A 576,716-nucleotide genomic window follows, 5' to 3' on the forward strand; every position below is an offset into this window, starting at 1 on the left:
GAGAAGCAACACTCAGGCGGGACACGACAGCAAGCCGCAGCTTGCCATCTGTCCCATCCCCCAAGCCGCAAGGCCAGGCAGGCTCCCGGGACTCAGCCCCGTGGCCCTGAGGTCGCCCCGATATGCAAATGAGTCAGTCGGGCGGCCCCGCCCTCGCGCCTGCGCCCTGCCGCCGCGCTGGCCCCGCCCCCGCCGCCCCCGCCCGCGTGGTCGCCGCCGCCGCCGCCGCCGCTGCAGCCGCCCGTGAGCGGCCGGGGGAGGACGGTGGCCCGCGAGGCTCGTCGCAGACAACGCGGCGGCGATGTCCGCGCGCCAGGCGAGTGCCGCGGCGGCAGCGGCAGGGCCTCGCGCGCGCCAGGGCGACCTGGGCTTCGGCCTCCCTCCGGTTCCTAGGAAGCGGGCCGGCGTCCAGCGCGGGGGAAGCAGCAGAGGCGGAGGCGGCTCCGGCGCGGCGCTTTGCTCCCCGTCCGCCTGAGCCCCGGGGAGGCCGGGCGGCCCGGGGTGGCGGGTGGAGGGGGCGGGGGTCCCCCCCGCCCGAGGATGGGCATTCTCTTCACCAGGATCTGGAGGCTGTTCAATCACCAGGGTGAGCGGGGCTGCGGGGCGCGGGCGCCGTACGGGTGGGGGCGAGGGTCAGGACGGGCCGCGTTTGCGGGTGGGGTTGGGGGGGAGCGCGGAGTACTTCCGGGCTGTGCGCGAGGCTCGTCCCGCACCCGCTGGGGGCTGCGCGGCGGGGGTCGGCGCCGCAGCTCTTGGGGCGGCGTGTGTGTGCTGGTGTGGGGGGGCTGCTCTCCACCCGCCGCCCTTTGTCTCGGAGGACGCAGCGAAGGAGGAGGCAGCCGACCCTCGAGTTCACCCATTGCTCGGATTTGGGAGGGTCGTGCAAAAGCTCCCTTGTCAACCCGCGTCGGACGTGCCTCAGTGGCACGGCCGGACCACTGAGCTCTCCACACAATCCCCACTGGGCCCCACTTAAAAAAAATTTTTTTTTTAATTTTTAAAAAAATTTTTTGCCTGTGCTTGGCTCCCCCCTCCTTCCACCCGGAGAAGTGCTGGAGTGCTGGGTCCTCAGGGCTGAAGCTTAGGAGACGCAGCCGCACCCCGGGGCTGCCACCGAGGCTTGCAGAATGTCACGACCGCTGGAGAAATCGCTCTGCGCTGGTCCAGCCCGCACCTCCGGGGGGTTATAAGGAGCCTTCCCACACCTTCACCCCCTACCCCGTTTTTTGTTTTTTTTTTTTTTGTTTTTTTTTTTTTTTAGGAGACCCCCCTCTCCCTCCTACCCCTTTCTTCTTTTTTTTTTTTTTAATTTTTATTAGTGAAACACCTTGAGTCCTACCCCTTTCTTATCCCAAATCGTGCTGGACCGGACCGCTCTCCCTTTGCCCTGTTTGTTGTCGGTGTTGAAAGGTTAAGTTTAAGGTCGTTTGTCCGATTTGGCGTTTTGCATGTGATAGTGCGGAGGGGGCTGGCTTCTTCAGAACTCGACAAGTGTTGGAGAGCTTTTTCCAAACTGCACGAGGTGGAAAACACTTGTTCGCCCGGAAGGTGACTGCTGAGCTCGGGAGAACCGGGCGGATCAGCTCAGCTGTGTTACCCACACTTCGGCCGGGGACCCCAGCATTACCCATTAAAAATCTGTTACACAACGAGAGTTATACGACTGGGAGGCGGGGGAGGGAGGGGGAAGCGGACACAGTTTCAACCAAACCCCTCTCCCGAGTGCGTTACTAACTAACACGGTAGTTAGTGGCATACTTTTTGTTTCCCTTTAACTCCGCTGGGGTGATTCATCATTCCTGCTCTTAGTAGCTTGGTTTGCTCGTTTTCGCTCCCGTACGCTGTCGGTGGTGGTGGTGGTGGTGAACATCCCCAAGTTTCCCGGTGAAGACTTGGATGAAGTATGGGGTGATTCTGTGCAGTCACTACCTTTCCTCCTCCACGACCCACTGCTCCTGTGAGCAGGTTATGGAATGGAATGGGGGCTGGAGAGAGTCCGGCAGGGAAGGCCCGGGGTTTGATCCTCAGCATCCCATATGGTCCCCCAAGCACCGCCAGGAGTGATCCCTGAGCGTTGCCGGGTGTGGCCAAAAAACCAAAAGGAAAAAAAAAAATGAATGAAAAAGAGGAAGGTTATGGAAAGGGAGCCGACCTGAAACTGGCAACTTCTGCAGTGGCTTTAAAAAAAAATAAATGAAAGTGTCGCTCACATGATACTGAATGGAAGAGCATTATGTCAAATAATTTTTCTGATAATGGAGTTTTTCACAAAAGCAGAGATCAGCTCTAAGCCACATTCTCTCTGGTTAGCTGATTATTTTGGAGTGGGAGTGGTGGGTGGGATGGGATGGATGAGAACAACCACTACCTCTCTGGTTCTAGGTGTGCCCACTTAGATAACTGGATGTTGTGTGTGTGTGTGGCGGGTGTGGGTGAGAGGGGGCAGAATTCTCTAGATCATGAAACTCCCATCTTGGGGTCTCAAAGAATGAAATTTCCATTGCCGTTAAACTAGTTGTGCTTTTAGTGGATGACATATATTCTACTTTCAACGTTTGTAATTTTATATTTTTGTGGAGCTAGTGTTTCAAGTCTTCCACGAACTTGAGAATTTTTTTTATTGAATTGAAATCAGAAAAAAAAAGTTAAATTTCCCTACTCTGTATTTTGAGGCATGATAAAACTATTTCTCTCGGTAATTTCCGAATGAATTGGTACTTTCCAGTGGTAAATAAAAGAGATGTTGTTGTCATTGAAAATAGCTTTTAGTGGTGGTGTTACCAGTACTTCATGATTATGTCTCACTGAATAGCTTTTACAATTTGAGGAAATTAATAGTAATTAGTAATTAATAGAGGAATTGATGAAGTTAATTTCTAGAAATCTGGATGTCAATATTGTGCAAATGTGAATGAACTGTTCCTGTTATTCTTATAAATGGTAGGTTCACTTTTCAGAATATTTACCATCAAATCTAATGTCAGGTATCTGTTAGTATTTTTGATAGTTGAATATCTGTTAGCTGTATCTTCTTAGATGCTTTATTTTTATGTTCCAAGGCATGGAACACGATCCTGTACTATTTTCATATAAACCTTTGTAAGGTTTGGGGATTACAGAATTTGCCATTATGGTTAAAAAATACTGCTGTGTCTCTTTCCCTACCCGCCATTCCCCTTTAGCAGAGCTTCTTCAGTTTAAGCTTAGGTGGATTGAATACACAGTGCCGGCCAATTATGTAGTGCTCAAACTAGAAAAACCAGAGGCTGCATTTAAGTAATATTTAAATTTGGTAGAGAGCAAACTTTGTCCTAGATACTGTTAGATACACTACTTTTAAAAAAAAGTTTTAGCATCCCTTTGAAATAATCACCCTTCTTGAAGAGGATGAAACGGTTCCAGCCCAGTGATTTTTCTGGACTCTGCAGTTGGTAAATGCCAGAGCCAGGCAGTTTAAAACACTGAAAAAAATTATTGCTGATGTTGGTTTTAAAGAGAGACTTGGCATATTTTCCCCTGTGAATTCTTTTTTCCCTTTTAATTGTTTCACAGCTATGAAACTTGAAGTCTTTACCTAAAGGGATGCCATTAATATATTCTAATATAAAGGGCTTGTTTTTGGTAGTTTATTTATTAAAGAAATTATCTCAAACACCTATTTTTTCCCCAGGAACTTCAGTGAACAAAACTGACAAATCCTCTTGCCTATGGAGTAGTGCATATTCTATGGGGAGACTGAAAATCTCCATAAGAAAAAAATTACAGCAGCTAGCCTTTCCTGAGTTATACTAGATTAGGTTCTGGTTGCCTTATATTGATAAATTGATTTAGTTTTCACTTAATTGACTTACTCTTCAGTAGCCCTATGAGTTTGTCTTACTACACAGGGACAAGGAAATGATAGGTCTCTATGATTTAACAGCAAGAGACCTGAGATTTCAACCAAGATTACCTTGTGCCAGTTAGTGCTCTTAAAAAACAAATGAAACTCTCTGTATGTGGGGAATTCTTGTTAGATAAATAATTTTCAGAAAGCTCATGCACTGTGAAAGAAATATCCTGTTGATATCCCAATTGTAGCATTGTTTTGATTGATTGTTGACCAGGAACCCCAAGTTATGACTAAGGGACTCTGGGGCCTGGAGCTGGGGAAACTACCTCTGGTGCTCTTGTTTCTGTTGTGTACAGGAGCTAAGAGGTGTAGAAGACCACAGATGAAAGGGAGAGTGACCAGATGGGCGGACTGTGCCATAAAATTTTGAGATTCGGATTAACCCTTTTCTCTATACTCTGTGCATATAGCTCTGGGTTCTTCTGCATGTTTTCCTCTTGCAGATTGACATAATGTTAAGTTTCATTGAGTAGCACTGAAAGATGATGGGACAGGAGTCAAGGTTTTTGCCCCCCCCCCCCGCCCCCGCCCTTAGAGTGTGCACTCAGCATGTTTGGTCCTGTTTATCACCTGTGTTATGACATCTTATTATGACATCTTATTATCTCATTCCTACTTTGGACAAACTGGCAGGCTACTGAATGTAGCCTGCCCACACGGCAGAGTCTGGCAAACTCCCCGTGGCGTACCCAATATGCCAATACCAGTAACAATGATGGGTCTCCTTCTCCTAAAGAGCCTTGAATATAATCTCAGGGCTAGGATGAAGGAGACGTTACTGGGGCCTGCTCGAGGCAATTGACGAATAACAGGATGATTTGTGATCACCTCTGTGGGTTGATCCTACCCGGTGCTATGCAGCAGCCAAGAGCTTTGCACCCACTTTAATTGCTTTGATTTGATTTTGTTTTCACACAGTAGGTTTCAGAAACAAGGTGCTCGGTTCAGTCACTTCCCATTTACCAGTCTTTCCCAGTACTTCATAGGGAAGATTTCCAGCAAGGTCCTCAGCTGCTTTTCTGCTGTTCTGTGAGACATTCCCCGAACTTTCTAACAAGGTCTTGTTCTTAATCCCCGGCCTGTGGGGGAAAGGCCTTTTTTCAGCCTTAGAGTAAAGTGAATTCTCCCTGTATTTGTCATTCCTAAAATTCCTAGAGTTATTACTTATAGCCAGTGCTCCATTAGTCTCCTATAAAATTACTTTCTTTAAGCTTTGCAGATTCAAATTATTGTGTAGTTTCTATTTGTCAATGGGGTTTTTACTTTGTGCCATGTAGGGCCACAGCTCTTTGTTTAGAAACCTTAGTACAAAAGTGAAGATTGTTTTTCCCTAAAATTTTGTTATTGTTACTCTGGGCAGCAAAGTTTATTTTCAAGGCTCTATTTTTTATTGAGAACACTGATTTTGAAAGTGGTGTTCAGGGCTTACTCCTGGCTTTGTGGTCGAGTCACTCCTGGTGGAGCTTGGGGAACCATGTGGTGCCAGGGATTGAAGTGGGGTTGACAGTATGCAAGGCAAGCACCTTGACACCTCACTATCTCTCTGACCCGAAAATTGAGTTTTTAAAAACAAAAATAGTTTTATTTAAAAAATAAGAAAAAAAGTTGCACAAAGGAAGAGAAATGACACCCTGAAAGAAAATGGAAAGAGTTGCACATCCAAAGTGAAAGGATGTGGGGAGTCCAAGATGGAATGTGCTATAAAGTTAAGTTGCATCTCCCCGTTGGAAGACCCCCCCCAGGATGATTTTTAATTTATATACATATTTTGCCTTATTTGTCTATATTTTGCCTTATGAACCACACATAACAAAAATGTTTGGTATCGCCAAGAGGTTTATTATATTTGTCCATAATGAAATTCTCTTAGTATACATAATGTCTTTTAGGTCCTGGGAGATCATTTGTTTTGAAGTACAGTCTGACACTTTCTGGTTACAAATTATGTTTGCATGAAATACCATTCTAACTTGGAAATGGGGTGAACAGGCTAGGTGGCAAAAGCTAAAGTCTGTTAGAAGCGAGTTGATTTAGTATCAGAAAGTTTATGTGAGGGGCAGGAGCAAGAGTGCAGCGGGGAGGGTGTTTGCCTTGTATGACCCTGCTTCAGTCCTCAATGGTCCCCATTCCTCACAACACACCCTCCTTGCCCAGCACTGCCAGGGGAGGAATAAAAAAGAAAGAGTGTATGTTAATATTCTAATCCTGTTATTGGGCATAAACTGTCTATTCATCATTGAATTGACACCTTTATCTCTGAGCCTATTATATGAGCTTGTCTTTTATAGTTCTCACCATGTGCACACACTATACCTCGTAGTTAAGAGACCTGGTAAAACAGCTCATGGTGCTTTATTGTAAAAACCCAAAAAGAGACAAGTCTTCATTGGGAAAGAGAGGGTAGAAGTTGGTAGTGGATGTGGATTGCAGGAATCTATGGGAGTGAAGCAGTGAAGATGATCAGGATCATGCATGCCTCCTTGCAGTGTCCTCAGGGCAGTCCTCGGTACTGCATATCCCTGGAGTTTCCAGATTGTTTGCACATTTGGGTTTTTCCCACAGCTGAAGGGCGACTGCCTTGCCCGCGGCCAGCCATGGGTTTGATTCGTCTGCCCCTTCTCGGAGAGCCTGGTAAGCTACTGAGAGTATCTCGCCCGCACGGCAAACCCTAGCAAGCTACCCGTGACGTATTCGATATGCCAAACATAGTAATAACAAGTCTCACAATGGAGATGTTACTGGACCCACTCGAGCAAATTGATGAACAACGGGAAGTGCTACTTTTGTCACATTTAGCTATGCTCAGGTTTTTTTTTTTTTTTTCTGGTTCAGGAATACTCCTGACAGTGTTCAAAGAACCAACTGCAGTGCCAGGGATCCAGTGGGGGGATTGATGGGTGCAAGTAAAGCACCTTATATCCTATATGGTCTCCAGCCTTGTGTTTCTTTCTTAAATATTTTAATCACTAAAAACAACTTCAGATGTTTAAATACATTCATTTTTTTTCTCTTGAGTTTCCTTCGAAACCTATTTTATATGCCTTAAGAGTTTGAGGAAAGTTTGTATGTTTATGCATTTGTAGGTGATAGAGAAAATATGATTTTATACAATCGAAAGAAGGTTGTTTATAGACTGGAGAATAGTATGAACTGCTTCCGTTTTTTCCCCATCTCACCTCTGAAGCTCCTTAGTTTGTTTTCTACAATGCCAGACAAATTCTCACCCTGTGTCATGTACCATACCTGTAGTGCTTTCTGTATTTCTAGGCATTGCTGTAAAAGAGAGAATATCTATCCAGTATGGGTTATCTTGCTTAATTCCAGCCTATTGATTCTTTCTGTATAGTGACTATTAAGGATGGTGTATCCACAAATTGTTAAGTCCAGTTATCTTTAGGCAACTCATTTGTATAATGGGATAGTGGGAGGAATTTCTGTATCAGCCTCTTCTGCATCAGCTTTATCTCACTGTAGACCTGTGTGTTAACTGCATGATGATTTTGTTCATGTCATTTTACCATATAGCATTCAACTTGTAGTCAGAATTTTCTTTCAAGTACTTTGCATAGTTTGTTCTTTCTTTCTAGTGGTGTTAGAGAATAGATACTGTGTATGGAATCAGAAGGAAGTTCAGTAAAGCGAGGAGAGCATTGCCAAAGGAGATGACTTTATCTTTCCTTGGGGTGGGGTGGGGGCAGCACGGGGCCCCAGGGACTGTTCCTGGCTCTGTGCTCAGGAGTGACCCTTTATATTGCCAGGGATGGAAGAACCAGGATCAGCCATATGCTATGCAAGGTATTAGTCCCATATTCCAACCCTAAGGGGATAGCTTTAAAAATTTGTAACTAAGAGGATTTTCATTTTACTTTCATGCCCTACTAGTATTCAAGCTATTCTTTGCAATTTCTTTTTATTATTTTTGCAGAGAACAGATTTTAAATCATTCTTGTTTGAGATAACACCTCATTTACAAAATGTAGCTATCGTTTTAGTGCCTTTCAGTAAGTAAGATTATAGCAACTTTCCACCCTTTTAAAAAATCAGTTTATTTTCAGATTAAAAATACGCCCTTTTGGGGGGGAAGTGGGACTGTTTGGGGGCCACACCTAGTGGTGCTCGTGGCTTACACTTGACTCTTTGCCTAGGGATCATTCCTGGTGGTGCTCAAAGGCACCATATATGCCTGGGATTGAATCCAAGTCTGGCCATGTGCAAGTGCTAGGCAAGTATCCCACCCACCCCCTAATCTCTTTAAATTCTCAAGGACCTTGTTTAAAAACAAACAAAAACAACTCTTTTCTGTTTGTGGTCTCAGTGTCCTGTTTATGTACAAACATTTAAAGGTCATTCTTCATTGTCATATAGGACATTCTTCTCTACATATATATCATTCACATTGGAGTTTGTCCTTAGTAATTTTGTACTATTTTAGGGTACTAGTTCTCTCAGTGTCAGGGTAATTATATATATTTTTCTGAGTATTAACAGGCTTGTCTAAATTTAGTCCTCAAGCTAGTAAGACATAGGGAATAATAAAATGACATACTGAAACAGAAGTAGGGTTTTTTTTATTATTTTTTATTTAGTAGGTTTTATTGAGGATGATATTAAAATTTAGGATATTATTTAAATTATTAAAATTCAAGTTGGAAGCTAAAATCTTTCATCTACCAAAGTATAGTCTGATAGGAATTCTGCTTGCATTAATTTGTGTTTAGGGAGCCAGGGAGAAAATATAGTGGGTAAGATGCTCACCTCACATACAGCTGATCTGATTTTGATCCTGGCACAGAGCTAGGAGTATGCCCTGAGCACAGGTGTGGCCCCCAAACAAACAAAAGGCACACAAAGATACACAAAAGGCGAGCAGAGATGCACAAAACCCCTTGGGATGGGCTAGTCGTTACAACTAGTGTTCCTCTTGAGGAATTCCATGATTATTGATTCTAATTCAGCCACCTGTGTACTGTTCCTTGGTGAAAGACTGGGATTATCAGGCAATTTTGACAATTTGGTCTTTTTGTATATAATTTTAGCATTCTTTGTTGTTTTGGAGTTGCTCTGAGGTCCATGAGTATCCGTACTCCTGATGATACTTGGAGGACCATGTGATGTCAGGGACTACTCTCCAAGCACACACGCTAGCCCACTGAGCTTCTGTGATCTCTATTTGGTATTCTTGTTTATATTTTAGACACTTTTGTGAGTTGTCTTTTCTGAGTTTTTTCTACTCAGGGATCATAGCAAGATTGATTTTGTGAACATAGAAAATGTAAGAGGATTGTCACCTGATGATGCCTTTTGGTGGTCATTCAACTGGCCCTTAGTGGACCTTCTGCATGTTACTAAGTCTTAGCTTTTGATAAGTATCATCTTTGTTTTTGATCATTTTATTTCCTTTCTGCTTAGGTACCTCTAAAAATGAGACCAGACTTTGTTTTAAATGTTTGAGGGATTTGGGGTTTTTCTGGGGTGTTTGGTTCACCTACTTGGTGACACTCAGGAGGTACTCCTGGCTCTGCATTCAGGAATTACTTCTGGCAGTGCTCAAAGGACCATATGGGATGGGGGGATCAAACCCAGGTTGGCTGCATACAAAGCAAAGGCCCTACCCGCCATTCTGTTGCTCCAGCCCCTTAGGTGTTCTTTTTAAGGAACTGTAAGTGGTAAAGTGGCTGTGTTACTTTAGGACTCCAGTAATTTGCAGGGGGATTTCACAAGTATTACTCAGGGAAACCTGAGGGCCACTCCCAGCTACACTCAGCCAGCCCAGCTGCCAGGGGATGCTTCTGTTGGGGTCCTGCAGTGTTCAGTAAGACCATGTGGTGCCTGGGTTCAGACTTGTACACTTGCATGCACTCTGTCCCGTATGGCACCTGGGAACCTGGTAGTTCTAAGTTTTTGTTGTTGTTGTTTTTGTTACCATGTTATTTATTTTATTTTATTTTATTATTTTTAACTTTTATTAGTGAATCACCATGAGGTACAGTTGTAGACTTACAAATTTTTGTGCTTGGGTTTCAGTTATACAGCGATTGAGTACCCATCATGTAGTTCTAAGTTTTAAGGTGCCTGCGTAAGAGCAACAAACAGTTGATGAAATCTGCTGATCAACTATTTCATATTTACCTGAGTCTCCAAGTTTTTGTATAACAGTTTTGTAGCATTAGGAATTCCCTTCTATGGAAAATGAATGGCAGCTGTTTGAAAACGTCTGTCATCTGACTGAAAAGGCTCCGTCTCACAAAGAGCTCCATGTTCTGGGGTGCTATAATCCTCGATGTTAATTTTGGAATGAATAATAAATTGAATGAATACCGTGGGCTGGAGTGAGAGCACAGCGGGTAGGACGTTTGCTTTGCACGCAGCCGACCCAGGTTCAATTCTTCTGTCCCTCTCGGAGAGCCGGGCGAGCTACCGAGAGTATCTCACCCACACAGCAGAGCCTGGCAAGCTCCCCGTGACGTATTCAATATGCCAAAAACAGTAACAATTCTCAGAATGGAGAAGTTACTGGTGCCCGCTTGAGCAAATCGACGAACAACGGGAGTACAGTGCTATGGTGCAGTACCTTATGTCAGAAAAAGTTGTGACTATTGGGAATATTAAGATGATGGTCTGTATATTAGAAGGGTGTTGTTAAAAGTGGGAACATGTCCATTCTTATAGTTATGCAAGGGCCAGATATATGGTATAGTATAAGGCGCATGCAGCAAATGAAATTGAACTGGGTTCAGTTTAAACCCTGTTCAGTTTGCAGCATCTCATTTGGTCCCTCAGCACTGCCAGGAGTGATTCCTGAATCCAGAGCCAGGAGTACTGAGCACTGCCCGGTGTAGCCCCCATAATAATAAATAGCTAATGCTAAGTGGGCTGGAGCGATAGCATAGCGGGTAGGGTGTTTGCCTTGCACGCGGCCAACCCAGGTTCGATTCCTCCGACCCTCTTGGAGAGCCCGGCAAGCTACCAAGAGTATCCTGCCCACACGGCAGAACCTGGCAATCTCCCCGTGGTGTATTCGATATGCCAAAAACAGTAACCGCAAGTCTCACAATGGAGACATTACTGGTTCCCACTCGAGCAAATTGATAAACAACGGGAAGACAGTGCTACAGTGCTAAATTAGAGGTCTTTGGAAAAGCAGGAGAAAGTACTTCTTGGAATGATAGACATTAAAAAATTAGCATGAATTTCCTAAGTGGAGAGCTAGAAAGGATTAATCTTGTACAGGGAAAATGATCTGTAAATGCAGAGAAAAGTTTACTGTGAACTTAGTGGCAGTTTGTATAGGGAGAGTGGGTTGGTAGGGACTCTGCAGTGCCTGTGTGCTATTTTAATTGTGCATCCCTGAGAAATTGTTGGTTTTGCTCCTGGTCTATAACAACAGAAACTTAGGTTATTCATTGGCACATAAGCAACCTACATTCTCCCATAATATACATGTTTTCTGTTTTATAGAGAGCCACTCCCAAATGACTTCAAGCAATCATTTTTATTCTCTTATTCTCTGGGTTGACTGAGCTCAGATAGTAAGTTTAGCTTGGCATTCTCATTTTTGCAGTTGATGGCTGCTAAAACTAGTCTTCTGTAACTTGGCCTGACTGTATATATTCAGGATGGTTCCTTTATTCATGTGTCTGTCTTATCTGGGATGGCTCTAGCTACTTGGGGAAGCTTCTGATCTCTTGACACAGCATTAGGCCCCATGATTAGTGGTTTTCCTCATTCAGCTGAATAGCCATCTTGGAGTATGTGGCCGTGGTTGATAAGCAGTATCTGGTTTACCCTAGGGGTGTGTTTTAAGCAAGCCTACAATCCTGTAAAGTTTATCCATCCTCTAGGTTTGGGAGTCACACAGCATTACTTTGCATATGTGATTAAAGTTTACTAGTAGGGTCATCCATCATTCGAGGGGGAGAGTTACATGGAGGCATGGACCATTGTTTGCGATGAACTTTTTACTTGCACTGCTACCTTAGGAAATAGATGCATAGAAGAGAAGATAGGCTCCTGGGAAACTTGAATGCTTGAAGGAAGACCTAGAAAGAGAAGTCATCGAAAAACAATTTAGGGACCACTTGAAGAATGCTGCTCTGGATGCCAAAGGGTTAAAGAGCAATATTGCATAGCAATAGGTGCTTAGATTTGGTTGTTTCCTAACCTGAACGAGACCGTCCCCATAAGGGCTCTGATTATAGGGCAGTAGTAACCTCCAGTGAAGTTGGGGATGAGGGGAGCGATGGATGGGAATGCCTTTATGTTTGTTTGCTTAAAGTAGATTTCCACAGGGCACTAAGAAATTTTATTTCTGAGGAGGGGACAGTAGACCAAATAAATTAAATAACTTCTGTGTTAGAATAATTCTGTTTTTCAGGGGCCAGAGCAATAGTACAGCAGGTTGGACGCTTGCCTTGCATGCAGCGGACCCGGGTTTAGTCCCTGGCATTCCATATGGTCCTCTGAGCACTGCTGGATGTGGCCCCGAAACCTGTATTTATATTTACTTATATTTACGTACATGTATTTATGGGCTGAAGTGATAGCACAGTGGGTAGGGCGTTTGCCTTGCATGCAGCCCACCGGGTTCGATTCCTCAGTCCCTCTTGGAGAGCCCGGCAAGCAAACGAGAATATCCCTCCCGCACGGCAGAGCCTGGCAAGCTCCTCGTGGTGTATTCGATATGCCAAACACAGTAACAACAAGTCTCACAATGGAGGCGTTACTGGTGCCCGCTTGAGCAAATTGATGAACAACGGGAGGACAGTGCTACATGTATGTGTATGTCTATTTTTCAAGAGTCACACAGTTTACAGGTACCTTTGATGGGACCTTTTTTTTTTAATTTATTTTTAAATTTTTTTATTTTTTATTAGTGAAACACCATGAGGTATAGTTATAGACTTATAAATTTTTGTGCTTGGGTTTCAGTTATACAATGATCAAGTACCCATCCCTCCACCAGTGCCCATCCTCCACCACCACGGGTCCCAGCATCCCTCCCACCCCCCCCCCCCCTTCCCACCCTGCTTCTGTGGCAGGGCATTCCCCCTTGTTCTCTCTCTTCTTCTGGGTCCTGTGTTTTGCAAGAGAGGCATTGAGTGGCAATCATGTTTGGTTATAGTCTACTTTCAGCATGATTCTCCCACCCTGGGAGGATCCTCACAATACCCTTTATTTGGTTCTCTCTTCTCTATCTGAGCTTCCTTTTCCCCTAGCACGTGTGGCTGGCCTCCAAGTCATGTAGCAAAATTCCTGGTACTAATCTCAGCCATTCCTGGGTGTTAGTCTCCCATTTTGTTGCTTTATGTTCCCCAGATGAATGCAATCTTTCTGTGTCTATCCCGCTCTTTCTGACTCAGTTCGCTTAACATGATACTTTACATGTAGTAATTTTACATACCATTTGTATGTAAATTTCATGAGTTCATCTTTTCTAACAGCTACATAGTACTCCATTGTGTAAATGTACCAAAGCTTCTTTAACCAGTCATCTGTTCTCGGGCACTCAGGTTTTTTCCAGATTCTGGCTATTGTAAAGAGTGCTGTAATGAAGAAACAATTGCAGGTGTCACTTCGACTATATTTTTTTGCCTCTCTGGGATATATTCCCAGGAGTGGTATTGCCGGGTCAAATGGGAGATCAAATTCTAATCTTTTGAGAATCGTCCATACTGTTTTCCAAAAGGGCTGAACCAGTCAGCATTCCCACCAGTTGTGAAGGAGGGTCCCTTTCTCGCCACATCCGCGCCAGCACCGGTTGCTTTTGTTCTTGTGGATGTGGACCAGTCTCTGTGGTGTGAAATGATATCTCATTGTTGTTTTGATCTGCATCTCTCTGATGATTAATGATGTAGAGCATTGTCTCATGTGCCTTTTTTGCCATTCCGATTTCGTCTTTGCGAAAGATTCTGTTCATTTCCTCGCCAATGGGATCTTTTTGCTCCTAGGTATTTGAAAGGCTATATTTCAGTTTTATTTTCAATTTATAGATTGATTTCCACTTTCTTCATTTTACTGCTGTTATTGCAGTGACTGGTGCTTGTGCTTGTGTTTGGTTGTGGCCTTCTTGTGGTTATGTCTGGTTGCAGGACTTATGTTCTTGGCTGCAGTGCTCAAGAGGGGACTCTTCCTTGGTTTGGGAGCCACACCTGAGGATGATTGGGGCCTACTCCCTACGGGACCATGCAGTCCTGGGCACGCCAGCTCTGGGCGCCATCTCCCTGACTCCAGGGGCTGTACTGTTAGCTGCAGTGCCCACTGGGCATCACACCAGACTGAGCACAGCGGGTGTCCCCCACACCTGGCCATGTGTACATTGTTGTGATAGAGGTTCCAACTGTTAGCACTCACTTGGTGCATGTGAGCAGCGCCAGAGATCCAACCTGGGGCCTCGCCTTTGCTACTAAGTTATCCCCAAGTTCTCTCTTTCCCTCCCCCCTCCCCCCTTCATATCATCTGCCCTATTCGTATCTAATCAGTGCCTGAAGTTAGAACTTGAATAGCTTAGTGTCCACCACGAAACAGTTACAAGTTGTTCATAAATTGTGACTTTTACTGGGTAGGTTTTTACAGTAGGAAAAAAGAATATGGGATTCCATAGAGAGATAAAAGTTCTTTGTCAAATGAGGGCCAGGCAAAGTTAAAGACAAACTGTGATCGCCCTAATAGAATATTCTTTTGGATTCAAAGGAGGCATAGCCATGCACTAAATGAAAAGAATGGTTAAAAGAGGAAATTAGGATTTTGCTATTAACTGCTGACTTTTTAAATTTTTATTCTGTTTTAATTTCAGAGCACAAAGTTATCATTGTTGGTTTGGATAATGCGGGGAAAACGACCATTCTTTATCAGTTGTAAGTATTTGTAACTTAAAACTTTATGTATTTTTTTGAGTTTGGGTCACACCCAGCTGTACTAGGAACTTAGTCCTGGCTCAGAACTCAAGGATCACTTTTGGCAGGGTGCCTGGACTGGGTGTGGTGCCAGGGATTTAACCCGGATCTGCCACATCCCAGGCAAACACCTTACCTGCTGCTCTATCTCCCAGCACCAGCAATTTTAAAAAATTAAATTAAATTGGTTATACTACTTCTACTAGAGTGGACGCAGGTATTTGCCTACTGAAGCCATGAAAAGGAACAAGGGAAGTGGTTTAAATGGCAGAATACATCTGGCTTTCTTGAGGCCTTGGATCAAACCCTGGGAATATATCCCCCTTCTAGAACTGCTGATGTGGTCCTGGTGGTCCCTGGATCTACCAGGAGTGCCCCCCCCCCCGCCCCGCTAGTCACAATGAACATTATATGAAACCTCTGTAAGAAGGGAGATTGACTTTAAACTGAAGCTACCTTTATGCAACTATTTCTAGATAGCTAGAAATTGATGTCATTGAACATGTCTTTTAGTTGTTCCGTTTACAGAAGGTTAATCACCCCCGCCTTCCAATTTTTGGACAACATCAGCTGTGTTAAGAGCTTACTCACTCCTGTTCAGGGACCACTTCTGGTGGTGCCTTGGGTGTATCAATCAAATCAAAGCTTGTTATCAGATCCGCCTCTAGCAAGACCCTTAACCCCTTTACTATTTCTCCAGTCTTTTCTATTTTGCTTAAGGAAAGCTAGAGGAAATCTCATAACCTACTAGTCCTAATAATAAAGAAAACAAAGTTATGGAAAAAAGATGGGTATAAAGTTCAACCAACCAAGCTTTGTTGCTAATTGTCATATATGCATCTTTCCTCCCCAGTTCCATGAATGAAGTTGTACATACATCTCCTACAATAGGAAGTAACGTAGAAGAGATAGTGGTTAATAATACACGTTTTCTAATGTGGGATATTGGTGGCCAAGAATCTCTTCGTTCTTCCTGGAACACTTATTATACCAACACAGAGGTAACATTTTATAATAGCTTAATTAATCCTTTTGTCTCAACACACTAATATACCTAGAATTTATATAGTAGAAACTTGGATTGCCTATTTACTGTTCTTTATATTCAGTATTTTGTGTATCTACTCTCATTAAATGTAGGTATATTGATCACATGTGATTAATTTGATTGTATATTGGACCCCAGAATTTTTGTAAGTAGATGCTTTTGAAATGAATTCTGTTAGAGTTTGTGATTTTATTTTTCTTACGATTTAAATTTATCTGACAGAGAAAATCCAACTAAGATGAGAGGGTTTAGGCGGTTTGAATTCTCAGGTGTTTTTTGAGCAACACCTGATTGAGCTAAGAGTTTACTCCTGCCTTTGTGCTCATGGGTAATTCCTGGCAGTGCCCAGGGGTCCATGTGTGGTTCTGGCGATCAAACCCAAGTCACCTGAGTGCAAGGAAAGTGCCTTACCTTCTGTATTATCTCTGCAGCTCCTGATCAGAATTTGTACATATTCCTTTATGAAATTCAGTTATATATTAAAGAATCATTTTCCTCTTAAATAATATACCAATTTAGACGTACTCATTTTTATTTACATGTTACTTCCCCAGAGAAAATTTTAGAGCATGATACTTGAGAGCTTCCTTATGTAAACCTTGTTAAGTTGGAAGGTTGTGACAGTTATTTTTGAAGTATTGGTTATAAGTCAGTCAAGCCTAAAATGTATATAAAGATTATTAGTAAGTTACAAAGTTTTAATTCTGTCTCTCTGATGACCCAGAATACCAAACATCCTAAAGCATTTGGTCACATTTTTTGTAAGGAAAAAAAAAGGAATGTCTGTGTGTTTTAAAGAAGGAAAGGAATGTTAGTCCTCCTTTATGTAGTGACACAGGTATGAAATTCATGCCATATCTTGACAGTTAATGACTTTATTAGCATTCCTTAAAATCAGTAGGTCTTATAGTAATAAAGCTACTTTTCTGAGCGCTATCAAGAGCAGAAATAAGATAGCCATCTTCTACCCATTTGCATTATAGTTGACAAGAAATAGAAAAGTGAGATTTTCCAAATTTATTTGGAAATGAAAAACCAGCTGTAAAAAAATTAGTGCATGAAACAGCAGGTAGCCAGAATGTTGTCAGGCATCCAAGGCCTTCCTCAGGTAGCCGTTTCTGATCCTGTTTGCCTTGTGCCTTGGGCCTCCTGGGGTGAAGGAAGAGGTGCCGTGTATTTCCGCCTCCCGCCACTCTTCTGCATCTTTTGACACAGGTTGCAGCCCTGCTTAAGGAAGAAAGCATGGTTTTAGATAAAGATCAATTTATTGAATATTTTAAAGACTGACCTCTTCAACTCTTTTTACTCCTGTTTTTGTAATTTTTTTAGATTTTCAAATTAATAGATTAAACTTAATAAGTAACTTAAATTAGAACTACATGACTTACACTACAAATAGATAGATATAGGCCCATTAATGTTTGGGGTAAGGCACTTGCCTTGGTTAGATCCCCCACACCACATTTGGTCCCCCTTAGCCACCCCCAGAAATTACCTCTGAGTAGCCAGGAGAAGTAACCAGGAGAAGCCCCTAAGTACTACCACATGTAGTCCATACTTTCTCCTAACACCTAACAAAGTATAGAAAAATATATTGGTTAGACTAGGCTTATTCTAGTAGAATGTTAGCATTATTTTCTTTCAAGAAGTGAAAAATTCAGGTTTTGAATAAAAGTTTCAAATAATATATATAATTTTTTTGAATTTTAATTGTTTGGCTTTGGCTACTGTATGTGTGTGTTGCCACCACCACAATAATTTTAAAAAAAAAGGTTTCTCGTGTGGGATATAAAGACGCATAGTAAGGGAACTACAAATCTCCAGTCATCAGAACTGGGGGTTTTGTCTATAGAACTGAGCTTACATGAGGGGGCTCAGAGGAGCCCTTAGGACACTGATGGAGGGAAGTGGGCTCTCTGGGTGTGGTGTTGGAACAATGTATGCATGAAAAGAATCATTATCAGTGTTGTAAACCCAGATACTTCAATAAAATAGTTTAAAAAAAATTCAATGAGTCAGACCTTCAAGCTTCACAGTATGTAGTAGGTATTTCTGGTTTTCTAATAGTACCATATTAGAAAGTTCTGATTTTTTTGTGTATAGCCTGTAAGTCAAATAAGCATGTACTTAAAGAATAGCTGTCTAATCTCTAATTTTTTTTTAAAACAATTAGTTTGTAATAGTTGTTGTGGACAGTACAGACAGAGAAAGGATTTCTGTGACTAGAGAAGAACTCTACAAAATGTTAGCCCATGAGGTAAGTGTTATGTGTTATGTGTGTATGTATTAGGTGTATTTGCATCTCAATTTTTCATTCTTATGAGAATATTTTTCCAAACTTTTTAAAAGTTACTTGACTGCTGGTTGTTTGTGCTTTATAATTTTGACACATCAAATTGGAAAGATAACTGAAAGCAGCAGAAACATTGTGGAGTCTCTTACAGAATTTTATTTATTTGATTTTTAACTTGGGAAGAGGGTTTTTGTGACACACTGGCTGTGCCAGGGGCCTACTCTTGGCTCAGCCATTGGGTTCATTCCTGGTGGAGCTCAGGGACCATATGGGGTGCTGGGGATCAAACCGAGGTTGTCTGCACACACGGCTAGCTGTACTATCTCTCTGACCCTATGTAATTTTTTAAAATTTTTCCTAGACAAGACCTAAAAAGGTCTTTATTTTGGGCCAGAAAGATAGCATAGCAGGTAAAGGTGCTTGCTTTGCATATGGTCATTCTGGGTTCAATCTCTGGCATCCCATATGGTCCCCTTAGCATAACCAGGTATGGCCCAGAAACCAAAAACAGAAGACTTTGATTTTGAATAGATTAATAGTTTAGAGGATTATCATTAGAATCAAAATTTTAAGAGTCATACAATTCATGATTGTAACTCCAAGACTGTTAAGTTTTTTTGCTTTCAGGGTCTGAAACTGTCTTTGACTGAACAAAATTGTGGGACTAGTTATGTTTGCATGGTTCTTGAGAAAAAGTCATGTTTGTACTTGAAGTATTTGTATGTGTGTGTTCTGGGATTGAACCCAAGCTCATACGTTCAGGGCATATCCTCTACCACTGAACTCTGTCCTCTGCGTAATTGAAAAATCAAGTAAACTGAGTAATATTGTCAGTGTAACTATAAAATTGTATGTTTTTTTTCTACAGTGGATATTATTCAGTCCTTAATAATAAGTATATTTTTACTATTTGTAATTTATTCCTTCAAAATTTTGCCAAACTGAGCTACATAAATAGAACATGCAATATTTTTCTTTCCCCCTTCCTTAAAATGATGTATCATTAGTTTACAGTGTTACAGAATTACAGAAGTATCGCTCAACACATGTCTTTCTGTAAAGGATTCATTGCACCCACTACCAGATGAAGATGCAGTTTTCTTTTTCTTTTTTAAAAAAATTTTTTTTTATTGAATCAGTGTGAGATGGACCCTTAAAGCTGTTCATGATTGGATTTCAGTAATACAATATCCAACTCCTGTCCCTCCACCAGTTTTTTCCTAGCACCAGTGTCCCCAGGTTCTCTCCCATCACCCCCTGCCTGCTTCTATGGCCGGCGCTTTTCTTCTCTCTCTATCTGTGTCTCTGTCTCTCTCAAAGATGTAGTTTTCAGCTAATATTCCGGAGTTCTTTTTTTGACCATGCTATTTTAGTAACTCTTTAACTGATAGCAAATCTGCCATCTTATAGAGGGCATGGTAAGTAAAAAGCATTTTCCATTGGTAAATACAACATTTTGCTTAACTGCCCCGATCGAATAAATTCGCAGTGTATGTTTTTGTTTACTACAGAAAGAATTAGAGAAGCTTCAAAATTCTATACTAATAAGAGTAAAATAATCTGGAGCAATATCAATTTGTACCTACTTCACACATGAGTATACAGGTCTGAAACGAAAATAATAACCCATTGAAATCTTTGGGGGAAAAAATGGAATTGAACACGGTTCACAAAACCTACCTATAAGCTTTTGGGATTTTTTGTATTTGGGCCACACCTGGTGATACTCAGAGGTTACTCCTAGCTTTGCACTCAGGGATCACTCCTGGGGGTCCTTGACCATACGGGAGGCAGTGCATTGAACCCAGGTCAGCCACTTGCAAGGCAAACACTCTACCTACCGTACGATTGCTGTGGCGCCAGAATCTCAGCATTTTATGAATGGGAGCAGCCATTGTAGTGGGAAGATCTTTTTTGTCAAATAGAGCAAAGATCCCAGTAAGCAAAGCTTAACTCGTAGAAATCTTATGAGAATTAAGGAAATTTTAAGTACAATGAGTGATTTGAAATTGGATCTGCCGTAACAATATTAGTTATAAGGAACAAATTCAAAAAGATTTAAGAAACTTGTTCCTCAGGGCCAGAGAGATAATAGGCCAGGTAGGGCTCTTGCCTTGTTTGTAGCATTGCATATGGCAGTGCTAGGAGTGATCCCTGAGCAAAACCAGAGGGAGGCCCTGAGTACCACTGATATGCACCCCCCGCACACACACCACATTAAATTAAAAAATAAAGAGAAAGCTTTATTCACAGCCAAACAGATCTGATAGAACTACTAATTGGGAAATGAGTTTAATGCCAGTTCAAGATGGCTCTAATAAATACATGATCACCTAAGAAATTTTCATGGACAAGATAGAGAAGCCAGAACTCAGTAGTTAAATAAGATTGGCTTAGAATAGTACCCCTTCAGTGAGAGTTAAGTCCCATAAAACACCACAGTGGATGTAATCCACAATGGGGTAGAATTTTGGAAAGCTTTTGAGTCCATTGTTGAAGAGCAGTACTTAGTAACCATAGAAACCCAGTTTAGGGTTGAGAGAAAAGGAAGGGTATATATTATATTAAAGACATGAATAGATATTGAACTTAGGACCATTAATAATTAAATAGGCAGACTTATTGAAGTATAGACATTTTAAAAACTGAATTCAGTTTTGTTTGTCAGGAGAGAGTGTAGCGAAGTAAGGCCTTTGCTTGTGTCTGACCCTTGCTTGGTCCCTGGCATCATGTATGATCCCCCAAACACTGCCAGGAATGTTTACAGAATACAGAGTCAGAAGTAGCCTCTGAGCAGGGCAGAGAGTGGGTCCACCTCTCCCCTTTCCACCCCACAGGAGCTGTGGGCTGCTTTGCATTGAGTAATTGAAAAAAGCAAGTTATAGAAACTGTCTAAAATACTGTTAGTTGACTTTTCCCCTGTGGAGCAGCCCTTATTTTTCCTAGTACATCTACCTTTTTTCTCACTCTCTTGTTTCCTCTCTCTTTCTCTCCCCTCACATTTTTCTAAGTTTTATTAAATAAAACAATTTTACTTCAGAAATATACAAAATACTGTAAAGTTGGAAAATCTGTAGGGAAAAAAAATAAACTGACCATTATGGCTTTGTTGTTACTAGGACCTAAAGAAAGCTGGATTGCTGATTTTTGCTAATAAACAAGATGTTAAAGAATGCATGACTGTAACAGAAATTTCCCAGTTTCTGAAACTAACTTCTATTAAAGATCACCAGTGGCATATACAGGCATGCTGTGCTCTTACTGGCGAGGGGTAAGAAGTCTTTCTGAATAATATCTGTTTTTATTAGAAATGTTTATTCTCTTAAAATACAATGTTTATTATATACCAAACATTGTAAGGAAGAAATAAAAAGCATATGGAACTGTAGAGCAAGTCCAGTGGGTAGGACATGTGCCTTGCATGTGCCGTCGACCTTGGTTACATCCCAGATGGTCCCTCAAACATCACCCAGTATGTTTCCTGAGTTGCAGAGCCAGGAGTCCTTCTAGGTATGGCCTAAATATCAAAAAAGAAAGAAAAGATATAGTCCTTGTTTACAATGAAAGCTTATTTTTTTTGTTTTCTTTTAAAGGACAAAATGAATGCAACATATTCCTCGTGCTGATGATTTTTATATAAAATTTGAAAATAAAGATGTAATATTGTTACAATTCAACTCATAAGTTTTGATCAATTATGTGCAGATATATTATTAAGATAGATGTGAGCTTGCGACGGTTTATTTTTGTCTTTGTCTTTCTGGGGGACAGGGACAATGAATGCAGCCTTGGTGTGATGTTACTCTGGCCCTCTGCTCCTGGGTTGTTCCTGGCGGTGCTGGGTCTATGCAGCACTGGGGATAAAACCTGTGCCTTTAGCACACAAAGCAGGCTCCAGCCCATTGAACAGCCTCTGGCCCTGGAGTTTCTGTTTTCTTTTGGGTTCTTTTTTGTTACGGTTTATTTTGGTTTTGGATCAAACTTGACAGTGCTCAGGGCTTACGCCTGTCTCTGTCCCCAGGGATCACTCCAGGCAGGGCATGGGGTCCTTACGGAGTGCTGGAGATTGAACTTGGATCATCAGCTTTGTGCAAGGCGAGTGCTCTACCCATTGCACTCTCTCTCCAACTCCCTGGCAGTTTCATTTTTTAAAAAAAAGATCAGTTGGGCTTTGGCCAGAGTGATAATACCATGGGTAGAGTCCCTGCCTTGCACGTGGCCAAACCAGGTTCAGTCTTGGGCATTCTGTATGTTCCCTGAACACTGCCAGGGGGAATCCCTGAGCATCACTGAATGTGGCTCTCATCACCTTCCTATCCCCACCTTCCCAAATTAGTAGGGCTTGAGAGGTCGTTCAGAGGCCTGGAGCACTTGCTTAGTATGTGTGAGGCCCAGGTTCACTCCCTGGCACATGGTCCTCTGAACACCATTGGTGTGGCCCCCAAGACAAAAATAAATAAGTGAAAAAGAGAAAGATAAATTAGTGTCTGATAGTATCTTTTTAATTTTTGGTTGATAGAGGTTTTCACATGCAGCAGTTAATAGGTAGAAAGGTGGGTTTGGGAGAAAACGTCTTTTTCCTTTTGTATTCTGGGAACTTGGTTTGTGTCTGAGTTTTAGTATTGGTCAGCATTTTGGCTCTCTCCTGCCATGTGTGACCCTCTAAGGGTTCCTTCTATATTATCAGAAGGATCTGAGGCTTATTTTTTCTTTCCCTTTTGTCTTTTGGGCCATACCAGGCAATGCTCAGGTTTCTCCTGGCTCTACCCTCAGGAATCACTTTAGGCAGTGCTCAGGGAACCGTGTGGATTCCGGTATACCATTCAAGCCAGCTTCGTGTAAGGCAAACACCTTACCTGCTAGCAGCCCCCAGATCCTAGTCTTATTGTATATATTGCTGGTTTTTTAACAGCTAGTCCACAAACCAAGCTGGCAGGCTGATGTAAAAAAGTGGAAACCTACTGGTATAGATTGGTTAAGTTACGGTTATTGAGTGCTTAACAGTTGCTGGATAACCACTGTTTAATAACAATTTGCAAATTTTCATTTCTGTCTTCTTTTGAGTTATGAATCTCTCACGCTTGTACAAAAAAACCATATTAAAATAAAAATTCAATATTAAAATCCATTTTAATATTGCAGCATAGTTTCTTCTGTCTACAAATACATAAAATGATTCATTTTTCATTACAGCCTTCATGTTGTTTTAATATATTATGTATGTTCATAGTAAATTTCTTTCTAAACTGTTTCTTTCACCACAGTGAAGATCTTGAAGGAAATTTTTAATATTTTAATCATATAAATGTTCTATAATTTGTGAATTCTGTTTCCTACTTCTAGATATTTAAATTCTACACATTTCTCTTAATATACTTTGATGAGCGCTAGTATTTGATGAGCGCTAGTAGTATCTGTCTTTATTTCTGATTACATTTTTAAGCATATTTTGTAAGAAAGAGGATAAAGTGTTGGTATTTTCAGTGTTTTAATTTGTATTAAGTTACTTTTTATAGGAGTTTCCTTGTATAATTACGAAGCTCCCTGTGTGAACCGGGTGGTGTCTAGGCACTCAGAGTCTGACACCGTGAAAGAGCATGAAGGAATCGTGAGTGAGAATATGACTTTACTACAACAGTGTCAGGACTGAGTATTATTAATTTTTTTAAATATTTGTTAGTGAAAATGTAAATGAAAATACCATCTTCTTGTACTTCACCGTTCATAGATTTTTAGTGGAAAAAATGTGATGAAAGGGTTTTCTTCTCTTTACAGGTTATGCCAAGGACTTGAGTGGATGATGTCACGACTTAAGATTAGATGATCTCTGTGACCTCCTCTCTCATGAACTTTGTTATGAACGAAGTGCTGGACTTTACCTGAAAGCTGCAAAAATTCATGGTTTAGATATATTTATAATAAACTGATTTAAACTTTTTCTATAAGAAGAAAAATTAGGACCACTTATTTGAAAACAAAGATGAAGCCTCACTCCCAATCTACTTTCTCATTAGTTCCTTCCAAAGCAAGGTCTTAAAGCTGTGATTGACATTTTTCTTATAATGAATCCTCTCAGGACATTGTGTGGCCTGTGGTAAGTATAAAGGGAGAGGAAAACATTTTAACTTCAAGAGCTTTATTATCAGTATAACCCTCCCTAGTTGAATGTTGTTCTCTTGTTTCATTAAGTCAGAATACAAATCAGCACAAATCAGTTTCATCTTTTAAAATGTAATGTTACTTATAAAAAGTATTTTGCATAAACTTGTGTATGTATTGTGTAAATACCTCAAGTTCCAGTAAATGACTTTGATTTATGTTCTAAGGAAAAGTGGATAACACAAAAATTAATAATATTCCTAGTATAACCATAATACAGTGAGTTCTGGTATTGATGTTAATTGCCTTTTTGTACTTTTCCTCTGTGTTCTCTGTCTTGTACTAACCTCCCACACCACCACCGCCCCCAAAATTATTTAGCTGCTCTTAAAAACAAAAGAAAGAAAAAAAGGGAAAAGCTTGACATTGGGTACCTATTTTTTTGTTGATCAAATCACATGCATGGAAACATAATCCAGTTGAGTGGATTTCTTATCATATTCTTGCTTAGCGTCGATGGTAGAATTTCCCATTAAACTATCAGCTGTTTCCTTTTATTGGCGCTTATGCCATCTGGGTTACTGACTAAATTACTAATCCATTAATAGTCAGTCATTAATTATGGTTAAAATCAGTGATTTTTTTCAGCATTAGTGGAAAGCTGTTTTATAAAACATGTCTATCCAGACAAGTATCACCCTATAAATACTATTAAATAATTAAGCTAGAATCTTCTTAATTTAGGTATTTAGTTAAAAGCATTTGAAGTGAATTTGAGATAAAGCTTATTTCCCAAGCAACAAAAATTTCTTGAATTAAAATTTTGTTTCTTAGGAATTAGAATAATTTGAGATATTTCTGTTTCTGTGGGTTTTCATTTTATGTTCTTATACCAGTAATTCATTGTTTGACAACTACAAAATGCAAATTTTTAATGCTATTAAGAACATTAAAAATCTATTTTTTTTAAACTAAGAAGTAATGGCTCAAAATATCTTTTCTGTTTACTTAGGTTTTTGTTTTATGCCTTTTTAATTTCATAAAATCAGTGGTATTTCTGTTGTAACTGTACAGACACTTAAGTGTGTTTAAACATATTTTTGGGATACTTTGTGAATCTCATGCTCTCAAAATCTGAAGGCAAATCCAAACTGGCTTGTTACCAAATATTCAAAGAAATAAAATAATGACTTAGAATTCATAAGAATTTTGATTAGAAATAATACCTAGCATATTCTATAAACTGGCAAAACTTTGAAAGTTATTTTCTATAAAATATACAATGCTTAATATCTAAATCCAGGTCAGCATGGAAGATCTATGTTGAATACGGAATGTTTTGTAGTTTATAATGTTTAAAATGCAAGCATAAAATTTTAATATTTGCCAGCATGCTTTGACAAAAGTAAATCCTAAATTCTTAAACTTGCTCATATTTAATGTTTTAAAATCTCAGTAAGGATTTACTTGTATATTAAAAACTTAAATCTGTTTTGTTTTTGCTGCAGTTTCATCAGAGACAAATATTTCTTAAAATCACCCAGCAAATCCATTACGTTTTATCCTTTTCTTTGAATATCGTGTATTTTTTAATTGCTGCCATATCATTTCAACAGTATACCAGCCCATTTTCTTGTCATCAGGTATTGGTTGAAATGTATTCTTAATTAGGTGATTAAAGCATGTACTACATTGTTAGAGTAAATAATCTACCATGAAAGCTCGTGGTAGATTATTTACATTAACATTATGAGAATGCACGAAATCTTATATAACACATTTAAAAGACCTGATTTTTTTTTTTTTGTTATATTCTACCCTTGTAAGCATAAGAAACATGGTGGTATCTCTGTATCATGCATAAAATCAAAATTGGGAGAAAATTTAAATTCAGGTATGAAAATATGTCAAAATAATGTTAACAGTATTACTTCCGGATACGGTGGAAAGCTTCATATGTTGGCAGTTTACATGCAGCTTAAGATTTCCATCTTAACAAAGGACAATGCTCTTGTTTGTATATTCCTTCTGGGTATAAACAGATATTTATGGTCATTGTGCTCAGCTTTAAAAAGAGTAAAGCTTCATACCTCTGTACATGTGGGTGGATTTAAATATCATGTGTTTGATACTAATTTTGAGTAACTTCTTGATAACCTGGTAAAAGTAACTGTATGCTATATTCATTTAAATATGTTTATTTTGTCATAATAGCATTTTAATTTATATCTTACAAATTATGTGAGGATTCTTGTTTGAAAGTTTCACTTCTACAGCAGCTCTCATGATAGGGCAAAGAGTATATTGAAAGCAGATGGTTTGGGGGATAGGAGGAAAGAGGTAGGGAATAAATCATGACATTTTGCCTTAAGAATTAAGCATGACTTTAGCACTGCGGACAGGCACTTTTCATGCAGGTATAGTAAAGTGGTTTTAGAAGCGTAGTGTGAAATAGAACAAAAGTTTCTGTTTCTCATCCTTAAGAAGTGCCTCATCAGTAGTTACAATGAGACCACAGAGAAGCACAGGGAGCTTGAGGAAAAGCAGGAAATCCCCGGTTGGTTTTCCATTTTGTCTAAATGTATAGTATTGAGATGCCTAGAAATGGGATTCTATTGTCCCTGATCTTTTAGGCACTTTACATTTCTTGCTGTGACTACGGCAACCACAAAACAGTACAGACAACCTCAAAATCTGTTTATATTAGTGTAAATAGAAAAACTTCAGAGAATTTTCTAGTTTTCTCTGCAGGCAATTTTGAGAATATATCTGTAGTATGTTCTACTATGTATATAGGGGATTGCAGCACATCGCAGACTATCTGAGGACCTTGGGGTGATATCCCAATTGCCCAGATAATATCCTATCAGTCTCTCTTCCAAGGCTGAGTAAAAACAGATTTCTTTGCATGATTTAACTGTGACTTCTTTGTCCAATATAATCTGGACGTTCTTGCTTCAAGATTAGCTTTCCATCTCTTCTGATAAATTATCCAAACTCTCTATATCCATTGTTCCCCAAAGTAGTTTCTGGGGTACTCCAGTTCTTTGCTCTCCTCCAACCACTGACTTGATTGGTCTGTGTCTTGTTCCTGTGAGAGTATTATCAGAATTATTGAGTCCATCAACAGACTGGCTTGCTGGCTTTATAGTTTGTGAATGCCAGTCGTATAATTCTTTAAGTTATACTCTACTTATCATCTTAATGTTTCATAAAGTTTTGTCTTTATGTCGATAAAAACTAAATTCAGATTAAGAAGAGACTACCTAGACTGCCACTTCTTTGAGTTATTCTTCATGGAGGGATGTATATTATCTTCCCATTACCAAAACCGAGTTGTATTCTAGAGAGTAGCAATGTGAGTTAGAGAAAGATGCCAAACCAAATTTATACACAGTATTTAACCTGAAGACTTCTCTGTCTTAAATCACGATCTACTTTCCATTTTTCCTTCTTACGTTAACAAAAAAAATAAACATTAGATGTATAAAGTAATTAGTAACAAGATCCAGTCTTGACAAAACACATTTGTAGAAATGACCTTTAAAAGACATCAGAGTTATCATGTGTTAACTTTGTACTTAGAAAATACTTATACTTTCACAAAAATAAAACATCTGTCTTATGCCTCCTCAAGGAATGAGGATTTTAATAAAAGAAATCCAGGATTTAAAAGTTGGATGCTTAGCATTGACTGATTCTGTTTAATTCTAAAAATTGCGTATGTAATTGTGAAGAAATATAACAGGATGGAGTTGGGTTAATTATGCAATATTTCCTAACAGTTGTGTAGCTTTTGTGTATTCTAAATACTGAAGTTTGATTCATTATGGTCTTGCCTGCTAGATGCACTGTTCTTGGTAGAAAATTCTGATTGTCTGTACTCAGGAAGTGCCTAAAATTGATTTGTGTTGATTGTTAAGTCCCTCTAATAAATTATATATGTATGTGTTTTCTATTGATATGTTCTTGGCTTACTGATGACACAGCACGAGGGTTTCTGCATTGTACTTTTGTTCTTAGATTTAAAGAGCTTCAAAATTGGAAATAGCCACCAAGATCCTGGTCAAATCATAGTTTAAGGAAACATGAGTGGAACAGTGTTTTCTTTTTTTCTGAAAAAGTATTCTTTGATCCTGGCATTAGTTGCTATGAAGATTAGAAAACTGAACTCTGTTTCTGTTTTTCAACCGGCAGAAAACTTTTAAAACATTAGTAAAGATTTGTTCCTTGTTCAAGAGTAGCCTCAATTCTTCCCATGCTTAGTCTTGGTTAGTAATTTGAGTCATTTCATTTAGATATTAAGCCACTTTGTGAGTATAAATTCCAAAATTCTTACCCTTTGTTTAAATTCTGTTTTTAAACCACAATATTTGATAGAACCCTATTATATTTCATATGCGGTTTCTCCTTTCAATTTGTTTCTTCCTTACCTTAGGGTATCATTACAAATTATGGTTGCAAGACGTCCATGTCTTCTTGGTTGTTGTTTTTGTTTTTGTGCTCAGGTTTATTCCCAGTGGTGCTCGGACCATGCTTTGCCCAGGGATTGAACCAGGGTTCAGGCGTGCACAGTTTGCACTTAAGCTTGTTGAGCCATCTCCTTGCCCCCTTGACCATATTTTCAATGATTATGATTAGATTTATGATCATAAATTCAGTCATCTTGTATGGAATGTGAAATTTGTATATATATGTATTTTTCAGTAATATGTACTTTTCTCCCCAGCCTTCTTGATCATAAAGGTAAAGGTAAAGGCCCTCCCATTGATCGTCGATTTGCTCGAGCGGGCCCAGTAACGTCTCCATTGGAGACTTTTGTTGTTACTGTGTTTGGCATATCAAATACTCTCGGTAGCTTGCCGGGCTCTCCAAGAGGGGCGGAGGAATCGAACTCGGGTCGGCCATGTTGGCCGCTTGTAAGGCGAACGCCCTACCGCTGTGCTATTGATGATATATATAGAGTTCCAATATATTTTTTTTTATCCTGAAAACAGTCCTTTAAATTGGAGTAGCATTGGGCCGGAAAGATAGTACAGCCTACTGGTAGGGTGCTTGGTCTGCATGTAACTGACCCGTGTCCAATTCCCAATAACCAGCATTGTCCCCTTGCCATCATCGCCAGGAGTCCCGGAAGATAGAGCCAGGAGTAAGCCCTGAACAGTGTGACCCAAACCCCACTCCCTCCAGAATAATTGAAAAAGTCTTTATAATAAATATGTGCCACTATCGATCCTTGAGAAGAGGTGACAGTTGCAGAGCACTTTCGAAGGCATTTTCAAGATACTTTATTGAGGAGGAAGCTCTAATTATTTCTAACAAGGACCCAATTTCTAGAGATAAGAAAATGTACACCCAGTTTGTGCTTAAACTGAATTTTTTTAACCAGTACATGGTTTTAAATATGAAAACTTAGATTATTGTAACTATTAGCTCTTAATCTTCCCTGGTTATTATATTTTCCTGGAGACACTTAGATGAAATTGTATTCCATCTATTCTCTTTGTGTTTGAACTCACAAATTGAACTCCGTGTATATTGACATAATTTAGTATAAGCAACTTCGAAAACCTTTTGAAAATGTCTAGGTCTATTGTACCAGAATGACGATATGAAAGGATTCTGCATTTGCTTGCCAGAACAGTAGAAAGTCAGCATCCTATGAATTTGCGATGCTCTGTATCTTAGGGGGATTTTTATACTCTAGGAATATTCCCCAAAGTGAGTATCTTCTAGTGCTTGGGTGCTGTGATACCCTCAGTGCTGATATAGTAGGTACCTAGGAAAGGAATGCTTCAAGGTCTTCTTGACAGCAGTACTGCATGGACAGCTGGGATAGGGAGTGGCCGACTGAATGAAGTAGGGAAGTCTCTTCCGGCAGAGGCAGTGCAGGGCAGCTTTGCAGGTCTGGGACTTGAGTAGACTTGTAATACTGTCCTTGTTTCCGATACAGACTGAAATGTCTAGCTCCAGAAATGCAGGTCTTGGGTCTAGTGATTGGTAACAGGGCCTTGTTTCGAATGAAATAAAGGAGTACTATACTGTCAAGGTATGTTTGAGGGGAAATTATGACTAAGCTGTTTGGTGATTTCCTTACCTAATATATACATTCACTTTTTCAAGATGCATGTTAACGTGGGAGAAAGTATCGTCTCTGCTTTATGCTTTGAATAAGGAAAAAAATTAAATCCTTATTCTCTGTTATTACATATCCCTTTCCTTTCGAGAAGGTTGATTATAATTAGTTCCTATCTCTGTTGTCGTGTTTTTTTTTTTATTCCAGTTTATCTTCTAAATTTGTGCAGACTTGGTGATGGGAGCTCTGTTACTGGTCAGGAGTTGGATCTGCCAGGATAATTCAAAAGACAACTGCAGACATCTGTTCTCTAGGAATCTTTTTTTATGGAAACAGGACAGGAATCTTTTTTTTTTTTTTTAATGGAACTTAGTCAATTAATAGGAAGCTTTCTGTCTTTTACTTCTGGATATTTTAATTAGAAATGAGCCTGATAGTGACCAGTTTGTGTGAGAAAAGCCAAGTAATTGGAAGCAAATATTATGAACGTGGGCATTTGTGTGAATGACTGATAGTAAATAAAGAAACATAAGGTTCCGGGAGAGAAGTGAGTGCCATGCTTGTGTTTATTTGAGCATTGTGTCCTCGACTGGAGTATAAGGGTGCTAGCGGCCAGTAGTGTTGTTTACAATTTATGTCTCTCAGTACTGAGGAATATTAATTTTGTTGAGCCACGCCATCCCCTGCTGCCCTGTGGTAGGTTTTTCTTTCTTTTGTGTTTGTGACATGCTGTCTCTTTTTAAGCTTGTAATTCTAATTTAATCTCTTCCATTTCAAAAGGGATCCAAGAAGACTGTGTTTTTATCATTCATTTTTACCTAAGAAAAAGACACATTTCCTTAAAAGATGACTTGAGAGTGCCATGCAGTGCAAATAAACATGTACAAATTTTATTTACTTGAAATCTCTATGACTCTACATCAAGGAATATCAGGAATGTCCCAGGGGTTATCATAAGCAATTGTGGACACTCAAATTCTAAATGATAAAACAATACTTCTGGGGGAGAAAAAAATTCTTCATGTCTTTTTACTTTCTAGTTTCGATATCTGGAATATCCCTTCTTAGTAAATACCTTTATTCCTTGAAAAAAAAATCTATCTCAACATAGAATAGCGTGTCAAAGTCCTTTTGAATATACATATTCCTTACGGTTGGTGCCAGCATATTGAGATTCTTTTGATTTGGCTGCCCAGATGAACAGTTATTCACATCACTGCCTGCTTTTCTTCCTAGCAAATTATCCTCTTTTTTGAAACAATTCCAGTTTTGGATGCTCCTAGTGTTTAGATTCCCAAAGAATATTGTATTCCCAATTGTTTTCTTATTTCTGGAGCATAGGAAGGGGCATCTTCCTCTCAAAGATTATTTTCATAGGATTTTATCTGTAAATTCAGAAATTATTGATTAATGGTATAAGCTTTGTGAATGCCTATTTTTCATATTTCATTAATGCTGTATATCTCAAAAGCACCTTCTACTTTAATAAAGAAAGGATAGACTCTTTATTTTGTACTGAGTGAAACTATTCTACAAATTTCAGTTTCAGTTTTTGTTTTGTTCATTTATTGGGATTTTAGTTTTTTCTAGTGAATGAAATAAATTCTTTAAAAAGTATTAGCCTTTTGTCTTGTTTTAATAGACTTTATTACTGTCTACCCCTTTAATATTTGTCACCATCATTTTAGCACATAGGAGTCCTTATTAGTATTAAAATTACATAAAAATTCATTATTTCTCTAAAGTAAAAATCAGAAGGGATGCACAGAAAGAAAATTTAAATCACTCATCATTCCATCATTCTAATAAAACCAGTATCAACACTGAGTATATTTTAGATACAGAATTCTAAAAAATTATCCTCTTTTGAAAGAGTTATCTATAATTTCTCTATACTTTCCCCACAACATACCTATACATAAAAACCATTTGAATGGATTTGTTCTATTTGCTTTTTGAATTGTCAAAATTTATTGAACCATTCTTATGTTAATGTATATTAAATTGTTCCTTGTTTTTCACCATTAAAAATAAACTACAACTAAATATGAATTTGTTTTTCATTTGTAAGTTGAATTGCTGTGTCAAGGTGTGTGGGAGTTTTTAAAGGCACTAATGTATTGAACAGCTGTCTTCCCAAAAGGTATTCCTCTTGTCCTGGTCAGGATCCCTGACCTGCCTTCCTATATTGATAAACAATCTTAAAGAAAGATTGAGTTTTCAACTCACTCAGCAAAGTGAGTATATCTCTAGCCTTTATTTTTCAAAGCTTAAGTATTAATCCCCCTGTACTGCTTCCAACTTAACGCTGATCATTAATATCATTTTCAAGGAGTCTTAGGAGGCAAACCGGAAAATATTCCCAACTGACCTTTTTCTAATGTTGGCAATAAATTTTAAGCTCTTTCAGTCATGTAACATTTAGGACCTGTTCACCTCTTGCTTATCTAAAACATGTCAGACAACTGGCAGACTTCAGTACTAGTCCCTTTATTTTTCTATTAAGTTTCTTTATTTCAGAGGAAATTTAAACTCATAATTTATTCTCTCCCAAGAAAGAAGAACTCCCATTTCATTTTGCTCATAAGGTGAACAAATTCCAATCAACAAGTTATCAGAACACACATTGAGGGGGCGGAGGTGGGTTGGCTGGTTAGTTTTAGGCCACACCCAGTTGTGTGGTAAAAGCCAGGGTTTACTTTTGGTTCTTCACTCAGAAATCACTCTTGATGGTGCTCTGTTATCACACAGTGCCAGGCATAGAACCCAGATCAGTTGTGTGCATGGCAAGTGCCCTACCCACTGTACTACAGCTCCGGCCCACCCTACTTACTTTTAAATTGAAGTAAGTGCATTATAACATTAATTTCAGGTTAAAACCACTAGGAGTCAACAAAATCTTATTTTGTTTCCCTCTCATACATCTCCCTTTCCTTCTGTAGTTTCCCATATTCCTTGGGTGAAAATTGGAGTAAAAAGTGAAAAAATGTTTAATCAACTTTTCAAAGTGGAAAAGTAATTTACTTAAAGGTAGAAATAATAAAGCAGCCGAATGACCTCATACATGTGATGGGAACATTGTTCCATTTTAATTAAGCAAATTGTGTCTTAGAATGATAGTCATTATTTAAAGTGTAGCATAAAAGCCACCTGCTTGATTTTATATTCATGTGAGCCAGACAGATCATAGTGAAGATGTGACAGGCTCATTTTTTTTTGATGGCTCTCAGTTGTCTTTATTCTTATTTTATGTGAAATTTGGGACTTCACCTGGAAGTGCTCACAAACTTTTCCTGGCTCTGTGCTCAGATATGATCCTTAGTTTGCTTGGAGGATCATACTTGGTACCATGGATTCAGATTAGGGTCACAGCTGCTGTAGCCTCATAAAAAGCAAATGCCTTGCCTCCCATACTATCTCACTGGTCCCATTTTTAAACTTTCATATTATTATTTGTTTTCTTGGGGGGTGGGGGGGCCTACCCATCCATGCTCAGGTTTTATTCCACATCTGCTCAGAGATCACTAATGGCGGTGACAGAGATTGAAATCAGGGCTGTGTGCAAATGAAGCACCTTAATCTCTGTACCATCTCCAGCTTTATATTTTAGTTTGATTAAATAGTAAAGTACTTTGATTCAGGCAAAATCATTTGCTACTTCTTTCGACGAATGTCAAGAGCCCATGTCAAAAAGCAAGTTCATATATTAATAAGGGTCAGAGAATTACACAAGTGTTTTAACAAAGGCATACTCAGAGAAAATGGGACATGAGAATGCAAAATCTAACTATACCAGCTGTACAAATGGCTTGGTTATAACTATCAAAAGCCTTTTTTAAAAAATTAAATTGCTAGTTTCAAGTTAATTATAATTTAACAGCATGTTAATTTTGATACTGAATTGGAACAAGAAGTGTAAGATAAATATATTTAATAAATAATGAACATAAAATTATAATTTTGTGACTTATCAAAATTTCTTATACTGTTTGAGTATTAGAAAAACAGACCAACAGTTTAAATGTTAGTAATGTATGAAAATAAAAAACAACTTTTACTTTCAATGATGATTCAGATAGTTCCTGCTAAACTTTCCTTTGCCAATTAAGAGTGCAAAGTGATAACTTTCTGAAACCCATAGCTGTAAACAAGTACTATTTGGTTTCTGCCTTGTGAAAAGGAGCCAAATGTAATGACTGTGGTCTTATTTGAGGACAGAGTGCTGATGATATCATTTCCATTGACAGTACAATACTGCAGCTGGCTCTGTCAGTCTTGGGAAGAGTGCTCACTATTAAAAAGACCATGAAGTAATTTGCAATTCTGGGACAGTATTTTAAAGGAAATGAACTGGGAGTCTACTCATGAAAGTCAAAGGAAATGTAAATGTTTTCCCCCTTTTTTTAATATTTGAGTTTCTTCAAAATGTAATCATACCAGCTTACATAGCCCATGGGAGAATTCAGGAAAAGGTGGCAATGTTAAGAATTTTGTTTTGGGGGCCAGAAAGATAATACAATAAACATGTCCCTTGCCTTGCTTGCTGCCAACCAAGGTTTGATCCCTACTCCCTCATAGGGTGTGTAGAGACGCACCAGAGTGATCCCTGAGCACAGAGCCAGGAATATGTCTTGAGAACAGCTGATTGTGCCCCCCCCCACCAAAGCAATAAAACAAATTTTTGCTTTTAGGGTGCCAGGGAACTAACACAGGGGTTAAGTTTCATGCAGACAATCTGGGTCCAGCCTCTGTACTACATGGTCTTCAGGACACACTGAGGTGGTCTGGAAACCAATTCCTGGTATCAGAGGGTCTAGGCAGCACCTGGACCCTAGCACTGGACCACTGCTTGCTCGGCTAGAATCACCAGGAGTGACCCTTAAGCCTCCTGAGCCCTGCTTGGTATCCCCAGAAGGAAAATTTAAAGAAATAATTTTGTTTTTTGGAAGATGGTGGTGGGGTTGAGGGTGTCTGGAATTTAGACTGGTTTCTAATTTCATTCAAAACAGGAGGTAGTTTTAGGCATGTTTATTACCTGTGCCCACACAGTTCAAAGCTAACAGGCATCTAAACACAGTTCCAGTGGCATGAAAGCTGAGTCCTCACCCTCCTTTGCTTAAAGGGAAAGTGATTAATGTAGGTAGCATTCAGTGGATCAGTGACCTGGACAAAAATCTATTAAGCACAAATCTAATTTCCTTAGGACAATATTTTAGTTAGAAGTGATTTTTGTAATACTGTGTGTAGATCCTCACTCTCCTTTTCTAATATCTAAAAATATCTTTTGGACACCTACATACAATAGAAAAATGAAATAAAAAAGGCCCTCCCGTTGATCGTCGATTTGCTCGAGCGGGCCCAGTAACATCTCCATTGGAGACTTTGTTGTTACTGTGTTTGGCATATCGAATACTCTTGGTAGCTTGCCGGGCTCTCGGAGAGGGGCGGAGGAATCGAACTCGGGTCGGCCATGTTGGCCGCTTGTAAGGCGAATGCCCTACCCGCTGTGCTATCGCTCCAGCGATAGCACATGAAATAAATAGGCATGAAATAAAACATGCCTAAAATATTACCATGTCTTAGAAACTGTGGTTGAAGTCAAGGATGTTGAAAATAAAATTACAACTGCTCTGAGGCTACTTAGCCTGTTGGGGAAGATTTATGAGCAAATAAGTTGGTGTGATATTAGAAAAAAAAAAGTAACAATTTCTGCTAATACTCAAAAATTAAAATTTGACCTGTGCACTCTTAGAATGAGTGTGAAACTTATAATGAATCTGTATGAGAACACCTCTCTTTTACTCGGTATCAAGGGCAAGCTTGGTCTTCAATTGGGAAGCAAAGTTATTCGTGATTTACTGAACCTCTCCCTCTATCCAAAACCTTCATTTCTATGTGATTATTTAAGTGATTCTGGAATTTGGAGTGTGTCTGAAAGAAATAGTCTTCCCTGCTACCAATCTGCATTCTCCCTGGTTCTCAAATCACAGTACCATTAGTATTCTCTTGGTCTGCAGGGTAATAGCCTGCTTTAGTGGAATAGCTGCTCTTTTTCTGTTCCTCACCAGTAAACCACCCACCCCTTTCTCTTATACCTTTGTTCCTTCTTGTTAAGCTACAAATACATTTTTGGAAGCTTCTGGTATGAACTTAATGCTATTACCTTCAGTCTAATTTTCCCCCCAATTATTCGTTATTTAATGCCAACCTATTAGATTATGAAGAAGTAATGCTTCAAATGTTAAAAAATCCCACTTTTCCAGAATGACATTATTTCAAAAGAATATTTGCTAGTGAGTATACATTAAACTAATGTTCTGTATTATGTGTTTCTTGAATTCTCTCAACAGTGATGGTAATGTAAATTAATTCTAGGATATATTTTGAACACTAAGTGGATAGCTAACAGCTGGGTGGAACTTTAACATGTAGGTAAGTTCGCACTTAACATCATTGGCAGCTGCCCTGAGAGATAGCGTAGCAGGTAGGGTGCCTGACTTATATGTGACTGACTTGGGTTTGATCCCTGGTATGGCACTGGTAGGAGTAATTCCTTAGCACAGAGCCAAAAGTAAGCCCTGAACCCTGCTGGGTGTGGATCCTCTTCCCAATGCTCCCACCCTCTTCTCCCCAGAAGCCCACCCCCCTTTTATCCTTTACTTTTTTCTTTTTTAACAAATTTTATTTTTTCTCAGTTTGTTTGGTTTTAATTTTTTCCCTTTCACATCAATGGGATAACAAAAAGACCTGATATATGACCAAAGACGGGAAGAGTGGGTTTTGATGACCAGTGGCCCCCTGTCACTTAGGGGTATTTAGAAAAGTTGACAGTTACAGCAGCACAGTACAAACGCTCTGAACTCAGACTGGGAATGGCTACAGTAAGATTTATTAGAGGAGGTTGCATTTAAAGTTTTTTTTTCTCTCCTTGTTTTGGGGGCTCACCTGCTCAGGGGTTACTCCTAGCTCTGCACTCAGCAATCACTCCTGGCAGTGCTCAGGGGATCATATGGGATGCCTGTGATCGAATCTTGGTTGGACTTCTGCAAGGCAAGTGCCCTGCCTGCTATCCTCTATCTGGCTCCTGAGCTGTATTTTAAGAGTAAACTAAAGAGAGACGAAGCAGAAGGGCTGGAATATGTGGCTCATGGCCTGGAAGGAGATCCAGTCCCTGCTGACTGCCATTCCAACAACACTGTCATTGGGATTCTAGAGCCACAGTTAAGTAGTACCTCCTGTTTACCCCAACCTAGTGTGTTGAAGCAAACACCACAACTCAAACGTGTGACCCTGTGAGCGTTGTAACGAAGTGTCTGAGGAGCTGGAGCAATAATGCAGCAGGTAAGGCATTTGCCTTGCAGGTGGCCAACCTGAATTCAATCTGCAGCACCACATATAGCTGGTCCCCTGAGCCCTGCCAGGAGTGATCCCTGAGTACAGAGCCAGGAGTAAGCCTGGAGCAGTACTGGGTGTGGCCCCAAACAACTAAGCTTGTGATCCTGACAATCAAGTGTGGGGTCCCAGTCATTGCAACAACAACACAAAGGGAAGGAGTGGGAAAAGAGGAGGAAAAAAGATTTTAGTCCCAGAAGACAGGTAATGGATAAATGTGAATGAACAATGAATGGTCTTAGGGCTCAAGGACCTCTGAGTTCTTTGTATGTGGAACTTAAAAATACACAGCAAGTAGCGAAAAGGAACCAAAGGCAATCTAACAAAACTGATCCACACAATTGAATTGGGGGAGGAGGTATTGGGGTCCTTGGAGAGGGAAGGAGTACAGAGGTGATTGTGTGCTGTTGGAATTATGTGTATGTACAACCATTATCAATAACATTATAAACTACAGAAACTCAAAAACTTTTAAAAGTTCAAAGGAAAAACACGTTTCCAAGCAAAATTTTATGTGGAAAGATGTAGAATATTCAGGGTGTAGAATCCAATGATGCCAAAACAGCAAGACATAGGTTAATGAGGATTTAGGACCAGCTACATGCCAGGCAGATGGAAAGAAATGCAAAGACCTGAGGAAGGCGGGTTTGTTATATCTGAGATAAACAAAAGACTTAATGGCTAGAGCAAAAATGTAAAAAGACAGACTTGAGAGGAGTGTGAGACCTCATCAATTAGGGCCTTGTAAACCATCAGGGAAGTTTGGAGTTTTAGATTTGGGATTGTTTTTGTTTTGGTGGAGGTGAAGGAGACCTTCCAAAGGTACCACCATTGATTCTTGGCCCACCCAGCCAGTGGTTCAATAAAAGAACCCCCAGATCTGATGATGCTCAGGCCCTGTGTGCTGGGGATACCCAGGCAAACCCGTGGTGCTAGGAACTTCCACCAAGTGCACCCAGCAATGTCCAGGAGGAGGATGTGGTGCCTAGCATACACCCTAGCCAGTCTCTTGGCTCGCAGATTTGGATTTCATTATGAAATCCAGTGGCAGGTGTTTGGAAATCCATTTGAAGAGAACAAGAGTGCTATCATTTTGCAGTAGATTAAACATGAAGGACACATGCACATTTAGTCAATCACAACAAATAGATTCTCCCTCTAGTACATTTTCTAAATGATCCATGTCAAAGATGTGTGCTGATGTGAAACTCAATATTTAAGACTGACCTTGGCTGTTGATTTGCATCAATGACCACAGCTGACTTGTAGGTACAGCTAACTTCACATGCAATAGAAGAGAAAATAAATAAAGGGTATAGAGAGAAGTTGGAAACTTCCCATTGTAGTTTTATTAATTATTTTTACTTTTTTTTTTTTTACATATGTCAGTGTGGCTATTAAAGAACTTAAAAGGAATGAGTGGCTCACATTGAGATGGTGTTTCTCTGGCCAGCCAGGAATCCTTCAGATGTTTCTTGTACCTGCTAGGGTAGGCACTAAAGCAGGAAACAAATGCATGTGGGGTGGGAGTGTGAAATAAAACCTTTGCTTTCATGGAGATGGTAAATAGGGAAAAAAAATGATGATCACAAATTCCTGTATGTGTGATAAACAACCCCCCTAGTATTGCTTTTGTTCTTTTGTGTTTTTCTGGGTTTTTTTATTTTTTAGGTCACACCTGGCTATGCACAGGGGTTACTCCTGGCGCTGCACTCAACGATTACTCCTGGCAGTGCCCAGGGGACCATATGGGATTCTGGGAATCGAACCCTGGTCAGCCACATGCAAGGTAAATGCCCTACCTGCTGTGCAATCGCTCCATCCCCCAATCCCCCTAGTATTGTAATAGATGCTCACAAAAGGCAGGGTGAGACCCACTTGTCTGAGTGACCCAGAAGGATTAACAGCAAGAGAGGGACATTGATATTGAGAAAATTGTGATGAGTGGGACAAGTGAACAGCAGCAGAAGTGTAGAAGCAGAGAAGGGCAAGCACAGACCGAGAAGCCTAAGTACTGGCATTGAGGGTGCCCCTGGGTGCCATGTAAGATGCTCTTAGAGAGCCATAGAGGTTGTCCAAGTTGGGCTTTCATTCTACCTAAAATGAGAAGTCAATGAAAAGATTATTAGTGTGCTAATGTGGTCCATTTTAGCTGTTAAGTAGCTGCTTCTTTTCCTTTTTATAAAGAATAGATAAAGTGGTATAGAGAAAGAATACAAGCGCTAAGGCAGCACTTGTCTTGCATCTTGTACACTGCAGTTCAAATCCCTGTCACCACATAGTGTCTTCAGCACCTCCAGGGGTCACTCCTCAGCACAGAGCCAGAAATAGCCCTTGAGCACAGCTGGATGTTACTCCAGAATTAAACTGAACACAATCAGGGCCTGAGTGAACCCCACCAACCCCCAGAACCAGTCTAGGGCCAGGGCATTCAGGCTTATCACAGCACCACCCTAACTCTTCCCTGGTAGAGATCTGCTGTAGACCTAGAGAAGTGGAGAGAATCAAGAATAAATTCTGTAGAATCTGGAACTTGGCTTGAGAGAGAACTGTAGGGAAGGTACTTGCCTTGTACGCAGCTCAATCCCTGGACCCCCTCAAGCACAGGTTGTCTTCTGCTACTGCCTAATGCCAAAGGACAAATTTGGTGTGTCCTGAAGCCAGTACGTCACTTAATACTCTGTTGAACTTTAAATGTAGGTCAAATTTCTCCTGAGTGCAGATCCCTGGTCAAGATATGCCAGATAAACGCAGTTTCTTGGACTTCTAGTAGAGGAGCGTCAAGGAGAGTGGCCAGAATTCAGAATACTTCCTCCAACTTGAGTTCTTCAGTGTTTTCAAGAGTAATAAACATGCCAGACTCAGAGTAGATGGAAAAATATAAAGTATCAAGTTGAAAGTAGAAGAGAAAGAAATTCCCCAACACACAGAGAAACTTAGTTTAGGATTAAGTTAAAGTTTCATTATGTATATCCATTTAGATGAAAATGGGGGTTCTTTGTCTTATCAAATGTAAGATTGTTAGAGAGAATGTGGGAATTCTCTTGTTTTACAGAGCCTGGCTAATTCAGGACTTTCTGTGCTGCTAAAATGAGACAAACATTGTGAATATCCACTTAGGATAGTGATCACTTGATCACTTGACATTCCATTACTCATTGATTTGCTCAAGCAGGCGCCAGTAACATCTCCATTCGTCCCTGCTCCGTGCTAGTGTAGCCCAGTGGCATCTGCTCATTCAAGGAACACGAAGAGCCTCAAAACGATCATTCAGGGTCTTGACGAAGTCTGACCATCTTGTAGGTGTGCGGCCACGTGATCTTTTGACATCCCGTGGAATCCAGTTGGTAACGGCTCTAGTCCAGTGGTCATCTCCAAATATCATTATGTGTCCAGCCCATCTGATTTTTGAAGCCTTGGCAAACAAGACAGCGTCCCTGATTGTTGAACATCGATGGAGGTTGGAACTCCAGATTCTTTCTCACATTTGAGTGAAGCGTGATACTCCAAGAATAGCTCTTTCAATTCCTCTTTGGATGACCGAATAGCGTTCTCATCCTATTTTCATAGGGCCCAGGTCTCTGAGATGTATGTTAATAGAGGAAGAACAGTGGATTCAAAGAGATGTGCCGGAGGTTCTTCATCCTCTTAGCTATTTCTTCGATGCTTTTGAAGGCCACTCTCTTCCTCCTGTGCAACTCAGGTGCCAGGTTATTTGTCATGTTCACTTCTCGACCTAGGTACACATAACTGTTGCATTCGGAGATGTTCATTCTGTTGAGAGTGAATGGAATGTCAGGAATGAGGCTGTTTCTCATAAACATTGTATTTGTGAGATTCAGCTGTAGTCCGACCTTTCCACACTCATCATCGAAGTCGGCCAGCATTTGTGCCACTTGGCTAATGTTTGGTGTTATTAGAACGATGTCATCAGCAAAGCGGAGGTGGTGTAGTTGCCGACCATCTATCTTCACTCCCATTCCTTCCCATTCCAGTTGTCGCATGACGTTCTCAAGGGTGGCACTGAAGAGTTTCAGTGAAATGGTATCACCCTGCCAAACCCCTCTCTTGACATTGATGATCACTTCTTTGTAGAATGGTGAGATACTGGTCATGAATCCGTAATGCAGCTCATGGAGGATCCTGATGTATTGAGTTTGAACTCCCTGTTTGGCTAGGGTTTCAATGACTGCTTCCATCTCAACAGAATCAAAGGCCTTCTTTAAATCAATGAATGTTAGAGTGGCATCTTGAACTCCTGAGAAACCTCAATGAGCTTGGTTATCGTGTCGATATGGACAATCATGCTGAATCCTTTGTGGAATCCGGTTTGCTCGCATGGTTGTTCTTCATCTAGTGTTCTGCCAATCCTATTCAGGATGACTAGAGTGAACAGCTTGTAGACGAGAGACAAAAGGCAGATAGGGCGATAGTTGACAAATTCGTGGATGTCTCCCTTCTGGTACAGTAATACAGTCCTGCTGGTTTTCCATTGGGATGAAACCTTGCATTCAGACTGGTATCATGTAAAGAGTCGAGCCAGTGTATTGATGAGTACCAATGGCAGATTCTTTAGGTGTTCGGATCTAACCTTGTCTGGGCCTGGTACTGTTCGCTTCTTTACTGATGAAATGGCATGTCAGATTTCGGAAGGGAGAACCTTGGGAACGACATATCCACCCTGTGGAATTTGGTATGGGATCAGGTGGATGTGGTTATCGAAGAGATCTGAGTAGAAGTCATGGACAATCTCCATTGCCCTTCTGGAAGATGTGATAGATCCATCAGGAAGCCAGAGGGCAGTCACCTTGGTCTTGTAGTTGGCGAAGGACAGGCGGGCGTTGTGAGTGCTTTTCCCGGCTTCTGCCGCATCTGCCAGCACTGCTGCTCTTCTCTCTTTGAGGTCTTCCTTTATCACTTCTCTGCACTGCTTTGTGAGCTCGGACATTTGCTTGTTGTTGCCTGAGGCTTTCACCAAGCCACATTGGCAAATAAGCTCAAAAGTTTTCGAAGACAGGCATTTTTTTTTGTGTGTGTGGCTATCTCTCTCTTGGCGTTCCTCGCACAAGCATGGAGGTGCTGAACCAGTCAATGTTGTCAACAACGGCATCTTCCCATATAGCCGCAATAGTGCTAAAGAGCTCCCAGTTGGTGGTTGTTCTGGGAGTTCTCTTCTTAAACTTTTCAGCCCTTTTTCCCCACTCTGTGAAGTAGAATTTTGCACAAAGGAGACGGTGGTCTGATCTCATTTGGAATTTTGGGACAACAGTGACATCAGTCAGGCAAAACCATTGATTGAATATGATGAGGTCAGTTTCATTGTGGAACCGTCCACCGGGAGACTCCCAAGTCCAATGTTTAGATTCAGCCTTCTGGAACTGTGAGTTACCATGGATGGTCTTGGTCCACATGATGAACTCAGACAGTCTCTCACCCTATTCTTTCCATTCTGGGTCCCGATGTGGTTATTTGGCTGATCTTCTCGGTCCTATCAGCATTAAGATCACCGACAATGATCTTGTAGAAAGTGTGGTCTTCTTTAAAGAACTTCTCTAGCTCCATGTAAACTTCTCAATTTCTCCTTCATCATAATTGGATGTTGGTGCATAGATAATGAAGATAGAAACTGCCAGCAATGAGCCACATCAATTCAAGAGTAATCATCAGATTTGGGTTGTTAGGCATTCGAATGAATCAATGCTCATGGCCAAGTTCATGTTGACAATGACACCAACACCTCCGACGCCTCTTTTGTTGCATGTTCTGAGCAACAGTTCTTCTCCAGTATCAAAAATGGTTTGATGTGATTGATGCCTTCTTGTCTCGGTCAGACCAATGATGTCATACTTGATCTTTCGCGTTGTACCATCAGGTCCTCAATGGAGGCATCTGATACCAGTGCACGTGCATTGAAAGTACAGAGAGTCATTTTTGTCTTTCTTCGTTTTGGCAGCCTAGTTTGGCCTTAAGATTTTATCAGCCTATCCTCCTCATCCTTCTTTATGCTGCCGTATTGGTGGCTCTTTCAGGGCCAGGGGAATGAGAGCCATTGTGTTTACTGGTTTTGGCATATCGAATATGCCACAGATAGCTTGCCAGGCTCTGCCATGCATGCAGGATACTCTCAGTAGCTTGCCAGCTCTCCGAGAGGGATAGAGGCTTTTAGGTCGGCCTCTAATCACCCTTGCAGGTGTTCCCATGGTTCAAACCATATTGAACCCTATAAAATATGGTGCGGCAATCCTGGAAGATGAGTATTAAGTGTCTTATGATGTGTTACACAGCCGGAAAGCATCCTGGAGCTTGGCGGCGGCTGGGTAGTGGAGGTAGTGGAGGATAGTGAGGTTGTCTATTTCAGACCTTTTATTTATTTATTTTTTAATTTTTATTAGTGAAACACCATGAGGTACAGTTGTAGATTTACAAATTTTTGTGCTTGGGTTTCGGTTATACAATGATCAAATACCCATCCCTCCACCAGTCCCCATTTTCCACCACCATGGATAATATCCCTCCCACCCCCATCCCCCCCATCCACCCTGCCTCTGTGGCAGGGCATTCCCTTTTGTTCTCTCTCTCCTTTGGGGTGTTGTGGTCTATTTCAGACCTTTTAAGTTACTTATTTGACCATCTACCTAGGCATTGCCCATTAAGATCTTGTCTATGGTGAGTACAGAAATTATGGTCTTGGTAACCTGTAAGGAGAGCCCCGGAATTTGCAGGAATGTTTAAAATGTACACTGGAGACAGCTAAAATGGAGTCACTTGCAGTAACTGGCCAGGAGAGACTGAGACTCTTACTTTCAAATGCAATCATAAATAGGACAAATAACTGAAAGGAAGGAGATGGGAAAGTAATAATTGTTTTTGCCTCAAGCCATGAGCCAAGCACTCCTCATGTGTCAAATCATTAAATTCTCACATGGGACCTGGTTGGTCAAACTCATGCCTGGTAGGAAGTGGGAGTGGGGAGGCTGACTGCCTGCGCACCATCTGGGAGGTCTCCCAGAGTGATGTTAGATGTGAGCCAATCACTATTCATCATCTTCTCCCCAAGCCAATCACTATTCATCATCAACTCCATGTCACAATGCTTGGGAGAGAAATGCATTGTGCACATTTAAGACCCATTTCAATAAATGTGTGTAGTGGGAAAAGATACCTCTTACCCTTAAATCTGAAACAAGATCCACCTACCATCCACATCTGTCTGAAGATTAATGTTTCATTGCTCACTGCTGCTTTCCCCTGTCCTTGGGAGTTACTGAATCAGAGGGACAAAAGAGTAATTAGTGCCCAGTCACCAAGCCCATCTCTTCAGTCTTAAAAAAAAAACGGTGGGGGGGTTTGTTTGGTTTTTGGCTTTTGGGGGAGCCACACCTAGCTATGCTCAGGGGTTATTCATAGGCTCCCCTCAGGGACAACTCATGGGATGGGACGTCAGGGCATTGAACCCAGCATGTGCAAGACAAGTGCCCTATCAACTGTACTACCTCTCCCGTCCCGTCTCTTTGCTCTTAAGAAGAAAACTGATGGGTGAACTTTTAATCATTTTGCACAGAGAGATCCCAGAGCTTCAGAGGGAATCAATAAGCAGGAAGGAGTTAGAAAAGAAGAGGATTCTACAATACAGATCTAAGAAGCCAGTTGTAGCTCATTGTGCACAATCCTCTCATGAAGACCCAGCCCTTGGCAAGGTACAGACACCTCTCAGTATCACTTTGTTGGAGGCCCATCACTTACTGAAGATCTAGTCATTCTGGCAGCATTTTGTTTTGTTGTGTTCTGGTTTTTGACTCACATCTGGAGCAGGATTACTCCTGGATCTGCACTTTGCAATTACTCCTGTTGATGCTCAGGGAACAATATGGGATGCTGGAGATCGAACCCAAGTTTGCTGTGTGCAAAGTAAATGCTGTATCAATCTGACCTATTTAGTGGCTATTTCTAAGGTGGAAAGAATGGAAGATGTCCATGGTCTGTTCCCTAGTACTTAGAACCCTATTAACCTGATAAAACATCAACTACTGTTTAATAACAAACAGAAGCACATTATGAAAGCACAACTGTTCCTTTTAGACCATATTAATAGAAAAATCTGTAAACAAGAAAGATTAGTAGAAGAATGTTCTACTTAGTAGATCCTATTTCTCTAAGGAAATGTTAATCCCTGCTCTCTACAGGCTTTCACATTTAAATAAATGAGTCATCCTGTATCACTGATTATTTTAAGAGATTTTATAAAGGTTAACCGCTGTTCACCTCAAGAGTCTTCTTTTTAACTTTTTTTTCTTCCCTTGAAATGTTTATATAGAATATTAGAAAGATGTTCTTCATGAATTAAAGCATTAAAATAAAATTTAAAATTTGTTGGGGCGGGAGAGATAGTACAGTGTGTAAAACACTCACCTTGCTTGCAGCCAACCTGGTTTCTATCCCTGAAGTCCAATATGGCCCCTGGAGGACTGCCAGAAGTAACTCTTGAATAATGCTGCATGTGGCTCAAAAACCAAAAAAGAAAAAAATAATTTTGTCCTTATATCTCTTAATTTCATTTCTCCTTTCCCTTTATATAAACTATAAAAATACAAACTATATTTTATCTTGACTCCAGACATATTTCCTGTTTGCTGTACATTTACACCTTACACACACACGCATCCATACACACACAGCTATAGACAAAATAGTTATTGCATTTGCAAAATTAAAAGTTTGAATAAATGATAGCCATTATTAATAGTTTGCACCAGTATGCAGGTATTTATATGATTATATAAACATATATTTTCATTATTAAGATTTTTATATACATGTTTCTATTCCCATGTTTTTCCTTTTTTTTTTCTTTTTTGTTTACACCCGGCAATCTCAGGGGTTATTCCTGGCTCTGCACTCAGGAATTACTCCTGGCAGTGCTCAGGGGATGCTGGGAATTGAACCCGGGTCAGCTGTGTGAGAGGCAAACGCCCTACTCTCTGTTCTATCGCTCCAGCTCCGTCTTTCCACTTTTGTATCTTTTTTCTTTTTTTTTTTTAATTTTTATTAGTGAAACACCATGAGGTACAGTTGTAGACATAAACTTTCGTGCTTGGGTCTCAGTTATACAATGATCGAGTACCCATCCCTCCATCAGTGCCCATTCTCCACCACCACTGATCCCAGTATCCCTCCCACCCCCCATCTTTCCACTTTTGTATCTTAGCTGTCTTTTCCTAGTCGCCCATACAGATGTAGACATCATTTTAACAGCTGTATATATTCCATGTTAGATGTCCTTTCATTTGTTCCTCAATTTTTTACTAATGGGAATCTTTCCTCTACTGCTAACATTTCTCTATGACAAATACTGCTAAAGACAAACATTGCTAAAGACATTTCTATATGCTCATGAAAGTTTATTTATGAACTAAACTTTCAAAACTAGCTTTCAAAGTGTGTGTTCATTTATGATTTTGATAACTCTAAATTGCTTTCCAAAAAGTCTACAGGTTTGTCTATTATGATTATCATGAAATAGTTTAACATGAGTCAAGTAGTGCTAGAAAATGGTATTTAATTTCTTGAATTTGCATTTGAGATTAAAACTGTTCAGGGGCCTACGATGTATTGGTGGTAGAACGCATGCTTAGCATGTGTGAGGATGCAGGGCTATAGTGATAGTACAGTGGTATAGTATAGGGTGCTTGCCTTGCATGCTGTAACCTGCTAACCTGGGTTCAATCCCCAGCATCCTCTATGGTCCCCCTGAGCACTGTCATGAATAATCCCTGAGTGCTGAACCAGGAGTTACCCCCAAACATCACCAGATGTAACCTTCTTCCCCCCAAAATTAAAAAGCCTTAAAAAAGCATGTGTGAATCCCTGGAATTGATATGGCAGGCACCCCCCAGCACCCCTAAATAAAACAACACATTTCCCTTTGAATAAACCATCCCCCCCCCTTTTTTTTTAATTTTTGGGTCACTTCTGATGATGCACAGGGGCTACTCCCAGCTCTGCACTCAGGAATTACTCCTGGTGGTTCTAGGAGACCATGTGGGATGTAGGGGATTAAACCCGGGTCGGCTGTTGTGCAAGGTAGAGTGTTTACCATCCCCACCCCTTCTTTCCTTATTTTTCAGATGGATCCCCTTTACAAAAATTGCTATTTTAGTGTTTTGTTATATTAGGGAAATGAAGCGCATTCTCAGTTATTTGTAAAGAAAAACAGTTTAAAGCAGTTTCTCTTTTCATTTCCCTCCCCTAGCCTTCACTGCCATCGCAACAGTGGGAATCACACACTGTAGTTTTGAGGCTCTCACACCTTACGGGACACCATTAATCTCATACCTCATTGTGATTTTGGGCATCCCAAGCAGCAGAGCCATCACCGCAGAGTACCAGGGACCCAACTCTATAGCCTCCTGCCTGCAAGAAAGTAGATAAAGGACCAAATGTGATGGCCTCTCAGCATCTGTATTGCAAACCATAATGCCCAAAAGTAGAGAAAGAGTATGGGGGAAATTGCCATGGAGGCAGAAGGAGGAGTGGGACATGGGGCGGAGGGGCAGTGGATACTGGGGACATTGGTGGTGGAAATTGTGCACTGGTGAAAGTATGGATGTTCGATCATTATATGACTGAACATCAAACATGAAAGCTTTGTAACTGTATCTCACGGTGAATCAAAAATAAAAAAGAAGAAAGGTCCACGACCATAAACTATACCTTTCCCCTTCCCCTTGCCCCATCTTTGTGTACAGTACGATAGACACTATGACGTTCCAGGGAATTTCACTTTTTCTTAATTCTCTTTATTTTTATAGGCTGAATTTTTGGCACACGGAGTTCCCGTGGACAGAACCAAAGTGCAAGACAGAGGAGTCCCGGCCCAGGGACTAGGCGAACATCAAAACACTTATGCGGGTGACAAGTTTCCTGCCACTCTTCAGTATACGCCACGGGGCTAGGAAGAGTCTGCTTGTGTCTATGGGAAAATTTCCACAGCTGGTGGATTCTTGCTCTGTGATGGGAAGAGAATTACACAGTGGAGCTGGGCTAGTGAAGAGCTTATTTCTCCATGCCAAGGGGCACATCAATATCCAAATGGGAGAGAACAGGTGTGGTCCACCTGTGATCCACTAGCTCCTCAAAACGATGCAGCAGTATTGAGCTTGCATTTCATATGTTTTACATTTATTATTATTATTTTACAGGCACACTAAACAGTGATCAGGGACCATCTCTCTCTGGCCCCAGCAACAGGCTTTTGTAACTTCCCATCTAGGGGTGGGTCTCTGCCTGGTGCCTCCCCCTGATGAGGTAAGGTAGGGAGAGTCTGAAATGTTAGAACTGGAAAAATCTCCATAGCCTTTTCAATTCTGTGGGGAGGCAGAGAAATGGTCAAGAACGGGAAGGGCTTTGTTTGGCTTCTCATCCTGTGACCCCCTACCTGGGTCGGGGCAGTGCAGGTTGAGGCCAGTCAGAGCCAACTTCAACTCCAGAAAAGCATTGTTCGTTTTTTGATTTCTTTTTTTTTGTCACTGACTTTCAACAAATGACTAGGGATGATGAGATCTATTAACATTAATGACATAGTAAAACAGTGACAGCACTCATTGTTGATATCACTTTGTATCTTCCCTTGATGTTCTTGGGGTTCATGTGGTGCTGAGGATCCGATCTGGGATCCTCACAGGCTTAAGAATGTGCTGCAGCCATTTAAGCCATTTCCCCAGAGTTACTTAAGAAAGTTAAATACATTCCACAGTGAACATTTCCAATTACTTTTAATTGTGGTATGGTACTCTCTCTATCTCTGTCCTTTTCTGTCTCTGTCTGTTTCTGTCTGTCTCTCTCTCCCCCCACTCCCTCCTTTTGGACATTATGGTTTACAATACAGGCACTGAGAGATGATGGTGTTTGTTCCTTTACCTGCTTTCACATCCAGAGTGACCATTTTCAACTATTGTCATAATGGTCCCTTCTCTATCAAGGGGTGTTTCTTGGTTGTGATTTAAATCACATGGGCCTGGGTAAGAGATTGGAGACATATGGCTTTGGAGCTAAGGGGAAATCCCTTCCAGCCTCTGCTCTCAGAAGTGCCAATCTTCATTCTGGTCCAGGTGGGGGAAGATGAGCCAGTTTCTGTGACCTGTGAGGTTGCTATCAACAGCACCAAAACTTGTCAAAGAAATCGGCTGAAACCACCACTTTTGCAGATACACATGAGAGTCAGAAGTTAGAAAACAGTTTGGGTGAAGAGGTCACGTTCAGACATCCAAACTTCTAGCTAAAAGGTTGAGTTCACGTCGGAGTGATAGTACAATGGAAAGGGTGCTTGCCTTGCACGCAGCAGACCTGGGTTTGATCTCTAGCATCCCATATGGTCCCCTCTGTACTACTGGGAATGATTCCTGAGTGCAGAGGCAGGAGTAAACCCTCAGCATCGCTGGGTGTGTGTTTCCCCTGCCCCTTTCCCCCACTTCCACCTGCAAAAAGTTGAAATATAGTCTCTGCTGGGATGCAGAAAAATATACCTGACTTAAAGTCATATCAACAGCAAGCCATCAAGGTTGCAGAAAGACCAGCCAGTGCATGATACTCAAGCCTCACTTCTCAAAAGAGTGAACAGATAGGTATCGGGAAAAATAGTGATGTTGTTTACTGACATGGCCACATGGGTAACCCCAGAATAGAGGTGTGTCTGATGGAGGTGTTGTGGAATAGTAAAGAAAGAGACAAAGATGTGCTCAGAGAGACAGAGAGAGAGAAAAAGAAAGGATTTATTTGGCATCTCTGCTGGTTTAGAGTCACCTCCAAAGGCTGAACACCTGGCCCAAGGTTCAAGTTGACATGGTTTGCGCTAGGAACTTGCCAAGCGGAGGGGAGCAGACAGAGTTATACATGACAAATCATGTTAGTGTGTTAGAGTACACAGATACAGCAAAAGCAGGGCAGGAATCAGGCCTCCCCTTTGAAGCAGTCCCCAAGCACTGACTTCCTCTCTCAGGGTTGAGGGAGTATAAAATCTCTGTGACAGGACTTGAACTTGCTAGCATTCTCTCTAGCACCATCTGAAGACTGAGCCAGGACTCAGGGTGAAACCCTCGGTACTATTGATTCTTTAGGAACTCCCCCAAAATCTAGATTTGTATAGGTCTGGCTAACCTGCTAAGGTCTGTGGTGGGACTTGATCGATAAGCCAAAACATATTCCCCTTCCTTAGCACACACACAGAGCCTGTTTGCTAAGTGTTTTCAAGATAGAACATTCCGGAGACATGCATTTGCCTTGCATGAGGCCAATCCTGATTCCATTACCTGACACTGCCGAGAGTTACCCCTGAGCACTGTGGAATATGCCAGAAAGAAATGAGAAAGAAGGAAGGAAGGAAGGAAAAAAGGAAGGAAGGAAGGGAGGGAGGGAGGGAGGGAGGGCACATTTCATTCTCTGTTTATAGTCTAGATGCTCAGAAAATAGTAAATGTTGGTCGTCATTATAACCCATGGTTGTGAAGATGGTTGAGGTCCTCAGATGACTTATGTGAAGTGCGGAGAAGAGAAATAGTAGCCTCAAGAAGGAAACACACAAATGACTTTCTAGCAAACTCTGCCACGTGGGAAAGCAGGTAGGGAAATCAGGGACTGATAAGAATTGACTATTAGTGTTGTTTTTCAGGAAAGGAAAGTTGATTCTCAACCTTACCCATGCTTCTTGGGTCTGTTGTCTTTCTCTCACAGCAAAAGAATTTTCAGTAGGAGGGGAGAAAGGGACTCTCCTACACTGTTGATGGGAATGCTTGACTGATCCTGCCTTTTTTGGAAAACAGTTTGGGTGTTTCTCAAAGAACTAGAAATTGAACTCCTATTTGACCCAGCTATACCACTTTTGTGAATATACCCTGGGGCCCAAAAACACATAGCAGAAACACCATTCTGCACTCCTATGTTCATTGCAGCACTATTCACCATAGCCAGAATCTAGAAACAGCCTGAGTACCCAAGAACAGAAAAATGTACAAAGAAACTATGGCACATCTACACAATGGAGTACAATGCAGCTTTCAGGAAGAATAAAGTCATGAAAGCTGCCTATAAATGGATGGACATGGAGAGTATCATGCTGAGTGAAATGAGTCAGAAGGAAGGGGATAGGTATGGAATGACTGCATTCACTTATGGGAGATAAAAATATAGAGAGAAGAATAATATCCATGGTCAGGGTAAACAGGGGTTAAGAGGAATAGTCAATGGTTGGAACTTTGGAACTAACCACAAATATGTGTGGGGCTGAGGGTAGGTAAGATAGAGAAGAGACCGCTATGACAATAATAACTAGGAATGATCTCACTGGACAAGATCTGAGGGTTAAAAGTAGATTAGGTATATTCTTGATAACCTCTCAGTATCAATACTGCAAGTCATATTGCCCAAAAGAAGGGAGATAGAAATAGAGAGAGAGTGTGTGTGTGTGAGAGAGAGAGAGAGAGAGAGAGAAAGAAAGAAAGAGAGAGAGGAAAAGCTCCTGCCATAGAGGCAGGCAGGGGGTGGGGGATAGGGGTGATGGGAAGGAACCTAGGGACACTGTGCTGGGAAACGTACACTGGTAAAGGAATTGGTGTTGGAATACTGTATGACTGAAATTCAATCATGAACAGCTTTGTAATACTCTAAAAAAAATAAATAAAAATTCAAAAATTAAAAAAAGAATTTTCAGTAGGAGACAAGCATTGTTAAGTAAAAATAGCTTTTATTTGAAAATTTGGAGGGAGAGGACGGAGGAGGAGAGAGAGCAAGAGAGACAGAGAGAGGGGGAGACAGTGAGACATATACAGAAAGAGAGGGAGAGAGAGAGAGAGAGAGAGAGAGAGAGAGAGAGAGAGAGAAACAACATATGCTCAAGAGAGAATGAGATCTTCTCCAGAGTGGAGCGAGAGCCCAGTTCACCTCCAGCCATTCAGCATATGGGTATAAAAGTGCACACCTTAAGAGAGAAGATGCAGTGCATGGGTGTGAGCATCATATACATGATCTGGCAACACACATGTGCCTGGACAGCACATGCATGGGCCTCCTTTATTCCAAATTGGCTTTTATAAGGTTTTCCCCAAGCTAACTGAGGGGCTCTCACCTTTCTTCCAAGGTAAGAGTTTGTTGCTAGGGTGGTTGCCAAGGGGAAGAGTTGGGAGTAGCTGATGGTTTCCTTTTCTGTTGTTGTTTTGTTTTATTTGGGGGCTACACCTGACCATCCTCAGGGATTACTCCTGAATATATGCTCAGAAATGATTCCTGGTGGACTCAAGGGACCATATGGGATACTGGGATTGAACCCAGGCCAGCTGCTTGCCAGGCAAAAGCCCTCCCTACTGTGGTACCACTTGGGCTCCTGGTGGTCTTTGATGTTCCTTTGCTGGATTTCTCTGGGTTTGTTCTGGTGTAAGTTCTTATCAGGTTTTAGTTCTGTGTCCACAAGGTTGGTCCTGGCTGGCCACCTTAGGGGCTAGTTGGTTTTATTATTTCCCAATACACACACATTTGCTCTGTGTGTGTATGTTGGGCAGGGGGGTGGGGGAGGGAGGACGTTGTTTTCCCTATCTACCTGACTGCTTCAGTTTCTTCCAAAAGAATTGACCAGCCTTAAGTGGAGTCCAAACAACTGCCAGGGCCCAGAGTGACCTTTGCTGTTTGGTAGCCAATGACCTTTGCATAGGAATCTGTTCCTGGGAGCTACCGAAAGAGAACCAACTGCTTCTCTTCCCAGGAGGCCCAGGGCAATGCCAGACAGCTGGGTTTGCCCAACTGTTTGATGTCACCTCTCTATTTAGTCCTCACATCCCGAGCTGAGAAAAGAAGGCACAAGACAACAGCCCCTGTTGTTCTCAACTATCAACAGGGCAGTTCCCTGGTGAGTTGCTGGAGGCTGGGGAAAGAGACCCATCCAGGCCCCAGGGCCAGTGCTTTTAAATCCAGCATGGGAGAGTCGGCTTCATGCTGTGTGCAAAGTCCTCAGCTCTCATCTTCCTCCAGTGATGGGAAGCTCTGACAAGGTCAAAGCCTTGGTGGATAGAAGTGGGTGATGGGCCTGTCCAGATTTCTGTAGAGATGGGAGCAAAGATCTCCCCCTGGGGGGTCCGATGTGCTGGTCAGGCATCTGGACTCTGCAATCTCCTAGCCAAGCTCTACCTTGGTGCATTTTTTTCCCCTAAAGGAAACGGCAGAATTGATCTACTTTTGCTTCCTCTCTGTAAGGAGAGCATCATTTCATGATCCCTAGGGCTTTTTCTGGCTTCTGATTTCCAAGGACTTTAACTTTGCTGACACTCTCCAGGAGTGCTCAGCTTCATCACAGGTGACAGAAACAAATGTGTATTGAATAATTGCCAAAAGGGTCAGGAACTTTGGCTAAAGGCAAAATCAGCTCAATGCCTGCTGGACTGTAATCTCTCCCCTCCTCTCCTTTCCCTTCTCTTCCCCTCTTCCCTCCCCCTCTCTCTGCTTCCCTTCCCCAATTTGTTATGGCAGTCGCAGGGCTTGAAGCCTGGATTGTGTGCTACAGAGTCAAACCCACTAGGTTGTAGTGTAGCCTTTGTGGTGTGGGACTTCCCATCACCAGGATCACACCTAGCCTGTGGAGAGTGCCAGGGATCAAACTCAGAGCCTCAGGCCTGCAAGACAAGTGCTCTGCCTGCTGAGCTATCCCTGGTCTCCTCCCTCATCCCGGCCTGACTTTCAAATTGAATTTCTTCCTGCTCAGAATTAAATGTGACATTGTGCAAACCTACTTTGCAGCTCTGTGTGACAATGTAAGTGAGTTCTGATCATCAAGCAAAAGCAGAAATATTCTGGGCGATGCTAGAGATGGGTCTGCTAATCATCTCTGTTCTTCCTTCTACTCAGAATGCAGAGGGAATGGTTTGGGAATGGTTTCATCTGTTCAAGGTCATAGAGAAAAAACAGAAGAGTCTGGATCATTCACTAAGCCGGGAAGGCACATACTCACAGCCCAGACGGCTTATCTTCAGGACTGTTTTATATGAGAGAGAAATTTCTTTATTGTTGGTATTTGTGCCATGCCTGGCTGTGCTCAGGGCTTCCTTCTGACTTGGCCTTCAGGAATCACTCCTGGCAGGGCTCAGAGGACCATACAGAATGCCAGGGATCAAACCTGGGTCATTCTTATGCAAACCAAGTTCTCTGCCCTCTGTACCATCACTCAGGCCCCAATGAGAGAGAAATCTAAGGCCCATTTATAACGGCACTTTTCTGGGAGGTGAGTATTTCATCCCCCCCCCCCAAAAAAAAAGCCAGTTTGTTATAGGCATAGGATTTGGGATCTATTCCTTTATAGACTAGGAACTGCAAAATTTTTGTCAATACATCAATTGAGAGATTGGGACTTTGGCATCTATGTGTGTGTGACAAAATGTGACAGGTGCTGGCAGGATTTTCTAAAGATCACAATAGAAATGCTTTTGTGGCACCTCCCAATTAAAACAGGACCTTCCTTGCCCTGTAGTAAGATACTCAGTTTACATGGACTCATCGTGTAACTTTAGGTCCAACCCCACTCATACTGTCCAAGAACAGTTAAGAGTGTGCACTGGTTCATGGGAGTGTCTGGGGGAAGGAACATTATGAAGGACATGTAACATCTTTCCTAGTTGCTTAAAAAAAGAACTTGGGGATGAGAGAAATACAGAGGAGAAAGCACCTGTTTTGCAACCCCAGTTCTGTCTGCAGCACTTCCTAATGTCATAAAAGCACTGCCAGAAGGGATCCCGAAGCAGAATCAGGAGTAAGCCCTGAGCACCGCCAGGCATGACCCATACACATGCAAAACTGGGAACACTTATAACGCCCCTCACTTTCCACCCAACACCACCGTATGCTAAGGGAAGGCGGCTGCATCAAAGCTGACTTTCTGACCAGCATCCTGGTGATCTGAGTTACTAGCTGAGAGGCCACACTCTGTTAGCAGGAGTCCAGAAATGGTACGCCTCCCAGGAGGTGCTTTGACTCGAGTTCTTAAGAGCAGGAATGTTATCCAAGACACTGGAGGGAAAACAAGGGTGAATGTGGAACATTTGTGTTGAGTGTGGATTAGTCAGTACGAAGATTACATTCTATCCCAGTTTGCTCTTCTTGACAGTTCTAGCTTCTAAGGCAGGTCTTGATGAAGCCGATACCAAAAATTTAAGAATAATAATGGTGGATCCCCTTTTTAGTTAAAATTTATGATAAGCCAGATATTGGCTAAATACATTATATATCTTACTTGAGTTAGTGTTGGCAGCATCGCTGGGTACTAGGTTATATATTATTATACTCTCCATATTACAAGATGAGACGATAAAGAGTTGGAGAAGCTAAGTTACCTTCCCAATGCCACACAGCTGGATCATAATTGCAGTGGCAAATATTTCCCTGTTCCTTTTGGAAGGTTAGTGTGTCCTTATTTTCACCCGAGACAGGTGCAATCGAAGATAGAGTTGCTGAACAGACATTTTCAAGCTAGTAGGAGGATTTATCTGGCTCTTCCAGAATGCAGGACATAAATTTTAACTTCCCGGGTTCAAGAGACACTTTGGCAGTGCCCTCCATGGTGATGGTCTTTTTAAATGTATCTCAGGGAGAAGTTAAAATATGAGCAATAAATGTGCGCTATCTTTGAAAGGCAAACATAAACTCCCCATTTATAATTTTTTCTTTTTTTTTCTTAAAATTCAAAGTGAGTACATTTAGGATGTGGAGATCAAAGATGAAAGTTTTTCTCAAGTACCGTGTATAAGTGTGAGTGTCCGCAAAATAAGTCAATGGAACAAGTGAGCTACTTCAAGAGGTCTTACAGAATGCTGAGGTCCCACAAGGTGCATAATCAGAGGCCAGATGACCATTTTCTCTGCCCTTGGAGCTGGAGAATCACTACCTCCCACAGCAGGCTGCTCATTCATAACTCAGACAGCTTGAGTTGTTGGGGCCAGAGGGATAGTACAGTGAGTAGGGCACGTGCCTTGCATGTAGCTGACCCAAGTTCAATCCCCAGCATCCCATGTGGCCCGAACTTGCCAGGAGTGATTTCTGAATACAGAGCTAGAAATAACTCCTGAGCATCACCAGGTGTGGCTCCCCCAAAAAACTAAAAAACAAAACAACTTGAGTTATAAAGGACCCCATCTAGATTAATCCCTAATCTCCCTCCCTTGCCTTCCCCTAAGCCTTATGCACTTCCATATGACCTTGTTTGCAATTCTACTCTGAGGTTGCATCTCTTACCAAAAAACAAAACATTCTTTGTGTGTGTGTGTGTGTGTGTGTATGTGTGTGTGTGAGTACATGTGAGTGAGTATGAGTGTACAAATGTATGTATGTGAGAGTATATATAAGTGCATGTGAGTTAGTATGAGTGTGTGCATATGTGAGAGTGGGAGTGTTAGGAGCAAATGTGTATGACTATGAGTGTGAGTATTTGTGTGTGAGTGCATGTGTGTGATTATGAGTATCTGAGTGCATGTGTGTGTGTGCACATGAGTGCATGTGTATGTGAGAGTGTGTATATTAGAGTGATTGTGTGTGTGTGTGTGTGTGTGTGTGTAGAAGGAGGAAAAAGAGGAGATAGTGTCCCATAACCATTCAAGGTTTACCCTTTTCCTGTTGATACTGGAACTTGCGTGTCTGACTTCACCTTTGTGTACTGGTCACTGACCTGTTAGCTGTAGGTTTGGTTTGTGTTGGACTACACCCCGCAGTGCAGGAGGCCACCTTTCACTCAGTGCTTGGGTGTCACTCCCTAAGGTTTGGGGAGAACCATGTGGTGCTGGGAATCTAACCAGGTCTACTGTGTTTGGGACCATTGAGTTGCCTCTGTGGCCCTTGGACAGGCATGTGTTTGACTTGTTTTTGCCTAGTGAGCTCCATTTGGAACATGCAGCTGCTCTTTCTGTTGTACGTGAATGAGTAAAGGCCTGAGAGAATATGAGACACCACAGGTCTCTGAGATTCCCAGGGATACCCACCAAAGTGGGAAAAGTTTGGGATATACGTCCAGGGGCCTTCAGAGTGTAGATCACTGGCCATCTCTGATGAGATGCCTGCGGGCCTTGGCACTTGAGTGTCACTCAGCAGCTCTTGACTTCCTTTCTGTCCTTAAATGTGGAATATGGAGTCAGGAAACCACTGACTGAGAATCAGGAACCTGAGACTTCCCCTATGGCTCCTTAGAAGCTATAGTGAAGGAAAGAAACAAAGGCACCTGGTTTAGCAAGACTGAGAACTTGCTGGAGAGCCAAGACCTCTGCCTTTCTAGTCCCAGGGCCTGGCTGCCAATTGAGTTTGTGATTTTTCTTTGTTTTTGTTTTTCAGTGCCAATATGGCAGACCCAGAGCTTCTCTCTCTCACACATACACAACAAGGCTATTGCTCTGCCCCTGAGCTACATCCCTGGCCTGAGTTTGTGAACCTGGGAAAGCCATGCTATCTTTCATGAAGGAACTCATCTTCCCTTTTTCTGAAAAGAATGCCATCCATGAGGAAGTGCACTATAGCACTGTCCTATTGTTCATCAATTTGCTCGAGCGGGCCCAGTAATGTCTCCCTCGTGAGACTTGTTACTGTGTTTGGCATATGAAATACGTCATGGGTATCTTGCCAGGCTTTGCCATGCAGGCAAGATATTCTTGGTAACTTGCCAGGCATTCTGAGAGGAGCGGAGGAACCGAACTCAGGTCAGCCGCATGGTCCACATGCAAGACAAATGCCCTACCCGCTATGCTATCATTCCAGCCCATGAGGAAGTGAATCCTTAAAAAAAAAAAAAAGGAGAGAGACACCCAGCAATGCTCAGGGGTTACTCCCAGCTCTGTGCTGAGGAATCACTCCTGACAGGGCCCAAGGGACCATATGGAGTGCCAGATATCAAACCCAGGTCAGTCTGTGCAAGGTAAGTGCCAGGCCTACTGTGCCAATTCTCTGCCCTGACCCCTCCTCCCGAAGTGAGTTCTAATGTTATGGTACTAAGGGGCACCTTCAGGGCCTTGTTGTCACTCATTTACTTTGATTCAGACCTTTCCTAGGCCCCTGAATAAGCCCCCAAAGGGTCTCTGCACCCTGTACAAGTACCCACTCATCGATAGTGGGTCAGATATGAGGATACCCCCACTGCATCCCATCAGGACAGGAGGAAGTAAGCCAAGGGCACTCTTGGAGGAGGAGGACTCCAGGCAGGAGTTCCCACAAGAAGACCCTGGACAGACCAACTGCAGTTGGGGGACTAGGACCAGAACCTGGCCGGGCAGGAGGGATTTTGCATCTCCACTGTGCAGCTCTCCTTTCCCTCCAGACTCAGAGCCCTGCGTAGGTCAAAGGTTTTTTCCAGAGGGGAGCAGGCATCAGGGCTCCTGAGGCAGCAAGGACTTTGTCTCGTATTTTCAAACTCAGTTCACTGTTCAGAATGAAGCGAGCAAACCGATTTCCACACACCTTTCCTTCCCCCGCCCCCAGGTGAAGGTCCTGAGTTGGAATGTAATTGATGTCAGTGCATCTCCTAGCTTCCTTTTCAAATATTTGCTAAGCTGCGTAATTTTGTGCTGTGCAGCAGTAGTTCCCTTAGTATTGACCAATGTCATTATTTCTACCAAGGTGTTTTCAAGAAAGAAAAAGAATAGTGGAGACTGGAGAGATAGTCCAAGAGCTAAGGTATATGCCTTGCAAGAGGCCACTCCTAGTGTGACCCCCAACACTGCATGTGATACCCTGAGCACTACTGGAGGCATAGAGCTGTGGGAAAGCACTGAGAAGAGGTCAGGTGTTTGGGCTCCCCACGATCAAAAAAAGAAGAAGAAGAAAGGGAAAAGGAAATGCTTCTATTGAGGGAGATACTGTGTCTAGACCGTGGGCTGGTACAAGCCAGTATCTGCTATAGAAAAAGGCAGATGAAGGCTCAAATCTAAGGCAATCAATTGCTGCCAGTGGGTATCATGGTGAGTGAAATAACTGAGAAGAAGAGGGAGAGATAGAGAAGAACCCCTCTCATACGTGGGATAGAAAGAAATGTATTATAGGGGACCAAAAATAGTCATTGGTAGGACCCCCTGAGTCAGCCTGAAGGATGGAGTTTGGCATGGGATGGGGTGGATGTGGGTGGGAGGGCACCCTGGGATAATGGTGGAGGGGGGCTGACACTCTGGGGGTGGGTGAACACTCTATGCCTGACACACAATGAACAGTATTTTAAATTCGTGCTAAAGAAAAAAATACATTAAAATTAAAGCTCCATGTTGTTGTGGGAAAGAATGAAGGAAGCTCATATGAACTTCAGTAATGAGTTCAGAGTAGACCAAAACAAAACAAAATGGAAAAACCCCAACAAGTCCAATATTGGCATGGTTGCAAGTCCAGGAGCTGCTGTGACCAAAATAGAAGAAATTGTAGAACTTCAGCCCCAAAGGGTTCCAGAAGCACTGGGCAGGGGAGGCAGAGAGGGCTCGCTGCAGCAGGTCTGCCCTGCCCGAGGCTCAGGCTGCTGGTAGGAGATGCTGGTGTTGCAGTGCCCAGGGAAGGGGTGCCAGGAAGTGTGGTGGGAGCCATGATATGTTCAGTCAGAGTCCATCTGGGACCTGCATCTCCCATAGCCTCGCGGGGGGGTTTTGGCTTAGCCACAGGATTAGGGACTGGTTTGATAGCTTTTTTGTTTGTGTTCTCTGTTTGCGTGAAGCCCTTAAAGGTCAGGTCAGTCTGCGCATCCTCCGCACCTGACTTCTCGGCTCCAGGATGCTCACCACGAGGAAGATATCATCTCGTGAAACCCTCTAGCTTTCAGCAACTAAGTCTTTTTAATCCAAAAATCACCCGTCTCAGGCTTTTAAATGCTTTTTGTAAGATCTTGCAATAGTTATTGTGCTTTAAGACATCAAAATAAAAATCGTTAATTTGACCTTTTGATTTTTAAACTGCTTTTTATATTCTTAACTTTATTATTATTTGGTTTGGACGCACACATAGCTGTTTTCAGTGCTGTCTCCTGGCTCTGTGCTCAGGGATCACTCTTGGTGGGTTTGATATACCATAGATGGTGCCTGGGGTCAAACCTGAGTTAGCTGCATGCTAGGCAAAAGTGCCCTACCCACTGTACTATCTCTCAAGCTCCTGGCCTTTCTTTACAAATGCCAAATTTAAATATGCAAGGGTAGGAAAAGATAGGTTAATTCTGTAGTATGCTATTTCTGGGTTAACCCCAAGGGAACCAGCAGGGCCCTAAACTCCAAGTTTTATGTTTGAATGTATATATGTATTTAATTTTTTTCCTTTTTTTATTAGTGAAACATCATGAGGTACAGTTGTAGACTTACAAATTTTTGTGTTTGGGTTTCAGTTATACAATGATCGAATACCCATCCCTTCACCAGTGCCCATTCCCCACCACCACCAGTCCCAGTATCCCTCCCACTCCCATACCCCCATCACACCCTATCACTGTGGCAGGGCATTCCCCTCCATTATCTCTCTCCTTTTGAGTGCTGTGGTTTGCAAAAGAGACATTGAGTGGCAATCTTGTTTGGAATATAGTCTACTCTCATCATGCATTTCCCATCCTGAGAGGAACCTCCTAACACCCTTTATTTGGTGCTCCCTTCTCTATCTGAGCTGCCTTTTCCCCTAGCGTGTGCGGCTGTCCTCAGGGCCATGGAGTAATCCTCCTGGTATTTATATTGGCTACTCTTGGGTGTTAGTCTCCTATTTTGTTACTTTATGTTCCCCAGATGAATGCAATCTTTCTATGTCTATCCCTCTCTTTCTGATTCGTTTCACTTAGCATGATACTTTCCATGTAGTACCACTTATATGTAAATTTCATGACTTCATCTTTTCTGACAGCTACATAGTATTCCATTCTGTAGATGTACCAAAGCTTCTTTAACCAGTCATCTGTTCTTGGGCACTCAGATTTTTTCCAGATTTTGGCTATGTAAACAGTGCTGCAATGAACAGACAACTGCAGATGTCACTTCGACCATACTTTTTTGCCTCTCTGGCGTATATTCCCAGGAGTGGAATTGCTGGGTCAAATGGGAGCTCAATTTCTAGCTTTTTGAGAATCGTCCGTACTGTTTTCCAGAAGGGCTGAACCAGTCGACATTCCCACCAGCAGTGAAGGAGGGTCCCTTTCTCGCCACACCTGCGCCAGCACTGGTTGCTTTTGTTCTTTTGGATGTGGGCCAGTCTCTGTGGTGTAAAATGATATCTCATTGTTGTTTTGATTTGCATCTCCCTGATGATTAATGATGTAGAGCATTTTCTCATGTGTCTTTTAGCCATTCGGATTTCATCTTTGATGAAGTTTCTGTTCATTTTGTCGCCCCATTTTCTGATAGGGTTGGATGTTTTCTTCTTGTGGAGTTCAACCAGTACTTTGTATATCCTTGATATCAACCCCTTGTTGGATGTGTATTTGGTGAATATCCTTTCCCATTCTTTGGACTGTCTTTGTATTTTGGTCACTGTTTCTTTGGAGGTGCAGAAGCTTCTTAGTTTAAGATAGTCCCATTTGTCTATCTCTGTTTTCACTTGCTTAGCCAGTGGCGTGACATCTTTGAAGACACCATTAGTTTCAATGTCATGGAGGGTTTTGCCGACTCTGTCTTCAATGTACCTTATGGATTCCTGTCTGATGTTGAGGTCTTTAATCCATTTTGATCTTACTTTTGCACATGGTGTTAGGCAGAGATCTGAGCCCATTTTTTTGCATGTAGCCATCCAGTTTTGCCAGCACCATTTGTTAAAAAGGCTTTCCTTACTCCATTCACATTTCTTGCTCCTTTATCAAAGATTAGGTGATCATATGTTTGGGGGGAGATGTCAGTATATTAAACTCTGTTCCATTGGTCTGCTGTTCTGCTTTTGTTCCAGTACCACGCTGTTTTAATTATTACTGCTTTGTAGTAGAGTTTGAAGTTAGGGAGGTTGATTCCTCCCATTTTCTTTTTCCCAAGAATTGCTTTAGCTATACATGGGGGCTTATTGTTCCACATAAATTTCAGGAGTGTTTGCTCCAGTTTTTTGAAGAATGTCATGGGTATCAGGGTCAGGTGAATGAGACCAGTTGTAGTTACTGGTTTTGGCATATCAAATACACAACGGATAGCTTGCCAGGCCCTTCCATGTGGGCGGAATACTCTCGGTAGCTTGCCAGTCTTTCCGAGAGGGATAGAGGCTTTTGGGGCGACCTCTAATCACCGTTGTAGGTGTTACCATATTTGAGCCCTATCAAATATGGTACGGAGGTGTCGGTGTCCTTGTCAACACAAACTTGGCCAAGAGCATTGATTCATTCGAATGCCTAACAACCCGAATTGGACGTTTACATTTGAATAGATGTGGCTCACTGCCTGCAGTTTCTATCTTTGTTGTCTATGCACCAACATCTCATTATGATGAAAGAGAAATCGAGAAGTTCTACATGAAGCTGGAGAAGTTCTATAAAGAAGACCACACCTTCTACAAGATCATCGTGGGTGATTTTAATGCCAAGATAGGACCGAGAAGATCAGCTGAAGAACTTCACATTGGGACCCATGGCCTTTAATGGAACGAACAGGGTGAGAGACTGTCTGAGTTCATCATGTCGACCAAGACCATCCATGGTAACTCACAGTTCCAGAAGGCAGAATCTAAATGTTGGACATGGGAGTCTCCCGGTGGACGATTCCACAACAAAATAGACCACATCATATTCAACTGAAGGTTTTGTCAGACCGATGTCGCTGTTGTCCCAAAATTTTGAACGGGATCGGACCACCATTTCCTTCGTGCAAAATTCTACTTCACAGAGCGGGGAGAAAGGGCTGCAAAGTTCAAAAGAGAACTCCCAGAACGACCACCAACTGGGAACTCTTTGGCACTATTGTGGCAACATGGGAAGATGCCACTGTTGACAACATTGACGAGGAATACGATCGACTGGTTCAGCACCTCCATGAATGTGTGAGGAACGCCAAGAGAGAGATAGCCACAAAAAAACGCCTGTCTTCGAAAACTCTTGAGCTAATTCGCCAGCGTGGTTTGGCGCATGCCTCAGGCAACCGCAAGCTAAAGTTCGAGCTCACAAAGCAATGCAGAAATGAGATCAAGGAAGACCTCAAAGAGAGAAGAGCAGAAGTACTGATAGATGCGGCAGAAGCTGGGAAAAGTATTTGTTACGCCCGCCTGTCCTTCGCCAACTACAAGACCAAGATGACTGCCCTCCGACGTTCTGATGGATCCATCACATCCTCCAGAATGGCAATGGAGAAGATTATCCATGACTTCTACTCAAATATCTTCGATAGCCACGTCCACTTGCCGACATACCAAATTCCACAGGATGGATATGTCGTTCCCAATGTTCTCCCTTCTGAAATCCGACACGCCATTTCGTCGGTAAAGAAACAAACAGCACCCGGCCCAGACAAGGTCAGACCTGAACACCTGAAGAACCTGCCGTCAGTACTCAACAATACACTGGCTCGGCTCTTCACTCGCTACCTGTCTGAATGCAAGGTTCCATCCCAATGGAAAACCAGCAGGACTGTACTACTGTTCAAGAAGGGAGACATCCATGACATTGGCAACTATCGCCCGATCTGCCTATTGTCTGTCATCTACAAGTTGTTCACTCGAGTCATCCTGAATAGGATTGGCAGAACACTAGATGAAGGACAACCATGCGAGCAAGCCGGGTTCCGCAAAGTATTCAGCACCATCGACCATATCCACACGATAACCAAACTCATTGAGGTTTCTCTGGAGTTCAAGATGCCGCTCTGTTTAACGTTCATTGATTTAAAGAAGGCCTTTGATTCTGTTGAGATAGAAGTGGTCATTGAAGCCCTAGCCAATCAGGGCATTCAAGCCCAATACATCAAGATCCTCCATGAGCTGTATTGCGGATTCACTACCAGGATCTCACCATTCTACAAAGAAGTGATTGTTGATGTCAAGAGAGGGGTTCGGCAGGGTGATACCATTTCACCGAAACTCTTCAGTGCCACCCTCAAGAACATCATGCGACGACTGGAATGGGAAGGAATGGGAGTGAAGATAGATGGTCGGCAACTACACCACCTCCGCTTTGCTGATGACATTGTTTTAATAACACCAAACATCAGCCAAGCGGCACAAATGCTGGCCAACTTTGACCGTGAGTGTGGAAAGGTAGGACTACAGCTGAATCTTACGAAGACAATGTTTATGAGAAACAGGGACGCTGTCTCATTTGCCAAGGTGTCAAAAATCAGATGGGCTGGTCACGTAATGAGATTTAAAGACGACCGCTGGACTAGAGCTGTTACTGACTGGATTCCACGGGATCTCAAAAGACCGCGTGACTGCCCACCTACCAGATGGTCAGACTTCTTCGTGAAGATCATGAATGATCGGTTTGAGGCTCTTCATGTTCCCAGAGCGAACAGATGCCATTGGGCTACACTAGCACGCAACAGGGACAAATGGAGACGTTACTGGCGCCCGCTCGAGCAAATCGACGACTAACAGGAAGTTAAGTGATTAAGTGATTAAGTCATGGATATCCTAATAGGGATCGCGTTGAATTTGCACAGTGCTTTGGGAAGTATTGCCATTTTGACAATGTTAATCCTCCCGATCCATGAACAGGGGATATTTTTACATTTCCTTGTGTCTTCTTTTACTTCTTGAAGCAGTGTTTTGTAGTTTTCTTTGTACAGGTCCTTTACTTCTTTAGTTAAGCTAATTCCTAGGTAGTTGAATTTCTGGGGTACAGTTGTGAATGGGATAGTTTTCTTCATGATGTTTTCTTCTCTCTCACTATTTGCATATAGGAAAGCGATGGACTTTGGGGTATTGATTTTATAGCCTGTAACATTACTATATAGATCTATTGTTTCTAGGAGTTTCTTGGTAGAGGTTTTAGGGTTCTCTAAGTATAGTATCATATCATCTGCGAATAGTGAGAGCTTGATTTCTTCCTTTCCTACTTGGATGCCCTTAATCTCTTTTTTTGCCTAATCGCTATTGCAAGTACTTCCAGTACTATATTGAACAGTAGTGGAGAGAGTGGGCATCCCTGTCTCGTCCCTGATCTTAGAGGGAAGGTTCTCAGTTTTTCCCCATTGAGGATGATACTTGCTGTAGGCTTGTGGTAGATGGCTTTAACTATATTGAGGAAAGTCCCCTCTATCCCCAATTTGGCGAGGGTTTTCATCATAAACGGGTGCTGGATCTTGTCAAATGCTTTCTCTGCAACTATTGATATGATCATATGAATTTTATCTTTTCTTTTGTTGATATGATGGATTATGTAGATTGATTTCCGAATGTTAAACCATCCTTGCATCCCCAGGATGAATCCCACTTGGTCATGGTGTGTGATCTTTTTGATGAGTTGTTGAATTCTATTTGCTAGTATTTTGTTGAGAATCTTCGCATCCGTGTTCATCAGGGATATAAGCCTGTAGTTTTCCTTTTTTGTGGTGTCTTTGTTTCCTTTTGGTATTAGGGAGATATGGGCTTCATAGAAACTGTTTGCGTGGATTTCTGTTTTTTTCAATTTCCTGGAAAAGCTTGAGAAGAACTGGTAATAGGTCCTCTTTAAATGTTTGGAAAAATTCGCTAGTGAATCCATCTGGAACTGGGCTTTTGTTTTGGGGAAGACTTTTGATTACAGTTTCAATTTCCTTGATGTGAATAGGTTTATTCTGGTACTTTATATCTTCTTGATTCAGCTTCGGGAGATGATAGGAATCCAGGAATTTATCCATTTCTTCTAGGTTCTCATTTTGTGGCATACAGACTTTCAAAGTAGCTTCTGATGATCTTTTGAATTTCTTTGGTTTTTGTTGTGATATCTCCATTCTTATTTCTTATTCGGTTTATTAGGGTTCTCTCTCTCTGTTTCTTTGTGAGTGTTGCTAGTGGTTTATCTATCTTATTTATTTTCTCGAAGAACCAACTCTTAGTTTCATTGATCTTTCGGATTGTTTCTTTGGTTTCCATTTCGTTAATTTCTGCTCTAAGTTTTATGATCTCTTTCCTTCTGCCTACTTTGGGCTCCTTCTGTTGATCCTTTTCTAGGATCTTGAGCTGTGAAGTCAAGTTGTTTATGTGCATCCTTTCTTCCATCTTGAGGTATGCTTGCAGAGCTATAAATTTTCCCCTTAATATGGCTTTCGCTACATCCCATAAGTTCTGGTAGCTTGTGTCTTCATTCTCATTTGTTTCCAGGTGTCTTTTGATTTCGTCCTTGACTTCCTTCCTGATCCATTCGTTGCTCAGCATTGAGTTGTTTAGTTTCCAAGTGTTTGATTTGGTTCTCCGTGTCTGTGTGTGATTCATTTCTATTCTCAGTGCATCGTGGTCTGAAAAGATTGTTGGTAGTATTTCTATCTTCCTGATTCTACTGAGGTATGTTTTGTGGCCTAGCAATGGTCTATTTTTGGAAAATGTTCCATGCACACAGAAGAAGAATGTGTATTCTTTTTGGGGGGGTGGTGTAAAGCCCTGTACAGGTCTGTAAGTCCTTTCTCTTCTATTTCTTCTTTCAAAGCCAATGTTTCCTTGCTGAGTTTTGTTCTTGTTGATCTATCCAGAGGTGATAGGGCGATGTTGAAGTCTCCAGCTACTATTGTGTTGCTAGCAATGTCCTCCTTGAAATCTTTTAGCAGTTGTTTCAAGTATTTAGCTGTTCCCTCGTTAGGTGCATATACATTTAAGAGTGTGATTTCTTCCTGTTGTACGTATCCCTTGATGAAGAGAAAGTGGCCTTCGCTGTCCCTTCTATTCTTTTTTCAACATGAAATTAATGTTGTCGGATACTAGTATGGCCACCCCAGCTTTTTTGAGGGAGTTGTTTGCTTGCAGGATTGTTTTCCATCCTTTTACCCTGAGTCTGTTTTTGCTCTGATTGTTCAGATGAGTTTCTTGTAGGCAGCAGAATATTGGTTTCTGTTTCTGTATCCATTTTGCCACACTGTGTCCCTTGATTGGTGCATTTAGGCCACTGACATTAAGGGAGATTATTGTCATGGGATTTTGTGCCATGTTTCTGTAGGTGCTGGTTGTGTTTCTAAGTGTTTTCCTTCTTATCCTACAGGAGCCCCTTTAACCCTTCTTTTAGTTTTGCTTTTGAGTCTATAAAGTTCCTGAGCTGTTGTTTATCTACAAAATGGTGTATAGTTCCATCGAGTTTGAGTGAGAGTTTAGCTGGATAAAGTATTCTTGGTGAGGCATTCATTTCATTGAGTTTTTTTCACTATATCCCACCATTGTCTTTGGGCTTGGAGGGTTTCCTCTGATAGGTCTGCTGTAAATCTAAGGGGTGCTCCTTTAAACGTGATTTCTTTCTTTGACCTTGCTACTTGTAGTATTGTGTCTCTGTCCACAGCATCCATCGTTCTGACTATGATGTGCCTTGGAGTGTTTTTATTAGGGTCTCTTTTTGCTGGCACCCTTCTGGCTCCTTGGATCTGTATGTCTGCTTTCTTTAACTCTGGGAACTTTTTGGCAATGATTTCTTTGACTGTGGCTTTTTCACTGGGGTTGCCTCCCTGCCCTTCTGGTACTCCAATGATTCTAATGTTGCTCCTCTTGGCGTCATCCCCTAGGTCTCTGATTCTCCTAAGAGCCATTTTGAGATCTTTTTCCACTGCTTGTTTTTCCCTATGGGATTTCTGTTGCTCATCTTCAAGCTCACTGATCCTCTCTTCAGCTGCACTTATCCTATTGCTAAGAGCACTTACTGAGTTTTTAATTACATCTACCGAGTCCTTTATCTGTGACACTTTTTTCTGTAGCTTTTTTGTTTCTGCTTTCATTTCTTCATGTATTTTCTCAACTAACCTTTCTATTGTTTCTTTGACTTCTTCTTTTAGTTTTCTGGCTATCTTTTCCATTGATTCTTTGAGTAGGTCCTTGAACATCCTCTGCATTTCGTCCCGGAGTTCTTTATTGGAGAGAGCATATTTGTATGCAACCCCGGTTGAGGGTTCGGCAATCTTTTCTTCGTCTTCACCTTAAAGGTAAAGGTAAAGGCCCTCCCGTTGATTGTCGATTTGCTCGAGCGGGCCCAGTAAAGTCTCCATTGGAGACTTTGTTGTTACTGTGTCTGGCATATCGAATACTCTCGGTAGCTTGCCGGGCTCTCCGAGAGGGGTGGAGGAATCGAACTCGGGTCGGCCATGTTGGCCGCTTGTAAGGCGGACGCCCTACCCGCTGTGCTATCGCTCCAGCTCGTCTTCACCTTGTAGTGGAGATTTGTGTTGTTTCTTCATGTTGTTTTGTTTGTCTGATGGTAAAACCCTGGGATTCACCAGCACTGTTCACTCTTATTGTGGGAAAGGGTTCTGGATAAGGCCGGTCGGTGGTGAACACCCTTCTCTGTTTCTAGGGTCTGAGGATCTTTTATGGCATTTTTTCTCTGGCTTATGACAGGCATCTAGTGAAGGTTTGTAGGTGTTCTATACAGCTTCTATTGCGTATTGGTCTTTTGTTAGACTTGGAGTAGGCCAGTGGGTTATTATTGTATTGTATTGTAGTGTAGGTGGCCGGAATTTTTTCCCAAAGAATTAGATGGCAAGGGCTGGAGTCAGGGTCCAGAGTGTTGGGGGTGGGAAATATAAGTGCGGCTGCTCTGGAGAAGGCCACGCCCACTTTTGGAAGGTCCCGCCCACTTTCACTGGAGACCACGCCCCTACAGTAATGACCATGCCCCCAGCCAGTCCAGATGCTAGTCCACAGACCTGTTGTGGGGGCGGGGATTATATGTATTTAAATTTTTTAAATTAATTTAAATTGGAATTTTAAAAAGCACTGTCCGCCAGGTATTCATCGATTTGCTCGAGTGGGCCCAGTAACATCTCCATTGTGAGACTTGTTATTACTTTGTTTGGCCTATCGAATATGGATAGCTTGCCAGGCTTTGCTGTGCAGCCAAGATACTCTCAGTAGCTTGCTGGGCTCTCTGAGATGGGAGGAGGAATCGAACATGGCTCGGCCAGGCCGACCGCATGCAAGGCAAACGCCCTACCACTTTGCTGGCACAAGTCTCACAATGGAGACTGGGCCTGCTCGAGCAAATCGATGAACAACGGGAGGACAGTGCTACACTGGATTTTTAAAAATTGGATCACTGTGAAATATACAGTTACAAAATTGTTCATTATTAGGTTTCAGTCTGGCAAGCTCCCCATGGTGTATCCGATATGCCCAAAACAGTAACAGCAAGACTCACAGTGGAGATGTTATTGGTGCCCGCTCAAGCAAATCAATGAACAATCTGCTACAGTGCTAGGTTTCAGTCATACAATGTTCCAACACCTGTGCCTTCACCAGTGCGCATTTCCCACCACCAATGTTCTCAGTTTCCCTCCCGCTACTAACCCCACTGCCTAAATCTAAGTCAGGCACTTTTGTAACCTCCTTCTTCTCTCTCTTTCTCTCTCTTCTCGCTCTTTCTCACTCTCTGTTTCTCTCTCTCTCTCTCTCTCTCTCTCTCTCTCTCTCTCTCTCTCTCTCCCTCCCCCCCTTTGGGCCTTATGGTTTGTAATACAGGTACTAAAAGGTTATCAGGTATATCCTTTTGCCTACTTTTAACACTCAATTCCTATCCAAAATGCACTATTCACTGGGCTGGAGCAATAGCACAGTGGGTAGGGCGTTTGTCTTGCACGCGGCCGACCCGGGTTCAATTCCCAGCATCCCATATGGTCCCAAGCACTGCCAGGGGTGATTCTTGACTGCAGAGCCAGGAGTAACCCCTGTGCATTGCCGGGTGTGACCCAAAAAGGAAAAAAAAACCCAAAAAACCCAAAATGCAGTATTCACAATAGTCAGAACTTGGAAATAACCTGAATGCCTGAGAACAGATGACTAGATAAAGAAACTATGGTACTTTTATACAATAGAATACTATGCATCCATTAGGAAAAAAAAGAAGTCCTAAAATTTGCTCATAAATGGATGGACATGGAGAGTATCAGGCTGAGTGAAATGAGTCAGAAGGAGAGGGACAGATATAGAATGACTGCTTTACTTTCATTTTTAACTTTAAATATTCCTATCTTGGTGCCAAAGAGATGACACAGTGGTCTGGGTTGGATCCCTGATAACCTATATGATCCCCCAAGCATTGTCAGGAGAAATCCTTGAGTTCAGAGCTAGGAGTAATCTCTGAGCATCACCAGATGTTCTCCAATAATCAAATTCTAAAAGAAGAAAAAAAGAGTATTAATATTTTAAATATTTAACATGAATATAAATTAAGCATAAAATATTTTTTAGAAAGTGTTCGCAGTTTCTTTTATCTTTATTTTTAAAATATTTTGGGGGTCACACCCTGCGATGCTCAGGGGTTCCTCCTGTTCTGCACTCAGGAGGAACTTCAGATATTGCTCCGACCTCGGAGTTCGCAGTTTCATCTGAATGAGTGGACAAAACTTACAGCTCCCACCCTGCTGCTGTCCTTCCAGGCCACGGACTCCTGCCTTTGGGGCTTTTTTCTTTTTTTAAAGTTTTTGGGTCACACCGGGCGGTACTCATGGCTTACTCCTGGCTTTGTGCTCCAGAATCTTACTCCTGGAGGGTTTGGGGAACAATACGAGGCTGGAGTGATAGCACAGTGGGAAGGGCATTTGCCTTGCACACGGCTGACCCAGGTTCGATTCCTCCATCCCTCTCGGAGAGCCAGCAAGCTACCGAGAGTATCCTGCCCACACGGCAGAGCCTGGCAAGCTCCCCGTGGCATATTCAGTATGCCAAAAACAGTAACAAGTCTCACAATGGAGACATTACTGGTGCCCTCTCGAGCAAATGGATGAACAATGAGAAGACAGTGCTACAGTTATTCTCACTTCTATATGAGTAGCTGATTTTAAGTAGCCTGCCTGCAATTTAAATTATAGCCTGATTAGCCCTTTAGAAAACTTCTAAAATCGGCAGCTCAAGAGATAGTACAGCAGGTAAGGCTCTTGCCTTGCATGTGGCCAACCTGGGTTTGATTTCTGGCACTGTGTATGGTCCCCTGAACTCTGCCAGGAATGATCCCTAAGTACAGAGCCAGGAGTGAGCCAAAATAAATTTCTAAATTCACTGTTTGGCAAATTAAAGAAAGGAAATGCCTTTTATCATTGGGTATACCATCTAAAATTCTTGCCCCGAGTTCTGCATCTAGATGAGTCAGACAGATGTTCTGTTTGCTGCTGTCCTAGTGTTGAAACTATTCCAGATAACTGAGATTCTGAGCACTGAATATGAGGTAAGCTTTCTGTAGTATGGCCAGTGTAGACAGGGCGGGAGTCTTTCTATTTCTGAGGCTGATTTGAAGCTTAGTTGCTATGAAAGCCTGGACATTCTGGAGTTTTTCTCAGGCAATCTGGGGAACAGATGGTGAGCAGAGTCATTTTCTTCCCCATCTGACTTGTTGGGCAACTATTGAGGTGGACTGACTGGTTCCAATGTTTAAGTCATGATGGTTTTCTGTTAGAAATAACTCAATTTGCATCTAAGCAGAAATAACAAAAGACAACTGTTTCTAGGGAGGTATAAATTAGATATTTTTGCGCTTACACATTTTGAATGTTTTTAATGTCAAATACTTCTGAAAAAGATAACATGTAATAAAGTGAAGCAAGGTATTTTTATTGAATGAAACTTACTTAGAAAGATGTAAGGGGAGATAAAAGGGGGAAATACATGTTCAAGAGAGAATGTAACGTTCTCCAGAGCAGAAAAAGCAAGAAAAGAGAGACAGGAACAAGCAAGCAAGAAATGTGTCCAAGAGAAAACACAGGCTTGAAGAGCAAGCCTAATGAATAGATTTTTGCTGACTTTTTTTAAAACTTTCATTATCACCTTTTCATATTTCACCTTTTCATAGCTGACATGTTTGATAACATGATTATTGCCAACCATATGTTTGCTTATTGCTTATGGTTGCTACCCTATGCCTGACTGTCTCCACCAGGGCCCAACAGCTGAAGACCACCGAGGCCCAGCCAAGGCCATGCTGGGAGCACTCTCCACACACTTGGATGAGCCTCACGCATAAAAGAACTGACAGAGGAACCCAGGTGTGTGGGACCCGGGGCTGAGATCTCCAAGCCTGCACAGTTTGGGACTGGACCTGCCAGTAACTAGACAGTTACACCCACCAACTGCCGTGTAACTCCAACAACGGCCAGGATCCAGAGATCATCACACTCAGCTCCCGGAAGCGCGCGGCCGCATTCGCCGCCGCGCGACATCTTATCATCTCATTCCTAATTTGGTCAAACTGGCAGGCTACCAAATGTAACATGCCCACACGGCAGAGTCTGGCAAACTCCCCGTGGTATACCCAATATGCCAAATACCAGTAACAATGATGGGTCTCATTCTCCTAACCCTGAAAAAGCCTTGAATATGGCACTTTAAAAAAAAAAAATCTCAGGGCTAGGATGAAGAAGACGTTACTGGCACCTGCTCGAGGCAATCGACGAACAACAGGGTGGTCGTGATCGTGATCGTGATGGTTGCTTATATAGTAACTGCTGCATTAGCCTAATTGGAAAGGTCATAATATAGTAAATCAAATGGTAATATCACCAGCATTGGAAATTTACACACACCTCTGTTATTAACATGTGTACATGTGGACAATAATGTGTGGAGAAAGAGAAATATGAATTATAGCTTATATAATCAAAAAGTATACTTAACATTGAGTTTATATTCATTTTTAATTTTGGAGAGGTTGTTTTCCTCAGGCAAAACTGGAAGAGAGGTTAATTAATTTTATAAAGTAATTAATCAAATTTACCTTTTAAAAGATCTAAAGGGAAAATTGTATCCTTCAAACAGCTTAAGGATAAAGGGCAGATATGAGGTCAAGTCTGTGTCTGTGTCTGAGTCCCACAAAATTCTCCAGGACCATTTGGTGTTGGCCTGGCTTCTCATATCTGATATTTCTGGGTACAAATTAGGTTGGAATTTAATCCAGTATTTAAGGGTTGGAAGCTGGAGATGAACCAGTTACTCACAGGAATCTCAGCTTTTGGAGACAAGGTCACTCATTTAGTCAAACAAGGATGATCCATGACGATGTGCTGAGTTATAGATGAAACAATAGCACTCAGAATCTGGTGACTCAGGTTGGCCATGTGCATGGCAAACATCCTACCCTGCTGTACTATCATGCTGGCCCCATCAATGTCATTTTAGATATCGTGTGCTAATTTCTCATGACTTGTGTTTGGGGACTGAGAATACTAAAATTTTGTTAAGTTTTTTTTTCTTTTTGTGTCATGCCCAGCGATGCTCAGGGGTTACTCCTGGCTCTGCACTCAGGAATTACTACTGGCAGTGCTCAGGGAACCATATGGGATCACAGTAACAGGGCATCTAGTGGAAGATAGGTTAATTAATTTTATAAAGTAACTGTCCTCCTGTTGTTCATCAATTTGCTCGAGCAGGCCCAGTAACATCTCCATCGTGACACTAGTTACTGTGTTTGGCATATCGAATATGTCACAGGGAGCTTGCCAGGCTTTGCTGTGCAGGCGAGATAGTCTTGGTAGCTTGCCGGGCTCTCTGAGAGGGGCAGAGGAATCGAACTTGGGTTGGCCAGGTCGGCCGCGTGCAAGGCGAATGTCCTACCCGCTCTGCTATTGCTCTAGCCTGCTGCTAAAATTTGTTTGCTTATAAGTTAATTTTCCTTTTTAAATAGCACAGCGGATAGAGCGTTTGCCTTGCACACAGCCAACCTGGGTTCGATTGCTCTCCATCCTTCTCAGAGAGCCTGGCAAGCTACCAAGAGTATAAATGAACAGTGGGATGGCAGTGCTACAGTGCTACATAGTTAATAGCTATCGCTTCTTCAGTTTACTCCATTTGGGCTTGTGAAAGTTTTCATTGGCAAGCTCTTCTGGATAGCAGAGGCACCTGTATAAAGCACATGGGATCCTGTTCCATCAGGTGCCTGGGCCCCACATCATAGGCTGTAAACAGAGTAAAAAATAGAACCTGTGTAATAGTTTCCTGCAGTTGCTATAACAAAGTACCCCCAACTAGGTGGATTAAGGTGCAGGCTCATTGTCTCCCAGCTTTGGAGGTTGGCAACCAGGCGTGGGCAGGACTGGTTTCCTCTGAGTCCTGCACTGTGGAATCTGATCTTGTCTCCCCTAGCCTCAGGTGTTCCCAGGTGATCCTAGGTCTTCCTGGACTTGTATATTCATCACTCAAATCTCTACCGCCTTCCTCTTATGGACTTCTTCTCCTTTGATTCTTTTCCCTAGGAATTTTTCACAAATCTCCTCTTATATCTCTTTTTGCAGCAAGGACCCTTCCCACACCAGTACAACCTCATCTTCTGTCACTGTCACTGTCCTCCCGTTGCTCATCAATTTTCTCGAGTGGGCCCAGTAACGTCTCCATTGTGAGACTTGTTGTTACTGTGTTTGGCATATCGAGTACATCATGGGGAGCTTGCCAGGCTTTGCCGTGCGGGCGAGATACTCTCGGTAGCTTGCCGGGCTCTCTGAGAGGGCAGAGGAATCGAACTCGGGTTGGCCATGTTGGCTTAGTGCAAGGCAGACGCCCTACCCACTGTGCTATCGCTCCAGCCCCAACCTCATCTTCATCTTCCCAAATTACATCTCTAGTGATCTTCATTTCTAAGTAAGGTCACATTCTCAAATCCTGATCCTGGGAGTGAGACAACATGTGTGTGTTTGTGTGTGTGTGTGTGTGTGTGTGTGTGTGTGTGTGTGTGTGAGTGTAGGGAAATACAATTCCTCCTGCGACACCCTGAGATTTACTTTGTAAAACACAAAGGAGTCTTGGCGCCCAGCCTATTCTATCTTTGGAGGGTCCTGGTTTATTAAAAAATAATTCTGTGGGGGTATGGTGCCGCCAGCAGGTCAATCTGTACCTGTGAGGCGAGTGCATCAGCAGCCTGATGGCACCTTCAGACTTCCAGATACCCCAAAAATTGCTGCTGTGCCTTTGGCCAGATCCCAAAAACTTGGGGCAAAGTTTACCAAGAAAGTAAATGGCCAAAAATTAGGTATGTAGGAAACACACCCACAAATCACCTCCGGCTCAGCTATATAATTGGAGGGAAGGCCTCTTTGGTTCCTGATTGAACTGCTTAATGGCCATGATCCCAGAGACTCAGAAACAAATCTTGGAACCCAGCAGCTTTAGGTAGAAATGCGTCCAGTCTCTGCAGTAGGCTACCGGTGCTGGGCCAACCCAGGTGGGAATAGGTTTCGTACCTTGGCCTGTTCCCCCTGGCGGCCCAGTGGCTGCCATCGTTCGGACGCCACTGGACAGTCAGGTTTGGGCCCCCAGTGACGAGACACACAGGGCCTCACGGGATGGGCGTCGAGCTGGGCTTGTGCTCCCCAACCCAACGAGACCCCAAGTCATCGCCCATGAATGGCCTCTCTGGCTCCTGATCAAGCTGCTTAATGGCCATGATCTCAGAGACTCAAACAAATCTCAAAACCCAGTGGCTTTTGGCAGAAATGCATCCGGACCCCACAGTACGTTACTGTCACCGGGCCACCCCAGAGAGGAAAGGGTGTTGTCCCTCCACCTGCTCCCTCTTGGTGGCTTGGTGGCCATCATCCTCCAGAGGCCATTGGACAGTCAGGCTTGGGCCCGCAGTTACGAAACTTGTTGGGCCTCACGGGATGGGAGGGGGGGAGCCGGGCCTGTCCTCCCCACCCCGAGACCCCAAGTGGGCCGACGAACGGCCTCTCTGGCTCCTCATCAAGCTGCTCAACGGCCTTGATCCCAGAGATCAGAAACAAATCTCGAAACCCAGTGGCTTTTGGCAGAAATCCCTCCAGATTTAAGTGTTAAAATTTTGGAATTTCAAAATCCCACAGCCACTACTGCAGCCACGCGACATCACATGTTATTCATAACCAGCAATAGAAAACAAATTGTCTACTGTTGCCTTTTCAGCAGATCTGAGTGTTGGGGTAAAATCACAAATAATAATGGTGGGTCTGGTGTCAAAATAAGGTAAAAGGTAAGGTAAAGGCCCTCCCGTTGATCGTCGATTTGCTCGAGCGGGCCCAGTAACGTCTCCATTGGAGACTTTGTTGTTACTGTGTCTGGCATATCGAATACTCTCGGTAGCTTGCCGGGCTCTCCGAGAGGGGCGGAGGAATTGAACTCGGGTCGGCCATGTTGGCCGCTTGTAAGGCGAACGCCCTACCCGCTGTGCTATCGCTCCAACCCATTGAATGTAATCAAAATAGAGAGAGAGTAATGTGGAAATCATCTGCCCCACAGGTAGGGGGAGGGTGTGGGATGGGGGTATACTGGGGGTTTTGGTGGTGGAGAATGGGTACTGGTAAAGGTACGGATGTTTCATTTTATGACCGAGACTTAGACCCGAAAGCTTTGTAACTGCTCTCACGGTGATTCAATAAATAAAATTATATAAAAAATGAAAAAAAATGTAAGGTGGAGTTCATGCACAATTCAATCAGCTAATCAGTGGCTGAATAAATAGCAGTACTCCTACAAAACAAAATAATAATTCTGAACCATACTGTAGCAGGATTGACAGAATAATAAGAACTCTAGGATACTTCAAATGTTTTTCTGGTTTTTTTGGACCATACCTGGAGTGTTCATGGCTTACTCTTGGCTCTGCACTCAGGGATTATTCCTGGCAGGCTTGAGGGACCATCAGGAATGCCAGGGATTGAACCTGGGGTGTCTGCTGCAAGGCAAGTACCTTACCCACAGTACTATTGCTCCAGCCCCCTTTAAATGCTTTTAATCCATGAAATTATTTATAGCCCCTCCAAAATCACACTATTATTTGGTGGTCCATAATAGAATGAAAAACTTACCATGATCTATGAATCTACAATGTATTCTGGAAAGTGGAAGCCAAGTTTTATATTCCTTGATGAATGGTGACCTCGTTGAGTTCCATCAGCTTATCTCGGTTCTGTGCTTGTGTAACCATATTAGACATACTTCAAACACCCACTCTTGAGACTCTTTGTCCACATGAGGCTGAGCACAGGGGCCCGGCCGCCCCCTACCTTGGAGAGGAGCTGTTTTTGGTGACAATGCGCCTGCCTTCTTCCCTTCCACCAGGGCAGCAGGCACCTGCTGCCTTTGCCCTGGCTTGTTCTCCTCACACCCTCGTGCCTGTGACTCAGAGTCCAGCCATGTCTTTGCCTCTCCTCAGAGGGCGACACCTCATGGCCAGCCCACAGGCCAGTCTCATCAACACTGTGCTTGCCCCAGTTCTTCATCTCGTCAATGCCTAATAGGGGATTCATTTTAAGTTCCACAAGTCTTCTCCTGATACATCATAATTGCTTCTCACATGCTGATGAAGAGAGATTGGTTGGCTTACCTCTAGTGCTTCTGTCCCAGAGAAATGATAAGAAGAATCCATAGTTCTTGAACTCATGCCATGGATTAGGCCATATATACATATATATATGTATATATATATATATATTTATAAGCTCTTCTTTTCTATGAGGAGGTGGGGTGTGGGGCAATATCTGGCTAGATTTACTCTTGACTCTGTGTTTGGTGATCACTCCAGGCTTGTGATGCGTGGGAGGCACCATTTGTGGTGACAGGGATCTCATTGAGCAGTGTTGAGTCAAACACTTCAACCCTTATACTGTTCCTCTGATGCAGGCTGGCAGGCAAATAGGGAAGACTGCCTCCCAAGGCAATGGCAGTAAATTTTCTGGGAAGTAATAGCCCTGACCTCATGGAGAACTGGCACCAGTCCATAACAGAGTCTGAGGAGACTGGACCCCCCAACCCCCCACCTCCAACTGAAGCTCCATCAGGAACAAAAGGCCAGGAAAGGAATTTCAAAGAAGACCATCATCACTCCCAACTCTACCCCCTTGACAACCTCCTTTGAAGTGGATTTTTACTAGGTAGAAGACCCACCTGGGGGCAGGTTGGAGAAACCCTATAAAAGCCACCTTGAACAAAGGAAACACACACATATGCTGCCTGAGCCCCTGTGCTGCTTGTGTCCACATGGCCCGGCACATGTGGTGCCTGAGCACATATGTCGCCCTCATTTCCCTCCCCTCTTGAGATGCGTACTTTCATGCTTTCATATCTACTACTGGAATGTGTGTAGGGGCCCTCTCTGCCCTTGGAGAAGCCCAGGTTCTTTCTTGAGCATGTAACACTCCACTCTCTCCTACTTTCTCTCCCTCCTTCCCTTCAAAACATCCAAATAAAAACTGTAATTTCACTGCCCATCTACTCCTGAAATTCCTTTCTTTGAGGTGAGAGAAGAACCCGGTAACCCTGGGTGGCAGAGGCGGATCAGGAGAAAGTGAGCATCTTTCTCCTTCCGGCTTCACATGAGCCACCTGTGGGGCCCATCAACATCACCTCCACCCCTGGTTCTCTCATTTACACTAAACAAAATATTAGAAGAAGGTACAAATATCATCCAGGTAAGGAATCCAACAGACAAAAGTGAGTTTTTTTGCAGAGGTAGACTCATAGTCAGGAACTCTGACCTGACGAGATTATCACTGGCAACTCTGTTACCTGTGGAGGACAAAGAGTGGATGGCAAGTGTGTGGGTAGATGGATGATGGACAATAAAACACAGATTGATCCCAACAACACTTAAAATATCCTATCCCCATGGAGTATACCATGGATTTCCGGTAATGCTCTAAGCCTGTAATCTCAGACGTGTCCATGTAATCTCTGAATCCATGAGGTGATTCAGAGGATAAGAGTTTGGGTCCTACCATGACATTAACTGATTTTATTCTATTTTATTTTGGTTTGAGCCTACACCCAGCAGAACTCAGGGGACTGTATGTGGTGCCATAGATCAAGCCAGCATTTTGCAAGGCAGGAGCCTTCCCTAGTATATCATCTCTCCTGAACTGACACCATCTCCATTAAATATCATCTCCTTTCTTTATGACTTGTGTAACTTGGGCAAGACTTTTCCCCCCCCATGTCAGCTGTCTGTTTCCTCTTTGCAAAAGATTAAAATACCTTACTGAGTAAGATGAAATAAAATGCTGTATGTTAAAAATCTCTCCCCATGCTGGTGGCAGGCCTGCCCCCAGGGAGGAGGAGGTGCTGTCATAAAGGGCATTGTTGTCACAGGTTGATGTCACAGAGGACAAAGCTATATAAAAGAGGCGCAGGCACAGCTCAGGTTCACTCTCTCACTTTTGCTAGAGACTTTTCGCAATGTCGAGGAAATTCCCTCACATTATTCCTAAAATTCCCCGCCTTCTCTCCCCACTCTGCATCACTTCTCTTCTCCCCAAAACACAGTTTCCTCAGCTTCACCCTAACCCTCCCAGATCCCAGTCTCCTCCCCGGAACCCTTCACCTGTTTCTCCTTCCTACTCTCACCACTTTCCTAATCTCCCAGAACCTTGCCTTCTCCGTGACTCTAGCCACAGCACCCCCCATCCAAATTCTCCCGTTTCTAGACCACCCTCTCGCCTTCCCACTCCCACAAATCCTCGCATTCCCCTACCACCCACTCACCGTCCTACTCCTGCAAAACCTCATATTCCCCTACCACCCACTCACCGTCCTACTCCTGCAAAACCTCATATTCCCCGACCACCCACTCACCGTCCTACTCCTGCAAAACCTATCCCTGCAAACCCTTACATTCCTAGACCACCCACACACCCTCCTACTCCCGCAAAGCCTCATATCCCAAGACCACCCACACACCTTTCTACTCCCACAAACCCTCATATCCCAAGACCACCCACCCGGAGAGCTGCTGCTCCAACTCCTACCAACACTTCCTCTTACCGCCGTATTACCCATCTACCTTCCCTTGAGCCCTTCTCCCGGGGGGGTTCCAGGAACCCTCGCCCTCCCCCTTCTTACTAGATACCCTTTCTCGAGTTTTCTGGCACCTCGCCTGCTCCTACTAGACCAAGGTAAGTCAACTGCAGCCTGGAGATGGGGTTTTACCACTAGAGGGACAGTTGGAAACAGGATGGTGTTGCTGGGATCTAGAGGGACCAAATTTTTCCTGAACTGCAGTCCTGGTGGTGCCACTTGAGGCCACCATCAGAGGAAACTACAGCTTACAGGGCCCCTTTGCCATGCCCAGGTTCTGGCTGTCTCACTTTCTTATCTCACTCTTTTTGTGCTCGTTCTTCCTGCTCATCTTTTCTAGGTTATCAAGGTGCCAGAATTTCACTAAATAACAACTCAGTGACAGATACTTCAGAGCCACACTGTGATTGTCTGCTCCCTCTACTTGTTGTCCACAGTTGGACAGTAGGGAAAGGCAGCAAGCGAGAAGTGTGGTAAGTGTACATCTAATCTGTTCGTGTGGAGGGCAAGTCTGGTCACATTTGCTGGGTAACGGGAGCCAGCAATGTGCGGTAGGGAACACAGTCCTCGAGATTTTCAGAGAGACAGAGGGACACAAGCTTGTTTGTTTTCTGTGGCACTCAGAGATTAAACTTCCTGCACCTTGACTTTCAGGGAACGTGCTCCCTGAGAAACCTGAAGAGAGAGAAGGCAGGGTCGCCTTCTGTGACCTCACACAGGTGTAAAGGTTGAGCACCGCTAGAATGCAGCAACCTTGGAAGGAGCACATTAGCGGAATCTAAAAGGTAAAGAAAGACATGTGCTGATCCTACCCAGAATATCTGATGAAAAGAGGATGGATACTTCTGGGGAAGTGTCTCACAAAATACTTCTTTTTCTGAATAAGTGTTGTGAGAGCTCATGTGTTCCCTCTCTGCAGTTCCTTATGAATATAATGAGGTATTGCTACCCTTCCATTAAGGACAGGCTAATACAGAAAGAAACAAAAAGAATTGTAGGAAGCCTCATGTTAGTAAACCAGGGATGACTCTATCATGCATTAATCTGCACCACTTTCTTGCACACAGCTGACCCAGGTTTGATCCCCAGCATCCCATACAGTTCCCTGAGTGCAGAGCCAGGAGTAACCCCTGAGCACTGCTGGGTGTCACCCAAAAAAAGCAAAAAAAAAATAATAATAAACCATTTTAACCAGACAAATCACTCCACCAACTAAGAACGGCCATGCACCACCACCCACGGAATCGACAAAGAGCTATCAATCTGTCAATCCTGTCCGTATCCGGGCCGGGTGAGGTTTTCCGTGTTGAGTCAAATTAAGTTATTGCTATTGCTCCAGCCCAAATTAAGTCAAATTTGGGCTGGAGCAATAGCACAGCGGGTAGGGAGTTTGCCTTGCAAGCGGCCAACATGGCCGACCCGAGTTCGATTCTTCCGCCCCTCTCGGAGAGCCCGGCAAGCTACCGAGAGTATCTCGCCCGCACGGCAGAGCCTGGCAAGCTCCCCGTGACGTATTCAATATGCCAGACACAGTAACAACAAAGTCTCCAATGGAGACGTTACTGGGCCCGCTCGAGCAAATCGATGATCAACGGGAGGGCCTTTACCTTTACCTTTTAAACCATTTTAGATTATAATCTTATAGTTTTAGAAAACTGCACGGCAGAGCCTCACAAGATCCCAGTGATGTGTTCGATATGCCCAAAACAGTAACAGTAACAGTAACAGGTTTCATTCCCCTGACTCTGAAAGAGACTCCAATCGGTGGGAAAGATGAGTAAGGAGAGGCTGCTAAAATCTCAGAGCTGGGACAAATGGAGACATTACTGACACCCGCTCGAGTAAATCGATGAATAATGGGATGACAGTGATACAGCAAAGAAAAATTTTAATTATTCATAGATTTATGTTATTAATTTGTATACAATATATATTTGTACAATAAAGTAAACCGGAGTGGAATTTTTTTTTTGGTTTTAGGGCCACACCCAGGGATTAAGCTCAGGGCTTAATCCTGGTTTTTCACTCAGAAATCATTCTTGGTGGTGCTCAGGGAAGCATATGGGATGCCGCAGATTGAACCTGGGTTAGCTATGCCCAAGGCAAATACCTTACCTGTTATATTATCCTATCTCCCTGGTCCTTGAAGAGAAAACAATTAAGAAAATATTAAAAAAACAATGAAAAGAGAAAATGATTAGTGAATTTAGAAGTACCATAAATCTGCATCATATTTTCAATAAAATTTGTGTAAAGTGGACCAGTGCAATCCAAATTTATGTTGTCCAAGGGTGAAGTGTATAGTGTTATATATATATGTGTGTCTCTGAAGTATTTATTAACATACACACATATGTACAAGAAGTGTAAAATGAATACTAGAATAGCATTTAGACGCAGAAAACAAGTCCCAACTCTACCATTGCAACAAGGCAAAAATCACTGCTATTCTCTGGACCTTAGTATTCTCCTTGTTGTGGCATATGATTGTTGGATTCAGTGAATCCTAATGTTTTTTCTTGCTTGGTTACTTCTAAACTCAACTGTGGGGACCCTCAGACCTAAAACCTAAAAGATAAACTCTTAGGTCCTCCTTTTTATTCATTATACACTTTATAGTTCAGATTTGGATGCCAATTGAGTTTTACACAATAACGTACATTGTAAAACTACTAGGCTTTTCTATTTCAGAGTTCTGCTGGAATTCTGCGCATGATTCCTGCTGGACATCGCCAGCTGCTTTGTGGGATTAAAACAGAACAGCATCAGCAGGGCGAGGAAAAACAGCAGCAGCGGCTGCAGCATCACCACCTCCCCTGGCCAGGCCGAGTCACAACAACCACGGAGCATGGAACAGTGACAGTAGCCCGCGCAATGGCTTCTCCACTGCAGGACGCTGCCCGCCAACCACCCAGTGACTTGGGACTCGGCACCGGTGTTAGACTTGACACAGACCCGATTCGATGGGGTCCTGCTCTGCCAGCTATTTGACAACCTCCGGGTACACTCCATCCACCTCAAGGGGATAAACCTGAGGCCGCAGATGCCCCTGGTGCTGCCCGGAGACACAGGCAGGTGCATGTTGTCAGCGTGCAAATTGTTACAGCAGGCCAATCACCAGCTTTCATTTGGTAGACTGGGAAAACCTGCAGGGACATTTAAAGATCGCCCCAAAAGCCTCCATTCTCCCCCCTCCCGCCCCCGGAGAGGGTACCAGAGCTACCGAGGGTATCCAGCCTGCACGGCAGAGACTGGCAAGCCAACAGTGACGTATGTTGGCAAATATGCCAACAGCAGTAGCAAAAATGGGTCTCATTTCCCCAACCCTGAAGGAGTCCTCAGCTGTGTTAGGAAGAACGAGAAGGTTCGTACTAAGCAGATGGTGCGCAAGTCAGCGGGGGAGCGGAGATGGGGAAGGCGCTCCGCAAGCAGCTGGCCACCAAGGTATGGCCAGCTACGGGTGGTGTGAAGAAGCCGCACCGCTACCGGCTGGACACTGTGTCACTGTGTGAGATCGGCTGCTACCAGAAGTCCTCTGAGCTTCTTATCCGCAAGCTGCTGTTCCAGTGGCTGCTGTGTGAGATCCACAGGACTTGACTTCAAGACTGACCTGCACTCCCAGAGCTCGGCTGTCAGGGCACTGCAGGAGGTGCGGGAGGCCTATCTGGTGGGGCTTTTCGAGGACACCAACTTTTGCATGATCCAGGTCAAGCGCATCACCATTATGCCCAAGGACTTCCAGCTGATGTGCCACATCTGAGAAGAGAGGGCTTAAAGTTTACGATGCTAAAATCTCAGGACTGGGTCAAATGGAGATGCTACTGAAACCTGCTCGAGCAAATCGATGATTAACCAGGATGACTATGCGACAGTGCTACAGGCTCTTCTATGTAGATTATGAGACTGAAAGAATTTTTAGAGGTATAAAGTTATATATATATCACATGGTATTAATAAATCAAGTTACATAAAAACTGACAACCTCTGGAAGTCATTGGAGAGTTTGCCAAGATGTATAGAAAAAAATAGGAATATGCTTGGTCAGGGAGGATTTTCGAAGAAAGGGGTTGTTAATAATAATAAGTATGAGTGTACCTAAATATATGAATAAATAACACATTATGTATATATACATATTTAAATAAATTTTAAGATTATAGATATTAAAGGTTACAGAGAAATGGGGGGGTCACTGAAAAAGAATTCTTTTTTTTTTTTTTTTGCTTTTTTGGGTCACACCTGGCGATGCACAGGGGTTACTCCTGGCTCTGCACTCAGGAGTTACTCCCGGTGGTGCTCAGGGGACCATATGGAATGCTGGGAATGAACCCGGGTTGGCTGCGTGCAAGGCAAACGCCCTACCCTCTGTGCTATCGCTCCAGCCCCAAGAATTCTTTTTAAGACAATAAATCACATATTTGCTGATGGAAAATCGTCCTGCTGAATGTGAACAAAATAGATGATACAGGATATTTGTGAAGAGAGTGTCCTTAGAAAGATAATATTCATCCATAGTGACTAAAGAGTAGAATTAATAGGAGAATTCTATTATGTATAGGTGGGTCTGTATAATTTCCAGGTGACTAGGGGAGGCCCTGATGACTCTCCCCCTCACATGTGTTGGGTGGTCTGGGGCCGCTTGCCCTGATGGGGGTGCCCCGGGCCATGGGGCAGACGTAGGCAGAAACCGAGGCCAAGCCACTTGATTAATCAGTTGCTGTTTATTCCATTCTCCCCATGCGCCTGTTCCAGTCTCTCTGAGCCCCCCATTCTAGTCTCATGCTGCCCCTCAATCCCATCTCCTCCTGTCTCTCCCGCTCACCTCTCTGCATTCCATCTTGCTGCTCTGCCCTCTCTCCTCTCCCTCCAACGCTCTCTCCAACTCCCCCAGTCTTGTAGCAAAATCAACATATGAAAGCCCTTTCTGACACCCCATCAGGCTCAAGGGCCAAAACACACCTAGGGGTGTTCCTCTTCTCCTTAGTCCAATAACTTAACATCTTAATTCTACTTCTTAATATTACAGTAAGATACATTGAGACTTGTAGGGCAGCTCTCCTGGGAACATCTTGCCACAGACTCAGACTACAGTGCTTAGGCCAGATTAATCTTTCCTAACCCTGGCAGGGTCCGAATCTAGTTATTGCTTTTTGTATCATGACAGAATTTGTCCATGACCATGCTCTTAACTTATAGTTAAGCATTATGGCACTTTGGCCAGGTCCATTTCGATGCCAGGGTAGCACATAGCTCACTGCTTGCCCTGGGTCCATCCAGTCCCACATCGTGACCCTGCTTTGGGGGTGCTAGGAAGTAAGGGCAGCTGAAGCTTAAGTCGAGAGAATACATCATCTATTCCAGGAGGTAAATATTATCTGGAGTCAGTTAATTCCCATGTTACAAAAGCATAGCATTAACTGTCTTTTTGTGCCCATACAAAAAGGACATTGCTCTGAATTAACTATGCAAAGGACTTGAGAAGAGAAAAGCAATTTTTATACTTCAACAGAGCACAAAGAAAGAAATTACAAATAAACACAGAGGAATGGGAGCACTGTGATGGGAGCAACCCAATAAACCTAAGCTATAAAAAAATTAGTAAAACCAATTAATGGGGGATTAATATAAAGAAACAAAATATGAGATTAATACCCAAGAATAGCTGAGATCAACACCAGGAGGATTACTCCATAGCTTAGAGGCCAGCCAGGCATTCTAGGGGAAAGGGCAGCTCAGAGAAGGGAGCACCAAATAAAGGGTGTTTGGAGGATCCTCCCAGGAGGGGAGATGCATGTTGAAAGTAGACTATGGACTGAACATGTTTGCCACTCAAAGCCTCTTTTGCAGACCACAACACTCAAAAGGAGAGAGAGAACACAAGGGATTGCCCTGCCACAGAGGCAGGGTGAGATGGGAGGGATGGGGGTGGGAGGGATACTATCCATGGTGGTGGAAAATGGGCACTGGTGGAGGGATGGGTATTTGATCATTGTATAATCGAAACCCAAGCACAAAAAATTGTAAATCTACAACTGTACCTCATGGTGTTTCACTAAAAATAAAAAATATATATATAAATAAAAAAATCAAAGAGCTTTTGAGGTGAAGTTTTAGAGGAGTTAGTAGTAAATCCTGCCCCATCAGAGGAATTACTAGAGGTTAGCAGAACCTCCTGCCCCCATGCCAGGCTGTCTTCGTGGGGGCCCTTTGGAGAGGGGCAGGTTGGGTTTCCCTCCCCACCCCAAGCAGAACCCCGGCAGTCAAAAACCTCCAGAACCCATTCACAGCCATGCTCAAGGCCACTCTCCACATGCTCAGACAAGTCTCACACATGAAGGAACGTAGAGGAACCCAGGTATGTGGGTCCCGTGACTGAGATCTCCAAGCCTGCTCAGATCAGGACTGGGCCTCCTCCACCCATATGCCCCATTATCCAGTAGCTTGGCAGTCACACCAACAAACCGCCACCCCCTCTCCCCCGTGTCATGTAATCTCATTGACGGCCAAGATCCTGAGAGTGAGCCACTCAGTATTTCCTCCATTCTTCTCGCAGAGCCTGGCAAGCTACCTGAGGTGTAATTGATATGCCCAAAACAGTCACAAATGATGGTCCTCATTCCCCTGACCCTGAAAGAACCCCCAATATGCCACTGGGCTACTCTAGCACATTACTGGTGCCTGCTCGAGCAAATTGATGAATAACGAAATGACAGTGATACAGTGATACAGTAATGTTAAAATCTTATATTTGAGTATGGCAGACATCTGGGTCCTCTAGTTGAACAGCATAATTATATTTATCCAACAACAAATACTTTTTGTCTTATATCTTGAAAACCGTCTTTCTTCGAACACTCTTGAACTTATTCGCCAATGTGGCTTGGCACATGCCTCAGGCAACCACAAGCGAACATCCGAACTGGCAAAACAGTGCAGAGAAGCCATCAAGGATGACCTCAAAAACAGGAGAGCAGCAGTACTGGTAGATGCAGCAGAAGCTGGGAAAAACATTCGTAATGCCCGCCTGTCCTTCACCAACTACAAAACCAAGATGACTGCCCTCCGACATCATGATGGATCTATCACATCTTCCAGAAGGGCAATGGAGAAGATTATTCATGACTTCTACTCAGATCTCTTTAATAGCCACATCCACTTGCCCACATACCACATACCACATGATGGATATGTCGTTCCCAATGTTCTCCCTTCCGAAATCCAACATGCCATCTCGTCGGTAAAGAAACAGAGCACCTGGCCCAGACAAGATCAGACCTGAACACCTGAAGAACTTACCATCAGTACTCATCAATACATTGGCTCGGCTCTTCACACGCTACCTGTCTGAATGCAAGGTTCCATCCCAATGGAAAACCAGCAGGACTGTACTACAATACAAGAAGGGAGACATCCACGACATTGGCAACTATCGCCCAATCTGCCTATTGTCTGTCATCTACAAACTATTCACTCGAGTCATCCTGAATAGGATTAGCAGAACACTAGATGAAGGACAACCATGTGAACAAGCTGGATTCCGAAAAGGATTCAGTACCATCGACCATATCCACACAATAACCAAGCTCATTGAGGTATCTCAAGAGTTCAAGATGCCGCTCTGTTTAACGTTCATTGATTTAAAGAAGGCCTTTGATTCTGTTGAGACGGAAGCGGTCATGGAAGCCCTAGCCAATTAGGGCATACAAACTCAATACATCAGGATCCTTCGTGAGCTCTATTGCGGATTCACTACCAAAATCTCACCATTCTACAAAGAAGTAATCATCCATATCAAGAGAGGGGTTCGGCAGGGTGATACCATTTCACCAAAACTCTTCAGTGCCGCCCTCGAGAACATCATGCGATGACTGGAATGGGAAAACATGGGAGTGAAGATAGATGGTTGGCTACTACACCACCTCCGCTTTGCTGATGACATCGTTCTAATAACACCAAACATCAGCCAAGCGGCACAAATGCTGGCCGACTTTGACCGTGAATGTGGAAAGGTCGGACTACAGCTGAATCTTACGAAGACAATGTTTATGAGAAACAGCCTTGTTCCTGATGCTCCATTCGCTCTCAACAGAACCACCATCTCCGAATGCAACAGTTATATATACCTAGGTTGAGAAATCAACATGATGAATGACCTGGCACCTGAGTTGCGCAGGAGGAAGAGAGCGGCTTGGAATGCCTTCAAGAGCATTGAAGAAATAACTAAAAGGACAAAGAACCTCCAGCTACGAGCACATCTCTTTGATTCCACTGTTCTTCCTGCATTAACATATGCCTCAGAGACCTGGACCCTACGAAAACAGGATGAGAACGCTATTCGGGTCTCTCAAAGAGGAATCGAAAGAACTATGCTTGGAATATCACGATTCACTCAAATGAGAGATAGAATCCAGAGTTCTGATCTTCGTCAACGCTCAAGAATCAGGGACGCTGTCTCATTTGCCAAGACATCAAAAATCAGATGGGCTGGACACGTAATGAGGTTTACAGACAACCGCTGGACTAGAGCCATTACTGACTGGATTCCACGGGACATCAAAAGATCACGTGGACGCCCACCTATAAGATGGTCAGACTTCTTTGTCAAGACCCTAAATGATCGGTTTGGGGCTCTGCATGTTCCTAGAATGAACAGATACCATTGGGCTACGCTAGCACGCAACCGGGATGAATGGAGACGTTACTGGCACCCGCTCGAATAAATCGATGAATAACGGGGATTAAGTGATTAAGTGATTAAGTGACTTATATCTTGAAGTTTTCCAAGTTTGTTATTAATGTTTTCTCACTGGTACTTCGAAGTTTTATGTGGTAGACAAAAGAAGCATGCATTTATCTTGAGTTTATAGAGGTGGAATTCATCTCAACACATTTAGGGATAATAGAAACCTAGAGTCAAAGATAATAAATACAAAGTAACTGGAAGTTTCCAGCCAGATGTACCTGGTAAGACCTACAGTAAAAAAAAAAAAACAATAAAAGGGAAGACAAAGTTTTGGTCCCTCTTTCCTTTATGCACTGCAGCAGTTTGTGTTGCTTTAGGCCACTGATTACCAACTAGATTTGACTGGTTATTTTTCATCTTTTGGACCATACCCAGGGGTACTTAGGGGACAATACAGTGCCAGGAATTCAACCCAGGTCTCCTGCATGCAAATCATGAGCTCCAGGATTTTAAATGTTTTTCACATACCTATGACTTATTTAAGGAAGAGCATTGGAAGAGCCTCAGGATTCCAAGGAATGAATCTTTGAAGGAGATATTTCAGCCACTCCTTGAGGAGTAAGGGAAGAGGGAACACTTGTGGACATAACTCATTTGCATTCTAGTCTAAATGCTGGCAAGCACAATGTGAAGACAGGATTCAGAGAGACCAAATGGAAGGTTCCACTGATATTTCAGACAAGAAGTATCATCTAAATTAAATCGGTGGCGATGAGAAGGAGAAAAGAGATTGCTGTGGAAGATTTAGGCAGTGGCTGAAAGTAAAAGTTGATGATTTTTTATGTTATATTAGGAATGATAGACAACACTTTCTAGAATGATATTTCTCAACATTATGTGCATCACAATCAGTTGGGAACTTGTAGAAAAGATTTGGGGAATCTGGACTTTCGGTGGCAGTTATAATGTTTCACATGCAGGTGTCAGACCACCTGTGGTTTATGTCTGAAGTCTGTGTAATTGACATAATATTAATTTAATAATGTTAATACAATAAGACAAATCAGAAGGCAGGGTGAGGATATAGAAAGAAAAGCACTTGCCTTGCATCCAGCCAATTCTGGTTTGAATCCTTTCCCCAAACATCAAAGAACATCATTAGGGGTCTTTCCAGGAATAGCCTATGAGCACCTCTGGCTATGGAAAGAAGGAAGGAAGGGAGGAGGGAGACTGGGAACTTGGTGGGTTGGGCAAAATTTGCATATCTATTATGTTTCCAAGTGATTCTAATGCTTCTGGCCCTGAAACCACATTTTTGAGACCCTCTATCCTTGAGCAGAGTATAGTTGCATATTAGGTTTGGTAGTGCTGGGGGTCAAACCAGTTATCATGGATGCAAGGCATGTTCTCTGTCACGGAACACATTCCCAGACCGTACAGCCCTGCTTTTGTTTGCTTGCTTGTTTTGGGTCCATACCCAGTAGTGCTTAGGGGCCCCTCCCAACTCTGTTCCCAGATCACTCCTGGCGGTGCTCAGGGTACCCTATGTATGTGGTACCATAGATTAAACTGGGGTCAGCTACATGCAAGGCAAGTGACTTAACCTCTGTACTATCTCTCCAGCCCCTGGAGTTAGTTTTTGGGGTAATTTCTAGAAAGACACAAGCATGGATTTGCCTAAGATGAGGAGAGCATTTTATATACCTAAAAGACATAGGGAAAGCACTATTAAGAAACCATAGCTAGCCCACCAAGTGGCTCTTAAGAACTTGAACCTTGTCAAAAGCTTTCTTTGCATTTGATCACATGATTTTTGTTTTGTTGCTGTTTTATTTGGGGCCGTACCTAATGGTGCTGAGGGCTTACCTCTGCCTCTGTGTTCTGGGATTACTCCTGGCAGTACTTAGGGACCCCTATGCTGGGATACCGGGTTCAGCAAGCAACTTAACCCCCACTACTGTATCTCTGACCCTTTATCACGTGCTTTCATTTTTCCCTTTGTGGATATGTTGTATCAAATTAATTAATTGATTTGCACACAGTTTCTTGAGAACTTGAACCTGGTGGACATGAGATGAAGGTTTTCTGTTATAACCACACCCTTTTGCAGTATTTTCTGTATTTGCTCATTTGATGAAATGGCCATTAAAAATGACAAGTCTCACTATTGGTTTTCGTATAAGAAAATACTTGAAGATTTAAGTCAAAGGACTGTAAGAACTGCAATGCCAGCAGAGGAAGTTATGCTGTAGAGAGAAGAGAAGATTGAAATCTGAAACCTGAAAGGAATGGATTTTTAGCAAAGCAAATTATTCATACCAAGGTAGAAAGAAAGAGTTAGCACATTTATACCAAAAGTGCTGTCCGTCATTACAGACCTGAGTCCGTTCCTTGGTGGAAATTCAGTTTGCAGGCTTGCTGGGCTTTCTTTCAGTCTAGAGGAAAAGGGCCTCGGAGATGCAAATGTGGCATTAGAAGTGGTAGAACAAACTCAGAGGTCAAATAAAGGCCCTCCAGGAGGAGAAGCACTGTAGCACTGTCTCACTGTCCTCCTGTTCATCAGTTTGCTCGAGCGGGCACTAGCAATGTCTCACAAATTGTGAGACTTGTTGTTACTTCTTTTGGCATATGGACTACATCACAGGGAGCTTGCCAGGCTTTGCTGTGTGGGCGAGATACTCTCAGTAGCTTGCCGGGCTCTCCGAGAGGGGTGGAGGAATCGAACCCGGGTTGGCCATGTTGGCCACATACAAGGCAAACGCCTTACCTGTTGTGCTAACGTTTCAGCCCAGAAGGAGTAACTGCTAGTTAAACACTAATATGGTCCTGATAAGATTATTGGCTTTAGGAGGCTTTAGGAGGGTTGGCAGCAACCGGCCTTATTTTTTTTGTTTTTACTTTCTTTCTGTGCAGCTGGAGAAAGAGGTGGTGCTAAGATGAAGTGTAGTAGAAAAAAAAAATTCTTTTTCATTCTCTAAGGGGTGGGGGAGACATTTGATCTGTACCATCATGCGTTTAATTTTTTTTTTTTTTTTTTTGCTTTTTGAGTCACATCCGGTGATGCACAGGAGTTACTGCACTCAGGAATTACTCCTGGCGGTGCTCGGGGGACCATATGGGATACTGGGAATCGAACCTAGGTCAGCTGTGTTCAAGGCAAATGCCCTACCCACTGTGCTATTGCTCCAGCCCCTACTTTTTCTTTTAATTTTTGGGTCATACCTAGAGATGCTCAGGGGTTACTCCTGGCACTGCACCCAGGAATTATTCCTGGTGATACTTGGGGATCAAATGGGATGCCAGAGATCGAACTCCAGCTGGCTGTGTGCAAGATAAGTGCCCTGCCCACTGTGTATCTCTTCAACCCTAAACCAATGTGCATTTTATTTTACTTCTAGGACCATACCCAGCAGTGCTCAGGGCTTAATCCTGGGTCTGTACTCAGGGATGATTCTTGGCAGTGTTTGGGAGATCAACCTAGGTGCAGGGGATCCAGCCCAGGTTGGCAACGTGCAAGGCCAGTGCCCTATCCACTGTTCTATCGCTCTGGCCATGTCCTGTGTATTTTAAAGTTACTGCTCTTTGTTTCTTACATGTCAGATTCTTCTTTACCTACTCCTTATTTTTAGAAGAAACCCTTGCTTATTCAAAGAATCAGAAGTTACATGTTGCTAATGGAATTAGGCTTTTGTTTTAAATATATTCATCTCACTTGAGATGAATATATCACTAGTTTATTATCTCATTTTTTCTCATGATTACTTTTTCCTTAAAAAGTGCCATGACTTCTGGAGGGTCCCACAGCTCCCGAAGAATGCTCCGGGCCCCAAAAAGAGACAAGTGGACTCCATGCCAGGCTGTTCTCACTCGGGAGTTCTGCCACCATCCAGAACTCACGGCTGCTTCTCCCAGAAGGGAGCATAAAATGAGGCCCCCATAACCATGCCACTGGACTCCGTACCAGGCTGTTCTCACTCAGGGCGCCCCAGAGGGGGGCGGATGAGAGCCCTCCTAGCCCCAAGGGACCACCTCCAGCAGCCGACCTCCACAACCCAACCACCGCCACGCTCCAGGCTGTGTTCCACATGCTCATGCTGAGCTTCACATACGAATAAACATATTCCTGAACACATCATATGACACATCATAAGACACTCCTTCCTCATTTTCCATACCTGGCAAGCTACTGGGGATATCCCGCCTGCACGGCAGAGCCTGGCAAGCTACCTGTGACGTATTCAATATGCCAAAAACAGTAACAATAATGTGTTCTACATGTTCCTGGAGCGAGCAGAAGCCAGTGGGCTACTCTAGCACATGACAGGGATGGATGGAGACGTTACTGGCACCCGCTCAAGAAAAATTGATGAGCAACAGGATGAAAATGATACAGGGACACAGTGATTAATTCACATATATCTTTATTGGACCATGCCATTCCTGGGCTCTCCAAGCCCACTCCAGACAATATTCAGCCCAGCAGTGCAGCCTGACAATGCTTTGAGGGGCTCGGGCCCAGTGATGCAATGCAGCTCACCTCAATAGTACTCAGGAGCCACAATGGCCATATAAGCAGTACTCAAGAGTTGTGGGGAATCAGACTCAGAGCCTCTTGCATGCAAGACATGTGCTCCACTCCTCCAAACCATCTCTCTAATCCAGGAATATTTTAGGTTAAAAAGTTAAATATTTCTGTGGTTTTTTGGGGTAGCTCTTAGGCACTTTGAAATATCTACCAATACTGTCCTGTCTAGTTTTAAATTTATTAAATTTATTTCTCCTCCAATTTATGTTTAGGTACCATGAGCTGGAGCGATAGCACAGCGATAGGGCGTTTGCCTTGCAAGCCGCTGGCCCAGCCGAGCTAGGTTCGATTCCTCCACCCCTCTTGGAGAGCCCAGCAAGCTAACAAGAGTATCTCGCCTGCAAGGCAAAGCCTGTCAAGCTACCTGTGACGTATTCAATATGCCAAACACAGTAACAACAAGTCTCAAAAAAAACGGAGACATTACTGGGCCCGCTCGAGTAAATCGATGAACAACGGGAGGACAGTGTTTGTTTGATTTGCAATACAGTTAATCATAGATTTTCAGGCATGCAAAGTCCTACCTCAACTCCACCACCACACGTGAGTATCCTTCTACCAACATTTTATGCCTTTGAGATATTGTCACCTCGACTCCCTCAGCAGACTCAGTTCTGTAGGCCGATTCTCAGGGCCCATTGCTGTTGGCTATTTGTCACTCCTTTACTGTATATTATTATCTATATTCCACATTTGATAGAGATCATTTTGTATTTGTTCCCCTTCCCCCAACCCTCATGACTCCACTCAGCGTGATCCCTTCTCGTTCCACCCACAAGGCAGCAAATGGTGTGATGTCATCTTTTCTTATAGCCAAGTAGTATTCCACTGTGTCTATGTGCCACAGTTTCTTTTTAATTTTAATTTTATTTGGGGGGGGGGCTTTTGGGACACACCCAGAAGTGCTCAGGGCTTACCCCTGGTTCTCTACTCAGGGATCACACCTGACAGGGTTGGGAAACCATATGGGGTGTCCGGAATCAAATCTAGGTTGGCTGTGTGCAAGACAAACACATTCCCGGCTGTACTGTCTTCCCAGCCTCTGTGCCACAATTTCTTTTTCCACTTGTCTTCTTGGATACTTAAGCTGTTTATATGTTTTGGCCATTGTGAATAGTACAATGAATCTAAGAGCCCAAGTGTCTTTTCAAAAGCTTTTTAAATAAAAATCAGGGACTACCACTTATCTTTCGTAAAAAATTACTTTATAATGTAATCTAAGGCTTTAGAAAGAATGTAAAATGTACGTTCTCGGAGGTCAAATTGGTCTGGTTTGACTGTTACCACATGTCAGTCCTCAGCTATAAATTCATCTTGAGATGCAAGATATGGAACATCTATTTCTGGGTGATTAGCCATGGTGTCTGTCACTCAGAGACCCAGGGAAGAGGTCAAGCTCCAAAGTGAACTTCACACGTGGCAAGGTATTTTCTGCCATGACTGAGTGAAAAGCGTAGGAGCTCACTCCTTCCCCAGATGGGGAGAGTGAGTCCTGAAGCATAGGAGTGATTTCCTGGGAGTGTTACACTAGATGGTATACTAAATGGCCTGGAGAGGAGCCAGAATTAAGGGTGGTAAATGGGCTCTTTCCAGTCTTGGGTGCCACATTTTCTCAGTGCCAATATCAAGGATTGGGGTTTGGATCAAGGCAGGTGTGGAACGCCACTCTGGACATGGGTTAGTGCAGGTCTTCACAAAGTATAGTTTTATGTCAATTTTATTTGTTTGTTTGGGGGCCATAACTTGTGGTGCTCAGGGTTCTCTCCTGGTAAGGTTTGAGTGGAAATATGGGATGCTCCCACCTAGAAGGACTTGAGGCAATATGAAATGCCAGGGCTTGAACCTGGGCCAATATAAAAAAGCTTTATCCACTATACTATTGCTCTTACCCTATAGGACAAAATAATATGACGATACTTAACAATATTGTTCCATGGTTGTGTAACTTATAGATATATTGGGTGAAACAAAAGATAGGGGATTGTTTTCATTTTTTCTCTGTTGTTCCACTTTGAGGCCTCTCTTAGAGCCATTAAAATGAAATATTCCTGCAATTCTCACAGAGATTCTATGATGTTCTGTATTTCCCACCCTTGTTGACAACGGAGCCACCTTCTCTCGGACCAACTGATGAAATTAAAAATTCTTAGAAACACATACTCAGAAAGGCCAGTCCCATCTCCCTTGTTTACTTGAGAGAAAAGGAAGCCAAAGAGGGTGTTATGAGATCTGGGACCAGGCTTTCATTTTTGGAGAGCTATTCTCAAGTTCACCAAGCCCAAGATCAAGTCTGCTATGAACAGCTGCGTACTGAAATAGAAATGCCGGGGCAGCACGCTAGGCTTCCATTAGGACCTGAGACTTTTCTATTTGATTTAGGATTTTTACTTTAAACTTGGCCTTCTTTCATTTTTTAACTCATCAGATATGATAGAGTTGACTTAATTTTTCTGCACCCTCCAGACTGCTTCTATTCAGTAGGTCAGTTAAACAGTCTGGTCTGACTGGAACCCAATCATGAATGGCTTTGTAGTACTCTATTTTATGATGATTCAATAAAAATAGAAATCAATATTAAAACACAACAAAACAAAAACAGCCTGTCCTATGAGGAATTGAATCTCAGGAACTCTGAACTCGGGAACTCAGGAATCGTACTCTTGGATGCCTTCCTGGGAACCAATGAGACCATTACTGTCCATTCTTTCCTTAATCATGTTTGCTCTATTGTCAGACATTCCAACTTCCACTGCGCTGTGACCAAGCATAAAAACTGCTGACAAACTCTCATATCCTCACTTTCTTTTTTGGAAAACAGCATATTCTAGTCCCAGGAATGATGACAGAAATAGAGATTACAAATGAGTTAAAACTTTGTCAAGTGAGTGAGGCATTAAAAACTGCTCATTATCACACAGAAGTACCGAAAACTATGTAATCCAACTTTAAAAAAAAAAGAAATAGTAAATCATTACCCAAGGATGGTTTAAGTGGGTTGGTTTGGCATACAAAGGGCCTTTGAAAATGCCATCGCCTCCACACAACGTTCCCATGGTAATGACATGTGATGTGTCAGCTCACAAACAGTTCATAGGAAAACTAATAAATAATAAAGTGAATACATAATTTAAAAATTGTATTAGAGACACCTTTAAGTTGGCAGTTCTGTGGTTCTCTCTGTGTTCATATTTACACATACACACTTATATACACTTATAATTTTTCTGGAAAAAAGTGCACAGGTATCCCTACACATAATTTACATGTGTGAAGGACAAGAGTTGGAAACACTGTCCAGAAGTTCACGTAAAAACCAGCTTTGTTTTTAGCTATTTAATCTCATTTTGAAAACCCCTTATATGTCAGCAATGTGAGGTTAACATATTTGCAAGTGAATTATTTGCGAAGGTAATTTGGTGATGGGCAGTAAGTTGTTGAAAGTTCTGATCATTTATTCTGTAACTGAATAATTGTGAATAGTGGATTGAATGAATAATTTTGAGCTATCCAGTGGAAATAGGAGAATAGAAGCCAAATACAGAAAGTCTCTGACTTACATTTCAATGTCAAGATCAAGAAACATGCTGTTACTCATTTGTGAAATATAAAGTAACAGAATGAGAGATTAACACCCAAGGATAGTAGAAATAAGGACCAGGAGGATTGCTCCATGGCTTGGAAGTTGGCCACACATACTGGGGGGAAAGGCAGATCAGATAGAGAAGGAACCACCAAGCAAAGGATGCTTGGAAGACCCACTCGGGATGGGAGATGCGTGCTGAAAGTAGACTATAGACTGAATACGATGGCCACTTAATACTTGCATTGCAGACCACAACACCCTAAAGGAGAGAGAGAAAGTAAAAGGGAATATGCCTGCCACAGGGGAGGGGTGGGGGGCAAGGGGGTGGGAAAGATGGGAGGGATACTGGGAACATTGGTGGAGAATGCGCACTGGTGGAGCGATGGGTACTCGTTCATTGTATGACTGATATGTAAGCACAAAAGTTTTTTAAGTCTGTAACTGTACCTCATGGTGATTCATTAAAAAATAAAAAAGCAAACAAACCAAAAAAGAAATATGGTTTGGAAAGTTCTCCAAAGCAGGACTTTCCAAACAATCAAACCTAAATAAGAGCTCACTTAGATGATAAACTTATGTCTAAGTCCTTTAAGAGATCAGAGACAGACTAAAAAGAATCTATGAATAGGTTGAGAGTTATTTTAACTATAAAAAATGTCTCCCTCACCATGTTACTGTATTTTTTTCATAGTCTGATTTTAGGGAACATCAGTAGGAGGAGATACAAGCATGTGGAATGAGTGGGAAACATTAGTGAAGATTACTACATTCAACATAGATTTGGGAGAGCAGGTAACACTCAGGTGGTCTGATAATTTGAAAAAGCTCTTTTCAGTGCTGATATAAATTTGAGTTCATGCCTACATATCCTGCAGTGTTATTGAATCAGCCTGTTTCACAACTGAATATAGTTTAATTATATACCGTTTAATGTGAACTTTTGGAACATTTCTACTTTGTAAATGTTTGATCACATTGACATAAAACCACAATAGATAGAGGAGAATAGAAATATGAGAATGTCAGAATATATCATTTTCCCTTCCTTCCTTCCTTCCTTCCTTCCTTCCTTCCTTCCTTCCTTCCTTCCTTCCTTCCTTCCTTCTGCATATCCAGCTGTGCTCAGGGCTGATTCCTAGCTCTGTACTCAGGGATCACTGCTGGCAGTGCTCAGGGAACCATTTGGGATGCTGAAGATTGAACTCTTGCTGGCCGATTGCAAGGCAAACACCTTACCCACTGTATTATTGCTCCAGCTTCAAAGCAACCATTTTTTTTCTGATTAGCTGGGCATTCAGTATCTTCTATTTTATGTCTACTACTTCTACCACAACTACTTTCTACATTATAATTTCCATTAGTACTTTATGTAAACCTTTGTTAATCAAAGCCAGATTAATTTTATTGTCTATGAATGTCACATATGGTCCATCTCTATAAACAAATCCTGAAATGCTTTGCCCCCTGTCATTTTAAGTTTAAAAGTGCTGTTCAACATTTATTTGAAATCTATGCCCATAGATTTGAATTTGAGATGACTAATTGGGCATCTACACTTATTTCTACTTTTCTCAGAATTCTAATGTGAATTTTATGGAAAAATAAATCATAATAAGATAAAATCATAGCAACAATAAATTCAGAAACTTAATAGAATATTGTCTACTAGAAGTTCTATATAAAATCCATTCAGGGGATTGGAGAGATAATACAGTGGGTAAGGAGCTAGCCTTGCACATGGCCAATCTAGATTTGATCCCCAGCATTCCATATGGTCTCCTGATTTGTTCCAGAAGTGAACTCTGAGTGCAGAACCAGGGGAAAGCTCTGAGCACTTCTTGTGGGACCCCCAAAAAGAAAAAAATCTCATGTAGGGGGCTGGAGAGATAATGCAGCAGGTTTATGGTTCTCATCTTGCATATATCATGATTCTAGCATGTGAGATTTAAAAGCAAAAAAAATTAAACTGTGTTGGTTAGGAATGCACACTAAGTGGTAGAAACTAAAAAATAAAGTGAGGCAAGTATTAATAATTTTAAAATTCAGTAAGTAGTTTTGAAATTAGAAGGCAGCTATTGACATATTTAAATGCAAATAAATTTAAAGCATGTCTATGGGCACAGATATCACAACTTGGAGAAAATTTCATATGACACACAAGAGACAAATGACTAATATCTATAATATATTACTAATGCCTATAAATAGGGGCCAGAGCGATAGTACAGCAGATAAGGTGTTTGCCTTGCACGCAGCCAAGCAGGATTCAATCCCTGGTATCCCATATGGTTCCCTGAGCACCGCTAGGAGTAATTCCTGAATTGCAGAGCCAGGAGTAACCCTTGAGCATTGGCAGATGTGTCCCCCAAATTAAAGCAAATATTTAAAAAGAATGTCTATAAATGTGGGAGGGGAACAAGGGACAAGCAATACAAAAAACAAATGGACAATAAACATAAAAATCAGGGCTAGCAAGATCACTTAAAGAGCCTGAGCACCTGTTTTGCAGGGGGAGCCTGGGATTTGATTCCTACCACCACATGGACTGCTGAGCACTGCCTAGAATGACTCCTAAGTAGCCCCCCTGGCAAACTAGGTATGGCCCAATCACCCCCCCCCACCAAATTTTCCTAAAAATAATAGTAAAGTAATACAACTTTATTAGTTAACTGCAAAAGTTAAAAATAGTATAATATACAGGGAAAATGAAAATAATCACCATAGGATTCACTGTCACTGTCACTGTCCTCCCGTTGTTCATCGACTTACTCGAGCGGGCCCAGTAACATTGTGAGACTTGTTACTGTGTTTGGCATATCGAATATGTCACGAGTAGCTTGCCAGGTTTTGCCATGTGGGTGGGATTATTTTATAATAATAAACTTACTAAATTATAAAATAATTGCAAAATACAAGAAACTTAGGAAGTCACTAAAGACTATGTCCTTCAAACTTTACTATCTCTCATAGCATCAAAGGGGCTGCTCTGTTCCCAGATGTCACATCTGGGTTCCAGGAATAGAAAAGGGAAGAAAGGCGAGAGGAAAATAGTGCAGTGGGATTGAATGCAAACTTTCTCAGCCGGTAAACAACAGCCATTCTTGAAGATTTATCTCATTCATCTTGACCCTAATACTTAAATCTTCTTGGCAAAACTGAGTCACAATCAGTTTCCTAATTCTTGGAATTGAGGAAGAATATATTATGCATTCATTATTATTGTATCAGAGATTGCTCATTTTCATTTTTTTTTGGTCACACCCAGCAATGCTCAGGGATTACTCCTGGCTTTACACTCAGGAATTATTCCTGGCAGTGCTCCGGGGACCATATGGGACGCCGAGGATCGAACCCCGGTCGGCCGTGTGCAAGGCAAACACCCTACCCTCTATGCTATTGCTCCAGCCTCTCTCATTTTCATTTTAATGTCATGATCTAATCAGGGGTTATTATTCTGGGATCATATTAAGTTGTTGCCAGGAATCAAACCAGAAGCCTCTACCATTGAATTGCATTCCTGGACCCCAGGAGAGTATTTTTTAAATCTTAATTATGATATTTCTTTCCCCAAAGAAATTGTGATTCTGGACATAAGCAAGTTGTGGAGGCAATGAATATAGTGAGAGAAGGCTACTTGATGTCTTTGGAAAATACGAAGAGCAGATTTTGGAAGTTTGGGTAGTTAGTGATCTGTCTAGAATCATGCTGCTCAACTTCATCCCCACCAGCCATATGTGGTTATTGAAACCTAAATTAAATTTAAAAAAATGTAAAAAAATCAGTTCTGTCATACTATTTGAGATATTCAATTACTCCTGCCAATGATAATGGTATAGTACATTTTTATCATTGCAGATGATGAAAATTGTTGAATACTGCTTGTCTAGAAAAATTAAGCCAGACTCAGAATGGAGGGAATGAAACACACATACACACACACACACACACACACACACACACACACACTCACACATATACACAGGAGACAGACCAATTCTCAAATAAACAAATTGTAGAAAAAGAAAAATAATCATATATATGGATAAGCCTATGAATAGCCTCATTTTCCCAAGTAGAAAGTAACAGATTATATCTATGTTGGTAAAAAACTAGAACAGAGCAATGTAGTCATTTTATTAAATGTGTAGAGATTAAAAAAAAAAACAAGCTACATACATAACTACAAGCCAACAAAATTTTTTCTTTGACGCCAGGAGGATTCCCTAGTTTAGTGCTGGGAGTGAGCCAGCAGTAAGCCCTGAGCACCTCAGGGTGTGTTCCAAAAACAAAAGAAACATAAGGCTCTTGTCTTGCAAATTGGCTGACCTCAGTTTGATCCTCATCCCCAAACATTGTTCCCTGAGCACTTTGAGGGGGAAATGAACCCTAAGCACAGTCAAGAGTAAGCCCTGAGCACAGCCCCAAACAAAATAAATAGAACAAATCAAGAAGACCTCAATATACTGAATGAACAGGTTAAGGTCATAGGTTATCAATTTTATTTACCAGCATATGGAAGGAGGGTGTAGGGGTACACACAGGTTTGAAATGCAAGATTACTCCTAAACTGAAGTAGAGAAGAACACAACAATAATCCCAAATCCTTATATCAAGGTGTGGGTGACTCAAGATTTTTGTCTGCAGTGGCTTGCAGAGAGATTAATGCTGTGAAATTGACTCGAGGTAGAAAATTGTTAATTTCTGTAAACATCTTACACCGTTAATTGCCTGATAAATAGAGCATTACCTTTACCATATAATTTGTTGATTTGCATTTTTTTTTCTGCTCTTGCTGTTAGAAATTGAATCCTTTGAAACCTGCATTCCCACTTGACCTCTAGGGGTCAACTAAGTAAAAACAAAAACAATAACCTAGTTATGTGTGAGAGAGAACCTGTGTTCTTGGCAATTAGCCATACGAAGGAGGGTTGTTAATGTACAGGATTGTGGGCATAACCCCTGTCTGAGCAGTAGGAAAATGATGGAACCTAATCTGGCAAATTATACCCAATGAATATTTTATTGTCACCTCAAGTATTTTCACTGAGTATGCATCCCCCCCAAAAAAATTACTTCCACCAATTCGATGTTTTCTGGCTTGAATTTCTTGATTTTTCCCCCCCACAGCAACACCTATAACTTACCTGTAGCTTACCTGGTGAGTTGTACATGGTACCACGTTACTAACCTCATGAAGAGTGAACCAATCATTTAGGGAAGAGTCAGAATTGCTCCACTCATGCTTACTTTCTCTAAATTAATTTGCTCTCATATGGCACTTTAACAGACAAAAACTTAAAAACATGTTCAAATCAGTTATGTTGGGATTTGGGTGAACTTCTATTACGTTTGAGCACCATTACAATGGAGTAGTTCTAAGCAAGCAAATTTTTTACCCTTCCTCCCTTAGTGGAATTGATGAACAGGTGGTTTCAGAAGATCACTCAGTATATTTAGCTTCTGAAATTTGAGCAACGGAAGACCTGATTGGCTGCTCTCACCACATGATAATTCCCAGCCCAGGCACTGCGCTGGCTCTTGCTTGGGGTTCTCAGGAGGGGAGAGTTGGGAGAGGATTTGCTGCCGAGGAGATTGATTTGATAGATTGAAGGTAAGGTCAGTTTGTGGCTTTCTTTGTAATGCGCTTTCTGGAGGCAGTCCATTAATATCCCTGGAAGTATTTCCCCAAGTCTGAGGTCATTAACTGGGGGTACTGGTCATGAAAATGGGACTGGGAAGGTCTGTGACCCCCATTGCCCTCCTCAGGGCCTACTAAAATCTGACAGGGCTATCTCGAGTCAAGTCCTCTACTAACCGGCCTATTCCTTAGCTGTGTTGGTTTTCTTGACTACTAATTCGATTCCCCCCTTCCTCGTTTTTGCATGTGAGTTTTCTTTTTCTAAATGTATTTGTGTATAAAAGGATCTCTGTTCTATGTTTCTGTATTTATCCTGGTCTACTAGGCTTCATTTGCTTCACAAGCAGTGGCAGTTTTTGCTCGCTTAACAAAACCAGGGCTGGTAGGGTGTTGATTTACTGGACGACGAGTGGCTTTAGGCAGAGGACAGCTGCTCCCAGTCATCATCCTCTTTCATCAAGAGAGAGAGTCCCATGCTGGCGTCAGACGAAGAAAGCTTTGGGAGATCCTTTCCTTAGTTCCTGAATTAGAACTTAGGCCAAAGTTATATATGGCTTACATGACCTTCAATGTGGTGGCTTAAATTTTTGGTTATTTTTCAGGTTTGCACAAGAGCTAGAGAAGCAAAAGAGAAAATTCTGTACAAGCCAATGGTGTTTGGGAAGAAAAAAAGTCCATTTCTTTGAGGTTTCTGTTTTTCTCTTAAAATCTACTGCTCTGTTTGTTTTTAGACATTCTACTTTGAAATAGACTATCACACACAATATATGAGAGCACTAGGGAGATTTTCACAGTCCTCTGGAAATTTGGGTACTTTGGGAAGAAAGACCAATTTCTGGTGGAAGCCAAATAGACCTTTGGCTTTTAGCTTCACTGAAGTTTTTTATTTCACTAAAATTTCTGCTTAAAATTTTTTCTCTAATTATTTGAACATCTAAATAAGCTGCTTCTCTAAATCCAAATATGCCTGTTCCCTTGTCTCACTTCTCTTTGCAATTTTAGTTAAGTTGATCATGTAGGATCAGCTACACTTCATATTTAACTAAAGGAATCCAAAAAAGAGAAAATTTTAGGCATTTAGATTTATATTTAAACTATCTTCTCACAATAACCTGCAAAAATCATATGAATACGTAGTTTTTTTTTTTTTTTGCTTTTTTTGGGTCACACCCAGCGATGCTCAGGGGTTACTCCTGGCTCATGCACTCAGGAATTGCTCCTGGCGGTGCTCAGGGGACCATATGGGGTGCTGGGAATTGAACCTGTGTCGGTCATGTTGACTGCGTGCAAGGCAAATGCCCTTCCCCACTGTGCTATCGCTCCAGCCCCTGAATACGTAGTTTTGAATTCTGTTTTTGTAAAAATGTTACAAGACTACTTCAGTGCCAGGGAGAGATTCTAATGTTTCTTCATTTGTCTGAAAAATTAAAAGTTTGTAGGTGTGACTACTACTCTGGGAAAATGGCAGATGAAGAAGAATATGAGGAGGTGGTGGAGGTAAGACAAAAAAATGCAACTTTGACAGCAAAGTATTTTATGTACTGACAGTGAGAACCATGTGGGTGAATTCATCACTAAAAAATACATCATCTACTATAACTTCACGATCACTATTAAAGTCTAAGAAAGGAATATTTGATGTTCAATTTCACTATAATTACGTGGGATCCAGAACTGAAAAGAAATATCATTGTTTCCCACTTTAGCTTTTCCTTAAATTATCCAACTGTCTCCCTTCTAGCCCCCGCCCCCCCATCCAAAATGTAAAGGTCAGTTTTAACTTGTTTTCTAAAACTACCTTCTTTCCCATCTCCTCTTTCTCCATGATCAAGGGGACAGAAAGAGTTAGTAAACGTTCAGGACACAGAATTCTATTTCTTATTGTATTTATAATGAGCAATGAATAGATAGAATGCCTAATGATTTTCTTCCCTCCAACAAACAAGTTAATTACCCAGAGGACAACAAGATAAACTGTTCAGAATAAGATATATACTATATTGTCTATTGGTCATATGTAAAATTATATATGATGTGTATGTGCACACACAGAGTCAAAAAAATAAACTCAGAATGGTCACAAGTGACAGCTGGAGGCATGCTTTCCGAACAATTTTGCTATTTTACCCAAGAGAACAAGACAGACAGCATTTGCTTTCGAATTTTTTAGAAAGAACAAAGCCTACAGAGGGCATCTTAAAAAACTTCCAGATTATTGGTGGACATTTGATCCATTTTACTATTTTTTCCATTTTACTATTAATTGCTTTTTATCTTATAATTATATAATATCTTATATATTTTTTCTTTATCATATTATGAGTTTTCTTCAACCAGCTCCTGCCTTTAATTTCATGTTCTATAAGTAAAATCAAAAGGTTATATAAAAATACCGTCACTAAACCTGAAAGTGTCTAATAAAGAAGTTAATGCTGATGAGCCAAGCATATGAAAAATCTTTACGGTACTAAGACACTTTAAGGGGAAATTTGAAATTCTCTAATTTTTAAAATTAAGAATGAAAGTAAATGGGGCTGGAGGGATAGTGCAAGAAGGGTTCAGGTGCATGCAGCCAACTTGGGTTTGATCCTTGAGTACTTCTTTGTTATTTTGCCTTTTGGGTTACACCCAGCGATGCTCAGGGGATACTCCTGGCTCTGCACTCAGGATTCACTCCTGGCAGTGCTTGGGGAGCCATATGGGATGCTGGGAATCAAACCCTGGTTGGCCATGTGCAAGGTCCTCCCTGATGTACTATCACTCCCTGATGTACTATCGCTCTGAGTACTTCTTGCAGTGACCCCTGAACACAGAGGCAGGAGTAAGGTCAGAACACAGCTGGGAGTGGCTGACAAAACAAACCCCAAATGAATGAATGAATGAATGAATAAATAAACACACTGAAATAGAAAAACAAAAGAATGAAACTAAAAGCCTGATGGCTGAATACCTTTAAGTATTTGCCTTGGGCCAGATCAAGGTCATGACTTGAAACCTGGTGCTACTGTGTGTGCAGAAATGATTAATGTTGTCTCTTTGTCTGTGATGCATAGTGAGGGGGGGGGGTCTGGTAAGAAGGTTTGGTGGCTTAGAAAAACACCCAAGGAGGGTGTTTTTGTAGCAATAATACAGTGGGTAGGATGCTTGCCTTACAAATGGCCTACTCAGGTTCAATCTCTACCACCCCAGATGGGCTTCTGTGCTCCACCAGGAGTGATTCCCTGTGCACAAGTGGCTGTGCCCCCAAATAATAAATAAGTAAATTAGAAAGAACCCAAGTGTGAGGTGCTGAGCCTAATCCCAGCTGTCACATGTGTACCCAGGTGATCCTCAAACCAGCCCCAAGGTTTGAGTCCCCCAGTGAAATTAACTTTAAGAGCTACCCAAAAACTTTCAAATGACAGAAATTATCTGTGAAGATCTATTTCAGTGAAGAGTCTGTTTAGATGAAGAAAATATTTGATCAATGGAGAATATGAAAATAAAACCATGCAATATAATATTCAAACTCCGGTTTGCATGTGAAAGGTAGCCTCAGTGAAGGATGATGTCACATACGTGTCACATATTATGTGACATAATTCCTCACGGCCAGAATAATCAGTCCTGAACACTGATAACAAAGTTGTGGATCAAAGTGCCTTCTTCAGGATGGTAATACCAGGAACTCCTTTTTAGCCTTTATCTCAAAAATCCCTTTGCCTTTCTTAAAAACAATGGTGTGCCTAGATCACTGAAAATAACCCTTTGTGTGAGACTTGACTGGAGGAATTAGATAGCATAGAAAGGCAGGTGCTAGTTTTCTGGTGCTTCTTTTTGCCACTTGGTTTCCTTTGCTGGTGCTGGGTCAGTCCATCAAGGCACTTCCCCACTAGACTTCCTGCAATCAATCAAGGACTTTCTGACCTCAACGAAGAGACCTAGAGAATGGGGTGGTGGCAGATTTGAGAAAATGGTTAGGAAAGTTTTAAAAAGCAAACAAACAGGAACTTAAAAGCATGTCTCTGTGGAAACTTGGGCATCTAAATAAAGTTATGCTATTACTCTTTACTCAAACTTGGAAAGAAAGGAAAGGAAGCAAGTTTGTACTATCTAATTTGTGGCATAGTTCTAAAAAAAAAAAAAAGATACAATTTGGATGCAAGTGAATGCCAACCATCCAGATAACGTTGCCTTCTCGGGGTTGGCTTATTTCTAAGATGTATTTATCAATTGTGTGAACATAGTGAAGGTCAAGATGGATAGCTATCAGAGAGTTGCTAAGAAAATTAAAAATTGGGCCAGAGAGATAATTCAACAGGGAGACCAAGCTTGATCCCCAATATCCCATGGCCTCCTGAGCACTGCTGGGATTAGACCTGAGCACCCACAGGTACAATTCAAAAAAGTTGTTGGCACTCATTCATTTAATTTCACATTTCATCTTAAGTCATTAATGTTTTGTGTGGGCCAGAGGGATGGTCCCAGGTATATCAGCATCAGTCTCTTATTCTTAAGAAAATTCCATAATTCTTAAAATGTCTGAATGACATATCCCATATGATGAAAGCACTAGCATGCAGATGAGGGACTCTCTGTTTTGTGAGAATATGATTTTTGACCTGGATATACAGAGAAAGGATAGGGCAAGATTAAGGGACTTTAGGAAAATCTTCCACTAATTTTACTGTAGGTGAAAGAGAAGTGAACTTGACAATAACTATCTGAACCAAGGGCAATAGAAAGGAGGCCAAGTTACCTGTTAGTTTCTCCATTTGTCCAAGTATAAATTTTGGTGACACTGAAAAGAAAAATGAAGCCTAAAAACTTTGACATTTTGGCCACTGTGAAAATGAGCCAAATTTTGCGTTTTTTATCCTCTTCCTTGTCTGCTAGCGCACAAACCAGCCTGTCCTGTTCACTCTTTGTGGGGCTTTGTGTGGTGAGGTGAGGGGCAGGATTTCACTACCCATGAACATTGGAGACAAAATGTCAGCCAGCTCTGAAGCAAGCTTATTTATTGCTGGTGATCTCAGAAGTATAAAATAGATCTGATTTCAGATCCAGGCTGAGAGCACCTCAGAGTCATCACTGGCAAATTGCTGCCTCACTTTCCCACATTTTGTGACTAAGAATTTTGTACTTTCAAAATAAAAAAATAAATAAATAAATAAGGTGGAGTTCATGCCCAACTTAATCATCCTAATCAATGGCTGAATAAATAGCAATACTCCTACACTCAAAGTAAAAAGAATTTTGTCCTTTCTATGGCATTTGCAAGTTTTCATCTTAGCATTTCTTTTTTTTAATCATAAGTATTTTACATATTTTTGCACTAAAAGAAGTTTTAAAAGAATTTCAGAACAGTGTTTCATATCTTCAATGCCTCAGGAAGTTCAGGGATTTACATTATTTTGAACACATTCTCATTCATGTTATCTTTTAAAAAATTTTTTTATTGGTGAATCACTGTGAAGTACAGTTACAGACTTACAAACTTTCGTGCTTGTGTTTCAGTCATACAATGCTCGAGTACCCATCCCTCACCAGTGCCCATTCTCCACCACCCATGATCCCAGTAACCCCCCCCCCACATTAAAAATCATTAAAAATGGAGGGATGGTATCATATCCAGAGGTTCTCAGGGTTTGCTCAGGGGTCACTCCTAGCAATGCTCTGGGGACCCTTTGTGGTGTTGGGGATAGGACTGGGGTTGGCCAGGTGAAAGGCAAGTACCTCAACACCTGTACTATCTCTCTGAACCCTCATTAAACATTTTTATTCACACTGAGGTTTATTTGATTGTTCGTCATCAGTGAGTTTTTAATAATAGTTTCCTCTGTCCAACCCATACTTTGAGGATACTGCTTTTTTTTTTTTTTGGAATTTTTATTTATTTATTTATTTATTTATTTATTTTTTGCTTTTTGAGTCACACCCGGCGATGCTCAGGGGTTACTCCTGGCTCATGCACTCAGGAATTGCTCCTGGCGGTGCTCGGGGGACCATATGGGATGCTGGGAATCGAACCTGTGTTGGCCATGTTGGCTGCATGCAAGGCAAATGCCCTACACGCTGTGCTATTGCTCCAGCCCCGAGGATACTGCTTTTATATTATTTCCGTGCCACATTCTATCTTGAGTATCACAAGGGAAGAATGTATTTCTCTCAAGTAAAGTAAGTTTTCCCTGGTTCATAAGCTGCCTAAGAGTTCATTCTGTGCATAGTCACATCTAGAGTGATGACATCCAATCTAACTTCTGACGCTCCTCAGAATTAGGCATGCATTGCCGAAGATGGTGTTGATGGGCCCCTTAGATATTGCCAATCAATGGAGTTAGTAAAATAAGCCAAGAGGTCTGGGTGAGGCCAGGAAGAGGTGATTTCTGCTCTGGTTCTGATGATGAATACTTTGTGCTCCCTTTACAGTACTACACAGAAGAGACAATCTATGAAGAGGTGCCGGGGGAGGTAAGGATGAGTTGGCCTCTGCACGAACTAACTGTCCATTAAATCAAGAAGAGCTGCTCTCTAAGACTCCTGGGGCTGCAGAGTTGGTCGAAGGAATGTCTGATAGAAGTTCATGCTCATATGTGATACTCAGAATGGGTGGTCCAGGAGTTAACAGCACCTGGGCGATGAGTTATATAACCAACTGTTTTTGTTATGCAAGCTGGCCAAGATGGAAGGCCTGATTTTCTCTATTGCACATGTGGTGTTTTCCTTGCAGAGACATTTAATTAGAGTAACACCAGTGACTGTCACTGCTCTAACTACAGCAACAGGACAGCCCTGCACTTAGAATTTTCTTAGCGACCAGCAATTTTATTGTGTGAGGTGCCTGTTCTTCGTACCTAATGAGGGAAGGGCATGCTGAGCCCATTCAGAATTCCGAGAAAGCCATTCCTATAAATTCCCCAAATGGAGTTTTTTTGGGGGTAAGATGAAATGTCTTTTGTTTTGAGCTGTACTCGGTGTTGTTCAGGACTTACTCTGGACTCTGTGCTCAGGATTCACTCCTGGCAAAGCTCAGGGGACCAAATGGGGGGGCCAGAGATTGAACCAGAGATTGAACCAAGCTCTAGCTCTACATTCCCCAAGTACTTCTTTTCTATTTCATTTTCTATCTGACTCTTTCTCTGATTAGAGCAGGCTAACCCTCAAGCCTGCTTAGTGGGCCTCTGCATGAAAATTCTGTCTGTTGATGCCATAAACTGGTTGTTCTTTTTTTACAATTGACCATGTATCAGCAGAAGTGAGCAGAAAGCAACTTTTGAGCAATAATCAGACACCAGGGGAGTTTCCATGGATGTACAATTTCCTTATTAAGTTTCTCTTTTATGGTCTGAGCTGGAGCTCTTTCTTTGCTGTCAACAACATTACCTGTGAAGGAAATAATGCTATACAATGGCATTTTAAATCTCGGACTAGACTCAAATGTTGGGCCCTCATTTATTTTATTATAGTGTGTTGTAAGAAACAGTAAATTCCCACCTTCCACATACATAGGACTGTTGTGAGGATAATTACCCTATTATGTTGTCATCATTATTCTAGCCCACCTAAGCATTTATTAGTGTAAATGGCTCTTCCTTTCTCATTAATTAAATGACTAAGCCAAAAGAATGGTAATCACTTATAATACTGATGTGATTCATTTCTTTAAAGTTCATTATTCTTTGTTTCACTTTACAGGGGAGAATTACCTGCAGAATAGGCAACTGACTTTTTCTGAAATTCATTTAAAAGTTAAGATTAAAGTCAAGAATTTGAGCTTTTAGGGTCAGGGAGCAAGCTCAACTGAAATGTATGCTTTGCATAGCCAAGGTTTGAGTCTCAACCTCCTTTCCGTCCCCAAAATAAGAATTTTAGAATTTGAATTTCGTTTGATTGTATTAATCTCTATGCTCCAATCCTATATTTGCTCTTACTTTACCCAGACAGTTTAAGATTTAAGAGTTTCTCGAGATCGGAGAGATAGCCCAATGGGCAGGTGTACATGCTTTACATGCTGAAGGCCTGGGTCTGATCCCTGGCACTGTCAGAATTAACCCCTCAGCACTGAGCTGAGAGTATCCCCTGAGCACTGAACTAGGAGTAGATCTGAGCACTACCGGGTATAACCCCCCCCAACCAAAAATAATAATAACAATAATACTTTATTTCTTATTTTTATCCTACCGTAAAGTTTACCATTTGAACGGAATTTTAAGGCAGTGTTACAAATTAACAAATCGGGACCTTTGTACCCCACACAGTCTTGAAAAGTCAACATTCAAGTTTATGTGGCCTGAAGTAGCCTTTGTAAGGATACACTGTATGATTTCTTGTTTGGGCCCATTTTAGATAGGAAGAAGTAAAAGTAGTGATATAACCCTGAACTGAAGTTGGCTTATGTATATCAACATTAAGGTATTGCAGTTCTCACTTTCTTAGCAGTGAAAAATTTCATGTCCAATTTTGTAGACAATAACGGAAGTCTATGAAACTACTACTACGAGGACATCTACTGACTATGAGCCACCTGAAACTTCCAAGCCAGCACTGGCATCTCCTGGGCCAGGAAAGCCGGCAGAGAGGAAGAAGGTTATCCGGAAGAAAGTGGACTCTTCAAAGTTCATGACCCCGTACATTGCTCACAGTCAGAAAATGCAGGACCTTTTTAGCACAGTAAGTCGCAAGCAGATTCTGCCTGTCTGTTTTTATCACAGATGTAATGGATCGCAACAGACTGGAAGGAGGGCTAGACTTTTCCCTCAACTTTGAATGAGACAAAAGTTATTTTGTTAAAACGCAAGTTCTTGTGACTTAAACTATTGTTTTGTATGTTCATCTGTGCCATCACAGCCTCAGGAGAAGCACCTTTATTGAAATTATCCCCCCCCCCCCCCCGCCAAATAACTGCATAAGGCTAATTTGAAACTGTTTATTGTTATTGAAGGAAGATCTATTAGCTAATCTAGAATAATCATAAATATGGGTGGATTGAAAATCAGTTCATTCGCCTTCAATGGCATCACTAAGTCTCAGCAGGATGTCACTTAAGTGACCTCCCTGACATTCTGAAACATGATACATATTTAGTTGCTTGCAGTGAGGAGGAAATGGGTAGATTAGAGCCAGGATCAAACGGAAAACTTTGAAATTGAGGGTCAGAATGTTCAATTTACCTTCCAACGATGGCTTTCAACTGTGGCTGCACAGAGACTCCTCCTGTGAGCTTTAAATCTCCAACGTCCAGGTATTTTGGTTTAATTGGCTCTGGTTGAGTTGGCACAGGAATATTTTCAAAAGTTGCGTGTGATTCCGGTGTGCAGCCAGGCTGATGGTCTTCCTTTTGAAGCTTCCCGATGCACAAATTTCCATGTACAGTTCTGTAACCTGGACTGGAAACAGGTTGAGATGCATTTGAATAGTCTGATTTGTTGGTGGGCCATGGTGGCTGATGTCTTCTCAGATGCCCCTGTAACAGGTATTCTAGAAGCTGGGAAAGAGAAAGAGACACTTTGGGCTATACAGACCAATGGCAATGTCAGTGACATCCTTTTGTTATTGATCAATAAAATATTTATTTGGGGGGACTGAAGGGTAAGGGGATAAAGCAGTTACCTTGCTGTGACTGACTCTCATTGGATCTCTGGCACCACGTGGTCCCGTGAGCAGCGCAAGAGGCAGCCCTGCAGGCTCCTGGAGCACTGAAATGCCCAAGGAATTCCCAGCAATGCAGGGCCCCAGCAGCTCCTCATTCTTAGGCCTTCGCATCGATCTGCCAGCCAGGCTGGCCAAAATTCACTGGGAGGGGACTCCAAACCTCCTGCGCATCACTAGGGGGACTTCTCCCAAATTTTATTTTGGGAGCCTCAGGGATGTAACTCACTGGTAGAGTGCTTGCTTGCAGGTGCAGGGCAGTGACGTGGATCTCTAGCACAGCCTTGCGGCCCTTGCGTGCTATCCTAATGGCAATGGGAAAAGAAGGGGTCAACAATTCTTTTTTTTTGTTTGTTTTTTGCTTTTTGGGTCACACCTGGCGATGCACAGGGGTTCCTCGTGGCTCTGCACTAAGGAATTACTCCTGGCGGTGCTCAGGGGACCATATGGGATGCTGGGAATTGAACCCAGGTTGGCTGAGTACAAGGCACTCCAGCCCCTTCATTTTTGATTGAATATTAACTTCTGAGTTCCAATTGATAAAATTACAGGTCAGATTCTTAAGTAATATAAAACTTAGGTTTCTAAGACTTCAATTTCTAAAAATGGGCTTGTTTTGCCTCTTTAAAAAAAATCACTGTAATATTCAGCTAGGAGAGAAATTTTTGGTAAGTTTAGTGCTCACAAATACATCATTTAGAATAATTATTACTAAGCATTTACATCTAGGATAGTTATTTGTATCCTAGAACTTTTTGATATTTGGATAGCCTGAAACAAAATATTGGTAAACGTTTATAAAAATTTAAAAGTTGTTAGCAATTAATAAATATAATACTTTAGATATTTGACTATTTCATTTGAGTATTCTCGAAGCATTAATAATAAATCATTGGCATTATCAATGTATAATGCTTATTATTATAAAAGCCAGAATTTATATCATGGGTAGAGGCTACATTCATCTTAAATATACTCCATACATTAGACTTTTCACTAATTCAGCTGATATGTCAGTGACTGAAACCATTGAGATTTAGCTGCAACTTCCTGAACTGAATAATTTTTGCATTTGTATTAGTAATAAAATCCTTCACACATGACTCAGTTTTTAATTTTATTAAATTATTTTGGCTCAGTATTTTTATATGTTTAATAAGATAACAAAGATGTAAAAATAATAAGTTTAGGACATTTCCAAAACAATAATCTGTAATAAAATATTTTTACTGCCTAGTATGCATCCATGATTACAGAGAACAATGAATATCTCAGTTTTAGATATTTTTTCTGAGATTCAGAGCAGGGACAAAATAAAAACTTATTATAGCTGATAATTGTTATAACTTGCAGCATTTTGAAAATCAGAGGGGGATGAGTACATTGCTGAAATTTCTTCTGCTGTCTTGCAAGGCTTTAGGCTAATGTATGATATTCATTTTAGAATAAATACAAGGAGAACTATGAGAAAGCAAAAGGGCAGCCAACTGCCATCACGACTGATACTCCAGAACTTCGCAGGATCAAGAAAGTGCAAGATCAACTCAGTGAGGTGGGTCACAGTGCTAAAATAAAGAAAACACACCTTTCAGAAATAAGTTTTCTGCTGGGTATAAAGGAGTCTGAGAATGTGTAAAGAAAATCCAAGGCTTCAGAAACAACTTTGCCCTGATTACATAGCTTTAAATGTGAACCCTAAGAAACATGTAAGATATTGGCTTAGTTGGTTAGCACAAGGATGATATGAGATGGAAGTTTCAACTCCCCGTGATCCTCCACATAGAAGCATCTGTCCTCCCGTTGTTCATCGGTTTGCTCAAGCGGGCCCAGTAATGTCTCCATTTATATAATTTATATATATAATTTATAACATTATATAATGTTATATTATATATAATTTATAACATTATAATTTATAACATTATAACATTATATCATAACGGTCACGGTCACGGTCCTCCTGTTGTTCATCGATTTGCTCGAGTGGGCCCAGTAACATCTCCATCATGAGACTTGTTGTTACTGTATTTGGCATATCGAATACATCTTATAATTTATAACATTATAATTTATAACATTATAATTTATAACATTATATAATGTAATATTATATAATGTTACTGTGTTTGGCATATCCAATACATCACGGGTAACTTGCCAGGCTTTGCCGTGCGGGTGAAATACTCTCGGTAGCTTGCCAGGCTCTCCGAGAGTGGCGGAGGAAATGAACCCGGCTCAGCCGGGCCTGCAGCTTGCAAGGCAAATGCTCTACTGCTGTGGGGTCCCTATTGCTCTGGGGACACATAGAAGCATAAACTCAGTGAAAATAAGGCAGGAAGCAGGCAAGCAGTAGATTGCTGTTCTCTGTAGATCTTTGGAGATCGTAAATTTTTTTATCTTGAACAGGGAAATGTGGTTTGATTTTTTTTGCACAAAGAATGTCTTTTTATTTTGGGATGTCTTCTTCAAATTCTTTTAAAAATTTTTTAATGAATCACCGTGAGATATAGTTACAGTTACACACTTTTGTGTTTACATTTCAGTTATACAATGATCGAGTAGCCATCCCTCCACCAGTTCCAATTCTCCACCACCAGTGCTCCCAGTATCCCTCCCACCATCACCTTTCTTTCCCCCACCAACTCCCTACCTCTGTGGCAGGTGGATTCCCTTTTACTCACTCTTCTTTAGGGTGTTGTGGTCTGCAATGCATGTGTTAAGTGGCCATCATGTTCTGTCTATAGTCTACTTTGAGCACATATCTTCCATCCCTAGAGGATCCTCCAAGCATCTTTTACTTGGTGGTCCCTTCTCTTTCTGAGTTGCCTTTTCCCCCAGCATGTGAGGCCAGCTTCCAAGCCATGGAGCAATCCTACTGGTCCTTATCTCTACTATCCTTGGGTGTTAGTCTCCCATTTTGTTACTTTATATTCCACAAATGAGTGCAGTCTTTCTATGTCTGTCCCTCTCCTTCTGACTTATTTTACTTAGCATGATACTCTCCATGTTAATCCACTTATATGAAAATTTCATGACTTCATCTTTTCTAATAGCTGCATAGTATTCCATTGTGTTGGAAATGTGGCTTGAGCGACAGACACAGATGGATTGAGTCAGTGCTCTCAGGTTATAAGATTCTTAAATATAGTTTCAAGTTCCCAACTGTCTTGAGCTCTAATTGTGCATTTCTTCTGCAGGTTAAGTATCGAATGGATGGCGATGTTGCCAAAACTATTTGTCACGTTGATGAAAAAGCTAAGGACATTGAACATGCGAAGAAAGTGTCGCAGCAAGTCAGCAAGGTAAGGTGGATGGTTTCAAGAGCAGGCATTTGGCCTCTGCCTGGCTTCAGAGCAGGCATCTGATCTGATGTGGCTCAAATGTCTGCATCTTTCAGGAGGCAGGGAGATTCATGGGCATATATATGTGTGTGTGTGTGTGTGTGTGTGTGTGTGTGTGTGTGTGTGTGAGACACTTATCAAAAGATAAAATTTAAATATATGAAAAAATTTAGACACCCCAAAGTAAGGCAGGAGAAGTCTGAGGGCTGATGGTCCGGTCTGAGCCTGTTTTCATCCTGAGACCATGAGTGCATGAGTGTATCTCTGGGTGGATTGTGTAAGTCTGAAAGCCCCTTTCCAGCACTGTCTTTTGCTCTAAAATGTCCCCATGCAGTGGGGAGACAACTGGCCACACATCCTCTGTTCTCTTTGTCTAGGTTTTATACAAGCAGAACTGGGAAGACACCAAGGACAAGTACCTGCTTCCCCCTGATGCCCCTGAGCTTGTTCAGGCCATCAAGAACACAGCCATGTTCAGTAAGGTAAGGACCTTGCCTCCCCATCCCTCTGGCCTTTCATTAACTTAGTGGAATATCAGATTCATGCGTGAGGATTCAGATCACAGTTCCTCAAACTCAAAACATTGAGACATAGGCTGTGGAGGCAGAGCAAGGAGATCCTGAGAAGAAAGCCTTTGCATAAAGCAAAGACAAGGGGCTTATTAGGAACCAGAGCAGCCTGGGGGAAGAGTGTTTGGGAAAAACAAAGACATCCTAGACGTCCAGCTCTGAGAGACCCCCAAAGTCCCACAGAGCACTGTAGACTCCTGGGTTGCACCCTGACTGTTCCTGGTTATCAATCTTATGCAAAGTCTGTTTTGTGACAAAAATGATGCTAAGAGCTCCCTGGCTCTTGACACAGTCACTGGGGCTGCTTGCAGGAGGCAAGTCAAGGCAGAGAGGAGATGGGTTGAAATCACACACACATGCCTTTTTGTGATAAAGATTTGTCAGGAGAAGCAGGATGAGATATGAATGCACAGCTGGATGGTCAGGGGGCGCTCACTTACCTCTGCTTTCACCCTGCCCTGGGTTCCAAAGGTCAGTAGTAGATGATTTTTGATAATGTATTTTGAGTAAATGATCCCATTAGGTATGTTTCTCACTCAATATGCTTTTCCTAACATGCTCCTCTTTTCTGGTTTAGAAACTGTACACTGAAGACTGGGAAGCTGACAAAGGTTTGTTTTACCCCTATAACGATAGCCCGGAGCTGAGGAGGGTCGCCCAAGCCCAGAAAGCACTCAGTGATGTGAGTGAAGTGCTCTTAGCCTCATTTGGGTTGGGTGTTTGGACACTTGGGAATTGGAAATCCTTAAAGAATGTCTACAGGACAGTTATTTATTCTTCTTTAAAAGAGACTAAATGCCCTGGGTGTAGAGGAAGGCATCTAGAACAATCACAATTGATGACATTATGATTTAAAATAGATTTCATTGAACCAGAGAGTACAGTGGGTAGGCCACTTTGCATGTGGCCAACCTGGGTTCAATCTCTGGCACTACATGTGGTCTCCTGAGTCCCACCAGGGGATCTCTTCTGAGTGATCCCTGAATGCAGATTCAGGAGTAAGCCCTTAGCACAGACTCGGGCAAACATTGAGCACCACTGGATGTGGTCCAAATTCAAACCACCACCAACAGTATAATAGATTTTATCATTTAAAAAAGAAACTATATATTCCAGTCTTCTCTTGCTACATTGAGGACCCCGAGTCTAAAGTGACAGAAAGTTGGTGGCAGGACCCAGACTCCAAATCTGGTCTATGATCCCAAGGTTGATGTTCTTTCCATTAGAGGATTTGCCTTCTCTCCTGCTGAGGATATCTTTCTGTGGCAGGAAAGTGATACTTGATAAGGCTACTGGAATCTAGCCACAACATTGCAGGACTTTGGGTTCTTATTGTGATTATGGAATCTGAAATGTAGTGTATACTCCTTTCTCTGCCCGGGGTGACCATGCCGTATATGTGTCCAAATGTGTTATTGTCTGTAGTTCTCCCTCTGCTGTTTTGATAACCTCAGTTACCTCTGCTGTTTTGATAACTTCAGTTATCAAAACAGTCATCTCACTGGTAACCTCAGTTCTGTGGACATTCTAAAGACTTGCTTCTATTAGCTATCATCTCTTCTTTTGCTCCATTTCATTATATGCCACAGGTGAGTAGAGTTGTCTAGTGTTTCTATAGAAAGCTCTTTTTAATCAGACAGTTTTGATATGATAGAGTTCCTGACATTGGAGGAACACATAGGATATTTCAAAGTTGGCAAAAATGAGCTATGTTTCCCAAATACCATCTCCCACATGGAGCACAAGAAAAAAATCTGGGGTGGGGAAGTTGGAGCCTCTGGTGCAATTGGAGGGCACTTTCTCTTTGTTTAAAGAAGGCAGATTCCCCAGAGAGACACTAAGTAATTTTTTTCCTAAACAGGGAGCAGTAGTGCCAATATGTTTGGGCCTATCTGCCTTAGACCTTGCAAACTGTACCTTAGAGAAAATTAAGGGCTTAAAAGAATACTTGGATTGAAGTGGTATCAGCAGTATGTCCTTGGTCACAAAATTATAAATTCTGTTATTTTGAGGCACTTTCCTTCTTGACCCCTGGATTTGCAAGAAGCTTTATTAAAAATCCAAGGACTACTATTTTAATCTCCAGAAGAACACTGTATCACAATACTACTACTACTACTACTACTACTACTACTACTACTACTACTACTACTACTATCATAATATATTTTTAGTTATGAAATGAATTATTTACCATTTAATTATTAGCTAGACTCCTGAAAGCTCTTAAATTCTGTATGGAGACCCAACAAGCCAGCTGGCATCTCAAAACTTACTAAGATTTACTTGCAATGACTCTTAGGATCCCATCTTGTCCTCAATTGGAATTGTGAATACTTTACTTGATGGCATTTCCAAGGTATAAGGTCTAATTTTTGTTCCTTCTTGCTTTACATAACTTGCAAGTTCTGTCAACTTATTTTTATCCTAGTTTTCAGATTATTCATTAAAATACAGGCAAGGTGTACTCTGATTTTTCTCTGGAGTAAGCTAGGAACTAAAGAAAATTCCAAGGTTGCCCAGTACATGGCTCCAATTTTAATATGCAGAGACTTTTTTTTATGCTTCTCTTTCAGAGTAGATTTTTGGCTCTCTATCTCATGAATAGATAATATTGCCGTGTGACCTTTATCAAGTGATCAATAGTTATTTATTGAAGCTTCATTAATCTTGCATACCTGGCAGGTTATAAAAGTAGGACAAGAAATTGCCAGTCTTTTCCTTGAGAACCTATACATAGGCTGGGAAAAGAAAAATCTTATCTATTAACTAATAAAAAAATTTAGAAAAACAACCATCTGGACTCTATTCCTAAATACTTGTTAAGAAAAACAACAGGACACATGCATGTGAATAATCCAAGCAGGCGTGTGGAAGTGGTGAAAGGAAAGGCGTTTCAAGTGCACTCAAACAAGAGAACACTTCAGGCAGAATGAGTCTGGAGTTTTATGGGTCAAAGAAAATGAATTTGTGCACGCTTAGTTAGAAGGGCATTTGTCAGAAAAATAGCAGTTGGATCTTGAAAGTCAGATAAACAGTTTTGATGTGATATATAGTGGGCAGTAAGAGACATCCTAAGAGTTGGAGAGAAAAACAAATATAAAGAATCTGAAGACATTTTCACCAGGTAATAATGGTGAATTAGGGATAGGGAAATTGTCGCAATTTATTATAGGTAACCTCTTGTTCATTTATTTTGTACTGTGTTATCATTGGCTTATAAGAGAACAAATATTTATGTATTTTAGGGGGACAATGTTACTACTCTACTTCCACCACTGGTGTGCCAGTGTCTTCCCATCCAGTCCATTAGATCACTCGTGTAGCCCACTCTTTCTTCCTCTCACTGGTAACCTCAGTTCTGCGGTCACCCTGAGGGCTTACTTCTGTTAGCTATCATCTCTTCTCTTGCTCCATTTCTTTATATGCCACAGATGAGTGGGGTGGCCTAGCATTTCTTTAGAAAGCTATTTTTAAAGTATTGATGGTTCGGAGGGATGATGGGCACAATGGTGAGGAAGAAAGAAATTGGAAGACAATATTTTAAAATTGTCAAGACATCAGATCTTAAAGATGAAGGAGAGAAAGAAACCGCAGATGAAGTGTAACCACATGCTGGTCATCTGGATGAATAAAGGCACAACTGGTAAAGAGGTATCAGTGAGATAAATAGAATTGAGATAGCAGAAGGATATTCAGATCAAGGCATCCTGTGGATCAATTAGAAATCGAGTCCTCTCAAATAGGGGCAAAACCAAGACAAGAGATTCATAGTGGAAAGTCATCTCCAAAATGATAGGTAGACATGTGAAAATGTGTGAAGTAGGCAGCACCATGTATGGCTTAGGAAAGAGTACTTTTAAGACACCCACACTTAGGATTTCTGGAAACGGACCACCAAAGAATGAAGGAACAGAAGGAGAAAATGAGGGGGTACCAGGGGATGCCAGGTCATGCAAGTCAAGAGACAGATTTCCCAGAAGAAACTAATGTCCAAATTCGTTCCTTTACCTTAGTATGGAGAAATGAGGGACTATTTCCAGGTCATTCTAGGGCTCTGGGCTTTATGCCATTAAAGTTGACCCCAATTTTTGTAATACAGTTTTCCCTTGCTAGCTGAAAGTATAGTTCCTACTTAGCCTTTTATAAGCTAAATGGCATTTTAAAAGAAGCGACTGCCATGACTTTCTCTGGGAAAAACGTTTGAGCTTTCCAGGACCCCAAAATAAATACCCAAAATATATAAAAATAACAAAACATCAATAATTAACATAATGACGCTGACCTTGAGCAAAAGCAGAAATGCTCTGATGTATACATGCCGGCAGAAGTGGCACCTGAGGAGAGCTAAGGAGAGTTTGGGGTAAACACTGCCTCCTAATGGTCACTGCATGTGTTTGCATTTTCTACTTTTTTTTTTTTTTAACTTATACAGGTTTTTTAAAATATATTTTAATGAAATCACCACGGGATACTTAGTTACAAAGTTGTTTATGATTGTGTTTCAGCCATACAATGCTCCAACACCCATTCCTTCACCAGTGCCAATTTTCTACCACTAATATCCCCAGTTTTCCTCCTGTCTGACTCCCTACCCAGCAACATGCTGTCTCCCCCCCCCCCAAACACACACAGCCTGCCTCAGTGGCAGACACTTTTCTTCTCTCTCTCTCTCATTTTCCTTTTAGTCACTGTGGTTTGCAATATTGCTATGGAAAGGGTATCATGTATATCACCTTACCTCCTTTCAGCACTCAGTTTTTGTCCAGAGTGATCATTTCCAACTATCATTTTCATAGTGGTCCCTTCTCTGTCCTAACTGCCCTCTCTCTCCCCTTTTGGAAATTTTCAACTTTAATTATTAAAGTGATCATCTTTTTTCACTGGAGCGATATTACAGTGGATACGGCACTTGCCTTGCATGTGGTCGACCAGGGTTTGATCTCCAGCAACCCATCTGGTCACCCCCGAAATTGCCAGCAGGAGTAATTTATTAATGCAGAGCCAGTAATAATCCCTGAGAACTGCTGAATGTGGCCCCAAAATGAAAGAAAAGCAAACAGAAAGATAATCATCTTCTTTGGATTTTTTTCAGCCAGTGAAAATAAATTTTAACCAGTCTTTTTTTTTTTTTTGGTTGAAGTGTGTCTTTTATTTCCAAAGTTCCTTGTCTATTTTTATTTATTTATTTATTTATTATTAGTAAAACACCATGAGGTACAGTTGTAGACTTACAAACTTTCATGCTTGGGTTTCAGTTATACAATGATTGAGTACCCATCCCTCCACCAGTGCCCATTCTCCACCACCAATGATCCCAGTAGTCCTCCCACCGCCCCCATTGCCTTCCACCCCGACCTGCCTTTGTGGTCGGGCATTCCCTTTTGTTCTCTCTTTCCTTTAGGGTGTTGTGGTTTGCAATAGAGGTATGAGTGCCCACCATGTTCAGTCTATAGTCTACTTTCAGCACGCATCTCGCATCCCGAGCGAATCCTCCAAACATCCTTTACATGGCGTTCCCTTCTCTATCTGAGCTGCCTTTTCCCCCAGCATGTGCTTCCGGCTTCCAAGCCGTGGAGCAGACCTCTGGTACTTATCTCAACTATTCTTGGGTGTTCGTCTCCCATTCTGTTCCTTTATATTCCACTTTTATATTCCACTAACTTTAGTCTTCCAAAATTAAGTGATGTAAAACAACCTTTCAAAAGGCAGGGGGTACCTGCATCTTAAGAGTGAACATAACATAGGAGAACATGTAACAATGAGGTAAAATCTTCTCATCCTTCCTCAGGAAATCTCAACAGTTAAGACATGGTTTTAATTTTCAATGCAAGCCAAGTATGTAGTGAGTGTCAGATTACTGAATTCCTATTAATACTATTGTCAGTGTTATAAACTGCAATTTCTGAGAACAGGACCTTAAACCAGCTTTTATTCACAGGACATTCCATTGGACACATATGGAGGTTTTGAGCTTAGAATTTGGGTTTAGAGACCCCCATCCCTGTCCTGTACCTACTTTCTATTTACTCATTTAGTTAGTAAATTAGTAAATAAAAACAAAGGGAGCCCTTATTTACTTCCTATGTTTTTCTTGTTATCTAAGTTTACAAAATACTTTGCAAACACTAAGAACCATTGGTTGATCTAGAGTACAGAATTCCAACTAGTCAAAATTATGAACAAAGGTTCTTAAGAGATCAGGATTTCTATATGTACCTTTTCTGAATGTTTTTCTTCCTTTTTGTGTGAGGGTTGGGGTTACAGGGAGGTGTGCCACATCCTGATATGCTCGAGACTTACTTCTGGCAGATGCAGGGGACTATTTGAGATACCAGGAGTTGAACCCTGGTTGGCTGTGTGTAAGGCAACACCCTGCCCACTGTACTATTTCTCAGGCCCCTCTGAAAGTTCTTGATAGAATTTCTGACTTAATAAATGTTCCTGTAGAATGGTGCATTCTCTCTAAGGACTAAGTTTGGTGCAGAAAAAAATACTGGTTACCATGTACCAAATTAATGCCACTTATTTAAAAGAAATTCACTGTCATTGTCACTGTCCTCCCATCGTTCATTGATTTGCTTGAGCGGGCCCAACATCTCTATTGTGAGACTTGTTGTTACTGTTTTTGGCATATTGAATATGTCACGGGTAGCTTGCCAGGCTTTGCCGAAATTAGGTAGTGGAATTAAAAGCAATGCTTTCTAAATATTGCCTTTTTATCACAACTGGTTTAGTGTTTACAAAAGCTCTCATTTAGTGCTTTTCTTTTAGAATAAGATTAAGTTAATTTTAAGGACCAACACTTGGAATTTGCCAATCTCTTCATAATTAAGAACACTAAAATGAGAATGAAGAAATAACTATTAGATGTCTCATAATTGTGTAGTGGAAGGATGAGGAAGATTATTCCTCTCTTCAGACTTCTGCTGATAGTGGCCAGAAATGTGGTTCTGGGTTTGATGCTCAGCACCTGCCTTCACCCCCCCCGCCCCACATACACTAGAAAAACCAAAAGAAACAAAACAAAGTGGGTTTTCCCCATGATTCTGGTGTATGAAGCACACATTCACAAGTTAGTCGCTGAACTCCACTTGAGTCAGGAATTGCAGGCATCCTGATATAAGAAGTGAGAAAGTGGGGCTGGCACAATAGCACAGCGCCTTGCACGCGGCTGACCTGGGTTCGATTCACAGCATCCCCTGTGGTCCTCCAAGCACCACCTGGAGTAATTCCTGAGTTCATGAGCCAGGAGTAACCCCTGTGCATCACCAGGTGTGACCCAAAAAGAAAAAAAAAGTGAGTGAGAAGAAAGTGGTTACATTGGTCCAAGGTTAGTGGATTCATCAGTAGGATTTATAGAGATAAAGGGCTGGGGGTTAAGGATGGTACTTAAGATGATAATTTCATTTGTAAATCATGGCATGGAGATGAAAGGAAGGAAATGAATAGGAGACAAGAGAAGATTAAAGAAATGGAAATCACTGGCAATACTAAGAACAAGGACATGTGCCATCTGAAAGGACAAATTATGACCATGTGGTCAACAAAAATTCAAGACTTCAAAATAAGGTTGAAGAGATAGGTGTTTTTTTTCCAAGCCAGAAAATGGAATATGAGGAGTATAATCATTTTCTATGACTAATGAGAGTTCCTGTCTTCTATTTTATCAGATCGTCTACAAAAAAGGACTCGTTGAACAACAAACTCAATTCACATCTCTGGCAGATCCTCCAGATATAGAATTTGCCAAGAAAGTGACCAATCAAGTGAGCAAGGTAAGTAAATAAGGTTGGGACATGGTCTCCCTTATAACTCTGCTTGAACATCTTTTTTTTTCTTCTTTTTTTATTTTTTTAGTGAGACATCATGAGGTACAGTTGTAGACTTACAAGTTTTTGTGCTTGGGTTTCAATTATACAATGATCAAACACCCTCCCTCCACCAGTGCCCATTTCCCACCACCACGGATCCCAGTATCCCTCCCACCACCCATACCCCCGGTCCCACCCTGCCTCTGTGGCAGGGCATTCCCTTTTGTTCTCTCTCTCTTATTGGGTGTTGTGGTTTGCAAAAGAGGCAATGGGTGATAATCATGTTTGGTCTATAGTCTACTTTCAGCATGCTTCTCCCATCCTGGGAGGATCCTCCCAACACCTTTATTTGGTGTTGGTGTTCCCTTCTCTATCTGAGCTCCTTTTTCCCCTAGCACGTGTGGTTAGCCTCTAAGCCATGGAGTAAAATTCCTGGTACTAATCTCGGCCATTCTTGGGTGTTAGTCTCATATTTTGTTTTGAACATCTTAATTATCAGAGAAAACAGCTCAGGTGAACTTGGAATTGTAATGTAAGCACTCATTTGACCCTAAACCACTGCAGCCATTAACACCGTGGAAAAATGTTCAGCTGGCCCGTTGACTCAGTACCTGTGAAAACTGCATTTGGAAAACAGAATCTGTATTTGAATGTCTTTTGCTATTTTGATGTGAGGAAATGGTGTTCACAGAGGAGCCAAGGACCTTCGCGTTTCCATGAATGATCTGATTGCTTTAATCCAGCACACACATCTCATAGTTTGTACTCTAGGTCCTATTTGAGGGAAACAAGAATGCTGAGTGGCCTCTTAGACATAACAATTTGACATCCATGGACACTGCACCTCCTAATTTTTAAGCTCACGGCAAGGCGCTTGTAGGTCTATATTTAGGCTGGTAAACTAGCTCTAAAGAATGCAGCCTGACAGGGGATGCAGAAAGATAGATGTTCAAATAATGAGTAGCCCCATGCTAAAGTCCTTTTAAACTGGTCCAAACCAGCCACTTTCTCCTGGATACTGCTGCTTATAAATGCTTCACTTTGCCCTCTGAAGAGCTGAATCTCAGTTTGGTTTTCTATATGGATTTTGATGTAACCTCAAAATTTCAAATAATTTTTCAGTGTGTTGTTTCCAGTTAAAGAGGAGGAAGAAAAGTTGTGGAGGATGAAGTCTATTTGGTAATAATTTTTAGTATCTGATAATGCCATTTCATAACTATAAATCTAGGGTATATGGATAAAAGATCTAGTAGGTGCAGTAAAATTTCACTCAAAAGTATATCATGAATGTGAAATTTTACCCAAGGCCAAGAAAATTCCTACAGAAATAATATAGTGGGTAGGTGCTTGCCATACCTGGAGCCAACCCAAGTTTAGTCCTCAGCATCCCATATATTGTTCCCCTGAGCACACCAGAAGAAATTCCTGAGTGCAGAGCCAGGAATAACACCTGAATGCTTTCAGGTGTGGTCCCAAAACAAACAAACAAACAAATTGGCTGGAAATAGGGGCCAGAGAGCTGGTACAGCAGGTAAGGCACTTGCCCTGCACATAGCAAACTTAGGTTTCATCCCTGGCACTGTACATGGGGTCCTGAGCGCCTCCAGGTGTGATCCCTGAGCACAGAGCCAGTAGCAAGCCCTGAGGAACACAGAATGTGACCCCCCAAACAAGCATAAAATTAAATTAAACTGTCCATAGAGAGATGGCCTACTGGAAGTGCAGATATTGAAAATAGATGAGACCAAAGACGATTTATTTTTTGTCAAGAAAGGAAAAAGTGGACTTTTAGAAAGAAAATGAGTATTTTAAATTTTGTTTTAAAATATATCTTCCTAAGGCAGTATTGTTTCACTTTATTTGAGTGTGCAGCGTGGGCGCTTAAATGTGATTTTAAAAAATTCACTTCCAAACTCCTCTATAATCAGTCTCTCCACTAATTCTGGCCTGCCCATGAGTTTAGAGCTGCACTTGGCAATATAGAAGCCACCAGCCACATGTGAAAATTGAACACTTGAAATGTGATAGTTTCATATATGTGACACATACAATGGATCTTTAACGTTGAGTATGACCAAAAGAATGTGAAATTACTAACTAGTCATATTATTACATATTCAAATGGTACTATAATGAGAAAACTTGATTAAATAAAATATATTGCTAAAGTTAGTTTCCCATTTATGGGAATTTTTACATTTTAAAATACAGCTAATAGAGGGGTTGGGGAAATCGTATGGTAGGTAGGGTGCATGACTTGCATGCAGCTGATGGGGTTTGCTCCTCAGCACCCTGTGGTCCTTCAAAGTCCACCAGGAGTGATCTCTGAGTGTTGAGCCAGGAGCAAGCCCTGAGCACTGCTGGATGTGGCTCAAAAAATAAAACAAAACAAACAGCTAATAGAAAAATTTCAATTAGAGTTGGGTTTGCATTCAATGCTCTTTGGACTGCACCACTTCTGTGCAATACAAGGCATCATTGGGCACTTGGAAACTTTGCCAGGTTTGGTTTGCCCTCACAACAAAATGAACCAAGAGGAGAATGGCTGTGAGTGGAGCTCATCAGAATGAAGAAATTCATAGAGTCTGCCTATATTTTTCAAGGCCTTACTGACCATAGTGCATCCAAAAAAATAGTCACATTGGGAAGAAACAGTTGTGATTGGTGGTAACCCTTCCAACAATAAACCAACCCAGAGAAGAAGGTTATACTGATAACTTAGCTGTAGGACTTTATTTCCTTCTGATGTCTTCCCTGCTCTCAGACTGTGTTGATTCATGTTTCAGTAGCATCTTTTCCTTTCTTCCAAATTGGATAAAGTCTCTTTCATCTACTTCTTTTTCATACATGCAGTCTTTCAGCATTTTCTTATTGCACATGTCTCCCAGATCCATCTTTGGTTTATAGTTCTCTTTACTTGTTACTCGAAGAATCATGTATCTATAGTAATTATTTTGCTATTCGATTCAGTTTAAGGGAATACCTTACTATGTCTCAGAATAAATTCTCTCACCTGGACTTTGTTAAAGTCAAAGTTTAGCACCTCCTTGTGGCTCAGATGCATCTTTAAGTTGGTTGATAGGCGGGATTGCTCATACAGACTCTACATGTGAGAAAACTACATACGAGACCCCCAGCAGCAAGTGGGTTTGTGAGTGCAGCATCGAAATGTCCTTTTAATTTCTCTATGCCAGCTTCTCCATTTCTTTCCAAGTTTACAAGAGGCAAAATGTGCGATATCAGGTTGGACTTTCTGATGACACCACCTGGAATCTGGAAAGGAATTAGTCTCTTTCCTGTACTCTACCTCTTTATACATCTGACACCCATTATATGAATGTTTTTTCACACCGACCAATTCTCTGTTACTTCTGGGTGTCCTGCAATGCATTCACTTCTAACATGATCTGCCTGGTTCCTACCAGTTCAGAGATCAGTCCAATGAGACTGGCCCTGCTTTAGAAACCATCGCCAGTCTAGGACTATACTTGTAACCAAGCTGCACTAAATTCATAATTAACCTTCCTTACATTTGAAATTTTCTAGAATGGAGCAAAGAATATTTACTTTAACATTTATTGCGTGGAGGCAAGAGAGTTAGTACTGTGGGTGAAGCTCTTGCCCTGCACACAGCCAGCCCGAATTTGATTCCTGGCACCCCATATGGTCCTTGAACTACCCAGGAGTGATCCCTGAGTGAAGGTCTAAGACTAAGCCCTGAACACATCCAGGTGTGACCCCAAGCACTCTCCCCCAAATAATAAAAATTGACTACATGGTAAAGAATATGATAAATGGTACAGATGGGGAGTTATATTGTATAAGGTCTGGATGGCTCCCAGTGTCTGTCCCTGTCAAGTTGGAATATACCAGTCAACTGGAAGCTATCTGAACCAGTTGTGTTAGGGATTTTATGGAGAAATTTGAATTGAGTTTTTTGGAGGGTGTTTTCCAAGCAGTGATCAGGAGGCCTGGGTAACCCTGTCAATGACTCTTGGCCAAGTAGGCCAAGTGAGGGTCTGAGGATGCAGTCCTGTTTGAGCCCTGTGGTCCTGAGGATTAACTGGGTCACACCAATGATGCTTAGAGGTCTCCAGAATTGAACCTCATGATGCTTCAGTAACTATATGGTGTTGGACCCCAAAATCAGGTAAAGCATGCGCCTTCACTCCCGTACTGTCTTCCCAGCCTTCAGCATATTTTAAACTTAGTTTCCAGTTGCCCTTTCTTCCCCAGATGATGAGGGATGGGACTAAAAATTCCGAACTTCTAATTCTGACTTTATTTTTCAGTCCCCATTCTAAGGCTATCTAGGAATTTCTTCATGAGGACAAAAGACACTTTTCTGACCCAGGAAATTCCAAGGGGGCGGCGTGGAGGTTACAGACTTTTAGGAACTAACATCAAAAACTAAATATTAGAACAAAAGATGCTTCTAGCACTTTCATCACTCATGGAGGTTACAAGAGCTTGGAACTCTGTCAGAAACTGGGGGCAGATACACATTCTTAATATTTCACAGGAGTTTTCTTTTTTTTTAAAACACTCTCCAAGGATACATTGCTACACAGCAGGAACACATGAACAATCTAGGCTGTGATCTTCTTTAACCATGGAAACTCTTCTATCACATCGAAAGTAGGAAGATTCCCATAGATTTCTCCAAAAGATATTTGCCAGAGAGATAATACAGGGTGCTTGTAGGCGCTTGCTTTGCACATGGCCAACCTAGGTTTGATCTCCCACATTCCATATGGTCCCCAAAGGTCCACAGGAGTGAAGTCTCAGTGCAAAGCCAGGAATAACCCCTGAGCACTGCTGGGTGTTGTCCCAAAACAAACAAACAAACAAACAAAAAAACAGAAGGAAAAGAAAAGGAAAAAGATTTGTTTGAGTGAGAATTATACCTTGGGCCTACTCTGGGCAATGAAAATATGGTCGGAACCTTTTCTCCCCTTTCAAAGAGGACAGATTTTTCGTCACTGAAGCCAGTAAAGTTCTGGCATTTAGTTCCTCACAGAAGAGAAAAGTAATGAACTCACTGACCTAGTTGTCCTTCTCATTGGACAACCCCACGGGAATCACAAATACACTGTGGAGAGTAGAAATGAAGCCACGGACAAAGCAGGATGTTAGGATGCCTATCTGTGACCCAGTAAAAGCACCTCAGATGACTCCTAAGGAAGAGGGGATTTTGTTTGGGGGAACACCTGACTGTATCTATCAGCACAGTTACTGGCGAGAAGATGGCTAGGTCTTACAACTGAGCTGGTGTGCTTTTCCTGTGTTAAATTAATGGGCATGAAATCCTTAGAGATGTCTCCAACTCTAGAAATAAATTTTTGGTTCCAGATCTCTAGAGGTGGAGAGAACTTAGGGCGTAGGTTGGTGAATGTTAAATGTGGACCCCTGAAGGTGGCTAATTCCCATTGTGTACATCTGTGCACTGTTTCCTCAAGCATTGCTATCAAACATATAGAATAAAACCCCATGATGAGCAGCAGGAGTTCCACAAGATCACATGCCTCTCTCATTCCTCTAGCTGTGCAACTTTCCCCTTTCAGGTTCTCTGCTACCCTCCAGTGAAGAGGAAGGCCGTAACTTGCTCAACACTTGAGCTCTAGCCTCCTCCCTTTAAGAAAATCTCCCCAGACTTGGGATTCCTCAAGAGTGGATTTTGAGGTAGTCACCTCCATCTTGATTCATTCTGACTCTGTGGTGAAAGGAAAGAACAAGCTTTGGCTTGTAATGGGGAAGAAACACTTTCAATGAAGTGACTGTGACTTATATTCTGATTTTGCATCTTGTTTTAGTCTCTTTAAAAATAACGGACATCAGGGCTGGAGCAATGGTACAGTGTGTAGGGTGTTTGCCTTGCATGGTTGACCTGGGTTAAATCCCCGGCATCCCATATGGTCCCCCGAGCACTGCCAGGAGTAATTCCTGAGCGCAGAACCAGGAGTAACCCCTGAGTATCGCTGGATGTGACCCAAAAAGAAAAAAAAAACAAATAAACTGACAAAAAAACCCCAAAAACCAATCAAGACCAACCCAGATATCTATCTCTCATTGTGAGAATTCATCTCCTACTCAGTTTTCTTTAACATATCTACATATGCAATTCTTATTTCTCTATAATAGCTCAATTTCATACTTCATTAGGAATAGCTATTGTCATTTCAACTTTAAATTATATCATCAGATTCTCTCTGTATCTCATTTTTGGGAGGTATGTTTCAGGTCCAACTGCCCCCGGCCATTGCTACTTGAGATTTCTTCCCTTGACAGCAAACACAGGAGGGGCAATAGATCAACAAAACACTGGAGATCAGGATATCATCACCCAGGATTGCATAATCAAGAATATCTGAAATTGTTAGTGTTTATATGCATTTTGTAATTTTCTCAGATTTCTAAAGAGGCCTATTCTCCAAAAATATTAAGAACAATTCTATAAGGCATCCTTAGCAAATTGAAAAACCAGTTTTATTGACCTTAATTGCTATAAACTTCAAAAGAAGAGGGCAGGCAAATTAATCAGCAGCATAATGCGAATCTTATGTCTGTTTTCTTTAAAAGTTTATGGGAGAATAAAGGGAGGGAAGAAAAAAGATGGCTAAAAATAAATGCTCAAAAGGGAACTTGGGCTTCTCCTTAATGGGGAAATTCCCCAAATGTAGAAATGGGCCCCGAAGTATGAAAGTCAGCATCTCAAGAAGAGAAATGCGGACAGCTTGTGTATGCACGTGGACCTTCTTTTAACAAAGATTTCTAATGAAGAATAGACTCTCTCATGTATATATACACACACACAGGTACAATATTTTTCTCCATTTTTTAAATTTTGTTATAGTATAGTGGCTATGATAATGATGATAAAAGTCATTATATTACAGTTATCATGAATTTCTTTAGCATGAGAGTTTACAAAGTACTCTTCAGCTGATAATCTTATTGAGTTTTCCCAACAGTCCTCTATGTAACTATTGTTGTCATTGCCAAGAAATGAAAGTTTAGAGAGGTTTCTTAATACCTTTGCTAAAGATGACATAAAGTCTTGGGCCTAAAGCTTTGACTGGGTTTTGTTTGTAGGCAGTGCTTAGATCTTATGGGATGCTGGGCATTAAACTCAGGTCTGCCACGTGCAAGGCAAATGCTCTACCCATTGTACTATCAATCTGGCCCCATTGGACCTAGAGCTTTGAAATCAGGTACCAGCTCTACAAAATTTATAGTTACAAAAATAAGTTGGGTATTGATTGGCATATTAAAATTTTGAGAAAAAAAGGTTGTCAGATATTTGGGGAAGGGCTGAGCATCCTTTCACCCAAACTGAATGACTCTGCACATCATTCACCCTTGGCATTTGTCTTATTAAAGATCTATTAGAAAATCACTGTCTTTTCCTTTGGATGGGCTGGAGCGATAGCACAGTGGTAGGGCGTTTGCCTTGCACGCAGCCAACATGGCCGACCCGAGTTTGATTCCTCCGCCCCTCTCGGAGAGCCTGGCAAGCTACCAAGAGTATCTCGCCCACACGGCAGAGCCTGGCAAGCCACCCGTGATGTATTCGACTGGATATGCCAAACACAGTAACAACAAAATCTCCAACGGAGACGTTAGTGGGCCCGCTCAAGCAAATCGATGAACAATGGGAGGGCCTTTACCTTTACCTTTTTTCCTTTGGATAAGGAGGTGAGGTGTAGGCATAGCTATCACCACTATCCCATTGGTTCTGTCTGTTAACATTGTCTAAGCCATGGGGGGTGGCGGGGGGCGGGGGGGAGGAGCGGGGGAATTGCACTCGACCAGCTTTGTTGCAGCCCAGGCTTGAGGTTGGCTGTGTTAGTTCTTCTCCAAGAACACTCAGTTAAAGTTTGTTTAAAACCTTTCAATTGACTCCGTTCAATTGTGCACAGCTGAACAAACATTTATGAGGCAACATCTGCCACTGATCTGTATATTAGCCTTGGAAGACATAAAAATAATGAAGATGTCATTATTCCCTTCCAGGTGCTCAAGGTCTGGGATTTGGGACTGGTGTTTGGGAGTATTTGGGGTATCAGTTTAAATTTGATTACTTGTCTTTTGTTATTAAAATTTCACTCTAAGCTAGGAAATAGCCTTTGGTAAAGTTCAGAGATGATTGGCTAAGTTCATCTGGCATGGATCTCTGATTACAAATTGGAATTACAAGTGTTTCTGATTCTCTCCTTCAGATATCAGGGAACAACCAGGAGTTCTTTTTTTGGGGGGGGTCACACCCAGCGATGCTCAGGGGTGGCTCTTCACTCAGGAATTACTCCTGGTGGTGCTCGGGGGATCATATGGGATGCTGGGAATCGAACCCAGGTCAGCTGTGTGAAAGGCAAACGCCCTACCTGCTGTTCTATCGCTCCAGCCCCAACAACTAGTTCTTTTTTTTAAAAAATTTTTATTAGTGAATCACCATGGGGTACAGTTACAGACTTAAAAGCTTTTGTGCTTACGTTTCAGCCATACAATGATCGAGTACCCATCCCTCTACCAGTGCCCATTGTCCGCCACCAATGATCCCAGTATCCCTCCCACCACCCCCACCCCATCCCCTCTACCCTGCCTCAGAGGCGAGGCATTCCCTTTTGTTCTCTCTTTTCTTTCCTTCTTTCCTTCCTTTCTTTCTTTCTGGGGGGGGGGCGGGGGCCAGGGGTCACCACACCCAATGGTGCTCAGGGATCACTTTTGGCAGACTCTGGGTACAATATATCATGCCAGTGATGGAATCCTGGTCAGTTGTGTGCAATGCAAGTGCGCTGCTGCTGTGTTATCACTCCATTCCCAATACCCAGGTTTCTTGTTGGGTAGATATACCATCTAGGAAGTAAATCTGAAGACATTTGCCCAAGGAAAACCAAGTCAATGTATTTTAATTTAATTTACTTATTTCCTCCCCACTCACCCTACTCTTTGCTGATGTTGCAGTGACCAGGGGTCACACACATGCCACACATTGCACTCCTCACACTGCTGTGCTTACTGAGATTTACATTTCTTTAGTTGCTGTGCTTGCACATGTGTTCACCAAAGGTCAAGCTCTTAGTAAAGACTACCAGTTATGGTTATAGTGTTGTGATGCTCACACAAAGATTTGTCTGGACCGCGCTTCCTGGTGTGATGCTGCTCATCTTTTTAGTGGCAGTGCCAGCCTCATCCTTGGCAGAACTCCTCTGTGGTATCTACACAATCTTGGCTGTGGTATTGCTGGAAATTGCTTGTGACACAGTGAATTACAGATAGAAGATCAGGCTTATATGTTTGGTGGTTGTGGCAGGCAACACTGGGCAGTTGAGCTCATGCCCAAACACTCACAGGACAGGTATTTGAAGGGAAAGAGAGAATGAGAGAGAGAAAGAGAGAGAGAGATCACAGGTTGTGATGTGGGCAGCAGAATAGCATGCTGCCTATTCCAGATATTTTAAAAGCTGACCATTACCCCTAATCTGCTTTTCAATTTGATTTCAGTGTTTTGCTAATCTTTTCCCCCCCTTTTCCCTTAGCAAAAATATAAGGAAGACTATGAAAATAAAGTCAAAGGCAAATGGAGTGAGACGCCCTGCTTTGAAATTGCAACTGCCAGAATGAATGCTGATAACCTCAACTCAGTAAGAAGGGGGGCCAGGGAGGTGTGACCAGAAGTCCTTGGCTTGAGAGGGCTTCTCTTTTGTGATGTCCACTTCACCCAGAGCAGCAGCTGCAAATTTGAGTGTAGGGCCCCTTCTCGGCAGCAAGACCTTGTGTATAATTCTGATGAAGGAAATCCCACAATCCTCCCTTCCTTTGAGAAATAGTGTTTGGGGGATATTCAGAGATTCTTATTTCCATTTTCATAGAAACAGCACGGTTTCAAAGTCAGTACAGGCAAATGGGGCCTGTAATGTGTATCCTTGAGCTGGCAAGAAAAAATAGTACATTTCTGAAACTGGATAATTGTGGTTAGTCTCAGAGTTTCCTCATGGGGAGCCAAAATCCTATTTTTTTCCCCTATACGTGTTTACTGCCCCTGGTCTTTGGCAGCTCCTTTAGGTGACTTATCACATCTATTATAATTGCTCCAAATCTCCATATGTTATGTTGCTAATTGCTTTTGTGGTGACATGAGATTCTGTCATTATAATCTCACCTTTCTAAGCCCAGAAAAACATGGCTTCATGTAACTTCTCCAGAAGCCTCTCTGATCCTTCTTGTGCAGTCTATTCTCACAGAAACCCTCCAACATGTTTAATGTCTTACAGAGGAAATACCAGGAAGACTTTGAGAATCTGAAGGACCAGATCTACTTCATGCAGACGGAAACCCCAGAATACAAAGTGAATAAGCAAGCTGGTGTGGCAGCTAGCAAGGTACAAGGAAACATTCATTTCATTTGGTTACTCTTGGGGTGGGAAAACTTCTTATAACTCTTGCTATTTTATCCAGTGAGGGGGAAAAAAAGAGGGATTTTTTTTTAAATCTATCAGAGTTGAGACTACTTGATCTCATCTATTTGAAATAGCAATAACTCCGAAAGTGTTTGGGGACTAGGAAAGGGTTATGAAATTTAAAACTAATGAATGCCATGATTAAGCATTAATGACACCCAATTACTGCTTAAAGCATTTCATAGAGTAAAGGGCCTTTTGATACAGTAGAGAATTGCCTCAGATAGAACGATCCTCCTTCCCAAGAAGTTGGCAGACCTATATAAGAATATATAAGACGGGGCTGGATAGCACAGCAGGTAGGGCATTTGTCTTGCACGCTGCCAACCCGGTTTCGATTCCCAGCATCCCAGCTGGTCCTCTGAGCACTGCCAGCAGTAATTCCTGAGTACGTGAGCCAGGAGTAACCCCTATGTATCACCAGGTATGACCCCCCCACAAAAAAAAGAGTATATAAGGCTCCATACCCATCTTTATGATTGTCTCCTTTTCCCATTCTGAATGAATAAATAAATGAGAAGAAAAGATACCCTGCAAATGTCTGCACATTCTCTGCTGCTATTATGAGTTACTCTGAATATTTTGTTTATAAAATGGCAAGCTGCCATTTTTTTCTAGAGAGAAAATTGATGTATGGAAGTATGTCATAAAAACATCAATAGAAAGGAGAACAAAAATAACCCAGAGAGTTACTTCATTTTTTAAAAAATTCCTACAGGTAAAATACAAAGAAGACTATGAAAAGAATAAAGGAAAAGCAGATTATAATGTGCTTCCTGCCACGGAGAACCCATTGCTCCGGCAGCTGAAAGCAGCAGGAAATGTCCTGAGTGATGTAAGTATCTTTTGGACAGAATGTGGGTGTGTTTCCAAACTTCAGTTGCAAGAGATAAACCCTCTTTCCTTCCTTCTGTGATGAGAGGATGCAAATGCAGCTTCCAGATAACCTGAAGTCAGTGGAGTGCTGCTTCCCCACGTGACCTCCCTGCAGAAAGGCCCGAGCCGGGCCTGTGCCCCTGGAGGAACCCTTGGTGACCACGGCAATGGGCAGCAGTATCCTCACTTGCTCAGGAGCTGCCGGGATCCTAGTCTCTGTGCAGAAAAAGAATCTTGTAGGAAGAATGGAGTTAGGGTAGTGGTAGAAGGAGCCTTTGAAAGGAGAGGAAGGGGCTGGAGCTACCGTACAGCTGGTAGGGCATTTGCCTTGCATGTGGCCAACCTGGGTTCGATCCCTGGCTATCCTATAGGGTCTCCTGAGTGTCACCAGCAGTAATTTCTGAGTGCAGAGCCAGGAGTAAACCCCCGAGCACCACTGGGTGTGACCTAAATATCATTAAAGAAAAAGAAAAAAAGAGAAAGGAAGGAAGACTAGGGAGAAGTGACCCTGTATCAGTGCCCTGCCCCTGTGTTTCTCAGACCTGACACTGGAGGAGGGAGATGCTCTGTGCTCCGCAGCTTCCCTCCACGACATGCCCTTTTCTTCCCAGATCTGGGCCTAAGGAACCCTCATTTGCAGACTTTGAAGTTGCTCCCTAAGGAGTAACTTTTTTTCTCCTTTTTTTTTAACGTTTTTGAACTGAATCTCTGTGGGATAGACCATTACAAACCTGTTCACGATTAGATTTCAATCATACAGTATTCCAACACCTATCCGTCCACCAGTGTCCCCAGGTTCCCTCCCATCCCATCAACCCCCACCCCCCCATCCCCTGCCTGCCTCTATGACAGGTGCTTTCGCTCTCTCTCTCTCTCTCTCTCTCTCTCTCTCTCTCTCTCTCTCTCTCCCCACCCCCTTTTGGGTATTGTGGTTTGCAATATTGATACTAAGATTATCCCTTATCCTCTCCCCCCCCCTTTTGGGTATTGTGGTTTGCAATATTGATACTAAGATTATCCCTTATCTGCTTTTAACCCTCAGATCAGATCCAGCGTGCTCATTCCCAGCTATTATTGTCATAGTGGTCTCTTTTCTATCCTACCTACCCTCAGCCCCCCCCCCCCACACTTGTGGTTAGTTCCAACTATTGACCAGTCCTAACCCCTGTTTTCTCTGGGCTAAGGAGTAACTTTAAGGATTTTTTTTTTGGTGTGGGTTTTTTTTTTGTTTGTTTTTGTTTTGGGGTCATGCCTGGCAGTGGTCAGGACTTAATCTTGACTCTGCACTCAGGGATCATTCCTAGCAGTGTTCGGGAGACCCTGCAGGATATCATCAATCAAATCTGGGTTGGCTGCCCACAAGGCCAATGCCTTACCCACTGTACTATATCTTCAGTCCCAATACTTGGAAATTGTTAAGATACTACTAATCTACTAGATTTCAATCAAATTGGCTAAGTGAGCCTAATATCAAAACATAAAGGAACCTCACCCGGAAAGACTGACAACCCAAGACCATTTCAACTAGATATGTAATAAGGCTGCCGGTGTGATTGGTTTTACCCTTACTGTTAGGACTATCTCTTGCTCTCTGGGTGGACTGCTTATCTTTTCTTGACTCCAAGTAAGTCAGCATCAGAGAATTGTACACATGTGATTGAGGGGTGGGTGAGACATGTGACAGGTGAGACAGTGTAAGTGGATGTAGCTACGATTCTGCTGGAAACCAATGTGGAGCATATTTCCTCTTTTCTGATGAAAGTCACACTTGTCACACATAGAAAAAACCCATGCACTCAAATCCACTTTGTTGATAGAGACAGGAAAAGGAAAATATTAAAAACCAATAGCACCATTTATAGCTTTCAAACCCAGCATAAAAGATGGCAATTATCTGTTTGATAGGTTGTACACATAATTGTTGCTTATTGATTGATATTGTTGGGGCCCAAATCAATCCTACCAGAGAATTAAGACTTAGTACATGTGAGTTCTTGTGTGTGTGTGTGTGTGTGCGCGCGTGCACACATGCACAAGCCTTATTTTTTTTCCCCTTTATTTTATTTTATTTTTTTTTAAGTTGTAGATTTACAATTTTTTGTGCTTTGGTTTCAATTATACAATGATCAGATACCCATCCCTCCACCAGTGCCCATTTTCCACCACCATGGATAATATCCCTCCCACCCCCATCCCCCCCATCCCCCCTGTCTCTGTGGCAGGGCAATCCCCTGTGTTCTCTCTCTCCTTTTGGGTGTTGTGGTCTGCAAAAGAGGCATTGAGTGGCAAACATGTTCAGTCCATAGTCTACTTTCGACATGCACAAGCCTTATTTTTAAGATTTACTGTTTGTATTATGAGGGATTTTCCACAACAGAAGGGGGGACATTGGCGTATTTCTCATTGTGTACTAAACGTTTTAATGGAAGCTTGCTTTAAAAAATGAAAAAATTCTGAGAGAAGAAGATTCTTGTGTTTTGTGGCATCTCAGGTGAAAGGAGCTGTGTAGGTTGGGAGAGGGAGAAGATAGCAATTGAGAAATCTAGAGCATCAACCACTAGCACTTGGCTGGATGCAGCAATTTTTACTTATTATTATTATTTTGCACAACGTGAGCAACTTTGGTTTTACAGTAATTGCTGCATTGTAATTGCTTGTTAGTTTTTCAGACAGTTGCTGACTGCTCTCCTGTTTCTTGTCCCTTGACTTAGTGCTGGAAAGTACAAGTGTCACAGCTAGTGTGGTTGTGACAGGAATCAAACTGAATGGATTGTTTTTTTCTCTTTGACAGAAACTTTACAAGGAAAACTATGAGAAGACCAAGGCAAAGAGCATAAATTACTGTGAGACTCCCAAATTCCAGCTTGATACAATTCTGCAGAACTTCAGTAGTGATGTAAGACATCCCTGGGTCACCCCCTCTGTGAAAGAAAAGAGCCATCATTTTGTCAGAAAATTAATAAAATATGTTTTGTCTTTCAGGCAAAATATAGAGATTCCTACTTAAAGAATGTTTTGGGACATTACGTCGGAACCTTTGAGGATCCATATCAAACTCACTGCATGAAAGTCACAGCTCAAAACAGCGATGTAAGCTCAAAGAATTACTTCACTTGCTAAACAACATATTTGGGGTGCATAAAAACAACTGTTACTTCTTTGTATCTTTTCCTTATTCATAGAAAAACTACAAAGCAGAATATGAAGAGGACAGAGGCAAATGCTTCTTCCCCCAGACGATAACTCAAGAATATGAAGCAATTAAGAAACTGGATCAGTGTAAAGATGTAAGTCTGAAGTTTGAACACTATTACACTAGAGCATCTCATCATACTCAAGATATGTTGAAAATTTTGACCCCTTTACAAATAGATGCAAATGAAGAAACCATAAACAAAAAGTGTGTTCTGCTGTAGATGTGCTATTTACCCCTGTATTTCATGAGTTAATTCTTGATCAGCTTCCAAAAGATTTTCTGTTATTGGAAATCTGAAGATATGGACAAGTTTTTTTGTCCTGATTTAAGAAAGTGCAATGTAATATGTAAAAAAATTATTTACTCGAAGTTTCTTTTAGTTCTGAGGTTCTGCTTGATTGACTCATGGATCATCAGGTGATACTGCTAAACCTGATTCCCTTTTTCCCCAACAGCATGCGTACAAAGTCCATCCAGATAAAACAAAATTCACTCAAGTTACTGACTCTCCTGTTATGGTGCAAGCCCAAGTCAACTCCAAACAACTGAGTGACGTAAGTTTCTCTAAATAGCCAGGAACTTTTTTGTTTTTTTGTATTTCCAGTGAAGCAATATAGTTTTTTTGTTGTTGTTTTAGCAAAATAGTTCTTGCTGAATGAAATTTACTTAGAAAGATGTTTAGGAGAAAGACAAGAAGATGTGTTCCAAAGAAAACACAGACTTTAGAAAGGCAAGCAAACAGATATCCAGGAACTTTGATAAAGCACATAACATACTTCTGAACATAAAATCCAGTGACTTGTTACAGTTATGAAAAAAGGCTATGTAAGTTTTTTCCAAATTTAATGCACACGTACACACTTGAAATGTTGCAATGTTTTCCTGTTTAGCTGCCTTGCATCTTCTTAGGTAGATAACAATTACAGTAACATGGTTCCACAAGGGAAACAAATGTAACCTAATGCTGTGGAAAGAACATGAGTTGTCTGATCCAACAAGGTTGGATTCAAATTCCACTTCTGTCATTTGTGACACGGTAGAATAGAAAAATTACCGGACCGCTTCATGTCTCAGTTTTCCCTTTTACAATGTGCGGTTGTTTTGGAAAGTAAGACATACATGCACAGTACACTACTGAATACCTTCCCATACACTGCATGTAACTCTTGATGAGCAGGCATCCAATATGTAGGATTCCTTGCTCTTACTATTATTTTTTCCATTATTTCTTAGAAAAATGTGGCCTTTGAGATGAGTTGAACCATATGTTTTTTTCTTGCTGATGTGATTTTATTTTACTTCCCATATTATTTTCATATTTATAAAGGATTTATGTGAGCTAGTTCAGGTATTGTTTCACTAGAAGTTTTTTTTTTTAATTTTTATTAGCGAGACACCATGAGGTACAGTTGTAGACTTACAAATTTTTGTGCTTGGGTTTCAATTATACAATGATCAAATACCCATCCCTTCACCAGTGCTCATTTCCTACCACCACGGATCCCAGTATCCCTCCCACCCCCCATCCCCCCCATCCCACCCTGCCTCTGTGGCAGGGCATTCCCTTTTGTTCTCTCTCTCCTATTGGGTGTTGTGGTTTGCAAAAGAGGCAATGGGTGGCAATCATGTTTGGTCTATAGTCTAGAACCATATATGTTTTAATAATGAACTTTCAGCCTTGTATTGAATGAAAATTAAGTGAAAACAATAAAAAACAAGACCATTATGGCCACACATGAAAATTTAATTAGATTATCAACAAATCATAATGTATGAAGGAATATCGCAGTATTCCAGAGATAACTGGCATGTAGCCTCTCTAACTTTCTCTCTCCCTGGCTCTCTTAGCTAAATTACAAAGCAAAGCATGAAAGCGAAAAGTTCAAGTGCCACATACCCCCGGACACTCCTGCCCTCATACAACACAAGGTCAACGCCTACAACCTGAGTGACGTAAGTGCACATGTGCTTTGCTATATGATATACTCACAGACTGCCCTTCATTTTTGAATTGCAATATGAAATAATAATTTCCCTGTTAGAGCTGGGAAGATCAGTTAAGATCATGTTCCTATACCTCTGCCAATATAACTTTGGATCTGCTGTATAAATTGTATGCAATCCTCTTTCTAAGTTGCTTCACACATTCAGATCATTGAAATGTATTTTATAAGTCTTCAAAGGCAGAGCTATAGTACATCAGGTAGGCATTTGCCTTGCATATCTTTGATCTGGGTTTGAACCACGCCATGCCCACCAAGAGTGATCCCTGAGCAAAAAGCCAGGAGTAAGCCTTGAGAACTGCTGGGAGTTGCTCAAAAAATACAAACTCCAAAACCTAAAAAGCAATGCTTCCTTTTGGGGCCTGAAAGATTGTACAGTCAGAAGGGCACTTGCTTGCCTTGTACATGGCCAACCTGGGCTAGATCCCTGGCATCCCATATGGTACACTGAGTAATTACCACCAGGAGTAATTTTTCTGAGTGAGTGCTGAGCCAAGAGTAAGCTCTGAAAATCAGTGTGTGTGGCCCATTCAAACAAAAATGACCTTCAAAATACCACCACTAATGTGTGTTTAATTGGAAATGTTAAGTTAAACCTTATTATACTATTACTATTTTTCTTTCAGAATCTGAAGTTTTAGAACAAAAGATATAAGTTCATTTTATCCATTCAGTAGATCTATCTGTATTGCTCTTTATTTCATAGAACCAGTGCTCATTAGTACATGTACAAAATGTTGCACTGATAAATAGGGTAATCAAGAGGCCTAAAGTCAAATATTTATTCAGTCTTTCACTTTCCAAATTGAATTTATAGGAAAGTCAAATTGTTCCTAGTGAGGGGGGCAGGGATGTGGGACTAGGTCCCAGTTTCTTCAAAAAGTTTATGGATAAGTGCTAAAAGTACTTAGCGGCAATAATTATTGCAATGATTTATGAAATAAACTTTGCAGTGAACTTTGAGAGCAAATGAAAGCTTCATAGCATAAAAAGTAAATTAACTATAAGATACGTTCCCCACTCTATAAGATATACAGTGTTAGGAATCAAATGTTAGTACGATAATTAGAATTCAGTTAATTCTTCATAAGATCTTAATAGAAAACTTTAAATCCTTCATAATCAAGCCTCAGCTTGAGAAGAATGATCTAAACTATCCTAGATTTCTTGAACAATGGAAATGGCTCATTTCCTTGATATTAAGACAAGGTATCATGTTACCCTTTAATTTTTAATGTATGTCCGCATGCACATCATTTTTTTTTTTGCTTTTTGGATCACACCCGGCAATGCACAGGGGTCACTCCTGGCTCATGCACTCAGGAATTACTCCTGGTGGTGCTCAGGGGACCATATGGGACACTGGGAATCGAACCCGGGTCGGCCGCGTGCAAGGGAAATGCCCTACCCGCTGTGCTATCGCTCCAGCCCCATGCACATCATTTTAAACTGATGGCTTTGTGAAAATTTTCCTGTGCAGAATATCTATAAGCAAGACTGGGAGAAAACCAAAGCTAAAAAGTTTGACATTAAAGTGGATGCCATTCCTTTGCTGGCAGCCAAAGCCAACAGCAGAAACACCAGTGAGGTGAGTGAGGCCACGGTGTCTGGGCAGAGGACCCTCAGCCCTGTTTCTTGGTAGGCAGAATCTGACACGTGTACTGTCTTTGCAGGTGATGTACAAGAAAGACTATGAGAAAAACAAAGGGAAGATGATTGGAGCACTCAGCATTAATGATGATCCCAAAATGCTGCACTCTTTGAAGACAGCCAAAAACCAGAGTGACGTGAGTGCTTTGCTAAATCATACTTCTTTTTAGATGGGACCATATTTACTGTTTAATAGAACCCTTAATGGGAAGTTAGCTCTTATGAAATCTTAGATTCAGGATTATATCTCAAACATGAAAGCCCATGGGGTCAAGGATGACTCATCTCATTATAATTCTTAAAATGTCTTTGCACTTTGAGATACCAGTGAATAGGCTAAAATTTCCCTTAGTGACCTTAATAACCTTTGTTCTAATCAGAGGCAAACATATTAGTAGTGTTGTTTTCAAGAGTTTTTCTTAGGCACAGTATCTCATTATATATAAACATATATTCATTCCATGCCATGACCTGAATCAAGAAGTGCTGCAAGAATGCATACAGAAAAATTTGAAAAGAAGTGAGAAAACCAGGCGAAAGATACATTAAGTAGGAAGAACTTGTAGGAAAGTATAACCTCAAAAACAGAGCATTTGATTTTATAAAAATATTGCTTTCACTATAAATATAAAGACTGTAAAATGCTTATAAAAATAAAATAAATTGATTTTCCAGTTCATAGCAACTAAGAAATGTTCTCCACTCTGTATCATTTGCAAATATCCCTATTTTTTAATGGGTATGCTATGGCATTTTTTATATGGAAGGATTAAAAACTAGAGCTGGTCCAGGGTGTGGCTCTCATGGTTATAGCACCTTCCCAGTGTTCAATCCCAAGCATCCAGATCAGCCTCCCCAAGCCCCACTGGTTTGGCCCCTACAACAATTATAAAAGAACCACTACACCAGAACCACTGAGAGTACTCCTATAATAATTAAAAATGTAGAAAAAAGAAAACAATTTAATATATTTATATAATAAATATTTTCCAGTATTTTTTCTGTAAAGTAAATTTTTAGTTTTAATAATAAAATCCAGCTTCCAGAGTGGCTATAATATGTGTTTTCATCAAATGCTAAATACTTTTATATAGAACTGTGCCTGAGTATCAAAAGTTCATCTTATACTTTTATCTCATGTTGTGTCAGTTCTTTGAAGTTCACTTTCTTTCAAATGCACCAAGTGGAAAGGATTATTTTTATGCCAAAAAGATGCTGGTTGGGGCCAGAGAGTTAGTACAGTGGGTAATGTGTTAGCCCTGCATGTGACCAACCCTGATGTCATCCCTGGCATCCCATAAGGCCCCTCAAGTCCTCCAGGAATGATTCCTGGGTACAGAGCCAGGAGTAAGTCCTGAGCATCACTGGGTCTGGCCCCAAACAGCATCGACAATAAATTATTTGGTGCCTGCTCTTCAAGTTCGTGTTCTCGAACAGATATCTCGTCACTTGTATCTATGTCTCTTTGCCTGCTTTTTCTATTCTGGGGAAGCCTTTTTTCTCTCTTGATTATGTTCTTCCTCTTTTTTCCCCCTCACATCTTTCTAAATAAGTTTCATGCAATAGTTGGAAACAAAAAATTATCTTGCTTTAAACACACACAAAAAAGTTTCTTGCTAGGCCAGGGTTCTGGCCTTGACACTACATGATCCCTTGAACATGCCCAGGAGCAGAACTCCAAGCAACAAACCTGGAGTAGCCCCACTCCCCTGAACCCCCAAAGCCAAATGAAAAATAGCTGCTTTGGACAGCAGTAACCATGTGTCCTGATATATTCAGATATAGAATACTAGAATAAGTAACAAACATCTGTATGGTTATTAATTAACGAGGCTATGCAAAACATGATCCTTTATACTGTTGCTTTGTGGAAAATAAACACTTAAAATTATTCTTTGGGTTAAATTATAGCAATGGCACAAATCACTTTTTTTTTCACCAAGAGATGTACCTTTCGATCTTTTTTCTATGTTTGTTTTTGCAGAGATTATACAAAGAAAATTATGAGAAAACCAAGGCAAAGAGCATGAATTACTGTGAGACCCCCAAATATCAGCTGGACACTCTGCTGAAGGCCTTCAGTGAGGTTTGAAATACCTTGATTATCCTGGAGATGGAGGGCTTTCCTACTGCTAGAAAAATCATTGTCTGTTTGAGTCACATGTGTTTTCTTTTCCAGGCTAAATATAAAGATTCTTATGTCCAGAATGTCTTGGGGCATTACATAGGCAGCTTTGAGGACCCATATGAAATGCATTGCATGAAAGTCTCAGCTCAAAACAGTGATGTAAGTTTGAAGATAATTGTTTGAGCCTCACAGGGGCACTCTGAGCAGTAACAATCAGAAACTAATTTTGTTCTTTCTTATTATAGAAAAATTACAAAGCAGAATATGAAGAAGATAGAGGGAAATGCTATTTCCCTCAGACAATAACGCAAGAATATGAAGCAATCAAGAAGCTAGACCAGTGCAAAGATGTAAGTGAGCTGCCCTGGATTCTGGAGATGGGGCTTGGAATTCTTGTGCCACCTAGTGGTAAATTTAGCGGGTGTTTAAATGCTAACATCTAGTGGTTAGGAAATGTAAATAAAAAAATTGAACTTGGGGGTAGAATTGAGGGCCCCAAAAATTACTGTTGCAGAAGCATTATTTGTTACAGAATAATTTACAGTTTTATAAGTCATTGTTTCCATTAGTTTATTTACACAGAACTTTAAGAAAGGGGGGAACTTTGGATATCGTAAGGTATGCAAATTGGCGTATGGGGACAAACTGTGTCTGACGCTGTCCTTGGTGCTGGGAAAGACAAGGAATAAAGTGGGTTGCCTCATGTTCAGTCTGCATTTGAAGGAGAGAGTTAGCTAGTAGCATCCATGTAAGCAAAAAGATAACAGTCAACAAACTTGGAATGTTGCTCCTGGATTAACATAGGATGACATGGGAGAGAGATGGCATAGGACTATAGGACAAGTGATCAAGGACCATCTAAGGAAGAAATAAGTGGGTATGCCCAGGTCAGAGAAAGAAGCAGGAAGAACAGCCTAAGGAGAGAAAAAGCTTGGCATTTAAGGATTTGGTTTGGAGCATTCCTCATAGTGTGCTGCTCAGAATCCTGCCATGGCTGGGTGGCAATGAAGTAAAGGACCAAACTCAGCAAAGCATGTGCTCCAGCCCTTGGGACTGTCTTCCCTGGTCTAGCCTTGGAAAGATGAGGCAGATAGTAGAAATGGGCCAGTGGTCAAAAGTGAATTGATAGGAGATAAATAAGGGGGTATATTCTCTAGTGTGAGCCTCAAAAGCCAAAATACAATTTGATCAAATGACAAGTTCAGTGGAGAGCCACTGCACAAACAAGGGAGAAGGTTAATTTGATCGGCGAATTGTAGTAAGAAAAACAGTTTAGAAACAAGTTCAGAAAGATAGATGAGGAGAGATGCAGAGAGGGGATGAAGAGAGAAAGAGAAAGTGAGAGAGACAGAATGGTGGTGAGAACAGAGTAATCAAGTTTTTAGGAACAAAATAAGCTTTATTTTTGACTAGAAGGATTTTCTTATATAGTAGGTACATATGAACAATATAAAGTTGAATTATAAAATTTAATTAAAAAACATCTTTTTTTTAGCACACCTACAAAGTCCATCCAGATAAAACAAAATTCACGGTTGTTACTGATTCTCCTGTATTACTGCAAGCCCAACTCAACACAAAACAGCTTAGTGACGTAAGTGTCATTATTTATGCATGCATGGGTAACCCAGAGTGCTTGATTGAAAGACAAGGATTGCAAGCTTAAACTTTACAGCCTCAGCTATTATCACATCATTTTAAAAAAGATTTATAAAATAAAATGCAAATGAAGTTATTAGATTGAATTGTCACTTCAAGCAAAAGAGTGCCCAACACTCATACTAATAGTAATTATTCAATTACTTAGGGACCTTAACGTGAATTTGCTCATTAGTATCTGTCACATACTAAAGAGAATTCAGATTAAAACTTCCTGGCATCTTCACAATTGTCAAACACAACAAATACATCAAATTGGGTAGTTAACAGGGCAAACACTTCCCTTTCTTCGGTTTGCTCACAAAGATTTTACAAAATTAAAAGAGCACAGAAACAATATGGGCATCAATAATCAGAAAATGATCATAAGATGATTGTGAAGAACTGAAATAGGTTCATATGAGAGAGTGACTGCTTGGGTGGTTAAAGAAGGCGGGGAACAGACCAGACTGCCATGCTAGATTTGAGGAAGAGCAACAGTGCTTCTCAAATACTCATGGCTTTGTGGGTCACCAGTGGTCCTGTTAGAATGTGGATTTGGAGGCCAGCCGCACATGCTAGGGGAAAAGGCAGCTCAGATAGAGAAGGGAGCACCAAGTAAAGGGTGCTGGGAGGATCCTCCCAGGATGGGAGATGCATGCTGAAAGTAGACTATAGACCGAACATGATTGCCACTCAATGCCTCTTCTGCAAACCACAACACCCAAAAGGAGAGAGAGAGAACAAAAGTAAATGCCCAGCCACAGAGGCGGGGTGGGATGAGGGGGGGATTGGAGAGAGGGATACTGGGATCATTGGTGGTGGAGAATGGGCACTGGGGGAGGGATAGGTACTCAATCATTGTATAACTGAAACCCAAGCACAAAAATTTGTTAGTCTACAACTGTACCTCATGGTGTTTCACTAATAAAAGTTAAAATTTTTTTTTTTACCTCTCTCTGAACCTGGGAGATCACTATTGTTGTTCTGTGTAAAATGTAAGTTATCTGATTTGAATTTCCAATAAATAGCTCCCATGTTTTAAAAAAAAGAATGTGGATTTTGAGTCAGAATAGTGGAGGGAGTCACTATTTTGACTCTCTAGTAAGCTCCTAGGTGATGTCAACAAAGTACCAAGTTGGGGTGGGTAGGACTATATATCAGTGTTAAGGTGTGAACACGTGCATCCTAGGAAAGAAAAACATAGTCTAATGGATCCTCACTTTTCTCAATAAGTAGTTGTACTATGGCTTTAAATCAAAATATATCTAATGGGACCAATTTTACCATGAGCTAATCAATATAAATAATAGAGTTAAGTTCCTTCATCATATTTCTGATTACAGAAAACACCACCAAACTTGAATGACTTCCATATGTTTCTAATATTAAACAACAATTTGCATTCATTCATTCACTTTCCATTGCTCTTATTCCACATCAGGGCTGTTGGTGAACAAAACCACCTCACAGAACAAGGAAAGAACCAATTCTGGATAGGATGTCTTTGCATCTCAGGGCACACTAACACATAGTTATACTCGGACAGACTGGGACAATCTACATCTGCTGTTAATTTAATGTGCACAATTTGGGATGTAGAGGAACCTAGAGCACCTGCTATGTACCCAAACATGGGGACAATGTGCAAACTGCACACAGACATATTTGTAGCACCAAGAAAGATCAGTCAAATATCAACTTCACTAACACAATTGAATGTGGCAAGTTGCAGAGAAACGCAGTGCTATTTCTAGGGCCTGTGTACTCCTCTCGTTGCCCTGGTTAGATTTCCCTTTGGAGTTGCTTATTGCATAATCAGCTCTGTTCAATCTTGTGAATTTGCCTTTAACTCTAAAATTTAACAGCCACCATCTTTTCCTTTTGCCTAATATCATCTTTCTAATATTCAATGTCATATTTTGTGTTTATAATTCTATGAGTTAATAATTTGCATATATTTTATACTGTTCTAGTATTTTACTGAGAGTTACTTTTGTTTTTGCTATTTTACTACATTTACTAGTGCTTTGGTTATAAAACTTTGTAACTTTATAGATGTCATGATCTCAAGGTATAATCTAGAAATTTAAAACAAATTATATTTTCATATATATATTTATAACTTATTTGTTATATACTATGGTTAGGGCAGAAGGGGAAGAAATGAGTAAATCAATAGTCACATATAAATCATATATATAACAACATTTACAAAATAACAACCCAAAGTTTTGTTTACCACAGTTCTTTTTTTTTCCATTTGGGTCATACCCGGTGATGCTCAGGGGTTACTTCTGGCTTTGCACTCAGGAATCACTCCTGGCAGTGCTCGGGGGACCATATGGGATGCTGGGACTCGAACCCAGGTCGGCCATGTGCAAGGCAAACACCCTACCCGCTGTGCTATTGCTCCAGCCCCCTGTACCACAATTCTTGTACTAGATTTGGACTCAAGTGTTTACTTTTTGGCAGACATTTTCTAAAAAGGGTGATAATGAATTAGATACGCATGTTTTCCTACACATTTTTAAGGAAGTTCCTGCCAGAATCAGTTTGGTGATCCTGTGCTCTTTTTTCAGCTGAATTATAAAGCAAAACACGAAGGCGAGAAGTTCAAGTGTAATGTACCAGCAGATGCTCCAGAGTTTATCCAACACAAAGTCAATGCCTATAACCTGAGTGATGTAAGTACAAAACCCACAGAAACTCACTTCTGTCTGTACTTGCAAAGAGGCAACACCAGTGCTTAAAGAGATCAGATAAAGGGCTCAGTTGAGATAGCACAATTGGTCAATTGTCTGCTTTGCATATGGGAATACTGGGTTCAAACTCTAGAATTGTGTAATTACTTCAGCACGGAGGGAGGAGTTTCCCTGAGCATCACCAGGTATGGTCCTCAAACAAAACAGAAGACAAGAGTAGGAGATGTGCAAATATATAATTATTGAGGTTATTATCAAATTACAAGTGTAGCTTTTAAGGCCTAGATGTTTTCAACTTTCAATTTTAACCTGGGTAACAGATTTTATAACAACCTGGTTATCAGGTTGTTATCAAATTACTAGTGTGGCTTTTAAGGCTTAGATGTTTTCAACTTTTAATTTTAACCTGTTATCAGATTTCATTTACTGTGTTCTCTGTTAGTATCACAAACAGCCCCTCAATTCCATAGATTCCTAGAGTTTTGCAGGATTTCTACTGTGTAAATGTCTGTTTTACTTTTTCCAAGTAGTCGTTTAATATTAGCTTTTACATATGAGGAATAGCAGTTTTGTCAGAAAGTTCATAGTAAATTCTATGCTGTATTCTATATTCGTGTATGTATTCAAAGAACAATAAATAATATGGTTAGGGTAGGAGGGGAAGAAGTGGATAAATCAAATAGTCACAGTATCATTTAGCACAACTGAATTGTGTTCACTGTGTGAACTTCATAGAGTGCAATGGCATGAATCTAGATGATCACAATCACGATCACGACCATCCTGTTGTTCGTCAATTGCCTCGAGCAGGCCCCAGTAACGTCTCCTTCATCCTAGCCCTGAGATTTTTTAAAAAGTTCCATATTCAAGGCGCTTTCAGGGTTAGAAGAATGAGACTCATCATTGTGACTGGTATTTGGCACATTGAGTACGCCACAGGGAGTTTGCCAGACTCTGCAGTGTGAGCAGTTTACATTCGGTTGCCTGCCAGTTTGTCCAAAGTAAGAATGAGATAATAAGATGTCTATGAGATAATAAGATATGATAATAAGATATGGGATAATAAGATAATAAGAATGAGATAATAAGATAATAAGAATCTAGATAATATCATCTAAAAATCTTATCTACAGCTAAGAGCTTTATATAGGGATTCCAGTTGTATGTGGGTTCTTCCTTGACCAAAACCTCCTTTTATGCTACATGACTGTGAGTGTATTATATAGATATAATTAACTTTTTACTTTTTTCCCCAGATGAATTTTTATTATACCTTGTGCTTATTAATCTCTTGTTGAATATTTTTTTCTGTCCAGAATATTTATAAACAAGACTGGGAGAAGAGCAAGGCTAAGAAGTTCGACATTAAAATGGATGCCATACCTCTGCTGGCAGCCAAAGCCAACAGCAAGAACACTAGTGATGTGAGTGAGACCAGGGTTCAGGGGACCCTCAGCCATGTGTTCTGGTAGGTGGTATCTCACAGGGGTGTTGTTTTTTCAGGTGATGTACAAGAGAGACTATGAGAAAAACAAAGGGAAAATGATCGGTGCGCTCAGTATTAACGATGATCCCAAGATGCTGCACTCTTTGAAGACGGCTAAAAACCAGAGCGACGTGAGTGTTTGCTCAATCTGTCTTGTTTCCGAGATGGCATCCTGCTTGTAGGACCCATGACAGTGACATATCAAAGGATTTCAAATCCATGGCTTTTTCATATTTACAACAGCAAATTGCTAGGGAACATTTGACAAGTAGGGTTCCTCGGATTCTAAAACTCTCACACTGGAGAGAGATTATGATCTATAATTCATGTCATTTCAGTTTTTCAACTGTGGATACTAACACTTATTAGAGTAGGATTGTAATTCTTGTTACCTTTTGGAAAGTATCACTGGAAGTTTCCACATTTTCTTGTAATTGAAAAAGTAGCTCTTAAAATAATGGTTATGAAACTTTTTATTTTGAAAGAATCCTGATTCCTATATAAAAATCTTGGTACAGTTTTCACTTTTTACTCACCAGATTAATTAGCATTGGCCCTTGTTCTAGTAAAATATTCTACATCTTGTAGGCTCCATGGAGCACTGTAGTTCCATGACCTCCTGTTATTTATCAATTTGCTCGAGCGGGGGCACCAGCAATGTCTCCATTGTGAGACTTCTTGTTACTGTTTTAGGCATATGGAACCATCTATCACTGCAGATTACAATATGCACTGCATTTTCAGGGACTCCCTTGTAAAAAGAAATTATTAACTTTTCACAATGAAATAGTATTTGTATCATTTACTTAGAATTTAACTGTCTTCATATAATAATTAATACATGACCTTTAAAACTCATTTGTATGTATTACACAATCCGTAGCAATTGAATATCAGTTCAATACTTTTTCCTACTATCTTCCTACTGATTTATGTCAATATAGGATATAGAGTGCTCATATATATAAAGCACTATCTTGTTTACTATTTCTTTTTCTATGCTCAGTTTAAGAAGAGTATAGCTGCCAGCTGATAGCACTTGTATCTTTATCTGTGCTTTTCATTCTATCAAAGGATACCTTGGAATATTAGACATATTATTGTTCAACAAAACCCTGTTCATTTATTGATATTGCTGCTAAAATAGATGAATCATTCTTGCATAATATTTCCAAATGGTAATCAGCAAATATAGAAAATACTTCTCTTAAAAATGAAAATTGAAAGTCCTTTGGGTCTTCAAAAACATTTTATATGAGCGATATGAACATGAAAAAAAAAGATTTAAAAATTTAGTCAAAACACATGCACTACCTGCTTTTGCAATATTGTCTAATCAGTTTATTTTTAAATAAAGACAAATTATATTAATTTATTTGGTATTCTTGCATGCTATTAGAATGTTGTCATATTTTATCTTCATAAACTAGGATATATAGTTTAAAATTAAGTAATAGACTTATTTAGTAAAAGTGACTACCCACAAAATTCTAGAAGACAGATCATACTGCCTAAGAAAGTTAAAAGGTGGAACTATTTAACAAAGGGCTGTCTATCATAGATTTATGACTCACATTTATGCATGCAGCCTCAGTCACTATCTTTAACACTTAATGTGATTGTGGGAAGACAAAATGGGCTTAGAATTTTCCTAAGGCCTCTGGGTCGAACTCTTGCCTTCATTAAGGTAATTGGTGAGTGGACATGATGAAGCTGAAACTTTGACCCAATTAGCCCCCGCCTAACCATTCCAGAAATCCAGCCAGTGAATGAGCCTTCTGAGGCCCAGTCAGGACATTTGGTTTAAGAGAACACTGTAAGTTAGAGCCAAGGTTATTTTAATGGTTCAGTTTCACAAACTTTTCTCCTTTGAGATCTTATAACTACTGCAGTCAGAAGCGTCTTTTAAATTGGTGCCAAAATTAAACTCGAATGAAAAACTCTTCATTCTCAGTGGGACTTGTCCACAGTCAAAAGTAGAATAGTGAGGCTGAAAAAAAATCAGTGACTATCCATTTAAAGATACTTTGGAAAAGTGAAGAAGTCAGGTGAATTTATGTAGAAGTCATTTTATAGGATCAGGCATATAGAATGGTTCTCATATGATTATTGTTGATTAAAAATACTTCTTGGGGTTGGAGAGATAATGCAGTAGGTGAGCACTTGCCTTGCTCACAGCTGACCCAGGTTTGATCCCTGGCATCCCATACAGTCCCTTGTGCACTGCCAGGAGTGATTCTTGAGTGCAGAGCCAGGAGTAACCCCTGAGCCCAAAAACAAAAACAAAAGCAAACAAACAAACAAAAAAAAAACCCAAACCATCAAAAAAACCACCATTTTTTTGTTTGTTTGTTTTTGTTTTATTAGTGAAACACCATGAGGCACAGTTGTAGACTTACAAGTTGTTGTGTTTGGGTTTCATTTATACAATGATCGGGTACACATCCCACCACCAGTGCCCATTCCCCACCCGCACCAATTCCAGTATCCCTCCCACCCCCCGACCCTGCCTCTGTGGCAGGTGCCGGCACTCCCTTTTGTTCTATCTCTCCTTTTGGGTGCTAAAACCCACCATTTTTGTTGGAAGACTAGGTTAGTGAAAATAAGCCTTGCTCACGGTGATTCAATAAAATTTTTTAAAAAAGAAAGAAGAGAAGCCTTTGCTAGTGGTCTTAAACTACTTTGTTTAAGAACCTATCCCTGATTGAAGCAGAAGCTGTGACTCATTTTCACGATCTGACAGTTACTCTTTGACTGTAGAGGTCTGAAAAAATCTTTCCTTGTTTGATTTTGGATAGGTTTGATATGTAACATTGAATTTTAGGAAACAGTAATTACTTATATTTTTGGATGTTTCTTTAACTTTTATTTATGACTGGTTAGAGATCTCTGTACTTTTCTGGAAGCTAAGTGAGGGTCTGTGGTAATATTAGCAATTTCTTGTTTACAGCGTGAATATCGTAAAGACTATGAAAAGTCAAAAACCATCTACACAGCACCTCTAGATATGCTGCAGGTCACTCAGGCTAAGAAGTGTCAGGCAATGGTCAGTGACGTGGACTACAAGCACGTCTTACACAATTACAGCTTCCCTCCCGATAGCATCAACGTGGACCTCGCCAAGAAGGCTTATGCATTGCAGAGCGATGTGAGTAACTAGATTTTCTTGATGTTCTCTCTTGAAAGTAGGAAGTGAAAAAATGATCAATGATGTTTTGGCAGTTCTCTGTTGTATTTGCAGTGTTATTTAAACGTAGGAAGTTACATTTCACCCAGGTGCTTGTGGAAGCACTTATCCTTCACAGTCAGAGACTCTTGGATCTGATCCCCACTGGGAAAGTTGTCAGTCTTGCTGAGTCTAGAACCCCCTTTGTAAAACTTGAATGAGACAAAGAATTGCTTTGAGGATTTCAATACATCCAAAATACTTAGTCCCAGTGCTTCTCCCTGGTGGGTTATCAATGAATATTCACTTCCATTTTAGCCATAATTTTATTATTCTCATAATTATCACATTATTGTCAACCAATTTTATGTGGATTTCTATGTTGAGTGAAGAGAAAATTTCATCTTTTACTGTAGACAATTTTTTGCAAATCAAAACATTTTGAAGAAAGTTAATTTGTTTGAGGTATACAATTGAGTACTTTATTCCAATTACCATTTTTTTTATTTTGGGGTCATACCCGGCCTTGCACAGGGGTTACTCCTGGCTCATGCACTCAGGAATTACTCCTGGCAGTGCTCGGGGGACCATAATGGGATGCTGGGAATTGAACCCAGTTTGGCTGCGTACAAGGCAAATGCCCTACCCGCTGTGCTACCACTCCAGCCTCTGGATTACTGTTTTTTTTCCTGGATTACTATTTTTTAATGTGGTAAAATGTGTATAACATTACACTCATCATTTTTTACTAGTTTAAGTGTACCGATCAGTCATAGTCAATTACATTCCCATTGAAATTGTAACTTTTTGCAACATTTCATCTTACAAAAGTGAAACTTCTAAAACATTAAAAATAGTTTTTCAGTTTCTCCTCCCCTCTGCCCTTGGGAACTTTCTGCTTTCTGTGTCTATAAGTGAACAACCCAAGAGACCACATATAAGTGGACATATGTGGTATTATTTCACTTAGCAAATTGTCTTCAGGGTTTATTGCTGTTTTAGCATGAATGAGACTTTTTTCCCTCTTTTATATCAAATGTCATTTCTTTGTGAGTATAAGTTGTTTTGTTTTCCATCCATCTGTTAGTGGATATTTGAACTATTTCTTTTTGTCTAGTATTAAAAATGTTGCCTTAGGGCTAGAGGGATATTGCTGCTGGTAGGGCACTTACCTTGCATGTGCCCAGCCTGGGTTCGATCCCTGGCATCCCAAATGGTACCCAAAGCACCACCAGGCATAATTTTTGAGCAGAGCCAGGAGTAACCCCTGAGCAGTGCTGTGTATGGCCCAAAAAACAAAAAAAAATGTTCCTTTGAACATGGGTATATAAATATATCTTGGAGATTTTGTTTTTAATTCATTTGAGTGAAATTGCTTGATCTTATAATAGTTGATCTTATAGCTTGATCAGATAGCAAATAATATTTTAATTTTTTCTTTTATTTATTCATTAAAATTTATAAAATAATTTAATATTTAAGATGCCAGAATTTTAGGCATTCAATATTCTACCTATTTTTAATTTTTTTGAGGAATCGTCACACTATTTTTATAGTAGCTGTACAATTTTATCATTCAATACATTTTTATCTTATTTATTTGTTTATTATTTACTTTCCTCTAAATGAAACATAAGCCTCTCAAATGGCTTCTTAATTTTTTATTCTAATTAAAAGGCCCACACACTAAAGAATAAAAATGTAAGTTTTGTATAGAGCCTATAAACATTTGGAACCACTTATTGTCAGACAGCAAGTATAACTCATCATTTTAGTAGCATCATGTAACTGTCCCCCAGACAGGACTGATTTTAAATGATAACTGCTTCCTGTAAATCAGTCAATGAATGCAACTCTTTTAAAATGCATCATTGCACTTTCAAAGGTCATGAAAGTGGATCAGTGATAGAGTGCTTGTGTTGCACATATGAATTCTTGCATTTGATCCCTGATATATAATAAGCTAATGTAGAAACATGCCTAAGCTAATCATTACACAGGAGGGGATGGGAAGCAAACAGTACATGTAATGTGGATTTTTATTTAATCTGAAAACAAACAGAATTGTTTGCCTTCAATGTGGTTTTCAGTCCAAATTTCTAGCACACTACTTAGCATTCAAGTGACAAAAATATTTCATATTTGTCTGCATGTAGCAATTTTATTTATTCCTTGAGATACAGCTTTGAATGTGGCATTTGTCCAGAAGGGCTTTAGAGTTCCATATTCTTTCATTTAGATGGAAATAAGGGTGAAACATAACATAAGAATGACAAAAAGTGATCCTAAAATCTCTCACCAAGGAAACATTAAAAATAACTTGAATTTATGGAGTGATGAAATTAGTCAGAAAATTTAAAGACAATAGTTTTGGGTAAAAGGTTAATAATTTTATGAATAAAGGTGGTGCTGAACAAGGAAATATAACTGTCTTCTTGGTTTTTAGGTTGAATACAAAGCTGACTACAACAGTTGGATGAAAGGCTGTGGCTGGGTGCCTTTTGGGTCCTTAGAAATGGAAAAGGCAAAACGAGCTTCAGAGATCCTTAATGAGGTAAGGCCAGTGTGTGGCACAGAGACATTCGTGAATATGTCACAGATTCATTCTAAGAGAGGTGTCCATGGGAACTTCTCTATTCCAGTGATTGCTGGGTGAAAAAAATCCTACCACATGAATATAGTATCCAGGGAGAGAATACTTCATTTCAGATCTGCACCTAAGCAGTTCTCAGGAATACTGGAAGTCCTTTCCAGAAGATTCAATGCTTGGGATGAAGATGTAGTGCTCCTTGGACCCTGCAATGCTGGGGATTACCTCTGCCACCCCAGCAGTGCTCAGAATTTCTCCAGTTTAAAACCATGTAGTTCTGGGGATTGAACTGGGCTTTGCTGCATGCAAGGCATGTGCTATAACCCTTGCACTAATTCTCTGGACCAAAGAATACTTCTTTTGGGGGTGTGTAGGTGTGTATTACCCTGACAATGCTCAGGAATTATTCCTGACTCTGCACTCAGAAATTACTTCTGGAAGTACTTGGGGTGCTGTAAGAGATGACAGGGATCAAACCTTACCCCTTGTACTATCTCTGCAGCCTGCAAAGCATACTTATTTGTATCACCAAAATAGTTTATGTGTACCATTCATTGTAGAACTATTTTTATCAGCTTTATGAGATCCATTTGTATGCTGTAAAGTTCATCTATTTATCAAGTATGTCACTTGACAAATTGAAAATCAATCACATAGTTATACAGCTCTCACAATTGAAAAAGGGACTTTCAGAATTTCCCTTTAAAAGTTGCCACTCTAATTCAACCTCAGGCAACCAGTGATCTTATTTTCTGTCTCTATAATTTTTCCTCCTCTTAGTTACTTATTTACTTCTGTCACCGATGAAGTGACAGGGGAAATGACTTTCCTGAGAATTTTTTAATGTCATGCAAAGACACTCCAAATATCTTTGCTTGCTTTACATTTATCCTTTAGAAAATTTTATGATATTTCTAGACCTTGTAGAACATGCCCTGGTTCATGCTATGGCAAGGGACAAAGAGAACAAAATCTTCCTATAGGTTGTCTTGGTCCCCAAATAATGAAAAATTAAATCAATGATTTATTTATTAGAACATTTTTAATTCAGGTGACACTGGTTCACATTATTGAATGTTTCAGAGTGCTTTTTTCATACCTCTTTATAAGTAAGTCGGCACCCCTCTACCATTTTATTCTTCAAGCCTCCCCAATACTCCAAAACTTCAGTTCTGTGATCCAAATCCAAGGATTGGTTTGGTCCCTGCATCTGCTTTGTTGTTTTATATCCTATATTTTGTGAAGTCATACATATTTATCTTTCTTCTGACCTACATTTTCTAACTTCACGCCCTCCAGTTCCATCCCTGTTGTCACAAAAAAAGATTTTATCTATTCTAATAACAGAAGAGCATTCCATTGTGTACATGGACCACATCTTTTTATCCACTCATTGGTTGTTAGGGACATGTGTTGTTTCCAGATCTTAGGTATTGTAAATTATGTTGCAATAAACATGAAGGTGATATATCCTTTCTTAAAAATTAAAAAATTCTTTTTAACTTTTTTGGTTACATCCGACGATGCACAGGGGTTACTCCTGGCTCATGCACTCAGGAATTACTCTTGGCAGTGCTTGGGGAAGCATATGGGATGCTGGGAATCAAACCTGGGTCAGCCACGTGCAAGGCAGATGCCCTACCCGCCATGCTATCACTCCAGCCCCGATCATATATCCTATTGAATGAATTAAGTTAAATATTTAAATACTGTTTTTTTGTTATTGTATTTATTTCCCCCAAAACAAACCAAGCATTTAATGTTTTTACATTTTTTAATTAGGAAATATTCTTATCCATCTGATATAAATTTCAAGATTTTGAAAAAATTAATTCAATGAAAGTAATGCTACTGTATTTATTTTCTCTTTGTAATTCACCAAACAGAAAAAATATCGCCAGCATCCAGATACTCTCAAGTTTACATCCATTGAAGACGCTCCTATTACAGTACAGTCTAAGATTAACCAGGCTCAGAGGAGTGATGTAAGTCTATTCCTGTCTGTATTTTAATGCTAACTAATATAAATAGATTTTGTGCCACACATAGTTATTATATACTGTAGCAATTTTTATATAAAATAATTACATGAGTAATGGACCAGATTTTCACTTAAAAGTTTGCCTAGGTATTGGCTTTAAAGTATTGGATATATTTTAAAGTACTGTATATATTATGCTGACTGGCCTTTTAGCCATTTGACCTTTTTGGATATATTGGATAAATATATTAACTTTAAAGTATTGGATATACTTTAAAGTATTGGATATATTATGCTGACTGGCCTTTTAGCCATTTGACCTTGTTTTCAGGAAAAACCTAAGAGAGATGCACTTGATGGCAATCACTTCGACCCTACTTCTAGGAAAGGCACTAAACCATATTGGAGAGTTATATTTTAAGTTAGAGCCAAATTAAAGATCATATAGTATAATCTACCCTTAGTCTTTTGCCAAGTACAACACAGGTGGTGGATGTGTCCTCCACTATGAGCTTTTATCCTGCATGACAGGCAAGATATCACATTCATTCCCATTGACTCAGTAAACTGAACTGACTTTTATAAGGGACACATACCTATCCAGAGGTTCCAAGAACCTACCTTTGTCAACCTGTATGAGCACTCATATGGGACCTGCTGCATTAGCATATGAGACATAAATATTTGCAAATGAGAAGGAGGAGAGCACAGATTGTTTTATCATAAAAATCACATCTATGCCCCACCGTCAGCCCTGGCATATCCTGATACCCTGATAGTGTGTGTTTATGTCTACACGCTCCTTCTCTTCCAGATTGTCTACAAAGCCAAAGGAGAGGAAATGCTCCACAAATACAGCCTGCCTGCCGACCTGCCCCAGTTCATTCAGGCTAAAGTGAATGCCTACAACATCAGTGAGGTGCGTGTGTGAACGCAAAGAGCGATGACCTGGGGTTGCCTTTGCCAAGGGCCGCCTCTGAGTGATATTTCAATGACACTTTCTTGCAGAATATGTACAAAGCTGACTTGAAAGACATGAGCAAGAAGGGATATGATCTGAGAACAGATGCCATTCCCATCAAAGCTGCCAAAGCTGCCAGACAGGCAGCAAGTGACGTGAGTGCCACTGGGGTTTGGTGTGGGGGGGGGGGGAGGGGGGGAGGACAGGGTTGGCAATGTGACCACAATAAACAAGAATGGGGGATCTGGGGCATCTTACCAGGCTGCTCTGAAGCCTCAATGGTTATTGTCCTCAACTGAAAGAAATTTTGCTCCAAAACTGGGCAGGAAACTTCCCTAAACAGATGTGAATTTTCTTGCTCGAAAGGTTGGTAGAACCTTTCCTGATTAGTTATAATTGAGTCCTCTAGTTTAAAATTCTTTTTGCATGTCTGCATGAATTCACATCATTTTTTTCTCATGGAAATAAAGGAGTGAATTACCAGATAAGTCATAATGATCTCCTGGTGGTAATTTTGTCTCAAAACTTGCTTAATGTAGGTGAATTTCTCTTTCTCTCATTTCGCTCTCTGCTGCTTATATTTCATTGCTTCTGCAGACAGACCCTAAGTGTTGGTCTTTAGGGTCCATTATGGAGAGGAATTGTGTTTTTTTCCTGTCTTACTCTAACCCAGATATGAGCTAAAATAAGATTTAAATAAGACAGAAGCAAGCCCCTATGTGCTATTACTTGTGATTTCTGCAGATCCTTGGTGCTTCATATTTTTCTGATTACTTCGAGCTCCCAGTAATCAGCACAGAGTGGCTTTTCTTGGGCTTACCTGGACTTACTGTAACCTCTCATGGGTTTATGTCTCTTTTTGTTTTGCATGATCCTGAGATAGATCAGAATCCTAGCTATGCCTCCCCCCAGAACATAGGCATGACTTCACTGATGATCTAAGAACAAAGTCTGTATTATATGAATGAAAACATGCTATGATCAAGTAATACATGGATGTGTCTTAAGAGAACTCTTCTGAACCCCTTTATCTGTGGGTTGTTCTAACCAAACCACCCTTTCCCCCATTGGACCCTGCTGTCTCAATAAGGACACAATTCTGAGTCTTCTGGGTTTCTCTCCAGGTCTCCCTAAGGATGGGCCCTTCCTCACTAAATTATTCAGAATGAATTTGTATTATTAACCCACTACCAGCTCTGGGTTGCCCTCTGAATAGCGAGTATTTCTACTACCACCATCACATCTAGCCCTACTAAAATTTTACCACTAATTTAATAGCCTTCTGTCAGCTACTGACATCCTCATTCAAATCTCTCTTAAGTGGTAGAAGCCACAGGCAATTAAATAGGATCAAAATCACATTTTTATTTTATCAGGTTACATCTTAAATTAGGTATAAGTGAATATATAACTTGATTATTGAAATTAATTTTGGGGACACTCAATGGATCTAACCACGGTCTCATTAATAAAATATTAAGTATTTAAGACATCTTAAAAAATATGTCCGTCTTTGTTCCCCAATAGGTTCAGTACAAAAAGGATTTTGAAAAAGCCAAAGGGAAAATGGTTGGCTTCCAAAGTCTCCAAGATGATCCTAAACTGGTTCATTACATGAATGTGGCCAAGTTACAGTCAGACCGAGAATATAAGAAAGACTATGAGAAAACAAAGACGAAATACAACACACCCCATGATATGTTCAACGTGGTGGCAGCTAGGAAAGCTCAGGATATGGTCAGCAATGCCAACTATAAGCATCAGCTCCACCATTACACCTACCTGCCTGATGCCATGGACCTGGAGTTGTCTAAAAACATGATGCACATACAGAGTGATGTAAGTGACATTGACTCTACTAGACTGCCCCACTCCCCACAGATCAGAGTCTGTTGAGACAGAGCCCATGGTAGGGCCTGCAATGCTCACCCCACTGGTTTTCTTTACTGCAGAATGCCTATAAGGAAGATTACAACACCTGGATGAAAGGCATTGGCTGGATACCTATTGGCAGTCTTGACGTGGAAAAAGTCAAAAAAGCAGGCGAAGCCCTAAATGAAAAGAAGTATAGGCAACATCCAGACACACTCAAATTTACCAGCGTTGTGGACTCCCCAGTTATGGTCCAAGCAAAGCAAAACACGCAGCAAGTCAGTGATGTAAGTCCAGCTGAAGAGAAGTCACACAGGATGGGGGGTGGGGGAGGGAGGAGGTTTAAGAAATGAGACACTCAAAGATTTGCTCCTCTGAGTCAATATATTGTCTTTAAAAGGATTTTTAGGTATTTATTTAGCTAACAATAATTATTTCATTTTGAATAAAATTTTTAATTTATTTTTATTTTAGACACCAGTATTTTCTTTCTCCTCCTTTGCTTTCTACCTTCCTTTTAAGCATGTCTTCCTTTTCCGCTGTCTTTGAGATATTCTGTTTTGGATCATTTTGGTGTTGTGCTCAAAATTCTATTCTAGTAGTATAGACATGAAGTAAAATTTAAGCTTGAACCCTAGACACTTTCTGTGTCTTAATCGGTTTGTCATGATCAATGCCATATTTAGCAGCTCATATTTACTTTTAATATGTAAAAAACATCAGTACAAGGCATAATACAAATGAGTATGTGGTTTTGCTTCTTTTAATTAAAAATTACAACTATAGAGACTTTTTCCCACTTAGGTCTTGTTAAAAATTGCCATATTCTTTCCCTGTCCATGATCAATATATGTGTGCTGGCTAAAATCAGATCTGCAGGAAAGTTTGATGTACAAAATGTACAGAAGAGTTAAAGGAACATTAATTCATTACAATTCAATTAATGAATTTCCCTTTTTGTACTGTCTGTATTGAACTTTGTTTGTGTCATTGTGTCTTGCAGATCTTATACAAAGCTAAAGCAGAAGATGTAAAACATAAATACACAATGAGTCCCGATCTTCCTGAATTTGTCCAGGCCAAGTGCAATGCTTACAATATAAGCGATGTAAGTCAGATCTCGATTGGTGAGAAACATAGTCTGATCATAAAACTGCAGAAATTTAGAATGGAATGGAGCCTATACAATTATTTTGGTTGATTTTCCAAATGGATCCTATTGAACTGTATTCCATGATAATTCTTCTCAATCTCTTGAGTTGACCTACCAAGGGCTGACAACTTTCAAAGATGCAGCATTCTTCTTTACATAAAGCCCAACTTCTATGCCTTTAACACTCTGCTCAATTTACTTAGCTGTGCCTTTGTAGGAGGTTATTATCCTCCGGAAAAATAAGAAAAAATGGCTCCTCTCCAATATGTGTTATAATATTACTTGGATGGATAGTTGGTACTGATACAATCATTTTATGCTATACAAAGTGTGACATTGTGCTAAGGTCACTTTCTCGAACATCATGGGCTTTAAGAGATTCCTTTAGCTTCTATCTGGAAAGGGATAAGACAACCCCAGTAATGAAGAATTCATTTCAACGGATTAATGCAGTCTGCTGACCTGCTTTTCCCTCTTCTGTATCAGGTCTGTTATAAACGGGACTGGCATGACTTAATAGCCAAGGGCAACAAAGTTCTGGGAGATGCTATTCCCATTGCTGCAGCAAAAGCATCCAGAAACATCGCCAGTGATGTAAGTAAAAAATTTAGGGGAAAACCTTTGTGATTCCATTTTTGAAAAGTAATGAAACATGTACTCGCTTACATGATACCATGTTAAAAACAGTATGTTTAATTAGTGACATTCAAATTCTGCACAAACTGTTGTTTTGAAAACCTGTCACTTTAACATTTCTGTGATTCTTTTTACTTGACCCCCATGTAGTAGAGCTGTCATAAATCTGACAGCAGCCATCTCCCCTGATTCATAACCCAAATTACCTTCCCTGGCACATTTCCCTGACAGTTCCCATTTATTTTCGGTGGGAACACCCTGACAGCAACACATTAAATTCAGATGACTGCCTGCCTTCTAGTTGCATTAAGAAGATTGAAAAGATGTTATATAAGATGTACAGATTGTATAAACCAAATGAGAAAGAGCCCTTTTCCCCCTAGAAGGCAATACTAATTTATATAAATTATTGCTCATTACATTTCTTATGGCAAAAAGTATAAACAACTATCTTCCCATGTTTTCACAGAGCATCATTTCCCAAAATACCCATGTCCTATAGATTGCACAGTCACACTATTTCAGGGGTTATGATCTTAGTTTGAGAAATGAGAAGGAACCAACCAAGCATACAGACCATATGGGAGATAGGGACATAAGAATGTAAAAATGTCAAGTATTACATTTTCAGTATGTTAGCACTGGCATCGAGCTTTTCCTAACACGATTAGAAATAATTTGGTAATCCTTTCATTATTAAATCTTTAGTTTAGACTTTAAAAAATGTGAGCAGGGTTGGGAGGGATACTGGGATCAGTGGTGGTGGAGAATCGGCACTGGTGGAGGGATGGGTACTCGATCATTGTATAACTGAAATCCAAGCACAAAAATTTGTAAGTCTACAACTGTACCTCATGGTGTTTCACTAATAAAAATTTTAAAAAATGAGAGCAGAGAATTAGATAGACATGAAGAATTCTCTTGTACAACAGTGGAGGTTTTGACCTAGTATAGCAGCCCAACCAACTTTTACTGTAAAACTTTGCAGTTAGATTTTTTCCCCATAGGGAAAGCCCACAGGGGTTTCTGATTTTTCCTATAGTTCCTTAATTCATTTGCAGCTGTTCACTGGGGAGCTTGAAGGGTAGTTTCTGAAAATAGAGTAGGTTAAAGTTCAGCTTTCTGCCTATGAAGCCTCTAAATTGACAATGGGAACAAAAAATGGAAGGTTTCTGTCATTTATAATGTGCCATGAATGTGAAGTTCCATGAGATTAGAAAATTTTACAACCTTTGAAAGGCAGGAGATACTGATTTTATATCTGGAATGTGTTGTATCTGTATTGTGTGAAAATTCAGCTGCCTTTAGATACAGTTTGACATGCCAATCATCTGTAGAATTTATAGAAAAGAAAAGAAAGTGATTCTGAATCTGTTAGGATGCTCAATTTTAAGCCAGTTGTTTTGTAAATAAATGCTTTCACTCTGAACTTGCTGTATTGGGAGATATGGTGTGTTTTGCATTTCTTGTTCCATCTTCCGGAAACTTACAATGCTCTGAATGCTTTCATGTGTGAATATAATTGCTACACCTAATGTTATTAGTCCTGAAGATATCGCTAATCAAATTCTCCGTCTGTAGTATAAATACAAGGAAGCTTATGAGAAGTCTAAAGGAAAGCATGTGGGTTTTAGAAGCCTCCAGGATGATCCTAAATTGGTCCACTATATGAACGTGGCTAAGTTGCAGTCTGACCGTGAATATAAGAAGAACTATGAGAACACCAAAACCAGCTACCATACACCTGGAGACATGGTTAGCATTACAGCTGCAAAGATGGCCCAGGATGTTGCCACCAATGTCAACTACAAACAACCGATACATCATTACACATACTTACCTGACGCCCTGAGTCTTGAGCATACTCGGAATGTGAACCAAATTCAGAGTGATGTAAGTATGTATAACATACAGACCCAGAGAAGTTGGCACATAAGGGATAATCATATCTTCCTATTTTAATAGCTCTCAGAGTATAGTATATTTGGAAAATACATTTTGCTGGGGGAGGTGGGGTGGAGGCTGGGCAGACCACAATGGGATGCTAGGGTTACTCCTGGCTCTGTACTCAGGAATCACTCCTGGCAGACTTGTTGGGGGTTCATATGAGATACTTGGAATTGAACCTGGGTCGATCACATACCTAGCAAATACATGGTAGACACACTAAGTTTTTGCTGGTTTTCTGTGCTCCTACTGTAATCTTTGCCATTTTCTTTCTTGATTTATAGATCAAAGGTCAATCATGTTCCACTAATTATATAGCCCACTTTGATCCTCAGCAAGAGGAAATGCTTGCTCCTGGAGCCCTGCTTCAATGGTGCTAACTCTAATTTGAAAGGGAAGCATCCTCCCTACTCTCTGAGTTCTTTTTTTAACTCAAGGTCATGTTCTCATCCATGTAAATCTATGTAATGAGTCATCCAGAATGAGCCAGGAAGGTGATTGCAGCATGATTCATGGAGAGCAGCATGGGGAGGGTGTTCAATATTCAAGACATTTCCTTCTGCAGGATTTCTGTAAGAAGCATCCTCTGTGAAGGGAAGAAATGTATTGTTGTTCAAGGAAAATGTCTCCTTCCAAACTAAGATCAGAAAATCCTACTGGAAAGTGTTGATGAAGTTCAAAGTTGAGAATTTTTTATTTAAATCAAAAGGAAGGCAAATTTTCTGTCAAAAAGATGCAATTCTTTTTAAAGCAGCCCTCATGGAAGGATGTGGCCCAGATTCCCTCTGTGTGAATAATGATGCCCTCTTACTATTGTCTTTGTTTGGGGTCACACCAGGCCGTGTTCAGGGTTCACTCATGGCACTCCTCAGTAGATACCATGTGGCTCCAGGTGTGGAACTGGGCTCAGTTAACCCTCATACTACCTCTCTGGGCACAGAAGTGCTTTTTCTTCTCCTACCTTCTGGGTATCTCTATGGGCAGATGCAGTTAAAAGCTTTGCTACAGACACAACTGTGCTGACAGTGGCTATAGATCTTCATTTCCCCTGAATGGACCTGCAGCTTTTAGAAACATCCCTTATGTATTCTCCATGATATCTTCATATTTGTGATTACTTTGACAGAATGCATATAAAGACGAGTATAACAGCTTCTTCAAGGGCATTGGATGGATTCCTATTGGTTCTCTGGAGGTTGAGAAGGTCAAGAAAGCAGGCGAAGCATTAAATGAGAGGAAGTATCGACAGCACCCAGATACCATCAAATTCACAAGTGTGCCTGATTCCATGGGCATGGTTTTGGCTCAGCAGAATACAAAGCAGTTAAGTGATGTAAGTAGTTTCCCTTAAAAAGCGTTTGCTTATGAAGAACTTCTGTCACAGAGCACCCTGACACACATTCATCTCAGTACCTTATGTCAGGGGGCATCTATATGAGCAAATCAATTGCTTTTAAAGATGGAATAGAAAAGTTTTATTTCTAAAGCAACTCAGACCTCAAACATAAGAACAGGGGAGGGAGAAAGAGGAGCTACAAATTTGGCTAAACTCTCAAACATTTTTTTCATAAGCAGATCCATGAATGTTATGAAACTATCAAAATTATTATTTTAATTTTTTCAGAATGGCAAACCAAGCTATTTATGCTCTGAATTGCAACCATTTTATCTAGTTATGTAGAAGAAAGGTGCAATGTCCTATTCTCTTGCATAATAGCTCCGTATTTATAGAGGCAATATAGAGAGAGGCAGCTAAGAAGGAGACAGCCATTTAGATTATTTCTATTATTTGCTTCTGTTGTCATTGATATCTACTTGGCACCTTCTGACAGCCATTTAGATTATTTCTATTATTTGCTTCCAGGACCAAACCTGGAAGTGTTCATGGACTATCTTTGGCTCTGCACTCAGGAATTATTCCTGATGTAGCTCAGTGGACCATACAAGGTGCTGGGGAACAAACCTGAGTCATATGCAAGGAAAACTAGCACTCTACCTACTGACCTATTGAGGGAGCAATTTACTTTATTGTCACATGGAGTCTCATTTCTGAGTGAAATTCACTGGCCAGCTGTAATTCTCAGGGTTTTACCTCATTTGGTGATTTCTGAGTTCTAGGAAAATACTCCATGTGGGATGTGTGTGTGTGTGTGTGTGTGTGTGTGTGTGAGAGAGAGAGAGAGAGAGAGAGAGAGAGAGAGAGAGAGAGAGAGAGAGTCAAAGGGAAGAAGAAAGAAATCTTTGTGTATAGGGCTCCAAGTACTGGCAGCTGAGGAAATGCTTTGCTTGATTCAGGTTTGAGAATTATATGTGGATTTTACATCTCAAGCCAATTCTATCTTGACCTCAGATGTTTTCAAATTAAGTGCTACTTTAGTGAAGATAAATGATGTTGATTCTGATTTTTTTATGTTGACTGAGGTGTCCCTTCTGACTTTTTACAGGTAACCAGCAAACTCTTACATTCTATAACTAAATCTTCCCTATTCCATAACTGTCATTGATATCTACTTGGCACCTGAAGCCAGAGACCTGGCAGTTCCTACAGAATGTTCCAGAATATCTCTCCCAGCCAACACTTAGTGCTGAGCCAGCCTCCTCAGTCCTTCCCAGCCACCTTTGTGGATGGCTGCCCTCTCATCTCGGGCATCCTGTGGACTCCTAGAATAGGCTATTGTTTGCTCTCTTGCTTGGGTCCACAACCCCCAGAGAGGACACCTGAAGAACGTAAATTGTGCGGAAAACTCCTTAATAAGTGTCTCGAAGCTTAAATCAAAACCTAAACTTGATAACTGGACTGAAAAGGTCAAGGGCTCTTTTCCCTCAGAGACTTGCACCTGCAGTCCTACAACCTGGAACGTCTGTGGCAGACAAGGGTCCTGGATGCTGTTGTTCTGCCTAGAGTTCCCCCATCTTGCCCCTTTCTTCAAATCTTGGCATAAATCTTGCCCCCTTGGGGAGCCTCTGCTGAGCATCCTATTTCTTTCCTGAGGTTATTCTGTTGACATCCCAACTTTCAGCTCTCTCAGCTTCCAGGGTTATGGTCTGTCTCCTTGTATAAGGTCCAAGAATACAAGTCTGACCTTTTCACCCCCTTTTAATGCAGCCCTTACTGCCCTGCTGGCCACTGGTTTCCTCAATAAATATGACAGAATGAACAACTGAATGTAATCCCTAGCACCCCCTCTGAAGAAGAGGGCAGGCTCTTGCCTTGAGGTGGAAAACCACACAATTAGCCTAAGGCATGTGTTTGATGAAACAGAGAAACTTTGTGTCCACTGATGACCATTGTATGCTGTGCCCTTTGTTTTCAGTTGAACTATAAGGTGGAGGGAGAGAAGTTGAAGCACAGGTACACGGTGGACCCTGACTTGCCGCAGTTTATTCAAGCCAAAGTCAACGCTCTGAACATGAGTGATGTGAGTATCTGACCCCTGCCAGGCAGTCTCCTGGTGTTTAATGGGACTCTCTCTCCCTTCCAGCTCTATGGAACTCTTACCCTGTGAATTGTATTTTATTTTGCCTTTTTGCAGAGCCGCACCCAGTGGTACTCAGGGCTTACTCCTAGCTCTGCACTCAAGGATCACACCTGATGAGGTTGGGGGAAAGATACTCTATGCCAGACATTGAACCTAGGCCCACTATGTGCTAGGCAAGAGACCCACAAGCTGTGAGATCTCTCTGGCCCTTGCCCTGAAAATTTTAAAGGGAGCAAACTGGGTGTGAACTCTGATTCTCTAGATTGGATCCTTATTTCAGAGCATGAGACTAGAAGGCACTTGGAAGCTTACATAATGCAGATTTTCCTGGACTTGGAACTTGATTTTATTAGTGGGTCAAAAAATTAATCTAGTAGATGTGTTTAATGTTTTTTATGGCACAAATAAGATTGGAGAATACAGTCGTTGCCTAATCTGTAGTAAGGATAAGTACTGGTTTGTGCAACTTTGGTTCAGCTATTGGTTTAGAAGTTGACTACTATTTTCCTGTTGGTAGATACTTAATTCAGGAATCACTCTTGAATGGGCTGGAGCGATAGTACAGCAGGTAGGGCATTTGCCTTGCACACAGCTGATCCAGGTTCGACTCCTCCACCCCTCTCGGAGAGCCAGGCAAGCTACCGAGAGTATCTCGCCTGTACAGCAAAGCCTGACAAGCTACCCATGACGTATCCAATATGCCAAAAACAGTAACAACGAGTTCTCACAATTTTTTGTGAGACATTACTGGTGCCCCCTCGAGCAAATTGATGAACAACGGGAGGACAGTGCTTTAGTGCTACAGATACTTAATGCGCATGGTGCTTAAATTCACTATTATTGTTTTATTTTGCTTTTGAAAAAGTGAAAATATTCTCATTTTAATACATAACCGTGGGCTGGAGCGATAGCACAGCGGGTAGGGCGTTCGCCTTACAAGCGGCCAACATGGCCGACCCGAGTTCGATTCCTCCGCCCCTCTCGGAGAGCCCGGCAAGCTACCGAGAGTATTCGATATGCCAGACACAGTAACAACAAAAGTCTCCAATGGAGACGTTACTGGGCCCGCTCGAGCAAATCGATGATCAACGGGAGGGCCTTTACCTTTTTTACATAACCAGATACAAATTTAAAAAGTTGCTAATTTCTTAAATGAACAGTTTAGTCATTCTTAGCCTTAGTCATCCCTCTCACACTTCAGATTTTCTTTTTATCTCTATCTAAGCATTTTAGAAACTCATTTCTATGTCCTTGGTTTATTTTAAAAACTCTTTTCTCTGCTTTTTTTTTTGAGTAATATTTTAACCGTTAATTCAAGCTGGAAATGTGGAGATGTAACTCAAGTGGCAAAGCACATGCCTGGCTCATGTGAACTCCTGGACTCAATTCTGAACATCAAGTGGCCTTCCTCCACTTCCCAGCACCTCCAGGAATGCCCCCCCCCACAAAAAATTAATTAAATATGAATGATGCTACTACTTTCCCACAATTTTTAATTAAAGCACAGTGATTTGCAAAGTTATTCATATTTAAACAGAATCTTGCAGCACCAATCCGACCACCAGTGTCAACTTCCCTCCACCACTGTTCCCAGATACCCTCCCATAACCATCCCCCTCAGTAAGCCTCTTGTCAGGTACCTTTTCTAAGTTTGGATATCTTGATTTCAGCGTGTTGATTCTGTGGTTTGGATATTTGACTCTCTCATTCCTTAACATCTTTGTACCTGGCAACCCTCTCCTAGCCCTTTTTGCTTCTCATCTATGTCTTCCACCTCTCCCCTCCACTTTCTTTCTTTCTCCTTCCTATACTCTGGAGCTAAAGTTGATCAGAACATACTTTCTTTAAAACATTGCACTCCCTCATCCAGTTATTCTAAATACCACATATAGTGACATCATCCTCTTCTTCTACTGGCTTATTTCATTTAACATGGTGTTTCCCAGTTCCATCCATGCTACCATAATTTCATTGTTCTTACAGTTGTGTAGTATTTACATTGTGTATATATATACCACATCTCAGAATTAGCTGCCATATGACCCAACAATTCCACTTTTGGGTATCTATCTCCAGGACAGAAAAACATTCATTCAAAAGAACACAGGCTGGAGGAATAGCATAACGGGTAGGGTATTTGCCTTGCAAGCAGCCAACATGGCTGACCTGAGTTCGATTCCTCCGCCCCTCAGAGAGCCTGGCAAGCTACTGAGAGTATCTCGCCCACAGGGCAAAGCTTGGCAAGCTCCCCGTGACATATTCGATATGCCAAACACAGTAGCAATTGTCACAGTGGAGACGTTACTGGGCCCTCTCGAGCAAATCGATGAACAACGGGAGGACAGTGACAGTGACAGTGACAAAAGAACACATGTAAACTCATTACAATAGCTAAGATCTGCAATCAATCTAGATGTCTAACAACAGATAAGTGGATCATAAAGATGTGCTATATATTTTTTATTTTTTAAATTTAAATTCCATACATTTCTGTAACTTTGAAACACATCATCATCCCATAAAACTAAGAATATCATATACTTAGAGAAAAGCTACAAATATAAAAAAAATTAGGGAAAAATGAAATCTTTTGTTATCCACATGTAAAACGTTGTCTTTCCATTACTTTGTTATACAAACATGCATATACATTCTTAAGGTGGCTGGCATCATACCAGATATGTAGCATATGATATTTTAAAAAGGAATCTGATAGATACAGAAAGAATGAATTAATAGATAACGTATAATTCCTTGAATTGTCTTAGTGGTAAGAGATTTATTACACCAGTTTATATGAAGGATTCTATTTATTTATTTATTTATTTATTTATTGTCTTTGCTTTTGGGTCATATCTGGTGATGCACAGGGATTACTTCTGCCTCATGCGCTCAGGAATTACTCCTGACAGTGCTTGGGGGACCATATGAGATGCTGGGGATCAAACCCAGATTGACCACGTGCAAGGCAAATGCACTACCCATTGTGCTATCTCTTTAGCCCCAATATGAAAATTTTTAGACTTGTGTTTTATTCCCTTTTTAATTGTGTCAAATAATAAAATAATTTTCCCATTTTCCCATAGGCTCATTATAAAGCAGATTGGAAGAAAACCCTTGCTAAGGGTTATGATTTGAGGACAGATGCAATTCCAATTGTTGCTGCGAAGAGCTCAAGGAATATTGCTAGTGATGTAAGTCACTTTTGAAAAGAGAAAACTTTCTTTTAGCATATTTTAAAGGTCTTTACTTGATATATGAGACTATATGAACTATAATAGGAAGCAAATTGAGAAATGATAAGAATGCTTTCTAATATCCTAGCCACTGTTTTTTTGTATTTTTATTATTTTAAAACTTAATTATTATAGAAGAAAGTAATTATAAATCAATAGAGAGTAATTTTTTATTTTAATTTTTAAAGGAAAGTAAATAAGACTATGGTTGCCACTTGAAGCAAAAGAAAACTCATTTTCATAGCTGTGAATTATTTGTAGTTTTTTCAGTAATATTGCTTTGAACTTGAAGACTGCTTTTTGTTTTGTTTTTCTTGGTACTCGAATCAGAACCCAGAGTTTTATACACATAAATGATACATTTTACCAATGAGTGCATTCCTGAATCCGAAAGCTGTTTTTTGTTTGGATTTTATCAAAATCCAAAAGTCTTGGCATAACAAGATTTTAATTAAATCAAATAAGTTTCAATGTATTTTAAGGAATTTGTGGGGTCTGGGGAGATAGTACAGCAGGTAGAACACTACCTTGCACCCATCAGGCATGGGTTTGGTCCCCAGCACCCTGTCTGGTCTCCTAAGCCCTGCCAGGAGTGATTTTTGAACATAGAGCCAAAAGATCAGAGTACAGCCAGGTGTGGCTCAAAAACAACGAAAACAAACAAAATTTAAAAAATGAATAAACATTGTATTTTATTTTTTATTTAAATACTTTTTGGTTTGGAGGTCACAGCCGACTGTGTTCTAAGGTCTTACTCCTGGCTCCTTACTCCTGGCTTGGAGTTTACTCCTAATGGGATTTGGTGAACCACAAGAGGTGCCAATGATCAAACCCAGGTGGGTTGTATGCAAGGCAAGTGCCTTTCCTGCTGTACTATCTTTCTGCCCCCATGAATACAGTTTTAATAATGTAATTTTAAAACAAGAAAAAAAATCTTATAAAATACGGAAAGCCAGAAAGAAGTATAGACTAAATGGAAAGGTTTTAATTAACTCTTTTTTTTAAATAGTTATATTTTTGTATGAATTTGTAGAATAACTAGATATAATAAAAGGTTGTTCATTTGGAGTTCAAAGCCCTTTTGTATTTATAAGGTATTTCATGAAATTTACCCATAATTGTGAAAATTATTTATATAAATGCAAATTAATAATGAAAACAAGATAGAAAAATATGCATCAAATGCTTAATAAATTTTTCAAGAATCTTTTTGCATATTAAATGTATACATATGGGTAGCTGAAACATAGATTACAGTTTACTCCATTCCTAATTTTTCCTAAAGCAGATCTCAAGAACATTCATTGGAAACACGTGGTGTCATTTATTTTAAAATACTAAAAAACTTAGATATTATCTAGATTCTGACTTATGTGACTTTGCTTACTTCATTATTATGTACATATACACATGGAATACTTCCTACAATCTACTCTAATACTTCTGTCTGCCCCTTTTTCATATAGTTCAAATACAAGGAAGCCCATGAAAAAGCTAAAGGCAAGCAAATTGGATTTCTCAGTCTTCAGGATGACCCCAAACTGGTTCATTACATGAATGTTGCCAAAATACAGTCAGATCGTGAGTACAAAAAGGGTTACGAAGCCAGCAAGACCAGGTACCACTCACCATTGGATATGTTCAGTGTGACAGCTGCAAAGAAATCTCAGGAAGTGGCTACTAATGCCAACTACAAACAACCCTTCCACAACTACACTCTCCTGCCTGATGCCTTGAGCGTGGAACACAACAGGAATGTGATGCAGATTCAAAGTGATGTACGTGTGGTGCACAGCTGGGTGACCTAAAATTAGTTATCTGCTTCTAGTTGGTGGGAGGGAAGCTCAAGAACTAAGTAATCATTAGAAAACTGGCCAGACCCCATCAATTAGGATCCCCTCCAGAACTTAAGAGTGTTTTGGATTTTATTTATTTGAAATATATACATATATTATCTCTTTTTTTCTTGGTTTGGTTATGCTATTGCTAGACCAAATATATGATGTATCCTATGAAAAATTAAGAAGTTGAGAAGGATGCTGTGTATTATGCCCTCCAGTATAAAATCCTGTTACTTTTTCTGAAGAAAAAAGAAGAAAAAAAATTTAAAAAAAATTTTAAACCATCAACAAGGCAACTGGTTTTACAAATATGGTACCCCCAAAAATGATAGAAAACTATATAAAAATAACTTGTGGGCTGGAGTGATAGCACAGCGGGTAGGGTGTTTGCCTTGCACGCAGCCAACCGGGTTAGATTCCCAGCACCCCATATGGTCCCTTGAGCGCCGCCAGGAGTAATTCCTGAGTGCAGAGCCAGGAGTAACTCCTGTGCATTGCTGGGTGTGACCCAAAAAGCATAAATAGATAGATAGATAGACAGAGAGATAGATAGATAGATAGATAGATAGATAGATAGATAGATAGACAGATAGATGACTTGTTGCTCCTGGCCCTATTCTTTCCCCTCATCCCCTCCCACTTTTTGATCATAACAAAATCATCTGTCACTGTCACTGTCCTCCCGTTGTTCATCCATTTGCTCGAGCGGGCCCAGTAACGTCTCCATTGGAGACTTTGTTGTTACTGTGTTTGGCATATCGAATACATCACGGGGAGCTTGCCAGGCTCTGCCGTGCGGGGGAGATACTCTCGGTAGCTTGCCAGGTACTTCGAGAGGGGCAGAGGAATCGAACTTGGGTCGGCCATGTTGGCTGCGTGCAAGGCAAACGCCCTACCGCTGTGGAGCAATAGCACAGCAAGTAGGGCGTTTGCCTTGCATGCAGCCAACCCAGGTTCGATTCCCAGCATCCCATATGGTTCCCCGAGCACTGCCAGGAGTACTTTCTGAGTGCATGAGCCAGGAGTAATCCCTGTGTATCACTGGGTGTGACCCAAAAAGCAAAAAAAAGGGGAAAAAAAGGTCATAAATAAGCACCTGCCCCAGGAGGGTTGTCATGAACGAAATCATCTAGCTGAAGAAATCCTATTATTCACGGATATGAATATTTGTTTTTCTCTGTAAAGAATCTGTACAAAGCAGACTTCACCAATTGGATGAGAGGGATCGGCTGGGTCCCCATAGAATCCTTGGAGGTGGAGAAGGCCAAAAAAGCAGGAGAGATTCTCAGTGAGAAGAAGTATCGCCAGCACCCTGAGAAGCTGAAGTATACATACTCTATGGATACAATGGAACAAGCACTTAACAAAAGTAACAAGCTGACTATGGACAAGGTAGGACTCGGTCTGCTGTTCCTGGCCTCAGGGCCCAGAGGGTGCTTGTGCTAGTCAGCCTAGCATTGACACTATGATGGTGGCCAGTGTTCTAAACTTTATGAGGGTCACAGTACTGGTGGGAGGTTGCCATCCACCAGTTGTCCTTGTGCTTCCTTAAGCTGTCTCTCAACACCCTGCTGCTGATGCTATAGACGGACAGAACTTCATTCACATGGAATGAGTTTGGGATCATTTGATTCCGTGAAAGTTGCTCCCTGGTTTGATGATCATTTTTTCTCATTGAAAGCCCAAGTTGTCAGCCCCTGTTCTTACTTATCTGATCTATTTTCTGATATCAGATTTAGCCTCTTCCCTCCTGAAGATGGGAGTCTTTTCCTATTAATAGCACTATTGCATCATTACCTTTTCTTCTTGTTGCAGAGGCTCTACACTGAGAAATGGAACAAAGACAAGACCTCCATTCATGTCATGCCTGATACTCCAGACATTCTGCTGTCCAGAGTAAACCAAATCACCATGAGTGATGTAAGTAGATTAACAACTAGAGTGGGAGAGTGAATTAATTGAAAGGAAGTCATCTTTTGAGAATGCCTGAGTTTGACATGCTAACCATTTTGGAATCAGAGTGCCCATTTGAACCCAAATAACAGGGTGCTGGTGTTTTTCCTCTGTCATCTCTAGAAACTGTACAAAGCTGGCTGGGAAGAAGAAAAGAAAAAAGGTTATGACCTGCGGCCAGATGCCATCCCAATAATGGCTGCAAAAGCCTCTAGGGACATTGCCAGTGATGTGAGTAGTTCCACGGACCTTCCCGAGGCTAAGAAAATAGGAACCAATGAGTTTGCTTGTGCGTATGTAATTGCTGTAGTCAGTTCTCACCAGTGTTGGTGGGACCATCATCCCATGTAACATACAAGCTGCCTTCTGTCTCCAACCCAATGGCTGCTAATCATTTGCTCATTACTAATGTACAGAGGGACTTGGTTTTGATAAAAATAAGTTGTTTTTGGAGTATTCAGATAATTTTCAGTCAACTACAAGCAATGCAGCGATGCTACTTTATGCAAAAGACTCATGACCAGACTTATATGAATTTCAATATTCATCATAAAAATCATGCCTGGCACTCTGTCTGCTAGTTAGACAGCCGAGAGGGAAACATTGCCTTTAAATTACTCGAAAATATCTTATTTACAAATCTCTTTGCTTAATGTTGAGATGATTTTCTTTTCATTGACTCAAGTTTAGCAATAAATTTGATGTAAGAATTTTACTATACTTACTTCCTAAGTTTAGAGTAGCTCTAAACATACTGACAAAGCTAATACTACTAGTGAGCTGCATTTTGTTCTTGTTCCTTCATTATTTTCATCACCATGCTCTCTTTCTTGTTTCGTCCTCCAGTACAAATACAAGCAAGCTTATGAACAAGCCAAAGGGAAGCACATCGGCTTCCGAAGCCTAGAGGACGACCCCAAGTTGGTACACTTCATGCAAGTGGCCAAGATGCAGTCTGACAGGGAATACAAGAAGGGCTATGAGAAATCCAAGACATCCTTCCACACTCCTGTGGACATGTTCAGTGTGGTGGCAGCCAAGAAATCTCAGGAAGTAGCTACCAATGCCAACTACAGGAACATTATTCATACCTACAACATGCTTCCTGATTCCATGAGCTTTGAATTGGCCAAAAATATGATGCAGATTCAAAGCGACGTAAGTGCCAGCCACAATCTCGCAGAGAATTTAACTTTAAATAAAAATCAAAATGGGAAGGAACGTAAGCAATAATAAGATCCTAAGGGAAATGTGCTTAGCAAAGAGAATCTGTAGCATAAATATTGTTTGTAAAGGAGTAACAGAGAAAACAAGAAAGTCAGAGCAGCTAGTAATCCCCTACTCCCACCAGCTTTTGTTCTACTTCCATTCTTTATAGTCATGTTTAATTGGTGAAATATTGAGGAGTTTATTAGTGCAGACATGAGAGAGGCACAGAGAAAGGAGAGCCAAGTCTTCAACCACAAAAATTATTTTTTGGCTAGAATTAAATTTACTCTATGACCCAAATGCATGACACACCAAATCTACAAACCTCTGGGAATATATGAGTGATTATGTATTCTTATGGTGATGCAGAAGTGCCACATGAAAGCATTTATGGTACAATTGTAGAGAAAAATGTCAGAGTCGAAGAAGAAAAATGAAACTTCTTCAAAGTGCCTGTGGGATACCTGGCATATCCTTGCTTATTATCATGGTGATGAGTGATCAAACACATACAGTGAAGAAGGGGCATGTGGTGCCCATAAATTATTAACCAGGGGAATTTGGGGGATTTTTTTGTGAGACATTTAACACTAAACCTTACCTTTTACATAAAAAGATTACTCTGGATAGAGCTGTATATAAATCTCTGTGTAAATAAATCCTCTGGAGCCTTCGAAGAGAGAAAAACATTTTTTAAGAAGATAACCTCATTCAAATAACTTATTTGAAAGATATGGCAGCATAGTCAACTTTCTTGAGATAATAGACATGCATCAAATTATTTGGTATTTCTTTTTTCTTTTTTTTTCTTTTTTTAGGTGGGGAGGGTGGTTACACCTGGCAATGCTCAAGAGTTCCTCCTGGCACTGCACTCAGGAATACCTCCTGGCAGTGCTGAGGGAACCATATAGGATGCCAGGGCTTGAACCCAGGCAAGGCAAGTGCCCTACCTGCTGTACTATCTCTTTAACCTGGATTATTTGGCATTACTTTTTTCTTTGCCGTGTCATTGAGGAAGGCAAACAAACAACAAAACTATTACTGTTTACTTTTTAATTTTCATGCAAGGAAATGTTAACAAGATAAAGTTTAGTAATAAAAAGTTGTTTCAATTCTGTCAAAAATTGAAATGAGTCTTTTGGAATATTAAATTTTCACTCATGGGTCTTAGAATTTTCTTCTCATCCTTGGCCTTTTCCTGTTTTCCAGAATCAATACAAGGCTGATTATGCTGACTTCATGAAGGGCATTGGATGGCTTCCCTTAGGGTCTCTGGAGGCTGAGAAAAATAAGAAAGCCATGGAGATCATTAGTGAAAAGAAGTACCGTCAACACCCAGACACTTTGAAGTATTCCACACTGATGGACTCAATGAACATGGTTTTGGCCCAGAATAATGCAAAAATCATGAATGAAGTAAGTCTGTCAATAATGTAGAGTTTCAAATTTATTGAGAGGAATCCAGACATATTCTACATTCCATCTACAGGTTTTACTGTGGAATTTTTTATTTTAAGACATCAGAATCACATGCTTATTTTGAAAGAGAAACATACAGTTAGCTAAAGTTAGAAATTAGTTTTAATTAGTGACTCTCCAAATGTTCGGTGAACCATTTGTTCCAATAAACATAACAAAATAATTGTGAGCTCGATTTCTTATAAAAATATTATAAAATGATTCCTGTGTGTCTAAGGTGAGGTTGAGCAGGAATTCATAACTCCAGATGAGCATTTTGTTTGCCAGATAATAATTGGGCATTGAAGCACATCCTTACTTCCTAGCTGCTTTGATGGGATAAAGAAGATTCCTTAGTTGCACGTATGTGAAAGCATTCAGAGTTAGGGTCCTCTGTGGACAATCATAAGGAGTGATAGTTTCTTCATGTAGTTCTTTCTATCTTTAATATTCCATCCTCTGGAAAAAACTTACTATATTTTTACATTCATTAACCATAACTTGATGTTAGAATCAACAAGCACATCAATCTTGGACATCTATTTTTAAGTTACAAATAACAAAATAATTGCTGCTGCAGTGGTTTTATTGTGTGGATCACAATTAGAAATGGCATTAATTAGCAAGAAGGGGCATAATAATTTGACTGTGCCACTAAACACTTGCAGAAAAGAATTCTTCCAAGCTTCACTAGAAAGACAAAGCTATATCTGACTTTCTATAAAAATTTCCTGAAATCTCTGGAGAATTTTTCTTAGAAGACTTCAAAAGGATTTATCCTCAAAGACAAGGCACAAATTAAAAAGTGCTCCCTTTATAATTTAGATTTTAGATGAGCACTTAAATAGAAGTAGCAAGTGCTACCACTAAAAGATTCTGTGCTAGGGGTGGGAGTGATAGAACAGTGGATAAGGTCCTTGCCTTGCATGCCGCCAGCCCAGGTTTGATCCCCAGTACCACCTATGGTCCCCTGAGCACTGACAGCCCTGGCCCCAAAACAAACAAAAAAGAGATAATACAGCGGGTGTTTTTACTACAGCAACAGAATTGAGTAGTCATTGACATACATTCTGTGGCCCATATATGTAAAATATTATCCACTGAACTCTTTACAAGAGAAATTTATGACTCCTGGAATGTGTCTGCTCAGTGAATGAAATAAAGGATGTTTTGTATGTTTCAAAATGTCTAATCTTGCTGAACACTGCTACTGCTCAGGAACTTAAGTCAATTATTTTAAATATATTTCAATATGTCTAATCTATATTACTAAGTTAAAAATATGTAAAACATTATGTATTATATTACTTCATTTCTCTGAAAAAGGATTCTATGGGGAGTTTAATATTCATAGAAAATTTGGGCACAGACATATTCTTTTCAATCTATAAAGTAGAGGAAAGCACATATTTTGTTTGTATATAATAATACATACATACAAAATGAACTTTTCTTAATATTGAAATTCTTCCACTGTTTTCTTTTTTTTTCTTTCTTAGCACCTCTACAAACAAGCATGGGAGGCTGATAAGACGAAAATTCACATCACAACTGATCTCCCCCAGATTATTTTGGCAAAGGCAAATGCAATTAATATGAGTGATGTAAGTGTGATTCCCTGTTGTAATCTAGACTATTTGAGTCAGTAAAGAATACATTTAATAATGTCTTCTACCACAAAAGTGAAAGTTTTGAAAGTAAATAGCAAATATTCACAAGCCATAATTTTTCTAGTTCCAATCTTACTTTACTAGATTAGATTCATTGAAATAGTCCTGTCAGTCACTAGGCATTGGCACAAGTAGCTGGGATTTCAAGCATGGTTCTTTTTTTCTTTTTAGAGAAAGGTACTTCTTAATGGATTTTGTTGGAAGAGAAAAGCTTACGGCCAGGAGAAGAGAGAAACAAAATAAGAATTATTAGATTTAATTTTTAGACAATTTTTCAGTCTGTTCATATGGCATTAAAGAAAGGGGTCACAGAAGAAGTTAAATGTAAAGAGAAGATAAACATTTCCAGGCATCATAAAAAGAAATGCACATTTAATGTTAGGAAATACAGTTTTATATCACTTCCTTCCTTATCCTAGTCATTAGGTAAAGGTAAAAGGTAAAGGCCCTCCCGTTGATCGTCGATTTGCTCGAGCGGGCCCAGTAACGTCTCCATTGGAGACTTTGTTGTTACTGTGTCTGGCATATCGAATACTCTCGGTAGCTTGCCGGGCTCTCCAAGAGGGGCGGAGGAATCGAATTCGGGACGGCCATGTTGGCCGCTTATAAGGCGAACGCCCTACCACTGTGCTATCGCTCCAGCCCGTCCTAGTCATTATTCCTAGAAAATTCTTCAGTCATATCAGTTTTTCTTTTCTTTTAAAAATTCTTCAGGGATTTGGCATTAATGATTTCTTTCTTTGGAGGTTGTAGTAGTCACATTAATATAAAAAATTTAAATGTAATTGCGAACAGTGATTTTTTTAAAAATTGAATCACTATGAGTGATGTTTTCTTTTTTATTTATTTATTTATTTATTTATTGAATCATCATGGGAAAGGTTACAAAGCTTTCAGGTTTAGGTCTCAGTCATGCAAATATCAAACACATTTCCCTTTACCAATACTTATTTTTTACCATGAAGAACCCCAATAAAACCCCACCCCCCACCCCTCCCAGTCCCTGTGGGGCAGATGAATTCTAGTTAACACTCTATCTGCTTTGATTAGATTCATTGTTTCATTAAAAGATTCACCACTATTATTTAGAGTTTACCCCCCCCCCCCAAATCAGACATGCTGAAAAAGCATTGTGAAGTGATTTGCTTTCTACAGCTGGGTTCAAGAATTAAATGTTGGTTTTGGATTTCTGCTATTTTACTTATTGACCCTGGAAGTATTTCTACTGAAAGTCAGATAGTTAAGAAATTGGTTTCTGTGCTCTGGAGTCGTGGCCGTGCTGGAGAGCCGCTAGTGGGGGGCAACTGGTGGCCTCGGTAGGGCGTGAAGGGCGGACCGAAACACCCCCCTTCCCATGAGGTTTTAGTCACCCCCACTCCCCCGGCTCATACCTGCTGTCCACAAGGCTTCTATGCGGCCGCCATCTTTCTTTCCAGAGAGGAGAAGCCGACTGGGGCAACACCCTTTCCCCTCCAGCAGACTTGATGGCCTGGATTAACGCATAGTCCGTTCACTTTTCTGCTCCAAGCTGCTGGGTTCTGCATTAAATCCTTGTGTTTCTGGGGCTGTGGCCGTGCTGGAGAGCCGCTCGTGGGGGGCAACTGGTGGCCTCGGTAGGGCGTGAAGGACGGACTGGAATTCCCCCCTTCCCATGAGGTTTTAGTCGCCCCCACACCCCCAGCTCATACCTGCTGTCCACAAGGCCCCCATGCGGCCGCCATCCTTCTTTCCAGAAAAGAGAGAGCGAATGGGGCAACACCCTTTCCCCTCCGGACAGACATGATGGCCTGGATTAACGCATAGCCCGTTCACTTTTCTGCTCCAAGCTGCTGGGTTATGCATTAAGTCCTTGTGTTTCTGGGGCTGTGGCCGTGCTCCAAACTTAACTATGATTTTCAGAGAGAAACGTTGGGTGGTTTACTTCCCATGGATCACTTTGTATATAGAGAGACGTCGCGCGGCCGCGTAAGCAGCCGCGTGGTTTTGAGGAAAAGTCCTAGTTCCCGCATACTCGAGCTGTGCTTGTAGAGGCTTCTGGTCACCGGGGTTCCATTTGGGGAAGGCGGGTGATGTTTTCTTTTGATGCAAGATGACATTTTGGTCTTTCTTTAACTCATTTGATTAAAATAAATTCTTAATTTAATCCACTAGGATTTTATGTTTCCTAAAAGCTTACTTGCAACCCAAAATAGTAACTTTTACTTCTTCCTGTAGTTTTTTTTTTGGTTTTTATATATTTGAAGCTATTGCAGATATATACAATACTGAGTATTGGGGTGCCAGGGATTACACCCGGGTGGGCCACATGCAAGGCAAGTGCCTTACCTGCTGAACTATTTCTCCGGCCCCCATAGACATATCTCTTTTCAAAAATATTTATGTTCCTAATAGCACTGTCCAGTCATAGAGCCATCAATAAGTAACACATTTTGCCCAAAGATGAAAATTATCCACCATGGTGTTATTTTTCTCTTGTAAACTAAATCCAGGTCTCCTACTGAAAGTAAAACAATTTCTTTATCTCTTCACACAGAAACTCTACAAACTGTCTTTGGAAGAGGCTAAAAAGAAAGGTTACGATCTCAGAACTGATGCAATTCCTATCCAGGCTGCCAAGGCTTCAAGAGATATTGCAAGTGATGTAAGTTCTCGGGAAGGAAATCTGCTGACCCATATAACATGGGCTGAGATATGAAAACTGGGTGGTTAACACAGGAAAAAGCATTGCCTACTAACTCTAGCCTCAGATGTTTTGCGATAGCTGCTTAGTCTTCCTCATGTGTTCTCTCTGGTACTGAATAATAACCACATAAAGACCATTTAGATATCGGCACAGTCAACTCATAAGATCTGTGTGTATTAGAACTCCACCACCATGGCTGTTACCTATTGAATTTAATAATCCTGAAGTGAGTTTTCTTGATGTAAGACTTGGGTTGATCTCGCCTTGTAAGATCTGTTCTCCTAATGGGGTGCCCCATATGGCAGTGTCAGCCTTTGGCATCCAGGACAACTAGCTGTTAAATAGTTGGGAACTTTTCCTGTCACTTTTTAAATTGTTGACAACTTGACATTAGCCATGATGGAAATATTTGCACCATAGAAATCAACACTAGAGGCTGGAGAGATAGCACAGCAGATAGGGCGTTTGCCTTGCATGCGGCCTACCCGGGTTCGATTCCCAGCATCCCATATCGTCCCCTCAAGCACCACCAGGGGTGATTTCTTTTTAAAAAATTTTTTTTTATTAGTGAATCACCATGAGGCACAGTTACAAACTTACAAACTTTCGTATTTCAGTCATACAATAATCGTTTACCTATCCCTCCACCAGTGCCCATTCTCCTCCACCGATGCTCCCAATATCCTTCCCACCACCCCCAACCCAGACCGACCCTCCCAGTCTCTGTGGCAGGACATTCCCTTTTGTTATCTTTCCTTTTGGGTGTTGTAGTTTGCAATAGAGGTATTGAATGGCTATCCTGTTCAGTCTATAGTCTACTTTCGGCACACGTCTTTCAACCCGAATGGGTCCTCCCAACATCCTTTATTTGATGTTCCCTTCTCTATCTGAGCTGCCTTTCCCCCCAGCATGTGAGGCCAGTTTTCAAGCCGTGGAGTAGACCTCCTGGTCCTTACCTCTAATACCCCTGGGAGTTAACCTCCCATTCTATTACTTTATATTCCACAGATGAGTGCAATCTTTCTATGCCTGTCCCTCTCTTTCTGACTCATTTCACTTAAACATGATACTTTCCATGTTGATCCACTTATATGCAAATTTCATGACTTCATCTTTTCTAGCAGAAAAGATGCATAGTATTCCATTGTGTAGATGTACCAAAGTTTCTTTAACCAGTTGTCTGTTCTTGGGCACTCAGTTTTTTTTCCAGATTTTGGCTATTGTAAACAGTGCAGAAATGAACATACAAGTGCAGGTGTCATTTCTACTATACTTTTTTGCCTCTCCGGGATATATTCCCAGGAGTGGTATTGCTGGGTCAAATGGGAGCTCAATTTCTAATTTTTTTGAGAATTGTTCATACTGTTTTCCAAAAGGGCTGAACCAGTCGGCATTCCCACCAGCAGTGAAGGAGGGTCCTTTTCTCCTTTAACCCATGCCAACACCAGTTGCTTTTGTTCTTTTGGATATGGGCCAGTCTCTGTGGTGTGAAATGATATCTCATTGTTGTTTTGATCTACATCTCCCTGATGATTAGTGATGTGGTGCATTTCCTCATGTGTCTCTTAGCCATTCAGATTTCTTCTTTGACAAAGTTTCTGTTCATTTCATCACAGGGGTGATTTCTGAGTGCAGAGCCAGGAGTAACCCCTGTGCATCGCCGAGTGTGACCCAAAAGCAAAAAAAAAAAAAAAAAAAAAAAAAAAAAAAAAGAAATCAACACTACAAATTAGGGGGCCCTTAAAAATTTGTTATATCAACATACTTCCATTATCACACATCATTATATGGAATTCAGTGCTTTCATTTGTTTTCATAAGAAATCTGCTCCCAGGATTCATTTAATCATTTTGTAGTAATTGGCAAAATACATTTCAGAGCATTGTTTCCTGGCCCTCTCTACCCCCTGTTATATTTTCACCTCTTTAATGCATCTTCTTGCTTACCTATCCATTCCTATCTTGCTTCTACATTATTTTGAGGACTCGGAATTCATTTTTGTTGTTGTTGTTGTTGGTTTGTTTCTGGACCACACCTGGTGATGCTTAGGGTTATACCTAGCTCTGGACTCAGAAACTACTTCTGATGGTGCTTGGAGTCAAATCTGGGTTGACTATGTGCAAGGCAAGCATCCTACCCACTGTACTATCTTTCCAGCCCCTTCCCTCTTTCATGCTACAGTAATATAGCTCTTATAGGTCCTACCTGTTCACTTGCACTGTCAAACCCACAAAAGAAAATAGTTTTCCAGAGGAGCAAAGAAATAATTCTGGTGATAAGCCCACTTGCCTTGCATACTGCTGACCCATCCCAATCACTGGCACCACATATGGTCCCCTGAACAATGCCATGAATGACTCCTGAGCACAGAGTGAAGAATGTCCCCTGAATACCATCATGTATGCTCAAATTTCCCTGTTTCCCCACCCCTACCCCAACAGATATGTTTCATATACCAGGATTTTCAATAGAAAGAAATCAAGTGATCAATAGTTTTTTTAAAAAAAATAAAAACAAAACAAAACATAACAAAACAGCAGTTTAGAGAGTTTGACATTAAGTCCCACAAATATAGAGATGCTCTAAAATTATACAATCTACTTAAAAAGAGAGCCACTTCTTAGTTAAAGACTGTCTGGAGATTTTCTCAAAGCAGCCTTAACATTTTGCTTGGAAAATATTTTGGAAAAAAATGCTTGGAACATTATGCCTTTTCCCCCCTTGTTTGTCATGCTTGTGTATCCTACTAACGATCACTCTAACAATAGAGGATATGTGGAAGCCGGCATATTGCAATGATGCAAGGACTAGGATCTTATCCTTGGTGATCTTAGCAAGCCACTCACGTTTCGTGGTCACTTTCCAGTTTGCTTCTCTGCAAAAAATGGAGTAGTAATAATAATTTTACTATGGATCTCACAGGTATAGAGATGTGTGTTCAGTTAGGTAGACAGAGAAGAGGAAATGTATTTTTGTAACTCATCACTATTTTTTATATGAACCATGGAAGAACGCTGCCACAAATATGATCTTCAGTCAAAGAAATTTCTCTAAACAAGCTTTTCCATTTTCTTCACAGTATAAATACAAACACAACTATGAAAAGCAGAGGGGGAAAATGGTGGGCTTCCGGAGTCTTGAAGATGACCCTAAACTAGTCCATTCCATGCAAGTGGCCAAGATGCAATCAGATCGAGAGTACAAGAAAAACTACGAGAAGACAAAGACCAGTTACCACACCTCTCCAGACATGCTCAGTGTGACAGCTGCCAAGGACGCCCAAGCCAACATCACCAACACTAACTACAAGCGCCTCATTCATAAGTACATCCTGCTTCCCGATGCTATGAACATTGAACTGACCAGGAACATGAACCAGATACAGAGTGATGTAAGGGTCCCTTGTTTCTTGGTGTCGGTGGGGGTTCTTAGTATGAACGGGAAGGCCATCGTCTTCTTGGCTGCACTTTCATGTCTCAATGTTTAAAGTAAAGCCCCGCTTACCTCTTTCCTTTATAGAACCAATACAGACAGGACTACAACGAATGGTACAAAGGACTTGGATGGAGTCCCGCAGGCTCACTAGAAGTGGAGAAAGCCAAGAAAGCTACAGAATATGCCAGTGATCAGAAGTACCGCCAGCACCCTAGCACCTTCCAGTTTAAGAAGCTGACTGACTCCATGGACATGGTTCTTGCCAAGCAGAATGCACATACCATGAATAAGGTAGCCAGTTCCACCGTCCCTCCACCCAGTTTCTGAAATGCAAAACTGGCAGTCCCTGCCCTTGTGTCTATCATTTCTAGGCAAAAATTTCCAGCGGGTGCTTTTGTATGATTTTCTTCTGCAACTCACTCATTAACATTTTCTTGTTCTTCTAATGGAGTTAGAAAAGATTTATTTATTTGATTTTGGGGTCACACCCAACTGTGCGCAGGACTTAATCCTGATTTTGTCCTCAGAGAGCATACCTGATAAAAAATTTATTGAACAATATGGGAATGCTGGGGATTGAACCCAGGTTGGCCATGTCTACGGCATTCTCCCTACCCATTGTGATGTTGCTCCAGCTCTGTAAATACTTTTTTGTAAAAATATTGTATCTTTGGTTTGGTTTTGTTTTTTCACACCTGGCAGTGCTGAGAGCTTACTCTTGGTCTGTGCTCAGAGATCACTCTTGGCAGGGCTTGGAAAACCATATGGGATTCTGGGAATTGAAGCTGGGTCAGCCGTGTGCAAGGAAAATGTTCTACACACTGTATTATATCTCTCCAGCCCAAATATCATAATATCTTAAGTACTTTCAGATGACCGCCCTGTTTCAGTTTATAGTGGTGCTTATGCCTTTGCTTTTGTTTTTATTATTGCTTTTCTTTTAAAAACTTACCACAAAGTTCTGAGCCACACCTGGCAGTGCTTAGGAGAACTGCCTGACGCCAGGGGCCACCAGGCCACCAGTATGCAAAGCCTGGGCTCGGCCATGGGCTACCTCCTTGGCCTGCCCCACGCGCTTCTCACCTAAAAGCATTTGATGTGGAGTGACCATGAGGTGTAAGCACAGTGCTGAGGCACTGCTGACGGGGATTGCAGAGATGAAGCAAGGGCAGACCACCTGCTGTGCCCCTGACAAACAGTGCTCAGGGAGCCTGGGAGCCCTCCCAGAAATACTGGACTAGCCAGGCCAGGGCCTGCAGTGTGATGCTATTTGAGCCCATTGGTGCTGGAGATCAAACTCAGGTCAGGGATTCAACTCTTGACTTTGTGTTATCGCTACAGACTCTTAAGTATTTTTCATCTACTCTAGAAGATAGAAAATATTTTTTTAAATCACTATTTGGTTTTGAGGCCATATCTGGCAGTGCTCAGGGATCAATCTTGGTGGGGCTGGGCTCAGAGGACCATATAGTGTGCTGGGGATCAAATTTGGGTCAGCTGCATGCAAGGCAAATGTACACATTGTAATATTTCTCTGACCCCACAAAATTATTTCAAATCTCTTATTTTAGTCTCTTTTCTGATAGTATACTACTTTAGTTAATAAATCAATCTAATTCATGCTAAATATATTAAAGCATTCTTTTATCTTTAATTCTTGTCCTAAAATATGTTTAAATTTCAAATGTCTTTTTTTTTTAACTTTCTAGCACTTATACACTGTTGACTGGAACAAAGATAAAACCAAAATACACGTGACACCAGATACGCCAGATATTTTACAAGCCAAGCAGAATCAAACCCTGTATAGTCAGGTAATATTACATTTAAAAAATTGGACTTGAAATGAATTAAACTTACAAAATGGTGTAATGGTCAATAACTGATGTGAATCCTAAAAGTATGCCAATAAATGATTTAAGACAGTCCAGCCTGGGGGTATTGTAAACCATGGTGGTAAAGCTATGCTCCATGGAGCAAAATGCAGCCTGGTTTGTTTCATTGCCCACTGTGCTTAGTACAAAGCAGGAAATAGGTAAATAATTGTTGATAGAAAAAATTTCAGTGGATTTTACTCAGAAAGGTTAACTCATTGAAACTTCTAAAAGGCATTTTAACCTCAGTTTTCTCATCCCTAAAACTGGAACAACTGAATCAGCCCATTTCATTTCTATTTATGTCTTTAGAGATAAGGTAGATGATGATAGAATCTGATGTCTATTTGCATTTTGTTTAATGATATAGTTTGAACTTTTAATATTATAGAGAATAATATAGAGAATAATAAGGAGTTTCTTTACATTTCAGAAACTCTATAAACTTGGATGGGAAGAAGCTTTGAAGAAGGGCTACGATCTCCCACTGGATGCGATTTCTGTACAATTGGCCAAAGCTTCGAGAGACATTGCTAGTGATGTAAGTACTAGTTTGATTTCTACTTCAATTTAATAATTAAATTGGAATGAGATAGCTTACAATCAGATAGTACTTGCTTTACAAAATGGAATGATCTTCCTTCATCATCTCCTGCCTTCTTTGCTTACCCAAAATTCACTCTTTTTCCTTGCTTGTAGAGTAGAAGTTGGGGTAACCTTCAGAGAGGTTGTACCAGAAGACCTCTAGAATTCATTACACTAAATGTTATCGTTTTGACACAATACCTAGAAACCAGTGGTTGCCACTCCTAGCCTAAAAATCAATTTCCTATTTTCATTAAACAAACGCAAAAAACTGACAATGAACAAAATCAACCTTGGAACTTTTTTCTTAGATTTTTTATGCTCATATCAGCTGTCATCTATTTACTCAGCTGTCATATTTGCATAATTAAAATAAATTAGCCTGTGGCCCGGAGAGCCCGGCAAGCTACCGAGAGTATTCGATATGCCAGACACAGTAACAACAAAGTCTCCAATGGAGACGTTACTGGGCCCGCTCGAGCAAATCGACGATCAACGGGAGGGCCTTTACCTTTACCTTTTAGCCTGTGGCTTAAGAAATCCAGAAAACATCAGAAATTAGGTTTAAGATTCAGATAACTTAACTCCATTATTTACTGCTTATTTAGCTCAAATCTCATGAAACAAGGGTTCTTATTCTCCAGGACAGCTTTTAGTTATGATTGAAAGCACAGTAAACTGGATAAGTAAATAAAATACAGTTCCTATAAACTGATTAAATTTTTACAAATATTTGACTTTAATAGTCTATATACAAACATTTCATTTTTAAAAAACTTTTTTATTAAACATTTCATTCTTAATCCTAATAAGTAACCACAAAAGATTTGGAAAACCTTGGTTATAAAAAACGAATTACCAAAATTTCAAAAGAAGCATTAACCTCTTAATCAAAATCTTAAAAAAAAAAAACAAGGACTTGATTGGACATGAAGGTTGGTTGAAATAACAAGTAGAAAAAAAGAGTATCTAAAGACAAAATCTGACTCACAAGCAGTTTTAAGAATAAAAGGGAAGGGAAGAGTCTCATTCAAATTAATATATGGTGCTATGCAAATACTTAAATTAATTAGATGACCTATTATTACTTATTTTCTAGCCTCTAGGTTATTACCTCATTAAAGTGATCAATGTGATGATGAACCTAAAACAATAATGATGCTTGAATATTTTCCCCAAATTAAACTTATTTTCATTTTATGTTTTGTATTCCTCATAAACTAAAGATAGCTTGGAAATAGGGTAATTTGCTAATGAATCAGTGCTAATCTCTTTCATATGGTTCTCTTAGAACCTTTCGAAAGCTTGCCCTAAAATCAAATTAACTCCATGTGAACTTTCCCACCATTGTAAAGAATGTCTCTCCTCTCAATTTCAAGTGGTTCTTGCATCTATGACACTAAAATTTCAAGCAATTAGAGTTCCAGGCTATTAGAGCACTTAACAATAAACTAGAATAGCGTAATTTAGAATTTGAAAATAACTTCAAGTTTATTGAATCAAATCTTCCAGTAAATGTTCTACCTTCTCTTTTTCTTCAACATTTTGCATTTGTATTTGTACAAATACAAACTTTTTGGTGTCCTTTAAGACAGGTCATATTCTTAGATCACCTCTAATTGTCATATATTTCCTTATTACTGATCAATTCTAGGTTGTTAAAGGACACCACAAAGTAACTTGTTTCTTTTTATACCAATATCTTTTCCCAGGTTTCATATTTATTACTTGTTTCTTTTTTTGTAGTAGTTTTTAGAACTTTTTTAGAAGTTCTTCAGTCTTCTTATTAGTTTTGTAATTTATTCTATTTTTTTAAATTTCCCTCAAAATATAGTACTTCAAAAAATAGTCTTACAATGAATGAAGACATCCCTTGTAACAGGAAAATAGAGTAACTGAGCTCCTAACTGCTTTATCTCTGACCTTTACAGCATCAATGACACTATAATTTCATAATCAAATTAGTCAGATTCCCTATACTGAGTTTATTGCAGCCTAAACCTCTGGGCATTCTGAATACACAAAGATATGAAGTTTGGTTTCAAGAAAGTAATATGTACTCAGTATGTAACATCAATAAATAAAATAGTATGTTATTTATATTGTTACTAATATTGTTGTATTATTTTTATTACTTAATACTAATGCAGTTTTCTGCAATTTAACTTAATTATGGATTCCACTTTAAATTTTCTATCACACATCTCATACTTTAAAGTGAGCACTATGACGTCTAGTACAGAATATAGTTCTGCCTCTGGTTGGAGTTAACTTGTCATCAAAGCGGTAGGGTGTTCGCCTTACAAGCGGCCAACATGGCCGACCCGAGTTCGATTCCTCCGCCCCTCTCGGAGAGCCCGGCAAGCTACCGAGAGTATTCGATATGCCAGACACAGTAACAACAAAGTCTCCAATGGAGACGTTACTGGGCCCGCTCGAGCAAATCGACGATCAACGGGAGGGCCTTTACCTTACCTTTACCTTACCATTATTCCTTTTAATACTCACTTAAAGTATTTCTTTAAAATATTCCACTTAACTTTTGACATTTTTTGCTAAGTTCTTAAAGACATTCCTTTTGTCAGTTTTAGAAAACTAATACGCAAAGAAAAGCAAACTTACCTTGATCTCTGCTCATATTAATAAGAGATGTTTGCTTTGATTTTAGTTTAAATACAAGCAAGGCTACCGCAAGCAGCTTGGCCACCATATTGGATTCCGAAGTCTGCAAGATGACCCAAAGCTTGTGTTGTCCATGAATGTAGCCAAAATGCAGAGCGACAGAGAATACAAAAAGGACTTTGAGAAATGGAAAACCAAGTACACCAGTCCAGTGGACATGTTGGGAGTGGTGCTGGCCAAGAAGTGTCAAGCCCTGGTCAGTGATGCTGATTATAGGAACTACCTGCACCAGTGGACGTGCCTGCCGGATCAGAATGATGTTATTCAAGCTAAGAAAGTTTATGAACTGCAGAGTGAGGTCAGATTCTATTAAGTATGCTATGTTATATATGATTTTACATTTATTATGATTAGTGACTTAGTTACGGAGATAAACTAGAAAGAGGGATTGTTCTCTAACATGTATCTGTTTGGAATGCACTTGAGTCCAGATCAAGTCTGGATGAGGATGGGACTTCAATACTTTGCTTTGTGTTTTTAACAGAATATATATAAGGCTGATCTTGAGTGGCTGAAAGGCATAGGATGGAGCCCCTTGGGTTCTCTGGAGGCAGAAAAGAACAAGAGGGCCTCAGAAATAATCAGCGACAAGAAATACCGTCAGCCTGCAGACAAAAACAAGTTCACCAGCATTCCTGATGCAATGGATATTGTTCTTGCAAAGACAAATGCCAAAAATATAAGTGATGTGAGTAACAAAATAATTTATAGTGTCTGATATCCAGTAGGTTCACAGTACAACTTGCTTAATAAGTTAGTAGACTAGCATAGTTTAATGGTATGCATAATGTTTTGTATTTGGTTGCTTCATTTATCAACAGTCCTATACTGGATCATCTGAAGATGGGTTTTTGTCAGCTTCTATCATCTAAAGTTTACTTTTGTTTATTTAATTTATTTTTGTATTTGTGTATTTAAAATATAATGATAAAGTTATTAAATATATTTTTCTTTGAAATGTCTTTCTTTGAAAGACCACACGTTTTTGCTGTTGGGGCAGTGTGGATGAAGTGGGATGTATTCTGAGTGCCTGGCACAATTAAAATGTTGTAAAGCTGTGGGTTTTTTACAAGTAATGACGTATTTTGTTTGGCTGAGTTTAGATATATGGATAATCCTCTCTATGTAACCCATCTTCAGTATATACTTACTTCTCCAGCACCAGTAGTAATGTCTGGCATACATTGGGTGCTTAATAAAAATTTATTAAATAAATTAGAAATTTGTTTAAAAATCTAAATATTAATAATTATGTGTTTTAGAATGCTTTATTACATATGCATAGTATGCTGTTTGTTTTACACGTATATTCTGCATTAGCTTTGATATAATATATAAAGACCATAACCAGAGAGGTCTGTTATATGTTGTTTTGAAAAGACTAATTCAGCTATCTCTGAACAGATATTAGCTATAAGTATTTTCTCTGTTTTCCATGGGATAATTGTGACTTGTTCCATTGAAGAAAAGGTCCAGTTTAGTGATTCCCAATCAGGAGAGTCTGGTTTTCTGTGTCCCACAGAAGACATTTGGCAACATCTTAAACCTTTTTTGGTTGTCACAACTTGAAGGTAGAATCCTATTGGCACCTAGTGCCTAGAAATCGGGGTTCTGCCAGTCTTTCTAGAATATATGAGAGACCCCAACAAAGAATAACCCCAGTATATAACACTGCTAGTGTTGAGTTTGCGAAGCACTGGTTTTACTTTATCAGAAATACTAATGCAGAATCATAATGTATGAATATGGACATCAGCAAGTTTTGCTTTGGTCCTTAAATCTCATCAGCATCTCTAGCCTAATGGACTGTAAAGAGCATGTTGACAAATGAGAAAGGTGCCAATCCTACACAACTCACAGTCACAACTCAATAGGAAACTGACAAGCCCAAAGAGCCAATGAATCTGAATTTTGCTATATTAAAATAATTTAAGGTTCACAGAAAAGTCACAAAATTAGTACAAATATACTAATATGTATATATACATATTAGTGTACATGTACATATATATCATTTTCTTTCCCTCTCCCCTTCCTTCCATCCCTCTTTTTCATTATATCTAGATAGATAGATAGATAGATAGATAGATATAGCACTGTAACACTGTCGTCCTGTTGTTCATCGATTTGCTCAAGCCGGCACCAATAATGTCTCCATTGTGAGACTTGTTGTTACTGTGTTTGTTTGTTTGTTTGTTTGTTTATTAGTGAGACACCATGAAGTACAGTTGTAGACTTACACATTTTTGTGCTTAGGTTTCAATTATACAAAGATCAAATACCCATCCCTCCACCAGTGCCCATTTCCCACCACCACGGATCCCAGTATCCCTCCCACCCCCCATTCCCCCCATCCCACCCTGCCTCTGTGGCAGGGCATTCCCTTTTGTTCTTTCTCTCTCCTTTTGGGTCCTGTGGCTTGCAAGAGAGGCATTGAGTGGCAATCATGTTTGGTCTATAGTGTACTTTCAGCATGCTTCTCCCATCCTGGGAGGATCCTCCTAACACCCTTTATTTGGTGCTCCCTTCTCTATCTGAGCTTTTCCCTTAGCATGTGTGGCTGGCCTCCAAGCCATGGAGCAAAATTCCTGGTACTAATCTTGGCCATTCTTGGGTGTTAGTCTCCTATTTTGTTACTTTATGTTCCCCAGATGAATGCAATCTTTCTATGTCTACTGTTTTTGGCATATTGAATATGTCATGGGTAGCTTGCCAGGGTCTACCATGCGGGCAGGATATTCTTGGTAGTTTGTCGGGCTCTCCCAGAGGGACGGAGGAATTGAACTTGGGTCGGCGTGCAAGGCAAACGCCCTACCTGCTGTGCTATCGCTCCAGCCCCATAATATATATGTATACAATATATATAACATATATATATATATATATATTGTAGGGCTGGAGCGATAGCACAGTGGGTAGGGCTTTTGCCTTGCAAACCACCAATCAGGGTTCAATTCCTCCGTCCCTCTCGGAGAATCCGGCAAGCTACCGACAGAATCCTGCCCGCATGGCAGAGCCTGGCAAGCTATCCATGATGTATTCAATATGCCAAAAATAGTAACAAGTCTCACAATGAAAATGTTACTGATGCCGGCTGAAGCAAATTGATGAACAATGGGAGGACAGTGCTGCAGTGCAGTGCTACATATATTTTGTGGTTTCACTATGCCACTCTGTTCTTACATAGTTCAGCATGTATTTCCTGAAAATCATTCTCTTGCATAACCATAGTGCAAGATTTAAAATTAGAAAATAATTCTTGGAACAATAATAGTCTATAGAATTTAGTCAGCTTTATCATCATGCCCTTTATAGCAAAATAATTTCTCTGATCCAGGACCTAAATCAAGATCTCATATTAAATTGATTTGTCATGTCTCTAGTCATTTTTAATCTGGAATGTCCGTCATGCAAGTCCTTGACATTTGTGAAGATCACAGGTCAATTATTTTACAGAAAATCCCTCACTATGGGTTTGTCTGATGTTTCCCCATAATAAGATTCAGGGCTGGTTCCCTCCTCTATATGCCATGTCAGAAGGCACATGGTATACATTTATTCTCTTACTAGCAATTTTAACTTTGATCATTTGCTTATAATGGTGTCTCCCTGTTTCTTCACTGTCAACTTGTTATTTTTTTCCTCTGTAATTCACATCTATTTTGTGAGAATTTCTGACAATATTTTGTTTTTCATTAAAATTTTAGCCCTCTGATTTCCATACATCGGAGAGATTTTTGTATGTTTTTTGGTCCTCTATTGAAGAAAAACAAAAAGTGTTGATATATTCTCATAGAATTTTTTTAATTTTCTTTTTTACGAGACAAAATTGTTTATTTTAAATTGTTCTATTGAGGTACCACGATTTACAACACTGTTAATATTAATGTTTTAGACATACAGTATCACTTCACAACACCTGAGACCAGAGCGCCAACATCCCTCTACCACTATCCTTAAGTTCTTTCCTTTCCCTCTGCCCAACCCCTAATAACAGGCAGGAACTCAGGGTCTCATTGAACATTGTCTATTTCCTAACTGTGCTCCTTTATGTACTACACATATGAGTGAGATCATTCACTATTTGTCCTTCTCTGTCTGAATCACTTTAATTTCTAGTTCCATACAACTTGCAGCAAAATGCAGGTTTTAATCATTTACTATAGCCAAATACTAGTATCCCATGTGTACACATGAAGTTATATATGATGAATAATATGCCAAGAAATCATTAATTTTTAATCACTCATATATTCCATATAATTTTTTGGAATCCTAATCTCCACCTTAATTATTTATGAGATATAACTAATGATAAGCCACATAAGAAAATGAAATTCATAATTTTGAAATGGATTTTAAATGCCATGTTTCAAAAAGGTGAGGACTGTCATTCAGTTGAACATACAAAGAGAACTTTAAAATTACCGCAGTCCCTTTTGATAATATTGGTAAATGTTCTAACTACTCATGCTGTCTTTTCTTTTTTGGCTTTCTTGAGTGCTCAGGGCTTATTTCTGTCTCTGCACTCAGGCATTACTTCTAATGGTACTCAGGAGACCTTACAGGGTGCCAGGAATCCAACAGGTCAGATGTATTATCTTGGCTGTGTGTAAGGCGAGTGCCTTACCCACTGTACTATCTCTCTGGCCCCTTGGATTGATTTTTTTATGTGTTTCAATTATTTTAACTCTGAAAATGTCATCTTTAATTGACCTGATATTTTATTTATTTATTTATTTATTTATTTTTAATAATTTATTTATTTATTGAATCACTATGGGAAAAGTTACAGAGCTTTCAGGTTTAGGTCTCAGTCATGTAAATATCAAACACATTTCCCTTTACCAATACTTATTTTTAACCGCGAACCCCAATAGAACCCCACCTCCCACCCCTCCCAATTCCTGTGAGGCAGATGAGTTCTAGTTAACACTCTATCTACTTTGACTAGATTCATTGTTTCGATAAAAGATGCACCATTATTATTTAGAGTTTACAACCCCCCCCCCAAATCAGACATGCTGAAAAAGCGTTGTGAAATGATTTGCTTTCTACAGCTGGGTTTTAAGAATTAAATGATGTCGCATGGCCGCAATAGCGGCCGCACGGTTTTGGATTTCTGCTATTTTACTTATTAACCCTGGAAGTATTTCTATTAAAAGTTAGATAGTTAAGAGATTGGTTTCTGTGCTCTGGAGTCGTGGCCATGCCGGAGAGCCGCTCATGGGGGGCAACTGGTGACCTCGGTAGGGCGTGAAGGACGGACCGAAACACCCTCCTTCCCATGAGGCCCCTGCCGCCCCCGACCCCTGGCTCAAACCTGCTGTCCACGAGGCTCCCTGGCGGCCGCCATCTTTCTTTCCAGAGAGGAGAGGGTGATTGGAGCAACACCCTTTCCCCTCCGGGCAGGCATGATGGCGCGGTTTAACACATAGTCCAATCGCTTTTCTGCTCCAAACGGCTGGTTTTCTGCGCTAAGTCCTTGTGCTTCTGGGGTCGTGGCCGTGCCGGAGAGCCGCTCGTTGGGGGCAACTGGTGACCTCGGTAGGGCGTGAAGGATGGACCGGAACGCCCCCCTTCCCATGATGACCTGATATTTTAAAGTTAATATGAAAGTTATGTGCTAGATAAGTCAATATTTTCTGCTTGTGTCATCTGCTTAAAGTGTTGCTGGAGTCCTTTAGTAATTCTGTTTGAAGTTAACTATACATTCACTGATCTAAAACCATCACTAAATTACTCTCTCTTTTTATTTCAGAGACTTTATAGAGAAGCTTGGGACAAGGACAAGACTCAGATCCACATCATGCCTGATACACCCGATATCGTTCTGGCTAAAGCAAACTTAGTCAATACAAGTGACGTAAGTTTCCAGATTCAAAACGTTTTCAAAAAGATCACTTTAGGGGCCAGAGAGGTGACAGGAAGTAAGGTGCTTGCCTCAGATGCAGCCAACCTTGGTTTGATCCCTGGTACCCCATATGATCCCCTGAGCACCACCAGGAGTGATCTCTGAGTGCAACCCTAAATACTGCTGGGTGTGGCCCAAAAACCCCCCCAAAAAAGAAGAAAAAAATCACTTTAATAACTTCCAAATTAATGAATTTATTTTGGAATTTATATTGAGTTCTTTAATTAGTTTGATTAATGGAACTTTGAACTGAAACATCAAAATATTGATACTCTTTATCTCGGGGAAAGTTGGAGGTTTATGCCATTTGCTGCTTGTATTCCATTATTATTGATGAGCATGCATTCTGAAAAATGTTCTGTTAGGGGATTTCATCATTTTGTGACTGTCACCAAGTGTAATTATATAAACCTAAGTGATACAGCCTGCTTAATGCCCAAGCTATGCTCTTGGGATCACCATCTTTTATGGAGTTTTACTAATGTCAATACTGTGACAGAATTTAATCACTTAATCACTTAATCACTTAACTTCCCGTTAGTCGTCGATTTGCTCGAGCGGGCACCAGTAACATCTCCATTTGTCCCTGTCACGTGCTAGTGTAGCCCAATGGCATCTGTTCACTATGGGAACATGAAGAGCCTCAAACCGATCGTTCATGATCTTCACGAAGAAGTCTGACCATCTGGTAGGTGGGCGGCCATGCGGTCTTTTGAGATTCCCGTGGAATCCAGTCAGTAACAGCTCTAGTCCAGCGGTCGTCTTTAAATCTCATTACGTGACCAGCCCATCTGATTTTTGACACCTTGGCAAATGAGACAGCGTCCCTGATCGTCAACAGATGTCGGAACTCCGGATTTTTTCTCTCATTTGAGTGAAACGTGATATTCCAAGCATAGCTCTTTTTATTCTTCTTTGGGAGACCTGAATAGCGTTCTCATCCTGTTTGTGTAGGGCCCAGGTCTCTGAGGCATATGTTAATGCAGGAAGAACAGTGGAATCAAAGAGATGTGCCCGGAGCCAGAGGTTCTTCGTCCTCTTAATTATTTCTTCAATGTTCTTGAAGGCGTTCCAAGCCACTCTCTTCCTCCTGCGCAGCTCGGGTGCCAGGTCATTTGTCATGTTGATTTCTTGACCTAGGTACACATAGCTGTTGCATTCGGAGATGGTCGTTCCATTGAGAGCGAATGGGGCATCAGGAACGAGGCTGTTTTTCATAAACATTGTCTTCGTAAGATTCAGCTGTAGTCCTACCTTTCCACACTCACGGTCAAAGTCGGCCAGCATTTGTGCCGCTTGGCTGATGTTTGGTGTTATTAAAACAATGTCATCAGCAAAGCGGAGGTGGTGTAGTTGCCGACCATCTATCTTCACTCCCATTCCTTCCCATTCTAGTCATCCCATGATGTTCTCGAGGGTGGCACTGAAGAGTTTTGGTGAAATGGTATCACCCTGCCGCACCCCTCTCTTGACATCAACGATCACTTCTTTGTAGAATGGTGAGATCCTGGTAGTGAATCCACAATACAGCTCACGGAGGATCTTGATGTATTGGGCTTGAATGCCCTGATTGGCTAGGGCTTCAATGACCGCTTCCGTCTCAACAGAATCAAAGGCCTTCTTTAAATCAATGAACGTTAAACAGAGATACATATTGAACTCCCGAGAAACCTCAATGAGTTTGGTTATTGTGTGGATATGGTCGATGGTGCTGAATCCTTTGCAGAACCCTGCTTGCTCGCATGGTTGTCCTTCATCTAGTGTTCTGCCAATCCTATTTAGGATGACTTGAGTGAACAACTTGTAGATGACAGACAATAGGCAGATCGGGCGATAGTTGCCAATGTCATGGATGTGTCCCTTCTTGAACAGTAGTACGGTCCTGCTGGTTTTCCATTGGGACGGAACCTTGCATTCAGACAGGTAGCGAGTGAAGAGCCGAGCCAGTGTATTGACGAGTACTGACAGCAGGTTCTTCAGGTGTTCAGGTCTGACCTTGTCTGGGCCGGGTGCTGTTTGCTTCTTTACCGACGAAATGGCGTGTCGGATTTCGGAAGGGAGAACATTGGGAACGATATATCCATCCTGTGGAATTTGGTATGTTGGCAAGTGGACATGGCTATCGAAGAGATTTGAGTAGAAGTCATGGATAATCTTCTCCATTGCCGTTCTGGAGGATGTGATGGATTCATCAGGATGTCGGAGGGCAGTCATCTTGGTCTTGTAGTTGGCGAAGGACAGGCGGGCATAACGAATACTTTTCCCAGCTTCTGCCGCATCTACCAGTACTTCTGCTCTTCTCTCTTTGAGGTCTTCCTTGATCACATCTCTGCACTGCTTTGCGAGCTTGGACATTAGCTTGCGGTTGCCTGAGGCATGCGCCAAACCACGCTGGCGAATTAGCTCAAGAGTTTTTGAAGACAAGCGTTTTTTTGTGGCTATCTCTCTCTTGGCGTTCCTCGCACATTCATGGAGGTGCTGAACCAGTCGATCGTATTCCTCGTCAATGTTCTCAACAATGGCATCTTCCCATGTCGCAATAGTGCCAAAGAGTGTGACAGAATTTATAGCTGTATAATGGTTTATACCGCTTTCTGTGTGACTAGGAAGTCCTTGGGAGACAGTTAAGACAAAGTCTGCATTGCCTGCTTAATATGCCTCCTAATATGGATGAAATTTTGAATGAATGAGCATACAAAACCCATGAAGAGATATTTCATTCTTAATTTTTTCATCATAACATAATTTCCCAAAGTTTAGAGATTTAAAAAAGTGAACTGTACAGAGAGAGAACTCACTGAAACTTTTAGTGAAAGACTTTGGCATTAAATAATGCATTAGAATGGTGCCTCAAAGGATTAATGTATAAAGTACAAATTTGAGATAGAGAGGCATTTTAAGCTGACTTCTGAATACAGTGAATTAAATTTTATTCCCAATGATTTAATTATATAGCAAGTCTGAAGAAACAAATGATTTTATTTAAGATTTGAAACATTATCATTTAAAATTTTCTGAAAAAAACTTACATTTTCCAAACTAAAAGGACTTTGTTTCTAGATTCTACTTTGTTTCTAGATTCTACTTTAGACAGACTCTGTATTACTCTGAAAAAGACTATTATACAATGTATTAATTATGTAGAAGTGACAACCCATTAGACGCAATTTTCCCTACTTTGGGTATTATGTAGAAAGTCTTTATCTTTTTTAACAAAAACTTCTAATAAAAACCCCAGTTGATTGGAAAACAGCATCCAAACAGTGTTTCATTTCAATTTTCTATCAACTTACTTCCAGCCTCATTCATGTGATTATTTTGGGAGAGCTGACATTTAATTCTGTTGCCCAAGGTAATTGAAGAGCTTGAAAATTTAAAACAGGCTGATCAACAATCAGTGGGCATTATCTTCAATTGCATTTGTATTTTCTAGAGCATAGATACTATTCTCACGGGTTCTTAAAATATTTATCACATTAGATTTACTATGCTGTAATTATTTTGGGGAAATAGTTTTACTTATAGTGATTTTCATTTCTTAACAGAAACTCTACAAATTGGGCTACGAGGAACTGAAGAAAAAAGGTTATGATCTTCCCCTTGATGCTTTATCCATCAAAGCAGCAAAAGCATCCCGAGAAATTGCCAGTGAAGTAAGAGTTTATCCCCTGTTTATATTGATTGAAATGAAACCTAATACTTCAAAGCAGTGTCAACCTAGCCTTAACTTGAACAAAACCTTCCAAGGAGCCAAAAATTAAAAGAGCAAAATGATTCCAGAGAAGCTGTGGGATAAGGAGAAGCTCAAGGATAAATTACTTATGTATGGAATTTGTAACAGGATTTAGCCTTTAATCTTTCCAATCAAAGTAAAACCTTACACTAGGACTAGTGAAATACTTCAAGTTAATATGCTTTGTCATTTGCTACAAAGATGATGTCATAAGTGAATCTTGAGAGCAATAAGATATATTTTTCCCTTCTTTAGTACAAATACAAGGAAGGCTTTCGCAAACAACTTGGTCATCACATTGGGGCCCGAGACATTAAGGATGACCCCAAGATGATGTGGTCCATGCATGTGGCCAAGATCCAGAGTGACAGGGAGTACAAGAAGGACTTTGAGAAGTGGAAGACCAAGTACACCAGCCCCGTGGACATGCTGGGGGTGGTGCTGGCCAAGAAGTGCCAGACCTTGGTCAGTGACGCAGACTACAGGAACTACCTGCACCAGTGGACGTGCCTGCCTGACCAGAATGATGTCATCCATGCTCGACAGGCCTATGACCTCCAGAGCGATGTGAGTATGGTTTTCCTTTGTTCAACAAAACACATCACTTTTCCTAAGTATCAAACCTCCCCCCAGTGAGAGGACTAAACTTATACAGCTGAGTTCACTATCTTGGACAACTGTCCCCACTCTATGAAATAACCTAAATTAGATATCTGGGAGCACCACTATTCCACCAAGAAAGAAACAGCAAAAACCCCATTGTTCTTTGAAAACTTTAGATGGTTGATATAGTTGTGTTGGGTTATTCTCTATGTACTGAACAATTAGAATGTTTTTTGAGTAAGCTTTTAATCTGAATATTTTGCTGGTTTGCAAGACATACCAAAAAATTTTTGTCTCCTAAGATTCAAATGTTAACATACAGTGTAATATGCCATTTTTCTTTCTGTGGAAATATAGCACTAGTGCTTACACTTCTGCCATTTGTCGTTTTCCACTTCAGAATGTGTACAAGGCTGACCTTCAGTGGCTAAAAGGCATTGGTTGGTTACCCACTGGTTCTCTTGAGGCTGAGAAGAATAAGAGGGCCACAGAGATTTTGAGTGACCATGTTTACCGTCAGCACCCCAATAAATTCAAGTTTTCCAGCCTTATGAACTCCATCCCAATGGTTTTGGCAAAAAGCAATGCTATTACCATGAACCATGTAAGTCTTTCCTTTTCCTCTCTTTCTCTTGTCTGTCTTTTCTTTACTTAATGAGTATGTTAAAGGTGACTATGTGTGTTACAAACACTGACATCAGTTTTATAAAAAATATGTATTTAATTTTGGGACTGGGCACCTCAGGGGCTGTAGTTGGCAGTGCTGGGACAGGGGTATGCAGTGCTAGGGGTTGAACTGTGTTCCTGAGCATGTGCTGCCGACCCCTGCACTATCTCCCTGAACTCCTTAATTCATTCTTTTGCTTTCCATTTAAGGGTTTTCAAGTAGGTGTTGTGCTTCTTCTGCCTTCCCTTAGAGTCAAAAGTGTCACACATATCAAGCCAGAGCAATCTCTTTTACTCTAAGAACCAGATACATTTTATGTAAATATTTTATGTGCATATTCCTTCCTGGCTGGTGCAATCATGTCCTTTTCTGTTGATTTTAGCGCCTCTATACAGAAGCTTGGGATAAAGATAAAACCTCTATTCACATCATGCCAGACACCCCTGAAGTTTTACTCGCTAAACAAAACAAGATAAATTACAGTGAGGTAAGCAATAGAGGCCGTACACAGAACAGTTCCCTTTCCCTACCCTTTACGCATCAAACTTATGATGGTTTTTATCTAATTCAGAAACTCTACAAACTTGGGTTAGAAGAAGCCAGGAAGAAAGGTTATGACATGCGGTTAGATGCCATTCCCATCAGAGCTGCCAAAGCCTCGAGGGACATAGCGAGTGAAGTAAGTTCAATTTCAAGATTCTTTCTCTTCAGCATGCTCAGAATTATCATTTTTCTCCTTTTGGATATAGAGTAAAACAAATAATTGGTGAGGTTCAAGCTCTTGCTCACAGTTCTTTTTCCCATTATTTTAAAACAATGGTAAAAAAATTGTTCTCAATACAGAGGCTAAATTCTAGCTTCTGGCTGAGTCAATAGCAATATGCATTTCAAAGTGGCAGACATTTCCTGCCAGACAAAAAAAAACTCGACTTAGTTCAGATATATTTTGACTTTCCCATATAATATAATTATGTGCAAATGAACTTTTTGTAGGATTCCTTTAAAACTCAACTTCTCTTCTAGGAACCAGTGATCCTAGGAAGGCTGAATGAATGGGAAATATAATTATATTTAGATTTTTGACCACCATCTGGGTTGTGTGCTTGATTCTGAAGTCAGTAGTGGCTGCAGATATTAGTTTGGTAAAGGTAAAGGTAAAGGCCCTCCCGTTGATCGTCGATTTGCTCGAGCGGGCCCAGTAACGCCTCCATTGGAGACTTTGTTGTTACTGTGTCTGGCATATCGAATACTCTTGGTAGCTTGCCGGGGTCGGCCAGATATTAGTTTAATTTCCAAAATGTATTTGCCCAAAATTTTAGAAACTTTTCCCCGTTTTTTTATTTGTGAAGTGAAAAATACAGCGGTAGGGCGTTTGCCTTGCACGCAGCCAACATGGCCGACCCGAGTTCGATTCCTCCGCCCCTCTCGGAGAGCCCAGCAAGCTACCGAGAGTATCTCGCCCACACGGCAGAGCCTGGCAAGCTCCCCGTGACGTATTCGATATGCCAAACACAATAACAACAAAGTCTCCAATGGAGATGTTACTGGGCCCGCTCGAGCAAATCGATGATCAACGGGAGGGCCTTTCTTTTTATTCTATTTTTCATATGTGGGAATTGACTACCATCCTTTTAAAATAAATGATTGACAATCCTAGGAGGGTTAAAAGCATTAATGCATATTAAAATATGCTTCCATTAAATAATGTAGCATAAGAAATAGTGATACAGAGAAATATTTGAATGATAATAGGAAAGAAGCAATTAGATATAAGTATATAATATGAGTCCTATTGGTCTCTCTCTCTCTCTCTCTCATGTAAGCATGCATGAATACACATCAAAATACACACCACACAGAAATTTAAATAGTGGTTATCACTAAACAGCAGAAAATTTTAATTTTAATTTTCCTTTTTGTTTTTGTTTGTTTGTTGGTTTGGTTTTGGGGATACACCCAACAGTGCTCAGGGGTTATTTCTGGCTTTGCACTTAGGAACTCACTTCTGGTGGGGTGATTCCATCTGGGAATATATGGGATTCCAAGGATCAAACCTGGGTTGAACACATGCAATGCAAGCACCTTATCTGCTGTACTATTTTTCTGGTCCATGCATTTAAATTTTGGGGACCAGAGTGAATGCATTTTTATATATACTTATGGTTTAGTTTTAAATGGTTTGTAAGAAGCATGTATTTTTTCATATTCACAGAAATCATTCTATTTTTAATAAATAAGAAAATTTGAGATTAGTGGTTTCTTTTTACTGAAAGAAGTTAAAATAGGTAATAACCACAATCATTTTTCCTTGTAGTTCAAGTACAAAGAAGGCTATCGTAAGCAGCTCGGCCACCATATTGGAGCCCGAGCGATACATGATGATCCCAAGATGATGTGGTCCATGCATGTGGCCAAGATCCAGAGTGACAGGGAGTACAAGAAGGACTTTGAGAAGTGGAAGACCAAGTACACCAGCCCCGTGGACATGCTGGGGGTGGTGCTGGCCAAGAAGTGCCAGACCTTGGTCAGTGACGCAGACTACAGGAACTACCTGCACCAGTGGACGTGCCTGCCTGACCAGAATGATGTCATCCATGCTCGACAGGCCTATGACCTCCAGAGTGATGTAAGTAGCCAAAAATCACAATTTTGGGCCAAGGTGGGAAACTAGTGAATTAACACCATTTGGATAGTGTACTGTAGTGGATACAAAATTCACTCGTCCTTGCTGTGGGGAAATTGCTTGTCTTTCTTGTGAGTGTTAATCCTTTAATCCTCCAGACCAAAACATAATTTTCTTTTTCTGGGATCCTGTCTGTCTACCCAACTAAACAGTTTTCCCCACTATCCAAAATAGAGAATTACTATGAAAACTCTTATCAGTTGAGATGGTACAAAGAAGCAATTACCACTATTTTATAAGAAAAATATTAAAGCATTCCCTGACTCCCCAAATAACATACTAGTTAATACTTGATAGCACATAAAGCCTAAGATAACTGAGCTACAAATCAAGTTGAACTGACAGGCTATCTATAATGTCAGCCGTAAACAGTCACAGCAGAATGTTGGCAATGCCAGTTTCAGTTCTGGTCTAGGCACAGCCTCTATTAAAGGCTGTTGCAAACAGATGCTGAACACTGGCTTCATTTTTGGGGCTTTCATTATTAAAAGGGAGTGTTTTCTTTGGATTTTTTTTTATTTAACTAAAATAAATACTTAAGTACATCTTTTGCAAAAGAAGTACTGACCTAGTGGGAACTTTTGAAAAGCGGAGTGGTCTGGTTTTTTTTTTTTTTTTTGATTCAACTCGGGTGTTTAAGGTAAGTACTTTACCCTGTGTAATACTTGCTTAGTTCCCAAATAACTTTATTTTATTTTTTAAAAATTTTATTAGTGAAAAACTATGAACGGTCTGTATTTTTTAAAGAGTGCTTTTACTTTTGCACTTCCTTTATATGCAAATGTTTTTCCAGAGCAAGGGAAATATTTATTGACTATTTTATGTCCACAGAACATGTACAAGGCAGATCTCCAGTGGATGAGAGGCATCGGCTGGGTTCCTATTGGCTCTCTGGATGTGGAAAAATGCAAACGGGCAACTGAAATTTTGAGTGATAAAATTTATCGCCAGCCTCCAGACAAGTTCAAATTTACTAGTGTGACTGATTCCCTGGAACAAGTGTTGGCCAAGAATAATGCCATTACCATGAATAAGGTGAGGCTACAAAAATTAGGGCACCAAATTAAGATAAATAAAGCTGAATCAGAGAAAAAAATCACAATTGACAAAATAAAAAGGGCATATTTATTTATCTCGCCTATCTATAAATCATTTCTATTTTAAATTTATACTTTAGCAATTCCTTTATGTCCTATTTTATATTAAAAATTTTTGTGAAAAATACTCTTAATTTACTTTTTTTTTTGGTTTTTGGTTTGTTTGGGGATTTGGGGATAGAATCCTTTTACATACAATGCTTGTGACCCTGAGTTACACCCCCATTCGCCTCAATTTCTTTGAATTATTAACATACATTTCAGTCTTTTAGAAAGTATTTATGGGGTGCTTTGGAACATTGTCTGACTGAAACCCAGTCATGAAAAACTTTGTAACTGTTTTTAAAAATAGAAAACACTTATAAGCATCTGTTTTATTATTAATTGATTAGAGAAAGAAACATATCAAATACATAATATGTATAAAATCATAATTTTTTAAAACCTTTGATTATAAAGTTCTTGTGTCTTTGAAATTCCTGTTAACTAGACTTTGCATTTTCCCCGCGATAACACTATTTTTGCTCTGGTAGCGCTTATACACAGAAGCCTGGGACAAAGACAAGACCCAGATCCACATCATGCCGGATACCCCGGAAATCATGTTGGCAAGAATGAACAAAATCAACTACAGCGAGGTAAGGGAAGACACTGCTTCACAGACTCGCGCCAGGCTCATTTCAGCCTCTTCCTGCCACTTCTGGGGGCGGGGGGGGGGGGGGGACAGCAACCCCTTCCTGTGGTACCCCTGTGCTCTCCTCTCCCAAGTCTGCATTCACACAACTCCCTGTGTTGTGACTGTCACCTCAGTCTTTCAGAATCCAACTGTTCAGGCAAAACCCAATGCAAATGCTTTATCTGTGGGAACTTTCCTAATTTTCACTTCAGAATAAATTATTCCTTCCTGGAAGTCTTTATAATAATGGGGTTCAATCATCTCTCATGCTCTTAGCAAGCTGCTCCATTGGCTATCAGTCTTATCTTTTTTTTTTTTTTTTGGCTTTTGGGTCACACCCAACTATGCACAGAGGCTACTCCTGGCTTCGCACTCAGGAATTACTCCTGGAGCTACTTGGTGGGCCACATGGGATGCTGGGAATCAAAACCGGGTCGACTGCATGCAAGGCAAATGCCCTACCTGCTGTACTATCGCTCCAACCCCAGACTTACCATTACTTTACTCAGAAATCCAAAAGATAGGAGAGGACTCACACTCACCTTTGACAGCCAAGTACCCAACACCATTAGTGTTGCAAAGTAAACATTGACTGAATTTATTTCCACGATGAATGACTAAAGCATTTCCTCCTTTTCCCATTTTGTCACCTTAAACTCATGTGTGTCAACTCAAACTTTCCTGATTGTCTCAAAACCTACTTGCTGCCTTAATTGAAAAATATTAAACTAATATATACTATTGGGGGCTGGAGTGATAGCACAGTGGATGGGGCATTTGCCTTGCACGTAGCCAACAAGACCGACCTGAGTTCGATTCCTCCACCCCTCTCGGAGAGCCCGGCAAGCTACCAAGAGTATCTCATCTTCAGGGCAAAGCCTGGCAAGCTCCCCGTGACGTATTCGATATGCCAAACACAGTAACATCAAATTCTCACAATGGAGACGTTACTGGGCCTGCTCAAGAAAATCAATGAACAATGGGAGGATAGTGACAGTGACAGTGACACATACCATTGAAATATAGTTAATTTGACTTTTTTTTCTTTAAAGAAAGGTACAATATCCTACATAGGCATGTTTTTCAAGGTTTTATTTCAACCAAAAATGTAAAAGACTTAGAATCCTAAAAGTTAGATTTTTTAGGGGCTAAAAGGATACCTCAAGTGGTAGTACTTTCCCTGGTACCGCACGTCCCCACCAACACTGCTAGATGAGGCACTTATTTTTTTTTAAGATTATTGTACCTGTAGAACTTAGCTTATTATTTTAATCCCTATCAAGTTTCCAATATGTTTCCCATGGCTTTTTTTAAAAAATTGTTGGTGGATGGGCAGGGTTAGATCACACCCAGCAGTGTTCACTGACTATTTATGGTTCTATGCTGAGGAGTGAGCCTTGGCAGTGCTTCAGGTACCAGACGTGGTACCAGGCATTCTAATTGGGGTTCATTGCATGTAAGGCAAGCATCTTCCTTCCTGCTCTATCCAGATCCACACAATTCTTTCTGATGCTTTATGGCATATTTTAGGATATAACATGACTTATTTACTTATCACTGTTGCTAAACATCTGAATGTTTTTTCAGTTTCTATCATTTTGAATGTGGGCAATGTAATTCGATAACTTCCAAATTTTTGCTGCTCAGACTTTTGCTTTAATTCTGATTCTCTCCCCACAGAGCCTGTATAAACTCGCCAATGAAGAGGCAAAGAAGAAAGGTTATGACCTGAGAAGCGATGCCATTCCCATTGTGGCTGCGAAGGCTTCCCGGGACATTGCCAGTGATGTGAGTTGTCAACTTCACTCTGAATATGTGATTAGGGGCAGACTGTACTTCAGACCACACTGCTTACACACCTCAAAGATGCTCACGGGGGGCCTCACACCTTAGTAGCAGTGCTGTGCACTGGAAATTAGACATTTTGGTACAAGAGGGCACAGACAGCAGAGCTGCCAAGGACCAGGATTGGCATGTATGGGTGTTGATGGGGATCGGACTCATGGCCCCATCCCTGCAAGGTAGCACTCTGTGCCACCGAAAATTCCCAGCTCTGCTCCCCCTGGGGATTGCTCTAGCAACCAGGGTCTGCTCTGAAGAACATGGCAAACACTGCCTTTTATATTGGAACACTGTGTATCTCAGAACACTGTATCTTAGACCTTCCCCACAAATGGATTTTTGTCAATAATAATAAATAATGAAACCAGGAACAAGATGTTTTAGGGTATTATTATTACATTGTGTGTATTTGCTTAAGCAAATCCTAAAGCCAAATTCTTGCTGAGTCCTAGAGTTGAAATTTAGGTCACTCCATGTTCTTCCCACTACACCTAACTGCTTCCTGCTCACTCCTCGACACTTTTTCAGCTGGCTTGAGACTCGAACCTGTACTTTTAAATCATTGGCTCCTATTTTAAGACAAGAGTCAATGTTTATGGAGTAATAAAAATATGGTTGGCCTCTGTGGGACTAGAATGTATGATTTTTTTAGGATTCTGCTGTAACCAGTTAGGCTGGGCTGCTATAACAGCTTCGTTAGTGTCACTGGTTCTCGAAATGAACAAAAAATTGCTTCTGCCACTGAAAGTGTGACTTCATTATAAAACAATAAATTCTCCTTCGGTGGATACTGAACATAGTCCTTGACCTAGAGTGCTTCTTGAATACACTTGCTTTAGTTATTAAACACACCAATTGCTTATTATTACTTTATTTTTGATATGCATTCAGCATAAAAAATCCATTTCTATGGGCCAGGGCAGTAGTACAGCAGGTAAGGCAATTGTCTTGCATGCAATCAACCTGGGTTCAATACCCAGCATCCCACATGGTTCTCTGAGAACACCAGGAATAATTCCTGAGTGCACAGCCAGGAATAACTCCTGAGCATCACTGGACGTGGCTTCCAAACAAACCAAACCAAAATGAAGTCCATCCCTCCACTACAAAAACTTTGGTTCAGATTGCCTGTTCCCCACTTCCATAGGTGTTTTCCCTCTACTGTGTACACTTCTGCTCCCTAGAACTTTATAGTAAATTGGCTGATGCTCTGTTAGAAAAGATGAAATCATGAAATTTACATACAAGTGTTTCTACATGGAAAGTATCATGCTAAGTGAAATGACCCAGAAAGAGAGGGACAGACATAGAAAGACTGTACTCATCTGGGGAATGTAAAGTAACAGAATGGGAGACGAACACCCAAGAATAGTTGAGATAAGTACCAGAGGTTATTTAGCAATTGTGATGTAAGAAAATTACTTTCTACAGATTTGTGGCTGCTAAAGACTTATCATGAAAATTTGATTTGTGTATTTTTAAATCTCAGTACAAATACAAAGATGGTTACCGCAAGCAACTTGGCCATCACATCGGTGCCCGCGACATTAAGGATGACCCCAAGATGATGTGGTCCTTGCATGTGGCCAAGATCCAGAGTGACAGGGAGTACAAGAAGGACTTTGAGAAGTGGAAGACCAAGTACACCAGCCCCGTGGACATGCTGGGGGTGGTGCTGGCCAAGAAGTGCCAGACCTTGGTCAGTGATACAGACTACAGGAACTACATACACCAGTGGACGTGCCTGCCTGACCAGAATGATGTCATCCATGCTCGACAGGCCTATGACCTCCAGAGCGATGTGAGTACTTTCATAATAGAGCTGCATGCAGAAAATATTTAAACTTTATAAAAATTATCTTTTAGGTACAATCCTTAGGTCTATTCAAGGTCAGGTTTATTGGTTAGTGGATGAGATTTGAGACAAAGAACAGTTGCATTGCTTTATTGAGGATGCCTTAATCATCTTTACAAGGAAACGAGCTAGATCTTACCAAAAACATAGCTGGAATTAGATTGTTAAAATTCAGAGTCCACCAGTGGAAGGCATCTTTTTTTCTCCGAAGAGGGAAATTAAATCAAATTTTTTTTCTCTGTGTAATGAAGAGGTAGCACAGAGGTTTAGGATTATGCTTGCATGTAGCAACTTCAGTTGAATCCTCAGTACTATATGTTCTCTCAAGCACTGCTGACTGTGACCCTCAAGGCCATCATCATTGGAGTGGACCAGGTAAACCCTGGAACCTCAGGACCCAGGCATTTCTGCATCTTTAGGCCCTTGCATCGAACCAAAGGTCGGGTTGGCCAAGAATACCTGGGGGTAGGATTCTGAGCATTCTTAGGCCTCCTGAGCATTTCTAGGGAGGCCCCCTTTCCTTGCAAGCAAATGAGATTATAACAAGTAGATTACAATGGTTGCTATGCCACTAAATGATGTTTTCATGAAAACCAAGTGGTTATTTTGTCTGAAAACTCATTCCACACTCTCCCTCCTTATCATGGCTCTGTGGGTGGGTGAGAGATGGTCACAATGTAAAGACAGACTCCAGTTTTATCAGAAGCAGAGACACCCTCCCAAATTTAGGTAGAAGAGTGCATTTCCTGCAATGTGCATTCATAAGCATTTGAATAAATCATTAAGCATTAGATGATTTCTGATGATAAAGCCAAAAATTCATTATGCAATAATTGCTAGTTTCCAGATAACATGCAACCCCCCACATCTATTCCATTGCATTCCATATACAGAGCTCATTGTTTTGTAATTTATTTTTAAAAGAAAGGCTTTGCCTTCATATGAAAGATAGTAAAAATGACTAATGTCCCGCTTAGAGTGACATGTTGACAAGCAGCTCCTGCCTTTTCTCCATCAGCCTGCTGTATGGCCTAAGTAATTTGAGAAGTATTAGAAATTAAAATTTGGTCCAGAGTGAAAAATTGTTACTGTTGTTATTTACAGAGGAGTAACTAATCAGCATAAAGTAATTCCAATAGGATTTTTGTCCCAGTTGTAGAATAAGTTTATATCTTCTACTTAATTGCAGTTACAGTGAAAATCATCAAAAAGCTGTACAAGGCTCGGTTTCATTGCTGTGCAACAGTTATGTATATTGAATGGGTATGCAAAAACATGGAACAGTAGTGATTTAAAAATAAGGGATCCAGAGTATAGTATAGTGGGTAGGGTTCTTGCCTTCCACGTGACTGACCTGGATTTGATCCCCAGCACCCCATATAGACTCCCAAGCCCAAGGAGTGACCCCTGAGCAGAGAGCCAGGAGAAAACATTAAGCACTGCCAAGCATGGCCCAAAAAACTAATTAAATGAATAAAGAAAGAAAGAATTAAAGAAAGAGGTCCATGCTTCCTGTCCTAAGAACTGCATGGGAAGAGACTGAGGCCCTGGACAACTGAAATGCTCATTAATTGTCCCAATCTTGACCAGTGTTAAAGCCACTAAAGGTCTGTGGCAGGTAGGGCTTCAGGGTTCCACATCATCTTTGCATTTTAGCTCGTTTTAATTTTTTAAATCAGTTTTATTCAAGAATTTCTAACATTGACAACTCTTATTAAAAGTATCCAAGCACAGGACAGAGTACCGCAGTAAATGGCATTCTTAAGGGTAGCTAATAGATGTTAGTATTTCAACCCTTCTTTTGACACCCCAAGTTATTTTTAAAGAAATTGAGCACCACATGTATTTTTGAAATGTGAGAAAAATACACAAAGGGCCAAAATCCAACTGCTACAAAAAGAACACTCCTGTTCTTTGTCTATACATAGTCTTTAATGTGCTGTCTTTATTCAGTATCATGTTAGTGACATTTCTGTTCATGATCAATGTATTAAAAATCTGGCTTTTAATAGCTGCAGAGCCTTTCATCTGAGGAAGTCCAGCATTAATTTTCCTGTAATTGGGCAAATATGTCATTTCTCTCACTCTGGGTTGGCATTCATATCCAGTGTGCAGAGAGATTAAAATAAATTCACTGAGCTGACATCAGTTTGGATCACTTCTTCTCCACTTGGTCACTTTTTGTTAGTGTTGAGATATTTCTTTGTCATTTCTGGATGTAATCCCTCTTTCAGTCAGTCAACTCCAGTGTGATTCTTTTCTCTGAGAAAAGCAACAAGAACAAAACTATCCCACAGCCACCAGGAACATACTTTATTATTTATTTCACTTGCATTTTTACCCTCAATCTTTTGGTCTGGCTAAAGAGTTTCTGACATTCTCCTCTTCACAGAATGTTTATAAAGCAGATCTCCAGTGGATGAGAGGCATTGGATGGGTTCCCATTGGGTCTCTGGATGTGGAAAAATGCAAGAGAGCTACAGAGATTCTGAGTGACAACATCTACCGCCAGCCTCCAGACAAGCTGAAGTTTACCAGTGTGACAGATTCCCTGGAACAGGTGTTGGCCAAGAACAATGCCATCACCATGAACAAGGTGAGTACCAACTGTTGATATGATTATACTTCCATGACAAGAAGACTCAAGGTGATCCATGAAGGCACAGAATCACACTTACCTCTTAAATCACATACTTGAAATTTCCTAAATAGTACCAGAGGGATAGTATAGTGAGTAAGGCACTTGCCTTGCATGCTGCTGACCTAGACTTGATACCCTGCATCCCATAAGGTCCCTCTTGCACTGTCAGGAGTGATCCCAGAGTGCAAAGCAAGGAGTTACACCTGAGAACCACCAGGTATGGGCCAAAACACCAGGAAAGAAGAGAGTAAGAGAGGAAGGGAGGGAGGGAGGGAGGGAGCAAGGAGGGAGGGAGGGAAGGAGGGAGGGAGGGAGCAAGGAGAGAGGGAGGAAAGGAGGGAGGGAGGGAGGGAGGGAGGGAGGAAGAGAGGGAGGGAGGGAGGGAGGGAGGGAGGCAAAGAGGGAGGGAGGAAGGAAGGAAGGAAGGAAGGAAGGAAGGAAGGAAGGAAAGAAGGAAGGAAGGAAGGAAGGGAAACCCCCTAAATAATTTCTATTATTGTAAATTTCAGTTTTGATAACCTTAATGAAGAGTCAAATTTGCAACTGAATATGAAATAATTAATTCTATTTTTCCTAATAACAAAAACAATGTTGTCTTAATTTGACACTTTGTAATTTTATTTTAAATGGTTCTATATCACTATCTTCTTTGATAGCGTTTATATACAGAAGCATGGGACAAAGACAAGACTCAAATTCACATCATGCCTGATACTCCAGAGATCATGTTGGCACGACAGAACAAACTCAACTACAGTGAGGTAAGGGAGAATTTTGTGGTACACCCTATTACTGTTTTTTTTTCACATTTGTTTCCATGGTGATTCCTGAGCCTTGACAATCATGCTGTAAATTGCTTCAGGACATAAACAGTGGACCTGTCCTATCTCTGGGTTGAATCTTATATTCTAGAGGATTCCACGTGAAACTGGAATCATATTATCTTTTCATTTTATGGTAATTGCCACTGTAGATCAATGAGAACGTGTGGGAAATAGTTGACAATTCCAAGAGCTAGGATTGACAGACAAGATGCTGGTCGTTTATTTTAAATAATTGAAATGTTATTTTAAAAATAAAGATAAAACAAAAAGGCCAGAGGCAAAATAATTTAGCCCCTTTTATAGGACACAAAGAACATTATTTGGAAAGGATACATTTGATGGATGGAATGGGGGAAATGATGGGTGATGGAACATTGTATGTCTGAAACCCAATCAAGAATAATGTTGTGGGGAAGGGGGGTATGGTGCCGCCAGCAGGTCAGTCTGTACTTGTGAGGCGAGTGCATCAGCAGCCTGATGGCGGCTTCAGACTTCCAGATACCCCCAAATTGCTGCTGTGCCTTTGGCCAGACCCCAAAAACTAGGGGCAAAGTTTACCAAGAAAGTAAACGGCCAAAACACACCCACAAACCACCTCTGACTCAGCTATATAATTGAGGCATGGCCTCTCTGGTTCCTGATTGAACTGCTTAATGGCCATGATCCCAGAGACTCAGAAACAAATCTTGAAACCCAGTGGCTTTTGGCAGAAATGCATCTTGTCCCTGCAGTAGGTTACCGGTGCTAGGCCAACCCAGGTGGGAATAGGTTTCGTGCCTTGGCCTGTTCCTCCTGGCAGTCCAATGGCCACCATCCTCCAGAGGCCATTGGACAGTCAGGTATGGGCCCCAGTGATGAGACATGCAGGGCCTCATGGGATGGGGGTGGAGCCGGTCCTGTCCTCCCCACCCCAACGAGACCCCAAGTCATTGCCCACGAACAGCCTCTCTGGCTTCTGATCAAGCTGCTTAATGGCCATGATTCCAGAGACTCAGAAACAAATCTCAAAACCCAGTGGTGTTTCACTGATATAAAAAAAAAAACAGTGGCTTTTGGCAGAAATGCGTCCGGACCACGCAGTCGGTTACTGTTGCCGGGCCACCCCAGGGGGCAAAGGGTGTTAGCCCTCCGCCTGCTTACCCCTGGCGGCTCGGTGGCCATCATCCTCCAGAGGCCATTGGACAGTCAGGTTTGGGTCCACAGTGATGAGACATGCAGGACCTCACGGGATGGGGGTGGAACCGGTCCTGTCCTCCCCACCCCAACGAGACCCCAAGTCATCGCCCACTATCAGCCTCTCTGGCTCTGATCAAGCTGCTTAACGGCCATGATCCCAGAGACTGAGAAACAAATCTCAAAACCCAGCAGCTTTTGGCAGAAATGCGTGTGGGCCACGCAGTAGGTTACTATTGCTGGGCTGCCCCAGGGGGGAAAGGGTGTTGTCCCTCTGGCTTCTGATCAAGCTGCTTAATGGCCATGATTCCAGAGACTCAGAAACAAATCTCAAAACCCAGTGGTGTTTCACTGATATAAAAAAAAAAAAAAACACAGTGGCTTTTGGCAGAAATGCGTCCGGACCACTAGAAATGCGTCCAGCTCCCCCTAGGTGGCTGGTTGGCTGCCATCTTCCAGAGGCCATTGAACAGGGAGGTTTGGGCCCGCAGTGATGACAGTCAGGTTTGGGCCCGCAGTGATGAGACACGCAGGTCCTCACGGGATGGGGGCGGAGCCGGGCCTGTCCTCCCCACTCCAACGAGACCCCAAGTCATCGCCCACGAATGGCTTCTCTGGCTCCTGGTCAAGCTGCTTAACAGCCATGATCCCAGAGACTCAGGAACAAATCTCGGAACCCAGCAGGTTTTGGGAGAAATCCCTCCAGATTTAAGTGTTAAAATTTCAGAATTTCAAAATCGCGAGGCCACTACTGCAGCCATGCAGCATCATATGTTATTCATAATCAGCAATAGAAAACAAATTGTCTACTGTTGCCTCTTCAGCAGATCTGAGTGTTGGGGTAAAATCTCAAATAATAATGGTGGGTCTGGTGTCAAAATATTGAATGTGATCAAAGTAGAGAGAGTAATGTGGAAATCATCTGTGCCACAGCTAGGGGGAGAGTGTGGGATGGGGGTGTACTGGGGTTGTTGGGGGTGGAGAATGGGCACTGGTGAAGGTATGGGTATTTCATTGTATGACCGAGACTTAGACCTGAAAGCTCTGTAACTGCTCTCATGGTGATTCAATAAATAAAATTATAAAAAATGAAAAAGTAAGGTGGAGTTCATGCACAATTCAATCAGCTAATCAGTGGCTGAATAAATAGCAGTACTTCTACATAAAAAAAAGAATAATGTTGTGGAAGTCGGGGTGTTTGCCTTGCATGCAGCCAACCCCGGTTCGATTCCCAGCATCTCATATGGTTCCCTGAGCACCGCCAGAATGCAGAGTCCAGAGCCAGGAGTAACCACTGAGCATCACTGGGTGTGACCCAAAAAGCCAAAAAAAAAAAAAAGAATAACTTTGTGACTGTGTATTTCATGGTGATTCAATAAATTAATAAATAAAGTGCAGTTTTATCGGTTTCTATCAGACCTTAAAATCTTGTACTTGTGATGACAGACAAGTTAACTGTGTTTAAAATTGAATGCTAATCATTCTCATTTACTTTTTAAACATGATGAAAGATTGCATTATAGTCATTACACTTTTAAGTAAGGTAAAGGTAAAGGTAAAGGCCCTCCCGTTGATCGTCGATTTGCTCGAGCGGGCCCAGTAACGTCTCCATTGGAGACTTTGTTGTTACTGTGTTTGGCATATCGAATACTCTCGGTAGCTTGCCGGGCACTCTGAGAGGGGCGGAGGAATCGAACTCGGGTCGGCCATGTTGGCCGCTTGTAAGGCGAATGCCCTACCGCTGTGCTATCGCTCCAGCCCACTTTTAAGTAAGAAAGATAAAAATAGATATAAAATATGAAAATCTTATACATAATATTAAATATTTTCACTCAGAAATATGTCCATCAATCTATTTACTATATTTTATAATCTGTAACTAGGCATACTATATTAACATACATATATGTTATGAAATATGTATAATAAAAATATTAGTATATATCTACATTATATATTTCATTTCTTTCTAATGCCCAATGGCATAGTTAAGAGTATATAATTTATTTACTTTCCAGTATTGTTAGAAAGCTGGCATCTACTCTTTTTTAATGTAGTCTGTCATTTGATAACCTCTGAAATTTTACTGCTGATGCTCATCCTTTAATTCGGTCGCAGAGTCTGTATAAACTTGCTAACGAAGAAGCAAAGAAGAAAGGCTACGATCTGCGAGTCGATGCCATTCCCATCGTGGCTGCCAAGGCATCCCGGGACATCGCCAGTGACGTGAGTGCTCTGTGGTATTTTTGGGGAGGGAGGGGAGGCAGCACAGTGTCATTTCTGTCACTGCCACAGAAAAGTGCTTCTAGGTGTTGGTCAAAGCAGATTTATTGACTTCTCTAAATTAAAGATGCTTTTCATGGAAGAACTGTCTTAATTATGACTTCCAAAGACTCTTTTATCCAGGTGCATGCATAGCCTAGAGGTAGCCTATGTTTCAGCATAAAATTGAATTTTAATCCACAGTTGCTTCTGGCTGCAATTATGAGCAATTCATATCTATATTTTTAGCACAGAGACTTCGCAGAATAAGAAAATGCCAGAGGTTTTTTTTTTTATCCTTACATGAATTGTTCAACATTAAAAAAAAAAGTGGTCTGACCAACTCTAGGAAAATTCTCTTTTCTCTAAACCTGTTCTGAATACAGTTTTGCAAGCTCTTTTCTCTTAAAAGAAAATTTCCAAAGTGTTTCCTTTTGGATTTTTTTTTAAAAAAGGAATACAGAAAAACACAGTCAACCCAAAATAGCAAACTGCTACGTTTGATCTCATGTTCTACTGACTCTAAAAAAAAAAAATAGGTGTTTGGGTAAACCACTCAAACTTCTGTAAACATATGACTGAATTTTTTGCATATCAGATGTTGCCTTAAAGTAGAGAGAAATTACCCAGAGTCAGCACTTATCATGGTGTGCCCTGAAATGCTTTCTCACAGAGACACAATCTGTTTTCTCACATGAGCTATCCCAGCAAATCTGAGCCAAATGAGAGAGCAGGTCCTTAGGAGAACAGATCAGTGTGACTTCAGGCAGTCATGTGACCCAATGAAAGTTAGCAAGGCTAGATTTGGGAGACGAGGGGAGAAAAGGATGTGAAATGATACTGAAGACTCAGGAGTAACATTACATGACTAGGCTTTATACAAAAGCAAAAGACAAGGCTGTATATAATTTTGACAGGTTTTCTGAAATGTTAGGACCTTTGTTTCTAGGAACTTAATATCTGTAAATCGCAGAACTTGGAGGTTTGACCTGTCTTCCTGTTAGAGTATTGTCATGCAATTTAACCAAATTTAGTGGTTGAGGAAATAAGCTTATATTCAGACCATTCCATTTCTCAACAAGAATTAGCATTTCAGAAGGAAGAAGTTCTAAGTAAATGACTCTTAGTTCTTCCTATTTATTTTTCTTTTTAACAACCACTTTTATTTTAGTACAAATACAAAGATGGTTACCGCAAGCAACTTGGCCATCACATCGGTGCCCGCGACATTAAGGATGACCCCAAGATGATGTGGTCCTTGCATGTGGCCAAGATCCAGAGTGACAGGGAGTACAAGAAGGACTTTGAGAAGTGGAAGACCAAGTACACCAGCCCCGTGGACATGCTGGGGGTGGTGCTGGCCAAGAAGTGCCAGACCTTGGTCAGTGATACAGACTACAGGAACTACATACACCAGTGGACGTGCCTGCCTGACCAGAATGATGTCATCCATGCTCGACAGGCCTATGACCTCCAGAGCGATGTGAGTACTGAGACCTGTTTGTGACAGTGATGTATTATAATCTGTAGCTGATAGTCTAGGGTTAGGTAGAGCCCTTCCAAGGAATACTGTTTCTTCTCTCTACAGCTTGTTCACTGTGCCTTCATTTCCTTTTAGAGAGAATATAGCATCCTGAAGATGGATCTAATTTGGCCTTCATATTTTAATCACTGTGTCACTGTCATCCGTTGTTCATCAATTTACTTGAGCAGGCACCAGTAGCATCTGCATTTGTCCCAGCCCTGAGATTTTTGCAGCCTCTCCTTATCTTTCCCAACGCTGCCATATTGGAGGCTCTTTCAGGGTCAGGGAAATGAGATCTGTTATGGTTACTGTTTTTGCCATATCGAATACGCCACAGGTAGCTTGCTAGGCTCTGCCATGCATATTTTAGTATATTTTTAAATTTTTTTTGGTTTTAGAGCCATACCCAGTACCCAGTTCAGGACTTACTCCTGACTCTGTGCTTAGAGATCACTCCTGGCAGACTCAGGAGCCCATATGGGGTGGTATGGATTAAACCAAGGTTGGATGCATGCAAGACAAACATCCTTTTCACTATACCATTTCTCTGTCCCAAGCCTTCATATTTTAAGACATCATCAGGGGCTGGAGCAATAGCACAGCAGGTAGAGCATTTGCCTTGCATGCGATCAACCCAGGTTTGATTCTCAGTGTCCCATATGGTCTCCTGAGAACTGCCAGGAGTGATTCCTGAGTTCAGAGCTAGGAGTAACCCCTGAACATCGCTGTGTGTGACCCAAAAAGCAAAAGAATAAATAAATAAAAGTAAAATAAAAAATAAAAGACATATCAAAAGTTTAAGGGTTCTAGTCTTTATTTGCTTTTTAAAATCATGTCATAACAGCTTCAGTTAATGCTTTTGTATTTTATTTCACCAGAATGTTTATAAAGCAGATCTCCAGTGGATGAGAGGCATTGGCTGGGTCCCCATTGGTTCTCTCGAGGTAGAAAAATGCAAGAGAGCTACAGAGATACTGAGTGACAACATCTACCGCCAGCCTCCAGACAAGCTGAAATTTACCAGTGTGACAGATTCTCTGGAACAAGTGTTGGCTAAGAACAATGCCATCACAATGAACAAGGTAAGCACCAAACCATTGGGAAATAAAACATGGCTACATATCATTGAAGATATCTGATTATCTTTCTCTTTTATCTAATTACCATTCTCTGCAAAGTGATTTTGTTGAACTCTCTACTCAGTTATGTTAGTATTTTCCATGTATTTTTAATGTTATATAAAATATTTATATAGAAATAGAAGTATATTCACATATATATGCACATATATCTGCTTTGCCATCCATTGGGTAATTGCCCAAAGTTACGAATAGGACAGTTGGTCCGCAAACGTAGTACTTTGTTAGGGTACGTGCTTTCTATGCAGCTGAGCATACGCAGTTCCATCCTCAACACTTGATTCCCTTAGCATCACTTGGTACTGATTTAGAGACCCCTGAGTACTGCAGACCTGGTAATGCCCAGCACAGCAGGGCCTGAGCAGCAACCGCCTCAAGACCTCTCTGTATTGAACTACTCATGAGGGGCTCAGAGCCTCCTCAGCACTGCTTGGGAAGCTCCTAAATAAATGTGTTTATTTAAAAAAGAATAGTTCTTTTCTTTGGTGCTCAAGGTGTTTGACGTTTATGAGAGTCATCCATGGCAAGATTTCTTTCTTGTTAGATATTTAAGTAGGAAATTATAGATCAAATAAGTTAGATACACATTTCCATAGGATTTTTCAGAAAGAAATCTAAGGATGACATATCCAGGTACATTCACAATTACTAATCAGATGAACAACATCATGGGCAAGAATTTGTTAATGCGGCTACGATACATATAGGTATGCACATATAGTTGGAAGTGTAAATGCTTAGAAAATATTTGCTGTTAGTTTAATTGGGGTAGAGGAATCCAATAATAGAACACACACAAATATGCAAATACACGTGTTCTTTTTATATTCCAGAATCACTTTTTATTTAGTGATAGTAAATATTGTGTAAAACCAAAATATAGAAACATAAAGCTAACACACAGCAAGAAGATCCACTTCCAAGTATCTTAAGCTCTTAAATGAAAATTTCTATATATGACTTTATTTATCTAATTTCTTGACCTTTTTAATCCCTCTCAGCGCTTATATACTGAAGCATGGAACAAAGACAAGACCCAAATCCATATCATGCCTGATACACCTGAAATTATGTTGGCAAGACAAAATAAAATAAATTATAGTGAGGTAAGATCATTTGTCTTATTTCTTTTGTTTTGACTATATTTATATTAGCAAATAAATAGAAATGTCATAATTATGGACTAAATCCTCATGTAGATCAATAAGCTCAGTTTTGTTTTCTTTAATTTTCCTTACCTACCCTGAATTGAGGTATCATTATATTCAAAAATAAAATATAGGATAGATAGTTAAACACAAAAATATCTGGGGCTAGAGTAATAATGCAGTAGGTAGAGTGCTTGCTTTGTATGTGGCTAATCCAAGTTTGATCCCCAGCTTTCCGTATAGTTCTGCAATCCCACTAGTAGTGATCCCTGAGTGTAGATCCAGGAGTAATCCCTGAGCACTGCCGGGAATGACCAGCCCCCCACCCCCAAAATAGGGAGGCCTTAGTTTGAGACCACTGGAAAATATATGCATACATTTTCAGTAGCACAGTAGGACTATCCTCCCGTTGTTCATCGATTTGCTTGAGTGGGCTGAGTAACATCTCCATTGTGAGACTTGTTACTGTGTTTGGCATATCAAATGCGTCGCGAGTAGCTTGCCAGGATTTGCTATGTGGGTGAAATACTCTCGGTAGCTTGCTGGGCTCTCCAAGAGAGGCGGAGGAATCAAACCCAGGTCACCTGGGTCAGCTGCATGCAAGGCAAACGCCCTACTCACTGTGCTATTGCTCCAGCCCACATTTTCAGTAATTTATATTTTTTCACTTACATGAATTTTTTTTAACCTATAATAATACTAGCTGTAACTCCCACAACAATTTTTAAAAGAATTTCCTTGGGGTCATCATAACCATGATCATATTTTTATATGAGTAGGGAATACCAAGTCTTCTTTCAAAGTACTAACTTTTGTATTAGTCTAAAATGTTATCCAGATAATAAAAATAATTGCTTGAAGCATTCATTCAATTGGGCTGGAGCGATAGCACAGCGGTAGGGTGTTGCCTTGCGCACAGCTGGCCCGGCCGAGCTGGGTTCGATTCCTTCGCCCCTCTTGGAGAGCCCAGCAAGCTACCAAGAGTATCTCGCCCGCATGGCAAAGCCTGGCAAGCTACCTGTGATGTATTCGATATGCCAAACACAGTAACAAGTCTCACGATGGAGACGTTACTGGGCCCGCTCGAGCAAATTGATGAACAATGGGAGGACCGTGACTGTGAAATTTTGATTAAATATCAATATTAAAATGATCTAAATTTTATTTTATCAGTATGTAGAGTTGTCAGAAATCTTGTAAGTCATTCACAATCAATTACAGTAATAAAAAATTACTGTGAGTGAGTAAGTATTCTCAAACTTTGAATACTCCTCCCTCTGCCTTCTCTGGCCTTTCTTCTACTGTCAAACCTGAACAGTAGGCATCTTGCCAACTCAGAAAAATCTTAGTAAATATTGGGACCAAAGAGTTAATACAGAGATTAAAGCACTTGCCTTGCATGCAGACAACCTAGTTCTATTCCTGGTACCACTTATGGTCCCATCAGCACTGCTGGGAGTCACTTAGAGCATAAAGCCAGGAGTAGCCCCTGCTCTAGGTGTAGCCAAAAAACTGAAAACAAACCAAAAAAAAGTTTAAATATAATTTTATTCATTTTGTCTTTAGACCCATAAATCTTTGATATTTGCCATTCCCTTGTCTGGTTGCAATTTCCAGCAGTTGACAAAAATGAATAGATATGGAGGAAATCAGTTTTAAGAAACAGTAAATTATCCTTAGATTAGCATGCACATAATGGTATTATTACTTATTATTATATAATCATTCTCTGCTAATAGAATTGTTTGGACTTATGTAAAGTTCCTGCTTATTTCATGGAAAAGAGCAAGTACTGAACAGTCCAAATATATTTTAGAGCCATGGAGTTAATGTCTATAAAAATTAAGGAGTTAAGGTCTATAAAAATTTGGTCAAAGATAGTTTTCATATTAAAATATTTATTATTTCACTTTTGCATAGCTGCATCATGATTTGCAAGATATTACCTGTGCTTTAGATGTGCACCCAATACCAAAATTCCAGTATCCTTCCAACCTTTCTGTAGGTCCCTTTTCAGGTTCTGCCTGTCACTGGTTAGCAAGCTCAGTTCTGTTGGCAGGGTCTCAGGGTTTATTAGGGTTTATTTTCTTTGGCCATTAGCCACTGTCTTCCTTTGTTTCTTTATATTCAGCATCTGAATGAGATAATCTGGTATTTGTCCTTCTGACTCACTTCTCTTAGCTTGACAACCTCCAGTTCCATCCAAGTTGTAGCCAAAGGCAGAATTTTATCTTTTGTAATAGCTGAGTAATTACAATGTGAATTTAAAAGTATATGCAGGGGGCTGGAGCAATAGCACAGCTGGTAGGGTGTTTGCCTTGCATGTGGCCAACCTGGGTTGATTCCCAGCATTCCATATGGTCCCCTGAGAATTGCCAGGGGTAATTCCTGAGCACAGAGCCAGGAGTAACCCCTGAGCATCACTGGGTATGACCCAAAAAGCAAAAAAAAATAAAAAATAAAAAATAAAAAAATAAAAGTATAAAATAAAATAATAAAAGAATGTAGAACTTTACTTTAAAAGCTTGGATATACATGGTTAAAAATTTAAAAAGCAGAGGTGTTGGGTCAGAGAGATAGTACAGCAGGTAGGACTCTTGCCTTGCACATGGCAGCCCTGGGTTCCAACCCTGGCACCATAGATGGCCCTCTGAGCCCTCCACAAGTTATCTCTGAGCATAGAGCCAGAAGAAATCCCTAAGCACTGCCAGATGTGAACCCCAAACAAACAAATGAAAAGAAAGCAGAACATACTAGTGCAATTCTTCACACAAAAGTGTTCTCCCTCTGACAAAAGAAAGTGGTTATTTTATCTAACAGCTACTACTTCTTTCTCTAGAGCCTCTATCGGCAGGCCATGGAAGAAGCCAAGAAAGAAGGCTATGACCTGAGGAGTGACGCCATTCCCATTGTAGCTGCCAAGGCCTCCCGGGATATTGCCAGTGATGTAAGAGCTGATTGAGTTTTTGTGCTTGTTGCCAATAAGCCAGCCACCTGCATAGGAAATCCACATTTAGAACGCAGTTGGAAGTCTTATTAGTCATTATCCATCTAAATCCTCCCAGATTATTTTTGCAAAGAAAACTTTTGATCAGAGTGCTCTAGGAGAGAAACTGTAAGGGACCATATTAGCATATCTTGTATATAAAATACAAAACCATGTAAATATATGAGATATATTTTCAGAGAGGTTCACCCAAAACACCGCCATGTACTGGAGTCATTGAACTCTCTTTTCAACCACCTTGGGTCAACTTAAAGTTTATTAGCATCATATGAAGGAATCACTGGGGAATTACTCTTTGGAAGCATGTGGTTGGGTACAATATCCTCTGAAAGTTAGCCTGCCCCAAGAGGAAGCATTTCAGCAGCAAACTCTCATTTCTTAGTTCATAACGAAGTATCATCACAGGAAGAACAATAGGGAATGGGTTTTCATGCTTCCTTTCATTAACTGAGTTTTCTCTTTTAGTACAAATACAAAGAAGCTTATCGGAAGCAGTTGGGGCACCATATTGGTGCCCGGGCAATCCATGATGACCCAAAGATGATGTGGTCCCTTCATATTGCTAAAGTGCAGAGTGATCGTGAGTATAAGAAAGAATTTGAGAAATACAAGACCAGATACAGCAGTCCAGTGGACATGCTTGGTATTGTTTTGGCCAAGAAATGTCAGACCTTGGTTAGTGATGTGGACTATAAACATCCTCTTCATGAGTGGACCTGCCTGCCTGACCAGAATGACATCATCCAAGCTCGGAAAGCTTATGAACTCCAGAGTGATGTAAGTGTCCCTGATGCTAGTTTTGTATGTTAAAAATACATCTGGGCCAGAGAGATAGTACAAGGGGTATGCCTTTTGCCTTGCATAAGGCAGCCTTGGGTTCCATTCCCAGCACCACAGAGATGGGAGCTAGAGCAGTGGGTAAGATGCTTGTCTTGTATGTAGCTAACTCAGGTTCGATCCTTACCATTCCACATGATCCTCTGAATCCCAACAGGAGTGTGGAGCCAGGAGTGTGCCCTGAGCACAAATGAATGTAGCCCACCCACCCCAGATACTTCTGAAACACATCTAATGGCTCTGACTAGTGCCAATAGACTGCAATTTGTGTCAGAATGTTTGAAAGGAGTTTCTCATTGGGAGCACTAATATTTGTTCACATTTTTTTATTCTCCTGAAATTATTTGTAAAATACAAAATAATGTAAGATATTATCAGTAACAGACAGGTGCATTTCTCATTAGTGACTGAAACTTTCTTTGAATTAGATTTTTTAAAAATTTTTTAAATTCCTCAAAAATATGTAGTTACAAATTTTGAAGTGAAAGAGTTGGAAATATATATTTGATGTGGAAAAAGTAGGAACCCAAATATTAAGTCAAATTATTTTAGTAATTTAAACAAACATTCATGTTTTCTTTATTGACAGCAAAGTATTAAGACATTCTCTGATTTTTCAAAGTCAATCATCTCATGTAGACTCATCTATCATGTTCGGATGAGAGTAAAATAAAATGAATAATTAGAGAAATATCTCATATATTAATCCTACGCTATTGATAAGTTGTGATTTTGAAGATGGAAATTAAAGTAGGAGTCATGACTATAACACTCTCAAAACATTGATTTGAGCATGGGTCTTAGTGCTTTTAGAGAACTTTTTTCAAGACTTCAGAAGCTCTGCATATGTGTAAAAATCTTATAATACATATCCTTCACAATGGACTGTGATTTTTTACTTTTTATTTTTTAAAAAAATCATCATTCTTGGTACAATCCTCTGTACCTAAAAAAGCTCAGGGGAAAAATATGATCAAGATTCAGTAATGTGTATAAATGAGTGACCAGTTATGCTGGGAACTTTATTTCATTCAATAGTTTTGTATTTCTTTATTATGTTTCATATTATGAGAGTAAATCTTGTGTATTATTTGCTAAATGTGATTCCTATCCATTGACTTATAGAATGTATATAAGGCAGACTTGGAATGGATGAAGGGTATTGGCTGGGTTCCGATTGGCTCCTTGGAAGTTGTTAAAGCCAAGAGGGCCACAGAGATACTGAGTGACAACATCTACCGTCAACGTCCAGACACACTGAAGTTTACCAGCATAACAGACTCTCTGGAGCAGGTTCTGGCAAAGAACAATGCGATTACCATGAATAAAGTGAGTCTTTAGAGTAAACATCAGACTTTACCACAGAACAAATTGAAAATTCTGACAGAGTACAATTTTAAAGATGCCAATAAGATATACGATTCCTTTGAAAAAAATTTCATTTTAGCACCAGAGTTGTTTAGTGATACTTGAAATTACGAGGCTCCTGTTAAAATAACAAATACTGCAATTATTTTATAATTCTATGCCGGACAAATGTTAAGGATTACAATCCAATTACTTGTCATAACTGTAAAAAAAATTAATAAAAAATAGTCAACACGGGGGCTGAAGAGATAGTACAGTGGATAGGGTACTTGCCTTGCCTGTGCCCAACCCAGGTTCCATCCCCAATACCTAAATGACACTCTGTGCCTCACTAGGAGTGACCCCTGTGTGCAGAGTCAAGAGGAAGTCCTGAATACCACCCCCTCCAAAAAACGAAAGAGTAAAATCTTCAACTTAATGAAATAGTAAGCTAAGAGTTCTTGCAAAGAGTGGTTCTTTGATAGGAATTCATATAATTCTACTAACTTTATTTCTATTTGGACAGAGGAAAAGTTGATTGGCACAAAACAAAAAGAAAATTCTTTCAACTTCAAAGTAATTTTTCATCTTTTCTACCTCTAGCGCTTATATACTGAAGCCTGGGATAATGATAAGAAAACTATCCATGTCATGCCTGATACACCAGAAATCATGCTGGCCAAACTCAACAGAATCAACTACAGTGATGTGAGTAAGCTGTTAATCTTTAAAAGAGTAGAAGGGCAAAACTGAAAAATTCTAATTGTTCCTTAGAGAAATCTCTAATATGCTTATTCCAAACTTATATTCAATAAAATACATAGATCTTCTCGGATAGATTGGGCTAGAAGTAGATCCACAAAATAGACTAGCCTTTGACAATAGGATTTCAGGGGATGGACTGCTAATGTAGAAATAACTCTACAGGTCAGTATGTTTATCAAGTCATTATTTGATGCGACAATTATTTTGTAGGCAGGCATTGGGTTGAAAAATTGAGTTTTCACATCATTTTCTATTATTTTATTACTTCAATATGTTCTGATAATTATTTAGTATTATTTACCAACATTTTTCCAGGCATATTTGCCAGCACCAACATTACCATTGAGGGAATTACTCCAAACTTCAAGTCTACAGATTGATTGTGGTCTGTGATCACAGTCCTCAGAAACTGAGAAAAATAATGATGATCACCGAGTTTTTCATAAATCCAAAAACATTCTTTTATTTTAAACTGGAGGGGTTTTTGTATTCTTTCTCCTCTTTTAGTATTACATGGCCTTTTAAAAGTATATTTTTAAAATTTTTTTAATTGAACCACCATGAATTACAAAGTTATTAAGATTGATCAGGCGTACAACGTTCCAACACCACTTTCTTTACCAGAGCCCACTTCCCTCCACAGTGACTAGAAATTCCTACCCACACTCCCACCTGTTCCTCCCCACCCCCTCCACCCCCCAGTCAGCCTCTATACACTTTATTCTTTTTTCCTTTAAGGCACTGTGCTTTATATTACTGTTAACTGACAAGCTATCATGCATGTTACTATACCTCCTTTTAGCACCCAGTCCTCATCCAGAGTCACCACTTCCTGGGGGAGCCATAGTACAGTGGATAGGGCATTTGCCTTGCAAACCTGGGTTCAATCCCTGACATCCTATATGATACCCCAAGAAAAGCCAGGAGTAACCCCTAAGCACGGCTGGGTATGGCTCAAAAAGCAAGGAAAAAAATCAAACAAACAAAAAAAAAAACAAAATAGAGTCACCACTTCCCTTTATCATTGTCATAGAGGTCCCTTCCCTATCTCCTCTTCCCTCACCAGGTGGCGACTTTCCTGCTAAGGACCAGCTCTCTGGATTTTGGTTTCTATTGTCTTCAGGCATTAGATATTCCCCACCTATGTTTCTTTATAAAAACCCACATATGGGTGAGATGATTCTGTGTCTGTCCCTCTCCCTTTGACTCATTTCACTCAGCATGATACTCTCCAGAACCATCGACATTGCAGGACTTCATCTTTTCTTAGAGCCAAGTAATGTTCACAGTGCATCTGTATCATAGCTTCTTTATTGAATCATCTCTCTTGGGCAGCTTGGTTGTTTCCAGATTTGGTCTTTTGTGGAGAGTGCTGAAATGAACATAGGTGTGCAGATGTCTTTTTTGCATTGTGTTTGCGGGTGGGGGGGCTTTATTTATAATATCATGGAAATAGTAACTAGTTGTTCTAATTATATGCCCTGATTTTTTTAAACCTTTCAATAAAATCCCAAAGTTTAGAACATCTGCTTTAGAATCCCAGAGCACTTATAAAATTTTTTATCTATAACTCTACCCTAATACTTGACTTTGTAGATTTCTTTCTGTAGTTTAAATGAGGACAGAGACGATTTAATAATAAACAGCTTCATTATTTTTAAATGGAAGGAGTAATGATTAATGATTCTATTTCCACAGAAACTCTATAAACTTGCTTTGGAGGAGTCCAAGAAAGAAGGCTATGATTTGCGTCTGGATGCCATTCCAATCCAGGCAGCCAAAGCTTCAAGAGATATTGCTAGTGATGTAAGTTATTGCTCTTGAAAGAGGTATTTCTCGCTTAAAGATGTGAAAAGATGGAAAATTTTAAAGCATTTCTGGCCAGAACTTCAGTTGTATTCCTACAAATTTTAATTTCTCTTAGTGATTCCCCTGTGTATAAAGATGTAAATGATAACAAAGTTGGAGAAAAGCACATATTTTTGTGCTTTTGAGTGCTTATGAGTTTATTATACAAAGATGAGGCAAGTATATTTTTAAAATAAGTATTAGAGGCCAGAGAAATAGTACAGTGGGAAGGGTACTTGCCTTGCATGTAGCTCTATTGGGATAGAACCCTGGCACCATATATGGTCCCACAAGCAGTGCTAGGTATGATCCCTGAGTGCTGAGCACATTCAGGTGTGGACCCCAAACAAAAATAAAAAGATGTTTAAAGATACTAAGAATTCTTCAGGGGATGGAGCAATAGCAGAGGGGTAGGGCATTTGCCTTGTACACAGCTGACCCAGGTTCGATTCCCAGCATCCCATATAGTACCCTGAGCACCACCAGGAGTAATTCCTGAGTGCAGAGCTGGGTGTGACCCAAAAAGAAAAAAAGAACTGTTCATAGCTTTACACCTCTGATATTTATAAAAGATACTGAAACTCATATAAGTCAGTCAATATAAATGTGAACACTTTACTACTACTTCTAATCTTTCATTTTGGATTTAAAGGAAAACTAGATGTTGGATGTGTCTGGGAGATTTGTTTCATCCTTTGTGACTGTTAGTGAGGTTCTCCTACCAGAAGCTCCCTAACTGGACACAGAATAAATCAAGAAAACTTAGCAAATCTTTACCAGTGCTCACTTGCCTCCTCCCTCCCTCTCACTCTCCCTCCCTCTCTTCCTTCTTCCCTTCCTCCCTCCCCCTCTCCCCCTAGCTCTCTTTTGATTCCTCTCCCTCCCTCTCTCTGTATCTCTGTCTCTTTTTCCCTCCCTCTCCATCTCTTTATTTCCTTCTCTTTCTTTCCTTCTCTCTCTCTCTCTCTCCCCTCATGTCTCTGTCTCTGTCTCTCTCTACCCACCCCCACCCCCACCCCCACCGGTATTCACTGGCTTCTCCAGGCTTAGTGCTTGAGGGTCTCTCATGGCTCCAAACCTGGACTTCCTACTCATACCACCTCCACTTCAAAGCAGACTTCCTTTCTCATGAGAAACATCACCTGAGGTGCACAGTGCCTCTCTTCTATACTAGGGCTTCTTAGGACTCGAATTCTCCCCATCCTATTGTGAAGGGTTCCACGACTTACACTCGTGATTTATTCCTTTTATTTTTAAAGCCTTTTTCTGGCTTTTAAACTGCAAGACCCACCCCATGGTCTTATGGTAAAATAGGACAGTCTATGTTATTATAGATTTCTTATTTATTTTTGTTGGGGCTGCACCCAGCGATACTCCTGGGTAGCTCCTCAATCTGGATTCAGGAATCACTCCTGGTAGTACTTGGGGAACTAAGTAGGATGCCAAGGATCAAACCTGGGTTGTCTGGATTCAAGGCAAGCATTGAATGCCCTATATTATCTTTCAAACCCCAGCAGTCTGTCATTATAGATTTTGAAAGAAAGGCATGATTCTCTCAAGGTAAAAGTTCAGGGACAGGCTGGAGAGATAGCACAGCGGGTAGGGTGTTTGCCTTGCACGAAGCTGACCCAGGTTCAATTCCCAGCATCCCATATGGTCCCCCGAACACTGCCAGGAGTAATTCCTGAGTGAAGAGCCAGGAGAACCCCTGTGCATCGCCGGGTGTGACCCAAAAAGCAAAAAATAAATAAATTAAATTTAATTTAATTTTAAAAAGTTCAGGGTGGGAAGGGGGGGGTGGGGGTGGGAGGGATGCTGGGACCCGTGGTGGTAGAGGATGGGCACTGGTGGAGGGATGGGTACTTGATCATTGTGTGACTGAAACCCAAGCACAAAAATTTTTAAGTCTATAACTCTACCTCATGGTGTTTTACTAATAAAAAAAAAAAGTTCAGGGACATTTGGTATGCTAATCAAGGTGATAATTCCTGGTGAAAATCAAAGCATTTCTCAACCAGGGAATTCACTATAAATTCTAATGGTAATATATTCTGAAATATTATTAATATCAAATATCTTTTAGGTAAAAAAAAATCACTGTGTTTTAAAATTTAAATTATGGAGGTCTCTGTTAGATGACACAGATGTTTGACTGCAGTACATAGGCAATGAAATGTAAACTACGCAGTATAGGTTAGTTGAAGGGGAAACTATATGGAACCAGAAGTTTTCCAATCTAGTCTCATTCCTGCCACCTACTGTGAGATGACCTTAGACAAATAACCTGAGGTCTGTAGGCATCAGGCTTCTATTTTGTGGAAAGAGTTCTTTTCCTCAAATTCCTGATGGTGAAAATAAAGTCAATTACTATATGAAACTTTGCAATGGGATATAAATAAGACACCCTTATCATTAATGCACATCCCTACTCTTTTTTTACCAGTACAAGTACAAGGAAGGCTACCGCAAGCAGGTTGGCCATCACATCGGTGCCCGGGACATTAAGGATGACCCCAAGATAATGTGGTCCTTGCATGCTGCCAAGATCCAGAGTGATAGGGAGTACAAGAAGGACTTTGAGAAGTGGAAGACCAAGTACACCAGCCCCGTGGACATGCTGGGCGTGGTGCTGGCCAAGAAGTGCCAGATCCTTGTAAGCGACATAGACTACAAGCATCCCCTCCATGAATGGACCTGTCTGCCCGATCAGAATGATGTCATCCAGGCTAGGAAGGCCTATGACCTTCAGAGTGATGTGAGTGGGTCAAATTTTCTTCAGTGTGTACTTAAAGGTTTTAAAAGGGGCTTCTAACTTTTTGTGTATTAAATTAAGCCCACACAGTAGTAATGTATATGCTTTTTTTGAATCATTGAAACTTAGCGATTATTTTCAAAAAATCGATGAACTCTGCATTTTTCTAGTTTTGTGCTTATCCAAGAAATAAAGAGCATAAGGGGCTGGAGAGATAGTACACCATTAAGGAGCTTTTCTTGCATGTTCAATCATGCAATTGAACCAGGTTCAATCCCTGACACCTCATATGGTCCCCCAGGCCCTGTCAAGAGTGATCTCTGAGTGCAGGGCCAGGTGTTAGCCCTGAGCACAGTTGAGTGTGACCCCCAAAACAAAAACAAGCACAAAAGAAATTTGAACATAAATATTTCAAGATGTTTGTATGAACTAAAAAAGGATGCAAAAACATTTGTGATCTCTATTGCTACAGTCAGCATGTAATACTTAAGACTACTCCAGTATGCAGCTTTTACTTTTAATTGGATGAAATGATATATTTCAGATAGAAGTTGATAGAAATTAAGGTTTTTTAATAAGACTGTTAAACAACTTCTTTTTTATCTTTATTTTTATCATTTTTATCTTTATCTTTATTTTTTATTATTATTTATTATTTTTATCTTTATTTTTATTATTTATTATTTTATTTAATTATTTATTGGTTTTTGGATCACATCCAGCGATGCTCAGGGGTTACTTCCTGGCTCTGCATTCAGAAGTTACCCCTGGCAGTGCTCAAGGGACTGTATGGGATGCCGGGGAACAAACCCAGATCGGCCACATGCAAGGCAAATGCCCTATCCACTGTACAATTGCTCCAGCTCCGGGTTTTTTTTCTATTCCCATCAATTCAAGTCAAATTAAGAATTTCCAGTTTAATGCAACCCAATTTTCCAAATGCATTAATTGCATTCTCTTTTCCTCTGACTATGAATAGGAAGTGACTATATAGCTTGTTACTAGAAGTTTAAGAATGATTGACATACACTGAGACCATTTTTTCCTAAGACACTGAAAAAATTAGCTTCCTACTATTGTATTAGGCACATTTGTTGTCTGCCCAGTAAATCATCCTCGAGACTCAAATGCTTGTTTTACAGATAAAGTGCTGACAAGTCATCATTTTTGTAAGAATGATGAAAGTGGTTGCATTGTTTTTAAAAAGTTTTTCAAAAGTCATAAAAATTAATTAGCTATTTTTCTGTGAGAAAATTCTCCATATGCCAGTTGTTTAAGTTCACTGGAGATGATGAAAGAAGGATAAACTGTTTTGATTTTAATTAAACAAGACAGGAGCTAACCATAAAAGAGAAGATAAATAAAAGTAAAAAGACAAGTTCTCTTTGACTTAGAAACATGTATATGAAAACATATGAAAAAATTGCACATTTTGCGTTTCCCAGAGAACATCATAATTCTATATATGGTCATTCAGTTTTGATCATTGCTTCACTATCTTGCATGGTTGACTGTGAAGACCATCGTCCAATGATAAAGGAGCAAACTGTTCTAGAGGATTGTGTCCTCACAAAGACACATGGCGATTAAATCAGATAATTAACACAAATAGAGGCATTTATTTTTTCTTAATGCTTAAATTTTAAAAATTGCTTCCTAGCAATAAAATTGCATAATACTAGGGAGATTTTTTTCATAGATCTTTAAAATAGCAAACATCAAAAAAATAACAAAAATAAATACAATTTTGGCTGGAGATTATACAGTGGGTTAGGCTCTTGTCTTGAATGCCACTGACCTGGGTTTGATCCCTGGCACCACATCTGGTCCCCCAAGCCCACCAGTAGTGATTCCTGAGTGCAGAGCAAGAATTAAGCCCTAAGCATCCCTGGGCATGGCCTCAAAACAAAAATAATAATAAACTTTTAAAATTAAACTGAAAACTTAGGCTGAATTCAGAAGACTAAGGGTTTGGCTAATCACTCTACATGCAAGTAGACAATATTGTGGGATTTTCAGAAATTTGCACAAATATGGTTCAGAAGTGTACATTGTCTATATGTGCCTTTCAGGCACTGGGCTGTCTAAGGCATTTCTATAAAAATTCACCATTTGTTTTCAGGCAATTTACAAGTCTGATCTTGAGTGGTTAAAAGGCATTGGATGGGTTCCCATCGGCTCTGTAGAGGTTGAGAAGGCAAAGAGAGCGGGAGAAATCCTGAGTGACAGGAAGTACCGCCAGCCTGCAAACCAGCTCAAGTTCACGTGCATTACAGACACTCCGGAGATTGTTTTGGCAAAGAGTAATGCCCTGACAATGAGCAAGGTGAGTTTCTAGATTTTTCATATGCCTGAGTCCCTGAGTCATACTTTCCTTAAATATAATTCATCAAGTGGGAAGTGCACTGAAGGATTTCAAGAGAAGGGAAATGTATAATTTTGCATAATTCTCATGCAGACCCTCTACAAATCTTCTGCTTGACTTCTAGTTGGACCTGCGTGGTTTTCTCACGGCCATGTTCCCTAGTTCTTTGTGTGTGTGAGAGATAGCGTAGTCTGGGTTGATTTCTCTGTGCATTGACCTGAACATATAGACAAGGACATTCTTTTCCTGTTTTCCTGGGCAGAGTAGGTTCAAGCCATTGGCAGCTTTAAGTCATTCTGTAAGGAATAGACTGTCATTTAGGATTCATTCTGCAATCCGAAGAACACATTGTCTTTCAAGGAGTTGCCAGCTCACAACCCTTAGGTTGTGGAAATGTACTTTGGAAAGTGAAGTTTCATTTTACAAGATACATCCTCATTTCTTTTCCCCAGAGTTCTAGCAATCTTTTATTGATACTGGACTAATTATCTGTCCATTGGATAAATCTATAATATGGACATTTATATTGAATTGAACTTACATGAATTTTCTCACACTTAGACATTGTCCAAACATTTGGCTAGGAAGAGTGGGTGCTCAGTGCATAATTTGCAATTAGCTGTCAAATATCAAACTACAGGGTTTGCAAGATTCAAACTACAGAAGTGCTTCCCTAACTCTCCCCCCAGAAACCTGTCAATCAGCAGTAATCATAGTGATGATAGCAGTAAGAAACACCACAAATGTTATGGAGTGCTTGCTACTGACTCAGGCATTTTGCTTATGTTGTAGTTAATCTTCCTGAAATATTAGATTAGAAAGATAGCATGACCCCTCTGAGAAATGAGGAGCTATATCTTACTCCAGATCATACAGGTTGGACGTAAAGAGATAGGTCTAAATTTGGGATTGTTTCTGACTCTGTTTAAGAATGTACATTATATTGTCCTATAGCGAAGCTCCATTCTTGGACAGCCTCTGAGGCAACTGAGATTCACTGGATGAAAGAATTAATAACTGAGACCATTATATTGGTTCATATGCACTATGACACTATTTCAACAAACTAGATCTTTGATTCCCTCATCTCCCAATAGCTTTAATAAGGCTCCTTTATGGTTAAATGGATTTAGTAACAATGACTGTAATGTTACAGTAATTATAGTCAGACTGTAATGTTCTGACTTTAACAAAAGTTTTACCATTCCCTCCACTCCATAGCATTTATACACAGAAGCTTGGGATGCTGACAAGACTTCCATCCATGTTATGCCCGACACCCCAGAAATCCTGCTGGCCAAGAGCAATTCTGCTAATATCAGCCAAGTAAGACTTTTTCTGATTGCTGTTGAAACTTTCCAATAATAATTACAATACGTTTCCGACCTTTCTTTCTGGAATTTACCTGTTCACTTTCTAAAACAATTTTATTTTTCTGTTATGCGTAATCCTCCATCTAGAAACTGTACACCAAGGGATGGGATGAAGCAAAGATGAAGGAATATGACCTGAGAGCTGATGCTATTTCCATCAAGAGTGCCAAGGCCTCTAGAGACATCGCCAGTGATGTTAGTGTCTTCCACCTCACCTGCCTCTCTCTCATGTTACTAACAGCCCAGAGTGCTGCAGTCTGGCCACACTTAGTAATTCTATATGTATTCTTCCCCAACCCGCTTCCTGTTTGTTGCCTTCTGTGGCCTTTCCCCTGAGGTCTCAGCAGACAGGTCACTTTGAGTTGTTGCTAGAATTGCTTCAGAAAAGGGTCAATCAGGATGCATCCCATAGAGTTATAATTTTGTTGGTATCAAAAACTGATTAAAAATTAGTGGAGGCCTCTGGAAAGAAAGATGGCGGCCGCACGGGAGCCTTGTGGACAGCCGGTTTGAGCCGGGCTCGGCGGGAGCGGCGGGGACCTCATGGGAAGGGGGGCTTTGTGGGCCGTCCCCCACGCCCCACCGAGGTCTCCAGCTGCCCCCCACGAGCGGCTCTCTGGCACGGCCACGGCCCCGGAGGCACAAGGACTTAGCACAGAGAACCAGCCGCTTGGAGCAGAAAAGCAAATGGACTATGTGTTAAACAGCGCCACCAAGCCTGCCCGGAGGGGAAAGGGTGTTGACCAGCCCGCCCGCTCCTCTCTGGAAAGAAAGATGGCGGCCGCACGGGCACAGAAACCAATCTCTTAACTATCTAACTTTTAATAGAAATTCTTCCAGGGTCAATAAGTAAAATAGCAGAAATTCAAAACCGCGTCCGCGCGACATCATTTTATTCTTAAACCAAGTTGTAGAAAGCAAATCATTTCACAACGCTGTTTCAGCATATCTGATTGTGGGGGGTGGGTCGTAAACTCTAAACAATAATTGTGCATCTTCTATCGAAACAATCTATCTAGTCAAAGTAGATAGAGTATTAACTAGAACTCATCTGCCTCACAAGAATTGGGAGGGGTGGGGGAAGGTGGGGGTCTATTGGGGTTCGGGGTTAAAAATAAGTATTGGTAAAGGGAAATGTGTTTGATATTTACATGACTGAGACCTAAACCCGAAAGCTCTGTAACTTTTCCCACAGTGATTCAATAAATAAATAAATTATAAAAAAAAAATTAGTGGAGGCCTCCTCTTCTGGCCCTTGTTCTCCCTGAACAAGTATCTTATTTGCTTGTCTCAATATCCCTTTGCTTGCTTGCTCTTTCAAGTTCTTGTTATTTCTTGAACATTATTCTTTTCCTTCTCACCCCTCCACACCACATCTAGTAAGTTTCATTCAATAATACTATCTTGCTTTACTAATATATATAATGTTATATGTGTGTGTGGTTATGGTACCTGAAGGTTGCAATGTGAATTTTTTGCCCATTTGGTTTTGGATTTCACACCTATTGTTTTCATCATACCTGTCATCTTTTATTTGGTTTCTAAAACTGTATTTCTTGCATTTTAGTACAAATATAAAGAAGCATATGAGAAACAGAAAGGCCACCACATTGGGGCCCAGAGCATTGAAGATGACCCCAGGATTATGTGTGCCATACACGCAGGGAAAATTCAAAGTGAACGGGAATACAAAAAAGATTTTCAGAAGTGGAAGACCAAGTACACCAGCCCAGTGGATATGCTGGGCATCCTGCTGGCAAAGAAATGTCAGACTCTGGTCAGTGATGTGGATTATCGAAATATCCTGCATCAGTGGACATGCTTACCTGATCAAAATGATGTTATCCAAGCAAGGAAGGCCTACGATCTTCAGAGTGATGTAAGAAAACATTAATTTTGGAAAAGCTGTATGGGAAGACATAGTTTTTTTTAATTGTCCAGTTTTTATAATTGATCCCTGTAGACCCAACCCTGGGTTGCACACTGCACAACTCCTTGGGAGCACCATCATGTTGATTAATACAACCCCCCACTTAGGATACCAAGACATGGGTGAAGGTCTTGCCCTACTTAAGTCATGTCCTTTATTCCCTGCTATAGAATCCATATTATTTTTCATGATCTTCATTATTTTTTTCAATGAACATATATTTAAAACAAACATGTCATTAATATTACTAAAATAGCTGCCACATTGTCTAAAGCACAGTACATTTTCCTTGGGTTAGTTATTATGCTATAAAGATAGAATGAGTTTCCACCAAATTTCCTAAATTTTGTTTTTCATTATATAATTTAATAAATATATAAAATTATGAACTTTAGCACTATTACAATTTTACTCCCGTAGATGACTAGAAGGGATAATTATACATTCACAAACTACTTTAACATTGATCCAAAAACTCCAGAATCATGTAAAATTTGGGGCCCTTTGGAACCACCATCGCTTTCTCTTGTTAACCCTTCAACCCCATGGACTTTATTTTTCAATTAAGGCATGGCATATTAACATTTCTGTCTAATTTCTCTGTAGAGTGTGTATAAAGCAGATCTGGAATGGCTGCGAGGCATTGGCTGGATGCCAGAAGGCTCTGTGGAAATGGTTCGGGTAAAGGGTGCGCAAGACCTAGTGAATGAAAAACTCTACAGAACAAAACCACAGGCCTTGAAATTTACTTGCATTGTTGACACTCCAGAAGTTGTCCTGGCAAAAGCCAATTCTCTGCAAATAAGTGAGGTAAGAACCACCCTTTTGCATATTTCTTTTCAGATGACACCACCCAAACTGAGCTAGTGGACTGTCCCTCTTGATTTTGAAGACTTATTGTGAGCCTTAAGAGCAACTCAGATCTCTGGAATAATTCGGTGAAAGCACATATCAAGTTCAACTCTTATAAATGTCAACCTTTCATCCTCATCTCCATACACTCACTTTAATGAACTAAAGTGAATAAATATTCCATTGCAGTTCAGTGAAATGGATATTTAAGTCCTATTAAATACTAAAATCTATAGCATAATGCTACATATTTTTTAAAAAAATTTTTTCAGTGGGGTGGGAGAACACTGGGCAGTGCTTGGGGTTACTCCTGGCTCTGTGCTGAGGAATTACTACTGGTGAGGAGGATTCCTAGGATGCAAATAATTAAACCTGTGTCAGCTGCATGAAAGGCAACCATCCTACTTACTGTACGACCACTCCAGTCCAAACAAATTAATTTTTTTAGACAGAGTTCTCCAGAAGAAAAGAATAAATGGAATGTAAATGAGAAATATATTTGTTTTATGAAATTAAATGTAGCATAGACTAGAGGCTAGAGACCAAGGAAAGCATTTAACGTCAAGCTCAAAGTTCTCCCACACCCACTAAATTATAATAATTTTCTTAGGAGCATGTGGCTATGTTTTTTTATTAAACATAAATTTTGATTAAATAAGGTCCACCCACATGTCAGAGAGTCATCTTTAGCCTGTCTACTGATGCACACTAATCCCATATAAATAATATTACCTGCATAGAAACATAAAATTGATTTTGACCAATTATCTGGGTTTGGAAACCTAGCCAAGATAAGGCTCAAAATTAATCTTTGCAAATGTATAACATCGTTTTCCTGGTTGAATACTTGCTAAGGAAGGCATGATATTTTAGATACACATCCTCTGTGACTGCACTAAAGATATTTTCCTTCTCTCCACAGAAACTGTATCAAGAAGCCTGGAACAAAGATAAAACCAATATCAACATTCCTTCCGACACACCAGTCATGTTGCAGGCCCAGATCAATGCCATGCAAATCAGTGATGTAAGAAGCAAAATATAAATAAGCATAAACATAAATAAGTATAAATAACTCTTTGGTTTGTCCAGTTACAGAGTGTTTTAACAAACAAATGACATTTCTAAGAAATGTTTGTAACTTTTTTTTTCTGAAAAGGAAAATTATTTTAAATGTAGCAGTACTGCTATTTAAAATGTTTGTAACTTTTGTTGCCAGACATTTCCCCATTAGCTGCCATTTCCAAAGCAATATGAATAGACATTTTTATCTTTTCAACATTCATTAGTTTAGATATTTGGTTGAGTCCTGGGACCATAAGATTTGAGAGATACTTGTGTCCTTTTTTCAACCTTGAAACTATCCTATCTCCAATGTTTATAGCTCAGTTTTATTGAATTTTAATGGCAAATAATTAAATTGCTTGTTAAATGCCTCTTATACAAGAAATATAAGAGATGACCATTTTTGCTGTCTTTTTTGGGTTTTAGTTGGTCTACAAGATCACTCAAGGCCATAAGAAAAGTGAAAAGATAATTTTTTCATTATGCCCATAGAGCAGAATATGTATGCTATCCATATAACACCCCTTAATTGAGACATCTGAAAAGTTGAAAAGCACCAATAGGAAAGAAATATTATCAGATCTTACCTGGAACTTGAATGAAGTTTCTCTAGCTTCACAGTAAATTCTGGTTTTTATAAACCTCAAAAACAAATATTCATACATGAATAAATTTAGATTTTTAGCTTTAAAATTTTATCAGACTTTTTCTGAATTACACCAAATAAAAAAGCCAATAAACCAAAACAATGAAAAATGACCATCTTTTCCTTAGGCGATCTTCATTTACATTATGCTTTATGATTCATATTATGATTACATTGCAAATATTTATTCCTATTCCCTGACCAAAGATTATCCTTATTTTCAATACTTGTAAACATACCTGGTTTTCTTTGCACAGAAACTCTACCAGAAAGACTGGAATGAGGCCAAACAGAAAGGCTACGACATAAGAGCAGATGCCATTGAAATCAAGCATGCCAAAGCCTCCAGAGAAATCGCCAGTGAGGTACAGCTCCTCCAATTTCCTTCTAGTTTTTCTCCTCTGAACAACAAATAAGGAGCATATTTGCTTTTGAAAATCCTCACAAACTCTTACACATTATCTTACACCGAAGAGTTAAAGTGTTAAAGCAGAGAACTGCACAGCCAAGAGGGCAATTGTCTTGCATGTGGCTGACTCTAGTTCAATTCCCTGTACCATATGGTTGCCCAAGCACTGCCAGGAGTGATCCCTGAGTAGAGACAGGATTAAAGCCCCAAGTCAAGCTGAGTATGACCCAATTCCCTCTTCCTAAATGAAAATATTAGAGGAGAACAAAAAGCATTATGGTTAATTCATTTACAGGATATTAAAAAAAACAAAGTATGAGAAGAACAAAACACATTATGGATAACTCATTTACAGGGTATTAAAAAAATAGTATGAGAAGATGGTAGAAACAAGAACCAGGTTGGAAACTTTCTACCAAAGGGGAGGGGAGGTGGCAGTTAGGACAGAGAAGGAACCACTATGACAATAATAATTGAAAATGATCACCCTGAACAAGAACTGAGTGCTGAAAAGAGGTAAAGTGATATACATGATAACCTTTCAGTAACAGTGTTGCAAACCACGGTGCCTAAAAGGAAAGAGAGAAGGAGGGAGAGAGGAAGGGAGAGACAGACAGACAGACAGACAGACAGACAGACAGAGACACAGACAGAGATAGAGAAGAAAAGTGTCTGCTATAGAGGCAGGTTGGGGGTTGTGGTTAGCGGGAGGGAAACTGGGAAAACTGGAGACATTGGTGGTGGGAAAGATACAATGATGAAGAGATGGGTGTTGGAACATTGTATGACAGAAACTCAATCACGAATAACTTCGTAACTGTATATCTCACGGTGATTCAATAATGCCCAGTCACGGTCACAGTCCTCCCGTTGTTCATCAATTTGCTCGAGCGGGCCCAGTAGCGTCTCCATCGGATTCAATAATAATAATTTTAAAAGTATAAAGTTTAGGGGGCTGGAGCAATAGCACAGCGGGTAGGGTGTTTGCCTTGCATGCAGCCGACCCAGGTTCGATTCCCAGCATCACATATGATCCCCCGAGCACCGCCAGAAGTGATTCCTGAGTGCAAAGCCAGGAGTAACACCTGAGCATCACCAGGTGTGACCCAAAACGCAAAAAAAAAATTAATTAATTAATAAAAAGTATAAAGGTTAGCATACATAAGGTATATGTGACAAATAATTTCTAATTTTTTGAAAAAGAAGTGAAATATTGTGGAGTCTATATCAAATTCTTGGAAAAATTCAGGAATTAGTATTTTTATCCCAAATATGCTCATAAATATAAAAAATAGATGGTAGTTTTATAAATGTTTTTAAAATTTTTATTAAGACATCATGATTGAAAAGTTATTCATAGCTGTTTCAGGCATACAATGTTCCGACACAAATCCCACTGCCAGCATCAACTTCACTCCACCAGCGTCCCCAGGTTTCCTCCCAATCCAAGTCTGCTTCCTTGACAGGAATGTTTTTAAGTTTCATAAAAGACTTAAGGCTAAATTTTTTAATATTGGAGGTTTTATATGACATTCAGTAACCCTGAAGTTTGTGTAGCTTATTAACTGTCAAAATAATTATCCTATCAAATACCCTCGTTCTAAATCCTTACACCACTATTGTAATCTTTCTCTGGTTCTTCTTTCTTCTCATCTTATGTATTCAGCTCTATCTTCCATAATCCTCTGTTTTATCTTTAATCACAGCCAGGGGCCAGAACAACAGGTACACTCCCTATACATACAAAGGACTCAAGTTTCATCTTTGACACCATTTAGGGTTCCCTGTACCCAACCAAAAATGACCTCTGATTGAGTACAGAGCTAGGAGTAAACTCTTAAGTACTGCTGGGTGTAGTCCAAAACAAACAAGCAAAAGCTGTAGCCAATTCATATTATCTGCCTTATTTCTAGTTCTGTTCTTATTTAAATACAGAAAAGAAAAAGAAATATCTTACACTAGACTAAGCTAGTTAGATGTGGACAGAATGGAAACTCTTGTTTATGAATCTTTCATTGTCATATTCTGATTCATCTTTTCACTCAAGTCAGCAGCATTATTTTTCTTTTCAGACCTTTCTTGTCTATCTCCAATTCCACGTGTAAGATCATTTTTTTCCGGGGTTGCCTCCAATAGCCTTGGGTGAATATTTGATCTAATGATCCAGTTGCCAGGCAAACATGAGTAGTTGGCTATCTTTTATGTGCCTTATTTTCCCCTATCTGAAACATACAATAGTCTTTCCATCTTAGAAATATTGTGAGAATTAAATAAGATTTTTAAATCACTGTTTCTCACTATAAAATTCAGCAATTTAATAATCTATCTGAAGTATTCAGATTAGTCTAGCATGTGATGATTGTTCATGCATGTTAGTTATTGTTTTTATTGTTCTTGTTCACCAAGTAATTTATTGATTCATACACCTACTACTTACCCCAGACCATAGACACCAGATCATTTACACCATGTTATTATACCTTACTATTACACCATACTTTTTACTATTTCCATGCCTACAATAGAGTGACCTGTAAGAACCATAATTTCCATAAAGTGATCCCAAATATATGACCGCCAATGTTGATTCCATGTACATTAAAACTAAGAAAATATTCTGAATATATATCTTGAAAAGTCTTCTGAGCCATCACAGGAGAAATCTGAACAACACAATAAATTTCTGAGCTCCACCATTTAGGCCACACGCCTTTTCAGGTTTAAGGAGTTCACTGTATTCGATAGTGACAGTCAGTTTTGAGACCACTTAACCACTCTACCTCTGCATGGGAATAAATAAGGCAGGTGATGATACCATGTTCCATTAGGATTAAACTGTTAAAAGAAATAGCCCTCAAGCAACTGAGCTTCTCACTGGTTTTCTATAAGCCCACAAAATCTGTTTTTTTAAATTAATGATTAATGACCAGTCTTTGTTTATAAATCTAAAATACAGTACTTAAGCTGCTACAATTTGAGCAAGAACTTTTTTCTTTTATCACAACTGAGATTTTGCTGATTATTTTTATTAACCCCTTGACCTACTTCTGCTTGCAAAACAAAGGAAAGAAAATGCTCTTAATGCATGGTTTACATCTACCTTTTTATCTGATTTCCCCAACTCTAGTACAAATACAAAGAAGGTTACCGTAAGCAACTGGGCCACCATGTGGGTTTCCGCAGCCTACAGGATGACCCCAAACTGGTGTGGTCTATACATGCTGCCAAGATCCAGAGTGACCGGGAATACAAGAAAGCTTACGAGAAGTCCAAAGGAATTTACAATACACCACTGGACATGATGTCAATAGTTCAGGCCAAGAAATGCCAGATCTTGGTTAGTGACGCTGATTATCGTAATTATCTGCACCAGTGGACATGTCTGCCAGATCAGAATGACGTGATCCAGGCCAAGAAAGCCTATGAGCTGCAGAGTGATGTGAGTACCTTATCAACAGTTTGGGGAGATCTGTGTCTATATTTTTAATTGGTCTTTCCCTAGAGACATACTTTAAATAGCAGTCTTAACATAACTCGATGAATTTCATATTAAAGACTCATTCCAGACATTTTCTACATTATAGAGGATTTCTTATTGTGACCAAACTTTATTCATCAAGATGATGATTAGTCTCTTATTCTGTGTATTTAAGTAGAAAATTTTAGTCCAGCTATTCTGATATATTCCATTTACATAATCAGATATTTAAATTTCAGAAACAGGTAGGTATAAGAAAATGTTGGATTTAAAATTTATATGATATTTATCAACAAATAGAGAGTATATAACATAGTTACTAGCCACTTTTTTAGCCATAATATATTCATCTAGGAAACTTTTTCTCCCAAATTACTTTAGGTGATAGTTCCAATGGTATATAAAAGGCAGAATTTTAGTGGTAAATGCAAAGAGCTTAACCAAGTACAAAAACAAAAGCATATGTCATTTGTCTGCCTGTTTCTCCACAAATCCCACTTGTGGTTCAGCTCTAAGTCCTGGAAGATGGTGAGAACTTCTAGAAATGTGAGCCAGATTTAGAACACCCATTTATTGGTACTAAATGTTCATATTCTAGAATTTCACAGGGTTGGCCATCATTGAATTATATAGACATAGTATGGAATGTTTAGATTTGGTGCTTTGAGTAGGTGTATATCATTCCATTGTATTTCTCTTTTTATGCAGAATGTGTACAAATCAGATCTGGAATGGATGAAGGGTATTGGATGGTTGACAGAAGGTTCTGTGGAAGTGATGAGAGTGAAGAATGCTCAGAATCTCCTGAATGAAAGGCTGTATCGTATTGGACCCGAGGCCTACAAATTCACCAGCATTGTCGATACGCCTGAAGTTGTCTTAGCAAAGACCAATGCTCTACAAATCAGTGAGGTCAGTTGAGTTGATATAGTCACACAAATTGAGGAATTCATACTGTAAACTTTAAAGTTGCCAAAACCTCCATTAGAAATTTGAATAACCAGACAGAATTCTATACAGTCAATCTATCAAGTCTCTACAATATAAGTCAATAGAAGTGTGAGAGTATCTTCATGTTACACAGAAATATAAAGACTTTGAACACAGTTTGTGTTCTTGCCTGTAATAACATCAGCTAGATAACTAGATCTGCATGAATGGAAAAGGATACTTTTACTATCATCATTTTATTCAGAAATTTATTCACCACATATGCATCTATCTTATTGTACTCACTATTGGTGACATACACATAGACAGACAGACAAACAGACAGACAGGCTTCTACTCGCCATTGGTGACATACACATAGACAGACAGACAGACAGATACACACACACACACACACACACGAAAGCAAAATGTGACCCACATTCATGTCTGACACCTTCGATTGAAACTTTAACTTTTGTCCTGTGTTAATTTACTCATCTATTAATGGACCATCCCCTTTTTTTCTTTTGACCAGCCTTTGTATCGTGATGCCTGGGACAAGGAGAAGGCAAATGTGAATGTACCAGCCGACACCCCAGTGATGCTGCAGTCCAAGCTCAATGCCCTACAGATCAGCAATGTAAGGCACTGCCTCTTTCTGCTTTTCATGATACCCTCTGCCTAATGGGAACTTTTGGTGAGGTGCTCCAAAAGGAGTTTGAAAAAAAGAAATTTCCCTACCATTCTTTCTATTTATAGGGTTTAAGCAAATGATAAGTAGCCAGGTATATGTGTGTTTGTAATTACAATATGTGTGTGGAATAGAGGGAGAGTACATGGGTTAAGACACTTGCTTTGCATGCAATTTGACCTCCAGGTCCATGTGATCTTCCAAGCATGTCCCCAGCATCATTGGGTGTGGCCCTAGAACCCCCTGAACACCTAGCATTGCAGGGTTTGGCACTGCATACCCATTCATTGCAACGAATCACCAGTCCAGTAGGCCGAGAATGTTTGGGAGAAACCCAAAAAGGAGAAACGTATGACCTGTTAACTTTGTTAAGAAGTGGTGGCATCTCCAAAAGCACAACTTGAAAACATGTGGTTTTGTATATAATAATATTTAGATACCTTTTGAGCAGCCCACTCTTGCCTTTTTGAAAAAAAAAGAGAAAAGGTCGAATAACGCATATATTTTATTTTTGTGTGATGTATTTATATAATGAATTTTTAAAAATATGTATTGTAAGGAAACCTTACTAAATCACATTAAATATCCACTGGAACAAGGAGCTGGAGAGATAGTATAGCAGTTAAGGCATTTGCCTTGCATGTGGCTGACCTGGGTTCATTCTCCAGCACCCCATATGATCTCCAGAGCACTTCTAGGAGTGATCTGAGAGCAAAGAGTAGTAAGAGTAGTAAGCCCCGAGCACTGCTAGATATAGTCCCCAAAACCAACAAAATAAACAAAAATATGCTGTAATATAAGTTCAATATGAAAGCAGCCCATTTTAGAAGTCTTAGAAAATATTTATTTGTCCTGTAACTCTTCCCATCTTTCCTTGAACCTGTCAGTATTGCTGACTCAGCCACTCCTTCTTCAGCATGACTATGGTTTTTATAATCTCGATTTTCAGAAACACTACCAGCAAGCCTGGGAAGACATGAAGATGACCGGTTATGACCTGCGAGCAGATGCCATTGGGTTCCAGCATGCCAAGGCGTCTAGAGATATCGCCAGCGATGTAAGAACTTGTCCTTGCCCAGCCCTAGAAAATACTAACTAGTAGATATCCAGGCAGTAAATTCTTTACTAGCCTTAAACTTAATTTCCTAGGGATTACATTTCAGTAAAATGACAATCACTCAGGCTGGAGGGGTAGTACAGTGGTTTGGGTGTTTGCCTTGCACATGGCTGAACTGGGTTCAATCCCCGCCATCCCACATGATCCCCTGAGCACTGTCAGGAGTAATTCCAGAGTGCAGAGCCAGGAGTAACCCTTGGGTTTCACTGGGGTGATCCCCCACCCCCAAAATAAAGCCACAAAAGGAAAAGAATGACAGTCACTCTCAGGCGCATTTCTCTAAAATTCCAAGTGGAAGAACAACATGTCAAACAATTAGAGGATCTTCTTGCATCACTGCTTGGTTTGGTTCTTATTATGTTTTAGTTTACTGGACTAATGTTCAATATCTTCCCAATATCAGTTTATTTTTTACAAGCAGGTACAGAAATTCTCTGGATACAAAGAATTCTGTTGCTGCTTTATATGGTGGTTTCCTGGGATAATTTTATGCAGTACTTGGACAAGTATTTTTAAAATAGTCATAAGTGGGGCTGGAGAGATAGCACAGCGGATAGGGCGCTTGCCTTGCACGCGGCTGACCCAGGTTCGATTCCCAGCATCCCATATGGTCCCCTGAGCACCGCCAGGACTAACTCCTGAGTGCAGAGCCAGGAGTAACCCCTGTGCATCGCCAGGTGTGACCCAAAAAAGCAAAAAAAAATAGACATAAGTCTAAGGTAGTATAGTAGAAAAGTTGCTACCTTTGAGTGCAATTAATTTATTTTAGGATAGATTTATATTTTAGAAAAAAATCCATTTGCACACAGAATCAAGTAAAAAGAAATGAAATATAAATGACAGATGGTAATTACTTTGTAAAAACATGTGAGAGTGACGGTGACTATAATTTGGGGAACACTGATCAGCCAATACTGGGAGTAATCCCATAGCTCAGTTCTTGCTTTAACAGTGCTTTACAGTATACAGGGCTCTCACGAATATAGAAATATAAAACAAACAAATGTACCAATACTGTATACAGATAGTGTAAATAAAATTTGTGTGAATTTTAAGAAAAGCAGTGTTCATAAAAGTAATCGAATTGAAATAGAATTATTTTAAGCAGGCTGTCTAGAAGAATGGAGTATAGAAAGGTGACTTTTCTTTCTTCTGTTCACATCTACCAGTATATGTACAAAACTGCTTATGAGAAACAGAAAGGACATTATATTGGATGCCCTAGTGCCAAGGAAGACCCTAAGCTTGTTTGGGCAGCAAATGTATTGAAGATGCAGAATGACAGACTATATAAAAAGGCCTACAATGACAATAAGGCCAAGATCTCCATCCCACAAGACATGGTGTCCATCAACGCTGCCAAAGAAGGCCAGGCATTGGCCAGCAATGTGGACTATCGCCAGTACCTGCACCAGTGGTCCTGCTTACCTGACCAGAATGATGTGATTCAGGCCAGGAAAGCCTATGACCTGCAGAGTGATGTAAGTATCCGGGTGCCAGAGCATGGACTGACATGAAGGAGAGGGGTGTGGCTTGTCCCAGGAAGAAAATCTTTTACACCTTCACCGGGTCATTCTTTGAGTGCCTGGATAAACTCTAGTCTCTCAACAAAGCACAACCGGAATTGGAGACATAGTACAGTGGGTAGGATGTTTGCCTTGCATGCAGCCAACTTGGGTTCGATCCCTGGCATCCCATAAGATCCCTCTTACACCATCAGGAGTAATTCCTGAGTGAGAGCCAGGAATAACATCTGAGCACTTCTGGGTATGACCCGGAAAAGAAGAAAAATATGCAGCCTTCCCATCAATCCAAACCACAAACCACATATGTGCATAAAGTGTGTATGGTAAACAAGTCTTTTAAATAAAGAGAAAAAAATTGAGTTCTATATATAGCCCTTCTACTAAATTATAGCATCTAAAAAATATTAGAAAATTTCTTTCTTTCTTTCTTTCTTTCTTTCTTTCTTTCTTTCTTTCTTTCTTTCTTCCTTCCTTCCTTCCTTCCTTCCTTTTTTCTTCTTCCTTCCTTCCTTCCTTCTTTCCTTCCTTCCTTCCTTCCCCTCTCTCTCTCTCTCTCTCTCTCTCTCTCTCTCTCTCTCTCTCTAACACACACACACTACAGATCAAACCAGGTCCTCACATATGTGAGGCATGTAATCTACAGCTGAACCACATTTTAACCATTGTTACTCCTAATAATTTTTAAAGCCTATTTGTGTCACATTAACTAGTCATTAAAGTACTATTTCTGAAGTATTTAATATTCTTTTTTTACAAAATCAACAATGAGTTGATTGTTGTCTGGGGATGTGGTTCAAGTAGTAAAACACATGGCTTACATCAGGATTTGATCCTCAGACCGACCTGTTCTCTCTTCAGCACTGCTGAGTTGTAGTTCTATTGGTCACTGAGTCCTGATGACCTCCTTGGTGTGGGCCCTTACAACAGTGAAAATACGAGATTAAAAATAAAAGCAAGGGATTAGAACGATAGCACAGCGGGAAAGGTGTTTGCCTTGCATGCAGCTGACCCAGGTTCTATTCCCAGCATTCCATATGGTCCCCCAAGCACCACCAGGAGTAATTCCTGAGTGCAGAGCCAGGAGTAACCCCAGTGCATCGCCGGGTGTGACCCAAAAAAGCAAATAAAATAAAATAAAAATAAAAGTAAGAGCTGCTGTTTAAGATCAGCAATGTAATTGGTTGATGTGGTAAAGCAGATTTTTGGATAACCAAAAAAAATGTAAACTCCAGTTCAAAAAGAGGAGAATCTTAAAGAAAGAAAACCCAATTGAGATTAAAAAAAAATTCTACAGTTAAGGATTAAATTCTTAATTATATTTTTAAAAGTACTTTGCCCAAACATACACATTGTGGTAAAGCTACAATGGTGAACAGTGAAGGAAAAGCAAGAAAAAGTTCCTGATTTTAGGGTGTCTCACTGATAACAAAGAAATAGATGTTAGTTAATATCAGTTAAAAATCAAACAAAATGGTTGTCTGAAAAGGAATGAGAACCATGGTGTCATGAATAGAAAGGGGGAGAAAACTCATCTGAGGAAGTGCTGATTTCCAGGGTGTCTGATGGCTCAGAGAGGACCAAGGGGTTCATGTTCCTGCAAAATGAATGCAAAGGGAGCTGTCTGCAAAATCCAAACTGAAAAGCAGTCAGGTCAAAGGGAAACAGGCAGAAGACCAAGTGAGAACAATTGCTAGGGACTGGTGTGAGACCAACCATCCGTTGGTTTAAAGTCTATGTTAAGGATTTCGATCTTTATCCTAAGACCAATGGAAGCCAAATGGTGGGGAAATGTGTGACATCAGATCTGAAGTGTGAATTTTGAAAAGATTGTATGCAGTGTGGAGAACTTCCTAGAGAGTCCACAATTATTGCTTAAAAACATTGACAGCACAGCGGGTAGGGTGTTTGCCTTGCACACGGTCAACCCAGGTTCGATTCCCAGCATCCCATATGGTCCCTGGAGCACCTCCAGGAGTGATTCCTGAGTGCATGAACCAGGAGTAACTCCTGTGCATCACCAAGTGTGACCCAAAAAAGCAATAAATAAATAAATATAAAACATTGACACCAGCTCCACAATTTATCTTAAGTAAACTACATTCAAGCAATTGGGTGGTACATTCTAGTGTCAATGTGTTAAAATTCCACCCTGTCTAGCATAACAATTAGCTGCTATCATTCAGAATTCATCCATGTATGCCCCAGAGCTTCTATTGCCTTTTAGAATGTGCTAAATCTAAATCTGCTGCTTAAGATATATCCCCTACTTGGAATCTGCTCCACCACCGCCACCACACACATCCCATCCCCCTGCCACAGAAAGCAAAGCAGAACAAAACTGCTCTGCCTGGGAGGGATCATGCTTGTCAGGTTCATGCTTGTTCAGTTCTTATTCGTGAAGAAGGAAAATAAAAAATTTAAAAAGAAGCTTCCTATATGTTCAATCCTATATCAGAGATAGGAGAGATAGTACAGTGGGTAGGACTTTTTCCTGGCACGCAGCCAACCCAGATTCGATTCCCAGCATCCTATATGTTCCCTCAAGGACCACCAGAAGTAATTCCTGAGTGCAAAGCCAGGAATAACCCCTGAGCATTAATTAATGGGTGTGCCCGCCTCAAAAAAAATCAGAAGAAAACAAGTAAGAATGAAAAGCAGCTTCCTTATTTGCCACAATTTTTTAAAAAGTCAAACCTGCTTCTATATATCTTTTTTTTCTTTTCCAGGCTATCTACAAGGCTGACTTGGAGTGGTTGCGTGGCATTGGCTGGATGCCTGAGGGTTCTCCCGAGGTCCTGAGAGTGAAAAACGCACAAGAAATCTTCCGAGACAGTGTCTACCGGACCCCTGTGGTGAACCTCAAGTACACCAGCATCGTGGATACACCGGAAGTGGTTCTTGCCAAATCAAATGCTGAAAACATTAGCATTGTGAGTCACTTTCTTCCCTCCATATTCTTAACTTTAGTGTTATGATAAAAGAGAAATGATTTAATAAAAGTAGGACAGTTACATTGATGATAGTGATAAGTAGGGTTATTTTATTCTTGCTTATGAAACTCAAAATATAAAAGATTTTTATATCAAATTTGAGCAACCTACATGAAATGATTTTCGCTTTATTTTGGAAATTTATTGGGATGTACTGGGGGTGTTTGGAGCTTACACCTGGATCTGTGCTTAGATGTCAACACTGGCAGGGCATTCGGGACCATATGTGGTAGCAAGAATCTAACCTTGGTCAGCCACGTGCAAAACAAGCACATTGCCTACTGCACTTTCTCTCCAGTCTGATTTTTACTTTAATATGAAAATATTTTGATCAGAAAAGTTGAACATACAACATTCGAGATAGCAGCACTATAAATTGTAAAGTAATTTTGTTTTTCTTTTCTTCTTTCCATAGCCAAAGTACAGAGAACTTTGGGACAAGGATAAAACTTCAATCCACATCATGCCAGACACTCCAGAAATTAATCTCGCTAGAGCTAATGCTCTTAATGTGAGCAATGTAAGTATCACAACAGATCCTCCTTGTTTGGGAACTCAGCCCATGGGTGCTGCAATAGCAACAAACATTCACAGACAGAGAAAGGAGCTCAGCTGGGTGGAGGTTCCTTGCCATACATCTTTCATCAGCACCGAGGAGGGAAGCAGAACCCAGGTATTGAGTGACCTGGTGAGACCAGATGCTAGTGAACCAGTGTCAGCTAACCAGAAGAAAGATAAAGCTCAGGATTAGGAAGATGCAAAAGAACACAGGGGAATTAATGGCAGCTTCTAATAAACTCAAAATAACAATGAGAATTTTTGGCAAAACTCTGCACAAGTGAATTTAAAGTGCAGCTTTTAACTAAGGGATTTCCTGGAAAATAATAAATCACCAAAACTGACACAAGAAAGAGAAATAACTACAACAGAAAATTAAGAGGATTAGTAGAATTTCCCGTTCTCCTCTCACATACTAGAGTCACAAATGTCAGGGCCTGATTTCACAGAATTCCTTCAAAACATCAGGAAATAAATCTTCCTTAAGGCCTAATGATAAAAGGAAAATCATTTTACCAACCAACACCAAACCATGACAACTACATTGAGCCTGTCATTCAAGTTAAAAAGAAGGAATTCTTGACAAGATCCAATTCACGCACAATTTCTTGTGCCTTCTTCTCTTGTCTTTAACTTGATCTGGGGCTTCATAACTGTACCTTTCCTCTACCTTTGTTCAAAGACAATGGAACTGGTACAGTTAGCACAAGGGATGGATGGGGGTGGGGCATGGGCAGACAATGGTGGAGAGTGTGGTGAGGGATTGTGCTATGCATGGAACTCTATCATTAGCAGTACTGTAAACCATGGTTTCTAAAATAAAAAATTTTCATTTTGGGTCTGGAGTCATAGCATAGCAGGTAGGGCATTTGCCTTGCACGTGGCCGACCCCAGGTTCCATTCCCAGCATCCCAATATGGTCCCCCAAGCACTGCCAGGAGTAATTCCTGAGTGCATGAGCGAGTAGGAATAACCCCTACTGTGCATCGCCGGGTGTGATCCAACAAGAAAAAAAAAATTTTTTTTTTCATTGTACTTTTCATTGTGCCTGAGAACCTGAGTAACCTAGATGATCCAATGCCAGGAGAGAGTTATCTCAACACTCTAAGTCCTGTTTTATGGGCCCTCAATAAAAAGTGCGCAATGCCCCTGCTTTGTTAAAAAGATATAAAAGGATAGTTTTTTTTTCTGCCTTTCTCTGGAATCCTGCTTAAGGGGACCCCTCCCATCTAGCAGCTTCTTTGTCTTTTTTTTTCCCCTTCCCCTTATATAAAATCATTTCTGGATTCAGGGGAGGAAAAAAAAACTATATAAACATGTAAGCTGTATCTTTTTGATATTGATCCTGAACCTGTGGAGTTCTGGGTACATCTAAACTGAGAGCCTGTGTTTCTTCTTCTCCTCAGAAAGTTTACCGAGAAGGTTGGGATGAAATGAAGATGAGTTGTGATGTCCGGCTGGACGCCATCCCCTTCCAGGCTGCCAAGGCCTCCAGGGAGATAGCCAGTGATGTAAGTGTGCCCTTGTCCAGCTTGTCCGCGTGTCAGAAAATGCACTGTGTGTGGATAATATATCCTATGACCCGCCTGCTGTTTTCCATCTTTAGTATAAATACAAACTGGACCACGAGAAGCAAAAGGGACACTATGTGGGCACCCTCACAGCCAGAGATGACAACAGGATCCGGTGGGCCCTCTTAGCTGACAAGATTCAGAATGAGAGAGAGTACCGGCTGCAGTGGGCCAAATGGAAGACCAAGTTCCAGAGCCCTGTGGATATGCTGTCCATCTTGCATTCTAAAAAATGCCAGACCCTGGTCAGTGATGTTGATTATCGCAATTACCTGCACCAGTGGACCTGCATGCCTGACCAGAACGATGTGATCCAGGCCAAGAAGGCCTATGAACTGCAGAGTGATGTGAGTAGCTCCCGTTTGGGATGAACACTTCTCTCAGTTTTCTCTGAACCCCAGAGCTTGTGTCAGGAAGCCCTTGTATCATCATTCCATGACTTCTGCATCCAAGGAGTTGCCTTTTGATCAATCCTATATAAGAGATAGGGTATGTGCGTTGGTGTATACATGTGGTGTGTAAGTACAGTAGAAAATCACCACAGTCTTGAGAATTTTTTGAAAAACTAGAAAAAAATCTTTGCATAAAGAAATAAAGGATAAAAGGGTATGCCCTGCCAAAGAGGCAGGGTGGGATGCGGGGGATGGGGGTGGGAGGGATACTGGGATCCGTGGTGGTGGGAAATGGGCACTGGTGGAGGGATGGGTATTTGATCATTGTATAATTGAAACCCAAGCACAAAAATTTGTAAGTCTACAACTGAACCTCATGGTGTCTCACTAATAAAAATAAAAAGAAAGAAAGGATAGTATGAATATGCTTCTTAAGTAAGAAAGTAAGAATATGTTTCCTCATTGTTAAGGAAAACTATAGAGAACAAGTTTTTATATAGAATGTAAGTAGTAATGAAGTTTTATATTATAAGTGTAACAGTGAAAGTCCATATGTAGCAATTCTTTTTTAAGAAAAATAAGTGGATATTTTTCATTTTTATTTTTTATGGGAGAGCCACGCTTGGTGATACTCAGGGATTAGTCCTAGTTCTGCACTTAGGAATTACTCCTGGAGATGCTTGGGGGACCATATGGGATTCCGAAGATCAAACCTGAGTCAGTCATATGCAAGACAAATACCCTACCCACTGTACTATCACTCTGGCCCTAAAATAACAGTGTTTTAAACTCTTCAATGAAGTTGCTGAGGTTTATGATTCAGGAACTGTGTGTACTAATCTAGGATTTACTGTTTCTTTTGAGAAATCAGATGTAGCTCTCAACATGTATGCCATCCTCCACCCCCAGGAACTTGTAACTACATTGAGACTTAAAATTGCCAGTTTTAAGAACTGAGGATGCAACTCAATGCTAGAGCATATGTCCACATGTGTGAGATCCTGGGTGCTATTCTTGGCATCCCCCACCCAATCCAGCACTGCTGGGAATAGTATCCTCCAAAATAAAACAGAAACATTTCAATAGAAAACATGTCCCTCATTTTGTTATCTAACCTGACCTTGTAATTCATTTGCTTGTCTTCTGCTAGGCTGCTTTAATACATCATCATCATGTTTCTTTCTAAGTCAGACCAACAGTAAGAATGCATTGGACCATGTAACAAGTGTTGCTGGACTTATCGTGGTCTTGTTTCCACAGGCTGTGTACAAGGCTGACTTGGAGTGGTTACGTGGGATTGGGTGGATACCAAATGATTCCGTTTCCGTCAACCATGCCAAACATGCTGCTGATATCTTCAGTGAGGTATTCCAGGATTTTATTCTGTCATTCAGTATATATCCCAGGACACTGAACATACACCAAAGTGCAGTCATTCTTTATCAGCAGTTTTCACCATTTCAATTAGTTATTTAAGTCAGACAAAAAATCAATTTCCCCCAAATAATCTCTGTTACATTATGGAATGATATCCATAATGTGATATCAACACAAACATCAAAGTTTGAAATTGAAAAGAAAGAGAGAGACAGACAAAAAAAAGTTTGAAAATGTGTAAATGGAAAACTTGTTTTTGACATCCGTGGCAATATACTTGGAAGAAGTTCAGGCTAAAAAGAGGTATTTAGTGTGGTATACACACAATGACAATTACACAGCATTAGGAACTAAGAAAATTTTCTACCTTAAAATCCGTGGAAACCCCAAGAAACCAATCCTTACTTGTTAAAAAACAAAACATTTGAAAGAAAGTCAAATATCCAAAGGCCATTCCAGTATGGCTCTCAACCCTTCAAGTAGAGGTGAACTCTTTAGTCTAGAAGCTGTTTCTCAGGTCACAGGACCAAGGCTAGTGACTCTCTAATACCTGTTTTCTTCCCCCTAGCAAAAATATCGCACAAAAATAGAAACACTAAACTTTACTCCAGTGGATGACAGAGTTGATTATGTGACAGCGAAACAAAGTGGCGAGATCCTAAATGATGTAAGTACATGCCTCTTGTTCTAAAATTTCCCAGTTGTGAAGATGTCACTTCTAAAGCCTTCTCACCTACTCATCTCTGAAACAAGATTGTAATCATTGAGATGATTGATGCAAGAACATTATATTTTCTTAACATCAGGTTACTTACCCCTTTGCCTCTTGTTTCAGATTAAATACCGCAAAAACTGGAATGACACCAAGTCTAAGTACACCCTCACAGAAACCCCACTGCTACACACTGCCCAGGAGGCAGCCCGGATTCTGGACCAGGTAGGGTTTGACCACGCAGCCTGGATCTGGAGTTGATGGAGGGAATGGAAGATTATAATAGAACTGCACGTCCGTGGGCATCCCTCCATCCTGACTCCTCTGTGTAACCTGCTGTTGTTCTCTTTCTTTTAGTACCGCTACAAGGAAGGCTGGGAGAAACAAAAAGCCACGGGTTACATTTTGCCTCCTGATGCAGTTCCATTTGTTCACGCCCATCACTCTGCTGATGTTCAGAGCGAGGTAATTCGTCCTTATGGGAGTATACTTTGCAAAGCATAGACCTTGCCTGGGTAGGAGCCCAGTTATGCTAAGGCCTCCAGAACCTTTATGGTTTGGCAACTTTGGTTCTTTCCCTCCCCAGGATTTGGATATTCTTTAAAAAAAATTCTCCTTGGTTTTATAAAAATATATATATATTATTTTTTTCCCTAGCTTCCTTTTTATTTGTTTTATTTGGGAGCCACACCCAGAAGTGCTCAGGGACCACATCTGGCTCAGGGCTCATGACTGGTGGTGCCAAGATTTGTAGCCACAGTTGCATGCTAGGTAAACACCATAAACTTTATACTAGTGCTCTAGTCCCAAGTTCCCTAAGTTCCAAGTTTAAGTTCTCTAGCCTTAAAATAAATTTTTATAAAAGTGGAAGAAAACATTTTTTTATATTTTTGAAATTTTTTTATTTCAATCTTTCTGTTACTTAATATCTAGGAGGCGAGTGCTGCAAAATAAATGTTAGTGTTCATTGATTCTTTTGTCCCATGTGTTTGTCAACTCTGATGAAATGTGTATTTTTCTTCCCAACAGCTAAAATACAAAGCTGAACACGTAAAGCAAAGAGGTCACTATGTCGGTGTTCCGAAGATGAGAGATGATCCTAAGCTGGTTTGGTTTGAGCACGCAGGGCAGATTCAGAATGATAGGCTCTACAAAGAAGACTACCATAAAACAAAGACAAAAATCAACATCCCTGCTGATATGGTATCAGTACTGGCAGCCAAGCAGGGACAGACTCTTGTCAGTGATGTTGATTACCGCAATTACATTCATCAATGGACATGTCATCCTGACCAAAATGATGTTATTCAGGCGAGAAAGGCTTATGACCTCCAGAGTGATGTAAGTGGATTTTATTTCTCAAATCTCTGTAAATGTAGATACTCAGAATTAGGTCATATTAGAAAAGCACCAGTCTTTGAAATGTTGAGACACAAATTTTAGTTTGACCTCAGGATGGAAAATAAAGCTGGATATGAAGCAGCAGAAGCTAGAGAGGCAAGACTGGTCAATGGTTTTGCCCACTGACTGTGCATTCCTAAGTTTCAGAAAATTTTTATCTCTACCAATTGCCATCTCTACCAGTAACAATCCCCTCTCACTTGATCACTTAATCACTTGACATCCTATTACTCATCGATTTGCTCGAGCAGGCACCAGTAACGTCTCAACCTAGGTACAGATAACTGTTGCATTCAGAGATGTTCATTCCATTGAACGCGAATGGAATGTCAGGAACAAGATCGTTTCTCATAAACATTGTCTTTGTGAGATTCAGCTGTAGTCCAACTTTCCACACTCATGATCGAAGTCAGGCAGCATTTGTGCCACTTGGCTAATGTTTGGTGTTATTAGAACGATGTCATCAGTGAAGTGGAGGTGGTGTAGTTGCTGACCATCTATCTTCAGTCCCATGCCTTTCCGAATGACGTTCTCAGTTGTCGCATGACGTTCTCGAGTGTGGCACTAAAGAGTTTCAGTAAAATGGTATCACCCTGCTGAACCCCTCTCTTGACGTGGATGATCACTTTCTTGTAGAATGGTGAGATCCTAGTAGTGAATCCATAATACAGCTCATGGAGGATCCTCATGTATTGAGTTTGAATGCCTTCTTTGGCTAGGGCTTCGATGACCACTTCCATCTCAACAGAATCAAAGGCCTTCTTTAAATCAATGAACGTTAGACAGAGCAGCATCTTGAACTCCCAAGAAACCTCAATGAGTTTGGTTATTGTGTGGATATGGTCGATGGTGCTGAATCCTTTTCTGAACCTGGCTTGCTCGCATGGTTGTCCTTCATCTAGTGTTCTGCCAATCCTATTCAGGATGATTTGAGTCAACAGGCAGATCGAGCGATAGATGCCAATGTTGTGGATGTCTCCCTTCTGTACAGTAGTACAGTTCTGCTGGTTTTCCATTGGGACAGAACCTTGCATTCAGACAGGTAGCGTGTGAAGAGCCGAGCCAGTGTACTGATGAGTACTGACGGCAGGTTCTTCAGGTGTTCGGGTCTGACCTTGTCTGGGCTGGGTGCTGTTTGCCTCTTTATGGACAAAATGGCATGTCAGATTTCGGAAGGGAGAACATTGGGAATGACATATCCATCCTGTGGAATTTGGTATGTGGGCAGGTGGATGTGGCTGTCAAAGAGATCCGAGTAGAAGTCAGAGATAATCTTCTCCATTGCCCTTCTGGAAGATGTGACACATCATAAGACAATTAATACCCTTCTTCCAAGATTACCATACCATATTTGATGGGGCTCAAATATGGTTTGAACCATGAGAACACCTGAAAGGGCGATAAGAGGCCCCCTAAAAGCCTGTATCCCTCTGGGAGAGCCTGGAAGCTACCGAGAATATCCTGCCCACACAGCAGAGTCTGGCAAGCCATCCGTGGCATATTCAATATGCCAAAATCAGTAAATACAATGAGTCTCATTCCCCTGACCCTGAAAGAGTCAACTATACAGCAGCGTTAAGAAGGCTGAGGAAGGAGAGGCTGATAAAATCTCAAGGCCAAACTAGGCTGCCAAAACGAAGAAGGACAAAAATGACTGTCTGTACTTTCAATGCACATACGCTGGCATCAGATGCATCCATTGAGGACCTGATAGTGCAAGTGCGAAAGATCAAGTACAACATCATTGGTCTGACCAAGACGAGAAGGCATCAATTGCATCATGCCATTTTTGACACTGGAGAAGAACTGTTCCTCGGAACATGCGAAAAAAGAGGCGTCGGTGGTGCCGGTTTTCTTGTCAACAGAAACTTGGCCATGAGCATTGATTCATTCGAATGCCTAACAACTCAAATCAGACGATTACACTTGAATAGATGTGGCTCACTGCCAGCAGGTTCTATCTTTGTTGTCTATGCACCAACATCCAATTATGATGAAGAAGAAATTAAGAAGTTCTAATTAGTGCTGGAGAAGTACTATAAAGAAGACCACACCTTCTACAAGATCATTGTTGGTGATTTTAATGCCAAGATAGGACCGAGAAGATCAGCCAAAGAACTCCACATCGGTATCCATGGCCTAAAATGGAACGAACAGGGTGAGAGACTATCTGAGTTCATCATGTTGACCAAGACCATCCATGGTAACTCACAGTTCCAGAAGGGCAAATCTAAACGTTAGACATGGGAGTCTCCCGGTGGACAGTTCCACAACAAAATTGACCACATCAAATTCAATCGATGGTTTTGCCTGACCATGTCGCTGTTGTTCCAAAATTCCAAAAGGGATCGGACCACCATCTCCTTCTTGCAAAATTCTGCTTCACGAAGCGGGGAGAAAGGGCTATAAAGTTTAAGAAGAGAACACCAGAATGACCACCAACTGGGAGCTCTTTAGCACTATTGTGGCAATATGGGAAGATGCTGTCCTTGACAACATTGACGAGGAATACGATCAACTGGTTCAGCACTTCCATGATTGTTCGAGGAACGCCCAGAGAGAGATAGCCACAAAAAGACGCCTGTCTTCGAAAACTCTTGAACTCATTCACCAACATGGCTTGGTGCAAGCCTCAGGCAACCGCAAGTGAACGTCCGAGCTCGCAAAGCAGTGCAGGGAAGGATCAAGGAAGACCTCAAAGAGAGAAGAGCAGCAGTGCTGGCAGATGTGGCAGAAGCCAGAAAAAGCATTCACAATGCCCACCTGTTCTTTGCCAACTACAAGACCAAAATGACTGCCCTCCGACATCCTGATGCTTCCCCTCTCACATTTTTATATAAATCTATCAGCTAATATACAATAATAATTGCCTTGATATTGGTGACAGTATATTCAAGGATGTGGTAGTAGCCCATTCTTTGCCAACCAGCTCATTCCCTAAAATGCTATGGTGGAGTTGCTTGCAAGGAATGAAAGCAAAAGAGATTTTTTAAAAAAGTACTTATGAACATACTGTTATTCAGAGTCTTTCATGTTGAACTTTGATAAAGTTGGGATAAGAGTGTATGACTTCAACACTGCACATCTGCATCAAGATCTGAACCTGCCACCTGCCACCCATAACATCTGCATGATGCTCAGATGTGTTAAGCAAACCCTGCTCATCATTACCAGATGGAAACAGGAAGTTAAAGACTGCCAGTGGCACAGTTGCCACATCTAAACATCCCACCACACTGATTGCTACAGTAAAAGGACATCATAGTATCACTGTATCACTGTCATCCCGTTGATCTTCGATTTACTCAAGCGGGAGCCAGTAACATCTCTATTCCTTCCCAACCCTGAGATTTTAACAGCCTCTTGTTGTGGAACTTTAATCTAAGAGAATCCAGTAGTTAGTTCGGAAAAGGGAGAGACACTTAAATGGAGGAGTGACCTCCCTCTCCTGTACCATATGAGCGTCTGCTTGTTTGATTCCCATTAGTTGGTCAAAATATTGGAAAGACAATTTTATCTGCTCAGAGCTGAAAACAACATTCTCTGCCCTAAGCTTCCATAACATTTGAGCGTTCTTGCGCTCACATTCCTGTACAGTTTCCGCTTTGGAATAAACTCCCTCTCCCTCTACATCCAGACTCCTATATATATCTTTCTCCTGGCACTTAGCACAGTGCCTCATTTAGAGTAATAGGCTCAAGAAATGTTGTTTAGATAAATCGAGTGACAATTGAATCAGTGAGACCACAGTCACTAGAGAGACATCCCATCCTTGACATTTTTTTTTTTCGTTTTGGGTCACACCCGATGATGCTCAGGAGTTTCCTCTGATTCTGCATTCAGGAATCACTCCTGGCAGTATTGAAGGACCATATGGGATTCCGGGGATCAAACCCAGTTCAACCACATGGGCAAATGCCCTACCCACTGTACTATTGCTCTGGCCCTCTTGTGAAGTTCTCAAAAGAATTGTTTCTCATTGGCCTTCTGAAATCCAATGTCTTTATGCCTATGCCCTTGTCTCTCTTCCTGCTCTCAGAATGTCTACAAAGCTGACCTGGAGTGGCTCCGAGGCATTGGCTGGATCCCCTTGGATTCTGTGGACTATGTGAGGGTTACTAAGAACCAGGAAATGGTCAATCAGGTATGTAAGTCTGTTCTTTAGGGATGGCCTTCTTACTATGCAAGGAGAGGTATCTTACTGGGGAAGACATTTAATCATCTCTATTTATTTGCAGATAAAATATAAGAAAGATGCTCTTGACAACTATCCTAACTTTACAAGTGTGGTAGATCCTCCAGAAATTGTATTGGCCAAGATGAACTCAGTCAATCAGAGTGATGTAAGTTTTCTGTGTGTATAATGGGACATATAAACTGGGTCACTAGGTGTCTGTCTTTGAATCAATTTGCTCAGTGCCTGATAATTGTTCATAAGAAAGTATGTATATGACTTATAAAATTATCTTTGTTGTGGTGTCTTTAAACACTAGTAGGTTATCTACTTTATCTACTTTTAAATAATATCTGTATTCTTATCCAAATAATTCTATTATTTAGTGAAAGTGGCTAAAAGTCAACCAGTTTTAATATTTAAATTTGACTGATTATTAATTTTTAGTAATGAAACATTTTGGGTTTTTTCTCTTCTTAGGTAAAATATAAAGAAACATTCAATAAAGAATTAAAGGGAAAGTATATATTTTCTCCTGATACACCACATATCACCCACTCCAAAGACATGGGGAAGCTCTACAGTACCGTAAGTTCTATTTCATGTGTTCCCCAACTCAGCTCCCAATCTTAAGTCTTGACTGTATTTGTATGCATGACTGATTCTGTGAACAAATAGACTTAGAAGGACATCTACTATTTTTGTAATATTTAGTCTCGTTTATCATAAGTAGGATATACATAATTTAGAGTTAGCATTTGTTCAACTGGTATTTTTGAGCTCCTGTGATTACCAGGCATTATCTGAGGCACCAAGGAGCTAAAGCCTATGGTACAGGACCTTCAGGGGACCATACACGTGGGAGAGACATACTTCCAATCAATGGAGAGTTAACCTAGGAAGTGCAACAGCAATTCTGGGCACACACAAAACTCTAACTCTCCACAGAGAAAAGAGAAGAAAGACAAGTCTCTCACTAATAATTATGTTCATATTTCTCCAGCCACAGAACGAAAGATGTTCTGTCCAAATTTTAATTCAGTTCACTTAAAGGATGCTGTGAGTGTGTGTGTCTGTGTGTGTCTCTGTTTGTGTAGTATGCATGTGTGTATGCCAAAGGGAGGTAAGCAATCTTTAGTGATTTTATATCTATGTATGTAAATTTGGTTCCACTTTTATAAAAGCTGTCAATATAGTTAAACACTATAAAGTAATGCCTTGGTGTACAAATTTAATTTGAAACCAGTCACATGACTCTGCCCTTCTTTTAGAAACACTCATAGCTCTCAATATCTGTTTAAACCTCACCTTTAAACAGAAATATTTTACCTTGATTTTCACAGTTTTTAGTGATGTCTGAAAAAAATTTGGATGTAAAGTTTCACTGACACATATTTCTTTGTTCTAGATACTGTATAAAGGGGCATGGGAGGGAAACAAGGCTTATGGTTACACCTTGGATGAACGCTATATTCCCATTGTTGGAGCTAAACATGCTGACTATGTGAACAGTGAGGTGAGTAGACCATTTTCTCTCATAGATTTAAGAGTCTTTCTTGGGGGATAAGAGTCTGGTTAGGAAACCTTGGTGATTCTCAATGTTGTGTGCATTTCACAGCTGAAATATAAGGAGACCTATGAGAAGCAGAAGGGTCACTACCTGGCTGGAAAAGAAATCAGTGAGTTTCCTGGTGTGGTCCACTCTCTGGATTTCCAAAAGATGAGGAGTGCGGTAAGCAAAATGTACACTTAACAGAAGATTTGCACATGTGTATAATTGTGTCTGCTTATTAATGATGTGTTTTGGAGTTCAAGGTTGGATGGAGTTAGGATGGTGAAGAATGAGTTAGTCTTGAGACAGCTGAGACAGAAGCCCGTGTGCTTCTGAGTGCTATGGGGTTTTTCCTTCCTTCCTCCCTTCTCTACTACCAGAACCCAGAGGGCTTTGTCCTTGCAAGAAGGAGAAACAACCAGGTCACTAATTATACTGTGTTAGTAAAAGATTGGGGAATTCTGGCTGAAGAGAGAGTAAAATGGTCAGGGCATTTACTTTGCGTTCCGCCAAACTGGACTAGCTCCGTGGCACTTCATTATGGTTCTCTGAGCTCCACCAAGAGTGATTCCTGAGTACAGAGCCAGGAGTAAGCCCTGAGCATTGCCGGGCATGGCCCCAAAACAAACCAACAAAACTTCTAATAACAACCAAAACATATATTGGAATCCAATATATTGGAAGATTAATTTTTGTTTACTCGAGCGGGCCCAGTAACGTCTCCATTGGAGACTTTGTTGTTACTGTGTCTGGCATATCAAATACTCTCGGTAGCTTGCCGGGCTCTCCGAGAGGGGCAGAGGAATCGAACTCGGGTCGGTCATGTTGGCCGCTTGTAAGGCGAACGCCCTACCCGCTGTGCTGTTTGTTTGTTTGTTTTTGCTTTTTGGGTCACACCCAGCGATGCACAGGGGTTACTCCTGGGTAATGCATTCAGGAATTACTCCTGGCAGTGCTCAGGGGACCATATGAGATGCTTGGAATTGAACCTGAGTTCAAACGCCTTACCCGCTGTGCTATTGCTCCAGCCCAGGAGATTAATTTTTTTAAAAAAGATTTTGTTCAAGTATGATTTTTCAAACCTAAGTTTACTCTGAAGGCACTGATCTTTTTGATTGTAGAAATAAGATTCTGAAAATGATCAATAGAAACAATTTACATTTTCTTTTTTTTTTTATGTGTGTCTTTAAAAACTCTTTTTCTTTTCTGACTTTTTAGTTAAACTACAGAAAAGATTATGAGGACACCAAAGCAAATGTTCATATCCCCAATGACATGATGAATCACGTGCTAGCTAAAAAGTGCCAGTACATCCTCAGTGACCTGGAGTACCGTCACTACTTCCATCAGTGGACATCTCTCCCGGAAGAACCCAACGTTATCCGGGCCCGCAATGCACAGGAGATCTTGAGCGATGTAAGATGGCATTTCTGTAACTTGCTTCACCAGCCCTACTCCGTCCTCTATGCTTCTGTTTTCTTGTATTCATGAACCTTCTGCTTTTCAACACAAAATAGCACAAGTAACCACGTTTGTGTTGATTCGTGTTAGACTCCTCTCTGAGTCATGAGACACCTTTGTTAAACATTTCATCTGTTCACTGCTAGCCCTAGCTTTTGGCATCCTCCTGAGCTCCCTAAAACTAGGGTGCTAAATATCATCCAGCAGTTGAGAGGTCCACCTGCTAACTGCTTTGTTAGCGCTTGACTGGGACCAAGGGCTGGTAGGAAATTATGAACAAATTCATTTTAGTATCAGTCACCTTTCACTTTTTACTCTTGCAGAATGTATATAAAGATGACTTGAATTGGTTGAAAGGTATTGGATGCTACGTTTGGGATACACCCCAGATTCTCCATGCCAAGAAGTCATACGACCTACAGAGTCAGGTGAGCAATCTTCTGAGAAGAACCAGATCATGCTAGGTTAAGGAATTCCATGGTGCTAGCAAGTGATAGCAAGGATGTCCATGATCGGTTAGAGAAAAAACTAAAACAGTGCACGATTTAGCAGAAACAGAAACCAATAAAAACTCTCCTGGGGGACTGGAGAGATAGTACGGTGGGCAGGGTCCATGCCTTGCACATGACCTTCCCAGAGTCAATCCCTAGGCACCTCATATGATCCTGAGACTCTCTAGGAGTGAGTCTTGAACAAAGATCCAGGAGTAATCCCTGAATACATCCAGGTGTGGCCAGAAAAACAACAACAAATAAATAAAAACTCCTCTGGTTTTTAAAAGCATGTTCTGATCCTTTTTTAGTTTGAGTCTCTCCTGGAGGTTTAGACATTAACATAAAGTTCTCTGAGAGGGATTCAGTAGTGAACTTCCAAGCATTTATTCCTTAGTTGATCAGATTAACTTGCAGAGTCAATTTGAGTATACACTTTAACCATAGCTAATTAGGTTTGAAGTGTTTTTTTTTAAAGACATTTGGAAAATCTCCCATAGAATTTCAACTCTGATGGGGTAGAATATTGGAATGCCTGACTGGGGTTTCAGAATTCTTGCTATCAAAGATGATCCCTGTGTAGAAAAACAATAAACTGAAGGGACCTGGCAAAGTTCCAGGTCCTGCTCTTGATCAAGAGAAATTCTTATTGTAGACAGCCATCCAGTTTTCAGGAGTACGGAATGATAGTCTGTATTAGGATTAAAGTGGAAGCCAGAAGTAAATAAATAAATAAATAAATGTTCACTAAGTTTAAAAAATTACTGAAGCTGTATTTCACCATTACTGTGACTTTTTCTTTTCCTCACAGATACAATATACAGCAGCCAGCAAAGAAAATCTACCTAATTACAATCTGGTAACAGACACCCCAGTGTATGTGACTGCTCATCAGAGTGGCATTAATGCCAGTGAGGTGCGTTTTCCTTGTACTTCTCTGTTGAGACAAATCATTATTGTCCTTAGATAATTTTAATATAAACTTTCTTCTTGTTGTTGTTGTCTGTAGGTAAAATATAAAGAAAACTATCATCGGATTAAGGACAAATACACCACAATTGTAGACACAGTGGATCATGACAGAACCAAGAGCCTGAAGGATCTTTATAGCAGTGTGAGTTGTTTTCTCTCTTATCCTTGAGCTGCTTTCTCCCCCTTCAGAGATAATAAAACAAGAAAATGAAAAGGCATTGGACCCAGAGGTTGTATAAGGTTTTCCCTGGACCTTTACTTTCCTACTTTATCTCATAAATCCTCCTTATTATAACTAAGTATGACCCTGTTGAATATAGCACTATTTCTAACACAGTCAACATAAGTTCAGCAATTTCTTTCTCAGTGCTTATAGGACCACTGAAGCACTTCTCCGGTTGACCCTAAACATGTCCTTCTCTGCCTTCTTCAGTGGTCAGTGCCTTACCGACTAACAATGGCATTTTTTACTCCTCTTCAATTGTTAATTTAACAAACACTTTAAAAACTTAAAGATAACTTTAGACTTGCAAGAAGATTGTGGGCTGGAATGATAGCACAAGGCCGACCCAGGGTTTGATTCCTCCGTCACTCTCAGAGAGCCCGGCAAGCTATGGAGAGTATTCTGCCCACACGGCAGAGCCTGGCAAGCTCCCCGTGGCATATTCGAAATGCCAAAAGCAGTAACAAGTCTCACAATGGAGACGTTACTGGTGCCCACTCGAGCAAATCAATGAACAATGGGAGGACAGTGCTACAGTGCAGTGCTACAGGAAGGTTGCAGGAACAGTACAGAGAATTACCATATACTTGTCTCTGTTAGTGTGATTCTCAAAACTAAGAAATTATGAGCTAGAGCAATAGTACAGTGGGTAGGGCGCATGCCTTGCACGTGACTGACCTGGGTTCAATCCCTGGTATTCCATATGATCCCCCAAGCCCACCAGGAGTGATTTTTCCTCTCACATTTTTAAACATCCATTCGTAGATCTTGCTGGCCACAATCATTACCATGGAATACTTGACTGGTGGCTTTCCCTATTCTTTTCAAATTTATTCACTGGGATTCTTCTGTAAAAATACGACTGACCTTTCTCTGTTGTTTGTTTATGTCAATATGACTCAGATATCCTGTGGGATAGAGTCTAATGCTAGTATTTTGTAACTCAGATTGTTTTAGCTTTTGTCATAGGGCTTCTTTGTCACATGGTTCCTTTGGCATGCCTTATCATTATAGTTTTGAGCACTTCTTTTATGATACTACAGGACTTATTTAATCTAAACTTATCTTGTATTTTCCTTCTTGCAAACCACTTCACCAAGCAACCTTGATTTGTGTGTTGGAGAATGCTCTTTCAAAACCAAAACCTAAGCACTAAATGTACTCATTGCTACTGGGGTATCACATGCTAGATGAACCTCAAAGTAAACAGAGCTTAGTAATATATATACACACACATGTTAAATATATATATATACACACACGTATAGGAAGTATAATCTGTATCAATATTTATTTCTGTATTTATTCAACTCTCATACATTCATACTGATAACCTCAAATGTAGATTCAGCACCATTGAGTTCATTTGAGCGTTCTTTCTTCCCCTATTGTTTTCAATTTTTACATCTATTTTTCCTTATCAATAAATTTTTTTAATTATTCAGTCTCATTTGTACATAAAGCATTTTCAGAGTTGCTAACTCCATACCTCTATAAGAAATAAATGTACTAGCTAGAGTACATTTTGTATTTGTGGTTATTTTTGTCTCTAGTCTTAGAGTATCCAATCAAATATCATTTTCCAAAACAAATTAGTTGTTTTCTTCTCCATCTCCTTCAGTATAGCCTTCAATGCATTTATAATGTAATTATACTTATTTGTTAGGGGTTGTTTTCCATTTTGGCCCTCTCCTCAATGCTAGCTCATTCTTTGTTTTCATTTATACAATGTAAATCAGACTTTTTGTTGTATTTAGAAGTATGACCTTTAAAAAATGCATAGTATTGCCACCACAATCAAAATGTAGAAAAAGTCTTTATATTCCCCCTAATTTCCCTCTTTCTGCCTTTCTTTCCTTTGTCATCTACCGAGGTATTTTTGGCCCTCGTACTTATACTTTCCAGAATGTCATGTAAGTTGAATTACACAATAGCCAATATGAACTTATTTATTATGCACATTTGTGTATAGATCAGCAATTTTCTCTGTTTCAGATGATACTGCACTGCATGGATACACCACAGCCTCTTTTCCATTCACAGTTGAAGGATGTCTGAGTTGTTTTTCTGATTTTGACAATTAGAAATAAAACTGTTAAGCATGTTTGCTTATAGGTTTTTTGTGGGAACACAAATATGTAGGGAACATGAATACATAAGAGTGGTAGCATTCTGGAGTTCCCACTAGCACTAAAAGAAAGGGTAGGAATAAATAATAGAATTTTTTAAAATGTTAGTGGTTTTCATTTCCCATAAATTCCTAGGCTGATGGGGAATAAATAGAATAGACATCCGAAAGTCTGATAACTATCCAACTGTGATAAGTACTGTGGTAGTGAACAAAATAATGGGCTGTGAAATTATGGTAGTGGCATTAAGCCACTTATTTACTTAGGTGTATTTAGACCCTGCTGAGTGGCACCAGAGAGTTTTTTAAGAAGGGAAAAAATGCAAAGGGAAAAATCCATTCTCCAGAAACCAATTAGCCTGCATTTTTCTGATATCACAAAAATATTTCTTGCCCCTGCAGAACCTGTACAAGGAAGCGTGGGATAAGGTGAAAGCCACCAGCTATGTCCTGCCTCCCACTACGGTCTCCCTGACCCATGCCAAGAACCAGAAGGATCTATCCAGCATTGTAAGTCATATAACCTTCTCATGCACTTCTGCCCACCTTTGCTTCCACAGGTACTTCTGGCTAAGTGCTTATTACCCAGAAGCTCCCCCAAGTTTGTGCAGGAGTGTACCAATAAGTACTTTCAGACTTTCACTTATCACCAAGTCTGTGTGGTTTTTTCTTCCTGCCAAGGGCCCTGAAGTCTACAATCACAAATTTGCAGGAAAGACCCAGATGTAGCCCTTGAGATGCATATCTGCACAGGGCTGGGTAAACATACCCTGGAACAGCCCCAGGATAGGGTATCCCAACACAGTTGAAAACCTACAATATTAAGTGGGAATTCTAAGGCAGATCCCACTGTCCGTGACAGTGGGGGTCATCCAATCATGAATGTGTTCAGTTGAAACAAGAAATACTGAGCCACGGGAAGAAAAAAAATGCCTCCACAATTCAAACCCTTATTCTAGGGTCAGCACTACTGCGTTTTAGCCAGAAGTGAAAAGAAGAAAAAATAGAACTTAGAATTTTTTTTTTTTTTTGCTTTTTCGGTCACACCTAGCGATGCACAGGGACTTCCCGGCTCTTCACTCAGGAATTACTCCTGGCGGTGCTCCGAGGAACATATGGAATACTGGGAATTGAACCCGGGGTTGGCCGCGTGCAAGGCAAATGCCCTACCCTCTGTGCTATCGCTCCAGTCCCAGAGCTTCTTTTTCAATAGACTTATCCATATAAATCCCATGATTTGGAATAAAAAATTCACAAGAGAATGACAGTTTTTATACCATTTTCAAATAGATGATTAAAAAGTATATAATCATGCTATAGTTGTAAACATAAAACCTTTTAAACCTTTTCAGTTCTACTTAAAATTTTCCTTTTCAAAGTAAAATAGTTTTATTTAGAGAAATATGATAACAGAGAGAGAGAATTACATGCTTATGTGTTCAGGAGAGAACATGTTTATATGCTCTGGAAAACATAAAAGAGAGTCTTGAAATTTATTTTAAGAAATAAATTTTATTAGGTATAGGCATTAAACTTTTTTCATTGTCTAAGTCAATGATGATTAGAGGGATTGGTCAGTATAGCAGATATGTGCTGAAAGTAGATAAAGGACCAAACATGATGGTATCTCAGTATCTATATTGAAAACCATAATGCCCAAAAGTAGAGAGAGAGTAAGAAGGAAACTGTCTGTCAGAGAGGCAGGGGTTGGGCCTAGTTGGGGTTGGCGGGAGGGATACTGAGAACACTGGTGGTGGAAAATGTACACTGGTCCCCCCCCCCCGATGGATGTTTGATCATTTTATGATTGAAACTCAATCATGAAAGCTTTGTTACTATATCTCGCAGTGATTCAATAAATAAATAAATAAATAAGAATTTTTCATTGTAGGGAGGCAAAGAGATAATACAAGGGTTCTGGTGCTTGTCTTGTCCAGCTGACCCTGAGTTGAACTCTGGAACACATATCTTCATATAGTCTTCTGAGCCTTGGCAGAAGTTGCCCCTGAGCATAGAATCAGAATCAGGACTAAGCTCTGAGCATAGCCAGATGAGGACCAAAATCAACAGCAAAAATAGAATAGAATAAAATAAAATCCCCAGTGATCTTTATCGCAGTTCCACTTAAAATAGTTCTCTTTCAGAATCAATTGAAACTTTTACCGATTAACTATAAACAGTTTATATATTTTAGAGTAGGTGTTTCTTTAACCATTTTTGTCTTTAGCTTTGTAAAAATCACTATCCTCCATAATACATTTGTTTCATATAACCTGTCAACACACATCCATGCTCACAAGTAAGGTTTCTGTGTGTTCTGCCTGAGATAAATGTTTTACAGAAGACGACTTCTGCTATATAAAGTTAATGAACTCAAATATTTTATAATCTATTTATTTAAATGAGAGCCAAAGTTTGGGAGACAGCTCAGAGGTCATTCCTAGTATCGCATTCCTCTGAGCACTGCTGCTGTGGCCCTGGGGAGCACTAATAATGCTGGTCCAGCTGGTCTAGCATCACTGGGAGTTCCTCCCAGACCCCTAACCTCTGATGGCTTCAAATAATTTTTTCTAAAAAATAGGGTTCGAGAAATAGTACAGCAGGTAAGGTGTTTGCCTTGCATACAGCCAACCCAACATCAAACACCAGTACCAAATATGGTCCCTGAGCACCACCAGGAATGATCCCTGAGCACAAAACAAGAGTAAGCCCTGAGCACCTTCAGATAAACAAATACAACCTATTGAACCTATTGAAACAAATACACCTAGTGAACCTATTTCATTTCCTTCTAATGGGCCTAAAGACATTATTAGTCCATATTAGAATTAACTTCATTTCTACCTGAAGAGTAAAACTAATTTTCATGATATTCACTGGACCCAACTCTCATCAGAAGATTACAAGCAGACTAGCCCAAGGGAGCAAAATTTTTCTTTGGGAAGAGATTATTTTATAGATAGGAGTTAGAAGGTTGTCAGAATATTTTACAGTAAATTGTTATTGGAACAAGGTGAGACATAGAGAAATAAATCTTGTAAGAGGAGGATTCCAAGTGCAATTTATTTTTAAAAAACTATCCTTAAGGTGTCAGAGCAATACAGCTGGTAGAACATTTTGCCTTGCACACAGCTGACCTGGGTTTGATCCCTGGCAGCTCTTTGATCTTCTGAGCACCACAAGGAGTAATTCCTGAGTGCAGGGTCAGGAGTAATCCCTGAGCATCACCAGGTGTGACCCAAAAAGAAAATGTACCCTTGAATACTATCTTCTTTATAATTGAATACTATCTTCTTTATAATTGAGGGGCAATTTATATGTAAAAAAACATGTAAACTAATATTCTAGAACACTCTGATGGAAATTTTGGTTGGTTTCCAGTCAGTGAAAATTCTTCACTGACAGTTTCACACAAATATTATTGTCATCAACTTCTTTCCTAAGATGTAGGCCTCTTAAGTTGTGAGGCAATTGTTTTATATTGTGCTAGGAGTTTGGATCTCAGTCTCCAGGTTCATCAAACCATGGAACATTAATTGATAGACAGTATGGCTTATGAACTCAAAGTAAGGGATAAGAAATATGACTCAAAAATATTAAACTAAATTTAATTTTAAAACTTTCATTTCATTTCATTTCATCATCCTGTTATTCGTCGATTGCCTCAAGCAAGCCCCAGAAATGTCTCTTTCATCCTAGCCCTGAGATTATATTCAAGGCTCTTTAGGAGAATGAGACCCATCATTGTTACTGGTATTTGGCATATATGGTACGCCACGGGGAGTTTGCCAGACTCTGCCCTGCGGGCAGGCTGCATTCCATAGCCTGCAAGTTTGTCCAAAGTAGGAATGAGATAATAAGATGTCATAAAAAGATGTCCTGATAAGATGTCGCGTGGCCGCGAAAGCGGGCGCGGTTCCGGGAGCTGGATTTTATAGTCTCTGAGTCTTGGCCATTGATGGGATTACACGGCACCAGGGGGCCAGGTGGTGGGTGTGACCCCCGCCTACTGGAATTTGGAGGATCTGGGTGGAGGATGCTCGACTCCAACCCGAGTAGGCTTGGAGTTCTCAGCCCCGGAACCCGCGTGGATTTGTCCCTCTGCCAGTACCTTCATGTGTGCGGAGAGTGGTCTCAGCATGGTGGTGGCTGGTCCTGGAGGTCTTTGGCTGCCGGAACCCTGGTCGAGGCAGGGAGGAAAGAGGGACAAATCCACGCGGGTTCCGGGGCCGAGATCTCCAAGCCTACTCGGATTGGAGTCGAGCATCCTCCACCCAGATCCTCCAAATTCCAGTAGGCGGGGGTCACACCCACCACCTGGCCCCCTGGGGCCGTGTAATCCCATCAACAGCCAAGACTCAGAGACTATAAAATCCAGTTCCTGGACGAGAACAGTGCAGTCTTCTGCCCCTGCACCTGGCTGTTCCTCGCCGGGGCCCCTTGGAGGGGAGCGGGTTGAGCTTTCCTTTTAAAACTTAAAATTTAAAAATAGAAATATGGCTTAGCAGTTGAGTATACACCTTGAATGCATAAGACTTGGATTCAGTTCTTGACGCCACAGGAAAATAAAAGCAAAAGTATTAGCACTCCCCTTCAATCCTTAAAATTTACTTTTTTCATAGAAGTTAGTTTATATTATATTTTTTTAAAGGTTGAAACAAATTCAAGCACCATGTCTGACATCAGTTTTGTCAGTAGTTGAAAACAAATACATTTTTTAAATTTTTTTTTGCTTTTTTTTATTATTATTAGTGAAACACCATGAAGTACAGTTGTAGATTTACAATTTTTTGTGCTTGGGTTTCGATTATACAATGATCAAATACCCATCCCTCCACCAGTGCCCATTTTCCACCACCATGGATAATATCCCTCCCACCCCCATCCCTCCCATCCCACCCTGCCTCTGTGGCAGGGCATTCCCCTTGTGTTCTCTCTCTCCTATTGGGTGTTGTGGTCTGCAAAAGAGGCTTTGAGTGGCAAACATGTTCAGTCCATAGTCTACTTTCAACATGCATCCCCCCTCCTGGGAGGATCCTCCAAACACCCTTTATTTGGTGCTTCCTTCTCTATCTGAGCTGCCCTTTCCCATAGAATGTCCGGCTGGCCTCTAAGGTATGGAGTAATCCTCCTGGTGCTGATCTCAGCTATTCTTGGGTATTAATCTCATATTTTGTTACTTTATATTCCCCAGATGAATGCAATCTTTCTATGTCTATCCCTCTCTTTCTGACTCATTTCGCTTAGCATGATACTTTCCATGTTGTACCACTTGCATATAAATTTCATGACTTCATCTTTTCTAACAGCTACATAGTACTCCATTGTGTAGATGTACCAAAGTTTCTTTAACCAGTTACCTGTTCTTGGGCACTCAGGTTTCTTCCAGTTTCTGGCTATTGTAAAGAGTGCTGCAATGAACAAACAAGTGCAGATGTCACTTCGACTATACATTTTTGCCTCTCTGGGATATATTCCCAGGAGTGGTATTGCTGGGTCAAATGGGAGCTCAATTTCTAATTTTTTGAGAATCGTCCATACTGTTTTCCAGAAGGGCTGAACCAGTGGACATTCCCACCAACAGTGAAGGAGTGTCCCTTTCTCGCCACATCCGCGCTAGCATCGGTTGCTTTTGTTCTTTTGGATGTGGGCCAGTCTCTGAGGTGTGAGATGGTATCTCATTGTGGGAAAACATTTTTGAACATATTTGTTGTCTCTGTTTATGGTTAAGAAAAGTAAAGCTGGACTGAAGCGATAGCACAGCAGATAGGGTGTTTGCCTTGCACGCGGCCGACCTGGGTTCGATTCCCACATCCCATATGGTTACCCGAGCACCACCAGGAGTAATTTCTGAGAGTATGAGCCAGGCGTAACCCCTGTGCATTGCCAGGTGTGACACAAAAAGCAAAAAAAAAAAAGGAAAGAAAAATAAAGCCATAATCACAAAGAGGCCACTTAAAAATTACATGATCTTTTGAGACCTTGCAGTCCACTGCAACATAGATAAAACTAGAGGATATGTTAAACTAAGTGAGTCAGATGAAGGACAGACACCAGATCATCTCACTCCTTGGTGGTATAGAGAGACACAAAAAGAGAGTATACAATGTCAAAGGATGACAGACCCTTGGCCTTGGATTACAAAACAGAATATCAGGCAGTAGGGGGAGAAGAAGAGGAGGAAAACTAGACAAGCAAGAAGTGACATTAAAACAGTGGTGAGGGTAAAAGGCATTTTAGTGGTGCTGATGGTGCAGTAACTTTTTACATGAAACCCATAAACATTAACACTATTGTAGTAATGTTACCTAATTACACTTAAAAAATCATTGGCATAATCTTTAAAATAAATTTTTTGCAGTAGCAATAGAAGTGCTAAGATTGGTTTTGAATTCTTAAGCATTTACATAACTAGTTGTCTACCATTTCAAAAGTACTTTCAGATAGAGTGTAGTTTTTTAACTTTTTTTTATTGAATTACCATGAGGTACAGTTACAAAGGTTTCATGTTTGAGTTTCAGTCATACAGTGATCGAACACCCATCCCTCCACCAGTGCACATTTTCTACCACCAATGACTCCAATATCACCCTAACCCTCCCCCTGTCTCTATGGCAATTTCCCCCATACCCTCTCTAGATAAGGTCTGATTTAATCCCAGGGTAACTCTGCAATAGCTTCTGGGACCTTAGCTCTACGTCTGTGCACAAATAAGAAACAAACTCAGAGAAGTGATCACCCCAGTTAGCTGGATCCTATAATCAGGTCCTTCCCATTAAGATTCCTGCTCTTTTAACCATGTTTATCCATTACTCTCCAAATGAAGTCTTTGCCTTTTTGCTTTCTCTCTTTAGAACAAATATCGGGAAGAATACGAGAAGTTCAAAGCTCTTTATACTTTACCAAAAAGTGTTGAAGATGACCCAAATACAGCACGATGCCTTCGAGTCGGCAAATATAACATTGATGTAAGTAATCTCAAAGGCCTACTGGGGTTGAAACCAGGTGAAGTAACCCCAAATCGTGAATCAGCATGGTTTAAATTAGAAGGTATATCTGTGAAGAAACTATCATCGTTGCAGTGCATACTGCTTTTCTCACCATCAATAGAAAGTGCCAGAAAATCTGCCAGGGAATAGCCCCAGGTGAACAGTCCTGAAGCAGGGATGCTGCAAGGGATTAAGAAAAGAGACAGAAGTGAGAGAAAAAGTGTGAGGTCAGAGGGCTCACAGTCTTGTGGACTGAAAGTCCCGACTATCCTCTACAAACAGTATTTATTCCTTCGAACCAATAATCATTAAAAGAACAATATTTGGAGCCAGAGTGATGGTTAAGTGGGTAGGGTGTTTGCTTTGCATGGGACAGACCTGGATTTGATCCCCAGCATCCCAGTGCCCTGAGTGCCGCCAGGAGTAATTCCTGAGTGCAAAGGACAGGAGTAACCCCTGTGCATCGCTGGGTGTGACCCCCCCCCCCCCCCCCGCAAAAAAAAAAAGGAGCAATACTCTTTGGTCAGGTGCGTAACAATCTTAATCTCTGTGGGTTAGATTGTTACATATCTGAGAGCTTTAGTTTATCAGGATAAACATAAATGTAAAGGGCTTTTACAAGGAGAAATTCTTCCAGGAGAGGAACCAGAGATCGAGCTGACAAGACCCCTCCCAGGGTCAGCATTCCAGGACAGTATTCCATATCTGGACCCCAGCAATGTGGATTCTGGTTCCCAACACACACTCTGCTCATGGCTGACTATGAAAGTTGATTAGCTACCTTAATTTTCTTGGTATAGAGGGCTGGAGCGATAGCACAGCGGTAGGGCGCTGGCCTTGCACGCAGCCAACATGGCCGACCCGAGTTCGATTCCTCCGCCCCTCTCGGAGAGCCCGGCAAGCTACCGAGAGTATCTCGCCCACATGGCAGAGCCTGGCAAGCCACCCGTGATGTATTCGATATGCCAAACACAGTAACAACAAAATCTCCAATGGAGACGTTACTGGGCCCGCTCGAGCAAATCGATGAACAATGGGAGGGCCTTTACCTTTACCTTTAGAGTTGATCCCCTGTGCCATTTCCCATCTAACTGCCATGTTATTTTTCACTTCCCAGCGCCTGTACAGGTCAGTGTATGAACAGAACAAGATGAAAATCCACATGGTGCCTGACATGGTGGAGATGGTCACTGCTAAGGATACTCAGAAGAAAGTCAGTGAGGTTGATTACCGCCTACACCTCCATGAGTGGATTTGCCACCCTGACTTGCAAATCAATGATCATGTCAGGAGAGTCACAGATCAGATCAGTGATGTAAGTCTGTTGCTTGAAAGTATGCCCCCTCCTTAGCCCCCTCTCCCCCCCTCCCCGGTGCTGACCCCTCACAGGAAGCTGACTCACTTCTTCCTTCCTCAGCCTATTTCCATGGTTAATCTCCATTTTCTTCATGAGTCTGACTGCTTGCCAGACCTGTCCCTTAGAAGCAAGGCTTTTATTGCCTTTGCATTCATGGCATCAGTGACTTCCAAATTTTTTGTTTTGCTTTGTTTTTTGGGTCACAGCCAGCGATGCTCTGGGGTTACTCCTGGCTCTTTCTCAGGAATACTCCTGGTGGTGCTTACGGGCCATATAGAATGCTGGAGATTGAGCCTGGGACAGCCACATGAAAGGCAAATGCCCTACCTGCTATACTATTGCTCCGGCCCCAAGTGACCTTCATTCATCTTGGACCCAGAAGTGCCCAGGGTCTTTGGTGTTAAAGTGATGGTCCAATTTTTCTTTTCTCACCCTTTCCATCTGTTGCAATCTTCTAGATTGTGTACAAGGACGACCTCAACTGGCTCAAAGGCATTGGTTGCTACGTGTGGGACACTCCTGAAATTCTCCATGCAAAGCATGCTTATGATCTGCGTAATGATGTGAGTTTTCCTTGTTTTTTTTTTGTCCCTTTGCTTTTTTGTTTGTTTGTTTGTTTTTGCTTAATATCATTCTTTGTCTATGGAATCTAAGTCCCTACATATGGTAAGTAGAGACATAGTCACTGGTCAGATGTGTCTTAAACAATCTTGAGGATGGATGAGCTGGAGAAAGATGTCAGGGAACAGCGAGCAGCCATTTCTTCGAAGTGCACCTTTTTCCATTTCTTAGAAGAGGTTGGGTGCATTCAGGATGGTGTGGCTATAGACTCCATTTCTTACAAATGCATTATGTTAAAACAAATGCCATTTCTTAGGAAGGCATTCCTGTTTTTCCTTGTAAGAGATGCAATACCCACCAGTGAAGTGAGGAAGGGAAAAGAGACAGCCTCAAGAAGCAAATTAATTGCTTCCTTCTCTACCCATCTTGATCACTTGGGGAAGTGCCTGGGAAATCTAGGACTGATGAAATCCGCAATGAAGCTCTGTAGGATATAGACCTCGAATCTCACCAGCCCAATGAGACAGCCAGCAAGCTGCACCTGAGTTCACTTGTTCCATTTGTTGGCATGAGAAATGATGTATATTTGGCATGATTTCTCGAGAAATCATGGACTCAGACTGAAGCAAGAATTGTTCTTTGCGGGAAAGGAAAGTGAGTCCTAGACCTTACCCAGGCTTTTCAGGTCTGGCACCTTTCCTCACAGAAAAGAATTTCAGGAGGAAAGGACTAGTGAAGTAAAACAAGTTAATCGAGAACTAAAGGGAGGGACCTCTAGAGGGAGGGAGATAAAAAAGCACAGGCTTCTTCAGAGTACCAAAAATAAGTACACACCCAAGCATGGACATGTGGACCATCTCTCCCAGAGTGGGAAAAATGCACCTGAAAGCAATGAAGTCCATTTCTCAGACAGATGTGGGTCTTTGAGGAAAAGCCGAGAAAGTCCACATCTCAAGAGGACATGGGGAAAGTGCTCGCCTCTCTCTCTACCAAGTTAGTTTATACAGAGTTTTCCTAAACGACCCCCACCACAGTCCATTGCTAGGGTGGTTGCCAAAAGGGAGATTTTGGAGCAGTTGATGGACTTTTGATGTTCTTAGCACAACTTTTATTCCAGCAATGGAGTCTCTCCTCCAATGGATATGGCTACCTCTCAGGAGCCATCCTTGTAACTAGCCTGGAATTCTGCATCTCAGTCATTTTCTGGGCTCCTAAAATGGTTTCTTGGGGTCAAAGGTTTTTATGCCATTGGGCTGGTTCAGGTTCTAGACAATGTTTTTCCCAACTTGCTATACCAGGGCCACCCCCCCCCCATCTTTCTGTCTGCAACTCTATCAGTGTGCACAAACTGTCCTGTTATACTCTGCCGAAGGGACCCTGGCTGTTCAGTTTGGTTTATTTGAGGTAAATGAATGAGCATGTGATTCTGGTATAGGAAAATCTCATTTGCGGAGAATTTGTAATGTTATAGACAGAATCTATTTGTAAGAAGAGGCATATCATCAGCAAATTAATAGTGTAATCAAGACTTGAGAAAGAAAGTTCAACTAGGCTAGAAGAGCCTCTGCCAAGCCTCCTAGCAGACTCTAGAAGCTCCTTGTGATCCTAAGCATTAATTACACTGATTGCCATAAAATTCAAACACATCCTATTCTGTTGAGTAAATGCTAATGAATGTAAATGCCTGGAGTTCAGAATCAAGCTGTGCAAAGCAGAGTCTGCTGCCTGATAAGGAGTTACTGACACTCTTGCTTTCTCTGCACAGATCAAGTACAAAGCTCATGTTCAGAAGACAAGGAATGACTACAACCTGGTCACCGACACCCCACTGTATGTGCAGGCTGTCAAAAGCGGAAAGCAATTCAGTGATGTGAGTGTATTGCTATTAAATTCACAATAAATACGCAATACAGCAATAAAGTGTGTCCAGGGGAGGGGCTTCTTGGGCAGGAGTAGCAAAGCAAAACCAAGGTTGGGCAGTCCTGTTCCTTTTCCACCTGGAAGCCCAAGCTAGTGTCCTTGAGAGCACTTAGGATCCTGCTCTTGCCTCTAACTTGGAATGCACTCCAAGAGTTCCCTTGAGCGGAGTTGTGAGCCTCTTAAAGCTATGGAATTCTGGGTGTTTTAAAGCGTGTAGGGTTGAGTTTTTGTTTCCAGAGTGCTGGTTTCTGCCTCCCTGTCTAGGTCTTCTAATAAACGAGAACAAATGAGATGGGATTCAGAGATGTCCTCAGAGACCAGACTCTCCTGCACATCATCTCTGAATATGGGTCACATAATCCCTCTGTGCCTCCGTACCTTCCCATGTACCACGGGGCAGGAGTCTGTTAGCAGCCACTGTGTGCCCAGACTCAGACCAGGACAGACAGGAAGGGACTGATCTGTAGTAACCTCAATGGTTAGTGAATCCCTGTTCTATCCTCCTAGGGAAGAAAGCTTGGAAGCCTATTATTTAGACTCAGAGTGGTTTAACCACCCATTGTTCTCTTGCCTGAGCCAGACCTTTCATTTCCTTTTCAGCATGAGGTCCACACGCTGACTCTGATCTCATTGGACAAGACACAGTAACATGGCAGATATAGTTTTGGAGGCAATAATTTTGTTTTTGTCTCCCAAGCAGGGCTCAAGTGGCACTGGGCCCCTCTGGAGGATGCTGGACCCCACTGTGTGGGCCTGATACTTCGACACTCTGACACAGAGGTGCTGGGATTACCAGGACCACTGTGACAGTCTCTGGGGTGTCTTCTTTGTGCTTTTGTTTTATGGTGCCAGGATGAAGCCTAGGGTCTTACACAGATGAGGAATGTACTCTATCCCCAAGTTCCACCCCCCCCCCCCCGCAGACTGTCTTTTTACTATAAGAAAGACATGGGTCTCCACATAACTTGGCATTTTGCTGACAATTTCAAAGCAACTCCCTTTGCCTTTCTTTGCACCCAGGCTGTCTACCACTATGACTATGTGAACAGTGTCAGAGGCAAAGTGGCTCCAACGACGAAAACTGTGGATCTAGACCGGGCTCTTCACGCATACAAGCTGCAGAGTGAGGTGAGAACTGACAGAATGCTGGCACAGAGAGCTCCAGGACACAGCCAACTTCAGGGCCAGTCCAAGGCCTCTGGAGATGTGACCCTGACTTGAACACTGTTAGCTTGAGCTCATGCAGTTTTATTTGTGTGAGTTGCATTTACCTTGCACATGGCTGGCCCTGGTTCAATCCCCAGCACCCCATATGGTCCCCCAAGTACCGCCAGAAGTAATTCCTGAGTGCATGAGCAAGGAGTAACCCCCAAGCATTTCTGAGTGTGACTCAAAAAGAAAAAAAAAAACACTAGAAATTGCTGCTGCCAGATTTTAGAAAAGAAGAAAACTGGATTCCACTCATGCTTTAATATCCATATTGTCACCTGGTGCTGCCACTTTGATCTTTGCTTTAATGCTACCCTGCTATATTGAACATTTTTTAAAATGCTTGTTTATTTAAAAAAAATATTTGAAATACTGTTCTTATGTCTCTAGTTTCCCTGAATGACAGATAAAGATGCTTAGACAGAAACTTTCTGCCACAGCCAGGAGCTGAGCATCTATTTCTCAGCCCAGCCTACAGCCACATGCTTTTTTTATGAGGGAGGGGGAATCCTGTGATGAGGACTGCCTCCGCCACTCATGATGCCTTAAATATAATCCAAGGGGGTGAATGGTCAAGGTTTTTCTTGATCACCAGTTTTCTCTACATCCTTGCAGTGCAATGTACACTCAGCTAGGTGCTTGCTCAGAAGCACAGAAAGATTCATTCCTGTGGGTTCCTTCACATTTTGCTCTCTTTTTCCAAAACAATAGGTTGAGCACTCCCTGATACTGGGGGTTTAATTTTTCCTTCAGATTGAGCCAGGGAACATTAATACATTAAATATCTGATGGAAAGCTGTGTGAGCTGTACAGGATTGGTTTCCCTGGGGTCAGCTCATTCATGCAGATGTCATTTAACTTTCTCTTTTGTGTTCTGGCAGAATCTGTACCGAGGAGCTGGCCTGCGCTCCCTGCCCACTGGATATAGACTTCCTGTTGACACCCCTCATTTCAAACATATCCAGGATACCCGATACATGAGCAGTTATGTAAGTAGCCTCCTCCCCATGAAGATGGGGTCAGAATTGGGCTGGGGGACACCTGCACACATTAAGAGCCCAATCTCATTCCGTCAGTCACACCCTGAAGTTTCAGTGTGATTAAAATAAACGGGAGGAGAGACCTCATTTTCCAGAGATAATATGGAATTAGTCAGCAGTGCTTGGGAAGCCATCAGGCTTAAGAGCATCCCAAAATATCCCATCATATACTGAAATTGCAATTTTTTTCTTTTTCTTCTTCTTCTTTTTTTTTTTGGTTATTTTGAGAGGTGTGTGTGTGTGTGTGTGTGTGTGTGTGTGTGTGTGTGTGTGTAGCAAAGTAGTTTTTTTAATAGTACAGTGGGTAGGGTGTTTGCCTTGCAAACCACCAATACAGGTCCAATCTCCAGAATCCCATATGGTCCTCCCAGAACCTCCAAGAGTAATTTCTGGGTACAGAGCCAGGAGTAACCCATGAGTATCACTAGGTGTGACCCCCCAAACAAAACAAACTAAAAATAAATAAAATCGTTTTATTGAAACTTATTTAGAAAGATATGATGCTAAATCAAACCTTAGGAATTACTTTGGTAGTTAATAAAACCAGATCTAGAAAGGACTAATATTTAGTGTTATCTTGATGAAAGTCTGTATAGGGATGTTTGAAACCTACTAGATAACCTATAATTTTAGCTCCATCATGGGGAATAAATTAGAAAATGCAAAAAAAAAGCAACAATATTTGAAGACTGCTTGAGTGACTTTGGGAACTGATCTTTAAAAAAGATATATTAGATTTTTCTCTTTGTGACTCTACTTTGGGAGCCATACTATTGGGTCACAGGCTCTGCAAGGCCATCAGGCTTGATTCCCAGATTCTGAAGGGCAACCTCAAAAGGTTTTTGATTTAGCATCTAAATTTTGTTCTTTTTATTTTTTTCTCTAGTTATTGGTTAAAGAGTCAATTTCAAATGCAAACGCCCTCATTCATTTGCAAAATAGAGATCTGCTCTTTGCTTACAAATCAGTGGTCTCTCTACTTACTTTTTCAGTTCAAGTACAAAGAAGCTTATGAACACATCAAGGCAAATGGATATACACTTGGACCCAATGATGTTCCATTTGTCAATGTCCGAAGGGTCAACAATGTGACCAGCGAGGTACTGTGTTTTCCCATTGGGACTGGGGGGAAGTGGGTTTCAAAGACCATTGTGTCGTTTGAGGAACATTAAGAATTAATTCTTCTCATCAGAAAATGTACACATCAGCAAGGAGTAAAAGGTTCTTATACTCACCATTTTGATGCTGGCATTCCACATCAAGCTCTTCTCTATTTACAATTGCCACTGTGAACTGCAAGTCCATTATCATGCAAATTGATTCCTTCTTTGGCCATTCTATTCAAACATCTTGAATAACCCGTGCATTTTCCTTCAGATTTGAGACCCTGGTTTTCTACGGGACTGTTTGTGTTTTTAATTTTGTCATTCAACCCAAGATTTCGTACTTAGAATTATTCCCTAAATAAGATTAAAATTTTCATCTAAGAGCAATCATTTTCTGTATCCTAATCCTTGTGGCACTTTATGTGAAATTTGTTGATTCACCCATAGCTCTTTCTCATCCTTCATTAAACACCTGGAATTTTTCCCTCCAAATAGAGACTGTATCGACAATTATATCACAAACTGAAAGACAAGATTCATACCACCCCCGACACTCCTGAAATCCGCCAAGTCAAGAAGACACAAGAGGCTGTCAGTGAGGTGGGTATTTTCTTGAGGAAGAAACCACAGTGTGGAACTGGGTATATATGTCAAGCACTTGATCTCTGACACATGTGTTTTTGGACGTGCTTCTTTGCAGCTGATCTACAAATCAGACTTCTTCAAGATGCAAGGCCACATGATCTCACTGCCATACACACCACATGTGCTCCATTGTCGCTATGTGGGAGACATCACCAGTGACGTAAGTGTCTGTAGGAGTTTTGTGGGGACTCTCACCCTGAGGTAGGCTTCCCTTGAGCAGTCTGTGGTCTTGGAACAGTCCTTTCTAATAAGTTCTTCTAAACTGAGTGTACGACTTGGAAATGAAAGTAGGACCCTGCATTTCTCCCACTTTTAAAACAATTGGTAAGAGGACTGCTTGGGTGATACAAGAATAATACTGTTCACTGCTCTCCCTTCAACATTGACCCTCTAAGCTCTGCTGTTACAATTTTGCATCTTCGATCTGCTCATTTTTGAGCAACCTTCTGCTGCTGTCTTTTACCTCCTTTTCCTAAAAGACCATTCTCAGACCTGGGAGGTAGCCCAAAAAAATGGCCTCTATGATTTGTGTGAAGGATTTCTGGGTTCAGACCCCAGTGATTAGGATTCCCCTGAGGAGTAGCCCTGAGAACCGCTAGGTGTGACCACAAAACCAAGAGTAAAAGACTACTCCTTTCAAGGCTGGGGAGATATACAGGGATTGTGACACATGCCTTACTTGTGCCTGACCTGAATTCAATCCCTAGTAGCACATGAACTCCCAAGCATGATAGCCCTGGAGGTGCCTGACCACCAAATAGGTGCTCTTAGTGGTTTCTGGGGGCTGGAGCGATAGCACAGCGGTAGGGCATTTGCCTTGTATGCAGCCAGCCTGGCCGAGCTGGGTTCAATTCCTCTGCCCCTCCAGAGAGCCTGACAAGCTACCAAGAGTATCTTGCCCGCAAGGCAAATCCTGCCAAGCTACCCGTGACATATTTAATATGCCAAACACAGTAACAACAAGTCTCACAAGTCTCAAAATGGAGATGTTACTGGTCCTGCTCAAGCAAATCGATGAACAACAGAAGGACAGTGCTACAGTGCTACAGTGGTTTCTGGAAAAAGCCAGAGCAGCAAAGCATCCTACAGTGCTCACACTGAACCATTAGCCTAGTTGAACTAGTGTTATTGGGAGTGGCCTGTGGATCCCCCTGAGCACTGCTTAGGAATCACTGCTCCCCCACCCCTCTGCAAATAAATTCCCTTCAATACTTTTCTCCCATGATATAGTAGTAGTGTTCTCTCGTCATCTCAGGGTTAGAGATTTGAATTAACAAACTATTATTTCTCAAAAAAGAAAGAAAACCAGGAAGATAATACAGTAGATTGGGCACTTGCCTTGCATGCGGCCAACCCAGGTTTGATCCCCAGCTCCCCATATGGTCCCTTGAGCACCACTAGCAGTAATTCCTGAGTGCAGAACCAGGAATAACTTCTGAGCATTGCTTGGTGTGGCCCCAAAATAAAAAGTAAATAGGAAGAAAGAAAGAAAGAAAGAAAGAAAGAAAGAAGAGAAGGAAGGAAGGAAGGAAGGAAGGAAGGAAGGAAGGAAGGAAGGGAGGGAGGAAGGAAGGAAGGAAAACTGACTTCTTTATTGGCAAGCAAAGTAAAGTATCCGGTAAACATCTTGAACCAAAATAAAAGATACATCAATAAAGAGGGGTCACTATCATCTTTGTCTCTAGTTTATATTTTCTCATGACCTACTGCATCTCCGATTTTGTCACATAGATTAAGTACAAAGAGGACTTGCAGATCCTGAAGGGACTGGGGTGCCTCCTGTATGATACGCCTGACATGGTCCGCTCCCGGCATCTGCGCAAGCTCTGGGTAAGTGCCCAGCTTCCAGCCAGCAGCTCCCCTACTTCACTCCCACACCCTCTCTTGGCCCATTGGGCTGGGCAGAGAGGACCTGTGGCTCCAGCCCTTTTAATGGGAAGTGTACCATGAACCCACATGAGTATCTTTTGACCATTTTTGTGGGGGGTTGAAGGGTGGGGGAGAGGAATGGGGGGTCTCTGTCTCCTGTCAAAGGTTCTGGTGGACTTCATTTAGTAACAATAGCTTTTGTATTTGCCTAGGAAGCCATTCAGGGCCCAGAGAGGGCCGGCTTAACTTGCAAAACAAAATTGATAGGTGAGGTTTGGGCATGACATCCACTTCCTGAAATGATCCATTATTTTTATTCCCTGTTTTTTAGTCTAATTACCTGTACACTGATAATGCAAGGAAGATGCGTGACAAATATCAAGTGGTCCTTGACACACCAGAGTATAGGAAAGTGCAGGAGCTGAAGACACACCTGAGTGAGGTAAGGTTCCTTAACCTGTCTCCACAAGGGACTGCTTCTCGAAACTTCATATTTTAGGCACCTACCTTAGGCTGGAGCGATAGCACAGTGGGTAGGGCATTTGCTCTGCACGTGGCCAACACAGCTGAGCTGAGTTCGATTCCTCCGCCCCTCTCGGAGAGCCCGGCAAGCTACTGATAGTAGCTCGCCCGCATGGCAAAGCCTGGCAAGCTCCCTGTGACGTATTCAATATGCCAAACACTGTAACAACAAGTCTCACAATGTTACTGGGCCCGCTCGAGCAAATCGATGAACAACGGGAGGACAGTGACAGTGACAGGGACAGTGACAGGGACAGTGACCTTAGGCAGAAGATCTCTCCTCTGCCTTTCATGATTGAGTTTCAGTCTTACAATATTCCAACATCCATCCCTTCACTAGTGCATATTTCCTGCCACCAATGTCCCCAGATTTCCCTCCAACACGCACCCCCACCCTTCACCTCCTCTATTGCAGACACATTTCTTCTCTGTCTCTCTCTTTTTCCTCTTTTATTTTCTTCACTAGTTACTGTGGTTTGAAATACTGTTACTGAAAGATTATCATGCATATCACTTTACCTCCTTTCAGCAATCAGTTCTTGTCCAGCGCGATCATTTCCAGCTATCATTGTAATAGTGGTTCCTTTTCTGTCCTAACTGAACTCCCCCTCTCCTTTGTGGCAAACTTCTACCATGAACCAGTCCTCCTGGCCCTTGTTTGAGAATATCTTTTTTGATATGAGAAGTAAAATTAGAAAGGAGGGCTAGGAGGTGAAGAACATTGTTTTATTGAAATTGCTGCAATGGAGGAGGGGGAAAGATTTTACTGTGCAGTAAGCATTCAAGGTGTCTGCAGAGAATACCACATGTTAATGGATGACTGTGTTTTCCATCCAGCTGGTGTACAGAGCTACGGGCAAGAAGCTGAAGTCCATCTTCACTTCAGTTCCTGATACACCTGATCTTCTAAGAGCCAAGCGAGGGCAGAAGCTACAGAGTCAGGTACTAGTCTATAAACAAACATTCTTCAACCTTCCCTATTGGTATTGCAGTTGGTAGACAAGGGCAGCTGGCCATACTGGTCAGTAGTCAACTCACATTTGCTTTTTTATTCATGCAGGCTCAAGACCACTAATGTTAAACATTTCTTTGGACTAGGGATATGGGTTAAATGGTATAACACCAACCTTTCATGTTTAACTCCTGGGTTCAATCCCCAATACACTCTGTTTCCTCCGGATACCCTTCCCCAGCAATACTAGCTGTAACTCCCACAACAATTTTTAAAAGAATTTCTTTGGGGTCATCATAACCATGATCATATTTTTATATAAGTAGGCAATGCCAAGTCTTCTTTCAAAGTACTAACTTTTGTATTAGTCTAAAATGTTACCCAAATTCGTTATTCGTCGATTGCCTCGAGCAGGCCCCAGTAACGTCTCTTTCATCCTAGCCCTGAGATTATATTCAAGGCTATTTAGGAGAATGAGACCCATCATTGTTACTGGTATTTGGCATATTGGGTACGCCACGGGGAGTTTGCCAGACTCTGCCCTGTGGGCAGGCTACATTCGCTAGCCTGCAAGTTTGTCCAAAGTAGGAAAGAGACAATAAGATGTCATAAAAAAAAAAGTTCTGATAAGATGTTGCGCGGCCGCAAATGCGGCCGCGCGGTTCCGGGATCTGAATTTTATAGTCTCTGAGTCTTGGCCGCTGATGGGATTACATGGCGCCAGGGGGCCAGGTGGTGGGTGTGACCCCCGCCTACTGGAATTTGGAGGATCTGGGTCGAATTGGAATTGCTAACTCCAATTCGAGTAGGCTTGGAGGTCTCGGCCCCGGAACCCGCGTGGCTTTGTCCCTCTGCCAGTACCTTCATGTGTGCGGAGGGTGGTCTCAGCATGGTGGTGGCTGGTCCTGGAGGTCTTTGGCTGCCGGAGCCCTGGTCGGGGAGGGGAGGAAAGCTCAACCCGCTCCCCTCCAAGGGGCTCCGGGAAGGAACACCCAGGCGCGGGGGCAGAAGACTGCACTGTTCTGGATCTTCCACCCAGATCCTCCAAATTCCAGTAGGCGGGGGTCACACCCACCACCTGGGTTACCCAAATAATAAAAATAATTGCTTGAAGCATTCATTCAGTTGGGCTGGAGCAATAGCACAGTGGTAGGGCATTGCCTTGCGCACACCTGGCCTGGCCAAGCTGGGTTCGATTCCTCCGCCCCTCTCGGAGAGCCCGTCAAGCTACCGAGAGTATCTCGCCCGCACAGCAAAGCCTGGCAAGCTACCCCTGACGTATTCAATATGCCAAACACAGTAACAACAAGTCTCATGACGGAGACGTTACTGGGCCCGCTCAAGCAAATAGATGAACAATGAGCAAATAGATGAACATGACCGTGATTCTTTCAGTTGACCTATCAATCCCAAACAATTAAAACCAAAATTCAAACATTTAGGAAAAAGCATAGTTTAAAAAAAAAGTATGTTAAAGTTTCTATGAGAATTCTTTCATTCTTCTCTCCGCATTCTTTATCAGTTTTGAATTTAGAGTGGGCCACACTCAATAGTAAGACTATTCAATGACTTCAGTGCATAGAAAATCTGTGTCTGGAGGCTGGAGCAATAGCACAGTGGGTAGGGTGTTTGCCTTGCACGTGGCCGACCCAGGTTCAATTCCCAGCATGCCATATGGTACCCCGAGCACCACCAGTAATGATTCCTGAGTGCAGAGCCAGGAGTGACCCTTGAGAATCACCAGGTATGACCCCCAAAGAAATAAAAACAAAAACAAAAAATCTGTGTCACAGTGAGAAATGGAAGAACAGAAACACATGTAACAAACAAGCTAAAAACTGGGATGACTGAACACTGTCCTCCCATTTAAAAATTGGAAAAGGTTGAAGAGGATTGAGTTAAAATAGCATTTTAAAGGTGAAATCTCTCTAACATCTGATCCCTCCTCTCTGATTATCTAGTATCTTTATGTTGAACTCGCCACCAAAGAGAGACCTCATCATCATGCTGGAAACCAGACCACAGCTCTGAAGCATGCAAAAGATGTTAAGGACTTGGTCAGCGAGGTAAATGAAATATTCAGCACTGGGGCATTGAGTTAAAAAAAAAAAGAAAGCAAGAAAGAAATCCTTTATTAAACCTTACCTGCTGCCTCTGAGCAGAGAGTTTGTCACTGAAGATTATACTCAGGAGCATCAGGACACCAAATGCAAAGCTATTCTCTTAGCAACTATCATTTATTGTGTCCCTAGTCTAGATCTGTGATATAGTCTAAATCCCTAGAGCGAGAAGGATAAAAACACTGGAACTTAAGATCCCCTCTCTCTTCTATCTTTTTATTTTTAGAAAAAATACAAGACCCAGTATGAACTGATGAAGGACAAGTACACACCAGTTCCAGATACGCCAATTCTCATTCGAGCCAAGAAGGCTTACTGGAATGCCAGTGATGTATGTACCCCTTCTTTCTTTCTTCTGTACAGAGACAGCTGATCTGACTACTGCCACATTTGTAGTTTAAAACCCTGGCTCACAAAATGAATCAGGAAAAACAAGAAGATTAAAAAAATAAAAACAAACCAACCATGGGCCAGAGATATGGGATAGGAGGTAAAGTTCTTACTTGCTTGTATGCAGCCCCTTTGGCTCTGATCCTGGTTCTATCCCTGACACCCCAGGTTGGTTCCCTGAGCACTGCCAGTGGTTACTCCTTAACACAGAACCAGAAATAACCCCTGAGCCTCACATGGTGTGGTCTTCAAGCTCCCACCCACCCCACAGAAAAAAATTGAAAGTCCACAAGCATAAACAATAAAGGTTAGTCAAGGTAACAATGTTGAGAAGATACTAAAATCTATTATTTTTCTCATTGGACTTTGTTTTTTTTTTCCACTTTTTGGGTCACACCTGGCAATGCACAGGGGTTACTCCTGGCTCTGCACTCAGGAACTACCCCTGGCGGTGCTCAGGGGACCATATGGGATGCTGGGAATCAAACCCAGGTTGGCTGCGTGCAAGGCAAATGCCCTACCTGCTGTGCTATTGCTCCAGCCCTTCTCATTGTACTTTGACCCTTTCTTTAGTAGCATTTCTTGACATCTAATTGTTATTATTCATAAAAACCATGGTGTTGGAGTCAGGCATATATAGTTTCAACTCTATCACTTGTCAGCTCTATATCTACATAATTCACCTAGTTTTTCTAAGACTGTCTTTCTACCTGTGGAAGAAGAATCAGAATATTTTTAAATGTTTTTTAATTTTTAATTTTTTAATTTTTATTAGTGAAACACCATGAGGTACAGTTTTTGATCGGTAAATTAGACTAAATAAGATCATGTTGCTAACACTCCTGGAATAGAGCTGGATTGTCAGCTGACATAAAAATGGTTGTTCCCTTTTTTCTCTTGATCATTCGAATCATGTGAATAACACCCTTGTTATAAATAGGAGGAACATATTTTTATTACCCTCCACATGTCCAAGGACAAGACTGACCTTTAATGTTAAAAAACTTATTTGTGGGGCTGGAGAGATAGCACAGCGGGTAGGGAGTTTGCCTTGCACGTGGCCGACCCGGGTTTGATTCCCAGCATCCCATATGGTCCCCTGAGCACTGCCAGGAGTAACTCCTTAGTGAAGAGCCAGGAGTAACCCCTGTGCATCACCTGGTGTGACCCCCCCAAAAAAACAAACTTATTTGTTAATCATGAAGATAAGAAATCAGTTTAGGGGTGGAAGAGGTCGTACTATGGGTAGGGGACTTGTTTTGCAAATGGCCGATCTAGGTTTGATCCCCGGCATTTCATATGGTTATCTGAGCATTTTCAGGAGTAATTCCTGAGCACAGAGCCAGGAGTAATCCCAAACATCTCCAGAAGTGGCCCAAAAACAAACAGAAGGGAGGGAGGGAGGGAGGGAGGGAGGGAGGGAGGGAGGGAGAGAAAGAAACAGTTTACCTAGGGTAGATACCAGGCCTTAACTATTTTGTCTCTCAACTGCAAATGCATCAAATCCCATTACCAGAACCAGCATCCCCAGAGTACACACTGCAACTTAAACTTAGCCTAAAGCGCATAGAACCCTCCCCAAATCCTTCAGTTTGGCAAGACAGTCCTAGAATTTAAAGGTCCCTAATGATTATATCCATCTTTAAACAGAAATGTGAAAGGATAAAACAAATTGAAACAAAATTGCAATTATGTAACTTTTTCAAAATGTTCATTTGGGTCTGAGAGGAATTTGCTAGTTATAAATCTGTCAGTTGTTTAAAATATAAATTGAGAAAATGATAGTTCCATTAGAAAATGATAGTTCCATTACTTCCAAAGCCTCTGCCCTAGGAAAGCTCTAGTCTTCTTGTGACATCTCATCTTTTTCATTGCAAGGTTACCAGTGAATATGAATTTGACCCAAGTATATGCTGCATTTTCATTTTGCAGGTGTATGTGGGGTGACCACACAGTGAAGTTGGTCCCAAGAGCTCACTGTGTCCCACTGAGCAGCTCCATTCCTAGGACCTCAGTGGTATCAGTACTGATAACTCTAACCCTTAAAATAATCCAATGTAGCATGGGTGGTAACTGGCATTACATTCAGTTTATCATCCCTGGTTATCTTCAGAAGTAGCTCTAAATAATGTTATGAATTTATGCACCTGAAAAACAAAATTAAAGTCAAAGAAAAGTCATTGTTTCTTTCTTACCTACTCAACAAGACAAGATTAACTGGAGACTATAAACAGATTGCTCAGAAAAACACCTAGCTTGTGTAGATGGATGAATCTTTCACAGTATTCTTAGATTAAAAATCAAAGAGATTACCAAAGAGATTACAATGACATCAAGCTTCAGGATTGCTTCTTAGAGAAGGTATTTTAAAATGAAACCTTGGAAACTAAATCTTTCTCCTCTTTCTATGTATAATAGTATAACTTAGACTCAACAAGATTATTTTTGTTCGCTTTTCCTCCTCCCAAGAGAATTTTTGTTAATTTAATTTTTCATTTAAACAAACTTTGCAGTAATTTTAAATGTACAGAAAAATTTCAAAGATAATAAAGTTCCCAGATACCTTATACTTACCTTACCTTACTATTAGCGTCCTTACACTGCTACATGATAGATCTGTCACAGACGAAGAGTCAATATTGATTTATTATTATTAACTAATCTCCATACTTTATTTAATTTATTTTTTCTACTGACCCTCTCTTTCAGGATGTGAAATGAGGTTTCTAATCTCTTTCTGAGATATTTAATCACTCCTAAAGAGAAAAGAGAAAATTCAAGAGAATTCAAACTTAAAATAATTTCATTTGAGAGCCTTTTATAATTCATGTGCCTTTTCTCTTTTCAGCTACGCTACAAAGAAACGTTTCAAAAGACCAAAGGGAAATACCACACTGTGAAGGATGCTTTGGACATTGTTTACCATCGCAAAGTCACAGATGACATCAGCAAAGTAAGTCCTTTTTTATGACCCTTTACCCACCATCATTTTTAAGAGTAGCCTCTTTTTTCTAAAAACTCATTTTGAGATATACATTTTTTGAGGATACATTTTTTCACATTAACTTTGGATAATGTGTTAATATTTTCTACACCCAGGTGAAATACAAGGAGAACTACATGAGTCAGTTGGGGATCTGGAGGTCCATTCCCGATCGCCCAGAGCACTTCCATCATCGGGCAGTTACTGATGCAGTCAGCGATGTGAGTCTAGAATTCTTCTATTAAGACACATAAACTCATAGTCCTGTCTGACTTAAGCATAAAAACTGAGTGAAAACTTAGTCTTTAGATCCTGTTATGAATGTTTAAATCATAAAACATCACTAAATGAGTGAACTTCCACTTGGGAGAAAAAAATGTATATTCAAACTTACAAATCTAACTTTTTTTGTAAATGTGGTCTATCAATTTACATGTCTGAAAAGGACTTGCATCATCAAAAAAAGAGCCTATTTATGACTTGTTGAAAAGACAACCTCATGGGGCTGAGCAATAGTACAGTGGATAGGGCATTTGCCTTGCACACGGCCGACCCAAGTTCAATCTCCATCACCCTAGATGGTCTCCCAAGCCTGCCAGGAGTGATCCCTGAGTGCAGAGCCAAAATTAAGTCCTGAACACTGCTAGGTGTCGCCCAAAATAAAAAAGAAAAAAATAAAAGACAACCTCAGTAGCCATTAAGACACATAATAATGTTCCCTTAGAAAGAAATTTTGGTTTTCTGTATGAAGATACAACTGCCCAGTTAATGCTTAATGATCTAGGGGAAAAGTACGCCCCTTAAGTTATAATTGCTTTAGTTATATTCAAAATGAAAATTCCATATACTTTAATTATAAAGTGAATTAAAAATTCAAAGTTTTCTAAACTTAGAAATAGTTGTTTTAGGGTCGGTCATAGAAATAGCCGGATGAGTCAAATTTGATATAATTTCCTGAGCATCACCAAGCACTGAGCACAGGGTAATCATTAAGAAATGCCAGGTATGGTTCAAACACCAAATAAATAGAATAAAACCATTGATTTAAAAACTCAATTATCTCTTGTAGTTCAGTCACTAATGACAATTTTGTTTTACTTGTATCAATACCAACCTTTTGCTATTTGAAAATGGGTTCCTAAAATTTTTTCTTCTTCCAGGTAAAATATAAAGAAGATTTGACCTGGCTTAAAGGCATTGGTTGCTATGCTTATGATACCCCTGACTTCACTCTGGCTGAAAAGAACAAGACACTGTATAGCAAGGTATATACTCAGGATAACGGTGCACATCTATTGACTTACTCCAGTGCCCACTCAAAAAATTTGCACTGAAGATTCAGCTTTTTATATTTCTATCCTTAAGTTTGCATTAGACCAGAACTTGGGATCCACTAGGATATCCCAAGAACAGACTGGATACACCGGGAATTGTTCACTATCTTTGGGAATATTTCTTAGAACTACTTAAGTAACCTAGATTCAATTATTTGAATTTGATTGAAAGGTTCTCTCTGTACAGCTCCTCATAAATTCTCTTCTGGAATTCACTCCAGATAAGTATGTGATTTGCCCTATTAACGTTATGGAATACAAGTGTATAGTAGGATGATTTTTAAACTGAAAATTTGATTGTGATTTGACACACAAAAAAACCTTTGTCCTTATTGTCTCATTTTCTTATTTGCACATTTAAGTTGTTGGATTTGTTCTAAAATAGAATCAGAGAACTTTTCTGAGATATTATAAGTAGTAAATATTTTAGACTATGTGGGCTATGTTTTTGTGGGCTATGTCCCATAGTCTTTGTTACAATCCCTTACTATGTTTTTAAAACCTGACCACATTCTTAGTTCAAGGGTCCCTTTACAAATAGGTAATAAGCTAGTTGTTTCATAGTGCCTCTGCTTTAAAATATTATAATATGATTAAGTCCCTGAAAACTATATTCAAGTTCATGAAACAAATGATTGCAACAATTATTATATAGATACCAAAAATTGATTTGGATTTTTCCCAAAAAATAGGTCATGCAATGCAAGAATTTTCTAGTATTGTGTGTCTGAGCTCATTTTGAAGGCATCCAAGTTGGTTGCCTTTTTGTCTTGGGAGTCAAGTAAGGACTCGGTAAATGCTTAGCTCTATGAATTGCCACAATTACATGATAAATTTGATGGCAGTCTCATTCTTAAGATAACCGTAGTCTGCATCAAGTAACCATGTTCTCTTCTCTCTAGTATAAGTATAAAGAGGTATTTGAAAGGACAAAGTCAGACTTCAAGTACGTTGCTGATTGTCCAATCAATAAGCATTTCAAGTATGCGACTCAATTGATGAATGAGGTATGTATCACCTGAGTGAATTAGTTCCGTTCAGTTCCCTTAAGTACCTAGGGTTATTTGATTTAAAGCCAGTATATAAAAGGACAGGAAAGTCATCCTAAATTGTTGCTTCAGAATAAATATTTCAGACAACTTTATAATATCGTCATCTTAATAGACTTTGCGGAAACATTCAAACTGTCCAGAGCAAAATGCAGGTACTGCCTCTGCATTGGCACTGAGCAGTAAGGACCTTCAGGTGACCAGTGAAGAACTTAGTTAACAACTCGTTGTGATAGTTGGGAAAACCCTGAAGTTCAAGGCTAATTTAGTATCTTCTAACAAGGGACTGAATTCCACCTTAGAGAGGGTTGAGTCATTCAAATATCTTATCACTACTTCTCATGTGTCGATGCAGAGAAAGCTCCTTTTTCACCCAAAATAGCTCTCCAAGTCTTTCTTGGAACTGTATTGACAGTTATATAAACAGGACTTAAATGTCTGAAACTAGGAAGTCATGAATTAATTTATACTTGGAGCATATGTGATTGCCTATGTTTGGGTTTTCCACAGATATACAGCAACTAAAAAACAATGTTAGAAAATTAGTGAAACATACCCCCAAATAAAAATGTATTCCATGGTAAACTACTTCAAAATAGGACCTTTTTTGTTGCTTTGTTATTTAACATTTGATTTAGTTCATTTTCAGTAGATTTCCAAGTTGAATGATCCTGAAGACTCACTATCAGTAGCTTTTATTTTTGTTTCAATTTTTCTCATTATCTAAGGATTTCTAGCCCTCTTTTATAATCAAATGAATTAATTAGCTCCATAATACTATTAGAATTTGTCGGTGAATATTTCTTCTTCACTTGTGCTTTCTGATCCTTACAGACTTTGATAGAAAACCACATCAGTATCTTGTTTTTAAATACAATAGAAGATGCCATAAAATCTAACATCATTAATGGTATATAATATGTGAAAATGGAAAGTGATGGGGCACAAGGTACCCCAATTTTTGCATCATCAATCAGATTTAACCCAACCCTCAGGCTTCTCCAGACAATCTTCTTTTGCTTAACTTACAGTTTCCTTGATTTTTCCATCCTGAAGGTGGTGGGAGCCCAGCATTAAAACTGATGTGTTTTTGATCCTCTGGAGTCGCTCTTTATGGGGGGGAGGGGACGTTTCTCTCTAGCCTCTAAGTTGCACAATTGCTATAATTTAATATGATGTTTGAGCAGAAAAAATACAGAGCTGATTATGAACAGCGGAAAGATAAATACCACCTGGTAGTGGATGAGCCTAGACATCTGCTGGCTAAGACGGCAGGCGACCAGATCAGTCAGGTACTGTGATGGGGCTGGACGGTCAGCCCAGGCAGGACTGTGCTCCAGTTTCTTTGAAGATGTCGTCCCGTCTGCTGCAAGGATGTCATAGGTTCTTCCTATGATATTGGGATGTTCTGTTTTCAAATATCTGTCTAGCCACCCAAAGGGCCCAGGAGTTCTTTGAGTGCGCCAGTCCATACTCTGTGTTCTCAGGTGTGCTATGGTGAAGACTAGAAGTAAATCAGGGTCTTGCCACTCTCTACTCCTGGAGGGCCTATTTTAACACGGTCATTATCACCTACAAATGGAATTGCAAAGGCCCAATCAAAGAAACAAATTAGTGCAAGGAAAGAAGACACAACTCCTCACTGTAATTTTGTTGTTGTTGTTCCACAGCTGCCTTTTTTTCTGCAAGGCATTCTGATAAAAATACAAACAAGATTATTCCCTTCACATGGGCTATAAATGATTAACCAGAACATTTGATTTAGTTCATTTCCAGTAAAATGATTGCACACACACACAGAAAAAAAACTGGCATTATAACGGACTTGATGTCTTCACCCCAATGCACATCCTGAGTACATAGAGCGTGTGTGCCTACATCTCTTCACTCATTGGTGATTGGGATATAGAGCCATGATCTTTTCTGTCTTCATAAGTCTCTTTTGTGCTTCACTGCTCTTTGCATGAACAGAGAAAATATAAATCTAATGCCAAGATACTTCTGAAAAAAGGATGTAATGAAATTCTCCGTCCAGACATGTTGACTGCCCTCTACAATTCATATATGTGGAGCCAGGTAATGTTCGATGTGCTATAAAGAAGAGGTTTAGAAACCTTAGGAGCCTTCACCATAATTGCTTCCTTTGATTTCTCTCCCTGTTCCCTGCCCCTGCTGATATCACATAATGCTTCATCAATACTTACTTTTCACAAATGAGTTCTGGGTTTGGCCAAGACTGGTGAGAGAACAGCTATTATCTCTGTTACCTGGAACATCTGGCATGTCCAGTCAAGTTGAATCTATTGCAAATTTTATTTCCAAATTGATGTAACATCAGTTGATATTTTTAACATATGTCCCCCAAAGATATAGACTCCTTTGAGACTGAGGAGATTAAGTAGATTCAACACTAAAAGATCAGGATATTTTGGGGCCGGAGCAGTAGTAGCGCAGGTTGGGCGTTTGCCTTGCATGCGGCTGACCCAGGTTCTATCCCCAGCATCCCATATTGTCCCCCAAACACTTCCAGGAGTAATTACTGAGTGCAGAGCCAGCAGTAACCCCTAAGCATCACTGCGTGTGACCCCCTCCCCTCAAAAAAAGCAAAAAAAAAAGAAAAACAAAAGAAAAAGATCAGGATATTTCATTTCCTAACCCTGATGTCTTTTTCTTTGTTGAGTCTAAGGCCCTTGCTAGAAGAACATCCAGTACAATATTTAATAAGGATGATGAGACTATGTCTTCTAGTTCTGTCTTTAAATTACAATAAAATTGCATAATTTTAAGTTTTTTAAGTGTTACTATTTAATTTTCATCTAATTTTCCCATGTTCAATGATCACTATAACTTTAAGAGAGATAAGGATTCCAATCGAGCTATTATTTCTTTTCTTTTTCTTTTATTATTAGGCAATATTGCTACAAGAGTATAAAGTTTATAGTATTGATGTCAATCCAGCTTATAGAATATTGCATATTTGGGGGCCAGAGAGATTGCACAGCGGGTAAGGCACTTGCCTTGCACATGGCCTACCCAGGTTCTATCCCCAGCATACCATGTGGTCCCCTTAGTTTTGCCAGGAGTGATTGCTGAGTGCAGAGCCAGGAGTAACTCCTAAGCAGAGCTGGATGTGCTCTGCCCCAAAATAATTTAAAAATAAAAACAAAAATGGGATATTGCACATATTTATGGCCTCTCTTTTTCATTTTTTTTATTTAGACATCATAATTTACAAAGTTGTTTAGAATAGGGTCCAGGAAGACAATGTTCCCAGCTCCAACTCCACCATCCCATGACCCAGTCCCTCCATCCCTGATTCCTTTCCAGTCCCCAACCTGAATATGGACATACTTTTTTTTTTAAAAATATAGTCACTGTGAATTACAGTTAGTCACAATTGAGTTTCAGTCATACAATTGCCAACACCAATCCCTTCACTGGAGTCTACTTCCTTCCACCAATGCCTACTATCCACCAGCCTGTTTTTATGAGAGACATTTTAAAAATAAATTTTAGGCATTGTGGTCTATAGTACTGTTACTGATAGGGTTTTTTTCCCATGTTCCCTCTTGAGTTTTCCCATGTTCCCTCTTGAGTTTGGTAGGGTATTTCATATCCACACTCAAGTCTACTTGTCCAGCTGTATCTGATAGCATTGGCTATCCGCAAGGTGCACAGATGCACATACTACACACATGCTGGAGGGGAAAACTGAAGCAGCAAAATAAAAGCAAGTGATCATCTTTCATGTGTAATGTTCAGAAGATTGCAATGTTTCCATTTTCTTTTTGTGGCGTCAGGAATCAAACCTGAGTTTCACAAATACATGTACTTTGCCACTGAACTGCATCTCTGGACACCAAGACCCCCAAAAAAGTTGTACAAAAGCTCAACTTGTGAAATGAGGGGGAAGAGGTCTCCCTTTCAAATACCTGTTTGTCTGAGTGTTTTCTTGTGTTCTGATATGATCACCAAATAGCTGTGCATGGAGTCTTGTGCTTTGTGTCTCTGTATGCTTTGAAACAGCTTATGTGCATGAAAAAAATCATAATTTGGAAATTACCCAAGAAAAGGAATGTAATTTTAAATGGCAAATACTTTAAGCTATATATCCTCATTTTTATTTCACATTTGTTTCACCTTTGATATGGAAACATCCTTTTAGAGAGAGCATATGTATCTAATGTGGTTTATGGTGAGTGAATTCTTCTATTCTGGTATTCAGAGTTCAAAAGGTCTGATCCTGGCTCTGAGATTCACTCTATATGTGCTCTAAGCTCATTCTCTTAACCTCTCTGGGCCTGACTCCATGAGCATAAAATATATTGGAGATTGTTTGCATAATTATTATTTTCATCATTATTATAATTTGCTCGCTCCATTTGTATTGCTAATAAATACAGATTTGTGTCAAACATTTCTTATAGGATATTTATGTTATATATCCATATATAGGTATTTAATTTTAGAGATTAAACAGATTCCCAGTTAGAATTAAAGAAGGAGGGCCGGAGTGATAGTACAGCAAGAAGGGCTTTTGCCTTGCATGCAGCTGACCCGGCTTCAATATGGTCCTCCGAGCACCTCAGTGCAGAGTCAGGAGTAATCCCTGAACATCACCAGGTGTGACCCAGAAATTTAATAAAAAATTAAAATAAAATAAAGAAGGCATGACACTGCCCCCCACATCTGTGGTTTGCACAATAATCCCACATTTGGCTATGGGAGTTTTCTCTTCTGCTTCTTAGAATTAACTCGTTCTTCTCTTCAACAATTTAGATCATATACAGGAAAAATTATGAAAAAACAAAGGACAAATTCACCTCAATTGTGGACACACCAGAGCACCTGCGTACTACAAAAGTCAACAAGCAAATCAGTGATGTAAGTGAAACACTGTAAGGAGTTTCAAACTTATGGGGCATTTGCAAATGTGCAGGGGCAAATAGAAGGGCCTGGTGTCTGGGCGATGCTACTACCCTTTAGTGGAAGGGAAGCATGGACGTGAAAGAATGTCCTGTATACTCCAGTGTCCCTTTCAAATAAAGAATTACTGCAACCTTGAGGCTAGAGTGATAGCACCAGTATGGCATTTGCCTTGCACTCAGCTGAGCCCTGTTTAACCCCCAGCATCACATATCGTCCCCCCAAGAACACCCAGGAGTAATTCCTGCGTATAGAGCCAGGAGTAACCCTTTGCACTCCCAAGAAAGAATTACTCCAGACAAGTTGAGGAATATCCCATTTTAGAGATATTGACACTTCAGCAGGATGCATGAAAGTTCTTGTTGGCTGCATAGAATTTTCTTTCCTTTGTATCCCCTAAAACAAAAAAACCCAAAAATACTTTGCATTGATGTTTTCACACTATAAATTGCTCCACAGAACACCGTCTCTTTTTGCCTTTTTTTTAATCTCCTTCAGATACTTTACAAGTTGGAGTACAACAAGGCCAAACCCAGAGGCTATACCACCATCCATGACACGCCCATGTTGCTGCATGTCCGCAAGGTCAAAGATGAAGTCAGTGATGTGAGTATGGATTGTCTTTGCAGTTCTCTCACCTTGGCCTGGTGTTACAAGTTCTGGTTTGCTTACCTCTTCCTTTGAAACAATCACCTGAAGACTTAAGGCTTATTAAACAACAGTTAATTTTCTGGGTCATGTTTCTGGAAGTTGATGAGGCTTCACCCAGTGTTGGTGTGATTGTGTGGTTGGCAGAGCTAAGGATCAGAAGGGCTAATGCATTCAAGATGGCTCCATCAGACACCTGACAGCTAATGGGGGCTGAGGGCTGGAAGCTCAGCTATTACACAGGGCCTTTTTGGTGGCGTTACTATGTGGTTTGTCCCTCTCACAGCAAAGTGACTGGATTCTAAGAGGTAGGGGTGGAAGTTTCCAGAACAGTTAAGTGCTTCCTCCTTGAACAGACACAGTGACTTTTGCATATTTGGCTGGGCACCATGAACACCCATATTCAAAGGTGAAGGGATATCTGCTACCTCTGGAAGAGCAAATGACAGCATCACACTGCACACAGGCATGTGGGTAGGGATATTGTGGACATTTTGAAAAATTCAATGTGTCCCAAAGACTATTAATATTCCAAAACTTTATCTTGTCTAAGAGAATTGAGGTGGCCTTGGACTCTAATATTCTGAATTTGGGAAGAAATTGTATTCATAAATTTTTAGTTATAGCTAGATGCTATCATCGATGGTAAGTGCATTTAAAAAAAAAAAGAAAAAGCTCCATGGCTGCATGAAAACCAGAAATGTAGTTGCCCTTTGGGGAATAAAATAACTCATATCTTTGATCTGGCACTCAGAAATTCTTTGATAGATAACATGTGTTCATACTGTTGACTCTGGGTTGCCATCAAGAATGTTAAATACATCTGTTTAGAAAAGGAGAAATTTCTGAGCCATTTAAGACATTTTTTTCACTGTCACTGTCACTGGCCTCCCATTGTTCATCGTTTTGCTAGAGCAGGCCCAGTGACGTCTCCATTGTGACAATTGTTACTGTGTTTGGCATATCGAATACGTCACGGGGAGCTTGCCAGGCTCTGCCGTGCGGGCGAGATACTCTCGGTAGCTTGCTGGGCTCTCCGAGAGGGGCGGAAGGAATCGAACTTGGGTCGGCCATGTTGGCTGCTTGCAAGGCAGACGCCCTACCAACTGTGCTATTGCTCCAGCCCAAGACATTTGTTCAACTTTTTCATATTAAAATTTTGGATTTAAGTCAAGAACATGTGATATTTATTTATCAGGTAGCTCTCATGTGGATCCACCCATTCTTCTTCAAGGAAGAAAAACAAAGCACTTTCTGCCTTCACTTGCCCAAACTTTCTTGTTGTAGCAATAATCTGATACATTGATTTTTTTTAAAAATAAATGGATATAGTTGGATATCCAAGTCTTTCCCCTGGAGACTCTAATTTGCTGTATCTCTGCTGATGTGAAGGAAAGTGTGATTCTTAAGATCAAGCAAATTCAGCAACACTTCTATATGACTTCCCAAAAACAAGTCTTATTTAGGATTTAATTGCATTGAAACCTAGGATTCTTCCACAGTGGCTAGCAAGGAGGCCAGATCCAATCCCAGGCATCTTAAAAGAGTAAGTGATGCTAGAAACCCAACTCTTTGAAGAGGGGCTTGCAGAGACATTTCCTGAACCTCACTCACTTCCCAGTGCAAATCCGCACATGCCTAAACTCCCTAGATGGGGATAGGAAGTCCATAGCGGTCACTGCAGTAAATATTGTGGGATTTCTGTGTTCCTGACATGAAGAGTTAGACAAAAATGATAAACAATCATCATCCACCTGGGACATGGTCATGGAAGGGATAGGTAAAAAGAAAATTACAATATGACACGGTAACAACTGTAACTGTGAGGCCTTGAAGGGGGGGGGGAAATACTAACTCCATCTGGGTGAGCTGGTGGCAGAAGGCCTCTCTACCATCAGCAGTTTTCTAGATGTTTTCATGATTATCTTATTTAGGGAGTGGGACCACGCCAAAACTTTAGAGACAGAGGGAAACAGTGTTCCAGAGAGTTGTTTTCAAGATCTGAGATAGAGAAGAGCATAACTGCATCATTTCTTCAGCAGGTTTATATAGTTTAGTCATGGGTTTTGTTTTGTATTATTTAAAATGCCTTTGAAAATGAACTCTGAGGAACCAGAGTGATAGTATAGCGCACATGGTGTTTGTCTTGAATGTTGTTGATCCAGGTTTGATCCCCAGTATCCCATATGGTCCCAGAAGCACCACCCAGAGTAATTTCTGAGTGCAGAGCCAGGAGTAACTCCTGACCACTGCCAAGTGTGGCCCCCAAACAAAAACAGAGCAAAACAAAAGATAAACTGTTATTATGTTTCCTCCCACAGCTAAAATACAAAGAGGTTTATGAAAGAAATAAGTCCAACTGCACCATTGAGCCAGATGCTGTTCATATCAAAGCTGCCAAGGATGCCTACAAAGTCAACACCAATGTAAGTTCCAGAAAATTCCCTAAACCCAATGGAGGATTTTTCAGTCTTGTGAAAAAGACTGAAAAAATTATGAACTCATCTTCCATATCTGCAGGTGATTGAGCTCTATAGAGTCTCGGTCAAAGGTTGGGCTGCAGGAGCATGAATTGTAAAAACAAAAATCTAAACATTCTTTTTGGTTTTCACATGAAAAGAATGATTAAAGGAGCTTACCCCTACATCCCACTCAGTCTTTGTGTAGGTGGCTAAAAAATAGAATTCTTAATTCTAAGTTAAGTTTGCTCTTCAAAAATGCCTCTAGCGGGAGGAAGAATCTCTACCTAAGGCACTTGCCTTGCACATGGCTGACGCAGATTTGATCCCCAGAACCCTATACGGTTCCTTGTGTGTGACAGGAGTGATCTCTGAGTTGTTTGTTTTATGTTAAGACTGTTTTATGTTAAAATGCCAGATGAGGGGTGTGGAGCAATAGCACAGCGGGTAGGGCGTTTGCCTTGCACGTGGCCAATCCAGGTTCGATTCCCAGCATCCCATATGGTCCCCTGAGCACCGTCAGGAGTAATTCCTGAGTGCAGAGTCAGGAGTAACCCCTGTGCATTGCCGGGTGTGTCCCAAAAAGCAAAAAAAAAAAAAAAAAAAAAAAAGCCAGATGAGTTTCTCAGAGCCACCATGTGTGGTTATATATGATGGCCACTTAATACCTGCATTGCAGACCACAACACCCTAAAGGAGTGAGAGAGTAAAAGGGAATCCTCCTGCCACAGAGGCGGGGGAGGGGGGGAGAGGGGGAAGGGAGTAGGGGCGAGGGATACTGGGAACATTGTTGGTGGAGAACAGGCACTGGTAGAGGGATGAGTACTCTGTCATTGTATGACTGAAACGTAAGCATAAAAGTTAGTAAGTCTGTAACTGTATCTCACAGTGATTCATTAAAAAATACAAATAAAAAAATTCAGCCTACTGAGCGAGCGGGTTTATTTTCCCACAGCTGGACTACAAGAAGCAATACGAAGCCAACAAAGCCTTCTGGAAGTGGATCCCTGACCGGCCGGACTTCATCCAGGCTGCCAAGTCCTCCCTGCAGCAAAGCGATGTGAGAGGGGCAGACAGAACCTCTGGGCTCACCAGAGACAGAGAAATGGCCAATGAGTCATGATAACCTCTGATCCTAGGGGGTGACTTCATCTGAGATCTGATGGGGCAGGAGGGGGATGAGGGGCGCAGAGCTCAGGAAACAGACCAGCCCCAGAGTCTGGTGTCTGTCACACTCAGCCATGATGGCTCAGAGTCTTGAGAGAGGCAGGGGAGATGAGGAGAGGCTAGGAGTCAGCAAGAAGCTGGGAGGACTTGATCAGGGCTCGAGAACTAAGTAGTTGAAGTCTGGGCTGGAGCAATAGCACAGCGGGTTGGGCATTTGCCTTGCACGCCCCTGACCCAGGTTCAATTCCCAGCATCCCATATGGTTCCCCGAGCACTGCCAGGGGTAATTCCTGAGGGCAGAGCCAGGAGTAACCCCTGTGCATTGCCAGGTGTGACCCAAAAAGAAAAATATAAATAAATAATAAAAAGTTGAAGCCTGGTCTGCAGTGAGGGGGCCAAGAAACCTTTATCCCCACTCTTGTGGAAGATTTCATAATACCCCCAATCACGTAACCAGGTGCTGACTCACTCCTGAGCCTGTCACTCATTCTGTCCTCTGCTTTTCTCCCATTACAGTATGAGTATAAGCTGGACCGAGAGTTCCTCAAGGGTTGCAAGCTTTCTGTCACGGATGATAAAGACACAGTGCTGGCGCTGAGGAATTCGCTGATAGAAAGTGACGTAAGTATTCAGGCCCTGCCAGGGTGCCTAAGCTCACACAGAGCCTCTCCAGCAAGATGGCTTGGGAAAACAAGAGGAGGCATTGCCGCAGGAGGACTTCAGGGTGGGTCCTGGAAAGTGGCCCGAACACCATGATCCCTTGTGCCCTGGTACAACTGGGCAGCTGCAGTGAATTCAATGGAATCCAGAGTGAGGGGGTCGTGGGGGGTTGTCTTGTGACTGTGAAGACCTGGCTCTAAGGATTCGAGAAGGAAAAATTCGTTTATATGGGATCCTACTCTTCCTATGTGGCAGGCTCTTCATCGGGAAAGAAGGAACTATTGTACCTTCTGAGGAATGGGCAAGGTCAAATGGCATATTTGAAAGTGCCTTGAACAAAAGCTAGACATGTAAGGATTCTTTGTGGTTACTATTAAAACATCAACTTGCAAGAATTGAAAAGAATTCATTCCTTTTGAGTATGTCCCAAGATGTTTGGAAATCATGCCTCTTCTTGCTGAGTTGAATGTTCTCAAGGGGGTCAACGATGCTGTTCCCTGAGCTCTGGTTAGTTTCTTGGGGGCTTCATAGACCCTGGCAGAGACCCAGAGGGGAGTTCAGGAAATGTGTGTCTCCCCACTGCAGTTGAAATACAAAGAGAAACATGTCAAAGAGCGAGGAACCTGCCACGCTGTGCCTGATACCCCTCAGATCCTTCTGGCCAAAACCGTCAGCAATCTGGTGTCCGAGGTAACCCTTCCACAGCCCATGTATTTTGCTTCTAACTTGGGCTCGTGTCCCAGGCAGACATTCTAACAAACTCACTGCACATTCTCTCAGAACAAGTACAAGAACCATGCCAAGAAGCACTTGTCCCAGGGCTCCTACACGACACTGCCAGAGACCCGGGACACAATCCACGTCAAGGAAGTGACCAAGCATGTCAGTGATGTAAGTAACCAGTCCCAGACTTTTGGTAGTGGCAATAGAACCTTCCTTTAGAATTCAGAGAAACACTAAAAGCTGCTTTTTTGCTTACTTAATCTCATTTATATGTCACTTTCTTCTGATACTGAACACCAAAATGTGAATTTTTGAACTCTGGTTTAGAAGATTCCATTATCTATTGGCTTTTCAATATGGCCATGATGGTAGATATGGGTCTGCTCAAACAATACTTGTCTGGTCCTGAGTTTGATCCCAGCTCCCCCATGTCCCTCCACTGTGTACCCCTATCTCCTATCTCCACGCTTCACTGTGCATGGACCCTCCTAAATTTTTTAAATAAGAAGATAATAAACAAATCTGGGCCAGAGTGACAGTACAGTGGGTAGGGCATTTTCCTTGCACGAGACTAATCTGGGTTCAACCCCTGGCATCCCATACGGTTCCCCCAAGCACCACCAGGAGTAATTCCTGAGTGCAGAGCCAGGAATAACCCATGAGCTTTTTGGGTGTGACCCAAAAAGCAAAAAAATAAAAGATAATAAACAGAGAAGACATTGTTCTTTAAAGGTGGCCTCTCCTATCATTAAATTGCTAAACAATGTTAGAAAAAAGAAAATATATAGTGTATCCCAGTAATTTCTGCCGACTCTGTTCTTATCCATGGCATTATATTTTATAATTCATAAGTAAATTTCTTTATTTTTAAATGTAGAAATGGGCTGGAGCAATAGCACAGCGGTAGGTCATTTGCCTTGCACGCAGCCAACATGGCCAACCCGAGTTCGATTCCTCCGCCCCTCTCGGAGAGCCCGGCAAGCTACCGAGAGTATTCGATATGCCAGACACAGTAACAACAAAGTCTCCAATGGAGACGTTACTGGGCCCGCTCAAGCAAATCAATGAACAATGGGAGGGCAGTGACAGTGACTACATGTAGAAATAGTGAGCGCATTTTATTTGCTGATTCACCAGTTCTCCAAAGATTACTCTGTGGTCCCACAGTTAGATCCCAGAGTGGAAATGAGAGTGAAGGATCGGAACTTGTATTAAAGAGTCAAATTCCACACTAGTGCCAGAATGGGAAGTCATAGATGGAGTTGAGGGTGCTTGTCCTCCATTCTCATAAGCCATTGTCACTTTGTTTAGACGAATTACAAAAAGAAGTTTGTCAAGGAGAAAGGGAAGTCCAACTACTCCATCATGCTGGAGCCCCCAGATGTGAAGCATGCCATGGAAGTGGCCAAGAAGCAGAGTGATGTAAGTGCCTTTTCTGGACATCCCCCAGGGCCCCCCAAGAATTATCACTCCAACTTGGTGTCTTATAAGCTGGCTCCAGAATGGCCATCCTAATTTTTTTTATCTGGCAGTTTACAAAACATGATGGTGAAATCAATTTAAGTTTAGTTTTAAAAAGGGGAGGCTGGAGCGATAGCACAGTGGGTTTGCCTTGCACACAGCCGACCCGGGTTCGATTCCCAGCATCCCCTATAGACCCCCGAGCACTGCCAGAAGTAACTCCTGAGTGCAGAGCCAGGAGTAACCCCTGTGCATTGCCAGGTGTGACCCAAAAAGAAAAAAAATAGATAAATAGATAAATAACTAAACAAGGGGTGGGCCAATTATTCTTTTGGGGGGAAAGAACCTATCTTGCAAGTATAGAAACTTTTTTTTGCTCCAAATAAAGGTGGCTTACAAGAGAGATGCCAAGGAAAACCTGCATTACACCACCGTGGCTGATCGGCCAGACATCAAGAAGGCCACACAGGCAGCCAAGCAGGCCAGTGAGGTAAGACTGGGGTTTAAATAGTCCTGTCTCCAGTGGTGGCTGCCAGCAAGTCATGCCAAGCTCTGGCCCGTCCTTCTTGCTTTCTTTGATTCAGGTGGAATACAGAGCCAAGCATCGCAAGGAAGGCAGCCACGGACTGAGCATGCTTGGTCGCCCTGACATTGAAATGGCCAAGAAAGCAGCCAAGCTGAGCAGCCAGGTAATGCCAGTGGACACAGTGACTCTCACTAAGGAACCTTGCAGGAGAAAGTGGGTCCCGGAGGGAGGGACAGTATTGACCACTCATCTAGCACAAAGAGCTTTGAAAACTTTTTCAGGAAGTGTGCTGAAGCCCTCTCCCACCACCCCTCCATCCCTTCCTCTAACCTTCCCCCCACTGTACTATCTCTCCCACCCGACAAATTGTCTTTCTTTCACCATTTTGTCTAGGGAGAAGACTGTCTCTTCCTTTCATTCAGTCAGATCATATGTATTGAACTAATATTAGTGTTAGGTACTATGCTTATTAATAAAAGTGAAAGCATTGGGTCCTTTGCATATTTGTACTTCAAATGTATTTAGTCTCACTTTTCTCATAATTCTAAAGTATTTCTTGCATCTAGTCTGAAATCACATTGAATAAATTTTCTCCCAAAGGTTTTTTAATCTGGAAAAATAACATTTTCTGCCATGTTTTAAAACATTCAAACATTACCAAATCACTCTTCTTAAAACTATTTTAATAATAACAAATTCTCCAAACTTAACATATTTCTTATTTCTTACCCATCTTAGTCATTGCAAGCTCTCTTTGAACTATTTATAGTATACCTAAAATGCTTTTGGTTTTACTGATTTGGAAAGACAAAATGCTCCAAATCAAATACGTCCTGAAGGTCACCTGAAGTTTCTTTCCACTTATTTTGTTATGCATTAAAAGAGCTGGACAATGGGGCTGGAGCGATAGCACAGCGGGTAGGGTGTTTGCCTTGCACGCAGCCAACATGGCCAACACAGGTTCGATTCCCAGCATCCCATATGGTCCCCCGAGCACCGCCAGGAGTGATTCCTGAGTGCATGAGCCAGGAGTAACCCCTGAGCATCGCCAGGTGTGACCAAAAAAAAAAGAGCTGGACAAGATAAAAATGAAGGGACCAGAGTGATAGTACAGTGCATAGGGCATTGCCTTGCATTTGGCTGACCTGGACACAATCCCAGGCTTCCATATGGTCCCCTGGGCATGACAGCAGTGATTGTTACGTGCAGAGCCAGGAGTAAGCCCTGAGCACCACCAGTGTGGTCCAACTCCTTCCACCCCCCAACCCCCCAAAAATGAGCTAAATAGTATATCACTTGAATTTAATTGAGGATTTCCTGTTCCAACATAATTACTAATAGTGGCTCCTCTACCCTTATAAGACTCGCAATTTTGTTAATAAACTGCAGGGTCACTTTATGTTTAACACATATTTTTATTTATCTTTCCATCATTCCTCAATCCTCAAATTAATTGAGATTCAGAAATAATGTTTATTCTTACTTTCTATCAGGTGAAATACCGAGAAAATTTCAACAAAGAGAAGGGCAAGACAACAAAATACAATCCAAAAGACAGCCAACTCTACAAAGTCATGAAAGATGCTAATAATCTCGCAAGTGAGGTATGTTGTTTTTAATTGTGCTAAATCATGATAAGCTATTTTAAATGTGGTAAATTGTGGTAAAGTATATATAAAGTGGAAATTGTGTATAATTCAGTGGTACTCATTATAGTAGCAGTGGTTTCCAACTGTCATTATTGTTTCCAAAATGTTTATTCCCTCAGACAGAAAATGTATGTTCCCCACTCCCCCTTCTTCCCTTGCTCCTAGTGACCTGAATCTACTTTCAGTCTTTATGAATTTATTTGTCCTTTTCTGTCTAGCTTATTTTTACTTAGCATAGTAGTTTCCGTTTCATCCTTCTTGTGCATGTATCTGCGCTTTATTTCTTTTCTGTGACCGAATTATATTTTATCATATGTTTACCACATTGTGCTCATCCATTCACAAAAGACTGTTGAGTTGTCTCCATTTTTTTAGCTACTGCGAGTGAGAGAAGTTGTTCATCACTGTGTGTTTTACGATGAAGTATCTTACTGTAGCTTCTATTGGCCCTTTGCTTCTGTAATTTTCATCCCCCGCCTCCCCCTTAACCTGCAGGTTAAATATAAGGCTGACCTAAAGAAACTTCACAAACCTGTGACAGATATGAAGGAATCTCTGATCATGAATCATGTCCTGAATACGAGCCAACTTGCCAGCTCTGTAAGTTCAATCATTTGCTCCTGATATAACTCTTTTCATCTATTTCCCACTAGATACCTTCCTAGAGCTCATTTGCATCTCTTTCTCTTGTTCTGAGACATTAGATTTATTAGAAAGATTGAGTAAATTTTTCCAAATTACAATGTTGATCAACAGTGAATAGGTTTTTCACTTATACTATTTCCTATAAAAATGCTTCTATTTTGTAGAATATCTAAAATTTTTGTTATTGTTGTTTTGAGGTCACATCCAGTGATGCTCAGGGATTGTCCCTGATTCAGCACTCAGGAATTACTCCTGATGGTGCTTGGGGGCGTATGGGATGCCATGTACTGGCAAATGTCTTACCCACTGTACTATCCTGAACATTTTTTTGTCTAATTAACCAATCCCTTTTCCTTCTCAGCAGAAGGATTTGAATATTTTTTAATAATAGTTTGGATTTTTTCCCCCACGTTTCACTTATGCAGTGTGTCTTAAATAAGGCGTGTTAAGTGTTGATGTCCTCATTAACTAATGTTATGGGTCTTGAATACTCCCTTTTGAACACTTTTTCTTAATGCTGTAATTAGTTCTTGCCAATTTTGATGTGGTCTTGAGAATGTGCTGTGTTTTTTCTAAAGAGCAAAATGAGGGGCAATAGTACAGCGGATAGAGTGCTTGCCTTGCATGTGACCGACCCAGGTTCAATCCCCAGCATCCCATATGGTCCCCCAAGCTCTGCCAGCAGTAATTCCTGAGTGCAGAGCCAGGAGTAATTCCTGAGAATCGCCGGGTATGACCCCTTCAAAAGAAAAAGAGAAAAATGAGGAACATTGAGCAGCTTTTCTATCAGTGTGATTTTCTTGCCCTTCAGTACCAGTACAAGAAGAAGTATGAGAAGAGCAAAGGCCATTACCACACAATACCTGATAACCTGGAGCAGCTTCATCTGAAAGAGGCCACGGAATTACAGAGCATAGTAAGTTAATCAAGTGGACTTTTCCTCCTTGATGTGCATTCATCTTCCACGTCAAAACTTTGTGTGGCTTCCTTCATGGGTAGTAGAGTTTCCACAATCATTGCTTAAGAAAATGCCCTAGGATAAAAGGATATTGGAATTTAGCAACACTAAACAATTTATGATGGTGTAATAAAGACAATAGGATCAACGTCTGTTAGAGAATCAGTGCTTATCCTCGCAATATGTGTTATTCAGGTTACTGACAAGAGCCAACAACATAAAGATTTTAAGGAAAGAACTGGTACTATTTGCTATTGAAGAAGTGTTTGAATCCTTAAGAAATGGCAAAATTGTGAAATTGTTAAGATTTTTAGAGGAAAAAAACTCAGAAAAGGAGCTAGTTCTCTGATTATGTCCCCTTGTACATATTTCAGCATTATTTTGGTCCCCTGTCAGGCATTAGCCAATGGAACAAATTTTTCTCTGTCTTTTATAAATGGCCCAGGCCTCTAGCCTAGCATCCTGTTAGAAGCAAGAGAGCTGAAATTGAGCACTGCCAATAGGATGCTATGCTGAGTCCCTCCCCCCCCAAAAAAGATGCTATGGGGTAAGGGGAGTCTAGAGTGCAAAGGGAAGGGCACTTGCTTTGCATGCAGGCCACCTGGGTCCAATCCCCAACACCCCTATGGTTCCCTGAGCCATGCCAGGAGTGTTCCCTGAGCACAGAGCCAGGGTGTAGCTCAAAAACAAAAAAAAAAGGAAAAAGAAATAAAATACTATCCCTAAGTTGGTCTCTATCTACAAATTAAGAGGGGAGGCGAGATGTCTAACAAGACTTTTCATCCCTAGGTTAAGTACAAGGAGAAGTATGAAAAGGAACGAGGAAAGCCCATGTTGGACTTTGAAACTCCAACATACCTCACTGCCAAAGAGTCCCAGCAGATGCAAAGTGGGGTAAGTCCTAGAAACAAGCTTCTCAGGCTGTTACAAGCATTTCCCGCAGCCATTTGCAATCCTTGTTTTTCCAAAAGCCGTAGCTGATAGAACTTGTTAACATAAGATCATTAAAATCTGTCCATCTCTGAAAACCTGCAGTTCTGCAGTTCAGTTGTGAAAAATGTTTCATATGATAAAGGTTTACTATATATCTTTTATTTTGACTATCACTTTCATAGAATTTGAATGCCACAGCTAATCCAATGCTGAAACAATAGCATTGAATAATATTTCCATTGTTTCTTTGATGAACAAAAGTTTGAGCCACACAGATACACACCATTGCCACTGGCTTGGTCTTCTCTCTTTTTTTTGTTGGGGGGTGGCTGTCATACCCGGCGATGCTCAGGGGTTACTCCTGATCTGCATTCAGGAATTACTCCTGGTGGTGTTTGGGGAATTATATGGGATGCTGGAGATAAAACCCTGGTTGACCACATGCAGAGCAAATGCCCTACTCACTATATTATCACTCAGGTCTTCTCTTAATAGGTCTTCTGTATTCTCTCAATAGGTCTTCTGTATTATCACTCAGGTCTTCTCTTAATAGGAAACTCCATACCAGAAAAACAGAGATTAGTCATCATGATTTTTATTGAAATCAGAACTTAAGGTGCCCTAATTTTCTATTCCAGACACGTTAACAGAATCATCCAAACTATTCTTTTCTGTTTTTTTTTCTTTTCTGTTTTAACCAATAATGGGGAAGAATAGAATCTTACAAATTCAGTCTTTATTGGTAAACAAGCTTGTTTTAGATTACTTTCTAACCTCTTCTTCTTGGGACCTATCTCAAACCTTAAAGGTAAATTACTCTCTTCATTAAAAAATTTTTTTTTAATCGGTTAATGTGAAATTACAAAGTTATTCATGATTTGAATAACTTGCTTCAACATCAATCCCTTCATCAGAGCCAACTCCCCTCCACCAGAGCCCTCTGCCCCCCACATTTACCTCCCATCCACCGGTCTGCCTCTAAAAGAGACACTTTTTAAAAATATATATAAGCTTTTGCACTGTGGTTTACAGTACTGTTCCTGATAGAGCTTCACATATTACACATCACCACTTTTCAGCACCACTTCCTTCTCCCACTTGGTCTTCCCACCACCACAGATGTTGCCCCGTCCCTGACCTACCTCCATCCCCCTCAGATGGCGTATTTCCCACTGACTACATCTATTTACAGCCCCTCAGCTTACTCCAAGGATTAAAGTGAATGTGCAAAAATGACAAAGCCTTAGAATTTCTCTGTGTTTTCTCATTGTTCGTTGATTAAAAATAATAAGTCACGAACATGATAAAAGTCAAATTTGCGTTTTCTACCTTCAAAATCTACTTCATCTGAATTGTTTGTTTCTCTTGAGCCACTTCTAATTAAAAAGCAAAGTATTTCATAGCCTTAAGAAAAATGCCATTGTGGGGACCAGAGAGACAGTACAGGAAGTGAGGTACTTGCTTTGCATATGGCTGTGGTGGCCCCAGGCCGGGTTCAAATCCCTGGAACCATTTATGTCCCTGAAGCACTGCCAAGGATCACTCTTGAGCAACTGAGCCAAGAATAGTCTCGAGCTCCTCCGAATATGGCTCACGTCCCCTCCCCTCTCCAAATAAGCTACCATTATGGGCCCAGGGATGTGGGTCAGTGTTAAAGGGCCAACCTTGTGTCTGAGGTCACAGGGTGGATCCGCGTCCTTCCCCACTAACCAAGAGCACTTCCTGACACTGACATTGGTATTACAACAAGTATGTGCCCCCACACACATCCTGACATTGCAAAAATGGCAATAACAGGGAGTAGGGAGAAAGATGGCATCAGCAGAAAAAATAAAGGACTCAGAGTCTTATGTGGTCACGACCTGCTTCCAGTCCTGAAGGCAATGAGGGGTTCATCGAATTTTCTCAACCTGTGAGTTTCCTTGGGTCCATTTGCCCTCAACAAGCATGAGCAAGCAGATGTTTTAACTCTGAAGCCAACATTGATCTCTAATGTAGTGAAAGGGTCATATATGAAAAATGTGATTATTTTGTTAATGAGAAACAAATTGTAGTGAGGTTTTTTTAAAACTTGTCTTTCCTTCCTATTCATTAGAAAGAATATCGAAAGGACTATGAAGAGTCCATTAAAGGCAGGAACCTGACTGGTCTGGAGGTCACACCAGCTTTGTTACATGTCAAATATGCCACCAAAATAGCCAGCGAGGTAGAGGCCATGGGTTTTATCTTTCTTTTTGTGATCCAGATAATCTCATTAATGACTCTGATCAATGTGTTTCTTCTGTCATTTGCATTGCCACCTAAAGATGGATTTCAAGTTGGGTTCACAAGTGTTTTAGTACTACTACCTAATTACTAATTCTTCTCATTTTTCCATTGGATACCTTATAAAATGTACTTCCTTAGCATTGCATTAATTTACAATTTCTTAGTTGATATTTAATATTATTAAATTAATCATATTCCCTGGTTTTATACTCTTATTTAATAAAAATTTAACTGTTTAAAAGCAGAAAATGTTTTTTGGGGGGGTAATCTTTGTCTTATTTTTTTGGAACAATTGAAGTTTTCTTCTCGGTGCTGTTTCTCTGATTTTGTGATCTAGAAAGAATACAGGAAGGATCTAGAGGAAAGCATTCGTGGGAAGGGGCTCACAGAGATGGAAGATACTCCCGACATGCTAAGAGCAAAGAACGCCACGCAGATCCTCAATGAGGTGGGCATGCTCATAATTAACAACTTCTTCCTTTTTTATAAATTTAATTTTAATTTTATAAATTTGTTTACAATAATTCATTACATTTAATATTCAAATACCAATTCCACCACCATGCACTTTCCCACCACCATAAGGGGAAAAGTGTGTGTGTGAAGATTGTTGTATTTCATCCTGGGGCCATTAAGCCCTTGTATACGAGATTACAAACATGTATGTTAAACCAAAATGTGTGCTACTTTTGGTACATCAGAGGGGTAGAGTATGAAAGCTCCAGGAATTCTGAAATTTAGAATATGATTATGGAGCATACTCACTCATGGAGGTAAGGCCTGTGTCACTCTCTTTTTGACCATTGATGAGATTACATGGCACCAGGGGAAGTTTGTGGGTGTGACTGCCAAGCTACTGGCAAACTTGGGGGATGGGGGGGCGGGGGGAGGCGGAGGCCCAACCCTGCTCTGAGCAAGCTTGGAGATCTCAGTCACAGGTCCTGAATATCTGGGTTTTTCTGCAGATTCCTTGTGGCTGAGGCTCGTCCGAGCCTGGGGAGAGCAGCCTTGAGCATGGCTGCAATTGAATTCTGGAGGTTTTCAGTTGCTGGAGTTCTGCTGGGATGGGAAGGGAAACTCAACCCATTCCCCTAGAGTCATTCTGGTGAAAACAAACTGGTTTTGAAATTCGCTTTCTAGTTTAAGTTCCTAAGTAGAGAATGTTGAAATGTCCAAAGGAAGCTTCATGTTGGTGCGTGTTGGCATGTTGAGCAAAATTATTTCTGAAGGTGAACTTCCATATGCATCCCTCTCCTTCCTGGATTAGTGAAGGTGAACACTGGTAAAGGACTTGAACACAAGTCCTGTGGATTATAGGGTCTGTGCACATTACCTAGCTGTAATGTGTAACTTTTCTTTTAAATGTTACTACAGAAAGAATATAAGAAAGACTTAGAGCTGGAAGTCAAAGGAAGAGGTCTGAATGCCATGGCCAATGAAACTCCCGACTTTATGAGGGCCCGGAATGCTACTGATATTGCCAGTCAGGTCAGTATAACTATTCCATGTCAATGTTTCAAATATATGGTAGTGGCTCCAAAGAGACACAGCTGCCTCTTATCTAATTTGTTGATCATTGAGCCAAATGTCTATAATGGCTTTCTTTCTTTCTTTCTTTCTTTCTTTCTTTCTTTCTTTCTTTCTTTCTCTCTCTCTCTCTCTTTCTTTCCTCTTTCTTTCTTCTTTCCTTCTTTCTTTCCTTCCTTCTTTCTTTCTTTCTTTCTTTCTTTCTTTCTTTCTTTCTTTCTTTCATTCTTTCTTTCTTTCTTAAAATTTTATTGTATCACCGTGAGATAGAGTTACAAAGCTTTCATGTTTGAGATTCAGCCATATAATAATCGAACACCCATACCTCTACCAGTGCACAATTTCCACCACCAGTGTTCCCAGTATTTCCCCCACCCCACCCCCATCCCAATCCTCACCCTGCCTCTATGGCAGACAATGTCCCCAGTACCCTCTACTTTGGGGCATTATGTTTTGTTCAAGTTTTCCCACCACCATTCAAGCCTATCTGCCAGGGACAGATGCTATATTATTTTCCATTGCTCACTTTGAGGATCATGAGAGCTCACGCGGTCGGGAAGCAGCCAAGCACTTCTAGAATTCTAGATTATAAATGGTTGGGTTCCAGAGACATCTCTGTAGGGCACTGATCCATGTTGGGAATTCAATTGAGAGTATCTGGACCAGGGCTATTAGTGCACTGAGATGACACCCCGAGGCAGATTGTGGGCACGACAGCCAGGCCAACAAGCAGGCGAGGAGCCGGGGAAGGACAGACTGGCATCTCTGACGCCATGCAGCCCGGAAATTTAGTCCTGGAACCCACATACCTGGGCCTTGCTTGTGGAAGCTCTTGGTTGTTGGGATTCCATCTGGAGTAGGAAGGGAGACTGCATCTGCTCCATCTGGGGTACCCTGGTGAAATTGGCTCAGTATGGGACCTGGGGAGATCTCCAGTGATGTGGCGTCTTCCGGGACTTGCTGCTGTGTATAGTGGCATTCTTTTTATTTATTTATTTATTTATTTTTATTAGTGAAACACCATGAGGTACAGTTGTAGACTTACAAATTTTTGTGCTTGGGTTTCAGTTATACAATGAGTGAGTACCCATCCCTCCACCAGTGCCCATTCTCCATATAGTGGCATTCTTAAGCATCCACTTCTTGGGATCCATTACGATCCAGGGATCAGGGAGTGATCAGGTCTGTTTTCATCTGCCTTTCTTAGTCTAGCCTCAAAATACATTCAGAGAAAACATGGGGAAAAGAATAGCTGCTTGGAGATGGGGCATACTCTGACATCTGGAGAAATGATACAGCTGGTAAGGCGCTTGCCTTGCATGCAGTCAACCCATCTTCAGTTCCTGGCTCCACATATGGCCCCCAAGCACAGCAGGAGTGATCCCTGAACACAGAGGCAGAATTATTCTCTGAATCCAGCTGGATATGCCCCACCCTGCAAACATACCCTTACTGGACATCAAAGAATTGCTTGCAGTTTGGGTGCTCCTGCCCTCCATTATGGGCCTAAATTTCAGCATGTTTAGGTGTCCTGTATTGTCTAATGTGGACTGGTGTAGGTCTTCTGTTTATTTGTCTTTTCAGTTTATGTGGAAACAAAGGATACCTTATGTTGATTATCTCCATCATCTTTATTCATTGTTGAAGTCATGTGAAAAAATTCTCTTGGAAAGAAATGTTTTTCACCTGTTCATCTAACTAAACCAATAAGTGTTGTACACATTGTAAACATTTATGCAACTCTTTGGTCATCTTTTGCAGATTAAATATAAGCAGTCAGCAGAAATGGAAAAAGCCAATTTCACTTCTGTAGTTGATACTCCAGAGATTATCCATGCCCAACAAGTCAAGAACCTTTCAAGTCAGGTAAGGACAAAATATCGTCACTCACAGATCCCAGTCGGAAGAGAACTATAGCTCACGCTTTGCATGTGGGAGTCCCAGTTTCAATTCCTAGCATCTTGGGACTGTGGAGATAATACAGCACATAAGATGCTTGCCTTACATGTGGCCAACCCGGGTTCTATCTCTGACACCAGAGGTGGTCTTTTGAGCCTTTCCAGAAGTGATCCCTGAGTGGGGAGCCAGGAGTAAGCCCTGAGCACTACTGCTGGGTGTGATTTAGATAGAAATAGACAAGTTGAATAATTTAATCACTGTTATAGAAGTAAATAGTCTCTTTCCTCAGCCCTACACTCCGAAGTCTACAAAATAGAATAAGAGAGATCAGGAAGATGGTTTAGAGAGCTGGGACTCAGGCAGGGGTGGGGTGGTGGGGCTTCAGTTCCCAGTACCTCATAGTTCATGATTCACCTAATGCTGCCAGAAATGATTTCTGAGAATCAAGCCAAGTTGGGAATATCTCCCCAGCCACAGTCAGGTGTTACCCACATCTCTCTCTCTCTCTCTCTCTCTCTCTCTCTCTCTCTCTCTCTCTCTCTCTCTCTCTCTCTCTTTCTCTCTCTCTCTCAGCAAAACTAGGGACTGAGATGTAGCTCAGCAATAGACCACTTTCCTTGCATATCTGAGGTACTGAGGAAGGAAGGAATGACAGGAGGAAAAAGGGAAAGGAAAGCAGGCAGGGAAGGAGGGAGAGAGGAAAGGAAAGAAGGAGGAAAAGAGAAAGGAAGGAAAGAAGAAAGGGAGGAGAGAGGGGCATGGCGACGAGGGAGGAGCAGGAAATAAGGAGGGGAGGGATCTCTGTGACAGGAATAAAGATAACTCAGACCCTATGTGAGCTAGTGGCTCAGTCATAGGCCAGATTGGGTTGGGAGCATCCAAGGACAATGATGATGGCTCAGCAGCATCCTTGGCTGCTCTGTGGTCCCTCCAGTGGTTGTACTGGTGCCCCCAGGTCTGTTTAGTGCAGCTGCCAGTCCTGTCCCTTGAATTCCTGCAGTGCCTGAGCTAAATTCTTAAAGTACCATTAGGGGCCCTGAGCAGGTTAACAGAAACATCCTTTCATGGGTTTAAGCCAGCTTTCAGGTGGCTCTTTTAGAAAGTATTAGGCTTCTACCAAAAGGAGAGTGAGAACAAAAGGGAATGCCCTGCCACAGATGCGGGATGGGATGGGGTTATGGGAGGAGTGGAAGGGTTACTGGCATCATTGGTGGTGGAGAATGGGCACTGGTGGAGGGATGGGTACTCAATCATTGTATGACTGAAACCCAAATACAAAAAGTTGTCAGGTTAACAACTGTACCACATGGTGTTTCACTAATTAAAAAAATAAAAGGAAAAAAAGAGAAAGTATTAGGCTTCTGCTTTTCTCCCGCTGTGGAGTAAATAGTCTGACCTCATCCAGTTCACCCTGAGTATCTATCCACATCACCCTGCCGAGACACCCCCTGGTAATCACCCACCTCATGTGGACCAGTCAACCAGCGTCTCCCTCTGCCATGTTGCCATCACAATGAGTAGTACTGAATATCTGGGCCCAGTTCTCCCAGAGAGCAAAAGTAAAGCCTTCATTGGCTGAGAGGCTTCTGCTTTCTAAGTGCCTAACATTCTAGAAGAGTCGAGAAGATGCCAAGGACTTTCTTGAGCTGGAAGCGCTATTTCCAGTCCCATTGGCCCAATTTTCTTTGGTATTGTTGACCAGTCTGATTTCTCACAATCTGTTCTCAGAAAAAGTACAAGGAAGATGCAGAAAAGTCCATGTCCTGTTATGAAACCGTTCTGGACACTCCAGAGATGCAGAGAGTTCGGGAGAATCAAAAGAACTTCAGCCTTGTAAGTGTTGAGTGTATCTTAGCCGTGCTTCATGGTACTGGGATGAGAGAGAGTGTCAGGAACCACCTTTGAGCACATGCTCAGGTTCCCCAACCACAGTTGAGGCTGTACAGCTCCCAACCGTGGGCACCCCAAACATGTGCGTGGTTCTCCTCTGGACCCATCTTTTATTTCGGCTCCAATCCAAGGCATAAAAGCACCATCTGTCACTCTTCTGGTGGCTTCCTGTCACTGCATATGAGCTATCACCATCTTTCATTATTAGTACTGTCATTTGTCTTTTTCAAAGCAAAGTTAATTCTAGGCAATCACTGAATTTTTAAAACTCAGCACAAGGGCTGGGGAGAGAACTCAGTGAACAAGAGCACATGCTTTGCTGCCCACAAGAACCCGTATTTCAGCACTGGCACAATAAACCCCTTGCCCCTGGACAATACCAGGTGTGCCCCTTCCAAACAAACAAAAGCATCAGTATGACACATTTTAAGTTTTAGAGTTTTTATACATTCGTCCATCCCTGCAAATTCTTTTTTTTTTGTTTCTTTTTATTTTCCCTGCAAATTCTTATTAAAGAATTTCCTCTGGCTATCAGATTATAATTATTACCGCGCAAACCATTTTTTTTAAGATACAGGATTTTAGCTTACTTGACACAATTCAAAACATAGTGTTGTGAACCTAACAAGTTGTTTGTTTTTTCTTTGTAGCTGCAATACCAGTGTGACCTTAAAAACAGTAAAGGGAAAATTACAGTTGTCCAAGACACTCCAGAAATACTGCGTGTTAAAGAAAATCAAAAGAATTTCAGCTCGGTATATTTCCTATTTATATTCTACTTGATGCTAAACTAATCATTTCATTTTCCTCTTTAAAAAATGTACTAGCCTTGGGGGCTGGAGCGATAGCAAAGCGGGTAGGGCATTTGCCATAGCATTTGCCTTGCACGCGGCCAAGATGGCCGATACAGGTTCGATTCCCAGCATCCCATATGGTCCCCTGAGCACCGCCAGGAGTGATTCCTGAGTGCATGAGCCAGGAGTAACCCCTGAGCATCGCTGGGTGTGACCCAAAAAGCAAATAAATAAATAAATAAATAATGTACTAGCCTTGCACTGATTCAAACAATTACTATCTAACCTCTTCCCTGTGAATATTAGTGGATGTTTGTTAAAATTCCCCAGACTTTGCTCAAATTCATTCCTCCAGAGACTATTTGAAATAACAACCTAAACACACTGACAAAGCAACTTTTCTCTCATTGTTTTTAAATCCCATGTTGTCTTGCTCCAGGATTGTGGATTCCATTGACCTGGTAGTGACTTTTATCCCATCCCAAAGTACCCCCCTGCCTTTGCTTTTCTTTAATGAACTTTGGGTTTCACGGGGGAGGGTTTCATTTATTTTTTTCAAACAACATTTTTCTGGGTTTCTAATTCGCACATCAAGTTGTGCAAAGCCCACCCTGTGGCAGACGTGATGGGAGTTATGAGAGGAACGGCCACAGGTCCTTTTGTGTGGCCTCAGAACTTCTCTAATCTTTTCTTTCCACAGAAGTCTTGGTTCTGGTTCTTGGGGATCACTGGGTTTCCCTTTCTTCTCAGTAAACCTGTCTCAATTCTGAATGCACAGGTCTTATACAAGGAGGATGTCTCACCAGGAACGGCGATTGGGAAGACACCAGAGATGATGCGAGTGAAGCAGACCCAGGACCACATTAGTTCGGTAAAGGCACCACCCACCTTGAACTCATTTCAGTGTTTTCTGTCTCCCTTAAAGAGTTTAATGGGCAAAGGCTGGAGCAATAGCACAGCAGGTAGGGCATTTGCCTTGCATGCTGCCAACCCGGGTTCAAATCCCAGTATTCCACATGGTCCCCTAAGCACCACCAGGAGTAATTCCTGAGTGCAAAGCCAGGAGTAACCCCTATGCACCACCGGGTTTCCAAAAAGAAAGAAAAAAAAAGAATGAAAGAATTCAGCTTTTACAAAACATATATGAGACTGTATCTATCATAGGGAAGTGAAGTGTTGGGTGTGAGGCCATAGCTAAGGATGGAGACTTTGTCCCCAAAGCCTCAAATTAACAGAGATCCCAAGCCACTGTGTCCCTGTCTGTCCTTGATATTGTTATTTTCTGATGCCACATTAAATGGGATCCCTTTCACATTAAGCATAAAGATTATGTTATTTAAACTGAAATACACACAGTAATGTTGAGAAGAATGAGTAGTTGGCATTTTCCATTTTTATATCTGCAGGTGAAGTATAAGGAGGCCATTGGACAAGGAACCCCAATCCCTGACCTGCCTGAAGTGAAACGTGTCAAGGAGACACAGAAGCACATTAGCTCGGTAATGCCCCAGAAGCTCAGCCTGTGTTTGTGCAGTCAGCCACTTCCCAGTCACAATGCTAACTCTGCTTCATCCCTCAGCCACCAACCTAGCTTCCTTCTTCCTTGATCCCTATGCTAACTGCCTCATCCCTGCTTCCTATCAAGGGTTTTCTGTGCTTTGAGGTGCAAATATTTCCCTCTGTTCTGAGCGGGACACTAGGTTTGCAAGACCAGAGGAGAAACCTCTGTCTTCATGTATGTAATCAAGGAATACAAGAGACTTAATATTGGTGATCACCACACCTGTTTTCTAACAGGAATTTTAGGCACTAATACACAGTATGTTTGTGTGTTGGGGTCTCCCACAACTGAAAGAGCAAGTGAGAATTATGTTTCTCCTGAAGTTCTGTTCAGCTGACCCTGCCTCTGCCTCCCCAACCCATCCTTTCATGCTTAGACACACACACACACACACACACGCACACACACATACAGTCTTTCCCATCTGAAGGCAAGATCAATTTTTTTTGTTTGCTTTTGTTTTGCGGACACACCCGACTCTGCTTATGGCTTACTTCTGGCTCTGCACTCAGGGATCACTCCTGGCAGACTCGGGGCATCATACAGAGTGCCAGGGATCAAACCCTGGTCAGATGCGTGCAAGGCAAGCTTGCTACCTCTGACTTCCCTCTCTAGGCCTACAGGCAGAGTCAAAGTAATATCAGGATCCTTAGAAAGAAATGTTGGAAAATGAAGGGAATAGTTCATAGCCAATAAAAGGTGATGTTTTGGCCTTAGAGATCTTTCTGGTCAGAAAGACCAGACTCTCAATTTTCACTGGAAAATACAACTTTTTTTTGCAAGTCAAGTCATTTGTTTTATTTAGATCACATTCCCTTTCACTGTACTCTTCTTTGTTTACTCCCTTATAGTACGAATACCACTGGATATGTTAAAACTTAGCCCGTATCTATTTCTTGTCTCTCTCTGGTTTTATTTGGTTCTCTTTTCCATGATCCATTCCACAACCTTTTTGAGTAGAGAAGTAAAACTTTGTGCTAAGATTGTAGGATTTTTTTTCAATGTTCCTAAAAGTTTTCTAGCATAACAAAGATGTCACCATTCATTTGTCAGTGATTCCAGAAATTCATTAATGACACAAACCCCTAGATTTTTCAGACCTCCCCACCCCTTGTTCTTTTATAATGATTTAACCTACACATCTTAAAAGAATTTGTGCTTAATCAATGGCTAAATAAATAGCAGTACTCCTACATTAAAAAAAAAATTGCAAAGATGCAACTCAGTGGTAGAGTGCTTGCCTTACATGTGTGAGGTATCTAATCACTGCGGAAAAGTTAAAAAAAGAAAGAACCAGAGCCATAATATAGTGGATACACTTGCTTTGCATGTGGCTGACCAGGCTTTAATCCAAGCACATCAACTGATTCCCCAAGCCTTGCCAGTTGTGAACCAGGGTAAACCCTGAGCACTGCAGGAAGTGGCAAAAAAAAAAAGAGATAAATACAACTAGAATTTATGTACTAAAAATGCTGGAAGATGGCCCACAGGGCTGCAGCATGTTTCCAGCATGCACAGAGCCTTGGGTTCTATTCCCAGCAACGCACGGGCCATGTGCCTACTATTGAGTGGCCCACAAACCTGCTCCGGGGCTACTCCTGGCTTAGAACTCAGGGGATCATGTGATGCCCAGGATTGAACCTGGCCTCCTGCAAGCAATGCATTTACTCCATCCCTGTGAACTCTCTCGTCCCCTGTTTTGAATCTTGTACTAAATGTTGACTTATACTAACTGCGAATTTCAAGATCCCGTTTTCAAGGTAGTAAATTTACTATTATCAGCGGCTGGGGGGAGAGGCATAGCATGCAGGAATGAGTGAACTCCTGGGTGCAGTTCCTGGAACAACAGAAAAATGTTACTTTTGGAGAAATAACAAATATTTCTGAATTGTCTTCTCTATATTCCTTGAGTGTCAGATTTGAAAACTTGATTGTTTCTATGAACTTTCACCAAATAGCCCAGAGGTAGTTGGAATCGTAAGGCTAGTGGCCCTTTTATCTTTGGATATTCTAATTATTTTCCACAGGTTATGTACAAAGAAAACTTGGGAACAGGCATTCCAACCCCTGTCACTCCAGAGATTGAGAGAGTCAAACGCAATCAAGAGAACTTTAGCTCGGTATTTACAAATATCTTAAATGAGAAATTATTTCTCCCTTTTAATAAATGGCCAAATAACCCATCATCCTTTTTTTAAAAAGTAACATCATAATAATAATTCAGTGTGTGTGTGAGTGGTGTGGGTGTGTAAGTGTGTGCTATCACCTCACCCAAACAATCTGGACTTACATGAAGTAACTCATTTTTCTGATAGTACTTTAACCTTTTCAATAACTGACAAGTATGCCTATTTCAATCCGAAACACTATGTAAAATTAACACAAAATACCTCATTCTGATACTCATACCTTAAAACAATATTGACGTTCTCATTCCCTGAACTAGCACTGAAGAGTTCATCATTACAAGTGTGAAGTAAAAAGTAAAAATATTATTCTTACTAAATACGCCTTCCTTTAAACAATGCCCTCCTCTCACACACCTTTGCCCTGACGTTTTTTCCTTAACCTCATGTGGTTTTGAATGTCTTCTGGGTACTTTCTTGTATCTCACAGGTTTTGTACAAAGAAAATTTGGGGAAAGGAACCCCAACGGCTTTCACTCCTGAGATGGAGAGAGTCAAACGCAATCAAGAAAACTTTAGCTCGGTATTTCTCAGGGGGCACAAAATAAAATCCCTTAATTCTTATTTAAATAATAATATTTAACACATTATAAGTATGGGATTTTTCTTCCTGTAAAATCACTAAATTCATATAATGAAAATAATGATGTCGAATATTGCCTCTGTTTTCCACCCAAATCTAATTTAGTATTTAGTGTAGCCTTGGTGTGAAAATCTAACTGTGTTTTCCTTAAACCATGGCTATTCATCACTTTCTTAAACTCCTGATAGCCCATTATTTTCCTCCTGAAATCCTGTTTTAATTACAATAGATTTCTTAACTCGTGTAGCATTCCCAAATAAAATCTAACAGTCCTTCAAAAGGACAGTATTAATTAGAATTTCATTTGTGTTTTGTCGTGGCCCTATTTGATACTGATTTTTTTATTTGCAGCTTTTCCTAAAAGAATGTGATTCTTAAACATTTTCATTCAAAAGACAAAATAGCAGTTGGCAATAATTCAGAATTACAAATTTAGTTGACTTAGCGATTTTCTGTATAGCACACAAGATACAAATGTTTTCAGGGTTATTGACAATTATTATCTTTTTATGTTTAATTTTTATTTTATTCCTTCAAACATATCCCTATCACTGTTTCCTAATTGTAACCAATAACTCCTAGTGGTTATTAACTTTTATTAGGTCAAACAATATTTGATGGTTACATCAAACAGCAGTTGATTATTATTGACAATATTTCTGTCTGTGAATAAGCTTATATAGGTGATAACTGCAGTTCACCCAGTTACTGTATGTATTAATGTCACCTAGAAACAGAATCACATTCTGTGTCACTGAATGCCCAAAGGCGATCTATAGTTGTTCTATTTCTTCGTGGCTTTGAGGGTGGGGTAGGGTGAAGCAGCACACCTGGCAGTGATCAAGGGCCGGTCCTGGCTTGCTGCTCAGGAGCGACCCCTGGTGGCGATCTGGGGACTATATGTAGTGTTGGAAATGGACCAGGGGTTGGTTGGCCACAAGCAAAGCTGTTATTAACCCCTGTGCTATCTCTCCAACCTCAGTTGTTCTTCTGAAAGTGATTCAGATCTAGTTAAAATTATTCTGGAAACAGATGAAGAAAAGATTTCATCCACCTAAAAGCTGGACCCAGGCTGATTTGGTTATCGGTTTTGTGCACACAGATTTTGTACAAAGAGAATTTGAGCAAGGGGACCCCCCTGCCTGTGACTCCTGAGATGGAGCGTGTCAAACGCAATCAAGAAAACTTGAGCTCGGTATTTCCAGAAAGCTCCTTTAACTCCATATTAAAATTATCATAACATCCATAAAACAACTTACTAGTATAATAACATCTATAAAACAACAGATTGATCTTTAGTCAATTTAACAAATTCTTTTTTTAAAAAATCTCACCAATTTGATAATTCTCTAGATCTTTGACTCACTATTTAATTCTAACTTTTAAAAATTTTTCTGTAATCATCATTTAAAACTGTTGGTTCCTTTCCTTCCTTCCCATTTTTACGTCACTGCTGGGACTTTTGAAGCTAATTGATGTCCCCCTAAAACACACACACACATACACACACACACACACACACACACACACACACACACACATCTAAATACTGATGTTTTATCTACCTAGTACTCTTTATTCACCCTTTCTGGGTTGGCACTGCAAGAAAATGTAAAAGACTTGTCAGACCCCAGGCAGATTTTAAATATAAACACAAAAACATAAAGATAATCGTTCAGTATCCAAATGCCAAACAATCTTCTTGGGTACTTGTCCTAAAGAAGCTGTTTCAGGGCTGGAGTCATAGTGCAACAAGTAGTGTCTGCCTCGCATGTAGCCAATCCAAGTTTGATTCGCAGTATCTCATATGGTCCCCGATGAGCACTGCCAGGAGTGATCCCTGAGCACAGAGCCAGGAGTAAGCCCTGAGCACCACCAGGCATGGCCCCCCAAAACAAAACAAAAAGTTATTTCAAGAATAGAAATCTTTCAATTTTTCAATAGTGCACAAATCAGATCATGAGACTCTATTTGAAGTTATTTCCTCTTTTTTTCAGTGTTACTGCTGAAAACCTTTACTACCCAAATAGTTAATGAAACTTCTCATATTAAATTTGCTTCTGCATGAGACAGAGAATCAAATGTCATAAGAAACCTTAACTGGATTTTGGGAGGGAGTTGTTAGGGGGGACTGGTGGAACACAAACTTTGATCCAACATGCTTTTTAATCATCAGTTTAAATATTTTCTGAAAGTTTTGTTCTTTCAGTAACTTTGTTTGGTCCCACTGTCATTTTGTTTTCCTTTGTTTTAATTATTACCCACTAATAACCTTTCAGTTCTCTTGATTTTTAATATAAATTAATTCTGGATATAATATTCATTGTTCTTCTTGTGGGATTATTATGAGTAGTACTTTTGGGGGAAAGGACTGTGCTAATGTATAAGATTATCTTAATTGTATTCTTATATACTGTATGGTGATATAGTAATAGTGATAGTGATTCTTATCTACCAGGTACTCTTTTATTAGGTCAAGCAATATTTGATGGTTACATCAAACAGCATGTTGTTTGACACATGTTGTTATTTATATGTGTGTATAGCCTAATGATCCTGGACAATTAATTTCTTCATGGTGTTTATTTGTTCACACTGGTTTTTTGTAGATAAAATTATCTTGTAGTACAGACAGCCTTTACAATACTATGGGAAATGAACAGTACTGCATATCCAAACATTAACTTGTAGAACTGGCTACCTCTTACAGTTTTGCCATGTTTCATAGAACATGGCTCCAGGTTTTTATATCTGTTATTCCAAAAACAGACGTTCTGTGCAGGGAAAATAAGTATTTGCCAATATAATTTTAAAAGAAGTTTTCAGTTACTACTATGATAATTTTAAAATTTTATTTATTTTTCACTTTTTTAATTGAATCTCTGTGAGATACACAAAGCTGTTCATGATTAGGTTTCAGTCATAGAGTATTCCAACACCCATCCCTCTACCAGTGTACATTTCCCAGCAGCTGTGTCCCCAGGTTCCCTCACATCGCCCCACCCCCATCTCTCTCTCTCTCTCTCTCTCTCACTTTCTCTCTCTCTCTCTCTCCTATGATAATTGTAATGCTCCTGTGAAATACTTTATATTTACCCGCTAATTCCTGAGACAGGAAGCAACGATTTCATCTGTGGATTAGACTAGGACCTTAGAGATCAAATTTTGGCACTTTAATGAAGGAAAGAGGAAGGGTGCTCTCATCCTTCAAAAGACAGGTTGATTCCGTGCATTGTCTGTTGTTTTGTTTTTGTTTTTTATTTTGGACATACCCAGTGGTGCTCAGATATCAGATGGGGGAAATCCCTGAGTGCCCCTGTGCCTACCCACTATATTATGCCCCTCCCCAGTCATGCACTGTCTGACATTTTAGATGATGGTAGTGTCAGAGTAGGACTCTTGTAGGTAAGAGGAAGGGGAGGCCCTTGTAACTGTTCTTGTTCTTTCTGGATGCTTCTGTGTCCTGCAGGTGTTGTATAAAGAAAACCTTGGGAAAGGAATCCCGATTCCCATCACTCCAGAGATGGAGCGAGTCAAACAGAATCAAGAAAACTTTAGTTCGGTATTGGAAAGAACAAAAATACCCCTTAACTGTTTTTCAAATTATTTTTTAACTGGTTTTAAAAGATTAATGACTCTGTTTATAAATCTAATTCACTTATTCCTATAAAAACATTGATGTCTTGTTTGCAAGCTAATGTCACCATTTCCTGTGACTCAGTTTCCCCATTTGTGGTTGAATATTAATAAAATAATCTGACTTAAAAAGAGAAAGTATTTAGTATTATATTCCAGCCGTAAAAGCCTAACATTCTCAGTGTCTGAATACCCACCTTTACTCTGCTTTGGCCAGTCCGATTTGAACCCAAAGCTTCTACAACTTTGTTTCTGCATCAGTGAACCTTTCTGCCTCATTCCTAATCTAACTTTCCTTATTCCTACTGGTATTCTCCCAATTATTTCGACGTTTATTTCTTCCCACTTGCCTTTAAAATCGTTATTCCCAAAGAGTTTTCATGCAACTGGGAAAAAATATAGATACTTGATTTTGTAAGTGGATAAAGGATTTGTGTATCTTCATATGTTTGTCAAATCCAGAGATCCTTGGTCTATTAACACTTCCAAATCAAAAGCAACTGCTTTGGTTCTTTGTTTTGTGTCCTGATTTCCTTCCTTACAGCTAACTGGGGCCTCCAAGTGTTCTTTTCTGGTGCTTTCCACTACTCGGCACTTGTAGCAATTAAGTCAAACAACAAAAATAACACACTTCCCTCTCTTAGATTATGCTGCTCTCTCCGACCTGCTCTGGGCTTTCAAGGATGCCTTAGACTCATGCTTCTGGAATTTCTCTTCCTCTAACTCCTTTTCTTCCTCCTTGCCATTCTACTCCCAATTGCTCCAGGAGATGAGATGCAAAGGCAGTTGACTGTGTTTTTTTCGTTTTGTTCTGGAGGATTTCTGACTACACAGGCTTCTCCAAAGAAAACCTGGGCACAGGAATTCCCACCTCCTTCACTGCTGAGATGCAGAGAATCGGACACACTCAAGAAAACCTTAGCTCAGGATTATGAAAAAAAAAAAGAAAAAAGGAGAAGAAGATGCCATTTAACTTCATATTTAAATGGACACTAATCTTTGTTCTCATTTTTAACCTGATTTTCTTTCTTTGCATCCCCTACGTCTCCCTTAACCGAAGGACATACCTTCACTTTTTCATGATACTATTCTTGATTCTGTTCTTTTGATTTTGGTTCATTCTGATTTCTAGTTTATCTGGCATTTACAGATCTTAAAAAAAAAAAAAACCCTTGCCATCTAGCTTGCTTGGGTAAAAGCACACTACCTTCTAACAATCTCCAGTGCTCATGAGCTTGTTTAGGAGGTGCAGACAAACCTGCTTTCCCCCAAAGAGTGTCCCCTCCCATTAAAGTCATTTGTGAAACCTTGTCGGCATTTAACATCTGGCTCCTCAGATCCCTGGGCCATTTGGTAACAAGAAAGTTGAACTCACCCTTAAAATCACAGTTGAAATGTAAATGTTATTTTTTTTTAATTTGTTCTTTTTTTCTGGATGCTTTCTCATTACACAGGTATTATACAAAGAAAACATGGGCAAGGGAACCCCTATCCCTGTCACTCCAGAGATGGAGCGAGTCAAACACAATCAAGAAAATATTAGCTCGGTACTTTGGCAAGAAAAGCAAAATTATTTCAATAATGATTTAAATAATACATATTAATCTTCCTTTCTAAAGACAACTTAAACTTGTGGATTTATCACATTTATCCTTCTTTGCTGGAGGGCAAGTCTTTGCCTTAACCCATGTAACAAGATTGATTTACCCATAATTGAAGTTCTAATCACACAAAGTAAAGGATTTTCCAATTTAAAAAAAATCCCTTTGTTCATCTCTCCTCAAACTCACTCTCTATCCACTCTCCCCACAAGGTCTCTTTGTTATACGTGTTCATGAAATTTGTGAGGGGTGGGGGTGGGGTACGCTATAATTAATGCAACAGAGTTCTTTCTGGAACACTGGGGCTGGGATTTTGTTGCATTTGGGGTCCCTCGGCTTCAGGTTCTAATTTACCTTGTCAGATTTGGACAAAGAGGCCTTGAAAAAAATAACCATGATTCTCTCTTTTAAGGATAGTGACATTAATCAAGAACCAGTAGTGATTTTGGCAAATTACTGTTGATTTACTTAAAAAGGAGTACCCCTCAAAATCATTTTATCAATTTTGGCTCGTGGTGTTTGTCACTGACTTTCGCATGTTTTGCTAACTTGGTTTCCTGTTAGCTCTGTGGTAATATATCTGTTTTTAAATTCCTTGGAGGTTTGGATTTATGTGGCACTGAGGTTAGCTTACAGAATGAAGAACTTGCTAGGCCTCTTTCTGGGTTTCAGGGAGACACCTGGAGGCGTTTCAGGTCCAGTGTGTTGCTCAGTGGTATTTTTTTTCTTTTTTTCTTTTGGCCTTTTGGATCATACCCAGTGATGCACAGGTATTAATCCTGGTTCTACACTCAGAAATTACTCCTGGCGGTGCTCGGGGGACCATATGGGATGCTGGGAATTGAATCCTGGTTGGCTGCATGCAAGGCAAACGCCCTACCTGCTGTACTATTGCTCTAGCCCCTTGGTGGTGGTTTCTCCCAGCAGAATCTGCAGATTAAACCCAGGCCTCTGTATGGGCTCCGACCTTTCAGCTCTCTCCCGAGCCCCAAGAAAGAACTTGAAGTTTCCTCTTCTGCAGCCTCCATTGTCGTCAGTGCCTCCCCAATCTTAGCTTCATTGGAATAACCTGGAGAGTTTGTGAAACCAGACAGGCTTGGCTCTAGCCTCTGCAGTTTCTCCTTCTGCAGGCCTCCTGTGAAGCCAGTCTTAGCAATTCCAGTCAGTTCTCAGGTGACCTTTCTATTTAGGGTCCCTACTTTGTTGTTTTAGTTTCTGGAGTTGTTTTTTGCTGCTATTTTTTTTTCTGGTTCCCAGGCTCACATGCAGGTCTTGTGTATCAAGGGATACTCCTGAACCACACCCCCAAACCCCCAGATTCCCACTTTGAAAATGGAATTTTTTGCCTAATTCTTGCCAACTTTGCAGTGTTCCCACCAGCAACACTGAGGTGAGACGCTGAGGTTCAGGCTCTCATATGATGTGTTCTTATGTTTCCTTCTGAATTTATCATGAAATGATGTCATCGTTGAGAACAGTTTTCCTCAGGAGTTTGATGTTGTCACAAGGTCCAGCTAGACACAGCACAGATGGTAGCAAGTTCCGGAAGGAGAGTGAGGTCTTTACCTGCTTTGATGACTTCACTCATGTGTTGCAGAAAGATTCAGTATTTCCCAGCACCTTTGGGAGCAGCCTTAATCTTGTTAGTGTTATCCTAGCCCCAGGTCCAAGTTCTGTTTATATCAGCGGGTTTCATCTTTTTGACAGCTGAGGACAGGAGCCTGTTCGAGCACCAATTCATCTACACACAGTTAAGCCTTGCGGAAGCCCAGTGGTTTTCAAATATGTCATACTGGTGGACCTTGTACTGGTCTACAGACCAGCAGTTGAAAACCACTGGACTTTAGATGATCTGTCGGGTGCTGGACATTCACAGGTGAAAGGTAGGATGGAGTGTCTTCCTTGGGGAAGACTCCATATCTTGTAGCATACAATTGTGTCCTGCAGCCACACAGAGGTCAGGAGGGCCCTGGAACTCTGTGCCTTACAGCGATTACATGCAACTTCCTTCAGAGATGTCTATCTCTCCGCTAACCTTGACCCAATGGTGTGGCACTCAGAACCTCTTAACAAATACTGTGTTCCGTTTACTCTTTTGGTAACTATAATTCTTTTCTTCTTTCTTTTTGGATGGTTTTGGATTCGTGGGACTTGTATAGGTTTTATACAAAGAAAATGTGGGGAAAGCCACCCCAACCCCTGTCACTCCAGAGATGCAGAGAGTCAAACGCAATCAAGAGAACATTAGCTCGGTATCGTCTTAAGAAACAAAAATGGTTTTAATTGTGCAAAGTAACCCCTGCAGTTTGGTCTGCTCCTAACTCCATCCCAGGTTAAAAATTAGACAAAAGACCAATTATTTGGATTCCCTCTTAATGCCATACTACACTGACCATTGCCATTAACATTTTTGTTTAAAGCTTTCTTCTTGAGAGCTGTCTAATAGTCAGAGATTAAACTTGAAACTTAACAACCACCTCCCCCACCCCCGCCGCCAAACTGTGTTGTCTTGAAAAGCCTGAATATTGCCATATTGCCTCCTATTGACTTTGAGGTCCAACTTTGTATCTCACAGGTATTATACAAAGAGAGCCCAGGGAAAGCAACCCCCACACCTATTACTCCTGAGATGGAGAGAGTCAAACGCAATCAAGAAAACTTTAGCTCGGTATTTCAAACAGGGACAAAGCAATGGTTCCGTGCTTAACAAGCCTGGCAAACATGATTTACCACTAATTTACCTCACAGTCCACTCCCCTAAAAAAAAAAAACAACTTTTGTGCCTCTTTTAAACTCACTTAAAAACAACACAACCACCCCACCAGCTCAAACTGATTTCTCTTCTGTCTTCATCTTTTGCTTTATTCAATAACATGTTAATGGCTTTTTCTTCCTGAGGCGTTCCTTACAGAGTGTGAAATAATTGAGCCATAACCCCAGCTAGGGGATGGTTTTCAGATCTGGGTTCCTGTTCTCTGACATCTTGGCTCCTCTAGGTGTTGTACAAAGAAAATATGAGAAAAGCAACTCCGACACCTGTCACTCCAGAGATGGAGAGAGCTAAGCGCAACCAAGAAAACATTAGCTCGGTAATTTCTAGGATGAAAAAGAGGACTCGTGTAACAACTTGAAAAATAACATTTAACATCATAAAAACAAAAGTGTGCTTTCTCATTCAACTGAAAAACAAACCACACTAAAACAAAAAGAGAAACCCAACACCTCGGAAAATAACACCTTAACACCATAAAGATGTGCACTTCTTTTATCCAACTGAAAATTTACATTCAAATTAACATCATTCTGCTTTTCAATTCCAAATGATCATACTAAGGCATACTAAGACAAGTTAATGGCCATTCTATTCCCTCCCTTCTGAGGTACTCTTAAATAACCAACTGTAACAAGTTGACTTCTTAATATCTTCAATCTCCCCCCACCCTGTTTTTTGAAGTACTCTATGAAACAGGTAACACTAGGAAATGAATGTTTTCTTTGAATCTGATGTTTTGTTCTTGTTTTATTCTGTCTCTCTGGAGAACTTTGATTTCTGTCTTCGCATGTTGTTTTATATAATCTGAACATAAACCTAAAAAACTGATTATTCTAAACTCTTACTCTAAAGCATAGCTTTTCAAGTACTGGCATCAGATACCACTGAATATTGTGACCTTAATGTTATACTTCCCAACAAATTGAAGACAAATCCCTGTCTTCCCTTTCAGTATTATACTGTGCTCCTGCTTCTTGAAAATGAAATTTGCATTTTTAAGATCAAAACGAAACCATTCTCTCCTGATGTCAACCTAGCGTCCCCTCCCTCTCACATGTTCCCAGGACAGCTGGGTCCCTCAGCTTATCAAGCTTCTCTGGCCAGTTCCCTCCAATTCTACACACTGACACAATGTTGAGTTTTTAGAATTAAGACCCACCACTTATTCATTCAGGATCTCTCCTCCTCCACCAGGTTCTATATTCTGATAGCTTCCGGAAACAAATACAAGGTAAAGCCGCCTATGTCTTAGACACTCCAGAGATGAGACGGGTGAGGGAGACCCAACGCAACATCTCAACGGTGAGGGAGAAATTCCTTGGGATTGGTTCTGGTCTGCTTGTTAGAAGATGGGCTTGTTAGAAGAGGAAATAATCACTAAGTGATCTCCTAACGAAGTCCGTGCATGACATTTCAGGTGAAGTACCATGAAGACTTTGAGAAACACAAGGGATGCTTCACACCAGTGGTGACTGACCCCATCACTGAACGAGTAAAGAAGAACACACAGGACTTCAGTGATATTAATTACCGAGGCATTCAGAGAAAGGTGGTAGAAATGGGACAAAAACGGAATGACCAGGATCAGGAGACTGTTACGGGTAAAACTATTTTAAGTTAACAGAGCAGGTGGGAGATGTTAGAACAAAAGTGACATTATCTACATCAAGGCAAAGGACACCTGGTTTTTTTTTTTAATACGTGAAAGAAATGCCTGATAGTTCAAAGTCTGCAAAGCTGACACCTTTTCTAACCTTTGTTCTCTGAAAAACACAAGACTTGGATTTAAGTTATATTAGCAATTCTGTGGTTGCTTAAGTTCACACTGTTTTACAAGTTATGAAGAGAAGGGAAGCACATCTGCCCTAATCCTTAATCTCTCTTCCAGGTTTGCGTGTCTGGCGTACTAACCCCGGTTCCGTTTTTGACTATGATCCAGCAGAGGACAACATTCAGTCCCGAAGCTTGCACATGATTAACGGTAAATACTTCGAAGGCTTAGGACAGAAAACGCCACCAGTTTAGTGATTGATAATGAATGACTTCAAGGCTACGCAGTTACTTTCCTTCAGGGCTTCCAATTTCTGAGTCATCCATTCAGCATCAAAAGCACTTTGTTGAGTAGTGCTACATTTATCTCACACCCATATTTCACTGCCTAATTGTCACCATGCTTTAAACATATAGTCATAAGTGATCCATCATCTAAATTTGCACTAAAGGTAATTCAGCAAATGACTTTTCAGTAATATAGGTAATATATTCAGTAATATATTATATATTATATATAGGTAATATATTCAGTAATATAGTAATATAGTAAAATTGTTGTTGTTGTTGTTTAGCTTTTGGGGTTACACCTGGCAGTGCTCAGGCTTTTACTCCTGGCTCTGTACTCAGGGATCACACCTGGAGGAGCTTGAGAGACCATATGGGATGCGGGGGATCAAACTCGCGTTGGTTGCATGTAAGGCAAGCACCTTACCTGCTGTACTACTGCTCCAGCTTCTAAGCACGATTATTTTTGAAAAAACTTTACATCGTGGTTGCACCCCTACAGTTTTTGCAAAATAAAACTTGACATGAAATCTGCAACAGCTATGATGAAATATTACTAGAGTAGGTTCAAGTTAGGGAAAAGATTATTTTCTTAGTTCACGATTAAGTGTCCTAAAGATCCATTATTATTAATTTATTTCCCCCCTGGCTGGAGTGATAGCACAGCGGGTAGGGCGTTCGCCTTACACGCGGCCAACATGGCCGACCCGAGTTCGATTCCTCCGCCCCTCTCGGAGAGCCCGGCAAGCTACCGAGAGTATTCGATATGCCAGACACAGTAACAACAAAGTCTCCAATGGAGACGTTACTGGGCCCGCTCGAGCAAATCGACGATCAACGGGAGGGCCTTTACCTTTACCTTTACCTTTCCCCCCTAGGGAAAAGAAAATATCACATATTTTGTTTGATAATGAAAAATAGCACAAACAAACAAAAAAGCACAGACAAAGAAGAATAGATTTGATTTGGCAAATGTAATTTTAACAAAAGCACTTATTTGTTTGGGTTTTGTTTTCGGGGGCCACACCTAGTGGTGTTCAGGGGCTGCTCCTCTTGGCTGTGCTCAGGCATCACTGTGTCAGTTCCCAGGGAAATACATGTGGTGCAGGAAATAGAACCGAAGTCAACCACCTACACAGCCTTACCTGCTTACTCTGTTCTCTCCAGTTCCTTAAGATTATTTAAGGGGAATGAGTGATAGTACAGCAGGTAGGGTGTTTGCCTTGCATGCGGCTGACGTGGGTTCAATCTTTGGTATCTCACATGGTACCAGAGTACTGCCAGGAGAAATTCCTGAGTGCAGAGCTAGGAGCAACCCTTGAGCATTGCTGGGTATGACCCAAAGAACCAAAACAAACAAATTTAAAAAAAAACGAATTTATTAAGCAAAACAAGCTGTGTGCCTTCATACCTTCTTTTCAAGGTATAACAGAATAATATGTGGTGCCAATCCTTTAGGGATTTACACTATATTCTACTGATGCTGAAGTGGAGTGAATCCATAGTTACATTTTATTTTATTTTATTTTCTATGAATTGTGGGAACGTAAAAGAAGGGTACTTAAATTACAGTGTTAGAGAGAATCTCATCTGGAAAAGCTGAAAGTGAAGTCCATGTGAATGTTATTTATTTAAAAAAAAATTTTTTTTTTTTTGTTGGTGAGCTGGGGAAGCAGGCAGGTGAGTGGAAGTGAAAGATATCCTCCAGGATTTAATGATGTGCTGAGCTGTTGTTCATGCCCTCTGATAATGTCCTTAAGCTCATCTCTGGAAAACGAAGGTATCAATCCTAGAGCATAGGGGTTTTAAGGCTTCAATCGATGGAAATCTACTTGAAACTGTGGTGCTTGAAACCAGGCACAGCCAATGTGCTCAAAGACAAGTTTACACAAGCAGGGAAAGCGGGAAGGTTTGCTGTGGGGCGCTCGTTGCTCCATCTGCAGTTTCGTCCTTGTAGTACAAGCACAGCGCCGGAGTAGGGAGCAGTCCCGGTCTGCCAGCGCCCTGAGCATCAGTGGCGGGGAGGAGAAGTCTGACCACTCAGAAAATGCCGACCACCGCCTCTCCACCTACAGCGATGGTGGTGTATTCTTCTCAGCAACTTCTGCAGGTACAACTGGCCAGATCCGACTGGCCAACTGTTATTCCCAGAGAAGCCCTGAGTAAAAAAAAAAAAAAAAAAGTGAATGAATGTGGATGCATTGACTGAGAAAGTAAGAGTGGAGATGAACTAATGTCTAGCCATATTTGCTTAAGAACCACCTTTTCTCTTCTTTTCAGCTTACAAACATGCCAAAACCACCGTGCTCCCACAACAACGATCATCTTCAGTCGCCACCCAACAGACAACGGTATCTTCTATCCCGTCTCATCCATCTACTGCTGGGGTGAGTAAATGAACTTAGGGCCAGGGAGATAGCTAAAGGGGCTGGAACGCATGTCTGGCATGTGGAGGCACCAGGAGCCATTCCTAGCACTTTGACAGTTCACTCCTATCCCACCCTCCCCAGCACCACCATTTGAGACATTTCATGTAAATGAAATCACATTACAGGGTTTTTTGTAACTGGCTTATTTAAAATGTTTTTCATCTGTGTTGTGCCACAGATTGGTCCTTCATTCCTTTTTATTGCCACATTAAATTTCATTGTGTGGAAATACCACATTTGTTCATTCATCAAACAGTGAGTATTTGGGTTGTTTCCACTTTACAGCTATTAAAAACAATGCCACCATAAATATGGATATCAAGTTACTGTGTGGCCATATTTTCGTTCTTCCTGGGTATGTATACCGAGGAGTGACATTTTTGCATCATATAGAGAGTTTGTATATACGGAGAGGCTGTATTTTTTTAAAAATTTTTTATTAGTGAAACACCATGAGGTACAGTTGTGGACTTACAAATTTTTATGCTTGGGTTTCAATTATACAGTGATCAAATACCCATCCCTCCACCAGTGCCCATTTTCCACCATCACGGATCCCAGTATCCCTCCCACCCCCCATCCCCCCATCCCCCCCGCCTCTGCCGTTTTGTCCTCTCTCCTTTTGGGTGTTGTGGTTTGCAAGAGGCAATGAGTGGCAATCATGTTTAGTCTATAGTCTACTTTCAGCATGCTTCTCCCATCCTGGGAGGATCCTCCCAACACCCTTTATTTGGTGCTCCCTTCTCTATCTGAGCTGCCTTTTCCCCTAGCACGTGTGGCTGGCCTCCAAGCCAAGGAGTAAACCTCCTGGTACTAATCACTAATCGACTATTCTTGGATGTTAGTCTCCTATTTTGTTACTTTATGTTCCCCAGATGAATGCAATCTTTCTGTCTATCCCAGAGAGGCTGTATTTAATGTGAAACTCCCCAAACTGTTTTCAAAGGCAACTAGGCCATTTTACATTCCTATCAGAAGTTGATGAAGGTTTACATTTCTCCAAACTCTCCCCAACATCTGTTTATCATCTGCCCTTTTTATTATCACCATTCTGGTGTGAGTGAGATGGCATTTTACTGTTTTCCCCAATGACTAGTGATGCTTAGCATCTGATGTATTTTTGGTTCTTTGGGTCTCTTTCCTAAAAAAGTTTGTCCCCAGGGCCGGAGATCTAGAACTGAAGGCATTTGCTTTCACATGGCCCACCCTGGTTTAATCTGATTCTGCATATGGTCCCCAGAGCACCTCTAAACTCAGTCTACCCTCCCCCATGCTAAGGCACTTTCCTTGCCTTTGGCCAATTCTTGTTCAATCTCGGGCACTCTATGTGGTCCCAAGCACTGCCAGAAATATCTCCTGAGCAGTCAGAAATAGCCCCGAGCAACACTGTGTATTGTCATTCCCCACAAAGTTGTTTATTTTCACCCTTTTTATGGGGGGATTGATTTGTATGAGATGCTTACAGATTCTACATAGCAACCCTTTACCAGATACACTGTAAAATCACTGTAAGACAATTTCCCTAGCCTTTTCACTTTCCCAGTGGTGGCTGCACATTTGATGCAAAAGGAAATTTACAGTCATCGGAGACTTTAAAATGAGGTGTTTGGGCGGGTTGTTACAAATAAGTTAATATGCCATCTTTTTTTCCTCCCCCATACTCATAAACAGAAAATCTTCCGTGCCATGTATGACTATATGGCTGCCGATGCTGATGAGGTGTCCTTCAAAGATGGTGATGCTATCGTCAATGTTCAAGCTATCGATGAAGGGTGGATGTATGGCACTGTGCAGAGAACCGGCCGGACAGGCATGCTCCCGGCCAACTACGTCGAAGCCATTTAGGCATATGAATGTATGACACTTGCCTGCAGGCCAAACAGAGTCCACACGTCCCCCAAGTTCTCAAACTGCCTAATGGTTTTCCTGTGACAATCCTCTTCATGGTGTACCACCCTTTCATTTGTTTGTACTTAAATCTCAGTGATTCTTTAGTAAAACAAATTTATCACGTGTCAGTCCAGTTAATAAGCTTGATTTCTTATTTGCTGGACTTACATAAAACTTCAGAAAATATTCAATCTCTCTAGTTCCATTATGTTTAAACGGTTGCTACCCATTTTTCCTTTATGTTTAACTAAGTTTAATTTCAAAACAGACATTTCAAAAACTTTTGCAGTTATAGTACTGTGTCGTCTTTCTTCACTGTAAAAATATTTGTCTTCTCTAAGATATTCTGAATATGTCAAGCACATTTTAAAGGAAAGATGGCAGAGATCTCTTCCTGACTGAATTCTGATGCTTTTATTTCCAGGTCTGAAGTTGTAAAGCTGATCACTAGTAACTAATAAAATCTATAATTCTGAGACAAATGCCACTAATGGTTATCTTTCAATTGCTTAATTCTACATTTAAATTTTCCCAGTAAAAGCAAATCCCTCACACTAGATCCACAAACCCTAAAGTAAATCACAGCCAGAGAAAACACAGCGGTTAGGACGCTTGCCTTGCACATGACCTACTGGGTTCGAGTCCCAGCACCCCAAATGATCCCCTGAACCCCTCCAGGAGTGAACTGACCATATAAACCCTCAGCACATGAACTAGGTCTACCAGGTGTGGCTTGGAAACAAAAAAAATTAAAATGCAAAATTAATTTGCAGTAATTACAATGAAAATCAAAGGTGTGAAACAAGCAGAGTGAAACGCCAGCTGCAAGTGCCTTAGAACATAACCTCTCTAAAAAGTAAAGGATCTGTCCAGGTACTCGCTCTGCAATAATGCTTGTCTTCAAAGTCTGGTCACTTGGGGCCTGAGGGAGAGTTGGGTTTTCTTTCCTAGTCCAGCCTGGCTGTGTTTGGGGCTTACTTCTGGCTTTGTGCTCAGGCAATCACTCTGGAATGTGCTCCTGGGAGTCATATGTGGGATCGACCCTGTGCAAAGAACCTTAGTTGTCCCTCAGGTCCCGCCATGCTCCTTGAATGTTTGGGTGACAGAAATGTACCAGGGCAGCTTGCACACACTTGCCAATGTTCAGTGACAGATGGCACTTCAACACTGCTAGGTTCTAGGGTTCTAAAGATCAAAAAGAGTTGGTGTCCTTATGAAACTCAGTCCCAAGTAAAAGGCAGACTTGTCCAGTGTCCAAATGGTTAAGACGTTCCTCTGCCCATGTTTCAACCTTCACTTGAACTGTATTTAAAACTGAGATTTAAAAATTGAGCAACACTTGCCAACAACAGGTTCTTAAAACAGGCCTTAAACTAGCACAACTGGTGTCAAATTTTAACCTTAGGCTGAGAGCATTAACACAGGCAAGGAAGTGTGCCTTGTGAATGGCACACCCAGGCTCAATCTCCAGCATCCTATACGGCCCCCTAACCCCACCAAGAATGGGATTAGGCAGAGTAGCAGAGCCAGGACCAGTCCACTAATGCATGAACTTAAGTGTGTGGAAAGTTGGACAGTACAGTGGAGAAAGCGCTTACCTTGCACGTGGTTAAGTCTGAGCACCATCACTGCATCTTATTTCTCAACTCCCGCAGTAGCCACCCCTTGACAGAGCCAGGAAGCAGCCCAAAGTGTGCCCCAGTTCACCCCCAAGAAAAAAAAGTGAGCGTAAAGTGAGTGCTCTCCCAGTTTGATCATCCTGACATCTCGTCCTTTAAGCCTGCCAAGGAATGACTTCTGAGTGCAGAGCCATGCCCTGAGCAAGTGTGGCCACTGCCAAGTGTGGCTCCCAAAGAAAACAAAGAGTGGGATCCATACAACTGATTAAAACAGAGTCTCTGTGGTAAAAACAGGACATTAAAATAAGATGCAAATATGATTCAAGTGTTCGTGGGGCGATACAATGTTCCTACACGGGGTACTACAATTCTTACTCATTTCAAGTTTCACAAAACAAAAAGTAATAGAGAATCAATGAAAGCACAAAAAGTTTTTTTTTAAACTTTTATTTCAGATTAAAGTGCATTTCTTAAAAAAAAAAAGTCTCAATATTAGTTTCAATTGGCAAGTGGTAACAGTGAACTTCAATCGATGAAGAAAACGGATTACTGTTGATCAGACATAAACATTTCCTTCAACTGTCATCATGGATCTAAAAGCACTCTTAGTATTATAAGGGTTACCTGCTTTAAACATCGTATAAAGTATCAACAGATCAAATGAAAACACTATTTCCCATCTACTAATGCCAAAATTAAGGAATGATCAAGGTAATTCTGTGAGATCTCAACTTAGGTCATTTGACTTATCAAATATAAAGTTTCTAATGTAAAACTAAGCTTTCTTAGAGCTCATCAAATGATGGGAACAAAAATATTATAGAGCTGACACAGGACTGTTTTGGCTTTTTCTCAATCTTTTACTAAGTGCACATTAGTCAAGTCTATTCACAAGAGGTAGTGTTAAAATAGAAAACAATCCTTTACCAACACGGAAAGCAAACTCCCCAGTTTTTTTTTTTCAAGATGTAATTTAACCAATTAGTGCCAGATGCCTTTCCCTCACATATCAAGGTCCTTCACTATTCAAGGTAATTTAACAATTCTGAGAGCTTAATTGAGCAGGAGAAAAAGTGTATCTAGAATAAATACTGGTAGTGTATATATAATCTGTTTGTGAAACTGGGAAAATCAGGTTTTATATAGCAAAATTTAAACCACTAGAAATTAAGGGTCAATATCCCTATTCTGCCATTTTAAAGATTGACAAACCTTCTGTAAAGGACTAGATGCTAGATATCATGTTGTCCGTATAACGCATACATTATGGAATGTTAGATAATACAGACACAGTCTATCAGAACACTCAACTCTGCTGGTGTAGCAAGAAAGCAGTCAGGTAACATGTAAATAAAAATTGCCTCCCAATAAAAACTTAGACACATTTTCATATCAAAAAATATTTTTTTAACCATTTAGAAAATAAAACCCTTCTTCGCTCCCACAGGATATATAAAAAACAGGTGGCAGGATTTTGGACCTTGTCAACCCTTGCTCTGTAAAACTCAGTAAGTTAAGATCTATATAGAAACCATTTTCTATACTCAAAATGTATGTACTTGCTAATTTTAATTTTCCAAGAAAATCCCCATTCTATAAAAATAAGTTTTCAGGTACTTTTAAACACCCAAATTGCTGACACTATATAACACTCAGCTCCATGGCTTCAATTTCTCCACTTAAGATATTTCTTTTGCTACAAATTATTTTACTGTTAGAGAGGGAATACTAAAGTTTTAGTAATCACTCAAGATATTTATGTACAATTACAGTACTGTTATGTAGAACAACTACCAGGAAACAATGGCTGCCAGCTATTTACCAAGCACAGAGGTCCATTTGTCTTGATATTATATTAAAGGGCCTGTCCTACTTATTTTAGCTGTCTTGTCACTTACCAGAAAATTTCCATCCAGAATGCAATTTTGCTATCAAATACGTGTAGCTAAGTCTGACAATTATAAACAGGTACGTGGCCAGAAAACGTTTCCTTTTGAGACAAGTAGAGGACAAAAGATAGGCATTTTTCTTTCTTCCATGTGACATCCATTACTGCCTTCAATTTTATACTTTTGGATAAAGGGACTCAGTCAAATAGGGTATTTCAGGGGTTAAGTATTTACCACATGACACTTTATATCATTTTCTTTGGTTAAAGGCTTGGGTAGATTACAGGAAAGTTATTAAAAATTATGTGGTAAAATGTAATATTTTATTTCAAGAACTGGGTAAACTTTCCAATCCTTTTAGGCTACCATAACTAAGCAAATATCTATCTATAGATTTTAACCAAATAACTAATTTTATTAGCTACTTTTAAAAAATGATACGCAAAACATTCCCTTCTTATGGCTATGTTTTCAAGTGTGTTGGAGGACAATTGTACATAGTATTTAAATACAAGAAACATAAAAAGTCCTAACAACATCAAGAATAACTCTTAAGAGAAGTTACTCAACATCTTTTAAGATTCATTTCACAATGAAATAAGGACTTAGAGGCCTAACAGCAATCACATGAGGTCTTCAGTGGAATGACAAGGCTTGTGACATGAGGCCTTCAGTGGAATGACACAGCGTGGATATCATACAGCACTGTGGGCTTTCCCATCAAAGTGACCTCAGGGCTGTCTGCTTCCAGTGTCTACTATAAAAATGAAGTCCCGTAACATGGAATATACAATTTTGTTAAAAACTTAACAATGGTTAGCATCCAAAAATTTACTATAAAAAAACCTTGCTAATAAGACAAGTAGCAGAACATAAAATTATAACTCAGAAAATATTGCCTACTCCTCTTAATATAGTTCCTTATAAGAAAACAGTTAAAAATTTCCTATTTTTAAAAGGTGTACAGTAAGGTAATATATTACCTTTACAAACTTTTATTTCACCATGACCTTTGCTTAAAAAACGCTTATGGAAAACTTGGATATAGAGGTTTTAATAATGAGCAACAGCATCTGCCTACCCCCACATCAAATCTTGACCCCACACTATTAATAGCTTCTTAGACAGCTGACAATTTCTCAGGAAATAAACTATGAAGAATGATATGGAACTCCACTCGCACTATTATAAAGCTGATATGGGTAGAATGGCATAAAGGCCAGTTGTTAAAAGATACTTTGAGCTTATATTTTCTGTTAAATTTCAACCAAGCCAGACCACCATTTTCTTCTTGCCCTGACACTTCCATTTTAGACATAATATAATCCAAGTTTTTGGGCATTTTAATGATTCTTCTGAGTATGTGATAGAGCATCTAACCAATTTCAAGCTACACAGAAACAAAGAATTCAGGAACTGAATATACCAGGAATTAAAATGCTTTTAATATTGAAGATTTAAATATTTTAAAAAATCACATTATCTGACAGCATTATTATTTAATGGGACTAATATTCTACATGGGCTGGAGAGCAAAAAACTCCACACCACTCTCAAACTTGCTCTAATAGCAGATCATTTTAATGGACTCAGAAATTTTGAATTTTAAATGCACCATGAATTCCATACTGGAACATAAAAACTTACACTTCACTTGTGTTCAATTAAGTCTTTATATCAGTGCATACACTAAGAAATGACACTAATTGTTGCCATTAGTTTTATTAACCATGAGTAAATATTTGAAAAAAAGTTATTTCACTTTAATAGTGAAAAAAAACAGGGAGCTAATAATTAATACCTGTGCCACTTAGTACTGAGGAAAACTGTAAAAATTTTCAAGGCAATATTGAAAACAAAGTACCTCAAATATATACTTACGACTGTAAGCAGCAATGAAGATTTAGCAAAATTATTGTCCCCCAAAATATTTAAAATACATTTTTGCAGAATGTTTTAAAATACAAGAAACTATCATCAAATTCAATGGTTTAAGTAAAAGGTAATCATGTTATATTTTTCTGCTATAATATTCATCTTCCCAAAAACATCATTTCAACAGCAAGTAACTTTAGTTCCACACAAATGTGCAGTCATAATATAAGCACATTTTTACTTTTCCATTCATACACACTGTTTACTAAAATGTATGTGCCCCTTTACTGCCAAAAGTAATTTGGGGAAAACATGATAATGTAAATCACAATTCTGCTTTAAAAATTCCCATTTTTTATTATTTCATAAGCTTTAAAAGACTTAGCTCAAAGGTCCCAGAAGTTCTTTTAAAATTATTCTTGGTATAGGAATGCCCTATTTAGACCATAAAATATATGAAATAAATTTATGATTATGAAAAAGGCATCAAGTTTTCTTGTAGCTGCCGTGATAGTCCTTTTCTGAATGTAGGGGTTAACTAGACACAAGGATTAAAATTTCCATGACATGTAGAGGAGTGTGTGCCTTTTCAAGTAGGGGTTAGTTCTGAATTAAGTGTTGAACTGTGAAGAACACTTACTCATTCCAGTCGAAGAACAAATAATGTGTGTTAACTAGGCCAAAAACATATGGGAAGTTGGGCACTAATACTAATTGGCAAAATTTACAAATGTTTTAATTAAATATACACGTTTTCAAAAAAAAAACAAGCAAAACATACATGCTTTTAAAACTGCTTTCAAATTTCTTCCAAGTTTGCTTTAGGTGTGGGTAACAAAAAAGATAAAACCTAGATTTCTTACAGTACACATTATAATAAAAATACTCAAACTAGCTTCCCACTAAATTAAAATAAGGAGGCACACTTTCTAATAGCTGATACCTTCTTCTTCCAAACCAAAAGGGGGAAAAAGGCATGGTTTCATAGTTGTCATGTAACACTTATTTTTATAACTTTACTCATTCTGGTTACTTCAGAAAATAAATTCATGTTTTAACTAGGATCATTAACTAAGTACAAAACTATTGTTTTATTTGTACATATAGAATCCTACAAATATCTGCAGCAAGCCCACAAAATACTTCTAATTTTCATACTGATATCAGTATTTAATATATACAAAATAAGTCCTATTAAACAAAACAAAGGTATTCACAAGCTGCAAATAGTTTGAGCTATTAATGAAGGCTGAAATTTATAAATTAAAATAAATCTATACACAATGTACAAATAGGCATGCATTTAAAAACAAATACTATGTCTCATGTGAGAATATATTCACAGGCAAATGCTGCTGTAAATATTTGCAAATGCAAATATGAATGAAATCCTAGAAATTCTGCTTTCATATTTTTAAGCCCTAAAGTTGAAACTATTAGTGTCCACAGTTGGTATTTGCAAAACACATTCCAACTCTTTTGTCTCATTTGAAGTTTTACCTAGAACAAATTTCTTAAAAGTCACGCACAACAAATATAGATCAAATATAAATACCTTTATCTCTCTCCAGCAAAAAATTTAAACGTTTAAATTTTACTTACTTGAAATAAGTTATTTTACTTATAAACTTCCATCAGAGATGCATGAGTTTAAGAGGTGAAATAAAATACATGTTTTGGTTTCTGGGTTTTCATTTTTACCTTTCAGTAACATTTAAATTTTCAGAAACTATGCATAGCAGCCAAGAGTATACAGGAATAAAGGACCTCATATAATGAACTTACAAAATTGTACTTAGATAATGTCATTTGTCCTATAGGGCTTAAGATGTTACCGACTTTGCAAGATTCAGTCTCTGAAATTGTGCTATATTTCATAACTTATTTTAAAATCAACAAATCCAGTGATTTAAGAAGAAAAAAGGAAAAAATTTCAATTTTTCCTTTAATATCCTAAATGGAATTTTCATGAGCTGATGACTTCCAACGTGCCTGAAGATTTTTTATGATCGAGTTTGCCATGCTACCAAGTTTCTCATGCATTTCAAATAGCTGGTTTCCTGAATAATTATGGAGATCTTCTGAATCCAGTTGAAGAGCAAGTGCACTAATCTGTGCAACGAGATTTCTAGGTAACGGAGTTTCTAAAGCAACAGGATCAATTAAATCTAAAAAGGGTGAGGGGGAGAAACAATTCCACAATTAAATCTATTCCAGGTAAAATCAAAATTGTACATGTCTCCTTTTAATCAATGAGAAGTTTGGGGCCAGAGCAATAGTATAGCATGTAGTGCGCTTGCCTTGCATGTAGCCAATCCAGGTGTGATCCCCAGCATCCCATATGGTGCTGAGCCCACCAGGAGTGATTCCTGAGCACAGAATCAGCAAGTCCTGAACAGTGCAAGGTGTGCCCCAAAACAACAAAAAATTCAACGAAGAGTTCAAGAACCCAGTTTCAGACTAGACTGACAGTGCAGACTAAGTATCCTTCAAAAAAAAAAAGGGCAAATAGGCAACAGAAAAATCTATCGTTATCTTATTCTGTGCCATTAACAAAATAGCATGGTTAAAACGCAAAGCGTAATGATCATCAAAAAGTTAGGGGCTGAAGAGATAGTATAGCAGGCAGAGTGGCCACTTGGCACGAGGCAGACCTGAGTTTCATTTTCAGCATCCCTAATGGTACCTGAATCCCAGCAGTTAATGAGCCAGAGCCAGGAATTAAACTCTGAGCACTGCCAGGTGTAGCCCCCCAAACAAAAAGTTGATCATGTAAATAAAATCATTTCATTTTGCAAAAATATACCTGAGGCAAGTCTTTCCTCATCAGGAGAGAGTGATTTATTTTCTATTCCGTTTACTGTTTTTTCAGAAATGTCAAAAACTGGAATCTCTTCTAATCCACGAGACTTCATCTTGATCATAAATTCAGGCGGGGAAAAACAGAACAGACGACCAAAAGTTACTTTTAACAGAGTAGTAGTAAATACTAATGATCTGACAATACATTCCATAGCACATCATATAACTTAACAGCTTACCTAAATACTGCTAAGAAAGTACATCGTCTTCACAACACAAAAAAACAGCATTAGAATATTTTCTTCAGAAGATGGTTTGCAATTATTTTTTCTAATGAACTTCAGAAAAAATGCAGCCATAAGGACAAGAAAAAAATCACCCAGTATTTTCCAAGTTCATGAATAGGGGAAATTCCTCAATTTAAATAATATACACTCTTCTCTTAAAAGGATTGTATCTGGGGCCAAAGTTAATGAGCTTGCCTTACATGCAGCCAACCTTGGTTCACTCCCCAGCAATGCATGTAGTTCCACAGGCAGCCCCAAAACAAAAGAATTAGACTCAAAGAGCATTTCCAGTACTAATTATTTTCTGACTAAGAAAATGTTAGTTGCAAAATAGGAGAGTTGCCATGAGCCAGCAATTCTACTCCTCATATAACCTCATATGATGCATATAACCTCAAGAAATAAAAACATGCCAGCACAGAAACGTCCATATGCAAGTGCATTACACAGCAAAGGATGTAAGTAACTCCAATGTTCACCAAAAGGTATGGGTAACCTAAATGTCCTATAACCATAGAATGGAATAAATATGTAAACACCTCACTAGTTAAAGAAACTCGTACTACTGAAACTACTTCTGAATTTAAACTGAATCTATGATTTTCAAATTAGTAATACCTGTCAAATGTTTTTAAGAGACACATATTAGTATAAAATAAGCACATTTTAAAGAATACGGTTTCTAGTACTTAGCAAACCAGGGTCTTAGAAATTTTAACAGCTTTTTCATCCTTCACATAACCTACTTTACACTAATTTACAGTTTCACATAATATCAAGTGATACAGTAGTCTGATGGATTCAGTACTCTCCTAAGTATACTGCAAAAGAAGCAGCATTATATAAAATCAACACAAAATAAATGACAAGCACATTTCTGAATAAAGTCAGGTCTGACTCTGGTATAAGGGAAAAGAAGCAAAACAACGGGTTTCTAAATGAAGAATAGTTTCAGAATAGGGAGGTAGCTCAAAGGCCTTTCTTGTAAGAGTCCCAGGATTATTTCAGAACTGGCACTGGTCACATGGTCTCATGAGCAAACAGTGGATGGAGCCACTATCCCTATCCCCGCCCTCCAATTCTGAAATAGTTAAAATAAAAATTTCTGTATTTACATAGCTTAAATCATTTTCTAAGTAATGTTTAAGCTTTACCTGCTGTTCATGATATATTCTGAGAGCCTTTTTTACATTGGACACTTTTGGAGAACGGATGGGAAGAGTTTTAATTTCAGATGCTGTAAGAGTACTCAAATCACCAATTGTTTTTATATTCTTGGCACGAATGAGTTGTCCTAGTCCTCTTGCCCTGAATAGGTAAGAAAAACAAGTCACTGTGTATTTTTATACTACTTGAGTCTATCCAGTTCAATTTCCTGATTCATAGCTAATCATACACACATTCAGAGGCCCACCTACACTGACTTTGAGCGCGCGCGCGCACACGCGCGCGCACACACACATTGTTTATATATATATGTAATGTGCAAACTGGGCTTTCTTGAGAGCATGGAAAAGACCTGGCCTAAGGTATGCTAATAGATTAGCTTTCATAAAATGTAACTTAGTAAGTAAAAATACACTTCCCTTACAATTCCTCTATGGATCATCTTCTCACTGAAATTTCATTTCTAAAACGTAGGATCAGGACATAATACAGTGGTTGGAATGCATGCCTCTAGCATGTGACCAACCTAAGCTTGACTCCTGGCTCTACACAGGCCCCAGCAACATTGCTGTGTCAGCCCTGGAAGAGCCCAAGGACCGCTGAACCCCAGGCACCACAGGGTCTGAACAGCATTGTATCCTCAGGTCCCCGCAATGATGCAACCCCTTGCAGGTGGTTTCCTGGACTTCCTGAGCAACACACCAGAAGCCCCAAAAATTAAATTAAAATTAATGTGCACAGTAATTCTAAATTACACCATTTAAATATTTTTCCTGAAAAAAGACATCTTTATTAAGTATAAGCCAAAAGCCTAAATACTTACCACATGTTTGATGTAATTTGAGGTAAAATTATTTCAACTGGTGCCACACAGTTGACTAAAGCTGGGTAAATACTTTCTGTTGGGCACGGAATGGATTCTTTGGTCATTTCTGCAATCTTGGAATAAAAATTTTAAGTCATTAAATCAAGGTCACCTGACTGAATTGAAAATATAAAGTTGCATGAAAACTAAAGCACTTCTTACTAAACACTTCTTTGAGCTCTTAAATGTAGGGCTACGTGATCCTGGGGACAGAAATCCTTTGATTGAAGTGATATTATGCTATATGTGAGAGAGGAAAAAAACAAAACTCAGAACCCTATATAACTACAGTCTTATAAACTATTTTCACAATGCAATGATTTATAAGTACTTATAGAAAATGCATAATGCAATTTACCATTAATCAATTACAGTTGAATTATTAGCTCTTACTGCCTCTTCGTATCTGCTTACCTTGCATCAGTCAAAAGAATATATCCAAACAGAAGTCTTGCTTCTTAGTGTTATATTTTTTAAAAAATTGCAGTATAATTATGTGTCTATATAAAGATGCGTATTTTAAAGTTTACAGCTTACCTTATACTGTGAAGTAGGTGAAGTTTTAACATTTTTTGCTATAGAAGTAGTAGTTAAAGCATGGGGCTTAGTGACAGAACATCGTCTATCAATATCATCTGCCAATCCTGCTTGGTATATTGGATCTGCAAAGGAGACTCGGCGAACCTGAAATCAGAAGGCATACTTTTAGGTAACAAAACTCTCAAAAAATAACACTGTATTTTCTCCTGAAATTCCTCCTGTGTTTTCTCTGAGAAATAGAATGTGGACTTTGAACTTATTTTAAGAAAAGTTACAATTCTACATGGAGATAGCCATCACTCTTTCTAGTGGTTGCTTGCATAGATATTACTAAGTATCACAGGTCATTCTATTTCTGTATTGTAAACTATTTCAGCATAACATAGTATATGGGGATTAGTAGCAGAAATTTAATGTAATTCCATGTGATGATTAAAACTGTATAGTAAAATTCCACTGGGGAGAGAAAAATAATACAGGTGATAAGGCACTTACTTGTGCATGTGGCTGACCCAGGTTCAATCCCTGGCACCCATATAACCACCAAGCACTGCCAGGAGTGGTTCCTGAGCACAGGTGGGTATGGCCCCATCGTGAAACAACAGAAACAGTACTAACTGCTCTCTGGTGTATTTTACTATTTTCACAATCTTTTCAAGGATTTCTATGGCCCACTTACTTAGGCTACTTTTTGAAAAATACATGTCAAAACCAAAATCAAGGCAAAAACAAAGACATGTTGTATTCCCAAGAACTGTTGTCTGAATTCTCAGCATACAAAATTTCTTGTCTTTTACAATTTGCTTGCCTTTGCAAAGTTAAGATTATCATTGCATCTATTTTTACAAACATGCCTGAATATATAAATTGTGTTCTACACTGAATAGCACAGTTAATTTAAAGATTAAGGCCAGCCTACAACGAATCTTTTCAGAAAATCTTTTAGCTAAGGACAAGTTGAATTATGCACATGCAACTTTTCATTGTTTTATAAACTAAGTGCAAATTACGAAACCAAGAGCAAATATGTAATCTGTAATCCCAATCTAAAGGAGTTATAGTTTAGTGAAAATGGGAACAAGAGCAATAATCACATCCAGTAACTGATAAAGGCACAGCGATTAAACAACTTAAATGTGACAGATTGTATACTGCATTACACAGCAAGTTAAGCTGCTGAGTAAAGCGTTCTTCCTACATCCCCTCTCCCCAGTTCCTGATATAACAAGGTACGAAATATGGGGGGGGGGGGGGGGGGGGAGAGGATAATCAAATTGTCCATTTTGTTAGCAGAATAAAGTACAGGGTCGCAAGGGATTTTTCATGTCCTGAAATAAAGGAATATTACAAAGGACTTCAGCATGCTTTTCTCCACACCTTTCCTTCTACCTGCCTTTGTCTAGCTACAAAAGTGTGGAGTATATTTAAAAGGAGTGGTTCTCTACTCTTATTCACCAGGTGCCAGCACAAGGCCCAAATACTCAGCTTCAATCCTCCTACCTTGTTAACAGGTGAGCTCTCATCTTCTTGAGGTCTCTTTAGTCCTCTCTTTAAAATGCTGGTGGATGGAGAAGCCAAAGGTGACCAGACACAGCGTGTCTGCATGCCACTCGGACTCTCACAGGCTGACACAAGTAAAGGATCAAGGTCCCTTAATTTTTGAGGAGAGGCATTATCTTCTGTTACCAGATCAGAGACAGTTGTCTCAGATGTTAAAGATGGTGATGGCTCTTGCACTTTCTCCATAGTATGAAGTTGCTGTAAAATTTCGCCATTATTTTCCATTGCCATTTGATTGTCCTCTATTGCATCTTCAGACTGAAGTTTAACACTTGTTTCAGTTTTACTGATGTCAACTTTTCCTTCCTCAGAGCAAACCTCTGCAATTTCAGGCACTGGGCTGTCCATTTCTATATTCAATCCTTTTATTTCAGTTTCCACAGGCTCAGAGGCTTTCATATTCTCTTCACTAACCTGCTTGATTTCAGGACTCACCTCACCAATTACTGTTTCTTCACAATTTTCTGCTTCAGCATGGGTTCCTTCAGATGAGCCTGGATCACATCTGCTTTCTTCATCTACGGCTCCAAGTATTGTTTCTTCAGAAATCTCTGTCTGACCACTCACTTTATCCGGTTTCATATTAGGAGAATGGTCAATACCTGAATGAAAGTCCTCAGCTGCTGCTGCTTCGGCATTCTGTTCTTGAGCTGAAACCACTTCAGATTCATTGTTTTCACTATTTTCCTCAGGTATCACTTCAGAAATAGCACTTTGGGCATTGTTTTGTTCAGAGAAGCTAGATTCAGATTTATCACTTTCTATATCCAATTCCATAGCTTCTACTACTGAACTGGCTTCTGATTTTTCTTTACATAAATTGGTTTCCCTAACAACACTGTCCTCTGTACTTAGTTCCTTCTTTAAGATAGGTTCCCTATCAATACTGTCCATTGTACTTAGTTCCTCCTTTAAGATAGGTTCTGCCTTTTCTTCTTTGGTTTCTAAAGCAGATGATTCCAGTGAAATGTCTTCAGGATGACACGGGTCAATAGTTTTACATTTTTTATTGGGTGGCTCCTGGCTGTCAAGAAATGTTGCTTCCTTAGAATCTGTATCATATAGTATTTCTTTAAATGTCATTTCTTCCAGAGAAACAGAAGTTTTAACAGTATTTTCTTTCAACTCACTTTCTGATATAATTAATGAATCATTGACAGTATTGTTCTCTCTGAGCCCTAAATCAAAATTTATGTTATGAGCCTCATGTGAAAGATTCGTTTCAGAGTTAAGATTAGCTTTAGAAGTTTCTGATACAGGTATTTGTATATCTGTCTTTGTTTCACTACTCTTTACATCATAATTTTCTGCATTCTTTAATACAATAACTGACTTTTCCTGAGATTGTAATTTTTCTCCACAACAATCACAACCTTTTGATCTCCTTACTCTTCTACTTCTCTTGTGCTGACATTCAAGTGTTTGGAGTGGTTTATCAGGCAGAGAAATGTCTGATGTTCCTACTTTGGGAGAGTCTCCAACACTGTTGTTGTCCATAGATTCTCGCTTATGTAATCTCTTACTGGCATTTCTTGTCCTGAGGTTTGGTTCTTGTATAGGGCTTGACATAAAATGTTCTGCACATTTGCTAATTTTAACTTTCCCCTCTTGCGTATTTGATAAATCATCAGGAACTTGCAGTAAACCTTTAATAATGGTAGAATCTTGCACAGCATTAGAATTAATCTCTTTATCTTCACATATCTGAGATTTTATGTCTCCGCCTACTTCACAATTTACTTTATAATCTACCTGATTCTCAACATTTGTGCATTCCTGTTTTATCACTTTCTCTTGATCTTCCATGTCAATACTGTCACCACTTCGGTTTTTCCACTTTCCAGATCTTTTCTTTCTAGAACCTTCTTCTTTTGCCTCAGAACTATCTGACTCTGAGTTTTCAATGCTAGACAGCAAGCCCTGGGATGCTCTTCTTGTTTGATACCGTGTTCGTCCCCTTACTGGTTTTTCAGAGCTCTTATCTGTGATGTCCTGGGAACTATCACCCTCAGACTTGAGAATTTCAAGATATGGCTTTTTCCCATTTTCATCACTTTCAGCATTAGCACTGGTTTCGCCAGCAGTTTCCTCATTTAAATGATCTCGTTTCTCATCTGAACTTTCCTGTACAGTTTGCTCAGGATTCAGCTTTTGCTTAGGTGCATCATCTTTAACATGTAATGGACTTTTCTGAAGAGTTTTTTCTTCTTCCTTATTTCGTTCCTTCTTTTGATGATTATTTTCTTTATCTTGACTATCAGTAGTTGTTTCTACTGTTTCTGACCGTCGTCTTAAAGATCGCCTAAGAGTTTTTTGATTTGGGGTGACCTGACTTTGACTATCCTCATTTACTACCTGCTCTGCAGGCGTTACAGCTGGGGGTGTATTTTCTTTACACTCCAAATTCACTCCTAAGGTATTCTCTTCTGCAGTATTGTTTTCTAATACAGAATTTTCTGTTGGTGCTTTAAGTGTCGAGTCTTTGCATTCCATTGCAGATTCAGTGAGATGAGCCTCAGTGCCTAGTGCACATTCTGATTGGTTAAGCACATCAGGTGAATTATTTTCTGAGACTCCTGTGTCATCAACAGACTCCTGGGTATTTTTCTCTTCATCAGATGTCACTGAGGACTTGGATTTTTTATTCACAGTTTGCTCAGTTTTACTTGATCTTCTACCTAATCGCTTAATTCCTTGAACTATTTTTTCAGAATCAGCTTTTAAAATAGTCACTTCTCTTCTCTTTACTTTTGATGGATTTGTTTTAGTCATACCTTCCTGATTACTTTTCACTGTAATAGTTGATGATATATTATTCAAGGGAGATGGACTAAAAGGTCTATTTTCTGAGCCATCAAACTTTTCCAAAGTAATAAAGGTTTGCCTTCGACTTGTAGGCTGTGGGGACATTCCAGAAATGGTGGAACTAGAAAGTGAGCTACTGTTGACACTGACAGAGTTTTCTGCACTAGATGTACAATCAGTTATTTTCTTTGATGATTTTAAAGATTTTTTTCTGGCATCATTACAACTGCTCAGTATTTCTGGGTTGCTTTCCTCAACAGAACCATTATTTGAAAGGGAAGTCTTTTCAAGATGTTCATCCATACCACAGCGTTCCATGTGAGGAATGTCAGTTTCTGTATGATCCTCCTGCACAGAAATGTACACATATATAGATAGGAAGACTGATTAACCAGCAAGTAAATCTGACTCCCTGAGTATTTTCAGTACAAAACTCTAATAACTCATTAAGTTAATTCCTGGGGTAGAGTGATAGCATAATAGGCAAAGTGTTTGCCTTGGACATGGCCAACCAGGATTCCATTCCTGGCATCACGTTAGGCCCCACACATGGCAAAGCACTACCAAAGTCATCCCTGAGGGCTGAGCAATAGTACAGTAGAAAGAGTGTTTGTCTTGCATGCAGCCCACCGAGGTTTGATTCCCAGCATAGCATACAGTCTCCTGAGTAGCGCCAGGAGTAATTGCTGTGCAGAATCACCAGGAGTAATTCCTGAGTGCAGAGTAACCCCTGAGCATTGCGTGGTATGACACAAAAAGGAAAAAAAAAAAACAATAAAGTCATCCCTGAGCAGATAGTCAAGAATAAGCCCTGAACACCACTAGCTATAGCTCAAAAAGGAAAAAAAGGACAATGATGTTCTGAATATTTTCAAACAGTTCAATGATTAGAAGACAGTTATCAATGTGTTATTAACTGTAAATAATAATGCAAATACATTTTAAATACCCCCCACCCCAATACAGTGACTAATTCTACTAAAGTTTGCTGGGGACTTACAGTATATAATGAATCTTAAAATACAAGATTTTCCACAATGGAAACACAACAAAGACCCTCTCCCCCAAAATATAAAATACCAAACATACCTCTAAAGTCTTGGAACTTTTCTTTGACTTTTCAGTTATAGGATTTTCCCTGAAAGAAACAAATTTATAAATTAGAGTATGGTGTAAATAAAAATTATGAAACAAGTACTTTAATGGATTTTGTACGTACATCGACTCTTCCTGAGTATATTGAGAAAATAAAGTGTCTTGTGAAACATCCAAATTGTTGTACATGACAGGAATATCACACCTGAAAAATATTTTAAATATATAACTTCAAATTAAACATTAAATGTAAAATTCTACCTCAAGCTATTTTTCAAGTATAAAACATCAAGATATAGATGTTTATTTTCCGTAATTCTATTTTTCTCATCCTTTCCACTTACACTACTTCAGTAAACAAATTCAGTTTAGAAATATTTGATACACTGTTAGATATTCCTATGAATTATGAAACTTATGAACATTATATTTTGGCATAAAAATTTAGCTATACATTCCACATTAATCACAAAGTTATAATATCTGATATGAAATATAAGTATGAATTCAAAATGCTCAAGATAAAAGGGATTACAAACCGCTTTGTTTTGAGTACTTCTTTCTGGTGCTCAGTTAATATTCTTTCCTTTGGTTCCTTTCCTTCAGGAGGTATAAACACAAAGTCAGTAGACTTTTCTTCTTCCAGGGGCATTTCACTCTTTGTTTTTGGAGATGCAGATTCTAGTTTCAACTGTAAATTTTTTTTTGTTTTTAAGAAATGCACATTTGAGTTTCCAAATTATTTTCTAATAATTCAACCATTCTCTCTTCTAGCACTCTGTCAAGTCTTTTTGGACAACGATTATGAAGCTTAAAGTTACAATCCATATGATATATGTAAGAACAATATAGTGTTCCTCACTTTCATTCCGCCTTTAATAACACTTAGGAAATAAAAAACTAATGCTTTAAAAAACAGTTAAGTCTGTGCTTACCAATAAAATCTGGGGCAAATGTTTTTCAGGCCAACACAAATAAAATGGTTTGGCAGAAGAGTATACCTGAGGCTTTAAATTTAGCACAGTCAAGTAAAGTTGCCCAAAAAAAAAAAAAGTCCTATGTACTAATAAAAGATACTTCCTATATTCCTGCGGTTATCCATATAAGGGCTATTGCGTGTACTAACTATATATTGAATGGAAGCATGCAGGCTTAACTATATTAAGGATTATTTACAAAGATCTTTGATGTCTATGCTATTCTGACAGTATCTCACACCAAACTACTGTTTCCCACCACTTTCTTATCTTCTAATTTTCCTTGCACAACTTTTGCTTCCAATTATATCAAATTATAAAAGAATTCAATGTTAAACATTCTAATAAACTTTAAGAAACTGTACTTTGGCTGACGGCTTCGTATTTTCTTTCATTTCCTTTGTTTTTGCCAAAAAGGAATCTCTTTTTCCACTTGATTTTCTCTCAATGCCGCTTATCTTCATATTTAACTGTGAATTTTCTGTCTGTTTTGTTAAAAAACAAAATTTCATTAAGTTCAAATGTCCGTATTTTATCTTCACACATTTTGACAATACCAGTGGAAAGAATACTCATTTCCAATTTCTTTTTATTATTCAACCCCATTAAATTATGTCGAAGAAATTTGTCACGGGTATCCTTATAGGACAGCATTAATTCTCCCAATCTACTTTTTCCCCCCAAAGAAATTGATTAAACACTCCTGCAATAGACATGGAACAATAAATCCTCATGAGTAGATAAAGCAATCCTTGGGAAAAAGAAGATGGGAGGCATCACCTTCCTCAACTTCAAACTGTACCACAGAACAGTAGTAATTTAAATAGCAGAGTATTGGAATAAAGACAGACCTGCAGACCAATGGAACAGAGTTGAATATCCTGACACAAACACTCAAGTATATCATCCTTTGATCTTTGATAAGGGAGCAAGAAATGTGAAGTGGAGTAAGACTCTTCAATAAGTGGTTCTGGGAAAACTGGACAGCTACACGTAAAAAACTGAACTCAGACTTCTAAGGCCATGCATGAAAGTCAGGTCAAAATGGATTCAAGACCTCAACATCAGACCTGAATCCATGAGGTACACAGAAGAAAACATGGACAAAATTCTTACATTCCATAGAAGCTAAAGCATTTTCAAGGATAAAACAAGCAAGTGGAAGCAAATATAAACAAATAGGATTACATTAAACTATAATAAGTTCCTGCAGCTCAAAAAAAAAAAGTGACCAAGATACAAAGAATAGGGAAAATTATTTACCCAATACCCATCTGATAAGGGATTAATATCAAAGATAAACCATGCACTGGTTGAACTTTACAAGAAAAAAAATCCAATACCATCAAAAAATGGAGAAATAAAGAGACTTCCTCAAAGAAGAAATTCAAATAGCCGAAACATACATGAAAAAATACTCATCACTAATCATCAGAGATGCTAATCAAAACAAAAACAGGATATCACTTCACACCGAGAGTGGCAGACATCAAAAAACCAAGAATAACCAGTGCTGGTGCAGATGTGGGAAGGAAAGGACATTCATGCATTTCTGGTGGGAATGCTGACTGGTTCAGCCTTTTTTGAAAATATGGGCATTCCTCAAAAAACTAGAAATTGAGCTCCCATTAGACCCATTTGACTTCTGGGAATATACCCTGGGAGCCCCCAAAACACAAAACAGAAACAACATAATGCACTTCTATGTTCACTGCAGCACTATTCACAATAGTCAGAATCTGGAAACAGTCAGAATCTGGCACCCTGAGTGCCAGAGAAGAGAAATGAAGAAACTATGGTACATCTACACAATGGAATACTATGCAGCTCTAACAAAAAAAAAATTCACTATCACTATCACCCTGTTGTTCATCATTTTGCTCGAGTGGGCACCAGTAACATCTCCATTCATCCCTGTAATGTGCTAGTGAAGCCCGATGGCAGACTAGGGGCTCTTTTAGGGTCCTGAATGAGAACCATCATTGTTACTGTTTTTGGCATATCAAGTATGCCATTGGTAGCTTGCAGGCTCTGCCTTGTGGGCGGGGTACTCTCAGTAACTTGCCGGGCTCTCCGAGACGAATGGAGGCTTTTGGGGCAGCCTCTAATCACCTTTACAGGTGTTCCCAGTCAGGCATGTTATGTGGACAGGAGACTCTCGGTAGGTAGCCTGCTGGATTCTCTGAGAGTGAGAACTAGACAATAAGAGGTCACGCAAAAAAATTAAGTCATGAAATTTGTTCATAAATGGATGGACTTGGCGAGTATCATGCTAAATGAAATGGGTCAGAAGACAGATATAGAATCACTGCATTCATTTGTGGTATATAAAGAGAAAATAATGAGCCTAATATCCAAGGCCATGGAAAATAGGGCTGGGAGTACTGATCAATGATTGGAATCTACCACAAGTACGTGAAGGAACAGAGAAGGAACCAGCATGGCAATAACAGTTTGAAATGGTCACTCTGGGCAAGAGCGTAAAGTTCAAAGCAGATAAAGCGATATACATGATAATCTTTCAGTATCTGCACTGCAAACCATAATGCCCAAAAGGGGTGGTGGGTGGGGGCACCAAAATTTTAAAAAAAGAAAAAAAAAGTCAAAGAAAAGCCAACAGTTCTACACCATCTGGTTTTACATGTTCCAAAGGTACCACATAAATACTATTAAGAAAATGCTTGATGGCAGTACACTTTCCCAATAATTACAAACAGGTGTACGCTTGCCTATGGCTGTGTGTTGTCCAAACACCAAAAAAATAAATAAGGGCTGGAGCAACTATACAAGAAGTAGGACATTTGCCTTGCACATATTCGACCGGATTGATATCTTGCATCCCAATATGGCCCCCCAGGCACCATCAGGAGTAATTCCTGAGTGCAGACCCAGGACTAGCCCCTGAACACTGCAGTGTGTGACCAAAAAGGGGAAAAAAACAAACAAAAAACACAGAGAGGACAAATAGGATGGGGAGGAGAGATGGAATAGCTGGGAAGAACACGGGTTCCATCCCTGGAACCACAGACTCCTCACCCTGCCAGAAGTATGCTCTGAGCACTGCTGAGTGTGACCCCCTCTGTCCCCAAATAAATAAAGTCCCACTCACCCTCACCAACATGAAAAACAGTAATGCTGTGTCTGGCCCCCACCCTTACACCTGCCATCATTCTAGCACCCGGGGGGGGGGGGGGGCGCGGGGAGGGAGTATGTCCTACTCTGGAATCTATGACCTAAAGCAACACTTCAATTAGGTTTCATTGTTTTTTGTTTTTTTTTTACTACTTCAGGGATTGAGCCTAGAGTCTAATGCACACTGGAAAATTGGCCTTAAAATTGGTCTTAAAGTTACTGTAGTGTTGAGCTACATCTCAGCCCAGTCCTAAGCATATGATGTTAGTCCTTCTGGGACCATCTGCATTACCAGGCATTTTATGGGATATCAAACAGAGGTAAACCTCATAAAAGGCAAGAGTTTTAACCCCTGAACTACCTACCTCTCTGGCCCCTAACCATGTGCTCAATACCTTAAGAGATCAACAATGAATAGGAATTGGATTATTTATGACTGTACTAATCAAATATGTCTTTAACATAAACAAGTTTATTTATAAGCTGTTAAGTATATTTCAGGTCAGACTGACTACGTGGAAAAATTATGTTATGGAGCACTTTCTATTCAGGTTTTGTACTTCAAGAAAACATTCAGTTTGTATTCTTTTAAATATACACACCATAATCCAACACCAAACATTCAAAAACTCAAGAAACCCAACTTACTGCATCTGAATATGGCTCACTTGATTCTTCAATAACTTCAACATTTTCCAAACCAGGCAACAGAAGTAGAATTTTCTGTTTGACTTGTCTTAATATTGGTCTTAAAGAAGAAAACACACAAATTTCGAGGCAAGTTATACTGGTGAGATTGATAATAGTTTTAAAGTTGCAAAATATATTTAAAAATCACTATCTTACTTTAGAACACACAAATGACAAGATTTTACTTTTTTGCTAAACTCTTTAGAATTTCCCATTCTTTGAAAAATTTTTTCATTTTTTCACATGAAATTCTAAATGTTTAGTACCTCTACACAGATCGCCAAAATTTATCCAACCCCCCCCTCCCAAAATCCCAGTTACTTTCTTGCACTTGGTATCTTGTAACTAAAGATAATTAGGAAATGCTTAATGTTCTTAAGGACAAGAATACTTTAAGGAGAAAAGAAAAACGGATGTTTAAGAATTACCATATAACCCAAGCAATGTTTGAACTAAGAATACTCAATCTACAGATTTCCCATGCTAAAATTTACATTAAAACTAAAATATTAATTTGTATAACAATAGAATAGTTGTATAAAAGTTTCTTATTAGCATACTTTAACTCTTCAGGATAAATCAATGTCTCTTTAGCAAATGTGGCATTCCAAAACTGAGCACTCTGTTTTCGAATCTGTTTGTTCTTGTGCAAAAATATTATACATAATAATGGGGAGATCTGTTCAAGAAGTTCATTATCATAAGTTCCAGTATAGCTGACATGTAGACAAGTAATAATTTCTCCTAGTAGTTTCTCTAACTAGAAAAAAGGAAAAAGTTTAAGAGAAATATCTGGAAATAACTTTAACACAGTAAACCATAAAAGCAAACATACTCAACAAATTATCCATTACTACTTCCAATTAAAAAACCCCAAGGATTTCTCCCATCTGCCCTTCAGGCTAATTATCGACTGAATTTGGTTTATTAATAATACAGCTTAATGTTTTCCATAAAAAGAAAATATTGTATTTTAGCATTAATTATAATAGCTTACTACTCATATTTTACATACCAAATAGTGGAATCAAGTACCCTCTAAAGGGGTGGTATGAGTGAAAGAGTTATCTAAATTTAGAAGTCCTGGGATCAGACAGGAGATAAGCACTTTGCCATGCATGCAGCCAACCCCAGGTCAAACCCACAGTATCAATCAGAATCTCTTCTCCCCATGAATGTGTTTCATTAACATTTGTCTCTTTTTACCTTATTATTCATAGAGGTATAAACTTTAGGAACTTCATCAAGCCTAGGAAGAAAAACACAAAATACTATTTATACTTTGGAACACTAATTATACGCAACCAAGTTAAACCAAAAACCATTGCAATACAGCTATAAAAATTTGATGCATGACATTATAGACTTGAACAAAAATACCGAATTGCCCAAGATTAAAAATGAAACAAATGGGACTGGAGAGAGAGCACAGCGGGTAGGGCGTTTGCCTTGCACGCGGCCGACCTGGGTTTGATTCCCAGCATCCCATATGGTCCCCTGAGCACTGCCGGGAGTAACTACTGAGTGCAGAGCCAGGAGTAACCCCTGTGCATCACCAGGTGTGACCCAAAAGCAAAAAAAAAAACAAAAGAAAAGAAAAAAGAAAGAAAAAAAAAAGAAAGAAATGCCTTCTAAAATGGAATTAGATAAATGTTCGGGATTGCATTTTTTAAAAGCCTATTTTTATGAAAACTTAACAAAAGTAACAGTTTGTGCTCTCGTCGAATTTTACAAAATCTGCTCCTAAAACATGACATAAATGTAATTTATAAAAAAAAAAGATAGGGGCCAAGGGTTGGAGCATGTGCTTTTTGTGAGGGTGTAACCCTAAGTGTAACCCCCCCAAAAACACAAAATGCTAAAAAGCTCCCCAAAAAGTTGCTTTGAATTTTTTTAGATTTAAAGTGTACCCTTTGCTTCCATTCAAATGCAAAGGGTAATATAAATCAATGCAAATACTTGAATTGTAGTCCAGAAATTTTGAATATGTTTATCCTCCTCTGAAAGCAGTTTAGGAACCAGTAAGCACAGGCAAGTACTTACCAGCAAGTACTGTACATACCAGTAAGAGGAGTGTACTTATTAAGTACAATAAGTAAGCAGGAAGTTTGGCAAATGTGAAAATTCTGTATGCAATTATACTTAAAGGAAATAGAATGAAAAGGCTAGACACTGATTCACAAATTCAAAGCCCGAGTGAAAACGCTTCATAAATGCCTATGCAAACATTACAAAGCAGGAGATTCTCAGGTACAATTACATATATGAAGTGAATGCCACTTTAATAGTGAAGTAGTATATGGAAAGCATGTTTTTGTGTATAGAGTACATTCAACAGGTATACATAGTTGTACAAGCAAGTCTGAAGAAAATGTTTCTGAATTATTACAGCTCTGGGGCCACACCTGGTGGCGCTCAGGAATCACTCCTGACAGCTCAGGGAACCATCTGGGGTGCCAGAGATAGAGCCATGATCTATCATATGCAAGGCAAGTACCCTAACACTGTATTACCCCATTCAGACCGGATGTTTCTAAATTAAAGGCAACAGAGGAACAATTATATTATAACTATGTATTTGCTTTAGAGTTATCTAATAAAAGTATAACATCTTTTCCAATAGAACTAGTTGGAATATATGAGTTTGATTCCTAAATCTAAATTATATATTTGATTAAAAGTTATTAAGACCAAAATACTTACTTTGAATTTTCATAGAGTAACGTCAGAGGTTTTGTTAAAGTTGCAAATATTTTTCGGATCATAGAAGGTAAAGAAATATGCCCAAGTACATTAGAAAGAATGTTGGTGATTGAATTGCCAATAGTGAGCAGAGTATCAGAATGTGCTTCCTTGAGGCTCAGCGAGTGGAAAGAGTAGATTATTCTCACAATAAGTTTAAATAAAGCAGCCAATTTTCCTAAAGGCTCCTTCTTCTTTTTTGACCAATCTGATGAAAGTCTCTGTGGTGCTAAAACAACATTCAATTTGTCAGAAATGCAATATTCTGAAAACTAATCTACAATTTATACTTTACATTCAAATAACAGGTATATGTTTCTATGTAATGTTAAACCCAAAGACAAAAATAATATGCCAATAATGGACAGATACCACTTTTTAAAAAGCACAATTTAAAACATATGCAGATTAAGAATTCCATTTTCTCTAAGAATGGCCTATTTCTCTAGGAAATCCTGGGGCTGCAACAACAGCACAGCAGGTAAGGTTTGTGGCCCAACCTGGGTTTGAATCCCATACGGCCCTCTGATCACCGCCAGGAGTAATTTAGGAATGCAGAGCCAGAAGTAACCCCTGACCATCACTGGGAGTGGCCCAGAAATAAAAAATCCAAAAAAAAAAAATTGTAAATTCCTTTCAAAATTATTTGCAACTCTCCAAATTTCAACAAATTTTAAAGTATGAAATCATTTAAAATATTTTTCATAATACAAAAAAAAAATTTTCAAAATTAAAATTTTGACTGGGGTATGGTGCCGCCAGCAGGTCAATCTGTACCTGTGCAGCGAGTGCATTAGCAGCCCGATGGTGCCTTCAGACTTCTATATATACCAAAATTGCTGCTGTGCCTTTGGCCAGATCCCAACAACTTGGGACCAAGTTTACCAAGAAAGTAAACGGCCAAAAGTTAGCTATGTGGGAGACACACCCACAAATCACCTAGGGCTCAGCTGTATAATTGGAGGGAAGACCTCTCTGGTTCCTGATCAAACTGCTTAACGGCCATGATCCCAGAGACTCAGAAACAAATCTCGGAACCCAGCAACTTTTGGCAGAAATGTGTCTGGTCCCTGCAGTAGGTTGCCGGTGCCAGGTCACCCCAGGAGGGAACAGGTTTTGTGCCTTGGCCTGTTACCCCTGGCAGTTAGGTGGCTGCCATCCCCCAGAGGCCATTGAACACTTAGGTTTGGGCCCCAGTGATGAGACATGAGGGGCCTCACAGGATAGGGGTGGAGCCAGCCCTGCCACCCACCAACGGCCTCTCTGGCTCCTGATCAAGCTGCCATGATCCCAGAGACTCAGGAACAAATCTCAGAACCCAGCAGGTTTTGGCAGAAATTCCTCCAGATTTACTTGTTAAAACTCTGGAATTCCAAAATCGCACAGGCACTACTGCGGCCATGTGACATCATATGTTATTCATAACCAACAATAGAAAACAAATTGTCTACGGCAGATCTGAGTGTTGGGGTAAAATCCCAAATAATAAAATGGTGGGTCTAGGGTCGAAATATTGAATGTGATCACAGTAGAGAGAGAGTAATGTGGAAGTCATCTGCCCCACAGGTATGGGGAGAGTATGGATGGGGGGTATACTGGGGTTTTTGGTGGTGGAAAATGGGCACTGGTGAAAGGACGAGTGTTTCATTATTGTATGACCGAGACTTAAACCCAAAAGCTTTGTAACTGCTGTTATAGTAATTGAATAAATAAATTTATAAAAATGAAAAAAAAGTAAGGTGGAGTTCATGCCCAATTCAATCAACCTAATCAATGGTTGAATAAATAGCAATACTCCTACATCAAAATAAAAAAAATAAATAAAAATAAACAAATTAAAGAAATTAAATTTTAAATGACAGGTATTGTGTGGTACAGGTATTAGGCCTCAGAAGATATGTGTTCTACTACTGAACAATTTATCCAACTGAATATCAGCTTATAAAAATAATTTCCCATCATGGTAGTAGAGGTAATCAGATACAAAAACAACACAATTGTAAACTGTGTTGCCCTGCTATGTATATATTTTTAATGAAACTTGTTTCATTAAATTATTGCTTTCCTTAAAGAAACTTTGGTACATTTACACAATGGAGTACTATGTAGCTGTTAGAAAAGATGAAGTCATGAAATTTACATACAAGTGGTACTACATGGAAAGTGTCATGTTAAGTGAAATGACTCAGAAAGAAATAGACAAAGAAAGATTGCATTCATTTGGGGAACATAAAGTAACAAAATAGGAGACTAACAACCAATAATGGCCGAAATTAGTACCAGAAATTTTACTCCATGGCTTGGAGGCCAGCCATACATGCTAGGGGAAAAGGGAGCTCAGATAGAGAAGGGAGCACGAAATAAAGGTGTTGGGAGGATCCTCCCAGGATGGGAGAAGCATGCTGAAAGTAGACCGTAGACCAAACCTGACTGTCACCCATTGCCTCTTTTTCAAACCACAACACCCAATAAGAGAGAGAGAACAAAAGGGAATGCCCTGCCAGAGGCAAGGTGAAATGGGGGAAATGGGGGGTGGGGGGATACTGGGATCCATGGTGTTGGGAAATGGCACTGGTGGAGGGATGGGTATTTGATCACTGTATAATTGAAACCCAAGCATAAAAATCTGTAAGTCTACAACTGTACCTCATGGTGTTTCACTAATAAAAATAAAATTAAAAAAATGTTAGAATAAAATTTGTCCAAGTCTACAACTGTACCTCCTAGTGTCTCACTAATAAAAATTTTTAAAAGAAAAATAAATTATTGCTTTCTTCCACAACCCAAAATCGCGACTGTACCCCTGGTCAGACTCCACTGTCTCAGGACGAACCCTATCAACACTTACTGCTGAAAAAGAGTAAAGAAGGAAGAGAAGGAGAGGGAGGGGGGAGGAAGAGAGGGGGAAGAGAGAGAAGAGGGTCTGCCACAGAGCAGGTGGTAGGGGGAGGAGAGAGGGACTGGGAGGGAAAACTGAGGATACTGGTGGGGAGATAGGTGTTGGAACACTGTACAACTGAAACCCAATCATGAAAAGATTTGCAGTCTACTTCATGTTGAGTCAATTAAAAAAAAAGGGGGGGGGGAGCTCTGATTTTTGGTTGTCTAATTAACACGTATTGCTTTCTGTCCACATCTGTAATACAGTGAACCTTACAAGTAAAAATGGACCAGTTAAGAGTCCGAGTCTTCACAAAGAATAGAGGAAAGGGAGACTATATTTAAAGATACGGTTTAAAATATAAGATGCCTTAAAGCACTGACTTTCCAATCAAAGATGTGGATTGCAGGCTGTGCATTTGTTAGGCCCTAGGTCCAAACCCTGGCTCCACATGCCTCAGCTCAGCAACTTGTATGTAGCCCACACTTTAAAAAACATGCACCAACTTTTTACCCTTCTAAGACTGCAACATCTCCCCCAAACACCTACAAAGAAAGATAAAATTATATTCTTATCAAGAAAACTGGCACAAGATCCCTAGAGCATTACAGGCCGCAGCCCTGGTGGTCCTCAAGCATTACCTGGGAGGCCCAGGTAATCCCTGGCATCCTTAACAACCAGCCCATTTGGCTCTAGGAAGTTGGTTACCTCTCAAGCCTTAAAAACAGTTTTAAAAATTATATAGGGGCCAGAGCAATAATACAAGTGTTTAGGGCATTTGTGTTGATTGCAGCCAATCCAGGTTTGCTACCTGGTACCCCATACAGTCCCCAAGCACCACCACGAGTGATTCCTAGCACAGAGCCAGGAGTAACCCCTGAGAACTGCTGAATGTGGGCAAAAAATAAAAAACACCCACAAGACAAAACAAAAATACAGTTAAACATTGGGAAGGGTAAAAGGGTGAAGGTGAGAAAATGAGAGGGCACCTATACTTGAGCTCCGGGTATAGTTACTTTGACAAGATTATTCCAAATCCGATCAGTAAAATGGGATACGTAAAAAACCTTTGCCCCCTACAACAGTTCAATCACATTAATAAAATCTTGGAAGAAAACAAAGCTTAAAAAAATACTTACATTTAATTTTGAGTTGACATTTAATATTATACGGTGAGAAGTCTATGCAATCAACTATTACATTCATAACATGAATAATCCTATCCAAGAAGAACAAATTCTAGAAAACAATAGCAATTATATTAGAAAAATAATTATAACAGAAACATCCAACGACTGGCATAGTTTTCAATTTTAGTATGCATCAAGGAAGTACCACATATGGTCCCAAGCACCATCAGGAGGGAGATCCCTGAGCCCACAGCTCTAAGCACAGCCAGGTGTCATAGACCCAAAAAAAAAACAAAATAAGAAAAGGGTCATATTACTTATATATATGGCATTCTTCTCAAATTGCTGAAAATAGTAAAACTCTAATTTTGTAGAGTAGGGCCGCAGCAATAGCACAGCGGGTAGGGAGTTTGCCTTGCACGCAGCCAACATGGCCGACCCGAGTTCGATTCCTCCGCCCCTCTCGGAGAGCCCGGCAAGCTACCGAGAGTATTAGATATGCCAGACACAGTAACAACAAAGTCTCCAATGGAGACGTCACTGGGCCCGCTTGAGCAAATCGATGATCAACGGGAGGGCCTTTACTTTACTTTTACTAGTTTTGTAATGCACCCCAAGAGTTTAGTGTTCCCACAATATAAAAAGTGGAGAGTTAAGATTTCTAATCTCACTAATGAGATACAAGAAAAAATAAAACCGTGGGGCTGGATCAACAGCACAGTTGTTAAGGCACTTGCCTTGCATGCTCTGACCCTGGTTAAATCTGCAGTGTTACACATGGTCCTAGGGAATTGCCAAGAGTAAGCGCAGCCTGACCCAGAACCCAAAGAAAAACCATGTTGTAAAAAAAATTCTGTGGTAATGTGTTTCCCCAAAACACAAAATTACAGTTCAACTAGATGTGGTCCTGCTGGCCTCAGAACAATCAGTACAGAATTTCTGGGAATGGCCTGGGCCGCCTAAGCACTGTTTTGGAGCACCCACACAAAAAACGCTTTCAACAAATTCACTATCATCTGTATAGATAAATGTTACAGAAATATGAGACAGAACATCTACCTCAAATCTCACTATGAAGTAACACAATAGGAATTTACAAGCCTAGTTGCACTGTAAGCAATTCATTTGTATTCTATTTGTGCCCTATGTGCAACATGAAGTTAAAAAAAAATTCTGAAGTTATTCTTTATTTCTGTATGTCTAAAATACTGTCACATGCACATAAAGATCTGAAATGCATGCATAGCAGTAATAGGCAGAATTCAGCATACCATATTCATGGACATATTTATAATATATAAATTGTATGTAAATACAAAAAGTACATGCAACCTAAAATGATACAGATCAAGCTGTTGACAATTGTCCCTTTTAACTGGATGAGAGAAAGGAAAAGCTGGACAGATAGTACAAGGGTAAAGGAGCTGGTCTTGCATGAGGCCAGCCCTGATTCAATCCCTAGGACATGATCCCCTCAACAATGCCAGGAGTGACCCTTATGAACAGAGCCAAAAACAGTCCCTGAACACTGCCAAGGCATGTCCCAAAACACACCTCACCAGCACCCACCTCCTCCAAAAAGGAAAAAAAGGGACATCTTTCAATTCTACATAGTTCCATAGGAATGACTTTAAAGAGCTAGCAAATGGAGACAAAAGTCCATGATACCAAGTTTTCCCGACTGTTAATTTAGAATGGCGTGGGCATTCGGTGAAATATACATAGTAGAAAAGTACATCAATGATCAAGAGCCTAACAAGGAGCTTAAGGATGAAAAGGCACAGTATTATCTCACAAAGCTTTTTGAAAGATGTTACCACCATTCACTTGAGAGGGAGGTGGAGAGCAAGTAAGCAAAAGGAAGAAAGAAGAAGAAGACTGATTAGGATTGGGATAAACTCACTGAAAGGTTTTCATCTTCCAAACTGGACATTATCTTAGAAGAAAGTTCTTCACAGCACAAATTTTCTTCTGCTGTTGCCACCAAAGCAGCACAACGGGCAAATGCTCTATACAACTCTGACCAAGTTTTAAGTAAGGTTTTCATAGTGGCCTAACAATTAGGAAGAAATAAAATAAAATAACAATTTACAAACACCTAACAGAATGCATTTCGTAAGCCACCATACAATCAATAGATGTGGCAGAGCATAAGTGACCTCATTTGAAGTACCACTTTTTTCTCTCCTCTCTGCCCTAGCAAAGACAGGAGTGGCCGTGACCCCCTAAGAACCTCCAAATTTGCCCCCATAACAAAATACATTAAGATTAAAGTCATTGCTGCACTTCATGTATCAAGAGCAGACTGGACTAAGTGTGCACCACCCATGTTCAAATGGCAGTACTGTAATAACTTCCAACACCAGAATTTAACAAAGGTCAAAACAAATCCCTCTCTTCTTTCACCGAACTTAGTAACAGTCATAAAGTAGGATTTAGTTAACATTAATACAGGAATTCATTATAAAGGATGAATTATTTTCAGAAGAGCCTTACCACTGGAAATTCCTGTACCGAAAATATGTGGCTTATTGGTAAAGTCAGTGCACCATAGATGGCACTAAAATTATGTTCTAAGGCATCACCTTGATTCACTTCATTTGTCTGAAACAAAATAAATTTAGGTTAGATATTTAACCACCTAATTTTAGACACAAGTAGTATTAGCTTCGTAAGTAAAGTGTGTAGAATTGCAGTCGTAAATACTGAGACATTCAGGTAAGTTCCAAACTCCAGCAATTGTGAATATAACACTATTTAGAATTAGTGTCTTTACACATGTAATCAAGTTACAAGGGCTGGAGTGATAGCACAGCGGGTAGGGTGTTTGCCTTGCATGCGGTTGACCTGGGTTCGATTCCTCCATCCCTCTCAGAGAGCCCGGTAAGCTGCTGAGAGTATCCCAGAGCCTGGCAAGCTCCCCGTGTATTCGATATACCAAAAAACAGTAACAAAGAATAACAAGTTCCATAATAGAGATGTTACTGGTGCCTGCTCTAGCAAATCAATGAACAACTGGAGGACAGTGCTACAGGGTTGAACTTAATCCAGTAACTGGCATCCCAGTGAGAAAATATTCACAGAGAAGACAAAGGGGAAAAATGTCATGTGAAGATGGGAGGCTAAAACCCAAGTCTACAAGTCAAGATATATGAATCATCAGCAATCACTAAAAGCTGAGAGGTAAGAAATAGATTCTCCCTTTCACAACTCCAGAAGAAAGCACTTTTGCCAAAATTACTTATGGATTTCTGGCTTCTACAGTTAGAGGTAAATTGCAGTTACAGAGATTTTTTAGCTCCAAATCTGTGAAAATTTGCATAGTAAGTTCAAGAAACAAATGCCTTTATTTGTATCCTAAGAAGGAATTCCAGAGAAAAAATCTTTTATGAGGCTGGAGTGATACCACAGCGGGTAGGGCGTTTGCCTTGCATATAGCCAACCCGGTTTTGATTCCTAGCATCCCTTATGGTCCCTAAAGCACCGCCAGGAGTAATTCCTGAGTGCATGAGTCAGGAGTAACCCCTGTGCATTGCTGGGTGTGACCGTCCCCGCCCCCAAGAAAAATCTTTTATGATACATAGTGGTTAACATTCCCTTATGTTTAATGATGTGCTGGTTTGCATGGAAAAGAGCTACCTACTGTATTATCACCTACATTCTTTGGTGTCTTCATTTTAAAGTTAAAATTAGTTCCCAGGCAAAATTTCCACTTACACCTTGTTAAAGCAGGGCTAAGTGGTTCTGTAGTATAGCACTTACCTCACATGTATTTAACCAATTCCCACAGAAAAAATATTTTCATGATCTTGTATTCAAATTTCTAAACGATCCATATAATAACAAGAAAAAAAGATTCATCAAATACTGGGGAAAATAAGACATTATTTCATACCTGATTGATCAGTTCTGTTAAGGGGCTGACTATAATACTCCACATTCTCCACAGATGCTCCTTATTTTCCAAATGCTTCGCGTTTTGACTAATAACACTTAAAACAGAGTCGCTAAAAGCTAGTGGTGAAGTTGGACCAGAAAGAACACAGCCTACAAGTGTTTCGAGATTGAGAAAAAACCTAAAGAAAAATTTATTTGAATCATGAATTGAACCATGAATTGACTCAAATTTTTATAGAAAACAAATATAGAAAACAAATCATATAGGAAAATTCTAAAAATAATCCAAAAGTTCAAAAATAATACCAAATCTTATTTCATGAGTTGATATATTAAAAACTAAGGATCAGGGCTAAGAAAGTGGGCTAAATCTCCAACGTTCTTTCCCAACAGAAACATAAATATTTTATATTACATACACTCAAAAAATTATCATTTGTTACATATTAGCCTCGCAAAAAAACATACGCAGTTTCATCTTAAATTACCTTTCACCTTCTATGCCGTATTCCAAAAGCTTGCTGAAAATTAACTGAATTAAGAACAAAGCTGGAGTTCCCTGAGAAAAATGAGAGACATTGCAATTAATCTTTGTATAGGTTCAATTCTGTTAGACTTGTCTTAGGCATCAATGAAATGATTTTAAATTTGAGAAATAGTGCCATCAGTTAAATGGCAAAAATTAAAACAAACAGAAAACAAGAAAAAAAAACCAAGTTCTTTATAATTTTACTCATAGATGTTCCATCTACATAAACAAGTTAAAACTCAGTACAAACATAAAAACAGTAACTTAAAACTTGCCAAAATAGCAAGACGTTTCAGCATAAGCCAATATATTCTGTAGTCCCAAAATTTATAATAGCTCTATTATTTTATATAAACAAATACATTTTTGAACACTTTAATAGTTTCACTTATGATTATCATTATTTTTTTCTTTAGCAATCAGTATATCCAAATCCAACTCAGAAATTTACAATCTAAGTTTTACTTAAAAAAGGGAATACCAAGGGTTTAAAAAATAAAGTTTCAATAATCATTACATTTAGGATACTTGCATTAAGAATATCCATATTAGCAACCTGATATGCTGGTGAACCTAATACTTTCTGTGGAAGTCCTTTAATTGTAATTTCCATGAGGACCTAAGGGAAAGATTTTTATTATATATAAATTAGTCATAAAAACTGTAGTTGACAAAATTCTAGTCATTAACATAGTCATAACTCATCATTTTAAGTAACATTTACTAACATATTAATACTAGCACAGAAATAGTTTAACATAAAACAAATACTTTTACATGAGTTTACAATGTCCAAAGAGGGGGCATGATGCCGCCAGCAGGTCAACCTGTACCTGTGGGGCGAGTGTATCAGCAACCTGATGGTGCCTTCAAACTCCCAGATACCCCCAAATTTCTGCTGTGCCTTTGGCCAGACCCCAACAACTTGGGGCCAAATTTACCAAGAAATTAAACGGCCAAAAGTTAGGTATGTAGGAGACTCACCCACAACCACCTCTGGCTCAGCTATATAAGCTCATTTCTTGGCCTTATTTCAGAGACCCATAAACCTCAAAAGACATCAAAAGGCGCAGTTAAGAGTCTATAGTGCAGAGGTAGGCGGGAACCCGTGCCACACTCAAGGCTGCTCCACATGCGCTCGGGCTGAGCCTCATGCCTGAGTGAAGTCCTACAGAACCCAGTAATGCAGAACTTTGTGACCTTGGATTCTGGGCTCAAGAGGACCAGGAGACAGATCCTCTGCCTGCTTTCCCCAGTGTCCGCAGACCCAAGGGTCACACCCATAAACCACCTCCAACTGGCACCAGATAATCTCGTCAAAGGCCATCATCCAGATCACATGGCTGCTTCTCCGGAAAAAGAGCATAAGGCCCCCACAACATGCCACTGACTCCGCGACATACTGTTTTAACATGGGGTGCCCCCCCGTGGGGGGGGGGCCAGAGGGTGAGAGTCCTCCCCACCCCAAGGGACCCAGCTCTGGCAGCCAAAAATCTCCAACAACCCAACCGCTGCCATGCCCAAAGCTGCTTCCCACATGCTGGGTTCAAGCCTCACATATGAGTAAACATATTCCTGGACTGTGTGACACATGATGAAACACTCCCTGCCCATTCTTCATAATTACCACACCACATTTGATAGAGTTCAGATAGTAGTCAACAAATCCTAGAGGGAAATATATATATATGTATATATATATATATTTATGCATAGATAGATATTTCAGATATGTATACCAAAACTGACACCACCCAAACTTTTAACGTTAGTGATATCCTATAGAATGTCTTAATGGTTCCTCCCAAAACAGAATAATATTCACAAAGTTTCGTATAGAATACTGTTTTATAAGCACGTTCAGCAGTTCTTCGTAACAGACAATATGAAATATATTACTTCGGTTGTGTTTTGTGACAGGGATTGGGATTTGGGATGGAAACATCCCGAATATGGTGGAGGGAAGGTGTAATGGTGGTGGGATTGGTGTTTGAATATTGAGTGTAATCAAACATTGTGAACTTATAAAATTAAAAAATCTTAAAAAAGGGGGTATGGTGCTGCCAGCAGGTCAATGTGTACCTGTGAGGCGAGTGCATCAGCAGCCTGATGGCGCCTTCAGACTTCCAGATACCCCAAAATTGCTGCTGTACTTTGGCCAGATCCCAAAAACTTGGGGTAAAGTTTACCAAGAAAGTAAACAGCCAAAAGTTAGGTATGTGGGAAACACACCCACAAACCACCTCCGGCTCAGCTATATAATTGGAGGCAAGGCTTCTCTGGTTCCTGATTGAACTGTTTAATGGCCATGATCCCAGAGACTCAGAAACGAATCTTGGAAACCAGTGGCTTTAGGTAGAAATGCGTCTGGTTCCTACAGTAGGTTACCGGTGCTGGGCCAACCCAGGTGGGAATAGGTTTCATGCCTTGGCCTGTTCCCCCTGGCGGCCCAGTGGCCATCATCCTTCAGAGGCCACTGGATAGTCTGGTTTGGGCCCCCAGTGACGAGACACACAGGGCCTCACGGGATGGGGGTGGAGCCAGGCTTGTCCTCCCCACCCCAGCGAGACCCCAAGTCATTGCCCACAAACGGCCTCTCTGGCTCCTGATCCAGCTGCTAACGGCCTTGATTCCAGAGACTCAGAAACAAATTTCAAAACCCAGCGGCTTTTGGCAGAAATGTGTCCAGACCCTGCAGTAGGTTACTGTCGCCAGGCCACCCCAGGAGGGAAAGGGTGCTGTCCCTCTGCCGGTTTCCCCCTGGCGGCTCGGTGGCCGCCATCCTCCAGAGGCCATTGGACAGTCAAGCTTGGGCCTGCAGTGACGAAACTTGTTGAGCTTCACGGGATGGGGCCTGTCCTCCCCACCCCAACGAGACCCCAAGTCATCGCCCATCGAAATATTGAATGTGATCAAAGTAGAGAGAGAGTAATGTGGAAATCATCTGCCCCACAAGTGCGGGGAGGGTGTGGGATGGGGATATACCAGGGTTTTTGGAGGTGGAGAATGGGCACTGGTGAAGGTACGGGTGTTTCACTGTATGACCGAGACTTAGACCCAAAAGCTTTGTAACCGCTCTCACGGTGATTCAATAAATAAAATTATCAAAAATAAAAAAATTTTAAAAAAAAGTAATGCGGCGTTCATGCCCAATTCAATCAGCTTAATCAATGGATGAATAAATAGCAGTGCTCCTACATCACAATAAAAATAAATAAACATGTCCAAAGAGCAGATGGAGATAATAAAGAAATCACTCCTGTGCAGCCAGAAATAGTCCCTGAGCATGGCCCAAAAAAAAACCCAAAAACTAATGTATTCCGTGGGCCACAGAACTAGCACAGTAGGTAAGGTCAATTTGCTTTGCATGCAGCTGAAGCCACTCTGGTTCATATCTCTGCTACAATATATGGCCCAAACATACACAACATACACCCCTACCCCCTGCAAAAAAAAAAAAGTTCCAAATACAGAAATATATTCACCTTTTCATTATGTTTTATATGTGTGTGCATGTGGGGGGGGGGGGGGGTAAGGAGGGGAGGGGAGATTTATTTTGAGGCCACACCGGGCAATGCTCAGGGACCTAAATGGGATGCCAGGAATCAAACCCGGGTCAGTCACATGGGAGGCAGGAGCCTTACCTGCTTGCTGTACTATCTGGCCCCTGAATTTACATTTTATCTGAACTTATATTCTTCCAACTTTCTTCAAAGTTTCATGTCCTTTAGTACATTCCCTCTAAATAGCTTAAGTGTTTTTCTCAATTAGGAGATTTAGGATGCCTTTCTACTCACTCACATACTACAAAAGTTCTAAGTGTCCACAGTCAAAAGGAGAGCGATCTTTCTAAGACTAAACTACTAATATTTGATATAAAAATGTTCTCTGGGGACCTGAGAGATAGTACAGCTTATAGGAGGCATGCCTTGCACACAACTAACCTGGGTTCCATACCCAGTACCTTATATGGTCCTCCAGGCTTTCCTGCCAGTGGTGATTCCTGAGCACTGCCAGGTGTAGCTCGTAAAAAAAAAAAAAAATTAAATAAAACAAAATAAATAAATGTCTGAAAAGGTCCCTGAGCAGAGCCAGGATTAACCTGAGCACAGGTGGGTATGACCCTAAAATCAAAAATAACAAAATAAAAAAGTTCTCAAATTTCAAAACATGTGAAGTATCTTCAATACAAATTTAATTTCAGAATATAACTCTTAAAGTCGAACAGTGAAGTATATACTTACCAGTATTTTAGATACAGGAAATACTTCTGACTTCACTATGCTTTCCAAAGATTTCAGCAAGACAGTCAAAACCTCAGAACCTGGTCTCTCTCTCTTGTTACCTATCCAATAAAAAGGTGTGTTATATATAGTTCTAAGCATTTTTTTCTGAATTAAATTTAGTATTTTTAGGGGGAAGATATTTGCTTAGCTATAAAATAATTTTTTTCAAAGTTAACAAAACTTAACTTTGCTGGTCGAAGTCTGAAAAATTTCTAAATGATTTTAAAATGTAAACCCAAGATTTCACTGATTATAAAAATCACCTCATAAGTTAAAATGCTTACCCGATTCAATAACCGATGTTACCAAGCTAATTAGCTCCTTCCAAATTGCATTGATTACTACATCTGTCAAAGAATGAAAAGCATTAAGTACTTGATGAAGTAGACACTTGTATAAAGACTCCCCCTATACTGTATATAAAAAAATAAACTGAGAGGGCTGGAGCGATAGCACAGTGGGTAGGGTGTGTGCCTTGCACACGGCCGACCCAGGTTTGATTCCCAGCATCCCATGTGGTCCCCTGAGCACCGCCAGGGGTAATTCCTGAGTGCAGAGCCAGGAGTAAACCCTGTGCATCGCCAGGTATGACCCAAAAAGAAAGAAAAAAAAAAAAAACCTGAGCAAATAATTTACAACACAATCATTAAGAACACTATAATCATCTTCTAAAGAAAGAGTATATGTAACTAAGGATATTTCTTTCCAAAGAAATGTTAATACAGTAACAGAGATCATATAACTGGGATATTTTTTCTGTATTGCCATTATTTCTATCCCCTGTTTGTAATATCTATTCTTTTGAGACCAAAAAAAAAAAAAATCAATGACTGGGAAGGGTATTAAAAAATCATTTTGGGGAAAAAAGAACTTCTGGGGCCCATTACACAGCAAACTTTTGAAATGTTTTCCCTCTCATTTGCTAGGTGTAATTATTCGGGTAGAAATGCTGAACAGAGCCTCAATTTGAATCACAGTTCTATAACTTGACCATGTGACCTTGCATATATTATTGAAATCGCTACAAAACCCAAAACCCCATCTACAAATTGGACCAACAGAGGTTACTCAGAGAATAATACAGTAACAGTAGTCACAGGGAATACATCCCAAGACCTCCTGTAGGTATCTGCCAGGAGTGATCCCGAGCATGTCAGATGTGACCCATTTAAAAAACAAACAAACAAAAAAAAAACTGCTTGAGGTCCAGGTCCAGAGATGTCTGCAGTGAGTCCTACATACACAATGCTTTCTTCTTGTACTTATTGAATATAAAGTCCTATTGTAACTAAGGTACAATAAGGAATTCCATTAGAACAGTTAAAACAAAATTGTACTAAAGCTCTTAAGAATGTGTCACCTCTTAAAATTTGTTTCTGGGTCAGATCCAGTGAGGCTCAGGATCTGCACTCAGGAATCACTACTGGCAGGGCTCACAGGACCATATGGGGTGCTGGATTCGAACTGGAGGCAGCTGTGTGCAAGCAAAGAACCTGACACACTTAAGTATTTCTAGAGCCTCACTTCTTAAATTTCTTACTGTACATATTTTGAACAGAACTAAAAACATGCCAAATGAAACTGGGTAAGAGGGATAACTATTATGTACTTAAAATTTACATAATAACCTGATTCACAGGTAACTTATTTACTACTTTTAAATGGAGATTTGAAGCTCCCGGGAGAGAACAAGGCAGAGTCTCCTACCCTGTGCCTGACTGTCCTAACCAGGGCCCAACAGCTGAAGACCTCTGGGCCCCAGCCAAGGCCATACTGGGACCACTCTCTACACACTTGGATGAGCCTCACGAATAAAAGAACTGGCAGAGAAACCCAGGTGTGTGGGACCCGGGGCTGAGATCTCCAAGCCTGCACGGTTTGGGACTAGACCTGCCAGTAGCAAGACAGTTACACCCACCAACTGCCGTGTAACCCCAACAACGGCCAGGATCCAGAGATTATCACACTCAGCTCCCGGAAGCGCGGCCGCATTCGTGGACACGTGACATCTTATCGTCTCATTCCTACTTTGGACAAACTGGCAGGCTACCAAATGTAACCTGCCCACACGGCAGAGCCTGGCAAACTCCCCGTGGCGTACCCAATATGCCAAATACCAGTAACAATGAAGGGTCTCATTCTCCTAACTCTGAAAGAGCCTTGAATATGGCACTTTTTTTTTTTTTAAATCTCAGGGCTAGGACGAAGGAGACGTTATTGGGGCCTGCGCGAGGCAATCGACAAATAACAGGATGGTTGTGACTGACTGTGAAATGAAGGTTTCAATTTAAGTTTAAATATTTACCAGAAGCATCTTTTCCAACTGTAACAAAGCTGTCCTGCACAGCAGAGATAAGTGTATTCGCATGTTTAGAAAAGAAAGAGGAGCTGCCAATTAAGGAATGTTCCAGTGGCTCTAAGAGAGAAAAAGAAAATTATGCAAAACAAATTTTGAAAGAAATAAAAGATTTACATCAAACCTACACAATTAGAGAATATTTTCCCAGTCTGATTTACTCTATTTTTATTGTAAATTGTTTTAATACTGAAATTTTTTAAATAACTACATACCTAAGCTCAGTACAAGTTTGTTTTTCTTAGCAAAATTCAAAACTTCTGGACCCAACAAAAAATGGAGCAACATTTCAAGACCCAGAAGTTGAATGGATGGGATTGTGGCCATTCCACCAAAACTTGAACTGAGGTTCATGCGGGTAGATCCAGGGGATCCATATGGAGAAGCACCTTCAATTAAAAAGGGGGAGGGAAAAAAAAACTAAATAATTTAAATTAGTAATTTATATTTAAATTAGCTACTAAAAAGAATGTATTTAACTCCATTTCAATGAATTTACCCTTTAAAAAGTTTGTTTTTAAGTGAAAGTTGAGAGCGGCAAATTGAGAGCAGCTGCATATAGCCCACCAACACTCCTAATTAATATTGGGTTAGTGGCATATCATTTGAATTAGTGAAACTCTTGTAAATTCTTACCCCTAAATCTTAATATGCAGGCATTCTGGAAACTCTAGTATTTTAATTTTGACTCAGAATACTAAAGAAAAGAGCAAGTCAAAAATTTTATTTTGGGGCTGGAGCAATAGCATACCAGGTAGGGCGTTTGCCTTGCACACGGCCAACCCAGGTTCAATTCCCAGCACCCCGTGTGGTCCCCTGAGCACCGCCAGGAGTGATTCCTGAGTGTATGAACCAGGAGTAACTCCTATGCATTTGCTGGGTGTGACTCAAAAATGAAAAAAAAAAAATTTATTTCACTGAATCACTCTCATCCTGTTGTTCATGAATTGCCTCGAGCAGGCCCTAGTAACGTCTCCTTCGTCCTAGCCCAGAGATTTTAAAAAGTGCCACATTCAAGGCTCTTTCTGGATCAGGAGAATGAGACTCATCATTGTTACTGGTTTTTGGCATATTGAATACGCCATGGGGAGTTTGCCAGACTCTGCCGTGTGGGCAGGATACTTTTGGTAGCCCTGAAAATTGATGGCGCTGGAGCATAGGCTCCATACCCGGCCATCGCCACGCAGTTTTATCCGGTAAAGCAAATGATTATTTCACTAGTATACATAAAAGCATATGGGCTGGAGCGATAGCACAGCAGGTAGGGCGTTTGCCTTACATGCGGCCGACCTGGCCGACTCAAGTTTGATTCCTCTGCCCCTCTCAGAGAGCGTGGCAAGCTACCAAGAATATCTTGCCCGCACAGCAAAGCCTGGCAAGCTACCCGTGACATATTTGATATGCCAAACACAGTAACAAGTCTCATAATTGAGACGTTACTGGGCCCACTCGAGCAAATCGATGAACAATGGGAGGACAGTGACATAAAAGTACATTTCTTAGTGGGAAATAAGGAGCAACTTTCCCATTGACAACAAATTACAGGGGTAATTGTAATATGAGGGGTAAGTAATATGTGATAAGTATGTAATATGAAAAGTAAAATTATATTAACAGATATTTTAAAGGCAGCTTAAATTGTAAATGCCTCACTTTACATAAGAACACCAAGCAACAGCTTTTTTAAGAAACAAATCAAAGATGGGGAGAGAGGAGGATGGTGTGTCTATCTTACCTTTGTGTGCAGGAGATGAATTCAAAGCTGGTGAAGTACCTATGCGAGATGAATTGCCTTGAGGTGAAGTATTAGAATCAACACTTATTGTGCTTTGAATCAGAGGCACACAAACCTATTTGGGTAAAAACAAACTGTATATGTAAACTGTCATGTTTTTAAAAAAGCTTTGCACATTTAAAATTTCTAGCAGCCTGAATATCCTTAACTCTTATGTTCTTTTGAGATGTTGAATTTTTTTGAGGTGTTGAATTTTACTGACTGCTTTGATACACAGACAAATCCAGAAATTTGGGAAAGTAAAGATTTACAGTGAAACTGCTAAAGTGTATCAAAAAATTTTACTTCTGAATATCAGATAGAGAAATATAGAATTAACTTCTGCTAAAAAAGATACACTTGCGGAGCCAGAGAGATAGTACAGCAGATAGAGCGTTTGCCTTGCACGTGGCCGAACCAGGTTCGATACCCGGCATCCCATATGCTCCCCCGAGTACCACCAGAAGTAATCCCTGACTGTAGAGTCAGGAGGAAAACCCTGAGCATCGCTAGATGTGACCCCAAAAGGAAAAAATTTTAATGTTTTTTGGTAGAAAATTTCAGGTTTACCAAAAATACACCCTAAGAAAATTTAAAGAAAATTGCTCATTTCTCTAAGAATAATAGACTACAAATTGGTGTTGGGAAAACCGGAGGGAAAAAAATTGCTAGCAGGGCTGGGAACAGTGCAAAGGACTGGAGGAATGCAGACTTTGAATGCTGACAATCAGGGTTTGAGCATGCCCACCACATGGTCCTCTGAGCACCAACAGAAGCAGCTAGAACTCAGCTGACTCCCCCATTTTCTTTTATGATCCTCAATGCCATCAATGTTCATCTTGAATTAGTTCATGACCTGAAGTTTCAAAGTCTAAAGATATTAAACAATTAAAACGTTAGGAACTGGAGAGAGACAGTAGTGAGCAGGAGCTTGTCTGTACCCAAGTTCAATACCCAGCATCACGAATGGTTCCTTAAACTGTGTCCCAGTGTTCTCTAAGCACAGAGCCAGCAGTAAGCCCCAAGCATTGATGACTAAAGCCCTAAACAAAAAATTTTTAAGAATTTAGCAAAATTTCACACATCTTTATTGAGATTTACTAGGCCCTTTATTTGCTTCACTGCTATTCAGTTTTCAATTTAATTCAAATTTTAATAATCTACCATTCATTTAACCCTCCATTGCCCTACGGCCTGTGTGTCTGTTTTTGTACCAGTACCATAATAATTTTACACAGCATCATACTGCTGCTATCAGAATTAAGTGTCATCAAGTCGTGTGACAATTTCCATTTTTCCTTCTTTCAGGACTGTGCTAATTATTCAGACTTTTGTTTCCATGCCCATTTTAAAATGATTATTTCTCAGAAAATGCTAGAAAGTACAGGGGTAAAGCACTTGCCTTGTACAAGCTGCACAATCCCTGGGCATCACTTATGGTCGATCCCCTGAACACTTCTAGGAGTGATTCCTGAGCATTTAAGCACTACAATTAATGGTCCTCAGCCAGCACAAGAGGAGATATTCAAGGAACAGAGGCAGGAGTAGTACTCCAGATGTGGCCCAATACAAAATAGAACATCACAGAGAGAATTCTGCAGTCTGGACACATTAGAGAGGCCTGGGTCTGATTATCCACACCAGCTGGTACCTCAAGCACAGCAGCAGCACTGAGCTGAGTATAGCCTTAGAGCACTACTAGGTGTGGCCCCAAGGTTTAAAACAAAACAAAAATTAAAGATAAATGCCATTGAGGTATTAGCAGGGACTGCATTCAATCTAAGAACACAGTGATATGAATGAATATTCTAGCACTGCTTCTTCAATCCATAAAAATGGGGTATCCTTTGTGTTTTCTATTTAAACTATCTTACAGTTTTCTTTTCTGTTTGTTTGGTGGCAACACCTGGCAAAGCTCACGGCTTACTCCATGCTCTGCACTAAGGAAATACTCCTGGGCAGGCTTAGGGACCATACGGGTTGCCAGGGATAGAACCCAGATCAGCTGTACGCATGTCCTAACCCCTTGTACTACCTCTCTTCAGTCCCACCTTACAGTTTTCAATATACAATTGGGAGTTTCTTTGCTTAGCTCCTTTGTTAAGAATACTCCTAGGTAATTTTGTTCTTTCTGCTGTAACTGTGCATTTCTCCTTCTAATTTTATTTTTGCCTATGGATCTGAAACTTTTTTGTATACTGATTTTACATCCTCGTGCAGTTATCAAGACTAAAAGAACTCAGAACTAAAAATAAAATGGACTCTAAAATCCAAAAATACCAAAATAAACAAAGAAATAGGATAAAAGTTTATCGGCACCTTTTATTAAACATTAAAAAAAACACAAACAAAGAAGCTAAATGTCAGATTACTTCCAAAATGAAAGAGGCCAAGTTAAGATTAATCACAGGTCTAAATTCAAGCTGGTTAAACTCAGCTCAATGCTGCTGTGCTTGAGGTACCAGGTGGTGTGGACAATCTCCAATGCACTAAATTTATTTAAAAATCCACAGAAATTTATAAATGCCAGAGCAATAGTACAGAGAGGGGCCAGTAATACATATGGCCACCACCACTTATATGGTCCCCTAAACCCTGCCAGGAGTGACCCCTGAGCAGAGTCAGGAGTAAACCCTGAGCACTACCGGGAACAAAAAGAAAAAAAAAAAGAGTTTATCTATAAAATAGTTAACTGCACTTTTAGAAATGTATTACTGGAATACTATTATATGCCCTGGGGAAATTGGTGAAGTGATGGTTTTATGAAGCCTAACTATAATGGCTTCCCGTGCTCTGACAAAAATCTCCTTTTTGTAGCCTTCTGGCACATGTGTCCGACTTCATACAGTTGGGCATTCATTATAACCCTACTAGCTGCAGCTTTCTGAAGGTTGCTGTTGCTAAATGATGTATAAATTGACAAAAGTTATATAATTCCACAGAAAGATATTAAAAAGATGAACAAGAGTATACTTTAAGAGTACAAAGTAATTCTGAAATGCAAACCATGTCTTTGGATTGACCTTCATGAAGTAACTGACTTATCTTCCTAAACTTGACATTAATTTAAAAAAAAATTTTGTAGTCACCGAGAAATTAAAAAGTTATTCATGACTTGTTTTCAGGCATACATTGTTTCAACACCAATGGCTTTATCAGTGCTCACTTGAACACAAATATTTGAGCTAAGAAATTATTCTTCTTGAAGACAGTTTTAAAAACCAGAGAAACTGATTCAACTATGTAATTAACCTAACTGATTTGTATGCAACAATTTTATTCTCAATTTTGTAATACTTAATTTCTCAATAGCCTTAAGACACACCATTCCAAAAAATCTTAAACAGCTCAAAGTGCTAGAGTACATACTTTGCAAAAGAAAATCTGGGTTCAATCCCCACTATTGCATGATCCCATGAAACCCGCAGGTGTAGGCCCATATAAAAACTCAAACAATCTTTTCTCTTGAAAGAAAGAATAAAGATGACAAATATCTTGCCTTTTCTTTTTTTTCTTTTTTGCTCTTTTGGGGTCACACCAAGCAATGCTCAGGGGTTACTCTTGGCTCTGCACTCAGGAATTACTTTTGACAGAGCTTGGGGGACATAATGGGATGCCAAGGACTGAAATCCAGTCGGCCATGTGCAAGACAAATGTCCAACCTGCTGTACTATTGCTCTAGCCCCCAACTTGTGTTTTCTAATTGAGAGGTACTAGCTGTATTATTTCAGCTAAGCTGATGCATACCTTTGAAGAGACATGAATTCAAATTCTGTGTCAGGGACAAGAAAGATCTTTCATATAGTGATATACTTACATGGCAGCGGTAACAGGGAAAAGCTTAGACTGCTAAGAATTTAAGAACACATTAAAAAGTACAAACTATTACTATAAATACTTGTAAATAATCATACCTGTTCAAAATTAGCTGGAAGGTGAGGTCCAAGTCTCATCAATAAATACCACCAGACTTCTAGTTTTGTTAGTGCTAGAGCTTCTGTTCTCACATGAATGGAACTCAACGGTTGCATTAACAACTTCAGTCTTTTTGCACTACATAGTATTTCTGAAAATAAAAGTTCAGACATATAAGAACAAACAAGTAAATTTTTAAAATGCATATATAACAGTCTAGGTCTCTATTAAGAATAGCAAGGACACTGATTAAAAAGAAATTTCTTCTAGAGGCCAAGAAGAAAGCTCAAAGAAAGCACATGCCAAGCAAGCATAAGGCCAAAAAGATGAAAGTCAAAAGTTCAATCCCCTGTGCTGTCAGCCAGCACTGGTGATGCTGACAACTCTGCTTTGCTTCTGGGCATCCCCATCAGGAAAGACTTGGAAGGTGGCTCACTGGCTTAGAAAAAGCAGAGAGAGAAAGGTTCTGAATTAATCCTTGGAGCCATGTATTCACTGACCCAAATCCTTTTCAACCAAGGTCTGGGAAAAGGATTTTTCCCCTTGAATCATCAACTGTTCCTGTACCAACTGTAATTGTTATTGAAACACCCCAGCAGGCAAACAATGACCATGCTTATAAGTAGCAATAGTTACTGGATACAGTACCAGGAGCATTTCTACAAAGAAAGCTAACAACATGGATACCAATTTTGGTTATATCTGGGGGAAAGAGTATGGAGGATTCATTCCACTGATAGCTCATGAGCTGTATCCATTACTTTAACGCTACAAAACACCCTAGAAGACTCAGAAATCCTTAAAATATGACCTCCAGCTTAACAGACCATAATGTTGCAAAATTACATCCAAACTGCTTTACATTATCCCCTACTTTACAGTGTAACTTTGAAAGAAATTTGTCTCATCAATATAAAGTTCTCAATACCATCATTAGCGAGTTCAACAAAATCTTCAAAAATGACCCTGGTCAAAAAAGTGGCTTAGCAGAGTAAGCACTTACCTTGCATGTGTGAAGCCCTGGGTTTAATCTCTGGCATTGTTAATATAAAAAAAAAAAACCAACCTATGAGCTGGAAAGACAGTGGGTAGAACACCTGCCTTACACATAGTCGACTGAGTTCAATCCCCGGCACCCCCACATGATCCCTGAATTCTGCCAGGAGTGATCCCTGAACACACATCAACAGCTGTGTGTGTCGCCCCCAAACACATACACAAAAAATTAAAACAAAGGTGATCTAAACTCTATCCTTACCAAACTTTAAAAAAAAAAAGTAATGCTTCCAAACGTGTTATATCAACATTATCCAATACAGAAACAAATTTAAAAAACAAAAAAAATCCCTAACGGGCCAAAAATAGTACTGGGGTTAAGGAAACTGTCTTGCATGGAGCTGATCCAGGTTCAATGTCAGGAACCTCAGAGATTTCAAGCACCATCAGGAATCATGTCTGCATGCAGAGCAAGGAGTAAACTCTGAGCACTGCTGAATGCTGCCCCACCCACTCCAAAAAGAGCATGAAGCAAGCATCTGACAATATTAAACATCCCTTTATTCAAACATTTAATGTACTCACAATAAGAGCCATTAATGGCAAATGTCCAACTAAGATCATGTTTAATGATGAAAGTCAAAAGATTTTTCTCTAAGATCAAGCAGAAGAGGTTTCCTATGATCATCATTATTGTTTACATCACTTGTAAACAGTAATCAACAAGAAATCTGAATTCAAAAAGAAGTTTAAAGTCACTATTCAGCCTGAGCAATAGCACAGCAGGTAGGACACTTGCCTTGCATGTGGTCAACCCAAGTGCGATCCCCAGCATCCCATATGGTCCCGAGTCTGTCAGGAATGATCCCTGAGCATAGCTGGGGATGACCCAAAAACCAAGTAAATAAAGAAAAGGGTCCTACTGGCAAATGGCATATGCAGAAGACTCCAGACACTACAATAAAAAAATTACTACCAAACAGATGAGTAGAATCTGTTTACTATAGGCAGGCTACAATATCAGCGTAAAAAAACCTGATATATTCCTATATGTAAATAAGTAAAACTATTGTATTTATAGTCGCCTCAGATGTACCTAAGATTAAATCTTCCGAGAGTTGAAAGATTTGTACAATAACAATTCTAAGACGTTAACAAGAGAAAAAGGGAACAATAGGAAGAGCTTATGTTCATGGATTGTAAAAAATTAAAACTGTGAAACTGATCATGCTGCCTAAACAACTTACTGATTCAAAGCTATTCCTATTAAATCCCAATGATATTCTTCTAGAAATAGGGGGGGAAAATGTTTCCCTAAAATTCATAAAGGAACCAAAAGTCTGACAAAGCAATGTGAAAGATAAAAAGACAGGAGGCATTACATGCTCCATCTTTAAACTAGACTATAAAGCAATAGTAATCAAATAGTACGGTATTAAAAAACAGACATGCCAATCAATGGACCAGAATCCAAAGAAAAATAAGTCGAAAAACAACACCACAACTAAATTTATGACAAGGTAGTCAAAAACATAAAAGAAAGCATTCTCCTCAAATGGGAGAAAAACAGATTGACTCACACCAAACTAAATCTAGACTACTTCAGACCAAAACCAAAAATTAATTCACAGTGAACTAAAAAACCAAAGTACACCATAAAACATAAAGGATAACCAGCAAAACACTCCAACATATTGGCAACTTCAATGTCTTAAGACTCAACTCAAAAAAACAAGGGAAACAAATGCAAAAATGATTTAGACCAGAAACTAAAGAGAGATCAAAGGGCTGAACACATGCAAAAGCCCAGTTCAATTTCCAGCAGTACTTATGGTGATCTAGACAACCACATAAAATTCTGAGCACAGGGTCCAGATATAGGCCCTGAGTGTACCAGTGGATATTGGCCTCCAAAGACCAGAAACAAGTATTGGCAAGATCAGAACAAAAGAGCAACCCTTAAGTGGGAATATAAAATGGTTCAACCTCTCTGGAAATCAGCATTTAGGGAGCGGTATTTGAGCCACACCTGGAAGTGCTCAGTGGTACTCCTGGTTCTGCTCTCAGGACCACTGATATGCCAGGAGTCGAATGCAGGTCAGTCAAGTGCAAGGCGAGCACCTTATCTGCTACAGGATCACTCTAGCTCAAAAGGTTTTGTAAGATGGCAAAAATCTACCCAGAATCTAGTTTTGTAATTTTTTTCAAATGATAACAGTATTTTATCTACTTGAATTCATTATGTTATGCCGTAATCAAAAATGTTATGCTTCAACAAACATGGTCCCAAACATAGACTTACAGTAACAGTTCATAAACTAAAACGTTATTTCCAACTGAAATTTGTACCTCAATATTTTTGTAAAGTTTAACAATAAAGCTATTATAGCTAATGAAAATAACCAGCTTACAAAACATATTAAGAAGAGTGAGTGTTAAGGGCCAAAGTGATAGTTCAATGGGTAGGGTATTTGCTTGCACACGGCTGACCCAGGTTTGAGACCTGGCACCCAATATGGTCCTCTGAGGCCACCAGGAATAATTCCTGAGCACAGAACCAGAAGTAATCTTGAGCACCACTAGGTGCCCTGTGCACAAAACAAACAAACAAAGAGAAGAGGCTGAGAGTGGGATGAGGGGGAGCGCAAAAAGTATTACTTTTGGCAGGGGAAGATACAGGATGAATCAACATTACTTAGTTCTTATACACTACTAAGGGGCAGAAAAGAGAGTACAAGTACTTCTGCCTTGCTTGCAGTAGACTATGGTTTGACCCCCCAGCATCCCATATGGTTAGCTGAGCACCTCCACAAGAAATCCTGAGTGCAGAAATAGGAGTAACCAGAGCATTGCTGAATGTGCACCCAAAATAACAAAATATACAATAATAAATAACCAAAAATAACATAAAAATTAAAAATCATTAAATTTAAAAAATATTTACTTCACCTGGATTTAAAGCAAAATTATCTATTAAGCTTTTCCAAGCAATAAAAGCTATTTTTTTAATCATAGGTGCTCCACTTCGAAATCCAAGCTCTTCAAGCTGCAATAGAGAATTAATAAAACTTCCACTTCGATGCAAGGTCTAAAAAGGGAAAAAAAAAATCAGTCATTTAAATGAAAATAAAAAGTATCATTCATCAAATTCCATCACTGTTATATAAAGGCTTAGAAATTTACATTTCAAAAAATACTAAATTAGAGCTGAACTCTGAAAGTAGCAAAATTACTTTCAAATATATTGAAACAGGCAGGAAAACATTAAGAAAAAATTAAGTTCATATATAAAAAAACAATGAAGAAAACAATTACTATCTACTAATTAAACTGAAAAATTTTACAAGATGGATAACTTTGAAAATTTTTACCAAGAAAAAAAAAAGATTAAACATTAACAGTTCTTAGACGCTACAAAACATTCTGAATGGAAGATAAACCAACTGAAAAATTTTGGGGGGGGGGGACAAAAATCACAATAATCCAAAAGAAAAATACCTGAGCTAAGTTGGTAATGCTTCAACGGACAATACTGAAACTAAAATCAGTTGTTTCTATACACCAGCAATTAATAATTTAAAAAGGAAAACTTGGAAAGCACATTACAATCCTTTTACAACCTAAAATTAACACTTAAGTCTTAACATTAAAAATTTAAAAATCTAAGACTGAGGAATTTTTAAAAAATAATTTAAAAAAAAAAACAGGCATGAAAGGTTAAATAGCACTATTAAAATAATTCAAAAAGATTTAACAAATGGAAAATCATCCTAAGTCCATGAATATGAAGACTTATACTAAAATGTCAATATTGAGGCCAAAGAAACAATACAGTAGGTAAGGGCTTGCCATCTAAGTAGCTGACCCAAATTCCATCTCTGGCACCCCAGATGGTCCCCCTAGCTCTAACAGGAGTGATTCCTGAGTGCAGAGCCAAGAAAGATCTGACACCACCAACCTTAGCCCATAAACAAAAGAACCTAAAATGTCAATACTCCTCAAGAGTAATCTACGGATTTAACACACCAAAAAACCAAACTTCAGCAACCTTTCCCACAAAAAAAAGTTCCCAAACTCTGTATGACACTGCAAAGAATCCCAAATAGTCAAAAAATATGAAAGAACAGAGGAATCACATTTTCTGACCTTCAAAACAAAGCACTGTATTAAAATCATGATAATACCATAGGATAAATGAAAGAACAAATGAAAGCCAAATTCACTTGTCTATTTTAAAGTCATGGCATTCAGTAAAAGAAAATTACTAACGTCAAACTCCCATAGACAACAGCACTGGAGCTCACATCAGAACAAAGCAAGTTTAATATACCAACTTTCTCCTGAGGGAGATAAACCACAATCTCCTTTCAGAATGAGGCAGCACTTCGGCATCACACAAGGACTGTTTAAAACTGAAACCTTTAGGGGATGGAGTGATAGTACTATGGGTAGGGCACCTGCCTTGCCCGTGTTCAACCTGGGTTCAATCCCCAGCATCCCATGTGGTCCACCACCACCGCCACAAGTATATTCCGAGTGTAGTCTCAGGAGTGACCTCTAAGAATGGCCAGGTGTGGTCTCCAAAGCAAATCAAAAAACCCTGAAACCAATAAAAGCTCAAAACATGAAGGGGAAAAAAAAAGTAACAAACATAAGCTGGAGGGGCCTATAAAGACTGGATAGTTCAGCAGGTACGGTGCTTGCCTTCCACACAGCCAACCTGGGTTCAGATACTCAGTATCCCACAAGGCCACCGCACCAAGTACCACCGGGAGGAATCCCTGAACACAGAGCCAGGAGTAATCTCTGGAGCACTGCAATGTGCTCCTCCCCCAAAACCAAACAAACAAAAGCCAGAAAAAACAAGTGTTTAAAGGACACCAAAAGTTGGAATAAAAAACCAACCTGGGGGCTGGAGCAATAGCACAGCGCATAGGGCATTTATTTGCCTTGCATGCGGCCGACCCAGATTCCCAGCATCCCATATGGTGCCCTGAGCACCGCCACGGATAATTCCTGAGTGCAGAGCCAGGAGTAACCCCTGTGCATTGCCAGGTGTGACCCCCCCCCCCTAAAAAAAACCCAACCTATATGCTGAGGTAGCCATTTTTCTGCAATACTGCATGTCTGAAACTGGCTGCAAAGAAGTACTGATTGTACCAAAGTACTAATTGTTGAGTTTACAAATAAATTCTAGAGTGCAGGTAAATTTATATAATGGTGTGCGTGAGGATCAACTGTGGAAAATTTAAGAAATACAAGTTCTGGCAAGACATGTAAAAACTGTCAAAGTCATTAACTGTGGTCTTACCTTCCCAAGAAGTTTGACAAATAAAGGCCATAATTTTAATACGTAAGTCTCATTTTTAGTCATAAATAGTTTCTGGAGTTCTGAAAGCAATTTCTGCAAACAAAAGCAAAAAACAGTAAGGCATCTTCCACAGACAAAGTATACAGAAGCATATTTATTGTCTTAGTCAAATTAACTTTCCAATGTTTTACTGGGAAACCTTGTATTCATACAGCAAAAATTCATTTACAATGAATGTGGGCTGGAGCGATAGCACAGTGGGTAAGGCGTTTGCCTTGCAGGCGGCTGTCACGGCCGATCCGAGTTTGATTCTTGTGCCCCTCTCGGAGAGCAAGCTACCAAGAATATCTCACCCACACGGCAAAGCCTGGCAAGCTACCCATGACATACTGGATATGCCAAACACAGTAACAAGTCTCACAATGTTACTGAGCCCGCTCGAGCAAATCTAACAACGGGAGGACAGTGACAATGATAATGAATGTATAAAATACAAATACCATTACCTGAAATTTTATTATGTTCATTTTATCACATATATGGCTATTCTTCCATCCCTCTATCCATTTTTCCTCCTCCAATGTACTTGCCCCTCAATCTTCCAATCCATTTAACTGAAGTTAAAATGATGTTGTACCAAAATACATCAATGGCCTCATATGTAAGACCTTTAAAAATACTTTAAACAATTTTATATATGCTATCAAAATTTAGCGTAAAGGCTAGAGCCAAAGCATCACTCTGGATGGGATTCCAAAGCAGTCCAATTGCTCCCTGGACACCAAAAACAATGCTCTTACCAGGATTTTAAAAAATCTCTCAAATACTGAAGCTACCTTATTAAACTACAGACCCTATCGAGGCCTCCAGAATTTTAAAACAATAGTAACCCAGATTTTAGAATCTGGAAAGGCTCCCTCAAATTATTACCGAATCTCTAAACTCCTTTCATCGCCTCAACTCCCCCTAGAGTTCTCAGCATACAGTGGTCCTTCTAAAACACAAATGCATTTATCTCCTCTATACTCAAAATCTTCAAAGATAACTTTAAATACGTAGTTCAATGTCTTCAAATGAATGTGGTTCTAGATGAAAAAACAAGTACCTTACAAAAGGCTGTCCCTTTGACCTCTCCTATTTGTGACCTTCATTCACTCCTCTCAAATAGCCTCATACCCACTGAACACCAACCAGATATACTAGTTGGTTGGTCTTGCAAGCTCATGACTCCTGCTGGAATGAGCATACTCCACAGCTATCTAAATGATCAATTTTCTATGTATCACCTTCAAGTTACAGTTCAAACATCTCATTCTTTCTCTCTTATTTTCCTCTCTTCCCTACTTCTCACTGGACAGCACTCTATCCAAATCATGCAGTCCCCCATGCTTTTCAGTTACTATATTGGGGACAGGCTGGGAGGACTGATGGGAAATTTCATTTACATTCTGGCAGGGAGGGATGGGGAACAGGGGAGTGGGTGTGTGAAGGGGCTGGATCATACCTGGCCATGTTTAGGGGCTGTTCCTGGAGCTGTGCTCAGGAGTGAATTCCCCAGTAGTGCCAGGGACCTGAAGAAGGGTTGAGACCACAACAACCACAGGCAAGCCAAGTAGTCCACACTTCTATACTAGCCTCTCCAGTCCCAATGCACTATATATATTTTTAAACCTCAGGAGTAAATAACTTCACAAGTTTCTTGTGCTATTATGTTCAGCGTGTGGAACAATGTCCAGCATTTAACAGTCACTAGATAAATAGAACTATCTCAAGAAGAGACTTTAAAGTCTGTAACCAGGGACAAGTACTAACTCTAACTTTAAGAGGTTGGACAGGGTGGGATATAGCTCAAGGATCAAGAGTGTGCCTTGCATTTAAAAGAACCAGAGTTGGATGGAGTGATAGTACAGCAGGTAAGGCGTTTCTCTTGCACGTGGCCGACCTGGGTTCGATCTCGGGCATCCCATATGGTCTCCCAAGCACCTCCAGGAGTAATTCCTGAGTGCAGAGCCAGGATTAACCCCTGAGCATTGCTGGGTGTCAAAAGAGGCAGAGTTTAGTCCCTGGCATTACACAGCCAAGCACTGAACCATGTTTACCCAGGAATGGCCAATTAATATTGCTTAAAGGGGAGAAATCTTCCATTAAAGAAGTTACACAACTAGATGCATTATGCTAAAACTCACACCAGGTGTTAATTAGTTAATGTTCTCCTTTTTTCATAACCACAATCTCTCTCAATTCACCATTCACTGAAGTAAAATGCTTAGCTCATACTAGCACTGAATAAGCAGCTCCTTTCCTACTGTAACACTGCAGGAGTGTGCCCAACACTAATTTAAACAGCTGTTGGTTTTAATTCGGACAACTTCTAGATCACGGTTCCATTATATCAATCAATACAATCTTGGTTTTATTCAGGGCTTACACATAAATACAATCTTTTAAGTGCAATGCAGAACCTTATAGTGGAATACCCAAAATATTTAACATAAATAAGACTTACCGTAGTCATAAGCTGCTCCGTGATAGATGCTATTTCTTGCTGTTTCTGAAGCAACAATGGCATTCCCATCTCTAAAGCAGTTGCTCCCCTTAAGTGCACCCTTTGTGCTGAATGAACCACTAATGGTATGACCAGTTTTGCCCACCTGACAGATTCTTCTCCCATTTGAATTGGAGCTTGTTCGATTAGCCTGTAATGAATGAATTAGCCTGTATCAATGAATAAATACACTTTTTACTTCTGAACTACTAGGAAAATATGTATCTAGTCTAGGGAAATATGCATGGTATGTACAGTTTGTTTACTTTAAGTCATATAACGTATAACTCACAAGGACATCTAATTTCCATTTGTAAGTTTTCAAGATTTCTGTATCTTTTGGGTAAATGTCTAAAGTAAGAACACAAAATTATATTTTGATATGTTAAAATAATGTTGCATATGGTGTTTTGAGACAGGTAAATTCGATGCTTCTAGAGACGAGAATTAAGAGAGCCATGATATAATGTGAGCATCAAACAGGGCCGCAGACTAGAAAGTTTAAAGGTAAACAGCACAACTAAAGAAAGTATTAAAAGCTATAAAATCCTAATGGACCAGAGACATAGTATAGCAGGTAGCACATGTGCCTTGCATGTGGTTGACTCTGGTTCAATCCCCAGCATCCCGTATTCCAACACCCCTCCTGTACTACCAGGAATGATCCCTGAACCCTGAGCCACAAGAGTAACCCCCTGAGCAGAATAGTAAAAACCAAGACAAATTTTATCAGTAGTTTCTGTTGCATGTGGCTTATAAGGTAACAGTAACTTTCCTGTTTGATTTTATTCAGGGCTTACTCCTGTTCAGGGATCACTCCTGGCAGGCTCAGGAGATCATTAATGGGTTACAGGATGAAAACCTGAGTCAACTACATGCAAGGCAGACACCCTAACTGCTGTACAATCACTCCAGTCTAGTTCTTTCATCCGTAGCTAGGCTCCTTTAATGCCCCTCTAAATATAAATATCCCCCTATAGCCCACTTAGCAGGGAGAAAACACTGGTAGGGAGCCTCCCCAGTGGTATTCAGGTACCCAGACCATTCAGTGATACTGGGCCAGCTGTGTGGGAATGAAAACTCGGTGCTTGGCCAAGTGATAGGGTGCTATTAAGACTCAGTAGTGCTGGGGCCACCAGGGCCATAACCAGCTCTCAGGGAACCATCAGAATTCAGGATCCAGCTTAGGGCTATCACATGCAGGGCATGAGCTCCAGATCTCTTAGTTCTAACTTCCTGGAGCCCAGAGAGCTAGAGAGATTAAAACAGCCAAGTATGGCATTTGCCTTCCACGCAGGAAACCTGGGTTTGATCCCTGGTCCCCAGTCCTGCCAAGAATGATCCCTGAGCTGAGTCAGGAATAAACCCTGAGCACTGCCAAGTGTACTCTAAAAAAACAGATCAAAAACAGATATAATTTTGGGAGGAAGAGTGGGTTTAGGCTGACTAGCCATGCTCACGACTTACCCAGGCTCTGTGCACAAGGATCACTCCTGAGAGGGCTAGGGAACTGACATGGTGCCAATTATTGACCATGGTTGGCTACATGTGAGGCAAGTGCCGTAACTTCTGTATTACCTCTCTAGCCCCGAACTTCTGAGGGCGAGTCCACACCCAGCAGTGTTATTCCTGTCTGTGCGCAGGTTTGACCCCGGACAATGTTTCAGGGGATCATATGCAAGGAATGAACCAGCTACAGCAGTCGCAGGCAAGGAAAGTGTCTTACTTCCTATTCTCTCTAGCCCCAAGAGACACCAACACACTGACTAATCTAACAGACATACTCTTTCTGCTTAACTCTTAGGATCCAAGTCTACTCCTTCAGTGTTTTCTTAGTTTCTCTTCAACTTGCACAAGATCCAAACACATACCTGATGATGACATTTAATGCTTCGTAATCAACAACAGCAGAATGTAACTCTCCCTTATTAAGTATTATTTCCAAAGAGTCAATTATACTAGGTACCTAAAAAAAAAACCACATAAATACAAATCAAACAAGCCTCAACTGCTTAACTAATTGTGTAACTGAAAAAATACAAAAACTGTACTCACTGCTTTGCCAATAACTTCAGTGGAAAATGTCTGCTTAGATATCACCCAGAGTGCACGAGTGCGTACATTTTTGTCTGAACTCTTAACAACATCATTTAATTTTGAAAGAAGTTCCTTAATATTTGCCTCTGAAAGAACAAAATTTAGTTTAAATCCTTTAAGACTCCATACATCATTTTTAAAAAAGATATAAAGGTCTAGCCAAACAAAATAATCAGGCAATATTCACACGGGTGAATAGCAGTTGCAATAAACCCAAAGCAAATAGATTCCATATCAGATATTCTGTGCAACTAAAATAATTTTACAGCTATCATTATGTTTAAACATAATTCCTACCCAGATGTTATGAATCCTGTATTTCTACCCCAAAATTATCTACTACTTTGATGAACACACACTCATACAAGCAGAAATCCTTACCTTAGAATAAACACAATAGTCACTTTCTGATAAACAATTCAACGACAAAGCACCAATCAAAGAGCTGTCACTATCACTGTCCTCCCATTGTTCATCGATTTGCTAGAGCGGGCCCAGTAACGTCTCCATTTTGAGACTTGTTGTTACTGTGTTTGGCATATAGAATACGTCACGGGTAGCTTTCCAGGCTTTGCCGGGCGGGCGAAATACTCTTGGTAGCGTGCTGGGCTCTCGAGTTGAACCCAGCTTGGCTGGGCTGGCTATGTGCAAGGCAAACACCCTACCGCTGTGCTATCGCTCCAGCCCAATCAAAGAGTAATAATTAAAATTACTTTAAAACTTGGAAAGTACCATGTCCTGGCCTGGGCTTTCATTATTATTTTTAGAACCAAATAATCTATCACATGTGAAAGAGTTTTTCAATTCAGTATGTGACTTAGTGCATATTACTGTATAAAATAAATGGCCACAAAAATTATTAACTTCTAAAGGAAATGTTTATAAAGGCAAGGTTTAGATTTTACAGCACCATTTTCAAATTGTTGTTCTCCTCCCCCACCTTCCCCAAGTGCTAGGGATTAAATCTAGGGCCTCACACATGCACTAGAAGTGCACAGCTTTTTGGCTTTTTAAATCTAATCTTTGATATAAAACTTATCTAGGAAAAAGAAATCTTCCAACAATGGTAATCTATTTTCTTTCTCAAAGCTAATCCTAAACAACAAGTTACAGAGTTGTGACAATACTTGGTACCAAAGGACTTATACATATAAAGTCTGAAAACACTAAGGATAACTTTACCTGATAATCCTGAAGCAATCTTTGGATTATATAAACAAAATCCCAAGGCCTGAAGAGCAGCACTACTGAGTTCTGAGTTCTGACTGGAAATATGAACCTAAAAAAACAAAAGCGAGTCACAAAAAATTGATCAAAAAGCAATTTTTTTACAGCAAAATATAGTTTTTTAAAAAGTTGAGGGCCAGAAGTGGTGAGGAAAAAGCAGAGGGCCAGGAAATAGCTGCAAGGACCCCCCCCCCCAAGTTCCACACTCAGAAAGAAAACCCTGAATCTGATCCTGAGCATTGCCATTTGGGGGCCCTACCACCTGTGGACTGGAGGAATACCAAGCAATAAACAACTGCTTTCCGTGCTCTCTCTCTTGCCTGCGCTCTCTTCCTCCCTTCCCCTGCACCCTACCCAGGGTACTATCACTTCCTTCCCTGCCCCCTCACCCCAATGAAGAACCTTTCTTCTTAAAAGATAACATTTCCATAGATCTTAAAGCAAAGAAAAAGCCAAGAAATGGAAACACAAAGATATTTATTCAAGCAAACAAATAGGAGCAAAGCTTTCCACAAGGTTAAACTAAAAATTCAAGGGCAAAAGCTTACATCTTAGCTTTAGGGGGAACTGACACCCCTAAGGGAATGTAAACAAACTGAGTAAGTGTGCTAGAAATTTTAAACATCATTCTCACTTTTATATCTTTCTCATTGGACAATGTGAATACTGTCATCTGGAATTCAAGGCCTAACCCATGCTATATATGTAAAGCTTGTCAAAAGTGGTCTTGCTACATCCCCCAAGTCTGTATTTACTTAAGCTATGCTGTACTGTTCCTATTTCAAAGTTCTTTATCATCAAATCCCTTTTCTATAAACCAGATTACCAAGATCAATGGCCACTTGTTATTCATAAGCAGGAAAACAGCAAATGTTGGAAGACATAATTACATATAGGTATTTTCAGGGAAAAAATTCCCTTATAACTTATCAAAATTAAAAAAGACATGCCCGAGGATTCATCAGTTCAGATGTCCAAAAAAACATTTAATACTCTGGGACCTACCACTGCATCACCTGGTTAAGAGCCAGCACATACTCAGGATCAACTTTTACTAAATACCTACTCGATAAAAACTTTTTTTTTTTAAGTTTGGGGCCACTACTGGCTCTGCACTCAGGAATCACTCCCAGCGGTGTGTAGGAAGCCACACAGGATGCTAGGAAAGCACACTACCCACTGTATTATGGCCCCAGCCCCTGAAACCATTTATTGTGGGGACAACAGTGCTGCTATGGGATGCAAAGGGGAGGGGGGACGCAGCCCTGTAATGCCAAGGATCAAAACCAGGCGACCTGACTCATATCCCTGGCACCTGAAAGTACTTGAAAGATTATTCTGTAACCCTCCAGACACCTCACTATTCCAGCTGTGGTAAAAGTATGAGTGTGGGATCTGCACACATGGTCTGTAAGGCTCACGCCTCGCTGAGGTCTGCACAACTGTAGCTTCAGTGTTTGCATATGTGCTTGCCATGAGGCACATTCTCACTTGTGGTACCTGAGTTTTAATAGTGGTACTCTCCAAGGGGTCACAGTGGTGCTCAAATCAAGTGCTCACCAGAGGCTGCACCCTTTCGTTGTGCTTATCAAACCTGGTTTTTGCATGACCAGTAATCCCTTACAGCACCTGGGACCTCACGTCACCTCAGGGACAGCATACAGCATGCCAAGGCTTTGAAATGGTGACCACACACACACCTGAAAGGCAGGCAGCTCTAAACCCCTGCACAATTTCACCAGGTCCCAAGAGCAGTGAGTCTTATGTCACACAAATGCCGTGGGTTCCTAGACAATACTAAGAGAACTCTAATAACAGAACATGTTGTATTTCAACTAGTATGGCACTTGTTCTGAATTATCCTCTCAATACTTTAATAATCTGCCTGAAAGCATCCCTTGATTGTCTTATCACTAACCACCCACATGCTTCAATGCATTTTCATTATCAATCCTATTTACACATAGTGCAATTTAACACAAAATACAAACAATTGTGTTCTTGATCCTTTACGAGCTAAAGTAAAACTAAAATAAAGCTAAAGTAAAAACATGGAGACTACATGTCTCCATCATATAACTATACTGCTGGGATATAGAGCATAAGATCAAATATTACCTAAAACTATTAATAAGCCTTAAGCAACACGATAGGTTATTGATTATAGTAACAAAAACACTGGTAACTACAACAGAAATATTTAAAGGTTAGGAGTATTTTAAATATCCCAACATTTATGCAGACACCAAGCTAAAATACACAATAAACTTAAGTGGCAAAATAAATAAATAGAAAGTCAGATAGTGTGGGAGTTTGAAGCACTTGCTTTGGTTGTGGTCAATCCCAATTCAATCCGGGGAAAAGGTGCCCTGACCCAAACTGGTCCCTCCAAAATGGCCCACTGTGGGCGGAAAGGGGGGGGGGGGTAACCTGTCTTATAAGCATGGGTTTGACCCCTGGTGAAAGTGAGGGTCTACAGCCAGATATGCAAAAGCACCACAACTAACAGTACACATAAGCACCTCAGTCAGGAGTACAACGCTTAACAAGGATGTGCTTGATCACAATCCCCGAGAGCACCAAAACCAGAATGTGTGAGAACACCTCAATGAGCACAAACTTTGGTAAGCACCACAACCAAATGTGTGAGACACACAACCAAGTGTGCACAAACCCCAGTTACCATCAGAGCAGCAGCAAAAGAGAGGAAAAACAAAAATGTACAATCTTGATAAAATAGCTTTGTTTAAAAGCATCCTCTACCCCTCTCGTAGAGCCCGGCAAGCTACCCGAGAGTATTTCGCCCGCACGGTAAAGCCTGGCAAGCTACCTGTGACGTATTCGATATGCCAAACACAGTAATGACAAGTGTCACAATGGACATGTTACTGGGCCCGCTGGAGAAAATCGATGAACAACGGGAGGACAGTGACAGTTTAAAAGCACAAAGATCAAAAAATAAAACTGTAAATAAGGCCCTTGTGTTTGACATTAAACTATACGACTTCCCTACAAAAAGCTAAAAAGGTGGGCTGGAGCGATAGCACAGAGGGTAGGGCGTTTGCCTTGCACCCCGCCGACCTGGGTTCGATCCCCGGCATCCCATATGGTCCCCGAAGCACCGCTAGGAGTAATTCCTGAGTACAGAGTCAGGAATAATTCCAGAGCATAGCTGGGTGTGACCCCAAAAGGAAAAAAAAAAAAAGCTAAAAAGGTTAACTATAGTAATAGCAGAGGAAAGTGACAAAAAATGAAGGCAACTTTTTATTGTTAGCTAAGTTGCTTTAAGGCAAAATTACAGATTCATTTACTTAGAAATCACTTCTTTTAAAGAATGTTTTGGATTCTAGTAGCCAAAGGCAATTTTTGACAAGTTAAACCAATTTTATTTGCAAAGTGGGCTAAGAGTAACCTCACCCAGATTGAGAGGATTAAGAGAAAGGAGACAATTAAGGGATACACTAGAAAGTAAATAGTCACTAATTCAGTACTATAATAAAAAGGTGCCTGCTAGAACAATCCAGGGGCTACTGCTCCAGTTATTTTAAATTCAAAGAATTTTAGTTAGCTTGGTAACTATGCACCCCCCCCCACTTACACACACAAAAAACCCTACTACTTAACAAATTAACAAACCTTTAAAATTTTGTAGAGCCGAGGGAGTTTTTTCTCTATTTCTGTAATGACTTCTTTTCCATCTTCTCCAGTCATTCGACTAAAAAGCAAAGAAAACAAACTTAAGTGACAGAGAAACAATCATCACGACTAGACTAGATAACTGCAAGATCTTCTTCAGAGTTTATACTGGAACAGGAAAACTGACCCAGCACTCAAAATAGTTAAGAATTTAATGTAACTTGGAGCAGGAGGGATACCCTAAGGCACTGAACTTGCACAGCCAACTTTATTTGGATTCCCTGACACCCCACATCACCACCAAGAGTGATCCCTGAGCACAGAGCCAACAGTAAGCCCTGACGGGTCCCCACTCCACCATCAAAAATATATGTAACTTAATGCATAGGGTATATTATGCAATGCACAGGTGGGGAAAAAATGCATAAAATAAAACCAATCTGAAAGGTTGCATGCAGGGTCCCACGCTTGGACAGTTTCACTGCCAGAAGGAACAAGAAAAGCTTTCCATGAGTTACAAATTTACTAAAAACTTACTTTTTGTGTTCAAGCTGCTAACGACCCCTAGCCATTTTCAAATAGAGATAAATCAGAATACTGTCTTGCGGGGGGGGGGGCGGGGGGAGGGGTGGTGGTGGTATCCAGATATTTACAATTCAAATAAAACCAGGATGGCTGCTGGGGGTAGGAGGGGGGAAAGGGGCGGAGTGGGAGGGAGAGGAGAGTGAAGAAACAGCAATCTGGGTGGCTACATTGTACCAAGGCAGTCGTAGCAGGCGACCCGGAGAGGCCACTCGTGTGCAAGCAGCCTGTCCACTTCTAAGGCATTAGGCAAACCCGGGCTCCCGAAGCCCACGTGCCAAAAAGCTCCCCCCACCCCACTGGAGCGCGCGCGCGCAACACACACACACACACACACACACACACACACACACACACACGTGCCCCAAAAGGCTTCCCCCTCACTGGCGCGCGCGCACACACACACACGTGCCCCCACTGGAGCGCACACACCCATGCAGACACACAGACACACGTGCCCAAAGAATTCCCCGCACTGGCGCACACACAGGCACAGACAGACACACACGTGCCCAAATGGGTTCCCCGCACTGGCGTGCACACAACCCCCCCTCCGGGGCGCAGCGCCGGGAAACGTCACTTCGCGCGCAACCCCCTCCCCCCCCACACACACCACCACAACTGCCAGCCGTCGGGGAACACACAGCCAGGTCCCCGGGCGCGCCCCACCCCCAACGACCTTCCTCCTGCCCCCCACCCCACCCCCACCCCCTCAGACCTCCCGGAGTCCGCCCTCCCCTTCCCTCCCCTCCCCCAGACTGCCCCCACACCTGGTCAGCGTGAGGTAGGCGTCCGTCTGCTCGCCCAGCGACGCCGAGGGGTCCTCCAGGGTCTCCAGCAGCGGCGCGAGGGGGCTCCGAGCCGGGGCCGTCATGTCGGCCAGCCAGAGAGAGGCACTGTGACCGGAAAAGGAGAGACGCCGGTGACCGCTGCAAGCAGCCCCGAGGCGGCGGCGGTGGCGGTGGCGGCGACGCGCGTCCGGGCCCCGCACTGGCTCGCGCGCCCGCTCGCTCGCCTGCCGGCCCGCCCGGGGCTGAGGGGAGGCCTCGTCGCCCCAGCCCGCTCCCGCGCCGCCCGCGCCGCCCGCGCCGCGCTCCGAGCCCGAGCCCGCTCCTCCCGCCACCGATTTCCCGGGCAGCTTTCAACTGGGGGAGGAGACCCGAGAGGGGCGGGAGAAGCCCGGGGAAGCGGGGGCGGGGGGGAGGCGGCGCGATCCCCGCGGCCACCCCGAGACTCCGGGCTCACGCACGCACAGCCGGGCTGCTGGGTCCTCTGCGAGGGGGCCCCCGACCCCCGTCCCCGCTCCGCGGCGCACGGACGCGGCCGCAGCGCAACGCTGGCCCCCCGCACCCGGCTGTTTACTCACGCGTGCTGCCCGCGCCCGCCGAGGCCAAGATGGCGGAAGGGGGCGGGGCCGCGCAGCGCGCGGGAGCCGGGGCAGACCCGGCGGGAGAGGCTGGCGCCGATCGAGCGCGCGGGCCGGCGAGCTGCGCGCCGCTCTCATCGATCGCGCCCCGACGCCCCGCCCCGCCCCGCCCCGCGCAGCCCCGCCAGGTCCCTCTGCAGGTGGGCCCACATTTGAAATTCCAAAGGACCAGAAATTTAAAAATAAATAAATAAATAAAAATAAAAAGAGTGATCTCACGAGTGCTCTGGAGTAAAGCGCTTTCGAGGGAATTTGCAAGCTGCTGCAAGCCCCAGGAGCACCGCCTCCTGCCCTGGGTGTTTGTTTGTTGGTTTGTTTTTTAGCCTTGCCTCTAGGTTCTAATCATTTCTAAGGCCAGTTTTTTTTTTAATCACCGTAAGATACAGTTATAAAGCATTCATGTTTGAGTTTCAGCCATACAATGATCAAACACCCATCAGATCCATCAGTGTACATTCTCCACCACCAATGTCCCCAATATACAAACTCCCCCTCCCCCCCTTTCCAAGGCCAGTTTTAATCAACCAATTGAGGCCTTGTTTCCAAGCCTCTGTGAAACAGTGAAGGTAACAGTGCCAAATTTCAGAAGGGGGGGGGGAGTTGGGGGAGGTCTAAGGTTCTCAAGTTTCAGATGTACATAACAATAGCCTGGGGGAGAATGTTCCTAATTAAAATGGAAATTTCGGGACTCCTCCCTTCATCCTGGAGATTCTATAGGTAGTTCCTCAAGATCTGCACTCTTAGGTCCCAAGTGTAATCTCAAGTGTGCTCTTGGGTAAAGGGCTTTCAAGGGAATTTGCAAGCTGCTGCAAGCCCCGGTCTGATAGAACTCACTTGTAAACCCCCTCAAGGAAAGCCAGTTCCCCTTATTAACATGCTACTTCACTTAGGCCTCCAGGCACACATGATGGTAGTTACAACCACCAGGCTTAACTTTAAAGCCTGGCAGCAACCAGGTCTTCCCAGGTGGGTCATACACGCTTGGGGCTGCAGTCTAGAATTTCCTTTTAGGGTTCCTCAGCTGGTTGCGTTTGCCTGTTCTTTGTCCTGTGCACCTAGCAACGTGTGCCCAATCAGCTTCTTACTAATGCGTCTCTTGAACAAGAACAAGAGAAGCTGGAGATACAGCACAGCGGGTAGAGCATTTACCTTGCACACTGCCAACACCGGTTCGATTCCCCGCATCCCATATGGTCCCCCGAGCACCACCAGGAGTAATTCCTTAGTGCTGGAGCCAGGAGTAACCCCTGTGCATGGCTGGGTGTGACACAAAGAGCAAAAAAACGAGAACATGAAGAGAGGCAAGGAGACCCCAGGCCTTGTGAGTCAAACTCCAAAAATGAATGATTCAAAAAATTAAATTTTTTCATATTGGCCAGGGGGTGTCTGGCCAATATGTAGAAACACCAGGAAGTAAGAACAAAGGAATATTTTCAGTGCTATCAATAGAAAGTTCTTTCTTCTGAGGGGAATTTACTTTTCATTTTCTGGCTTTGCAGGACCACTGGTACTAAAAAAAATAAAGAAGTTTCTAAAATGAATGAGATACATGCACAGTTTTGCAACATTCAGATTTCAGCCAAGTGAAACTGTTAACTTAAAAAGTCAGCAGGGATCTTGGAACCCTGTTTTTTTTTAAGGCACCTCTAAGATTAGTGAAAGAATCTTGAATTTGCCTTAAAAGTTAAGCCTGTTCCAAGCCTAGGTTTCTTGCTAGGCTTTACTCTGACAAGTACTTTACATCACCTCATGTTGCGGTTCTTGTATCTTAGTGTCTGCCTCCCCCACTAGAATTTTTTTTTGAGAATTGTTAATTGTTAAATATTGTTTATTTGCGATCTTGCATAAGTCATACCAAAATTGTTATCATTAAGTAAAAAGGAGACATTGTTATTAATTAATTAAGACCAAAAAGATCTGGGCCAAATAGTAGAGCCGTATAGTATAGCAGGAGAGTTAATACTTGCCTGGAACGCACAAGACATAGGTTCAGTCTCCTGTCCTGCACCTCATATTGTCTCCCAAGCCCTCACCACTATTGATTCCTGACCACAAAGCCAGGAGTAAGGCCTGAGAATAACTGGGTGTGGCCCCACCACCACAACAAAAACCCAATTAGATCCTCATCGTTTTTATCCTTACCTGGTTGTCCAACTTGAAACACAGGTGAGTTTCAAGTAATTTTCTCTGTCCTAGGAGACTGTTGAGAGAGTTCGTCAATGTTGAGATATATTAATATAACCAGTTACAATATAATCACTTAATCAATTAACTTCCCGTTAGTTGTCGATTTGCTCGAGCGGGTGCCAGTAATGTCTCCATTTGTCTCTGTCGCGTGCTAGTGTAGCCCAATGGCATCTGTTTGCTCCGGGAACATGAACGGCCTCAAACCGATCGTTCATGATCATGACGAAGAAGTCTGACCATCTGGAAGGTGGGCGGCCACGCGGTCTTTTGACATCCCGTGGAATCTAGTCGGTAACAGCTCTAGTCCAGCGGTCGTCTTTAAATCTCATTACGTGACCAGTCCATCTGATTTTTGACACCTTGGCAAATGAGACAGCGTCCCTGATTCTTGATCGTCGACGGATGTCAGAACTCCGGATTCTTTCTCTCATTTGAGTGAAACGTGATATTCCAAACATAGCTCTTTCTATTCTTCTTTGGGAGACCTGAATAGCGTCCTCATTTTGTTTGCGTAGGGCCCAGGTCTCTGAGGCATATGTTAATGCAGGAAGAACAGTGGAATCAAGGAGATGTGCCCGGAGCCGGAGGTTCTTCGTCTTCTTAGCTATTTCTTCGACATTCTTGAAGGCGTTCCAAGCCGCTCTCTTCCTCCTGCGCAGCTTGGGTGCCAGGTCATTTGTAATGTTGACCTCTCGACCTAGGTACACATAGCTGTTGCATTCGGAGATGGTCGTTCCGTTGAGAGCGAATGGGGCGTCAGGAACAAGGCTGTTTCTCATAAACATTGTCTTTGTAAGATTCAGCTGTAGTCCTACCTTTCCACACTCACGGTCAAAGTCGGCCAGCATTTGTGTCGCTTGGCTGATGTTTGGTGTTATTAAAACAATGTCATCAGCAAAGCGGAGGTGGTGTAGTTGCCGACCATCTATCTTCACTCCCATTCCTTCCCATTCCAGTCGTCACATGATGTTCTCGAGGGTAGCACTGAAGAGTTTCGGTGAAATGGTATCACCCTGCCGCACCCCTCTCTTGACATCAACGATCACTTCTTTGTAGGATGGTGAGATCCTGGTAGTGAATCTGCAATACAGCTCACGGAGGATCATAATGTATTGGGCTTGAATGCCCTGATTGGCTAGGGCTTCAATGACCGCTTCCGTCTCAACAGAATCAAAGGCCTTCTTTAAATCAATGAATGTTAAACAGAGCGGCATCTTGAACTCCCGAGAAACCTCAATGAGCTTGGATATCGTGTGGATATGGTCGATGGTGCTGAATCCTTTGCAGAACCCGGCTTGCTCACATGGTTGTCCTTCATCTAGTGTTCTGCCAATCCTATTCAGGATAACTCGAGTGAACAACTTGTAGATGACAGACAATAGGCAGATCGGGCGATAGTTGCCAATGTCATGGATGTGTCCCTTCTTGAACAGTAGTACGGTCCTGCTGGTTTTCCATTGGGACGGAATCTTGCATTCAGACAGAATTTCATCGAGAAGTTCTACATGGAGTTAGAGAAGTTCTATAAAGAAGACCACACCTTCTACAAGATCATTGTGCATGATTTTAAAGCCAAGATAGGACCGAGAAGATCAGCTGAAGAGCTTCACATCGGAACCCATGGCCTAGAATGGAATGAACAGGGTGAGAGACTGAATTCATCATGTCGACCAAGACCATTCATGGTAACTCACAGTTCCAGAAGGCAGAATCTAAACGATGGACGTGGGAGTCTCCCGGTGGACGATTCCACAACGAAATAGACCACATCATATTCAATCGACGGTTTTGCCTGACTGATGTCGCTGTTGTCCCAAAATTTCAAACGGGATCGGACCACCGTCTCCTTTGTGCAAAATTCTACTTCACAGAGCGGGGAGAAAGGGCTGCAAAGTTCAAAAAGAGAACTTCCAGAATGACCACCAACTGGGAACTCTTTGGTACTATTGCGGCAACATGGGAAGATGCCTTTGTTGACAACATTGATGAGGAATACCATCGACTGGTTCACCACCTCCATGAATGTGCGAGGAAGGCCAAGAGAGAGATAGCCACAAAAAATCGCCTATCTTCGAAAACTCTTTTTTTTTTTAAATTTATTTATTTATTTATTGAATCACTGTGGGAAAGGTTACAAAGCTTTCAGGTTTAGGTCTCAGTCATGCAAATATCAAACACATTTCCCTTTACCAATACTTATTTTTTACCATGAAGAACCCCAATAAAACCCCACCCCCCCACCCCTCCCCGTCCCTGTGAGGGTGATGAATTCTAGTTAACACTCTATCTGCTTTGATTAGATTCATTGTTTCAATAAAAGATTCACCACTATTATTTAGAGTTTACCCCCCCCCAAGTCAGACATGCTGAAAAAGCATTGTGAAGTGATTTGCTTTCTACAGCTGGGTTCAAGAATTAAATGTTGGTTTTGGATTTCTGCTATTTTACCTATTGACCCTGGAAGTATTTCTACTGAAAGTCAGATAGTTAAGAAATTGGTTTCTGTGTTCTGGAGTCATGGCTGTGCTGGAGAGCTGCTCATGGGGGCAACTGGTGGCCTCGGTAGGGCGTGAAGGGCGGACCGAAATGCCCCCCTTCCCATGAGGTTTTAGTCGCCCCCACACTCCCGGCTCATACCTGCTGTCCACAAGGCTCCCATGTGGCCGCCATCTTTCTTTCCAGAGAGGAGAGGGCGAATGGGGCAACACCCTTTCCCCTCCGGCAGACTTGATGGCCTGGATCAACGCATAGTCCGTTCACTTTATCTTCGAAAACTCTTGAGCTTATTCGCCAGCGTGGTTTGGCGCATGCCTCAGGCAACCGCAAGCTAACGTCCGAGCTCGCAAAGCAGTGCAGAGATGCGATCAAGGAAGACCTCAAAGAGAGAAGAGCAGAAGTACTGGTAGTTGCGGCAGAAGCCGGGAAAAGTATTCGTAACGCCCGCCTGTCCTTCGCCAACTATAAGACCAAGATGACTGCCCTCCGACGTCCTGATGGATCCATCACATCCTCCAGAATGGCAATGGAGAAGATTATCCATGAGTTCTACTCAAATCTCTTCGATAGCCATGTCCACTTGCCGACATACCAAATTCCACAGGATGGATATGTCGTTCCCAACGTTCTCCCTTCCGAAATCCGACATGCCATTTCGTCGGTAAAGAAACAAACAGCACCTGGCCCAGACAAGGTCAGACCTGAACACCTGAAGAACCTGCCGTCAGTACTCATCAATACACTGGCTCGGCTCTTCACTCGCTACCTGTCTGAATGCAAGGTTCCGTCCCAATGGAAAACCAGCAGGACCGTACTACTGTTCAAGAAGGGAGGCATCCATGACATTGGCAACTATCGCCCGATCTGCCTATTGTCTGTCATCTACAAGTTGTTCACTCGAGTCATCCTGAATAGGATTGGCAGAACACTAGATGAAGGACAACCATGCGAGCAAGCAGGGTTCCGCAAAGGATTCAGCACCATCGACCATATCCACACAATAACCAAGCTCATCGAGGTTTCTCGGGAGTTCAAGATGCCGCTCTGTTTAACGTTCATTGATTTAAAGAAGGCCTTTGATTCTGTTGAGACGGAAGCTGTCATTGAAGCCCTAGCCAATCAGGGCATTCAAGCCCAATACATCAGGATCCTCCGTGAGCTGTATTGCAGATTCACTACCAGGATCTCACCATCCTACAAAGAAGTGATCGTTGATGTCAAGAGAGGGGTGCGACAGGGTGATACCATTTCACCGAAACTCTTCAGTGCCACCCTCGAGAACATCATGCGACGACTGGAATGGGAAGGAATGGGAGTGAAGATAGATGGTCGGCAACTACACCACCTCCGCTTTGCTGATGACATTGTTTTAATAACACCAAACATCAGCCAAGCGGCACAAATGCTGGCCGACTTTGACCGTGAGTGTGGAAAGGTTGGACTACAGCTGAATCTTACAAAGACAATGTTTATGAGAAACAGCCTTGTTCCTGACGCCCGATTCGCTCTCAACAGAACGACCATCTCCGAATGCAACAGCTATGTGTACCTAGTTACAATATAAATCTAAATAAAAAAGCTGATCTTCCCCAACAGGTCTGAACCATCATTCCCTATTTTAGAAAAGGTGAATGTGACTAATTGAGTTCAATTATATCTCTGATTTTGTTTTGGTTTTGTTTTTTGGGGTCATACTCAGCGATGCTCAGGGAGCTCAGGGGTTATTTCTGGCTCTGCACTCAGGAATTACTCCTGGAAGTGCTCAGGAGACCATATTGGGATACCCAGGATCAAATCCAGGCTGGCAGTGTGCAAAGCAAACGCCCTCCCCTTGGACTATCACTCCAGCCCCTAATCATAACTTTATTTTTTTAAATTTTATTTATTTATTTTTGCTTTTGGGGGTCACACCCAGTGATGCTCAGGGGATACTCCTGGCTCTGCACTCAGGAATTACTCCTGGCGGTGCTCGACCCCCAGTATCTCAGATACAAGTGAAAAACAGTTCTTCAAAATCCACTGCCTTTTCAATAAAATGGATTTCCTAGCCTGCATTAAAAATATGAAAGTCTAGCAAATTCTGCTATATTTCTCAAAATGTGGTTCTAAAATAATTGCATTTGGATCCCAGGAGAAGTTCTACCTATGCAAATATATCGATCATACTTATCAGATGCCACCTGAAGGTCTCAGGATAAACCCAATTATCTGCATTTTTAACAAGTGCACCAACTGATTCTTTTCAGCACTAAAGAATTTGAAACTCTTACTACATTCATGGAAAAAAAATTCTGCAATTTTAACAGAAAAGCTCTTAAGTATTAATGTTACATGCAACTGGAATTTGATATTTTTGAAATGACATACCTGTAGAGGGCAGAAATCTGTTGCCTGTATCTCAAAATGGAGAGAAAACAAAAGTCTTTAAGAAGCTCAAAATTAACTTAAAACAATCATCATAAGAAGCCAAGAGGGAGTGACTCACTGATATTTTAGAGAGAGAACATATCACAAATATAGAAAATTAATCCAATTTGACTTTATCACCAGGGTTACTCATTAACAAGATTAAATATTTTATTTTTCTTATTCACTTGGAAGAAGGAAGTTTTTCCTAGCTGCCCATTCTACTAAACTGATATGACAAATGGTATTTATTTCACATGTTTTCCCCTCAGGGATTCCAGACTGCAGAGCTCTTAGAATCACTTTAGCACTTATGGTGGCACCTGGGTTTGAATTCAAATCTCAGGAAAGTGAGGAAGAAAGGAACTTACCAGGAAAGTGCTTTCAGCTGCTGAACCATACATCCTCCAGGCTCCATAACTGAATAATTTAAATCTTCATTATCTATTCTAAGTAAAACAGAGTTTTGAAATACAACATTTTAAACCTAACTGTTTACTATTGGTTACCTGCTGTTGTATGATACTGGTGGAAATATAAATTGTTCAATTCCTAGGAAGGATGATTTATTGAATGCATCAAAATTATATAATCTTGGCCACAGAAATAGTATAGGAATTAAGGTTAGATCTACCTACCACAAGATTCCCCCCAAGAACTGTTAAGAGACAACCCTCCACCCCAGCGTAGAGATTGCTCCCAGTACCCAGAGTGTGACCCTAAAAAATAAAAAATTCTCCAAGTCTTTGACACAAAAATTCTGCTTCTAGGGGCCAGAGATATAGTACAGCAAGTAAGATGATTTCCTTGAAAGCAGCTGGCCTGGGTACAATCCCTGGTGTCCTATATGGTCCCCCAAGCACTGCCAGGAGTGATTCTTGAGTTCAGAGCTGCAACTGACACGAACATTGTAGGGTGTGTCCAAAAAAAGAAAAAAATCTGCTTCTAAATAATTATCCTATAAATGCGCATGCACACCTTTTTGTGTGCGAAATAAAGTATAGAAACTTGCTTATTGCAGAATCATTTTATTTAATGAAAAAACACTGAATGTGAAAACGTTAAATAGACTTTGGTATGTAATGTAATTTATGCAGCTCTCTATTTACTATAGTTATATATAATGTCTATTTAATGGGTAAAAAAGAAGTCTAACTAAAAAGAAACACACATCCTTAGAGAAATGGCTAAATTCAAGATTGGTGCTCACAAATTAAAGGGAAAGCATCGTCTTGTAATAGAAAATAAACAAGTACCTTAAAAGGGGTAGAACAGTTTAAAATCTGGGGCTGGAGAGAAAGTACACTGTGTAGGGCACTTGCCTTGCACATAGAGAACTTGGGTTTAATCCCCATCATCCCATATGGTCCTCTGAGCACTGCCAGTAGTAATCACTGAGCCAGCAGTAAGCTCTGACTTCTGCTGGGTGTGGCTCCAGAATAAATCACTTAATCACTTAATCACTTAAGTTCCCGTTAGTCGTCGATTTGCTCGAGCGGGCGCCAGTAACGTCTCCATTTGTCCCTGTCGCGTGCTAGTGTAGCCCAATGGCATCTGTTCGCTCCGGGAACATGAACGGCCTCAAACCGATCGTTCATGATCTTGACGAAGAAGTCTGACCATCTGGTAGGTGGGCGGCCACGCGGTCTTTTGACATCCCGTGGAATCTAGTCGGTAACAGCTCTAGTCCAGCGGTCATCTTTAAATCTCATTATGTGACCAGCCCATCTGATTTTCGACACCTTGGCAAATGAGACAGCGTCCCTGATTCTTGATCGTCGAAGGATGTCAGAACTCGGGATTCTTTCTCTCATTTGAGTGAAACTTGATATTCCAAGCATAGCTCTTTCTATTCTTCTTTGGGAGACCTGAATAGCGTTCTCATCTTGTTTGCATAGGGCCCAGGTCTCTGAGGCATATGTTAATGCAGGAAGAACAGTGGAATCAAGGAGATGTGCCCGGAGCTGGAGGTTCTTCATCCTCTTAGCTATTTCTTCGACGTTCTTGAAGGCGTTCCAAGCCGCTCTCTTCCTCCTGGGCAGCTCGGGTGCCAGGTCATTTGTCATGTTGACCTCTCGACCTAGGTACACATAGCTGTTGCATTCGGAGATGGTCGTTCCGTTGAGAGTGAATGGGGCGTCAGGAACGAGGCTGTTTCTCATAAACATTGTCTTTGTAAGATTCAGCTGTAGTCCTACCTTTCCACACTCACGGTCAAAGTCGGCCAGCATTTGTGCCGCTTGGCTGATGTTTGGTGTTATTAAAACAATGTCATCAGCAAAGCAGAGGTGGTGCAGTTGCTGACCATCTATCTTCACTCCCATTCCTTCCCATTCCAGTCGTCGCATGATGTTCTCGAGGGTGGCACTGAAGAGTTTCGGTGAAATGGTATCACCCTGCCGCACCCTTCTCTTGACATCAACGATCACGTCTTTGTAGGATGGTGAGATCCTGGTAGTGAATCCGCAATACAGCTCACGGAGGATCCTGATGTATTGGGATCAAGAATAAATATAAATATTTATTTATATAAAAAAACAAAAAATGAATGAATTAGCTTGAAAGGCTCCAATAGAAGGCTTCAATAGATGAATGAAGGAAGGAAGGCACAGGCTGGTTTTATTTCTCATCTCACAGCATTAGTTGTTAGTTATATAGAAATCCTGAAGGGTGGAAGTACGCATAGGTGTGGTTGAATGTTATCATAACAGTAAACAGATATAAAGCCCCTCCTTCAGGGGAAGTTCTTCTAGGAGATTAACTTAAGTACAAAAATCTCCAATCTGGGTGTTCAGCAGTCTAGATTACTAGGAGATCCACTAACGGGCGTAATTCCATTTAAAGGCATATTTCTTTCTCCTTTCCTCAACTATTTGATCACGTGATCACTTGGTATCACTTTACTCATCAATTTGCTCAAGCAGGCACCAGTAATGTCTCCATTTGTCCCTGTTGCGTGCTAGCATAGTCCAATGTCATCTGCTCGCTACAGGAACACGAAGAGCCTCGAACCATTTGTTCAGGGTCTTGATGAAGAAGTCTGACCATCTCGTAAGTGGGCGGCCACGCGTTCTTTTGAGGTCACGGGGAATCCAGTCAGTAACAGCTCTAGTCCAGCGGTCATCTTCAAATCGAATTACATGCTCAGCCCATCTGATTTTCGATGCCTTGGCAAATGAGAGAGTGTCCCTGATTCTCGATCGTCAACGGAGGTGGAGGTCGGAACTCCAGATTCCTTCTCTCACTTGAGTGAAGTGTGATACTCCAAGCATAGCTCTTTCAATTCTTCTTTGGGTGACCCGAACAGTGTTCTCATTCTGTTTTCTTAGAGCTCAGGTCTCTGAGGCATATGTTAGTGCAGGGAGAATGGTGGAGTTGAAGAGATGTGCCCCGAGCCAGAGGTTCTTCATCCTCTTAGCTATTTCTTTGATGCTCTTTAAGACATTCCAAGCCGCTCTCTTCCTCCTGTGCAATTTAGGTGCCAGGTCATTCGTCAAGTTGAGTTCTCGACCTAGGTACACATAACTCCTGCACTGGGAGATGTTCATTCCGTTGAGAGCAAATGGAACCTCAGGAACCAGTCTATTTCTCATGAACATTGTTTTGGTGAGATTCAGCTGCAGTCCGACCTTTCCACATTCACAGTCAAAGTCGGTGAGCATTTGTGCAGCTTGGCTCATGTTTGGTGTTATTAGAACAATGTCACCAGTGAAGCGAAGGTGGTGTAGTTGCCGACCATCTATCTTCACTCCCAATCCTTCCCATTCCAGTAGTTGCATGATGTTCTTGAGGGTGGCACAGAAGAGTTTTGGTGAAATGGTATCTCCCTGCCAAACCCCTCTCTTTACATTGATGATCACTTCCTTGTAGAATAGTGAGATCCTGGTGGTGAATCTGTAATACAGCTCACGGAGGATCCTGATGCACTGAGTTTGAACCCCCTGTTTGGCTAGGGCTTTGATGACTGCTTCCGTCTCAACAGAATCAAAGGCCTTCTTTAAATCAATGAACATTAGACAGAGCAGCATCTTGAACACCCAAGAAACCTCAACGAGTTTGGTTACTGTGTGGATATGGTCGATCGTGCTAAATCCATTGTAGAACCCAGCTTACTCGCATGGTTGTCCTTCATTTAGTGTTCTGCCAATCCTATTCAGGATGACTCGAGTGAACAGCTTGTAGATGGTGGACAACAGGCAGATCAGGCGATAGTTGCCAATGTCGTGGATGTCTTCCTTCTTGTACAGTAGAACGGTCCTGCTGGTTTTCTATTGGGACAGAACCTTGCATTCAGACAGGTAGAATGTCAAGAGCCGAACCAGTGTATTGATGAGTACTGACGGCAGATTCTTCAGGTGTTTGGGTCTGACCTTGTCTGGGCCGGGTGCTTTCAGAAAGGAGAAATTTGGGAACAACATATCCATCCTGTGGAATTTGGTATGTGGGCAGGTGGACATGGCTATCGAAGAGATCCGAGTAGAAGCCATGGATAATCTTCTCCATTATCCTTCTGAAAGTTGTGATAGGTCCATCAGGATGTCGGAGGTCAGTCATCTTGTTCTTGTAGTTGGTGAAGGACAGGCAGGCGTTGCGAATACTTTTCCCCTTCTGCCACATTGGCCAACACTACTGCTCTTCTCTCTTTGAGGTCTTTCTTTATTGCTTCTCTTCACTGCTTTGTGAGCTCGGACATTAGCTTGTTATTGCCTGAGGCTCGCACCAAGCGATGATGAGCTCGAGAGTTTCCAAAGACAGGCGCCTTTTTGTGGTTTTTCTCTCTCGACATTCCTTGCACATTCATGGATGTGCTGAACCAGTCGATCATATTCCTCATCGATGTCATCAACAACGGCATCTTTCATGTTGCCGCAGTAGTGCCAAAGAGCTCCTAGTTGGTCGTTCTAGGAGTTTTCTTCTTAAATTTTGCAGCCTCTTCTCCCCGCTCTGTGAAGTAGAATTTTTCTAGGACATGGGTCCCGATGTGGAGTTCTTTGGGTGATCTTCTCGGTTCTATCTTGGCATTAAAATCACCAAAAATGGTCTTGTAGAAGGTGTGGTCTTCTTTATAGAATTTCTCCAGCTCCATGTAGAATTTCTCAATTTCTTCTTCATCATAGTTGGATGTTGGTGCACAGACGATGGAGATAGAAATTGCCAGCAGTGAGCCACATCTATACAAGGATAAGCGTCCAATTCGGGTTGTTAGGCATTCGAATGAATCAGTGCTCATGGTAAAGTTCGTGTTGACGAGGACACCGACACCACCAATGCCTCTTTTGTCACATGTTCCGAGCAGCAGTTCTTCTCCAGTGTCAAAAGTGGCGTGATGTGGTTGATACCTTCTTGTCTCCGTCAGAACAATGATGTCGTACTTGATCTTCTGTGCTTGCACCATCAGGTCCTCGATGGATGCTTCTGATGCCAGCGTACGTGCGTTGAAAGTACAGACAGTCATTTTAATCCTTCTTCGTTTTGGCAGCCTAGTTCGGCCCTGAGATTTTATCAGCCTCTCCTTGCTCCTCCTTCTTAAGGCTGCCATATTGGGAGCTCTTTCAGAGTCAGGGGAATGAGACCCATTTTTTTCTGCTTTTGGCGTATTGAATATGCCACGGGTAGCTTGCCAGGCTCTGCCATGCGTGCGGGATATTCTCAGTAGCTTTCTGGGCTCTCTGAGGATGGAGACTTTTAGGGCGGCCTCTAATCGCCCTTGCAGGTGTTCTCATGGCTCACACCATATTTGAATCTCACCAAATACGTTGTGGTAATCTTGGAAGATGGCTATTAAGTGTCTTATGATGTGCCATGTGGGTGGTCCAGAAAGTGGCCTGGAGCTGTGGGGAAGGCTGGGTAATGGAGGTAATGGAGGTTGGTCCGATGAGGTATTTATCTGGCACCAGCAAGGTGTGGCTTCTGAGTGTGATTCCTGGGTTTCCAGAGATTGGTGGAAGCAGGCAGGGCAGGGTGGGGCTTCTGGGTGTGATCCCTGGGTCACTGGAGATTAATCCTTAACTATTAATCTATTTAATCTATTTAAACTGTAGCACTGCACTGTCCTCCCGTTCTCTTGAGCGGGCACCAGTAACATCTCCATTGTGAGACTTGTTACTGTTTTTGGCATATCGAATACGCCATGGGTAGCTTGCCAGGCTCTGCCATGTGGGTGGGATACTCTCAGTAGCTTGTCAGGCTCTTCAAGAGGGGCAGAGGAATCAACCTGGGTCGGCCGCGTGCAAGGCAAACACCCTACCCACTGTGCTTTGCTCCTACTAACATTTCTAGTCATTTTGTATGAACACAATAAGAGATATATTAATCTTAAAGGGTGACTCTTCCTGGGGACATCTTGCTGTATATCCCAGACTACATTCCTCAGGCCAGATTAGCCTTTTCTAATCCCAGCAAGATCCTTATTCAGTTACTTCTTTATGGGTCAGGACAGAGTTTGTTCCATGATTGTACTCAATTTATACTTCTTATGGCGCTCAGCCTGTTTCTTTTTGATGCCACGGTAGCTTATGGCTTGCCTGGGCTCATCCAAGTCCCTCACTGGGACCCTTCTTTGGGGGGGTGTTAGGGTAGAAGGGAAACTGAGGCTTAAGTAATTATGATGGACACCTAGGCGTAAATGCTATTCAGAGCAATTAACTCCTATGTTACAAAAGTATATTATTAACTGTTTTCCTGTGTCTAAACAAAGAGGACATCGCTGTAAAATAAACTATGCGAAGGACATAAAGGAAGGAGAAGAGCAATATAACAACTGGTGGAAGAAGTGAAAAAGAGGGTTAGGAGTGCCTAATGGAAGTCAATAAACCTAAGCTCCCTGCGGGAGGAGCAAAGACAAACCACTGTTATCCAACATATACTCTACTGATACTCAAAATTAAAAAGGGAGAAAAAATGATAGAAAATTACCATTTTACACCTATGAGCGTCATCATTCATTCAGATAATGGTCCTCAATGGGTGCTAAAATCATTTACCAAACTCTGACAAGAACTACTGTCTCAAAGTAACTCCACTTAAAAAAATTAGCAAATAAGAAAGAGTAAATGGTAGCTTTATAGTAAAGAAACTTATGAAAATCACAAAAGAACAGGTGCAAGTTGGTATCACTCTCTTTTATCATTCACTAGGAGAAGCACCACAACATCTAAGGTTTGCCAGTCAAGAAAGTCCTAATTTAAATATATCCACGAGGAAAGAGTCTGAAAAATCCTTTTTTTTTTTTCAATGCAAAAGCAAAGGAACTTTATTTATTAGCCCGAGCCAGCACTAGCCTGAGCTAGGGTCTAAGTCTCATCCAAGCAGTGGAGTCTTGACAAGGACCCTGACTCCAAATCAGAAGCAGTTTGTATATGGTTCAGAGTTAAGAGACAATTTATATACTGGTCTATTTTTAGCATTAGCCCTATTACATTGTTGATCAGCAATTAGGCAATGGTTAGCAACAGTTTCTTTTTCTTTTTTTTTTTCTTTTTTGGGTCACACCCAGCGATTCACAGGAGTTACTCCAGGTTCATGCACTCAGGAATTACTCTTGGTGGTGCTTGGGGGACCATATGTGATGCTGGGAATTGAATCTCGGTTGGCCGTGTGCAAGGCAAATGCCCTACTCGTTGTGCTATTGCTCCAGCCCCTAGCAACAGTTTCTAAGGAGGGTACAGTGACCCTTCATGATCGGCCAGACCCAACTGCCCAATTCCTTATCTTGGCAAATTAATCAACTGGGAGTTTACCAGAAACTGAAAGTCCTGCTTTGGGGAAACAAACTGAGGCCTAGTTGAGACTTAAAGTTAGCTTCAGCTTGTCATGGCTTCTGAGGAACCTGTTTTTGGGCCTCACAGTATGAAGCTCGGCCCGAGCACGTGGGGAGTGGCCTTGAGTGTGGCCGCAGTTGGGTTGTAGAGATTTTGGGCTGCCAGAGCTGTGTCCCTTGGTGCGGGAGGGTTCTCACCCGCCCCCCTCTGGGGCTCCCCTGTGAGGACAGCCTGCTGTGGGGTCAGGACATTCTGCAATGGTCTCTTTCCAGAGTTTTAGTTTATAGCTTCTGGGTCTTGGCCGTTGATGAGATTACTTGGCGCTGAGGGCAGTTTGTGGGTGTGACTGCCAAGCTACTAGAAAACTGGGAACCTGGGGGGAGGCCCAGTTCCAATCCAAGCGGGCCTGGAGCTCTCAGTCACGGGTTCCTGCCTACCTCTGTACTACAGGCCCTCACTGAATCTTTTGATCTCTTTCGAGATTTATGGGTCTCAGAAATAAGGCCAATAAATGAGCTTAAATAGCTGAGCCGGAGGTGGTTTGTTGGTGTGACTCCCACATACCTAACTTTCAGCCATTTTATTTCTTGGTAAACTTGGCCCCAAGTTGTTGGGGTCTGACCAAAGACACAGCAGCAATTTTGGGGTATCTGGAAGTCTGAAGGCACCATCACGCTGCTGATGCACTCCTCCCACAGGTACAGGTTGACCTACTGGAAGCACCATACCCCCTGTTTTTTTTGGAGGGTTATCAAACCCAGCAATGTTCAGGGATTACTCCTGGCTCTGTACTCAGTAATTACTCCTGGCGGTGCTCGAGGGGGCCATATGGGATGCTGGGAATAAAACTTGGGTTGGCCACATGCAAGGCACCCTACGCGCTGTGCTATCATTCCAGCCCCTGAAAAATCAATTTTAAAAGATGTTTTAAACAAAACAAAAAAAACAAAAGTCAAACAGAAGACTTGCTTATCATCTTCAAATGGCAATGAAGGGAAGGAAAACAAAAGAAGTGAGTGTTTCAGAAAAAACACCATTCAACCAACATGACAACCAACATGTAGTTTGTGATCAAAGATCAAAGCATTTTCAAAACACCAAAACTTGATTTTTAAAAAAAAAATAGTTGAGAGGCCAGAGTGATAATACAGCAGGTAGGGTGTTTGCATTACATACTGCAGAACTGGGTTCAATTCCTGGCATCCCCTATGATCCCCCAAGCACCCCTAGGAGTAATTCCTGAGTGCAGAGCCAGGAGAAACCCCTGAGCATCGCTGGGTGTGACCAAAAAACAAACAAACAAAGTAGTTGAGGGGGGCAGGTGGCAGAGAACTGGTATAAGACTTAAGGTGCTTGTTTTGCTCTTGTCTGACCCTGCTTTGATTCCCAGCACTGTATATAGTCCCTTGAGCACCAGCAGGGGTGATTTCCGTGTACACAGCCTGTAGTAAACCATGTGACCCCAAAACTCCAAAAACAACAAAATTCAAAAGTAGTGAGATTTGGACAAAAACTAAATTTTCTATATTTGATACTTGTTCTCAGTTATGCAAGACAACCAGAAATTTTGACAAACTTGGGAAAAGGTGGATTTCTCTGTAATCAGAGAACCAAGCGACAATCAGAACCAGCATAAACATTCAGTTGACAAACAAGTCACCCCAGTGAGCCTGTTTTTGGCAATCAACCCATTAGTGTCATTCTCCATTGTGAAAGCCAATCAGAAATGAATTCACTTTTAAAACAGATGCCTTCTAAGAACCAACCTGTCAACAATGATCACTTGAGTAACCACGTTTTTGAGGACCAGACTAATCCTTTGGTAGCCCTGAAAGCCTACACCACCTGGACTCCAAACCTTTCCCAAAGCCCCATGAGTCTGCTTGGTGCAGATGTGGCCTGAAGGTGTGCCTATCACTGTGATAAGCACTGTGTTCAGCTGTGTAATTGAAAGTATGACATTTGGGATTTAAAAAAAAAACATTATTGATGAACATGGTTTTCTGTTGTGTTAATGTTCATGCTTTAGACAAATATTCCCCAAGGTGGTGCCATAGAAGAAATGTGGGAATACTGGAACAGTTCAGGGGATATAAAAAAATATATACTTTTTGAAAAGGCCAAATAAATTTGGGAACCTCTGCTAGGTAATTAACATGAGACGTTATTGGGCCCGCTTGAGCAAATCGAAGAACAATGAGAGGACAGTGTCACGCTCATTATGAAGGTGCTGGTATTTATCCACCACTGTCCTCTGCATTCAGGAATCACTCCTGGTGGGACTCAGCATATGGGAAGCCAGGGACTGAACCAGGGTCAGCCGCTTGCAAGACAAGCGCCCTACCCACTGTACTATCACTCTGGCCCCTCTCTCTCAATCTCTAAATAAACTATTTTACTTCACTATTTATTGTCTCCTGAAATTCATTTTTAAAAAAAAATTTGTTTAAGTTTAGGGGGCACATTGGTGATGTTCAGAAGTTACTCCTGACTCTGCACTCAGGGATCACTCCTGGTGGGTTCAGGGATTAAACCTGGGTCAACTGCGTACAAGGCAAATGCCCTACTATCTGGTCTATCTATACAACCCCTTCCTAAAATTTTTTTCTGATAGTAAAAACAAAGTGAAAAACCTGGGTGGTAGTTACAACTAATTTTGCTTTTCCTGCAGAGAACAATTCCTCATTCCCATATGAGTCCATGGTTCCCTGAGAACTTGGCAGTAAGGGCCAATACCCATGTCATGTAAATAAAGCTGACTTAGGTGCAGTCTAAGAAGTGCACAGTGGAGCTGGTGGGAGGCGAGTGTCCACCTGGATAGGTGGATTAAACCTCCCGTGCATTTCCCCAGGGACCAATATAAGTTGAGCAGGGTGACCATAACACTCTGTTCTGGAGGATTCCAACCAGGGTCTTCACCACCCAACTCACCTATGAAACTTGAGAGGCAGTCAGGAGTTGGATGACTCGCAACATGATTCACAGGTCACCCAGGAAAACTATTTTTGTTGAAACCCACTTTTCCCACCTACAACAAAAGGAAGAAGAAAGGCAAATTGACCTTTCTTGAGAAGCTCAAACAAAAATCATATTAAAGAAAAATGAAAGATATTGCCAAGTTGTTTTAAAAAGACAGACTGAATATATACTGTAAATTAAGAAAGGTTAATGGAAAAATAAATTATTTACCTTCGTTTAATAGAACCATTCAAACAGTCAAAATCTCTAATGCAGTATCTCAACTGTAACTGATATTTTCACCTTACTTCCAGAGGAAACTTTTTCATATGATACAACAGTATGTAAAATATGGTCAACCTAAAGGGTATGAACTACTTTTCTTGGAAAGGTCCATTTGCTAGGTTGGTCTTTGAAACTTAAATTTTGGGAGAGTTCCCAGCATTAACTAAGAAGAATATCTCATCAGAAATTTGGTTACATGATTTTCAGGGGACTTGGAGATCCTGAGCTTACACATCTATGGATGTAATAGATAGGGTCTTCTTTTAGACAATAATATATGGTAGCTCTTAGATAAGACCAACTTATTACGCATCTAGATGTGAGAATGCATATATTACATATAATATGAGAACTGTAAAAATGCAGTCATTAACTAGCAGTTGTTAACTAGAATTCATAGAGTTTCTATGGATGAGACTCCAGGGACATGCCCATAAAACATGGCTGAATCTGTGTCAAGGGAAACCATCCCTTAAAACTCAAGAAGGAAACAACTGTACATATCATACAATGCACACGAGGTTATCATATGGGGGGTGTCTGATCAATCAAATTCATGTTTTGTTTTGGGTGGGGCCATACCTTTCAGTGCTCAGGGTTTCTGTGCAGTGCACAGGGAACCATGTGCAAGACAAAAACCTTAGTCCCTGTACTATCTCTCCAACCTGACACCTGTGTTTTCTAAGGTGGGGATCCAAAAGCCTGTGGGATTTAGAGCAGGGAGAGGAAACTCAAAGATACAGCCACCACAACTTTGGCAAAGCAGAGCATAAAGCTCTGGCAATGTGCAGTGTTGACCAAGCAGGTGGAAGCCTAAGACTCTGATGGACTCATTTCTGTAGGAAGCTGAGTTCAGCTATGGAGACTCTGAACCACAGACACTTGGGTGAACATAGTATGGTAGGTGGAGCCCCATTCCCTGCACCTGCAGAGATAAACCACCTCAGTTGCTAATATTACAGACCATAAAAAACAGGTCCTGGGACCAAAGAGATGCACCAATTGGCAGGAATGTACACTTTGCAACAGGAGGCCTGGGTTCAGTCTTAGGCATCACATGGCTTCCACCAGGAGTAATCCCTGAGGACTGAACCAAGCTAGAAATAGTTTGGAGCCTGGTTGGGTGTGGTCCCAACACAGTTTGGTTTGGTCCCCAAACCAAAACCAATGAACATAAAACCCCAGTTCAGCAGCTCATCTTCAGAGATGGGAGAGTGTTAAAGAGAATATGATACAAGCAAGAAATGTGTCTGAACTTTAAGAATGTATTTTCCAAGGTGGGAGAGATAGTACAGCCATTTGCCTTTCATTCAACTGACCTGAGTTCAATCCCTGGTACCCAAGATGGTGCCCCAAGCACTACCAGGAGTGAACCCTGAACACAAAACTAGGAGTAATTTCTGAGCATCATGAGGTGTAACCCAAAACCCAAAATTTTTAAAAAAAGGGGGGGGGACTGGAGTGATAGCACAGTGGGTAGGGCCTTTGCCTTGCACGCGGCTGACCGGGGTTTGATTCCCAGCATCCCATATGGTCTCTTGAGCACCGCCAGGAGTAATTCCTGACTGCAAAGCCAGGAGTAACCCCTGAGCATTGCCGGGTGTGACCCAAAAAAAGTGAAAAAAAGTGGGGGTCTGGATTTGGGGAAGGGAGAAAAACTGGGACCATTGGTGATGGGAAATGTACACTGGTGAAAGCGGATGGGTGTTGGAACAACATGTGACTGAAACCCAATCATGAATAACTTTGTAAATGTGTATATCACTGTCATTCAATAAAAAAAAATCACGATCACGATCATCCTGTTGTTCATCAATTGCCTCGAGCAGGCATCAGTAACGTCTCCTTTGTCCTAGCCCTGTGATTTTAAAAAGTGCCATATTCAAGGCTCTTTCAGGGTTAGGAGAATAAGACCCATCATTGTTACTGGTATTTGGCATATTGGGTACACCACGGGGAGTTTGCCGGGAGCTGGGTTTTATAGTCTCTGGGTCTTGGCCGTTGATGGGATTACCTGGTTGTGTGTGTGTGTGGGGGGAGTTGGTGGATGTGACCCCTGCCTACTGGAAAATGGAAGATCTGGGTGAAGGATGCTCAGCCCTGATCTGAGCAGGCTTGGAGATCTCAGCCCCAGGACCCACATGCCTTTGTTTTGTACCTTCATGCATGTGGAGAGTGGTCTCAGCATGGTGGTGGCTGGTTCTGGAGGTCTTGGGCTGCCGGGGCTCTGCTTGGGGTGGAGAAGGAAACTCAACCCGCCCCACTCCAAGGGTTTTTTTTAAAAAAAAACTAAATAAAATTAAAGGGCTGGAGATATTAGTACAGGGGCTAAGCCCCTTGCCTTTGTATTGGGCTGATCCTTGTTTGACTTCTCAGCACCACAAATGGGACTTTCAGCACCACCAAAGGTCACTCCTGAGCATAAAGACAGGATCTACCCCGAGTGCCACTGGGTGTGTCCCCTCCCCACAATTATGTGAAAGAACATAATTTACCCGAGAGGAAGGGGGAAAGTATCAGAGGAAGGGGCAGAGGGATCATCGTGATAATGTGATAGCTTCAGAGTTTGGTCTCAGATGTAGTGGGACTTAAGTGCATGTAGAGGAGCCAAGGGACGGTACAGGAGTGTGCTGGACCCATCTCCGGCACCACAGGTCCTCCCAAGTTCTGTCAGTCCCAAGCACTGCTCAGATGAGTCTGGCTTTCCCTGGCACCTTAGGGCCCATGCCGCACTGCATCCGTCACTCCTGGCATTGAACCTGATTAGCCAAGAATTGCTGGAGTAGCCCCTGGAACTCTTGAGTGCCAATTGGGAGCCTCCAACCCCACTCCAGCAACACCAAAACACAAAACAAAAAAAGAAAGAAAATGCTACAGAGATAAGCTGTTCTTCTGAAATCTTGTAATATTGTAAACGTGTGACATCTTATTATCTAGTTCTTACTCTGGAGAACCTGGCAGGCTACCAAAAGTATCCTGCCCACACGGCAGAGTCTGGCAAACTCCCCATGGCGTATTTAATATGACAAAAACCAGTAACAATGATGGGTCTCATTCTCCTGACTCTGAAAGAGCCTCGAATGTGGCACTTTTTAAAATCTCAGGGCCCAGGGGTATGGTACTGCCAGCAGGTCAATCTGTACCTGTGAAGTGAGTGTATCAGCAGCCTGATGGCACCTTCAGACTTCCAGATACCCCAAAATTGCTGCTGTGCCTTTGGCCAGACCCCAAAAACTTGGGGCAAAGTTTACCAAGAAAATAAATGCCCAAAAGTTAGGTATGTGGGAAACACACCCACCAACCACCTCCGGCTCAGCTATATAATTGGAGGCATGGCCTCTCTGGTTCCTGATTGAACTGTTTAATGGCCATGATCCCAGAGACTCAGAAACGAATCTTGGAAACCAGTGGCTTGTGTATCTGTTAGTCTACAGGGGGATATTTTGATAGTTCTAATGGGATGACACTCGAACTACACATACATAACTATATATATGAGGATATATTCCTAAAATTTTACAGTGTAAACCCTTGTAAATCAATAAGCTTTATTTCTAAAACATCACTGCTGGAATCTGGGCAATAGCTCATAGGGAGGGAGTACATGCTTGGCTGGGCTTCAATCCCCCGCCACTGGCATGGTCTCCTTTGCACTGCAGGAACATTTCCTGAGATTCCCTGAGCAAGTTATGAGAAGTTCCTGAGCCCGGCCCGCTGTAACCACCACCACCCCTCCAAAAAAAAAAAAAAACCCACACAGAAAACCCTTCTGGCATTAAATAGGGATTCAACACTATTACTTTTTCTCTTTTTCCTTCTCTTTCTTTCTCCTCTTTCTTTCTTTCTTTCTTTCTTTCTTTCTTTCTTTCTTTCTTATCTTACTTGTTCTTCCTTTCTTTCCTTCTCTCTCTCCCTCTCCCCCCCACTTTCTCTCTCTCTTTTAATTTTTTTTTTTTTTTTTTGCGTCACACCCGGCGAAGCACAGGGGTTACTCCTGGCTCTGCACTCAGGAGTTACTCCTGGCGGTGCTCAGGGGACCATAATGGACGCTGGGAATCGGACCCGGGTCGGCCGCGTGCAAGGCGCCCTACCCGCTGTGCTATCTCTCCAGCCCCTCCCTTTTAATTTTGAATCGTACTAGGCAGGGCTCAGAGCTTACTCCTGGGTCTGCACTCAGGAATCACCCCAGCTGCTGCTTGGGGAACCATATGGGATGCTGGGGATTGAACCTTGGTCAGCCGCCTGCAAGGGAAACACCCTAGCCACTGTACTAGTACTCCAGCCCTCCTCAACATTTTCCTTTATTCTTATAAAGTCAGATAATCTTGATCTTGTCATGATTTGTAAGCTATGACCTTGTTCTTAAAGGAAATACTTTCATTCTTTGAAATAGATGGGAGGGAACTCAGATGGCTCAAAATGTTTATATGTCATGAAGATATAAAACAATAGTGACAAAGAGAGCAACAATATGTGACTAGTAAATGTAGATGAAAATTCATTATGGGGCTGGAGCGATATTATAGCGGGTAGAGCGTTTGCCTTGCACACAGCCGACCTGGGTTCGATTCCCAGCATCCCCTGAGCACCGCCAGGAGTAACTCCTGAGTGCAAGGTCAGAAGTAGCCCCTGAGCATCGCTGGGTGTGGCCCAAAAAGAAAAAGAAAGAAAAAGAAAATTCATTGTGGATGAATGTGACTTACCTGCAGTTTACACAGTTTTCAAAATCAAGAGAAGAACAGAATGCTGAAATAGAGCAAAGGCAACACATGTGTCTGGAGACATTGACCATCACAGCACAGCACCGACAATAGGAGCAGAGAAGTAGTGAGGAGTCAGCAAGCAGTTCACAGGTTGCAGCACCTCAGGTTCAGGTCAAGAAGAGTGCTTGGGAGCTGGGAGTCAAGTTCTGGTTTGGTTTTTTTTCTCTTCCTTTCCTTTGCCGCTATTGTTCCGATGATGATTAGGAGTCACAAAGATCTCCCTTGGGGTCCAACTGGGGATTATACTCTTTAAATTTTGGGGCTTACATGTTTCTGGTTGCAGGGGGGTGATGGTGGGGTGACGGTTGCAGTGGGGTGGAGTGGGGTGATGGTGAGGGGTTAGGGGATCCTAGGAAGCAGAGCTGTAGGAATCGTGATCCAAGACGTGGCAGTATCTGAGACTGAACAGGCTTTAAATTGCAAGGCAGCATTTTTTTGCCCCTGAGAAGCTGGGGCAGGAAAGTTCTTTACATTTGCCTAGTCGGAGCTGCTCCCTGTCCACCATTATCCGAAGGTGATTCCCAACTCTGTTTCTCTCTTGGGGTGGGGGTGGGGGGGTAGTGGGGAAGAAAGATCAATGTAAATTCAGTGTTCTGCATGTTGGGGGCAGGGGCAGGGGAGGGGCAGACACACTGAAAGGCAGTTCCGACTCGGTGCTAATAAGGGGGATTCTGAGATAGAGCTGCAGTACAGCTCGAGGGCACAGCTGACCCTGGGGCAATCCTTGGCATCTCATAGGATCCCCCAAACATACTCCCAGCATGGTCAGGAGTGATTCCTGAGCACAGGGCCTGGAGTAACCCCTGAGCATCACTGGGTGTAGCCTCCAAAGAAACAAACAAACAAAAAACAAAGAGAGAGAAAGAAGGAAAGAAGGAAGGAATGGAGGGAAGGAGGGAAAGATAGAAAGGTGAAAGAAAAAGAACAAAAGAAAGGGAGAGAGAAAAAGAAAAAGAGAAAAAAGTGAAAGAGGGAGAGAGGGAGGGACGGAGGGAGGGACGGAGGAAGGAAGGAAGGAAGGAAGGAAGGAAGGAAGGAAGGAAGGAAGGAAGGAAGGAAGGAAGAGAAGAGGGTGGGAGGGAGAGGGGGTGGAAGGGAGGAAGGTGAGAACAATGGTCTCCATAGGAGAGATAGCAATGCTGCAGACAGACACTAGAGGGAGACCTGTGCTCCAAAAGAGAGGCCAGAGGAAACCTTTTATTTTGCTTTGTTTTGTGTGGGGGCCACCCCTGGAAGTGCTATGCACAGTGCTCAGGAGACCTTATGAAGTGGCTGGATCAGGAAGATGCAAAGCAAGCACTTTAACCCCAACTCTCTGGCCCTGAGTGTATCAGCCCAGACCAGACGCCCCCCTCAAGAAAGTTGGAGAGATAGTCAATCTCTAGCCACACTGGTCATTTTTTCCCCCCAAATACCCAAATCTTAACAAATATGCATAAAGCATACAAAGACACAGGGAAACATGGTTAAGTCAGGAGAACAAGAACAAAAATTTAAACTAGGAGCTGGGAAGCTGACTCAAAGGGCAGGGGTATGTGCTTTACATGCAAGATCCATGGGTTCAATTTTCAATGCCCTATGAGACCACAAGCATTGCCAGGAGTAGTTCCCAAATACTCCTAGAGTAGTGCCCAAACCAACATTAAAAAATTAAAATGACAGAATATTCAAACAACTTTGAAAAATAAGCAGAAATTTGGAGGACTTTATATCCTAATTTCAAGACTTGTCATTAAATTACGGTAGTATATGAATAGCGCTATGTATGTACATGTAAAACACTCATTATATATTCAACATCATTATGCCATATGTAAATGAAACAGAAGAAAGTCCAGAAGAAGACCAAGCACATATGGTCAGTTCTATTTCTGAAAAGATGTTTATTCAATTCGGTCAGAAAAGGAGAGTTTAAAAATTGACTTTTAATGATTTGTTTACTTGTTGTGGTGCCAAGGATCAAACCCAGAGCCTCAGTCACACCTGCAAGGCAAGTGCTCAACTGCTGAGCTACAAGCCTGGCTTAGTTTTTGAAAAGTGATGCTGGAACAATATGCTATTCATATGCAAATACAAAGAAATCAAGACCGAAAAGAGAGGGAGGGAGGGAAGAGGAGGCTATTTTTAATAATCATAAATGAATATTGCATTTTGTAAAAATAACACTTTCTCTGCATCTCTTGACATAATCATATGATTTTTATCATTCCTTTTGTTGATGTGGCATAACCTATTAATTGGTTTGCATGTGTTGAGCAATATTTGCATTCCTGGACAAATCTCACTGGATAGCTCAGGTTTTGCTTACTACCATTCTTCTCTCAGCTCCAATGTTGTGTCTTTTTTAGCCCAGTTACTTTCTATATTCTTTAAGTTGTTCATTTGCATTCATCTCTCTCTTCTGGGGCTCAGTTATTGGTATTTTTTTGAAAAAAAACTATTCTCATCTATTAATAATTTAGTGAGAAACATTCTGTTGCTAACCTCTAGTCTACTACATTTTCATGTTTATTAATTTTTATTTGTTTGTTTGGGGGCCACACCCTGCAGTGTTTGGGGTTTACTCCTGGCTCTGCACTTGGAGATCACTCTTGGCTGGGCTCTGGGGATTATATGTGGTGCTGGGGATTAAATCCTGGTCAGCCATGTGCAAGGCAAACACCCTATCCACTGTACTATGGCTCTGGCCTCATCTTGTTAATTCATTATTGTCTCCTCTTTGTACACAAAACACTTCTCAAGTCTAGGGATTTTTGTTTAAACAATACTTGGGTGTTTCCAAGTGTCCAGAAAACTGTCTCAAACACACATACATTTTTGTGGAATTTAGTTGAATTTTGACTCTTGCCTTTTATATACAATGTAATAGCAGTGACTTTTTTTTTTTTGTCATGGAAAAGCAAAGTATAAAGCATCTTAATTGATAATGAGAATATTTTTTCTAAGCATAAAGATATTAACAGAAAATAGGATGAAGACTGTCACTCAGTGGTAGAATAATTACCCTGCTAGTATGGGGTCGTGGATCTGATATTGAATTATAACCAAAAAAAGTCAAAAGAGACTGAAACAAGAGAGATCAAAAAGTGTTACAGAAAATAAGTGTCAGTACATAAAAGACATTATAAAAAAGTCAAACTTCAAAAGAACTTAAATTGCAACATATTCAACAAATGTGGTAGTATATAACTAATAAATAAAATAATTTCTTACAAATCAGTAATAGAAATGATCATACAAATATAAAAATGAACGAAGTGAAAAATCATTCAAAAAAGAAACACAACTCACCTAAATATATATTTATATACACCAATGAACAATTTGAATGCAAATTCAAGCCACACTATGTCATTTTCCCTATCAAAAATAAAAAGTTCTATTTGACATAGTCAATAGTCTTGAAATTCTACTTCTAAGACCCGTATTCCAAATAACTAGGGAGTTGTATAAACGCATATGTTTAAGGATGTTTACTACAGCGGTATTTATAAAAACAAAAATTCTACAACAGAGACAGGCTTAAATAAAGTATAGAGCAGTCATAACATGGAATATTGTTGAGATTGATAAAAATAACCTTTCTGCAATATACTCAATGATAAAGGGAAATAAATGCTTAAATCATTAAGTTCAAGGATTAAAAAAAAATCCAAAACATAAAACTGTGCATTGGGCTGGACTCCCAGGCTTCAAATACAAATGTAGAACTACAAATTTAAAAATGACTAAAAGAAAAAATAATAATGTTAACACATAATTTTCATGTATTAAGATGGAAAATCTTATTTTCTCATTTTTTTCTGTACTTTTCAATTTTAGCAAAATTATTAGGCATTGCTTTCACATTGAGAAGTAATAAATAAATGTCAATAATAATAACAAAAATAGAAAATAAAGATAAAAGGAGTTTCAAAGATACAAAAGTAAGCACAGAATGTCCACTTTGTTTTATAAATGACCAAAAGCTCCAGCTAAGAGGTTCTTATTTCCAGCCGAAGCAGAGGTTGCATTTTTCCCTTGACAGGATTTGCACAGAGGATCCACTGCAGTGTACCTGATGAGGAAGCCTCCTGCCGTCACGGAAGCATCACTTAGAAACTTCAAGGTCATGACATTTCCTGGTGAGGAAGGAGATCACAGAAGATCACAAAAGATGTGACTGTCCTTTCATTTGGTTGACAATTTAGACTCATCACTCTCATTTATAGGAGGATATGAAACTTTAGGAAACAAGTCTCCTATACCCCAGAACTAGATTTTTAAGTTGGAAAGTCTGAGTTCATTGCATATATATATATATATATATATATATATATATATATATTGGGGGGGCAGTGGGGTTGAGCCACATCCAATAGTGCTTGGGGTGGCTTCCTGCTCCATGCTTGGTGATCATTCCTGAAGGTACTCTGGGAACCATGTGGGGTGCTAGGGATCAAGCCAGACTTATCTGCATGCAAGGCAAATGACTTTAGCCTGCACTATTTATCCATATATGACTGTCATATTTTTAGTTCTGACCCTCTAATCTCTTCAGCAAGAAATTTTGTGTCAACTTTATAAACATGTTAGTGATAGATATCCTATAGAATGTCTTAACGGCTCCTGCCAAAATAGAACAATCTTCACACTGTTTTCTATATGAACACTTTTTTGTAAGCATGTTCAGCGGTTCTTCATAACAGACAATACGAAATATATTATTTCGGTTGTGTTTTGCCACAGGGATTGGGGCTAGGGATGGAAACATCCCGAATTTGGTGGTAGAAGGTGTAATGGTGGTGAGATTGGTGTTTGAATATTAAATGTAATCAAATATTGTGAACTAACATATAAAATTTTAAAAATTTTAAAAAAAAAGAAATTTTGTGTTATCTGTTTTTTGTTGCTTTTGGTCTTTGGCTTTGGGGCCACACCCAGCAATGCTTAGGACCAGCTTTGCACTCAGGGATCACTCTTGGAAGTTCCTGGGGACTGTATGGGGTGCGAGGAATGGAATCGGGTTGACTGTGTGCAAAGTGAATGGCCTACTGGTGGTACGATTGCTCCAGCCTTCTGTGTCATCTGTTTTAAAAGATATTCCTTATAGAATGACTATCTGCCAGTACTCAGGGGACCCTGCAATGCCAGCAATGGAACCTGGGGCTCCCATATGCAATGCATGCACTATGTCCTTCAAAGTGGCCGGGGAAAGGACTTTTTAATGCTGACCCCAATCCCGGAATTAATTTCAGATACTCTCTTCTCACCCCATATTGAATGTCATTAACATTGTACAGCTTTTAGTGCTTTCATATAATTAGCTCATGATTCCCTCACAGCAACACTATTAGATGGATACTATTTATACATTTCATTTTACAAATTCAGTGCTCAAGACCTCTTAGTAGTCGGCTCAAGGCTACAGAGCTTAAGTGGTAGAGACTAACCAATCTAATCTACTACACGTTTTCTAGACTTAAAAAAGTTTCCTATATTAATACAAAAAGCCTTTTTCACCTGATAAAAGAAATCAGAGTTAACGAGCAAGAAACAAACTGATAAAAATTTGGACTAGTATTAGGGCTAAAGTTAGAGAGACACTATAGGGATAAGGTGCTTGCCTTGAATGAGACCAACTTTGGTCTGATCTCTGGCACTACATATGGTCCCCCAAGCACTTCAGGAGTGATCTGTGACCAGAGAGCTAGGAGTAAGCCCTGAGCACTGCCAGGTGTGGCTCAAACATGTTACTACCACCCAAAAGAAACTAGGGCTCCTCTCTCTAATATGCGAAGAGCTGCTAGAAGAAGAAAATGGACAATTCTGTTGTGTAAAGTAGAAAAGCTGGAATTCTCAGGGACCAATAGGATAAATGAGTACATAAATGCAAAAAAGGGGGCAGAGACAGCTCATGAGCTGCCTTGCAAGTATGAAGCCTCCAGTTTGGGGATGGTCTTTGAAGCCCCCGGCACTGCTAGGTCCTGAGCAGCATTGCTACAGTATTGCTCAACATTACCGGGTAATAATAAAAAAGATGGCACGCCAGGGCCAGTGCTAATTTGGTATTATCTATCAATACTTAAAATCCCTCTAGAGCCCCAAAGTTCACATCTAGAAATCTACCCTCATTAAAAAAAAATAGCACAACAGCGTAATGACAAAGTTATTATAACAATGTCCAATGGAACACTGAAAGTGAAAGCAAAAAAAAAAATCAGAGACAAATCTTATCAGGACATTAAATGTCAGTACATGACATTATGGTATATCAATACAATGTTCTATCAGGAAGGTATTGAGAAAAATTAGAAATATCAAATAATCTACTGTGACTTGGAAATCTTTCCACAGTCTTCATGGTATCTAATGTCTGCCTAATACAGAAAAGCACCTGAAGGGAAGGCACAACCTCTCATGCCTTTCTGAAATGTGCAGATATGAGGAGAGTGACCATAATCTCCTTCCACATACTGTTTATGAATGTGGTAGACATAAGCGGAATTTCATTGTTAATATATGGGTAAACACATATTTATGAAAAAATAGACAAAAATGTTAAAAATACTATGATAGATTACATATTAAATATTTTTATTCCTTTTTTTTTCCCTTTTGCATCACACCCGGCATTGCACAGGGTTTATTCTTGGCTCATGAATTTAGGAATTACTCCTGGTGGTCTTGGGGGACCATGTGGGATGCTGGGAATCGAACCTGGATTGGCTGCCTGCAAGGCAAATGCCCTACCCGCTGCGCTACCACTCCAGCCCCAATATTTTTATTACTTTTATTGTGTTTTTTTAAAATTAGGGGTCCTCCAGTGATAGGGGCTCAGGGGCCCCTTGCAGCAATATTTGGCCAGTTGGACTGGTGGTTCTGGAAGTACTTGGAGGGCCTGAAGATAGGGTACTCTCTGGGTCTGGGATGCAGATTGGTCCCAGAGGTACTGGAAAATGCCAGCTTCAGGAGGTACAAACTGGGGAAGCTCAGGAGGGCATGCAGTACCAGGGACCAAACGGAAGCTGATGCATATAAGATCTGGACCTGAATATACAAAATACTGGTTAAACTCCACAAGAAGAAAACATCCAACCCCATCCAAAAATGGGGCAATGAAATGAACAGAAACTTTCTCAAAGAAGAAATCCGAATGGCAAAAAAGCACATGAGAAAATGCTCTACATCATTAATCATCAGGGAGATGCAGATCAAAACCACAATGAGATACCATCTCACACCTCAGAGACTGGCCCACATTCAAAAGAACAAAAGCAACCGATGCTGGCGTGGATGTGGCGAGAAAGGGACACTCCTTCACTGTTGGTGGGAATGTCCACTGGTTCAGCCCTTCTGGAAAACAGTATGGACGATTCTCAAAAAATTAGAAATTGAGCTCCCATTTGACCCAGCAATACCACTCCTGGGAATATATCCCAGAGAGGCAAAAATGTATAGTCGAAGTGACATCTGCACTTGTTTGTTCATTGCAGCCCTCTTTACAATAGCCAGAAACTGGAAGAAACCTGAATGCCCAAGAACAGATGACTGGTTAAAGAAACTTTGGTACATCTACACAATGGAGTACTATGTAGCTCTTAGAAAAGATGAAGTCATGAAATTTACATACAAGTGGTACAATATGGAAAGTATCATGCTAAGCGAAATGAGTCAGAAAGAGAGGGATAGACATAGAAAGATTGCATTCATCTGGGGGATATAAAGTAACAAAGTATGAGATTAATACCCAAGAATAGCTGAGATCAGCACCAGGAGGATTACTCCATAACTTAGAGGCCAGCCGGGTATCCTAGAGGAAAGGGCTATTCAGATAGAGAAGGGAGCACCAAATAAAGGATGTTTGGAGGATCCTCCCAGGAGGGGAGATGCATGTCGAAAGTAGACTATGGACTGAACATGTTTGCCACTCAATGCCTCTTTTGCAGACCACAACACCCAAAAGGAGAGAGAGAACACAGGGGATTGCCCTGCCACAGAGACGGGGGGATGGGGGGATGGGGGTGGGAGGGATATTATCCATGGTGGTGGAAAATGGGCACTGGTGGAGGGATGGGTATCTGATCATTGTATAATTGAAACCAAAGCACAAAAAATTGTAAATCTACAACTTTAAAAAAAAATAAAATAAAATAAAGGGGGGAAAAAAAAAAAAAAAAAAAAAGATCTGGACCTGAAAGCCTGTACATCTCCCAGCTCTTACACTAAACTTATTTTTTTGAATTTCAGTTTTACATGAATCAATTTTCTCATCCTGTTATTTTGCTGTCTTTAACTTTGAATTTAATTATGTTCTTTTCATCTAGTTCTCTTTGAATAATATAGTTTAATATAGTGTTTTGTTGGTGGTGGTGTTTTGGTGCCAGAAAGGAACGAGTTTTTTAAAGTATGCACACTAAGCATTTAAAGTATGGCATTTAATAGCAGAAATCCAAAACCAACATTTAATTCTTGAACCCGGCTGTAGAAAGCAAATCACTTCAAAATGCTTTTTCAGCATGTCTGATTTGGGGGGGGGTAAACTCTAAATAATAGTGGTGAATCTTTTATTGAAACAATGAATCTAATCAAAGCAGATAGAGTGTTAACTAGAATTCATCTGCCTCACAGGGACGGGGAGGGGTGGGGGGTGGGGTTTTATTGGGGTTCTTCATGGTAAAAAATAAGTATTGGTAAAGGGAAATGTGTTTGATATTTGCATGACTGAGACATAAACCTGAAAGCTTTGTAACCTTTCCCACAGTGATTCAATAAATAAATTAAAAAAAAAAAAAGTATGGCATTTAAAGTATTCACACTAACCCTGAGAACATCCTTGACCTATGGGATTTTCTTCTAAGCTCCTTGCAATTGTGCAAGAAAATCAGCGATTTCATGATGATTGGGGTTTGTTTTATCTATTTTGGACATGTAAGAAAGAAAATGTCAAGTTTCAGGTTTTCTTTCGATTTTCCCCCTTGAAAAAATTAGATAGTCATCCCTCATTTCCTCCTACATCTCTTAAGACGTCTTTTTACTGTCAGTGACACAAAATACATTCTCAAGAAAAAGATAAGAAAGAAACAAAAGACTAGATCACCCTTCCTGAGGAGATTATAACGTTGTAATAAACTATGCGTTTCAAGCACTAATCATCCTAGGATTGAAAATAATATTTCATCTCTTGTAATTATGACTAATAGTTGAAAATTGATTGCTAGGCTAGGTAAGAGTCATTTGAGATTAAAGGCCATTTAGACATAGCAACTCATTGTAGCTTTATTGTTTTTATTGTAGAAGTATTCTGGTAATTTTATGACTTGGAGAGAAAGAGGGCATGTAAGAATGGCAGCTGTGAGTACTAGTGATGGAAAAAAAAAAAGGAGGAGAAGAAAAAGACCACGTCTAAGAAAGTAAAAGCTATTGTCCAGAATAGGTGTTTGGAGGAAAAGTGGTACTGTTCATTGAGATAAATTTATGCTTTTAAGAGTCTCCGAAAGTCTACGTATTTCATAGAACAAAGATACAAAAATTATTTGCTGTGGGGTAGGTAGAGCTGGGGGAAGACTTGGAAAACTTTGCCCTTTCCAGCTGCTCTTTTGAGATTTACCAAGAGAAATTAGCATACTAAAGCTCTCTGGCAGCCAGTAATAAAGAAACCTGTTTAACATTACTTAACCAAATTTTCCCCCAATTTACATGACCCTAGAGCCCTTTTCATGGAACATTTATTAAAATTATCTTAAATTTATTAAAATTATCTTAAAGAACTATGTTCTTCTCAAAACTCTAGGGGATCCTCTACTAAGATAAAAATGTGATGAACATGATTTAAAATTTTTTTTCGTGACAGATCATTTTAACAACTTTATAATTTACTTCAATTCTCTGAATTACTTCAATCAATAAAAAAATAGCCTTTTTATTACCACATTTTATGGAAATCGTATTCATGGATTTGTGGATATAAGAATACTCACGCTACATTTCCTAAAAATATTATGAATCTACACAAAGCACCAACTTTGATAATATCTTCTTTAAGTAGAAATAAATTACTGTATTTTTCAAACTATATTTCTCTTCAATTTTCTCAACTTCAAAACAGTGAATAATAATGACTACTGAATGAATCACTTTCACTGACAGATCACAAACTTGTTCTTCATTGTATAACAATTACCTGTGCTAACGATGTCTTCTGGAAGCTCATCTCCACAGTACCTGGAAATATTTAAAAAGAGAAAATGAATATTATGCAGCTATTACAATTAGTTCTTTGTGACAACTAAAGTAATTTATTTCCCCTTAGCCATTGCTAAATTTCCTATTATTTTCAATTTTTTTCTTCCTCCCTCCCCTCCGTCCTTCCTTCCCTCCCTCCGTCCTTCCCTCCCTCCCTCCCTCCTTCCCTCCTTCCTTCTTTCTTTCCTTCCTTCCTTCCGGTCTTTTTTTCCCCTTTCTTTTTTTTTTGCTTTCCTCAGTGGTGTTCAGGTCTTACCCCTGATTCTGTGTTCAGGAATCACTCCTGGCATTTCTCAGAGATCCATATGGGAATCCAGATATTGAACTGGGGTTGGTCATGTGCATGGCAAGTGATTTAACCCATATTTAACCCATATATATGTGTATATACATATATATATATATATATATCCGGTCCCCTTTATTTCACTTTCTTAATTTGATCTTATAAAGAAGAGGGTTAATACAAAGGCTGCTGTTTAAGATACCCTCATAGTATTAATGAGATACTCAAGAAAAATGATGAGGCATTGTGATATACATTTAGAATCAGAAAAAAAGTGCTTCTTATTAAATAGTTTTTTCCCCCTCAACATTAAAGAAGAATTGGTGGTATTAATAACTTTGAATCCTACAATACATTAATTCAAACATGAAAAGTATGTTGGAACATTGGGACATACAGTCATAATAGGGTTTGACTTTTATCTGAATCATGGACTTAAAAAGAACTATCTAGCATAGTCTGTAAAAACTGAGGGTTTTGTCAATTTCTAAAAGTGTAATTTATTCCAGAAAGGCCGAAAGTCTATTATATACATAAATCACTCAATATGTATCCGATAACTAGCTTTTCAAATTGCTTAAAAAATAATTTCGATCCTTTCGGAATTATTGATCTTTGGAAACAGTTTTAGAATAAAAACATCATTTTCGTTCCTGAGATTGGTTGCTTGTTCTCTCAGAAAATACTTGTTCTCAATTTCTCCATCCCTACTTCATATGTTCTTCTATTTAAAAAAAATTTGCAGTTTTTCTATAATAGTGGCCAGTTAGAGAATAAAATGAACAAAAAAACACTTTGCCTCTAAAAAATATTCATGGGGCCAAAGAGATAGTACAGCCAAAAAGGAGCTGGCCGTGGGGTTGAATTTCTGAAGCCCTAGATGGTCTCCCCGGTCCTCTCAGGAGTGATCCCTGAGGACAGAGCCTGGATTAATCCCTGAGAACTGCTGGGTGTGACCCAAAAAACAAAAAATTGTTTAGTATTATTGTTCATTGATGCAAGAAATGCCTCTGCTTTTCTTTGTACTTAAATTACAAAATAAAATAAAAAGTTATTAAGTTTGACATGCATAATTGTCCCCGTTATTATTTTCTTTCAGTAAATTGCTTGTAGAGAGAATAGAGAAAAAATGGCAGCATATTGGTTATGGTCAGTCCAAAATATGCTTTAAATGGGCCCCTGACTATGTAAAAATCCATACTATATGTACACATCAGTGAGCAATGTTTTGTAAGACACTCAAAATTTAAACTGTACTAAAGATTTAGAATGGAGACACAGATATTATGTTCCAGTCTGTTGAAAGATGAAGGATGTAAATTTAAGGAAAGGAGTGTTTACTTTTCATGGCAAAGAAAGCTGTTTTCCTGAAGATAGTCATTATTTGCTTAGCTAAATTGGATGCTAAAAAAGAACTTATTCGCTTTACATTATTCATGCTTAGTGTAGTGCAGAGAGGGAAATTAACAATTGTAGAGTTAATAATAATTTTACAGAGATTGACAGAAATTATAGCATTTCAAAACTTCCAACAAACTTCCTACTTTCTAATTTTTCCTTTTCTTAGTTAAATACTGAGGTCTATCTACTTATTTAAGCTCTTTAACTAAAACTTGTAATTTAACTACCATGCAAAGGCAGCTGAAAGATAGGGTACCCCCAGATATCTAACAAAGACCTTTCTATCATGGCCAGCACAGGCTGCTTCCAGTTTGCTCCACTGCAGCCTTTGAAGCTAAGGACAATGGCAATGTGAAGAGAAACTGTTACCATTGGGGCTGGAGCACAGTATTGTGTGTAAACAAACAAACGAACAAAAAAACCCGAAACTGTTACCATTGCCTCAAGTAGAAAAATGAAAATGCACAATTGAAGGTCATTTCCAGAGAGTTGTTTTTTGTTATTTGGTTTGGGGGCTACACTGGTGGTGCTCAGGGCTAACTCCTTTCTTTGTGCTCAGGGATCATGTCTGGCAGTGCTCAGTTTCGTGTATGGTGCTGGGGATCCAACAGAGGTCAGTGGCATGTACAAAGCAAGCACATTAACCTTTGCATTAACTCTCTGGCCTGGAAATAACCTTTTTGCTGGAGAAACCTATTTTGTATTACAAATGTCATATGAGCCTCCATTTCTTTGACATGCAAGTCTCATTCTTGTCTGATGTCTAAGCTTATCTTAATTCATTAGCTCAAGACTTAGCTTCCATCAGTCGTTTGAATTTGTAGCACTTTTCATCGATTTGCTTGAGCGGGCCCAGTAACATCTCCAGTGTGAGACTTGTTGTTACTGTGTTTGGCATATCAAATACGTCACGGGTAGCTTGCCAGGGTTTGCTGTGCGGGCGAGATACTCTCGGTAGCGTGCCAGGCTCTCCGAGAGGGGCAGAGGAATCGAACTCGGGTCAGCCTGGTCGGCCGTGTGCAAGGCAAACGCCCTATCCATTGTGCTATCAGTAGTCATATAAAATTTCTATACCTATATAATTCAATGTATCCCCCGCCCCCCATAAATCGGTCTGATGTTCATTTATTTGCTGAGTCAACCCACTATAAAGGAACTCAGAGGGACAGGGGGTATTTCCTCTTGTACCCCTACATAGGAGCCACTATTTTAATGCTATTTACATGTAGTAACTGATTATTTCTTAACATGCTAAGGAAAATAGTAGTAGGCTGGGGAGATAGTACCCGGAAATTGGCCCAGGCATGTGCCCTACTGGGGTTCAATCCCAACACCACCAGTATTGCAGAGGTGACCCTGGGGTTCACATAGTGACCCAAAGCAGTGCACGCTTTGACCCCAGTACCAAACAGCTGGCCTGATTGGCCCAGTGTTGTTAGGGACGAATGGGTTTTAAACATCACCGGGGAGGTCCCTAGCCCCTAAAAAGAACAGGGACCAAAGTTGTAGGGGCCAGTAGAGCACTTGCCTTGCCCAGTTTCCCTGTACTAGCGCCCTAACCTACCTCTATGTCTTTTTTTCTTTTTGGGTCACACCCAGCGATGCTCAGGGGTTACTCTTGGCTCTGTGCTCAGGAATTACTCCTGGCAGTGCTCAGGGGACCATATGGGATGCTGGGAATCCAATCCAGGTCAGCCATGTGCAAGGCAAACACCCTACCTGCTGTGCTATCACTCCAGCCCCCTCTATGTTTTTTTAACATGTTAAATAATAACATGTAAGGCCCTGGTTTCAATCCTCAGCACTACAAAAATAAACAAACTACAAACCAGATAGAATTTATTCTCCCATGCAAGAGAGTAGAAATAGTAGAAAATCAATACTAAAAAGACAGTTGAGGGAAAAGCTACAGAAACTTCAAACAAAATATTGCATGTGTCTTTAACTTCTTGTTTGGAAGAACAACGCATACCTTCCCACAAAGCCATGAACATCATCATAACTGTCATATATTTCAACATAGTCAGCCAAGCAACCTGGGTCATCTTCAAGGTCAAATTGCAAAAAACTCAGATGAATACGCTGGCCGTACTTGAGTCTAATGTGCCAGTAGCATACTTGGTTATCATCATACTCATTTGGGAAGCCTGGGGATTTAAAAATCCGCTTTGGCTCTGTAAAGACACCACCACATTCCTTTGCTGAAATGGAAAAAAAGAAAAGAAACCATTAAAAAAATTATTCCTACATTAAAATGTTATTCACATCTTGGTGTGGATTTGTTTATATGTGGATCTACTACACTTTGTTAGTAGCAGATAAATGGCTTAATACAGATTAACTTATATTTTATAATTATAACATATTATATGAATATACTTACATACTACAATTAATATACTATATTATATCATATATAGCTTGTATACTATACACTTATTAATGATATCTATACTGTATTGTATATGATTATTGCATACTAGCCTAAAGTTAGACACTATATGAATACACTGAATATACTATAATATATTCATGTAATTACAGACGAATAAATATACTTTTCAACAATAGTTCCAAAGTTCTCTTATATAACCATAGACTACTTGTGACTTTTTTTTTTTTGGGTCACACCAGGTGATGCTCAGAGGTTACTCCTGGCTCTGCACTCAGGAATTACTCCTGGAAGTGCTCAGGGGACCATATGGGATGCTGGGAATCGAACCTGGATCTGCCGCACGCAAGGCAAACACCCTACCTGCTGTGCTATCACTCCAGCCCCTACTTGTGACTTTTTTAAAGTAGCAAGAAAAAATAATAATTTAGAGTCCAGAGTGATGGTATAGCAGGTAGAGCTCTTCCCTTGCATGCTGGAGATCTGGGCTTGATCCCTGGGATCCCATATTGTTCTCTGAGCACTGCCAGGAGTAATTTGAGAGTGCAGAAACAGGAATCACCCCTGAGTATTGCTTGGTCTGGCCCCAAAACCAAACATTCCTCCTACCCCCCGCTAAAACACAATAGCTGGCAGCATCATTTTATTGTTTTAACTAACTGTAATCAGTTATGACCCAACACAACAACTTTCTGATTACGATATTACCTGGCTCAAAAAAGGTCAGAATTACTTGAATTTGTGATCCTACCAGCCTGCAAATTATTGGCTATGTGATTTTGAGTAAGCTACCTGGCTGGGTAAGCTTTTAATGTTCAGCTTCCTGATTTCTAGGCAGCGTACAATAATAGCTTCTTATAGTGTTATAAATATTTATTAAGAGTATAGATAAAATAGTTCAGGTTGGGTAGAGCATAATCACTCTATAAAGAGAGTTATTAATTGTTAGAGAATTGACTTATCTCTGAAAGAAAAGTCACTTCTTTTCAAAGTAGCATAAACCTTTTTTTTATTTATTTGGGGGCCATAACCAGCTTGCCGCTAGTGGTCTGGGACTGTGTGGTACCAGGGATCAAATCTGAGCCCCCTGCAGGTAAAGTATATACTCCAGACCTTTTAACTGTCTTCCCAGCTAAAAACTCTTATTTTGAACGAACCATGTGGATTGTAACAATAGGCATCCCATCTTTCACTCCTATTGAGACGGACTCCGTAATCGATGATACCAGTTTTTCCAAATCCACAGTTGAGTCCTGGCTTCACAATGGGGTATCCAACTCTACCTTTGGCCATCCACCCAGCAGCACAGACATGAAATCCTGCAAGAGAACAAAAAAAAAAAAGGTTACGTGCTTAACTTACACTCCCTCTCCTTAATAAAGATGGACTCTACAATAGGAAATTCTTGACTATCCAAATGTAATTCATGTAAAGAAGGACGGGAAAAGTGTTCTGAAAAAAGAAGTAAAGTTCAAATTATATAAAATATTGTATCTGAATTTTATCGGAAAAACTTTTAATTAAAAAACTAAGGTGGAAGTGGACTAGACATGAAAATACCATGTATACGAAAACACAACAAACTCAGAACTGACTTCTTTTCACAAATGACATCTCTAGTATTCTATATAATTTCTGGACTTACCATCAGTACTAAGAAAAAATGCAAGTGGTAATGTTTGAGTTAATGTTTATTTCAGGATCCATTAAGCTATTCCTAACATAAGGTTGGATAGGGTAAAAATACAAATTTTGAACAAAGTTTCTGCCCTCTTTTCCCTGATCATTTTTATTTATTTTTTTGATTTTTGGATTATACCTGGCAATGCACAAGGGTTACTCCTGGCTCCACATTCAGGAATTACTCCTGGCGGTGCTCAGGGGACCATATGGGATGCTGGGAATTGAACATGGGTCAATTCAAACACCCTACCAGCTGTGCTCCAAACCCTCCCTGATCATTCTTAGAGACCGTTTTTAACATTAGTTAATTCCAGCAAAGAGATTTTATGAGAAATCTAGAGTTAGTAAGGAAGTCACTGGCCCTGTATCAATCATTCTGGCCACTGCATCTACAGCTATGTGAATATAAGCTGAACAGTCATTTGGGATAACTTTGGTTCAAGAGAACACCTTAATTTTTGTCTTGCATAATGTATTACAATAACATAAGTTATTTCCCCATCAGCCAAAGGGAATATCTTTAATAGAGAAGGAAATTACAAATGCGTTGGGGATAATTTTTTGATTATCCTGAAAGTTCAGGAAAAATGGTTGGCAGTCCACTTTTATTTATTTTTTAAATAAAGAAGTAAGTAGCACTGATTAATTACTGGGTTTGTTACTAGGTTCACCCCCCTTCCCCCAGCATACCACCATTATACAACCTTGAAGCTTGAAGTTTTTTATGCAAAAGGGTACTCAAAAAAAGTGGAATTTGGGGGATAACTACCAAATTAAAAAATCTACGGTCAAGTGGATTTTTTTTTTTTTTTGGTAAGGCTCAACACATCAGAGTCAATTAGCAGCTGAGAAACCTCATTCTCAAGGGTCAAGAAAACAAGAGATAATATTTAAAACACACAGCAATGGCAAAATGAGTGAGGAATTTAAAGGCCATTGAACTAGAGATACATTTATTTTCTGTTGACTTATACGATTAGTCCAGTGAGTTGTGACCTCAGATAAGTTAGTACTTTCCTCAAGTCAAGCATTTGGCAAAAAAAAAAAAAAAAAAAAGTCGAAGAGCAGGTGTGATTTTAGACAACTCTAAAGAAAGACTTAAAAAGAGAAAAGTTTCATTAAGTGATTGCCGCAAAGGTGGATTTTTTCCTACCAAGGATGAAAAAGAATGAAAAAAAATCATCACCAAATCAATTACCAATTTTCCTGGCTGCCTCTAGCTGCTTGTAGGTGGCAAGCCGTCCTCCTTCATATTGGCACACCGTTTTGGCTTCTGCGTAGGTGAGCTTGTACTTGCCAGAGCGCGCTTCTCTGTGGTACACACCCGCTGCTCTCTCTGTGAATTCACAAATTGTGGTGAGTGAATGCGCATCTGTTCTTGTGAACAAGAGAAATGTGTGGTCTGGCTGGAAGATTGCGTCAGCGATTCTTTCCGTGAAAGGGTTTCCTGGATGGGTCTGCCAGGCTGAGTTTTCATTGTTAGAAAGCTTTGGAGAAAGAAGTGAGGGGGTTTTAGGAAAATCTGGAGACTAAGTTATATTTCTGAACTAATGGGCTGGAACAAAGTTTCAGTAAGACACTGTGGTTCTACATTTTTGAAAAGTGATAAAGTTTGACTTTTTAATTTTTTTGGCTTAGTAAAAGCCATTGGTAAAAAATAACCAATGGCAGAGAAAAGGGTGATAAAGGCCCCCTCCCCCCCAAAAAAAACCAGTGATAATTTAACCATCATATGATTTGACAATGATTGAGGAAAACACCAAAATACCTCGCTGAGAGAAATAACTAATGCAACATCATTGAGAATTTAGTAAACAGATGGAAAAAAAAAAAGAGAAACAATTTGAAGGAATCCAAAACAAATCTTGCACTGAGAAAGAAAAACAGATTCAAATGTTGCAGAGAAAAAAAATTGGGCACATTTACCTTCCAGTTCCTAAATTCTTTATTTGGTTTGTCTTTTTAGTTCGCATGTTGTTCCCAACATTTTTTAGAAGGTGTTAAGTCATAAATGAGTTGTCTTTATTAGATTATTGCTTAAATAGATGTTTGGAGTCTATTTTTCTCAAGGAGCAATGGAAAAGGATTCTCAGTAACATGAACTCTATTTAGACTGTTAAGTGATACTCTTACCCTTGACCCCTGCACTCAGCCACACCATTTCCAAAGTGAATTCCTTAATCTGCAGCCAGACTTGAATCTCACAGCACTGGGAATCATGTTTCTTGCTTTGCTTCCCGAGCTAATACTGACACAGTAGTAAGGGGAGAAGCTTGGTGTTTCCTATCTTAAAAATTTTGCCCCCACAACAAGGATTATTTCATGTATCACCAAAATCTAACATTTTTACACAGGACCTTGATCAAGGTCATTTTTTCTCTTAAAAATCACCCATTGGGGCACTGGTGGAGGGATGGGTACTGGATCATTGTATAACTGAAACCCAAGCACAAAACTGTACCTCATGGTGTTTCACTAATAAAAATTAAAAAAAAAAATCACCCATTGAAGGTTGGAGTAATAGTACAGCAGGTAGAACATTTGCCTTGCACGTGGCCGACCCAGGTTTGATTCCCAGCATCCCATATGGTCCCTGGAGCACCAAACACTGTCCACTCTCCTCCCATTGTTCATCGATTTGTTCGAGCGGGCCCAGTAAAGTCTCCATTTTTAGAGTTGTTGTTACTGTGTTTGGCATATTGAATACGTCATGGGTAGCTTGCCAGGTTTTGCTGGGCAGGCAAGATACTCTCAGTAGCTTGCCAGGCTCTCTGAGAGGGGCAGAGGAGTTGAACCCGGCTCAGCCGGGCTGACTACGCGCAAGGCAAATGCCCTACCACTGTGCTATCGCTCTAGCCCTCCCTGGAGCACCCACAGGAGTAATTCCTGAGTGCAAAGCCAGGAGTAACCCCTGTGCATTGCCCAGTGTGACCCAAAAAGAAAAAAAAATCACCCACTGCCTATTAATATTTTGTTTCCCTAGACTAATTCATTAAAACTGAATGAAATATCTGTTTAACTATTCTTTTTTTGCAATTACTGACTTTTTAGTTTTTGTTTTTTGCCACCCCCAGCGATGCTCAGGGCTTACTCCTGGCTCTGCTCTCAGAGATCACTCCTTGGTGGGGCTCATAGTAACTTTCATACGGGATGGCAGGGATTGTAGCTGGGTGGACTGCATGTAAGGCTAGCACTCAACCTGCTGTACCACAGCTTTGGCCCCTTTGTGTCTGGTTTCTACCTCTGCTTTCGTAGCCATATTGTTTGGTTTGGGGTGGGGAGATAACCCAAAGGTCTGAGTTGAGTCCCCAGCACAGCAGGATAGGGAGTTTCCTTCTGTGTTGTTGGGTGTGGCTCCAAAACAAAACAAGACAAATAAGCAAACAAAAGAGGCTAAAGTTATATGACCTTGCATAAACCACCTTCTCAGCTGCGTCCTCAGCTGAAGTGGAAGTAACTGTAGCTGTTGGGGAATAACCATGCACTCAAACCCCTAAGTACAGCTTGTATCTAGCAGGAGCTTGTGGGAGCTTGTGGAGATGTGGCTCAGCAACACTAAGAACTCGCCTTGCAAACCTCCAGACTTGAGTTTAATTTATAGACCACCACCAAAGAAAAGCACTAACAAATAACCCAGGGCTAAAGAAATAACTTCAAGGCTAGAGCTCATGCTTTGTATACAAAATAACTAGACACACTGAGAGTCTCTATTCCTGCATGATTTCCTGAGTACTTCCTGGAGTGACCTTCAGCTCTGCACAGATGGGCAGCACTATCTCAATGCCTACCCACCCCCACCTCTGCACAATAAAGGTGATGTTATTTTTTTCCTCTCACCTTTTCCAGATTTGTAAGACAAATACTAAAAAGAATGACCTGCTCATACACACACACACACACACACACACACACACACACACACACACTTTACCCAAATGTTAATTCAAAGTGGGTGGGGTGGGAGGTAGAACATTTAAGGTCCTGTCTAGCAGAGCCTGACCATGCTCCATTCTGAGCATCACTAGGCCTTCTTAGCTTCACTGAAAATGGCTCTGGAGACTCTAGTACCACTATGGTGAACTTGGCAGTCCCCAGCACCTCAGCTCTGCATCCTCAAGCCCTATCACTGAACCACCTGGAGGGTGGGATTGCCCTTGGGCCACTTGAGCACTTACTAAGAGGAAAAACAAAAACAAAAAATCTAAAGAACCTAATATCAGGGAGTATGGTGCCGCTGCAGATCACTCTGTACCTGTGAGGTGAGTGCATCAGCAGCCTGATGATGCCTTCAGACTTCTACATACCCCAAAATTGCTGCTGTGTCTTTGGCTAGACCCCAACAACTTGGGGCCAAGTTCACCAAGAAATTAACAGCCAAAAGTTAGGTACGTGGGAGACACACCCACAAACCAACTCTGGCTCAGCTATATAATTGGAGGCAAGGCCTCTCTGGTTCCTGATCAAACTGCTTAACGGCCATGATCCCAGAAACTCAGAAATAAATCTCAGAACCCAGCGGCTTTTGGTAGAGATGCGTCCGGTCACCGGAGTAGGTTACCGGCACTGGGCCACCCCAGGTAGGAATAGTTTTCGTGCCTTAGCCTGTTCCCCCTGGCAGCTTGGTGTCTGCCATCCTCCAGAAGCCACTGGACAGTCAAGTTTGGGCCCGCAGTGCTGATACGCAGGGCCTCATGGGATGGGGGTGGAGCTGACCATTTCCTCCCCACCCCAACGAGACCCCAGTCATTGCCCATGAACGACCTTTCTGGCTCCTGATCAAGCTGCTTAATGGCCATGATCCCAGAGACCCAGGAACAAATCTCAGAACCCAGCAGGTTTTGGTAGAAATCACTCCAGATTTAATTGTTAAAATTTTTGAATTTCAAAATCACTTGGCCACTACTGTGGCCATGTGACATCATATGTTATTTATAATCAGCAATAGAAAACAAATTGTCTACAGTTGCCTTTTTGGCAGATCTGAGTGTTGGGGTAAAATCCCAAATAATTATTGTGGGTCCCACTCAATGCCTCTTTTGCAGACCACAACACCCAAAAGGAGAGAATGCCCTGCCACAGAGGCAGGGTGGGATGGGGGGATGGGTGTGGGAGGGATACTGGGATCCATGGTGGTGGAAAATGGGCACTGGTGGAGAGATGGGTACTTGACCATTGTATAATCAAAACCCAAGCACAAAAATTTGTAAATCTACAAGTGTACCTCATGGTGTTCCACTAATAAAAATAAAATTAAAAATTGTGGGTCTAGGGTCGAAATATTGAATGAAGTCAAAGTGGAGAGAGACTAATGTGGAAATCATCTGCCTCACAGGTAAGGGGAGGGTGTGGGGTGGTGGTATACTGGAGTTTTTGGTGGTAGAAAATGAGCAGTGGTGAAGGGACGGGTGTTTCATCATTGTATGGCTGAGATTAAACTCAAAAGCTTTGTAACTGCTCTCACGGTGATTCAATAAATAAATTTACAGAAAAGAAAAAAAAAGTAAGGTGGAGTTCATGCCCAATTCAATCAGTCTAATCAATGGCTGAATAAATAGCAATACTCCTACATTAAAAATAAAAGGGGGCACATTGCCGTACAGAGAGAAGAAGGACCACATGGAGGGCTGGCTCCACAGTTCCCGGAGAAGAAACCAGGTTCCAAAAAGAGCCGAGATCACGGGGAAGTCCCAGATGGGGTAGGTGCCGCATCCTGCCTCCCCCAGATGGAACCCCGGTGACCAGAAGCCTCCAAAAGCATAGCTCGAGTATGCGGGAACTAGGACTTTTCCTCCAAACCGCGCGGCTGCTTATGCGGCCGCGCGACATCTCTATATATACAAAGTGATCAATAGGAAGTAAATCACCCAACGTTTCTCCCTGAAAATCAGAGTTAAGTTTGGAGCACGGCCACAGCCCCAGAAGCACAAGGACTTAATGCAGAACCTAGCAGCTTGGAGCAGAAAAGTGAAAGGACTATGCGTTAATCCAGGCCATTATGTCTGCCCGGAGGGGAAAGGGTGTTGCCCCATTCACCCTCTCCTCTCTGGAAAGAAAGATGGTGGCCGCATGGGAGCCTTGTGGACAGCAGGTATGAGCCGGGGGTGTGGGGGAGACTAAAACCTCATGGGAAGGGGAGCGTTCTGGTCCGTCCTTCACGCCTTACCGAGGTCACCAGTTGCCCCCCACGAGAGGCTCTCCAGCACGTCCACGGTCCCAGAAGCACAAGGACTTAATGCAGAACCCAGCAGCTTGGAGCAGAAAAGTGAACGGACTATGTGTTAATCCAGGCCATCATGTCTGCCCGGAGGGGAAAGGGTGTTGCCCGATTCGCCCTCTCCTCTCTGGAAAGAAGATGGCGGCCACATGGGTGCCTTGTGGAGAGCAGGTGTGAGCCGGGGGTGTGGGGGCGACTAAAACCTCATGGGAAGGGGGGCGTTCCAGTCCGTCCTTCACGCCCTACCGGGGTCACCAGTTGCCCCCCACGAGCGGCTCACCAGCACGGCCACGACTCCAGAGCACGGAAACCAATCTCTTAATTATCTGACTCTCAGTAGAAATACTTCCAGGGTTAATTAGCAAAATAGCGGAAATCCAAAACCAACATTTAATTATTGAACCAAGCTGTAGAAAGCGAATCACTTCACAATGCTTTCTCAGCATGTCTGATTTGGGGGGAGGGGGTAAATTCTAAATAATAGTGGTGCATCTTTTATTGAAACAATGAATCTAACCAAAGCAGATAGAGTGTCAACTAGAATTCATCTGCCTCGCAGGCATTGGGAGGGGTGGGGGGCGGGGTTTTATTGGGGTTCTTCGTGGTAAAAAATAAGTATTGGTAAAGGGAAAGGTGTTTGATATTTGCATGACTGAGACCTAAACCTGAAAACTTTGTAACTTTTCCCACAGTGATTCAATAAATAAATAAATTATAAAAAAAAAAGGAAGAAAAAGCACCTAATATCAGATTAGAACCCAGTAAAATACATTGAGGAACACAGAGAAATTCCCATGATATTGACTTCAGAGGTGGAGAAAATATCCAAATACCACACATTTGACAAAGGGTTAATATTCAAGATTTATAAAGCACTAATTTAACAAAAACCCTAACATCATGAAAAAAAAATCAAGAGTTTCTTAATGGACACTTCCCCAAAGAAAATAAAAAGATGGCCAATAGGTATGTGAAAAAGTGCTCCTCATCACTTATCACCAGGGAAATCAAAATGAAAATGAGATATTGCCTCACATCAATGAGAATGGCATACATCAAATAAGACAAAAATGACTGGAAGCTACCAGGGTTGGTAGCAATGTTTGGGGGGAAAAGGAGCCCTTATTTGCTGATGGTGGGAAAGTTGTCTGGTTTGACTTCTATGGAATCATAGGGAGAATTGTCAAAAAAAATTAAGGTTTGAGCTTCCATATGAGTCAGCAATTCCACATCTACCCCAAGATCTCAAAAAAGAAAATTCAAAAAGATTTATAGAACCCAATGTTCATTGGAATGTTTATTTACTATGGCCAAGTTCTGGAAATAACCCAAGTGCCCAAGAACAGTTGATAAAGAAGTTGTAGTATATGTTCACAACGGGGTCTTACTCAGCTACAAGAAAAGGAAAAATGAAGTACTGCATTTCGCTGCTACATGGATGGAACCAGACAGAGCTAAATTTGAGGGAAAGGGACAGATAACAGAATTACCTCTCCCTTATGTGGTATAGAGAACCATAGTAAGAGACTAAAATATGACCAGAAGTAACAGACCCTGATAGTTTGACCATACACCTAAGTTTGCTAAGTGGACAGTTAGTGAGAGAGGATGTAGAGATAGAGAATGGTGGAGGAAAGCTGGCTTTGCTGGTGGGTGTGATGTAGCAACATTGTATGTCTGAAACTATTATGAACATTATTGGAATGCACAGCACCTAGATAAAAAAAAAAGGAATTCAGTTTTAAAAAAGAATTGTCTGTGCAGTTTTGATTTCTGTAATCAAAGTAATTTAATTGAAGCCTCTTGTCCTTAAGTGCCTTCTACTTAAAAATAACAATTTAAGGAATTAGAGCATACCAGAGTTAAAAAGATACCTCAGGGGCTCTCTACGTCAGCAGTCTCCTTTGACTAGGGTGGAAATGAGACCCAACAGTTTAAAGTGCCTTGTTCTTGATACCTGCTAGCCGATTCTTACTTAATTCAATTCTCTTTCCTTCCCGAGTGGTTTCTAATACTGTATTGACCTAACCAACTGTAAACAATTTGTGTTAAGCTGAGTGGCCAATAATTTGTTCCAGATTGAAGCGATTTGCATTTATTCAGAGGCTCAGATTCACAGTATACTATTAGCATGCATGTGGGTTCACTCTTCTCTACCCCAGGGCAGAACTACAGAACTTTTGTTCAGGTTTATATTTTTTGTTTTCTATCTGTCTGTCTATCTATCTATCTACCTACCTACATATCTATCTGTGTGTATGTGTATATACTTATGTATATGTATATATGTATATATGCACTTCCAAGTATATGTATATATGCACATTTATGTATAATATATATATGAAACATCACTTAAAAAGTGAAAAGGTAGCAGCACTGGAGGTGTAGGTCAGTAGTAGAAGTTTGTATGGTAAGAACTTGGGTTCGACCTCAGAATGACAGAAGCAAACCAAACCAAACCAGCACATTTAATTCTCAATCGATAGAATTAAAACTTACTTTACCAAAAACCAAAAACAGAGCAATCAAACCAACAGAAACAACTAGCAGTTCTAAATTACTTGATCATTCAAGAGCTTGAACAACATTCCAGCATATGGTTTAAGCTCCGAGCTAGCTTTCCTCCATTTCTGACAAGTATGTATCTATTTCCTACATACCACAGAAATGATGGTAGGTAGGCAAGGAAAAGAGAGACTTTTTTCATTCCTCTAGTAAAGCCCACATTTCATCTTGACCAAATACTGTTCCGCTTGAAACTAGTTCACTAGCTCAGGCTGCAAAAGAGGCAGGGCTGTGCATTACAAGAAGAGCTTTTAATGAAATCCTCATGGCTACAGTTATTAACAGAAAGAAACTCACTGGAGGGAAAATATTCTACAACTGTGTGTTGCCTAGCAGACTTCTGAAGCCCAAAACTAGGTCAATTTTACTCTCTCTTCGTTTTAAATAAGAATTCAGTATTTTTCTTCTTGAGTAATTAAAATCGTTATCACTACCAAATGATAATGAACATAAAGCAATAATAATTCATATAAGAATTAAAGCATTTTTAAGAGTGCTGTTAATGACGGTTGGGGATTTCTCTATTTAGCTTTATTTTATCTACGGTTTATATTCTCAGTTAGGCCTAAGTCACTCCATACGTTTAATAAAACGACAAAAAAACTTTCCTTATCTGACAAAAGGGTTAGGAAAATGTTTTTATGATAGCACAAACAAAAGGAGTAAAATTGGTAGAGATGCACCCACAAATACAAATCTTCATTTTTTCCCCTGGATAACAAACTTGCAACGAGTCAATAGATATTTAGGGGAAAAAACTCGATATATAGAAACTGTACATAAAACAATGGTTACAAAGTTATTGTATATTTGTTTCCCTACTAGAGTCTGAAGCTGACACCAAAGGCATTGAAATATGCAAAATAATATCGAAATTTTAATTTTGTTAAACATTCCTGACTACACCACATGTGTGCATTGAAAAAAAATTTAAACGGTTTGATGCTAAATATAAATAGTAACCTCTATGTTTCTGTTGAACAGTCTGTCTTATAAAGAGCCAATTTTAAATTTTAGAGAGCATGAACACCCTTTTGAAAATGTTACACACTTCCAGTGGCTATCTAGTTTTAGCAGTTTTTGGAAAACATTCAACTTGAACAAAATAGAAACATTTACAGTATTGACTCACGTCTCCATGATTCAAAGAAGTAAAAATTCCCAACAAAACCCACATGAGTGAAGTTCTTACCAAGCCATATGGAGTTATGAAAAATTCCATCTTTGATTCCCCATCCGTGAGCCTCTTCCCACAGCAAGACAAGTAAGTAAATTAAGATGACCATTTCTCAGTTGTAGAGAAAGAAGAGCCTTTTAAGGGCTGCTCCGGATAAGTTCTCAGAGCAGTGGTTGCAGTGTGACTGTAACATCTGGTTTCCACATCTTTTAAATAGTTTTTTTCAACTCTGAGGTCAGCAAGCTCTCTCCAATGGCAATCTTTGCTGCAGTTACACAATTAATTCAGTGTCTGAGGCAAACTCTCTGACTCATTTGCATTGGCAACCAAAACGAAGGATATTGAATGATCATCTACATTTTAAAATTCCTTACTTGGAAAGTTCATTTATTCTCTCTGTCACAGATACTTTTCTGTTAAGAAGGTTGTGTAATTTTGGCGCAGAGTCAGTGGTGATTTAAAAAAAAATAAATTGGTCGAAATATTAAAAGAAGCTCTGAATGCCTTTTTAGCAGCCAGTTAATTATGTCATATGACATTTGAAGTTAAGAACTAATCTGAAATATGGTTCTGTTGATGATACATTTGTTTTCCCTAAATACTGTTAAGCTTGAATAGAAGTTTTAAAACAAAAATTGGGTACAGTGTGACAAATCTTATTTTCTTCTCTCTCTCTCTCTCTCTCTCTCTCTCTCTCTCTCTCTCTCTCTCTTTCCAGAAAACTCCATGCTTTTTTATTTTTTGGACCATAAATTTTGGAGTGGGGGGCGGATCATAGCCAAGGTCCTCAGAGCATACTCCTGGCTCTCTGCTCAGAGATCACTCCAGGTAGGGCTTATGAGACCATATGGAGTGCTGAGGATTGGACCTGGTTCATCCACTTGAAAGACAACAGCCTACCTGCTATGCTACCTCTCTGGACTTAAAGCCCCAACCTTTTACCTAGAATCCTTTGTTTTCTGATACAGGACTTTACCCTTTTCAGCCCTAGTCTTGAGGTGGGGTCTTTAACAGGCCTAACTTTACTGTGGTCACTAGGTAAATCTATCAACTTCTTAAGAACTGGTACTTAGTAGGAATCTTGTCACTGTGTGGGGTTGGGGGATAGGTCAGGGAAAGGACTGCTAGGACACTGAGAGAGGGAAGTGGTCACTCTGGATAAGGACTGGGTACTGAAAGGGAGTGAAATGATATGTATGATACCCTATCAGTAACAGTATTGCAAACTATAGTGCCTAAAAGGGAAAAACAACAAAAAAAGTGCCTGCACAGAGACAGACTGGGAGCCGAGAGGGAAACTGAGGACATTAATGCAGGACAGTGGACACCAGAGAAGGGGTTGGTGTTGTACATTTTACGCCTGGAGCCCAAACATGAATAACTTTTAATTGAATAACCATTTATTATTATTATTATTTTGCTTTTTTTTTTTGATCACACTCGGTGATGCACAGAGGTTACTCTTGGCTCATGTACTCAGGAATTACTCCTAACGGTGCTCAAGGCACCATATGGGATGCTGGAATGGAACCTGGGTTGGCCACATGCAAGGCAAATGCCCTAGCCGCTCCAGCCCCTCAACTTTTTTTTTTCTTTTTGGGTCACACCCAGCGATGCACAGGAGTTACTCCTGGTTCATGCACTCAGGAATTACTCCTGGTGTTGCTCAGGGGACCATATGGGATGCTGGGAATCAAACCTAGGTTGGCTGCGTGGAAGGCAAATGCCCTACCCACTATGCTATTGCTCCAGCCCCACCCCTCCCCATTTTTTAAGAATTGATTCAATTAAAAATTTTTTTAAAGTAGTTTGATTTCAAGGCCTATGGACATTTCAGGAACATTAAATATCTAGTTATAACAGATTTCTTCAGACCTCATATCTTTTTGTTGTTGTTGTTTGTTGTTGTTGTTTGTTCTGGTTATTCCTGACTCTACACTCTGAAATTACTCATGGCGGGTTGAAGGGACCATATGGGATGCCAGGGTTGATTGTAGCACTCTGCCCCCTATATCCTTAATGTTTTGAGAGAAAAGTTGGTGTTGTCAAGTTAAATAAAAAATATGGTTTCAGGAGACAGAGATATAGTATAAGAGGAAAGTACTAGCCTTTCATGCAACTGACACCAGTTCAATCCCTGACACCGTATATGGTTCCTGAAGTACCACCAGGAGTGATCTCTGACCCCAGAGTCAGAAATAGGCCTTGAGCACAGCTGGTGGGGTCAAATGAACAATGGATTGTATCTTTCTCAAACCAGTCTTATTTTTAAAAAGATGATCAAGGGGCCGTCTTTACAGCACACAGCAGCAGAGAAGAAAGGCCGCTGGGAGGCTCCACAGCTCCCGGAGAATGCTCCAGATCCCAAATAGAGCCGAGATCACCGGGAAGTCCCAGATGGGGTAGGTGCTGCATCCTGCCTCCTCCAGAGGGAACCCCGGTGACCATGAGCCTCTACAAGCATAGCTCGGGCATGCAGGATAGAAAGTAAATCATCCAACTTTTCTCCCTGAAAATCAGGCTTAACTCTTTTACAAACCACAACACCCAATAGGAGAGAGAGAACAAAAAAGGAATGCCGTGCCACAGAGGCAGAGTGGGATGGGGGAGTGGGGGGGGTGGGAGGGATACTGGGATCCGTGGTGGTGGGAAATGATCATTGGTGGAGGGATAGGGTATTCAAAATAAATAAATAAATAAATAAATAAAGATGAACAAGGGCCAGAATGATAGCAGTGGGTGGGGCTCTTGCCTTGCATGAGGCCATCTTGGGGTTGATGCCTAGCACACGTGTATTTATTTTCCACTGAGCCAAGCAGGAGTGATTCCTAAGTGCAGAGCCAGGAGTAAGCCCTGAGCACTGCCAGGTATCAGAAAGAAAGAAGGAAGGCAGGGAGGGAAGGAAGGAGGGAGGGAGGGAGGGAAGGAGGGAGGGAGGGAGGAAGGAAGGAGAAAAAAGGGAAGAAAGAAAGGGAGAGAGAGAGAAGAGAGAGAAGGAAAAAGATCATCAGAATAATAAGTAATCACCACCATAGTGAACTCATGCTTATAATATACCAGATGTGACTCTCTTTTTGTGCTGGGCCCTTAGACAACATCTGGTTATAGTCTGTCTGAACCAATGAGAGTACTTCCTATTGACTGAGTCAAGTGAGACAGCTTTTGCCATTCACACTTGGCTACCTAAATCCCTACTTTTGCGGCCAAACATCTTCCCATTTGCTCCTATTATGTACTTTCTTTCTTTCTCTCTCTCCCTTTCTTTCTTTCTTTCTTTCTTTCTTTCTTTCTTTCTTTCTTTCTTTCTTTCTTTCTTTCTTTCTTTCTTTTTGGGTCACACCTGGCAATGCACAGGGGTTACTCCTGGCTCTGCACTCAGCAACTACTCCTGACAGTGCTCAGGGGGTTCCATATGAGATGCTGGGAATCGAACCTGGGTTGGCTGCATGCAAGGCAAACACTCTACCTGCTGTGATATTGCTCCAGCCTTCTTTTTTTTTTCTAATGCTTCTTTGGTGCCTCCAGTTGATATTAAAATCTTTGGGAAAAGTCAGCTTTCTGGGCTGGTCTGAGGTTTACCTTAAAAGCCATTGTCATCTTTGATTAAAGGCTTATCCCAGTCTAATCAGTAACTCCTGAAGGAGCAGTTGTGGGGCTATAAGTTGAGGGCACTGGCTTGATTGGATGCTCCTAGAGGTATGCAGGAAGTTCACTGGGCTCAAAAGTTCTAATTTGGACTTACTGCAAGTGAGAAATAATGGATATACACAGGGTATCCTCAGGACCAAAGAATTTAAGTTTGTTGTGGAAAAGGAGGTATTCAGATGAGTGGTTTTCAATAACCAATTCATGAAATTTCCTGCTAGTGCTTGAAAAAGGATTTAGCTGCTTAGTATATGGTAAGCCTACATAGTGTGGTAGTATAATTATAAATATTGGTGTATAAATGCTCTTATTACAAATAATCATTATAATCTTTTCTTAGTGGGTTATAGCTAGTTTTCTTATTTTCACAGGTATGAATGCATCAAAAAAAGTTGAAAACAGGGACTGGGAGATAGTACAATGGTTAGGATGCATACCTAGCATGTGGATGAAGGCTCAATCCGTGACACCACATGGCCCAAACAGCGTTCTCAGGCACTTGAACTGAACAGTAGTGTGGCTGACTGAGAATTCTTAGTTGGGCCCTGGACTTTCTAGCACTTTCTACACTGCCACCCCGCTATTATTGAAAACAGCCGATCTAGATCAAGCGCCTATGACTATGGAGAAGACAGGCATGGTCAGCAGCATTGGAATAAACAGTTGAGAGAAATAAACCATGGAACTCCTCAGGAAAGTGGAATTATGTGAGTATTTTAAGTTTGTGGTTTAAGAAGTAAATATAACTTGACTTGTGCAAGGCTCAGCAATCCCCTGTCCTGCCTGGCCACTTTCCCTGGCCATAGCCTCTCTCTGTCTCCAAAAGAAGTGATTTCCCAGTACTTATCATGTAGAAAACAGTACTCTAAGGGACCTAGAAATAGTCCCAAGGGCTGGAGCATATGTTTTGCAGGCAGAAGCCAGGTTTGAGTTCCAGCACCACATGGTACCCCAGCACTGCAGAAATGACCCCTAGTCTTCGATGAGAATAGCTGTTTACAATGCTAAGTGTACCCCCTAAAAAAACCAACAACAAATCAAAACACTATCAGAAAAGGCTTGGAAAGTAATATTTGCTTAAGTCAAATAACAACAGATACTCCTCTATGTCTATTTACATTTCGATGAAGCTACAAATATATCCAGATGTTCGTGTTCAATTCATTTAATATTACATTGAATGAAAAGCTTTGATGAATGAATACAACCTCTGGTGCTAGATATCTCCCTTCTCGCAAGTCCTATGAAGGCAATAGGTATTGCTCCTCAACTGTGGACAGTGTTTAAGAACCGATTCCTCCTTTTCTTCCAAGGAAAACAAAACCAGCCTGCCCACTCAGGTGTGCTCTGATTTTAAGGGGGTTCAGTGTTATCATGGAAGAAATGAGGGGAATGAGGTTTTCCTGTGCAAAAGATGTGGTGGGTACAGGTAAACATCAAAGAGAATTCCTTCTTCCCTCCCTCCCTCCCTCCCTCCCTCCCTCCCTCCCTCCCTCCCTCCCTCCCTTCCTTCCTTCCTTCCTTCCTTCCTGATAACTGGGAGTGGGGGTGTCACGCTCACATTTAACTGGGGTAGTGGTATTTACTGGGGGGGGGGTTAAATACCAGGTTGCATTTCTCAAACACTTGACCATAGTGCTCACAGAGATTTGCACTCCTTAGTTGTGATCCTTTTTCAAGCATTCACTGGAACTCAAAACTCTTACTTGTTTCATGTTTATAGTGCTAACTGGGGTCACTGTGGTACTCATACTCTGCTCAACAGAGGTCACACTTCCTGGCCATGGTGCAAATGTTTCTTTCAGTTGAGGGGCTCATGGTGGGCATTCATATCATTTTTTTGTGGTGCTTACATACACTAGTCTGTGGTGCATTGGAGTCGCCTACAGCACTGGGAATCACAGAGATCTGAGCTTCCAGAATGGTATATGAGACACCAGAGATTTGAACTTGTGACTACTTGCTTGCAAGGCAGGGCACTTTAAGCTTCTAGTAATTTTTTTTTTTTGAGGGTCACACTCAGTGTTGGGTGGGGCTCAAGGGACCAGGGGTTGAACCTTGGTTGGCCATATGCAAGGCAAATTGCCCTATCTGCTGTATATTGCTCCAGCCCAGCTTCCATGCTATTACTCCTAACCTTGGTATCTTTATCTGAAGGAAAATTGACCATGGACTCAGGTTGTATTTATATTTCCTATGGGATTGAGATGAAAATGCTTTGTCTCTATTCTCTAGTCCTCAATTTTTTCATACACTGGAGACTACCTTTGTTTTAATTCTTCATAGTCAGTTTATAATGGGGACAAAGTCTAGGGCATAAAATTAGAGATGCATTAGAAAACATACATCTTAGTAGGATATGTCCTCCATATCATTGCCTATAATTTGACTAATTAGAGCATCTGTGATGTCTAGTAACAAAGGGATAAGGTTAAATCAATGATAACGTGATCATATTATGTAATTCTGAGGAACATATAAATGATGAAAGGAAAGAATTCCAAAATCATGGTGGATCTTTTTAAAATCAATATTACTTAATCATTATTTAATGGGCTGGAGTGATAGCACAGCGGGTAGGGCGTTTGCCTTGCATGCAGTCAACATGGCCGACCCGAGTTCTATTCTTCTGCCCCTCTCGGAGAGCCCGGCAAGCTACCAAGAGTATCGCGCCCGCACTGCAAAGCCTGGCAAGCTACCTGTGACATATTTGATATGCCAAATACAGTAACAAATGTCACAATGGAGATGTTACTGGGCCCGCTCGAGTAAATCGATGAACAAAGGGAGGACAGTGACAGTGACATTATTTAATATTTTTTCACATGAGTATGAATACTGACTAATTAAAATTTAATTATTATAACCTAGAAATTCGTCGATTATTCGAACCTAGAAATTAAAAGAAAGAAATTTATGTGACCAGTTATATAATTCAAAACCTGAGCAAGTTCAGGAGCATCTTTCTAAACACCCTTCTGTATAGAATATATTCTCAATGTGCAAATGAAGACTCAGAGAAATATAACTGCTTCGGTTGGTCAGGATCATATTTATCACAATCTGGATTACGATCCAAGCCTATTAGCTCCTGTTCACACATTATTAATAAAGTCAATGTGTTAGCTTTAGCTCCTGGAGAAGAATATTAGGGTGGTTTCTGAAAGTCTTTCTCTGATCTCTAATAGCATAGTCAACCTTTACAGCTACTGATGGTCTTGGGATCAAGGGGAGGCTGATACATAAACCATACTGCAGCATCCTTGCAAGAATGATAAATATTGCATTTAATGACATGAACTGTGGTAGTAAATTGCAATAAAATACTTTCAAATTGATTCTTATACCGAATCTTTAAACAATGTTAGCATTTGAGTGAAATAATTTTACCAGGGCCAAAATGTTCCAAGTCCTGGGATATATGCTGCAGAGCTCCAGTGATGAAATAGCTGAGTCTTCGGAGAACAGCAAATTCTTCATAGAGCTGGGGAAGGAGGGTGTAGTCAGAGACAGAGAATGGTGAGGTGATAGGAGATGAGTTTAGAGAAGGCACCAGCCAAGTCTTCTATGCAAACCTAAGGAGTTTGAATTATATCTCAGAAACTAAAGGGTTATTTTTTGTTTGTTTTTTTTTTGGCCACACCTGGGCTTACTCCTTGATCTGCACCCAGGCATCATTCCTGGCAGGCTCAGAGTATCTGGAATCAAACTTGGGTCAGCTATGTATAAGGCAAACACTTTACCTTTCACCCACTGTATTATCTCTCTGGCCCATAGAGGACTTTTAATTTTTTAATTAATTTTTTAGGGGGTAAAAGGCATGCCTGGAAGTGTTCAGGGTTACTCCTGGTTCTATGCTTAGGAATGTCTCCTGGAAAGGCTCCAGGGACCATATTGAAATACTGGGGATTAAGGCAAGTGCCCTATCAGTTGTATTATCTTTCTGTCTAATCCCCAGGATCTTTTTTTTTCTTTTTGGGTCACACCCAGCGATGCACAGGAGTTACTCCTGGTTCGTGCACTCAGGAATTACTCCTGGCGGTGCTCGAACCCCAGTATCTTTTAATTCAATGGCAAAGTGCTGTGTGATAATATACCTGGTACCATTGAGGCTATTTGAAGAATAATTAAAAATATACAGAATACATGTTGATTTTTAATAATGCATATTTGAAACTTACATGATATCATAATGTGATTCCATAAAAAATATACACATTAAAACATCTATTTATTTAGCTATATATGTCACTGTCACTGTCACTCTCCTCCCGTTGTTCATCGATTTGCTCAAGCAGGCCCAGTAACGTCTTCATTTTGAGACTTGTTGTTACTGTGTTTGGCATATTGAATACGTCACGGGTAGCTTGCCAGGCTTTGCCGTGTGGGCGAGATACTCTCGGTAGCTTGCCAGGCTCTCCGAGAGGGGCAGAGGAATTGAACCCAGCTTGGCCGGGCTGGCCGTGTGAAAGGCAAACATCCTATCGCTGTGCTATCGCTCCAGCTATATATGTATATATATTTATTTTATTATTTTTTTTTCCAGTTTTCTCACCACACTGGTTGGTGCTCAGGCTATACTCCTGGCTCTGTGCTGAGGGATCACTCCTGGCAGTGTTTCAGGGAACCACAGAAGGTGCCAGAGATTGAACCAGGGTCTGGTATGTGCCCTAGTCGCTGTATTATCTTTCCAGTCCTATGCATGCTTTAATAGCAATCAATGCATACTGTGATATTTTAAAGTCCCTTTCTTAGAGAAAAATTATAGTCCTTAGATCTTTCCTATATAGAAATGTAGCATCTGGCCCACAAACACATTTAGAAAGATTGTATTGGGCTGGGAAGATGGCTAGGAAGGGCTTGTACACACATATTTTGCATATGCAAGACCTGGATTCCATCAGCATGGTTCTCCATAAACTGCCGGAAGTGATCCCCGAGCATTGCCAAGTGTGGCTTTAAAAAGTAGAAAAGAGAGAGACTATAGTCACAGGACTGAAGTCCAGGAAAAAGTATCATCATCAACTAGAAATTTTGAAAAATTCCAAAGAGAAACAGATGTGGTTAGCTAAGTAGAAGAAAGCACACAAGCAGGAAAGTATTTTTCTATGAAAAGTGAGTTTGGTTCCAGGATTGTGGAACACATACTTAGAAGAAATGAAAGGTATCCATCCAGCAATCATTAATGTAACAGAAGAAGCTAGGTGGTCAGTTAGCTTGGTCCTGCTTTGTCAAGAGAAAATGAACAGTACTGTGTCCTGGCTAGGTGAGTGAGAGCAGGAACAGTGGTCAGAGGGGGTGGACTGGGGTACTTTTTACCTTCAGAGGCGAAGGAAAACGTAGACTTCTAGAAAACAAGCTACTGCAGTATTCCAGTAGGTTACAGATTCTATCTTGCCCAACAATAAACCAGTACAAACTCTATTCAATAAAAGCTGAATTCTCAGACAAGGTGAATGGAGTGTCAAAGACATAGATAAACTTACAACCAAGAATCACAGCCCTTGAAGAAAAACCACAGGCACAGAAAGAAGCAACAAACCTTCGTTCTATAACGAATATACAATGAAATTAAGTGTGAAGAGCAAAAGTTGAGTGTATTGTGGGGTTGGAGTGATAGCACAGCGGGTAGGGCATTTGCCTTGCATGCAGCCAACCCGGGTTCGATTCCCAGCATCCCATATAGTCCCCTGAGCACCACCAGGGGTAATCCTTGAGCATCACCGGGTGTGACCCCTCCCCCCCCATTAAAAGAGTGTATTGTAAAAAGCAAGATTGTCATGAGAGGAAGCCAATGAATGATGACAGCAGTGAGAAATGAGATTGTTGGATAAAAAATTAGCTGAGCTAAAGAGTAGATTACATGATACTTTCCATGTAGTACCACTTGTATGTAAATTTCGTGACTTCATCTTTTGTAACAGCTACCATAGTACTCCATTGTGTAAATGTACCAAAGTTTCTTTAACCAGTCATCTGTTCTCGGGCACTCAGGTTTTTTCCAGATTCTGGCTATTGTAAAGAGTGCTGCAATGAACAAACAATTGCAGATGTCACCTCGACTATACTTTTTTGCCTCTCTGGGATATATTCCCAGGAGTAGTATTGCTGGATCAAATGGGAGCTCAATTTATAATTTTTTGAGAATCGTCCATACTGTTTTCCAAAAGGGCTGAACCAGTCGGCATTCCCACCAACAGTGAAGGAGTGTCCCTTTCTCACCACATCTGGGCCAGCACCGGTTGCTTTTGTTCTTGTGGATATGGGCCAGTTTCTGTGGTGTGAAATCATATCTCATTGTGGTTTTGATCTGCATCTCCCTAATGATTAATGATGTGGAGCATTTTCCCATGTGCCTTTTAGCCATTCGGATTTCTTCTTTGTGAAAGTTTCTATTCATTTCATCTTCCCATTTTTTGATGGGAATGTTTTGAATGTTTTCTTTTTGTGGAGTTCAACCAGTACTTTGTATATCCTTGACATTAACCCCTTATCAGATGTGTATTTGGCGAATATCCTTTCCCATTCTGTAGACTGTCTTTGTATTTTGGTCACTGTTTCTTTTGAGGTGCAGAAGCTTCTTAGTTTAAGATAGTCCCATTTGTCTATCTCTGTTTTCACTTGCTTGGCCAGCGGTGTGACATCTTTGAAGACACCATTAGCTTCTATGTCATGGAGGGTTTTGCCAACTTTTTCCTCAATGTACCTTATGGATTCCGGTCTGATGTTGAGGTCTTTAATCCACTTAGATCTTACTTTTGTACATGGAGTTAGGCAGAGATCTGAGCCCATTTTTTTGCATGTAGCCATTCAGTTTGTAGCGAAATGACTCAGAAAGAAAGGGATAGACATAGAAAGATTGCATTCATCTGGGGAACATAAAGTAACAAAATAGGAGACTAACACCCAAGAATGGCCGAGATTAGTACCAGGAATTTCACTCCATGGCTTGGAGGCCAACCACACATATTGGGGGAAAAGGGAGCTCAGATAGAGAAGGGAACATCAAATAAAGGTGTTGGGAGGATCCTCCCAGGATGAGAGAAGCATGCGGAAAGTAGACTATAGACTAAACATGATTGTCACCCATTGATTTATTTGCAAACCACAACACCCAATAAGAGAGAGAGAACAAAAGGGAATGCCCTGCCACAGAGGCAGGGTGGGATGGGGGGTGGGATGGATACTGGAATCCCTGGTGGTGGGAAATGGGCACTGGTGGAGGGATGGGTAGTTGATCATTGTATAATTGAAACCCAAGCAAAAAAAATGTGTAAGTGTGCAACTGTACCTCATGATGTCTCACTATTAAAAAATTAAAAAAGGAGTAGATTACATGCAAAAGGACTGACTAAGACATAGGGAGTTGAAGGGAGAAAATATCTCAGTGTTAAATGGAAAAAGGCAAGGATCTGGAAAGTATGTTTTGTTCAGTGAATAAATCAACAACGGCTTTGAAAATAAACCCTGGCCCAAGCAGAACAGCTGTTCCTCTGAATTCATAGGTGTGGCTTGAAAGATAGCACCCCCAATCATACACACCATTCTCCAAACATACTAACCCTTTGGTAATTTGATTTTTAAGAGAGAGGCAGCATGGTTTTGGGAGCAGAAATGGATTTGAAATCACCTGAATCATGGTTGTGACATGGAACATATTGCCTTATCTGATAAAACTCTAGCTTTCTTCTCCATAAAATGTCACTCAATATGTCGTTTGGCTCCTGTGAGATTTAAGAGGCTCACTGGTGAGGTCTTGGTACACGTCACTCAGTGAATGCTAATTCCCTGGGTGTTTTAAAGCATAATTTTTAGAGGGCTTGTTAAATGTTTCACTGGAATATCGTAATCCAAGTAACACTCTTAATTCTCGAAAATTATGTTATGTTACATGACAACTAGTGCCTGAATATTATAAACATCTCTCGTTAGCCTAATAAGTCTGTCATTAGCCTTAAATCTCTCCTCACCAGAAGAGCAGGGTGGAGATGTCCTAGGATGAAATACAACATCAGCCCTTGATTGGGCTCTGCTTCTGTGTCCTCTGTCTCTCAGTCTCTCTGTCTCTCTGTCTCTGTCTCTCTCTCTGTCGCTCTCTCTCTCCCTCACCCCCCTTTCTCTTCAGATTAAAAAAAAAGATATTAAAGATATTTTACATGACAGTAATGTGGTAATGCAGTTAGGATTTCCAAGTGGAATTTCCCTTCTTTCTTTCCCTTCCTTCTAGATTCTTTTTCTCTGCCAGAGAACATTTTCCAAGTGGAATTCCCTCTCATTTCCTTCGTGTTTCGTTTCCCTACTCCCCACCTCCACTTTTTCTCTTTCAGAGAACATGTGCACAGCAGAATCCCGCGACATCCTGAAAGGCACTCTGCTCTAAGCACGGGTCTTCCCCTTCTTTGTCAAGGAATTTCCCAAATGAGGAGAGATGAGGAGATGAAAGAAGAGATTTCGTGGGAGAAAAGGGAGACATTACTCTGAAGAAGTAGGGGGGAGGAGAGGGGGATGTGGGGGAGCGAAGGCTGGGCAAGCAGGCAAACATCTGCTCCTCTTCTTTCTCTTCACACAAACTGGACTTACTAAATTCAGCTCTTTAAATCCAATCTGAATTCTCATTGCTCTCAATCTTCCTATGGTGTGAGTGACTGAATTGTTGCAGAAATTCAACAAAATGAAAAAGTGTCAATTTTTAATTTAGATTAATTTTTCTCAAAATAGTCCACAACACTATTATAAAGCAGGCATATTAATAATTTCCTCTATTTCTTTCTCTCTGCTAGTATCGCAGTGGTGAGTCTCGGCATCAACACATATAATGAAATTAAATGCTTAATAAAATCCTAAGTAGTGATGTGGCGTCTATGGACCACTTACTTCTGACAACCTCATACTCATTTTTCTGTTCCTTGCTAAATTACTATATTTTATTTTGTATGGGATAAACCCACCTCTCCATCCCTTTGCTGTTATCTTTTGTTTCAAGGATAACGCGCTTAATGGTGCTGGGGGAATACTTGCAGCTCAGTGTTCTGGAGTCATTTGCAGCAGATTTCAGGTACCATGTGGTACTGGGGATGAATATGGACCTTCTGCATGCAAGCATGCATAGTAGCTCTTGAGCTGTTCTCTCAGCCTTGGTTGATATTTGTTAAATAAACATAATGGGCAGAGTCTCCTGCCCTCTCGCCTGGCTGTCCTCACTGGGGCCCCTTGGAAGGGGGCAGGTTGAGTTTTCCTCCCCGCCCTGAGCAGAGCCCCTGCAGCCGAAGACCCCTGGAACGAGCCACAACCATGCTTAAGACCATTCTCCACACGTTTGGACGAGCCTCACACATGAAGGAACCCAGGCATGAGGGACCTGGGACGGAGATCTTCAAGCCTGCTCAGATCAGGACTGGGCCTCCTTCATCCAGATCCCCCATCTTCCAATAGGTAGGCATTACACCCACCAACTGCCCCCGGCTATAAAATCCACCTCCCAGAAGTGCGCGGCTGCGAATTATCTAGTTCTTACTCTTTGAGAGCCTGGCAGGATACCGAGAGTATCCTACCCGCACGGCAGAGTCTGGCAAACTCCCCGTGGCGTGTTCGATATGTCAAAACACAGTAACAATGATGGGTCTCATTCCCCTAACCCTGAAAGAGCCTCGAATGTGGCACTTTCTAAAATCTCAGGGCTAGGATGAAGGAGATGTTACTGGTGCCTGCTCGAGGAAATCGATGAGCAATAGGATGACAGTGATACAGTAATACAGTGAAATATAATGGAAATATCATAGGATCTAGCAATCATACTTTTAAACATTTATCCAAAGGTAATTTGTCCCAGGGATAAATACTAATACAAAAAGAGAATCACATCAATAATATTCATAGCAGCATTATTCACAATAGTCAAAGCATGGATTCAACCCAAATTTTCATTGACAGCTGAATAGGATGGTAGCTGTGGTACATATAATCAAGAAAACTTCTCTGCTGTTAAAAACCATGAGACTGTGTGAAACTGTGCTATTTGGAACAAAATGTAGGGAACTTGAGGTAATTAGGATAATGGCACACACAAGAAAATGACATACACAAGAAAATAGAAACATTATACCAGATGATTTCACACATATGTGGAATATAAGTAACCAAGCAAAAAAGTGCCAAAACCCACCAAACCCTATATTTAGACAGTAAAAACAATTGTGATTGTTGGAGGGAGAGAATCTAGGTGAGAGGAAAGGGTTCCAGGGTGCTGAGGTCTTTTGGGTGGTAGGAAGGCACAGGAAGCTTGGAGGGGGGACATGTGGTGAGTCGTATACATAAATAGAGGTATAAAGATGTTCCAGGAAATTCTTATATTGGAAATAGGGATAAATCAATAAAAATCTTTTTTTTATCATTTTTTAAACAAAAGAAATTAAAAAGAAGCTTTTGTTAAATTGGTAGATTGAAATTGGGATCTCACACCCTTTTACGTCACTTTGATTACCCTGGGGATAAAATACTGAACAATATGTTTTACATGGTAATGGCTCCTTGTGCTTTAAACTCACATTTTGAAGTCGATCCAATTGTATTATTTTATTGTAATGTACCCCACCCACTCACACATCTTGCACCACCCTGCTCAGCACCTCTGGGGATTCCTGGGATTTATTTCACAACACATTGCACTACAGTGATCTATCTGATTAAGTTATTTCATTAAGATATTATTAGGACTGTAACATTTTCCTGGAAAATGGTAGAGCTGAATCAGTTCTTTATAGTTATCTCTGCCCAGTCTCACTCCTGAAGTACACATCACTACCAGTAAGTCCAATAAAAAGTTATTCCCAATGACGTATCTCTAGCAAATCTGGAGAAAATGAGCAAAAGTCCCTGGGATTTGGTGGAATTTTTTTTTATGCTAATAAAACTTTGTAGTACATTTAAAATATTTACATTAAATATATATATATATATTTTTTTGGTGGGGGTCAGGAAGAAGGAACTCTCAAGGGAGTCCTGGGGACACTCTCAAAAATTCTCAGTGGCTGGTCAGATGCTTCTTGGGAGCCCAGTGGAGCCAAAGACTGCCAGGTCAGACCGGAAGTTGCCCCAAGACCATGTGGTATCTGGAATTGAACATGCAGTACTTCCTCCCAGCCCCTGTCTGAAGAATCTTAGCAGAGAGAAAGGAATGGGATCTAGAAAAAACAGTCAGAAATCTTGTTAGTGTTTGTCTTCATCTGAATGTTGTTCTCCTAAACGACAATAGTGTAAAAATAATAATAATAATAATAATGTTGAAAGTAGCAACATTAATGATAATCAAAAGGAACTGAGCTTTTTAAAGATGACATTTGCTTTTCAAAGACTTTAAACACATTAGCAAAAAATGGTTGTGATTGTTTTCTTAGGTTTCTTGGTCACACCTGCCATGACCAGGGGCTATACCTGGCTCTTTGCTCAGGCATGAGCACTTAGTGGTGCTGGAGGATCATATTTAGTGCCTGGGGATGCACCCAGGGTCAAGGCCACTGTTGTTGCAAGCAAAACAATTGTGCTGTATCCCCTGTATTTTATTTCCGACCCTAGAAAAAAGTAGTTTTTACTGAGGACTCACTACTCTATCCTTCATCCTACTTGATTTCCTGGGATGCTAAGTTTGTACACTTTATATTTTGGGTACCTTGCCATCAGGCCTATAGGGGGGTCTGGTCAATGGGATGCACAGGCAGTATATTGGAAACAGGAAAGAGGTAAGCTTGGGGGTTGTATTTCCAGGCCTTTATCCTGCCAAGCAGGCAACTGTTTACATCTTTTACTAAAGGGAGTTTTGTGCGGTACAATGAAACTGTGTCCTGGGATCTCTTTCCTGCCTTCCTGCCTGGGCTGGCTATGGGGGACAGTTCCAACCCTCATCATCCTCCATCATCCTCAAGTATGTGCTCTTTTCCACCAATATCCTTGCTGACACACCTGAGGGATAATTTATGGAATTCTCAGTTGGAAATACTCTCCTTGGAATTCGAATGATTCCATGGCTTTAACTTCAGTGGTAATTGTTTAGAATCCTGATGAAATATTGGTTCTTGAGTTTTTGTCTCCTCAACACCAGAGTCTTGTACAGTCTTCTCTTTGTCCCTGGTATTCTAAAATATTACCGAGATATGTCTTTTCTTTTCTCTTCCTCCACCCCTTCTTACTGCTTCCCATCCTTCTTTTGTATTTATTATTAGTTTAATTAATTATTATTATTATTATTATTTTTGGTGCTGGGAATTTAACCCATCTAGCCTAGAACCTCACACATGCACAGCAAGTGCTTTACTCCTGAGCCACATAATCTATTCCAAAGTTTTATTTTTTTGTTTATTTTTGTTTTGGGGAACACATTCAGTGGTGCTGCCTGGGGGACAATAAAGGATGCTGAGGATCAAAACTGGGTCAACCTCGTATAAGACTGTACTATTACTTCGGACCCTTGGACATTTTTTGAGAAATTTTTTCCCCACCATTACATTGGTCATTGTGTTTTCAGACTGTGGAACTGGGCTTTTCAGTACCAAGAATTTTCTCTTGGCTGTTTCGTTTCTAATTTCCTCCTTTGCTTCCCCCCCCCCCCCCCAACGCCCTCCCCCAGCATTTAAATTACTTTGTATCAGATACTAGAACTTCTTATCTTATATTCTAGTTTTTCTGATTTTTTTCTCTAGTCTTTGCGCTTCTTTGCTTTTTCATTTTCTTTCTGAGAGATTTACCTAACTTTATCTTTAATGCTTCTATTCAGCTTTCATTTCTGCCACTTTTTATTTCTGAAGAATTCATTTCTGGCAGTGTTTGGCCCAGAGTAAGACTAGTAATTTTCAGGGGATTGACTGTTTAACTTCTTTTCTGGGGTCAGGAGAGATAGTACAGTAGGTAGGGCATTTGTTTTGCAAGTGGCTGGCCAGGGTTCAATCCCCAGCGTTCCATATGGTCCCCGAGCCCCACTAGGAGTAATTCTGAGTGCAGAACCAGTAGTAACCGCTAAGCATCATCAGGTGTAACCAAAATAAATAAATAAATAAATAAAACAAAAACCCTTCTTTCCTGGGGCTACAGTGATAATACAACTAACTGCTTGAAAGATTCAACCTGGTGACCAGGTTCTAAAAGCTATGTGAGGACAGGTCAGCGCTTCGTCAACTCATTATGCTTTAATAGTTGTATTAATTTTTCACTCTATCCCCTCCTCACTGGGGAGCAAACCCAGGACCTCACACATACAACGCAGGTGCTATATATTGAGTCAGCCCTAAAAGGTATGTTGGATGGTTTATTTTTTTCTTTACTGCCTTCTTTCTTATCCCTACCCCCATCTTCATTTCATAAATTCCGTTTATTGACTGAGTCTAAAGGATTGTTTGTATTGGCCTTCTCTGCCTCGGTTTTGTTTTAATAGACTTTTTAAAAAGATTGTTATACATTTTATTTTCATAAAGTAGTTCACAGTAGTTCATTACAGATAATATTCAAACACCCACCCAACTAGCGAGCGTCTTCCCACCACAATAAGAGGAAAGTGTGTAAAGGTTGTTGTATTTCATCCTGGGGCCATTTAAGCCCGTATATACAAGAAAACAAGCAAGTTTGTTAAAACCAAACACATGTGTGCAACTTTAGGTACATCAGTGGGCTAGAGTATAAGAGGTCATGCAGCCAGAAAGTACTGCATCACTTTCTTTTGGGAGCTTTATTTTATAGTTTCTGGATCTTGGCCATTGATGAAATTACATGGCGCCAGGGTGGGGCTGGTGGGGTGGCAGTGGCGGGGAGGTTTGTGGGTGTGACTGCCAAGCTATTGGAAAACTGGGGACCTGGGTGGAGGAGGCCCAGTCTTGATCTGAGCAGGCTTGGAGATCTCAGCCATGGGTCCCACATACCTGGGCTCCTCTGTCGGTTCCTTCATGGGTGAGGTTTGTCCTAGCGTGTGGAGAGTGGCCTTGAGCATGGCTGTGGCTGGGTTCTGGAGGTTTTTCGGCTGCTGAGGCTCTGCTTGGGGTGGGGAGGGAAAACCAACCCGACCGCCTCTGAGGTACCCTGGTAAAGACAGCCTGGCGCGGGGTTGGGAAATTCTGCCAACTTTTTAATTACTATTTTGATTACTGAACTAACGATTGATCTGTTCCTATTTTTCCCTGTCTCAATCTTGGAAGGTTGCATGATTCTCAAAATTTATCATGTACTCTAGATTTTCCAGCTTGTTTACATAACAATATTTATGGTCATCTATTATGATCTTTTTTATTTGTTTCTGAGTCACACCTGTGGTCCTCGAAGCTTATTCCTGGCACTGTTCTCAAGGATCATTCCTGACAGGCTCAAGGTGCCAGGGGCCAAACTCAGATCAGCTCCATGCAAAGGCCTGTACCTTAATCACTATACTATCACTTATAGTCTTTTGCATTGCTGTGATAATAGTGCTAATTTTGTTCTTTCATTTCTAATTCTTTTAATTATAGAGATTTCATAAGTAAGTTAAGAAGGAAACAGTAATGCTACTTTTAAGCATGTATCCAAAGAACATAAAATACTAATGAAAAGTGATCATTGCATTACTATTGTACCTCTATGTTCATAGCAGCATTGTTCACCATAGCCAGAACATAAAATCTACTTAAATGCCTTTGATAGATACATGGTTAGAGAAGTTATGATATATCTCTATCTATCTATCTATCTATCTATCTATCTATCTATCTATCTATCTATCTATCTAATACTCTCCCTGTCCTCAGTATAGGAAAGTGTGCATTTGGAACAAAATGGATGGAGTCTGAGATTATTATGTGATAGAAGTAAGGAAGCAAAGACAATTTCTGCATATGGTAGTTGACAGTGGGGAAAAAACATATGAAGCTGCAATTCAGGAACTCAGATACTTTCATGTCATTGTGAGAATACTGCATCAATTAGTTAACAATCATTTGGGTCAGAGAAAGTACAGAGGTTAAGACACTTATCTTGCACATGACTGGCCCTGGTTTGAAACCTGAAAATACATATGGTACTCCAGGTCGACAATGATCCTTGAGCACAGAGCCAGGAGTAAGCCCTAAGTATCACTGAGTATGGCCCAAATTAACTTCATCATCTTCCCACTTCCCATGCTTCCCCCTCACCAAAGTTAACAAAAAATCTATGAGAAGGGTGGTCAATTTTGCCTACGACTGCACCAAAAAGCAAACTATGGCATTTCACTGTATTCCTCTTTTCTACATTTTGAGAAACCTCCCCATAGAGGTATTTTCAGTGAAACACAGTAGCCAACCTTGGCAGATCAAAAACATGCAATTTTGGAGCTGTGGCAATAGCATAGAAAGAAGGGTGTTTGCCTTGCATGCAGCCAACCTGGGTTCAATTCCCAGCATCTCATATGGTCCTATGAACACCTCCAGGAGTGATTCCTGAGTGCAGAGCCAGGAGTAACCCCTGAGCATCACTGGGTGTGACCCAAAAAGAAAAAAAAAGAACATATAATCTTTGGATCCTTTAATGGCACTCTGTTCTGAGTTTGTCATATAAACTTACAGGAAAAGATGAAGGTCATACTTATCTCAGAGATAGAAGTCTTGTTCTTCTGGGTGACTATTGCAGGGAATTTCCGTTGCTCAACCTGAAAGGTTATTCCTATTTCTCAAGTCTTGCCATTGAATATCTCATCATTTTAGTCACCACTGTTTACTTTCTCTGGTTCTAGAGAGCCAGTGATGTTTCATTGGCTTGCAAACAGCATCTAAGGAACGCAATTTGCAAAGTATCAAAGAAGCTGGGAGGCTGAGATGAATAGACAAATTGTAAATGTTTGTCCCACTAGGAATGGATTATCAGTCTCCCAACACAAATGAATACAATGGGGCTTTTTTATTTTTTGCCACACCCGGCATGCTCAGGAGCTACTCCTGGCTGTGCACTCAGGAATCACTCCTGGCAGTGCTCAGGGACCATATGGGATGCTTGGGAAATCAAACCTTGGTCAACTTTGTGCAAGGCAACAAATAGGGAGCTTTTTAGTTTCTTTTCTGTGCTAAGAGTGGGTCAACGCTTACTTCTGTGGCTCCGAAATCCCATATTTGTTTTATCTGAGCCAAATGCAATGATGACTCAATAATGAGCAACAGATTTTTCTTTGTCTCAAATGCAAGTGAGTTATTTAATAATATTTTAGAGAAATCCCTGAGAAACAGCCCACATTGAAAAAAACCTGATAAATTCATTGGGAAATGAATTTAAAATTGGAGGCTACCAATTTTATGTCTCTTCTGTATACTCCTATGCACTACAATTAGTGTATTTGATATACTAAGTCAACTAGATTTGCTTGACTTATAGGATTTCTTACTTGATATTAATAGCAATTTAGTCTAAGACATATCTTAAAATCGTGTACATGCCAAAGAAATTTTGGAGAGGTTTATTATAAAAATAATGTTAGAGAATACAGAAATGTAGACGGTGAAACCTAAAAGGCTTCCTCTCAAATTCATACCCCTCCATCTACCCCAACTCCATATTCATTCCATACATAATCTCTGTTCACAGGTAGATGTGAACTGGGAGATGTGTATTGTTTTCCAGATACTGCAATGGCCCTTTTACTCCCCCTAGCTCATCACACTTTAATACTGCACATTTTTATACGTATGTAGTCTTTTTGGGGGGGGGGGTTTGGGCCCTACCTGCTGTACTATCGTTCTGGTACTACTGCCTCACAGAGGGACACTGGCTGGGCAGGTGCGGGCTGGCCACCTGGCCCGCCAGAGCCTGCACGCAGGGCCCAAGCACGCAGCCGCGACTCCCGCCTGCACCCCACGCCCCGCATGCGTGAGGCTGCGGCCCCGGGCTCCTCCTCGGATGGGGGCTGCAGGCAAGTGGGGCAGTGAGGCCAGAAGGATCCCAGGAGGTGCCGGAGCGGGAGACGGGCCGCAATGATGTTCTGAAACGCTTTCCTCCCCGTCCTCGGGAACCGGCCGCTGGGGAGCGGTGGGCAGCGCTGGCCGAGCCCGACCCGGCCCCCCGCCAGCCGCCCCCGACCTCAGCACTGCCAAGCCGCACCCCTGTCACTGGTCCGTTTGCTCGTCACAGCTCTCCAGCGACCACAGAACCTTCCAGGAGCTGGTCCCAGTCTGACCTCCTGTGAGCTGACTCCCCGGGGTTCAAGTTCGGATTCTGAGCTTGTTTGGTTCTGCCAGTCGGGCCGCGTGCAGGCCACCCTGGAGAGAGCGTGACCTGTGTGAAAATCCAATCATGAAGTGAACGACCTAAAAGCTCATTATCTCTATTTATTTTACCACAATGTGAACGAAAGAGACTGACAAGACACGGAACCGCCATGGGAAAGCGAGAGCCTCGGCTCCAACAGGGAATTATTCATAAAGGAGAAACCCAAGAACCCACCCCCCCCAAAAAAAAGAAAACCACAACCCTCTGTAGTTTTACACCCTTCACCTTTATGAATTGCATTTTAAGTTTATCCAGTATATCTTAGTGATTTCCTCATGTTAATACACAGAGAATTTCCTCTTTTAAGAATACTACCTAGGCTGGAGCGATAGCACAGCGGTAGGTCGTTTGCCTTACAAGCTGCCAACTTGGCTGACCCGAGTTCGATTCCTCTGCCCCTCTCGGAGAGCCCGGCAAGCTACTGAGAGTATCTCGCCTGCACGCAGAGCCTGGCAAGCTCCCCGTGAGGTACTTGATATGCCAGACACAGTAACAACAAGTCTCATGATGGAGACGTTACTGGGCCCGCAGGAGCAAGAATACTACATAGTATTATACAATATGACTAAATATAACTTAGTTATGAACTAAGGAGTTTGGATTTTTCCCAGTCACATCAAGGTTAACACAGATATCCTGTTATTTATTCCTACATGTGCTAAAGTACTCACATATAATAAATTATTCCCCAATACTTTCTGACAAAAGCCTCTTTTAAAGATGAAATCAGGCGGTTTGCGTCTACGTGGCTGGATCTGGAGCATGTCATGCTAAGCAACATGCTAACCTTCCGAAGTTAGTCAGAAGAAGAGGAACAGAACGATCTCCCTCAGCTGTGGTATACAAAGTATCATAATAAAGAGACAACAACTGCTCAAAGGCAGCAGAAACTGAGAACTTATCTTTTTTTTTTTAAATTTTTTTGTTTGTTTCCAGGTCGTACCTGCGATACACAGGGGTTACTCCTCACTCATGCACTCAGGAATTACTCCTGGCGGTGCTCAGGGGACCATATGGGATGCTGGGAATTGAACCCTGGTCAGCCATGTGCAAGACAAACGCCCTACCCTCTGTGCTATCACTCCAGCCCAAGAACTTATGTTTAAAAGGAAAAAATCACTGCAGAGGGCATGGGGGCAAAGGTTGTGGGGGTTGGCACACTCACTGAGACAAGGTGGGGAGGGGTGGGGTTGGAATATTTTTCACATGAAACCCTGCTATTATCAATATTGTAAATCATGGTGCCTAGAAAAATTTTTTTAAAAAAATAACTCTTCTAACTATTCTTTTGTAACTCCGTGGACTGAAAGTTTGAACATCTTTCTTCATGCAAAATTATAAAAGATGTTTGTTGTAAAATTGCCTATTCAGTCTATCTGCACACTTTTCTATTTAGTTGGTTGTCTTTTACGATTTGGTGAACATATTCACTGTAAGTCACCCTCATGCTATGCAAAAGAAGTCTGAAAACAAAAGACAGTCTCACTTCCCTCCTTACATTTATGAGACAATAATTCAATTCAGAGAAAGTGGGGAGAAAGTTTCGACAAATGGTTCTGTAACACTGAGCATCCAGCATAGACCAACATAGACCAAAAAAAATGAATGAAGACTTAACCCTCACAAACTAAGTCAGAAAAGATGTATTGCTCAAAATAAAATGTAATGGCCAGAGCTATAGATAGTACAGCGGGTAGGGCATTTGCCTTGCATGTGACTGACCCGGGTTCCTGAGTGCAGAGCCAGGAGTAACCCCTGAGCATCACTGGGTGTGACCCAAAAAGCAAAAATAAATAAATAAAAATTTTAAAAATGTAAGATGAAAACTTAGGAAAAAAGAAAACCTTCAGAATCTAGGTCTAAGCAAAAACTCCAGATCAAATAATTGGACCTCTAAACAGAACCAAACATAATTCATAAAAGAAAATCATCAAAAATTTTAAAATCTCTTTTCTGACCAAATAAAATATTTGGTCAGAAAAATGAAAACACAAGTCAGACATTGAGAGAAAACATTGAAATTCATTTATCTGACTATGTACAGAATTTTCAAATTTTAATAATTAAAAAATAGATTGGGCAAAACAGATGAACAGGCTGTATAGCTCACTGAAAGCAGATGATGAGCAAATAAGCACGACAACATTCTTAATGGTTATCAAAGACAAATTAAAATACAATGAAATATCATGACAAAAACAAACACTGTCCTCCCGTTGTTCATCGATTTGCTCGAGCGGGCCCAGTAATGTCTCCATTTTGTGACTTGTTGTTATTGTGTTTGGCATATTGAATACGTCATGCGGGCGAGATACTCTCCGTAGCTTGCTGGGTTCTCCGAGAGGGGCGGAGGAATTGAACATGGCTCGGCCGGGCTGGCTGTGTGCAAGGCAAATGCCCTACCGCTGTGCTATTGCTCTAGCCAAAATATTAAAATTGAAATTAATAATTGTGAGCAAGAATTGGCCTATGGAACAATGGCGGAGGGATTTTGGAGATCTGATGGATGTGGTGCTTAAATTAGTAATACTAATACTATTATAAATCATAATGTCTCAATAAGTTTTTTTGTTTGTTTTTGGGCCACACTTGGCTATACTCAGGGCTTTCTCTTGGCTCTATGTTCAGGGATCAGTCCTAGCATGGCTCAAGGGACATATGGGTTGTGGGACTCAAACCTGGTCAGCCACGTGCAAGGCAAGGGCCCTCCTTGTCTATTCCTCCAACCTCTCACTAAATTTTAATTGAAAAAAAAAATAATGATAGCACCATGTGCAGATGAGAATGCAGATGCTTTGGACTATTAATATATTCTGGCATGAATATAAACAAAATGTAGTATAGCAGTGTAATCATTTCCATGGGCTTGGGACAAAATGCAGAAAGCAGAGATGCTCATTTACAACCGTGGACAGTATCCAGGCAAACCTCTGGCAGGCTCTGCTACATTAGACAGAGGATTTGGAAGCGATCTGCGAGATTGCTTGTGTGTTTATCTTAATTTATTTCTGGACATTCGGATACTTAATTCACATCTTAGTGTTTTAGAAAATGCCCTTACGCCCCCTCCACCCGGTATGTTTTTACAGCAAAATTTGCTCTTTACTAAAATGGCAAAGAGCTTTAGACTATTCATCCTTTATTTCTCCTAGTTCTGCTTCGATTATTAACTTGGGATGCAAATTATCATCAGTTCATTGTAATATATGGTATTACATGGTGAAAATCTATGACTTAGAAACATATCACCCAGTTGTATGACAAAATGCCAGAAATAAAACTTTCTCAGTTGCTTTTGAGTCCATTTGTTTATGTAGGTTATTTCTTTTTTTTTTCTTTTTTTTTTCTTTTTTATTAGTGAAACACCATGAGGTACAGTTGTAGATTTACAAATTTTTGTGCTTGGATCTCGGTCATACCACGATCAAATACCCATCCCTCCACCAGTGCCCATTTTCCACCTATGTAGGTTATTTCTTTTCTTTTTTTTCTTCCTACTGGTGTGTGTTTGGCTTCAAAATAAAGCACTAGAAATGTATGTATTTATCACTTTTTTATGAGCTGAGTATAAGAAATATTAATGCATATTATAGATTTATATTAGGATTAAATGATTTAACTTACATGAAGTAATAGGCAAGCCCTGACAGACAGTATTATAAAACAACACGGAGGAAGTGGCTCCGGCTCCCATGAGTAGGAGATCTGGAGATACGCTGAAGAGGAGAGAGGAAGACTATGATGGGATTTGTCACTGTCAAAGCCCATTTTACCTCATTCATGGTTTATGTGTATAGGGTTAAGCTGACTATTTCCGTGGATATGGTAACACACTCTGTGTTTGCTTTATCTTGTTTTGTACTTAGCACAGCCTGGAGCCATAGAACAGCAGGTAGAAAGTTTGCTTTGCACGCGGCTGACCCGGCCAACCTGAGTTCGATTCCTCCACCCATCATGGAGATCTGGCAAGCTACGGAGAGTATTCTGCCCGCTGGGCAGAGCCTGGCAAGCGCCCTGTGAGGTATCCAATATGCCAAACACAGTAACAACAAGTCGTTACGGGGCTCCCTCGAGCAAATCAGATGAACAACGGGAGGACAGTGCTACAGTGCTATGAATATAAAACAGGAAGCCCCTTCAAAGAACACATACATAGTTTCTTATAAACTCTGGATACTACCAGGTGTGGCCCTCCACAGATAGTTTTAATTTTAAAAATAAATAACATGCCAACATGTTTGGCACCCCTTCCCAAATGAGTAAGTGGGGTGGTTTTTTTGGGTGGGGCACACCCAGCACTATCAGGGGTTATTCCTGGCTCTGCATTTTGGAATTACTACTGGCTGTACTCAGGGGAACATATGGGATGCTGGGGATTGAACACAGGATGGCTATGTGCTAGGCAAGTACTTTACCCAGTGTACTACCACCCAGACCCCAAGAAAAGTGTTTTTCATCTGTGATTTTATATTTTACTAAAACAAAACATTCTTTCTTTAGATATGGAGTTCTAAAAATATCATTTTGCATTGGAAATATTTATTTATATATTTTAGACAAAAGTAAAAAAAATAATTCAATGTTTAAAATTTCTGTGCCCTAAGCATGAAACAGTTTCTGATCCAGACATCAAAGCTTGGATGAACAAAGGACTGTCTGCTTTGTCCTGGCTGATAGAAGAACACCACTACCAATGAACTGTTTCTTTGCCCTTTGCCAGGGTTGTGATCCTCTCAATATATGGTACACATATACTCATATTATATATGTGTACACATATATGATATTACATAAAATACATGTAGAGGCTAGAGAAAAGGTTAAAGAAAAAAACATTATGTTCTTCTGGTTGGAGACTAATTTTAGGTTAATTTTTTTTTAATTAGTGTGGACTAGAACTCTTCTATTGCCATATTTACTCAGACATGATATCATGCAAACTGATTGCATTAGGAAATAGTTTTTTTCCTCCTAATGAATCAGCATCTCTCTTGCTTGTTCTTCCATCATGTCTTGGTTCTAAGGTTGGAAGAACATGATATTAGGTTCCATGCTTTATGTAATAATGATGAAAAGGGTTCAGAATGTTGCTATTATAACTTCTGTTTTTAAGAAATAATTAAATTACCTTTCCACACCTTTTTGATACATTCAGAGATGCTGAGAGCTACCTTCAGCTTTTTGTGTTGGGGGTGCTAGAGATTAAACACCAGCTCATCTCATGCAAAGTAGGTGCTCAAGAAATTGAACTATTTCTTCGGCTCCTAGATTTTTCTTTGTGTGTGTGTGCATTTATGTGTTGGGGGTAAAACCAGCTGTGCTCAGGGATCACTCCTGTCTCTATGATCATGGGTCACTCACTCCTGGAAGAGCTCAGGAGATCATGGGGGATGCCATGGATAAAACTCAGGTTGCCTGCCTAAAAGGCAAGCATCCTTCCTCCTGTACAATTGCTCCAATCCCAACCTTGGATTACTTTCTAAATCTTTATTATTTATCGTAATTCTTATGGAGGTGCAATTCACATAAAAGCATAGACTTTACTTAAATGGGAGTCTTCACTTCAATGAGAGTCTTTACTTCATCTTTCCTTCAATGGGTTTTGATGAAATATGACACAGAACACTTCTGAGATTATTTGATCAGGCTTCTTTCCAGACAATACCCTTTAAACACTCAGTTACCATTGGCCCTTTGTTGCTACCTTGCTGTGTATCTTTAAGTCTCACATATGAGAGAGATCATTCTGTATCTATCCCTTCCCTTCTGAATGACTCCACTCAACATAGTGCTCTCTAGTTTCATCATTTTGTGGCAAATTGCATGACTTTGTCCTTTTTAAGAGTTGTATAGTGGTTCATTGTGTATCTATATCACAATTTCTTTATCCTTTCATTTGTAGTTGGGCATTGGAGCTGTTGGAATATCTTTGTACTGTATTAAGGGTGCATGGGAGTCTGAGTGAAAGGGAGGGGTCTTCTTTCCTTAGAGTGCTCTGGTAATTGGTGTGGTGTTGGAATTAGATATACATAAAATCACCATTAGCAGTATTGTAACTCACAGTAGAGTATTTTAATCAACGAAGATAAAAAAGTTATCCATTAAAAAATAAAATAAAAGAGATGAATTGTTCTGCTTTCTTATTGTCATTCTTCAGTTTACCTGCTTGGACATTGAATAAAAAGAATTATTTGACACTTATTCTTTTGTAGTTACTTTCCTTTGTTCAACATAATTTGGTACACTTTTTACCCATTTATTTATCTATGTCTGAGATTCATCTGTACTTCTATGTATTAGTGGCTTGCTCTTTTATTTATTACTGAGTTTTATTTATTACTGAGTGGGAGTCCACTTCATGAAAAAAATGTTTTTTCCTGTTGTTAGTTGTGGACATTCCTGTTGTGGCCCCCACAGGTTCTCACTTTCTGATATTTATATCCGTGAGCAATCCCATTCCTTTGAGTGTGAGTTAGAGCTAGTGATTCTGTACTAGTGAACAGAATGTGGCAAATGTCATGGACATTCACGTTTGTTCCTGACTGTTGCTTCCAAGGTTTGGATTGACTTTTTGCTTTTTCTTCTCAAGGGAAACGATGTTGGAAGCTATGCTATGGAGAAATCCCTCTGACAAGGAACACAAGAAGACATACTGCCAGCAGCCAAGTAAGGACTCAGCCTGTCATCACCTGTGAAGATCTGAGCCTTGCAAGCTATAGAATAAATATTGAAATGGATTATTCCTTGGGTTGAGCCTTGTATAACTGCAGCACCAATCAACACCATCACTAAGACTTGGGAGAGAAAAATAGCTTTTCTTGTTGTCCTTCTTGATTCACAGAGATTATGAAATGTTATTATTGAATACTTTAAGTGACCACACTTGGTAGCATGAGTGTGGGGATGCAGCCATCAATAGACTGCATGGCTGATGGGGCTCCCAGAGATACAGTTGGCAGTGTTGGAGTGGGAGTGGGCATACCATACTGAAGATCAAATTTTGGGTCTTGCACATGAGAGGCATGTGCTCTACCCTTGGTGTAATGTCCTGCCCCTTGATGTTTGTCTTTGTAGCTTGTTAGGCCACACGCAGCAGTTCTTGGGGCCTTTCCCAACTCAGTGGTTGGAGGTCACTCCCAGCAGTACTCAGAGGACCATGCAATGCCAGGGGTCAAGTGGGAAGTGCAGAGGGTGGGGTCTCCTGTATGCAAAACATGAGCTCCAGCCCACCAAGCTATATCCCTGGCCCCAACTGAATATCATTTGAATCCACTGAAATTTGGCATTTTTGTTATGCAACAGTGACCACTGCAATAGAGCTCTGAATATTTTCTATTTGGCTATTTGTTAGAAATATTTTCCTCCTCCTCCTCCTCCTCCCTCTTCTTTTTCCTCTTCCTTTTCCCCTTCCCCTTCCCCTTCCCCTTTCCCTTCCCCTTCCCCTTCCTCTTCCTCCTCTTCCTCTTCCTCTTTCTCTTCCGCTTCTGCTTCTGCTTCTTCTGCTTCTTCTGCTTCTTCTTCTTCTGCTTCTGCTTCTGCTTCTGCTGTGGTCACATCCTATAGTGATCAGGAGTTGCTCCTGGCTCTACACTCAAGAATCATTCCTGGTGGACTTAGGGGACCATCTGGGATACCAGGGATCATACGAGTTTTGGCCCCTCAGGTTGAGGGCTTGCTTAGAGGGCTGGAGTCCATGCCTTGCTTAGTCAGGCCCATAATTTAATCCCCAACAATGAGGGGCCGCTAGGCACTGTTGGGGCGGCCATCCCATGGCTCCCATCATCACAGACCAAGCAGCACTGCAGCACAGAACCAGCAAGTTTCTCTGGGATTGGCCCTGGGACCATGAACATCACAGGGGAGACCCGGTAGGAAAAACAAATGTGTTTGCCATAAATAGCCTAATGTCAGGTCTTTCTTCCTCACCTCCCTATTTCTTTGATAGTCTCCATTTTTAGTTGCAATGCTTAGTCCATTTGAATATAATGTAACTATTGATATGGATGGGTTTAAGCCTACTATTTTATTTTCTACTTCTTTCTTTTGTTTTTCTATTTTTCTTCCTTTTGTTTTGGTGCTATCAATGACTTCTCAGTATTTCATTTTATCTCTCTATTGATTTTTTAAATTGAATCACAGTAAAGATACAGTTATAAAGCTTTCATGATTGAGTTTCAGTCAAAAATTGTCGAATACCCATCTTTACATCAATGTACATTTTCCACCACCAATGTTACTAGTATCCCTCCTGCCACCCCCCACCCCCCCGAATCCACCCCCTGCCTCTATGGAAGACAATTTTTCCCACTCTTTCTCTCTACTTTGGGGCATCATGGTTTGCAATACAGATACTGGAAGGCCATCATGTTTGGTCCTTTATCTACTTTCAGCACACTTCTCTCATCCTGAATGATTCCTCCAACCATCATTGACTTAGTGATCCCTTATCTATCCCACCTGCCTTCTTCCCCAACTCATGAGGTAGGGTTCCAAACTGTAGAGCAATCCTCCTGTCCCTTGTCTCTGCTATTCTTGGGTGTTAGTCTCATATTATGCGATTTTATATTCCACGGATGAATGCAGTCATTGTATGTCTGTCCTTCTCTTTCTGACTTATTTTATTTAGCATGGTTCTCTTTATGTTCATTCACTTATAAGCAAATTCCATGACTTCATCTTTCCTAACAGCTGCATAGTATTCCATTTTGTAGTTGTACCAAAGTTTCTTTAACCAGTTATCTGTTCTTGGTCACTGGGGTTGCTTTCAGATTCTGGCTATTGTGAACAGTGCTGCAATGAACAAAGGTGCAGATATCATTTCTACTGTGCTTTTTTGCACCCTCGGTATATATTACCAGAACTGGTACTGTTGGGTCATATGGAAGTTCAATTTCTAGTTTTTTGAGGAATGCCCATATTGTTTTCCAGAAAGGCAGAACCAGTCAGCATTATCACCAACAATGAAAGAGAGTCCTTTTCTCCACACATCCGTGCCCGCAACTAGTTGTTCTTGTCCTTTTTGATAAGTGCAAGTCTCTGTGGTGTAAGATGATATCTCATTGTTGTTTTGATTTGCATCTCCCTGATGATTAGTGATGTTGAGCATTTTTTTCATATGCCTTTTGGCCATTTGTATTTCTTTTCTGAGGACGTTTCTGTTTATTTCTTCTCTCTATTTTTTGATTTGCTCGAGCGGGCCCAGTAACGTCTCCATTGGAGACTTTGTTGTTACTGTGTCTGGCATATCGAATACTCTCGGTAGCTTGCCGGGCTCTCTGAGAGGGGCAGAGGAATCGAACTCGGGTCAGCCATGTTGGCCGCTTGTAAGGCGAACGCCCTACCTACTGTGCTATCACTCCAGCGGGGTTCTACTAACTGTTTGTATATGTTGGATATTAACCCCTATCTGATGGGTATTGGGTAAATAATTTTCCCCATTGAGTGGGTTCCCTCTATATTTGGGTTTCACTGTTTCTTTTGAGATGCAGAATTTTTTTAGTTTAATGTAGTCCTATTTGTTTATGTTTGTTTCCACTTGCTTGGCCAGTGGTGTTTCATACTTGAAGATGACTTTAGCTTCAATGTCATGGAGGGTTCTGCCTCCATTTACCTCCATGTACCTTACAGATTGGGCTGGAGTGATAGCACAGCAGCAGGGCATTTGTCTTGCACATGGCTGACCTGACCGACCCGGGTTCAATTCCTCTGCCCTCCTCGGAAAGCCCGGCAAGCTATCGAGAGTATCTTGCAAAGTATCTTGAGAGTACGGCAAAGCCTGGCAAGCTACCCATGACATATTCGATATACCAAACACAGTAACAACAAGTCTCACAATGGAGACATTACTGGGCCCACTCGAGCAAATCGATGAACAACAGAAGGACAGTGACAGTGACAGTGACCTTACAGATTCAGATCTATTGATGTTTTTAACTATATTTTATTTTTGATGTCTTTAGCTGTATTACATTGATGCTATTTTTTAAAAAAATTTATGGATCACTGTAAGATAGTTACAAGCTTTCATGTTTGGGTTACAATCACACAATGATCAAACAACCATCCCTCCACCAGTGCACATTCCCCACCACCAATATCCCCGATATACCCTTCCTTTCCTACCCTCCCCCTGCCTCCGTGGCAGACAATATTCCCCATTCTCTACTTTTGGCAAATTAATGTTATTTTTAAGTGGTTTCTCTAATTGTAATAGGATTCATCTTTGCACTAGCTTTAAATAATATTATGCAATTTAACAAACTGTAAATATAATTCACTACCCCATCTTGTGTGTTTTTTTTCTTATCTGTTTCTTCTACAATATATTGCTATTCCTTTTTCTTTAAATATTATTGAAAATGTCATGGATGTCTCCCTTCTTGAACAGTAGTACGGTCCTGCTGGTTTTCCATTGGGACGGAACCTTGCATTCAGACAGGTAGCGAGTGAAGAGCCGAGCCAGTGTATTGATGAGTACTGACGGCAGGTTCTTCAGGTATTCAGGTCTGACCTTGTCTGGGCCAGGTGCTGTTTGTTTCTTTACCGACGAAATGGCATGTCGGATTTCGGAAGGGAGAACGTTGGGAACAACATATCCATCCTGTGGAATTTGGTATGTCGGCAAGTGGACATGGCTATCGAAGAGATTTGAGTAGAAGTCATGGATAATCTTCTCCATTGCTGTTCTGGAGGATGTGATGGATCCATCAGGATGTCGGAGGGCAGTCATCTTGGTCTTGTAGTTGGCGAAGGACAGGCGGGTGTTACGAATACTTTTCCTGGCTTCTGCCGCATCTACCAGTACTTCTGCTCTTCTCTCTTTGAGGTCTTCCTTGATCGCATCTCTGCATTGCTTTGCGAGCTCGGACGTTAGCTTGTGGTTGCCTGAGGCATGCGCCAAACCACACTGGCGAATTAGCTCAAGAGTTTTCGAAGATAGGAGTTTTTTTGTGGCTATCTGTCTCTTGGCATTCCTCGCACAATCCTGGAGGTGCTGAACCAGTCGATCGTATTCCTCATCAATGTTGTCAACAATGGCATCTTCCCATGTTGCTGCAGTAGTACCAAAGAGTTCCCAGTTGGTGGTCATTCTGGGAGTTCTCTTTTTGAACTTTGCAGCCCTTTCTCCCCACTCTGTGAAGTAGAATTCTGCACGAAGGAGACGGTGGTCTGATCCCGTTTGAAATTTTGGGACAACAGCGACATCAGTCAGGCAAAACCGTCGATTGAATATGATGTGGTCTATTTCGTTGTGGAATCGTCCACCGGGAGACTCCCATGTCCATCGTTTAGATTCTGCCTTCTGGAACTGTGAGTTACCATGGATGGTCTTGGTTGACATGATGAACTCTGACAGTCTCTCACCCTGTTCGTTCCATTCTAGGCCATGGGTCCTGATGTGAAGTTCTTCAGCTGATCTTCTCGGTCCTATCTTGGCATTAAAATCACCCACAATGATCTTGTAGAAGGTGTGGTCTTCTTTATAGAACTTCTCTAACTCCATGTAGAACTTCTCGATGAACTTCTGTCTGAATGCAAGGTTCCGTCCCAATGGAAAACCAGCAGGACCGTACTACTATTCAAGAAGGGAGACATCCATGACATTGGCAACTATCACCCGATCTGCCTATTGTCTGTCATCTACAAGTTGTTCACTCGAGTCATCCTAAATAGGATTGGCAGAACACTAGATGAAGGACAACCATGTGAGCAAGCCGGGTTCCGCAAAGGATTCAGCACCATCGACCATATCCACATGATAACCAAGCTCATTGAGGTTTCTCGGGAGTTCAAGATGCCACTCTGTTTAACGTTCATTGATTTAAAGAAGGCCTTTGATTCTGTTGAGACGGAAGCGGTCACTGAAGCCCTAGCCAATCAGGGCATTCAAGCCCAATACATCAGGATCCTCCGTGAGCTGTATTGCGGATTCACTACCAGGATCTCACCATTCTACAAAGAAGTGATCATTGATGTCAAGAGAGGGGTTCGGCAGGGTGATACCATTTCACCGAAACTCTTCAGTGCCACCCTCGAGAACATCATGTGACGACTGGAATGGGAAGGAATGGGAGTGAAGATAGATGGTCGGCAACTACACCACCTCCGCTTTGCTGATGACATTGTTTTAATAACACCAAACATCAGCCAAGCGGCACAAATGCTGGCCAACTTTGACCGTGAGTGTGGAAAGGTAGGACTACAGCTGAATCTTACAAAGACAATGTTTATGAGAAACAGCCTCGTTCCTGACGCCCCATTCACTCTCAACGAACGACCATCTCCAAATGCAACAGCTATGTGTACCTAGGTCGAGAGGTCAACATGACAAATGACCTGGCACCCGAGCTGTGCAGGAGGAAGAGAGCGGCTTGGAACGCCTTCAAGAACGTCGAAGAAATAGCTAAGAGGGCGAATAACGTCTGGCTCCGGGCACATCTCTTTGATTCCACTGTTCTTTCTGCATTAACATATGCCTCAGAGACCTGGGCCCTACGCAAACAAGATGAGAACTCTATTCAGGTCTCCCAAAGAAGAATAGAAAGAGCTATGTTTGGAATATCACGGTTCACTCAAATGAGAGAAAGAATCCGGAGTTCTGACATCCGTCGACGATCAAGAATCAGGGACGCTGTCTCATTTGCCAAGGTGTCGAAAATCAGATGGGCTGGTCACGTAATGAGATTTAAAGACGACCGCTGGACTAGAGCTGTTACTGACTGGATTCCATGGAATGTCAAAAGACTGCGTGGCCACCCACCTACCAGATGGTCAGACTTCTTCGTCAAGATCATGAGCGATTGGTTTGAGGCCCTTCATGTTCCCGGAGCGAACAGATGCCATTGGGCTACACTAGCACGCGACAGGGACAAATGGAGATGTTACTGGCGCCCGCTCGAGCAAATCGATGACTAACGGGAAGTTAAGTGATTAAGTGATTATTGAAAATAAGGTATATTTAAAACAAAAAAATTATGGTGATACATTGCAAATGTAGATTATATTTATGATAAGTACAGTTTAACTAAACATGGCATTTTATTCTAGCTAGATCATAATCATGGTCCTCAGTGAATCAAGCCTGTCTATGCCTCTACATAAGGTGACCTTTAACTTAGCAGAATCTATTACTCCACCCACTAGACCCTGGGTTTGCCTTGACCAACAAACTGAGACACCCTGTTTAAACTATTTTGGATTATGGAAGAGAAACCAAGCTCCAAACCAGGAAGGAGTCAGTACTATGACTTTAGGAATATACCTGAGGGCATCTTGCATTCCAGGTCAGCCTGGCATCCTCTGAGAAGAGTCAGATGACCAGTATCCCAGAGTTTCGTTGATACCAGTGGACTGGTGAACTTATGAAGAGCAGATACAGAAGAAATAATTATTATTTAAGTTTATGGAACAAGAACAGGGTAGTTTGAGGGTGCCTTCTAATCCAGCAATGTGTAACTGAAATAGAAATAGTAGTGTCCCTGTATTTAGAGTCAGACTGGGCTGAGGCTGGAAAAACAGCCAGATGACTTTAGTGGAGGCTGGAAGCCCAGTAAGAAAAATCCCCAAAGAAATTGAGAAAGAGACAGTGGGTATAACATGGTGGTGGAAAAATGAGTCACCTGTCACCTGTAGTAAGTTGAAAATTATAAAGTGAAAATAGTAACAGGAACAGAATAATGAGAATATTGGAGATTTCATGTGAATTTTTTTCAGCTTTAGGTATAAAGATATTCTCAAATAGAGATGAACTAAACACAACCATTTCCTTTGTAAGCAGAATGCAGAGAAACATGAACAGCCCAGAACTTCCCAATACATGCTACATATTCACTTTTTCATAAACAGAATTTTTTATCCTTTCTTCAAGCCTAATCTACTTTGTGTACTCATGTATGCACCCACGATTTTGGTAACAGCATTGGCATCTATTCAGAGTAACTAGTAATGTGTTAAAAGGACAAACAAGTTCTCTAAGAAGGCTGCTGCAATTTTCTGTGGCGTACAGAGAAGGTGCTAATATGGACAGAGTAAGCAGTAATGGAGAAGGAGAAGCACTCAATCAATTAAAAAACATTTTGGGGGGCTGGAGTGATGCACAGTTGGTAGGGCGTTTGCCTTGCATGCGTCCAACCCGGGTTTGATTTCCAGCATCCCTTATGGTCCCCCAGCACCACCAGGAGTGATTCCTCAGTGCAGAGCCAGTAGTAACCCCTGAGCATCACCAGGTGTGGCCCAAAAAGCTAAAAAAAAAAAAAAAGAAAGAAACATTTTGGAAGTTTGCACTTGAATTTTTTGCATGGAATAAGAGTTTTCAAAAATAGTTTGATGATCCCAATAGTTTACCTTTGTTACCAGAAATGTTGTATTTGTCAAGAGAATTAAAGTTGTAGAAGGAGGCTTAAAGAATGTGATTATGGCTATTGAATGCAATGGAAATGTGGAAAGAAATCTGTCCTCAGATGAAGGTTTGTTCATGGGAACACCGAGTGCTTCTGTGAGGAAGGGAATGTTCTGGCTATCATATTTATTATACTCAGAGCAATGTGCCTGCATACAAAAGGAGGTGTACTGACTCTACCTATGTTAGCAATAGCAGAAGTTGAACATGTCAACATGAATGGCCTTCTGGATATTCCTTTTGGGTACATTGACTCTGATAGAGAGACTATGTGATGTGGTTACTAAAATCTGAAAATTACAAAGTGAAGACATAAGAGAACACACATGAGAGAAGCATCAGGCTACCACCAGAGCACTTTGGAGAGGAGGTGCCAGGGGTTAAAGTCTGGTCGTCTTACATGGGAAGTATTTGCCCCACCACTGAGTCTCATCGCTGGGCACCTAGAACACTTTTGTAGTCGAATAGGAAATGTATGGTTGACTTAAAGACAAACACTGTATTTCACTAATCTTTGAATTCTTATTGAAGAATCAGCACCATGCATGACATACAATAAACCCCAAGATAAACTCTATTATTCTTTTTGGGTCACACCTGGCAATGCACAGGGGCTACTCCTGGCTCTGCATTCAGGAATTACTCCCGGCGGTGTTCAAGAGGACCATATGGGATGCTGGGAATCAAACCCAAGTCAGCTGCATGCAAGGCAGACTCCCTACCTGCTGTACTATTGATCCTGCCCAAGATAAACATTTTTTTAAAAAAAACATTTGGACCACACCCACTCGTGCTCAAGGGGTTATTTCTGGCTCTACACTTAGGAATCACTTCTGGTGGGCTCAGGGGTCCATCTGGGATGCTGGAGATCGAACCCCTGTTGACTGTGTGCAAGGCAAGTGCCCTCCCCACTGTACTATCACTTTGTCCCCAGATAAACATGTTTTAATAGAATGAGATCTGGGCAGAGGATCAAACAAAGTGAAAATAACAATTGTCCTGGATAGTATCCCAATCCTTTGTGTTTTACAACCTCAACTTCAAATTTTTCGTGTGTTGTAGTTTGGCTTTCATTTCATTAAGACTATTCTTTCCTCAGAAAGATGAGCTCATGATCAATGTCTTCTCCACATTTGCTTGATTAAACCCAGTTGCCTCAAGCACATTTTAAAATTAAATTAAATTAAGTTTTTGTTGCTTCAAATTTTATATTATTTGGTAAACACTTCCTTAATTCTATTTACATATGTGGGTTGACATAATTTATAATTTTACTTATTGAAGAATAGAACTTAATTGAATGGAAGTTAGAGCATACAAATAAACAAAGATAGAAAATAAGAGTTTGATTCTGACTTTATTTCCAAAGAATTGTTATATATTTACAAAATGACTTATTTGGTAGAAGAAAGAGTTAGGTCACATCTGGCTATAATTAGAGCTTACTCCTGGCTCTTTGCTCAGGGTTCTCTTCTGATAGTGCTCAGGGGACCATATGCAGTGCTGAGGATTAAAGCAGAGTCAGATACCTTACCACCTATACTATCTCTCCAGTCCTAGGACTTACCATTTTGTGAAGCATTGCATATAAACACACATATATTTGGGAGGAGATAAAAATGAGATAACTCTAGACATTGAAATTAGATTTAAATATTTTTGAAATATAATTGATAATTTTTTTGATAATTAATTTTCTTCATCAAGATCATGAACGATCGGTTTGAGGCTCTTCGTGTTCCTAGGGCGAACAGATGCCATTGGGCTACTCTAGCACGCGACAGGGACAAATGGAGGCGTTACTGGTGCCCGCTCGAGCAAATCGACGATTAATGGGAAGTCAAGTCAAATGATCAATTTAGAACTTAATATTTAGAGTATGCTTTTTACACTTTTTATGTTTTTAAATATGCTGTATATTTAAATAGTTAGCACTGTAGCACTGTCGCCCTGTTGTTCCTCGATTTGTTCAAGCAGGCACCAGTAAGACTCCATTGTAAGACTTGCTGTTACTGTTTTTGGCATATTGAATATGCCACAGGGAGCTTGCCAGGCTCTGCTGTGTGGGTGGGATACTCTCAGTAGCTTGCTGGACTGTCCGAGAGGGACGGAAGAATCAAACCCCGGTTGGCCGAGTGCATGGCAAACGCCCTACCTGCTGTGCTATTGCTCCAGCCCATTTAATTTAAAAATATAGCACATTTTAAATATTCTATATTTAAATGTTTAAATATAATTTTTTTCTTTTTGGGGTCACACCCAGCATTGCTCAGGGATTATTTCTGGCTCTGCACTCAGGAATTACTCCTGGAGGTGCTTGGGGGGACCGTATGGGATGCTGGGGATCAAACTGCGTGCTGGGGATCAGCTGCAGCTGCAAATGCCCTACCTGCTGACTAGAGCTCCAGCCCTGTAAATATAACATTTTATGTAAAATTATTTAATGAATCAAAATGATAAAAAATAAGCAGCTGTCTCTCAGGTTAAAATGTCAACTAGTTAAACAAGAACTGTGTTGAGGATTCAAACATCTGGCAGATCATGGGCCCAGATAACCTTTGAATTATCCAGTGTTGAGATTCTGTGAATGAAGACAGGACACAGGAATGCATAAGGCTAGTTTGACTGAAATGAATAAAATAACCAATAGAAGGAAATGTGGAAAAATTGGATTTAAAAGTCAGATTTCAACCTGATAGCATTGGTGTCTTGGATTCAAAGCTGAGAACACAAGTATGTGTTGGGGAAACCTTGTGGGCTTGACATGACAGAAAAAATAGAGGGCTAAAGTCAGGATACTTTTTCTTCCTTCTTTCTCTCATTCCTCTATTCCTTTTACACAGAATAACCAACTCACTGTAATTTCTCAATAATCTCCTCAATTCCCATATTGCTTTCCAAATAATGATGGGAAGCTTAATTCCAGATTAAAAAAAATTCTATCTTTGGCAAGTGGAAACAGAGATTAACAAATGGGACTATCTTCTTTTTTAAAAAATTTATTTATTTATTGTTGGCTGCGTGCAAGGCAGACGCCCTACAGCGGGTAGGGCGTTCACCTTACAAGCAGCCAACATGGCCGACCCAAGTTCGATTCCTCCACCCCTCTCGGAGAGCCCGGCAAGCTACCGAGAGTATTCGATATGCCAGACACAGTAACAACAAAGTCTCCAATGGAGACGTTACTGGGCCCGCTCGAGCAAATCGACGATCAACGGGAGAGCCTTTACCTTTACCTTTATTTATTTATTGAATCACTGTGGGAAAAGTTACAAAGCTTTCAGGTTTAAGTCTCGGTCACGCAAATATCAAACACATTTCCCTTTACCAATACTTATTTTTCACCATGAAGAACCCCAATAAACTCCCTCCCTCCCAACCCTCCCAATGCCTGTGAGGCAGATGAATTCTAGTTCACACTCTATCTACTTTGATTAGATTCATTGTTTCGACAAAATATGCGCCATTATCATTTAGAGTTTACACCCCAAAATCAGACATGCTGAAAAGGCATTTTGAAATAATTTGTTTCCTGCAGCTGGTCACAAGAATCAAATGATGTTGTGCGGCCGCAGTAGTGCCCGCGCGATTTTGGATTTCTAGTATTTTACTTATTAACCCTGGAAGTATTTCTGCTGAGAGTCAGATAATTATGAGATTGATTTCTGTACTCTGGAGCCATGGCCGAGCCGCTCATGGGGGGAAACTCGTGACCTCAGTAGGGCGTGAAGGATGAGCCGGGAACGCCCCCCTTCCCATGAGGTTTCAGTCTCCCCATCATGACTGGTTCATACCTCGCTTTCCACAAAGCTCTGAAGTAGCTGCCATCTTTCTTTCCAGAGGAAAAAATGCAGAAGGGAGCAATACCCTTTCCCCTCTGGCAGGCCTGGTGGAGTGTATTAACGCATAGTCCATTCACTTTTCTGCTGCAAGCTGCCGGGCACTGCATTAAGTCCTTGTGCTTCTGGAGCCATGGCCGTGCAGGAGAGCCGCTCGTGGGGGGCAACTCCTGACCTCGGTAGGGCATGAAGGACGAGCCAGGGACGCCCCCTTCCAAATGAGCTATCTTAAAATAAGAAGCTTCTGTATCTCCAAAGAAATAGTGACCAGGAGCAGGAGCAATAGTACATTTTCCTTGCATGCGACTGACCTGGGTTCGATTCCAAGCATCCCATAATGTGCCCCGAGCACCACCAGGAGTAATTCCTAAGTGCAGAGCCAGGAGTGGCCCCTGTGCATTGCTGGATGTGATCCAAAAGGGAAAACAAAACAAAAACTAAACTAAAACAAAACAAGAAACAGTGACCACAATACAAAGACAATCTACAGACTGGGAAAGGATATTCACCCAATACCCATATGATAAAGGGTTGATATCAAGGATATACAGGGCACTGGTTGAACTCCACAAGAAGAAAACATCTAAACCAATCAGAAAATGGGGCAATGAAATGAACAGAAACTTTCTCAAAGAAGAAATCCTAATGGCTAAAAGGCTCGTGAGAAAATGCTCTACATCACTAATCATCAGAGAGATGCAGATCAAAACAACAATGAGATATCATCTCACACCACAGAGACTGGCCCACATCCAATATATCAAAAGAAACCGGTGCTGGTGTGGATGTGGGGAGAAAGGGACTCTCCACTGCTGGTGGGAATGCCAACTAGTTCAGCCCTTTTGGAAAACAGTATGGACATTTCTCAAAAAATTAGAAATTGAGCTCCCATTTGACCCAGCAATGCTGCTTCAGGAAATATCCCCTGGAGATGCAAAAATGTATATTAGAAATGACATCTGCACTTTATTTTCATTGCAGAACTATTTACAGAATAGCCAGAATCTGGAAAAAAGCTGAGTGCCCTAGAACAGGTGACTGGTTAAAAAAACTTTGGTACATCTACACAATGGATATTATGCAGCTGTTAGAAAAGTCATGAAATTTGCATATAAGTGGATTAACATGGAGAGTATCATGCTGAATGAAATGAGTCAGAAAGAGAGGGACAGACATAGGAAGACTGCACTCATTTGTGGAATATAAAGTAACAAAGGGGCTGGAGCGATAGCACAGCGGGTAGGGCGTTCGCCTTACAAGCGGCCAACGTGGCCGACCCGAGTTCGATTCCTCCGCCCCTCTCGGAGAGCCCGGCAAGCTACCGAGAGTATTCGATATGCCAGACACAGTAACAACAAAGTCTCCAATGGAGACGTTACTGGGCCCGCTCGAGCAAATCGACGATCAACGGGAGGGCCTTTACCTTTTTACCTAAAGTAACAAAATGAGAGACTAACACCCAAGAATAGTAGAGATAAGGACCAAGAGGATTTCTCTTCGGCTCGGAAGTCAGCCTCACATGCTGGGGGAAAAGGCAGCTCAGATAGAGAGGAGACCACCAATAAAGGATGCTTGGAGGACCCGCTCGGGATGGGAGATGTGTACCAAAAGTAGACTACAGACTGAACATGATGGCCACTTAATATCTGCATTGCAGACCACAATACCCTAAAGGGGAGAGAGAGAGAGAGAGAGAGAGAGAGAGAGAGAGAGAGAGAGAGAGAGAGAGAGAGAGAGAGAATAAGGGAATCCTCCCACCACAGAGCACAGAGGCGGGGGGGAGCAGGGGGTTGGGGTGGTGGTGGGGGAGATACTGGGAACATTGGTGGTGGAGAATAGGCACTGATAGGCACTGGTGGAGGGATGGATACTTGATCTTTGTATGACTGAAATGTAAACACGAAAGTTTGTAAGTCTGTAACTATATCTCACGGTGATTCATTAAAAAGTAAAAAATTTAAAAGAAAATTCTGTCTTCTCTTGTCCATTGAATCTGAAAATAGCATTTCTTTTAAAAATAGGACTCACTATATTTTTTTAAGTTCTGATAAAATACACATAATAATGGATTTTCTCATAAACCATTTTTAACCTACAGTCAGGTGGTTTTAAGTAATTCAACTTGTGCGACCAGGGCCACAATCAATGTCCAGAACTATTTTCATCTTCCCAAACTGAAGCTCTTTATCCGTCAGACAATAATTCCCTATTCCCCACTTATGTCAGTCTCTAGTCACAGGATTTTACTTTCTGTCTCTTTGAATCAAACTATATAGGGTCCTTCATGTAAATGGAATCCTGCAATAATGTATGTCATTTTTTGTGTCTGACTTATTTCACTTAGTATAATCTTTTATGGTTCATCTGTGTTGTTAGCATATATTAGAATGCCTTTCTTTTTATTTATTTTTTATTTCTTTTTTTATTAGTGAGACACCATGAGGTACAGTTGTAGACTTACAAATTTTGTGCTTGGGTTTCAATTATACAATGATCATCCATCCATCACCCATCCCTCCAGCAGTGCCCATTTCCCACCACCACGGATCCCAGTATCCCTCCCACCCCCCATCCCCCCACCCCACCCTGTCTCTGTGGCAGGGCATTCTCTTTTGTTCTCTCTCTCTCCTTTTGGGAGTTGTGGTTTGCAAAAAAGGCATTGAGTGGCAATCATGTTTGGTCTATAGTCTACTTTCAGAATGCTTCTCCCATTCTGGGAGGATCCTCCCAACACCCTTTATTTGGTGCTCCCTTCTCTATCTGAGCTGCCTTTTCCTCTAAGATTGCCTTTCTTTTTAAACTGAATAGTATTCAATTATACATAGCTATAGATATACTGCAGTTTATTCACTCTTCTCTTTAACATGTTTTGGATGATAATTCTGAAAAATAAAATCAAACGAATAAGATCTGACCTGGCAAAATTTGTTATTCCTTAGAAAATTTCCCAACATTTCCACATTTAATTTGAGAGGCTAGAATTCTTTGAGATTTTTTGATTCAATTTTTTTTTTTGTTTTGGGCCACACCTGGCAATAGAACTACCTTTAAGTTTCAGCTTCCTTTATTCCTCACCCCTTTGTCTGCATATGTTCACAGAACTGATGCAATTTTCTCCAATAATTTCTTCAAAAGCAGTGATTTTTTTGGTGTGTCTTCCAATAATATTACTTTAGTTTACAACCAGAGATGCCTATTTAATTAGTGTTTATTGAACCATTTTCCTCTTTTGTTTTCTACTGGGGTTCCCTTAACTATCCATATTCAATGTTTCTGTAGTAGTGGTGTGCTCCAAGAAGAAAGTTCAGATAATAAAACAAGCCAAAGATAATCTATTAGAGATTTTCCTCCCCCCCCAAAAAAAACCCCAAAGTAAATCAGTATGAAATATGTGAAAGTGTCAGATTCTAGATTTTCATGTTTGCACCATAGCAGGAGTCTCCCTGGTGAGTAAGCTGTCCTCTTGCTTCCAAAAAGTTTATTACAAGGAGTCTACTTAACTACGTCAGGGAGTTGATGGGAGTCCCGATTCTTTGAGTCATGGCGCGTAACTCAGTGGGAGTCAATTCCACAGAGTGTTTGTGACAATGATCTCACCTCTTTATGCCTCATGTCTGTGCTGCAGTTTATGTACCAGGATTACTTTCCCTGGTGTACAAAATTCCTGTCTCAGAAATATGGGTCTTTTATTTTTTATGTCCCGTTTTCCACTTGGATTTGCATCACACACTTTAAGGACCATACTGGGTGTGTGGTCCTTATTCATCAGTTTGAAAGGTCAAAGACCGCCCAGGTTTTTACCTGCATTTGGTTGACACAACATAATGAGTAACAGACAAACAGTGCACTTTAGTTGAAATCTTCCAGTACAACATTCTTGGAAGAGATTGGGCCATCGTAGCATGTGTGTCCTGCTGCCCTTCTGCCTCTCAGTAAAAGACAAAGAGAAGGGCACTTACTCATACCAAGAGCCAAGGAGTGGAAAAAGGATGTGTTCTCTAAAGTAGTTCCTTCTCAACATCTGGAAATAACATCAAAAGCTAATCTTTAGTAGTTGGCTGTGGGTTTTAGATGGAGCTTCTTAATTAAGTAATTAATGTTTTTGCACCACAGCTTAAGTTTTCAGGGCTTCCTCCTGACTCTGTGTAGGTTCACTCCCAGTGATGCTCAGTGGACCATATGTAGCGCTGAAAATGGAATGGGGTTAGCTACATGGTAGGCGAGTACCTTAAATTTGTTCTATCTCTATGACCATGGGTTTAGGTGAAACTTGATCCATTTATTTTCTATCAAGATATTTCAAAGTCCTGTTAAAAATATTTGGATATCTCATGAGGCCCTCTGTAGAATTCAGGGTGTTGGTTAAAGAAATGAAGTTTGAAAGCTGCTGGTCCTGTGCCTGCTATCATTTTCATCATCTTTACTTGGAGTGACAGCACATTGGGTGGAATGTCAGCGTGGTTGTAGGCTCAAGTTCAAGGAAGCTTTTTAGACAGGTACAAACCTGTACACTTCTATGTATGTATATTTGTCATGGCATAAAACAAAACTTTAAGAAACTAATAATTATTACCCTGGAGAGATAGTACAGAAGTTAGGGTACTTGCTTTGCAGATGTCTATTTTAATTTGATTCCCAGAATTACATGGTTCTTGTTTACTGCCAGAAGTGATCCCTGAGCACAGAGCACTGTCTGGTCTGCCAAACCTTCCCCAAACAATGATAAAATTTCTGAAAATCAGTTTTAATTATAAGTATCTTATAAGTAACTTTTTATTATTTCCTAAGAAAGGCACTTTGACATTTAAAGACAAAAATATAATGCAACTTTTTTTTGTAGCTTATTTTGCCACATCTAGAAGTGCTTGGAGCTTACTCCTTGCTCTGTGCTTAGGGATCACTTCTGGTGAGGTTCGAGGTACCCATAAGTAGTGCTAAGGATTGAACCCAGGTCAGCTGCATGCAATGTGAATACTTTTCTTGCTGTATTCTCTCTCGGGCTACTACAGAACAGCTCTTGTTTAGGAAAATATTTTCTTCTTTTGGGCTGAATTGCACAATAGTTACCCCGAAACAATTAATAATGGAAGGCAGCAAATGTGCCAAATAAATGACAGGAACAAAACATCCCTAAATCATTAATACGGTCACTGCCTCTATGGCATTGGACAAGAAGCTTCCATTGAGCCTGGAGATGCTGCAGCAAAGCCTGCCACTGCTGTTAGGCCTATGCTCAGAATACTAATCAAATGCTAGGTCATGAAATATTTTTGCACAAATTGATTAGTTTTCCCTTCTGTCCACCCCAATGCTTCACTGCTGTAGTTATTTCTGTTCTTCTACCAGATATTCCATCCCTTTCCCCAAACTTCCATGATCTGCCAACTGAAGCACCAATGCACAATTCAAAAAGTGTTTGTTGGACACTGGTGAAGCACTCCAGCTAGAACCATCAAATGGTTATGCTGATCATGTGGTTTGTATTTTATCACCATTGTATTTTATTATTTTGGGAAGAGGGGCGTGCCAGACAATGTTGGGTGTGGGGGTCTGGGCTCCCAGTGATACTGATACTCAAGAGCCCTGCCTGGTGATGCTCTGGAACCACCAGGAGGTGCTGATGTTTTCCTTATGTTAAGGATCAAACACCAGGGTTAGCACATGCAAGGATACTCTATTTACGTCACACCCTCTCCCCATCTTACCTATGTATTTAATTTATTCATTTGTTGTATTCGTTTGCTTGTCTGTCGGTTCTCACTTGGAAATGACTAGGGACTACACCAGGTGGTACTCAGGGGACAAAGCTGTGCTGTCAGGGATCGAACCCAGGACTTGGGCTCAACCTTTTAAGCCATTTCCCTGCTTCACTACAGCATTTTGTTTTGGGGTAGACTCTTATTTATCATTTAAATTTAATTGACAGTAATTATCAGTTCAGGTGTTGTGTTTACTACTTGCTTTAGTCTTGGGAAGTTAGGAAACAATTATTTATCTATTTCTTCTCTGTTTTCTAATTTCATGGTATTCATAGTAATTCATAGTAATTCCTGATTCTTTGAACTTATAAAGCATCTATTGTGGCATCCCCCTTTTATTACACTCAGTTGAGGAGTACAGGTACTAAGAGCCAAGAGGCTTGAGGGTCCTAGTGAAAACAGACTCAAGTAGGAAGAATTATCCATACAATAATAATAAAATATTCAATTATTTTATTATTATTATTTGGCTGGAGTGATAGCACAGCGGGTAGGGCTTTTGCCTTCCATGGGGCCAACCTGGTTTCGATTCCTCTGGCCCTCTTGGAGAGCCCGGCAAGCTACTGAGAGTATCTTGCCCACATGGCAAAGCCTGGCAAGCTACCCGTGACATATTTGATATGCCAAAAACAGTAACAACAAATCTACAATGGAGATGTTACTGGTGCCCGCTTGAGTGAATCGATGAACAACGGGAGGACAGTATAACAGTGCTATTGTTATTATTGATCACTTGATCACTTGACTTCCCGTTAATCGTCAATTTGCTCGAGCGGACGCCAGTAACGTCTCCATTTGTCCCTGTTGCGTGCTAGTGTAGCCTAATGGCATCTGTTCGCTCTAGGAACACGAAGAGTCTCAAAGTGATCGTTCATGATCTTGATGAAGAAGTCTGACCATATGGTAGGTGAGCAGCCACGCGGTCTTTTGACATCCCATGGAATCCCGTCAGTAACAGCTCTAGTCCAGCGGTCATCTTTAAATCTTATTACGTGACCAGCCCATCTGATTTTTGATGCCTTGGCAAACGAGACAGCGGCCCTGATTCTTGATTGTCGATGGCGATCAGAACCCCAGATTCTTTCTCTCATTTGAGTGAAACATGACATTCCAAGCATAGCTCTTTCAATTCCTCTTTGGGAGACCCGAATAGCGTTCTCATCCTGTTTGCTTAGGGCCCAGGTCTCTGAGGCATATGTTAATGCAGGAAGAACAGTGGAATTAAAGAGATGTGCCCAGAGCCAGAGGTTCTTCGTCCTCTTAGCTATTTCTTTGATGCTCTTGAAGGCGTTCCAAGCCACTTTCTTCCTCCTGCTGCGCAGCTCGGGTGCCAGGTCATTTGTCATGTTGACTTCTCGACCTAGGTACACATAACTGTTGCATTCAGAGATGGTCGTTCTGTTGAGAGCGAGTGGGGCATCAGGAACAAGGCTGTTTCTCATAAACATTGTCTTTGTAAGATTCAGCTGTAGTCCGACCTTTCCACACTCACGGTCAAAGTTGGCCAGCATTTGTGCCGCTTGACTAATGTTTGGTGTTATTAAAACAATGTCATCAGCAAAGCGGAGGTGGTGTAGTTGCCGACCATCTATCTTCACTCCCATTCCTTCCCATTCCAGTCGTCGCATGATGTTCTTGAGGGTGGCACTGAAGAGTTTCGGTGAAATGGTATCACCCTGCCGAACCCCTCTCTTGACATCAATGATCACTTCTTTGTAGAATGGTGAGATCCTGGTAGTGAATCCGTAATACAGCTCATGGAGGATCTTGATGTATTGAGTTTGTACGCCCTGATTGTCTAGGGCTTCAGTGACAGCTTCCGTCTCAACAGAATCAAAGGCCTTCTTTAAATCAATGAACGTTAGACAGAGCAGTGTCTTGAACTCCCGAGAAACCTCAATGAGCTTGGTTATCATGTGGATATGGTCTATGGTGCTGAATCCTTTGTGGAACCCGGCTTGCTCGCATGGTTGTCCTTCATCTAGTGTTCTGCCAATCCTATTTAGGATGACTCAAGTGAACAACTTGTAGATGACAGACAATAGGCAGATCGGACGATAGTTGCCAATGTCATGGAAGTCTCCCTTGTACAGTAGTACAGTCCTGCTGGTTTTCCATTGGGAAGGAAACTTGCATTCAGACAGGTAGCGTGTGAAGAGCCGAGTCAGCGCATTGATGAGTACTGATGGCAGGTTCTTCAGGTGTTCAGGTCTGACCTTGTCTGGGCCAGGTGCTGTTCATTTCTTTACTGACAAAATGGCGTGTTGGATTTCGGACGGGAGAACATTGGGAGCGACATATCTATCCTGTGGAATTTGGTATGTCGGCAAGTGGACATGGCTATTGTAGAGATTTGAGTAGAAGTCATGGATAATCTTCTCCATTGCCATTCTGGAAGATGTGATATATATCCATTAGGACGTCGGAGGGCAGTCATCTTGGTCTTGTAGTTGGCGTAGGACAGGCAGGCGTTACGAATACTTTTCCCGGCTTCTGCTGCATCTACCAGCACTTCTGCTCTTCTCTCTTTGAGGTCTTCCTTGATCGCATCTCTGCACTGCTTTGCGAGCTTGGACGTTTGCTTGCGGTTGCCTGAGGCATGTGCCAAACCACGTTGGCGAATAAGCTCAAGAGTTTTCGAAGAAAGGAGTTTTTTTGTGGCTATCTCTCTCTTGGCATTCCTTGCACAATCATGGAGGTGCTGAACCAGTCGATCGTATTCCTCGTCAATGTTGTCAACAATGGGATCTTCCCATGTTGCCGCAATAGTGCCAAAGAGCTTCCAGTTGGTGATCGTTCTGGGAGTTCTCTTTTTAAACTTTGCAGCCCTTTCTCCCGGCTCTGTGAAGTAGAATTTTGCATGAAGGAGATGGTGGTCCAGTCCCGTTTGGAATTTTGGTACAACAGTGACATCGGTCAGGCAAAACTGTCGATTGAATTGAATATGTGGTCTATTTCGTTGTGGAATCGTCCACTGGGAGACTCCCATGTCCAACGTTTAGATTCGGCCTTCTGGAACTGTGAGTTACCATGTCTTGGTCAACATGATGAACTCAGACAGTCTCTCACCCTGTTCGTTCCATTCTAGGCCATGGGTTCTGATGTGAAGTTCTTTAGCTGATCTTCTCGGTCCTATCTTGGCATTAAAATCACCCACAATGATCTTGTAGAAGGTGTGGTCTTCTTTATAGAACTTTTCCAGCTCCATGTAGAACTTCTCAATTTCTCCTTCATCATAATTAGATGTTGGTGCATAGACAACGAAGATAGAAACTGCCGGCAGTGAGCCACATCTATTCAAATGTAAATGTCCAATTGGGGTTGTTAGGCATTCAAATGAATCAATGCTCATGGGCAAGTTTGTGTTGACAAGGACACCAATGCCTCCAACACCTTCTTTATCGCATGTTCGGAGGCACAATTCTTCTCCAGTGTCGAAAACAGCATGACGAGATTGGTGCCTTCTTGTCTTGGTCAGACCAATGATGTTGTACTTGATCTTTCGCGCTGTACCATCAGGACCTCAATGGATGCATCTGATGCTAGGGTACGTGCATTGAAAGTACAGATGATCATTTTTGTCTTCCTTCGTTGTGGCAGTCTAGTTTGGCCTTGAGATTTTATCGGCCTCTCCTTTCTCATCCTTCTCAATGCTGCCATGTTGGTGAAGCCTTCAGGGTCTGGTTAATGAGACCCATTGTAATTATTGGTTTTGGCATATCGAATACACAATGGCTAGCTTGTGAGGCTCTGCCATGCAGGCGGAATACTCTCAGTAGCTTTCCAGGATTTCTGAGAGGGATAGAGGCTTTTGGGGAGACCTCTAATCGCCCTCGTAGGTGTTACCATATTTGAGCCCTATCAAATATGGTACGCCAATTCCAGAAGATGGGTATTTAGTTTATTATAATGTGTCACGCAGCCGCAAAGTGACCGTACGGGTCCGGAAAGTGACCTGGAGTGTGGCGGCGGCTGGGTAGTGGAGGTAGTGTTGGTAGTGGAGGTCTGCCAGTGAGGTATTTATCTGGTCCCGGTAGGGATAGGGTGGGTCTTCTGTGTGCAATCCAATCCCTGGGTCTCTGGTGGTTGGTGGAAGCAGACAGGGCAGGGTAGGGTGGAGCTCCTGATTATAATCCCTTTGTCACCTGTGGTTGGTGGGAGCAAGCAGAGAATCTCTGTCCTGGGTCCGTTGAGCCTGGAGTCCAAGGTGTCATCTCAAAGAGTTTCGCTTATCTTGTTCTGTGGGACTTCAGTTGTGCGTGAGTCTTGGCCGGAGCGGCCGCGTGGGTCTGGAAAGCGTCCTGGAGTGTGGCAACGGCTGGGTAGTGGAGGTAGTGTAATAATAATAATAATAATTATTATTATTATTAGTTGTGCGTGAGTCTCGGCCAGAGCAGCCGCGCGGGTCTGGAAAGCGTCCTGGAGTGTGGAGGCAGCTGGGTAGTGGAGGTAGGTAATAATAATAATAATAATTATTATTATTATAATTATTTTGCTTTTTGGGTCATACCAGCGATGATCAGGGGTTACTCCTGGGTCTGTACTCAGGAATTACTCCTGTTGGTGCTTGGGGAACCATATGGGATGTTGGAAATCAAACCCTGGTCAGCCACGTGCAAGGCAAATGCCCTACCTGCTGTACTCTTGCTGCAGCCCCTCCATATAATTATTTTTAAAACATTTACAAACCTGTAAAATAGGTCTAGTGTTTGAAAAATATTACTTTATTAATTTGTCATTTATAATTTTATGGAATTCTAGGAGATTCATTCTACTCACTTGTATGTTCCTGTGTCAACACAGGTGAAGACCAGAGATAGATAGATAGAGAAAACTATATCCCTAATATGAGCTATAAATAAAGAAATATAGTATGGGAGCAGCTAATGTTATTAGAATTGAATATTTTGTCTATTGAACTGAGTTTATATCGTGGGAGTGGTTTGTTGTTTAGAAGGGGGTCCTTGGGACACTGGTGGAGGGAAGGGGGCACTTAGGTGATGAGTTTTGGAAAGATGTATATATAAAAAGTGTAATTAACACTAAGTCCCAGTACCTCATAAAAATAGTTAAAAAAAAAGATGAAGTAGGGACTGGAGAGAGTGCAAGGGGTTCAGAAACATGCTTTGCATAAAGTGGACTCAGATTCAATCCCTGGCACCGCATGGTCCAGTATTATGTCTTTTTTTTTTGCTTTTTGGGTCACACCCATCAATGCTCAGGGGTTTCTCCTGGCTGTGGACTCAGGAATTACTCCTGGCGGTGCTCAGGGGATCATATAGGATGCTGGGAATTGAACCCTGTTTAGCTACGTGCAAGGCAAATGCCGTACCCGCTGTATTATAGCTCCAGCCCCAAGTATTCCCTAAGTGTTGCATCTTTTTTTTTCTTTTTGTGCAACACCCGGTGATGCACAGGGCTTATTACTGGCTCATGCACTCAGAAATTATTTCTCGCGGTGCTTGGGGGACCATATGGGATGCTGAGAATCGAACCTGGGTCGGCCAAGAAGAGCAAGGTGAACACCCTACCCGCTGTGCTCCAGCTTCTATTTATTTATTTATTTATTTATTTAGTTAGTTATATAAATAGGGGTTGTGTACTCCAGCCCCTATTTATTTATTTCTGCAGTTTCAAAGCTTTCATTGTTGAGTTTCAGTCATACAATGATCAAACACCCATCTCTCCACCAGTGTACATTTTCCACCACCAATATCCCTAGTACAGTATTCCTTGGATCCCCTCACCCCTTGTCCCATCCCACCCCTCACCCTGCTTCTGTGGCAGACAATTTCCCCTATACTCTCTATATATGGGCATTATGGTTTGCAACACAGGTAGTGAAAGGCCATCATGTTTGGTCTTTTATCTATTTTCAGCACACATCTCCCATTCTGAGCAATCCCTCCAACCATCACTGACTTAGTGATCCCTTCTCTATCACAGCTACCAATCCCCCCCCACCCCCCACCCACAAAGGCAGGCTTCCGACCATGGATAGAGCAAATTCCTGGCCCTTGTCTTTACTTTGACATTGAGTTTTAAAGACCCTCAGGGCTCATTTATTCCATTTTCCTTAGGAAGATATTAGATCATGCCAAATTAGTGGGCACAAGACAGAATTCTTTTTTTATATATATAAATTTTATTAGCAAAACACCATGAGGTACAGTTGTAGACTTACAAATTTTTGTGCTTGGGTTTCGATTATACAATGATCAAATACCCATCTCTCCACCAGTGCCCATTTTCCACCACCATGAATCCCAGTATTCCTCCCACCCCCATCCCACCCATCCCACCCAGCCTCTGTGGCAGGGCATTCCCTTTTGTTTTCTCTATCCTTTTGGGTGTTGTGGTCTGCAAAAGAGGCATTGAGTGGCAATCATGTTCGGTCCATAGTCTGCTTTCAACATGCATCTTCCATCCTGGAAGGATCCTCCCCAAACCCTTTATTTGGTGCTCCCTTCTCTATCTGAGCTGCCCTTTCCCCTAGAATGCCTAGCTGGCCTCTAAGCCATGAAGTAATCCTCCTGGTACTGATCTCTGCTATTCTCAGGTATTAATCTCCTATTTTGTTACTTTATGTCCCCCAGATGAATGCAATCTTTCTATGTCTGTCCTTCTTTCTGACTCATTTCGCTTAGCATGATACTTTCCATGTAGTAGCACTTGTATGTAAAGTTCATGACTTCATCTTCTCTAACAGCTACATAGTATTCCATTGTGTAGATGTACCAAAGTTTCTTTAACCAGCAAGATAGAATTCTATGAGGTAAGGAAACGTCATACTACTTAGACGACTCCAGGAGAACAGGGTGGCACTCCACAATGGTCTATTCTTTTCTGATGAATCTCTTGATGTTTATCATTCATCAAGTTTTATGAAAGAGGAAGAATGACCCTGGAACTTATTATTTGGCCAGCTTACTCCTTCCAGATAATTCTAGACCAGCAATTAAGCGAATCTGATTTTGACAATCAAAACCTCTTCACAGTACATTTTATACAATTTCAGGGAACAGCCCAGTGTGTGTATGTGGGGGGGTGGTGTTGTTGTTATGGTGTTATTCTGCTGTATGAAAATTCCTTGGTAAATTCATGGTACTGAATTTTACTAATGCTATCTAGCTATCTTTTCTTCTTCCACAGTCACCCTGAAAATATTAATATTAAAAATATTATTTGGAGATCAGAGAGATAGACTAGGAAGTGAGACACTTGCTTTCCATGTGACTGACCCTATTTTGAATTTCTGGCACCACATAAGGTTCCCCAAGCACGACCAGGGATCTCTCCTGAGCACAGAGTCAGGAATAACCCTGAATTATCTGATTCGTACTGGACACCATATACCTGTTAGGTTAACATTACCATCTTCATTTTCCATTTGAGAAGACTGAGAAACTGAGCCCAGAAAGTTATAGGAACAGACTTTTTTGAAATGTCTATTATGTGCCAGATACATTACATAGGCCCAAGTCTATAGAAATGATCGAGGTTAAAGTAGAAAGTCAGGTCAGTTGTCCACTCAATTTTAAGGTGGTCCAGTTCCCAAGGCAAGTCAACCTACCAGCTATTGTGCTTCCACCTGAGAAAACTTTGGTTTGAGTTTTGGTACCCAGATTAGCTTGTTTTTCAAATGGTTGAAAAACAGCTGATGTCAGTCTCCCAAAAGGCAATAGTGTTTCCATCCCAGTTTATAAAGTAACTAAGCAATGAGATTTTAAGGATAATTTTTTGGTTTGTTTTATTTTTATTGGGAGTGAAACTTACTTTTATTTATAAGATTTCTGGAGAAATTTAAGCTGTGAGAAGGATAAATTACCTTTGATTTTGAATCCAAGATCATCAAACTACCCCATGCAGATATTATGTTATTAAAATGATAACTGTGTGTGAGATCATCTTATTCTGTTACATTGTACACTAGGGCAAACGATTTAGAATTAATTGAAATGAAAAATTAGTAAAAGTGAAGAGAATATTTCAAAATTTTCAGACATACTTAACCAGCCTCTATTTTTCTGGTTTTCCCAACTACTTCCTCTTTCTACTTAAAAAAATTATTTTGACCAGTACACCTTCAGTGTTATTCCTTCCTTTCATCTTTGAATAACTGTAAAGACTGTCTTCCTTACCAAGAGACATTCCTTTTGATTGAGATTGTACATAAGATAGGCTGCTATTGGTATGAGCTGGGGGTGTGGGGGGCGACTAAAACCTCACGAGAAGGGGGGCGTTCCGGTCCGTCCTTCACGCCCTACCGAGGTCAACAGTTGCCCCCCACAAGCGGCTCCCCAGCACGGCCACAGTCCCAGAAGCACAAGGACTTAATGCAGAACCCGGCAGCTTGGAGCAGAAAAGTGAAAGGACTATGCGTTAATCCAGGTCATCAAGTCTGCCGGAGGGGAAAGGGTGTTGCCCCATTCGCCCTCTCCTCTCTGGAAAGAAAGATGGCGGCCACATGGGAGCCTTGTGGACAGCAGGTATGAGCCGGGGGTGTGGGGGCGACTAAAACCTCATGGGAAGGGGGGCGTTTCTGTCCGCCCTTCACGCCCTACCGAGGCCACCAGTTGCCCCCACGAGCGGCTCTCCAGCACGGCCACAGCCCCAGAAGCACAATGACCTAATGCAGAACCCAGCAGCTTGGAGCAGAAAAGTGAAAGGACTATGCGTTAATCCAGGCAATCATTTCTGCCCAGAGGGGAAAGGGTGCTGCTCCCTTCCGCCCTCCTCCCTCTGGAAAGAAAGATGGCGGCCACATGGGAGCCTTGTGGACAGCAGGTATGAGCCGGGGGAGTGGGGGCGACTAAAACCTCATGGGAAGGGCGGCGTTTCGCTCCGCCCTTCACGCCCTACCGAGGCCACCGGTTGCCCCCCGCGAGCGGCTCTCCAGCACGGCCACGACTCCAGAACACAGAAACCAATTTCTTAACTATCTGACTTTCAGTAGAAATACTTCCAGGGTCAATAGGTAAAATAGCAGAAATCCAAAACCAACATTTAATTCTTGAACCCAGCTGTAGAAAGCAAATCACTTCACAATGCTTTTTCAGCATGTCTGATTTGGGGGGGGGGGTAAACTCTAAATAATAGTGGTGAATCTTTTATTGAAACAATGAATCTAATCAAAGCAGATAGAGTGTTAACTAGAATTCATCTGCCTCACAGGGACGGGGAGGGGTGGGGGGTGGGATTTTATTGGGGTTCTTCATGGTAAAAAATAAGTATTGGTAAAGGGAAATGTGTTTGATATTTGCATGACTGAGACATAAACCTGAAAGCTTTGTAACCTTTCCCACAGTGATTCAATAAATAAAAAAAAAAAAAAGATAGACTGCTATTGTTCAACACATTCTCTGTGTTGCATCCCACCAACCAGAACTGCCACCAGAAAGAGAACTCTGTGTTCCCTTACAAAGCTGGGGCAGAATGAGCTACATAATGCTGAGTACCTACCTTCCACTGGAATGACCATTTGAGCTTAGAATTTCCACCCTAAGCCCATGGACTCAGAAGCTGCATTTTTACAACACCCACAGAAGACTGGGTGGACATGAAATTTTGAGAGAGAACAGGTCTAGAGCAGAGTTTTATACTTTTTCCACTAAATGATGTCTTCTCTTTCTTTTTTTTGTCTTTTAAATTTTTATTATTGAAACACCATGAGGTACAGTTGTAGACTTACAAATTTTTGTGCTTGAGTTTCAGTTATACAATGATCGAATACCCATCCCTCCACCAGTGCCCATTCTCCACTACCACGGATCCCAGTATCCCTTCCACCCTCCCCATCCTCCCCATAACACCCTGCCTCTGTAGTGAGGCATTCCTTTTTGTTCTCTATCTCCTTTTGGGCGGTGTGGTTTGCAAAAGAGGCATTGAGTGGCAATCATGTTTGGTCTATAGTCTACTTTCAGCATGCATCTCCCATCCTCGGAGGATCCTCCCAACACCCTTTATTTGGTGCTCCCTTCTCTATCTGAGCTGCCTTTCCCTTAGCATGTGAGGCCGGCCTCCAAGCCATGGAGTAAACCTCCTGGTACTTATCTTGGCTATTCTTGGGTATTAGTCTCCTATTTTGTTACTTTATGTTCCCCAGATGAACAATCTTTCTATGTCTGTCCCTCTTTTTCTGACTCATTTCGCTTAGCATGATACTTTCCATATAGTACCACTTGTATGTAAATTTCATGACTTTATCTTTTCTAACAGCTACATAGTACTCCATTATGTAAATGTACCAAAGTTTCTTTAACCAGCCAACTGTTCTCGGGCACTCAGGTTTTTTCCAGATTCTGGCTATTGTAAAGAGTGCTGCAATGAACAAACAATTGCAGATGTCACTTCGACTATACTTTTTTGCCTCTCTGGGATATATTCCCAGTAGGTATTGCTGGGTCAAATGGGAGCTCAATTTCTAATTTTTTGAGAATTTTTTGGAATCTGTTTTCCAAAGGGGCTGAACCATTCGGCATTACCACCAGCAATGAAGGAGGGTCCCTTTCCGCGCCAGCACCGGTTGCTTTTGTTCTTGTGGATGTGGACCAGTCTCTGTGGTGTGAAGTGATATCTCATAGTTGTTTTGATCTGCATCTCCGTGATGATTAATGATGTAGAACATTTTCTCATGTGCTTTTTAGCCATTCGGATTTCCTCTTTGAGAAAGTTTCTGTCCATTTCTTCGCCCCATTTTTTGATGGGGTTGGATGTTTTCCTTTGGTGGAGTTCAACCAGTACTTTGTATATCCTTGGTATAAATGATGCCTTTTCACCTAAGAAATAAAACAAGGATAAGGATTCCCGAATATGCTTTGAACTTATTTAGCAGTGGATTTTGATTTAATTTTTTAAGCCACTTTTATTTAGGCACTGGAATTTATATCAGTGTCAATTGTACTTTGAATGCATACTTTCCTCCCTCCCTCCCTCCCACCCTCCCTCCCTCTCTACCTCCCTCCCTTCCTTTCTTCCTTTCGCCTTCTTATCTCCCTCTCTTCCTTCCTTCCTTCCTTCCTTCCTTCCTTCCTTCCTTCCTTCCTTCCTTCCTTCCTTCCTTCCTTCCTTTTTTCTTGCCTTCCTGCTTCTGTCTTCCGGCCTTCCTTTCTTCCTGCCTTCCTTCCCACTTTTGCTCCCTCTTTCCTTCCCCCATCTCTTTCTTTGTCTCTTTTTCTTTCTTTGTCTCTTTTTCTTTCTTTGTCTCTTTTTCTTTCTTTGTTTCTTTTTCTTTGTCTTTCTTTCTTTCTTTCTTTCTTTCTTTCTCTGTCTTTCTTTCCTCCTTTCTTCCTTTCTCTCTCTTTTTTTCTTACTATGAACCAATATAGTTGTTAATTGCAACTTATTTAGAAAAATGTGAGGAGAGAGAAAGAAGTGTGTGAGACAGAGCACAGACTTCTTCAGTGTGGAAATAAGGAAGCAAAGAAAAGACCAGCTGCACCACAAATGGTGAGATGGGTGGAACCCATGGCACAGCCCCATGGCACAGCTCTCACCAAGAGGGCCCCACAGCTACTCAGAGTGATGTGTTTATGGAGACTTGTTTTCCAGTCCGGAGGAATCTCCGAGGAATGCAAATTAGTGGAATACAAAGTCCAACAGATAACTGAGCACAGATGACCAAGCTGTAATTTATGGAGACATTTTTAGACTGTTTATTCATCACACAATCTCCTCAGGCAGCATTGTAAATCAGTGGGTTTCAACCAGCTGTCTGTGAACAGAGATTAGTTCACAGATGTAAAAAGGTGGAAAGCCACTGTATAAGCAATGTCAGTAGAGATCAATTCCGTATTTGTTACCTTAGAAGCATTGTAAGACCTTAAATCAAGCTATTAAGAAATTTGCACCAGTTATAAACATCAGCACACCGAATAGCATGCTTCTTTCATAGAACAGGGCAGATAATCAGATCCAAGCTACACATTTCTTAAATACTTCAAACACAATTCTTGTCAAGAAATGTCTGATCAAACACTGGACAATCTCAGCCTTCTGTCTAACACAGAAACTGGATCTGTCATCCAACTCATATTTGACCCAACCCTAGAACCCTGCACTTGATTTCAACTTTGTGTGTGAGTGTGTGTGTGTGTGTGTGTGTGTGTATGTGTGTATTTGTTTCTTGTGTCACTTCCTGTAGTGCTCAGAGTTTATTCCTGGCTCTGTGCTCAGAGATCACACCAGGTGGTGCTCAGGGGACCATATGAAGTGCCAGGAATTGAATGAGGGTCAGTGGCGAGCAAGGCAAGTATCTAAATTTCTGTACTATCTCTCTGGGCTGATTTTGACCATTATAAATAGAATTCCTTCAGCCTCTTCCAGTATCCAAATTCGAATGGAAGAGAATGAATGTCATGACTATTGAGCCAATCTCATAATTGCTGAATAATGAGACTCAAAATAACTTCTCACTTGCAGACACTTCTGCCGAGTTCTGCAGAGGTGATTCTTTCTTTCTTTCTTTCTTTCTTTCTTTCTTTCTTTCTTTCTTTCTTTCTTTCTTTCTTTCTCTCTCTCTCTCTCTCTCTCTCTCTTTCTTTCTCTTCCTTCCTTCCTTCCTTCCTTCCTTCCTTCCTTCCTTCCTTCCTTCCTTCCTTCCTTCTCCTTCCTTCCTTCCTTCCTTCCTTCCTTCCTTCCTTCCTTCCTTCCTTCCCTCCCTCCCTCCCTCCCTCCCTCCCTCCCTCCCTCCCTCCCTCCCTCCCTCCTTCCTTCCTTCCTTCCTTCCTTCCTTCTTTTCTCCCTCCCTCCCTCCCTCCCTCCCTCCCTCCCTCCCTCCCTCCCTCCCTCCCTCCCTCCTTCCTTCCTTCCTTCCTTCCTTCCTTCTTTTCTCCTTTCCTTCCTTCCTTCCTTCCTTTCTCTCTCTCTCTCTTTCTTTCTTTCTTTCTTTCTTCCAATATAGTTGTTAATTGTGACTTATTTAGGGAAATGTGAGGGAGAAAGAAAGAGAGAAGTGAGAAAGAGAGAGCACAGATTTCTTCAGTGTGGAAATAAGGAAGCTGAAGAGGTGATTCTTGTTCCTTAGGCTTGAAATGTTTGACACAGACTTTCAACTTCTTTTTGATAGTCACTCTCAAGTGTCTCTTAGAACTATTATGAAACACTTGAACCTTTCTTATATGTCCTGACTTATCTGACACAAGTTGAGACCTCCCAGTTGAAGGGGTCTCTGCTGCTAAAAGAGAAACATGCTCTTAAAAGTAAACTTCAGTTGAACAATATAGACACACAGACTATGAATTATGGCCTTGAAACCACTGGGCATTTGTTCACTACCATTAAAATTCCAACAGCACTGCTTGGCTTTTCTCAGGCCAGTTTGCCCCGGAGCAACTTGGAACCTCAGTTCAGCTCTGAGGAAGCCCAGATGGGTGTGGAATGACTCTTGCACATCTCCAAGTTCCGAAGGTAGAGTGCACATTGAGAGCGTGTTTACCATTTCCGTCTGGGTTTAGAAAATGGGTAACAGGGACAACAGTATTAACTGTTGAATATAGTTGGCAACCGTCAATGCACTTACTTAGATTCATGGAGATTTTCTTCTATTATGCTTATAAATACGAAGTTTGTGTTGTGTACAAAAAATGGAATTGTTTTATAAGTGTCATGTGCTAACCTTTGTTTTGTGTTACCCATATTTTCCTTTTCATAACTAATTCTCCCATCTTACAAAAAAGCTTATATGTTTAAAATCCATCCATCTATTCAGTGGAAGTCAAGCATACCAGGTACTAGGGCACCAATATATCAGATCTACAAATATTTTAGTTTAAGTGTTTTAAGTACTTAGCTTAAGTTGTGTTTAAAAATGTTTTTCAGAGTGCTTGCTAGACATCTCTTTTGTTGCTTTTTTTTTTTGATTACCCTTGGTGACGCTCAGGGCTTACTTCTGGCTCTGCACTCAGGGATTGTGCCTTTGGGGGACCATACAGGGTTCCGGGGATTGAATCTGGTTGGCTACGTACAAGGCAAATGCTCTACCCATTGTTCAATAACTTCGGTCTGCTTGTCAGAACGTTTGTTTTCTGATAATTATATCTAATGCTGCCATACTATCAGTTTTAAATTCCGGTGATCAGTTTGAGACTTATGCTGTTTGCATCTTCACCTGCTTTGAGATCTCTTTTCTGATTTGAAGATACAAAGGATGATAAGGGGGCTGGAGCTATAGCACATTGGGTAGGGCATTTGCCTTGCATGCGGCCAACCCGGGTTCAACTGCCAGCATCCCATACGGTCCCATGAGCACCACCAAGAGTAATTCCTAAGTGCACGAGCTAGGAGTAACATCTGTGCATTGTCAGGTATGACCCAATAGGAAGACAAACAAACAAAACCACAAAGGATAATGAGAGCTGTCTTTATACTTTGAGATACACTTCATATACTCAATGCCATTTTTCCTCTACATGAAATACTACTGGTAGCAATGTAAGTGTATAGTGGAGTGTGTGCTTTGCTCACATGAAATGTGTTGCTGTAAAATTGCTGCAATAAGAAATGGCAGTAAAAAAATTCTTAGTGTAGTGATCCTTTTAGTCTTAAACTGTGGTTTATGACTCCATATGGGGTTGCATAACTAAATATGGGGATCATGAAAAAATTGGCAACAATAAAAGGTTTTTTAATGTGCAGTGCCTAGGAATTGCTTAAAAATCAAACATGGAATGAATTGATGGTGTCTCTGGCAGTGCTATCCAGGCTGCATTGTGCAACATCCCTGCAGCCTTGGTTCTAAACATATAGCATGAGCACTTTGTACCACACTTGCCATTGCATCACACAATGCCAATGAACATGGCCGGAGCACCTTGTCTAAGATTTGAGATCGCTGCATGCTATGAATTGCAGTGTGTTTACTGCCCATGTAAAGTTTTCTGCTCCTCCAGAAACACCTTTTTCTGATTATGGAAAAAAAATACATTCACTACTTTCTGCCATAATTTTTCAACATGTCTGTCTTGGATTATACTGTGTTAGAATAATTGATTTTAAATAAAATCAAAATCCCAGCAGATAGGGCATTTGCCTTGAATGCTATCTATCAGGGTTTGATCCCAGCACTCCATATGGTTCCCCAAGGCCCACCAGGAGTGAAGAGCCAGGAGTAAGTCCTGAGTACTGCCTGGTATGGTCCAAAAGAAAAAAAAATTGCTCTTTTACAGAAATGTTAGAGCTAATTTCAGTCAGGCAAATGTCCTTTAATATTTCTTTATCATCATGCTATTTGTGTATATTGTTATGAACATCAAAATTTTTAAAATTATGTATTTATTTTTATTTTATTGAATCATGCAGAATCTCCTGCCCCCGCACCTGGCTGTCCTCACCGGGGCCCCTTGGAGAAGGGCGGGTTGAGTTTCCCTCTCTGCCTCGAGCAGAGCTCCGGCAGCTAAAGATCTCTGGGACCTAGCTACAGCCATGCTGAGACCACTCTCCAAACACTTGGATGAGCCTCACACATGAAGGAACCAGCAGAGGAACCCAGGTGTGTGGGAGCCAGGGCTGAGATCTCCAGGCCTGCTTGGTTCAGAACTGGGCCTCTTCCACCCAGATCCCCCATCTTCCAGTAGCTAGACAGTTACACCCACCAACTGCCGTGTAACCTCAACAATGGCCAGGATCCAGAGACTTTAAAACCAAGCTCACTCTCAGAGAATCTGGCAGGCTACTGAGAGTATCCTGCCCGCATATATGCCTGATTGGGAACATCTGTAAAGGTGATTATAGGCTGCCCCAAAAGCCTCCATCCCTCTCGGAGAGCCTGGCAGGCTGCCGAGAGTATCCTGCCCGCATGGCAGAGCCTGGCAAGCTACGCCTGGCATACTGGATATGCCAAAAACAGTAACAATGATGGTCCTCATTCCCCTGACCCTGAAAGAGCCCCCAATATGCCATCAGGCTACACTAGCATGTGACAAGAACAAATGAAGATATTACTGGTGCCCACTCGAGCAAATTGATGAACAAAGGGGTGATAGTGAAAGTGATAGTGATTATTGAATTACCATGAGATACAGTTACAAGCTTTCATGTTTGAGTTACAATCATATAATGATCAAACATCCATCCCTCCACCAGTGTACATTCCCCACCACCAATCTCTCCAGTATATCCCTCCTTCCCACCCTCCCCCTGCCTCCTTGGGAGACAATTTCCCTCATACCATACTCTCTCTCTACTTTGGGGCATTATGGTTTGCAATACAGATACTGAGAGGTTATCATGTTTGGTTCTTTATCTACTTTCAGCACACCTTTCCCATCCTGAGCGATTCGATCCATCATTGTCTTAGTGATCCCTCCTCTATTCCAGCTGCCTTCTCCCCCAGTTCATGACAGGGTTTCCAACTATGGAGCAATCTTCCTGGCCCTTGTGTCTACTGTTCTTGCATGTCAGTCTCATGTTAAGTTATTTTATATTACATAAATGAGTGCAGTTCTTCTGAACATCAAAATTTTTAATTAGGTACTGTAGCTCTGTAGCTCTGTCCTCCCTTTGCTCATCAATTTTACTCGAGCGGGCACCAGTAACGTCTCCATTGTGAGACTTGTTGTTACTGTTTTTGGTATATCGAATATGCCACAGGGAGCTTGCTGGCCCTGCAGTGCAATGGAATATACTCTTAATAGCTTGCCGGGCTTTCCGAGAAGGGTGGGGAAATCGAACCTGGTTTGACTGCGTGCAAGGCAAATGCCCTACCTGCTGTGCTATTGCTCCAGCCCACTTTACCAATTTCATAAGGTAAAGCTATTATTTAATTGAAAAATATTAATAATATTTACTTATATCCTGTGTCAAAAACATTCATATTTATAACAAAAACTCAAGTGCTTACATTTAAACAGAAGAGGGAAAAATGCTGATGACAATGGACAGAGTCTTCACACCAGGTAATAGTACACCTACATTGAGTAGAAAAGTAAAATCGGTTAAGTAATTTTTGCAATATGGATTTACTTCTAGTAATCAAGATGATGTGGGAAAAAGTTCTTTGATTAGTGTATGATGAGGTTTTGATGGCAGAGAGCAAGGAACCATTCAAACAAAAAACAACATCTTAACACTAAGCTTGCAGTGTGTACTGCAATAAACACTAGAAATATATAGGCCAACTTTTAAAAGCTTCAAAGAAAAACAATGTTTTGATAAATTTATTACTAGCAACAAAAAATTTTTTACTTGTGTCTTATAAAATGTTCTCTTTAGTTGCAAAATCTGAAAAGCCTTACAAGATAGTAACAATCTCATATTGTCTATTGCAGTTAACAGACCAGAAATAGCTCTTGGGAGAAAAGTATATGGATGAAGTTCGTAAAATTTTTTCATCAAATGTTACTGTTTTTAATGGAATTTCCAGAATTAGTAACAACCTATTCCAGCAGTTTATTACCAGACTTTACTAATGTACAAATTCAGCGATAGGAAACAGCTATTTCTAACACGGCATATCTGTGGCTATTTATGTTTATGAAAAATTATTCACATATATAAAGAGTTATTGTTTTGTTGCCCTATGGAAGGGTTTACCAGAGGGGGTGATGTATATTTTACGGTCAGTGAGTTTTTCACAAATGAAGGTTTGCAACGTAAAAATTGCATTGGAATATGTACAGACAGTGCTGACACAATGATGGACTAGAATGTTGGATTTGTTGCAAAAGTTAAAGCTGGTGGCACTGAACATAATGGTTTTATTTACTGCATGATCCTGGAGCCAAAAAAAAAATACCTCACCAGTTAGATGTTGGGCTAAGCAATACTATAAAAAATAATTAACTTACTAAAAGCTCTCAGGGATCATTCCTGGCCACAATTCGGGGATCACATGGGATGAGGGACATGGAACCTGTGTTGGCTGTGTGTAAGGTAAGCCCCACTTGCTGTACTTTATCTCCAGCCTTAAACATATTTTTGAAATTGAAAGATAAGGTTGTTATATTTTTGTCTAAGCAGAAATATGATTTTTAATAGCTTTTAATGATGTATGGCTTTCAGAATTGTGTTACTTATCAGATATATTTAAAGCTTGATGATTTAAACATTTCAGTAAAATTGTAATGTAACCTATAGCTTCTGTTTAAAGAGAAAAATAATAAAAAAATTTTAAAAGAGAGGAAAAAATAAAGTTGTACTTAAAATGTTAACATGTGAAAGAGTAGGTAGAAAAATATTTAAGAAGTGATTCTAGCTATTGAGATTTCATAGTTGAAAATATTTTTGAAAAAAATTTTGAAAGTTTTTTTTGTTTTCAGTCCACACCCAGTCGTGCTCAGGGCTTATTCCAGGTTCTATGCTCACTCCTGGTGTATCTCAGGGAACCATAAGGGTACTGGGGGTAGAACCCGGAGTCCTTGTTATACTATACTTGAACCACCTCTCCACCAAGGTTTAATTTTAAGATTTAAAATCAGTAATTTTATCTATAAAGTTGTTTTTTTTATAAGAGAGATGCCTGCCATAGAGGCAGGCTGGAGTGGGGGGTGACTTGTGGAGGTGAGAGGGAAACTGGGGACTCTGGTGCTGGGAAATTACACTGGTGGAGGGATGGGTGTTGGAACACTGTATGACTGAACCCCAATCATGAAAAGCTTTGTTATGCTCTATCTCATGGTGATTCAATAAAATAGATAAAAAAGAAAAAAAGAAAAAAAATCAGTAATTTGAAGTGCCTGGAGAAAGTTCCAGATATCTATCGCTTCAAATTTTCAGTCTAAAAATTAAGTTAGATTAATAAAACTCAACTATAATAATAATAATAAAAATCAGTCATCTACCTGATGTTCAAGAACTGAAATAAAGTCATCTGCCACAAAGAGACACATGTTTGAAACTGGTGTTTCCTAAGAAAATGATTAAATGATTTTTGGCTTACAATTAGGCTACAATGAGGACAGACTTTCCAAAAATTCAGTCAGTTTCTGAAATGGCCCTAAACATTCTTATGCCATTTGTTACTATGCATTTATATGAGGTGTCATTCTCAGCATCGACTATATAAAATCCAAATATTGATTGACTCTGAAAATACATTCAGGATGCTCTACCTCCTGTGTATCAAAGTGAAGAATAAATTCTCCCAGGGCTAGAGAGATAGTACAGGTATTGAGGCACCTGCTTTGCAAGTGGAGGGCCCCTGTTGGAATTCCAGGACCTCAGATAGTCCCTAGGACACTGCCAGCACTGATCTCTGAGCACAGACCCAAGAGTAAGACCTGAGCATTGGCAGGCTCAGAGTCACTTTAAACTTGTATCCATCCTGTTATAAATTTAACTCCAGCTCTAACAAACACCCTATTTAAAATTTTAGAATTGCTGGACATCTCATGCTTTATGCCATCGATGTACCAAGAGTAGCACACCACATTTGATGAGGTGTAAAGTAGAAGGCAACCGATCTTGATAAAATATATATATATATATATATATATATATATATATATATATGCAACCCAATGCCAAGCCATCAAAAATCTGATGGGTGGGACACATAATGCGATTTAGAGATGACCACTGGACTAGAGCTGTTACCGACTGGATTCCACGGGATGTCAAAAAAACGCATGGCTGCCCACTTACAAGATGAACAGACTTCTTCATCAAAACCCTGAATGAATGGTTTGAAGCTCTTCGTGTTCCTAGAATGAGCAGATGCCATTGGGCTACACTAGCACATGAGAGGGACGAATAGAGATACAATACTGGTGCCCGCTCGAGCTAATTGATGAGCATCGGGATGACAAGTGATACAAGTGAAGTGATATATATGTTCACAAAGCTCAATCTCTAACAACATGTTAGTGATCTCTTATACAGGGGCTTAATGGCTCCTATGGGAGATACAATAACTTTCACACACTTTCCTTTAAGGAAACTTCCTTTCTTAATCCGTTTTAGCAGATTACTCATAACAAGCAATACAAAAGAAATTATTTAGCATCTATCTGCTGGTGGGGCAGGCTTAGGTGACAGTGGGAAAATTGGAATCATTGGTAGTGGGAAGTATCATGGTGGTGGGATTGGTGTTGAAATAGTGAATGGAATCAATTACTGTGAACAACTCTATAAAATAAAATAAAATAAATAATATTTCTATCGATAGTCTTGATGTAGAGAAAAATCAGACTTTTATATTCTGTTAAGTTGGACAGTATTAGTATTAGTTATCATGTCTGATTATGAAGCACCATTAAAAAAAGTGTCCTGGATCTCTGTAGATGGAAAACTTCAGGAATATGGGGGGAGGGGGGCATAGCTTAAAAAAGCAAAAGGAAGGTTTGAAAAAATCGAAAGTGAAAATAATTCTAACTCAAGGGCAACGTGGGCGAGGTCTTATTCCGACGTCCGCCAGATCCGCTGGCGCATTGGACAGTCTGGTCTGGCTGCTTCACTTCCCATTTGAACCTTGCATCGGAGCGCGGGGCAGGGGAGTGTCTGGCGGTCCTGCGAAGCCCACCAGTTCCCAGGAACCCGCCGCCTCCGCTGCCCCCGAGGCCGCCGAGCTTCCCTGCGCGTCTCGCGCGGAGCGCCCCGGAGGGTGAGTGGGGCGCCCCGATTCCCAGCGGGTCCCCAGCAGTCCCTGCTCCCGGGTCTGCACCCTGCTGTGCGCCCGTTCCCCACCCCGTTCCCTGCACAGACGCCCAATCACCTAGGTGGGTGCACCTCGCCCCACCCCGGGCTCTCCTTCCGATTCTAGTGCCCTCCAGGCCTCTGAGCTTGCCTGGCTGCTTTGCGGAAACCGAAACTTAATACGGGTTGTTCCCCCCCCGCCCCCCCCCCCCCCCCCACCGTGCTGGAAAGTGTCCCGGGAGACTGGGATTCCTTATCTAAGGGACATAGCTCCTTGGCAGCCCAAGACTTTGGCAGGGGAACCTAGCTTTTCAAACACGCTGGGGTTTTCTGAGCCATCTATAGAATACTGCAATGACAACTAGAATGTCAGAATGTGGAGCATGCAGAGGGGTTTTTTTTTTTTTGAAACTGGGTATCAGCATCTTAGAATCACCCCCTAATTTCTTCCCTGCATTCTTACTTTTTTCTTTCTGATCAGACTTTTCTAAAGCAGATTTCCATACGGGACAGGGCCTGGCATCAGGCAGTTATTGAGAAAACAGGTGGTAAAGTGGCATTTTGACCATTAGCTGCCATTTTAAGTTACCAGGTGGATTAGATTAGACACCATACATTGTGTATCTTCAAATTTTGTAGGTTGTGTTGTTAAAAAAAATCATAGAAACAACTGAATAGAAAAGTAGGGAAAGAACAAACAATCACGGTGGGAAACATGATTAAAATGCTGTGCAACAAGTTTCCAAGAAAGGAAGTGCTGGACTAAGAGGGGTTTTTGTTGTTGTTGAGAGAGAGAGAGAGAGAGAGTTCATTCACCTTTAGTTGTTTTCCAGGATACTCATGTATTTGTCAGTGGCAATGGTGGGCATGCGCAGCTGAGGAGTGTACAGTGGCTGTACCTGGTATGAACAGAAACCGAAATGAAGGTCAAATGTCATAGAAAGTGTGCTTTTAACGATGGTATTGAGAAAGGAGAAGTGTGTAGCCTGACCTTCTGCGCAGACTCCACTCAGTTGTTTTTAGGTTCAGTCTTGATTTAACCAATGTCAAATGAATGGAACAATGGGACTTCTCCCAGGTAGGGGGTTAACAAACCCTCGAAAATATGGCCCTGAGCTCAGATACAGAAGGGAACACCAAGTAAAGGGGGTTTGGAGGGACTGCTCGGGATGGGAGATACATGCCAAAAGTAGACTATAGACCGAAAATGATGGCCATTCAACACCTGCATTGCAGACCACAATACCCTAAAGGAGAGAGAGAGAGAGAGAGAGAGAGAGAGAGAGAGAGAGAGAGAGAGAGAGAGAGAGAGAGAGAGAGAGTGTAGAAGGGAATGCGCCTGCCACAGAGGCTGGGGTGGGGGGACAGGAAATGGGGGGGGAGATGGGAAGGATACTGGGAACATTGGTGGTGGAAAATGGGCACTAGTGGAGGCATGGGTACTCAATCATTGTACGACCGAAACATAAGCACGAAAGTTTCTGAGTCTGTAACTACCTCACAGTGATTCAATAAAAAATTTTAAAAAAAGAAAAAAGTTGGCGGGGGTTTGGGGGAAAGTTAACGCAGAACCATCTTCATATTTTACTTTTTGGGTGGTAAGTGCTGGGAGATGGAACTGGGACCTCACATAAAGGGAGTCACACACTCATGTGTTGTGTTACATGTTCCAGATTTCCAGCCCATGAGATCTCCATGTGTAAAATCAGCTGGTGACAGCTTCAATCTACAAAGTTCTCCTTTGCAGTGCAACCCCAACTTGCTCACAGGTTCTGGGAAGAAGCACGTGGGTTCTCTTTAAGGTGACCCATATGCTGTCTGCTCTCTGATAGCATTGTACATTCCATACACGGTGGGAAAGAATCTAGATACTAATCATGCTAGAGGAAATTCTTTTATTATTATCATTAATTTAATTTTTATCAGTGAAACATCATGGGGTACAGTTGTAGACTTACAAAGTTTAGTGCTTGGGTTTCAGTTATGTAATGATCAAGTACCCATCCCTCCACCAGTGCCCATTCTCCACCACCAATGATCCCAGTAACCCGCTCATCCCCCCCAACCCATCCCCACCCCCCGCCCCACCTCTGTCACAGGGCATTCACTTTTGCTCCCTCTTTCCTTTAGGGTGTTGTGGTTTGCAATAGAGGTATTGAGTGGCCATCCATTGTGTTCGGTCTATAGTCTACTTTCAGCACGCATCTTCCACCCTTTACTTGGTGTTCCCTTCTCTATCTAAGCTGCCTTTTCCCCCAGTATGCGCTGCCGGCATCCAAGTCATGGAGCAAACCTCCTGGTACTTATCTCAACTATTCTTGGGTGTTTGTCTCCCATTCTGTTACTTTATATACCACAAACGAGTGCAGTCTTTCTATGTCTGTCCCTCTCTTTCTGACTCATTTCACTTAGCATGATACTTTTAATGTAGAACCACTTGTATGCAAATTTCATGACTTCATCTTTTCTAACAGCTGTATAGTATTCCATTGTGTAAATGTACCAAACTTTCTTTAACCAGTCATCTGTTCTAGGACACTAGGGTTTTTTCCAGATTTTGGCTATTGTAAACAGTGCAGCAATGAACATGCAAGTGCAGATGTCATTTTGACTGTACTTTTTTCATCTCCGGGATATATTCCCAGGAGTGATATTGCTGGGTCAAATGGGAGCTCGATTTCTAATTTTTTTTTGAGGATAGTCCATACTGTTTTCCAAAAGGGCTGAACCAGTCAGCATTCCCACCAGCAGTGAAAGAGAGTCCCTTTCTCCCCACATTCGTGCCAACACCGGTTGCTTTTGTTCTTTTGGATGTGGGCCAGTCTCTGTGGTATGAGATGATATGTCATTGTTGATCTGCATCTTCCTGATGATTAGCGATGTAGAGCACTTTCTCATGTGCCTTTTAACCATTCAGATTTCTTCTTTGAGAAAGTTTCTGTTCATTTCATTGCCCCATTTTCTGATGGGGTTGGATGTTTTCTTCTTGTGGAGTTAGACCAGACCTTGTATGTCCTTGATCTCAACCCCTTATCGGATGAGTATTGGGTGAATATCCTTTCCCATTCTGTAGACTGTCTTTGTATTTTGGTCACTGTTTCTTTTGAGGTGCAGAAGCTTCTTAGTTTAAGATACTCCCATTTGTTTATGTCTGTTTTCACTTGTTTGTCTAGTGGCATGTCATCTTTGAAGATAACCGTTAGTTTCAGTGTCGTGGAGGATTTTGCCGATCTTGTCTTCAATGTACCTTATGAATTCTGCTCTGATGCTGAGGTCTTTAATCCATTTTGATCTGACTTTTGTACATGGCGTTAGGTAGAGGTCTGTCCACTTTTGCCAGTGCCATTTGTTAAAGAGGCTTTCCTTGCTCCACTCACATTTCTTGCTCTCTTATCAAAGATTAGTTGATTATATATTTGGAGGTGTGTGTCAGGATATTTAACCCTGTTCTATTGGTCTGTGGTTCTGCCTTCGTTCCAGTACCATGCTGTTTTAATTATTATAGCTTTGTAGTAGAGTTTGAGATTGGGGAGGGTGATTCCTCCCGTTATCTTTTTCCCCAGAATTGCTTTAGCTATTTGTGGGGGCTTATTATTCCATATGAGTTTCTGGAGTGTTTGCTTTATTTCTTTGAAAAATGTCATGGGTATCTTTATAGGGATCACACTGAATTTGTACAGTGCTTGGGGGAATATTGTCATTTTGATAATGTTGGTCTTCCTGATCCATTAGCAGAGGATATCTTTCCATTTCCTCATGTCCTCTAGAGAAAATTATTGGGGGTTATTTTGACGTAGAACATTTTCATGTATTAACAATATTATGAGCTTTTATTAGAAGTTCAAAATAATCTTAACTTTTAAAAAACAATGCTATAGTTTCTGCTTTCTGGAAAAGTAGTGAGTAATTCATATGCATTAGATGTGCAGAGAACAAACAATTGGGTAAGGAAACTGCACAATGTCACAAATAATGGATTTTCCCTTGTAGGACCTTGTATTGTGTCAAGAAGAGTAGATATGGTCCTTGACTTTGAGGTCATGATTACCTAGTCATGGAATATGACGTGCAGATAGTTACAGATTCCCAAAAAAGGCGAAAGAGAGAGAACTTTCGGGAGAATCAGAAAGGGTTTCAAACTGGGGGTGTGTGCAATTTTGAATGGACCTTGAAGAATATTAAGATTTTATTAAGTGGAAATTAAGGTTGGTAGTAGAGGAACGATGTGCCATCCAGAAAGAGAAGAAAGGGAAGAGGAAGAATGTTCAATGGATTTGTATGTATAGTATGTCCAGCTGTGGTCTAAAAAGACTACAATTTTGATAAATTTGGGTTAGGTTGTGCAAGACTTTGGATGAATGTTGAGAGCACTTGTAAGAATTATATAATTGATATTTTGGGGTTATATATGGGGAAAGAGAGCCGTATGTGTAGACTAACTTCTATTTTTAAACTATTTCTAACTGGGGGCTGGAACTGTAATGGGGGCTTGCCTTGCACATGGCTGGTCCAGGTTCAATCCTGGACACTACATGTGAGAAGCCCTGTCAGAAGCGATCCCTGAGTGCAGAGACAGGAGTAACCCTTAAACACTTTGGGTGTTGGCCAAAACAGAAAGAAAGAAAGAGGAAAGAAAAAAAGAAAGAAAGAAAGAAAGAAAGAAAGAAAGAAAGTATTGTCACTTTTTTGGTGACTTTGTCATAGGTGCTGCAAATACTATGTGGCTTGTATGAAATAAATTTATATTTGAACAGAACACTATTTCGAATATATATATGTATATATATATATATATAAGCAAAACAAAAGAATAAAAAGAAAAAAAACAAGAGAGAAAATCTGTTTGAAGTAAAGATGTAATTTTTGTCCCCTAAGTCAAGTAAATGGACTTAAGGGGAGTAAAGAAGCCACAGGTAAGAACCTATGGCTCTGTAGGGAGTGTTCTGGAGGGCTGGAGAGTAGTTCACAGCCTTCAGGAGTCCTGGATTCATCCCATTATTTCATGGTTTCCTGACAATACCAGGAGTGACCCCTAAACAGAGATTCAGAAGAGCCCCTTTCCAATCCCAAGCCCCCAGGTATGCCCTCCCCCAACTGAAAAAAAAAAAACATTTTCTTTTAACCTGGATCAACATTTTGAGGGTATAGATGGGAGAACTGAATATTTAAATCAAAACCTTTGGGAGAAAAAGCAGTGAGAGACAAACCAGTAATCCTTTATTAGCAGAGGAGCCTTGGGGTGACACAAAACTGTGCTCAGGGCTTACACTGCTTCTGTACTTACTGGTGATTGAACCTTATTTGGCCAAATGCAAGGCTAGAGCCCTATCTGTTGTACTGTCACTCTGGCCCCATAAATAATTTTAGTAGTCGTCTTAAATAAAACATCATGTGATTGGGATGAGAACTACAGGGAAATGTTAATACCTTTTATTTTGGGGGGCCGGAGAGATAGTACAGAGGATAGGGCCTTTTCCCTGCACACTGCCGACCCAGGTTCTATCCCTGGCATACCATATAGTTACCCAGGCACTGCCAGGAGTAATTAATTCCTGAGTGCAGAAGCAGGAGTAATCCCTGAGCATTGCTGGGTGTGGCCTCCAAAGCAAAAATAAATAAATAAATAAATAAATAAATAAAGTAAAAGTAAAGTAAAGTAAAGGCCCTCCCATTAATCATCCATTTGCTCGAGCGGGCCCAGTAACGTCTCCATTGGAGACTTTGTTGTTACTGTGTCTGGCATATCGAATACTCTCGGTAGCTTGCCCGGCTCTCCGAGAGGGGCGGAGGAATCGAACTCGGGTCAGTCATGTTGGCTGCGTGCAAGGCAGACGCCCTACCCGCTGTGCTATCGCTCCAGCCCTATTGTTCTGAAAAGCAAATAAATTTTAGAACACTTTTTATGTATTTGTAAGTGTTAAAGTTATCTGATGGAGGCTGAGTACAGTGAGTAGGGTGCTTGCCTTGCACGCAGTTGATCTGGGTTCGACCCCTGGCACCCCATATAGTGGTCCCCTGTTCTCTGCCAGGAGTGATCTGTGAATGAATAGCCAGGAGCAAGCCCTGTATACCACCGGGTGTAGCTCCAAAACTTATATATATAAAAAAAGAATATTTGAAATGTAGACTTTGTTTAGATAGAAATCACGTGATGGCAAAAAACTTTCATGACAGAAAAGATGCTTCTGTAAAAGTGAAAAGAGTGTTATTTCTCTTTGAATTTCGTGCATGAACTATTTTTTAAAATGTTTAATTTTTATAGCAGTTAAGGAATCATGGTAGATGATAATGACAAAAAGCCAGTTCTTCAGGAGCAAAAGCCAGATGAAGAACCTTTGAAAGATGAACAATACAAGGTAAATAAAGAAAAAATAATGGGTATGAATAAAACTTAAATTTTAATTATCTGCAATAAGACATATTTATGTTCTTGTACAAAATTATCTCAGATTGGGGAGGATATTGATGTCTTCTTCATTATTCAAAGCTTATTCCCCCCCCCAATTTTATTGCAAATTACAAAGTTATTCATAGTGAATTACAAAGTTATTCATAGTTGGTTTTTTGGCGTACAATGTTTTGTCACCAATTCCCACCACCAGTGTAAACTCCCTCTACCAGTGTTCCCAGATTCCCTCTCCTACCCACCTACCCCAACCACAGCCTGCTGCTGTCTTGACAGACACCTTTTAAATTTGGTTATTAAAGTTAAGTCTCATGATTTCAGTGTTGCTAACTCTGTGGTTTGGATATTTAACTCTATCATTCCTTAACACCGCCTATGTACCTGGGTCCTTTTGACCCGTACCCCCATTGCTTCTCATCTATCTCTTCTCCCCTTCTTCTTCACTTTATTTCTTTCCTTCTCCCTAAACTCTAGGACTACGGGTGGTCTATGCCTCTCCACCCTCCTTGAACCATTGCATTTCTTCATGCAGTGTTACTCTAAATTACCCAGTTACTCTAAATAACACATATAAGTGATTTTATCCTGCATTTTTTCTTCTTCTGGCTTACTTCATTTAAACCTTATAAGAATAATCACATTTATATTCTATCTTTACAAAAATTAATATGACAGCTGCACCTTTAATTTTCACCTAGAACTTAAAGACCCAGACCCAATAGGGTAAGGTAGCTTAAATCATTTACTCAAGGTAGTTATCTTCCAGAACACACAGTGGTACCATAGAACACAACAAAAATGTTTGGTTTTGTGCCACAGTTGGCAGTGCTCAAGAACTATTCCAGGCTCTGTGCTCTGGAGTGACCCCTGGAGGTTTTGCAGGGAGCATATGTGGTGCAGGGAATTTTAACCAGGGTGGTGTCACTCCAGCCATGTGGAAGGCCTGGCGTTACCTCCTACATTGTCTCTTGGGTTCCAGAAAAAAAAATTGCCCACAGAATAACACATCTACAGTTACTACAGTTGCAACACTGAACCAAGACTCAAGATCTAGATCGAGTTGTTTTATACCATAAACTTTCTGTGACTTTGATCTAGACAGTTTTCTCTTTGTACAAGGAGAATCATACTGGTCAGTGGTAGAAAAATCAACAGATGATGATGTAAAACTTTAACAAGTAGGGGTGGAGCAATAGTACAGTGGGTGGACCATTTGCCCTGCATGCTGCTGACCTGGGTCCTATCTCTGGTTCCCATATGGTCCCCTGAGCACTGCTAGGAGTAATTCCTGAGTGCAGAGCCAGGAGTAACCCCTGAACATTGCCGCGTGTGACCCAAAACACCAAAACACAAAAAACCAAAAACCCTTCACCAAGTGTACCATTTATGTCACAGTCATGGTCCTCCCGTTGTTCATCGATTTGCTCGAGCGGGCCCAGTAATGTCTCCATCATGAGACTTGTTGTTACTGTGTTTGTCATAACGAATACGTCACGGGGAGCTTGCCAGGCTCTGCCGTGCGGGCGAGATACTGTCGGTAGCTTGCCAGGCTCTCTGAGAGGGGCGGAGGAATCGAACTCGGGTCGGCCATGTTGGCCGCTTGTAAGGCAAATGCACTACCGCTGTGCAATCTCTCCAGCCCACCATTTATGTAGTTATATTTATTGTGAAACTGCCTAGTGTTTTGTCTTGCCTTGTTCAGGCTGAAAGAAATTTAGTTTCTTTAATTCATTTAGGAAAATGAACTTGGGATTGTTTAATATTTTGGTACTCCTTGATATATTTTAGGAATTAATTGATGAAATTACAAAGGAAAATATTCAGCTAAAGGAGGAGATCCAGAAGCTGGAAGCTGAGTTACAAGAGGCTGCAAGAAATTCACAGGTAACTTTTTATCTTATGTATCACATTTTTTGACAGACAACAATTTTTCATATTTAATCTAATTTCAGTCATTTTATGATGATTTGATTACATAAAATTCACCTTTACAAGATTATGATCGGGATCAGAGAGATAGCACAGTGGATAAGGGGTGCTTGCCTTGTATGTGGCTGACCAGGCTTCCATCCCAGCAACACATATGTTCCTCCACCCCCAGCACCACCAGGAGTGATCCCTGATGGCAGATCCTGGAGTAAGCCCTGAGTGTAGCTGGGTGTGACCCACAAACCCAAAAATAAAAACAAGATAAAAGATTATGATATTCTTTGGAACTACTGTTAGTAATAACCCAAATTGAAAACCACCCAGATGTTGTTTCCATGGTAGAATAAATTAATAATTGGGGTGTGTTCATACATTGGAAAACTACACAACCATGAGAATGAGTAGACTGCAACTATATGCAACAACGTGGATAAAAATTTATAAAAACAAAATGTTCAGCCAAAAAATACAGAAGGGGACAGACCATCTGCTTCCATTTAAAGAAAGCAGAAAGCAAGATTAGCGCACCAGTCACCCAGGCACCAGGTGGGAACTGCCAGGGACCCCAAAGAGAACTGTTTATTCTTATTTATTTTTAAATTTTTATTGAGTCATTATCAATTATAAAGTTGTTTATGATTGTGTTTCAGGCATACAGTGTTCCAACACCAGTCCCTCCATCAGTGTCCCCAGTTTCCCGCCCATTCCCTCTTCCTGTCTCTGTGACCAGAGATTTTTTTTTAGGCACTGTGGTTTACAATTCTTTTACTGATAGGGTATCATCCACATCATTTTACCTCCTCCTCCAAGAAAGACCCCTTGCTGTCACCATTGTCTTAGTGTTCCCTTCCTTTGCTTACCCCCCCACCCTCAACTCAGTGGTAAGCTTTCTGCTGAAGACCAGTTCTGATGTCAAAGAGAACTTTTTGAGTATTGGTCATGTTCTTCTGACTATTGATCTGATGCTGGTCATATGTGTGCATAAAACCTGTAAAAGTTTTGTAAAAATTTTCAATTTAATTCAGTAAAATTTTATCTTGCTGTATACTTGTAATAATGTAACTTTTAAATATTTATGTATGTTAATGCAACTTTTAAAAGTGATCCCTATTAATCACTTTTGGGTCAAATTATTAGGTGTCTCAGTTCTTTTCTTGTCTCACCAAGATTTAAACAAATCAATTATTATATTATTTTAAATTATTATAACACCAAGGAGCTGTAATAATTTTAGTGAAAAAAATTAAAAATATAAAAATTTCAGTGAGTGTCAGGGAGATATTTTCGAGGTCAAGGCACTTAGCTTGGCTGCAGACAACCCTGATTTGCTCCCTGGCACCACTTATGGCTCCTGAACACTTCCAGGTGTGATTGGAATGAGCATAGAGCTCGGAATAAGCCCTGAGTACCTCTGGGTGTGGTTCGTACTGCCCACTCCCCTTAATTTCAATGAATTCTATAATTTAAAATAAAATTGAGTGTATATTAATTTTTAAGTTTTCTACTACTTTTCCATATACTTGAATTAGTATCCTTGAATTTGCCCACTGTGAATCTGCCCTGGTTATAGGCTACCCAGTTCTGTTTGGACCCTCAGCATGCCCGCAAATGCCACTTCATTGACTATTCCTAATCCCTCTGCCATAACACGTTTAATTATGGCATGGAAAATAACCATGGGAGTAGAAATGCTAACAACTGACTCATCTAAGCATTTATGTGTCATTGTGTGAAATTGTTAACAATAGCCATTGGGGCCTGAGAGATAATACAGTGGGTAGGGTGTTTGCTTACTCATAGCCAACTGCTGTTGGATCCTCAGTACCATACATGGTCTACCAAACATTTTCAGGAATGATACCTTAGTATAGAGTCAGAAGTAAGCCCCGAGCACAGGCAGGTGTAGCCCCAAACCAAATCAAAACAAAATAAAACAAAAAGTCATTAACCTTTTGGGTATTTTTTTGCTTTTTGGGTCACAGCTGGCGATGCACGGGGGTTACTTCTGGCTCTGCACTCAGGAATTACTTCTGACTGTGCTCAGGGGACCATAAGGGATGCTAGGAATCGAACCTGGGTCGGCCGCATGCAAGGCAAACACCCTACCCACTGTACTATCACTCCAGCCCCAAAGTCAATAACTATTTAATTCAATCTTTAAGATTAAAAACTCTTGTGGAGATTGTCTATTTATATGTATATATATATAATTTAGGATTTATATAATGACCATAATTTAGGATATATATGTGTGTACGTGTGTGTGTGTGTGTGTGTGTGTGTGTCTGTGTGTATTGTGGTCATGTGGTCATGTTTTAAAAGTTGGGGAATGGAAAAATTTAATATAATGAATTTCAAATCATATCAAGGAATGCAACATTTTGAGTTAAACTATATGGGGTTGCTACTAAAATAACCATAGAGAACACCTGACCTTATGAGAGTAAATATACTGTCTGTCTGTGATTCCTTTATGAGACTGGCATACCTGTTATAAAGGTACTTAACTATAGGAATGACATAAGTTCTAGAATTAAATATCATAAAGTATTGGCTAATTTAAACATTGCTTTGAAAAGGTAAGAGATTATATACTTAAAATTTCATCTGCAAATTAATAGTAAAGGATCAGCACTTGATTACATGACTGTGTGCTTACCTGAGCAAAAGATGTATTACAAATATTATGTAAGACCATACTTAGTGTTCTGAGGGGTTCTAAAATCACTGGAGAATGAATTACTGGCTGATTAAATGAGATTGTCATTGGAAGGACTAATTTATTGTCTTGATTATATTGAACATTTCTCTTTGGATTAGATTAAAGAGGATATTCCTGACTTTAAGCTGAAATTCAGGACCGTGGAGAATCCTGAGAATATCAGAAGGTTTTTAAATGTCTCCTGCTCATTTCAAGTGAACTCTCAAATTTCTTATGAGCTACAAAAAGGACAAGCACTTATCACCTTTGAAAATGAAGAAGGTATAGCCAATGTTTACAGGTTGCCCCTCTTCTGGAAAGCACTTGGACTCTCAAAGAGTTTTATAACTATTACGTTACATTTTTCACACTTATTATTTTGTCTCATCCTTCCCATGACACCCTGAAAGAGGCATGCTTGCTTATCCAACCCCATTTTATCAGGGAGAAATATTAGTTGACGTGAATAGTATTACATATTCAGAACATGATTTCTGAGTCTCAAGTCTGGATATTGTAATGTCTAGTACCAGTATCTTTCTACATCGCAGGTTTCTTCCAAATGATAGAATTAGTAATGATATTTGGAGGGATTAGAGGTTTACACAATTCTCAGCATTCTGACAGATGTCTCATTTTTTGTCTCATTTTGTACTCAGCGTGACACTTTTTTGTTTGCTTGTTTTGTTTTGGGGCCACACCTGACAATGCTCAGAATTATTCCTGGCTCTACACTCAGGAATTACAGTTGGTGATACTTGGGCCACCCATCACGTAGGATGCTGGAATAGAACTGGGTGGGCCATGTGCAAGGCAAAATACCCTTGTACTATTTCTCTAGCCTCACATGTCTCCATGAAAACAAACAAACAAAAAACAGGAGCACAGGAGAGTTACTGTTTGTATGTTATGGTCAAGAAAAGGAATTAATTTCTAGATGTTTTAGTGATTTGTCTTAAAGCATGTGGCCAATAAATGGGAAGGGTTGAGGAGTCAGAGGTTTGGGATGGGCCAAGTGTTTGTCAGATGAGCGGTGTAGGATCCTGCCCAGAGCTGGGAACAGCAGATTGAGAAGTCTCTGTCTCCAAGTGACAGCTTTGGCCCTTCCTAGAAATGTCATTTACATTGGAATCTTTATATTTCAGGTCTTGGTGGTATTACCTATCTCTGAGAGTTGCATTAAATATCCTATGAGAATTGTTGATAAAATACTTAACAGTGTCTGGCACGTATTAAACACTTCATAGTTTTTTGTTCTTACTGTATACATTAGAAATGGCATGTTTTCAGATTTAAAAACAACAACAACAACAACAACAGCAACAACAACCAAATAGGGTAAAGGACTGGCTTGAGTCCTACACAGTTTACAAGTTGCAATGCTGTGATCCAAATGCCGAATGCCATTATTTTCTGCAACATTCCTCTGTGGTAGGCCAAGTAGGCCTTCCCTTTCAAGTCAAGTTGTGGGGTAGGACTAACTATTCTTCACAAGTCCTCCCAGAGCTCCAATTCTGGGGAGTTGCTGATTGTAGCTCACATTTTCTGGTAGCTGTTCTCTCACAGTGTTGTGAAAATCATGTTAAAAAGAAAGACATTTGAGCAAATAATTGCATGTTTGTTTACCCCGCAAGGTCCACTTCTGCACTAGAGGGTTGTTGAGGAGATAAGGAGCTTTGCTGATTTGGGAGGTAGTAAAAGGGCTGGCAAGGGAATGCTCCTTTAACCCTGTGCTGGGAGATGATACTGATGGGTGCATTCCCTGGCAGAATAGAAAGGACCAAATGGAATAATTGGAATACCACCGGAAGGGAAGAGGGAATTTGGGAGGCAAGGTTTCTGCATGGGAGTACCTGGGAATGATGCAATAGATTTTCTTCCGAAGCAGCCTGCCATTGTTTCCACCCTTGGCCTGGCTTTGAGAGCCTCTTCTCTGGGGCCATCTTTGGGTTCGACACATTTTCAAGAAAAGTTGGCTTTTTCTAGAATCACACAAAAATTGAACCACAAGTAATCCCCCTCAGCTGCATCAGATGGCCAGATGTTGGAGGCTTGGGGGGAGTGGGAGGGAAGGCAAATCATCTGAGTATTACTTCACTGAGCTTCTCTGTTATTGTTGCCTGTTGTCATAAACAACACAAAGGAAGTCATGATTCAAGTTTTCAAGTCACAAAGTGGTAGGATCCTGCTGAATTCCCACATGACAACGCCCTGCCTTCTACCCTCATTCTCTCTTCCTCCAGCTGTGGTGATTGTGTTCTCTGGTTGCCATAAACACATGGGAGGGAGGTGTAGAAAATCAGAAGAGGCACCTCTCATTGTCAGAACATATTTAAGTAGCTACAAATAGTAGCAACTGAAGTGTGTTAAACTCTCCTGACACAAACTTAGGGATAAATCTTCATAGATAAATATGCATTTAATTAAAAAAAATTAGGAACCTTGTTTTCATAACTGGTATTGGTAGGGTTTCTTACATAAAACGTTCCAGTATTATACCTTCTACCAGAGTGTCTGCTTCCCTTCACAATTGTGCTAGTCTTCCCATACCCCCAACCCCCATTCTCTCTTCTGTGGCAAGCTTCCTACTGTAGTTTTATTCTTAATTTCTGTTGCTTTTGAGCCCTTAATGTGTTTCTTTATCCCCACATACAAGAGAGATCATTTAGTATTGGACCCTCTCCTTCTGACTAACTTCACTCTTTAGACCCATCCACATGGCAGCAAATTGCATGATTTCAATTTTTCTTATAGCTGAGTAGTATTCCATTGTATATGTATACCAAAGTTGCTTTATCCAGTCTTCTATTCTTGTTTTATTTTTCCTTTGCTTTTTGGGTCACACCCGGCGATGCACAAGGGCTACTCCTGGCTCATGCACTCAGGAATTACTCCTGGCGATGCTTGGGGGACCATATGGGATGCTGGGAATTGAACCTGGGTCAGCGCATGCAAGGCAAACGCCCTACCCGCTGTGCTATTGCTCCAGCCCCACAATCATCTATTCTTGGTCGCTTGGGGTGTTTCCAGATTTTAGCTATTGCTAATAGTGTTGCAGTGAACGTAGGAGAGAATTTTTTTTTATTGTTGTTTTTCTGAATAATGTTTTTGTCCCCTTGAGGTAGATGCCAAAAAGAGAGGAATTGTTGGGTCATAGAGAAGCTCGATTCCTAGTTTCTTCAGACATATCTATGTTGATGTTTTCCAAGAGGTCAGACCAGTCCAGATTCCCATCAGTAGTAAATGAGGGTTCCTTTTCCCCCACATTCACACCAACTGTGGTTGTTTTTTGTTCTTTGTGATGTATGCCAGTCTCATTGGTGTGAGGTGATATCTCACATCAGTTTTGATTTGCATTTCCCTAAAGGTAAGTGATTCAGAGCATTTTCCCCCCATATTATTAGCCATCTGCATGTCTTCTTTGACAAAGTTTCTATTTTTCTCTTGCCCCATTTCTTAAATGGGGCTGGTTGTTTCTTATAAATAAAAAAATAACAGTGCTCTATGTATTTTGGATGTCAACTCTAACAGATGAACCTATCTACATGCATTTTAACCTGATATGTAGTTGATGTTTAGAGTTATAATGTCACTTTATTATTTGGGGGATAATTAGATTACTGAGCCTCTCCCATTTTCATGGAAAACTTAGACTTGATAGCTCTGTGATTATAGCAAGACTGCCAACTCTTTTTTTTTCTTTCTTTTTTTTTATTATTAGTGAAACACCATGAGGTACAGTTGTAGATTTACAATTTTTTGTGCTTGGGTTTCGATTATACAATGATCAAATACCCATCCCTCCACCAGTGCTCATTTTCCACCACCATGGATAATATCCCTCCCACCCCCATCCCCCCATACCACCCTGCCTCTGTGGCAGGCAATCCCTTGTGTTCTCTCTCTCCTTTTGGGTGTTGTGGTCTGCAAAAGAGGCATTGAGTGGCAAACATGTTCAAGGATTGCCAACTCTTAATGTTCTTAAGAGCAATTGAATGAAAGTAGAATTTCTCATTAAGTACAGTCCTCCAAACTCCTCTCTTTTGGTAATCAAGCCTGTGTTATCTTTGGGAAAGTCAGAGACAAAAATGAATATTTATTTCTCTGGTATTTATAACAGAATAAAGAGAAATGATGATCGGGGCACGACAGCTCAGTGGGCTAATTACACTTAAAGCAGGAGGTCTAGTTTTGATCCCTGGCACTGCATAGTCCCCGGAGCACCCCTGAAAGTGACCCTCAATTCCTGAGCTCAGAGCTGGGAGAAGCCCCTGAGAACCAGTGGGTGTGGCTCCCCCAAATATGTAAAGGGGAACAATGATTGATAAATAAGATTAAATTACAGATGACACCAAGTTATTTCTAATGTTTTCCCAGCTTACTCAATTTTCTGGTAATTTATTAAGACGTGGAAAGAAAGAATATGTAGTTATACTGAAGCAATTATGAATTTCCAAAGAATTGTGAGGTTTATCTCTTAAAAAATAAAACTAAAATTTCCTGAGAATTTCTGCATTTCAAGTTTGCTAATGTGTTTTGGCATAATTATGTCCTAACATTGTCACTTGGTATTCCCAAGAAAAAATAGAAAATTAAGTTATTGAAAATTAGAGTATATTGATGGAGCTCAATAGTAGAGGGCCTGCGTGCTTCTATGTATGGAAGAACTTGAGTTAATCCCTGGTAACACACACAGTAAATATAAATACATATACATATATAATTTATGTATACTTAGATATATTTATATCTATAACTTAGATATGTTTATATGTAAGAGTGAGAGAAAAGAGAGGGGCTAATTATGAATGTCCAGAACAATTTGATCTTAAGCTGAAAGTATAAAAACTTCAAATATTAGAAATTAATATTTCTCAACCTTTTTTCAGTTGCTCAAAACGTGATCAGTATAGGAAAACATCAAGTGATAATCAATGATGTAGCTGTGGAGCTGATGGCTAATCCTGTTCCATTAAACTCTGGAGTCAGATTCCAGGTAACATGGGGAAAGCTTTTAAGAATTCTGTTAATTGGGGCCAGAGAGATAGTACAGTGGTTAGGGCACTTGCCTTGTACAGAGCCAACCCAGGTTCCATCCCCACCATTCCATATAGTCCCATGATCATCACCAAAAATGATTCCTTAGTATAGAGCCAGGAGTAACCTCTGAGCATAACCGGGTTTGGTCCAGAAAACAAAACCAAAGATTCTTTGAAACAAAGGCATTTTCATCTGTATTTTTGAATATAAACACAATTTTCCAGTTTCATGTGGAAATTTCTAAGATGAAGATCAGTATCACTGGAATTCCTGATATACTGCCTGAAAATCTCATGAGAGACAAGCTGGAACTAACCTTTTATAAGTCCCGGAACGGAGGTGGAGAGGTGGATCATGTGGAATATGATAAGGAGTCCGGAAGTGCCGTGATCACGTTTGTGGAAAGTGGAGGTACTCAGACATTTAGAAAGTTAAAAAAACGCTAGACCATTTAAATTATGCTTTTGAATTTCTGAAACTATTCCTCTTTTGCTTTCTTTTGTGGGGGGGGGGATGGGACATATGGGTTCATACCTGGTAAACTGGAATTTGGGGCTCACTCCTAGATTTCTGCTCTGAGTTCCCACCTGGCAGTGTTGGGGAACCATGGAATGTTAGGGAAGCATGGAGTGTCAGGGATTGAAACAGAGTCAGCTGCATACGAAGCAAGATGTAATCCTTGTACATCTCTTCGTCTCTGTTTTATTGGTGATTTATTACCATCCATGCTAATTAGAGTAATCTTACAAACTGGTGTCCAGAAAATTATTTCCATGAATGTTACCTAGAATGACAAAATTACAAATAATAGGAAAATATATTAGTCTATTTTTGTGTGATACCAGGCAAGGAACTAAGGGTCCTCCTCTACCTCTATCTCCTCTGACCCACAGAATCTTTGGAGGTAGATGTCATGCTCACTTTCCTGGTTAGGTAATTAAGGTAAAGGAAGGATAAGTAATGTATTGAAGATCACACAGTAGGTATGTGACAGAGCAATTAAAGTGTGTGTGTGTGTGTGTGTGTGTATACACATAATTGAACTATATATTTCATCTCACCTGTCATGACTATGAAGGGTATTTTAGGAGGAAAGAACTTTATTCCAGGGGAGACTATTAGAGTGACTAAAAATACAATTATGTGTTGTTTTCTTTTAGGTAGAAATAAATTTTTACCAAGCCATTTTATGAAAGTTTAGATTTTTTTTTGATTTATAAAAAGCAGATTTAACAGTTGCTTTCGTTAATATATATATATTTTTTACTTTTTGGGTCACACCCGGTGATGCTCAGGGGTTACTCCTGGCTCTGCACTCTGGAATTACTCCTGGTGGTGCTCAGAGGACCATATGGGATGCTGGGATTTGAACCCGGGTCGGCCGCGTGCTAGGCAAACACCTTACCCGCTGTGCTATCACTCCAGCCCCTCGTTAATATATTCTTAAGCTTTTCTAGATTTGAACAGGTAACTATAATATATTATTTAAGACAACAACTGAGGGTCAGAGAGACAGTAGTGTATAAGGTGCTTGCCTTGCATGTGGCTAGTCTGGGTTCTGTCCCCAACACCACCAGAGCACAAGAGTGATCCCTGAACACAGAGCCAGGAGTAAGCCCTGAGCAACACCAGGTGTGGCCCAGAAACTGAAAAAAAAAATCTTTTTTTTTGTAGGAGTACTGTTATTTATTCAGCCACTGATTAGCTGATTGAATTGGGCATGAACACCATAATTTTCTTTATTTTTTTCTTTTTATATTTATTTATTAAAGCACTGTGGGAAAAGTTACTAAGCCTTCAGGTTTAAGTCTCGGTCATACAATGATCAAACACCTTTCCCTTCACCAGTACTCACTTTTCACCACCAAGAACCCCAGTATACCCCACCTCCCACCCCTCCAAATGCCTGTGAGGCAGATGATTTCTGCTTAACCCTTCTCTGCATTGATTACATTCACTATTTCGACAAAAGATGCACCATTATTGTTTAGAATTTCCCTCCAAACAATCAGAATTGCTGAAAAAGCATTGTGAAATATTTTGTTTTCTATAGCTGGTTATGAGAATCATATAATGTCACGTGGCCACGATTTTGGATTTCTGCAAAGAGCCAGATAATTACGAGACTGGTTTCTGTGTATCTGGTGTTATGGTCATGCCGGAGAGCTGCTCGTGGGGGGTAACTCGTGATCTCGGTAGGGCGTGGAGGACGAGTCGGTATCTCCCCCCTTCCCATGAGACTGCAGTTGACCCGTCACCGCCCACTCATACCTGGTTTCCTATAAGCTCTGAGGCGGCGGCCACCTTGCTGCCGGGGGGGGGGGGGGTGGGGCGGGTGGCAGGGGGAGGAAAGGCAGAAGGGAGCAACACCCTTTCCCTCCTGGGGAGGCATGGCGCCATAGTTTAACGCATGGTCCATTCACTTTTCTTCTGCAAGCTGCTGGGCTCTGGACTAAGTCCTTTTGCCTCTGGAGCCATGGCTGTGCCAGAGAGACACTTGTGGGGGGCAACTCATGACCTCGGTAGGGCGTGAAGGACGGGCCGGTACCGTCCCCTTCCCATGAGACTGCAGTTGCCCCTTCACCACCGGTTCATATCTGACTTTCCAATAAGCTCTGAGGTGTCGGCCACCTTGTATGCAGTCTAGATGCATTTCTACCAAAAGCCGCTGGGTTTCAAGATTTGTTTCTGAGTCTCCGGTATCATGGCCATTAATCAGCTTGATCAGGAGCCAGAGAGGCCGTTCGTAGGCAGCGACTCAGGGTCCCGTTGGGATGGGGAGAAAGAGTCGACTCCACCCCCATGTGGTGAGGCCCCGTGTGTCTCGTCACTGCAGGCCCAAACCTGACTGTCCAGTGGCCTCTGGAGAATGGTGGTCACTAGGCAGCCAGGGGGAACAGGCCAAGGCACAAAACCTATTCCCACCTGTAGTGGCCCAGCACCAGTAACCTACTGAACAGGACACATTTGTGTCAGAAGCTTTGGGTTCCGAGATTCGTTTCTGAGTCTCTAGGATCATGGCCATTAAGCAGTTCGATCAGGAATCAGAGAGGCCATGCCTCCAATTATATAGCTGAGCCGGACGTGGCTTGTGGGTGTGTCTCCCACATACCTAACTTTTGGCCGTTTACTTTCTTGGTAAACTTTTCCCCAAGTTTTTGGGGTCTGGCCAAAGGCACAGCAGCAATTTTGGAGTATCTGAAAGTCTGACGTTGCCATCAGGCACTCACCTCACAGGTACAGATTGACCTGCTGGTGGCACCATACCCCCGAAAAAAATCTTTTTAAGCCTGAATCATATTTCATTGTATGTATGTCCCACTGTCACTGTCCTTCGGTTGTTCATCGATTTGCTCCAGTGGGCCCAGTAACATTGTGAGATTTGTTGCTACTGTGTTTGGCATATTGAATACCTCACGGGTAGGTTGCCAGGCTTTGCCATGCGGGCAAGATACTCTCAGTAGATTGCCGGGCTATTTAATTATTTGTTGATGGACATTGGCTTTTTTCACCTTTGACTCTTGCCAAATGCTCCCAATGAAGTGTGAATAACTCAGTCCCTACTTTCAATTCTTTTGTGGCTGCAACTAGAAGTGGAATTGCTGGATGATTGTAATTCTATGTTTAATGTTTTTGTGGAACTGCCATGGTGCTTTCCACAGTGGCTACACCTTTTTACAGTCCTCCCAGCATTGTACCAGGGTTCCAACTCCTCCCACGTCTTCACCCACAAGGATTTTTACTCTTAAGTATTGTGCCATGCCAATAACAGGTGGGTTGTTGAGAAGGTGGATCATTAGAGGAAGGAAAAAAAGGGAAAAAATAGGGAAAAAAGTGATTCGTATTCTTAAGGACTATTTTTGCTAAGTATTGTGCAATATTTGCACTACCTTTTTTCCCTGTAGGAGAAAGTTTCTGCTAAACTGAAGTAGAGGAAGAATTAGTAATATATCCTATATATATGTCTTAAAATCTTAATTAAGACATAAAAATATGTCTTAATCACTTAACAGATAAATGGATACAAAAATTGTGTATCTATACACGAAGGAATATTACTCACCTACACAAAAGGATAAAATCTTGTCTTCAGCTACGCTGGCGTAGAATTAGAGGGTGTTATGTCAAATGAAATAAGTCTGAAAGGGGAACAGTGAATTTCAGATGATCTCTGTCATATGGGGTGTATAAACAAAAACAAAAGATGGGGCCAGAGCGATAGTATAGCAGGTAGGGTATTTGCCTTACACAAGGCTGACCCGGGTTCAATCCCCAGCATCCCATATGGTCCTATAAGCTCCACTAGGAGTAATTTTTGAGTGAAGATCCAGGACTAACCCCTGTGCATCGCTGGGTATGACTCCCCCCCAAAAATATTAAAACAAGAGAAATGGAATAGTTGATGATAAATAAAAACAAAATCTTAAAACTCTGACAACAAAACTGATTTTACCAAAGGGAGTATAAGGTGAGTAGCAAGATGGATGTGGTGCTCTGGGCAGGGATGATGGGAAAAAGTGGACTAGAAGTCATGTAAGGGCAGTGGCAGGTAGTTTGGGGCATAATAGTGGTGGTGGATGTGGATAACTTTACAGACCAAATGCGTATATGTTAATGCTATTGTAAAAAAATTTTTTAATACAATTCTTCAATTCACTATTTGCTAAGATATCATTGTTTTTGACAGCAATTTTAGCTTTTGTTTTAAAATGTTATTTATTTAAAAGGGTTATAATTTCTTTGTAAATTTAATTCTAGTTGTTGACAGGATTTTGAAAAAGAAAAACCATGCTCTTTATCTAAATCAGGACTGCCATAAAGTGACTGTCTCTCCATATGTAGAAACATACTTGAAGAAGTTCCAGGTAAAGTGAGTTCTTTTCTTCCATCTTGAGAACCTTCTGTTTAATGCTACCTCAAAAACAATAAAAAGTTGTGAGTCTGTTATTGTTTGAGCCGTCTCAGGGAGGGATATCCACAGGGTTCTTTCCCTCCTGCTTGATGGAGGATGTTTGTCTTCTTTGAAATATTTTCATAAAAACACTGTATCTTGATTATACAATTGTTTTAAACTGAAATGACTGATAATTGTACAGTCTTTATTTTCATCTGTGGAAACATAACTACATTTCTCTCATGTGTCTACTCTCATTGGTCATTGAACATGATTTTCCTATTCATTTTTTCTAAATCCTTATCTCGACGTCAGTGAGCCTCATGGGTGGCTTATGTGAAGTGGGGAGGAGAAAGACAGTCATCTTTCTTTCTCCCTATCCACCTCTGCCACCTTGGACCCAGGGTTACTGGATTCTTGTCTTGCCTTGCAGAAAAGAATTTCAGGAGTAGATAAGCAGTGAAGTAAAACAGATTTTATTTGAAGGTTTTTGAGAGAAGGAGGAAGAGAAAGTGGGAGAGAGTGGAGAGTAATGTATTTAAGGGAGAACCCAGGCTTCTCCAAGGAAGGGGAGAGCCCCCCCCCCCCCACACACACATCCAGCATTAGACATTAAAGCATGAAAGTACACATCTCAAGAGGAGAAATGTGGGTGACACATGTGCTAGGGCGCCACATGTGCTTGGCCATGTGGGCACAAGCAGCACATGGACTCGGGCAGCATATATATGCCCTTCCTCTGTTCAAATTAGCTTTTACAGGGTTTTTCCAACCTGCTCCCATGTGGGGCTTCTACCTAGATAAGAATCCATTGCTAGGGTTGTTCCTAAGTGGGTAGAATTGGGTGCAGCCTTTGAAACTCGTTTTCTTGATCTTTCGTCCTGCTGGAACTTCTCTTGGAGGATGGGTGCAGCTTTCTCTAGTCTGGGCTAGCTGGGAATTTATCACATTAAAGGAAGGAATTGAGGGTTCTCCAGTAATTTCCTTCATACCTTTTCTGTAGGGAGAAGTCCAGTTTCCTCAGGGTCTATTGCTAGAGAAGGTCTTATCAAATTTTGCTTTCTGTATCTATAAGGTGGGTCAGATTTAGGGCTAGTGGCTTTATTAATTCCAGAAATTTCATTGCCATCATGTGTGTGTGTGTGTGGGGGGGGGGTGGGTGAGGAGGGCCTTCCCTAACCTACCTGCCTGCCTCAATCTTACCCACCAGTGTACTCCCTTTTCCTTTTTTTCCCTGGGGGCTAAGTGGCATCACTTTCTACCTAACAAAATAGACAGCAAGCTAGAACTCTTGATTCAACTCCACATTTTCTTTCTAGCTTTCAGGTGAGCCCAGAGTCTTCCTATTCTTTCCTCTTCTCCTTCGCTCTTTGACTGGACTTGCTGTCCCCAGAAGTTGAGATGTGGTCTCCTTCCTCTTTGCCTCTCTTCACTACAGTTTCACCAGCATGATCCTCCTGAAACTCTGACCTGCAAGGATTTTTTCATAACTTTTGAAAAATCTTCCTGCAGCAGCTTGCCGCTTCTAAGATGAAGTCCAGCACATTGAGCAGTTTATAAAAACAAAAGTTTGCAATTCAAAATCTTAGAAAAATTTTTATTTATCTTCTTAGGTGTTCTCTGGACAGTCGAAGAGAACGGTGCTGCTGACCGGACTCAAATCCATTCAAACAAATGATGAGGAATCTGTTGAAGATTCAGTGAACATTCACTTTCAGCGGAAGAAGAATGGAGGAGGAGAAGTAGAAGTCGTTAAGTGTTGTCTCAACCAGCCTTACAAGGCATACTTTGAAGAACAGACTCAGGGAATTGTATGAAAGCTTCTGAGCCCAAATCACTGTCAATAATTAACCAAAATAATTATTTTTCTTTGGCATCTATTTATTCTAAGATGTCTATTTACATGATTTTGAATTGTTTTAAATGTTATTGTTTTCAACTGTAATAAAGTGCACTAAATTAGAAACATTTTCACTCATTGATTATGAAAATTGTTTCCCAGTCTGGGGAAAACAGCCTTAAGTGATTCAGTGGCCTCCCTACTGCTCCAAATTGTCTGTCCTGGTCATGTGATCTGATTCTCTTTGGCCCAGACTTACAGACATGCAGACTTCACTCAACATTTTTCCAAAACACCCGACCAGTTCGTGACTCCTTCAGATTTGACAGGATCTTCCCTTTTGTGGAGCATTTCACTCACTCCACTTCTCCATAGGTATTTCTCAAAGCTCAGTAAAATTTTTTCTCTTTAATCCTCCTTTACCCAGAGGACCAAGTGTTGTACCCTCTTCAAAATAACTGGCAAGACCAGTTTTCTTCACTCTTTCATTCATTTATCCCCTGGCTGGGAGTTAAGACCCAGTGGTATTGGGGGGAGGGGCAAAATGCAGGGAGGGTTAAATTCAAGACTTCTATCTTTGGTAAGATTTGATCAGATTTTATCTCAATACAGTATGTATAATGAAGATCCAGCAGCAGATTTCAATTCATATTAAATGAATATCTATGCTGGCAGAAGCTGAAAGTTTTTAGAAAAGACTTTTTAGAAAAGTTTTTAGAAAAGACTGGAGAGTTGGTCCACGGTGGGTAGGGCATTTGCTTTGCACTCTGCCAACCCGGATTCTACCCCCAGAACTCCATATGGTCTTCCAAGCCCTGCCAAAAGTGATACCTGAGCACAGAACCAGGAGTAAACCCTGAAGCCCTGAGCAATGCTCACAGTGTCCAAAAAAATGAACAAACAAAACAAACAAAACAAAAACTATCCAAAGACTCTTTGTGCTTAGAGATTAGTCCTGCTGGTGTTTAGTGAACTATGAGGTGTTAAGGATTAAATCTTGCTCAGCCATATTGCAAGCAAGTGCCTCAATGCCTCTACCATCTCTCTGACTCTAGTTTTAGAGATTTTAAAGGAGGAAATTTGCCTTTGAAAATTTAGCAGAAGATACTGTAGTGACAGTTTAAAATACAGAATATTGGGGCTGGAGCGATAGCACAGCAGGTAGGGCGTTTGCCTTGCATGTGGCTGATCCGGGATCGATTCCCAGCATCCCATATGGTCCCCTGAGCACCGTGCGAAGTAATTCCTGAGTCCATGAGCCAGGAGTAACCCCTGAGTATCGTCGGATGTGACCCAAAAAGCAAAAAATAAATAAAAATTTTAAAAAAGTGAAAAAAAATAAAACCCGAATATTGAGATATGGGCCTTTAAGAAGCCCAAGAATAAGTAGGTTCATCTGATCTGTAAAGAAATTCTGGGGCTGAAGTGATGGCAGAGCGGGTAGGGCTTTGCCTTGCATGCAGTTGACTCGGGTTTGATTCCCAGCATTCCATATGGTCCCTCGAGCACCGGGAGAAGTAATTCCTGAGTCCATGAGCCAGGAGTAACCACTGAGCATCATCGGGTGTGACCCAAAATGAAAAAAAAAAAGGAAACTCTCATGTGCTGGGTCAGGAATGACGACTTATGGTCTAACAAGCTTTCATTGTTGTCTATAGATTTGTCAGTCAAGACTGGCTAACTTGAGTTGGGGACTTCGTTCAATGGGCAGTAGTGTATCCTTTCTATGTAGGAGTTCCACATATATCCCCAACACCAGGCTGTCCCTCAGAGCCACTGGATGTAGTTGCTCTCCAGCCCCACTCAATAAAAAAACTTACACTGTAGTCACACAAATTTTCAAAGCTCAGAGGTTGAACAAAAATACAAGTTTAGTTTTCTCACTCATATTGAATGTCCAATACAGGTTAGTAGAGTACTTAGCCCTAATCACTTAGCGGTTCTATGCCAAGCGAGGCCTCTAGAATCACAGAGTGAAGTCTGGGGACTCTTTCACCCAGACTTAATTAATAATTAATAATTAATGAATAATTAAAGCAGTGACCCAGAAGTGATCAATGCCATTTCCTTTTATATCACAGTAACCAGAAACAATCACTATACCTCACAGACGCCTAGGGAACTAGAAAGAAACAGAGTTTAACTTGACAGGACCAGCAATGTGGTTTAGTGGTAGAGCCTTGCCTTATATGCCTGAGGCCCTGGGTTTGGTTCCCAGAAAAAAACCAGCATAGTCTGCCCTTACCTATTGGCCATAAATATTTGGATCATTCTTCTTTACAAACTATGAGTATTCCCCCAAATTAAAAGCTCCATCAATCATATCATCCAACTCAAAGTATAAGAATGCTGGGTGATTTGTAGTAGATTCATAATGGGTCAAGGTCAGAATGTTACTCTTCTTTATTTAAAGGCACCACTTACAGTGATGGAGCAGAATTAAAAAAAAACTCATCTGCAAAAGGGAAGAAGTTGAGACACTGCCATCCCAAAATTCCTTAAGTAGATGTGTGTGCCTTACTGCCAAATATGGAACTGGAATGTTGATTAGGTCCTGATTCTACTGCCTGAAAGATCCTTTTTTGCTCATTATACTTATAGTTTCTTAGTCACCCTGGAAATATCTAGAATGGACATTTGAATTATCTACTTAAAGGCTGAGAAACTTCCGTAGCAATTTCTTATCTCTAACCAGGATCAAAGTTCATAAAGTTTTTATAGTCCCTTTACTCTGAGTGGTTGGTTATCTATATGCTATAATCTAAAACTTTAGTAGGTTTGTTATGTATTCTAATTTGACAAGTACATATGCTAATATTCATGCCCACATATTCTTTTTCTTTTTTTTTTATTAATGAAACACCATGAGGTACAGTTGTAGACTTGCAAAATTTTGTGCTTGGGTTTCGATTACACAATGATCAAATACCCATCCCTCCACCAGTGCCCATTTTCCACCACCATGGATCCCAGTATCCCTCCCACCCCTATACCCCCCATCCCAACCTGCCTCTGTGGCAGGGCATTCCCTTTTGTTTTCTCTCTCCTTTGGGGTGTTGTGGTCTGCAAAAGAGGCATTGAGTGGCAATCATGTTCAGTCCATAGTCTACTTTCAACATGCATCTCCCATCCTGGGAGGATCCTCCCAACACCCTTTATTTGGTGCTCTCTTCTCTATCTGAGCTGCCCTTTCCCCTAGAATGCCTGGCTGGCCTCTAAGCCATGGAGTAATCCTCCTGGTACTGATCTCGGCTATTCTTGGGTATTAATCTCCTATTTTGCTACTTTATGTCCCCCAGATGAATGCAATCTTTTTATGTCTATCCCTCTTTTTCTGACTCTTTTCGCTTAGCATGATACTTTCCATGTGGTACCACTTGTATGTAAATTTTATGACTTCATTTTTTTCTAACAGCTACATAGTACTCCATTGTGTAGATGTAACAAAGTTTCTTTAACCAGTCATCTGTTCTTGGGCACTCAGGTTTTTTTCCAGATTCTGGCTACTGTAAAGAGTGCTGCAATGAACAAACAAGTGCAGATGTCTCTTTGACTATACTTTTTTTGCCTCTCTGGGATATATTTCCAGGAGTGGTATTGCTGGGTCAAATGGGAGCTCAATTTCTAATCTTTGGAGAATGGTCCATACTGTTTTCCAAAAGGGCTGAACCAGTCGGCATTCCGACCAACAGCAAAGGAATGTCCCTTTCTCACCACATTCACGCCAGTATTGGTTGCTTTTGTTCTTTTGGATGTGGGCCAGTCTCTGCGGTGTGAGATGATATCTCATTGTGGTTTTGATCTGCATCTCCCTGATGATTAATGATGTAGAGCATTTTCTCATGTGCTTTTTTGCCATTCGGATTTCTTCTTTGAGAAAGTTTCTGTTCATTTCATTGCCTCATTTTTTTAATGGATTTGGATGTTTTCTTCTGGTGGAGTTCAACCAGTACTTTGTATATCCTTGGTATCAACACCTTATTGGATGGGTATTGGGTGAATATCCTTTCCCATTCTGTAAACTCTCTTTGTATTTTGGTCACTGTTTCTTTGGAGGTGCAGAAGCTTCTTAGTTTAAGATAGTTCCATTTATCTGTCTCTGTTTTCACTTGCTCGACCAGTGGCATGACATCTTTGAAGATACCCTTAGCTTCAATGTCATGGAGGGTCTTGCCAACTTTGTCTTCAATGTACCTTATGGAGTCCGGTCTGATGTTGAGGTCTTTAATCCATTTTGATCTTACTTTTGTACATGGTGCTAGGCAGAGTTCTGAGCCCATTTTTTTTGCATGTAGCTGTCCAGTTTTGCCAGGACAATTTGTTAAAGAGGCTTTCCTTACTCCACATTTCTTGCACCTTTATCAAAGATTAGATGATCATATGATTGAGGGGAGATGTCAGTGTATTCAACCCTGTTCCACTGGTCTGAAGCTCTGCCTTTGTTCCAGTACCATTCTGTTTTAATTATTACTGCTTTGTAGTAGAGTTTGACGTTAGGGAGGTTGATTTCTCCCATTTTCTTTTTCCCCAGAATTGCTTTAGCTATTCGTGGGGGCTTATTGTTCCATATGAACTTCAGCAGTGTTTGCTCCATTTCTTTGAAGAATGTCATGGGTATCCTTATAGGGATTGCATTGAATTTGAACAATGCTTTGTGAAGTATTGCCATTTTGACAATGTTAAGTCTCCCGACCCATGAGCAGGGGATATCTTTCCATTTTCTCATGTCCTCTTTCATTTCCTGAAGTAGCATTTTGTAGTTTTCTTTGTACAGGTCCTTTACTTCCTTAGTTAAGCTGATTCCTAGGTACTTGATTTTCTGGGGCATAATTTTGAATGGGATTGTTTTTTGAAGTCATTTTCTTCTCTCTCACAGTTTGTGTATAGAAAAGTCATGAACTTTTGGGTATTGATTTTATAGCCAGCAACTTTACTATACAAGTCTATTGTTTCTAGGAGTTTTTTGGTGGAGGTTATAGGGTTCTCTAAGTATAGTATCATATCATCTGCGAATAGTGAGAGCTTGATTTCTTCCTTCCTTACCTGGATGCCCTTAATATCTTTTTCTTGCCTAATCGCTATTGCAAGTACTTCCAGTACTATACTGAACAGCATTGGAGAGAGTGGGCATCCTTGTCTCTTCCCTGATCTTACAGGGAAGGCTCTCAGTTTTTCCCCATTGAGGATGATGCTTGCTGTAGGCTTGTGGTAGATGGCTTTAACTATGTTGAGGAAAGCCCCCTCTATTCCAATTTTGGCTAGGGTTTTCATCATAAAGGGGTGCTGGATCTTGTCAAATGCTTTCTCTGCATCTATTGATATTATCATATGGTTTTTATCTTTTCTTTTATTGATATGATGGATTATGTTGATTGATTTCCGAACGTTAAACCGTCCTTGCATCCCTGGGATGACTCCTACTTGGTAATGGTATATGATCTTTTTGATGAGTCGTTGGATTCTATTTGCTAGTAGTTTGTTGAGGATCTTTGCTTCTATGTTCATCAGGGATATCGGCCTATAATTCTCTTTCTTTGTGGTATATCTGTCTGCTTTTGGTATCAGGGTAATATTTGCTTCGTAGAAACTGTTCGGAAGTGTTTTTGATATTTCAATTTTGTGGAAAAGCTTAAAGAGGATTAGGAGTAAGTCCTCTTTAAAGATTTGGAAGAATTCACTAGTGAATCCGTCTGGATGGGGACTTTTGTGCTGGGGGAGATTTTTTATTACCATTTTAATTTCCTTGATGGTGATAGGTCTGTTCAGATATTCCAGGTCTTCTTGGTTCAGCCTTGCAAGTCTGTAGGAGTCTAGGAATTTATCCATTTCCTCGAGGTTTTCATGTTCCGTGGCATAAAGCTTCTCAAAGTACTCCCTGAGGATCCTTGAAATTTTTATAGTTTCTGTTGTAATGACCCCCTTTTCATTTCTGATTCAGTTTATTAGGGTTTTCTCTCTCCCTTTCTTTGTGAGTTTTGCTAGAGGTTTATTGATCTTGTTAATTTTCTCGAAGAACCAGCTCTTGGTTTCAGCGATCTTTCAGATTGTTTTTTGGGTTTCCATCTCCTTAATCTCTGCTCTGAGTTTTATTATTTCCTTCCTCCTGTTCGGGTTGTGCTCCTTTTGTTGGTCCTTCTCCAAGTTCTTAAGCTGTGAGGTTAGGTTATTTATGTGGGCTCGCTCCTCCTTCCTGAGGAATGCTTGTAGAGCTATAAACTTTCCCCTTAACACAGCTTTTGTTGTGTCCCATAGGTTTTGGTAACTCGTGTCCTCATTTTCATTCGTTTCTAGGAATCTTTTGATTTCCTCTCTAAGCCACTCGTTGTTCAATATTGCACTGTTTAATTTCCAGGTGTTTGATTTTGTTTTCTGTTTTTGTATGTGATTTACTTCTAATTTCAGTGCATTATGGTCTGAGAAGATTGTTGATACAATCTCTATCTTCTTAATTTTATGGAGGTATGTTTTTGTAGCTCAGCATGTGGTCCATTTTGGAGAATGTTCCATGTACGCTTGAGAAGAATATGTTTTCAGCTTTTTGAGGATGAAGTGTCCTGTATATATCTACTAAGTCCCTTTCTTCCATTGTTTCCCTCAGATGAAGTATGTCCTTGCTAAGCTTGAGTCTGGTTGATCAATCAAGAGGTGATAAAGCGGTGTTGAAATCTCCCACTAGTATGGTATAGTTATTGATGTCTTTCTCCAAATCTATGAGTAGTTGTTTTAAGTACTTTGCTGGTCCCTCATTAGGTGCATATACATTTAGTATTGTAAGTTCTTCCTGTTGTACAGATCCTTTGATCAATAAGAATTGGCCTTCACTGTCTCTTCTAGCTTTCTTCACTCTGAAATCGATGTGGTCTGATATTTGGATGGCTACCCCAGCTTTTTATGTGAGCTGTTTGCCTGTAGGATTGTTTTCCAGCCTTTGACTCTAAGTCTGTTTTTGCTTTGACTATTGAAATGTGTTTCTTGCAGGCAGTAGAAAGTTGGGTTCAATTTTTCTAATCCATCCTGCCACTCTGTGTCTTTTAATTGGTGGTTTAACCCATTGACATTGAGAGAGATTATTGTTATGAGGTTTTGTCCCATTGTTCTGTTGAAGTTTGGTGTATTTGAGGGGCCTGTCTTGTCTTAAAGTAGCCCAGTTAGTTGTTCTTGTAACCATGGTTTTGAGTCTATGAAGTTCCTGAGCTGTTGTTTGTCTGTGAAACTGTGTGTTGTTCCTTATGTTATGAATGAGAGTCTCGCTGGGTAAAGTATTTTTGGTGAGGCATTTATTTCATTGAGTTTTTTCACTATATTCCACCACTGTTTTCAGGCCATGAGGGTTTCATCAGACAAATCAGCTGTGAATTTTAAGGATGCTCCTTTGTAGGAAATTTTTTTCTTTGATCTTGCTGCTTTTAGAATTTTATCTCTATCTAAGGTTTTGGTCATTTTGATCAGGATGTGTCTTGGGGTATTTTTATTCGGATTTCTTCTATCTGGTACCCTTCGGGCCTCCTGAATGTGGTCACAAATTTTCTACAGCTCTGGAAACGTTGTAGCAATGATGTCTTTGACAGTTTCTTCTTCATCAGGGTTTTCTTCCTGTCCCTCTGTGACTCCAATAATTCTTATGTTACCCCTCTTGGCTTCATCAGGATTCTTCTCTTGCCATCTGTTCCTGAATTTTGAGTCTCTTTTCTATTTTCTGGAGAGTCTCTGAACTTCATCTTTGAGCTCACTGATTCTGTTCTCACCAGCTGTTACTCTACTGCTGAGGCCTTCCACTGAGTTTTTCAATTTGCCTACCAGGTTTTTCAGGTCTGACATTTCCGTTTGCATTTTCCTCATTTCTGCCTTCAAATCCTCTTGTCTTTTATTAGCATTACTTTCCATTGTTTCTTTTAGCTCCCTAAGCATTCTCTGTAGCTCCCTTCTGAATTCCTTGTCAGAGAAGTTGTCTAACACTACAGTACTGTTGGTGTCTTCTGGGTTAGCCTCTTCAATAAGAAAGTTTGGTGGGCTTTTGCATTTCTTTATCATTGTGATCAGTGTGGTTTAGACCTTCAAGTTCACTGTTACTATTCTGCTTGATATGCAGAATGAATTGAGATAGGCTTAACGAATTATTGGCTAATGTGTTTCTGTGGTTTAGCTAACCTAGAGAAGATTCCATCTAAGAGGTTAACTTATGATTCCTATGGAATATGTAGTGGGAGAATAATTCGCGGCTGCGTTAGTGGTCGCGGCTCCGAAAGGGGTCCCCGGCGCTGGGCGCAGACGGTACCTGTTTGAATGAGGAGAGAATGCCCGGAGCCGTTCAGCTTTGTTTCCGCGAGATGTGCCTCAGTTCCCGTCCCGCGCAGATCAAGGGTGAAGACCGGTTGTTCTAGGAGTTCAAGCTAGCTGCACATGCCCAGAAAGAGTCCCTGGCACTGGACGCTGGGCGGTACCTGTTTGAATGAGGAGAGAATGCCCAGAGCCGTTCAGCTTTGTTTCCGCGAGATCTATATTCTTTTTCTTGGTTGCTTTTTATGGTTGCTAGAATTCTCTGCATTTTTGGCCTCATTCTTCTTTCCCTGTCTTCACTAACTTGGGAAATATTTGTATACTGTAGGCCTCTTTTTACTTACTTTTTTACTTACTTTTTTTACTTACTTTTTAAAAAATCAATTTGTCCAGTTGAAAGGATTTATTTAATTCCACAATATTAATTGGTGTTTTTGTTTTGAGGTGTAAATCTTTTTCAGAGATGTAGACCTTGATTTGATTCTTACCATAAAGCAAGGTTCTTTTGAGATTTTGTTACTAAAAATTCTTGTCAATTTCGAGAATGAGAAGTGTTCTTATGTAAGCCTGTAAATTTTTATATTTGTGGAATTTTTTAATTCCCCCATTATTCTTTCCTCCGAATTGGCCATTACTTATATTACTTTGTCAGAAGCACCTGATAATGACCTATGCTATTAATTTTGTTTTTCACACTATTTTTTTTAAACTCTGGAAGTTAGCGAGCTACATGATCTGCCTTCTGAGTAGTCACAAGTGAAGTTTTGCCAAATGTTTTCCCCACTACATAATGTGAATAATTATCCATCTAATCTATGATCACTGTTGTCTAATTACCTGTCACTTGATCCCTAAGCCCAAGTCACACATTTTAGACTCTTGCATATTGTCTTTTGCTTTCCCCTTTTGGCTATTGCAATGGTCCGTTTCAGAATATCAGTTTCTGTATCAGTCAGGATAGATTATGTGATGCGGATATGACAAACTACCTCTAAAATTTAGATTACTAGAACAACAAAAAGTTTGTTCAACACATCTGTGATGGATTAACAAATAGCACTCAGTTCTAGGTAGACACTCAGGGACCCAATATTAAAACTGCCAGTGTCCTTGTCCTGGATAACATGACAGAAAAAAAGAACTCTTAATTCTTCATACAAAATGTCCCTTCCTCTTAATGGCTCCAGGTACGACAATTGTCACACATTTTCCTCTAAGGAAACATTTTTGGAGCATTTTAATGGATTATTCATAACAAGCAATACAAAATAAATTATTTTGGACCTGCTTTTGGGGCAGGCTTGGGTGGTGGTTGGAAAATTAGAAATAATGATGATGAGAAGGTGTAATGGTGGTGGGATTGCTTGTTGGAATGTTGAATATAATAAATTATTGTGAACTTTCTAAAAATAAAATAAAGTTGGGGGAAATAAAATAAAATGAAAAGAACAACAACAAATAAAGACAAAAAAGTCCCTTCTATTCACCACTGAGTCAGAATCAAGTATATGACCTCATCCAATCCAAAGGAGCATCTAAAGGAGCAATCCCATCACACACTTGGAAGGTAGAAAGCTGAAACTACATAGTGAATAGCATTAATAATATTTAGTAGGTGTTAAAAAAGAAAAGGAGGCCAAGAAGAGAGTTCGAAGAACTGAACACACAAGCCCTAGATTCCAACTGCGTCACTGCATGGTTCTCTAAGCACTGCCTTGTGTGATCCCCACCCATGCCCCACCTCTTTTCCCACCTTTGAACAACCACATTGGGAATAGCCCCCAATCACTGCTGGGAAAGTCCCCCCTACACATGTGCATTTGCACAAAGACACACAGACATGCAGACACACACACACAAAAAAACCAGACAAATCCTATAAATAAATAATAAGAAAAGATGTGCATTCTTGAAAAATATTTAAAGAACAATGAAGATAATAAAAACCACCAAAAAACCACAACCAGGCCAGTGACATTCTCTTGTCCTTTCTTCAAGTTGTTTCTCCCACCACATGGCTTTGCATCTTTTGAATTTGTGCCTCCATACAAAGTAATATTTCCCTATCAATGGGCATTAAGATTGCAAATTTTGGGCCCTTGCATGTGGCTGACCCTGGTTTGATCCCTTGTATCCCATATGGTCACCTGAACATGCCAAAGTGATTTCTGAGACAGACCCAGGAATAATCCTTGAGTACTACTGGGCGTGGCTCAAAAACAAAACAAAAGATTGCAAATATTTTCACTGGTACGATAAACATAAATCCAAAATATCTTGCTTTTCAAGTCTTTTTTCTACACTACCGATCTCATTGCAAGGTGGGAATTACTAGGTAGAAAAATAGAAATTTTTTTTAGGGATTTTCAGTATGTTCTGCTACAATGACTTTCCATATATATATATATGTATATGCATATATATGTGAGAAAAAGAGAGAGGGAGAGGGAAAAGGAGAGGGAGAGAGAGAAAGAGAGAGAAAGAGAGAAAGAGAGAGAGAGGGAGAAAGACAGAGAGATGCACCATTCCTAGTGGGGCTTATGTGCTGGGTATCAAAGCTAGGCTGGGTGTGTGCAAAGCAAGTGCCTTCCCCAGGCCCTATCTCTTAGGGCCTTCATATGTATTTTTTATTCATAGTATAGAACTATCATTGCTCACTTTAGGCATTTTTCTCCAGAAAAATTATTTTCCTGGAGACCAAAGAAAAAGCTCAATTGGCTGGCGTTACTGTATCTGCATGCAGAAAGCCTAAGGTCATTGTCCATACCACTTGGTCCTCTAAACATCAAGCCAGGAATAGTCTCTAGGCCTGTCAAGGTGACCAAAACTTATTTTTTTTTATATCTTATTAAAAAAATGTATGGAGCAGGGGTGCAAGATGATGATGCAGAGAACACTGGGACATGGTGGAAAAATGACACTCTGCGGGAGGGTGTTGGAATGGTCTTTTTTTTTTTTCTGCATAAAACTGCTTTCTGCTGATGGTTCAGTTCTCAGGGGTCACTCCTGGTGGTTCTGGGGAACCCTGAAATGCCAGGAATCAAACATGAAACTGTAGAGATAAATTCTAGTTCTTTGAGTTTTCTCCCTAGTTCCACATTCAACAATCTCTAGAATTCCTTGGTGGGCCAGAGAGATAGCTCAACAGACTAACACTCAACAGACTAACACTATAGCTCAACACTGTAAATCATGGTACCTAAAATAAAAATGAAACAAAAAACATGTATATCTCACATTTTTATTAAGATATAGGGAAACATGGAGTAATAGACTTTCGTATATATTTAGAGAAATGTTGACCAACATGATTTTACTTAAGCTGTGAGAGGGAAAAAAGTAGAATGAAATAAAAGTCTTTCAACCCAGGCTATAAGAGATCAAATATATTTTGGAGGGAAGCAGTTCTAGAATAAGCTGCTGGAATTATATTTGACCACACTTGGAGTCATGTTTTCCCAAGGAAATTTGGTAATTTAGGGGAGGAAAAAGTTTTACTGAATATTCTTTTTTTTATTTTCTATTACTGTGGGTTTTTTTTTTTTTGGACCACATGAGGCAGAGCTCAGGGACACTGCTTTCTGCTGACGGTTCAGTTCTCAGGGGTCACTCCTGGTGGTTCTGGGGAACCCTGAAATGCCAGGAATCAAACATGAAACTGTAGAGATAAATTCTAGTTCTTTGAGTTTTCTCCCTAGTTCCACATTCAACAATCTCTAGAATTCCTTGGTGGGCCAGAGAGATAGCTCAACAGACTAAGTGCGCGCTTTGTATGCAGAAGGTCGGGGTTCAATCTCTGGCATCATGGGGTCCTCGAGTGCCAGAAACGACCCTCTTACCTTCCAAGCACAGAGCTGGAGAAGCCTGTAAACGTTGCTGGGTGTGGTTGCCCCATTCTCCGCTCCCAGCCATGCCAGAAAAGAAAGTTCCGTATTGGGTGTTAAACTAACTTCCTTGTTGGAAGTGAAACCAAAGCGGATTAACAGGAGAAAAACACACACATTTGTTTAATATTTAAGTTTTATGGGACCCAGAAGCCTTAATAAAGAAAGACCTGAAGAAATGGTTGAACCGCAATGTTTGTATGCTGGGTTTGATTACACGAGATTCATGTAAATAAAGTAGGGGTCACTTCGCAAGGTCTGTTTCTCCAGAGACCTCCTTGTGGATAGTCATACAGGCACTGGAGTTTCATGATCTGCTGATGGGGAGAAGTCCTACCCAGCCCGCAGGCCCTATTATGTGACTTCACCTTGAAATGGTCAGTATGGCACAGTGACACTCTTGGAGTCGCATGTCCTGAACCCCATCAGCAAAAACAAGTTAAAATCGTTGGCATGGTAGAAAGCTGACATATGGAGGAATGAGGGTAAATCACTGAAACAAGTCACAAACAGAGCCAGACCTTTGGACTAGGTCCAATTGCAGTTGCTTCATAAGCAGTTTGAAAAAAGCAGAGACTCTTTGTCTTCGAACTTCAGGACTTAGAAGTGTGAACTTTTTGTCACAGGATAGAATTAGAGTCACTTCCTCCCTCCCTCCCTCCCTCTCCTTCCTTCCTTCCTTCCTTCTTTCTTTCTTTCTTTCTTTCTTTCTTTCTTTCTTTTTTTCTTGGTGCTCAGGGCTCACTCCTGGCTCTGTGCTCAGGAGTCATTCCTGGTGAGGCTGAGGGGACCACAATCAGTTGTTAGGGTCTGTGATTAAAACACAAGACCCATGAGGAGTTCAAAGATTTTATTAAAGAGAGTTGTTAGACTGACCTGCTAGGCCCACAGAAAATACAGAATGGATACAGCAAAGATTTTTGCTGTGCAAAAAAAGGATGGTGCAAATGGTAACATGATTATTTAAATAGACAGGGGTTAGGACCAGGGCCCTACCGTGCCTGGTCCAGGTCTGAGAGACACAGCAATTACCTGACAACGCTGGAGATGGCCCAACTCCCTTCCTGTGCAATCAAGACATGGGATCTCAAAGCACAGTAGGCATGTCCTCCTTGGGACAGACTACTGGGCTGGGAGGTGGTGGATCAGGTCTAATCTAGGGAGGTTATGTGGGAACGGGCTCTGGATGACCTGTTTAAGCTTGGCCAGGAGGAAGGTGCTATTTATGCTCCATAGCATCTTTGGAGCCCATTTTAAGGCACCCTAAGTTGCAATTCTTTGACCCTAAACAAATTCACTTTGCCTTAAAAAAATTACGCACACACACACACACACACACACACACACACACACACACACCACACCCAGCAGAGTCAAACAGGCCCTTTACAGCCTTTTTCACTGGCTGCCGAAAAGTTGAATAGTCCCTTGAAGTCAGGTTCCATGGCACCGCTGGGTAGACCTGCATTTCTGGCCCTAATCCTAGATCACCAATCATTCCCGTGAGAAGATTCCTTCCAATGTGGATGCTGATGCTCTTGCTGATTTCATTTGACACTCTTCCCACCACTGGTTTGAAGCAGGCGTCATTCTACTTTCTGCATGGAATCCCCGTAGATCCGCAGCCTCTTGCTTGCCCTGTTAGGTTTCTAATTTTTTCTTTTTATTTTATTACCTTAAAATAATAATAATAATAATAATAATAATAATAATAATTTTATTTTTATTAGTGAAACACCATGAGGTACAGTTGTAGACTTACAAATTTCTGGGCAGCCTCCTGCCCACGGGGCCCAGACTTCCGAGCGCAGCGCTGTTAGTGAGGTGGAGATTCCGCAGTCTGAAGTTCAAAGTCTAAGAGAAACCTAACAGGGTCAACCTTGTCTTTGCCCTGTTAGGTTTCTCTTGGACTTTGAACTTCAGGCTGCGGAATCCCCCACCTCACTTACAGCGCTGCGCTCAGAAGTCTGGGCCCCGTGGGCAGGAGGCTGCCCAGCATCCTTTAGGGGATTACACCTAGACACACCTGGCACAGCCTCAGCAACCTACAATCTACCCAGAGGATCAGAATCGTTCCCCACCCCCCCCGCCCCCACGCCCTTCGCCAGCGCGCTTTCAAGTCTCCACTGAGATCTTGTGTCCACTCTGCAGAGCGCCTGGCAGGCGGCCGGCCGCGGGTCTCCGAAGGTCCGAGACCCCACCTAGGAGGCGCTAGGCCAGGTCCCAGCAAAAGCAGGTGGGGGAGGAGGAACCCAGCGAGCTGGAGCCCTAAACCGAAAGCAAAACTCCTTTGCCCCGCGCCCGGCGCTCCCTGACGCCCGCGTCCACCTCGCCGCCGAGGTCGCATCTCGGCTCTACCATGGTAGATTGCTTTAATTTGCGGTGGTCCAGGTCTGGCTCGCTCTGGTCCCGTGGCCACGATCCCTCGCAGGTAGCTGGAGCAGGTTGGGCATGGGCGGGGGAGGCAAAGGCGCAGGGAGCGCCCAGGACCCACCGCGTCGGGGTGATGCGAGCGCGGCTGCACCGGCCTGAGCGCGCGTTCCGACACCCTCCTCTCTCCTTGAGTGGTTGGGCGCGCGCGCGTGTGTGTGTGTGTGTGTGTGTGTGTGTGTGTGTCGGGGGGGAGGGGGGTCATTGCTTGGAAGGCTGGTTTAGTTAGGGGCTTCGGTACCCCTCTCAGAGGGGTGTGTGTGTGTGTGTGTGTGTGTGTGTGTGTGTGTGTGTGTGTGTCGGGGGGAGGGGCGTCATCGCTTGGAAGGCTGGTTTAGTTAGGGGCTTCGGTACCCCTCTCAGAGGGAACCAGAGTCGAGAGATCGCGCTAAAAACGCAGGCTACAGTTTCTAGTTTGGAAAGGGTCAGTAAGAGGATTCGAGGCGAGGCCACCGACTTGCCATCTGCGCAAATGGGGCTTCCTCTCCCCTGGGGCCTTTGTTTTTTCTCCAGACACAAAGGGGCCCTGTGTTTTCACCATCTGTGCTGGCTGGGACAACCAGCAAATTCCAGGTGCCTTGTTCTCGCTGGCCATCTAAGCACTACAAGTGGTGGCGAGGCCTTTGCCCGTGGATGCAAACTCCCGGGGCTGCAGGGCTGCAGGAGCGTTTGTGAGGTTGCAGAGGGCAGCTCCGTCGTGTACCCGGGGCGGGACCTCAACGATTTTAAACTGATCTTTAACGATTATTAATGAGGCGACGAAGTGAAAGACTGTTTCTCATTAGTGCCTTACCAAAACAAAACATTTAAATATATATAAACATTTAAATATATATATAAAATAAAAGAGACTAAGTCATCACTGTCTTTAACTGACCTCAATATAATGTTTTCCATACAGTGTTCAGTTACAGTGAAGAAAAAACGAGCAGATTCATTGAATTAATTCCTTCTATGATCTATGAGGCATTACAAAGCTGCTATGATTTTCTTACATGACTTAAAGAGAAGTTTTAAATTTGCTGCCTCCAGTTTGCAAGGCAGATGTTTTGTCATTGAACCATGGGAAAATGTGTGTGTGTGTGTGTGTGTGTGTGTGTGTGTGTGTATGTGTGTGTGGAGAAAGAGAGAGAGAGAGAGAGAGAGAGAGAGAGAGAGAGAGAGAGAGAGAGAACAGAGAAGGGCGTTCTCTTGCATTTTTGTTTCAGGTTTTAGGGTTATAACCAGTGATGCTCAGAGCTTACTCCTTGCCTTGTGCTCAGGGATCACTCTTGAAAATCCTTGGGAGACCATATTGACTGTCAGGAATCGAACCCAGGTCCCATGTGCAAGGCAGACACCTTAACTGCTTTACTCACTCTCTGGTCCGTTTTCTTGGATTTTTAATTAAATTAGGTCTTTAATATATGACCTCAGTTGTCTTTGCTTTCTTCAGAGATAGTTTTTCTTCCTAATCTAGGATTACTTGGCGGTGGGGGAGGGGTATAATTTTTTGTTTTATTTTATTATTTAAAAAATATTTTTTAGGTGTTGTGGTTAATGACTGATACGTTTCACGTATATAGCACAGTCCAGGACCACAGCCTCAACCAGCGTCCACTCCACTCTTACTGTTGTCCTAGTATCCACACTCGCAATCCCATTTCTGTTCTAGTTTCCCCTACCCTTCCTTGGGGTAAGTAAGCTTCCTTCTGAAAACTAGTTTTTTCAGTTTCTGTTGCCTTTAGGCATTTGTTATAAGACTACTTTATTTCTTCTTGTTCCACAATATGAAAGAGATCCATGTGTTTCTGTCTCTTTCTGACTCGGTTCATTCAGCATGATACTCTTCAAATACATCCACGTAGTAGCAAATTGCATGCTTTCATCTTTTTTATAGCTATGTAATATTCCGTTATGCGTATGTACCAAAGTTCTTTATCCAGTCATCTGTTCTGGAATATTTGGATTGTTTTCAGATTTTTGCTATTGTGAATAGTGCTGCAATGCATATAGGAATGAAAGTATCTTTTCTAAATAAAATATTTGGGCGTTTGGGATAGATGCCAAGAAGTTTTGCTAGGTTTTATGGTAGTTTAATTCGGAGTGTTTTGAGAAGAGTCCATATTTTTTTCCAAAACGGCTGGACAGTGAATGAGGGTTCCTTTTCTCCCTCATCCATACCAGCACTGTTTGTTTTTTTTCTTTGTGATGTTTGTGATAGTTTCACTGCTTGAGATGATATTTCATTGTTGGGCTGGAGTGATAGCACAGAGGTAGAGCATTTGCCTTATGCGCAGCCGGCCCGCCCAAAATGGGTTCGATTCCTCCACCTCTCTCAGAGAGCCCGGCAAGCTACTGAGAGTATCTCGCCCGTGCGGCAGAGCCTGGCAAACTACCAGTGATGTATTACAAGTCTCAAAATGGAGACGTTACTGGGTCTGCTCGAGCAATCGGTGAGCAATGGGAGGACAGTTGTTTTCATTTGCCTTTTCCTGATGATAGGTGATGCAGAGCATTTTTCCTATGAGTTTTGCTTTTTGGCCATGTGTCTTGTCTTTTTGTAGGTAGTTTCTATTCATGTCTTACTCCTATTTGTTAATGCGGTTGGTTGGATTTCCCCTCCCCACCCCCCTCATTTTTTGCAAAATTCTACTAGTGCTTTATATATCTTGTATTTTAATTCTTTATCAGATAAGTGGTGGGAATATATTTTTTCCCAGTCTCATGGGTATCTTTCTTATTCTGGTGCTCATTTTGTCTTTCAGTGCAGAAGCTTCTTAGTTTAATAGAGTGCCATTTGTTTATCTTTACTTCTGTTAGCTTGGATAATGGTATTGAATCATTGAAGATGCATCTAGTTTCAATGTCATGAAGTATTCTACCTATGTTTCTCTCAGTATAACTTATAGATGCAGCAGGTCTAATGTAAAGATCTATAATACATTTTGATGTGACTTTTGTGTGTGGTGTTAGAAAGGAGTCTGAGAACTTTTTATTTTTAATTAATTAATTTATTTTTGGTGTGGAACTGACCAATTTTCCTAAAAACCATTCTTTTTAGATTCTAATTACCGTCTCAGATTGGGTGATGTATTTATTACACAACTGAAGTTGATATATACAATTTGAGAAAATCCTGCTAGTTATATAATAAATCTTAACCCCTTTTGCCAAACAATAGTGTTTTTTAATTTTTATAAATTTTATTTTCATAAAGTAGTTCACAATACTTCATTACAGATAATATTCAAACATCCACCTGACCAGCGAACATCTTCCCACAACAATAAGAGGGGAGTGTGTGAAGGTTGTTGTATTTCATTCTGGGGCCACTTAAGCCCGTATATAAGAGAATACAAGCAAGTATGTTAAAAAGAAGAAGAAGAAGAAGAAGAAGAAGAAGAAGAAGAAGAAGAAGAAGAAGAAGAAGAAGAAGAAGAAGAAGAAGAAGAAGAAGAAGAGGAAGAGGAAGAGGAAGAGGAGGAAGAGGAAGAGGAAGGAAGAAGAAGGAGGAGGAGGAGGAGGAGGAGGAAGAGGAAGAGGAAGAAGAAGAAGAAGAAGAAGAAGAAGAAGAAGAAGAAGAAGAAGAAGAAGAAGAAGAAGAAGGAAGAAGAAGAAGAAGAAGAAGAAGAAGAAGAAGAAGAAGAAGAAGAAGAAGAAGAAGAAGAAGAAGAAGAAGAAGAAGAAGTTGTTTTGGGGGCTATTCCCAGTATTTAGGGTATATTTCTGACTCCATGTTCGGAGTGATAGCACAGCGGTAGGGCGTTTGCCTTGCACGCAGCCAACATGGCCGACCCGAGTTCGATTCCTCCGCCCCTCTCAGAGAGCCCGGCAAGCTACCGAGAGTATTCGATATGCCAGACACAGTAACAACAAAGTCTCCAATGGAGACGTTACTGGGCCCGCTCGAGCAAATCGACGATCAACGGGAGGGCCTTTACCTTTACCTATGTTCAGGAGTGACCCCTGTCGGTGCCCTAGAGGACCACATACAGTGCTGGGGATTAAACTGCAGTCAGCCATGTACTATAATCTGCCAGTTATTTTTACAGGTACTAAAGAAATACTAAAAGAATGCATGTCCTCTTGCCAGGCATCACTAATTTTATAGTCTTTTTATTTGACCACACAGAGTGCTGTTTAGGACTTACTGTGGCTCTGCACTCAGGGATCTCTGCTGATGGTGCTAAGGGGACCATTTGCAGTGCTAAGGATTGAACCCAGGTTCAATCACAAGCAAGGCAAATAACCTATCCACTATACTATCACTCCAGCCCCAGTTTTATTCATTTTCTACAAACTTCTGCTCTGAAAAAAAATCTGAGGGTTTTACTTAAGTAATCTCTTACTTCCTTTACAAGCTTGAATGCTTTAATATTGTTTTAAATATTTTGCACCTTCATAGCAGTTTTAAGTCAAGGAATGTGATGATCTATTCTCCTCATTTTCCTGGACTGCTTTGTTTCTTTGGACAACTTTGTAGTTCCTCACAAGTTCCAGTAATGTTTGTATTATTTCCTTGAAGATTGTCATTGGGTTTTTGATAGAGATTCCATTGAATTTATATAACACCTTGGATGAGATATTTATCTAACAATGTTAATTCGATACCTGAGCACAAGGTATTTTCCCATATCTTTTAAAATTATTTTTATAATTTATCTAGTAGCACTGTAGCACTGTCCTCCCGTTCATTGATTTTCCTCAAGCAGGCACCAGTAACGTCTCACAAGAAATTGTGAGACTTGTTATTACTGTTTTTGGCATATCAAATATGTTATGGGTAGCTTGCCAGGCTTTTCCTTGCGGGCGAGATATTCTCAGTAGCTTGCTGGGGTCTCCAAGTGGAGCGGAGGAATTGAACCCGGGTCAGCCGTGTGCAAGGCAAATGCCCTATCCGCTGTGCTATCACTCCAGCCCAATTTATTTAGTACAATTTAAATTTTAATAGTAATTTCTCTCTAGGGGGTAAGGGGTAATTATTCTTCCTTCTGTCTTTGCCTCAAGTCCTGCTCTCATTCTTACATTGGTAGGGTTAAAATTGGCATCTGCAAGCACATTTAAGTCTTTGATATTTGAAACACTTAACCTATGAGTGTAAAAGTTAAACGCAGGGGCCAGGATATAGTACAGCCTTCTAGCATGTGTCCTACCTGGGTTTGATCCCTGGCGCCCCATGGTCTCCCGAACACTCTGGTGGCCTGGGTGATTCCCTGCACTGCCATGCCAGACCCTCTCATTGAGCTGCAGGTCTGCACAGTTATTGAGAATGGCTCAGAGTCTATTCCTGGCTTATAATATTCCAGACTTGGCCAGGCTGGGCACAGAGAACCATGGCAGTACATTTCCTGGGCAGGAATAAGCCCTGAGCTTAAAAAAAAATTCTATGCCAGGTGTGTCTCAAACAAACAAACAAACAAACAAACAAACAAACAATCTAACAAACAGAAACAGCCTGGCTCATTGGTCTTTTACACTGCCTTTGATTAAGTGGAATCTTATCTCTTCATTTCTCCCTTTACCCTTTCCTTTGTTTTAGATATTGTCATTGTTATGATGTCCAGGAATCTTATATATTGAGCCCGCTATTTCTTTTACAGGCGCCAGTTTTGGATATTGAGAAAGTCAGAGCTTCTGAAAGAACACTTGTAGTTGCTGATCTTCCATTTCACGATTCCAATGATAAGGCGCTGACCACTTTAGTGAAGAGTTACTTCCAAGACCTTGTACATGAAAGTAGAGCTGTTGAAGCTGTGATATATCCAACAAGTACCAAAGGAGTTGCGTATGTAATATTCAGAGAAAAAAAAGGTATTTTCAAATCATATTTCTGCAATTTTAGCAATATTTATTTAAAGAAGTTGAAAATAGGATTTCATTAAAATGATTCATGTGGTTGATAGTTTTTTTTTTATTTATTTATTGAATCACTGTGGGAAAGGTTACAAAGCTTTCAGGTTTATGTCTCAGTCATGCAAATATCAAACACATTTCCCTTTACCAATACTTATTTTTTACCATGAAGAACCCCAATAAAACCCCACCCCCCCCACCCCTCCCCGTCCCTGTGAGGCAGATGAATTCTAGTTAACACTCTATCTGCTTTGATTAGATTCATTGTTTCAATAAAAGATTCACCACTATTATTTAGAGTTTACCCCCCCCCCCCCCAAATCAGACATGCTGAAAAAGCATTGTGAAGTGATTTGCTTTCTACAGCTGGGTTCAAGAATTAAATGTTGGTTTTGGATTTCTGCTATTTTACCTATTGACCCTGGAAGTATTTCTACTGAAAGTCAGATAGTTAAGAAATTGGTTTCTGTGTTCTGGAGTCGTGGCCGTGCTGGAGAGCCGCTCGCGGGGGGCAACTGGTGGCCTCGGTAGGGCGTGAAGGGCGAAGCGAAACGCCCCCCCCTTCCCATGAGGTTTTAGTCGCCCCCACACTCCCGGCTCATACCTGCTGTCCACAAGGCTCCCATGTGGCCGCCATCTTTCTTTCCAGAGAGGAGAGGGCGAATGGGGCAACACCCTTTCCCCTCCGGCAGACTTGTTGGGCTGGATCAACGCATAGTCCGTTCACTTTTCTGCTCCAAGCTGCTGGGTTCTGCATTAAGTCCTTGTGCTTCTGGGGCCATGGCCGTGCTGGAGAGCCGCTCGTGGGGGGCAACTGGTGACCTCGGTAGGGCGTGAAGGACGGACCGGAACGCCCCCCTTCCCATGAGGTTTTAGTCGCCCCCACACCCCCGGCTCATACCTGCTGTCCACAAGGCTCCCATGTGGCCGCCATCTTTCTTTCCAGAGAGGAGAGGGCGAATGGGGCAACACCCTTTCCCCTCCGGCAGACTTGATGGCCTGGATCAATGCATAGTCCGTTCACTTTTCTGCTCCAAGCTGCTGGGTTCTGCATTAAGTCCTTGTGCTTCTGGGGCCGTGGCTGTGCTGGAGAGCCGCTCGTGGGGGGCAACTGGTGACCTCGGTAGGGCGTGAAGGACGGACCAGAACGCCCCCCTTCCCATGAGGTTTTAGTCGCCCCCACACCCCCGGCTCATACCTGCTGTCCACAAGGCTCCCATGTGGCCGCCATCTTTCTTTCCAGAGGGAGGAGGGCGGAAGGGAGCAACACCCTTTCCCCTCTGGGCAGAAATGATTGCCTGGATTAACGCATAGTCCTTTCACTTTTCTGCTCCAAGCTGCTGGGTTCTGCATTAAGCCCTTGTGCTTCTGGGGCTGTGGCCGTGCTGGAGAGCCGCTCGTGGGGGGCAACTGGTGGTTGATAGTTTAAAGCAGCTTAAAATCATTCTATGCTGAGTATAAAGATGGCACAGTAAAGTACTAGAAAAATATACGTGAAAATGGCTTGTGATAAAGCTGACTGACCAATTTTGTAATTATTTAGATAATTGACTAGAAATAAGTTTTTGTCTTGTGTTTTTGAGCTACTTCTGCATGTCCTCAGGTCTTGTTTCTGTTTTGAACTCAGGTATCATTCCTGGTAGAACTCTTAACAATATTTTTTATGTATAAGTATTTCTCTTCCTTTGCTGTGTTTATTCTTAGACTCCAGATTCTTTCTGATGCAGCCATGAATAACATTGTTTTCCAGATGGTTCTCTTCTGGTTTGTGGCTTGCATTAAAATGACACGATTTGTAGCAGGTAGGGCTGTCTTATGGTCCAAGAGTCCACCAGGAGTAATCCCTGAGCCCAGGAGTATCTCTGAACACAGCCAGGTGTGGCTCCCAAACAAAACGAAACAAAAGGAATTTTGCTTATTAATTTCGTAGCTTGACTTTTTACTGTACTGGTTTATCGTTCCTAAGATTTTTTTTCAGTGGAATCTTTAGGATTTTTCTAGGTACAGTATCATATCATCATGAAATAGGAATAGCTTTACTTCTTTTCCAATTTAGATCCCTTTTATTTCCTTTTCTTACCAATTGCTCTGTCTAGGACTTATAATACTATGTTGAATAATAAGGGTGAGTGTGGGGATCCTTCTTTCTGGCTGTTATTAAAAGAAATGCTTTCAGTTTTCTGCCATGATGATGTTAGTTCTATTCATCAAATATGCCTTTGTTGCTTGGGTTTCAGTTATACAATGATCGAGTACCCATCCCTCCACCAGTGCCCATTCTCCACCACCAATGATCTCAGTATCCCTCGCACCTCCCTTCCCCATCCCACCCTGCCTCGGTGGCAGGACATTCCCTTTTGTTTGGTAATGTATTGTTGAGTTGTTTACTGTGATTGCTGAAAAACACCTCTCCCTTTCACCTCCAAATTGAGAAATTTTGCATCTGAGATATTGGAGATATTGGAGATATTGACCTGTAGGTTTTTGTTCCTAACCCTGTCTGTGTTTTTCCCCCTGATTACCCCGAAAAAAGTTATATATGTATACATAAATTTATATTTTAAAAACATACATATATATCTATACATATGTCTGTTTAAAAGTACAATTAGGGTTATATTTATAAAAGTAAAATTAGAGTTATATTTACATATAAAGTTAGTTTTATTTTTGTTGAAGTAGCATTTGCTGAATTTAGAGGAAAGTGTAGAAAAAAAATCCGGGGCAACCCAAGTAATCTAGTTCAGTCTTAGAGTTGAACATGGTTATTAGTTTGAATTAAGGTAATTATTAGTAGATCATGCCACAAACACTTCTAATGATGATGTTTTCACTTAGTTGCTGAGAATATCAGACAAGGGAAACACTATCTAACAAAGAAAAAGGGAGAAGCTCACTTCACTGTCTGGCATTTTAGTGAAAAGGTAAGGTGTCATGCTGAAGGCGCTGATACTTCTGGATTCTGTTTGTTCGCCAAATGTTCCTTATATAGGAGATAATAAGTATTCTTTCCCCTGGACACCTGTGCAAGAAAATGAAACTTTAATCCATTTCAGCCATTAAATCCCAAATACTGTCTGGTCCATTTTTATTGTTTTTTGGACCACACTCCTGAAGCTCCCCAGGTGTTATTCCTGGCTCTGCACTCAGAAATTATTCCTGGCAGTGCTTGGGGGACCATATAGGGTGCCATGGATCTAACCTGGGTTGGTCTTGTGCAAGGCAAATGCCCTACTAGCACTCGGGACCCAATTGTGTAGTTTGTTTTCATGTTTGTGCTCCTCTTGGTCTCTTCTCTTCTCTTCTCTTCTCTTCTCTTCTCTTCTCTTCTCTTCTCTTCTCTTCTCTTCTCTTCTCTTCTCTTCTCTTCTCTTCTCTTCTCTTCTCCTCTCCTCTCCTCTCCTCTCCTCTCCTCTCCTCTCCTCTCCTCTCCTCTCCTCTCCTCTCCTCTCCTCTCCTCTCCTCTCCTCTCCTCTCCTCTCCTCTCTCTCCTCTCCTCTCCTCTCCTCTCCTCTCCTCTGCTATCTTCCCTCCCATCCCTACTCCCTGGCAATACTCAGGGCTTTCTCTTGGCCCTGTGCTCAGGCATCATCTGTCGAGGTGCCCAGGGGACCATATGGGATACCAGAGATCAAACCTGGGCTGGCCTCTTGCAAGCAAACACCCTACTCACTATCCTATCTCTCTGGCCCCTGGTAGGTTTTCTCTCAGAAAGCATTGTGTCTCTTCGAAAGCCTTAATAACCTGTATGTGTGTTATGTGATGAGGGACATTCGTAAAGAGAACACTATGGCCCTGTTGGTATTGAGGGATCCCTGGGAAGGACTATTATTATGCAAAAGGAAAGTGTGTGGTGGGCATTTCGGGCCTAGTGTGGGACTGCTGCTGTGGAGGAGAGTGGCAGAGGAATGCCTATCCTTTGTTCCCCTGGACACTGCTGTTTTAACTCCTCTTTTTTTAATTCCAGGTCTTTAGTTGTGTGAGAGCCACCCTGGACCTTTCTGTCTTTGGGAGCCATGACAGGCTGGAAAGTCTGGTGAGGGGCCTGCAACAGAAGATTCCAACTTTATGCTTCAGTAGTCTGCAGAGAAGTGGAAAGGTCGCCGTTCAAGGATCATTCCTGGCTTTCAAGATGCTCCATCAGTCTTTGCTATCAGAAGCAAAGTCTTTTGTAGAACAAAACAGGAAGCTGTTCAGTGAGAGGAAAAAATATCACCAACAGAGCACTCAAAGGCATGTACTGAGAAGCAGTGGCTCTGCAAACTCACTCCCCCCCTCAGTGCCTGAGCCTACCACGCGAGGAGAAACACTTGTTCTCCACACTGATATTTTCCTTTACCTGAAACACAGGTGCCGAATTTATGACGATACGTTAAAAAAATCTCGTGTTCTCTGTCAGGAGAGAGTTGATGGCGAAATTACCACAATTTATATAAAAAGCAGGGGATCTGGTACTCGGCCAAACAATGAAAAATATGTGAAAGAGCTCATTGAGCAGTTTTCACATAATCTTCTTGTTAACCTTAGAAAAGAGACATTTGTTTTGGCAGGAAAGGAAAATAGTGAGAGAAAAAATATTCGGTTGGCGTGTGAACAACTATTTTCTAAGTACCCTCAGATTCTGGTTAATGTTTACAAAACACACATTGACATTATTGGGCCTTCTCCTGACACTTATTTATTTAAGAGACATGTTGCAGAATTAATAGGGCACAGGGTTAGATAATAAAATCTCTGCAGAATTAGTGATCATAGTGGCTGCTTCTGCTTACTGAACAGTGGACATTGCCTGCACAGTGCTGTCTTTACATATCTTATAATTTAATCTCTATTTTGTTTTCTATATTTTGTTTTGGCTTGGGGGGTCACACCTGGCAGTCTCAAGGGATACTACTGGATCCGCACTCAGAAATCACTCCTGATGGGCTCGGGGACCGTATGGGGGAGCTAGGGATCAAACCTGAGTCGGCTCACTGCTAGGCAAGTGCCCGATCAGTCATACTCCAGTCCTTCATATAATTCTTCTGTTAAAGTCTTTGCTCTTTCTTGTTAGACAGGAAGAACGCTGAATTAGAGAAAAATAACTGGCTGTATTTACCCAGCTGGCAGGGAATGTGACAATGGCTAAACCCAAACTCTGACTGGAAAGATAATTTTGAGGGTAGAAAACTTTGATGGTGGGAGGAACCCTCATTAAACTAAGAAAATCTCACCTCTGGAATCCCACATTCCTAGAAAAAGAAATAGCCTTAATTCTAGCATATTACAAGTTCAGAACATTCTCATTAAGTCATTGGCAGTTTCTCTAACATTTGTGAAATTGGTATTGTTCGGGTTCGAGATTGATAATCTTCCCTCTCCGAACCACACAGAGTCCAGCCAGTAATGCAAAACATAAGCAGAGTTTATTCAAGCCAGCTAGCTGGGGTCAAGCTCTTAGGCACGCAGGCCAAAGCAAGACCCTGTGCAAGGAAGAAGCTGCAATTTTTATAGTCAGTCTGTGCGTCATAGTCCACACTTACAGCTTCAAAGTGAGATATAAGTGAAAGTACAAGATTTGGCCTAGTTTCAAAGCGCACAATGAGCTGTTAGGGACAGGTCCTCTTATCCTGATAATTTCCCTGCCATTCTGGCCATTGTTCCTTCCCTCCTCCCCTGCTCCCATCCGGGTGGTTTCTGGGAACCAGGGCTGGGCTATCAGCCGGGGGTGGGGGTGGGGGGGTGGGGGGGTGGGGGGGAGAGGAATGAATTCTAAGAACCAAGGCCTAATTATCAGCCTGGGGGGAAGACGCAGGATTCTGAGAACCAAGACTGAGTTTTCAGCCCAGATGTCCTTTTTTTTTGCAGATGGCCAGGGAGGGGGAAGGTAGCAAAATCCTGAGAAAGCCAAAATGTAGGGGTATGGAGCAGGGGCTATAAAAATGGAGTCTGTCTTCTCCCACTCTGTACCCAACAGTATATATCTCAAATAGAATTTGGATGTTGGCAAAACTTAGGTTAAAAAGTATTCTTGGGGGTTATGGTGCTAAAAGCAGGTCAACCTGTACCTTCGGGACAAGTGTATCAGCATCCTAATGATACCTTCAGGCTTCCTGATACCCCCAAATTGCCGCTGTGCTGCTGTGCCTATGGTCAGACCCCAACAACTTGCAACCAAGTTTACCAAGAAATTAAATGGTCAAAAGTTAGGTATGTGGGAGCCACACCCACAAATCACCTCTGGCTCAGTTATACTGTAGTACAGTATCACTGTCCTCCATTGTTCATTGATTTGCCCTAGGAGGCCCAGTAATGTCTCCATTGTGAGACTTGTTGTTACTGTGTTTGGCATATGAATACGTTATGGATAGCTTGCCAGGCTGTGCCATGCAGGTGAGATACTCTTGGTAGCTTGCCAGGCCCTCCGAGAGGGGCGGATGAATCGAGCCTGGCACAGCAGGACCCATGCTCATTTATTGGCCTATTTCAGAGACCCATAGATAAATCTTGAAACAGATCCAAAGCCACAGTTAATCTCGGACCTGCATATGGCTGAAGAGAATGGGGTAAATCAGAGAGGGGCGGGTTGACCTGATGGCCCGCCCAAGCAGAGCCCCAGCAGCCACTTGCTTCCACAATCCAAAATCGTTGCCATACCCCTTGTCTGACTCCACTGTCTCAAGACGGACCTCACCAAGATATAATCCGCTGAAAATTCTGGTATGCGGGTTTTGTGACTGAAATCCCCAGGGTATCTCAAAGTTGGGATGGGCTACCTCCCCCCACTTCCCAATACACATAGAAGCACTGGCAGTCACCCCCACAAACCAATTCCAGCGCCAACATGTAAGCTCTACTGCCAGCCTTGCTCCAGGGATCCCTAAATAAAACCCAAAAGAGATCAAAAGCCACAGAAAAACTTGGACTTGTGCATGGCTGAACAAACAGGGATAAACTAGAGGTGGGCAGGTTGACCTGTGTATGCCCAAGCAGAGCTCCCAGCAGCCACTTGCTTCCACAATCCAAAATCGCCACCATACCCCCAGCCTGACGCTACCGACTCAGGATGGTCCTCACCAAGATATAATCTGCTGAAAATTTTGTAATGTGGATCTTAGTGCAACAACAGTCCTGACCCAGAGACACATTAGCAAGTCCTGGAAGACACCACAGCGCCAGAGATCTCTGGGCCCCAGACCGAGCCAATTTCACCGGGGCACCCCAGATGGAACAGGTATGCTCTCTCCTACTCCAGATGGAATCCCAGTGACCAAGAGTTTCGACAAGTAAGTTCCAGGTATGCGGGTTCCAGAACTAAATCTCCAGCCCGCATGGCTGCAGAAGACCTGGGCTGTCCCTTGCCGGCTCCCTGCCTGCCATGCCCACAATTTGTCTCCCGACTCCATCCTAGGGCACCAACAGCCCTGGCCCAGAGACTCCCAGTTGAATCCCAAAATGGATTGGTGCCATACAGAGATGTCTCTGGAACCCAACCATTTACAATCTAGAAATTTACATTTACGATCATGGCTGTGTGAGCTCTCATGATATTCAAAATGAGCAATGGAAAATAAATTATTTGGTGTCTGCTCCTGGCAGGTAGGCTTGAAGAGAGAGTATTGACGAAATTGTCCATCATAGAGGCAGGCTGTGAACTAGGATGTGGGTGGTAGAAAATGTGCACTGGTGGAGGGATGGGTGCTCCATCATTGTATGGCTGAATCTCAAGCATGAAAGCTTTATAACTCTGTCTCACAGTGAAACAATTTAAAAAAAAGTAATGTGGATTTCATGCCCAATTCAATCAGCTTAATCAATGGCTGAATTAAAAAAAAGTATGCCTGGTGCAGGTAATTGTTACAAAATACCATTGGGACAAACCTACTTAGACATAGTGAATGGTGCTTAGTTATCTAACTAAGCATGTGGATCAAATGTTGAATCTCTTGTTAGAATTATAAAGAATTATGAAGGCGATATACAACTTTTTTGTCTCTATTTCTTCATTCCTTTTTTTTTAGTAATTGTATCATTAAAGTAATGAGATTTGAGGAGGAAGGCCATGAATGAGATACAATAACAACATTTTTTTCATCAGATAAATAAAAAACTAAAGTGTAAAAGGGCAACATTTTTGATGTGTAAGAGTTGGAAGAAACAATATTCTCTTGGTGAAGTGTAGATGGTCATGGGTTAGCTGTCAAAAGTTCATTAAAAGTATCAATCCAAGTAGACAGTTTACCTGCTTCTTTCTCTCTGCATGGTGTCAGTTAGAGTGCAGATTTTCTTCTCTACTTAGAAATTGCCAAACATTTTTGGGTTTTATCTCCATACCTTTCTTTGCATTATGTTTTCTTTTCCAGGATAAATGCTCATTTTCAAAATTGCTCATACCCATTATAGCAGTAGTCCCATACCTGGTCTTCCCCATGTCCACGTTCTATCCTGTGACCTACTACCAAATGAATATGTCTGAAATGATTAGTGGTATTTGAGAGGCTTAAATTGGCTGGCTGGTGTTAATTATCCTTTCCTGAAATTTTACTGCACATTTAATCTTATGGTCATGCTTTTTAATTCATTTACAACATGTTTTCTGAACAGTACAGCTGTCTCACACTCATAAAAAATTTTAGTATCTTATCCTATATTAACTACTGTACTTTGAGTTTTTGTGAGGTCCAATTTTTAGGTGAGAATAAATGAGTTTTCCAAATTACTTATTTTCAAGCTAGACAATATGATTTGCTTTTTGTGAACACTGCTTAAGATAGTATAGATAGTATAGAGACAGAGAAGGGAGATTTTAGGATCTGACACTATAAGATAAAATTTTTTTGACTTTTTTGGGTCACACACGGCGATTCTCAGGGGTTACTCCTGCCTTTGCACTCAGGAATCACTCCTGGAGGTGCTTGGGGGACCATATGGGATGCTGGGAATCGAACCCGGGTGGGCCACATGCAAGGCAAATGCCCTACCCAATGTGCTATTGCTCCAGACCCTCTAAGATGAAATTTTAGCAACATTACTTACTGATTGGTGACTTTTGTACCTTCAATTTCCACAGAAATAAAATGGGATAATATGTGTCATAGAATTTGGGGATAATGATACAATCCTCAGTCTGGTCTAAGTTCCTTGTAGGAAATGTTTGCTTCAGGTCTTTATCTAAAAGTAGTACTTGAGAAGGGAAATAAAGCTTGATGTTATGAAACAAAGTTTGATGCTTATAAAGAAGAATGTCTTCAATGGCCCTCCTCAGGCAAACAAAGCAGACCCGCTTCACAAGTATAACTTTGCTTTGTAAGTTATGCTTCAGAGAGTGCATTAGAGAAGGAAGTTTTGGTGCTTATCATGCCTGAGGCAAGAACGAGAGGTAGTTTGTAGTGTTTCTGCAGCTGGTGACCTTACCTCTTAATTTCTTAAAGAGGGCAGGACCCTAGATGTTTAGGTTGAGGGCTTGGTTTTATGTAGATTTCTACCTCCAGGACCCTTGGATCAGAGAAGATTAGATTCTTGCAATTTTCAAATTTCCCGATTGATATTTTTGCCAAAACAAAGGACTCATGAAACGGTGGAATATATTTCCCCGGTTAGCTATATGCTATACATCATGCCATACAACCTGGAAATTGCTTTAAATCCCTTTTAACCTGTCTGTTCTGCTTTATCATCTTGGAGTATAAGCTCAGATCATATTCTATTTAACTATTTACCTGAATGACTCCTATTGTCCCCAAACAGAGCAGTTGGTTCAGCCTCCTTTTATTTGCTGGCTTATTATAATCACATGAAATTCAACAGCTAGGAAGAACAAAGAACCTAAGGAAAATATGATCAATTTCAGAAAGAAAAATATAGTCAGTTATAAGAAGAAAAACATGGTCAGTTACAGACAGGAAAACATAGTCAATTAGGGGCTCCTCACACCTGAAAATATCGACAATTACATCACGCCCTCCTCACACCTGGGGTCTGTGATAAACAGGAGAAGATGTTTACATCTAACTTTTAGCTAGGTCTGAAATACGTGAGAAGGGGAGCAGCTATTTTGTGCCAGGGATGTGCTGGCCACAAAGGGTTGGTTTTGCCTTTTCCATGTCAATCAGGCTTTCAAGTTTATGCTCACTCACTTAGTGCAATGTGGGGTCCTGGTTCTGCTTCCTGCTTTCAGGGCAGTGTCCAAGGACTCATCTTCATGATCTGGTTGGCACAAACATCCTATCGCGTTTTTCTCCCTATTTTGAGAAAGTCTTTCTTTTTTGGTGTTCCCTCTCACTAATTCTAAATCCCAGGGATACTTTCTCAGCAATGGGGTCAGGCCTGTAGGAAAGTAATGGGGTCCGCCTGCCCACATTGTTATGAAAACCCATTCTGTTTAATATGATATCTCATCCTGGTTATAAAGTCTGTCATTTCAGCATATTTTTTTGTTAATTAATTTTTTTTACATTTTTCATAATTTTATTTATTTTTTTCTTATATTTATTTATTGAATCACTGTGGGAAAAGTTACTAAGCTTTCAAGGTTTAAGTCTCGGTCATATAATGATCAAACACCTCTCCCTTCACCAGTACTCATTTTTCACCACCAAGACCCCCAATATACTCCCCCTCCCACTCCTCCCAGTGCCTGTGAGGCAGATGATTTCCACTTAACTCTTCTCTACATTGATTACATTCATTATTTTGACAAAAGATGCACCATTATTGTTTAGAATACCCGCCCCCCAAACAATCAGAATTGTTGAAAAGGCATTGCGAAATACTTTGTTTTCTATAGCTGGTTATCAGAATCATATAATGTCACGCAGCTGCAATAGCGCCATGCAATTTTGGATTTCTGCAAAGACCAAATAATTACGAGATTGGTTTCTGTGCATCTGGTGTTATGGCTGTGCCAGAAGAGCCGTTTGTGGGGGGCAACTCATGATCTCAGTAGGGTGTGGAGGATGAGCCGGTACCTCCCCCCTTCCCATGAGACTGCAGTTGCCCCATCACCGCTGGCTCATACCTGGCTTTCCAATAAACTCTGAGGTGGTGGCCAACTTGCTGCGGGGGGAGGGGGGGAGGGGAAGGCGGAAGGGAGCAACACCCTTTCCATCCCGGGGAGGCATGGTGCCATAGTTTAACGCATGGTCCATTCACTTTTCTACCACAAACTGCTGGGCTCTGGATTAAGTCCTTTTGCCTCTGGAACCATGGCCGTGCCAGAGAGCTGCTCGTGGGGGAAACTCGTGACCTCCTTATGGCATGAAGGATGAGCCAGTACCATCCCCCTTCCCATGAGACTGCAGTTGCCCCTTCACTGCTGGCTCATACCTGACTTTCCAATAAGCTTTGAGGTGGTGGCCACTTTGTATGTGGTCCAGATGCATTTCTGCCAAAAGCTGCTGGGTTTCGAGATTTGTTTCTGAGTCTCTGGGATCTTGGTTGTAAATCAGCCCAAACTTGACTGTCCAGTGGCCCCTGGAATTATAGCTGTTAAGCAGTTCGATCAGGAACCAGAGAGGCCATGCCTCCAATTATATAGCTGAGCTGGATGTGGTTTGTGGGTGTGTCTCCCACATACCTAACTTTTGGCCGTTTACTTTCTTGGTAAACTTTTCCCCAAGTTGTTAGGGTCTGGCCAAAGGCACAGCAGCAATTTTGGGGTATCTGAAAGTCTGACGGTGCCATCAGGCTGCTGATGCACTCGTCTCACAGGTACAGATTGACCTGCTGGCAGCACCATACCCCCTTCAGCACAATTTTTTTTGAGGAGAGGTTTGGGTCACACCCAGCTGTGCTCAGAGCTTACTCTGGCTTTCTGCTCAGGGATCTCCTGGAAGGCTCAGGGGACCATTCAGGGTGCCAGGGATTGAACAGGTGTTTTCTGCATGCAAGGCAAGCTCCCTTTTCACTCTTGTGCTTATTATAATTCTTGTCATCAAATCTATCATGTCCTGTTATTACGAAGAAACTGGTTTTATTCCTGAGTTTTGTCTGTAAAATGAGCACCCAGAACTTCGGATGCTTTTGAAGTTAGTGTTATGTAATTAAAGAACTTCAAGATGAGCATGTTTTCACGTGCCATTTGTCCAGTGTCTGTTTCTATTCATTTCCTCTCCCCATTGCTAAAGGGTTGTGAAGGGAAAGGGACTTTGAATTTTTGGGTTCGTTATCTTTTTTCTTCATTCCAGATTTGTTTTTGCTAAAGTTTCTCCCCTCCGATGCAATCTGTCCTGTTTTACATTTGAGCTTGCCTAACTCAGTCTTACCATGTCTTAGTTCCTGGGAATCATCTTCATGGGAAGGTACAGCAAGTGGGTCTCAAGTGCAGCCTAAAGGTTGCCTTTTTGGCGATGGTAGTGCCTTAGTGCCCCAGCCTCACTGGAGTTCCTGCAGAGTCTTACCAGTCCCCACTTCCCATTTCACCAACAAGAGGAGGCTGGTAGCACAGGAAGGTGGTAGTACTTTCTCTTTTTATGACCATCACTTCCCCTACACACACTTTGTAATCCCGTGCTTCCTCTTGCTCCCCCTGACAACATACCAATTGGTATTACTTGGAGATAATATTGCCATTACTTAGAGATAATCTATGAATTCCCCGACTTGTTGAAATGTCTTTGAAAACTGGTTATTTGGAAATGAACAGCATAAACAGGAAATAGCCCAGGTCATACCTGGGAGGAGCAACACTGCCTCTAAGCCATGTGTTGAGAGGTGATAGTGCCCCCTGCCTCAGCTGATCATTTTTCTCAGTATGACACAGCCTGCAGTCCCATCCGTGCCTCTGATTGGAAAAGAGTTACAATGCATGCTTAGGAGAGGTTGGCAATCAACCACCTTCATTCTGCTGAACTTTAACAGTCATGGGGCACTACAGTGAGGGAGTGAGAGGGAAGGGGGGCAGGCACTACCCACACAACTTAATTGCTCATGGCTCCTCATGCATTCTTTCTTGAGCCTCAGTTCATCCAAACTTTCCGTGGCTGAGAGTCCAGGACAAGGTGCCGATAGCTGGCATGGTCATAGTCAACAGGATCCATTGAGTAGCCCAGCAGCTCCTCCAGATGCAGGAGAAGGGTTCAATGGACTTCTGAGTCCTTTGGAACTGCAGTGCTCTTGCTGTTCCCTGAGGAAAGAGTAGACTGCCTCTCTACTACAGTGGCTGCAGCAGGTAAAGTGGACTGTTACTCAACGGGTAAAGACAGGAGCAACACGAAGAGAGTTTTAGCTGCTCAGCCCAGGGACAGAAGGAACTGGAAGTCTAATCACCAGGGTTAGGAGAAGAAATGGAGGCTCTGGGAGATTCAGTGGCCTGTGTTTTGGCTGCACAGACTTCTCTTATGTTCACAGTTGCTTCCAGGTTATTGGCCAGACCAATCAGCAAGCAGCAGGGGGAGCATGACCAAACTCTGGCTCTGGGGGAAGTGCCCAAGGTCAGGTACAAGAGGACACTATCTAGACACACTGTGAAATGGCTGTGTGACCTCACAGGGGCAGGTATAGTGTTAGGACAGGACAACCTCGGACTGGGTCAAGGACAATGAAGACAATAAAGTTTCCACTCAGGTCTCTACTATCTGCTTGTTCCGGGAGAATGAAACAGATGGCTGTCATGGGCCTGGGCTCAGCCCTCGGACCCGGTCTCTACTATCTGCTTGTTCTGGGAGCAACTATCTGCTTGTTTCAGGAGGAATATACCGGCCCCTGAGCTATGAAACACATGACTGTCATGGGTCCGGGCTCAGCCCTCGGACCTGTATATCGTGTGGAGCCCGGAGCGGGCACTTAACGCAAACTGTGACCTTCAAATCTGCTGTAAGGCCGACTTGGGACTATAAAAATAACCCCTGTACCTTGGGTCGGGGTCTGGCCTCTCACATGGGACCTGGGCGTCGCTGTGTGTGTGTGCACGACCCTGGCTAGCCAGCTTAATAAACTGCCTGCTTTCTGATTACATTCCTGTGTGGTTCTTGTCTGCTGTTGGAGATTCAGAACTGTGCCCTAACAATGGCAGTTACGGGGGGGAGGCAGTAGCTTTGAGACTACGAGTCTGTGTGTAGACAACGCTGAATTCTCTCTAAGTGTCATGATGCAGTTGAGTTTTGTTACAATCTACCCATCAATTAACAGATCCAGAATTGGAGTTGGCAACAGGAAATATAGGCACTAGATGCCAATGAATTAGTCATTTACTGGATTCCCAAGAAGGTATAGCACACCCTTGCCTTAGTTGACATAGGGGCCAAGTATTCCCTCTTATATATCCAGGAAAATTCCCAGCCAGTATTCCTACATAGATGGGTACCAAGGTCTGCAATGCGTCTTCACCAGATGATAGTCACTTGGGGATTGGAAGATTGTCCCTTGCCATTATACCATCTACATTTCTGGCATTGCGAAGTATATCCTGGGCGTTGATGTGCCTCAGGGTATCACACTGCTCTCAAGGTGAACTTCGCCATTCAGTAATAGTGATAAAGGCCATAATCTGTCGCCACTGCCACCACTCATAAATGATGTTCCAGCCCCACAGCAGGTGGTTTGCTTGCTACAGTACCAGCTACCTGGAGATTTGAGGAAATGGGGCAAATAGTTCAGCAATTTGAAAAGACTGAAATAGTGGGACCACCAAGGAGTCCGTATAACTCCCTCCCTGTCTGACTAGTCTGCAAAACTGAATGCACCTGGTGTATAACTGTGGATTATCAGGAGTTAAAAAAGACGAGACACCTCTGCATGCAACAGTGCTCTCCAGAGAGGATTTGTTGGATCAACCAGCTGTCTCTTGGAGTGTATCATTATGTAGCTAAGTCCCTTTTCTTCCCCAGTGATCTTGCTTCTGGGAGCCAAGAGAAGTTTGCCTACACTTGGAATGGTCTTTTACAGTGTCACTCTAAGGATATGCCTTACTATTTGTTTTGGGTTACTGGTGCAGGACATGGTTGCTTGGCTCTGGTCTTGCATGGTCTGGTTTGTCCCCTATACGGATGCCATTCTGCTCACCTGTGGTTCTATGTCAAATTCAGAGACAACAGCAACCAGTCTGTGACAAGTTCTTGAAACTTGGGTATAGGTCATGAATGCTAAAAGGTCTTTAACCTTTCAAATTCTTTGGTTGATTAAGACAGAAGTCCTCCCAGAAGTCGCAGTGGAAAAATACAGGCTTATCCTTGCCTTGCAGCACTGAAATATTTGTAACTCCTTCTGGGTTTATTGGGGTACAGGTAGTGTATGGTTTATACTATATGGCACAGGTTGTGTGCCCCTATATCAGTCAGTTGAGAAAAGTGTCTTTTCTTTCCATATAAGATGCAGGAACTGGGCAGGAAATGACTTTTTCCCAGACTCAATTGTCTGTTATTTAAGCACAGATCTTGGAAGTGCAGTCCTTCCACACCATTTAAAAAATTTTTTTTTACTAGTGAAACACCATGAGGTACAGTTGTAGACTTACAAATTTTTGTGCTTGGGTTTCAATTATACAATGATCAAGTACCCATCCCTCCACCAGTGCCCATTTTCCACCACCACGGATCCCAGTATCCCCTCAACCCCTATCCCCCCATCCTACCCTGCCTCTGTGGCAGGGAATTCCCTTTTGTTCTCTCTCTCCTTTTGGGTGTTGTCCACACCATTTTTGTTAGTTCTTTTTGTTTTTTGTTTTTTGGGGTCACACCCGGCAGTGCTCAGAGGTTACTTCTCACTCTGTACTCAGGCATCACCTCTAGTGGTGTACAGGGAACCATATGCTGGCGATTGAATTCAGGTCAACTGTACTATTTCTCCAGTCCCCTTCCACACCAATTTGTTGGACATTGCAGCTTCCCCTGATGGTTGTGCACCGAGGCTATGGCACCACTATGGAAGAAGAAATATACCCATTGGCTTTTGGTCCCAGTTGGAGAAAGATTCAGAGAATAGGTACAGCAAGATAGAGTAAGAGGCAAACCTAGCTCTCTCCTATGGCAAAGTAGGAAGTAAAATTTGGAGAAGTGGGCTGCTTTAAATGCCAGCTCCCTACCACAGAAGTTATGCTCAATTCTGGGGCTAGTAACCTAACCTATGTAGATGATCCTGCTCCCCCAGTCTTTTAGGAGAAATTGGTTCCTTTCCACTGTTGCCCTACATGGAAAGCTTGTTGCATATACCAGGATAGCCTCGTAACTGATGAGTCCAATACAGGGAATTCTCTCCCTTTCTCTCATAAGGGATCCTTCCTTGTGGCCTGATGCTGGACAGTGATTGATACAGCTGGACAGTGACGATATTTTGTAGATATTTGGTAGGAATCAGTTTAACACAGGAGTTGCTACTGAGCACTATGCTATGTTGCTAGTTACAATGCATGAGCCAAATCCCCTAATCAGCACAGACAGTTGGGTTGCATACAGAGGCTTAATACCATAGTTACCCCAATGCTTTTCTCAGGTGGCAGCTTGGCTTATGTCCCTTATGGAGAAAAAGCTTAGGAGAAGATTTGAGGACTAAAGGTACTAAGAAGCCAGTAACTGTCTAAGACATCTCAAGGCAATGGGAGCTCCAATCTCTGGATAATAATGTGATTGAGGCTCTGGCTCAGGTTTGGATACAATGGCTGTGAGATGTGCACAAGTAGACTACTGCATGGCAGATGTGCTCATGTTGGTCCATATACACTATTGCCACATGCCCATCATTTGGCATGCTGGTGCATGTCAACATCTCCCAAATGTGTTTGAAATGTTCTGTGGCTGAGATAGCTGCTGTATCCACAGGGGATAGGTACTAGAGCATGGAAGATATCCACCACAGGTACAGAAAGTGAATTATATTGGTCCTATAACCACTTCTAATAGCCACAGCTATGCTTTAACTATGATGAATACTTATTCCAGGATACTTTTCTTTTTCCTTGCCTGGGCTTTCCATATCACTACACAACAGTACACAATGGGGTGTTAGAAAACGATAGAACTATTACAACATTAGAACTGTTAGAACGTAAGAACTGTTAGAACATTAGAAAAGGATCCCCATCCACCCAAACCTTCCTTGATTGACAGCCTAGGATAGGATGCTAACAATTTTTCCTGAATGTATGCTATGACAAAAACAAGCAAAAAGACACCCCTTCCTGCTCCCCCCCCCAAATTGTTGAGTTGTCTAACCAACACTTCCCAACTGAGATGGAATAGGTGACCTTTGACATTTCCCCCCATTTTCTCACAGTGAGCAAGTGTTCTGTCCTTGATAGTTAGTGTCCGGTTTTTCACATTTCTGTGTTTTCATTTGGGGAGGGGAAGGTGATTTTGCTGTTAAAAATTTTCATGTAAACTCCGAAATATATCAGCACAGAATTTCTCTAAATGTTTTATTAAAGACAGGTAAGGCTTGATTGTTACCGTAGTGAGATCCAAATACAAAACTAAAATTTAATGCAATATGCTTTAGATTCCAGAGTTGAGAACTTATTTATGTAAATCAGAATAAGCATTTTATTATATTGTATTAAGGAGTTTTATTTTCTTATTTCCATAGGTTAACATCATACAGCTATCACAAATTGGCCTTTACTGATTTATTTTTTGATTATTCTATTTGCCATTTCTAAAAGTGTTGTAACGAGTAATACAAAGTAAATTTGTTATATGCCTAAAAGGGTAGGTTGGGGAAGGGAGGAAAATGGGGACATTAGTGGAAGGAAGGTCACACTAAATACCTGAAGTGACTTTTTTTTGGTTTTCGGGTCACACCCAGCGATGCACTGGGGTTACTCCTGGTTCATGCACTCAGGAATTACTCCTGGCGGTGTTCAGGGGACCATATGGGATGCTGGGAATCGAACCTGGGTCAGGCCGCATGCAAGGCAAATGCCCTACCTGCTGTGCTATCACTCCAGTCCCCTGAAATGACCAACTTTGTAAATCACAGTGCATTTAAAAAAATAAATATAAAAAAATAAGAAACATAAAATGATCCCCAAGTGGAGTGCTAAAGTTCCTAAATGGAAAAGGCTGAGATGTGCTTTATCAGTAAAATACATCTGGTGATAAAAGTTTATCCAGCAATGAGTTACAGTGCCATTGGACATGAGTTCAATGTTAGTAAATCAACAATAGATATCAACTAAGGCATTTCGAAGCAGAAGCACACATAAACCAAGGCTATATATCGATGGGGGGCTGAAAATACTGTGAGCAGAGACTCATGGGAATTGAAGACTGATTTCCCCTGGGAACAATGGCTCATACTATGTAATTCTGGGTTTACGACCACTTTATATGAATAACTACCATGAATAATGAGAATCAACTGCATAGACTGTTACTGCCCTAAGATGTGCTTATGCTGTTGCAGGGACAAGGAGTTAGAAATTGTCCTTCTGTCCACCTGAGGAAGGACCAGACTCTCCTATTTTCCAAATGGTCATTCCTGTCTCTGGTGTTCTCCTACAAGAGCACCTGCCATCCTGGTCATGGCCACTAGGTGGTGCGGTGCAATCTGGCAGGCAACGTCTGGACTTCTCTCAAGCCACTACTTCTATTCCTCTATTCTCTTTCCACATGTGCAAAGAATTCCTCATTTTGGACTCACTGTAATTTATGGTGGGACTATATCCTGTTTTTCACTCATATCCCCAATGTATAATTGCAAAAATAAAACAATCTGACATTAGTACATTTCCCAAGAATCAAGATCTGTTCAGTTGTGGCCAAGGTCATCCTGATAGAGTGATACCAACACTAAAACCTATTATTTGTGGGTCCTGTTTATATCATCCCAGAGTGGATGTGAGCCTTCACTGGTAAGTGAGGAGTAAATCAACGCTGCCCACAATCTGGTCAGGTTTCAGCTGGCCTGAAGATTGAATTCACCTTTAAACAAAAATTATATTGGAGTTTGTTGTTGAACTTAAACTGAGGAGAAAATTCAAAGGTGGCACTATTCTCCTAAATTCAGCATTCTTTTTGTCACAGTTGAAAAGATTTCTTACATGTGTAAGAGAACAGTCACCGACAGCTGAGTTATTGCTACTAAGAGAATTTCTCTGTGAGGGATTTTAGGGGTGTTTACTATGAGGGGTCCTATAGATTTAGTAAAGTTCTTAAAGCATTCAAGCA

The 576,716-nt window shown here is 40.9% G+C and overlaps 6 protein-coding genes and 1 non-coding gene across 9 annotated transcripts; 4 read left to right on the forward strand and 3 right to left on the reverse strand.

Annotated features, from left to right (window-relative positions):
* The first annotated feature begins 266 nt into the window (after positions 1-266).
* Positions 267-28,182, forward strand: ARL5A (ADP ribosylation factor like GTPase 5A). Its single transcript, XM_056117643.1, has 6 exons — positions 267-586; positions 14,685-14,745; positions 15,638-15,785; positions 18,006-18,089; positions 21,245-21,396; positions 23,901-28,182. Exons 1-6 carry the CDS (start codon positions 541-543, stop codon positions 23,947-23,949), a joined length of 540 nt encoding a protein of 179 aa, XP_055973618.1. The 5' UTR covers positions 267-540; the 3' UTR covers positions 23,950-28,182.
* Positions 28,183-102,930: 74,748 nt separating this feature from the next.
* Positions 102,931-337,530, forward strand: NEB (nebulin). Its single transcript, XM_056117623.1, has 163 exons — positions 102,931-102,972; positions 103,602-103,686; positions 104,432-104,496; positions 109,408-109,449; positions 111,445-111,648; positions 114,071-114,178; positions 115,824-115,928; positions 116,345-116,449; positions 117,114-117,218; positions 124,210-124,314; positions 133,887-133,991; positions 134,622-134,729; positions 135,526-135,642; positions 138,475-138,579; positions 138,666-138,773; positions 138,866-138,970; positions 139,335-139,433; positions 140,728-140,832; positions 142,363-142,470; positions 142,556-142,669; positions 144,517-144,618; positions 144,712-144,819; positions 144,906-145,010; positions 146,156-146,254; positions 148,881-148,985; positions 150,320-150,427; positions 150,507-150,620; positions 153,440-153,637; positions 156,102-156,209; positions 158,132-158,230; positions 159,041-159,145; positions 159,235-159,342; positions 160,715-161,026; positions 161,140-161,346; positions 162,063-162,167; positions 162,699-162,806; positions 164,430-164,741; positions 165,922-166,128; positions 168,110-168,214; positions 171,361-171,468; positions 172,977-173,288; positions 174,537-174,743; positions 175,167-175,271; positions 175,428-175,535; positions 176,151-176,462; positions 177,723-177,929; positions 179,471-179,575; positions 182,175-182,282; positions 185,404-185,715; positions 185,844-186,050; positions 187,469-187,573; positions 188,067-188,174; positions 190,887-191,198; positions 191,385-191,588; positions 196,662-196,766; positions 200,360-200,467; positions 200,803-201,114; positions 201,551-201,754; positions 202,200-202,304; positions 202,389-202,496; positions 204,132-204,443; positions 205,332-205,535; positions 206,131-206,235; positions 207,954-208,061; positions 209,605-209,916; positions 212,363-212,566; positions 213,268-213,372; positions 216,727-216,834; positions 218,042-218,353; positions 219,274-219,477; positions 220,536-220,640; positions 223,522-223,629; positions 224,155-224,466; positions 225,652-225,855; positions 226,477-226,581; positions 228,337-228,444; positions 230,930-231,241; positions 233,361-233,564; positions 234,825-234,929; positions 235,064-235,171; positions 236,544-236,855; positions 237,513-237,716; positions 238,681-238,785; positions 239,727-239,834; positions 243,006-243,317; positions 244,065-244,268; positions 244,825-244,929; positions 245,930-246,037; positions 247,267-247,578; positions 250,350-250,553; positions 251,029-251,133; positions 252,578-252,682; positions 252,778-253,089; positions 254,395-254,499; positions 255,080-255,178; positions 255,347-255,448; positions 255,581-255,688; positions 256,253-256,564; positions 260,664-260,768; positions 260,863-260,967; positions 261,279-261,386; positions 262,207-262,314; positions 262,417-262,530; positions 263,569-263,766; positions 264,135-264,239; positions 265,114-265,218; positions 265,312-265,416; positions 268,028-268,135; positions 274,480-274,593; positions 275,732-275,929; positions 276,430-276,534; positions 278,298-278,402; positions 279,473-279,580; positions 280,543-280,650; positions 281,694-281,801; positions 282,303-282,407; positions 282,508-282,612; positions 284,184-284,282; positions 284,653-284,763; positions 285,681-285,785; positions 287,757-287,861; positions 288,142-288,246; positions 291,154-291,258; positions 291,405-291,509; positions 292,449-292,553; positions 293,525-293,629; positions 294,859-294,963; positions 298,451-298,555; positions 299,096-299,203; positions 301,567-301,671; positions 302,660-302,764; positions 303,388-303,492; positions 304,117-304,221; positions 304,312-304,422; positions 305,566-305,676; positions 306,104-306,205; positions 306,300-306,404; positions 307,735-307,845; positions 308,386-308,490; positions 309,347-309,451; positions 310,283-310,387; positions 312,522-312,632; positions 313,032-313,142; positions 314,069-314,182; positions 315,983-316,087; positions 317,849-317,953; positions 318,661-318,765; positions 319,583-319,675; positions 320,211-320,303; positions 322,393-322,485; positions 322,982-323,074; positions 324,237-324,329; positions 326,604-326,696; positions 328,225-328,317; positions 330,531-330,623; positions 330,947-331,039; positions 331,368-331,460; positions 332,339-332,446; positions 332,562-332,745; positions 333,033-333,125; positions 335,160-335,312; positions 335,483-335,589; positions 337,303-337,530. The coding sequence occupies exons 3-163, from the start codon at positions 104,461-104,463 to the stop codon at positions 337,474-337,476; spliced, it is 22,383 nt and encodes a 7,460-aa protein (XP_055973598.1). The 5' UTR covers positions 102,931-102,972; positions 103,602-103,686; positions 104,432-104,460; the 3' UTR covers positions 337,477-337,530.
* A 2,084-nt stretch (positions 337,531-339,614) lies between these two features.
* RIF1 (replication timing regulatory factor 1) lies at positions 339,615-399,637 on the reverse strand. Of its 2 annotated transcripts, XM_056117567.1 has the most exons (35): positions 399,499-399,637; positions 398,147-398,225; positions 394,466-394,562; positions 393,242-393,369; positions 393,058-393,152; positions 391,148-391,337; positions 388,642-388,734; positions 386,280-386,418; positions 382,334-382,485; positions 378,381-378,495; positions 376,861-377,034; positions 376,595-376,705; positions 374,574-374,636; positions 374,248-374,348; positions 370,536-370,622; positions 369,963-370,033; positions 369,473-369,653; positions 368,074-368,181; positions 367,481-367,630; positions 365,587-365,686; positions 361,528-361,795; positions 360,031-360,073; positions 359,385-359,584; positions 358,783-358,882; positions 355,368-355,487; positions 354,565-354,716; positions 354,150-354,230; positions 354,020-354,068; positions 350,066-353,278; positions 348,563-348,709; positions 348,188-348,265; positions 347,984-348,099; positions 347,148-347,301; positions 345,711-345,819; positions 339,615-345,072 (listed from the first exon to the last, which is right to left on the reverse strand). In XM_056117567.1, exons 1-35 carry the CDS (start codon positions 399,600-399,602, stop codon positions 344,858-344,860), a joined length of 7,383 nt encoding a protein of 2,460 aa, XP_055973542.1. In that variant the 5' UTR covers positions 399,603-399,637; the 3' UTR covers positions 339,615-344,857. The 2 variants fall into 2 exon arrangements, with proteins under 2 accessions (XP_055973542.1, XP_055973543.1); XM_056117568.1 differs by lacking the exon at positions 348,188-348,265.
* A 26,411-nt stretch (positions 399,638-426,048) lies between these two features.
* On the reverse strand, positions 426,049-449,106 carry TNFAIP6 (TNF alpha induced protein 6). Its single transcript, XM_056117684.1, has 6 exons — positions 448,970-449,106; positions 440,194-440,331; positions 438,470-438,631; positions 436,893-437,121; positions 433,172-433,212; positions 426,049-427,130 (listed from the first exon to the last, which is right to left on the reverse strand). The coding sequence occupies exons 1-6, from the start codon at positions 449,061-449,063 to the stop codon at positions 426,961-426,963; spliced, it is 834 nt and encodes a 277-aa protein (XP_055973659.1). The 5' UTR covers positions 449,064-449,106; the 3' UTR covers positions 426,049-426,960.
* Positions 449,107-474,430: 25,324 nt separating this feature from the next.
* Positions 474,431-474,564, reverse strand: LOC130027017 (small nucleolar RNA SNORA48). The gene has a single exon (XR_008792964.1). It is a non-coding gene; the product is annotated as a small nucleolar RNA SNORA48 (small nucleolar RNA).
* Positions 474,565-514,167: 39,603 nt separating this feature from the next.
* On the forward strand, positions 514,168-537,334 carry NMI (N-myc and STAT interactor). Of its 2 annotated transcripts, none has more exons than XM_056117661.1 (8): positions 514,168-514,372; positions 520,667-520,760; positions 522,599-522,694; positions 525,560-525,722; positions 530,330-530,436; positions 530,705-530,891; positions 535,239-535,345; positions 536,988-537,334. In XM_056117661.1, exons 2-8 carry the CDS (start codon positions 520,680-520,682, stop codon positions 537,189-537,191), a joined length of 945 nt encoding a protein of 314 aa, XP_055973636.1. In that variant the 5' UTR covers positions 514,168-514,372; positions 520,667-520,679; the 3' UTR covers positions 537,192-537,334. The 2 variants fall into 2 exon arrangements, with proteins under 2 accessions (XP_055973636.1, XP_055973635.1); XM_056117660.1 differs by having other exon boundaries at positions 520,670-520,760.
* A 14,387-nt stretch (positions 537,335-551,721) lies between these two features.
* RBM43 (RNA binding motif protein 43) lies at positions 551,722-562,366 on the forward strand. The gene is made up of 4 exons (XM_056117700.1): positions 551,722-551,806; positions 557,388-557,598; positions 560,479-560,564; positions 561,608-562,366. Exons 1-4 carry the CDS (start codon positions 551,735-551,737, stop codon positions 562,364-562,366), a joined length of 1,128 nt encoding a protein of 375 aa, XP_055973675.1. The 5' UTR covers positions 551,722-551,734.
* Positions 562,367-576,716: the final 14,350 nt, after the last annotated feature.

Source organism: Sorex fumeus, unplaced genomic scaffold (genome assembly GCF_029834395.1).
Source record: "Sorex fumeus unplaced genomic scaffold, SorFum_2.1 ptg000035l, whole genome shotgun sequence".
Taxonomy (NCBI): Eukaryota; Metazoa; Chordata; class Mammalia; order Eulipotyphla; family Soricidae; genus Sorex; species Sorex fumeus.

What these genes read in the sequence shown, in the direction of transcription:
- ARL5A (XM_056117643.1), top strand. Translation starts at nt 541, where the DNA reads ATGGGCATTCTCTTCACCAGGATCTGGAGGCTGTTCAATCACCAGG. An exon ending in GAGGCTGTTCAATCACCAGG is followed by an intron (nt 587 to 14,684) that starts GTGAGCGGGGCT and finishes TTTTAATTTCAG; the next exon opens with AGCACAAAGTTATCATTGTT. An exon ending in ACAAAATGTTAGCCCATGAG is followed by an intron (nt 18,090 to 21,244) that starts GTAAGTGTTATG and finishes TGTTGTTACTAG; the next exon opens with GACCTAAAGAAAGCTGGATT.
- NEB (XM_056117623.1), top strand. Translation starts at nt 104,461, where the DNA reads ATGGCAGATGAAGAAGAATATGAGGAGGTGGTGGAG. An exon ending in TTAAGGACTTGGTCAGCGAG is followed by an intron (nt 287,862 to 288,141) that starts GTAAATGAAATA and finishes TTTTATTTTTAG; the next exon opens with AAAAAATACAAGACCCAGTA. An exon ending in CCACGCAGATCCTCAATGAG is followed by an intron (nt 313,143 to 314,068) that starts GTGGGCATGCTC and finishes ATGTTACTACAG; the next exon opens with AAAGAATATAAGAAAGACTT.
- RIF1 (XM_056117567.1), bottom strand. Translation starts at nt 399,602, where the DNA reads ATGACGGCCCCGGCTCGGAGCCCCCTCGCGCCGCTGCTGGAGACCCTG. An exon ending in TTCCAGCTAATTTTGAACAG is followed by an intron (nt 378,496 to 382,333) that starts GTATGATTATTT and finishes TTACCCAAATAG; the next exon opens with GTTTGTGTGCCTCTGATTCA. An exon ending in CGGTACAGGAATTTCCAGTG is followed by an intron (nt 367,631 to 368,073) that starts GTAAGGCTCTTC and finishes CCTAATTGTTAG; the next exon opens with GCCACTATGAAAACCTTACT.
- TNFAIP6 (XM_056117684.1), bottom strand. Translation starts at nt 449,063, where the DNA reads ATGGTCATCTTAATTTACTTACTTGTCTTGCTGTGGGAAGAGGCTCAC. An exon ending in TCATAACTCCATATGGCTTG is followed by an intron (nt 440,332 to 448,969) that starts GTAAGAACTTCA and finishes GTGAATTCACAG; the next exon opens with AGAGAGCAGCGGGTGTGTAC. An exon ending in CTATTGTTACAATCCACATG is followed by an intron (nt 437,122 to 438,469) that starts GTTCGTTCAAAA and finishes TTTCCATTTCAG; the next exon opens with CAAAGGAATGTGGTGGTGTC.
- NMI (XM_056117661.1), top strand. Translation starts at nt 520,680, where the DNA reads ATGGTAGATGATAATGACAAAAAGCCAGTTCTTCAGGAGCAAAAGCCA. An exon ending in ACTCTGGAGTCAGATTCCAG is followed by an intron (nt 530,437 to 530,704) that starts GTAACATGGGGA and finishes ACAATTTTCCAG; the next exon opens with TTTCATGTGGAAATTTCTAA. An exon ending in CATACTTGAAGAAGTTCCAG is followed by an intron (nt 535,346 to 536,987) that starts GTAAAGTGAGTT and finishes TTATCTTCTTAG; the next exon opens with GTGTTCTCTGGACAGTCGAA.
- RBM43 (XM_056117700.1), top strand. Translation starts at nt 551,735, where the DNA reads ATGGTAGATTGCTTTAATTTGCGGTGGTCCAGGTCTGGCTCGCTCTGG. An exon ending in GTGGCCACGATCCCTCGCAG is followed by an intron (nt 551,807 to 557,387) that starts GTAGCTGGAGCA and finishes TTTCTTTTACAG; the next exon opens with GCGCCAGTTTTGGATATTGA. An exon ending in AATATTCAGAGAAAAAAAAG is followed by an intron (nt 557,599 to 560,478) that starts GTATTTTCAAAT and finishes GTTTTCACTTAG; the next exon opens with TTGCTGAGAATATCAGACAA.